The 476340-nt window shown below is 42.9% G+C and overlaps 8 protein-coding genes, 2 long non-coding RNA genes and 1 pseudogene across 16 annotated transcripts; 4 read left to right on the forward strand and 7 right to left on the reverse strand.

Moving 5' to 3' along the window:
* Positions 1–27622: 27622 nt before the first annotated feature.
* LOC142913941 (uncharacterized) lies at positions 27623–32029 on the reverse strand. Its single transcript, XM_076061060.1, has 2 exons — positions 31968–32029; positions 27623–29844 (listed from the first exon to the last, which is right to left on the reverse strand). Exon 2 carries the CDS (start codon positions 29832–29834, stop codon positions 28923–28925), a length of 912 nt encoding a protein of 303 aa, XP_075917175.1. The 5' UTR covers positions 29835–29844; positions 31968–32029; the 3' UTR covers positions 27623–28922.
* Positions 32030–39966: 7937 nt separating this feature from the next.
* On the forward strand, positions 39967–97637 carry LOC142913938 (uncharacterized). The gene is made up of 3 exons (XM_076061057.1): positions 39967–40553; positions 83792–83815; positions 96469–97637. The coding sequence occupies exons 1-3, from the start codon at positions 39985–39987 to the stop codon at positions 97577–97579; spliced, it is 1704 nt and encodes a 567-aa protein (XP_075917172.1). The 5' UTR covers positions 39967–39984; the 3' UTR covers positions 97580–97637.
* Positions 62248–63561, reverse strand: LOC142913937 (uncharacterized). The gene is made up of 2 exons (XR_012934987.1): positions 63244–63561; positions 62248–63074 (listed from the first exon to the last, which is right to left on the reverse strand). It is a non-coding gene; the product is annotated as an uncharacterized LOC142913937 (long non-coding RNA).
* LOC116937285 (selenoprotein W pseudogene) lies at positions 90300–90561 on the reverse strand (annotated as a pseudogene).
* A 3737-nt stretch (positions 97638–101374) lies between the features above and the next one.
* On the forward strand, positions 101375–102870 carry LOC142913980 (uncharacterized; the record flags this gene model as incomplete). Its single annotated transcript, XM_076061103.1, has 1 exon — positions 101375–102870. A coding segment is annotated over one exon (1206 nt), but the record flags the coding sequence as incomplete, so codon positions are not given.
* Positions 102871–109944: 7074 nt separating this feature from the next.
* On the reverse strand, positions 109945–115817 carry LOC142913939 (uncharacterized). Its single transcript, XM_076061058.1, has 3 exons — positions 115171–115817; positions 114686–114750; positions 109945–113087 (listed from the first exon to the last, which is right to left on the reverse strand). The coding sequence occupies exons 1-3, from the start codon at positions 115595–115597 to the stop codon at positions 112479–112481; spliced, it is 1101 nt and encodes a 366-aa protein (XP_075917173.1). The 5' UTR covers positions 115598–115817; the 3' UTR covers positions 109945–112478.
* Positions 115818–128259: 12442 nt separating this feature from the next.
* Positions 128260–132386, forward strand: LOC142913981 (uncharacterized). The gene is made up of 2 exons (XM_076061104.1): positions 128260–128432; positions 130890–132386. The coding sequence occupies exon 2, from the start codon at positions 130941–130943 to the stop codon at positions 132384–132386; it is 1446 nt and encodes a 481-aa protein (XP_075917219.1). The 5' UTR covers positions 128260–128432; positions 130890–130940.
* A 5190-nt stretch (positions 132387–137576) lies between these two features.
* Positions 137577–139271, reverse strand: LOC142913940 (uncharacterized). Its single transcript, XM_076061059.1, has one exon. The coding sequence runs from the start codon at positions 139250–139252 to the stop codon at positions 138263–138265; it is 990 nt and encodes a 329-aa protein (XP_075917174.1). The 5' UTR covers positions 139253–139271; the 3' UTR covers positions 137577–138262.
* Positions 139272–144692: 5421 nt separating this feature from the next.
* Positions 144693–161767, reverse strand: LOC116937413 (uncharacterized). The gene is made up of 3 exons (XM_076061061.1): positions 160994–161767; positions 153687–154496; positions 144693–146757 (listed from the first exon to the last, which is right to left on the reverse strand). The coding sequence occupies exons 1-3, from the start codon at positions 161597–161599 to the stop codon at positions 146083–146085; spliced, it is 2091 nt and encodes a 696-aa protein (XP_075917176.1). The 5' UTR covers positions 161600–161767; the 3' UTR covers positions 144693–146082.
* Positions 161768–182389: 20622 nt separating this feature from the next.
* LOC142913965 (uncharacterized) lies at positions 182390–189100 on the reverse strand. The gene is made up of 3 exons (XR_012934995.1): positions 188712–189100; positions 183379–183448; positions 182390–182458 (listed from the first exon to the last, which is right to left on the reverse strand). It is a non-coding gene; the product is annotated as an uncharacterized LOC142913965 (long non-coding RNA).
* Positions 189101–199031: 9931 nt separating this feature from the next.
* LOC142913943 (uncharacterized) lies at positions 199032–465626 on the forward strand. Of its 7 annotated transcripts, none has more exons than XM_076061064.1 (17): positions 199032–199261; positions 207425–208305; positions 209779–209858; positions 216557–216721; positions 219796–219863; positions 220955–221028; positions 221380–221438; positions 221571–221640; positions 221794–221867; positions 222669–222777; positions 222918–223012; positions 223921–224096; positions 227277–227344; positions 227523–227575; positions 229993–230097; positions 230290–230393; positions 463508–465625. In XM_076061064.1, exons 2-17 carry the CDS (start codon positions 207462–207464, stop codon positions 463575–463577), a joined length of 2214 nt encoding a protein of 737 aa, XP_075917179.1. In that variant the 5' UTR covers positions 199032–199261; positions 207425–207461; the 3' UTR covers positions 463578–465625. The 7 variants fall into 7 exon arrangements, with proteins under 7 accessions (XP_075917179.1, XP_075917177.1, XP_075917180.1 ...); XM_076061062.1 differs by lacking the exon at positions 221794–221867 and adding an exon at positions 221938–222011 and having other exon boundaries at positions 199033–199261; positions 463508–465621; XM_076061065.1 differs by lacking the exon at positions 221794–221867 and adding an exon at positions 221938–222011 and having other exon boundaries at positions 199033–199261; positions 207425–207538; positions 463508–465621.
* The last annotated feature ends 10714 nt before the right edge of the window (positions 465627–476340 follow it).

The raw sequence follows: 476340 nt of genomic DNA on the forward strand, positions 1-476340 counted from the left end.
AGAGGATAAATTGCTGAGCAGGGGGAGTGTTCTGACCTGTGGTTTGGTGAGTGGGTGGATGAGTTTGTGGGTGAGTGAGCAAACTTGTAAGTGGCTGATGGGCTGGGTGTATGCACGTTGAACTTATTTCACACCGTACAGAGCGAACCGTGCTAATCGGAGGTACGGGTAGAGGACAAGAAACTAAACACAAAGACCAGTGCAAAAGAAATTAGTTTTCAATCTAGATTATTTTAAAATGCACAGTTTCAGTGGATTCCTAATAACGGAAGGAAAATGGTTCCAGACGGACGCAGAAGCGCATCTGAAAGTGCGCAACGCTTGCCCAAAAACCTCTGCGAGGGTGAGTGTGTTGTGACCTGCAGGGTGGTGGGGTGAGTGGATGGGTTTCTGGGTGAGTGAACTTGTCAGTGGCTGACTGGTTCAGTGAGTGTCTTGTTGTGCCTGCAGTTTGGTGAGTGGGTGAGTTAGTGGGTGAGTGAGCCTGTGAGTGGCCGACTGGCTTTAGTGTGCTGTCGTGACCTGAAATGTGGTGAGTGGGTAGGTGGATGCGTTCGTGGGTGAGTGAGTGAACTAGTCAGTGGCTGGTTGGCTCAGTGAGTGTCTTGTTGTGCTTGCAGTTTGGTGAGTGGGTGCAAGTGAATTAGTGGGTGAGTGAGCCTGTCAGTGGCTGGCTGGCTTAGCGTGCTGTCGTAACCTTCAATGTGATGAGTGGGTGGTTGGATGAGTGAGTTAGTGGGTGAGGGAGCTTGTCAGTGGCTGACTAGCTGCGCGAATGTGCTGCTGTGACCTGCAGTGTGGTGGGTGAGTGAGTTAATGGGTGAGTGAGCTTGTCAGTGGCTGACTGGCTGTGTTGAGTCCTCACCACTTGAGATTGGGACGAATTGGGGAGGTTTTCGTTCCAGAAGTCGATTGACAATGGCAGAGGATAATGACTGCATGCCACACTCAATGTGCCGTCTGTATTCATCCGTATTGTTAATGTATGAATACGCCTGTTGCTCAGGAAAGCCCCACTGAGTCTCAACTCTTCTTCAGGAGGGGTCCTGCCAAGTTTGCACAAGAGGGGGCGATGTTGCTGTCATCCCCCCACTGAGCCATTTCCAGGTAATCTGTTATCTTTAGGATGTGGTTCTGGCAAGTACCAGTTCCACTGTGTTTGTGGGTTTAGCTATGGGAGGGAAACTCGGAGGAAACCAATGGAGATCACACACATGCCACTCTGTAGTACAGAGAGTGATCACACAAACCATTGCCGGACAGCTGGGATCACTCCGTGTACAGTGCTGTACAGTATCTAAATGTGTAGGGGCCATCCCTTTCGTGGGTACGCAAAAATCTGTCAAAACCTGACCCCGTACGCACGCGGGCTTTTTACACACCCCCCCCACCTGCCTACGTACGTTCGCCTGACGCATCACCCCCCCCCCCCACCCCCTAGAATCCTGTAGAACGGCCGATATGTAATCCACGCAGAAACGATCAATTATTAATATTAACGTGTTTAAGCAAACAGATAGTCCACCGCCGGCTGCATTATTATCGAGGCTTCAACCCCCCCCCCCCCCCCCCGTTTCCTATGCGTACATTGTGAGTAGATCCCCCATACGCAAGCGTACGCATTTTGGGTAACCCCCTCCATGACAACGAACTAAATGGATGGCCCCGTATCGGGAAAAATCGGAGGACCCTGAGACAAATCCACGCAATCAACATGGGGAGAGAGACGCAGACTCCAAATATACAGCAGCAGGAGCAAGCGTGCTCAGGGACTGGGCGCAAACCGACGATCTCCTGTAAGCCAGGCGAGATAATTAACATCTCCTAGTCACCTTGATGACAACAGTCGAGGCAGTTAACATCTCCTAGTCACCTTGATGACAACAGGTGAGGTAGTTAACATCTCCTAGTCACTGTGATGATAACAGGTGAGGTAGTTAACATCTCCTAGTCACCGTGATGATAACAGGCGAGGTAGTTAACATCTCCTAGTCACCGTGATGATGACAGGCGAGGTAGTTAACATCTCCTAGTCACCATGATGACAACAGGCGAGGTAGTAAACATCTCCTAGTCACCGTGATGATAACAGGCGACGTAGTTAACATCTCCTAGTCACCGTGATGACAGGCGAGGTAGTTAACATCTCCTAGTCACCGTGATTATGACAGGCGAGGTAGTTAACATCTCCTAGTCACCGTGATGATAACAGGCGAGGTAGCTAACATCTCTTAGTCACCGTGATTATGACAGGCGAGGTAGTTAACATCTCCTAGTCACCGTGATGATAACAGGCAAGGTAGTTAACATCTGCTTAGTCACCGTGATGATAACAGGCGAGGTAGTTAACATCTCCTAGTCACCGTGATGATAACAGGCGAGGTAGCTAACATCTCTTAGTCACCGTGATTATGACAGGCGAGGTAGTTAACATCTCCTAGTCACCGTGATGATAACAGGCGAGGTAGCTAACATCTCTTAGTCACCGTGATGATAACAGGCGAGGTAGTTAACATCTCCTAGTCACCGTGATGATAACAGGCAAGGTAGTTAACATCTCCTAGTCACCGTGATGATAACAGGCAAGGTAGTTAACATCTCTTAGTCACCGTGATGATAACAGGCGAGGTAGTTAACATCTCCTAGTCACCGTGATGATAACAGGCGAGGTAGCTAACATCTCTTAGTCACCGTGATTATGACAGGCGAGGTAGTTAACATCTCCTAGTCACCGTGATGATAACAGGTGAGGTAGTTAACATCTCCTAGTCACCGTGATTATGACAGGCGAGGTAGTTAACATCTCCTAGTCACCGTGATGATAACAGGCAAGGTAGTTAACATCTCTTAGTCCCCCTGATGATAACAGGCGAGGTAGTTAACATCTCCTAGTCACCGTGATGATAACAGGCGAGGTAGCTAACATCTCTTAGTCACCGTGATGATAACAGGCGAGGTAGTTAACATCTCCTAGTCACCGTGATGATAACAGGCAAGGTAGTTAACATCTCCTAGTCACCGTGATGATGACAGGCAAGGTAGTTAACATCTCCTAGTCACCGTGATGACGACAGGCGAGGTAGTTAACATCTCCTAGTCACCGTGATGATAACAGGCGAGGTAGTTAACATCTCCTAGCCACCGTGATGATAACAGGCGAGGCAGTTAGCATCTCCTAGTCACCGTGATGATGACAGGCGAGGTAGTTAACATCTCCTAGTCACTGTGATCATAACAGGTGAGGTAGTTAACATCTCCTAGTCACCGTGATGACAACAGGCGAGGTAGTTAACATCTCCTAGTCACCGTGATGATGACAGGCGAGGTAGTTAACATCTCCGAGTCACCATGATGATAACAGGCGAGGTAGCTAACATCTCTTAGTCACCGTGATTATGACAGGCGAGGTAGTTAACATCTCCTAGTCACCGTGATGATAACAGGCAAGGTAGTTAACATCTCTTAGTCACCGTGATGATAACAGGCGAGGTAGTTAACATCTCCTAGTCACCGTGATGATAACAGGCGAGGTAGCTAACATCTCTTAGTCACCGTGATTATGACAGGCGAGGTAGTTAACATCTCCTAGTCACCGTGATGATAACAGGCGAGGTAGCTAACATCTCTTAGTCACCGTGATGATAACAGGCGAGGTAGTTAACATCTCTTAGTCACCGTGATGATAACAGGCAAGATAGTTAACATCTCCTAGTCACCGTGATGATGACAGGCAAGGTAGTTAACATCTCCTAGTCACCGTGATGACGACAGGCGAGGTAGTTAACATCTCCTAGTCACCATGATGATAACAGGCGAGGTAGTTAACATCTCCTAGCCACCGTGATGATAACAGGCGAGGCAGTTAACATCTCCTAGTCACCGTGATGATGACAGGTGAGGTAGTTAACATCTCCTAGTCACTGTGATGATAACAGGTGAGGTAGTTAACATCTCCTAGTCACCGTGATGATAACAGGCGAGGTAGTTAACATCTCCTAGTCACCGTGATGATGACAGGCGAGGTAGTTAACATCTCCTAGTCACCATGATGACAACAGGCGAGGTAGTAAACATCTCCTAGTCACCGTGATGATAACAGGCGACGTAGTTAACATCTCCTAGTCACCGTGATGACAGGCGAGGTAGTTAACATCTCCTAGTCACCTTGATGACAACAGGCGAGGTAGTTAACATCTCCTAGTTACCGTGATGATAACAGGCGAGGTAGTTAACATCTCCTAGTCACCGTGATGATAACAGGCGAGGTAGTTAACATCTCTTAGTCACCGTGATGATAACAGGCGAGGTAGTTAACATTTCCAAGTAATCGTGATGATAACAGGCGAGGTAGTTAACATCTCTTAGTCACCGTGATGATAACAGGCGAGGTAGTTAACATCTCCTAGTCACCGTGATTATGACAGGCGAGGTAGTTAACATCCCATAGTCACCGTGATGATAACAGGTGAGGTAGTTAACACCTCTTAGTCACCTTGATGATAACAGGCGAGGTAGTTAACATCTCCTAGTCACCGTGATGATAACAGGCAAGGTAGTTAACATCACCTAGTCACCGTGATGATGACAGGCGAGGTAGTTAACATCTCCTAGTCACCGTGATGATGACAAGCGAGGTAGTTAACATCTCCTAGTCACCGTGATGATGACAGGCGAGGTAGTTAACATCTCCTAGTCACCGTGATGATAACAGGCGAGGTAGTTAACATCTCCTAGCCACCGTGATGATAACAGGCGAGGCAGTTAGCATCTCCTAGTCACCGTGATGATGACAGGCGAGGTAGTTAACATCTCCTAGTCACTGTGATCATAACAGGTGAGGTAGTTAACATCTCCTAGTCACCGTGATGACAACAGGCGAGGTAGTTAACATCTCCTAGTCACCGTGATGATGACAGGCGAGGTAGTTAACATCTCCGAGTCACCATGATGATAACAGGCGAGGTAGCTAACATCTCTTAGTCACCGTGATTATGACAGGCGAGGTAGTTAACATCTCCTAGTCACCGTGATGATAACAGGCAAGGTAGTTAACATCTCTTAGTCACCGTGATGATAACAGGCGAGGTAGTTAACATCTCCTAGTCACCGTGATGATAACAGGCGAGGTAGCTAACATCTCTTAGTCACCGTGATTATGACAGGCGAGGTAGTTAACATCTCCTAGTCACCGTGATGATAACAGGCGAGGTAGCTAACATCTCTTAGTCACCGTGATGATAACAGGCGAGGTAGTTAACATCTCTTAGTCACCGTGATGATAACAGGCAAGATAGTTAACATCTCCTAGTCACCGTGATGATGACAGGCAAGGTAGTTAACATCTCCTAGTCACCGTGATGACGACAGGCGAGGTAGTTAACATCTCCTAGTCACCATGATGATAACAGGCGAGGTAGTTAACATCTCCTAGCCACCGTGATGATAACAGGCGAGGCAGTTAACATCTCCTAGTCACCGTGATGATGACAGGTGAGGTAGTTAACATCTCCTAGTCACTGTGATGATAACAGGTGAGGTAGTTAACATCTCCTAGTCACCGTGATGATAACAGGCGAGGTAGTTAACATCTCCTAGTCACCGTGATGATGACAGGCGAGGTAGTTAACATCTCCTAGTCACCATGATGACAACAGGCGAGGTAGTAAACATCTCCTAGTCACCGTGATGATAACAGGCGACGTAGTTAACATCTCCTAGTCACCGTGATGACAGGCGAGGTAGTTAACATCTCCTAGTCACCTTGATGACAACAGGCGAGGTAGTTAACATCTCCTAGTTACCGTGATGATAACAGGCGAGGTAGTTAACATCTCCTAGTCACCGTGATGATAACAGGCGAGGTAGTTAACATCTCTTAGTCACCGTGATGATAACAGGCGAGGTAGTTAACATCTCCAAGTAATCGTGATGATAACAGGCGAGGTAGTTAACATCTCTTAGTCACCGTGATGATAACAGGCGAGGTAGTTAACATCTCCTAGTCACCGTGATTATGACAGGCGAGGTAGTTAACATCCCATAGTCACCGTGATGATAACAGGTGAGGTAGTTAACACCTCTTAGTCACCTTGATGATAACAGGCGAGGTAGTTAACATCTCCTAGTCACCGTGATGATAACAGGCAAGGTAGTTAACATCACCTAGTCACCGTGATGATGACAGGCGAGGTAGTTAACATCTCCTAGTCACCGTGATGATGACAAGCGAGGTAGTTAACATCTCCTAGTCACCGTGATGATGACAGGCGAGGTAGTTAACATCTCCTAGTCACCGTGATGATGACAGGCGAGGTAGTTAATATCTCCTAGTCACCGTGATGATGACAGGCGAGGTAGTTAACATCTCCTAGTCACCGTGATGATGACAGGCGAGGTAATTAACATCTCCTAGTCACCGTGATGATAACAGGTGAGGTAGTTAACATCTCCTAGTCACCGTGATGATGACAGGCGAGGTAGTTAACATCTCCTAGTCACCGTGATGATAACAGGCGAGGTAGATAACATCTGCTAGTCACCGTGATGATAACAGGCGAGGTAGTTAACATCTCCTAGTCACCGTGATGATAACAGGCGAGGTAGTTAATATCTCCTAGTCACCGTGATGATGACAGGCGAGGTAGTTACCATCTCCTAGTCACCGTGATGATAACAGGTGAGGTAGTTAACATCTCCTAGTCACCGTGATGATAACACGCGAGGTAGTTAACATCTCCTGGCCACCGTGATGATAACAGGTGAGGCAGTTAACATCTCCTAGTCACCGTGATGATAACAGGCGAGGTAGTTAACATCTCTTAGTCACCGTGATTAATAGGCGAGGTAGTTAACATCTCCTAGTCACCGTGATGATGACAGGTGAGGTAGTTAACATCTCCTAGTCACCGTGATGATAACAGGCAAGGTAGTTAACATCTCCTAGTCACCGTGATGATAACACGCGAGGTAGTTAACATCTCCTAGCCAACGTGATGATAACAGGCGAGGCAGTTAACATCTCCTAGTCACCGTGATGATAACAGGCGAGGTAGTTAACATCTCCTAGTCACCGTGATTATGACAGGTGAGGTAGTTAACATCTCCTAGTCACCGTGATGACAGGCGAGGTAGTTAACATCTCCTAGTCATCTTGATGACAACAGGCGAGGTAGTTAACATCTCCTAGTCACCGTGATGATGACAGGCGAGGTAGTTAACATCTCCTAGTCACCGTGATGATAACAGGCGAGGTAGTTAACATCTCTTAGTCACCATGATGATAACAGGCGAGGTAGCTAACATCTCTTAGTCACCGTGATGATGACAGGCGAGGTAGTTAACATCTCCTAGTCACCGTGATGATAACAGGCAAGGTAGTTAACATCTCTTAGTCACCGTGATGATAACAGGTGAGGTAGTTAACATCTCCTAGTCACCGTGATGATGACAGGCGAGGTAGCTAACATCTCTTAGTCACCGTGATTATGACAGGCGAGGTAGTTAACATCTCCTAGTCACCGTGATGATAACAGGCGAGGTAGCTAACATCTCTTAGTCACCGTGATGATAACAGGCGAGGTAGTTAACATCTCCTAGTCACCGTGATGATAACAGGCAAGGTAGTTAACATCTCCTAGTCACCGTGATGATGACAGGCAAGGTAGTTAACATCTCCTAGTCACGGTGATGATGACAGGCGAGGTAGTTAACATCTCCTAGTCACCGTGATGATAACAGGCGAGGTAGTTAACATCTCCTAGCCACCGTGATGATAACAGGCGAGGCAGTTAACATCTCCTAGTCACCGTGATGATGACAGGCGAGGTAGTTAACATCTCCTAGTCACTGTGATGATAACAGGTGAGGTAGTTAACATCTCCTAGTCACCGTGATGATAACAGGCGAGGTAGTTAACATCTCCTAGTCACCGTGATGATGACAGACGAGGTAGTTAACATCTCCTAGTCACCATGATGACAACAGGCGAGGTAGTTAACATCTCCTAGTCACCGTGATGATAACAGGCGACATAGTTAACATCTCCTAGTCACCGTGATGACAGGTGAGGTAGTTAACATCTCCTAGTCACCTTGATGACAACAGGCGAGGTAGTTAACATCTCCTAGTTACCGTGATGATAACAGGCGAGGGAGTTAACATCTCCTAGTCACCGTGATGATAACAGGCGAGGTAGTTAACATCTCTTAGTCACCGTGATGATAACAGGCGAGGTAGTTAACATCTCCTAGTCATCGTGATGATAACAGGCGAGGTAGTTAACATCTCTTAGTCACCGTGATGATAACAGGCGAGGTAGTTAACATCTCCTAGTCACCGTGATTATGACAGGCGAGGTAGTTAACATCCCCTAGTCACCGTGATGATAACAGGTGAGGTAGTTAACACCTCTTAGTCACCTTGATGATAACAGGCGAGGTAGTTAACATCTCCTAGTCACCGTGATGATAACAGGCAAGGTAGTTAACATCTCCTAGTCACCGTGATGATGACAGGTGAGGTAGTTAACATCTCCTAGTCACCGTGATGATGACAGGCGAGGTAGTTAACATCTCCTAGTCACCGTGATGATGACAGGCGAGGTAGTTAATATCTCCTAGTCACCGTGATGATGACAGGCGAGGTAGTTAACATCTCCTAGTCACCGTGATGATGACAGGCGAGGTAGTTAACATCTCCTAGTCACCGTGATGATAACAGGTGAGGTAGTTAACATCTCCTAGTCACCGTGATGATGACAGGCGAGGTAGTTAACATCTCCTAGTCACTGTGATGATAACAGGCGAGGTAGTTAACATCTCCTAGTCACCGTGATGATAACAGGCAAGATAGTTAACATCTCCTAGTCACCGTGATGATGACAGGCAAGGTAGTTAACATCTCCTAGTCACCGTGATGACGACAGGCGAGGTAGTTAACATCTCCTAGTCACCGTGATGATAACAGGCGAGGTAGTTAACATCTCCTAGCCACCGTGATGATAACAGGCGAGGCAGTTAACATCTCCTAGTCACCGTGATGATGACAGGTGAGGTAGTTAACATCTCCTAGTCACTGTGATGATAACAGGTGATGTAGTTAACATCTCCTAATCACCGTGATGATAACAGGCGAGGTAGTTAACATCTCCTAGTCACCGTGATGACAGGCGAGGTAGTTAACATCTCCTAGTCACCATGATGACAACAGGCGAGGTAGTAAACATCTCCTAGTCACCGTGATGATAACAGGCGACGTAGTTAACATCTCCTAGTCACCGTGATGACAGGCGAGGTAGTTAACATCTCCTAGTCACCTTGATGACAACAGGCGAGGTAGTTAACATCTCCTAGTTACCGTGATGATAACAGGCGAGGTAGTTAACATCTCCTAGTCACCGTGATGATAACAGGCGAGGTAGTTAACATCTCTTAGTCACCGTGATGATAACAGGCGAGGTAGTTAACATCTCCTAGTCATCGTGATGATAACAGGCGAGGTAGTTAACATCTCTTAGTCACCGTGATGATAACAGGCGAGGTAGTTAACATCTCCTAGTCACCGTGATTATGACAGGCGAGGTAGTTAACATCCCCTAGTCACCGTGATGATAACAGGTGAGGTAGTTAACACCTCTTAGTCACCTTGATGATAACAGGCGAGGTAGTTAACATCTCCTAGTCACCGTGATGATAACAGGCAAGGTAGTTAACATCACCTAGTCACCGTGATGATGACAGGCGAGGTAGTTAACATCTCCTAGTCACCGTGATGATGACAAGCGAGGTAGTTAACATCTCCTAGTCACCGTGATGATGACAGGCGAGGTAGTTAACATCTCCTAGTCACCGTGATGATGACAGGCGAGGTAGTTAATATATCCTAGTCACCGTGATGATGACAGGCGAGGTAGTTAACATCTCCTAGTCACCGTGATGATGACAGGCGAGGTAATTAACATCTCCTAGTCACCGTGATGATAACAGGTGAGGTAGTTAACATCTCCTAGTCACCGTGATGATGACAGGCGAGGTAGTTAACATCTCCTAGTCACCGTGATGATAACAGGCGAGGTAGTTAACATCTCCTAGTCACCGTGATGATAACAGGCGAGGTAGTAAACATCTCCTAGTCACCGTGATGATAACAGGCGAGGTAGTTAACATCTCCTAGTCACCGTGATGATGACAGGCGAGGTAGTTAACATCTCCTAGTCACCGTGATGATAACAGGTGAGGTAGTTAACATCTCCTAGTCACCGTGATGATAACACGCGAGGTAGTTAACATCTCCTGGCCACCGTGATGATAACAGGTGAGGCAGTTAACATCTCCTAGTCACCGTGATGATAACAGGCGAGGTAGTTAACATCTCTTAGTCACCGTGATTAATAGGCGAGGTAGTTAACATCTCCTAGTCACCGTGATGATGACAGGTGAGGTAGTTAACATCTCCTAGTCACCGTGATGATAACAGGCAAGGTAGTTAACATCTCCTAGTCACCGTGATGATAACACGCGAGGTAGTTAACATCTCCTAGCCAACGTGATGATAACAGGCGAGGCAGTTAACATCTCCTAGTCACCGTGATGATAACAGGCGAGGTAGTTAACATCTCCTAGTCACCGTGATTATGACAGGTGAGGTAGTTAACATCTCCTAGTCACCGTGATGACAGACGAGGTAGTTAACATCTCCTAGTCATCTTGATGACAACAGGCGAGGTAGTTAACATCTCCTAGTCACCGTGATGATGACAGGCGAGGTAGTTAACATCTCCTAGTCACCGTGATGATAACAGGCGAGGTAGTTAACATCTCTTAGTCACCATGATGATAACAGGCGAGGTAGCTAACATCTCTTAGTCACCGTGATTATGACAGGCGAGGTAGTTAACATCTCCTAGTCACCGTGATGATAACAGGCAAGGTAGTTAACATCTCTTAGTCACCGTGATGATAACAGGTGAGGTAGTTAACATCTCCTAGTCACAGTGATGATGACAGGCGAGGTAGCTAACATCTCTTAGTCACCATGATTATGACAGGCGAGGTAGTTAACATCTCCTAGTCACCGTGATGATAACAGGCGAGGTAGCTAACATCTCTTAGTCACCGTGATGATAACAGGCGAGGTAGTTAACATCTCCTAGTCACCGTGATGATAACAGGCAAGGTAGTTAACATCTCCTAGTCACCGTGCTGATGACAGGCAAGGTAGTTAACATCTCCTAGTCACGGTGATGATGACAGGCGAGGTAGTTAACATCTCCTAGTCACCGTGATGATAACAGGCGAGGTAGTTAACATCTCCTAGCCACCGTGATGATAACAGGCGAGGCAGTTAACATCTCCTAGTCACCGTGATGATGACAGGCGAGGTAGTTAACATCTCCTAGTCACTGTGATGATAACAGGTGAGGTAGTTAACATCTCCTAGTCACCGTGATGATAACAGGCGAGGTAGTTAACATCTCCTAGTCACCGTGATGATGACAGACGAGGTAGTTAACATCTCCTAGTCACCATGATGACAACAGGCGAGGTAGTTAACATCTCCTAGTCACCGTGATGATAACAGGCGACATAGTTAACATCTCCTAGTCACCGTGATGACAGGCGAGGTAGTTAACATCTCCTAGTCACCTTGATGACAACAGGCGAGGTAGTTAACATCTCCTAGTTACCGTGATGATAACAGGCGAGGGAGTTAACATCTCCTAGTCACCGTGATGATAACAGGCGAGGTAGTTAACATCTCTTAGTCACCGTGATGATAACAGGTGAGGTAGTTAACATCTCCTAGTCATCGTGATGATAACAGGCGAGGTAGTTAACATCTCTTAGTCACCGTGATGATAACAGGCGAGGTAGTTAACATCTCCTAGTCACCGTGATTATGACAGGCGAGGTAGTTAACATCCCCTAGTCACCGTGATGATAACAGGTGAGGTAGTTAACACCTCTTAGTCACCTTGATGATAACAGGCGAGGTAGTTAACATCTGCTAGTCACCGTGATGATAACAGGCAAGGTAGTTAACATCTCCTAGTCACCGTGATGATGACAGGTGAGGTAGTTAACATCTCCTAGACACCGTGATGATGACAGGCGAGGTAGTTAACATCTCCTAGTCACCGTGATGATGACAGGCGAGGTAGTTAATATCTCCTAGTCACCGTGATGATGACAGGCGAGGTAGTTAACATCTCCTAGTCACCGTGATGATGACAGGCGAGGTAGTTAACATCTCCTAGTCACCGTGATGATAACAGGTGAGGTAGTTAACATCTCCTAGTCACCGTGATGATGACAGGCGAGGTAGTTAACATCTCCTAGTCACCGTGATGATAACAGGCGAGGTAGTTAACATCTCCTAGTCACCGTGATGATAACAGGCAAGATAGTTAACATCTCCTAGTCACCGTGATGATGACAGGCAAGGTAGTTAACATCTCCTAGTCACCGTGATGACGACAGGCGAGGTAGTTAACATCTCCTAGTCACCGTGATGATAACAGGCGAGGTAGTTAACATCTCCTAGCCACCGTGATGATAACAGGCGAGGCAGTTAACATCTCCTAGTCACCGTGATGATGACAGGTGAGGTAGTTAACATCTCCTAGTCACTGTGATGATAACAGGTGAGGTAGTTAACATCTCCTAGTCACCGTGATGATAACAGGCGAGGTAGTTAACATCTCCTAGTCACCGTGATGACAGGCGAGGTAGTTAACATCTCCTAGTCACCATGATGACAACAGGCGAGGTAGTAAACATCTCCTAGTCACCGTGATGATAACAGGCGACGTAGTTAACATCTCCTAGTCACCGTGATGACAGGCGAGGTAGTTAACATCTCCTAGTCACCTTGATGACAACAGGCGAGGTAGTTAACATCTCCTAGTTACCGTGATGATAACAGGCGAGGTAGTTAACATCTCCTAGTCACCGTGATGATAACAGGCGAGGTAGTTAACATCTCTTAGTCACCGTGATGATAACAGGCGAGGTAGTTAACATCTCCTAGTCATCGTGATGATAACAGGCGAGGTAGTTAACATCTCTTAGTCACCGTGATGATAACAGGCGAGGTAGTTAACATCTCCTAGTCACCGTGATTATGACAGGCGAGGTAGTTAACATCCCCTAGTCACCGTGATGATAACAGGTGAGGTAGTTAACACCTCTTAGTCACCTTGATGATAACAGGCGAGGTAGTTAACATCTCCTAGTCACCGTGATGATAACAGGCAAGGTAGTTAACATCACCTAGTCACCGTGATGATGACAGGCGAGGTAGTTAACATCTCCTAGTCACCGTGATGATGACAAGCGAGGTAGTTAACATCTCCTAGTCACCGTGATGATGACAGGCGAGGTAGTTAACATCTCCTAGTCACCGTGATGATGACAGGCGAGGTAGTTAATATCTCCTAGTCACCGTGATGATGACAGGCGAGGTAGTTAACATCTCCTAGTCACCGTGATGATGACAGGCGAGGTAATTAACATCTCCTAGTCACCGTGATGATAACAGGTGAGGTAGTTAACATCTCCTAGTCACCGTGATGATGACAGGCGAGGTAGTTAACATCTCCTAGTCACCGTGATGATAACAGGCGAGGTAGTTAACATCTCCTAGTCACCGTGATGATAACAGGCGAGGTAGTTAACATCTCCTAGTCACCGTGATGATAACAGGCGAGGTAGTTAACATCTCCTAGTCACCGTGATGATGACAGGCGAGGTAGTTAACATCTCCTAGTCACCGTGATGATAACAGGTGAGGTAGTTAACATCTCCTAGTCACCGTGATGATAACACGCGAGGTAGTTAACATCTCCTGGCCACCGTGATGATAACAGGTGAGGCAGTTAACATCTCCTAGTCACCGTGATGATAACAGGCGAGGTAGTTAACATCTCTTAGTCACCGTGATTAATAGGCGAGGTAGTTAACATCTCCTAGTCACCGTGATGATGACAGGTGAGGTAGTTAACATCTCCTAGTCACCGTGATGATAACAGGCAAGGTAGTTAACATCTCCTAGTCACCGTGATGATAACACGCGAGGTAGTTAACATCTCCTAGCCAACGTGATGATAACAGGCGAGGCAGTTAACATCTCCTAGTCACCGTGATGATAACAGGCGAGGTAGTTAACATCTCCTAGTCACCGTGATTATGACAGGTGAGGTAGTTAACATCTCCTAGTCACCGTGATGACAGGCGAGGTAGTTAACATCTCCTAGTCATTTTGATGACAACAGGCGAGGTAGTTAACATCTCCTAGTCACCGTGATGATGACAGGCGAGGTAGTTAACATCTCCTAGTCACCGTGATGATAACAGGCGAGGTAGTTAACATCTCTTAGTCACCATGATGATAACAGGCGAGGTAGCTAACATCTCTTAGTCACCGTGATTATGACAGGCGAGGTAGTTAACATCTCCTAGTCACCGTGATGATAACAGGCAAGGTAGTTAACATCTCTTAGTCACCGTGATGATAACAGGTGAGGTATTTAACATCTCCTAGTCACCGTGATGATGACAGGCGAGGTAGCTAACATCTCTTAGTCACCGTGATTATGACAGGCGAGGTAGTTAACATCTCCTAGTCACCGTGATGATAACAGGCGAGGTAGCTAACATCTCTTAGTCACCGTGATGATAACAGGCGAGGTAGTTAACATCTCCTAGTCACCGTGATGATAACAGGCAAGGTAGTTAACATCTCCTAGTCACCGTGATGATGACAGGCAAGGTAGTTAACATCTCCTAGTCACGGTGATGATGACAGGCGAGGTAGTTAACATCTCCTAGTCACCGTGATGATAACAGGCGAGGTAGTTAACATCTCCTAGCCACCGTGATTATAACAGGCGAGGCAGTTAACATCTCCTAGTCACCGTGATGATAACAGGCGACATAGTTAACATCTCCTAGTCACCGTGATGACAGGCGAGGTAGTTAACATCTCCTAGTCACCTTGATGACAACAGGCGAGGTAGTTAACATCTCCTAGTTACCGTGATGATAACAGGCGAGGGAGTTAACATCTCCTAGTCACCGTGATGATAACAGGCGAGGTAGTTAACATCTCTTAGTCACCGTGATGATAACAGGCGAGGTAGTTAACATCTCCTAGTCATCGTGATGATAACAGGCGAGGTAGTTAACATCTCTTAGTCACCGTGATGATAACAGGCGAGGTAGTTAACATCTCCTAGTCACCGTGATTATGACAGGCGAGGTAGTTAACATCCCCTAGTCACCGTGATGATAACAGGTGAGGTAGTTAACACCTCTTAGTCACCTTGATGATAACAGGCGAGGTAGTTAACATCTCCTAGTCACCGTGATGATAACAGGCAAGGTAGTTAACATCTCCTAGTCACCGTGATGATGACAGGTGAGGTAGTTAACATCTCCTAGTCACCGTGATGATGACAGGCGAGGTAGTTAACATCTCCTAGTCACCGTGATGATGACAGGCGAGGTAGTTAATATCTCCTAGTCACCGTGATGATGACAGGCGAGGTAGTTAACATCTCCTAGTCACCGTGATGATGACAGTCGAGGTAGTTAACATCTCCTAGTCACCGTGATGATAACAGGTGAGGTAGTTAACATCTCCTAGTCACCGTGATGATGACAGGCGAGGTAGTTAACATCTCCTAGTCACCGTGATGATAACAGGCGAGGTAGTTAACATCTCCTAGTCACCGTGATGATAACAGGCGAGGTAGTTAACATCTCCTAGTCACCGTGATGACAGGCGAGGTAGTTAACATCTCCTGGTCATCTTGATGACAACAGGCGAGGTAGTTAACATCTCCTAGTCACCGTGATGATGACAGGCGAGGTAGTTAACATCTCCTAGTCACCGTGATGATAACAGGCGAGGTAGCTAACATCTCTTAGTCACCGTGATTATGACAGGCGAGGTAGTTAACATCTCCTAGTCACCGTGATGATAACAGGCAAGGTAGCTAACATCTCTTAGTCACCGTGATGATAACAGGTGAGGTAGTTAACATCTCCTAGTCACCGTGATGATGACAGGCGAGGTAGCTAACATCTCTTAGTCACCGTGATTATGACAGGCGAGGTAGTTAACATCTCCTAGTCACCGTGATGATAACAGGCGAGGTAGCTAACATCTCTTAGTCACCGTGATGATAACAGGCGAGGTAGTTAACATCTCCTAGTCACCGTGATGATAACAGGTGAGGTAGTTAACATCTCCTAGTCACCGTGATGATAACACGCGAGGTAGTTAACATCTCCTGGCCACCGTGATGATAACAGGTGAGGCAGTTAACATCTCCTAGTCACCGTGATGATAACAGGCGAGGTAGTTAACATCTCTTAGTCACCGTGATTAATAGGCGAGGTAGTTAACATCTCCTAGTCACCGTGATGATGACAGGTGAGGTAGTTAACATCTCCTAGTCACCGTGATGATAACAGGCAAGGTAGTTAACATCTCCTAGTCACCGTGATGATAACACGCGAGGTAGTTAACATCTCCTAGCCAACGTGATGATAACAGGCGAGGCAGTTAACATCTCCTAGTCACCGTGATGATAACAGGCGAGGTAGTTAACATCTCCTAGTCACCGTGATTATGACAGGTGAGGTAGTTAACATCTCCTAGTCACCGTGATGACAGGCGAGGTAGTTAACATCTCCTAGTCATCTTGATGACAACAGGCGAGGTAGTTAACATCTCCTAGTCACCGTGATGATGACAGGCGAGGTAGTTAACATCTCCTAGTCACCGTGATGATAACAGGCGAGGTAGTTAACATCTCTTAGTCACCATGATGATAACAGGCGAGGTAGCTAACATCTCTTAGTCACCGTGATTATGACAGGCGAGGTAGTTAACATCTCCTAGTCACCGTGATGATAACAGGCAAGGTAGTTAACATCTCTTAGTCACCGTGATGATAACAGGTGAGGTATTTAACATCTCCTAGTCACCGTGATGATGACAGGCGAGGTAGCTAACATCTCTTAGTCACCGTGATTATGACAGGCGAGGTAGTTAACATCTCCTAGTCACCGTGATGATAACAGGCGAGGTAGCTAACATCTCTTAGTCACCGTGATGATAACAGGCGAGGTAGTTAACATCTCCTAGTCACCGTGATGATAACAGGCAAGGTAGTTAACATCTCCTAGTCACCGTGATGATGACAGGCAAGGTAGTTAACATCTCCTAGTCACGGTGATGATGACAGGCGAGGTAGTTAACATCTCCTAGTCACCGTGATGATAACAGGCGAGGTAGTTAACATCTCCTAGCCACCGTGATTATAACAGGCGAGGCAGTTAACATCTCCTAGTCACCGTGATGATAACAGGCGACATAGTTAACATCTCCTAGTCACCGTGATGACAGGCGAGGTAGTTAACATCTCCTAGTCACCTTGATGACAACAGGCGAGGTAGTTAACATCTCCTAGTTACCGTGATGATAACAGGCGAGGGAGTTAACATCTCCTAGTCACCGTGATGATAACAGGCGAGGTAGTTAACATCTCTTAGTCACCGTGATGATAACAGGCGAGGTAGTTAACATCTCCTAGTCATCGTGATGATAACAGGCGAGGTAGTTAACATCTCTTAGTCACCGTGATGATAACAGGCGAGGTAGTTAACATCTCCTAGTCACCGTGATTATGACAGGCGAGGTAGTTAACATCCCCTAGTCACCGTGATGATAACAGGTGAGGTAGTTAACACCTCTTAGTCACCTTGATGATAACAGGCGAGGTAGTTAACATCTCCTAGTCACCGTGATGATAACAGGCAAGGTAGTTAACATCTCCTAGTCACCGTGATGATGACAGGTGAGGTAGTTAACATCTCCTAGTCACCGTGATGATGACAGGCGAGGTAGTTAACATCTCCTAGTCACCGTGATGATGACAGGCGAGGTAGTTAATATCTCCTAGTCACCGTGATGATGACAGGCGAGGTAGTTAACATCTCCTAGTCACCGTGATGATGACAGGCGAGGTAGTTAACATCTCCTAGTCACCGTGATGATAACAGGTGAGGTAGTTAACATCTCCTAGTCACCGTGATGATGACAGGCGAGGTAGTTAACATCTCCTAGTCACCGTGATGATAACAGGCGAGGTAGTTAACATCTCCTAGTCACCGTGATGATAACAGGCGAGGTAGTTAACATCTCCTAGTCACCGTGATGACAGGCGAGGTAGTTAACATCTCCTGGTCATCTTGATGACAACAGGCGAGGTAGTTAACATCTCCTAGTCACCGTGATGATGACAGGCGAGGTAGTTAACATCTCCTAGTCACCGTGATGATAACAGGCGAGGTAGCTAACATCTCTTAGTCACCGTGATTATGACAGGCGAGGTAGTTAACATCTCCTAGTCACCGTGATGATAACAGGCAAGGTAGCTAACATCTCTTAGTCACCGTGATGATAACAGGTGAGGTAGTTAACATCTCCTAGTCACCGTGATGATGACAGGCGAGGTAGCTAACATCTCTTAGTCACCGTGATTATGACAGGCGAGGTAGTTAACATCTCCTAGTCACCGTGATGATAACAGGCGAGGTAGCTAACATCTCTTAGTCACCGTGATGATAACAGGCGAGGTAGTTAACATCTCCTAGTCACCGTGATGATAACAGGCAAGGTAGTTAACATCTCCTAGTCACCGTGATGATGACAGGCAAGGTAGTTAACATCTCCTAGTCACCGTGATGACGACAGGCGAGGTAGTTAACATCTCCTAGTCACCGTGATGATAACAGGCGAGGTAGTTAACATCTCCTAGCCACCGTGATGATAACAGGCGAGGCAGTTAACATCTCCTAGTCACCGTGATGATGACAGGCGAGGTAGTTAACATCTCCTAGTCACTGTGATGATAACAGGTGAGGTAGTTAACATCTCCTAGTCACCGTGATGATAACAGGCGAGGTAGTTAACATCTCCTAGTCACCGTGATGATGACAGGCGAGGTAGTTAACATCTCCTAGTCACCATGATGACAACAGGCGAGGTAGTTAACATCTCCTAGTCACCGTGATGATAACAGGCGACGTAGTTAACATCTCCTAGTCACCGTGATGACAGGCGAGGTAGTTAACATCTCCTAGTCACCTTGATGACAACAGGCGAGGTAGTTAACATCTCCTAGTTACCGTGATGATAACAGGTGAGGGAGTTAACATCTCCTAGTCACCGTGATGATAACAGGCGAGGTAGTTAACATCTCTTAGTCACCGTGATGATAACAGGCGAGGTAGTTAACATCTCCTAGTCATCGTGATGATAACAGGCGAGGTAGTTAACATCTCTTAGTCACCGTGATGATAACAGGCGAGGTAGTTAACATCTCCTAGTCACCGTGATTATGACAGGCGAGGTAGTTAACATCCCCTAGTCACCGTGATGATAACAGGTGAGGTAGTTAACACCTCTTAGTCACCTTGATGATAACAGGCGAGGTAGTTAACATCTCCTAGTCACCGTGATGATAACAGGCAAGGTAGTTAACATCTCCTAGTCACCGTGATGATGACAGGCGAGGTAGTTAACATCTCCTAGTCACCGTGATGATGACAGGCGAGGTAGTTAACATCTCCTAGTCACCGTGATGATGACAGGCGAGGTAGTTAATATCTCCTAGTCACCGTGATGATGACAGGCGAGGTAGTTAACATCTCCTAGTCACCGTGATGATGACAGGCGAGGTAGTTAACATCTCCTAGTCACCGTGATGATAACAGGTGAGGTAGTTAACATCTCCTAGTCACCGTGATGATGACAGGCGAGGTAGTTAACATCTCCTAGTCACCGTGATGATAACAGGCGAGGTAGTTAACATCTCCTAGTCACCGTGATGATAACAGGCGAGGTAGTTAACATCTCCTAGTCACCGTGATGATAACAGGCGAGGTAGTTAACATCTCCTAGTCACCGTGATGATGACAGGCGAGGTAGTTAACATCTCCTAGTCACCGTGATGATAACAGGTGAGGAAGTTAACATCTCCTAGTCACCGTGATGATAACACGCGAGGTAGTTAACATCTCCTGGCCACCGTGATGATAACAGGTGAGGCAGTTAACATCTCCTAGTCACCGTGATGATAACAGGCGAGGTAGTTAACATCTCTTAGTCACCGTGATTAATAGGCGAGGTAGTTAACATCTCCTAGTCACCGTGATGATGACAGGTGAGGTAGTTAACATCTCCTAGTCACCGTGATGATAACAGGCAAGGTAGTTAACATCTCCTAGTCACCGTGATGACGACAGGCGAGGTAGTTAACATCTCCTAGTCACCGTGATGATAACAGGCGAGGTAGTTAACATCTCCTAGCCACCGTGATGATAACAGGCGAGGCAGTTAACATCTCCTAGTCACCGTGATGATGACAGGCGAGGTAGTTAACATCTCCTAGTCACTGTGATGATAACAGGTGAGGTAGTTAACATCTCCTAGTCACCGTGATGATAACAGGCGAGGTAGTTAACATCTCCTAGTCACCGTGATGATGACAGGCGAGGTAGTTAACATCTCCTAGTCACCATGATGACAACAGGCGAGGTAGTTAACATCTCCTAGTCACCGTGATGATAACAGGCGACGTAGTTAACATCTCCTAGTCACCGTGATGACAGGCGAGGTAGTTAACATCTCCTAGTCACCTTGATGACAACAGGCGAGGTAGTTAACATCTCCTAGTTACCGTGATGATAACAGGCGAGGGAGTTAACATCTCCTAGTCACCGTGATGATAACAGGCGAGGTAGTTAACATCTCTTAGTCACCGTGATGATAACAGGCGAGGTAGTTAACATCTCCTAGTCATCGTGATGATAACAGGCGAGGGAGTTAACATCTCTTAGTCACCGTGATGATAACAGGCGGGGTAGTTAACATCTCCTAGTCACCGTGATTATGACAGGCGAGGTAGTTAACATCCCCTAGTCACCGTGATGATAACAGGTGAGGTAGTTAACACCTCTTAGTCACCTTGATGATAACAGGCGAGGTAGTTAACATCTCCTAGTCACCGTGATGATAACAGGCAAGGTAGTTAACATCTCCGAGTCACCGTGATGATGACAGGCGAGGTAGTTAACATCTCCTAGTCACCGTGATGATGACAGGCGAGGTAGTTAACATCTCCTAGTCACCGTGATGATGACAGGCGAGGTAGTTAATATCTCCTAGTCACCGTGATGATGACAGGCGAGGTAGTTAACATCTCCTAGTCACCGTGATGATGACAGGCGAGGTAGTTAACATCTCCTAGTCACCGTGATGATAACAGGTGAGGTAGTTAACATCTCCTAGTCACCGTGATGATGACAGGCGAGGTAGTTAACATCTCCTAGTCACCGTGATGATAACAGGCGAGGTAGTTAACATCTCCTAGTCACCGTGATGATAACAGGCGAGGTAGTTAACATCTCCTAGTCACCGTGATGATAACAGGCGAGGTAGTTAACATCTCCTAGTCACCGTGATGATGACAGGCGAGGTAGTTAACATCTCCTAGTCACCGTGATGATAACAGGTGAGGAAGTTAACATCTCCTAGTCACCGTGATGATAACACGCGAGGTAGTTAACATCTCCTGGCCACCGTGATGATAACAGGTGAGGCAGTTAACATCTCCTAGTCACCGTGATGATAACAGGCGAGGTAGTTAACATCTCTTAGTCACCGTGATTAATAGGCGAGGTAGTTAACATCTCCTAGTCACCGTGATGATGACAGGTGAGGTAGTTAACATCTCCTAGTCACCGTGATGATAACAGGCAAGGTAGTTAACATCTCCCAGTCACCGTGATGATAACACGCGAGGTAGTTAACATCTCCTAGCCACCGTGATGATGACAGGCGAGGCAGTTAACATCTCCTAGTCACCGTGATGATAACAGGCGAGGTAGTTAACATCTCCTAGTCACCGTGATTATGACAGGTGAGGTAGTTAACATCTCCTAGTCACCGTGATGACAGGCGAGGTAGTTAACATCTCCTAGTCATCTTGATGACAACAGGCGAGGTAGTTAACATCTCCTAGTCACCGTGATGTGACAGGCGAGGTAGTTAACATCTCCTAGTCACCGTGATAATAACAGGCGAGGTAGTTAACATCTCTTAGTCACCGTGATGATAACAGGCGAGGTAGTTAACATCTCCTAGTCACCGTGATGATGACAGGTGAGGTAGTTAACATCTCCTAGTCACCGTGATGATAACACGCGAGGTAGTTAACATCTCCTAGCCACCGTGATGATAACAGGCGAGGCAGTTAACATCTCCTAGTCACCGTGATGATAACAGGCAAGGTAGTTAACATCTCCTAGTCACCGTGATTATGACAGGTGAGGTAGTTAACATCTCCTAGTCACCGTGATGACAGGCGAGGTAGTTAACATCTCCTAGTCATCTTGATGACAACAGGCGAGGTAGTTAACATCTCCTAGTCACCGTGATTATGACAGGCGAGGTAGTTAACATCTCCTAGTCACCGTGATGATAACAGTCGAGGTAGTTAACATCTCCTAGTCACCGTGATGATAACAGGCGAGGTAGTTAACATCTCTTAGTCACCGTGATTATGACAGGGGAGGTAGTTAACATCTCCTAGTCACCGTGATGACAACAGGTGAGGTAGTTAACATCTTCTAGTCACCATAACAGACGAGGTAGTTAACATCTCCTAGTCACCGTGATGATAACAGGCGAGGTAGTTAACATCTTCTAGTCACCATAACAGGCGAGGTAGTTAACATCTCCTAGTCACCGTGATGACAACAGGTGAGGTAGTTAACATCTTCTAGTCACCATAACAGGCGAGGTAGTTAACATCTCCTAGTCACCGTGATGACAACAGGCGAGGTAGTTAACATCTCCTAGTCACCGTGATGATAACAGGTGAGGTAGTTAACATCTCTTAGTCACCGTGATAATGACAGGCGAGGTAGTTAACATCTCCTAGTCACCGTGATGATAACAGGCGAGGTAGTTAACATCTCCTAGTCACCGTGATGATGACAGGCGAGGTAGTTAACATCTCCTAGTCACCGTGATGACAACAGGCGAGTTAGTTAACATCTCCTAGTCACCGTGATGACAACAGGCCAGGTAGTTAACATCTCCTAGTCACCGTGATGATAACAGGTGAGGTAGTTAACATCTCCAAGTCACCGTGATAACAGGCGAGGTAGTTAACACCTCTTAGTCACCGTGATGATAACAGGCGAGGTAGTTAACATCTCCTAGTCACCGTGATGATGACAGGCGAGGTAGTTAACATCTCCTAGTCACCGTGATGATAACAGGTGAGGTAGTTAACATCTCCTAGTCACCGTGATGATGACAGGCGAGGTAGTTAACATCTCCTAGTCACCGTGATGATAACAGGCGAGGTAGTCAACATCTCCTAGTCACCGTGATGATGACAGGCGAGGTAGTTAACATCTCTTAGTCACCGTGATGATGACAGGCGGGGTAGTTAACATCTCCTAGTCACCGTGATGATAACAGGTGAGGTAGTTAACATCTCCTAGTCACCGTGATGATGACAGGCGAGGTAGTTAACATCTCCTAGTCACCGTGATGATGACAGGCGAGGTAGTTAACACCTCCTAGTCACCGTGATGATGACAGGCGAGGTAGTTAACATCTCCTAGTCACCGTGATGATGACAGGCGAGGTAGTTAACATCTCCTAGTCACCGTGATGATAACAGGCGAGGTAGTTAACATCTCCTAGTCATCGTGATAACAGGCGAGGTAGTTAACATCTCCTAGTCACCGTGATGATAACAGGCGAGGTAGTTAACATCTGCTAGTCACTGCGATGATGACAGGCGAGCTAGTTGACATCTCCTAGTCACCGTGATGATAACAGGCGAGGTAGTCAACATCTCCTAGTCACCGTGATGATGACAGGCGAGGTAGTCAACATCTCTTAGTCACCGTGATGATGACAGGCGAGGTAGTTAACATCTCCTAGTCACTGTGATGATAACAGGCGAGGTAGTTAACATCTCCTAGTCACCGTGATGATGACAGGCGAGGTAGTTAACATCTCCTAGTCACCGTGATGATAACAGGTGAGGTAGTTAACATCTCCTAGTCACCGTGATGATGACAGGCGAGGTAGTTAACATCTCTTAGTCACCGTGATGATGACAGGCGGGGTAGTTAACATCTCCTAGTCACCGTGATGATAACAGGCGAGGTAGTTAACATCTCCTAGTCATCGTGATGATAACAGGCGAGGTAGTTAACATCTCCTAGTCACCGTGATGATGACAGGCGAGGTAGTTAACACCTCCTAGTCACCGTGATGATGACAGGCGAGGTAGTTAACGTCTCCTAGTCACCGTGATGATGACAGGCGAGGTAGTTAACATCTCCTAGTCACCGTGATGATAACAGGCGAGGTAGTTAACATCTCCTAGTCATCGTGATGATAACAGGCGAGGTAGTTAACATCTCCTAGTCACCGTGATGATAACAGGCGAGGTAGTTAACATCTCCTAGTCACTGCGATGATGACAGGCGAGCTAGTTAACATCTCCTAGTCACCGTGATGATAACAGGCGAGGTAGTCAACATCTCCTAGTCACCGTGATGATGACAGGCGAGGTAGTTAACATCTCTTAGTCACCGTGATGATGACAGGCGAGGTAGTTAACATCTCCTAGTCACTGTGATGATAACAGGCGAGGTAGTTAACATCTCCTAGTCACCGTGATGATGACAGGTGAGGTAGTTAACATCTCCTAGTCACTGTGATGATAACAGGCGAGGTAGTTAACATCTCCTAGTCACCGTGATGATAACAGGCGAGGTAGTTAACATCTCCTAGCACATTCCAAACACTGCACAGCAATCGAATCGCTGGGGATGGGAGGGGGGGTGTAAAACGTCGTATTTCCAAGCAAAGTAAAATGTTGTGGACCCCGATGAGGCTGATGAAAGTTTCGCCCTCACGAAAGCGACGCTGGGTCGTGGCTCACAGGGCGATACCAAATAAAAAATAAAATAAAATAATTAAATCCATCGCCTCACAACTTTTTACAGTTTCCCGCTCTTTTTTTCTATGAGGCGACTTTTAATCCGGCCCCCCCCCCCCCCCAGCGTGTAATATTGTTTTTGTAGTTTATAAACACTCGGATTCCCGCACTTTTTATCGCTTGTTTCGTGACCTTCAAGGGGTGAGAAAAAAATTAAGGAAAAAAACCCCCCCTCAGACTCCGAAGTCTTAAAAAAACAGACGTGTAAAATTGTATTTATAAATAAACTACTCGGCAACATAAAATAACAGCCGCCCCACGTCCTCTACTTGATATAAACCCCGAAATGTTTAATATGATTTATAGAAAAATATATAGTTTTGTATTGTTTTTACCTCACAGCAATCCACACGCTCGGTGACGTCACCCTGCAGTTGCGCTCGTGACGTCACGGTGCGGGGGTGGTTGCAGGCTTTCGTGACGTCACGATGAGGGAGAGTGGTTGCGGGCAACCGTGTGACGTCACGGACCCCCCCCCCCCGCGTGACGTCACCCCTCGCGCTCGTAACCTTAATAAGACAGTTGTTTTAGGCGTTACTGGTTGCTATTTTGATTTATTAAATTGTTTTAGTTTAATATGTGAGACGAGCTTTTTTGCCCGTCCAAAGACGGGTGTATATTGCAGTAAGTCTTAAATATTCAATAGAAAAATTGTTCAGCTCGTGATTATTAATCGTGGGGGGGTGGGGGTTGCCCCATGTGGAGTGACGTCTCCGGCTCATGGTTGTGGAGGGGTGCGCCATGTAGTGACGTCACCTGCTCATGAATATTCATGAGGGGAGAGGGGTGCAGCATGTGGAGTGCGCGACCTTCTTGTGCGTCAGTGTAAATTTCCATGCGTGCGTGAATATTAAAGGGGGAGGGGCTCATGTGGAGTGACGACACGCAGGGGGGTAGGCCTCATGTGTAGTGACGTCACGCGCGGGACGGACAGACATTTCTGGGTGATTATAGCAGGTAATTAATGTATTATATTAAGCTCCTAAAGTAGGTTACTGCTGATTAAACTATATATTTTACTAGGTAAAGCCAGAAACTACCCGGTTATCACAAATTATAGCTGAACGAAGGGGCTTATATGAAATGTGGAAATCTATAGCAGCTAAATACTCCCAAATACTGCGTATAGTGAACGTGTTTAGTGATGTTTTAAGACGAAGGTTTTCACGAGGGATTGGGGTCAACAGAAGTTCAGGCTCATGCTCTTGTCTTTTTACAGTTAATGTGTTTTTTGTCTTTTTACAGTTGTGTTTTTTGCTTATTGGTTACTTTTTTGGTTCGGGGGTTAGGAATTGTAATTATTGTATTTTTGTAAAACTAAAATCTTATATATTCACCTGAATCGAATCGAATGCTGTAATCCACACGGATTAAATGTTACATTCCACACATCAACTTGGGGGCCATCCATTTAGTACATACGCAAAAATGTCAAAACTTGACCCCTCCCCCCCCTCCAATCGAGTGAACCCTTCAGGGTATTTGGCCTCCTCTTCCACGGTGTCCAGACGGCGTGGGAAGATGTCCACTCAGCTCCCACATCCTCCCGTACCGCGTCAGCTCCATCTCTTCTCCAGCCCACGCCACTCACTCACCCACCCACTCACCCATCCACCCACCCACTCACTCACCCACTCACCTATCCACTCACCCATCCACTCACCCACCCACTCACCCATCCACTCACCCACCCACTCACTCCCCCTTCCACTCACCCACTCACTCACCCACTCACTCATCAACTCACTCACCCATCCACCCACTCACGCACTCACCCACCCACTCACCCATCCACTCACTCACTCTCACATCCACTCACTCACCCGTCAGATCCATCTCTTCTCCAGCCAATGCTGCTCCTATTTAGCCCCCTCTACCCAACACACAATCCACGTGTAACGACTCTCGGACACTCTGACTGGTGAGGGTTACCTTGACAGCGACGACTCCCACGGCAGCCCAGAACCTCGCTCCTCGCCCCCTTTTTACCCCCAGCGTGGCCATCCACCCACCCCCGGCCACGCCCCTACTTCTCGAACTCTCTCGAAGGTTCTTGAACCTTCCGAAGATCCAATATCGCTCCCTCTCTGCTACCTAGCCTGTTATTACCACTCGTGACCGCTAGCCTTATATACTGTCTTCTATACTGCAACACTTGTGCAACAAATCTTCACCAGTGGTGGAACAGGAAATCTATGCCTTTTGGGGTGCCAATGATTCGGAGAGAGCCAACAGATCATATCGGAAATTGTTACTTCTGCATGGCGCCTCCAGTTAGGAAAGGTTTGTCAAAGAATAAAAAGTGGACTGGGCATTATCCAAACATTCCATCAGCTATACGCCCAGGACCCCACGAGAAGGACTGTCGGTTCCTGATGCACCAGAATCATTCTCACTTGAGTCAGACGAGGAAGAGGATGAAACTCATGGTCCTCAACTATCAGGGTCACGTGACCCAGATTTTCTCCCATCCTCATCCTCTGAACCACACCTCATAACACAAGGTAAACTGAAAGATAATAAGTCGTGATAAACTTTATGCATAACCGCAAATAATAATGTACATACATATTAAACAAGAATATCAATCACAATAATACACACAACACACACGTTTGTAATGACACTTTAACACATCGTTCATTACATTACACAACTAACATTTCAGAAAAATTTAGAATTTTCACAATGCAATTATTTTATTACAATGGGTCTCTGTGTGATGAGTCTATGGGTCTCTGTGTGATGAATCTGTGGGTCTCTGTGTGATGAGTCGACTGTCTCTGTGGTGAGTCTATGGGTCTCTGTATGATGAGTCTATGGGTCTCTGTGTGGTGAGTCTGTGGGTCTCTTTATGATGAGTCTATGGGTCTCTGTGTGGTGAGTCTATGGGTCTGTGTGTGATGAGTCTATGGGTCTCTGTGTGATGAGTATATGGGTCTCTGTGTGATGAGTCTATGGGTCTCTGTGTGATGAGTCTATGGGTCTCTGCGTGGTGAGTCTATGGGTCTCTGTGTGATGAGTCTATGGGTCTCTGTGTGATGAGTCTATGGATCTCTGTGTGATGAGTCTATGGGTCTCTGCGTGGTGAGTCTATGGGTATGTGTGATTAATCTATGGGTATCTGCGTGATGAGTCTCTGGGTCTCTATGTGAGTCTATGTTACATTATACACTAGCGAGCAACACATCCCGAATGGCACTCAAGGGGGTGGGTAGCCAGCACCACGGCTGACCGCCTTTGTCTCCCTAGGGGGCGATGTTTACAACCCGCACCGGGTATATATTTATATTTACGCAATCTATAACATCCCCCCCCAAACAAAAAAAAAACGGAGCACAAATGGTTCCCTGGAATGTGGCCAAAGTCCTTTTCCAGTTTAATAGACAAAGAAATCACGAAAGCTTCAAATCAAGATTAGACAAAATGGTTATTTTTCCCAGTAATTCCGACTGAGCTACACGACCCCTTTTACTGGTAGGAACTTCCTGGTTACACCACCAGCCCACAGGGGATTATTGTGTCTGTCCGTCCGTCGTGCATCCAAAAATGGGAGGGGTGGGGCTGGGTGGAGAGGGGAGGGGCTGGGTGGGGCTGGGTGGTGAGGGGCTGGTCACCCCGTGGTGCCCTTATAAAACTAAACGTTTAACCTACTCACGCCGGCTTGTGCCAGCCCTCACAGTCGGGCATATTTGCGGAATACACCACGTGATGGCGCCGCCGTTGACCCTGGCCATTGACGGGGCAACCCAACGTTCCTACTAGCTCCCTCCGCAGGAGAATGTGTTCAGAAGCGACCGGGCAATCACAAGCGACAGTCTCAGTTCTCCTCTTCCCGCTTGACGCTGACTCCATCCACCAGGAGGTCACCACCTCGAGTCGAACCCTGACCTTCACGCTTCACCGTTATCTCTTCTTCACACTCCACCATCACTCCTGGCCACGTAGCAAAGTTGTCATTTTCTTCCGGTTCTTGTTTTATGAGAGATGGACTCATGGCAGCGGCACTTTGGCCTTCACAAGTAGATTTCACCCTCTCGTGGATCTTTTCATGCATCGTTCGTTGTCCTGACGCGATAAACCCTTTCCCACACACGGTGCACTTGTAGGGCTTGTCGCCTGTGTGTGTTCTCTGGTGAATCCGAAGATAGTTTGAATAGGAAAATGCTTTCCCACACACACTGCACTTGTAGGGCTTCTCGCCCGTGTGTGTTCTCTGGTGAATCCGAAGAGAGTTTGAATAGGGAAATGCCTTCTCACACACGGTGCACTTGTACAGCTTCTCGCCTGTATGTGTACTCTGATGATGTTGAAGAATTTCTAAACGAGTAAATGCCTTCATGCACAGAGTGCACTTGTAGGGCTTCTCACCCGTGTGCATTCTCTGGTGAATTCGAATATATGATGAATGCACAAATGCCTTCTCACACACGGTGCACTTGAATGGCTTTTCGCCCGTGTGTGTTCTCTGGTGAATTTTTAGATTTGTTAAACAAGCAAATGCCTTCTCACACACGGTGCACCTGAATGGCTTTTCGCCCGTGTGTGTTCTCTGGTGAATTTTTAGATTTGTTAAACAAGCAAATGCCTTCTCACACACGGTGCACCGGAATGGCTTTTCGCCCGTGTGTGTTCTCTGATGATGCTTCATGTGTTCAGCGTGATCCGTGCTGTAGGTACACCGGTCGCATTGGTGCCTTTTAGCACCGGGCTCTGTCGAGGACTTCTCCATGCGATCGACTCTGCAGATAAACCTTACACGTTACACACAAAATCACACGCACACTACAGAGACAAGCATCGACCGTGTGCAGGGCCGGATTGAGGCGTGGGGGCTTTAGGAACTGCAGCCCAGAGGCCTCTGCCAGCTGGAGGGCCTCCAGAGATTAAGAGAAAAAGTTTTTTTCAGTTGTGAATGCTGAATTTATTTTCTCGTTAGCCTTGTAAAAATAAATTGTATTGTTCTTTAACTTTGTTTTCCTTTTGGGAATATTACTGGGGGCCTCAAAGTACCTGTAGTAACAACAACAACAACAAATGCCATTCGCCACTACGTGGTGGTGACGTCACCACGACGCTTGTGCCAGGCCATGTGCACCTTGAGGCCACGTGAAGGCCACGTGAAGTGTAGCACAGGGCCATACACAATCTTAATCCGGCCCTGCTCGTGTGCAGCCTTAATTGTGTTGGGGCAGGGTGTGAGTGTGAGATTGTAAGTCTGTGTTTGAGTGAGAGATTGTCAGTGTGTGTGAGTGTGAGATTGTCAGTGTGTGAGTGTGAGGTTGTCAGTGTGTGTGTGAGTGTGAGATTGTCAGTGTGTGTGTGTGTGAGATTGTCAGCCTGTGTGAGTGTGAGATTGTCAGTGTGTGTGTGAGATTGTCAGCCTGTGTGAGTGTGAGATTGTCAGTGTGTGTGTGAGATTGTCAGCCTGTGTGAGTGTGAGATTGTCAGTGTGTGTGTGTGAGATTGTCAGTCTGTGTGTGAGATTGTCAGTCTGTGTGTGATTGTGAGATTGCCAGTGTGTGTGTGAGTGTGAGATTGTCAGCCTGTGTGTGTGTGAGATTGTCAGAATGTGTGAGTGTGAGATTGTCAGTGTGTGTGAGTGTGAGGTTGTCAGCCTGTGTGTGTGTGAGGTTGTCAGTGTGTGTGAGTGTGAGGTTGTCAGTGTGTGTGTGTGAGTGTGAGGTTGTCAGTGTGTGAGTGTGAGGTTGTCAGTGTGTGTGTGTGAGGTTGTCAGTGTGTGTGAGGTTGTCAGTGTGTGTGTGTGAGGTTGTCAGTGTGTGTGTGTGTGAGGTTGTCAGTGTGTGTGTGAGTGTGAGGTTGTCAGTGTGTGTGTGTGAGGTTGTCAGTGTGTGTGTGTGAGGTTGTCAGTGTGTGTGAGTGTGAGGTTGTCAGTGTGTGTGAGGTTGTCACAGTGTGTGTGAGTGTGAGGTTGTCAGTGTGTGTGTGAGTGTGAGGTTGTCAGTGTGTGTGTGAGTGTGAGGTTGTCAGTGTGTGTGTGAGTGTGAGGTTGTCACAGTGTGTGTGTGAGTGTGAGGTTGTCAGTGTGTGTGTGAGTGTGAGGTTGTCAGTGTGTGTGTGTGATGTTGTCAGTGTGTGAGTGTGAGGTTGTCAGTGTGTGTGTGTGAGGTTGTCACAGTGTGTGTGAGTGTGAGGTTGTCACAGTGTGTGTGAGTGTGAGGTTGTCACAGTGTGTGTGTGAGTGTGAGGTTGTCACAGTGTGTGTGTGAGTGTGAGGTTGTCACAGCGTGTGTGAGTGTGAGGTTGTCAGTGTGTGAGTGTGAGATTGTCAGTGTGTGTGTGTGAGGTTGTCAGTGTGTGTGAGTGTGAGGTTGTCAGTGTGTGTGAGGTTGTCAGTGTGTGTGAGTGTGAGGTTGTCACAGTGTGTGTGTGTGAGGTTGTCAATGTGTGAGTGTGAGGTTGTCAGTGTGTGTGAGTGTGAGGTTGTCAATGTGTGAGTATGAGGTTGTCAGTGTGTGTGAGTGTGAGGTTGTCAGTGTGTGTGAGTGTGAGGTTGTCAGTGTGTGAGTGTGAGGTTGTCAGTGTGTGTGAGGTTGTCAGTGTGTGAGTGTGAGGTTGTCAGTGTGTGAGTGTGAGGTTGTCAGTGTGTGTGAGTGTGAGGTTGTCAGTGTGTGTGAGTGTGAGGTTGTCAGTGTGTGTGTGTGAGGTTGTCACAGTGTGTGTGAGGTTGTCAGTGTGTGTGTGAGTGTGAGGTTGTCAGTGTGTGTGAGGTTGTCACAGTGTGTGTGAGTGTGAGGTTGTCACAGTGTGTGAGTGTGAGGTTGTCAGTGTGTGTGTGAGGTTGTCACAGTGTGTGTGTGAGTGTGAGGTTGTCACAGTGTGTGAGTGTGAGGTTGTCACTGACCCTGGTGAATCTTCGTCGTTGTCAAGGCCGCAGGCTTCACCTCCCTCACGACTCTCAAAATGGCGGCGAGCAAGGAGGGGGAGGAGCCAGAAAACTCCGCGTCACATGGGAGGGGAGAAACTGAAACTTGATTGGCTCCAAGGCGGAGAGATTTTTATTTTTTTTCGGGGAAAACTTTATACTTTTTACCGTACGACGGATTTACAAAACTCACCATCAACAATAAACACTCGCGTTGGCATTGGCGCGGTCTGAATAAAAAAAACACAAATTTTTATTGGTTATGTAAATATTTTAAAAAACGCAGTAATATCAGAAATCTCATCTTGAGTAACAAAAAAAACGACCCAAATGATATTCCGTAATCTTAGCTCTTTCGGTAAAGTCACGTTGAAGGGAAACAATAAAATAATAAAATATATATAAAACAATAAAAATTCTCATGACGTTTTGACCATAACACAAACGGTCGTCATCAGGTGTGTCGGTTTGCATAAATTTATTTATTTTTAAACGGCGCGTTTATTTATTTATTTAACCGTTAGCGCCACGCGCAGCGATTTGGCAGTTTATTTAGAAGGACTAGTCCATCTATGTTCTGAAAAGAGAAGGGGGGAGACGAAAAATTAATGTATGCTGTCTGAAAGCCACTGTAAGCGTGAATAATCAATTAAGACCTGAAATGGTTTATCAAATCGTTCCAATGATTGCTAAGCCAGAATCCATCTTCTCGGTTGAAATTGTCTCTGTGCTTGTATATGTGGATAGCCTCATGAACGAATCTCTCATGGTAGCCAGATGGCTTACAAAGAACCTCTGTCTTGGAAAAGTCAATTTCATGTGAGCCTCGCTAGTGACGTCATGTCACCAAGGTATTCACCCCACCCCCGTCCACCGCGCTCTTGAGCGTGACGTCACCTCCGCTTGGGTCACTGCCGATATCGGTCCAGTTGCAATCCTTATTTGGGCAAAGCTACGCCCAGTGACTGGTAGCTCATTAACATAATGTGTCCGTTAAAGCCGTCGCGAGTTTATTGCGACGGGTTCAGCGCCCACGCCCCCATCCCTCGACATTTGGGCCGGCCTCATTAACATAATTTAACCAAATTTTGATTTAAAGCTTTCGTGACTGCAGTAATTCATATTCTTATAATATAAATATAAAATATATATTATTATTATTTTGTTGTTTCTCTTCAACGTGACTTTACCGAAAAAACTAAGCATATAATTTATTCAGTTAGAGAGCCGCTCGTGGGGGGGAAGTGACGTCATACTACTTCCTGCTGTCGCGAGGTAACAGGAAGCTGCCGTGTGCGCGCTTGCACTGAAATCCGAGGTGAGAAATTCTCATCGTTGTGGTGGTGGTTGTTGTTGTTTACCAAGGTAGAGCCTCTTTCTCGTAGGGATGTCAGTTGAGTAGCAGCGACATGGGAATCGATGTCCAGGTTGGAACTTTACAACGCGGGGCCTAGCCACCCGGGGCCTTGCCTCCTGCCCTCGCCTGATTTGCATTCACTTTAATTATCTCTCTTAAGTTTAATTCGTCTTCACTCGGCTCGCCACTTTGTAACTTTGTTTTATTGTAAATATTCACGCAGTTTTTACTTTCGTTCTTTTGTTAGCAGGCCAAGCCCGCTTGAGCTGCTATACCGCTCTTGTTATCAGAAGCGACCTGCCCACAACAACACAAGGTGAGGCTTTGTCAACGTGTGTGAATGTTTTGACTCAAAACTTTGGTGACTGCAGGAATGAATATTCTTGGTTCTTTCGGTAAAGTCACGTAGATAGAAAATTAAATGAAAATAACAAGAAAAATAAATGTAAATAAAGCAAAAAAACTCATGTCGTTTTGATCGCAACACAAGTGGTCTTTATTTAATGTAATTGTATTATCAATTATTGTTATTTTCTATCTACGTAACTTTACTGAAAGAAACAAGAATACGTGTGTCAATGTCTATCGGCCTGGCATACTTCCTGTATACCAGGTGAGGTAGTTAACATCTCACCACGGAGAGAGACACGCAAACTCCAGTTAGCCTCGGCTATGTTCGTTGATCCTCAATTATTTGGTGGAGTGAGGAAGCATTCATGCCAAGCAGATGAAGGTGGCCAGGCATGATTCTAGACACGCCACTGCCTGTTTACCCAGTGACAGTGTACAGTTTGTGTTTGCAGTAACGTCTATTAACTCTGTTGAACACGGAGGTTATATCATAATAGTTATTTTTTGTTTTCCTCTGGAACTCTTTATAAGAATGGAACAGGAAGTTAACACAGCACGCACGTGCAGCTGAAGTCGGAACTGTTCATCCCAGCATTTAAGGACATCTGAGCCTGGATTCACACCTCTAAGTTGCGATTGAACATTAATTTATGCATTTCTGCCTAACACAAATAGTATTGTTTTCAACACCCTTTGCTATGTCAGCTGAATTTAGCTCTCATAAATATTCCTTTTGTAGCCAGACAGCTGAAATTGTGTGCTCGGAGTTTTGGGTGAACATTCATTTTGAAGATACGAGGGCTTCCAGGCATGTTTATAACCATTTGCCCTCTCATTGTGTGCCATAACAGCCCGTGTGATGAATTTGGGACACTTTTCCACTATATCATCAATATATGAATAAGTATAGACGTGTAAGTCACGTGTTACTGTGTATATATGCTTTCCTCTGTGCATCGATACTGACGTGTAGATGGTGTGGATATTATTTTTTTCTGTCTGCAGCTGACGCTTCCTCTGACGCTTCCTCTGCAGAATTGGTCTGATGGAGCAAAGGCACTCAGCGCAGCTCGGTAGGACAAGGCTCCAATGCGACCGGTGTGCATACAGCACGGATCGTACTGGAGATTTCACACGGCACGAGAGAACTCACACGGGAGAGAAACCCTTCAAGTGCAGTGTGTGTAGGAAGGCGTTTGCACATTCATCTAATCTTGTAGAACACCAGAGAACACACACGGGAGAGAAACCTTTTAGGTGCACTCTGTGCGGGATGGCGTTTGCACAGTCACCACATCTTAAACTACACCAGAGAACACACACGGGAGAGAAACCCTACAAGTGCAGTGTGTGCGTGAAGGCATTTGCACAGTCATCTGATCTTGTAAAACACCAGAGAACACACACGGGAGAGAAACCCTTCAAATGCAGTGTTTGTGGGAAGGCATTTTCACAGTCATCTGCTCTTAAAAAACACCAGAGAACACACACGGGAGAGAAACCCTTCAAGTGCAGTGTTTGTGGAAAGCATTTTCACGGTCACCTGCTCTTGTAATACACCAGAGAACACACACAGGAAAGAAACCCTTCAAGTGCACTCTGTGCAGGAAGGCGTTTGCACAGTCACCACTTCTTAAAGTACACCAGAGAACACAGAAGCATCAGAAGATCCACAAGGAGTGGAGTCTGAAATCAGCTTGTGAAAGTGAAAGTGCCACCATGAGCCCATCCTTCATGAAACACGAACCCGAAAAAAATCCCAGCTTGGACACTTTTAAAGTTATCGAGGTGAAATATGAAGAGGTGATGGTGAACAGGGAAGAAGTGATGGTGAAGAGTGAAGAAGTGATGGTGAAGAGGGAAGAAGTGAAGGTAAAATGTGAAGATGAAGATTCAACTCCAAAATGGGACCTTTACATCGTGAAGCAGGAGGAGAATTCTGACTGTGAGGCAGAGCGAGGCAACTCCCAGCAGTTTGTGCAAGTGGAGGTGTGGGTGGACTTCCTCCGAGACAATCCAAAGTCAAGTGGAGACCCGGTAGATGTGTAAGCTTGAGACGATGTCGCTCCAATAGATGCACCTTTGTCACAGGCCTTTAATGACAAGAACGTGAAGTTGAACACTCTGTTCCTAGGTTCAACCTGCAGAGTAAGGGCGGCCAGTCTTTGTGGACCTGTGGGTTGGGTAGATCTCTAACCAGGAGCGAGATACAATAAGCCCCCAAGCATTCACTATGTTATCATGATAATTGTATTTACACGTTGCTTGCTTAACCGCCGCAGCAACTCGGATTTTTTTGTTGTACCTCGTCTGAAACACTCGAAGAGCATCCCCAAGTAGCAGCTGCCCCTGTGTGGCACAAGGTGGTGGCCCTGCACCGGCCTGCATGTGGACAAGAGCCTGTCAGTAGGGGGCGATGATTGATGCGTCATCTCAGTTGTGTAGTTTGTAGGCAATCTTGATTCGAAGCTTTCGTGACTGCAGGAATCCACACTCTTGAGTTCTTTCGGTAAAGTCACCACGTGGTTAGAAACATAACAGATCACGGCGTTTAGATCGCAACACGCACAATCGTCATCAGGTGGGACAACCGCAGCAAGAGAAACTGCTGAAGTAGTAGGCGCCTACTCCAGCAGTTTCTTCTTATTGCTGCTGTGGTCCCACCTGATGACGATTGCTTGTGTTGCCATCGAAGTGCCGTGATCTGTTATTTGTAGCGTAATGTTTTGAATTTGCTACATTTTGACCCAGACGTCAGCATGCAACGGCTTACTCGTTTTGAATGACGCAACAATAGTACGGTGTACATACACTGTTAAGCAGACGGTGCGTATTTGTAAAATAACTTCTTGTTAATAAGATGTAACGTGATGCAGTCAATTTCGCTGCAGTAATTCAATGTTGTTAATATGCCCGTCAATGATTTAGAATGAATACTTGTCTGATTGTGCGCGTGCATGTAACATTTTGTTTGAGGGTCACACATTGAATAAGTGATGTTAGGACAAAGTGCGTGTGTGTTTTGGAAGTAACCTGTACACATAACTCGGGCGAGATCCGTTGTTGTGATACAGGTCAAAGGGTACTTTTGTGTTTCACGAAGCGTCTGCCTCTGAAGCAACTCATCGTCTTTGCAATAGGGAGCACGCTCGGATCATTCATCAGTTACAAGGCATACCACTTGAAAGTTACACGTATAGGAGGAGGTACATTCTCTACAACACGAATTGTAGTTTTGTCTTACGTGTTGACGTAGATTTTGTCTAGCTAGGACTAGAAATGCTCCTTGCTGATTGACGTCTGGATGTTCGTTACCTATCGGTTGAAGCAAACCCCACTGCTGTTGTTGAGACGCTGGGCACCAATAAGGGTCCAACACATTGACGGCCTTCAGGCCAGGAAAGTCACAACATTTGCACACGAAGGACGCATTCACGCAAGTACCCCATGCTCCATTTTGAAGTTTTAAAATGAAGCATCTTTGAATTGTGTTGTGTTTTGAATTAGATTAGTTTATTTTTTCATTAAAAGCTTGTATCAATTTACATCTGGAAGACTTCATTGAAAAGGACATTTCGTGTGAATTTTCTCTCGTCATTAAGTAGATGGCCTTGCCGTGGGTTCGGACACAAACCGTGTACACACACAGTGTACACACACACAGTGTACACACACAATGTATACACACTGTACACACGCACTGTACACCCAGTGTGCACACACAGTGTACACACAGTATACACACACAGTGTACACACAGTTTATACACAGTGTATACACAATGTACACACAGTGTACACAGACAGTGTACACACACACAGTGTACACACACACAGTGTATACACATAGTGTACACACACAGTGACACAAAGACAAAGATCCCCCGTGTAGCCCTAACAGACTGTAGGGGCAAGTGCTGTTAGCGAGCACCTATGAAGGCCGGAACGGTACACGAGGGGGTGGGTGGCCAGCACCACGCGCGACCGCCTTTGTCTCCCTAGTGGCGATATTTACACACCGCACCAGGTACTCAGTGACACAGCGACACACAGTGACACACAGTGTATACACAGTGTACACACACAGTGTACACACACACACAGTGTATACACAATAATGTCCACGTTGTTGCTGAGCTCACACACCCAAGGGAGGGAGCAATGGAAAATAAATCGAAATCAACTTAAACTCAAACTCTGTGACGTCACCACTCAGCAATACCTCATCCGCGTGAAACGCCAGGGGGAGGTGTACCTCGCTAGTGACATCATGTCACCAAGGTATTCACCCCTCCCCCGTCCACCGCGCTCTTGAGCGTGACGTCACCTCCGCTCGGGTTACCGCCGATATCGTTCCAGTGGCAATCCTTATTTGGGCAAAGCTACGCCCAGTGACTGGTGGCTCATTAACATAATGTGACCGTTAAAGCCGTCGCGAGTTTATTGGGACGGGTTCAGCGCCCACGCCCCCATCCCGCGACGTATGGGCCGGCCTGATTAACATAATTTATTCAATTTTGATTTAAAGCTTTCGTGACTGCAGCAATTCATATTCTTAGTTTTTTCGGTAAAGTCACGTTGAAGAGAAACAACAAAATAATAAAATATATATAAAACATATTATTTTGTTGTTTCTCTTCAACGTGACTTTACCGAAAAAACTAAGTATATAATTTATTCAGTTAGCCGCTCGTGGAAGGGCAGTGACGTCATCCTACTTCCTGCTGTCGCGAGGTAACAGGAAGTTGCCATGTGCGCGCTTGTACTGAAATCCGAGGTGAGAAATTCTCATCGTTGTGGTGGTGGTGGTCGTTGTTGTTGTTGTTGTTTACCAAGGTAGAGCCTCGCTCTCTCTCTTGTAGGGATGTCAGTTGAGTAGCAGCGAGCATCGGAATCGATGTCCAGGTTGGAACTTTACAACGCGGGGCCTAGCCACGCGGGGCCTTGCCTCCTGCCCTCGCCCGATTGCGTTTACTTTAATTATCTCGCTTAAGTTTAATTTGTCTTCACCCGGCTCGCCACTTTGTAACTTTGTTTTATTGTAAATATTCACGCAGTTTTTATTTTCTTTTGTTACCAGGCCAAGCCCGCTTGAGTTGCTATACCACTCTTGTTATCAGAAGCGACCTGCCCACAACAACACAAGGTGAGGCTTTGTCAACGTGTGTGAATGTTTTGACTTAAAACTTTGGTGACTGCAGGAATTAATATTCTTGGTTCTTTCGGTAAAGTCACGTAGATAAAACATTAAATTAAAATAACAGAAAATAAAATTAAATGAAGAATATTTTTTTTTAAATAAAGCAAAAAACCCACGACATTTTGATCGCAACACAAGTGGTCTTTATCTTATTAAATTTAATCTGTTATCTTTATTTTCTATCTACATGACTTTACTGAAAGAACCAACAATACGTGCGTCAATGTATCTATCGGTCAAAGACGCTAAGCGCGTGCCGCTGTTGACTCTGAATGTGTGGAGGGGAACACCTTCACCACGGGGAGAGAGAGACAGAGACACGGATAGCCTCGGCTATGTTGATTGATCCTCGATTCATTACTTGGTGGAGTGAGGAAGAATTAATGCTGAGCAGATGAAGGTGGCCAGGCATGGTTCTGGTCACACCACCACCTGTTTACTCATGGCAGTGTGTGACAGTGTCAAATTTGTGTTTGAAGTAAAGTCTATTAACTCTGTTGAACACGAGGATATATAAAAACAATAGTTTATTTTTGTTTTCCTCTGGATCTCTTTATACGAATGGAAACAGGTGAACACAGCACACACATTCAGCTGAAGTCGGAACTGTTCATCCCCAGCATTCAAGGACATAGCCTGGATTCACACCTGAGTTGCGATTGAACGTTAATTAATGCATTTCTGCATAACAGAAATAGTATTGTTTTCAACACCCTTTGCTATGTCAGCTGAATTTAGCTTTCATAAATATTCATTTTGTAGTCAGACAGCCGAAATTGTGTGCTTAGAGTTTTGGGTTAACATTCATCTTGAAGATATGAAGGCTTCCAGGCATATCAATGACATTTCCCCTCTCATTGTGTGCCATAGCAGCCCGTGGAGAGAAACCCTTCAGGTGCACTTTGCAGGAAGGCATTTGCACGTTCATCAAATCTGATGAATTTGGGAAACTTTTTCACTACATCATGAATATATTAATAAGTATAGACGTGTAAGTCACATGTGCATTCCTCTGTTCCTGACGTGTAGATGGTGTGGATATTATTTTTTTCTGTCTGCAGCTGACGCTTCCTCTGCAGATTTGGTCTGATGGAGCAAAGGCACTCAGCGCAGCTCGGTACGACAAGTCAACAATGCGACCAGCGTGCATACAGCACGGACCGGACTGGAAATTTGACACGGCACCAGAGAAGTCACACAGGAGAGAAACCCTTCAAATGTACTGTGTGTAACAAGGCATTTGCATGGCCATCAGTTCTTCAGACCCACCAGAGAACACACACGGGAGAGAAACCCTTCAAGTGCAGTGTGTGCGTGAAGGCATTTGCACAGTCATCTGATCTTGTAAAACACCAGAGAACACACACGGGAGAGAAACCCTTTAGGTGCACGATGTGCGGGATGGCATTTACACAGTCATGTAATCTTGTAACACACCAGAGAACACACACGGGAGAGAAACCCTTCAAGTGCAGTGTGTGTGGGAATGCATTTTCAGATTTTTCTACTCTTAAAAATCACCAGAGAACACACACATTAGAGAAACCTTTCAAGTGCAGTGTGTGCGTGATGGCATTTTCACAGTCATCTTCTCTTGTAAAACACCAGAGAACACACACAGGAGAGAAACCCTTCAAGTGTACTCTGTGCGGGAAGCCGTTTGCAGATTCATCAAATCTTCAAGTACACCAGAGAACACAGAAGCATCAGAAGATCCACAAGGAGTGGAGTCTGAAATCAGCTCGTGAAAGTCAAAGTGCCGCAATGAGCCCATCCCTCATGAAACAAGAACCGGAAGAAAATCCCAGCTTGGACATTTTTAAAGGTATCGAGGTGAAATATGAAGAGGTGATGGTGAAATGTGAAGAGGTGATGGTGAAGAGCGAAGAAGTGAAGGTAAAATGTGAAGATGAAGATTCAACTCCAAAATGGGACCTTCACATCGTAAAGCAGGAGGAGAATTCTGACTGAGGCAGAGTGAGGCAACTCCCAGCAGTTTGTGGAAGTGGAGGTGTGGGTGGACTTGCTCCTAGACAATACAAAGTCAAGTGGAGACCCGGTAGATGTGTAAGCCAGAGACGATGTCGCTACAATAGATGCACCTTTGTCACAGGCCTTTAATGACAAGAATGTGAAGTTGAACACTCATTTCTTAGGTTCATCCTGCAGAGTAAGGGTGGCCAGTCTTTGTGGGCCCGTGGGTTGGGTAGATCTCTAGTCAGGAGCAAGAGCCAATAAGCTCCCAAGCATTCACTATATTATCATAATTGCTTTTACATGGTGCTTGCTTTATCGCCTCAGCAACTCTGAGTTTTGTATCTCATCTCACACTCGAAGAGCATCCCCAAGTAGCAGCTGCCCCTGTGTGGCACAAGGTGGTGGCCCTGCACCGGCCTGCATGTGGACAAGAGCCTGTCCGTAGGGGGCGATGATTGATGCGTCATCTCAGTTGTGTAGTTTGTAGGTAATGTTTAGAATTTGCTACATTTTCACTCAGACGCCAGCATGCAATGGCCTACTCGTTTTGAATGACACAATAGTATGTTTTACATTCACTGTGAAGCAGACTGTGCAACTTTTTTTAAAAGCTTCTTGGTAATACGATGTAACGTGATGCAGTATATTTCACTGCAGTAATCCAATTTTGTTAATATGCCTGTCAATTTAGAATGTATGCTTGTCTGGTTTTGTGCATACTTGTAACATTTGATCTGTAAGGGTCAAACATTGAATAAGTGATGTTAGGACAAAGTGTGTGTGTGTGTTTGTTTGAAAGTAACCTGTACAGAGAACTCAGGTGAGACCCGTTGTTCTTGTGATACAGGTCAAACGGTGTTTTTGTGTTCCACGAAGCATCTGGAGCAACTCATTGTCTTTGAAATAGGTGGCACAACTCAGATCATTCATCAGTTACAAGGCATACCACTTAAAAGTTACACGTATAGGAGGAGGTACATTCTCATCAACACGAATTATAGTTTTGTCTTACGTGTTGAGGCCACGTGATGTGTCGAAGGCTCTCTGCCAGCTCACAGGACAGACCCAAGTTGCCATGTGCTCAATAAGATGACTGACAGAGGCACCACTGCACCAACTTGGTGTGGCTGACGCTCCGCTCGTTGTCGTGAGCGTCGCTCATCCGCCCTCCGTTGTTACTGGTGGGCGACTGCCTCCAATTGCCCAGCAGCGTGCTTCACGAGCCTCCTCCACAGAGGCCGATCTTGACACCGCTGGTACCAGTCATCGGCAAGTCCACTCAGCTCCACATCCTGTGCAGCATCAGTCCATACATCTTTAAGAGGGTTATCCAAATGCCATGCTACAGACAGATGGGCAGATATGAACGAACAGAGCTAATGCATTAACATCTCAACCTTGGTTGGAAAGCGTTAAAAAGGAATGTCTTATTTGACCTGAACTGCATATTGTTTGATCTGAGTTAAGGACACTAAAAAACTAATACAGAGATCGTGCACTCACAGCAGTCTGGGTTAGCGCGTGAGAGGACCTCCTGTAATACTATGATCTTACCAGATACGGAGACAAATTGGCATTAATGCAGATTTGAGGCTATGCGGATGGCTTTGAACCCAATGCACCCTTCAGTGGTAATGCACATAATAGAGACATGCTTTGTTCACTTTTCTAAACCCATGCTTTTAAAATAATCTCAAGCAATTTTCTCTGCCAGTCATGTTGCCTGATCTTATTGCACTCACACAAAGACAAAGATCCCCCATATAGCCTTAACAGACTGTAGGGGCAAGTGCTGTTAGCGAGCACCTATGAAGGCCGGAACGGTACACGAGGGGGTGGGTGGCCAGCACCACGCCCGAATGCCTTTGTCTCCCTAGTGGCAATGTTTACACACCGTACCAGGTACTCACACTCACACACACAAAGATCCCCCGTACAGCCTTCAACAGACTGCTGGGGCAAGTGCTGTTGGTGAGCTATAAACGCCGGCACGCACGGCACTCGGGGAGAGTGGCCAACACCGCACCGGGCCGCCTTTGTCTCCCCTGGTATTTACCACACTAGGAAGTCATTTAAGACTACATCGGTGTAGGGAAAACCCAGGACTGGTTAAATATCTGCCACTGTTGTGTGTCATGAGCAGGATTCCAAGTTGGGTCACCGGGTTACGGAGTGCAGTGCGATAGCCACTAAATTACCGCTCCCCACTCATACACAACGACAAGAACAAAGATCCCCGGTAGAGCATTAACAGACTCTAGGGGCAAGTGCTGTTAGCGAGCACCTATGAAGGCTGGCACGGCACACGAGGGGGGTGGGTAGCCAGCACCGCGCCCGGCCGCCTTTGTATCCCGAGTGGCGATGCTCACATCACACTGGGTACTAATTTTTAGGCTGAGTCGACCTAGGGAAGGCCCAGGACCGGTTCAGATAATCGTCACTGGCGGTGTTGGCCATGAGCGGGAAACGATCCCGGGTCTCCGGGTTCGTAGCGCAGCGTAGCGCTAACCGCTGCCCTACCGCTCGTACAAAGATACGTTTAAACACGCGCACGCAAATACACTCTGTTTGACTAACACTTCTTTCAAACCGTTCGTAGCCAAACATTTCCGTTGTAGAGTTTCTGGATAATGTCTGGAATTACCACAATTTTAACCGTGACACCACAGTGTGTACACGTACACACACACTGTGTGTGTGTACGTATACACACAGTGTGTGTACGTACATACACTGTGTGTGTATGTACGTACACACACTGTGTGTGCGTGTGTACACTGTGTGTACACACACACGTATAGTGTGTGTGTACACACAGTGTGTGTACACACACACAGTGTATACACATAGTGTACGTACATACACAGTGTGTACACACACACAGTGTACACAACAATGTCCACGTTGTTGCTGAGTTCACGCACCCAAGGGAGGGGGCAATGGAAAATGAATCTAAATCAACTTAAACTCCATCCCCGCTCTGTGACGTCACCACTCAGCATGACCTCAACGGCATGAAGTGCCAGCGGGAGGTGTAACTCGCTAGTGACGTCATGTCACCAAGGTATTCACGCTCCCCCAACCCCGTCCACAGCGCTCTTGAGCGTGACGTCACCTCCGCTTGGGTCACTGCCGATATCAATCCAGTGGCAATCCCTATTTGGGCAAAGCTACGCCCAGTGACTGCGGTTCATTAACATAATGTATCCGTTGAAGCCGTCGGGTTCAGCAGCCACGCCCCATCCATCGACATATGGCCAGTTAACATTAACATAATTTATTCATATTCTTAGTTTTTTCGGTAAAGTCACGTTGAAGAGAAACAACAGAATAACAAAATATATATAAAACAATAAAAAAATTCTCACGACGTTTCGACCATAACTCAAACGGTCATCATCAGGTGTGTCGGTTTGCATAAATGTATTTTTAAAACGGCATATTTATTTATTTATATAAAAAATAACGTTTGCGTCACGCGCAACGATTGGCAGTTTGCCCAGGACTAGTCCATCTATTTTTTGAAAAGAGGAGGGGGGAGACGAATTTTTTTATGTATGCTGTCTGAAAGCCACTGTAAGCGTGAACAATCAATCAAGAACTGAAATGATTTATCAAATCTTTCCAATGATTGCTAAGATAGAATCCATCTTCTCGGTTGAAATTGTCTCTGTGCTTGTATATGTGGATAGCCTCATGAACGAATCTCTCATGGAAGCCAGATGGCTTACAAAGAACCTCCGTCTTGGAAAAGTCAATGGCATGTGAGCCTACTGAATTAGAACAATGATCTGCTACGGCCGAGGTGTTGGTCCTACCGTGTTTAAGGTCTGCTTTATGTTCACGAATGCGGTCCGAGATATGGCGTTTGGTTTCTCCAATGTAACTACTACCACAGAGGCAACTTAGTTTGTAGACACCAGGGTATTGTATGTCCGGAATCACATCTTTTACAGACGGAACCAGATCACGGATTTTATGTAATGTGTTGAAACGGACCTGGATCTTGTGTTTATTCAAGATTTTGGAGATCTTTTTTGTGATCCCAGCAATGTAGGGTAAAGTGATGGTTTTGAAAGGCTCCTCAAGAGGGTTCTTCTTCATGGTTTGAGTGATAGCTTTGCCGATTGTATAGTCGGAGTAACCATTAGCCCTAAGAGCTTGGTGTACGTGCTTGAGTTCACTGCTTATGTGTTCCTGGTCGGATATGCATTGGGCTCTATGATACAGAGTCTTGATGAGAGAATTCTTCTGTGATGGATGGTGGTGGGAATCCGGTTTCAGATAAGCATCCGTATGGGTAGCTTTCCTGTAGACAGAGTGGCTCATTGAACCATCAGGTCTCTTTTTAATTAGGACATCCAAAAAAGGTATCTTGCCATCTATTTCGACTTCCATGGTAAATCTGATGGCTGGGTGTATGGAATTGATGTGGTCGAAGAATTGGTCTAGAGCAGGCCGGCCATGTGGCCAGATGACAAAAGTGTCATCCACGTACCTCTTCCATAAGGTTGGGCGCAGAGTGGCAGTCTGGATGGCGTCAGTCTCAAATTTCTCCATGAAAATGTTAGCTATAACTGGAGAAAGGGGGGAGCCCATTGGGGTGCCCTCAGTTTGTTTGTAGAAAGTTCCATTCCAAGTGAAGTATGTATTGGTTAAACAGTGTCTCACCAGGGGGGGTACCTCAGTGTTTAGTCCTTGATGAACCAAGTCTTCAATGATTGCAATGGTGTCAGGTACAGGAACCTTGGTGAATAAGGAAACTACATCAAAACCAGCAAGCAGGTCGTCTGGGGACAGGGAAATACCTTTGATTGTTGATACCAGGTGAGTAGAATTTTGTACCGCAGAGGTGGTCTTTCCAGTGAAAGGACGCAGGATTTCAGACAAAAAACGAGCTAGTTTGTAGGTAGGGGAGCTGATAGTAGAGACTATGGGACGAAGAGGTGTATCAACTTTATGTATTTTTGGTAAGCCGTATAATCTTGGTGGCCTGGCAGCAGAAGGTTTCAACGAAAACTGTTTAGATTGATCAATTAATGCGGTTGAATCAGAAATTATTTTGTTGGTTTGTGTGACGAGGCTGTTGGTGGGATCTCTTTTTATTTTTGTATAACTACCATCGTCGAGTAATTCTTTAATTTTGTTGTTGTATTCTATTTTATCCATGATGACAGTAGCATTGCCTTTGTCAGCTGAGAGAACTACAATATCATTCCTCTTTTTTAATTTATATAATTCAAAACGCTCATCTTTGCTGAGGTTGCTAGCTGGCATCTTAGCGTTTTTGAGGGTTGCAGCGATTTCAGATCTTGCTACGTCTGCAGCGATGTGACCCAGGCCCCTGAGAGCAACGTCTACTTGAGCAATTATATCATTAACTGGTATGTGTTTAGGTGTGACTGCAAAGTTTAGACCTTTAGCTAAAACGGATTTCAGACCATCGGAAATAGAACTGTTACTGCGATTAATTACGACTTTATTAACGTCTAACTTTTTGGTGTGTGGGTCCGGTCTTTTGTTGAAGAGGAGGTTAAATTTGGAAATCAGGTTTTCCTTACATTTGGTCGACATAGTAGCAGCTGAAGAGGCAGTCATATTGTCTACATGTTCCCAATCCGATGTGGACATTATTGCCGTCAATGATAAGTGTGATTTGTAGAGTGTCTTGTCTAACTGATCTAGTTGTGTGCGTATAAGTCTGATTTTTTCTGAGATAAGAGCTAAGCTAGTTTTGAAAAGAATTCGTTTCGCATTAGAAGAAGTTACAGCAGCAGAGGTCAGTGTAAATGCGATTGGTATTACCCCAGAGTCGCGGCATCTCTTCAGGAAGGTGAGAGACTCGATCAGCTGAGCTTTCTTATCCCGGAGTTTGTTGAAGGATCTTAAAGTTATGTGAAAACCCTCCCCGTAGAGGCGATTAAATTTTGATTTAAAGCTTTCGTGACTGCAGTAATTCATATTCTTAGTTTTTTTCGGTAAAGTCACGTTGAAGAGAAACAACAGAATAACAAAATATATATAAAACAATAAAAAATTCTCACGACGTTTCGACCATAACTCAAACGGTCATCATCAGGTGTGTCGGTTTGCATAAATTTATTTTTAAAACGGCATATTTATTTATTTATATAAAAAAATAACGTTTGCGTCACGCGCAACGATTGGCAGTTTGCCCAGGACTAGTCCATCTATTTTTTGAAAAGAGGAGGGGGGAGACGAATTTTTTATGTATGCTGTCTGAAAGCCACTGTAAGCGTGAACAATCAATCAAGAACTGAAATGATTTATCAAATCTTTCCAATGATTGCTAAGATAGAATCCATCTTCTCGGTTGAAATTGTCTCTGTGCTTGTATATGTGGATAGCCTCATGAACGAATCTCTCATGGAAGCCAGATGGCTTACAAAGAACCTCCGTCTTGGAAAAGTCAATGGCATGTGAGCCTACTGAATTAGAACAATGATCTGCTACGGCCGAGGTGTTGGTCCTACCGTGTTTAAGGTCTGCTTTATGTTCACGAATGCGGTCCGAGATATGGCGTTTGGTTTCTCCAATGTAACTACTACCACAGAGGCAACTTAGTTTGTAGACACCAGGGTATTGTATGTCCGGAATCACATCTTTTACAGACGGAACCAGATCACGGATTTTATGTAATATGTTGAAACGGACCTGGATCTTGTGTTTATTCAAGATTTTGGAGATCTTTTTTGTGATCCCAGCAATGTAGGGTAAAGTGATGGTTTTGAAAGGCTCTTCAAGAGGGTTCTTCTTCATGGTTTGAGTGATAGCTTTGCGGATTGTATAGTCGGAGTAACCATTAGCCCTAAGAGCTTGGTGTACGTGCTTGAGTTCACTGCTTATGTGTTCCTGGTCGGATATGCATTGGGCTCTATGATACAGAGTCTTGATGAGAGAATTCTTCTGTGATGGATGGTGGTGGGAATCCGGTTTCAGATAAGCATCCGTATGGGTAGCTTTCCTGTAGACAGAGTGGCTCATTGAACCATCAGGTCTCTTTTTAATTAGGACATCCAAAAAAGGTATCTTGCCATCTATTTCGACTTCCATGGTAAATCTGATGGCTGGGTGTATGGAATTGATGTGGTCGAAGAATTGGTCTAGAGCAGGCCGGCCATGTGGCCAGATGACAAAAGTGTCATCCACGTACCTCTTCCATAAGGTTGGGCGCAGAGTGGCAGTCTGGATGGCGTCAGTCTCAAATTTCTCCATGAAAATGTTAGCTATAACTGGAGAAAGGGGGGAGCCCATTGGGGTGCCCTCAGTTTGTTTGTAGAAAGTTCCATTCCAAGTGAAGTATGTATTGGTTAAACAGTGTCTCACCAGGGGGGGTACCTCAGTGTTTAGTCCTTGATGAACCAAGTCTTCAATGATTGCAATGGTGTCAGGTACAGGAACCTTGGTGAATAAGGAAACTACATCAAAACTGACAAGCAGGTCGTCTGGGGACAGGGAAATACCCTTGATTGTTGATACCAGGTGAGTAGAATTTTGTACCGCAGAGGTGGTCTTTCCAGTGAAAGGACGCAGGATTTCAGACAAAAAACGAGCTAGTTTGTAGGTAGGAGAGCTGATAGTAGAGACTATGGGACGAAGAGGTGTATCAACTTTATGTATTTTTGGTAAGCCGTATAATCTTGGTGGCCTGGCAGCAGAAGGTTTCAACGAAAACTGTTTAGATTGATCAATTAATGCGGTTGAATCAGAAATTATTTTGTTGGTTTGTGTGACGAGGCTGTTGGTGGGATCTCTTTTTATTTTTGTATAACTACCATCGTCGAGTAATTCTTTAATTTTGTTGTTGTATTCTATTTTATCCATGATGACAGTAGCATTGCCTTTGTCAGCTGAGAGAACTACAATATCATTTCCCTTTTTTAATTTATATAATTCAAAACGCTCATCTTTGCTGAGGTTGCTAGCTGGCATCTTAGCGTTTTTGAGGGTTGCAGCGATTTCAGATCTTGCTACGTCTGCAGCGATGTGACCCAGGCCCCTGAGAGCAACGTCTACTTGGGAAATTATATCATTAACTGGTATGTGTTTAGGTGTGACTGCAAAGTTTAGACCTTTAGCTAAAACGGATTTCAGACCATCGGAAATAGAACTGTTACTGCGATTAATTACGACTTTATTAACGTCTAACTTTTTGGTGTGTGGGTCCGGTCTTTTGTTGAAGAGGAGGTTAAATTTGGAAATCAGGTTTTCCTTACATTTGGTCGACATAGTAGCAGCTGAAGAGGCAGTCATATTGTCTACATGTTCCCAATCCGATGTGGACATTATTGCCGTCAATGATAAGTGTGATTTGTAGAGTGTCTTGTCTAACTGATCTAGTTGTGTGCGTATAAGTCTGATTGTTTCTGAGATAAGAGCTAAGCTAGTTTTGAAAAGAATTCGTTTCGCATTAGAAGAAGTTACAGCAGCAGAGGTCAGTGTAAATGCGATTGGTATTACCCCAGAGTCGCGGCATCTCTTCAGGAAGGTGAGAGACTCGATCAGCTGAGCTTTCTTATCCCGGAGTTTGTTGAAGGATCTTAAAGTTATGTGAAAACCCTCCCCGTAGAGGCGATTAAATTTTGATTTAAAGCTTTCGTGACTGCAGTAATTCATATTCTTAGTTTTTTCGGTAAAGTCACGTTGAAGAGAAACAACAGAATAACAAAATATATATAAAACAATAAAAAAATTCTCACGACGTTTCGACCATAACTCAAACGGTCATCATCAGGTGTGTCGGTTTGCATAAATGTATTTTTAAAACGGCATATTTATTTATTTATATAAAAAAATAACGTTTGCGTCACGCGCAACGATTGGCAGTTTGCCCAGGACTAGTCCATCTATTTTTTGAAAAGAGGAGGGGGGAGACGAATTTTTTATGTATGCTGTCTGAAAGCCACTGTAAGCGTGAACAATCAATCAAGAACTGAAATGATTTATCAAATCTTTCCAATGATTGCTAAGATAGAATCCATCTTCTCGGTTGAAATTGTCTCTGTGCTTGTATATGTGGATAGCCTCATGAACGAATCTCTCATGGAAGCCAGATGGCTTACAAAGAACCTCCGTCTTGGAAAAGTCAATGGCATGTGAGCCTACTGAATTAGAACAATGATCTGCTACGGCCGAGGTGTTGGTCCTACCGTGTTTAAGGTCTGCTTTATGTTCACGAATGCGGTCCGAGATATGGCGTTTGGTTTCTCCAATGTAACTACTACCACAGAGGCAACTTAGTTTGTAGACACCAGGGTATTGTATGTCCGGAATCACATCTTTTACAGACGGAACCAGATCACGGATTTTATGTAATGTGTTGAAACGGACCTGGATCTTGTGTTTATTCAAGATTTTGGAGATCTTTTTTGTGATCCCAGCAATGTAGGGTAAAGTGATGGTTTTGAACGGCTCCTCAAGAGGGTTCTTCTTCATGGTTTGAGTGATAGCTTTGCGGATTGTATAGTCGGAGTAACCATTAGCCCTAAGAGCTTGGTGTACGTGCTTGAGTTCACTGCTTATGTGTTCCTGGTCGGATATGCATTGGGCTCTATGATACAGAGTCTTGATGAGAGAATTCTTCTGTGATGGATGGTGGTGGGAATCCGGTTTCAGATAAGCATCCGTATGGGTAGCTTTCCTGTAGACAGAGTGGCTCATTGAACCATCAGGTCTCTTTTTAATTAGGACATCCAAAAAAGGTATCTTGCCATCTATTTCGACTTCCATGGTAAATCTGATGGCTGGGTGTATGGAATTGATGTGGTCGAAGAATTGGTCTAGAGCAGGCCGGCCATGTGGCCAGATGACAAAAGTGTCATCCACGTACCTCTTCCATAAGGTTGGGCGCAGAGTGGCAGTCTGGATGGCGTCAGTCTCAAATTTCTCCATGAAAATGTTAGCTATAACTGGAGAAAGGGGGGAGCCCATTGGGGTGCCCTCAGTTTGTTTGTAGAAAGTTCCATTCCAAGTGAAGTATGTATTGGTTAAACAGTGTCTCACCAGGGGGGGTACCTCAGTGTTTAGTCCTTGATGAACCAAGTCTTCAATGATTGCAATGGTGTCAGGTACAGGAACCTTGGTGAATAAGGAAACTACATCAAAACTGACAAGCAGGTCGTCTGGGGACAGGGAAATACCCTTGATTGTTGATACCAGGTGAGTAGAATTTTGTACCGCAGAGGTGGTCTTTCCAGTGAAAGGACGCAGGATTTCAGACAAAAAACGAGCTAGTTTGTAGGTAGGAGAGCTGATAGTAGAGACTATGGGACGAAGAGGTGTATCAACTTTATGTATTTTTGGTAAGCCGTATAATCTTGGTGGCCTGGCAGCAGAAGGTTTCAACGAAAACTGTTTAGATTGATCAATTAATGCGGTTGAATCAGAAATTATTTTGTTGGTTTGTGTGACGAGGCTGTTGGTGGGATCTCTTTTTATTTTTGTATAACTACCATCGTCGAGTAATTCTTTAATTTTGTTGTTGTATTCTATTTTATCCATGATGACAGTAGCATTGCCTTTGTCAGCTGAGAGAACTACAATATCATTTCCCTTTTTTAATTTATATAATTCAAAACGCTCATCTTTGCTGAGGTTGCTAGCTGGCATCTTAGCGTTTTTGAGGGTTGCAGCGATTTCAGATCTTGCTACGTCTGCAGCGATGTGACCCAGGCCCCTGAGAGCAACGTCTACTTGGGCAATTATATCATTAACTGGTATGTGTTTAGGTGTGACTGCAAAGTTTAGACCTTTAGCTAAAACGGATTTCAGACCATCGGAAATAGAACTGTTACTGCGATTAATTACGACTTTATTAACGTCTAACTTTTTGGTGTGTGGGTCCGGTCTTTTGTTGAAGAGGAGGTTAAATTTGGAAATCAGGTTTTCCTTACATTTGGTCGACATAGTAGCAGCTGAAGAGGCAGTCATATTGTCTACATGTTCCCAATCCGATGTGGACATTATTGCCGTCAATGATAAGTGTGATTTGTAGAGTGTCTTGTCTAACTGATCTAGTTGTGTGCGTATAAGTCTGATTTTTTCTGAGATAAGAGCTAAGCTAGTTTTGAAAAGAATTCGTTTCGCATTAGAAGAAGTTACAGCAGCAGAGGTCAGTGTAAATGCGATTGGTATTACCCCAGAGTCGCGGCATCTCTTCAGGAAGGTGAGAGACTCGATCAGCTGAGCTTTCTTATCCCGGAGTTTGTTGAAGGATCTTAAAGTTATGTGAAAACCCTCCCCGTAGAGGCGATTAAATTTTGATTTAAAGCTTTCGTGACTGCAGTAATTCATATTCTTAGTTTTTTCGGTAAAGTCACGTTGAAGAGAAACAACAGAATAACAAAATATATATAAAACAATAAAAAAATTCTCACGACGTTTCGACCATAACTCAAACGGTCATCATCAGGTGTGTCGGTTTGCATAAATGTATTTTTAAAACGGCATATTTATTTATTTATATAAAAAATAACGTTTGCGTCACGCGCAACGATTGGCAGTTTGCCCAGGACTAGTCCATCTATTTTTTGAAAAGAGGAGGGGGGAGACGAATTTTTTATGTATGCTGTCTGAAAGCCACTGTAAGCGTGAACAATCAATCAAGAACTGAAATGATTTATCAAATCTTTCCAATGATTGCTAAGATAGAATCCATCTTCTCGGTTGAAATTGTCTCTGTGCTTGTATATGTGGATAGCCTCATGAACGAATCTCTCATGGAAGCCAGATGGCTTACAAAGAACCTCCGTCTTGGAAAAGTCAATGGCATGTGAGCCTACTGAATTAGAACAATGATCTGCTACGGCCGAGGTGTTGGTCCTACCGTGTTTAAGGTCTGCTTTATGTTCACGAATGCGGTCCGAGATATGGCGTTTGGTTTCTCCAATGTAACTACTACCACAGAGGCAACTTAGTTTGTAGACACCAGGGTATTGTATGTCCGGAATCACATCTTTTACAGACGGAACCAGATCACGGATTTTATGTAATGTGTTGAAACGGACCTGGATCTTGTGTTTATTCAAGATTTTGGAGATCTTTTTTGTGATCCCAGCAATGTAGGGTAAAGTGATGGTTTTGAACGGCTCCTCAAGAGGGTTCTTCTTCATGGTTTGAGTGATAGCTTTGCGGATTGTATAGTCGGAGTAACCATTAGCCCTAAGAGCTTGGTGTACGTGCTTGAGTTCACTGCTTATGTGTTCCTGGTCGGATATGCATTGGGCTCTATGATACAGAGTCTTGATGAGAGAATTCTTCTGTGATGGATGGTGGTGGGAATCCGGTTTCAGATAAGCATCCGTATGGGTAGCTTTCCTGTAGACAGAGTGGCTCATTGAACCATCAGGTCTCTTTTTAATTAGGACATCCAAAAAAGGTATCTTGCCATCTATTTCGACTTCCATGGTAAATCTGATGGCTGGGTGTATGGAATTGATGTGGTCGAAGAATTGGTCTAGAGCAGGCCGGCCATGTGGCCAGATGACAAAAGTGTCATCCACGTACCTCTTCCATAAGGTTGGGCGCAGAGTGGCAGTCTGGATGGCGTCAGTCTCAAATTTCTCCATGAAAATGTTAGCTATAACTGGAGAAAGGGGGGAGCCCATTGGGGTGCCCTCAGTTTGTTTGTAGAAAGTTCTATTCCAAGTGAAGTATGTATTGGTTAAACAGTGTCTCACCAGGGGGGGTACCTCAGTGTTTAGTCCTTGATGAACCAAGTCTTCAATGATTGCAATGGTGTCAGGTACAGGAACCTTGGTGAATAAGGAAACTACATCAAAACTGACAAGCAGGTCGTCTGGGGACAGGGAAATACCCTTGATTGTTGATACCAGGTGAGTAGAATTTTGTACCGCAGAGGTGGTCTTTCCAGTGAAAGGACGCAGGATTTCAGACAAAAAACGAGCTAGTTTGTAGGTAGGGGAGCTGATAGTAGAGACTATGGGACGAAGAGGTGTATCAACTTTATGTATTTTTGGTAAGCCGTATAATCTTGGTGGCCTGGCAGCAGAAGGTTTCAACGAAAACTGTTTAGATTGATCAATTAATGCGGTTGAATCAGAAATTATTTTGTTGGTTTGTGTGACGAGGCTGTTGGTGGGATCTCTTTTTATTTTTGTATAACTACCATCGTCGAGTAATTCTTTAATTTTGTTGTTGTATTCTATTTTATCCATGATGACAGTAGCATTGCCTTTGTCAGCTGAGAGAACTACAATATCATTCCTCTTTTTTAATTTATATAATTCAAAACGCTCATCTTTGCTGAGGTTGCTAGCTGGCATCTTAGCGTTTTTGAGGGTTGCAGCGATTTCAGATCTTGCTACGTCTGCAGCGATGTGACCCAGGCCCCTGAGAGCAACGTCTACTTGGGCAATTATATCATTAACTGGTATGTGTTTAGGTGTGACTGCAAAGTTTAGACCTTTAGCTAAAACGGATTTCAGACCATCGGAAATAGAACTGTTACTGCGATTAATTACGACTTTATTAACGTCTAACTTTTTGGTGTGTGGGTCCGGTCTTTTGTTGAAGAGGAGGTTAAATTTGGAAATCAGGTTTTCCTTACAGTTGGTCGACATAGTAGCAGCTGAAGAGGCAGTCATATTGTCTACATGTTCCCAATCCGATGTGGACATTATTGCCGTCAATGATAAGTGTGATTTGTAGAGTGTCTTGTCTAACTGATCTAGTTCAACGTGACTTAGTTGTCTTGTTGTTGTTGTTGTTTGACTTGCATCCCACTGGGATTTTTGCACACAGCGTTGGTGGTGTACGGTGCTATCTCAGGAATATTTTGATGTTTTTTTTTCCTGGATTTTCTGTTTGCACAGTCACACAAAGTCACTGTAAGATGTTTTCTTGTTCGTGTTTTTGTTTGTTGAGGTTGCACCCGATTCAAGAGCCGAATGGCTCACAGGGCTATACCAAAATAAATGATACTAAAACTAAAACAAACCAGGAGAGAATGTCACGTGATTATGTCTTTGACGACCCAACGGGGGCGGTGACGCGACCACTTGCACCCTGTCATCCCCCACAGCCACCCCACCCTCCCGTCGTGCTACACAATCTGCCCGTCCTGACAGGGCCTCCAGCCAATTCCTTCTTGACCTTTAAGCTCGGCGGGTGGCGATCGTGGCAGGGGCGGAGCCAGGATTTTCAGCCCGGGGTGACATTCAACAAATGTTAATTTCAAGAATGATTTAGAGAGAGTCAGGCTGTTGAACCGGACGCCATCGGTTAGCGACACTTCTGACAATGCAGTTGCACGGAGTTCGCCAGACCGAGTGTCGTGCACTTACACGCAGAATGTCACCCCCCCCCTGTCAGCCCCTGGCTCCGCCTCTGGATCGTGGTATATGCAAATCCTGACCATGCGCACAAGACACCGGGGTCAGCCCTTACCACAGCCACCGCGTCTCCCCCGCCTGCAGGCCCCAGACTTGATTGGCCGGTGGGACGTGCTGCTGGGTGGGCGGCGAATCTCAAGGCCCGCGCGGCGCACGGAAGGGTGGCGTGGCCAACTCCATTCCCGGTTGCCGCCTTTGTCTCCCCATGCCGAGTAGACCCAGGGGAGACCCAGGACTGGGATGAACAGAATCCCTCACTCGTGTTAGCTGTGGCCGGGAATGGAGCTGGGGTAGCTGGGGTACATCGTGATGTTGTCTCGCTACTCCACCCACCATGATAGATACACACAAGTATCCCTTGTACAGCATTAACACACTTTAGGGCAGTGGTTCTTAACCTGGGTTCGATCGAACCCCAGGGGTTCGGTGAGTCGATCTCAGGGGTTCGGCAGAGCCCCCGCCACGGAGGTCCGGACACACTTGAATTATTGTGTAAATTTGTGATGACACACACGGCCCGCTTGGCCATCACTGGCTGCAGATGATCATGCTACACTGCTTGGCCAATCAGCGCTGCGGGGAATTTAGTGCGTACTCAGTAGTCAACGTGTGACTGTTGTTGTCGTACGTCGTGTGATTTCTTTAATATTTTATCCATACTAACTATGTCGGGCAAAAGAAGAAAGTGGTCGGACGAATATGTACAACATAGATTCTCATGTATCACGGAACGTGATGGGAGTGAGCGTCCTATCTGCATGATTTGCAACGCCAAGTTGAGCAACTCTAGTCTTGCACCGGCAAAACTAAAGGAACACTTCTTGAAGCTGCATGGAGACGGGGAATACAAGAACACAACACTTGCTGAATTCAGGGTGAAGAGAGCCAGATTCGATGAAAGGGTCACTCTGCCTGCTCTTGGATTTGTACCTGTTAACAAACCGATCCTGACAGCATCGTACGAAGTTGCTTACCTGATCGCAAAGCAGGGCAAGCCACACACCATTGGTGAAACACTTGTGAAACCAGCTGCATTAAAGATGGCGAATCTGATACTCGGAACAGCGGCCGAAGGTAAATTATCCCAAATTCCCCTTTCAAATGACACCGTCAGTGACAGAATAGAAGACATGAGTAAAGACATCTTGGCTCAAGTAGTCGCGGATCTGATTTCAAGCCCAGCAAAATTCAGCCTTCAACTCGACGAAACCACAGACGTTTCTGATCTAAGCCAGCTTGCTGTTTTTGTACGCTATGTGAAAGACGACATGATAAAAGAAGAGTTTTTATTTTGTAAGCCTCTTACAACAACAACGAAGGCAGCCGATGTGAAGAAGCTTGTGGATGACTTCTTCAGAGACAACAATCTTTCATGGGATATGGTTTCTGCAGTTTGTACGGACGGAGCTCCAGTCATGCTGGGAAGAAAGTCTGGTTTTGGTGCGCTAGTAAAGGCCGATGCACCACACATCATTGTGACGCATTGTATTCTGCACAGGCATGCGTTGGCAACAAAAACCTTACCTCCAAAAATGGCAGAAGTATTAAAAACTGTGGTGGAATGTGTGAACTATGTGCGAAAAAGTGCTCTGAGGCACCGCATCTTCAGTGAGCTGTGTAAAGAAATGGGCTCTGAATTTGAGGTACTTCTGCTCCATTCTAATATTCGGTGGTTATCCCGGGGACAGGTGCTGAATCGTGTTTTTGCCATGCGTGTGGAATTAGCCCTGTTTTTGCAAGAGCACCAACACTGCCATGCAGATTGCTTCAAAAATCCTGAGTTCATTCTCATTTTAGCGTACATGGCTGATATATTCGCAGCTCTCAATCATCTCAATCAGCAGATGCAGGGTGGTGGAGTCAATATCATGGAAGCGGAAGAACACCTGAAGGCTTTTCAAAAAAAGCTACCGTTATGGAAACGACGAACAGAGAACAATAACTTCACAAACTTCCCGCTTCTGGACGACTGTGCAAGTAAGATCGAAGATGTGTCTGGAATCGGAGATATTTCTGTATCCACGGAACTGAAGCAAACAATTGCCACGCACTTAGATGAGCTTGCAAAGTCTCTCGACGGATATTTCCCTACAAGAGAGTCATATCCAGCATGGGTGAGACAGCCGTTCACGTTTGCTGTTGAAACAGCAGATGTCAATGATGAATTCCTCGACGAAATCATTGAAATTCAGCAGAGCCAGGTTCAACAGCAACTCTTCAGAACAACAACGCTCTCAACGTTTTGGTGTCGACAAATGAACAAGTATCCAGTTATTGCTAAGAAAGCCCTGGATTTTTTATACCATTTGTTACAACATATCTTTGTGAGCAATCCTTTTCGAGGATGCTGGACATAAAAACGAAGAAAAGGAACAGACTTTGCTGTGAAAATGACATGAGAGTGGCACTTGCCAAGGTGAAGCCACGCATATCTGAACTGATCTCTCAAAGGCAACAGCAGAAGTCACATTGATTTCCAGGTATGTAATTTGTTGTGAGTTTATGCATTGTGTTGGTTTTATTCTTTGAACAAGGTAATGTTCATGCACGGCTCATTTTGTGTACCAGTAAAAAACATATCTATGTCTTGAATTTGAAAAAAATCACATTTTATTTTTCACTAAAGAGGGGTTCGGTGAATGCGCATATGAAACTGGTGGGGTTCGGTACCTCCAACAAGGTTAAGAACCACTGCTTTAGGGGGAAGTGCCGTTATCGAGTGGCGCCGATGAAGGCCGGCACATCACACGAGGGGGTGGGTGGCCAGCACCACGCCCGGCCGCCTTTGTCTCCCGAGTGGAAATACACCCATGCATACACACACACACAACAACAACCTCGTTGGACATGTTTGTTTTGTTGTAGTACTGATGGCCTTAATCTAAGTTCTTGTGGTTGTCGTTGTTGTTTGACTTGCATCCCACTGGGATTTTTTTGCACACAGCGTTGGTGGTGTACGGTGATTTTTTTTTCAGGAATATTTTTGCTGGTTTTTGTTTTCCATGGATTTTCTGTTTTGCACAGTCAACACAAAGTAGTCACTTTAAGATGTTTTTCTTGTTCGTGTTTTAGTTTTTGTGTTTGTTGTGGTTGCATTCCGATTCAAGAGCCGGATGGCTCACAGGGCTACACTCTTTGGTTCTATTGGGTAAAGTCACGTAGGTAAAAAATAAAACAACAAAAATCACGACGTTTCGGCCACAACACAAGCGGCCTTCATCAGGTGTGGCCGAAACGTCGTGGTTTTTGTTGTTTTATTTTTTACCTACGTGACTTTACCGAATAGAACCAAAGAGTATGGATCCTTGCAGTCACGAAAGCTTCAAATCTAGAATTCACAGGGCTATACCAAAATAAACTGAAACTGAATAAAACTGAACTGATGACGACCGTTTGTGTTATGGTCGAAACGTCGTGAGAATTTTTATTGTCTTATATATATTTCATTATTTTATTGTTTCCCTTCAATGTGACTTTACCAAAAGAGCTAAGAATATGAAAAATGGTTGTGATGTTTTTTCCTGCATGCCGCTCGTCTGGCCCGCGTGAAGCCTGGAAGAGTTTCGATTTGAAGCTTTCGTGACTGCAAGGATTCATCTTCGTTGGTTCTTTCGGTAAAGTCACCACCACGTAGAATGATAATAAAATAATAAAATAATAAAATAAAATAACACGATGTTCATTGAAGCTCTGTCATCCCGACAGGTCTGTTCCTTTCACCTGAAGGCCATTTGTGTTGTGGCCGAAACGTCGTGAGAATTTTATCGTGTTATTTTATTATTTTATTCTCATTCTACGTGGCGGTGACTTTACCAAAAGAACCAAGAATATGAATCCCTGCAGTCACGAAAGCTTTAAATCAAAATGTAACGCATATTTTGTTTTTCTGAACAAAAATACGAGCGTGTTGTGCGTTGAATCCTAGGGTCAGAGTCTATGCCACACGTGCAGTCTCAAGTTACCTATTGACAACTTTTACTCAGCCTACCCTGTCAAATCCCATCCATGTTCACTTTACTGGACTTCACCCAAGCTCGACTGCCAAGGTGACTTTACCGAAAGAACCAAAGAAGATGAATCCTTGCAGTCACGAAAGCTTCAAATCGAAAAATCGAGCTCAGTTAATTGCATCGTCGCACCGCAAATCGACGGCGTGCTGTAGTGTCTCCATCGTTACAATTCGCCGTGCGCCTGCGACTGTAATGATTTGCTATTATGGACCCGTATCCCATGGGTGGGTGAATTAATCGCATTCCTTTCAAATACTCTCCCTTGGTTTAATTCTGTTATGGAATGTTGGCCGATGGTTGGTTGAGGATAGTGATGGAATGACAGCCAAGGAATGGAATGCGGCCAATAGGATGCCCATCGAGACGACGGGATGATATCAGCTGATGAGTATCACCTGCAGGTACTGGGTGGATTAATTACTTTTCGGGATCTCGGGAGATGGTGAGAGCTTTTTGGGAACCTCATCCAGCAGTGGATTGACCATGGATTCTGATGGTGATGGCACTGGACCACTCAGCAACTATCATGAGGCTATCCACATATACAAGCACAGAGACAATTTCAACCGAGAAGATGGATTCTATCTTAGCAATCATTGGAAAGATTTGATAAACCATTTCAGTTCTTAATTGATTGTTCACGCTTACAGTGGCTTTCAGACAGCATACATTATAAAAAAAAATCGTCTCCCCCCTCCTCTTTTCAAAATATAGATGGACTAGTCCTGGGTAAACTGCCAAATCGCTGCGCGTGACGCTAACGTTTTTTTATAAATAAGTAAATGCGCCGTTTAAAAATGAATTTATGCAAACCAACACACCTGAAGATGACCGTTTGAGTTATGGTCGAAACGTCGTGAGAATTTTTATTGTTTTATATATATTTTATTATTTTGTTGTTTCTCTTCAACGTGACTTTACCGAAAAAACTAAGAATATGAATCACTCAGCAACTGTCGGTACAAAGGCACAACCAATGTTGAAGGCCTCTTTTTATCTGTGTTTCACAAAGCCAAGATAATATAACACATCTGTTCCATTTTTCGATTTAAAGCTTTCGTGACTGCAGCGATTCATATTCTTGGTTCTTTCGGTAAAGTCACCACGTAGAAGGGAAACAATAAAATAATAAAAATATAAAAATAAAACATAATAAAATAAAATTCGCACGACGTTTCGGCCACAACACAAGTAGCCTTCCTCAGGTGAAGAAACAGAACTGTCGGGAAGACAGCGCTTTAGTTAATGTTTTATTTTTATTATTTTATTATTTCATTCCCATTCTACGTGACTTTACCGACAGAACCAAGAAGATTAATCTCGCCATCCCGATTGCTTGGGTTGCCGATTGAAAGCGTCCCAAACATTACGAATAACGCCTGGCCTACGTAACATCAGCGCCAACGTCACGTGGCAATATGCCTGCAGGAGCTCATCGTTCAAACAGGCGTCTGGCTTTAATGAAAGACTCCTTGAAAACAAAGCTCCATGCGCGTCCCGGTCTCATTGACGGTTCCCATTGCGCACACGGACAGCTGCTCTTCCGCTCCGCTGCTGGACGAAGGTCTGCTGGACGAAGGTCTCCCCTCACGACGTTTCGACTGCAACACAAGAAGCAATCATCATCAGGTATGAAAACCACAGAAATAATTTTTTTTCAAATTTTCTTGTGTTAAAACCACAGCAATAATTTTTTTGAAATGTTCTTGCTGTGGTTTTCACACCTGATGATTGCTTCTTGTGTTGCAGTCGAAACGTCGTGATAATTTTATCGTTTTATATTTTTATTATTTTATTGTTTCCCTTCTACGAGGTGACTTTACCAAAAAAACCAAGAATACTCATCTGTTCCAGTTATCGACGTCACTGATGATTTGAGATTAGAATGTATATGCTCTGAACCCTCAGCCCTGTTCACAAAAATGTAATGCTGCTTTGGTTAATTCATGAGAACCAGACAGGAGTTAATTAAGGGTAGACACTCGGATAGTAATACAAAAATGGTTATGACAAGAATGTTTAACTCAATTATAATTGCCCAAACGTTGTAGCATTGAAATGGTTGTGGTGGCTTTTGAATAGTGAAAAACTCCTTTTAAAAACGGTTTTATTTTAAAGTGCACTAAAAAGTAAAGAACTCGATTGGACAACGGGAAGTGGACGACATCTTGAGTACAAGATTTGACCAAAACATCAAACAGAGGAATGAAGTTTAATAACTTTTTTCTCACAACTTCGTTCAACTCACCGTCAAGAAGTACGTCAATGATGCGGCGCCTGCTCACACATCAACGCTTACTTGAATTAATTGGTTATTTTATAAATCAATCTTCAATGTACAACTTTTGTTTGTGTGGAGTGAGGGTGCCCGTAACTCGTTCACACGGAGCAGGCGAGGCGATTCCACAGTTTAGAGACCGCGGCGTTTTTGACCTACACACAAATATATAAGAATAATAAGGCGTCCATACAAAATGTTAATCGTTTTAAGGGAGCCAATTAATTGATGCCGATTTTGATACAGGCATGCATTGTCACCGGATCTGAGTACCGTGTGCAAAATGTGGAATTGATTGGACGATGGGAAGTGGACGAAATCTTTATCACAACATTTGACCACGACAAACAGAGGAATCAAGTTAAGTAAAACCATTTTGAACGCTTAATGAGAAATCCCCCCCCACCCTCCACCGATGACGCGCGAGCGTTGCTAGGAGCAACCCCCGGGCAGCTTTAGCGGCGCAAGGAAATACTTAAATAATGCGAAATAGCACAAAATTGTTAATTTAACAACTTTAAAGTTTACGGATGGGAAAACGGAATGGCGCTGGCTCACCACGGGGCTTACGGCGTGGTACCCGGCTACTTTTTAAAAAGTAAACTCCACGGTTCGCGAGCAAGTGTGCATCCACACAGAGACAGACAGACGGACAGACACACAGAAAAAATGCCTTTTATAGGTAAGAAAAGAAAAACGATGACGAGACTCAATGTGTGAAGAACACGGGATTTATTCGGTTCACAAGTCAACGGATATAACTTCAAAACACTTTTATCGGTCATCTTTTTCTCGAGACAGCGTTCCCGTGGGATTATTTCCAAGTCGATAGACGACACCTTTTTTTTACTCATCCTGGCAGACACACACACAGACACACGCCTCTGTCTGTGTGTGTCTGTCTCTGTGTGTGTGTGACTGTGTCTGTGAGTATGTCTGTGTATTTCTATATGTGTGTCTGTGTGTGTCTATGTGTCTGCCTATGTGTCTCTGTGTGTGTCTGTGTCTCTGTGTGTGTCTATGTGTCTTGTGTGTGTCTGTCTATGTATCTCTGCGTGTGTCTGTCTTGGTGTGTTTGTCTATGTGTCTGTGTCTATGTGTCTCTGTGTGTCTATGTGTCTGTGAGTATGTCTGTGTGTGTGTCTGTTTGTGTATTTCTACGTGTGTGTCTGTGTGTGTCTACGTGCTTTGCATGTGCCTGTCTCTGCCTGTGTCTATGTGTCTTGTGTGTGTCTGTGTCTATGTATCTCTGCGTGTGTTTGTCTGTGTCTGTGTGTGTCTGTGTCTCTGTGTGTGTCTATGTGTCTGCGTGTGTCTATGTGTCTGTGTGTCTATGTGTATGTGTCTACAGTGACACGCGGTGGCGGTAGTGATGGCGGTAGTGGTGGCGGCCGTGTGGTGCGTGTCGAACTTCTTTCACGCCGTACGTATCGTAAACATCGCCACAGGGGAGATTAAGGTGGCTGCGGGTGCTGGCGATGATTACTGGGCGCCCCCCTGCCCGCCTACGCCGCTAAACGTCGCTCGCCAGTCTGTTCCAAGCTATGGGGTAGGGAGAGCGAGATAGAGAGGGGGGGGGGGGTGGTGGTGGTAGACCTTTGTCTTGCGGCGTGTAAATATTGTTGCGTGCGTGCGGGGTTTATCCATGTGGTGGCGGTAATGGTGAGTCGAGCAAAAGCGGTGAAAGTTTGTGGGGTCGCTCCGAGCTCACCCTGTCACCCATCGCTCTCGAGCTCCCTCCTAGGGGAGGATGACGAGGTTGACGAGGTTGATGATCCTCATCGTTTGTGAATGCAGAAATAAACATCAGAATCTGGTGGTTTCATTCTGACCTCCGATCTTGGTCAGCAATTGAACGTCGGGAAACCCTCGCGCCGAGGGGCCCCACCAGTGGGCGTGGCCGTGCCCCACCAGTGGGCGTGGCCGTGCCCCACCAGTGGGCGTGGCCGTGCCCAAACCAGTGGGCGTGGCCGTGCCCCACCAGTGGGCGTGGCCGTGCCCCACCAGTGGGCGTGGCCGTGCCTCACCAGTGGGCGTGCCCCACCAGTGGGCGTGGCCGTGCCCCACCAGTGGGCGTGGCCGTGCCCCACCAGTGGGCTTGGCCGTGCCTCACCAGTGGGCGTGCCCCACCAGTGGGCGTGGCCGTGCCCCACCAGTGGGCGTGGCCGTGCCCCCATCACGTGGCGTGTGTAGTGACGGCAGCTACGCTCGGAGTGGCTGGATAATAAAGCTTGAAACGCACAGCAAACCACGTGGCCTCTGATTTATTGGGTGACACGCGATGCGAGGACAGGCAGCCTATACAAAGACAAAGGCACCCCCAGTAGCCTCAGCACACTTTTGTGGCAAGTTCTGTTGGGAGTAGCAATTAAGGGCAGCACTGTAGGGCACTCCGGGGTGGGGAGATAGGGGGGTGGACAGCACCACAGGCCATCAGCCAGCTGCAGAAACATTCCCCTCCTCCACTCATCTCACTCACCCAGTCACCCCTCCACTCACCCCTCCACTCACCCCACCACTCATCTCACTCACCCCTCCATTCATCTCACTCACCCAGTCACCCCATTCACCCCCCCACTCACCCCTCCACTCACCCCTCCACTCACCCCTCCACTCATCTCACTCACCCCTCCACTCACCCCTCCACTCATCTCACTCACCCCTCCACTCACCCCTCCACTCACTCCTCCACTCATCTCACTCACCCATCCACTCACCCCTCCACTCACCCCTCCGCTCACCCCTCCACTCATCTCACTCACCCAGTTACCCACTCACCCCTCCACTCACCCCTCCGCTCACCCCTCCGCTCACCCCTCCACTCATCTCACTCACCCCTCCATTCACCACTCCGCTCACCCCTCCGCTCACCCATCCACTCACCCCACTCACCCCTCCACTCATCTCACTCACCCAGTCACCCACTCACCCCTCCACTCATCTCACTCACCCAGTCACCCACTCACCCCTCCACTCACCCCTCCGCTCACCCTCCGCTCACCCCTCCGCTCACCCCTCCACTCATCTCACTCACCCCTCCACTCACCCCTCCGCTCACCCCTCCGCTCACCCCTCCACTCAACTCACTCACCCCTCCACTCACCCCTCCACTCATCTCACTCACCCCTCCACTCACCCCTCCGCTCACCCCTCCGCTCACCCCTCCGCTCACCCCTCCACTCATCTCACTCACCCCTCCACTCACCCCACTCACCCCTCCGCTCATCTCACTCACCCCTCCACTCACCCCACTCACCCCTCCACTCATCTCACTCACCCACTCACCCCTCCACTTATCCCACTCACCCCACTCACCCCTCCACTCATCTCACTCACCCACTCACCCCTCCACTCACCCCACCACTCACCCCTCCACTCATCTCACTCACTCACCCCTCCACTCACCCCACTCACCCCTCCATTCATCTCACTCACCCAGTCACCCACTCACCCCTACACTCACCCCACTCACCCCTCCACTCATCTCACTCACCCACTCACCCCTCCGCTCACCCCTCCGCTCACCCCTCCACTCATCTCACTCACCCCTCCGCTCACCCCTCCGCTCACCCCTCCACTCACCCCTCCGCTCACCCCACCACTCATCTCACTCCGCTCACCGCCCAGCCCCCCAGTAGCCCGAGCTGCTGCTGGGGGGCGTTGTCCCCCAGCGCCGCGCTGGCCCTCAGCAGGAACCTCGTGCGGTGACGCCGCCTCTCCCCCCCCCCTCCCTCCCCTGCCAGCAGCGCCCTCCTGCACCACCACCTCGTCCGCCTCCTCCTCCTCCGCGTAGGCCGCTGCCAGCAGCAGCTCCGCAATGCCTCCCACCGTGTCGCCGTCCCTCAGGGCCCTCCCCGGGGGGGTCGCCCCCCCCCCCACCGCCCCCCCCGCCGCGTGCGGTGGAAGGGGGGGCAGCCAGGGTGGTGGTGGTGGTGCAGGAGATGTTGGCGGCTGGGGTGGTGGTGGTGCAGGAGATGTGGGCGACTGGGGTGGTGGTGGTGCAGGTGTGGGCGGCTGGGGTGGTGGGGGTGCAGGAGATGTGGGCGGCTGGGGTGGTGGTGCAGGAGGTGTGGGCGGCTGGGGTGGTGGTGGTGCAGGAGATGTGGGCGGCTGGGGTGGTGGTGCAGGAGGTGTGGGCGGCTGGGGTGGTGGTGGTGCAGGAGATGTGGGCGGCTGGGGTGGTGGTGGTGCAGGAGGTGTGGGCAGCTGGGGTGGTGGTGGTGGTGCAGGAGGTGTGGGCGGCTGGGGTGGTGGTGGTGGTGCAGGAGGTGTGGGCGGCTGCAGTCACGAAAGCTTTAAATAAAAAATGTTCGACTTTAAATAAAAAAAAATTTCGACTAAATTAAATTAAAAACTTAAAACATTTTTCGACTTAAATAAATTAAAACAAATAAAAAAAAATTCGCCCTCAAAAGCACACGAACCTTGGGCAGCTGAGGCGCGCGAGTTCACTTCGTCCATCGTAGACATCGCCGGAGAAGTTGTTGTTGTTGTCTTGTTTAGTCGTCGCTATATAGCTGTTGTATAGTCGTTGTTGTGCTGTTGTTTAGTCGTCGTTGTATAGCTGTTGTATAGTCGTTGTTGTGCTGTTGTTCAGTCGTCGTTGTATAGCTGTTGTATAGTCGTTGTTGTGCTGTTGTATAGTCGTCGTTGTACAGCTGTTGTATAGTCGTTGTAGAGCTGTTGTATAGTCGTTGTTGTGCTGTTGTTTAGTCGTTGTTGTATAGCTGTTGTATAGTCGTTGTTGTGCTGTTGTATAGTCGTCGTTGTATAGCTGTTGTATAGTCGTTGTTGTGCTGTTGTTTAGTCGTCGTTGTATAGCTGTTGTATAGTCGTTGTTGTGCTGTTGTTTAGTCGTCGTTGTATAGCTGTTGTATAGTCGTTGTTGTGCTGTTGTTTAGTCGTCGTTGTATAGCTGTTGTATAGTCGTTGTTTATTTGTACTTTAATGTTTAAAGTCGTAAAGTTCAATGGTTAAAGTCGCAGCCTAAGTGGAGGCCTTCGAGGCGGCCATCGACAAATTCTGAAATTTCGCGACCCTTGCCCCCTGAACTCGCCTCCGATTGGCTGCGGGAGAGGATGGTGCTCGCCTCTGGTTGGCTGTAGGCCGAGGGAGGTGAGGGGAGGGGTGATGATGCTCGCCTTTGATTGGCTGTGGGCCGAGGAGGGAGGGGGAGTGAGGGGAAGGGGGTAATGCTCGCCTCTGATTGGTTGTGGGTCGAGAGGGGTGGTCAGGGGGAGGGGTGATACTCGCATCTGATTGGCTGTGGGCCGAAGAGGGAGGGGAGTATTTTTTATCTCTGATTGGCTGCATCTAAGCGACACAAAACTCGCCGCTGATTGGGTCTTGGGGCAGTTTGTGTTCCCGCGCTTTATTGAAACTTTCATGAACGATTCGATTCGTAGTCACGAATAAACGTTTTTCGATTCCAACACCCATCCCGCCTGCACATTGATCTGAATCGATTCGATTCCAACATTCACACTCCTGCCATTGCCTCTGAATCGATTCCATTCGAACACCCACCCGCCGACACGTTGCCTCTGAATCGATACGATTCCAACACCCACTCGGCACATTGCCTTTGAATCGATTCGATTCCAACAACAGACCCAGCAGGTGCCATGGGTTGACTGCTGTGCCAGGCTAGGTATAGGTCACGGGACAGACCCAGCAGGTGCCATGGGTTGCCTGCTGTGCCAGGCTAGGTACAGGTCACGGGACAGACCCAGCTAGTGCCATGGGTTGACTGCTGTGCCAGGCTAGGTACAGGTCACGGGACAGACCCAGCAGGTGCCATGGGTTGACTGCTGTGCCAGGCAAGGTACAGGTCATGGGACAGACCCAGCAGGTGCCATGGGTTGACTGCTGTGCCAGGCAAGGTACAGGTCACGGGACAGACCCAGCAGGTGCCATGGGTTGACTGCTGTGCCAGGCAAGGTACAGGTCACGGGACAGACCCAGCAGGTGCCATGGGTTGACTGCTGTGCCAGGCAAGGTACAGGTCACGGGACAGACCCAGCAGGTGCCATGGGTTGACTGCTGTGCCAGGCTAGGTGCACGAGGCAGCGCGCCAAGAAATAGCGCGGTCTGCTTCTTGCTGTGCGGCCGAGTTGAATGCATTGGTACATATTTGTTGCCTAAAGCACAAATATTGGAATACGTACCCGTAAGATGGTGCAAATCTTTGATCGATGTATTTGTCTTGTTAACAACACGCTTGCGTAATGGATTCATATTTTGTTGGGGTATTTTTTTGTCCTCCCTCCTTTACCAGCCCAGCCAACTCACTCTTTCTCTCTTCCCTGATGTGGCAACTTCTCATTTATACAATTATACCTCCAAATTTGCATATATTGTCTCACGCTTTTTCTTTTCATGTGTTCCAAATAAAGACCAATTACAGTTGGAAATAAAGGAGCGAATGGAAGAGGTGAGGGAATGATGAGTAGAATGATGAGTCTTGTGATGAGTAGTGGTGGTGGTAGTGTGAGTAGTAGTATTAGTAGTAGTGGTGGTAGTGTGAGTAGTGGTGGTAGTGTGAGTAGTGGTGGTGGTAGTAGTGTGAGTTGCAGTGGTAGTGTGAGTAGTGGTGGTGGTAGTGTGAGTAGTTGTGGTAGTGTGAGTAGCAGTGGTGGTGGTAGTGTGAGTAGTAGTGGTGGTGTGAGTAGTGGTGGTGGTGTGAGTAGCAGTGGTAGTGTGAGTAGTGGGGGTTGGTAGTGTGATGAGTAGTAGTGGTGGTGGTAGTGTGATTAGTAGTGGTGGTAGTGTGATTAGTAGTGGTGGTGGTAGTGTGATTAGTGGTGGTGGTAGTGTGATTAGTAGTGGTGGTGGTAGTGTGAGTAGTGGTGGTGGTGGTAGTGTGAATAGTAGTAGTGGTGGTGGTTGTGTGAGTAGTGGTGGTGGTAGTGTGATTGGTAGTAGTGGTGGTGTGATTAGTAGTGGTGGTGTGATTAGTAGTAGTGGTGGTAGTGTGAGTAGTGGTGGTAGTGTGAGTAGTGGTAGTAGTAGTGGTGGTAGTAGTGTGAGTAGCAGTGGTGGTGTGAGTAGTGGTGGTGGTAGTAGTGGTAGTAGTAGTGGTAGTACTAGTGGTAGTAGTAGTGGTAGTAGTAGTGGTAGTACTAGTGGTACTAGTGGTGGTACTAGTAGTAGTAGTAGTGGTGGTAGTAGTGGTACTAGTGGTAGTGGTGGTAGTAGTGTGAGTAGTGGTGTGAGTAGTGGTGGTACTAGTGGTAGTAGTACTAGTGGTAGTGGTGGTAGTAGTGTGAGTAGTGGTGTGAGGCGGCCTGCGGTGATAGTCCACGGACTGAGACATGGACCTGGCAACTACCAGACCCTGGCACGGAGGGTGAGGGAGGTGAGTGGTGGTAGTGAGTGTGGTAAGTGTGGGGTGAGGGTGGTGAGTGTGTGGTGAGTGAGTGGTGTGTGTGCTGTGTGTGGTGTGAGTGTGTGGTGTGTGCTGGGTTTATGGGTCTCTGTGTGATGAGTCTGTGGGTCTCTGTGTGGTGAGTCTGTGGGTCTCTTGTGTGGTGAGTCTATGGGTCTCTGTGTGATGAGTCTATGGGTCTCTGTGTGGTGAGTCTATGGGTCTCTGTGTGATGAGTCTATGGGTCTCTGTGTGGTGAGTCTCTGTGTGACGAGTCTGTGGTAGCAGCATCATCATCAGTCATAGTAGCATCCACACTCTTTGCTTCTTTCGGTCAAGTCATCACGTGGTAGGTATAAACATAACAGATCACGTGACTTTTCGATCGCAACACAAACAATCGTCATCAGGTGGGACAGCCACAGCGAGACACAACAGCCGAGGGCTCCTACTCTAGAACTTGGTCCCACGGCAGATCTCTCACCCACTACTTCAGCACTTTGTGTCTCGCTGTCGTTGTCCCACCTGATGACGATTGCTTGTTGTGTTGCGATCGAAACGTCACGTGATCTGTTATGTTTCTACCTACCACGTGACGACTTTACCGAAAGAACCAAAGAGTGTGGATTCCTGCAGTCACGAAAGCTTGAAATTAAAATAGTAGCATAATCAGTAGTAGTATCATCATCATTATCAGTAGTATCATCATTAGTAGTAGTGTCATCATTATCAGTAGTAGCATAATCAGTAGTAGTATCATTATCATTATCAGTAGTATCATCATCAGTAGTAGTATCATCATTATCAGTAGTAGCATAATCAGTAGTAGTATCATCATTACCAGTAGTATCATCATTATTAGTAGTAGCATAATCAGTAGTAGTATCATCATTATCAGTAGTATCATCATTAGTAGTAGTATCATCATTATCAGTAGCATAATCAGTAGTAGTATCATCATCATTATCAGTAGTATCATCATCAGTAGTATCATTATCAGTAGTAGCATAATCAGTAGTATCATCATCATCAGTAGTAGTATCATCAGTAGTAGTGTTGAGGCGTAAATGACGACTCGGAGGCAGATCTTCATGTAGGGGCTTGCGCCAGTTGTTTTATTAGGGACTTCTCTTTGCACACGACTCCGTGTACTGCCCCCTCACTGCCTACACTCCACACCCCAGGAAGGGTACTGGGGAGGTCCCTAGCACATCCACAGGCTACCCTAGCCTGGTGCCAATTTCCCCCTACCCTGGGTCCCATCGCTCCCCCAGGGGAAGGGTACTGGGGAGGTCCCAAGCACATCCACAGGCTACCCTAGCCTGGTGCTAATTTCCCCCTACCTTGGGTCCCAACTTCCAACTTCACACGTCCCTGGCTCCCCGCAATGACCTCGGACACGTCACGGGTCCCAACCTAAATATCCCAGGGAGACATGATGTCACCGTCCCGCCCCTGTCCATGATGTCACCATACGTGACGTCATCGTACCGGGGGGCGAGCGTGACATGACATCACTAACTACTACTCTACATCACACCCCCCCGTGAAAAAAAATCAGCCGACCCGGCTGCAACCATTACGAAAATGGAGCCCCGGCAACCCGGATAGATGGACATTAACGTGACAACAATGGTAACCGACACGCAAGAACGGGCAGACACACATCAATCAGAAAACCGCGGAGTCTTAGAGCGTGTCCGTGTGGCCGGTCCATCTGCATGGCTTAAGTCCAACTTCGGAGAACAACAGGTAGAGCAGGAGTGACGAACAGGCGCTCCACTCCCCCTTCAAGTCCACATCCGGTCAGCACAACCGGTGACTCCAAGCGTGGCAGGCGCCGGAAATCTGTGACGAAAAGGAGAACCCAACCTCCTGAGGCACAGCACCATAAAACGTGCCTCAGCATGTTGGACACGACAGCCACCCGGCCCCAGGTTAGTGGAGATGATTGTATACCGCCCGGCGGGAGAAAAGAAAACAAACATATACAGATTCCGACGCGTTGGATGCACAACCAACACCGGTAATCGAACCGAAATCACACAATCACCCCTTGGACGGCAGGGTCCCACACCACCCTGCTACCGTCCCATCCATCAGGTGGTGAGAATGCGAAGACCAACATGTCTAGCACCCATCTAGACACACCAATTAATATTCCGGACGTCTGTTTACGTCCCGGGTCGAGAAGTCGTACTTCAGGGTCGACCCATGTACCGGGCAAAGAAGTCGCACTTCAGGGTTGCTCCATAATCTACATTTAAAAAAATATATATATAAAATCGACATGATATAAAAAAATATGCCTGCTCCTGCCCAGAAATGGCGGCTGCACGCGCGAACCGCATCTCCAAGGCTACCCGTGCTCGTACAAAATGGCGGCCGCACACGCGAACCGCCTTTCCGTGGTTTCCCGCGCTTGCGTCCCAGCAGTCCTCACTGAGGACCACCACAGACATTACATATCTCCCGTTAGCACCCCTTGCCTTTCCGACGTGGCGTCTCCATCCTAAAACCGCGCGCGTCGGCCATATCGGAGGGAATTTCCATGTTACCACCCCACAACCTTTCCAACGCGGCGTCACAACCAGTTGCACGCGTCGGCCGTATCGGGGGGGATACTACGTCACCACCCCACCGCCTTTCCGACGCGGTGTTACATTGGAACAGTTTCACGTGTCAGCCGTATTGGGGGGAATTTTAAAGCGCGTTTCTCTCCAAGACTCGCATTGCAGCATTCGGTTGTACACAATCGAGCGGAGAGAGCGATGCCATCTGGAGGCAATCCACAGCCGAACGCACCCCTGATCCACACAGAACTCAAGGGGCACCCTCGAACCCACCAGCGAGTTCGAACCGCACCGGTCATGTACATTTCAAAAATCCCACACAACCGCAACCATGGGATTTCCACGGGGCTTCGGCACCCAACTCAAGAACCACGCAACACTCAGTCATTCCACCCACAATCGCAATTTCACAACATCACAACACATACAAATGTTTTAAATTAAGATCCCCCCATGAATCAATCCAATCCCGAATGGTCCAAATAATCGACGATGTCGTGCAATACGGTACATGCAGTATATGCAGTATACGCAGTCCGTACATTGTCAATCATTTGGAGCAATGCTCCATCCAGTCCGCACATGGCAACACACACAAGCAATGCTCCAGACAATCCGTACATAGTAAATAATCACAAGCAAGTACCCAACAGTCCATACACTGTTAACACTCTCGAGCAAGGATCCATAAGTCTATAAATTGATAACAATCACGAACAAAGCTCCATATGGTCTGTACCTTGGCAACAATGACGATCAAAGTTTCTCCCAGTCACACATGAACAATCACGAGCGAAGCGCCATACAGTATACACAATAACAATCGCGACTCCGCAACAACAAAAACGATGTAATAACGCGAGTCATTAACAACAACCACTGTTACAAAGCAGACACCCGCACGGATGCCGCGTCAATTCGCGGTTATTGCTCGAACTGCCTGGTTGCGATACACCTGATGGTCAAAAAGGTGACGCATCTGTGGGCTTCAACTCACCGCCTTATCTGCAAACAACCAGCCGTTAGCGACACAGTGCTAAGGTGCCAAGGAAGCATCCATCGTGTGGCCCGAGCGAGAGCCCGCAGCAAGCACTCACGAGGTGTTGGCCAGGCTTTGGCTACACGCAGGTTCAGCGCTGCTGAGAGTGAAGCCTCCTGTAGACGCTCACTACAGGGCTTAACAGTCACCGACGGTCGATCTTCATCGGTATGCACGTCAATCCAACTCCGCGGAGACATTTCCACACGTTCCTAAATCCTTTACTGGAGAAGAAGGTTCTACAGATCACCCCTGGTGCGTTCTAAACAGCGCTGCAACTGTGATTCTGTGAGAAGCCTTAGGCTACTGCAAGTGGCTATTTCTAACCCCCACAACGAGCACAGCCAAACCTGGACGAATTTCTCAGCCTAGGTCTATTAAAACGGTGCAGTAAACTGCCATAAGGTTCACCACAATACCTGTACCACAGCTCGGCACAAATACATTTCTGCCATCCGAACACAGATGCCGATTCCCGGACTGCAGGATTAAAACCTCGGTCCATTTTTGCCGCGAGGCACAAATGCCGCAAATTTCCCCCCACTTCTGATGAGCACAGTTGCCTACGTACGGCACGAAAGAAGTTTGACGTACGTCCAACTGCGCTGCCACCCTGTCACTCTGAACACGGCAGTGACTGCTTCACGTCGAGAAGACGCCGATCGTTTTAATGTTGAAGACAATGTGTGAGCTAGAGAGACGACTTTACATCCCAATGCGGGTGGATCGAACCGATCGCGCGTCGTCCGGGGGCGGTGGCGCTGGGGGGGAACTCGACGCAGAACAAACCGTCACAGTCCCTATGGCCACTTATCCACCCACTCCCAAAGTCCCCGGGGCGGCTGCCCTGACCAGCACATGCAAGCAGCATCTTCAAAGTGGGTTGGAGTCGTTTTACTTAGAGAAGTCGGTGGGGGGGGGGGGGGTGGGGGGGCTGTAGCGAGACTTGTAGTACGACGGTGGGGGTGGTAGGGGTGGTGGGGGAGCGATGGTGGTGGGCAAACATTGAGGGTGCAAGAGGGCCGACGATGGCGGGGGGAAAAGGAACACGGCACAGACCGCGGGGCCGTCATCTGGGGCGCCGTTCTGCGTTTATACTTTGCGCAAAAGTGCATGTCTTTTTGTCAACCTTGTGGTCTGGGCAATACTCGGCTGTTTTTAACAACTCAAAACGCCAACTTAAAAACTTTTGGCAAAACCACCCACTAATTATTCCCAGATATTTATTTAGTTAAAAAAACCCATCAGCTCTGTGTTCAATGATTACATTATTAAAGCACTATCCAAATGTCTCCACCTCAAGTATTGTGATATGGAGTTCTTCAACCCTTTCAGTGCAGGCGTTGGCTGCTGACTGGTTGGGCTAGAGCTGGCCCAACCAACGCGTCTTGTCGAGGAAATTAAATGCGGCGACTACAGCGGGCCCAGCTGTGTTGATGAGAATGTCCTACAGAGGCCGATGTGAGCACGATGCTACGTAAACATCGGTGGGAAGAAGTTTTAAGTGGGCACACAGAGAAAGCTGCCAGACTACGTGCGGAATCGACAGCGAGGAGACTGGACGGCCTCAATAGGCGCGCATTCAGCAGCCGTCGCAAGCTTTTAGAATGGACCATGACAAAAATGTAATGAGCGTGTGTGAACAGTACTCGTGTGTGTGTGTATAGTGGATTTTTCTCTAATATTAAGATATTTTTAAGACAAGAATGTGATTTAGAATAAGCTTGACTTGTAATTCCGATTATAATGACCTTTGTTTTTAGCACGCAATACATTTTATGTACATCGTTGTTTGCCGGCAGATTACGTGGTTCATTGTAGAGGGAATCAATAGACTGGATTCAATGTCCGTGACGATAGAAACTCAATGGATGGATCAACAGGTAATCTACATTGCTCCGTCGCCAGTGCTGCAACATCACGGCGCACTGTGAAATCATGGTACGGGAGCCTTACTTCATGAAAATGTCTCCTTAATCTAAAACCCAACTCATTTATCCAGAACATGCTCCCAGTCAGTTTATATTAGTTTGGCGCAGGAGAGAACTGACCTCAATGGTAATACAAACCAACAACAATAACTTCCGATTTACAGCTTTCGTGACTGCAAGGATTCATCTTCTTTGGTTCTTTCGGTAAAGTCACGTAGAATGAGAATAAAATAATAAATTGATAAAATAAAATAACACAATAATATTCTCACGACGTTTCGGCCACAACACAAGCGGCCTTCATCAGATGAAGGGACGAGACTGTCTGGAGGACAGTGCTGGAGTGAAAAAGTCACGCTTTTTTAAGCTGTGTGAGAAGAAACAAAGCGCTTTGACAAAGGAATTAGCATATAATTTAGCATTGAAATGGCTGAGTGATTAGCTTGTGACTGGTCACAGAAATGGCTATGTTAAAGTTAAAGCATACACATCCACAAAGGCACCCCTTGACAAAGGAATTAGCATAGAATTTACCATTGAAATAGCTAAGTTAAAGTATACACATCCGCAGAGGCACCCCTTGACAAAGGAATTAGCATAGAATTTAGCATTGAAATAGCTGAGTGATTAGCTTGTAACTGGTCACAGAAATAGCTATGTTAAAGTCAGAGCATATACATTCACCGAGGCACCTAGTACAAATCAAACAGGAGAATTTAGCATTGAAATAACTAGGCGAATTTAGCATTGAAATAACTGAGTACTCACTGGGCTAATGATAAAATAACGGTACTCACTGGGCTAATGATAAAATAACGGTACTCACTGGGCTAATGATAAAATAACGGTACTCACTGGGCTAATGATAAAATTACGGTACTCACTGGGCTAATGATAAAATAACGGTACTCACTGGGCTAATGATAAAATAACGGTACTCACTGGGCTAATGATAAAATAACGGTACTCACTGGGCTAATGATAAAATAACGGTACTCACTGAGTTGATGATAAAATAACAGTACTCGCTGGGCTAATGATAAAATAACGGTACTCACTGGGTTGATGATAAAATAACAGTACTCGCTGGGCTAATGATAAAATAACGGTACTCGCTGGGCTAATGATAAAATAACGGTACTGACTGGGCTAATGATAAAATAATGGTACTCACCGGCCTAATTATAAAATAACGGTACTCACTGGGCTAATGATAAAATAACGGTACTCACTGGGCTAATGATAAAATAACGGTACTGACTGGGTTAATGATAAAATAACGGTACTCATTGTGCTAATGATAAAATAACGGTACTCACTGGGCTAATGATAATATCACGGTACTCACTGGGCTAATGATAAAATAACGCTACTGACTGGGCTAATGATAAAATAACGGTACTCACTGGGCTAATGATAAAATAACGGTACTCACTGGGCTAATGATAAAATAACAGTACTCACTGGACTAATGATAAAATAACGGTACTGACTGGGCTAATGATAAAATAACGGTACTCACTGGGCTAATGACAAAATAACGGTACTGACCGGGCTAATGATAAAATAACGGTACTCACTGGGCTAATGATTAAACAACAGTACTCACTGGGCTAATGATAAAATAACGGTACTCACTGGGCTAATGATAAAATAACGGTACTCACTGGGCTAATAATAAAATAACGGTACTCACTGGGCTAATGATAAAATAACGGTACTCACTGGGCTAATGATAAAATAATGGTACTCACTGGGCTAATGATAAAATAATGGTACTCACTGGGCTAATGATAAAATAACCATACTCACTGGGCTAATGATAAAATAACCATACTCACTGGGCTAATGATAAAATAACGGTACTCACTGGGCTAATGATAAAATAACGGTACTCACTGGGTTGATGATAAAATAACAGTACTCGCCGGGCTAATGATAAAATAACGGTACTCGCTGGGCTAATGATAAAATAACGGTACTGAATGGGCTAATGATAAAATAATGGTACTCACCGGCCTAATTATAAAATAACGGTACTCATTGGGCTAATGATAAAATAACGGTACTCACTGGGCCAATGATAAAATAACGGTACTGACTGGGCTAATGATAAAATAACGGTACTCACTGGGCTAATGATAAAATAATGGTACTCGCTGGGCTAATGATAAAATAACGGTACTCGCTGGGCTAATGATAAAATAACGGTACTCGCTGGGCTAATGATAAAATAACGGTACTCACTGGGCTAATGATAAAATAACGGTACTGACTGGACTAATCATAGAATAACAGTACTCACTGGGCTAATGATAAAATAACGGTACTCACTGGGCTAATGATAAAATAACGGTACTCACTGGGCTAATGATAAAATAACGGTACTCACTGGGCTAATGATAAAATAACGGTTCTCACTGGGCTAATGATAAAATAACGGTACTCACTGGGCTAATGATAAAATAACGGTTCTCACTGGGCTAATGATAAAATAACGGTACTCACTGGGCTAATGATAAAATAACGGTACTCACTGGGCTAATGATAAAATAACCATACTCACTGGGCTAATGATAAAATAACAGTACTCACTGGACTAATGATTAAATAACGGTACTGACTGGGCTAATGATAAAAAATAACGGTACTCACTGAGTTGATGATAAAATAACAGTACTCGCTGGGCTAATGATAAAATAACGGTACTCACTGGGTTGATGATAAAATAACAGTACTCGCTGGGCTAATGATAAAATAACGGTACTCGCTGGGCTAATGATAAAATAATGGTACTGACTGGGCTAATGATAAAATAATGGTACTCATTGTGCTAATGATAAAATAACGGTACTCACTGGGCTAATGATAATATCACGGTACTCACTGGGCTAATGATAAAATAACGCTACTGACTGGGCTAATGATAAAATAACGGTACTGACTGGGTTAATGATAAAATAACGGTACTCATTGTGCTAATGATAAAATAACGGTACTCACTGGGCTAATGATAATATCACGGTACTCACTGGGCTAATGATAAAATAACGCTACTGACTGGGCTAATGATAAAATAACGGTACTCACTGGGCTAATGATAAAATAACGGTACTCACTGGGCTAATGATAAAATAACAGTACTCACTGGACTAATGATTAAATAACGGTACTGACTGGGCTAATGATAAAATAACGGTACTCACTGGGCTAATGACAAAATAACGGTACTGACCGGGCTAATGATAAAATAACGGTACTCACTGGGCTAATGATTAAACAACAGTACTCACTGGGCTAATGATAAAATAACGGTACTCACTGGGCTAATGATAAAATAACGGTACTCACTGGGCTAATGATAAAATAACGGTACTCACTGGGCTAATGATAAAATAACGGTACTCACTGGGCTAATGATAAAATAACGGTACTCACTGGGCTAATGATAAAATAATGGTACTCACTGGGCTAATGATAAAATAACCATACTCACTGAGCTAATGGTAAAATAACCATACTCACTGGGCTAATGATAAAATAACGGTACTCACTGGGCTAATTATAAAATAACGGTACTCACTGGGTTGATGATAAAATAACAGTACTCGCCGGGCTAATGATAAAATAACGGTACTCGCTGGGCTAATGATAAAATAACGGTACTGACTGGGCTAATGATAAAATAATGGTACTCACCGGCCTAATTATAAAATAACTGTACTCACTGGGCTAATGATAAAATAACGGTACTCACTGGGCCAATGATAAAATAACGGTACTGACTGGGCTAATGATAAAATAACGGTACTCACTGGGCTAATGATAAAATAATGGTACTCGCTGGGCTAATGATAAAATAACGGTACTCACTGGGCTAATGATAAAATAACGGTACTGACTGGACTAATCATAGAATAACAGTACTCACTGGGCTAATGATAAAATAACGGTACTCACTGGGCTAATGATAAAATAACGGTACTCACTGGGCTAATGATAAAATAACGGTACTCACTGGGCTAATGATAAAATAACGGTTCTCACTGGGCTAATGATAAAATAACGGTACTCACTGGGCTAATGATAAAATAACGGTACTCACTGGGCTAATGATAAAATAACCATACTCACTGGGCTAATGATAAAATAACCATACTCACTGGGCTAATGATAAAATAACGGTACTCACTGGGCTAATGATAAAATAACGGTACTCACTGGGTTGATGATAAAATAACAGTACTCGCTGGGCTAATGATAAAATAACGGTACTCGCTGGGCTAATGATAAAATAACGGTACTGACTGGGCTAAGGATAAAATAATGGTACTCACCGGCCTAATTATAAAATAACGGTACTCACTGGGCTAATGATAAAATAACGGTACTCACTGGGCTAATGATAAAATAACGGTACTGACTGGGTTAATGATAAAATAACGTTACTCACTGTGCTAATGATAAAATAACGGTACTCACTGGGCTAATGATAATATCACGGTACTCACTGGGCTAATGATAAAATAACGCTACTGACTGGGCTAATGATAAAATAACGGTACTCACTGGGCTAATGATAAAATAACGGTACTCACTGGGCTAATGATAAAATAACAGTACTCACTGGACTAATGATTAAATAACGGTACTGACTGGGCTAATGATAAAATAACGGTACTCACTGGGCTAATGATAAAATAATGGTACTGACCGGGCTAATGATAAAATAACGGTACTCACTGGGCTAATGATTAAAAAACGGTACTCACTGGGCTAATGATAAAACAATGGTACTCACTGGGCTAATGATAAAATAACGGTACTGACCGGGCTAATGATAAAATAACAATACTCACTGGGATATTGATAAAATAACGGTCCTCACTGGGCTAATGATAAAATAACGGTACTCACTCGGCTAATGATAAAATAACGGTACTCACTGGGCTAATGATAAAATAACAGTACTCACTGGGCTAATGATAAAATAACAGTACTCACTGGGCTAATGATAAAATAACGGTACTCACTGGGCTAATGATAAAATAACGGTACTCACTGGGCTAATGATAAAATTACGGTACTCACTGGGCTAATGATAAAATAACCATACTCACTGGGCTAATGATAAAATAACGGTACTCACTGGGCTAATGATAAAATAACGGTACTCACTGGGCTAATGATAAAATAACGGTACTCACTGAGTTGATGATAAAATAACAGTACTCGCTGGGCTAATGATAAAATAACGGTACTCACTGGGTTGATGATAAAATAACAGTACTCGCTGGGCTAATGATAAAATAACGGTACTCGCTGGGCTAATGATAAAATAACGGTACTGACTGGGCTAATGATAAAATAATGGTACTCACCGGCCTAATTATAAAATAATGGTACTCACTGGGCTAATGATAAAATAACGGTACTCACTGGGCTAATGATAAAATAACGGTACTGACTGGGTTAATGATAAAATAACGGTACTCATTGTGCTAATGATAAAATAACGGTACTCACTGGGCTAATGATAATATCACGGTACTCACTGGGCTAATGATAAAATAACGCTTCTGACTGGGCTAATGATAAAATAACGGTACTCAATGGGCTAATGATAAAATAACGGTACTCACTGGGCTAATGATAAAATAACGGTACTGACCGGGCTAATGATAAAATAACGGTACTCACTGGGCTAATGATTAAACAACGGTACTCACTGGGCTAATGATAAAACAACGGTACTCACTGGGCTAATGATAAAATAACCATACTCACTGGGCTAATGTTAAAATAACGGTACTCACTGGGCTAATGATAAAATAACGGTACTCACTGTGCTAATGATAAAATAACAGTACTCACTGGGCTAATGATAAAATAGCGGTACTCACTGGGCTATTGATAAAATAACGGTACTCACTGGGCTAATGATAAAATAACGGTACTCACTGGGCTAATGATAAAATAACGGTACTCACTGGGCTAATGATAAAATAACGGTACTCACTGGGTTGATGATAAAATAACAGTACTCGCTGGGCTAATGATAAAATAACGGTACTCGCTGGGCTAATGATAAAATAACGGTACTGACTGGGCTAATGATAAAATAACGGTACTCACCGGCCTAATGATAAAATAACGGTACTCACTGGGCTAATGATAAAATAACGGTACTCACTGGGCTAATGATAAAATAACGGTACTGACTGGGTTAATGATAAAATAACGGTACTCACTGTGCTAATGATAAAATAACGGTACTCACTGGGCTAATGATAATATCACGGTACTCACTGGGCTAATGATAAAATAACGCTACTGACTGGGCTAATGATAAAAGAACGGTACTCACTGGGCTAATGATAAAATAACGGTACCGTGCATTAGTGCACCTGTGTGGTGCCACAACAGCGAAGCCGCTCCGTCGAAACCGTGGCCGTCGCTGTGCTGCTGCGACCGAGAAGCCACCCGGCTCCCGTCACAGCACTCCCCCCCCCCCCCCCACATAAACACACACACTCACGTAGGGCCTCGTGGGGAGGGGGCGGGCACCTGCCCTGAGTTTTTACCCGAGAGGCCCCCTCGTGGGGGTGCTCCACGGTTTCTCAGGGCCAGGGAATTGGCAGGCACCCCCCCCCCCCCCCCCAGGCCAAATGACACTGGGGCGCCGTGGCTTAACTTAAATGACCACCCATGATGTACCGTGGGTTAGCGCCTCTACCCATGATGCACCGCGGGTTAGCCTCTCTACCCATGATGCACCGCGGATTAACGGTTCTACCCATGATGCACCGCGGATTGGCGGCGCGAGGGCTTTGAAGATCAACAGGAGGGAGGGATCGAGGAGCCGTCACCTCACTGTTACTCGCACGTCCGTGAGACGGGGCAGAGAGCAGCCAGATTCCGTTTGCAGCATCATCTTGCCGCGACCTCCATCGCCGCGAGGTCGGACCGCAAGTACGAGGGAGAGAGGTAAGTCTAAAGGTGGCGAAATTCGGAGAGAAAATAGAGAGAGCGGACAGGTCGATTAAGTATCGGGCAGTAGAGAGATAGGTTAGACCTGTCCTGCTGGTCCGCACTGACACGCACAGTCTAGTCTGTTTATTCGTGGAGAATAAATAATCGACGGTAAAATAAAACAAGATTACGCAATTCAAGCGCGTGATGGTGCTGCTGCTGCTGGCGGTGGTTACCACGTGTGTAGAGCTGCGCTGTGAGGTACCCGGGTACGCGCGTGCATAATCATACAACGGTTGTTGCGGTTGTGGCAGTGGTAGTTGTGGCTATCGTGGTGGTGGTGGGCAGTGTGGTCGGTGGCACGACTGGTGGTGCTCGTGCGGAGCCGCGGTCGCGCATCTTTACACAGCTATTTATAGCGCGAGTCGTAGCGGACGAAGGGAGCGACGCGCGGGTAGTTGCCGCGCTATTTTTAGCGTGGGCACGTGGTGGGTAACCGCGCGTGGCCGAGTGTGGGCAGCGGCGTATACCTGGGTACGCGTAGGGGAAATGCACGCGGGGAGCGTGTGTGTGTGCGAATGACCCGAGGTGGCCGAGAGCCAGCCAAGAGACGTGTCTCGTAGGAGTTTGCGCGGAGGCAGCGAGCTCGGCAGCAACGAGGAGGGAAGAGGAGGAGGAAGAAGATGAGGGGCAGCAGCCCCCACGCACTTGCCGCTAACAGAAAATCAATCTCGTGTTCCGGTGCCACAGCCGTTCCGTGTATTTGCACTCTTTCAGCTCGCTGTCGCATCAATGCGCACGCTTCCAATGCCCCGGAGGAGAACTCATTAGCAAGCACGGCCAACGCCACTGCCTGGGAAAGCGCTCCAACAGGACAAAATGAATCCGCGACAGAATGAATAATAAATTACGGTCGCATTTTAGGCCCACGTATGGAATAATCAGGCGTGGATTTACCCATATGTGGAATACCGCTACGGGAATCGACATATTTTAATGACCCAACAATCTTCAAATAAACGGGGAATCGACCGATTTTTTTTTACCATGCAAAATCTCGAACACTGCTTGATCCATGCTCGAGCAGAAAGAAACAGGTGTTCAAATTATCACAGCTTGATCCATGCTTGATCATTCCGCCGCGGATTCATTATCTCCCGTTACAGCGCGCCTGTCGGAAAGCACGTGTTTTATTACAGAGTGCGGTGTAGCGCACACGCCTGCAGACATTACGAACTCCACCGGGCATTAATAATAGCAACTCTGCCCCTGCCGCGCGCATGTCACTTGCGGAGATGCGAGAGGCGCGCAGAAGTAAAACTATGACCCAGTTCAAAATGTCCATAAAGATTCATTCCTTTGAGAGAGAAAAAAAATGCCGTGCCATTTTATTACTTACTTATCTATCTCTTATCCATCTCTTATCCATCTCTTGTCCATCTCTAATCCGCCACTGTGCCATCACTCCTGGCATGAATCGTCCATGTAGCCATTATTCATGAGCTGTAAAAATAATAATGTACAACCTTTAGTCAATCCACTGCTGAACAACATACAGCGGCATACAACAACATACCTGTCCTGGGCCTTCCCAAGGTCAATTCAGCCTTAAATATCCGACTGATGTCGTGTGTGAACATCAGCACTGGGGAGACAAAGGTGTCGAGGCCATGCTGCAGATGACACCACAATTGATGTGCTATGCTGGTCTTTATAGGTGCCTGCAATCTGCATGTGGCTCTGTGGTATATTAAAAGCCAAGTAAGAGATCTGGGTATTTGTTTGCTTGATGTATGCGCTATGCAATGTCAGACTGAAGCACACATTAACATGAATAATAAATGTCATTTAACATTTATATACAGCCTAAAACCAACACAACAGTGAATCTTCACCCACTCACTCACCACTCACTCACCACACTGCAGGTCACAACAACACTCACTCACTACTCACTCACCACACTGCAGGTCACGACAACACTTACTCACCCACTCACCACCCACTCACCACACTGTAGGTCACAACAACACTCACTCACCCACTCACTCACCCACTCAACCACACTGCAGGTCACACCAACCACTCACCACACTGCAGGTCACAACAACACTCACTCATCCACTCACCCACTCACTCACCACTCAGGTAAGGACAACGCTCACTCACCCATTCACCTAGCCACTCACTCACCACACTGCAGGCCAAGATGATGATGATGATGATCATCATCTTGATCATCATCCAGCGGTGGACTGACAGAGTGATGTGAGAGAGACAGAGAGAGATTAAATGAAAGCCATTTCATTTAATCTCTCTCTGTCTACTCGTATTTAGATGGATTCACACTCTGTTGATATTCTCTGTCAGACACTCAGATATCTCTCTCTCTATCAATATAGATGGATATTAAAAATAAACCTGCGTGTGACGCTGTTGGGCCACAAGGGCTGTTAGAGAGGCACCGATGGAAGCTCCCACACCCGTCCGCCTTTGTATTCCCAACTGCGGATATTAAAAAAAAATTTTTTTACTCCACCCGCACTGAAGGCCGAGGGGAGCTCTATGGGACTCACAGAACCGGTTCCGACACCGTTCGCCACTGATGACAGCCGTGGTCGGTAATGGAACTGCTCTTAGTAGAAGCTGCTGCTGGGTTCGTGGAGCGTAGATACGCTAACCACTGCGCTACCGCTCCCCGTACACACACACACATATACATAACTACACGCGTGTCTATTCGTACTTAATGTGTACATGACGTTATCATCATGCACACTTGACGTGGTCAATCCACTGCTGGATGAAGTCTCCGTGGGCTCCATGCTACAGCCATATCCCACCATCCTGCCAAGCGACACACACACACAAATATAATAATTATTATTATTTTTTTACTTAAAACTTTCGTCAATGCCGACATTCGTATTCTGGGTTCTTTCGGTAAAGTTACGTAGAAGGAAAATACAAAATAAATTTTAAATTCAAAATAATAAATGTAAAATAATAAAAGCTGTTTCTTTAGGTCATTCGGTAAAGTCACGTATAAAGGTTCAAAGGAAATAACAAAAAAAAGTTGTAAGTCTAAAATTGTATTTCTTACACTTGGCCAAAAGAATGGGGGAGGGGGGTATCGCGTGATTTCAAGAGGACATTTGGAAACCATATAAAGCAACACAGACGGTCGGTCTGTGTTGCTTTATATGGTTTCCAAATTTTACTAAAACCTGTTTAATTTAGTGTGCTCCTCTGTGTATATATCTGCAGTTATGTGTTTCCTCTCTCTCTTAAATTTAGCTCTTCTGTACCTGATGATTGCTTTTGTTGCAATCGAAACGTCGTACGCTATTATGTAATTTTATTATTTCTTATGCCTACGTGACTCTACTGAATGTTATTAATTAGGAACGGGGGCGTGACCAAGGGCGGAGCCTGAAAAGGGGGCGTGGCCAATGGATGGTCCTGGAAAGGGGCGTAGTCAAGGGGCGGGGCCTAAGAAGGGGCGTGACCAAAGGGCCACGCCCACGAAGGCCGAGTCCCGGGAGCGATGGCGTCTGTTTGCCGTCTCTGAGAAGGATTCCGCCGGCTCCGACCCCGGCTCCTCGGCGTCGGCCTCTTCGGTCTCCGCTCTTTGCACAGCAGGTAGAGTGTCACGACGAGGAGCTGTCCTCGTCACCATTGCATCGTCATCCCCGTGGAGTGTGTGTGTCTCGTTACCCGTGGTGGTCACCACACACACGCGGCACGCAGTAGTGAGCTGCTAGATGCCAGCCAAGAGCAGCACAAAGTGGAGCCCTCTCTCTCTCCATCTCTCTCTCTCCCTCTCTCTCTCTCCCTCTCTCCCTCTCTCTCTCGCCCTCTCTCTCCCTCTCTCTCTTTTTTTACGATCAGAAGAAACAAGGAGATGCTTGGTGTAGTCGGCTCTTTGCTCCGTTCATCATTTCGGTTTTTTTGTGTTTTTTTAATGCTTTGCTTTATATAAACCACCCCCCTTTTAAGTGAAAGACCCAAAACATTTTTCTTTCCCCTTCCCTCTCTCCCTCTCTCTCTCTCCCTCTCTCTCTCTCCCTCTATCTCCCTCTCTCTCTCTCTCCCTCTTTCTCCCTCTCTCGCACTCTCTCTCTCCCCCTCTTTCTCTCTCTCTCGCTCTCTCTCTCGCTCTCTCTCCCTCTCTCTTTTTTTACAATCAGAAGAAGCAAGAAGATGCTCAGTGTAGTCGACACTTTGCTCCGTTCATCATTTCGTTTTTTTTGTTTTTTTTAATCTTTGCTTTTTGTAACCCCCCCCCCCTTTTAAGTGAAAGACCCAATTTTTTGTTACTTTTTTTTTCCCCTTCCCTCTCTCTCTACCCCCTCTCTGCCCCCCCCCCTCTCTCTACCCCCCTCTCTGCCTCTCCTCTCTCTCTACCCCCTCTCTGCCCCCCCCTCTCTCTCTGCCCCCTCTCTTCCTACTCCATTTGGCTCTCTCTCGCTCTCTATTTTCTTTATAACTACGACAAGTGCTGCACCTGCACGCAGCCCTTCCCACAGTCAAACGGCCTCCGACGGGTAGCTCAGATCTGCATGCAGAGCTCTCCGTCATCTGCCACCGAGCACACGGCCTCCTCCAGCGCCCACTGCTCCTTGAAGGCCGGCACGGCGTGGGTCAGCCGGGCGTGGCGGAACTCCAGTCACACCCTGGCTCCGACCAGAGCGCGGAAGATGCCCAGGCTGCTGGCCGGACGTTGCCCCTCCAGGGCCACCTTCCTCGCCCTGTATATGGCAAGCTTGGCGTAGCCGAAGAGCACGTTGACCAGCCCCTGAAGATGTTGGGGTCCGTCGCCCTTCGGGTATCCAAAGATGAGGACCATCGGGGAGAAGTGGAGGCTGAACCTTAGGAGGATGTTTCTCAGGACCTTGAACAGCGAGTCCAGGCTCTTGCACTCCACGTATTGGTGCGCCACCGTCTCCACTTTACCGCAGAACCAGCACTCCGGGGACGTGTCGGTGAAGCGCGCCAGGAAGACGTTGGTGGTGACGGTGCCGTGGGCGATGCTCCAGCTGAGGTCGCCGATGCGGTTGTGCGTCGGTCTGCAGTAGAGTTGCCTCCAGCGAGGCCTCTCCGGAGAGACGCAGGGCAGGGCTTTACTCCAGGCATGGTCCTTGTGGCTCCTCAGGGTGTCCTGTTGGTGGAACCGGACCATGTAGGAGTAGAGCACCTTCCTCTTTACATTTGCGAAGGCCACCTCCGGTAGGTCTTCTAGCCGGCACAGGTTGTGATCCGCCTTCGTTTGTCGGCATTGGCGATGCAGTGGCACGACTGAGAGCTCCGGTGGAGGGGGATCGAGAGGGGCCTCGTCATCCCCAACGCCGATGGGGGGCGTTCTCCCCGCTGCCGCTGAGAAGGCCCCTTTGGCTTCGGCCAGGATCCAGGCAACCACCCGGAGCGACTGCAGCCCTGTCTTTGCGGCCACGTCTGCTGGTCCGAACCACCGGCCCCTTGTTTCAGGCTCCACCAGATCTCCCATCCTGGTGAGCCGCGCGTTGGCGAGGCGCCTCTCCATGCCAGGGGTGGTGGTGGTGGATGGCAGCTTTGTCTGTGGGTTCCTGAGGATCGGTTCGAAGACCAGATCCTCGGCCGATTGCAGTTGGTTCAGCCTCCTGACGGCGAGGGAGCTCCATGTCTGCAGGATGCTTCTGTAGAAGGGTGGCAGCTGTCCCAGTGGGAGGCCCTGCAGGTCCATGTAGAATAGTTACTTGGAGCACTGCAGACCCCCCAGCTGTTTCAGGAGGAAGGAGGCCGTGACGCTCCAGGCCGGTGCAGGGGCGGCGTGCAGGAACTTTTGCGCTGCCTGCAGTCGGAAGGTGGCCAGCTGACTCCGCACGCACACCAGCCCATGACCGCCCTCGTCCAGTGGCAGGGCCAGGACCCCAGCCGCGACCCGGTGTCCTCCACCCGACCAGAAGAAGTCGAGGACTCGCTTCTGAAGTGCGTTGACGAGGCTCATGGGGGGGTGCAGGGAGAAGAGTCGGTGCCACAGCATGGACGTCACCAGCTGGTTCACCACCAACGTCTTTGTCCTGAAGGTGAGGAACTTGCACAGGCGACTCCAGGTGGCCAGCAGCTCCTTCACCTTCTCCTCCAGCTCGACCCAGTTCCTCTGCGGTGGTTCCTCCTCTGGTCCGAGGAACACCCCCAGGTGGTGCAGCGATGTTGTGCTCCAATTGATGGCTTTTGCCTTCTCGGGACACTCGGTCATGTCCCACGCTCCAACCAGCAGGCCGCTGCACTTTTGCCAGTTCATCTTTGATGAGGAGGCTTTCGAAAAGACCTCCTGGCACTCATGCAGCAGGGCGACATCAGCCAGGGAGCGCAGGATGAGGAGAACGTTGTCGGCGTATACCGTCAGGACCAACTTGACGCTTGGTTCCCTCAGCACCAGGCCGCTGAGTCTCCGCCTTATGAGATTCAGGAAAGGCTCTAATGCCAGGGCATAAAGTTGGCCCGACAATGGGCATCCGTGTCTCATTCCTCGCTCGAATTTGACCGGGGCAGTGAGGGCGCCGTTGATCTTGATCATGCACTCCGCCTTGGTGTAGAGTAGGCGGATCGTTCGGGCAAAGGCATCCCCAAAACCCAAGGTCTTGAGGGTTCCCAGCAGGTACTTGTGGTCCACTCTGTCAAAAGCCTTTTCCTGGTCAAGAGCAAGAAACGCAATTGGGATGCCCAACCTCTGGGACACCGCGATGAGGTCCCTGACCAGGAAGATGCCGTCGTGGATGGTTCGTCTGGGGATGGTGTAGGACTGGTCCCCGTGTACGACTTGTGCAATCACCCCTTTCAGTCGCAGGGAGAGAGCCTTCGTCAATATTTTGTAGTCTGTGTTCAGGAGGGAGACCGGACGCCAGTTTTGTAGGTGCCTCAGGTCTCCGTTCTTGGGAAGCAGAGTGAGGAGGACGCATTCCCTTTAAGAGTGTGCTCCTAATCTCAGCTCGTTACCTGTATAAAAGACACCTGGGAGCCAGAAATCTTTCTGATTGAGAGGGGGTCAAATACTTATTTCCCTCATTAAAATGCAAATCAATTTATAACATTTTTAACGTGCGTTATTCTGGATTGTTTTGTTGTTATTCTGTCTCTCACTGTTCAAATAAACCTACCATTAAAATGATTGACTGCTCATTTCTTTGTCAGTGGGCAAACGTACAAAATCAGCAGGGGATCAAATACTTTTTTCCCTCACTGTACATAGGCGTTAAGACAATCCCTGCCGAGTACAGTGTAGCTTCACTGTAATACAGTAGGCGACACTGCTAATGTAAATGGCTCCGTTGTGATCAGGGGAACCAAGTGTGTGGGATTATTTTCAGCAGTGTGAAATGCACTGCACGACGACTCCACTGCAGCAGCATACTTGAAATTGGTTTTGGCTAATCAACGTTGATATATGGTGCAATGTATGCTCAATTAAAAAAAAAAACGTGTTGTCAAATATCAGACTGGCCCAGTCCGGAATGGTTTTTGAAACTCCTGAATGTTTATATGTATTGAAGACTCTGAATGCATTGTGTTTACTGCCAATACCAATTAGGACATGTATGCATGCCATTACTACAAAACTTCCTTAGTTTGGGACAATGATTAGCCAAAGTTAAACCCCTGCAACTCGTGTTTTCAGTTATTTGCTTTTTCGAAGGAACAGTTAACAGTTAAGCCCAACAATTGAAAACTATTTAAAAAAACATACTTTAGAACAGTAAACACAACAAAGTCTTGCTTCTGATTCAATGCATTCTATCAAGATCGCGGGTTTATTGAAGACCAATTTCGAAGTAAAGTCTGCGCGGGAATTAAACGATACAATTGACAACATACCTACCCCCAAGTGAAATTTAAAATCAATAAAAAAAACACCAGCTTCTCCTCCCCAGTTGCAACAAAGTGATAGATGTGTATGCAGAGGAGACGATTGACAAGAGTTTAACTCGTTGGTGGTTTGTTCATTGTGGCAGGGCGCTGAAAGCCATCTCCTTCATCCGACGCCGGCTCACGGTGAAACGACCACGAGTCCTGTTAAAGCTGTCACCAAAGGGGGCCACAAAACAAGAGGAAGTTATCACGACAGCAATGTATGAAACAAACCCATTTTTACGACGATTAAGGCAATGGAGAGCAAGAGCAGGCAGTGGTTAAAACAAAAATCTAGAATTTTTTTTTAAAGATTTATGGAGCTGTTAATCAGAACAAAGGATGTGTTTGCATTTTAGTCAACTTTAAAAAAAGAGCAAATGAGACGTTGAAACCAAGTACATTTGTTGGTAATGATTAATAATTTGTATATATATAAACTCCCAGAAAACAAATTGTACATGCCAATGTAAGATATTATTTTCATATAAAAATATTCACTGAAAAGTTACATTTGCTCTTGTGCCAGTGTGCACAGCAGTGGACTATTTAACACATGCTGACTGATTTCTTACTATAAATGTGCTAGCTTTGAATCATACATTATTTTAACATCAATACATTTCTTTAGAACCAGCGACACAGACAAGCCTTTACCTCTGTTAAGAAGCAAAGCATGTTTTGATTTAAAGCTTTAGTGACTGCAGGGATTCATATTCTTGGTTCTTTCGGTAAAGTAGAAGGGAAACAATAAAATAATAAAAATATAAAACAATAAAATTCTCACGACGTTTCGACTGCAACACAAGCAATCATCATCATGTGTGAAAACCACAGCAAGAAAATTTCACACCTGATGATTGCTTGTGTTGCAGTCGAAACGTCGTGAGAATTGTATTGTTTTATATTTGTATTATTTTATTGTTTCCCTTCTACGTGGTGACTTTACCGAAAAAACCAAGAATAAGCAAAGCATGCTTCTGCTTCAACACATTCTGGCTACTTTTCGAGGGCTTTCTCCACTCCACTGAAGAAGATCTTTTGTAGCTTCTCATCCGAGTCTACAAACCCATCGCCGTTGGCCTTGGAGTGGAGAAGTTTCCCTCCCACAATCTGCACCTCCAGGAAGCCAGTCTGCGTCGGGGTCCCCTCACCAGTTATCTCTCCAGGGAACTCGGTTGCAAGTTAATCCTTGAGGTGGTGAAACCGACTTCGGTACCCTCAGGCGCCAACAATAAACGATGCGTATTTTGAGCGGCATTGCTGCTGTAGAGGTGGTTGAGGCTGAAACGTCTGTTCTGCACCATCACTGAACCGCGTCTTATCTCCCTCGCTCTCTCCCTCTACCCTCTCTACTACCACCACTATCACTACTACTACCACCACTATCACTACTACTACCACCACTAACTACCACTACTACTGCCACCACTATTACTACCACTACTACCGCCACTACTACCACTACTACCGCCACTATTACCACTACTACTACTACCACCACTATTACTACTACCACTACTACTGCCACCACTCTTACTACCACTACTACCACCACTATTACCACTACTACTACCACCACTAACTACTACTACCACCACTAACTACTACCACCACCACTATTACTACCACCACTAACTACCACTCTTACTACCACTACTACCACCACTATTACTACTATTACTACCACTACTACCACCACTAACTACTACTACCACCACTAACTACTACTACCACCACTCTCACTACTATTACTATCACTACTACCACTACTATCACTACTACCACCACTACTACCACCACTATTACTACCACTACTATGATCACCACTATTACTACCACTACTATGATCACCACTACCACCACTATTACTACCACCACTACTATCACCACTAACTACCACTACTACCACCATTATTACTATCACCATGACTACCACTACTAATACCGCTACTGCTGTTGTATATATAGGTGTTATGAAAATTGATGAAAATAATGAAAATTAAATGAAATTTGCATAATTTATTCGAAATTATGTTAATCAGTGTAATTATGCGCATAAATTATGCTGATTCGAGAGATAATCGTATTAATTTATGCGAGTGGGTGTGGTTATGATAATGCAGGTCGTTATGGATTCTAAGGTCGAGCCTCGGTGACGAGGATTGTGTTATGAATTGGAATAACGCAATTAATCGTATGCAGTGACGCAGGCGTTGTGAGCGTGAATGAGAGAGAGTCGATTCGACTCTGCTCTTTAATTCCGTATTATCGATAAGGATACGATTACTCTCGATTGAACACATGATCTGTCTTGACTCTTGACTTAACTTCACTGACTTTTGAAAATGCGGCTGACCGTTATATTCAAAGACAATTCTCTCTGCGCAGTGGAAAAGGGGGGGCGGGGTCTGTGTGTGTGAGTTTGTGTGTGTGTGTACAGATGGCTCCTGCGATAACGATCTGTTTGCCCTGGCGTGAAATTCCTCTCTCGCGCTCTTCGGGAGACAAAGGTGGTCGGGAGTACCTATCTCTTTATACTTTCGACTTTATATTTCTCAAATACAATTTGGTCCCATGTTCGCCAAGACTCGTGTTTGTAACTACGTCCTCCCGACACCCCTCTCGGGTTACCGAGGTTCGCATTGATATGATGGAGTTATTAGAAAGAAAAATAATTTTCATCCTGAGTTTAAGAGGTCCGTTTCCAGATTGTTGGAATCCATATCCCTTGGTTCTGTAAGGTTCTATAATGGAATATTGTTTAAGGTTAACACGTTATTATTAATGTTATATTACAATTTTCTTTAAAACTTTGTTTGCCTGGATGCCGTGTGTGGGGTGGGGTGTGTCTCCTCATCAAACCCGGCTGGCTTTTCCAGATGGCCCCTTGTGATAAGGTGTAATTCCTGCTTCTCCGCGCTGTGAGAGAGACAAAGGTGGTCGGGGTTGCTTGGGACATTGTTTAAACTCTTTCGTAAGTTTGCCCATTCGCCTCATTCCTTCTCGATAACCTTTGATGTGACTCGGTATTTTGTCTCCAAGCTTTGTTTTAACAGTAAAAGTATTAAAGGTGAAAATCATTTGATAGCGAATTAATTATTGGATAATAATTCACTGATGTATCTGGTGGCCTGGTCTTGATTGGAGTGAGCGCGAGGACCGCTAAATTTAGCTTATTCTTGTTATTGCATTTTAAATTTGAACCGTTGTTTTAATGACAAAGGAAAAAAAAATATATGGTTTAACCCGTGGGCGTCCTCGTTTCTGGCTTCCGGAGGGCTTCCCTCTGCGTGACCTCCCTTAGGGCACATCAAACTCTTGTTCATCTGGAGATCTTCGCAGATAGCTGCTAACATCCTCGCCTCGAGAGTGTTATTATTTCTTTATTTTTTAATGGTCTGTTTATGATCGACATCTGGTTTTTCGTGTGCCTGGCTTACGGGTTTTGTTGATTATTTTTTTGTTTGTTAAAAAAATATTATATATAACGCAAATATTGTTAATATCAATTTTGGAAAAGGCTCATATACAACACACCGCCCTTTTAAAAATGATCGGTGGTCTGCCACGGATTATTTTAAAAATAAAAGAAAAATGCCTTTTCCATCTCGAACCATCGACATTCCTCGAGTTGACTGATTTTTCCTTACAACGCGTGCGTACGTGTCACAGCATGATTACATTTGAAATAAGAAAATAAAAGAACAGGAAAAATAAAAAAAATAAAGGCAACATGTTACATCGGTTGTTATCAATTATTGCTACTTTGATTTTTGTTTCAGTTCCTGGGAAACACTGGATAGCGGTTTTGAGCCCGGTGGTACACCGTTTCCCTCCATTCACCTCTTTGTTTAATGTTTACCAAGTTATTGGCAACCTTACTGCCACCTTTGGTCAGGAGTGCAGAATAATTTTTCTCATGGCCAGGTATTTTAGAGTAACCTGTGACCTTTCCATGCAACATAATCACATCATCGTTTTGGTTCATCGTCGGTATGGCTTTAGCCAAATGAGCACGGTTCCTTGGTTCGTATCGGTAATTTTTTTTATCCCTCGCCTTCCCTGTGGGTTTATGTGGCGTGAAGCCATGTCGAGCGCCACCAGGATTAGTACACAACACGAGTTTCCGTGCTCGACTGTTGGGGTCATTTGCCTTCTCCGCAGCCAGGTGCAGATTTGCTGACTCCGTACCACGATTCGATGCCTCGATTCGATTCCATGTTTTTGCGTGTGCTGGATTTCCACACATTCCCCGATCCATCATGGATTTTTGTCTCCGTAGCGCGTTTCCCTGGCATTTTCACAGTACTCTCACGCAATTTTGCGACACAATTGATCGCTTTTCCATTTACCAAACAAGCATGTTTCTCCTCCCGATCCTGTTGGTTATCATTTCCTGTTGGATCACACTTAATGGTTAATTTTCCCTGTTCAATAGGTGTGTTCACCACGGGAGCGACTCTCGCGTTCTCCACCAGATTATCAGAGCGGGTGCATGACGCATTTAGTTTTCCACAATCATGGTTCCCCTCCTGGTTCTGTTTGTAACCTCCAACCTGCTTGATTTTTTCAAAGGGCTGTGATTTTTTTTTCAGATCAGCGGACACCTCTTTCCCTGTCATTTTCCTCTCAACCAGTGTGAGCGATTTATCACGTGCCCATGTCACCCTCTTTGTTACAGCCAAGCCATGTGTGCCCCTTCTGTATCGTGGAATGGGGAATCGGCATGATTCTGCTCTTGGCCTATACACGCCGTGATTCTCGCGATTATGTGTCTTTGTGTGTCATGGCCGCCCATTCTCTATGTGCCACTGTCGACCGTAATTGTTATCTCACCATCTGTGTGGGTAATTTTGGCCGGCTGTGTGCCGCTGCATTGGGTGAAGATATGGTCCTGCTCTTTGCTTCCACCCGTGGCGATTGTCGCAAATACGCGTCTCTGCACGCTGCGAACGCTCCTGGCCTGTGTGCCGTGGAATTGGGAACTGGTCTGACTTTGCTCGTGGTCTCCACGCGTTGCGATTCTCGCAAATACGCGTCCCTACATGCTGCGATCGCTCCTGGTCTGTGTGCCGTGGAATTGGGCACTGGTCTGACTTTGCTCGTGGTCTCTACACGTTGCGATTGTCGCAAATACGCGTCCCTGCACGCTGCGATCGCTCTCGGTCTGCGTGCCATTGTCTCGTGTAATTGTTATCTGACCACCCGTGTATGTAATTATGTTGGTAATCCGTGGGTGCTTTTTGTTTTCTGCACTGTGGGCCTGCGTGCATCAAATGCCTCACATGTTTTTTCTTTTCCTCTGATAGGCTGGTTACCTTGCCCCATTCTCTGTGTGCTGTGGAATCATTGTTTTTAGCCCGGTACTGCCAAGCCATGTGTGCCCGATCCACTATGTGGTCTAAGGAGGCTGTCTCTGGACTTAAGACCATTCCCACAATTTCTGTAATCTCTGGACTCAAAGATCCAAAAAACATAATTTTGAACCTTTTGTCACCTTCGTGATACTGATCCACATCACCTGCGTAGTACGCTCTTTTAAATCGCATGAGGTAATCCCGAGGATCCTCGTCTGCACACTGGGTCATAGATTTTGCAGCGTTAAATCCCTCAGACAGTGTTATTTTACTGGCAAATAAGGAAAAGAATATGTATACGATTTACCCTGTTGGCGTCTCCGTGTCTACTCTCTTGGTGTTCTGACCTCGGAGGGACCTTTCCTAAGGGGCCCATCAAACTCTTGTTCATCTGGAGATTTTCGCCGATAGCTGTTACATCCTCGCCTTGAGAGTTTTATTATTTCTTTATATATATGGCCTGTTTATGGCCGACATCTGGTTTTTCGTGTTTCTGGCTTACGGGCTTTATTCATTAAAAAATATATATTGTTTGTCACGAAAGAAAGGAAAAAGAAATCTAGGTGTATACATCCGTAAATAATCTTATGGATATTAATTGTGGAAAAAGGGCCGTATACAACACTGCAGGAATTAACATTCTTAGTTCTTTCGGTAAAGTCACGTAGATAGTAAGTTAAATAAAAATAGCAATAAAATAAATGAATAATTCCAAATAAAGCAAAAAAACTCACATCGTTTTGATCGCAACACAAGTGGTCTTTATTAAATGTAATTGTATTATCAATTATTGTTATTTTCTATCTACGTAACTTTACCGAAATCAACAAGAATACGTGTGTCAATGTCTATCGGTCAAAGACGCTAAACGGAGTGACGCGCAAACTCCAAATATACAGGAGGCGTCAGGGTCGGGATCGAACCCACGACTTCCTGTATACCAGGTGAGGTAGTTAACATCTCACCACCGAGAGAGACAAGCAAACTCCAGTTAGCCACGGCTATGTTCGTTTATCCTCGATTAATTACTTGGAGTGAGGAAGCATTCATGCCAAGCAGATGAAGCTTGGCCAGGCGTGATTCTAGACACGCCTGTTTACCCAGTGACAGTGTACAGTTTGTGTTTGCAGTAACGTCTATTAACTCTGTTGAACACGGAGGTTATATCATAACAATAGTTTACTTTTGTTTTCCTCTGGAACTCTTTGTAAGAATGGAAACAGGAAGTTAACACAGCACACACATTCAGCTGAAGTCGGAACTGTTCATCCCAGCATTCAAGGACATCTGAGCCTGGATTCACACCTCTAAGTTGCGATTGAACATTAATTTATGAATTTCTGCACAACACAAATAGTATTATTTTCAACACCCTTTGCTATGTCCGCTGAATTTAGCTCTCATAAATATTCCTTTTGTAGCCAGACAGCCGAAATTGTGTGCTCGGAGTTTTGGGTGAACATTCATTTTGAAGATACGAGGGCTTCCAGGCATATTTATGACCATTTGCCCTCTCATTGTGTGCCATAACAGCCCGTGTGATGAATTTGGGAAACGTTTTTACTACATCATGAATATATGAATATAGACGTGTAAGTCACATGTGACTATATGTGCATTCCTCTGTGCCTCGATACTGTCGTGTAGATGGTGTGGATATTATTTTTTTCTGTCTGCAGCTGACGCTTCCTCTGACGCTTCCTCCGCAGAATTGGTCTGATGGAGCAAATGCACTCAGCGCAGCTCGGTATGACAAGTCAACAATGCGACCAGCGTGCATACAGCACGGATCGGACTGGAAATTTGACACGGCACCAGAGAACTCACACAGGAGAGAAACCCTTCAGGTGCACTGTGTGTGGGAAGGCGTTTGCATGGCCATCAGTTCTTCAGACCCACCAGAGAACACACACAGGAGAGAAACCCTTCAAGTGCACTGTGTGTAGGAAGGCATTTTCACTGTCATCTGTTCTTAAAAAACACCAGAGAATACACACAGGAGAGAAACCCTTCAAGTGCACTCTGTGCGGGAAGGCATTTTCACAGTCATCAAATCTTCAAGTACACCAGAGAACACACACGGGAGAGAAACCCTTCAAGTGCAGTGTGTGTGCGAAGGCATTTTCAGATTTATCTACTCTTAAAAAACACCAGAGAACACACACAGGAGAGAAACCCTTCAAGTGCAGTGTGTGCGTGAAGGCATTTGCACAGTCATCTGATCTTGTAAAACACCAGAGAACACACACAGGAGAGAAACCCTTCAGGTGCAGTGTGTGCGTGAAGGCATTTGCACAGTCATCTGATCTTGTAAAACACCAGAGAACACACACGGGAGAGAAACCCTTCAGGTGCACGATGTGCGGAATGGCGTTTACACAGTCATGTTATCTTGTAACACACCAGAGAACACACACGGGAGAGAAACCTTTCAGGTGTACGATGTGTGGGATGGCGTTTACACAGTCGTATAATCTCGTATTACACCAGAGAACACACACGGGAGAGAAACCCTTCAAGTGCAGTGTTTGTGGGAAGGCATTTTCATGGTCATTTACTCTTAAAAAACACCAGAGAACACACACAGGAGAGAAACCTTTCAGGTGCACTCTGTGCGGGAATGCATTTGCACATTCATCAAATCTTCAAGTACACCAGAGAACACATCAGAAGATCCACAAGGAGTGGAGTTTGAAATCAGCTTGTGAAAGTCAAAGTGCCGCAATGAGCCCATCCCTCATGAAACAAGAACCGGACGAAAATCCCAGCTTGGACACTTTTAAAGGTATCGAGGTGAAATATGAAGAGGTGAAATGTGAAGAAGTGATGAGCGAAGAAGTGAAGGTAAAATGTGAAGTTGAAGATTCAACTCCAAAATGGGACCTTCACATCGTAAAGCAGGAGGAGAATTCTGACTGAGGCAGAGTGAGGCAACTCCCAGCAGTTTGTGGAAGTGGAGGTGTGGGTGGACTTCCTCCTAGACAATACAAAGTCAAGTGGAGACCCGGTAGATGTGTAAGCCAGAGACGATGTCACTACAATAGATGCACCTTTGTAAATAGGCCTTTAATGACAAGAATGTGAAGTTGAACACTTTATGGGCCCGTGGGTTGGGTAGATCTCTAATCAGGAGCAAGAGCTAATAAGCTCCCAAGCATTCACTATGTTATCATAATTGCTTTTACATGGTGCTTGCTTAATCGCCTCAGCAACTCGGAGTTTTGTGTCGTACCTCATCTGAAACACTCGAAGAGCATCCCCAAGTAGCAGCTGCCCCTGTGTGGCACAAGGTGCTGGCCCAGCACCGGCCTGCATGTGGACAAGAGCCTGTCAGTAGGGGGCGATGATTGATGCGTCATCTCAGTTGTGTAGTTTGTAGGTAATGTTTAGAATTTGCTACATTTTCACTCAGACGCCAGCATGCAATGGCCTACTCATTTTGAATGACACAGTATGTTTTACATACACTGTGAAGCAGACTATGCAACTTTTTTGTAAAAGCTTCTTGATAATACATGTAACGTGATGCAGTATATTTCACTGCAGTAATCTAATTTTGTTAATATGCCTGTCAATAATTTAGAATGTATACTTGTCTGGTTTTGTGCATACTTGTAACATTTGATCTGTAAGGGTCAAACATTGAATAAGTGATGTTGGGACAAAGTGTGTGTGTGTTTGAAAGTAACCTGTATAGAGAACTCAGGTGAGACCCGTTGTTCTTGTGATACAGGTCAAACGGTGTTTTTGTGTTCCACGAAGAATCTGGAGCAACTCATTGTCTTTTTAAATAGGTAGCACACTCGGATCATTCATCAGTTACAAGGCATACCACTTAAAAGTTACACGTATAGGAGGAGGTACATTCTCTACAACACGAATTATAGTTTTGTCTTACGTGTTGAGGCCACGTGATGTGTCGAAGGCTCTCTGCCAGCTCACAGGACAGACCCAAGTTGCCATGTGCTCAATAAGATGACTGACAGAGGCACCACTGCACCGACTTGGTGTGGCTGACGCTCCGCTCGTTGTCGTGAGCGTCGCTCATCCGCCCTCCGTTGTTACTGGAGGGCGACTGCCTCCAACTGCCCAGCAGCGTGCTTCACGAGCCGCCTCCACAGAGGCCGATCTTGACACCGCTGGTACCGGTCATCGGCAAGCCCACTCAGCTCCACATCCTTCTGTACAGCATCAGTCCATACATCTTTAAGAGGGTTATCGAAATGCCATGCTACAGACAGATGGGTAGATATGAACGAACAGAGCTAATGCATTAACATCTCAACCTTGGTTGAAAAGCATTAAAAAGGAATGTCTTATTTGACCTGAACTGCAAATTGTTTGATTTTAGTTAAGGACAATAAAAAACTAATACAGAGATCGTGCACTGACATCAGTCTGGGTTAGCACGTGAGAGGACCTCCTGTAATACTATGATCTTACCAGATACGGAGACAAATTCGCATTAATGCAGATTTCAGGCTATGCGGATGGCTTTGAACCCAATGCACCCTTCAATGGTAATGCACATAAAGATCCCCCGTACAGCCTTCAACAGACTGCTGGGGCAAGTGCTGATGGTGAGCTATAAACGCCGGCACGCACGGCACTCGAGGGGGAGGGTGGCCAACACCGCACCGGTCCGCCTTTGTCTCCCCTGATATTTACACACCACACTAGGAAGTCATTCAAGACTACATCGATGTATAGATCTGCCACTGTTGTGTGTCATGAGCAGGAATCCAATTTGGGTCACCGGGTTACGGAGTGCAGTGCGATAGCCACTAAATTACCACTCCCCACTCGTACACAACAACAAGAACAAAGATCCCCGGTAGAGCATTAACAGACTCTAGGGGCAAGTGCTGTTAGCGAGCACCTATGAAGGCTGGCACGGCACACGAGGGGGGTGGGTAGCCAGCACCGCGCCCGCCCGCCTTTGTCTCCCGAGTGGCGATGCTCACATCACACTGGGTACTCATCTTTAGGCTGAGTCGACCTAGGGAAGGCCCAGGACCGGTTCAGATAATCGTCACTGGCGGTGTTGGCCGTGAGCGGGAAACGAACCCGGGTCTCCGGGTTCATAGCGCAGCGTAGCGCTAACCGCTGCCCTACCGCTCGTACAAAGATACGTTTAAACATGCGCATGCAAATACACATTCTGTTTGACTAACACTTCTTTCAAACCGTACGTAGCCAAACATTTCCGTTGTAGAGTTTCTGGATAATGTTTGGAATTACCACAATTTTGACCGTGACACCAACATGCAATGTGCGTTGTGAGTGACACAATACTCTGTTTTACATCCGCTGTGAAGCAGAACAGCGCATATTGTGGTGAATGTTACTGGGGTAGCCAGATGTGCCTGTCGGATTTGAACTTTGAACCTCTGCAACAAATAGAGAATGCGCTACCATATTCCTGGTTCTTCCGGTAAAGTCACGTAGATAGAAAACAAAAAATAAACAAAATAAAAGATAAAAAAATGAAAAAATGTGATACAAATAACAAATAAAAATAATACATTTAAAAAAATTAATTGATGTTAAGATGCCATGGGTCTACTGACTCAGATGACTGGCCAATGCACCGCCTTTGCCCTCCACTACACACACACAGTGTGTGTGTATGTACAGACACACACAGTGTGTGTACGTACACACACACCATGTGTACGTACACACACAGTGTATACACAATAATGTCCACGTTGTTGCTGAGCTCACGCACCCAAGGGAGGGGGCAATGGAAAATGAAGCTAAATCAACTTAAACTCCATCCCCGCTCTGTGACGTCACCACTCAGCATGACCTCATCGGCATGAAGTGCCAGCGGGAGGTGTACCTCGCTAGTGACGTCATGTCACCAAGGTATTCACACTCCCCCAACCCCGTCCACAGCGCTTTTGAGCGTGACGTCACCTCCGCTTGGGTCACTGCCGATATCAATACAGTGGCAATCCTTATTTGGGCAAAGCTACTCCCAGTGACTGGCGGTTCATTAACATAATGTGTCCGTTGAAGCCGTCGAGAGTTTATTGCAACGGGTTCAGCAGCCACGCCCCATCCCTCGACATATGGGCCGGGCTCATTTACATAATTTATTCAGTTACGAAGCTGCTCATGGGAGGGGCGTGTCTCTTACCCTGAAAGTGACGTCATGTTACCTGCTACCGCGTGATGTCGCGAGGTAACAGGAAGCGTAACGCATTGTAGTGTATCGGTTAGCGCTACACCGCGCTACGAACCCGGCGACCTGAGTTCGATTCCCGCTCACGGCCACCACCGGTGACGATTATTTGAACCGCTTCTGGGCCTCCCCTAGGTCGACTCAGCCTCAAACGAGTAACTGTTGTGGTGGTGTGAACATCGCCACTGGGGAGACAAAGGCGGCCGGACGTGGTGGATCCAAGTCCCGGGCGAAGCCGGGTAGTACAGCTAGTCATGAATACATGAATGAATATAGACGTGTAAGTCACGTGTGACTGTATATATTAATTCCTCCATGGCTCGATACTGACGTGTAGATGGTGTGGATATTCTTATTTTCTGTCTGCAGCTGAGGCTGGTCTGATGGAGCAAATGCATTCAGCACAGCAGCTTGGTACGACAAGTCAACAATGCGACCAGCGTGCATACAGCACGGATCGGACTGGAAATTTGACACAGCACCAGAGAACTCACACAGGAGAGAAAGCCTTCAAGTGCACTGTGTGTGACAAGGCATTTGCATGGTCATCAGTTCTTGAGACCCACCAGCGAACACACACAGGAGAGAAACCCTTCAAGTGCACTGTGTGTGGGAAGGCATTTTCACAGTCATCTGCTCTTAAAACACACCAGAGAATACACACGGGAGAGAAACCCTTCAAGTGCAGTGTGTGTGACAAGGCATTTTCAGATTCATCTACTCTTAAAAAACACCAGAGAACACACACGGGAGAGAAACCCTTCGAGTACAGTGTGTGGGGGAAGGCATTTTCAGATTCATTTGCTCTTAAAACACACCAGAGAACACACACGGGAGAGAAACCCTTCAAGTGCAGTGTGTGTGGGAAGGCATTTTCAGATTCATCTCATCTTCAAAGACACCAGAGAACACACACGGGAGAGAAACCCTTCAAGTGCAGTGTGTGTGGGAGGACATTTTCAGATTCATCTACTCTTAAAAAACACCAGAGAACACACACGGGAGAGAAACCCTTCAGGTGCAGTGTGTGTCGGAAGACATGTTTAGGTTCATTTGCTCTTAAAACACACCAGAGAACACACACGGGAGAGAAACCCTTCAAATGCAGTGTGTGTGGGAAGACGTTTTCAGATTTACCTACTCTTAGAACACACCAGAGAACACACACGGGAGAGAAACCCTTCAAGTGCAGTGTGTGTGTGAAGGCATTTTCACAGTCATCTGCTCTTAAAACACACCAGAGAACACACACGGGAGAGAAACCCTTGTGCAGTGTGTGTGGGAAGACATTTTCTGATTCATCTGCTCTTAAAAAACACCAGAGAACACACACGGGAGAGAAACCCTTCAAGTGCACTGTGTGTGTGAAGGCATTTTCACAGTCATCTGCTCTTAAAACACACCAGAAAACACACACGGGAGAGAAACCCTTCAAGTGCAGTGTGTGTGGGAAGGCATTTTCACAGTCATCTGGTCTTAAATCACACCAGAGAACACACACGGGAGAGAAACCCTTCAAGTGCAGTGTGTGTGGGAAGGCATTTTCACAGTCATCTGCTCTTAAAAAACACCAGAGTACACACAGGAGAGAAACCCTTCAAGTGCAGTGTGTGCGGAAAGGCATTTGCACATTCATCAAATCTTCTAGTACACCAGAGAACACAGACAGGAGAGAAACCCTTGAGGTACACTCTGTGTGGGATGATGTTTGCACAGTCATCACATCTTAAAGTACACCAGAGAACACACACAGGAGAGAAACCCTTCAGGTGCACTCTGCGGGAAGGCGTTTGCACATTCATAAAATCTTCAAGTACACCAGAAAACACGGAAGCATCAGAAGATCTGCAAGGAGTGGAATCTGAAATCAGCTTGTGAAAGTCAAAGTGCCACAATAAGCCCATCCCTCATGAAACAAGAACCGGACGAAAATCGCAGCTTGGACACTTTTAAAGGTATCGAGGTGAAATATGAAGAGGTGATGGTGAAGAGGGAAGAAGTGATGGTGAAGAGGGAAGAAGTGAAGGTGAAATGTAAAGATGAAGATTCAACTCCAAAATGGGACCTTCACATCGATGGAGGCAACGTAAAGCAGGAGGAGAAGTCTGACTGTGAGGCAGAGCGAGGCAACTCCCAGCAGTTTGTGGAGGTGTGGGTGGACTTCCTCCGAGACAATCCAAAGTCAAGTGGAGACCCGGTAGATGTGTAAGCCAGAGACGATGTCGCTACAATAGATGCACCTTTGTCACAAGCCTTTAATGACAATGTGAAGTTGAACACTTTGTGGGCCCGTGGGTTGGGTAGATCTCTAACCAGGAGCAAGAGCCAATAAGCTCCCAAGCATTCACTATGTTATAATAATTGCTTTTACACGGTGCTTGCTTAATCGCCTCAGCAACTCGGAGTTTTGTGTCGTACCTCGCCTGAAACACTCAAAGAGCATCCCCAAGTAGCAGCTGCCCCTGTGTGGCACAAGGTGGTGGCCCTGCACCGGCCTGCATGTGGACAAGAGCCTGTCAGTAGGGGGCGATGATTGATGTGTCATCTCAGTTGTGTGGTTTATAGGTAATGTTTAGAATTTGCTACATTTTCACTCAGACGCCAACATGCAATGGCCTACTCGTTTTAAATGACACAATAGTATGTTTTACATACACGGTGAAGCAGACTGTGCAACTTTTTTAAAAAGCTTCTTGTTAATACGATGTAACGTGATGCAGTATATTTCACTGCAGTAATCCAATTTTGTTAATATGCCTGTCAATAATTTAGAATGTATACTTGTCTGGTTTTGTGCATACTTGTAACATTTGATCTATAAGGGTCAAACATTGATTAAGTGATGTTAGGACAAAGTGTGTGTGTGTTTGAAAGTAACCTGTACAGATTACTCAGGTGAGACCCGTTGTTCTTGTGATACAGGTCAAAGGGTACTTTTGTGTTCCACGAAGCATCTGGAGCAACTCATTGTCTTTGAAATAGGTAGCACGCTCGGATCATTCATCAGTTACAATGCATACCACTTAAAAGTTACACGTATAGGAGGAGGTACATTCTCTACAACACGAATTGTAGTTTTGTCTTACGTGTTGACGTAGATTTTGTCTAACTAGGACTAGAAATGCACCTTGCTGATTCACGTCTGGATGTTCGTACCTATCGTTTGAAGCAAACCCCACTGCTGTTGTTGAAACGCTGTGCGCCAATAATGGTCCAACACGTTGACGGCCTTCAGGCCAGGAAAGTCACAACATTTACGGCACACGAAGGACGCATTCACGCAAGTACCCCATGCTCCGTTTTTAAGTTTTAAAATGAAGCATGTTTGAATTGTGTTGTGTTTTGAATTAGATAATTTTATTTCTTCATTAAAAGCTTGTCTCAATTTACATCTGGAAGACTTCATTGAAAAGGACATTTCGTGTGAATTTTCTCTCGTCGTTAAGTAGACGGTCTTGCCGGGGGTTCGGTTCGATGCGGCCATTTACCTGTTTGGGATTGCGGGATCGAGATAAGGCGACACGGAGCTGGCCGTGCGAGAAGACCGCCGTCTGCAGATCGATTCCAACGTAATCGAACGTCTGTCCCTGCGCCTCCGTCGTCCATGCAGGGGGTGCGTTGGTTTGCAGCGCCCCCTGCATGAAAACAACGGAAAGTGCAGCGCTCATCACAGATAGATAAAGTTGTGCGCTTATATTTAAAATGTTATTCTTTTATAAGGTGATGTTGAAATCGGAAAGTGTTTGATGATTTCAATCAGATTGATTCATTATTATGCAACACATATCTGAGCTTTTGTGGTCCTGTTGAGATCAAGTTGGAAAGAGTCCGTGACTATAACTTCGCTCAATATTGTAAACGTGTTTCTATTATTTAGTTATTGTTTAATACCAACTACTTCAGATAATGGGTTTCAAGATGTACTTGAATGGCACGTTCATTGTTCCGGTGTTTAATGGCTTGGACGTCGTGGCAAACGGCTTCCATCGATGTGGAAGTCAATGGTGGATGATGATTTGACATTTCGGTGTTGATTTGGAGTAGATTGTTTAACTGTTGCATACCGGGTGGTGAAATGCTTTGCCGAGTACCTGAACTGTTTGACCAAGTGAATTAATGAAGAGTTCGATACGAGTTTGAGCGTTAATATTCTTGCGGAACAACAAAGGTCTGATATTTTAAAGATTCCTGATCGTACGTTTATTGCGACAATGTTCATAGGGAACACGTGTGGAGGAGAGTTCCGGGTGAAGTCTCCCCTTACCTGGCAACCATGGTGGCTGTCCGCTGATCACTCTCGCTCCATCACAGCTACGAGCTGTAGGGACGAGACTCTCCACCCTGGCGCTGTTTTAATTCTCAGCACAAAGAGCGGAGAGCCTCATCCCTGCAGTTCCCTCCTGTTGTGCCGCAGCATTTACCGCGTAACGAGGCAAAGTTTTCATGAGCAGTGCGTTCCACTACACACCCACACGAGCGAACCATGTGCAACAGTGTGCGTACTACACTACTATACACTACACTATACACAACACTATACTAAACTATACACTACACTATACACTACACTACTATACATTACACTATACACTACACTACTATACACTACACTATACACTACGCTACTATACACTACACTATACACTACACTAAACACTACACTAAACACTATTATACACTATACAATACACTACTATACACTACACTATACACTTATACACTACAATATACACAACTATACACTACTATACAATACACTATTATACACTACACTATTATACACTACACTATACACTTATACACTACAATATACACTACTATACACTACAATATACACTATTATACACTACACTATACACTTATACACTACAATATACACTACACTATACACTACACTATACACTACTATACACTACACTACTATACACTACACTATACACTACTACACTATTATACACTACACTATTATACACTACACTATACACTTATACACTACAATATACACTACTATACAATACACTTATACACTACACTATTATACACTACACCAGGGGTCGGGAACCTTTTTGGCTGAGAGAGCCATGAAAGCCACATTTTAAAATAAATGTCCGTGAGAGCCATATACTTTTTTAACACTGAATACAACTAAATGCGTGTATTTTTAACTAAGACCACCAATTTTAGAATATAATAAGTCTCTGAATGTATCCTTTTTAATAACGTTATACCAACAACTAATAATAAATAAAATACTTCTTACCATTCATGCGACTTCTGGTGCTGCATTGTTTTGCTGATGGCTTTGTAGTCTGGTTGTTACGTGGTGAGGTTAAGCTTCATGCAGGCGTTGAGGCTTTCATCCGTTAAACGGGATCGTAGGTTGATCTTGATGTTTTTTAGATGTGAGAACGACTGCTCACATGAATACGTAGAACCAAACATGGTCAATAAAACAATACTCACACGCTGCAGTGTGTGGTATGTGACAGGAAGCGCGTTCCATGTTTTGACAATCAGCTGGTCTGCAGGTTGAAGTTTTTTCATTTCTGTCCACTTGTGTTTGCTCGCCAGCTCTGCTTGCTGTTGTTCAAGTCTTTCCAAAGCTTCATTCAGTGACTTGAACTTATTCACCCACATGTCTGAAGCCTTCAGGTCAGCAACTTCCAGCTCAAAATCTCTGATGGAGACACCAGGGATGTAACTCAGGTCGGCTTTGTCCACTGAACACTCGTGTGGATGAGTGATGAACTTGAAAAGACGAGTGTGCTCAGGAAATTCTCCAAAGCGTGCTTTGAATGACTGCTGGAGATCAGATGTGAAGCCAGCTAGCTGCTGGAGATCAAAATGTTAAACGGGGTCACTTGCTGTGCACGCATCTTTAAATTCTCTCAGTTTTTCATAGTGCAGTAAACGACCTTTTTCAATATCCACGATGAAGAGTTCCAGCTTGTTTTCAAATGCAAACACTGCTTGTTGAAGGGATAAGACTTTCCAATGCCTTGCATTTTCACATTGAGCTGGTTCAGATGTCCAGTCATGTCCACAAGATAGTACAACTTCAGGAGCCACTCAGTGTTAGCTAGCTCAGGATGCTCGACATCTTTCATTTCAAGAAAATAAATACAAACCGCCACTTCTCTCAAATGTTTCTTGCCGTTGATTTTCACACCTGATGATGACTGCTTGTGTTGCAGTCGAAACGTCGTGAGAATCCTCTACACTTGTTAAATTAGCGCTCGTTTACCATTGATTTACTTATTGTTACAGAGACTATCCTTGCCAAATTACTTGTTTAAGAGATAGCAACTCGCCAGGTGTTTAAGAGGAGAAACCAAAGAGGCAAATTGCTGGGAGATACGGCCACAGGCCGAAGAGTGACGCACCTTGAATGTCGTCATTCAAGGTGCGTCACTCTACGTATGAATGTACTCGTCGTCGCTATTAAATCATTGTTTAGTGTCGAGCAAGGGCGGGCACGTCCAAGTTGTTTCCCACTGAAGCAAGTGAGTGGTGGGTGTTGATTGGTTACTCGCGATGAGCACCTGCCCCAAGTCTGTTATGGCTACACAGGGGGGGTTTCTGTCCTTGCCTTTGGTCAGAATCAGAATCTCAATCAATATTCACACTGGAGGAATACGATGAACTATAAAGCTCGTTCTCACAGATATTCAGTACCCTTGGTTCGCCTCGTAGACCGCGACCACTTCGGCCCAAGCGGCTGTGGATGAGGACCTCGCAGGCTTCTCAGAATCCGGAGTCAAAAGGGAGGGAACCGGGGGCGGAGGAAAAAAAAATTGTGAAGCGTGCCGCTAAGCACGCTCCTCACGTACAGCTGCAGAGACGAAGATGCCCCCCTGGTAGCCTTGGGCCGGAGCCGTGCTGAAGACCAGCACGGCACACCACGCCTGGCCACCTTTGTCTCCCCTATGCTGATGCCTTCAAGGGGAGGTCTCCACATTGGTAATGTTTTAACGCGTTAAATCAGATGCTGTCATCGTTTCGAGTCTGAGTGGATGTAGAGGAGGCCCATGACTTAAAAAAAAAGAACTCAACAACTGGAATATAAATTCGCGTTAATCCTCTAGCGACGCAACAGCCCTGCCGACTCCCCACACGGGAATCTACACACACAGCGACACTCGCTCCACTCGCCATGTCAGTGTCTTTCTGTGCAATCTTCTCGTACGAGGTCATTCTTCGGGAATCTTGAGCACCGCAAGAACGCGGCTATTTGGCTGACGGCACGGCACGTCACGTGCTCCGTGGCGCACGAATCGGAGAGGAGCCCAGCACACGAAGCACTAGCACGCGCCTCGCGCACCCTTATGAACAGACTGTTGGTAGAAGGTGCGCACACACACACCCCAACAAATACACTTCATACATGACACGCATGAATACGAATGTAAATACATGTTCTGCCGTCCAAATATTGATTTCAGATACCAAGTTGTGTGTGTGTGTATGTGTGTGAGTGTGTGAGTGTGTGTATGTGTGTGTGAGTGTGTGTATGTGTGTGTGTGTAAGTGTGTGAGTGTATGTGTGTGAGTGTGTGTATGTCTGTGTGTGAGTGTGTGTGTATGTGTGTGAGTGTGTGTAAGTGTGTGTGTGTATGTGTGTGTGAGTGTGTGTATGTGTGTGTGAGTGTGTGTATGTGTGTGTGAGTGTGTATGTGTGTGTGAGTGTGTGTGTGTATGTGTGTGTGAGTGTGTGTATGTGTGTGTGTGAGTGTGTGTATGTGTGTGTATGTGTGTATGTATGTGTGTGTGTATGTGTGTGTATGTGTGTGTATGTGTGTGTGTGTGCGTGTGTGCGTGTGTGTGTATGTGTGTGTGTGTGTATGTGTGTGTGCGTGTGTGTGCGTGTGTGTGTGCATGTGTGTGTGCGTGTGCGTGCGCGCGTGTGCGTGTGTGCGTGTGTGTGTACGTGTGTGTGCGTGTGTGTGTGCATGTGTGTGTGCGTGTGCGTGCGCGCGTGTGCGTGTGTGTGTGTACGTGTGTGTGCGTGTGTGTGTGCGTGTGCATGTGTGTGTGTGTGTGCGTGTGTGTGTGCGTGCGTGTGTGTGTGTGCTCGTGTGTGTTGGGTGTAAGCCAGGCGGGGCGGGTGGGACGAGCGTGTGGATTGAGCATTGCGCTCGGTCAGTAACTCTGTGGACCTGTTCGCTGGCGGGTGGTGGATTACAAGGCAATGAGATTTGCCCTACCGGTCGGCAGCCAAGTACCAGTGTTGTGTGCGTGTGTGGTGGGTGGCGGGGGGTGACTGAAACAATTCCACAACAGGCGAAACACACATGGACACTGTCGGGAATAATTCTGCACTCGTCCATTCGATCAGCTAATTGGACTTCCTGAGTGTCCGAGCGTTCGGATATCGAGGGTTCAAAACGGGAGGGCTCGGACGATAATCCACGCGACCACGGGGAGATCACGCAAACTCCAAATACACGTGTGTCAGAGGGTCAGGGTCGCACCCACGACATCCTGCATACCTGGCGAGGTAGTTAACATCTCCTAGACACTGTGATGATGATGAGAGAGAGACACGCAGACTTCAAATATACAGCAGCAGCAGCAGGCGTCAGGGTCGGGGTCGAACCCACGACCTCCTGTGTACCTGGCGAGGTAGTTAACATCTCCTAGCCACCGTGATGATGATGAGAGAGACACAGACTCCAAATATACAGCAGCAGCAGCAGGTGTCAGGGTCAGGGTCGAACCCACGACCTCCTGTATACCTGGCAAGGTAGTTACCAGATCGCATATTGTACAGGCCATCTTGTCAATCCACTGCTGGATGAGGGCCTCCCCACACGGTGAGGGTTACATGAGCATACTTCACCACGCCAGCCAGTGCACGGTTGGTTAGGCGGGGGAAGGGGTGGACGGGGCAGTTAAAGATATCTCACTCTTGATTTGATACATCACTCACCGCTCATGTTGGGCACGGCTTGGAACTGAATTCAGGTTGCTGCTGGGTTCATATCGAAGTGCGTTAACCACTGGGCCACAACTCTACGTAAACAGCGAGGGAAAAAAGTATTTGATCCCCTGCTGATTTTGTACGTTTGCCCACTGACAAAGAAATGATCAGTCTATAATTTTAATGGTAGGTTTATTTGAACAGTGAGAGACAGAATCCAGAAAAACGCATGTCAAAAATGTTATAAATTGTACTCTTTGGTTCCGTTCGGTAAGTCACAGAGGTAAAAAAATCTAAAAAAAATCACGACGTTTCGGCCACAACACAAGTGGCCTTCGTCGGGTGAAGGGACCGTGCTGTCACGAGGACAGCGTTGGAATTACGATTCCAACGCCGCCTTCGTTTAATTCGGCGAGGTTTTAGAGATTGAGAGGGTGGACGGCGCGTTGCGAGGTTCACAGGACGCCCCACTCCCGCGCCACCTTCTCGAATGAGTCCCGAGGCAGAAGTCCAAGGGAAAGACAAAGACGGATGCGGTGGTGGGTGGTGGGGGGGGGACACAACAACAAGGAATGGATCCAGTGACCATCACGAGGCCGTGCGGCGAGGCTACGCACCGACACACGTTGACCGTCAACCCCCCCACCACCACCCCGAGCGGCTCAGGGAGCGGGCGGGTCGGCGGGCCCAGCCCACACCGATGGGACGGGTGGGAGAGACGGAAGTGGGAGTCGGCCAAGCAGGCGGTCGGAGGTGTGGGGGTTGACTTGAGGGCGAAGCGACAACCGTGCTCCTGCCTGGCTGAGCCCCCGGCGGGTAGTCGCGGCGGTGGCGGGGGTGGGGGCAGTCAGCCCCAACTTAAGAGCCGCATGGCTCACAGGGCTATACCTAAATAAATGAAACTTGAAAACTTGTTCCATATGATTGGAGGAGACTTCTACCGGGTGCTCCGGGTTCCTCCCACCTGCAAACACGCGTTGGCTGCCCGATAACACCTCAATGTATAGAGGCCTGCAGAGCTTGGGCAATTGTCGGTATCGTTGAGCTCTCTCCTCTCTCCTTGCCTCTCTTCCCCGACGAGAGAGCGCGCGGACGCTGAGCGGAGGCGTTGAGTAACAAGTCCACATCATCATTACCTCTATTTACGGGGGGGGGGGGGAATGAGTACCTTGGGTTGAGGAGGTGGAAGAGGTGGAAGAGGTGAGAGAGCGACCCCCTTCAGCTCAGCTCAATGTTCACCGCGCCCACCGAATCCTTTCTCGCCCCGTGCCACGCGCGATGGCGATGTACACACCCCCCCCCCCCCCACCCGGGGTATATTTATTTGCACCGCCAAGTTGCCTACACCCCGAGTGTTTGTTTACATCACGGCGGCGACGTTTACACAAGCAACTCTTAACAAAAGCGGCACCGGGACCGAGTGGGGGGGCAATGGGGATTGGGGTTCCCGAGCCCCCCGGACAGGGCAGAGACGCGTGGCGGCGATCGGGCGGCGAGGTGGAAAACCTTCTCGACGGATTCGCGCGACTTCCGACGAATTAACTCGGCGTCTTGAGAGTCACGTGTCAAACGATGGCCGCCGCGTGTCCGCTCCGCCTCGAAGGCGGCACGAGGACCACCAAGCGGAGACGATCGTCGCGCATCAAGCGGCCGCCCACGCATCGTGGGCGGCCGCGCGGCTCTCCGCTCAAAGGGCAGGAAACGAAAACGCGACTGGCGAAGGAAACCCGATCCTCTCGGCTCTGTCCGATCCCCCCTCTTCGTGGGCCGCGAGCCTCCCCCCCCCCCCCCTCGGGCGACGCGACACGTTTACCGGACGTTTGCGTGCCGGAATCCGGCGAAGGTGGCAAAGGTCGTAAGTTCGAATCCTCGTTTCGGCGGCGGTCGACCGAGCCCGATATGCCTCCGGGGGGTTGACAAAATGAGCGCCACTCTGCGGGGAAGATCGACAGTGCTTTTGCCCTGTGGACGGACTCGTCCTCGTAGCTGCAACGTGGAATTCCCACGCTCCGTGGCTCTGCAGGGCTACGAACAGCACACGCCTCGACGCTCGCTCGAGAAGCAAATCGCTCCGACCACGCCTTGCGTTTCGTTTCCCTCGAGCCGCTTGCGGCGTTTCCCATCGTGCGGCAGTTCTGACGCAGCCAGCTGAGATCTCGTGAGAGAGACGTCCCGAGCGGTGGGTGGGGGGGCGGGGGGCGAGGGGCCCCCCACAGAAGCTTCAGGAAGTTCACATTCTTTGGTTCCATCGGTAAAGTAACGTAGACAGAGAAATAATAATAATAATAAAGTGAATACAAATATAACGAGAATAAAAACCGCGATGTCCCCATCGCGACGCGAGCAGTCGTCATCAGGAAGGGGGTGGGGGGGTGACGTCGACCGCCCGCGTTGCCTTCGGAACGTCGCCGTTCTTGCTCTCATTATTTTTTTATTCGCTCCATTTGTTATTTCTCTATCCGCGTGAGTTTAACCGAAAGAACCAAACAACACAGAACTTCCCGCGGCCGCGGGAAGTTTTAAGTCTTCAGGAAGTCGCGGTGAGTAAAGTTAGGAGGGGTGGTGGTGGTGGGGGGGGAGGGGGGCAGTTAGAGCAGGGCCGGGGGGAGCGGAGGGAGGGAAGCCGAGAGGCGGTGACTCAGGGCGCCCGGCCCTCTAGGAGCCGCGCCTGAGGTGGCCGCGCTTGGGTAGCCCCGGGCCTCATCCTCATCATCCATCGCTTGCCACCCGGGATCCATCGCAGGCCACCCGGGATCGATCCGCCACGCCAACGAGCCCTGCGCCGAACAACGGCTCTGCCTCTGCTAACCCCTCCTGCTGCTGCTGCTGCTCCTGCTGCTCCTGCTGCTGCTGCTCCTGCTGCTGCTCCAGCTGCTGCTGCTGCTGCTGCTCCTGCTGCTGCTCCTGCTCCTGCTGCTGCTCCTGCTGCTGCTGCTCCTGCTGCTGCTCCTGCTGCTGCTGTTGCTCCTGCTGGAGTTTCTGGAGCCGGTACGCGACCTGCAGGAGCCGCCGGTACACCGTGGCCTGCGACTCGGGCGTCTGGTCGCTCGCGAGGCCCTCGAATGACGCGGAAGGATCGGCCGCCGCTTCCGTATCTTCCTCTGCTTTGCGCTCCTCCTCCTCATGCTCCTCCTCCATCTCATGTTCATCTCCCTGCTCTTCTTCTTCTTCCACCCGCTGCTCTTTTTTTTCATCCCGGGGTCTCGTGCGCTGGACGCGGGGACCACCTGACGCGCCAGTGGGGACCAGCTGGCCGCTCGGCCGATCGGCTGACACCTCCGACGGTGCGGAGGTTTCAGGGTCCCCGTCTGTGTCCGCCTATTATACAAGCAGCAGCAGCAGCAACAGCAGCAACAGCAGCAGCAACAAACAAATATGAATTATATTCTTAGTTCTTTCGGTAAAGTCACCACGTTGAAGGGAAACAATAAAATATATAAAACAATTAAAATTCTCACGACGTTTCGACCAAAACACAAACGGTCGTCATCAGGTACGTCGTGAGATTTTTTTTATTGTTTTATATATATTTTATTATTTTGTTGTTTCCCTTCAACGTGGTGACTTTACCGAAAGAGCTAAGAATATGAATTACTGCAGTCACGAAAGCTTTAAATCAAAATATGAATTAGTTTTCCCTACGATTCCAGACTTATGGGCCACCCAATGTAGGCCACACACGGAGTATTTTATAATGGCACGAGCTTTACTACTAACCGGCTTCGCCCGGGAGTTGTGGAGTCTTGCCTTGGGATTAATTTAATATTCCCTTTTATTTGACTGACAAAACCTGACGAAAAAATTGATGCTCGCAAGAAATAAAAAAGCCGAGACAAATCAATTTAACTAAATCGGATAAAAAAATCGATTTAAAGCTTTATAACTGCAGGGATTCATCTTTATTGGTTCTTTCGGTAAAGTCACCACCTGGAATGGAAATAAAATAATAAAAATAAAACATAATAAAATATAATTCTCACGACGTTTCGGCCACAACGCAAGTAGAAGAAGGCTACTTGTGTTGTGGCCGAAACGTCGTGAGAATTTTATTTCGTTTTATTTTTATTACTTTATTTCCATTCTACGTGGTGACTTTACCGAAAGAACCAACAAGATAAATCGGACGTCTTTCACTCGAGGAAGTTCAACCTTAACCAGGCGACCCGGGAAGGGACCGTGACGTGGCGAGCTGAAAATCGGGCGTAAGCTGTGCAAATTTCACGACGTCAGAGAGTCAGCGTTGGAGAGGTTTTGCCGCTTCACACAAACGGATGGATCTTCCGCTTTATATTTAAGCGCGAGCTGAAAATAGTCGCGTCAACTTAGAACATCGAGACAGCTTTTGTTCGGGATGCACGGCCTACGCGGAGGGTTGGGGGGGGATGCGTGAGGTCAGCAGGCACTCTGCGTGACGCTGCCGCATGCCGGTGACATCACGGATGCGACATCGCCGCTCACTTGCCGTGCACTGTGTGTGAGTGTGTGTGGGCTGCTGTGATTTACTTTGTGCTATTTATTATTTTACCAGGTAAGGGCCACCGAGCCATACGGCTCTCATTTCAGACGCGACCTGGCCACAAACGATAGCCCGGTGAAGTGGCTTTTCAAGTGGAAATGTACAGCGGCCAAATACTCTGAACGCGTGTTCATAAATGCGGAGGGGAAAAAAACCGGAGAACCCGTAGAAAAACCTCCATGCCCACAGGGAGAGAGAGAGAACACGCAAACTCCAAATATGTGGGCGTCCAGGTCAGGATCGACCCCGTGACCTCCTGGCGCTTTGCGTGTACGCTGCGTGGGGGGGGTTAATCCCGGGTGAGGCCACTGCCCTGCGTCTCGCGATGTCCCCATGTCCCCGAGTGCGAAGAGACGCAGAGGCCGGCGGGAGACGGCGAATATGAATCGTCGCGTCTCACCGTTCCCGACGAGGCTCGGCCGCTCCCGGACTCCGTGGAGGGCGAACTGCACCCAGGCACCGTCCCTGTACAGCGCAGACACAGAGACGATGCACACGAGACAAAGGTCCCCCCATCACGAAGAATTGCGTGGAGTTCACACACGCAGACACGACACAAATTCACGCGCAGACATTAAAGCGAAACACCGACAGAAATTCGCACAGGCACAAATTCGCGCGCGTAGACACGCGCACGAAAATGCAGAGACGCACACACACACACACGCAGACACATTTACACGCACGCAGATGCGCCAACACAAATTCACACACGCACACAGACGCGAGCTCGCACACACAGACACGCGCGCAGACGCACACGCGCTGGGAGAGCCACGCGGACACCGCCAGGGACGCGAGACGCGGCTGACAGTGCTGCCTCGTTACGGTGGCGCCGATCGAGCCGCAATTAAAATGCGCCGCCCGCCATTTCCCAGTAATCACCTCCTTCTCGCTCCACAGGCGCCGGGACCATGCTCGTCCGAAAGCAGGGCGAATCGCCGATGCCGCGAGCGGACGGCGCCGTTTTGCCGTCAAGCGCCGAGCCGGGGCCGCTCCTGGGGCTCCGATGTCGCGAGGCGAAGCCCGGGGCCGGCTCCGTGTCCGCTGGGCCATACTCCTGGGGGGGCCCGTGCGGAGGCCCGCCAGGCCCCCACTGCATGGGACTTAATCCCAACTGCTGCTGCTGCCACGGGTCTTCAACCCCGAACCGGGTCCTGGGGGTTGAGTGCCCACGATCGTCAAGGAGGCTGTGCTCAGTGGCGTCCGGCTGTGAGGGCCTCAGAGTCTTGGGCCCGCGGTCCGAGTCCCGACGGCGCGCGAGCGGCCCAGGGCCCAGGGCCTCGTTGGGGGCGAAGTCGGAACGCTCCATGAGGCGACCTGCGCTGGGCCCCGTGGGAGAACGGTGAATGTGAGGAGGATCACCATGAAGTGACCTGCGCTGGGCCCCGTGGGAGAACGGTGAACGTGAGGGAGGATCATTGAGGAGACCGCAGCCCCTCCTTGGCCGCCGCGGGGGAAGGGTCGCGAAGTCGAAGCCGGCGTGGAAACACAGGTGGGTAAGTAGACGCTCAAACGTCTGTCTGTAGGGATGTTGGGGTGTGCGCTGGGGCGTAACGGGGTGTAGGGGTTGATGGGGCGTTTTGGGTGGCAGCGTGTGGGTGCAAACGGGTGTGCAGAGTTCAAGTGTCAAGTTGATTTTGTGACCGGGGTGAGACCTCAAGAGACCAGGATAACTGATTTGCAAGAGTGACCTGGGGGTCGTGGCAATGACAAAAAGAATAACGTAAGAGTACAGCAAAATGAAGCCAATTGAAGCCAGAAGCAAGACAACTCAATTTTAACCCACTTCCCAATGTGGTATCAAACTTGGTAAACTTATGTCATACTGATGACAATACCATATTCTATCATTAAAAATCAAATAAAAACGTATTTTTTTTAAACATTATTTTTTACGTGTTATGTTTCGGCTCGGCTCTAATTGTCCACGCTCAACTGACGTTGGCTGTGAATGACCACGGTCCCCTTACGTTGTGGCGAGCTTCTGCGGCCACATTAGTGCGGTGCATTTCATTAAAGCGCGTTTTTTATAATACTTATTTGACAGGTTTTTGCGTACGTACTCAACGGATGACCCCCTAGCTGCGCTGCGCTACCAACAACCTGTCGACCCTAGTTCGACTCCCGCTCCTGGCCAACATCAGTGACGATTATCTGAACTGATCCTTGGCCTCCCCCTAGATCGACTCAGCCTCAAATGAGTTACCTGTTGCAATACGTAAACATTGACACCCGCCCCCCTCGTGTTTCCGTGCCGGCCTTCACAGGTGCTCGCTAACAGAACTTGCCCCGACAGTCCGTTAATGCTCCACGGAATATATCGTTGTCGTAAAGACCACCACCACCACCAACCACCACCACCGGCCCCACCGTATAACATTTAAACAATTGTTGGGCGTCAACTGCTGTCGCGAGTGGTTATCGCACCTGGCCCCCCACGAGTTCCAAATTCCCGGCTCGCGACGAATACGAGCGCCTCCCCTAGGTCGACTCAGCCTTAAAACGAGTACCTGGTGCGGTGTGTAGACATCGACACGGGGCGAGAGAGAGAGGAGAGAGGAGAGAGAGATGTAGCAGCTGAGCGTGGTGCTGGCCACCCACCGCCGGCCTCTCGCGTGTCCCGGGGCGACCTTCACAGCAGCAGCAGCAGCAGCTTGCCGACGGCACTTGGCCCCCCAAAGGTTTAGGTCACGTCGGTTATAAAATCACTTCGTTCTAGATCTGAAGCCAACGTGACTGCAGGGATTCGCAGGCTGTGGTTTTTTTTTCCGCTAAAGTCAGGTAGTAGGTTAAAAATAAAATAAATTAAATAAATTAAAACTAAATTCTAGATTTAAAGCTTTCGTGACTGCAAGGATCCATACTCTTTGGTTCTATTAGAAAACAAAGCACCTTGACAAAGGAATTAACATATAATTTAGCATCTGCGGATGTGTATACTTTAACTTAGCTATTTCAATGAGCCATTTCAATGCTAAATTGTATGCTAATTCCTTTGTCAAGGCGCTTTGTTTCTCTCACACAGCTTAAAGGTCGTGATCTAAGCGTGGCTTTTTCACTCCAGCGCTGTCCTCCAGACAGTCTCGTCCCTTCACCTGATGAAGGCCGCTTGTGTTGTGGCCGAAACGTCGTGATTTTTTATTATTTTATTTTCACCTACGTGGTGACTTTACCCAATAGAACCAAAGAGTAAATTAAAACTAAATTCTATCACGACGTTTCAGGACGCAACCACAACAAGGGTCCTTCACGTTGTCTCCCCCCCCCCCCAACCTGAAGGTCGCTTTGGGTTGCGCGCGAAACGTCGTGATGAAATTTTAGTTTTCATTTATTTTATTTATTTTTGTTACCTACGTGACTTCACCGGAAAAAAAAAACAAACTAAAGAGTGCAAATCCCTGCCGACACGAAATCTTTCAAATCTACAATCATATCGATTACTTGTCTATTGCTTATCGATCAATATGATGCCCCTGAACTTGCGCGTGCTCCCCGATCCCCCCTCGTCTCTAAATCCGAGCGTCCTATGTGACTTCACCGGAAGAAAAAAATAAAGAGTGCGAATCCCTGCCGACACGAAATCTTTCAAATCTACAATCATATCGATTACTTGTCTATTGCTTATCGATCAATACGATGCCCCTGAACTTGCGCGTGCTCCCCGATCCCCCCTCGTCTCTAAATCCGAGCGTCCTATGTGACTTCACCGGAAGAAAAAAATAAAGAGTGTGAATCCCTGCCGACACAAAGTCTTTCAAATCTATAATCATATCAATTACTTTTCTATTTTTATATTCTTAGCTCTTTCGGTAAAGTCACGTTGAGGGGAAAAAATAAAATAAGAAAATATATATAAAACAATTCTTATTGTTTTATAAATATATTATTATATAAAAAATGTTTTATTGTTTTATATAATAAAACAATTTTTATTGCTTTATATATATTTTATTCTTTTATTGCTTCCCTTCAACGTGACTTTACTGAAAGAGCTTACACACCGCATTGAGGCTGAGTCGACCTAGGGGAGGCCCGGGACCGGTTCAGATAATCGTCACTGGTGTTGGCCATGAGCGGGAATCGAACCCGTGTCGCCGGGTTCATAGCGCAGCGCGCTAACCGCCACACTATCGCTCCCCACAACACACAAAAAAAACACACAGACACACACACACACAGACACACACAGACAGACACACACACACACAGACACACACAGACAACGCTAACCACTACACTACAACGCGTTACGCCTCCACGTGCGAGGGTCACGTGACAGATTTGACGTCACAGCTCACTTGCCGTGCAAAAAATCTATACATTATTGAGCTTCCCCCCCCAAAAACACAAAAGTGTATTTGTATAATGTTTGCACGGTGTACAGTCTGGAAAGTACCCACATGGCAAATTTCCAGTTTGTTGCATGTCGGGAAGTAGGCTAAACATTTTGAACAGACAACACACACAATCACAACTTTACATATTTTTATATATATGGAGATAAACAGTAAGAGCCAATTTGTTAATCCATTGCCGGACGAGGGTCTCCCCACGCCGCCCCGGGTCGTGATTTGACCATACTTCACCACGCTCGTCCGTGTGGCGGCTTGGTGGAGGAGGGTAGCGCAGACGTGGGAGCGTAGTGACATTGTACTCTACAATGGATGTTGCCCCCACCGCTCCTATGCCACTCACCAACGTTGCACAGTCCCGCAGCCGCCTGAAACAACAACAACAACAACAAAGTCCCATCACAAGGGAGAAACACACAAATAGAGATTCACTTCGAGTACACTCACCACCACGTAGCTGTCAACCTCTATCAGTGCCCCTACCTTATTACAGATCAATTCAGACCGTATCGGCCACCAAGTGTCTTTATAAATATCAACGTTCGTCCTACGAAGTCCCATCACAATGTAGAAACACAAACAGACAATATTATGTTACCAAAGCATGTTTTTTTGCCCGTATTGAAATGGCTGTACCCCGTATGGGCGTGAAAACTCAATGTCTCTGTACAAGAATACGGGGTAAACCGTACGCGTTATGATGACAGCTGTGATGCATCAAGAGATAACTTGACCCGTGGTTGTGTTACCTCGTTTAACCAATGGCTTCAAACTCGCGTGGAACAGCCCGAAACCCACAGCATGAGGACAAACACAAAGACGGGTATATCACGAGAGAAAAACCCCCTACATATTTACCAATAACACTGCCCTTAAAAGTAAATACTGTAGTGCATAATCGGGCAATGGCCCTTTTTCATAACGCCTCTGTTACCGACGATTGTATTTAAGCCTTTCTTCTTACGACTGCTGCCTGTGTATCTTACTGTGAAAACAGTTCCACAAAGCATGTATAAATGTTTATTTTCTTTGGGACAGACTAGGCCCGAGACGCCAGGGAGGGCCTGAATGGCCTGGATTGCCTACCGAGAAGGAGACGCCTTCCCCGGCGAGGAGCAACCACAGCCTGTGGTGTCACCGCCGCAACGGGGGTCACACAACACCGGATTTTTTTTTCGTCAAAATTTTAAAACCAATACACCCACTTACCGGTTCGCGTGAGTTCAATCCTGCTCAGAGTTTTAAGGGGCGAGAGGAATTGTTCGTGCAAGTTTAGAGTTTAGGGTGGGGGGTGGGGAGTTGTTATGTTCCGAACAGTTTAGAAGCGTCCTGGGAGCTGCGCTTGAGGCGTCAGCCATTGGCACTTGGGAGCTACCACTCCCAGCGAAGGGTTGATGCTCAAACTATCAATCTTATACTTTCACTTCCATCACGTAATTTGAATCGTATTTACTCAAACAATATATGCTGAATGATCTACTGTGATAGTCACGGTCGCTCCGTCATTGTTTTGCTGTTGTAGATGTATATATTTATATATTTTAAAAAATATTACCGCGTCTGCGACCCCCCCCCTATTTAAAGCGGTAAGTTGGTTCGTTCCAAATGATGACGTTCACACAACGCGATCAAAGTTGGGAACGCTCTTGCAGAATTGTACAACATTTAACTCCGAAAGTTATCGCGATATGGCGATACTACGATATTACCTAATCATATCCACCATAAGCGTATCGTACAATTTGTTTCCACACGGCACGTGCACACTCAAAGCACTTGCAATTCAAATTTCTATTTAAAGCTTTCGTGACTGCAGGGATTCATCTTCTTGGTTATTTCGGTAAAGTCACCACGTAGAATGGAAACAATAAAATAATAAATAAAAATATTTTGATCCCCTGCTGATTTTGTACGTTTGCCCACTGACAAAGAAATGATCAGTCTATAATTCTAATGGTAGATTTATTTGAACAGTGAGAGACAGAATAACAACAAAAATCCAGAGAAACGCATGTCAAAAATGTTATAAATTTATTTGCATTTAATGAGTGAAATGAGTATTTGGCCCATCAGAAAGATTTCTGGCTCCCAGGTGTCTATGTGTACACTGTATGTGTGTACACTGTTTGTATACACTGTGTGTGTACACTGTGTGTGTACACTGTATACAGTGCGTGTACACTGTGTGTGTATACACTGTGTGTGTGTGTCACTGTGTGTACACTGTGTGCCACTGTGTGTGTGTACACTGTGTGTGTGTACACTGTGTGTATGTACACTGTGTATACCCTGTGTGTACACTGTGTGTGTGTACACTATGTGTACACTGTGTGTGTACACTGTGTGTGTATACACTGTGTGTGTACCCTATGTGTGTACGCTGTGTGTGTGTACACTGTGTATACACTGTGTGTGTGTACACTGCGTATGTGTACACTGTGTGTATAAATTGTGTGTGTACACTATGTGTGTGTACACTGTGTGTGTGTACACTGTGTGTGTACATTGTGTATATTGTGTATACACTGTGTGTACACTGTGTGTACACTATGTGTATACACTGTGTGTGTACACTGCGTGTGTACGCTGTGTGTGTGTACACTATGTGTATACACTGTGTGTGTACACTGCGTATGTGTACACTGTGTGTATAAATTGTGTGTGTACACTGTGTGTGTACACTGTGTACAGACACTGTGTGTGTACACTGTGTGTGTGTACACTATGTGTATACACTGTGTGTGTGTACACTGCGTATGTGTACAGTGTGTGTACACTGTGTGTACACTGTGTGTGTACACTGCATATGTGTACACTGTGTGTGTACAGTGTGTGTACACTGTGTGTGTGTACATTGTGTGTGTACATTGTGTGTGTACACTGTGTGTGTGTATACTGTGTGTGTACACTGTATACACTGTGTGTGTACACTGTGTATACCCTGTGTGTCACTGTGTGTACACTGTGTGTGTGTATATATACACTGTGTGTACCCTGTGTGTGTACACTGGGTGTATACACTGTATGTACACCGTGTGTACACTGTGTGTGTACACTGTGTATACCCTGTGTGTGTGTACACTGTGTTTACACTGTGTATACACTGTGTATGTGTACACTGTGTGTGTACACTGTGTGTGTGTACACTGTGTGTGTACACTGTGTATACACTGTGTACGCACACTGTGTATATACACTGTGTGTGTGTACACTGTGTGTACACTGTTTGTATACACTGTGTGTGTGTACACTGTCTGTATACACTGTGTGTGTGTACACTGTGTGTATACAGTGTGTGTCACTGTGTGTCGCTGTGTGTGTCACTGTGCTTGGCACAAGCGTCGTGGTGACGTCACCGCCACTTAGTAGCAAATGGCGGTTGTTGTTGTGTCACTGTGTCACTGTGTGTCACTGTGTGTGTGCACTGTCACTGTGTGTGCGTCACTGTGTCACTGTGTGTACACTGTGTGTGCACACACACAGTGTACACACAGTGTACACTGTGTGTGTCACTGTGTCACTGTGTGCGTGTACACTGTGTGTGTACACTGTGTGTGTGTACACTGTTTGTGTTCGCATTGAACCGAACCCCCGGCAAGGCCGTCTACTTAATGACGAGAGAAAATTCACACGAAATGTCCTTTTCAATGAAGTCTTCCAGATGTAAATTGATACAAGCTTTTAATGAAGAAATAAAAATCATCTAATTCAAAACACAACACAATTCAAAGATGTTTCATTTTAAAACTTCAAAACGGAGCACCGGGTGTTTGCGTGAATGCGTCCTTCGTGTGCAAATGTTGTGACTTTCCTGGCCTGAAGGCCGTTAATGTGTTGGACCCTTATTGGTGCACAGCGTCTCAACAACAGCAGTGGGGTTTTCTTCAACCGACAGGTACGAACATCCAGACGTTAATCAGCAAGGTGCATTTCTAGTCCTAGTTAGACAAAATCTACGTCAACACGTAAGACAAAACTACAATTCGTGTTGTAGAGAATGTACCTCCTCCGCTACATGTAACTTTTAAGTGGTATGCCTTGTAACTGATGAATGATCCGAGCGTGCTACCTATTTCAAAGACGATGAGTTGCTCCAGAGGCAGACGCTTCGTGGAACACAAAAACACCATTTGACCTGTATCACAAGAACAACGGGTCCCACCTGAGTTCTCTGTACAAGTTACTTCCAAAACACACACACACACTTTGTCCTAACATCACTTATTCAATGTTTGACCCTTACAGATCAAATGTTACAAGTATGCACAAAATCAAACAAGAATTCATTCTAAATTATTGACAGGCATATTAACAAAATTGGATTACTTCAGTGAAATATACTGCATCACGTTACATCGTATTAACAAGAAGCTTTTAAAAAAAAGTTGCAGTCTGCTTCACAGTGTATGTAAAACATACTATTGTGTCATTCAAAACGAGTAGGCCATTGCATGCTGGCGTCTGAGTGAAAATGTAGCAAATTCTAAGCATTACCTACAAACTACACAACTGAGATGACGCATCAATCATCGCCCCCTACTGACAGGCTCTTGTCCACATGCAGGCCGGTGCAGGGCCACCACCTTGTGCCACACAGGGGCAGCTGCTACTTGGGGATGTTCTTCGAGTGTTTGAGATGAGATACAAAACTCCGAGTTGCTGAGGCGATTAAGCAAGCACCATGTAAAAGCAATTATTATAACATAGTGAATGCTTGGGAGCTTATTGGCTCTTGCTCCTGGTTAGAGATCTACCCAACACACGGGCCCACAAAGTGTTCAACTTCACATTCCTGTCATTAAAGGCCTGTGACAAAGGTGCATCTATTGGAGCAACATCATATCAAGCTTACACATCTGCCGAGTCTCCACTTGACTTTGTATTGTCTAGGAGCAAGTCCACCCACACCTCCACTTCCACAAACTGCTGGGAGTTGCCTCGCTCTGCCTCAGTCAGAATTCTCCTCCTGCTTTACAATGTGAAGGTCCCATTTTGGAGTTGAACCTTCATCTTCACATTTTACCATCACTTCTTCGCTCATCACTTCTTCACATTTCACCATCACCTCTTCACATTTCACCATCACCTCTTTATATTTCACCTCGATACCTTTAAAAGTGTCCAAGCTGGGATTTTCTTCCGGTTCATGTTTCATGAGGGATGGGCTTATTGTGGCACTTTGACTTTCACAATCTGATTTCAGACTACACTCCTTGTGGATCTTCTGATGCTGTGTTCTCTGGTGTACTTGAAGAGTTGATGAACGTGCAAATGCCTTCCCGCACACACTGCACTTGAAGGGTTTCTCTCCTGTGTGTGTTCTCTGGTGTACTTCAAGATTTGATGAACGTGCAAACGCCTTCCCGCACAGAGTGCACCTGAAAGGTTTCTCTCCCGTGTGTGTTCTCTGGTGTGTTTTAAGAGTAGATGACCATGAAAACGCCTTCCCACAAACACTGCACTTGAAGGGTTTCTCTCCCGTGTGTGTTCTCTGGTGTATTACGAGATTATATGACTGTGTAAACGCCATCCCGCACATTGTGCACCTGAAGGGTTTCTCTCCCGTGTGTGTTCTCTGGTGTTTTACAAGCGCAGATGAATGTGCAAATGCCTTCACGCACACACTGCACTTGAAGGGTTTCTTTCCCGTGTGTGTTCTCTGGTGTGTTACAAGATGACATGAATTTGAAAACGCCTTGCCGCACAGAGTACACTTGAAGGGTTTCTCTCCTGTGTGTGTTCTCTGGTGTTTTTTAAGAGCAGATGACCATGAAAATGCCTTCCCACACACACTGCACTTGAAGGGTTTCTCTCCCGTGTGTTCTCTGGTGTATTACGAGATTATATGACTGTGTAAACGCCATCCCGCACATTGTGCACCTGAAGGGTTTCTCTCCCGTGTGTGTTCTCTGGTGTTTTACAAGCGCAGATGAATGTGCAAATGCCTTCACGCACACACTGCACTTGAAGGGTTTCTTTCCCGTGTGTGTTCTCTGGTGTGTTACAAGATGACATGAATTTGAAAACGCCTTGCCGCACAGAGTACACTTGAAGGGTTTCTCTCCTGTGTGTGTTCTCTGGTGTTTTTTAAGAGCAGATGACCATGAAAATGCCTTCCCACACACACTGCACTTGAAGGGTTTCTCTCCCGTGTGTGTTCTCTGGTGTGTTACAAGATTACATGACTGTGTAAACGCCATCCCGCACATCGTGCACCTGAAGGGTTTCTCTCCCGTGTGTGTTCTCTGGTGGTTCTGAAAAACTGATGGCCATGCAAATGCCTTGTTACACACAGTACATTTGAAGGGTTTCTCTCCTGTGTGACTTCTCTCGTGCCGTGTCAGATTTCCAGTCCGGTCCGTGCTGTATGCACGCTGGTCGCATTGTTGACTTGTCGTACCGAGCTGCGCTGAGTGGCTTTGCTCCATCAGACCAATTCTGCAGAGGAAGCGTCAGCTGCAGACATAAAAAAAAAGAATATCCACACCATCTACACGTCAGTATCGATGCACAGAGGAAAGCATATATACACAGTAACACGTGACTTACACGTCTATACTTAGTCATATATTCATGATATAGTGGAAAAGTGTCCCAACTTCATCACACGGGCTGTAATGGCACACAATGAGAGGGCAAATGGTTATAAACATGTCTGGAAGCCCTCGTATCTTCAAAATGAATGTTCACCCAAAACTCCGAGCACACAATTTCAGCTGTCTGGCTTCAAAAGGAATATTTATGAGAGCTAAATTCAGCTGACATAGCAAAGGGTGTTTAAAATAATACTATTTGTGTTATGCAGAAATGCATAAATTAACGTTCAATCGCAACTTAGAGGTGTGAATCCAGGCTCAGATGTCCTTAAATGCTGGGATGAACAGTTCCGACTTCAGCTGAATGTGTGTGCTGTGTTAACTTCCTGTTTCCTTTCTTACAAAGAGTTCCAGAGGAAAACAAAAATAAACTATTGTTACGCTATAACCTCCGTGTTCAACAGAGTTAATAGACGTTACTGCAAACACAAACTGTACACTGTCACTGGGTAATCAGGCGGTGGCGTGTCTAGAATCATGCCTGGCCACCTTCATCTGCTTGGCATGAATGCTTCCTAACTCCACCAAGTAATTAATTGAGGATAAGCGAACACAGCCGAGGCTAACTGGAGTTTGCGTGTCTCTCTCCGTGGTGAGATGTTAACTACCTCACCTGGTATACAGGAAGTCGTGGGTTCGATCCCGACCCTGACGCCTGCTGTATATTTGGAGTTTGCGCGTCACTCCGTTTAGCGTCTTTGACCGATAGACATTGACACACGTATTCTTGTTTCTTTCGGTAAAGTTACGTAGATAGAAAATAACAATAACAGATAATACAATTACATTAAATAAAGACTACTTGTTTTGCGATCAAAACGACGTGAGTTGCTTTTCTTTATTTGGAATTATTCATTTATTTTATTGTTATATTTCATTTTCTATCTACGTGACTTTACCGAAAGAACCAACAATATTAATTCCTGCAGTCACCAAAGTTTTAAGTCAAAACATTCACACACGTTGACAAAGCCTCACCTTGTGTTGTTGTGGGCAGGTCGCTTCTGATAACAAGAGCGGTATAGCAGCTCAAGCGGGCTTGGCCTGGTGAAAAAAATAAAAACTGCATGAATATTTACAATAAAACAAAGTTACAAAGTGGCGAGCCGGGTGAAGACAAATTAAACTTAAGAGAGATAATTAAAGTAAACGCAATCAGGCGAGGGCAGGAGGCAAGGCCCCGCGTGGCTAGGCCCCGCGTTGTAAAGTTCCAACCTGGACATCGATTCCCATGCTCGCTGCTACTCAACTGACATCCCTACGAGAGAGAGCGAGGCTCTACCTTGGTAAACAACAACAACCACCACCACCACAACAACCACAATCGCAATGAGAATTTCTCACCTCGGATTTCAGTGCAGGAAGCAATAGCTTCCTGTTACCTCGTGACGTCACGCGGCAGCAGGTGACATGACGTCACTTCCGGGGAACGGGACACGCTCCTCCCACAATGAGCTTCTCCGTAAATAAATAAATTAGAGTTTGAATAAATTATGTTAATGTTCATTTCGATATTAGTTCATTTTAGTTCATTTGTTCATTTATTTGGTATAGCCCTGTGAGCCATTCGGCTCTTGAATCGGGTGCAACCGCAACAAACAAAAAACATGAACAAGAAAACATCTTAAAATGATTATGTGACTGTGCAAACAGAAAATACAGGAAAAAAATATCAAAATATTCCTGAAATAGCACCGTACACCAACTCTGTGTGCAAAAATCCCAGTGGGATGCAAGTCAAATAACAACAACAACCACAATAGAATCAGAATCAGAAAGGGTTTTATGCGCCATGAAAGTTCACACCGACACGGAATTTACTTTGGCAGGATGGTGCATACATTCAACATATAGGAATCTAAAATCTTAAATAAGTTTTAAACAAGTCTTACTATAATAATAAGGGTTAAAAGTCTAACACCAAGGGGCTGAAGTATATAAAATTTAATAAATATCGAATATAAAATAGCTTTAAGATATAATTTAAAAATAAAAAATACAAATAGGTTAACATAGTTAATATCGGCAAGGTGTCATTATGTAGATAACTAAGATTAAGGCCATCAGTCTAACTCCGTACTACAATAAACATTAACATGGCCTAAACCAAAAAAACTTTTCGAAATCACCAAAATAAAAGCCATAAATGCAATGTAACAGTGATCATAGGGAGTGTGACCGAATTTTTTTTACAATAAACTACATAAATAAATTATAACACCAAAATCTAGAGCCATATTTTAGGCCACTGAATAGCAGTGGCCGCTAGGGGTGTACAACTCCTCTAGAGCAGTTTTGAGTGAAGATCTCATAGGTACTGATTCAAGTTGCAGTTTATTGGCAATAGCATTCCAGACCCTGGGGTCATGAATAGCAAAGGCCCTTCCTCCAGTTTTTGTACGGCAATAGGGAATGTGAAGCTGGTAAATGAGCGAAGACCTGAGGTCAAATTTGTTATTTGAAACAGAGAGGAGATCCAGTAGGTAGTCTGCGGAATTTTTTGTAAGTATATCGTGAATAAATAAGATCTGGTGCACAAGCCGTCAAACATTAAGAGATGTTAAGTTTGACCCAATGTAGAGATCACAGTGGTGAGTCTATGGGGCAGTGTTGAGTCTATGGGCAGTGTTGAGTCTATGGGCAGTGTTGAGTCTATGGGCAGTGTTGAGTCTACGGGCAGTGTTGAGTCTATGGTGCAGTGTTGAGTATATGGGCAATGTTGAGTCTACGGGCAGTGTTGAGTCTGTGGGCAGTGTTGAGTCTACAGGCAGTGTTGAGTCTATGGGCAGTGCTGAGTCTATTATGGTGCAGTGTTGAGTCTATGGTGCAGTGTTGAGTCTATGGGCAGTGTTGAGTCTATGGGCAGTGTTGAGTCTATTGGCAGTGCTGAGTCTATGGGCAGTGTTGAGTCTATGGGCAGTGCTGAGTCTGTGGGCAGTGTTTATCAATTCTACAGAATCTGAGCCTCGCTCGCACTGCGTGTTCGCCTATCCGCACTACGGTTTATAAAAACGCCCTGCTAAGGCCTCACGTGATAACAGCCCAGCCGAGTCGCCTGCCCGTGATTCGAGGCACGGAACGTCGAATCTCCTCCTACACCACGACCACACGAGGACATTGTTTTGTTTGTAACCTCACCACGAAGGAGAATATAGCTCAAGACCCCCTCCCCAGACACCTACGCAGCGTTGCGCTGGTGAGTGCCGTGTTGAGGCCTATTCCGGGAGTGTCACCGGTCTCGGATAGATTGCCCAGCCGGCCGAGGCGGCACTTTGGCCGGCTACAGATGCCGCTGTCATGCGATGGTCTCCATAGAGACCTGGAAGATGGTCTCTAGGTTATGTTGTGGGTTAGCAAGCTTCCAAAGGATGCCTGAAGGCTGCCGCTAGGCTTTTGTAACGAATCTTTGCTGCGTGTTTTAAACTTGAATTATTTGCAATGCACGCGTGTCAATGTGCTCTAGAGGAGTTGTACAACCCTAGCTGCCACTGCTATTCAGTGGCCTAAATTATGGCTCTAGATTTTGGTGTTATAATTTATGTAGTTTATTGTTAAAAATTCGGTCACAGTCCCTATGATCACTGTTACATTGGATTTATGGCTTTTATTTTGGTGATTTCGAAAAAAAATTGTTTTGGCCATGTTTTTGTTTATTGTAGTACGGAGTTAGACTGATGGCTTTAATCTTAGTTGTCTTGTGGTCGTTGTTGTTATTTGACTTGCATCCCACTGGGATTTTTGCACACAGCGTTGGTGTACGGTGCTATTTCAGGAATATTTTGATATTTTTTTCCTGTATTTTCTGTTTGCGCAGTCAACACAAAGTCACTTTAAGATGTTTTCTTGTTCATGTTTTTTGTTTGTTGCGGTTGCACCCGATTCAAGAGCCGAATGGCTCACAGGGCTATACCAAATAAATGAACTATGAACTATGCGTCGCTCAAAGACTTCACTCGAGCGCGTCGTGTTCAAGCTCGCTTTGTCTACCTTAGGAGCTTACAAAGTGCCGCCCAATAATTTACCGTGCGTCTGCCTCTTAGACCGAGTGAATCGCTTGAACAAGTGCACATTCAGAAGCGTAAACTCTGCGAGTATCTCGTTTTGAATTTTGATGTGAAGCTTTCGTGACTGCAGTAATTCATATTCTTCGCTCTTTCGGTAAAGTCACCACGTTGAAGGGGAACAATAAAATAATAAAATGTATATAAAACAATAAAAATTATTACGACGTTTCGACCTGATGACGACCGTTTGTGTTATGGTCGAAACGTCGTGAGAATTTTTATTGTTTTATATATATTTTATTATTTTATTGTTTCCCTTCAACGTGACTTTACCGAAAGAACTAAGAATATCTCGTTTTATTCATAGTCCGTGTTTCCAAGGATAAAACCAATTGCACATTCTCATTACCAACACATCGACCTGGCTGGTGGTCACAGTTGCCAGGAGCCCCTTTCCCTGTCGGCTTGACATTGTTTTCAACTCAATTGTTTTTTTACACAGCTCTTGGACAGATGTGCGGCAGTGTTGGTTTATACCCTGGAAGGTGCTCTCACTCCAGGGGCTGTTTCATTGATGGGGAAAAAAAAACTGAGCTGGGGCTGTAATCAATGTTACTCATTGGTTTTTTAATATAATTTTATTGTATTTCTACAATAAAATGTCTACATACGTGACTTTACCGAAAAAACCAATGAGTAATTTTATGTAGTCACGAAAGCTTTTATACTTTATTATGTAATCAATGTTGTTTTATTGATCTAGTTTAAAAAATCAGCACGAACATCGGTGCCAAACTAACACGATGTCAGGCGCTAGATTTGAAGCTTTCGTGATGTGCAAGGATTCATACTCTTTGGATTTTTTTCGGTAAAGTCGCGGAGGTAAAAAAAATAAAGTTAAACCCAAGTTAAACTTTAGCAGCCTTATAGTTTACAGCAGTATGCTCTGCAAGGCAACCAGTTTGTCAGCTTAACTACTGCCTCTTGCCTCTGGTTCATGTGTGTAACGCTCTTCAACCTGCACACGGCCATCTCTCCGTCCCCCCCCAACCCCCTGCAGCATAACAGAAGGCGGCTTAACTTAGCCCCCCCCCACGGCCCTTCTTGTCTCTCCCCCCCCCCTTAACCTGTATACAATCTCGGGTGTCACTACCACCACCATTACACCACCACTACTACCACCACCACTAGCACCATCACCACCACCACTTCCACCATTACCACCACTACTACCATACACTACCATCACTACCACCACCATTACCACCACTACTACCAGCAACGCTACCACCACCATTACACCACCACTACTACCACCACCACTAGCACCATCACCACCACCACTTCTACCGCCACTTCCACCATTACCAGCACCACCACCACTACTACCATACACTACCATCACTACCACCACCAATACCACCACCACCACTACTACCATACACTACCATCACTACCACCACCAATACCACCACCACCACTACTACCGTACACTACCATCACTACCACCACCATTACCAACATCACTACAATCACTGACCACCACCGCTACTACTAATAACACCACCGCTACCGGGATGTTTGCGCGCTGAATGCTGGAATCTGATCCCGCGTCTCCTCCCTCTCCTCCGGCCCTCCCCCCTCACCAGCGGCCTCCCAGACGGCCTCCCCCAGCCCGGGCCCCGGCCCCGACCCCGGCCATGGCCACGGCCGCCCCCTCCGCGAGGGCTCGCTCCTCCCGGCCCATCCGGGTGCCCAAGCGCTCCACGGACGACGCCGGAGGAGGAGGAGCCGAGTCCCACGCGGCGCCCTCCAAGGTCGCTCGCCCGCTCGGCGACGACGCCGGGGGGCCGGGGCCCGCGCCGGGGCCTCCCCGCCACGACCGTCGTCTTCGTCGCCCCGTGACGTTCCGGGCTCTCGAGGGGGGGCGCCGCCGCCGGGAGACTCCGGCGGCGGCGGCGCCCCCCCAGGAGAGCTCCCGCGGCGGCGTCAGCAGCGGCGCCCGGCCGACGCCGGGAATCAGCCCGAGGGTCGCCCCGGAGCGCGGAGACGGCGGCGGAGAGTCGGGGCCGGCGCTCGGTGCCGACGAGGCGGCGGGCAAGGAGGAGGCGGAGGAGGAGGAGGCGGAGAGACGCAGGGAGGCCGCGGTTGGACCGCGTGCGGCGCGGAAGAGACACTTCGACTTTTGGTGGCAGGGCATGGGCAGGAGGGGGAGCAGCAGGAGGGGCGGAGGAGGCGGAGCGAGAGGAGGAGGAGGAGGGGAAGAGGAGGCCGAGGCGGCGATGAAGGCGGAGGAGGAAGAGGAGGAGGTTTTGGCCGGGCGGTCGCCGCTAAGCAAGCGGCGGGAGGCGGCGGCGGATTGCCCGGTGGGACCGAATCCCGATCCCTGCCCGGGCTCCTCTACCTGCCGCGCTCCTCCGCCTCCTCCTCCGCCGCCGCTGCCGGCGGCGGCGGTCGCGGGCAAGCGGCGCTCGGCCCCACGTGGGGCGACGTTCCACTTCTGCTCGCTGATGCCGCGGCCGCTGGCTGAGCCGCCGCCGCCCACCGAGAGGCGCCGGGGTCGCGCCCTGGAGAAGCAGCGGCAGCGACGGAGACAAATTCAGCAACAATACCGGCAGCAGAGAGCGTCGTCATCGTCCTCCAGCTGTTGGTCGTTCTCGGACGCATCGTCGTTGTCGTCGTCGTCTTCATCGCCGGAGGACGAGGTGGTGGTGGAGGGTGACGAGGTGAAGGAGCGGAGGGGCGAGGAGGAGGAGGTGGTGGAGTCTACGGGGGGCGTCCGCAGGCTGCTGCTGAAGTTTCGCGCCAGCCGCCTGCAGCCGAGCGTCGACAGAGCACGAGACGATGGGGAGGTGGCGGACAACGAGGAGGAGGAGAACGAGGAGGAGAGGAAGACGAGGAGGAGGAGGAAGAAGAAGAAGAAGAGGACGAGGAGGAGGAGGAGGGGACTATGGAGATCACGCAGTGCAGTCGATGATGGCGACTATAAGTCGGGCGACGAGGTGGAGGAGAAGGAGGAGGAGAAGGAGGAGAGGGTGGCGAGTCTCAAGAGGGTGGAGGAGTGCCGGATTCTCAAGCAGATAGATGACATCATGGCTGAGATACCCCAGCTGGAGGGGAGATGCAGGGTGAGGAGGAGGAGATGAGGTGTAGGGTGGTGAGGAGGGGCTGGGTGGTGAGGTATAGGGTGGTGAGGAGGGGCTGGGTGGTGAGATGTAGGGTGGTGAGGAGGGGCTGAGTGGTGAGGTGTAGGGTTGTGAGGAGGGGCTGGGTGGTGAGGTGTAGGGTGGTGAGGAGGGGCTGGGTGGTGAGGTGTAGGGTGGAGAGGAGGAGGGTGAGGAGACTACCGGGCAGCGGGTGAGGGTGTTGGGAGTGGCTCACTCAGTCACTCACTCACTCAGTCACTCACTCAGACACTCACTCAGTCACTCACTCAGTCACTCACTCAGACACTCACTCAGACACTCAGTCACTCACTCAGTCACTCACTCAGACACTCACTCGCTCACTCAGTCACTCACTTAGACACTCACTCAGTCACTCACTCGCTCACTCGAACACTCAGTCACTCACTCAGTCACTCACTCACTCATACACTTACTCAGTCACTCACTCAGTCACTCACTCAGACACTTACTTAGACACTCACTCAGACAGTCACTCACTCAGTCACTCACTCAGACACTCAGTCACTCACTCAGTCACTCACTCAGTCACTCACTCAGTCACTCACTCAGACACTCAGTCACTCACTTAGTCACTCACTCAGACACTCACTCAGACACTCAGTTACTCACTCAGTCACTCACTCAGACACTTACTCAGACAGTCACTCGCTCAGTCACTCAGACACTCACTCAGACACTCAGTCACTCAGACACGTACTCTGACACTCAGTCACTCACTCAGACATTCAGTCACTCACTCAGACACTCAGTCACTCACTCAGTCACTCACTCAGTCACTCACTCAGACACTCACTCAGACACTCAATCAGTCACTCACTCACTCAGACACTTACTTAGACACTCACTCAGTCACTCACTCAGTCACTCACTCAGACACTCAGTCACTCACTCAGTCACTCACTCAGACACTTACTCAGACACTCAGACAGTCACTCACTCAGACACTCACTCAGACACTCAGTCACTCAGACACGTACTCAGACACTCAGTCACTCACTCAGTCACTCAGTCACTCACTCAGACACTCAGTCACTCAGACACGTACTCAGACACTCAGTCACTCACTCAGACAGTCACTCAGTCACTCACTCAGACAATCAGTCACTCAGACACACACTGACACACTGACACACACACACTGACACACACACTAACACACACACACTCAGACACACACTGACACACACACACTGACACAGCAAAAAACAAAGATCCCCCGTATAGCCTTAACAGACTGTAGGGGCAAGTGCTGTTAGCGAGCACCTACACACACTGACACACACACTGACACACACACCATGATACACACACTGACTGGAGGAGGTGGAGCGTGGTCAACACATCTACGCCTGAAACATTTTAGAAAGAAGCGGAGAATACGGAACAACCCACCTGTTGTCCATTTCGATTTCCGTGTTGCCTCTAATCTTCAGTCTTGCTGTGTATCCACCGTCTGCTGGAGCTCACCTTCTATAGCGAGGATATCCATCATCTCCAGTTTGTGTGTCTTTAATAAATTGTCTCGGATATTTCTTGCTGCTCTCTATGTCCTTCATACATGCTGCTGCATTGACATTAAGGTTTCCGCATGGTCCATGAATCATATTTGCGGTCACTACTGCAAACAGATTTTGGGTCTTCCTCTGGATTTGGAAACTCGGCAGATATAACATCGATTTGGATTGGATGATTTTATTCTTTCAGCCAGATTAAAATATGAGCGTGGGGAAGTCATCTACATCATTAGACCACCTTTGGCGGTACCAAAATATAATAATAGGGGTTTTTCCCCTTTTTTCTGGCAACAAAACTGAAACCTTTTTACAAGGATTCATGTTACTGCATTAACCACAATACCTGCAGTCAAAATGCAAACAAAACACACGCACTATGATAATATGTGGCATTGTCCTTGAAACCGATTGGTCCACACCAAGGGACGGCTTTCTTGAGAGCCTCGACCCAATTGGTGCTCGAGCAGAGGACGCCAAAAGGTTTCAGTTTTGTTGCCAGAAAAAATGGGGAAACCCCTATGATGTGTAAGTCCTCGTTTCTGCCACTCAGTTGAGTACATCCAGCATCTTGTTTCTCCAAAAAACACGACTCTCAGTGAATGCTCTCGATGAGTTTGACTTGCTTTCATCTGAACACCCTGGCTGTGAAGTCGTATCGACGGCTGGGTGTCTGGCCGAATGAAAGTTATTACTTTTTTTGTTTTATCTGAGGCCAAGTTGGATTACATGTAAAGGTAATAAATAAGTCGGGGACATCCCTACGCTCGAACGTATGACATGGCACCTTGAGCATATTCGTGCATGCGTCTAGGGCTTCCTGTGAACGTAGCAGACGCCTGGATGCTACAAGGGGGGGGGGGGGATGATGTAGTGCCATTGTTGGGCTGTATGCGTATTACCACGGGAGCTGACCTGTAATAGCGGACATGCGTCAACGGGGTGGTATACAGACCAGGTGGGACTAACAGGGCCCCCAGACCCCAAGACCGTGGGGGGGGGGGGGGGGGGGGGGCGTGGCTGGGGGATGTTCCTGGGCCCCCTAGAGAGTTCCAGAAGGCTTGGCCAGGGGCGGAGAGACCCTGGAACAGGGATAAAAGCCGGACCCCTGAACGGGTTTGGTGGTCCTCGTCCACCTGAAGCTCTGAAGAAGACTCTGAGCGCTACCCTGAAGACCCTGAAGACCCTGAAGCGAAGAGCCCAGTGACCCTGGCTAGGGTCGAGTTCAGACATAACCAGTGTAGGGTTAGCGCTCGAACCAGAGTAAGGGCACCGTAGTGTGGAGGGATGGCCTCCTGAGGTTATCGGCTGTGAGGAGTCGTCACCCCTCTGTGCTGTGGTTCCCTTGTTGAATAAACGTGTTGCCTCTAGCGAACCGTCTCGCCTCGTCTTGGACCCACTGCACGTGTCACCTATGGTAATGAAACCTCTTGTCGCAAAAAATTAGCGGCGTGCGAAAGTGAAAGGTGTTAACGAAGTAATAATAAATTTAGATTTAAAGCTTTCGTGACTGCGAGGAATTAATGTTCTTGGTTCTTTCGGTAAAGTCACCACCACGTAGAAGGGAAACAATAAAATAATAAAAATATAAAACAATAAAATTATCACGACGTTTCGACTGCAACACGAGTAATCGTCATCAGGTGTGAAAACCACAGCAAGAAATTTTGAAAAAATTGGTGGGTTTTTTTAACGTTAGCACCACGGAGAGCGATTTGACAGTTTGTTCAGATGGACGAGTCCATCTAAGTTCGGAATAGAGGAGGGGGGAGACGAAAATAATGGATGCTGTCTGAAAGCCACCATAAGCGTGAACAATCAATTAAGACCCGAAATGGTTTATCAAATCTTTCCAATGATTGCTAAGCCAGAATCATCTTCCCAGTTGAAATTGTCTGTATATGTGGATAGCCTCATGAACGAATCTCTCATGGTAGCCAGATGGCTTACAAACAACCTCTGTCTTGGAGAAGTCAATGTCATGTGAGCCTACTGAATTATAACAATGATCTGCCACGGCCGAGGTGTTGGTCCTACCGTGTTTCAGGTCTGCTTTGTGTTCACGAATGCGCTCCGAGACATGGCGTTTGGTTTCTCCAATGTAACTACTACCACAGAGGCAACTTAGTTTGTAGACACCAGGGTACTGTATGTCCGGAATCACATCTTTTACAGACGGAACCAGATCACGGAGTTTATGTAATGTGTTGAATCGGACCTAGATCTTGTGTTTATTCAAGATTTTGGAGATCTTTTTTGTGATCCCCGCAATGTAGGGCAAAGTGATGGTTTTGAAAGGCTCCTCAAGAGGGTCCTTCATGGTTGGAGTGATAGCTTTGCGGATTGTAGTCGGAGTGACCATTAGCCTTAAGAGCTTGGTGTACGTGCTTGAGTTCACTGGCTATGTGTTCCTGGTCGGATATGTATTGGGCTCTATGGTTTAGAGTCTTGATGAGGGAATTCTTCTGGGATGGATGGTGGTGGGAATCCGGTTTCAGCTAAGCATCCATATGGGTAGCTTTCCCGTAGACAGAGTGGCTCATTGAACCATCATTTTTTTTTACCAATTCCACTTTACAATAAAATTGTAGACACGGCACAATATATATTTCTGAATCTTTATTTTTACCAACATTTAAAAAAATATTCTCCGTTAAGGCAAAATTCTGAAATATTGGATTTTTTACAAAGCCTTGTGAATTCACCTTGTATCTGAACAAGTTCAATTTGTGCAAATATTTTTTTCCAAACGTAAAAATAAAAAAGACATTGCTTACAAATATCAGCTCTATGTTTTCAAGTCAATACAGTTTGGGTAGTGAATAAATTAGTCTAAATAAGCTACACATGACGAATTGTAGGCAATTATAGTTATAATCAAATACATTTTTAAACAATCACGTGGTCCCTGTAGTCGCCGTTAGAGACACAATCTGCTTGAAAACAGTTTATCAACATATATGAATACATTGATTCGAATAAGCAGAGTTAATTTCCTATTTATGGCATGCCGGTTATGTGTCAGTTTTCGATATCAACATCACCTTATAAAATAATAACATTTAAAATACGCACAGACAAGTATTCATTCGGAATTATTGACAGGCATATTAACAAAATTGAATTACTGCAGTGAAATATACTGCATCAGGTTACATCGTATTAACAAGAAGCTATTTTTAAAATACGCACCGCCTGCTTAACAGTGTATGTACAACGTACTATTGTAGTGTCATTCAAAACGAGTAGGCCATTGCATGCTGGCGTCTGGGTCAAAATGTAGCAAATTCTAAACATTAGCTACAAATAATAGATCACGGAGTTTAGATCGCAACACAAACAATCGTCATCAGGTGGGACAAGCACAGCAGCAAGAAGACAAAACTGCTGGAGTAGGCGCCTACTTCAGCGTCTTCTTCTTGCTGTGGTTGTCCCACCTGATGACGATTGCTTGTGTTGTGATCTAAACGCCGTGGTCTGTTATGTTTCTACCCACGTGATGACTTTACCAAAATAACTAGACAGTGTGGATTCCTGCAGTCACAAAAGCTTCGAATCAAGATTGCCTACAAACTACACAACCGAGATGACGCATCAATCATCGCCCCCTACTGACAGGCTCTTGTCCACATGCAAGCTGGTGCAGGGCCACCACCTTGTGCCACACAGGGGCAGCTGCTACTTGGGGATGCTCTTCGAGCGTCTCAGACGAGATACGACACAAAACTCCGAATTGCCGAGGCGATTAAGCGAGCAAAGCGTAAAAGCAATTATCATGAGAACATCGTGAATGCTTGGGAGCTTATTGGCTCTCGCTCCTGGTGAGAGATTGACCCAACCCACAGGTCCACAAAGACTGGCCGCTCTTACTCTGCAGGTTGAACCTAAGAACTGAGTGTTCAACTTCACATTCTAGTCATTAAAGGCCTGTGACAAAGGTCCATCTATTGTAGCGACATCGTCTCTGGCTTACACATCTACCGGGTCTCCACTTGACTTTGTATTGTCTCGGAAGTCCACCCACACCTCCACTTCCACAAACTGCTGGGAGTTGCCTTGCTCTGCCTCACAGTCAGAATTCTCCTCCTAATTCACGTTGCCTCCATCGATGTGAAGGTCCGATTTTGGAGTTGAATCTTCATCTTCACATTTCACCTTCACTTCTTCCCTCTTCACCATCACCTCTTCCCTTTTCACCATCACGTCTTCGCTCTTCACCATCACCTCTTCATATTTCACCTCCATACCTTTAAAAGTGTCCAAGCTGGGATTTTCTTCCGGTTCTTGTTTCTGAGGGATGGGCTCATTGCGGCACTTTGACTTTCACAAGCTGATTTCAAACTCCACTCCTTGTGGATCTTCTGATGCTTCTGTGTTCTCTGGTGTACTTGAAGATTTCATGAATGTGCAAATGCCTTCACGCAGAGTGGACCTCAAGGGTTTCTCTCCTGTGTGTATTCTCTGGTGTGTTACAAGAGGAGATGACTGTGCAAACGCCTTCCCACACACACTGCACTTGAAGGGTTTCTCTCCCGTGTGTGTTCTCTGGTGTACTTTAAGATGTGGTGACTGTGAAAACGCCTTCCCACACAGAGTGCACTTGAAGGGTTTCTCTCCCGTGTGTGTTCTCTGGTGTACTTTAAGATGTGGTGACTGTGCAAACGCTTTCCCGCACAGAGTGCACTTGAAGGGTTTCTCTCCCGTGTGTGTTCTCTGGTGTATTACAAGATTACATGAATCTGAAAATGTCTTCCCACACACACTGCACTTGAAGGGTTTCTCTCCCGTGTGTGTTCTCTGGTGTTTTTTAAGAGATGACCGTGAAAATGCCTTCCCACACACACTGCACTGGAAGGGTTTCTCTCCCGTGTGTGTTCTCTGGTGTAATACGAGATTATATGACTGTGTAAACGCCATCCCACACACACTGCACCTGAAGGGTTTCTCTCCCGTGTGTGTTCTCTGGTGTTTTACAAGAGCAGATGAATCTGAAAATGTCTTCCCACACACAATGCACTTGAAGGGTTTCTCTCCCGTGTGTGTTCTCTGGTGTACTTTAAGATGTGGTGACTGTGCAAATGCCTTCCCGCACAGAGTGCACCTGAAGGGTTTCTCTCCCGTGTGTGTTCTCTGGTGGGTCTGAAGAACTGATGGCCATGCAAATGCCTTGTTACACACAGTACATTTGAAGGGTTTCTCTCCTGTGTGAGTTCTCTGGTGCCGTGTCAAATTTCCAGTCCGGTCCGTGCTGTATGCACGCTGGTCGCATTGTTGACTTGTCGTACCGAGCTGCGCTGAGTGCCTTTGCTCCATCAGACCAATTCTGCAGAGGAAGCGTCAGCTGCAGATAGAAAAAAATAATATCCACACCATCTACACGTCAGGTACAGAGGAATGCACACGTGACTTACACGTCTATACTTATTAATATATTCATGATGTAGTGAAAAAGTTTCCCAAATTCATCAGATTTGATGAACGTGCAAACGCCTTCCCGCACAGAGTGCACCTGAAGGGTTTCTCTCCACGGGCTGTTATGGCACACAGTGAGAGGGAAAATGTCATGAATATGCCTGGAAGCCCTCGTATCTTCAAAATGAATGTTAACCCAAAACTCCGAGCACACAATTTCGGCTGTCTGACTACAAAGGAATATTTATGAAAGCTAAATTCGGCTGACATAGCAAAGGGTGTTGAAAACAATACTATTTCTGTTGTGCAGAAATGCATAAATTAACGTTCAATCGCAACTCAGGTGTGAATCCAGGCTCATATGTCCTTGAATGCTGGGGATGAACAGTTCCGACTTCAGCTGCATGTGTGTGCTGTGTTCACATCCTGTTTCCATTCTTAGTAAGAGTTCCAGAGGAAAACAAAAATCAACTATTGTTTTGATATAACCTCCGTGTTCAACAGAGTAAATAGACTTTACTTCAAACACAAACTTGACACTGTCACACACTGCCATGAGTAAACAGGTGGCGGTGTGACCAGAACCATGCCTGGCCACCTTCATCTGCTCAGCATTAATTCTTCCTCACTCCACCAAGTAATGAATCGAGGATCAATCAACATAGCCGAGGCTATCCGTGTCTCTGTCTCTCTCTCCCCGTGATGAAGGTGTTCCCCTCCACACATTCAGAGTCAACAGCGGCACGCGCTTAGCGTCTTTGACCGATAGATACATTGACACACGTATTGTTGGTTCTTTCAGTACTGTCACGTAGATAGAAAATAAAAATAACAGATTAAATTCAATAAGATAAAGACCACTTGTGTTGCGATCGAAACGTCGTGGGTTTTTTGCTTTATTTTCAATTTTTTTATTTTTCATTTAATTTATAATCTGTTATTTTTATTTTATTTTCTATCTATGTGACTTCACCGAAAGAACCAAGAATATTAATTCCTGCAGTCACCAAAGTTTTAAGTCAAAACATTCACACACGTTGACAAAGCCTCACCTTGTGTTGTTGTGGGCAGGTCGCTTCTGATAACAAGAGCGGTATAGCAGCTCAAGCGGGCTTGGCCTGGTGAAAAAAATAAAAACTGCGTGAATATTGACAATAAAACAAAGTTACAAAGTGGCGAGCCGGGTGAAGACAAATTAAACTTAAGCGAGATAATTAAAGTGAATGCAATCAGGCGAGGGCAGGAGGCAAGGCCCCGCGTGGCTAGGCCCCGTGTTGTAAAGTTCCAACCTGGACATCGATTCCCATGCTCGCTGCTACTCAACTGACATCCCTACGAGAGAGAGCGAGGCTCTACCTTGGTAAACAACAACAACCACCACCACAACAACCACAATCGCAATGAGAATTTCTCACCTCGGATTTCAGTGCAGGAAGCGATAGCGATAGCTTCCTGTTACCTCGTGACGTCACGCAGCAGCAGGTGACGTAACGTCACTTCCGGGGTACGAGACACGCTCCTCCCACAATGAGCTGCTCTGTAAATAAATAAATTATAGAATGGATCAATTATGTTAATGTTACCCGTCCCATATGTCGTGAGGTGCTGAACCCGTCGCTAAAAACTCACGACAGCTTTAACGAACACATTATGTTAATGAGCAGCCAGTCACTGGGCGTAGCTTTGCCCAAATAAGGATTGGCACTGGAACGATATCGGCAGTGACCCAAGTGGAGGTGACGTCATGTTCAAGAGCGCGGGGGAGGGGTGAATACCTTGATGACATGACGTCACTAGCGAGGTACACCTCCCCCTGGCGTTTCACGCCGATGAAGTAATGCTGAGTGGTGACGTCACAGAGCGGGATTGGAGTTTAAGTTGATTTAGATTCATTTTACATTGCTCCCTCCCTTGGGTGCGTGGGCTCAGCTACAACAACGTGGACATTATTGTGTATACACTGTGTGTGTGTGTACACTGTGTGTGTGTACACTGTGTGTGTGTACACAATGTGTATACACTGTGTGTGTGTACACTGTGTGTGTGTAAACTGTGTGTGTATACACTGTGTGTATACACTGTGTGTGTGTGTACACTGTGTGTGTGTACACTGTGTGTGTGTATACACTGTGTGTGTGTGTACACTGTGTGTGTGTACACTGTGTGTAGTGTGGGGCAGAGGTGGTGCATTGGACAGTCATCTCAGTCAGTCGACCCATAGGATCTTTTCATCAATTTATTTTCAATTTATTACTTTTATTTGTTATTATTTTATTATTAAAATGATAATTTATTATTGCTATCTTTTATTTTTCTATCTACGTGACTTTACCGAAAGAACCAGGAATATGGTAGCGCATTCTCTATTTATTGCCGAGGTTCAAGGTTCAAATCCGACAGGCATATCTGGCTACCCCAGTAACGTTCCCCACAACATGCACAGTCTGCTTAACAGCGGATGTCAAACAAACCACTGTGTCACTCACAACGCACATTGCATGTTGGTGTCACAGTCAATTGTGGCAATTCCAGACACTATCCAGAAATTTCGATTTAAAGCTTTCGTGACTGCAAGGATTCATCTTCTTTGGTTCTTACGGTAAAGTCACGTAGAATGAGAATAAAATAATAAATTGATAAAATAAAATAACACAATAATATTCTCACGACGTTTCGGCCACAACACAAGCGGCCTTCATCAGGTGAAGGGGACGAGACTGTCTGGAGGACAGCGCTGGAGCGAGAAAGCCACGCTGAGATCACGACCTTTAAGCTGTGTGAGAAGAAACAAAGCACCATGACAAAGGAATTAGCATATAATTTAGCATTGAAATGGCTGAGTGATTAGGTTGTGACTGGTCACAGAAAAGGCTATGTTAAAGTTAAAGCAAACACATCCGCAAAGGCACCCCTTGACAAAGGAATTAGCGTAGAATTTAGCATTGAAATAGCTAAGTTAAAGTATACACATCCGCAGAGGCACTCCTTGACAAAGGAATTAGCATAGAATTTAGCATTGAAATAGCTGAGTGATTAGCTTGTAACTGGTCACAGAAATAGCTATGTTAAAGTCAGAGCATATACATTCACCGAGGCACCTAGTACAAATCAAACAGGAGAATTTAGCATTGAAATAACTAGGCGAATTTAGCATTGAAATAACTGAGTGATTAGCTTGTGACTGGTCACAGAAATGGCTATGTTGAAGTTAAGGCCTACACATCTGAGCTATTCACAGTAACTGGGTATACAATACAATATATAATGAATACTATATAGTGAACCAATAAAAAATACTAAAATATAAATTACCTCAATGTTATCAATAAACTCTATATTCTCCAATCTGCTAAGCTACCAACAATAAGTCGTTATATATCACAATGCTATATGGCGAAAAATGGGTGGATTCTTACCCTCAACTTTAGCAACACGGATAGCTACGGGTCCTGTTCAGACGGACGAGTTCATCCATGGTCGGAACAGAGAAGGGGGAGAGAGACAGCTGCGAGGCGTTGTTATACTCCATGTTGTAAACCATACCATTAGCCGTGGTGTGAGAGGTATTAAGAGTCAATGCCAGCGAAAGAGCTGCGGTCTGAAGGTCATCGTAAAATACAATTAATTAAGAACGGAAATGGTTTAAAACATCTTTCCAATGGTTACTAAGCCAGAATCCATCTTCTCGGTTGAAATTGTCTCTGTGCTTGTATATGTGAATGGCCTCATGAACGAATCTCTCATGGTAGCCAGTTTAAGTTGATTTAGATTCATTTTCCATTGCTCCCTCCCTTGGGGTGTGAGCTCAGCAACAACAACGTGGACATTATTGTGTATACACTGTGTGTACACTGTGTGTGTACACTGTGTGTATGTACACTATGTGTATACATTGTGTGTGTGTACACTGTATGTGTACACTGTGTGTGCATGTACACTATGTGTATACACTGCGTGTGTGCACTGTGTGCCACTGTGTGTATACACTGTGTGTGTACACTGTGTATGTACACTATGTGTATACACTGTGTGTCACTGTGTGTCACTGTGTGTCACTGTGTGTGTGTACACTGTGTGTGTGACACTGTGTGTGTGTACACAGAGGAGGAGTTGGAGACGCTGCTGCTGAGACTGGAGCGTGCCACTAAGAGGTGGGGCCTTACCATCAGCCCCACCAAAACTAAGCACCTGCCTGGGTATTTTGTACCATCGGACACTCCACCCCCACAACTCCCAATCGGTGATGGGGCAGTTGTGGAGAGAGTGGAGAGTTTCCCATACCTGGGCAGTGTGCTTATGACTGGCTCCAGTTTAACAGCAGAGGTCTCCCTCCGAATCAGTCGAGCGGCAATATCTTTGCATCGGTTGCGTAACGCTGTGTGGAAGCTACCTGGTCTGTCGCTCCGCACTAAGCTTCAGGTCTTCTTGGCCACGGTCATTCCCTCCCTTCTCTACGCTTGCGAAACGTGGACCCCCCTAATGGAACATCTTCGCCGGTTATAAACATTTAGGCTGGCCTGCCTACGATCCATCCTGGGTTTAACCAGACTGGATTGTGTGAGGAGCTCACAAATCCTTGAAAGATCTGGGCAGGGTCCCATCGGTGAGCTCCTCCGGCAGGCAAGGCTGCGATGGCTGGGTCATGTAGCCCGCATGCCCAGCCACCGCATGCCGAAACAGCTTTTGTTTGGCCGGATTGAGGGGGCTAAGCGGGCGCGGCCCGGGCTAGAGAAGAGATGGAGTGATGTGGTACAGGAGGACGTGGAGCTGAGTGGACTTGCCGATGACTGGTACCAGCGGTGTCAAGATCGGCCTCTATGGAGGAGGCTCGTGAAGGATGCTACTGGGCAGTTGGAGGCAGTCGCCCTCCAACAACAACGGAGGGCGGAGAAGCGACGCTCAGAGCGAGTGGAGCGCCGGGTGGCTAAAGCACAGCAGGTTGGCACAGTAGGGGGCACAGGTGGTGCATCAGCCAGTCATCTCAGTCGACCCGTGGCACCTGGGTCTGCCCCGTGACCTCCTGCCAGCGGGCGTTCGACACTTCACGTGGCCTCAGGGTGCACATAGCCTGGCACAAGCGTCGTGGTGACGTCACCGCCACTTAGTGGCGAATGGCGGTTGTTGTTGTGTGTACACTGTGTGTGTGTGTACACTGTGTGTCCGAACCCCCGGCAAGGCCATCTACTTAATGACGAGAGAAAATTCACACGAAATGTCCTTTTCAATGAAGTCTTCCAGGTGTAAATTGATACAAGCTTTTAATGAAGAAATAAAATGATCTAATTCAAAACACAACACAATTCAAAGATGTTTCATTTTAAAACTTCAAAACGGAGCATGGGGTACTTGCGTGAATGCGTCCTTCATGTGCAAATGTTGTGACTTTCCTGGCCTGAAGGCCATCAATGTGTTGGACCATTAAATGGTGCACAGCGTCTCAACAACAGCAGTGGGGTTTGCTTCAACCGATAGGTAACGAACATCCAGACGTGAATCAGCAAGGAGCATTTCTAGTCCTAGTTAGACAAAATCTACGTCAACACATAAGACAAAACTACAATTCGTGTAACTTTCAAGTGGTATGCCTTGTAACTGATGAATGATCCGAGCGTGCTCCCTATTTAAAAGATAATGAGTTGCTCCAGAAGCAGACGCTTCGTGAAACACAAAAGTACCCTTTGACCTGTATCACAAGAACAACGGGTCTCACCCGAGTTCTCTGTACAGGTTACTTTCAAACACACACACTTTGTCCTAACATCACTTATTCAATGTTTGACCCTCAGAGACAAAACGTTACATGTAAGCACACAATCAGACAAGTATTCTAAATTATTGAAGGGCATATTAACATTGAATTACTGCAGCGAAATTGACTGCATCACGTTACATCGTATTAACAAGAAGCTATTTTTTTAAAAATACACCATCTGCTTAACAGTGTATGTAAACAAACTATTGTGTCATTCAAAACGAGTAAGCCATTGCATGCTGGCGTCTGAGTCAAAATTTTGCAAATTCTAAACATTACCTACAAACTACACAACTGAGATGACACATCAATCATCGCCCCCTACTGACAGGCTCTTGTCCACATGCAGGCTGGTGCAGGGCCACCACCTTGTGCCACACAGGGGCAGCTGCTACTTGGGGATGCTCTTCGAGTGTTTGAGATGCGATATGATACAAAACTCCGAATTGCTGAGGCAATTAAGCAAGCACCGTATAAATGCAAATATTATAACATAGTGAATGCTTGGGAGCTTATTGACTCTCGCTCCGGGTTAGAGATCTAGCCAAGCCACAGGTCCACAAATACTGGCCGCTCTTACTCTGCAAGTTGACAAAGGTGAATCTATTGGAGCTTCATTGTCTCAAGCTTACACATCGACTAACTGGTCTCCATTTGACTTTGTATTGTCGAAGAAGTCCAGCCACACCTCCACTTCCACAAACTGCTGGGAGTTTCCTCGCTCTGCCTCACAGTCAGAATTCTCCTCCTGCTTCACGTTGCCTCCATCGATGTGAAGGTCACCATTTTGGCGGTGAATCTTCATCTTCACATTTTACCATCATATTTTCGCTCTTCACTATCACTTCACCACATTTCACCATCACCTCTTCATATTTCACCTTGATACCTTTAAAAGTGTCCAAGCTGGGATTTTATTCTGGTTTTTGTTTCATGAGGGATGGGCTGATCACAGCACTTTGACTTTCACAAGATGATTTCAGACTGCGACTCCGCTCCTTGTGGATTTTCTGATGCCTGTGTGACTTCTCTGGTGTGTTTTAAGAGCAGATGACCGTGAAAATGCCTTCCCACACACACTGCACCTGAAGGGTTTCTCTCCCGTGTGTGTTCTCTGGTGTCTTTGAAGAACTGCTGACTGTGCAAATGCCTTCTCACACAGAGTGCACTTGAAGGGCTTCTCTCCTGTGTGTGTTCTCCAGTGTGCTTTAAGAGTAGATGAATCTGAAAATGCCTTCCCACACACAGTGCACTTGAAGGGTTTCTCTCCCGTGTGTGTTCTCTGGTGTGTTACAAGAGCAGATGACCGTGAAAATGCCTTCCCACACACACTGCACTTGAAGGGTTTCTCTCCCGTGTGTGTTCTCTGGTGTGCTTGAAGATTTGGTGACTGTGCAAACGCCTTCCCGCACAGAGTGCACCTGAAGGGTTTCTCTCCCGTGTGTGTTCTCTGGTGTGTTACAAGAGCAACCAACTTTGAAAATGCCTTCACACACATACTGCACTTGAAGGGTTTCTCTTCCGTGTGTGTTCTCTGGTGTGTTTTAAGATTAGACGAATCTGAAAATGCCTTCCCACACACACTGCACTTGAAGGGTTTCTCTCCTGTGTGTGTTCTCTGGTGTGTTACAAGAGCAGATGAGCATGAAAATGCCTTCAAACACATACTGCACTTGAAAGGTTTCTCTCCTGTGTGTGTTCTCTGGTGTTTCTGAAGAACTGATGGCCATGCAAATGCCTTGTTACACACACTACACTTGAAGGGTTTCTCTCCTGTGCGAGTTATCTGGTGCTGTGTAAAATTTACAGTCCGATCCGTGCTGTATGCACGCTGGTCGCTTGTTGTACCAAGCTGCTGTGCTGACTGCCTTTGCTCCATCAGACCAGCATCAGCTGCAAACAGAAAAAAGCATATCCACACCATCTACACGTCAGTATCGAGGCACAGAGGAATGCAAATATACACAGTCACATATCACTTACACGTCTTTACTTATTCATATATTCATGATATAGTGAAAAAGTTTCAAAAGTTCATCACACGGGCTGTTGTGGCACACAATGAGAGGGAAAATGGTTATAAACATGCCTGGAAGCCCTCGTATCTTCAAAATGAATGTTCACCCAAAACTCCGAGCACACAATTTCGGCTGTCTGGCTACAAAAGGAATATTTATAAAAGCTAAATTCAGCTGACATAGCAAAGGGTGTCGATGAAGCATGCATAACACGGGGGGGTGGGACCTCAAGGCCAGCACCCAGCGGCAGGGTAAACAGTGGGGTGGGAGGGAAAACCCCCTAGGCAGAGAAGAGTTGACTTAAGTTGGAGGGAGCGAGGGGATTATCGATGAGTCAACGGCGAGGAACGCAGGCACAGAGACAATGGGAAGGGGGGGGGGATGACGCGACCCCCCCCCACCCCCCCAACGGCCAGAGCGCTCAAAACGGCTGCAAAGAGGATTCGATTGGATGCGCAGGATGACGTCATGTGCCCCGGGGGTTAAGGGGGGCTTTGGAGACATAAGGGGGCCAGAGGGGCGGATTGAATCAGAGTCCTTCTGGAGCGGCGGAGGAGACCAGCCATCCTCAGCGTCCGTGCGCCGCATGCAAGGTGGAGCTGGAAACGATCGGACAGAAAAAGTCCCCGAGGCGAGCATCTTCCCCAGCCCCCATTGGGCAGCCGAAGAGGTGAGTGGGTACGGGAAGGGGGGCCAATTCAGTCAGCTCGAGCTTGGGGGATAGACGCACTCTGCGACTGCCAGGTGACAGGAGGTTAGGCGCTGTCCGAAGGGTGCTGGCTGGAGGGGGCCATAAACGGGGGTCCCCTATTCGGAAATAAATCTGAGCACAGACTGACGTTGTGACGCGTGGTGCATGTGTGCGTGTGAAGAGCGGTGGGACAGCGGTCGGCGTACAACGGTGTGTGGGTGACTATAAATCAGTGTGGGTGTGTCGCGCGCGCATATTAAAATACCAACGGTTGCTCGCGCCGGTGCGTGTCTGTGCGTGCACCGCAGTGTTAACGGTGAGACACACGAGTGTCACGTGTGTCTGTACGTGCACCGCGGTGTTAACGGTGAGACACACGAGTGTCACTAGTGTCTGTGTGTGCACCGCGGTGTTAACGGTGAGACACACGCGAGTGTCACTAGTGTCTGTGTGTGCACCGCGGTGTTAACGGTGAGACACACGCGAGTGTCACTAGTGTCTGTGTGTGCACCACGGTGTTAACGGTGAGACACACGCTAGTGTCACTAGTGTCTGTGCGTGCACCACGGTGTTAACGGTGAGACACACGCTAGTGTCACTAGTGTCTGTGCGTGCACCACGGTGTTAACGGTGAGACACACGCGAGTGTCACCAGTGTCTGTGTGTGCACCGCGATGTTAACGGTGAGACACACGCGAGTGTCACTAGTGTCTGTGTGTGCACCACGGTGTTAACGGTGAGACACACGCTAGTGTCACTAGTGTCTGTGTGTGCACCGCAGTGTTAACGGTGAGACACACACGAGTGTCACTAGTGTCTGTGTGTGCACCGCAGTGTTAACGGTGAGACACATGCTAGTATCACTAGTGTCTGTGCGTGCACCACAGTGTTAACGGTGAGACACACGTGAGTGTCACTAGTGTCTGTGTGTGCACCGCGGTGTTAACGGTGAGACACATACGAGTGGGTGGGTGGGGGGGGGCATCAGCCCCCACCCATTAGACGTGGCGCCCCCCCCCCGCTCGTGGTGAGAGGGAGATCAGCCCCTACGTAATGGGGAGTGGGGGGGGGCATCAGCCCCCACAAACGCTGGGGATGAACAGATCCGACTTCAGCTGCATGTGTGTGTTGTGTTAACTTCCTGTTTCCATTCGTATAAAGTTCCAGAGGAAAACAAAAATAAACTATTGTTTTGATATAACCTCCGTGTGCAATAGAGTTAATAGACTTTACTGCAAACACAAACTTGACACTGTCACACACTGCCATGAGTAAACAGGTGGTGGTGTGACCAGAACCATGCCTGGCCACCTTCATCTGCTCAGCATTAATTCTTCCTCACTCCCTCAATGAATCGAGAATCAATCAACATAGCCGAGGTTATCCGTGTCTCTGTCTCTCTCTCCCCGTGGTGAAGGTGTTCCCCTCCACACATTCAGAGTCAACAGCGGCACGCGCTTAGCGTCTTTGACCGATAGATACATTGACGCATGTATTGTTGGTTCTTTCAGTAAAGTCACGTAGATAGAAAATAAACATAACAGATTAAATTTAATAAGATAAAGACCACTTGTGTTGCGATCGAAACGACGTGGTTTTTGCTTTATTTTAAAAAAATATATTTTTCATTTAATTTATTATCTATTATTTTTATTTTATTTTCTATCTACGTGACTTTACCGAAAGAACCAAGAATATTAATCCCTGCAGTCACCAAAGTTTTAAGTCAAAACATTCACACACGTTGACAAAGCCTCACCTTGTGTTGTTGTGGGCAGGTCGCTTCTGATAACAAGAGCGGTATAGCAGCTCAAGCGGGCTTGGCCTGCTAACAAAAGAAAATAAAAACTGCGTGAATATTTACAATGAAACAAAGTTACAAAGTGGCGAGCCGGGTGAAGACAAATTAAACTTAAGCGAGATAATTAAAGAGAACGCAATCAGGCGAGGGCAGGAGGCAAGGCCCCGCGTGGCTAGGCCCCGCGCTGTAAAGTTCCAACCTGGACATCGATTCCCATGCTCGCTGCTACTCAACTGACATCCCTACGCGAGAGAGCGAGGCGCTACCTTGGTAAACAACAACAACCACTACAACCACCACCACAACAACCACAATCGCAATGAGAATTTTTCACCTCAGATTTCAGTGCCTGTTATCTCGTGACGTCACGCAGCAGCAGGTGACGTGACGTCACTTCCGGGGTACGAGGCACGATCCTCCCACAATGAGCGGCTCCGTAAATAAATAAATTATACAATGAATAAATTATGTTAATGTTGCGCCCAAATGTCGTGGGTGCTGAACCCGTCGCAATAAACTCGCGACGGCTTTAACGATACACATTATGTTAATGAGCCTCCAGTCACTGGGCGTAGCTTTGCCCAAATAAGGATTGGCACTGGAACGATATCGGCAGTGACCCAAGCGGAGGTGACATCATGTGCAAGAGCGCGGTGGACGGGGGAGGGGTGAATACGTTGGTGACATGATGTCACTAGCGAGGTACACCTCCCCCTGGCGTTTCACGCCGATGAGGTAATGCAGAATTTGGACGTCACAGAGTTGGAGTTTAAGTTGATTTAGATTCATTTTCCATTGCTCCCTCCCTTGGGTGTGTGAGCTCAGCAACAACGTGGACATTATTGTGTATACACTGTGTGTGTGTGAGCTCAGCAACAACGTGGACATTATTGTGTATACACTGTGTGTGTGTGTACACTGTGTGTGTGTACACTATGTGTATACACTGTGTCACTGTGTGTCGCTGTGTGTGTCACTGTGTGTCACTGGGTGCGTCACTGTGTGTCACTGTGTGTGTGTCACTATGTCACTGTGTGTGTACACTGTGTGTGTATACACTGTGTGTACCCTGTGTGTGTACACTGTGTATACACTGTATGTACACCGTGTGTACACTGTGTGTGTACACTGTGTATACCCTGTGTGTGTACACTGTGTGTGTGTACACTGTGTGTGTGTACACTGTGTGTATACACTGTGTGTGTACAGTGTATGTGTACACTGTGTGTATACACTGTGTGTATAAACTCTGTGCCACTGCGTGTGTGTACACTGTGTGTATATATACACTGTGTGTGTACCCTGTGTGTGTACACTGTGTGTATACACTGTATGTACACTGTGTGTACACTGTGTATACCCTGTGTGTGTACACTGTGTATACACTGTGTGTGTGTGTGTACACTGTGTATGTGTGTACACTATGTGTATACACTGTGTGTACACTGTGTGTGTACACTGTGTGTGTGTACACTGTGTGTGTGCATTGTGTGTACACTGTGTGTCGCTGTGTGTGTCGCTGTGTGTGTCACTGTGTGTGTCACTGTGTGTGTCACTGTGTCACTGTGTGTGTCACTGTGTGTGTGTCACTGTGCCTGGCACAAGCGTCGTGGTGACGTCACCACCACTTAGTTGCGAATGGCGATTGTTGTTGTGTCACTGTGTCACTGTGCGTCTGTCACTGTGTGTGTCAGTGTGTGTACACTGTGTGTGTACACTGTGTATGTGTACACTATGTGTGTACACTGTGTGTGTACACTATGTGTATACACTGTGTGTACACTGTGTGTGTACAGTGTGTGTAAACTATGTGTATACACTGTGTGTGTGTACACTGTGTGTGTGTACACTGTTTGTGTGTACACTGTGTACACTGTTTGTGTGTGTACACTGTGTCTACACTGTGTGTGTACACTGTGTATACACTGTGTGTATACACTGTGTGTGTGTACACTGTGTATAAACTGCGTGTGTACACTGTGTGTGTACACTGTTTGTGTCCGCATTGAACCGAACCCCCGGCAAGGCCATCTACTTAATGACGAGAGAAAATTCACACGAAATGTCCTTTTCAATGAAGTCTTCCAGATGTAAATTGATACAAGCTTTTAATGTTTAAATGTTGTGACTTTCCTGGCCTGAATGCCGTCAATGTGTTGGACCCTTATTGGTGCACAGCGTCTCAACAACAGCAGTGGGGTTTGCTTCAACCGATGGTTACGAACATCCAGACGAGAATTAGCAAGGTGCATTTCTAGTCCCAATTAGACAAAATCTACGTCAACACGTAAGACAAAACTACAATTCGTGTTGTAGAGAATGTACCTCCTCCTATACGTGTAACTTTCAAGTGGTATGCCTTGTAACTGATTAATGATCCGAGCGTGCTCCCTATTTCAAAGACCATGAGTTGCTCCAGAGGCAGATGCTTCGTGAAACACAAAAGTACCCTTTGACCTGTATCACAAGAACAACGGGTCTCACCTGAGTTCTCTGTACAGGTTACTTCCAAACACACACACACACTTTGACGTAACATCACTTATTCATTGTTTGACCCTCAGGCAAAATGATACATGCACGCGCACAATCAGACAAGTATTCATTCTAAATCATTGACGGGCATATTAACAACATTGAATTACTGCAGCGAAATTGACTGCATCACGTTACATCGTATTAACAAGAAGCTATTTTACAAATACGCACCGTCTGCTTAACAGTGTATGTACAACGTACTATTGTTGCGTCATTCAAAACGAGTAGGCCATTGCATGCTGGCGTCTGGGTCAAAATGTAGCAAATTTTAAACATTACGCTACAAATAATAAATCACGGCGTTTCGATGGCAACACAAGCAATCGTCATCAGGTGGGACAAGCACAGCAGCAATAAGAAACTACTGGAGTAGGCGCCTACTACTTCAGCAGTTTCTCTTGCTGTGGTTGTCCCACCTGATGACGATTGCTTGTGTTGTGATCTAAACGCCGTGGTCAGTTATGTTTCTACCCACGTGGTGACTTTACCGAAATAACTCAAAAATGTGGATTCCTGCAGTCACGAAAGCTTCGAATCAAGATTGCCTACAAACTACACAACTGAGAGGACGCATCAATCATCGCCTCCTACTGACAGGCTCTTGTCCACATGCAGGCTGGTGCAGGGCCACCACCTTGTGCCACACAGGGGCAGCTGCTACTTGGGGATGCTCTTCGAGCGTTTCAGACGAGACACGAAACTCCGAGTTGCTGAGGCGGTTAAGCGAGCAAAGCGTAAAAGCAATTATCATGAGAACATCGTGAATGCTTGGGAGCTGCTTGGCTCTCGCTCCTGGTCAGAGATTGACCCAACCCACAGGTCCACAAAGACTGGCCGCTCTTACTCTGCAGGTTGAACCTAGGAAATGAGTGTTCAACTTCACATTCTTGTCATTAAAGGCCTGTGACAAAGGTGCATCTATTGTAGCGACATCGTCTCTGGCTTACACATCTACCGGGTCTCCACTTGACTTTGGATTGTCTCGGAGGAAGTCCACCCACACCTCCACTTCCACAAACTGCTGGGAGTTGCCTCGCTCTGCCTCACAGTCAGAATTCTCATGCTTCACGTTGCCTCCATCGATGTGAAGGTCCCATTTTGGAGTTGAATCTTCATCTTCACATTTCACCTTCACTTCTTCCCTCTTCACCATCACTTCTTCATATTTCACCTTCACTTCTTCGCTCTTCACCATCACTTCTTCACATTTCACCTTCACTTCTTCGCTCTTCACCATCACTTCTTCCCTCTTCACCATCACCTCTTCATATTTCACCTCGATACCTTTAAAAGTGTCCAAGCTGGGATTTTCTTCCGGTTCGTGTTTCATGAGGGATGGGCTTATTGCGGCACTTTGACTTTCACAAGCTGATTTCAGACTCCACTCCTTGTGGACCTTCTGATGCTTTTGTGTTTTCTGGTGCACTTGAAGATGTTGTTGCTGTGCAAACGCTATCCCGCACGGAGTGCACCTGAAGGGTTTCTCTCCCGTGTGTTCTCTGGTGTATTTGAAGATATGATGAATCTGCAAACGCCTTCCCACACACACTGCACTTGAAGGATTTCTCTCCTGTGTGAGTTCTCTGGTGTTCTACAAGAAGAGATGAATGTGCAAACGCCTTCACGCACACACTGCACTTGAAGGGTTTCTCTCCCGTGTGTGTTCTCTGGTGTATTACAAAAGCAGATGAATATGCAAACGCCTTCCCACACACAGTGCACTTGAAGGGTTTCTCTCCCGTGTGTGTTCTCTGGTGTATTAGAAGAGCAGATGAATGTGCAAACGCCTTCCCACACACACTGCACTTGAAGGGTTTCTCTCCCGTGTGTGTTCTCTGGTGTTCTACAAGAAGAGATGAACGTGCAAACGCCTTCACGCACACACTGCACTTGAAGGGTTTCTCTTCCGTGTGTGTTCTCTGGTGTATTACAAAAGCAGATGAATATGCAAATGCCTTCCCACACACAGTGCACTTGAAGGGTTTCTCTCCCGTGTGTGTTCTCTGGTGTATTACAAGAGCAGATGAATGTGCAAACGCCTTCCCACACACACTGCACTTGAAGGGTTTCTCTCCCGTGTGTGTTCTCTGGTGTTCTACAAGAAGAGATGAACGTGCAAACGCCTTCACGCACACACTGCACTTGAAGGGTTTCTCTCCCGTGTGAGTTCTCTGGTGTTCTACAAGAGCAGATGAACGTGCAAATGCCTTCCCACACACACAGCACTTGAAGGGTTTCTCTCCCGTGTGAGTTCTCTGGTGTTCTACAAGAGCAGATGCACGTGCAAATGCCTTCCCACACACACTGCACTTGAAGGGTTTCTCTCCTGTGTGAGTTCTCTCGTGCTGTGTGAAATCTCCAGTACGATCCGTGCTGTATGCACACCGGTCGCATTGGAGCCTTGTCCTACCGAGCTGTGCTGAGCGCATTTGCTCCATCAGACCAATTCTGCGGAGGAAGCGTCAGAGGAAGCGTCAGCTGCAGACAGAAAAAAATAATATCCACACCATCTACACGTCAGTATCGAGGCACAGAGGAATGCATATATAGTCACATGTGACTTACACGTCTATATTCATATATTCATGATGTAGTAAAAACGTTTCCCAAATTCATCACAGGGCTGTTATGGCACACAATGAGAGGGCAAATGGTTATAAATATGCCTGGAAGCCCTCGTATCTTCAAAATGAATGTTAACCCAAAACTCCAAGCACACAATTTCGGCGGTCTGGCTACAAAAGGAATATTTATGAGAGCTAAATTCAGCTGACATAGCAAAGGGTGTTGAAAACAATACTATTTGTGTTAGGCAGAAATTCATAAATTAATGTTCAATCGCAACTTAGAGGTGTGAATCCAGGCTCAGATGTCCTTGAATGCTGGGATGAACAGTTCTAACTTCAGCTGCATGTGTGTGCTGTGTTCACCTCCTGTTTCCATTCTTATAAAGAGTTCCAGAGGAAAACAAAAATAAACTATTGTTATGATATAACCTCCGTGTTCAACAGAGTTAATAGACGTTACTGCAAACACAAACTGTACACTGTCACTGGGTAAACAGGCGGTGGCGTGTCTAGAATCACGCCTGGCCACCTTCATCTGCATGGCATGAATGCTTCCTCACTCCACCAAGTAATTAATTGAGGATCAACGAACATATCCGAGGCTAACTGGAGTTTGCGTGTCTCTCTCCGTGGTGAGATGTTAACTACCTCACCTGGTATACAGGAAGTCGTGGGTTCGATCCCGACCCTGACGCCTGCTGTATATTTGGAGTTTGCGTCACTCCGTATAGCATCTTTGACCGATAGACATTGACACACGTATTCTTGTTGATTTCGGTAAAGTTACGTAGATAGAAAATAACAATAATTGATAATACAATTACATTAAATAAAGACCACTTGTGTTGCGATCAAAACGACGTGAGTTGTTTTGCTTTATTTGGAATTATTCATTTATTTTATTGTTATTTTTATTTAATTTTCTATCTACGTGACTTTACCGAAAGAACCAAGAATATTAATTCCTGCAGTCACCAAAGTTTTAAGTCAAAACATTCACACACGTTGACAAAGCCCCACCTTGTGTTGTTGTGGGCAGGTCGCTTCTGATAACAAGAGCGGTATAGCAGCTCAAGCGGGCTTGGCCTGGTAACAAAAGAAAATAAAAACTGCGTGAATATTTGCAATAAAACAAAGTTACAAAGTGGCGAGCCGGGTGAAGACAAATTAAACTTAAGCGAGATAATTAAAGTGAACGCAATCAGGCGAGGGCAGGAGACAAGGCCCCGCGTGGCTAGGCCCCGCGCTGTAAAGTTCCAACCTGGACATCGATTCCCATGCTCGCTGCTACTCAACTGACATCCCTACGAGAGAGAGCGAGGCTCTACCTTGGTAAACAACAACAACAACCACCACCACAACCACCACCACCACAACGATGAGAATTTCTCACCTCGGATTTCAATGCAAGCGCGCACACGGCAGCTTCCTGTTGCCTCGCGACAGCAGGAAGTAGTATGACGTCACTTCCCTCCCACGAGCGGCTCTCTAACTGAATAAATTATATTTTGATTTAAAGCTTTCGTGACTGCAGTAATTCATATTCTTAGTTTTTTCGGTAAAGTCACGTTGAAGAGAAACAACAAAATAATAAAAAATATATAAAACAATAAAAAATTCTCACGACGTTTCGACCATAACTCAAACGGTCATCTTCAGGTGTGTTGGTTTGCATAAATTTATTTTAAAAAAAGATCTCCAAAATCTTGAATAAACACAAGATCCAGGTCCGTTTCAACACATTACATAAAATCCGTGATCTGGTTCCGTCTGTAAAAGATGTGATTCCGGACATACAATACCCTGGTGTCTACAAACTAAGTTGCCTCTGTGGTAGTAGTTACATTGGAGAAACCAAACGCCATGTCTCGGACCGCATTCGTGAACATAAAGCAGACCTTAAACACGGTAGGACCAACACCTCGGCCGTAGCAGATCATTGTTCTAATTCAGTAGGCTCACATGCCATTGACTTTTCCAAGACGGAGGTTCTTTGTAAGCCATCTGGCTTCCATGAGAGATTCGTTCATGAGGCTATCCACATATACAAGCACAGAGACAATTTCAACCGAGAAGATGGATTCTGTCTTAACAATCATTGGAAAGATTTGATAAACCATTTCAGTTCTTAATTGATTGTTCACGCTTACAGTGGCTTTCAGACAGCATACATTATAAAAAAATTTCGTCTCCCCCCTCCTCTTTTCAAAAAATATAGATGGACTAGTCCTGGGCAAACTGCCAAATCGCTGCGCGTGACGCTAACGTTTTTTAAATAAATAAATTAATGCGCCGTTTAAAAATAAATTTATGCAAACCAACACACCTGAAGATGACCGTTTGAGTTATGGTCGAAACGTCGTGAGAAATTTTTTAATTGTTTTATATATTTAATTATTTTGTTGTTTCTCTTCAACGTGACTTTACCGAAAAAACTAAGAATATGAATAAATTATGTTAATGAAACCGGCCCCACGTCGAGGGATGGGGGCGTGGGCGCTGAACCCGTCGCAATAAACTCGCGACGGCTTTAACGGACACATTATGTTAATGAGCCACCAGTCACTGGGCGTAACTGTGCCCAAATAAGGATTGCCACTGGAACGATATCGGCAGTGACCCATGCGGAGGGGACGTCACGCTCAAGAGCGCGGTGGACGGGGGAGGGGTGAATACCTTGGTGACATGACGTCACTAGCGAGGTACACCTCCCCCTGGCGTTTCACGCCGATGAGGTACTGCAGAGTGGTGACGTCACAGAGTTGCAGTTTAAGTTAATTTAGATTAATTTTCCATTGCTCCCTCCCTTTGGTGTGTGAGCTCAGCAACAACGTGGACATTATTGTGCATACACCGTGTGTGTGTATACACTGTGTGTCACTGTGTGTCGCTGTGTCACTGAGTACCTGGTGCGGTGTGTAAATATCGCCACTAGGGAGACAAAGGCGGTCGGGCGTGGTGCTGGCCACCCACCCCCTCGTGTACCGTTCCGGCCTTCATAGGTGCTCGCTAACAGCACTTGCCCCTACAGTCTGTTAAGGCTATACGGGGATCTTTGTCTTTGTGTGTCACTGTGCCTGGCACAAGCGTTGTAGTGACGTCACCGCCACTTAGTGGCGAATGGCGGTTGTTGTTGTGTCACTGTGTGTAACTGTGTGTGTGTACACTGGCTCCAGTTTAACAGCAGAGGTCTCACTCCGAATCAGTCGAGTGGCAATATCTTTTCATCGGTTGCGTAACGCTGTGTGGAAGCTACCTGGTCTGTCGCTCCGCACTAAGCTTCAGGTCTTCTTGGCCACGGTCATTCCCTCCCTTCTCTACGCTTGCGAAACGTGGACCCTCTTAATGGAACATCTTCGCCGGTTAGAAACATTTAGGCTGGCCTGCCTACGATCCATCCTGGGTTTAACCAGACTGGATTGTGTGAGGAGCTCACAAATCCTTGAAAGATCTGGGCAAGGTCCCATCGGTGAGCTCCTCCGGTGGGCAAGGCTGCGATGGCTGGTTCATGTAGCCCACATGCCCAGCCACCGCATGCCGAAACAGCTTTTGTTCGGCCGGATCGAGGGGGCTAAGCGGGCGCGGCACGGGCTAGAGAAGAGATGGAGTGATGTGGTACAGGAGGACGTGGAGCTGAGTGGACTTGCCGATGACTGGTACCAGCGGTGTCAAGATCGGCTTCTGTGGAGGAGGCTCGTGAAGGATGCTACTGGGCAGTTGGAGGTATTCGCCCTCCAACAACAATGGAGGGCGGAGGAGCGACGCTCAGAACGAGCGGAGCGCCGGGTGGCTAAAGCACAGCAGGTTGGCACAGTAGGGGGCACAGGTGGTGCATCAGCCAGTGATCTCAGTCAGTCGACCCGTGGCACCTGGGTCTGCCCCGTGACCTCCTGCCAGCGGGCGTTCGACACTTCACGTGGCCTCAGGGTGCACATAGCTTGGCACAAGTGTCGTGGTGACGTCACCGCCACTTAGTGGCGAATGGCGGTTGTTGTTGTGTACACTGTGTGTGTACACTGTGTCACTGTGTTTGTACACTCTGTGTGTACATACACTGTGTGTGTACCCTGTGTGTGTACACTGTGTGTACACTGTGTACACTGTGTGCACACTGTGTGTGTACATTGTGTGTACACTGTGTATAAACTGTGTGTGTACACTGTGTGTGTACAATGTGTGTGTACATTGTATGTGTACACTGTGTGTATACTGTGTGTACAGTGTGTGTGTACACTGTGTATACTGTGTGTACACTGTGTGCACTGTGTGTACATTGTGTGTACACTGTGTGTGTGCACACTGTGTGTGTTTACACTGTTTGTACACTGTTTGTGGCCGAACCCCCGGCAAGGCCATCTACTTAATGACGAGAGAAAATTCACACGAAATGTCCTTTTCAGTGAAGTCTTCCAGATGTAAATTGATACAAGCTTTTAATGAAGAAATAAAATCATCCAATTCAAAACACAACACAATTCAAAGATGTTTCATTTTAAAACTTCAAAACGGAGCATGGGGTACTTGCGTGAATGCGTCCTTCGTGTGCAAATGTTGTGACTTTCCTGGCCTGAAGGCCGTCAATGTGATGGACTATTATTGGTGCACAGCGTCTCAACAACAGCAGTGGGGTTTGCTTCAACCGATAGGTACGAACATCCGGACGTGAATGAGCAAGGTGAATTTCTAGTCCCAGTTAGACAAAATCTACGTCAACACGTAAGACAAAACTACAATTCGTGTTGTAGAGAATGTACCTCCTCATATAGTGTAACTTTTAAGTGGTATGCCTTGTAACTGATGAATGATCCGAGCATGCTCCCTATTTCAAAGACAATGAGTTTCTCCAGAGGCCGACGCTTCGTGAAACACAAAAGTACCCTTTGACCTGTATCACAAGAACAACGGGTCTCACCTGAGTTCTCTGTACAGGTTACTTCCAAACACCCACACACACTTTGTCCTAACATCACTTAATCTAGATTTGACCCTCAGACAAAATGTTACATGCACACGCACAATCAGACAAGTATTCATTCTAAATTATTGACAGGCATTTTAACAAAATTCAATTACTGCAGTGAAATAGACTGCATCAGGTTACATCGTATTAACAAAAAGCTATTTTAAAAATATATGCGCCGTCTGCTTAACAGTGTATGTACAACGTACTATTGCCATTTGCATGCTGGCATCTCGGTCAAAATTGATAACATTCTAAACATTACCTACAAAGTCACGTAGAAGGGAAATAATAAGATAATAAAATAATCAAATAAAATTCTCACGACGTTTCGGCTTCTTGCGAACGTCGTGAGAATTTTATTTTATGTTTAATTTTTATTATCTTATTATTTCCCTTTTACGTGACTTTACCGAAAGAACCAAGACGAAGAATCCCTGCATTCACGAAAGCTTTAAATAGAAAAATTACCTACAAACTCCACAACTAAGATGCCAAATCAACCAACACCCGCTACTGACAGGATCTTGTTCACATGCAGGCCGGTGCAGGGCCACCACCTTGTACCACACAGGGGCAGCTGCTACTTGGGGATGCTCTTCGAGTGTCTGAAACGGGATACAAAACTCCGAGTTGCTGAGGTAATCTTGATTTGAAGTTTGTGACTGCAGGGATCCATACTCCTTGGTTCTTTCGGTAAAGTCACGTAGGGGCGATTAAGCAGGCACCATATAAATGCAATTGATAAAATAGTGAATGCTGGGGAGCTTATTGGTTCTCGCTCCTGGTTAGAGATCAACCCAACCCACAGGTCCACAAAGACTGGCCGCTCTTACTCTGCAGGTTGAACCTAGGACCTGAGTGTTCAACTTCGCATTCTTTTCATTAAAGGCCTGTGACAAAGGTGCATCTATTGTAGCGACATCGTCTCTGGCTTACACATCTACCAGGTTTCCACTTGACTTTGTATTGTCTCGGAGAGTCCACCCACACCTCCACTTCCACAAACTGCTGGGAGTTGCCTCACTCTGCCTCAGTCAGAATTCTCCTCCTGCTTCACAATGTAAAGGTCCCATTTTGGAGTTGAATCTTCATCTTCACATTTTACCTTCACTTCTTCGCTCATCACTTCTTCCCTCTTCATCATCACCTCTTCATATTTCACCTTGATAACTTTAAAAGTGTCCAAGCTGGGATTTTCTTCCGGTTCTTGTTTCATGAGGGATGGGCTCATTGCGGCACTTTGACTTTCACAAGCTGATTTCAGACTCCACTCCTTGTGGATCTTCTGATGCTTCTGTGTTCTCTGGTGTACTTGAAGATTTGATGAATGTGCACATGCCTTCCCGCAAACACTGCACTTGAAGGGTTTCTCTCCCGTGTGTGTTCTCTGGTGTGTTTTAAGAGCAGATGACTGTGAAAATGCCTTTCCACACACACTGCACCTGAAGGCTTTCTCTCCCGTGTGTGTTCTCTGGTGTTTTTTAAGAGTAGATGAATCTGAAAATGCCTTTCCACACACACTGCACTTGAAGGGTTTCTCTCCCGTGTGTGTTCTCTGGTGTGTTTTAAGAGTAGATGAATCTGAAAATGTCTTCCCACAAACAGTGCACTTGAAGGGTTTCTCTCCCGTGTGTGTTTTCTGGTGTGCTTGAAGATTTGGTAACTGTGCAAACGCCTTCCCGCACAGAGTGCACCTGAAGGGTTTCTCTCCGGTGTGTGTTCTCTGGTGTGTTTTAAGATTAGACAAATCTGAAAATGCATTCACACACACACTGCACTTGAAGGGTTTCTCTCCTGTGTGTGTTCTCTGGTGTATTTTAAGAGCAGATGACTGTGAAAATGCCTTCCCACACACAGTGCACTTGAAGGGTTTCTCTCCCGTGTGTGTTCTCTGGTGGGTCTCAAAACTGATGGCCATGCAAATGCCTTGTCACACACAGTGCACCTGAAGGGTTTCTCGCCTGTGCGAGTTCTCTGGTGCTGTGTAAAATTTCCAGTCCGATCCGTGCTGTATGCACGCTTTTCGCATTGTTGGCTTGTTGTACCAAGCTGCTGTGCTGACTGCCTTTGCTCCATCAGACCAACATCAGCTGCAGACAGAAAAAAGAATATCCACACCATCTACACGTCAGTATCGAGGCACAGAGGAATGCAAATATACACAGTCATATATCACTTGCACGTCTTTACTTATTCATTATATAGTGAAAAAGTTTCAAAAATTCATCACACGGGCTGTTGTGGCACACAATGAGAGGACAAATAGTTATAAACATGCCTGGAAGCCCTCGTATCTTCAAAATGAATGTTCACCCAAAACTCGGTGCACACAATTTCGGCTGTCTGGCTACAAAAGGAATATTTATAAAAGCTAAATTCAGCTGACATAGCAAAGGGTGTTGATGAAGCATACACAACACGGGGGGGTGGAACCTCAAGGCCAGCATCCAGCGGCAAGGTAAACAGTGGGGTGGGAGGGAAAAGCCCCTAGGCAGATAAGAGTTGACTTAAGTTGGAGGGAGCGAGGGGATTATCGATGAGTCAACGGCGAGGAACGCAGGCACAGAGACAATGGGAAGGGGGGGGATGACGCGACCCCCCCCCCCCCAACGGCCAGAGCGCTCAAAACGTCCGAAAAGAGGATTCGATTGGATGCGCAAGGATGACGTCATGTGACCCGGGGGTTAAGGGGGACTTTGGAGATGTAAGGAGGCCGGAGGGGCGGAATGTATCAGAGTTCATCTGGAGCGGCGAAGGAGACCAGCCGTCCTCAGCGTCCGTGCGACGCATGTGGGGTGGAGCTGGAAACGATCGGCCAGAAAAAGTGTCCGAGGCGAGCATCTTCCCCAGCCCCCATGGGCAGCTGAAGAGGTGAGTGGGTACGGGAAGGGGGGCCAATTCAGTCAGCTCGAGCTTGCGGGATAGACGCACTCTGCGATGGCCAGGTGACAGGAGGTTAGGCGCTGTCCGAAGGGTGGGGCTGGAGGGGGCCATAAACGGGGGTCCCTATTCGGAAATAAATCTGAGCACAGACTGACGTTGTGACGCGTGGTGCATGTGTGCGTGTGAAGAGCGGTGGGACAGCGATTGGGGTACGACGGTGTGTTGGTGACTATAAATCAGTGTGGGTGTGTCGCACGCGCATATTAAAATACCAACGGTTGCCCGCTCCGGCGCGTGTCTGTGCGTGCACCAACGGTGTTAACGGTGAGACACACGCACGAGTGTCACTAGTGTCTGTGCGTGCACCGCAGTGTTAACGGTGAGACACACGCTAGTATCACTAGTGTCTGTGTGTGCACCGCGGTGTTAACGGTGAGACACACGCGAGTGTCACTAGTGTCTGTGAGTGCACCGCAGTGTTAACGGTGAGACACACGCGAGTGTCACTAGTGTCTGTGTGTGCACCGCAGTGTTAACGGTGAGACACACGGGAGTGTCACTAGTGTCTGTGTATGCACCGCAGTGTTAACGGTGAGACACACACGAGTGTCACTAGTGTCTGTGTGTGCACCGCAGTGTTAACGGTGAGACACGCACGAGTGTCACTAGTGTCTGTGTCTGCACCGTGGTGTTAACGGTGAGACACACGTTAGTGTCACTAGTGTCTGTGTGTGCACCAACGGTGAGACACACGAGTGTCACTAGTGTCTGTGTATGCACCGCAGTGTTAACGGTGAGACACACACGAGTGTCACTAGTGTCTGTGTGTGCACCGCGGTGTTAACGGTGAGACACACGCGAGTGGGTGGGTGGGGGGGCATCAGCCCCCACCCATTAGACGTGGCGCCCCCCCCGCTCGTGGTGAGAGGGAGATCAGCCCCCACGTAATGGGGAGTGGGGGGGGGGCATGAGCCCCCACAAACGCTGGGGATGAACAGATCCGACTTCAGCTGCATGTGTGTGTTCTGTTCACCTCCTGTTTCCATTCCTATAAAGAGTTCCAGAGGAAAACAAACATAAACTATTGTTTTGATATAACCTCCGTGTTCAACAGAGTTAATAGACTTTACTGCAACCACAAACTTGACACTGTCACACACTGCCATGAGTAAACAGGTGGTGGTGTGACCAGAACCATGCCTGGCCACCTTCATCTGCTCAGCATTAATTCTTCCTCACTCCACCAAGTAATGAATCGAGGATCATCAACATAGCCGAGGCTATCCGTGTCTCTGTCTCTCTCTCTCCGTGGTGAAGGTGTTCCCCTCCACACATTCAGAGTCAACAGCGGCACGCGCTTAGCGTCTTTGACCGATAGATACATTGACGCACGTATTGTTGGTTCTTTTAGTAAAGTCACGTAGATAGAAAATAAAAATAACAGATTAAATTCAATAAGATAAAGACCACTTGTGTTGCGATCGAAATGTCGTGGGTTTTTTGCTTTATTTTCATTTTTATTTTATTGTTATTTTTATTTTATTTTCTATCTACGTGACTTCACCGAAAGAACCAAGAATATTAATTCCTGCAGTCACCAAAGTTTTATGTCAAAACATTCACACACGTTGACAAAGCCTCACCTTGTGTTGTTGTGGGCAGGTCGCTTCTGATAACAAGAGCTGTATAGCAGCTCAAGCGGGCTTGGCCTGGTAACAAAAGAACGACAATAAAAACTGCGTGAATATTGACAATAAAACAAAGTTACAAAGTGACGAGCCGGGTGAAGACAAATTAAACTTAAGCGAGATAATTAAAGTGAATGCAATCAGGCGAGGGCAGGAGGCAAGGCCCCGCGTGGCTAGGCCCCGCGTTGTAAAGTTCCAACCTGGACGTCGATTCTCATGCTCGCTGCTACTCAACTGACATCCCTACGAGAGAGGCTCTACCTTGGTAAACAACAACAACAACAACCACCACCATGAGAATTTCTCACCTCGGATTTCAGTGCAAGCGTGGTTCGGCAGCCTCCTGTTACCTCGTGACGTCACGCGTGTAAGCAGGTAATATAACGTCACTTCCGGAGTAAGACACGGCCCTCCCACAAAGAGCGGCTCTGTAACTGAATAAATTATGTTAATGAGCCTTGGCTATACGTCGAGGGATGGGGCGTGGCTGCTGAACCCGTCGCAATAAACTCTCGACGGCTTCAACGGATACATTATGTTAATGAACCGCCAGTCACTGGGCGTAGCTTTGCCCAAATAAGGATTGGCACTGGATTGATATCGGCAGTGACCCAAGCGGAGGTGACGTCACGCTCAAGAGCGCTGTGGACGGGGTTGGGGGAGTGTGAATACCTTGGTGACATGACGTCACTAGCGAGGTACACCTCACCCTGCCACGTCATGCCGTTGAGGTCATGCTGACTGGTGACGTCACAGAGCGGGGATGGAGTTTAAGTTGATTTAGATTCATTTTCCATTGCCCCGTCCCTTGGGTGCGTGAACTCAGTAACAACAACTTGGACATTATTGTGTATACAGTGTTTGTGTGTACACACTGTTTGTGTGTAGTGGGGGGCAAAGGCGGTGCATTGGCCAGTCATCTGAGTCAGTTGACCCATGGCATCTTATCAATTTATTTTTTAAAATTAATTATTTTTATTTGTTATTTGTATAAATTTTTTGTATTTTTTAAATCTTTTATTTTGTTTTCTATCTACGTGACTTTACCGAAAGAACCAGGAATATGGTAGCGCATTCTCTATTTGTTGCAGAGGTTCAAAGTTCAAATCCGACAGGCACACTTGGCCACCCCAGTAACATTCACCACATTATGCGCTGTTCTGCTTCACGGCGGATGTCAAACAGAGTATTGTGTCACTCACAACGCACAGGTCATTGCATGTTGGTGTAACGGTCAAAATTGTGGTAATTCCAAACATTATCCGGAAACTCCACAACGTAGATGACGCGTCAATGATCGCCCCCTACCGACAGACTCATGTCCACGTGCAGGCCGGTGGAGGGCCACCTTGTGCCACACAGGGGCAGCTGCCACTAGGGGGCGCCCTTCCATTGTTTGAGATGAGATTCGATACAAAACACCGAGTTGCTGAGGCAATTAGGCAAGCGACTTATGAGTGCAAATGTTGTCTATAACGTAGTGAATGCTTGGGAGCTTAATTGTCTCTCGCTCCTGCTCACAGATTTACCCAGCTCACAGATCTTACATATGAAAAGCTAATGGTCAGTGAGGTCAGCAGCACTGTAGGTTCTGGTGTCAAGGACATGGGCCTGCATTCGCTGGTCCACTGCTATATAGTCCAGCGGATGTTCTTGCTTGGACCCGGCGTGAATCCATGATGTTGTCTGGATGCACAGATGCCAGAACAGCGTGTTGGCAATGACAAGCTCACAGGCTGCACAGAAGTCTAACAGCCTCCTACCGTTGTTATTGAGTTGATCTGGCCCATGCCTTCCAATCGCTCCAGACCAGGTGCCAGCATCATCACCAAGTCGGGCATTGAAGTCACCCAACATGATGACTCTATCCCAAGGGGCCACTTTTAGCTAACACCTGTGACAGGTTATAGAAGGAATCTGAATCCACGGGCTTGCCTGCATCCCTCCACTGATGTTCGTCTTCGGTGGGGGCGTAAGCAGCCACCACCACCATTCTCTGCCTCCTGTTGATGGGGAGGCGAGCCCAAAGTAGCCTGGGGCTTACAGCTTCCCACACCTCGCCGCCACCTTCCCACGCCGCCTTCATTCTTTTTTTCAGAATAAGAGCCACTCCTTGTTGTTTGGCAGTCTCCTGCCCCGAGTGGAGGACTCTGCACCCCTCATGATGATTGGAGTCAGAGCCGGTCCACTGGATCTCCTGAATGCCACAGAGATCCAGGCGGTACCGGTCCAGCTCTGTACAGAGTAGCAGCCTCTCCTCCACGTGGCCACTCTCAGTGACTTTTTGCCATTTCTAGAGGAACCCCAAGGGTAAGGATTCAGGCATTGCTCCTTACAATGTTATCGTCTGGCATCACAACCACCAACAACACACTGTCTTTGAATTGCAAGTAACTTTAATGAACACAACGCAACAAAAACAACCGTTCGTTTGAAAAACATAATATCCTTAATATTTCCGTTCTTCTCCGTGTGAGTCCCACACCACACACACCCGCTGCATTTAAATTCCAAATCGTGTTCATAAACACACCGCCGTCATTTGAAACCGAGTCGGCGCTTAGAGGAGGGTGGCCCAGGACCGGTTGAGATAATCGTCACCGTTGTTGTTGGCCAGGAGCGGGAATCGAACTGGGGTCTCTGCCATGTTGGTAGTGCAGTGTAGCCTGAATCTCTGCGCCGCTGCTTTCTCCTCACCCCCCTCAAAGTCCCCCCTCCCTGCAAACATCATCTATCAGCGGTCATTGATGCAACGACGACGACAAGCCGGGCTCTTGTCGCTCTCTCTCCCTCCCTCTCTGTCCACCCACCTTCGCCCCCTGTTCCCAAGACCCAGCACCCTATCTACCACTCCCACCAAGCGGTTCTCTCTCGCGATATGCCGCATCATGTGCATTAACTGTCCCCTCCCTCCTCCCTCTCCCCCTTCTCTCATCCCCCCCTCCCCCCTCTCCCTTTGCCGTCTATCTCTCTCCGCGACTCCTCTGTCTCTCGCGACCGCCTCCCGCCCCGCCCCGCCCCCCGGTCTCGACCCCTCTCGGCCTCCACGACTCTCCACGCTCTGTCCAAGTATCGCCTAACCCTCTCGATCGACACTTCTACCTCTCTGCCACCTCTGATCCTTCCAGCCCCCTCCATGCCCCTGTGTGCCAACTCTCTCTCATTTCTTCTATCTACCTCTCTCCCTCCCCTCCTTCCAAGCCCCTCTCTCTCCCACCTTAGCATCTCTCCCGCTCTCTCTCTTATCTGCTGCTCTCTACCCTGGCCACCGGCCCCTCTGACTCTGTCTGCGTGTCGCCGTTCGCCGACATCTCTCTCCATCGCCGTCACGCCGCCAGCCGGAATCGTGGCCAAGAAGAGCCGGCACAGTGACGAGACGTAACGTGGAGAGTCATTTGGTGAGACGTGCGTAGCGAGCGAGGTAGCGGCGCGTGGTCCGGTGAGAAGGAGCGAATGAGGACGCGTACGGGGCGACAAGTCAAATGAAGTCAGGGGTGGTCCCCCCCTCCCGCACGAGGGGAAAAAGGAAAGGGGGCGGATGGCTGAGTGGAGAGCGTGCGGGAACGTGAACGTGGAGAGTGAGCGGCCGGGTAATTTGCAGTTTGAACGCCGCAATGGACGTGAGGTTCAGAGCGAACGCTAAGTGAGGGCTCGTGGGTAGAACATCGTCAGCGGTCTGACGAACGCCGCTGCAATGGACGCATGTCGCTACGGGTACATGTCGCTTTTGGAGCAGGCACAGCACGTGGCGACCACCTGCTGGGTCATGGGGAAGGAGCCGGGTTACGCCGAGAGGTCCTGGGAGAGGCGGCTGGGAGGCGGTGTCGCGGCAGGGGCTGGGCATATTCTCAGAGGATTCGCATCGCTGAGGATGTTGTGGGCGAGCTGACACGCCACCTCCCGTGCTCCCTCCTCACTGGAGCTCAGAAATGCGGGGAAGATGCCGGCGCCTTCTCCCATCCCGGGAATCGACACCTTATAGAGGAGGCCCGTGGGCATCCCGGGCTCCGAGTGAGCGTGCAGCTCGAAGGTCGGGTAGCTGACGCCGGCGGTCCGGCACAGCATCCACAGCCGCGCCTGCCACGACAGCATGCCCGCCTGCGGCAGCGCCTCGAGAGCCACGGGCATGGGCCGCAGGTGGTGAGGTACCCACCACAGCCACGTGCTTGCCCCCCAGCACCCAAACAGGCTGTGCGCGGCCTTGCCGGTGGCCGTGCACTCTGGCTGCAGCAGGTCTGGCACCACCGCCTCCGTCTCCTCCTCGTCTTCCGCCGCCGCGGCCGCGGCCGCCCGTTCCGGGATGGCCCAGTCCACCTTGACGGTCCGGCCCCACGGCCGGAAGGCGATTCGAAGGAGCTTCTTCCGGGCCATGGCGGCCGCGCGATGGCTCCCGTACTCGACGAACGCGTAGCCTTGGTTGAGGGTTTTGTCCCAGTAACAGACGCTCATCTTGACGTCCACCACGCCCTCCGTGGCACCGCTCATCGCCATCATCACCTCCGCTCGCTTCTTGTCTTTTGGCAGCCCCCCAATGAAGAGGCGGCGATTGTCCATGCTGATGCAGACTGCAATGCGGCGTCCGGGACGGATCTCTACCTTGTCGAGTTTCTTGACGGCATCCGTGGCTTGGGCGAGCGTCGCGTAGGTAGCGAACGCGTAGCCGCGGTTCTCTCCGCTATAATCCATCATGAGGTGGAGCTGGTAGAGCTTCCCCACCGTCTCCAGCACGGGCACCAGCTCATCCTCGTAGAGGTCGCGCGGGATCCTCCCCAGAAACACCTCGCAGCCACGGGCGGGAGGGGGCCCCCGCCAGTCGGGCGGCGGTCCGAACCTCCTCTGTCCGTTCTCCCGGACGATGTTGTACCCCGTGCGCAACATGAGGTCCAGCAAGACCTTCATATAGGCCATGCCGAGCACCGGTGGTTTGGCTGCTACGGTGGTGCTGGGGCAGCGGCTTGGGGCCCGGTGGAGCCCTTGACGCTCTGCGCGGTCGCCTCGTGCCGACAAAGCCACGGGGGGAATCAACCCCTGAAGAGCCAAATCCCTGGCAGGAACTCGCTCGGGCCCGAACCTACAGGGGATAGGAAGAGAGGGAGAGAGTGGAGACAGAGATGGATGGAGAGAGAGAGACGCGTTTAAGCAGAGCTACCTATATAAACTCATAATAAAGGTTTTTGGGTTAGATCGCGTTATGTATAAATGTGTCGTAACCCTCCACCACCCGACACGGCCAATCAGCAAAAAAAAGTGTCACATTGACAAAAGACAAATAGTTCACTACTTTAGCCCACCGGTGTGTTAAAGAGTGAATCCACAACATTTAAAGTTTGAGTAGTGTGACGTTTCGCTGGTAATTACATCCAGCATCATCGGGCAATTCGCCAGAATGGTAAAGACCCTCTCCACTTGCTCCCGGTCTTAAATAGAGCAGCAGCAGGGTGACGTCATCATTTAACTCATATCAGGTGCAGTGATTTGAGGCGGAGGGGGGGGTATTGTAATTATATAATCGAATAGTAATCAGTCAATGGTTACGATTAGTAATGAGTTGTAGATTAGTAATTAGTTGTAATGTGTTAGTGATTATATGCTATGTTAGTAATCCGTTAATTAGTATGTGTTTCCCCTATAAGGACACAAACGGTCATCATCAGGTGTGTGTGTGTGTGTACAGGTGTGTGTGTGTACAGGTGTGTGTGTGTGTACAGGTGTGTGTGTGTACAGGTGTGTGTGTGTACAGGTGTGTGTGTGTACTGGTGTGTGTGTGTGTACAGCGATAGTGTAGCGGTTAGCGCGCTGCGCTATGAACCTGGCGACCCGGGTTCGATTCCCGCTCACGGCCAACACCAGTGACGATTATCTGAAACGGTCCCGGGCCTCCCCTAGGTCGACTCAGCCTCAAATGAGTACCTGGTGCGGTGTGTAAACATCGCCACTAGGGAGACAAAGGCGGTCGGGCGTGGTGCTGGCCACCCACCCCCTCGTGTACCGTTCCGGCCTTCAAACCGACACACCTGATGACGACCGTTTGTGTTATGGTCGAAACGTCGTGATAATTTTTATTGTTATATATATTTTATTATTTTATTGTTTCCCTTCAACGTAACTTTACCGAAAGAGCTAAGAATATGAACTTCCAAGTCGCTTACCCCCACCACCCCCCCGGTTCCTGCCATGACCCACGATCCCTACCGCTCTCTCCGCGTCACGAAGGGCAGCGTCCAAACATCGTTAACCCCCCCCCGTGTGTCCGTGGTGCGTTCCGCATCGTCCCTGTCGCGTCTAAAAATCATCGAAGGCCGCGTCTAAAAAAACTTATAAATACGGCGATTTCTTTGTACAAACTCCGTGGCGATGCATTGCAAGTTGTTGTTGACGTCCCGTGTTAACGTCCGGGCCGCGGCCCTTCATGTCGCGTCTTCACCTCGCCTCTAAAAGTAAAATGTTTTTTCCGCCCGCCTGCGCGTCAGTCCGCGCACGCAGCAAACCGTCGTCGCGTTCGCGCGTCAACGAAACCACGCGGTGTCGCACCACGCGGCGTCGCACCACGCGGCGTCGCACCACGCGGCGCGGTCAGGCCGGAGACGAGGCGGTCGCAGGAGGCGCCCGCTCCGCCCTCTTTAGTCTTCGTCGTCGTCGTTGTCGTCGTTGTTGTTGTTGCCGAGCTCACGCCACCGCTGGGGGCCCCCCCCCTCTCTCTCTCCGCTGCCGCACGCCTCGTCCCGGACACGGCCCTCTCCGCGCCGCGCCCACGGCGGTCGACCGCGCGATAATCGGGCGAAGGCGGCGAGGACGAGACGAGGAGACGAGACAAGGAGACTTGTCCACTCCCGGAATCGGCAGCCCGGAGCTCTCAGCGCGGTTCGACTCGGCCCCCGGCCTGCGCCTCGCCTTCCCGAGCCTACCGGAGGGTTCCAGGGGCTTCCGCGCGAGGTCTTGTCGCGACCCTCGCCCCGGTTCCTCCGCCCTGCCAGCACGCGGCGCGATGTCACTGCACGAGTGCGGCGTCAGCCGGTGAGGATTTATCGCGTTGTTTCATTTTGTCGATTTATTATTTTATTCTCATTCTACGTGGTGGTGACTTTACCGAAAGAACCAAAGAAGACTTAGCCAGTGGTGTGTGTCGGAGAGCCAAGCCGCGGCGTTTTACAATCCGAGTATGACCTTTCGCGTGCGATTACGAGCTTCGCGAGGCGACGGCCGGGTTTCCTTCGCGCGAACTTCCTGCGGTGCGCTCGTTCCTGCGGCTTGGGTCGAGGCGAGTCCCACGTGAGGTCCGTCTAAAAAGCGCCGCCCGGAGTGCTGAAACGACGACGGCCGTGCGTTATTGTCTCCTGAAGGGTCGTCCTCCTCAAATCCTCGCCAATAGTAGTGGTCTATGTGTCTCTATGAGTAGTGGTCTATGGGTCTCTATGAGTAGTGGTCTATGGGTCTCTATGAGTAGTGGTCTATGGGTCTCTATGAGTGCTTAAACGACGATGGTCGTGCGTTATTGTCAAACGCCCGCATCTCCTGAAGGGTCGTCCTCCTCAAATCCTCGCCAATAACGACGACGACGACGACCGCCATTCGCCACTAATTGGCGGTGACGTCACCGCGACGCTTGTGCCAGGCTAGGTGCACCTTGAGGCCACGTGAAGTGTCGAACGCCCGCTGGCAGGAGGTCACCAGACAGACCCAGCAGGTGCCACGGGTCGACTGAGATGACTGGCTGATGCACCACCTGTGCCCCCTACTGTGCCAACCTGCTGTGCTTTAGCCACCCGGCGCTCCGCTCGTTGTTGTGAGCGTCGCTCCTCCGCCCTCCGTTGTTGTTGGAGGGCGACTACCTCCAACTGCCCAGTAGCATCCTTCACGAGCCTCCTCCACAGAGGCCGATCTTGACACCACTGGTACCAGTCATCGGCAAGTCCACTCAGCTCCACGTCCTCCTGTACCACATCACTCCATCTCTTCTCTAGCACGTGCCACGCCCGTTTAGCCCCCTCGATCCGGCCGAACAAAAGCTGTTTAGGCATGCGGTGTCTGGGCATGCGGTGTCTGGGCATGCGGTGTCTGGGTATGCGGTGTCTGGGCATGCGGTGTCTGGGCATGCGGTGTCTGGGCATGCGTTGTCTGGGCATGTGGACTGCGTGGCCCAGCCATCACTAAAACCACCTCCATCGTCTCGTCATCAAAGGTAATTCAACAACGTTCTTTTTAATGGATTATTCATCGCAGTAATTGCTATAAAACATTTACCATTCCCCCCCACACACCACTATGCTCACTCGTACCAGGAACATCAAGTGATTTGTCTTGAAAACGAGGTCTTCACTAACGGTGTAAGGCCTCACACAGTAAACTAAACACATGAAGCAATGTGTTTCATTTCACCAGGTGTAAGGCCACACTGAGCTGCTGTTTAGATCGTTTTTTTAGAAACGACCCTGGCCGTCACAAATGACAGCTCAACTTAGTGGCTTATCGTTGTTATCATCACGTGGGAACGTAAAGCAGCGGCCAGATACTGTAAACGCGCAAACGTTGACTTCAAACGTGGAGGGGAAAATCTGAGGACGCGGAGAAATATCAACAGAACCAGGGGGAGAACACGCATACCCCAAATATACAGCAGCGGGCGTCAGGGTCGGGATCGAACCCACGACTTCCTGTATACCAGGTGAGGGAGTTAACATCTCCTAGCCACCGTGGTGATGATGAGAGAAACACAAATTCCAAAAATACAGCGGGTGTCAGTATCAATCCGACAAAATTATGTATACCAGGTGAGGGGTTAACATCACCTAGCCACACTGATGATGAGAGAGACGCAAACTACAAATATACAGCAGATGTCAGGGTCAGGATCGATTCCACGACCTCCTGTATACCAGGCGAGGTAGTTAACATCCCCTAGCCCCCGTGGTGATGATGAGAGAGAAATACGCAAACTCCAAAATATACAGCAGCAGGCGTCAGGGTCGGGATGGACTCACGACCTCCTGCGTACCAGGCGAGGTAGTTAACATTTAGCCACAGTGATGATGATGATGATGGGCAAAAATGTTGTGATTGTTTTAATGCGGTGGATCGCTGCCCGTATCATTCGCCATTGTGTCCGCTCTGCGTGATGATGATGTTGACGACGGTGGTGATGTGCTACGCACGCATTTTAACCTTACCTTCTCTGCCTATTTAAGGCGACTTCACTCTGTGCTGGTTCGCTTTGCTTGGATGTCTATGTGTGTGTGTGCGGTCTGTATTTTAAAATTTCATACTTAACTTGCAATTTAGCAATCTTTGAAATAGCGTAATCAACCAGACTATGCGTTAATTGTGTTTTGACCGACCGTCTGTGTTGCTTTACATGGTTTCCAAATTTTGCTAAACCCTGTTTGGTGTGATTCTCTCTCTGTGTCCCCTGTTGTATCTGTATTAGTTCCCCCTACTTGGGTGTCTGTGTATGCATCTGAGGTTATGTGTCTCCCCTCTCTCGTAAATGTAGCTCTTCTGTACCTGATGATGGCTGCTTGTGTTGCAACCGAAACGTCGTACGCTATTATGTCATTTTATTATTTCTCATTTATACGTGACTTTACCGAAAACACCAAAGAGTAATAATTCCTGCAGTCACGAAAGCTTCGAATCGAGTCGAAGAGATGCTCGTTTACATTTTTTTCCGTTTAGGCTTTGCCATCGAGACGGACGCAGCGGCGAACGAGCGCGGTGAGGTGCCGGAGTAGCAAAAGTAGCTGCTACGTGTGCAGCTACGGGCCGCGCACTTTCAAGGGCCCCCTTGCTAATTTATTCGTCTCTGTTGCGAGTGGCTTTGTACGGTGAACTTCTTACGCGCCGTACGTGGCCAAACGTGCGGGTGTAGCCATTTGTCCAGCCGCTGGTATCGGTTGGGTATCTGGTAAACCTAGATTTGAAGCTTTTGTGACTGCAAGGATCCACACTCTTTGGTTCTATTCGGTAAAGTCACGTAGGTTAAAAAAATAAAACAAAAATCACGACGTTTCGGCCACAACACAAGCAGCCTTCATCAGGTGAAGGGACCGTACTGTCACGAGGACAGCGCTGGAGTGAAACGCAGCCAAGCTCAGACCGCGACCGCTCATCATTGCCGCGTGGACACCCACCGCGGCCCCAATTGCTCCCCGATATCGCGACGTTGAATCTAAATGCGAAGAGGAAAACCTGGAGGAGCCGCAAGTGTCACGAGGGTTAGGGGTTGTTGAACCCACGACCTCCCGTAGACGAGGCGAGGTTTGTCAACGCGATCGCGTCGGTGTTTGGAGCGGCGGTGCAGCGGTCGGCGCTACGCCGCCGCTACCAACCCGGAGGGAAAAATCCACGCGACCACATGAAGAGAGAGTGTGTACGTGTGTACGTGTGTATGTGCGTGTGTGTGTGTACGTGAGTGTGTTTGTATACGTGTGAGTGTGTGTCTGTGTACGTGTGCGTGTGTGTACGTGTGAGTGTGTACGCGTGTGTGTCTGTGTACGTGTGTGCGTGTGTCTGTGAGTGTGTGTACATGTGTGTGTATGTGTGTACATGTTTGTGTGTTGTGGGGAGCGGCGGTGCAGCGGTCGGTGCTACGCCGCGCTACGAACCCGGCGACGCGGGTTCGATTCCCGCTCGCGGGCAAAAGCACCGGTGACGATTATCCGGACCGGTCCCGGGCCTCCCCTAGGTCGACTCGGCCTCAAACGAGCACCCGGCGCGGCGGCCGGGCGCGGTGCTGGACACCCACCCGCTCGTGTGCCACAGTGCCGGCCTTCGTAGGTGCTGCTGCTCGCTAACGGCACTCGCCCCTACGGCCCGTTGAGGCTACACGGTGGGGGATCTTTGTCTGTGCGTGTGGAAGATCTGGTCGGGCGTTTGCAGGCCCCGACGTCGTGCAAAGTTCGCATGGAGCAGGAGACGTGCACCAGGGTGTTCGTGCCGTGATGCCACTTGGCGGCGTGATGGGCCCTCTCGCCGTGATGCCACCAGGTGGCGTGATGTGCCCTCTCGCCATGATGCCACCAGGTGGCGTGATGGGCCCTCTCGCTGTGCTGAAAACGCCTAAAATGCAACTGCGTTATTTGCGAATGTGTTGAGTTTGTGTTACCTCTTGAAGCCGGTAAGTGTGTGAGACTCTATATATCTAAAGTAACGTAACGATGACTGTACTCTACTGTACACCGTTTTGGCAAGAGATTTCCTTCGGCACGGGATTTATGTTTGTTTTCTCTCACGGAGTCCCCGAACGCGCCGTGTGATTACATTACGTGGCGGAGTTAACGCGTTCCTGTCAAGTCAGATCACGAATTGCAGTCACGTTGCCTAATTATTCGTAGAGCAGCCCGCCGCAATTTGTAGCGCCTTGTGATCAAGCCGCGTTTTTGTTATTGTTGTAATTAATTGTCAGGGGCAAAATGTCTATCGTTGCCAAATGGCACGCGACTGTGATAACCAAAGACACGCAAATCATTAGTGAACAGCACGGTGGCCTTGCAATAGCAATAACATGTATGAAAGGCGACGTTTCGGGCAGTGACCCTTCATCGTAGCACGTGGACGAAACGTTGCCTATTACATGTTTAGACGCATCTATATTTTAACCGCGTGTGTGTTCTCGTCCCAGGGCAGGGCCACTTGACAAATGTTGTTGAGTGTTTAGTTTTCTGACAAAGCTGCCCGAGTTGTGAAGAGCTTTGCTGACACGTGACGGGCGACACGTGTGTGTTCCACAATCACGTCCGTTTTGCGAATTACAAATTCTGTGGGTGACGTGGAGCGATTTAATTAGACCCCCCAAACAAAAAGTGAGTACATTGGATCCGCGGGTGAAAGTCTGACACACTCCGTTACAATGGCACGAGGCAATAAGACAAAGATCCCCCGTGTAGCTTTAACAGACTGCTGGGGCAAGTGCTGATAGCGAGCAGCACCTACGAAGGCCGGAACGGTACACGAGGGGGTGGGTGGCCAGCACCACGCCCGGCCGCCTTTGTCTCCCTAGTGGCGATGTTTACACACCGCACCAGGTACTCATTTGAGGCTGAGTCGACCTAGGGGAGGCCCATGACCGGTTCAGAGAATCGTCAGCGGTGGTGTTGGCAGTGAGCGGGAAACGAACCCGTGTAGACGTGTTCGTAGCGCGGCGCTAACCGCTGCGCCACCGCTCCGCTCTCACACACATAGAAGCAAATACAAAGGCAAAGGTCCCTGTATAGCCTGCACAGGCTGTTGGGGCAAGTGCTGTCAACGAGCGTTGCCTCGTTAACATCGTCACGCAGCCAGTTCGCATGTCGCTGTGTAGACTGTCATCAGCGGTGCTCGCTAGCATCGACACACACACAGCATCGACATTTAATGTCGACCTGCAGTCGATACTATCTATTTACTTAGCCTCTCTAGAGGCTATGTATATAGATAGTATATAGTATATAGATAGTATCTACTGAGGCTATGTAGAGCCTATAGACTATATTCTTGATTCTTTCGGTAAAGTCACCACGTAGAAGGGAAGCAATAAAATAATACAAATATAAAACAATACAATTTTATTTTTATATATAAAAAATATTTTTTATTTTTTTATTATTTTATTGCTTCCCTTCTACGTGGTGACTTTACCGAAATAATTGATGACTAGCTGTTACTGCCCAGCTTAGCCCGGGACTTGGATCCACCACGCCCGGCCTCCTTTGTCTCCCCAGTGGCGATGCTCACACACCACACCAGTTACTCGTTTGAGGCCGAGTCGACCTAGGGGAGGCCCAGGAGCGATTGAAATAATCGTCACCGGTGGTGGCCGGGAGCGGGAATCGAACTCGGGTCGCCGGGTTCGTAGCGCGGCGTAGCGCTAACCACTACATACACACACACACTCACACACACACAGACACACACACAGACACACATACACACATGCGCACACAGACACACACACAGACACACATACACACATGCGCACACAGACACACACACACAGACAACAACAACCGCCATTCGCCACTAAGTGGCGGTGATGTCACCACGACGCTTGTGCCAGGCTGTGTGCACCCTGAGGCCACGTGAAGTGTCGAACGCCCGCTGGCAGGAGGTCACGGGGCAGACCCAGGTGCCATGGGTCGACTGACTGAGATGACTGGCTGATGCACCACCTGTGCCCCCTACTGTGCCAACCTGCTGTGCTTTAGCCACCCGGCGCTCCGCTCGTTGTTCTGAGCGTCGCTCCTCCGCCCTCCGTTGTTGTTGGAGGGCGACTGCCTCCAACTGCCCAGTAGCATCCTTCACGAGCCTCCTCCACAGAGGCCGATCTTGACACCGCTGGTACCAGTCATCGGCAAGTCCACTCAGCTCCACGTCCTCCTGTACCACATCACTCCATCTCTTCTCTAGCCCGTGCCGCGCCCGCTTAGCCCCCTCAATCCGGCCGAACAAAAGCTGTTTCGGCATGCGTTGGCTGGGCATGCGGGCTACATGACCCAGCCATCGCAGCCTTGCCCGCCGGAGGAGCTCACCGATGGGACCTTGCCCAGATCTTTCAAGGATTTGTGGGCTCCTCACATAATCCAGTCTGGTTAAACCCAGGATGGATCGTAGGCAGGCCAGCCTAAATGTTTCTAACCGGCGAAGATGTTCCATTAGGGGGGTCCACGTTTCGCAAGCGTAGAGAAGGGAGGGAATGACCGTGGCCGAGAAGACCTGAAGCTTAGTGCGGAGTGACAGACCAGGTAGCTTCCACACCGCGTTACGCAACCGATGAAAAGATATTGCCGCTCGACTGATTCGGAGTGAGACCTCTGCTGTTAAACTGGAGCCAGTCATAAGCACACTACCCTGGTATGGGAAACTCTCCACTCTCTCCACAACTGCCCCATCACCGATTGGGAGTTGTGGGGGTGGAGTGTCCGATGGTACAAAATACCCAGGCAGGTGCTTAGTTTTGGTGGGGCTGATGGTAAGGCCCCACCTCTTAGTGGCACGCTCCAGTCTCAGCAGCAGCGTCTCCAACTCCTCCAACTCCTCCACAGACACATAACAAAGAAACAAAGATCCCCCATATAGCCTTAACAAACTGTAGGGGCAAGTGCTGTTAGCGAGTACCTATGAAGGCCGGAACGGTACACGAGGGGGTGGGTGGCCAGCACCACGCCCGACCGCCTTTGTCTCCCTAGTGGCAATGTTTACACACCGCACCAGGTACTCATTTGAGGCTGAGTCAACCTAGGGGAGGCCCGGGAACGGTTCAGATAATCGTCACTGGCGTTGGCCGTGAGCGGGAATCGAACCCGGGTCGCCAGGTTCATAGCGCAGCGCGCTAACCGCTACACTACCGCTCCCCACACACACAGACACACACACACAGACAGCGCGCTAACCACTACGCAGCAATGCGTGACCCTTCCACGTGCGTGGGTCACGTGACAGATTTGACGTCACAGCTTACTTGCCTTGCAAAAATTAAATGCATTTTTGAGCTCCCCCCCCCGCCTAAAAAAAAAAGTGTATTTTTATAATTGTTGCACGGTGTACAGTCTGGAAAGTACCCACATGGCAAATGTAAAGTTTGTTGCATGTCTGGAAGTACGCTAAACATTTTGAACAGACACACACAATCACAACTTTGCCTTTTATATGTGTGGAGATAATACGTTGCAGTAGCAAGTAACCATCTCCCGTGGGCTCAACAGATCCAAAACAAAGCGTTCATAACCATCAACAATCAATTCGATGCGGCTCATTTTCAGACCATTACAGAGCTCCATTCCTTCAACAGTTCTGGAGCTTTGATGTAAAGCTGCAGTGACTGCAGTGATTCATATTCTTGGTTCTTTCGGTAAAGTCACCACGTTGAAGGGAAACAATAAAATAATACAATATATATAAAACAATAAAATTATCACGACGTTTCGACTGCAACACAATCAACGGCAAGAACATTTGTAGTAGTGAGTCAGGACCAGGATGCAGTTCCATATCTCCTATGAAGAACAACATGAAGACTCAATGTTTACATTGGGCGACGATACTTGTAGGATGGATAAAATCTGTTCGGTGGTGGCGCACTTAATAAATATGACTTTTAGGAAAGTGTTTTTTTTTCAAATTTTATTGCTGTGGTTTTCACACCTGATGATGACTGCTTGTGTTGCGGTCGAAACGTCGTGAGAATTTTTATTGTTTTATATATATTTTATTATTTTATTGTTTCCCTTCAATGTGACTTTACCGAAAGAACCAAGAATAAATAGTTCTGGAGCTGATAAATTACCTGCCTTTTGCTTTAATCGCTGTGGGTGACTTCATTTTCAGGCCCCTAACCCGTATATTTAATTTGTCCATTGCAGAAGCCTCAGTTACCCTGTTGAATGAACAACTGAATTTGTTCGCCACCTTCGCAAAAGAGCGCCTACAAATTATCCTCAACATTAAAATCGGCCAATATTTCTTTAAATGTGTCCCTTCGATGTGAATATTTCCGTTTCCTCACCCTTCCTTCACCTCCTTGCTTCTCTTCTTTCCCCCTTCTAGCCCAGTTGCAGCGCAGAAGAAACTCCTCCACCACGGGACTCTCACTTGACACCTTTCACGCGGCCCTCACGTCCCTCCTCTTCTCGACTGCTTCCTCTCTTCCGCTGCCTCCACCCCTACACCGGTGCCTCCACCCGAACCTCAAACCCACTTGCAATCCTCCTCCTCCTCCCTCCTCCTCCAACTCCAATTCCTGACCCGGCTTCCACGTGACTTTCTATGTGCACCAGACCACATTCCCTCCCCAGCCCTACGCTGTGCACCTCCATAAGCTCAACTATCTTCTTTGGTTCTCTCGGTAAAGTCACCACGTAGAATGAGAATAAAATAATAAATTTATAAAATACAATAACACAATAATATTCTCACGACGTTTCGGCCACAACACAAGCGGCCTTCATCAGGTGAAGGGACGAGACTGTCTGGAGGACAATGACCACACTGGGAAGCTTGTGTTGTGGCCGAAACGTCGTGAGAATATTATCGCGTTATTTTATTTTATCAATTTATTATTTTATTCTCATTCTACGTGGTGGTGGTGGTGACTTTACCGAAAGAACCAAAGAAGATGAATCCTTGCAGTCACGAAAGCTTTAAATCGAAAAGCTCAACTATCCTGCCGCCAGACCTCTGCCACGATCACCCTTCGCCTCCTCTCACCCACGCACGTGTCACCGCTTCACGCACGTGCCCCGCACCTCGCTCGTCCACGCTGCGGCACCGATCGGACACCCTCACTCGCCATTACACTTCCACTTTGTTCCACCTTTGCTACCCCGGACATCGGCTCCGTTCCCATTCAGTCACCGTCCTTACTAACTGCCGTCAGCTCACGTTGTAAAGTGGCCTGGAAAGGGCGCTGTATGAATCCAAAATAGACTACGATATTATCACCATTGTTAAAACTACCTGAACATTTACTAAATACGCAAATTGGTTAACTTTCAGAAAATAAGCTGTTACATCCCAAACAATCAGGCTTCCATGAAAAATATACAGACTCCCTAAATGTTGTTTTTAATAATCCAATGACCACGCTGGGAAGACTGAAAAAATAAAAAACTGTCTCTCTTTAGACACAAACATTGTTTCCCAGCTACACTCCATTTAGAGTTGGTAAGGGTTACCGTAATGTCTTAATTTGATTACTGCGATATTATTTATCATTGTGCCTCCCAATACATCGTTCATTAAGCTCAACCCTATATATCATTCTGCTCTGAGATTTGCTCTGGACGCCTCTTATAAAACGCAACATTGAGACCTGTCCAAAGAAGCAGGGGCTAACGACCCTTCACGGTCGCAAGAATAATTAATCAGGCCTTGTTTATTCACAATCTCCTTTGTAACAATTCAGGAGAATATTTATTGCAGCTGCCGACACCAACGGACGGCAGACCTAACCCGAGGAGCTCACCGTCGCTTCTGTTGAATGTTCCTATGTGAAAAAAATAACCAAGCCTGGGTTCTTTCAGTGGCTTATTTTTTTGGTATGATATCACCACGCGGCTCGATTTACAGTCACAGCTGGGGGCTTGCTGCCGCTTCCGCCCCGGCACGCAGCGCGCACCACGCAGCGCACGCCGCCACGCAGTGCAGCACACCACGAATGGCCCCAACGTAAGCGACGCCACGCCCATCAGACCTGACGAAGGGGCGCTCAGTCACGGCGACCGTCCCCTCTTCTGACGAGGAGCAGGCTGGCGGGGAGGGGGGTCACGAGAGCAGAGGAGAGTGCAGCAGCAGCAGCAGCGGCGGCGAACATTATAGGTCACCCATGACGCGACCTTTGACCTTTGATCTCCATAAAAAACTGGACCAGATATATTTCCACTGCCTTGGTAACCCTGCCGACAGAGTGCAGTGCTGACCCCGTGGGATTGGTTTCTCTTTCATAATCAGCAGCCACGACCCATCTACTGATACAGGAACCCCCCCCCCTGGAGACTCAACAAGCCATCACCGTCTTTTGCGCAACGATCCATCCGCCTCCGTTGAAGCTGTTCGGTAAATACAAAAAACATCGTGGACTTTTCCCACAAAGTTTTACTTCCAATGTTTGTACGGTGTACAGTCTGGAAAGTACCCACATGGCAAATTTCCAGTTTGTTGCATGTCGCGAAGTACGCTAAACATTTTGAACAGACAACACACACAATCACAACTTTGCCTTTTATATATATTTGGAGATGCAGTGAAAAACTTTCCCAAAATCCATCACGCGGTTTCAGTTTTTTTATTTTCAGTTTGATTTATTTTGGTTATAGTCCCGTGAGCCATTCGGCTCTTGAATCGGGTGCAACCACAGCAAGCAACAAAACAAAAACACGACCAAGAAAAACATCTTACAGTGACTATGTGTGACTGTGCAAACAGCACTGTCATGGCACGCAATGAGAGGGCAAATGTCATAAATATTCCTGTAAGCCCTCGCATTTTCAACATTAATGTTGCCATAGAAACATTGTGGGGTTTTTTTGCTTCATTGTAAAAAAAAAATGATTATCTGTTATTTTTATTACATTTTTTATCTACGTGACTTTACCGAAAGAACCAAGAATATTAATTCCTGCAGTCACCAAAGTTTTAAGTCAAAACATTCACACACGTTGACAAAGCCTCACCTTGTGTTGTTGTGGGCAGGTCGCTTCTGATAACAAGAGCGGTATAGCAGCTCAAGCGGGCTTGGCCTGCTAACAAAAGAAAATAAAAACTGCGTGAATATTTACAATAAAACAAAGTTACAAAGTGGCGAGCCGGGTGAAGACAAATTAAACTTAAGCGAGATAATTAAAGTGAATGCAATCAGGCGAGGGCAGGAGGCAAGGCCCCGGGTGGCTAGGCCCCGCGTTGTAAAGTTCCAACTTGGACGTCGATTCCCATGCTCGCTGCTACTCAACTGACATCCCTACGAGAGAGAGAGGCTCTACCTTGGTAAACAACAACCACGACCACCATGAGAATTTCTCACCTCGGATTTCAGTGCAAGCGCGGATAGGCAGCCTCCTGTTACCTAGCGACGTCACGCGGGTAAGCAAGTAACATGACGTCACTCCCGGGGTAAGAGACACGCCCCTTCCACAATGAGCGGCTCTGTACTGAATAAATTATGTTAATGGTTCGGCCCATATGTCGAGCATTGGGGGCGTGGCTGCTGAACCCGTCGCAATAAACTCTCGACGGCTTTAACGGATACATTATGTTAATGAGCCGCCAGTCACTGGGCGTAGCTTTGCCCAAATAAGGATTGCCACTGGATTGATATCGGCAGTGACCCAAGCGGAGGTGACGTCACGCTCAAGAGCGCTGTGGACGGGGGAGGGCTGAATACCTTGGTGACATGACACCACTAGCTGCCACTTCATGCCGAAGAGGTCACGGGGATGGAGTTTAAGTTGATTTAGATTCATTTTCCATTGCCCCTCCCTTGAGTGCATGAACTCAGCAACAACGTGGACATTATTGTGTATACGTACACACTGTGTACACTTTGAGGCCACGTGAAGCGTCAAAGGCTCGCTGGAAGGAGGAAGTCGCGTGACAGACTCAGCAGTTGCGATGGGTTAACTGACGGATGGCTATCGATTAGAAATCACATATCCCCGAGTCTCACCTGTGAGTGGCACCGCCTCACGCTGTTGTGGATCCCCACGTGGCTCGGAGCCTCAAAAGCTCCGTGACTCCTGGGTGGTGATACAAAGACAAAGATCCCCCGTGTAGCCTTAACAGACTGTTGGGGCAAGTGCTGTTAGCAAGTATCAGCTCCACCTATGAAGGCCGGCGCGGCACGCGAAGGGAATGGGTAGCCAGCACCGTGCCCGACCGCCTTTGTCTCCCCAGTAATGATGTTTGCACACCGCACCGGGTACTCACTTGAGGCTGAGTCGACCTAGGGGAGGCCCAGAACCGGTTCAAATAATCGTCACTGGGTGTTGGCTGTGAGCGGGAATCAAACTCGGGTCGTTATGTTCGTAGAGCAGCGCACTAACCGCTAGACTACCGCCACACACGTTACACACACACACTACACACACACACGCACAGTACACACACACAGTACACACACACACGCACAGTGCACACACACACAGTACACACGCACAGTACACACACACAGTACACACACACGGTACCCACACACGCACGACACATACGCACAGTACACACACACACGCGCAGTACACACGCACGCGCACAACAACAACCGCCATTCGCCACTAAGTGGCGGTGACGTCACCATGACGCTTGTGCCAGGCTATGTGCACCCTGAGGCCACGTGAAGTGTCGAACGCCCGCTGGCAGGAGGTCACGGGGCAGACCCAGGTGCCACGGGTCGACTGACTGAGATGACTGGCTGATGCACCACCTGTGCCCCCTACTGTGCCAACCTGCTGTGCTTTAGCCACCCGGCGCTCCGCTCGTTGTTCTGAGCGTCGCTCCTCCGCCCTCCGTTGTTGTTGGAGGGCGACTACCTCCAACTGCCCAATAGCGTCCTTCACGAGCCTCCTCCACAGAGGCAGAACTTGACACCGCTTGTACCAGTCATCGGCAAGTCCACTCAGCTCCACGTCCTCCTGTACCACATCACTCCATCTCTTCTCTAGCCCGTGCCGCGCCCGCTTAGCCCCCTCAATCCGGCCGAACAAAAGCTGTTTCGGCATGCGGTGGCTGGGCATGCGGGCTACATGACCCAGCCATCGCAGCCTTGCCCGCCGGAGGAGCTCACCGATGGGACCCTGCCCAGATCTTTCAAGGATTTGTGAGCTCCTCACACAATCCAGTCTGGTTAAACCCAGGATGGATCATAGGCAGGCCAGCCTGAATGTTTCTAACCGGCGAAGATGCTTCATTAAGGGGGTCCACGTTTCGCAAGCGTAGAGAAGGGAGGGAATGACCGTGGCCGAGAAGACCTGAAGCTTAGTGCGGAGCGACAGACCAGGTAGCTTCCACACAGCGTTACGCAACCGATGAAAAGATATTGCCGCTCGACTGATTCGGAGTGAGACCTCTGCTGTTAAACTGGAGCCAGTCATAAGCACACTGCCCAGGTATGGGAAACTCTCCACTCTCTCCACAACTGCCCCATCACCGATCGGGAGTTGTGGGGGTGGAGTGTCCGATGGTACAAAATACCCAGGCAGGTGCTTAGTTTTGGTCGGGTTGATGGTAAGGCCCCACCTCTTAGTGGCACGCTCCAGTCTCAGCCCGCTCACCATCATGAAGGTCCTTAATGATCGTGAGCAGAGGGTCAGGTACTCCAAAAGCACGAAGAACGACCCAGAGCCCAGGCCTACTGATGGTATCATAGGCCTTGACCAGGTCAATAAAGCAGAGATGTAGGTCTTGTTGGAATTCCCTACACCTCTGCTGTAGCAGACGGACAGAAAATATGGCATCTGTGCAGGACCGCCCTTTCCTGAAACCGCATTGGGGCTCCGCAAGCCTCTCCTCAGCGTGCCTGGCAAGGCGATGCTGAATAATCCTTGCCAGGACCTTTCCCGGCACACTGAGCAGTGAGATGCCCCTGTAGTTGTTACAGTCTGTGCGGTCCCCCTTCTCAAAAAGGGGGACCACCAGGGCATCCTTCCAATCCTGCGGAACCCGTCCAGTGGTCCAGACTGTTGTTATGATGTCATATAGGGCAGTCTGTGCACAAACGCCACCCTCCCTCAGCATTTCGCTTGGGAGATCATCTCTGCCCGCTGCCTTTCCTGGTCTCAGACTCCGGATCGCCTTCAGTACTTCAACAGATGGCACCTCAGCCAGCCACTCACAGGGGGTGACTTCTTCCAATATGAGGCACCGCAGCCTCAGCAGGGTCATCCTCACTTTGTGCCACGATGTTTTCCTGGCTGAGGGATTTTCCCTCCCCCAGGACCTCACAGAAATGCTCAGCAAATCTGCAAACCTGTTCCTGGGGGTCGGAGATTGGATCACCGTTTTTTCCCCTAATGATGGTAATAGGTGTGGCGCTGCAGGTTACTTTTTTGATGGAGTTAAATAGAGATTTGTGATCACGGTCCACTGAGGCAGACTCCATCTCCTCAGCAACCCGCGACCACCACCCATCCTTGCAGCGCCTCACGGCTCTCCGAACCTCCGAGCGAAGGCTGCGGTAAGCCTCCTCATTCTCTGACGTGGGATTCTGTAGCCGATGGCAGTGGGCCTGTCGCTTTTTCTCAACCATCCTGAACACCTCCTCTGTCAGCCAGGGTCTCTGGGGAGGTCTGGACCGCGTACCCAAAGCAGCCATTACAGCTGCATGAGTCACAGTCCTAAACCTCGCCCATTTACCCTCGACATCAGGAGTCGGGGACGATGCCAATCCCAGCCGCAAGCGATGATGAAATTCTCGCTTGCAACTTTCATCAGATAACTGAGACCAGGCCACTTCAGGTCGGAATGGGGTCCTGGGTGTACACCCACCACCGGAGTGGAAGAATGGCAGGCGCATCTTACAGATGACTAGTCGATGGTCAGAGGGCAGATCAGCTCCACGGTAGGTCCTGGTGTCAAGGACATGGGCTCGCATCCACTGGTCCGTCACTATGTAGTCCAGCAGATGTTCTTGCTTGGACCCGGCATGCATCCATGATGTTGTGTGGATGCGCCGATGCCGGAACAGCGTGTTGGTAATTACAAGCCCATGGGCTGCACAAAAATCTAGCAGCCTCCTACCGTTGTTATTGAGCTGATCTGGCCCATGCCCTCCAATCACTCCAGACCAGGTGCCAGTATCATGACCAACTCGGGCATTGAAGTCACAGACACAACACACACAGAGACACACACACACAGAGACACACACACAGCGACACACAACACACACAGACACACACACACTGAGACGCGCACACAGAGACAGACACAACACAAATGTCTCCCCGTGTAGTCTCCCTGACGGGCTGCGCGAGGCTTACAGACACACACACAGACACACACACACACAGAGACACACACACAGACACAATACACACAGACACACACACAGACAGACACAACACAAATGTCTCCCCGTGTAGTCTCCCTGACGGGCTGCGTGAGGCTTACACACACAGAGACACACACACACAGAGACACACACACAGAGACACACACACAACACACAGACACACACACAGACACACACACACAGAGACACACACACAGAACACACACACACAGAGACACACACACAGAGACACACACACACAGAGACACACACAGAGACTCACACAGATACACACACAGACACAGAGACACACACACACACAGAGACACACACACAGAGACACACACACACAGAGACTCACACAGATACACACAGACACACACACAGACACAGAGACACACACACACCCACACACAGAGACACACACACAGAGACACACACACAGAGACACACAGACACACAGAGACACACACACAGAGACACACACACAGACACACACACAGAGACACAACACAGAGACACACAGACACACACACAGACACACACACAGATACACACACAGATACACACACAGATACACACACAGAGACACACACAGACAGAGACACACACACAGACACACAGAGACACACACACAGAGACACACACACACAGAGACACACACACAGAGACACACACACAGAGACACACACAGAAACACACAGAGACACACACACAGAGACACACACACACAGAGACACACACAGAGACACAGACACACACAGAGACACACACACAGAGACACACACACAGAGACACACACACAGAGACACACACAGAGACACACAGAGACACACACACAGAGACACACACACACAGAGACACACACAGACACCCACAGAGACACACACAGAGACACACACACAGAGACACACACACAGACACACACACAGACATACACAGAGACACACACAGAGACACACACACAGAGACACACAGAGACACACACACAGAGACACACAGAGACACACACAGAGGCACAGACACACACAGAGACACACACACAGAGACACACACAGACACACACAGAGACACACACACAGACATACACAGAGACACACAGAGACACACACACAGAGACACAGACACACACAGAGACACACACAGAGACACAGACACACACAGAGACACACACACAGAGACACACACAGACACACACACAGACACACACACAGAGACACACACAGAGACACACAGAGACACACACACAGAGACACACACACATAGACACACACACAGAGACACACACACAGACACACACACAGACATACACAGAGACACACAGAGACACACACACAGAGACACAGACACACACAGAGACACACACAGAGGCACAGACACACACAGAGACACACACAGACACACACAGAGACACACACACAGACATACACAGAGACACACAGAGACACAGACACACACAGAGACACACACAGAGACACAGACACACACAGAGACACACACACAGAGACACACACAGACACACACAGAGACACACACACAGAGACACACAGAGACACACACACAGAGACACACACACACACAGAGACACACACACAGACACACACACACAGACACACAGAGACACAGACACAGAGACACACACACACAGAGACTCACACAGATACACACAGACACACACACAGACACACACACACACCCACACACAGAGACACACACACAGAGACACACACACAGAGACACACAGACACACAGAGACACACACACAGAGACACACACACAGACACACACACAGAGACACAACACAGAGACACACAGACACACACACAGACACACACACAGATACACACACAGATACACACACAGAGACACACACAGACAGAGACACACACACAGACACAACACAAATGTCTCCCCGTGTAGTCTCCCTGACGGGCTGCGTGAGGCTGACAGAGCCCGCGCGTCTTTGTGGGCCTCAGGCTGTGAGGGCGAGAGGTCGGCTCCACTCTCTCACTCACCGCCCTCCTTGTTGTGTCGCCCGCTCTCGTTCACGTTTTTGTTTTATTATAGTCGTAGTTGTTGATGTTACAGTATTAGTTATTATAGCAGTTCATGTTTTTATTACTATTGTAACTGTTTATATAATTGCTGTTGTAAGTTGTTGATGTTATTATTAGTGTTATAGTTATGATTGTAGATGTTGTTGTTATTATAGTAGTTATAGTTACGATTGTAGATGTTATTGTTATTATAGTAGTAGTTATACTTATGATTATAGATGTTGTGGTGGTGGTGGTTGTTAGTCTCCTCAGAACACACAGCCGCCTTCTCCCGCCAAAACGCGACACTTTGGTGGTGGAGGGAGAGGGTCGTGTGGGCGAAACCAACGCGAGCAGCGGGCGAGGAAGGGGTGAATGCCACCGGCGAACTTAAATTGTTTTAATTTAGGGGGGTACACAGCAAACGCCACCTTTCACTAACGCTAGCGAGCCCCTCTTGCTTCTTGTCCGCTATGGATGAAATAATTAAACATCAAACAAATTCGCTACATTTATTCAGCGCGTCTTGAGTTTTGATGCTTTAAATCCCCCTCCCCCTCTTCTGGGCTATGCTTGGTATAGTCTGAAACGCAGCAGCGCCTTATCTAGTCTATGCTATTTACCATGGGCCTTAATCCGGGCTATGAAATAAAGTTCAATGTCACGTGCAATGGAGCTGACCAATTAAAAAACACCCACAAAATATCAACACCACGTGACTCGTGGTGGGAGGGGGGTTGCCATCTTGGTAAGGGAGAAGCCACCACACACCCCCCTACCCAAGATGACCGCCCAAACGTTGTTTGACTGGTTGTTGGGGAGAACCTCTGATAGCCAATAGCGACTATTAGGCGACTATTCACACTCGACTATTGCGGAGCTGTAGAAGCCCATCACGGTTTTACCCCGTCGTGGTCTTTGCGCAGGCAAAGTGAGTTCTCAGGCCCGTACGGGCGTACAGCCGTTTCAATACGGGCAAACAACAATACAAATCCGTGTCGATTTGTTTGTGTTTCTTCCTTGTGATGGGACTTTGTAGGATTAACGTTGAGATTTATAAGGGGCACGGGGTGATCAGTAAGGTCTGAATTGGTCTGTAATAAGGTAGGGCACTGATAAGGGGTTGACAGCTGTGTAGTGTATAGTGTAGTATAATGTATAGGATGAACGTTGAGATTTATAAGGGGCACGGGGTGATCAGTAAGGTCTGAATTGGTCTGTAATAAGGTAGGGCACTGATAAGGGGTTGACAGCTGTGTAGTGTATAGTGTAGTATAATGTATAGGATGAACGTTGAGATTTATAAGGGGCACGGGGTGATCGACAAGGTCTGAATTGGTCTGTAATAAGGCAGAGCGCCGATAAGGGGTTGACAGCTGTGTAGTGTGTAGTGTAGTATAATGTATAGGATGAACGTTGAGATTTATAAGGGCCACGGGGTGATCAGTAAGGTCTGAGTTGGTCTGTAATAAGGTAGGGCACTGATAAGTGGTTGAGAGTTATGCTACTGACACTAACGGTGTGACTATGCATACGTAGTCGTTCAGAGTGTTCAACGTCGGCCTGGGTGCTGCGGTCGTCCAGGCGGGCACCGTTCTGGCCCACGTGGGGAGGCCGGCGAGGTGACCACAGATGTCTCGTGGCCACAGTGAAGCGGAGGAGCGAGCCGGACGAATCATGGATGGGCGCGCTGCGCTGCAAGAATTCCGATTTTATCCGGCGAGTGGCGGGGCGAATTTTCAAAACATTTTCACTCAGGGTAAATATGACACTTTTGCCGCACGTCCCTGATGGCAGCACCGCATTGACACGGGCAACGCCGCTTCCGTTCGCCAGAATTCACACGGGCTTAGTCGTCAGGAGGAGGACCACGTTCGCCACTGCGGTCGACGAGGGGAGCTCCGTTGTTCCCGTTAAGAAACACGATGGGAGTCTGCGGCTTCGCGCGGATTTCCACCAATTGAACAAGGTCTCCGTGCCAGATGCACACCCGCTCCCACGGATGGACGATTCATTGGATGCCCTGTCGGCCGTGTGGGTTTTCTACCACACTTGACTTGTCGTCGGGGTGTTGGCAATTGCCTCTTGATGAGAGCTCTAAACCAAATCCTGTGTTCTGAACACCTCGGGTTCTAAATTTTGATTTAAAGCTTTCGTGACTGCAGTAATTCATATTCTTAGCTCTTTCGGTAAAGTCACCACGTTGAAGGGAAACAATGAAACAATAATATATATAAAACAATAAAAATGCTCACGACGTTTCGACCATAACACAAACGGTCGTCATCAGTTTGTGTTATGGTCGAAACGTCGTGAGAATTTTTATTGTTTTATATATATTATTTTATTGTTTCCCTTCAAAGTGGTGACTTTACCGAAAGAGCTAAGAACACCTCGGGCTCTGTTCCAGTTTAATTGTCTCCCGATGGGACTCCACTCGGCTCCGGTCACGTTCCAGCGACTCACGCAGCTGGTCCTAGCAGGCCTCCAATGGGACTCCCGCCTCGTTTATTTGGACGACGTGATCGTCTTCGGACGCACGTTCCAGGAGCAGCTGCAGCGGCCGCGATCGGTGTTTGTTCAAAGTTCGGGCGGCCAATCTTACGTTTAAACCACAGTCAAGTGTCACCTTCTGCAGACATCGGTTCGCTACTTGGGGCGCATCGTCAGCGAGTCCGGGGATAGCCACGGACCACCACAAAACTGCGTGCGTGCGCAACATGGCCAACCCCCACGTCGGTGGGTGACGTTTGCAGCTTTGTCGTATTACCGCCGCTTTGTGCCCAAATTTTGCAAAAATTGCAAAACCGCTCCATGCTCTCACTGCGAAAAGGCCAAAGATTTTGGTGGGGGGGGGGGGTGGAGGAGGAAACCGCATTTGTCGCGCTGTGGGACGGCCTCGTGACTGCTTTGTGACGTCATACACCAACGTGCATTGAGGCCCTTGTAAGGACTGCTTTGTGACGTCATACACCAACGTGCATTGAGTCCCTTGTAAGGACTGCTTTGTGATGTCACACACCAACGTGCATTGAGGCCCTTGTAAGGATTGCTTTGTGACGTCATACACCAACGTGGATTGAGGCCCTTATAAGGACTGCTTTGTGACGTCATACACCAACATGCATTGAGGCCCTTGTAAGGACTGCTTTGTGACGTCATACACCAACGTGCATTGAGGCCCTTGTAAGGACTGCTTTGTGACGTCACACACCAATGTGCATTGAGGCCCTTGTAAGGACTGCTTTGTGACGTCATACACCAACGTGCATTGAGGCCCTTATAAGGACTGCTTTGTGACGTCATACACACAAACACACCACATCCGGGGGCTCGCTCTAATGAGTTGAAAAACATTCCAAGGGGCAATTCAGTGGCCCTGTATCTACACAAGTTTTTTGGGACGACCTCCGGAGGGAGAATACTAGCGGGGGGGGGGGGGGGAGGGGGGTTGATGACATTAAGCGCCAGGAGGTCCGTGGAGCCAGAAGCAAAGATGACCCAAGGCTGGCCTCATGAATCCTCAGGAGGCGTGAAAGTGGCAGGAGCTTTGAGCTTTTGATGCGTCTAAGAGAATTAATGAAGCAAGGTAGAAATTCCTACATAACAGGTACCGTGTACAAACTTCACATTCGTCAGTCCTGCACAGACAGATTCCGAGTAGTACTCGCAATCAGCCTTAAGTTGAGATTTGCAGAAGCAAAAGCTCTGATCAATTAAGAGTTGAGTTATTGCTCAAGCAGATGAAGTATCACTGAACGTTTTATTTTATTTTGTTTCTTAATATTTCGAGTCACTTGCAGAGTCAAGGACCTCAAGAAGTTGTACTGCACTAAGCTAAGAGTTTGTGATAAAGTTAAGACTCGTGACAAATGGAACTTGAGTCGCACACCGATATCAAGTGCGCATGAAATTATTGTCAAAGGGATAGGCTGACCGGGTGTTCAACTCCCCCCACTCGCCTCGGCACTCTCGCAGGCCAATGGCAATTTCTGGATCGGACTGCAGAAGGTTGGAATCGCACCACCAGGAGCAGGCAACAAGCAGCAGTGGTAGTGGTGGATGGATGATTTTTTTATTATGAACGGGTGTTGATTTACCTTGCCTCAACACCATCATCAACATCACTAACAACATTCAAAACATCATCAACATCAAAGTCATTAACACCATCTTCAACATCATCAACATCGTCTCTCTCTCTGATTCTTTGTGTCTCTCTGTGTATATCTCCCCGTCTCTTTCCCCATGCCTCTCCCTATCCATCTCTCTGTGTGGCCATGTATCTCTCTGTCTCTCTGTGTCTCCGCTGTCTCTGTGTCTCTGTATTTCTCCCCGTCTCTTTCCCCATGCCTCTCCCTATCCGTCTCTCTGTGTGGCCATGTATCTCTCTGTCTCTCTGTGTCTCCGCTGTCTCTGTGTCTCTCTCTCTATTTCTCCCCATCTCTTTCCCCATGTCTCTCCGTCTCCAACTCTCTCTCTCTCTGTCTCTCCATGTCTCTCTCTGTCTCCCTGTCTGTGTCTATCTCGCTTTCGGTTTGAGCGGTCGATGTCCCGCAGAGGGCGGTGGAAATGATAAAACATTTTTTTTTTTACAATGAACATTAAGTAAATACAAGTAAACATCCCGGCATCGAGTTGCAGTTTGTAAAATTAACTCTAAAATTACGATTCTCGCTACGCATCATCACACGGCGGATATACGCACAATCGTCGTGTTCGGCAAAGGAATGACAAATCCTCTTCAAGTCAAAATATTAAAATATGATCGCCCATGAAGAACCAACGGTGAACGAGCAGTTAACAATGAACACCGGCAAAGTGGCTCAGTGGAAAAGGGGGCCAGATTCAATCCCTGGTTGACTCAGCCCATCATCATCACAACTAAAGTGAGCACCACTCTGCAGGGAAGTGAACCTGCAGTGTGCCACAGCTACCTCGCTCCTTTCCTCTCGCACATCCAGCCCTCTCACTCTCTCCTTCATTTCTACCCCACACCTCTCCCTCCCTCCCCCCCGCTCACCCTCTCCTTACAGCACCCCGTGTCCCTCTCACTCTCTCCCTCCCTCCCTCTCCTGGCCTCCCTCAGGGCTCCTAATCGGAACGAATCTCCCCAACAATCTCAACAGACCCCTCTGCCTCTCTCCCTCTCCACCTCCTCTCCCGCCCTCCCTCTCTCCACCTCCTCTCCCACCCTCCCTCTCTCCACCTCCTCTCCCGCCCTCCCTCTCTCCACCTCCTCTCCCACCCTCCCTCTCTCCACCTCCTCTCCCGCCCTCCCTCTCTCCACCTCCTCTCCCGCCCTCCCTCCCGCTCTCTCCCTGCCGGTTCCTAATCGGCACGACCCTTCCCGGCAGCCCCACGGCGCCCACGGCCGCGGCGATCTGCCGCAGCGTCCGTCTCTGCTCCGCCGCCGCCCCCGTCTGCGGCCGCCCCCCCTCCACGTCCCGGCGGCCTCCCTCTCTCGCTCTCCCTACCTCTCGCCTCGTCGCCTCCACTGCCCTCTCCACCAGTCTGTCGACCGTCCTCTCGTTCCCCCTCGCGGCAATATCAAACCGAGCTTGCTGCGCCTCGGTCCTTGGCCACGAGTCGCCGACCCTCTGATCCACTCGCCTCCTCGCGTCCGCCTGTCTGTCCCACGCAGATCTCTCCGCCTCCAGCCTCTCTCTCCCCGCCTCCTCCCTGTTGAGCGTCCTCTCTTCGCCAATGGCTCGTCTCACCCACGCCGTCAGCAGCCTGGCTCTCTCCGCGTTGAGCATCGCCATCTCCACGTCCTCCCCGCGGGGCACCGACCGGTTCACCAGCCTCCTCACGGGCATCTTTCTCCGCCACTGGTCCCTGTCTGCGATGAGCCCCTGTCGGGCCCGCACGCCCGCAGCAGCCGGCTCTCTCCTCGGCTCCCTCTGGACCCCCCTCTCTCCCCCTCGCCTCGCTTCCTCCTCCCTGCCGCGTCCTCTCCTCGCTCCCCCTCCCCTCTCCATGGCGCTCCTCTGGATGCCGCCTCGGCCCACACACGCTTCCCGTACCGTCACAAACATCGCCATCATCATCATCATCGTCAAAACACACGTACACACACAGATACACACGCAGATACATACACACACAGACACACACACAGATACACACGCAGACAAACACATATAACAATAACCGCCATTCACCACTAAGTGGCGGTGATGTCACCACGACGCTTGTGCCAGGCTATGTGCACCCTGAGGCCACGTGAAGTGTCGAACGCCCGCAGGCAGGAGGTCACGGGGCAGACCCAGGTGCCACGGGTCGACTGACTGAGATGACTGGCTGATGCACCACCTGTGCCCCCTACTGTGTCAACCCGCTGTGCTTTAGCCACCCGGCGCTCCGCTCGTTGTTGTGAGCATCGCTCCTCCACACTCCGTTGTTGTTGGAGGGCGACTACCTCCAACTGCCCAGTAGCGTCCTTCACGAGCCTCCTCCACAGAGGCCGATCTTGACACCGCTGGTACCGGTCATCGGCAAGTCCACTCAGCTCCACGTCCCCCTGTACCACATCACTCCATCTCTTCTCTAGCCCGTGCCGCGCCCGCTTAGCCCCCTCAATCCGGCCGAACAGAAGCTGTTTCGGCATGCGGTGGCTGGGCATGCGGGCTACATGACCCAGCCATCGCAGCCTTGCCCGCCGGAGGAGCTCACCGATGGGACCTTGCCCAGATCTTTCAAGGATTTGTGAGCTCCTCACACAATCCAGTCTGGTTAAACCCAGGATGGATCGTAGGCAGGCCAGCCTAAATGTTTCTAACCGGTGAAGATGTTCCATTAGGGGGGTCTACGTTTCGCAAGCGTAGAGAAGGGAGGGAATGACCGTGGCCGAGAAGACCTGAAGCTTAGTGCGGAGCGACAGACAGGGTAGCTTCCACACAGCGTTACGCAACCGATGAAAAGATATTGCCGCTCGACTGATTCAGAGTGAGACCTCTGCTGTTAAACTGGAGCCAGTCATAAGCACACTGCCCAGGTATGGGAAACTCTCCACTTTCTCCACAACTGCCCCATCACCGATTGGGAGTTGTGAGGGTGGAGTGTCCGATGGTACAAAATACCCAGGCAGGTGCTTAGTTTTGGTGGGGCTGATGTTAAGGCCCCACCTCTTAGTGTCACGCTCTAGTCCCAGCAGCAGCGTCTCCAACTCCTCCTCTGACTGAGCAGCTATTACCAAATCATCAGCATACATAACGTGGTTGAGCAATAGGGAGCCATCCCTTGACCGCACCCGGGCATCGATCAGCCTCCCATTATATCTGGACCATATGGAGATTCCCCCGGTACAGCTATTGAAGGCTTCACGAACTACGTGGTCAAAATAGATGTTAAATAATGTGGGAGCCAGAGGACATCCCTGTCGCACCCCAAGGTGTACAGAGAATGGCTCTGACTCCCGGCCACGTAGTTTTACCCGGGCCCGCTCACCATCATGAAGGTCCTTAATGATCGTGAGCAGAGGGTCAGGTACGCCAAAAGCACGAAGAATGACCCAGAGCCCAGGCCTACTGATGGTATCATAGGCCTTGACCAGGTCAATAAAGCAGAGATGTAGGTCTTGTTGGAATTCCCGACACCTCTGCTGTAGCAGACGGACAGAAAATATGGCATCTGTGCAGGACCACCCTTTCCTGAAACCGCATTGGGGCTCCGCAAGCCTCTCCTCAGCGTGCCTGGCAAGGCGATGCTGAATAATCCTTGCCAGGACCTTTCCCGGCACACAGACACACACACACACAGACACACACACACAGACACACACACAGACACACACACAGACACACACACAGACACACAGACACAAACACACAGACACACACACAGACACACACACACACAGACACACACAGACACACACACAGACACACAGACACAACAACAACAACAACCGCCATTCGCCACTAAGTGGCGGTGACGTCACCACGACGCTTGTGCCAGGCTATGTGCACCGTGAGGCCACGTGAAGTGTCGAACGCCCGCTGGCAGGAGGTCACTGGGCAGACCCAGGTGCCACGGGTCGACTGACTGAGATGACTGGCTGATGCACCACCTGTGCCCCCTACTGTGCCAACCTGCTGTGCTTTAGCCACCCGGCGCTCCGCTCGTTCTGAGCGTCGCTCCTCCGCCCTCCGTTGCTGTTGGAGGGCGACTGCCTCCAACTGCCCAGTAGCATCCTTCACGAGCCTCCTCCACAGAGGCCGATCTTGACACCGCTGGTACCAGTCATCGGCAAGTCCACTCAGCTCCACGTCCTCCTGTACCACATCACTCCATCTCTTCTCTAGCCCGTGCCGCGCCCGCTTAGCCCCCTCAATTCAGCCAAACAAAAGCTGTTTCGGCATGCGGTGGCTGGGCATGCGGGCTACATGACCCAGCCATCGCAGCCTTGCCTGCCGGAGGAGCTCACCGATGGGACCCTGCCCAGATCTTTCAAGGATTTGTGAGCTCCTCACACAATCCAGTCTGGCCAAACCCAGGATGGATCGTAGGCAGGCCAGCCCAAATGTTTCCAACCGGCGAAGATGTTCCATTAGGGGGGTCCACGTTTCGCAAGCGTAGAGAAGGGAGGGAATGACCGTGGCCGAGAAGACCTGAAGCTTAGTGCGGAGCGACAGACCAGGTAGCTTCCACACAGCGTTACGCAACCGATGAAAAGATATTGCCGCTCGACTGATTCGGAGTGAGACCTCTGCTGTTAAACTGGAGCCAGTCATAAGCACACTGCCCAGGTATGGGAAACTCTCCACTCTCTCCACAACTGCCCCATCACCGATTGGGAGTTGTGGGGGTGGAGTGTCCGATGGTACAAAATACCCAGGCAGGTGCTTAGTTTTGGTGGGGCTGATGGTAAGGCCCCACCTCTTAGTGGCACGCTCCAGGAGATTCCCCCGGTACAGCTATTGAAGGCTTCACGAACTACGTGGTCAAAATAGATGTTAAATAATGTGGGAGCCAGAGGACATCCCTGTCGCACCGCAAGGTGTACAGGGAATGGCTCTGACTCCCGGCCACGTTGTTTTACCCGGGCCCGCTCACCATCATGAAGGTCCTTAATGATCGTGAGCAGAGGGTCAGGTACTCCAAAAGCACGAAGAACGACCCAGAGCCCAGGCCTACTGATGGTATCATAGGCCTTGACCAGGTCAATAAAGCAGAGATGTAGGTCTTGTTGGAATTCCCTACACCTCTGCTGTAGCAGACGGAGAGAAAATATGGCATCTGTGCAGGACCGCCCTTTCCTGAAACCGCATTGGGGCTCCGCAAGCCTCTCCTCAGCGTGCCTGGCAAGGCGATGCTGAATAATCCTTGCCAGGACCTTTCCCGGCACACTGAGGAGTGAGATGCCCCTGTAGTTGTTACAGTCTGTGCGTGGTCCCCCTTCTTAAAAAGGGGGACCACACACACACAGAGACACACACACAGAGACACACACACAGAGACACACACATCACACACAGAGACACACACACACAGAGACACACACACATCACACACAGAGACACACACACACAGAGACACACACACAGAGACACACACACAGAGACACACACACAACACACAGAGACACACACAGATACACACAGACACACACACAGATACACAGACAGAGACACACACAGAGACACAAACACAACACAAATGTCTCCCCCGTGTAGTCTCCCTGACGGGCTGCGTGAGGCTGACAGAGACACACAGAGACACACACAGACACACACACAGACACACACACAGACAGACACAACACAGAGACACACACACAGAGACACACACACACAGAGACACACACACAGACACACACAGAGACAGACACACACAGAGACACACACACAGACACACAGACACACACATACACACACACATACACAGACACACACAGACACACACATACATACACACAGACACACACACATCGAACGTGAACGCCACCGGTGACGTTCGCCTCAGTCGATGGCCCCCAAGCCGCTGCTGGAAAATCGTCGTTTCGATTTGCGATTATCGATTTGAAATCGATTACTTAACCACGTGATTTGGTGCCGCTGCGTTTGGCAGTGGGGCAACGGGCACACAACACAATTAGCCAAACCCGAACTCAACGGCGTCAGTCGTCGTTAACTCCGGCTTTAAAAAGGGGGGGAATAATATTTAACAGGCGACGTTTCGGGTAACGGACCTTTATCGCACGGTGCACGACCGGCGAGAATCGATATCCGGTGAGCGTCTGTGGCATCGATTAAACGGGAATAGGCCGATTCTAAAGGAATCTACAACCTTCGATTCCTTTACTCTCGATTTAAAGAGTCGATTCTTGGCGCGCGAGCGTCACTATTCTACTCACGCAGCGCGGCTTGGTGGTGGAGGTTTTTATTTTTAAAAGTTTTAACTTTCACGTCTCGTTAAGTTGCTTTAGGAGTCTGTAGTTGTACGAAGTATACCGCAAGGCGTACAGGCCGCAACAATCGAGGCGACTCCTGCGCCTACAATCGCCGGCGGATCAAAGCATCGCGAAGGTTGATTTGGGCCTAACTCTATCATCATCTGTGCCAGACGTCACGATCATCATCATCATTACAGAGAGATTGTTCACGATCATCATTACAGAGAGAGATTGTTCACGATCATCATCATTACAGAGAGAGATTGTTCACGATCATCATCATTACAGAGAGAGATTGTTCACGATCATCATCATCATTACAGGGAGAGATTGTTCACGATCATCATCATTACAGAGAGAGATTGTTCACGATCATCATTACAGAGAGAGAGATTGTTCACGATCATCATCATTATGGAGAGAGAGATTGTTCACGATCAGCATTATTACAGAGAGAGATTGTTCACGATCATCATCATTACAGAGAGACATTGTTCACGATCATCATCATCATTACAGAGAGAGATTGTTCACGATCATCATCATTACAGAGAGAGATTGTTCACGATCATCATCATCATTACAGGGAGATATTGTTCACGATCATCATCATTACAGAGAGAGATTGTTCACGATCATCATTACAGAGAGAGAGATTGTTCACGATCATCATCATTATGGAGAGAGAGATTGTTCACGATCAGCATTATTACAGAGAGAGATTGTTCACGATCATCATCATTACAGAGAGACATTGTTCACGATCATCATCATCATTACAGAGAGAGATTGTTCACGATCATCATCATCATTACAGAGAGACATTGTTCACGATCATCATCATCATCATCATTACAGAGAGAGAGATTGTTGAGTGATTCACTTGGGGCCTTGACAATGTGTCTAGCTTAGTGGTCTAATCACCACACAGTGTTGTTGTTGAGTGATTCACTTGGGGCCTTGACAATGTGTCTAGCTTAGTGGTCTAATCACCACACCTTGTTGTTGAGTGATTCACTTGGGGCCTTGACAATGTGTCTAGCTTAGTGGTCTAATCACCACACCGTGGTGTTGTTGTTGTTGAGTGATTCACTTGGGGCCTTGACAATGCGTCTAGCTTAGTGGTCTAATCACCACACCGTGTTGGTGTTGTTGTTGAGTGATTCACTTGGGGCCTTGACAATGTGTCTAGCTTAGTGGTCTAATCACCACACCTTGGTGTTGTTGTTGAGTGATTCACTTGGGGCCTTGACAATGTGTCTAGCTTAGTGGTCTAATCACCACACCTTGGTGTTGTTGTTGTTGAGTGATTCACTTGGGGCCTTGACAATGTGTCTAGCTTAGTGGTCTAATCACCACACCGTGTTGTTGTTGAGTGATTCACTTGGGGCCTTGACAATGTGTCTAGCTTAGTGTTCTAATCACCACACTGTGTTGTTGTTGTTGAGTGATTCACTTGGGGCCTTGACAATGTGTCTAGCTTAGTGGTCTAATCACCACACCTTGGTGTTGTTGTTGTTGAGTGATTCACTTGGGGCCTTGACAATGTGTCTAGCTTAGTGGTCTAATCACCACACCGTGGTGTTGTTGTTGTTGAGTGATTCACTTGGGGCCTTGACAATGCGTCTAGCTTAGTGGTCTAATCACCACACCGTGGTGTTGTTGTTGTTGAGTGATTCACTTGGGGCCTTGACAATGCGTCTAGCTTAATGGTCTAATCACCACACCTTGGTGTTGTTGTTGTTGTTGAGTGATTCACTTGGGGCCTTGACAATGCGTCTAGCTTAGTGGTCTAATCACCACACCTTGGTGTTGTTGTTGAGTGATTCACTTGGGGCCTTGACAATGTGTCTAGCTTAGTGGTCTAATCACCACACCTTGGTGTTGTTGTTGTTGTTGAGTGATTCACTTGGGGCCTTGACAATGTGTCTAGCTTAGTGGTCTAATCACCACTCCTTGGTGTTGTTGTTGTTGAGTGATTCACTTGGGGCCTTGACAATGTGTCTAGCTTAGTGGTCTAATCACCACACAGTGTTGTTGTTGTTGAGTGATTCACTTGGGGCCTTGACAATGTGTCTAGCTTAGTGGTCTAATCACCACACAGTGTTGTTGTTGTTGTTGAGTGATTCACTTGGGGCCTTGACAATGCGTCTAGCTTAGTGGTCTAATCACCACACCGTGGTGTTGTTGTTGTTGGTGAGTAATTCACTTGGGGCCTTGACAATGTGTCTAGCTTAGTGGTCTAATCACCACACCGTGTTGTTGAGTGATTCACTTGGGGCCTTGACAATGTGTCTAGCTTAGTGGCCTAATCACCACACAGTGTTGTTGTTGTTGAGTGATTCACTTGGGGCCTTGACAATGTGTCTAGCTTAGTGGTCTAATCACCACACCTTGTTGTTGTTGAGTGATTCACTTGGGGCCTTGACAATGTGTCTAGCTTAGTGGTCTAATCACCACACCGTGGTGTTGTTGTTGAGTGATTCACTTGGGGCCTTGACAATGTGTCTAGCTTAGTGGTCTAATCACCACACAGTGTTGTTGTTGTTGAGTGATCCACTTGGGGCCTTGACAATGTGTCTAGCTTAGTGGTCTAATCACCACACCGTGGTGTTGTTGTTGTTGAGTGATTCACTTGGGGCCTTGACAATGTGACTAGCTTAGTGGTCTAATCACCACACCGTGTAGTTGTTGTTGAGTGATTCACTTGGGGCCTTGACAATGTGTCTAGCTTAGTGGTCTAATCACCACACCATGTTGTTGTTGAGTGATTCACTTGGGGCCTTGACAATGTGTCTAGCTTAGTGGTCTAATCACCACACCGTGTTGTTGAGTGATTCACTTGGGGCCTTGACAATGTGTCTAGCTTAGTGGTCTAATCACCACACAGTGTTGTTGTTGTTGAGTGATTCACTTGGGGCCTTGACAATGTGTCTAGCTTAGTGGTCTAATCACCACACCATGTTGTTGTTGAGTGATTCACTTGGGGCCTTGACAATGTGTCTAGCTTAGTGGTCTAATCACCACACCGTGTTGTTGAGTGATTCACTTGGGGCCTTGACAATGTGTCTAGCTTAGTGGTCTAATCACCACACAGTGTTGTTGTTGTTGAGTGATTCACTTGGGGCCTTGACAATGTGTCTAGCTTAGTGGTCTAATCACCACACCGTGTTGTTGTTGTTGTTGAGTGATTCACTTGGGGCCTTGACAATGTGTCTAGCTTAGTGGTCTAATCACCACACTGTGTAGTTGTTGTTGAGTGATTCACTTGGGGCCTTGACAATGTGTCTAGCTTAGTGGTCTAATCACCACACCATGTTGTTGTTGAGTGATTCACTTGTGGCCTTGACAATGTGTCTAGCTTAGTGGTCTAATCACCACACTGTGTTGTTGTTGTTGAGTGATTCACTTGGGACCTTGACAATGTGTCTAGCTTAGTGGTCTAATCACCACACCATGGTGTTGTTGTTGTTGAGTGATTCACTTGGGGCCTTGACAATGTGTCTAGCTTAGTGGTCTAATCACCACACCGTGTTGTTTTGTTGTTGAGTGATTCACTTGGGGCCTTGACAATGTGTCTAGCTTAGTGGTCTAATCACCACACCGTGGTGTTGTTGTTGTTGTTGAGTGATTCACTTGGGGCCTTGACAATGTGTCTAGCTTAGTGGTCTAATCACCAGACCGTGTTGTTGTTGATTGATTCACTTGGGGCCTTGACAATGCGTCTAGCTTAGTGGTCTAATCACCACACCGTGGTGTTCTTGTTGTTGTTGAGTGATTCACTTGGGGCCTTGACAATGTGTCTAGCTTAGTGGTCTAATCACCACACCGTGGTGTTGTTGTTGAGTGATTCACTTGGGGCCTTGACAATGTGTCTAGCTTAGTGGTCTAATCACCAATATTTAACAGGCGACGTTTCGGGTAACGGACCTTTATCGCACAGTGCACGACCGGCGAGAATCGATATCCGGTGAGCGTCTGTGGCATCGATTAAACGGGAATAGGCCGATTCTAAAGGAATCTACAACCTTCGATTCCTTTACTCTCGATTTAAAGAGTCGATTCTTGGCGCGCGAGCGTCACTATTCTACTCACGCAGCGCGGCTTGGTGGTGGAGGTTTTTATTTTTAAAAGTTTTAACTTTCACGTCTCGTTAAGTTGCTTTAGGAGTCTGTAATTGTACGAAGTATACCGCAAGGCGTACAGGCCGCAACAATCGAGGCGACTCCTGCGCCTACAATCGCCGGCGGATCAAAGCGTCGCGAAGGTTGATTTGGGCCTAACTCTATCATCATCTGTGCCAGACGTCACGATCATCATCATCATTACAGAGAGATTGTTCACGATCATCATTACAGAGAGAGATTGTTCACGATCATCATCATTACAGAGAGAGATTGTTCACGATCATCATCATTACAGAGAGAGATTGTTCACGATCATCATCATCATTACAGAGAGAGATTGTTCACGATCATCATCATTACAGAGAGAGATTGTTCACGATCATCATTACAGAGAGAGAGATTGTTCACGATCATCATCATTATGGAGAGAGAGATTGTTCACGATCAGCATTATTACAGAGAGAGATTGTTCACGATCATCATCATTACAGAGAGACATTGTTCACGATCATCATCATCATTACAGAGAGAGATTGTTCACGATCATCATCATCATTACAGAGAGACATTGTTCACGATCATCATCATTACAGAGAGAGATTGTTGAGTGATTCACTTGGGGCCTTGACAATGCGTCTAGCTTAGTGGTCTAATCACCACACCTTGGTGTTGTTGTTGTTGAGTGATTCACTTGGGGCCTTGACAATGCGTCTAGCTTAGTGGTCTAATCACCACACCTTGGTGTTGTTGTTGAGTGATTCACTTGGGGCCTTGACAATGTGTCTAGCTTAGTGGTCTAATCACCACACCGTGGTGTTGTTGTTGTTGTTGAGTGATTCACTTGGGGCCTTGACAATGCGTCTAGCTTAGTGGTCTAATCACCACACCGTGTTGGTGTTGTTGTTGAGTGATTCACTTGGGGCCTTGACAATGTGTCTAGCTTAGTGGTCTAATCACCACACCTTGGTGTTGTTGTTGAGTGATTCACTTGGGGCCTTGACAATGTGTCTAGCTTAGTGGTCTAATCACCACACCTTGGTGTTGTTGTTGTTGAGTGATTCACTTGGGGCCTTGACAATGTGTCTAGCTTAGTGGTCTAATCACCACACCGTGTTGTTGTTGAGTGATTCACTTGGGGCCTTGACAATGTGTCTAGCTTAGTGTTCTAATCACCACACTGTGTTGTTGTTGTTGTTGAGTGATTCACTTGGGGCCTTGACAATGTGTCTAGCTTAGTGGTCTAATCACCACACCTTGGTGTTGTTGTTGTTGAGTGATTCACTTGGGGCCTTGACAATGTGTCTAGCTTAGTGGTCTAATCACCACACCGTGGTGTTGTTGTTGTTGAGTGATTCACTTGGGGCCTTGACAATGCGTCTAGCTTAGTGGTCTAATCACCACACCGTGGTGTTGTTGTTGTTGAGTGATTCACTTGGGGCCTTGACAATGCGTCTAGCTTAATGGTCTAATCACCACACCTTGGTGTTGTTGTTGTTGAGTGATTCACTTGGGGCCTTGACAATGCGTCTAGCTTAGTGGTCTAATCACCACACCTTGGTGTTGTTGTTGAGTGATTCACTTGGGGCCTTGACAATGTGTCTAGCTTAGTGGTCTAATCACCACACCTTGGTGTTGTTGTTGTTGTTGAGTGATTCACTTGGGGCCTTGACAATGTGTCTAGCTTAGTGGTCTAATCACCACACCTTGCTGTTGTTGTTGTTGAGTGATTCACTTGGGGCCTTGACAATGTGTCTAGCTTAGTGGTCTAATCACCACACAGTGTTGTTGTTGTTGTTGAGTGATTCACTTGGGGCCTTGACAATGTGTCTAGCTTAGTGGTCTAATCACCACACAGTGTTGTTGTTGTTGTTGAGTGATTCACTTGGGGCCTTGACAATGCGTCTAGCTTAGTGGTCTAATCACCACACCGTGGTGTTGTTGTTGTTGTTGGTGAGTAATTCACTTGGGGCCTTGACAATGTGTCTAGCTTAGTGGTCTAATCACCACACCGTGTTGTTGAGTGATTCACTTGGGGCCTTGACAATGTGTCTAGCTTAGTGGCCTAATCACCACACAGTGTTGTTGTTGTTGAGTGATTCACTTGGGGCCTTGACAATGTGTCTAGCTTAGTGGTCTAATCACCACACCATGTTGTTGTTGAGTGATTCACTTGTGGCCTTGACAATGTGTCTAGCTTAGTGGTCTAATCACCACACTGTGTTGTTGTTGTTGAGTGATTCACTTGGGACCTTGACAATGTGTCTAGCTTAGTGGTCTAATCACCACACCATGGTGTTGTTGTTGTTGAGTGATTCACTTGGGGCCTTGACAATGTGTCTAGCTTAGTGGTCTAATCACCACACCGTGTTGTTTTGTTGTTGTTGAGTGATTCACTTGGGGCCTTGACAATGTGTCTAGCTTAGTGGTCTAATCACCACACCGTGGTGTTGTTGTTGTCGTTGAGTGATTCACTTGGGGCCTTGACAATGTGTCTAGCTTAGTGGTCTAATCACCAGACCGTGTTGTTGTTGTTGTTGATTGATTCACTTGGGGCCTTGACAATGCGTCTAGCTTAGTGGTCTAATCACCACACCGTGGTGTTCTTGTTGTTGTTGAGTGATTCACTTGGGGCCTTGACAATGTGTCTAGCTTAGTGGTCTAATCACCACACCGTGGTGTTGTTGTTGAGTGATTCACTTGGGGCCTTGACAATGTGTCTAGCTTAGTGGTCTAATCACCACACCGTGTTGTTGTTGTTGAGTGATTCACTTCGGGCCTTCCAACACCGCCGGCGATGATTATCTCAACCGGTTCTGGGACTCCCCTAGGTCGACTCAGCCTCAAATGAGTAGCTGGTGTAGCGGTGTGTAGTAGTAAAACATCGCTAGCACTGGGGAGACAAAGGCGGCCGGGCGTGGTGCTGGCCACCCACCCCCCTCGTGTGCCACAGTGCCGGTAGCCTTCATAGCTGCTGCTCACTAACAGCACTTGCCCCTACAGCCTGTTACAGGCTACACGGTGTGGGATCTTTGTGTTATTGTTTGGTGTAAACATGTCAACATGTTGTGAAATTCTATTCCCGTGGGCGTCGAGGGGATGGCCATACCCTGGGCACGCCAGGTGAAGGCAGTGGCAGCAAGTATTCAAATCGCCATCACTTTCCATCTCTTTGGGGGGGGTTTGAGTGTTTCCCCCTCGCACGCCACGTGGAGTTTTCTCCCGGTGCTGCGATTTCCTCCCACACGTGTATAATAACAATAATAAGCACAACTGTTATTACATCTTAAAATAAAATAAAAACTAAATGCAGGACACTTAAGAAAAAAAAAATTTCACTCGATGTGGCTCTTGGATCAATAGGCACGTGTCAGCTAATTATAGCATTGTGTGGTCACAATGATCAGGAGCACGGGGTAGGCCTTACGTTGAGGGAACTCCATTTGAAGAACTTTGATGTTAAGCTAGATTCATCTTCTTTGGTTCTTTCGGTAAAGTCACCACCACGTAGAATGAGAATAAAATAATAAATTAATAAAATAAAATAACACGATAAAATTCTCACGACGTTTCGGCCACAACACAAGTGGCCTTCATCAGGTGAAGGGACAGCGCTCGCTCCAGCGCTGTCCTCTAGACAGTCTCGTCCCTTCATCTGATGAAGGCCACTTGTGTTGTGGCCGAAACGTCGTGAGAATTTTATTGTGTTATTTTATTTTATCAATTTATTATTTTATTCTCTTTCTACGTGATGGTGACTTTACCGAAAGAACCAAAGAAGATGAATCCTTGCAGTCACGAAAGCTTTAAATCGACAAATGAATCTAGATTCTCATTGTCAGTGCAGCAAAGCACAAAATCAATACAGTAACACCATGAAAATACAATTATCGATTGACGTATTGGGAAACTTGTTGCATTCGTATTTTTGAAAAATGTAAAAATTGCAGCAACAACGCTGTTTGCCCCCACCTCCATTAACGCTACAGCGTAAACAGACGGGCGGTGGCAATTAAAAAAAAAATGATTCCCATTTAAACTTGTAAGTTGCTTTGCCGAGAGATCTCGCTGGTGCCATCTGGATTGCTCTGCAGCAGTGGCGCTGTCTTAATAAATTCCACATTTGTTTTTTTTTCTTGCGTGCACGTACACGGTGTCTGTGCGTCATGCAGGAAGACGGCTATCGGAGGAGTGTGCAAAGAATACAACATGGAGGGGAACGACAATGAAACCTTCAGCCGAAATTTGGGCAGCAGTTTTTCCACGCTCCCCGACTTCAAAATACGGTGCATCTTGGGCAGTGTTTCAGAGAATGAACGAGGTCACCGTCAATCTAGGCAGGTCCGGGAGCCATCGAGCCGTGGCCAGAGTCAGCTAGGGCAAGGTCGCGGTCAAACGGGGCCATTCCAGGTGATGTTGGGTCACGGGTGGTGTCAGATGGGACAAGGTGAAGGTCAATCTGGTGGGCAAATCCAGGGGCCATCGGTTCAAGGTTGGGGTAATAAAGGGCAGGGTCAGCCGGGGGAAGGCGACGGAGTGGCAATTCGAGGCCACAATCAGCCAGGGCAGGGGCCTTCGATTCAAGGTTGGGGTAATAAAGGGCAGGGTCAGCCGGGGGAAGGCGACGGAGTGGCAATTCAAGGCCACAATCAGCCAGGGCAGGGGCCATCGACTCAAGGTTGGGGTAATAAAGGGCAGGGTCAGCCGGGGGAAGGCGACGGAGTGGCAATTCAAGGCCACAATCAGCCAGGGCAGAGCCAATATCACGACGGGAAAAAAAAACCCCAATTGGGCCGAGGTCAGACTCAGCCAAAACAGGGTCAGCGTCAACCCGAGCAGGGCCAGGGACTGTCAGGGCACGCCCATGGTCTGCTGGGGCAAGGCCGAGGTCAACCTAATCAGGGCCTGAGTCAGCCAAGGCAATCTCATTGTCCACTGGGCCAAGTCCAGGAGCCATTGGGTCACGCTTGGGGTCAACTTGGACAAGGTCAAGTGGGTCGTGGTGAAACTGGACAGGTTCAACAAGGTCAAGCACAGAGGATGCTATTGCAAGGTCAGTCAACTTGGTCATGGTCAAGTGACACCGCCAAGGTCAAGGTATTCCTTTCAGCTGTAGATCATGGCCCCGTGTATCGCCTGGCTCCAATCTGTAAACCAATCGCGCCGCTTATTTTACTTAAAACGATCTCAATCCTCCGATGTCCACATTGATCGCCGAGCACGAATTCCGCTTGCGCTTTTCAACCGGCGTTTGACGTCAGAAGTACGGTGCGGTGCTCTGCTTAGTCATTGACGATAACGATGGTTAGGCAGCGCTTGCCCCAGGAACGCAAGAGGCGGTACGTCCGTCACGCCGCGATGAAAAGCGGCTCGGCCTAGGTGTGCGTGCCTAGGGCAGGTGGACCGCGTTGGCTAGGAGACGTTAACTACCTCGCCTGGTACGCAGGAGGGTCGTGGGTTCGATCCCGACCCCTGACGACTGTTGCTGTGTATTTGGAGTTTGCGTGTCTCTCTCTCATCATCATCATCACGGTGGCTAGGAGACGTTAACTACCTCGCCCGGTACGCAGGAGGTCGTGGGTTCGATCCCGACCCCTGACGCCTGTTGCTGTGTATTTGGAGTTTGCGTGTCTCTCTCTCATCATCATCATCACGGTGGCTAGGAGATGTTAACTACCTCGCCCGGTACGCAGGAGGGTCGTGGGTTCGATCCCAACCCTGACGCCTGTTGCTGTGTATTTGGAGTTTGCGTGTCTCTCTCTCATCATCATCATCATCACGGTGGCTAGGAGATGTTAACTACCTCGCCCGGTACGCAGGAGGGGCATGGGTTCGATCCCGACCCCTGACGCCCGTGCGTTTGAAAGTTTGCGCGTTCTCCCCACGGCGGTGTTGATGTTGCTCCATGCCCTGCGTTGTTTCCCCGCGCATTTAGAAAAACGTGACGTTTAAGAGTAATGCGGCTGATATACATTGACACGTGGTGATGAACCACTTTGTTGAGCTTATCAACTGTGGCCAGGTCGCTTCTGAACAAGAGCTACGTATCCGAGCGGGCTCTTACGTGGTAAAATAACAAGTTTAGTTTCGTTTAGTTGATGGGTTCCTTTAATGCTGGCTTTTGTCTCCAAAGTTTTTTTGGGAAAAAACTTTTGGTCAGTTCGCCGATTTTTCTACAGGGCAAGCACTTTATATCAGAACGCAATTTTACTGAAGATTTATTCATATTTATGATGCTCATCATAACCTCTCATTGCCGACAGACACCCCGACTGAGCTGAGCACTAAACCTCAGTTGGAAAGTTCTAAAAAGCGATACGTGTGTCAACGTGTACCAATGTACATCTCGTGCGGTGCTATTATGAACGATGTACTTTAATACTCTTTGGTTCTATTGGGTAAAGTCACGTAGGTGAAAATAAACCCAATAGAACCAATAGAACCAAAGAGTATGGATCCTAGCAGTCACGAAAGCTTTAAATCTAGGATGTACTTTAACTTAATTGTGCGCAATTTTTGTTCGCAGCTCAAGCAAACATCACTGAGCAGCATCAACCTCGGCAGAGCACGCCACCGCCGCCGCCGCTGCCGCTTGATGGGCAAGAGGCAAGATGACTCGCTGATCACATTGAAACGTGTCCACAGATGTGCATCGTTATTTCACATTAATAATACGGTCATTCTAAGAAAATACCGATTCATCTAGTTTCATATTCTCGGTTCTTTCGGTAAAGTCACCACGTAGAAGGGAAACGATACAATAATAAAAATATAAAACAATAAAATTCTCGCGACGTTTCAAACATCTGAACAAGCTGCCAAATCGCTCTCCGTGGTACTGACGTTTAAAAAAAACTTTTTTCAAATTTTCTTGCTGTGGTTTTCACACCTGACGATGATCGCTGCTTGTGTTGCAGTCGAAACGTCGTGATAATTTTATTGTTTCCCTTTCTACGTGGCGGTGACTTTACCGAAAGAACCGAGAATGTGAATCACTGCAGTCGTGAAAGCTTCAAGTGAAAATTTATTTAGTTTCACGAAGCTTGGGGCTGCTGCCACGGTGCGCAATGGTTCAGCACGCTGGACTTGCGGTCCACAAGGTCGTGATGTCCAGGCGTGCCAGGTTTAATAGGCACGTGTCTACAATGTCCCACCTCTGTCCACTCTGCAGTATATATTGGTACACCGCAGTTGAATGGCAGGCCGCATGTGGTGGGGTAAAGTGTGGGTACTACCATCACTTCCAAGACGTCTCCCCAGCGTGGAGGAGTTCAGCCCCTAGTGAGGGTTTCTCTACCAAGACGTCTTGAACAGCGTGGAAGAGTTCAGCCCCTAGTGAGGGTGTCTTTACCAAGACGTCTTGAACAGCGTGGAAGAGTTCAGCCCCTAGTGAGGGCTTCTCTACCAAGACATCTTGAACAGCGTGGAAGAGTTCAGTCTCTAGTGAGGGTTTCTCTTCCAAGACATCTTGAACAGCGTGGAAGAGTTCAGCCCCTAGTGAGGGTTTCTCTTCCAAGACGTCTTGAACAGCGTGGAAGAGTTCAGCCCCTAGTGAGGGTTTCTCTTCCAAGACGTCTTGAACAGCGTGGAAGAGTTCAGCCCCTAGTGAGGGTTTCTCTTCCAAGATGTCTTGAACAGCGTGGAAGAGTTCATCCCCTAGTGAGGGTTTCTCTACCAAGACGTCTTGAACAGCGTGGAAGAGTTCAGCCCCTAGTGAGGGTTCCTCTACCAAGACGTCTTGAACGGCGTGGAAGAGTTCAGCCCCTAGTGAGGGTTTCACTTCCAAGACGTCTTGAACAGCGTGGAAGAGTTCAGCCCCTAGTGAGGGTTTCTCTACCAAGACGTCTTGAACGGCGTGGAAGAGTTCAGCCCCTAGTGAGGGTTCCTCTACCAAGACGTCTTGAACAGCGTGGAAGAGTTCAGCCCCTAGTGAGGGTTTCTCTTCCTTTAAGACGTCTTGAACAGCGTGGAAGAGTTCAGCCCCTAGTGAGGGTTTCTCTTCCAAGACGTCTTGAACAGCGTGGAAGAGTTCAGCCCCTAGTGAGGGTTTCTCTACCAAGACATCTTGAACAGCGTGGAAGAGTTCAGCCCCTAGTGAGGGTTTCTCTTCCAAGACGTCTTGAACAGCGTGGAAGAGTTCAGCCCCTAGTGAGGGTTCCTCTACCAAGACGTCTTGAACAGCGTGGAAGAGTTCAGCCCCTAGTGAGGGTTTCTCTACCAAGACGTCTTGAACAGCGTGGAAGAGTTCAGCCCCTAGTGAGGGTTTCTCTTCCAAGACGTCTTGAACAGCGTGGAAGAGTTCAGCCCCTAGTGAGGGTTTCTCTTCCAAGATGTCTTGAACAGCGTGGAAGAGTTCAGCCCCTAGTGAAGGTTTCTCTACCAAGACGTCTTGAACAGCGTGGAAGAGTTCAGCCCCTAGTGAGGGTTCCTCTACCAAGACGTCTTGAACGGCGTGGAAGAGTTCAGCCCCTAGTGAGGGTTTCACTTCCAAGGCGTCTTGAACAGCGTGGAAGAGTTCAGCCCCTAGTGAGGGTTTCTCTACCAAGACGTCTTGAACGGCGTGGAAGAGTTCAGCCCCTAGTGAGGGTTCCTCTACCAAGACGTCTTGAACAGCGTGGAAGAGTTCAGCCCCTAGTGAGGGTTTCTCTTCCTTTAAGACGTCTTGAACAGCGTGGAAGAGTTCAGCCCCTAGTGAGGGTTTCTCTTCCAAGACGTCTTGAACAGCGTGGAAGAGTTCAGCCCCTAGTGAGGGTTTCTCTACGAAGACGTCTTGAACAGCGTGGAAGAGTTCAGCCCCTAGTGAGGGTTTCTCTTCCAAGACGTCTTGAACAGCGTGGAAGAGTTCAGCCCCTAGTGAGGGCTTCTCTACCAAGACATCTTGAACAGCGTGGAAGAGTTCAGTCTCTAGTGAGGGTTTCTCTACCAAGACATCTTGAACAGCGTGGAAGAGTTCAGCCCCTAGTGAGGGTTTCTCTTCCAAGACGTCTTGAACAGCGTGGAAGAGTTCAGCCCCTAGTGAGGGTTCCTCTACCAAGACGTCTTGAACGGCGTGGAAGAGTTCAGCCCCTAGTGAGGGTTTCACTTCCAAGACGTCTTGAACAGCGTGGAAGAGTTCAGCCCCTAGTGAGGGTTTCTCTACCAAGACGTCTTGAACGGCGTGGAAGAGTTCAGCCCATAGTGAGGGTTCCTCTACCAAGACGTCTTGAACAGCGTGGAAGAGTTCAGCCCCTAGTGAGGGTTTCTCTTCCAAGACGTCTTGAACAGCGTGGAAGAGTTCAGCCCCTAGTGAGGGTTTCTCTTCCAAGACGTCTTGAACAGCGTGGAAGAGTTTAGCCCTTAGTGAGGGTTTCTCTTCCACGACGTCTTGAACAGCGTGGAAGAGTTTAGCCCCTAGTGAGGGTTTCTCTTCCAAGATGTCTTGAACAGCGTGGAAGAGTTCATCCCCTAGTGAGGGTTTCTCTACCAAGACGTCTTGAACAGCGTGGAAGAGTTCAGCCCCTAGTGAGGGTTCCTCTACCAAGACGTCTTGAACGGCGTGGAAGAGTTCAGCCCCTAGTGAGGGTTTCACTTCCAAGACGTCTTGAACAGCGTGGAAGAGTTCAGCCCCTAGTGAGGGTTTCTCTACCAAGACGTCTTGAACGGCGTGGAAGAGTTCAGCCCCTAGTGAGGGTTCCTCTACCAAGACGTCTTGAACAGCGTGGAAGAGTTCAGCCCCTAGTGAGGGTTTCTCTTCCTTTAAGACGTCTTGAACAGCGTGGAAGAGTTCAGCCCCTAGTGAGGGTTTCTCTTCCAAGACGTCTTGAACAGCGTGGAAGAGTTCAGCCCCTAGTGAGGGTTTCTCTACCAAGACATCTTGAACAGCGTGGAAGAGTTCAGCCCCTAGTGAGGGTTTCTCTTCCAAGACGTCTTGAACAGCGTGGAAGAGTTCAGCCCCTAGTGAGGGTTCCTCTACCAAGACGTCTTGAACAGCGTGGAAGAGTTCAGCCCCTAGTGAGGGTTTCTCTACCAAGACGTCTTGAACAGCGTGGAAGAGTTCAGCCCCTAGTGAGGGTTTCTCTTCCAAGACGTCTTGAACAGCGTGGAAGAGTTCAGCCCCTAGTGAGGGTTTCTCTTCCAAGATGTCTTGAACAGCGTGGAAGAGTTCAGCCCCTAGTGAAGGTTTCTCTACCAAGACGTCTTGAACAGCGTGGAAGAGTTCAGCCCCTAGTGAGGGTTCCGCTACCAAGACGTCTTGAACGGCGTGGAAGAGTTCAGCCCCTAGTGAGGGTTTCACTTCCAAGGCGTCTTGAACAGCGTGGAAGAGTTCAGCCCCTAGTGAGGGTTTCTCTACCAAGACGTCTTGAACGGCGTGGAAGAGTTCAGCCCCTAGTGAGGGTTCCTCTACCAAGACGTCTTGAACAGCGTGGAAGAGTTCAGCCCCTAGTGAGGGTTTCTCTTCCTTTAAGACGTCTTGAACAGCGTGGAAGAGTTCAGCCCCTAGTGAGGGTTTCTCTTCCAAGACGTCTTGAACAGCGTGGAAGAGTTCAGCCCCTAGTGACGGTTTCTCTACGAAGACGTCTTGAACAGCGTGGAAGAGTTCAGCCCCTAGTGAGGGTTTCTCTTCCAAGACGTCTTGAACAGCGTGGAAGAGTTCAGCCCCTAGTGAGGGCTTCTCTACCAAGACATCTTGAACAGCGTGGAAGAGTTCAGTCTCTAGTGAGGGTTTCTCTACCAAGACATCTTGAACAGCGTGGAAGAGTTCAGCCCCTAGTGAGGGTTTCTCTTCCAAGACGTCTTGAACAGCGTGGAAGAGTTCAGCCCCTAGTGAGGGTTCCTCTACCAAGACGTCTTGAACAGCGTGGAAGAGTTCAGCCACTAGTGAGGGTTCCTCTACCAAGACGTCTTGAACAGCGTGGAAGAGTTCAGCCCCTAGTGAGGGTTTCTCTACCAAGAGGTCTTGAACAGCGTGGAAGAGTTCAGCCCCTAGTGAGGGTTTCTCTTCCAAGACGTCTTGAACAGCGTGGAAGAGTTCAGCCCCTAGTGAGGGTTTCTCTTCCAAGATGTCTTGAACAGCGTGGAAGAGTTCAGCCCCTAGTTAGGGTTTCTCTACCAAGACGTCTTGAACAGCGTGGAAGAGTTCAGCCCCTAGTGAGGGTTCCTCTACCAAGACGTCTTGAACGGCGTGGAAGAGTTCAGCCCCTAGTGAGGGTTTCACTTCCAAGACGTCTTGAACAGCGTGGAAGAGTTCAGCCCCTAGTGAGGGTTTCTCTACCAAGACGTCTTGAACGGCGTGGAAGAGTTCAGCCCCTAGTGAGGGTTCCTCTACCAAGACGTCTTGAACAGCGTGGAAGAGTTCAGCCCCTAGTGAGGGTTTCTCTACCAAGACGTCTTGAACAGCGTGGAAGAGTTCAGCCCCTAGTGAGGGTTTCTCTTCCAAGACGTCTTGAACAGCGTGGAAGAGTTCAGTCTCTAGTGAGGGTTTCTCTTCCAAGACGTCTTGAACAGCGTGGAAGAGTTCAGCCCCTAGTGAGGGTTTCTCTTCCAAGACGTCTTGAACAGCGTGGAAGAGTTTAGCCCTTAGTGAGGGTTTCTCTTCCACGACGTCTTGAACAGCGTGGAAGAGTTCAGCCCCTAGTGAGGGTTTCTCTACCAAGACGTCTTGAACAGCGTGGAAGAGTTCAGCCCCTAGTGAGGGTTTCTCTACCAAGACGTCTTGAACAGCGTGGAAGAGTTCAGCCCCTAGTGAGGGTTCCTCTACCAAGACGTCTTGAACAGCGTGGAAGAGTTCAGCCCCTAGTGAGGGTTTCTCTACCAAAACGTCTTGAACAGCGTGGAAGAGTTCAGCCCCTAGTGAGGGTTTCTCTTCCAAGACGTCTTGAACAGCGTGGAAGAGTTCAGCCCCTAGTGAGGGTTTCTCTTCCAAGACGTCTCCCCAGCGTGGAAGAGTTCAGCCCCTAGTGAGGGTTTCTCTACCAAGACGTCTTGAACAGCGTGGAAGAGTTCAGCCCCTAGTGAGGGTTTCTCTTCCAAGACGTCTTGAACAGCGTGGAAGAGTTCAGCCCCTAGTGAGGGTTTCTCTACCAAGACGTCTTGAACAGCATGGAAGAGTTCAGCCCCTAGTGAGGGTTTCTCTAACCAAGACGTCTTGAACAGCGTGGAAGAGTTCAGCCCCTAGTGAGGGTTTCTCTTCCTTTAAGACGTCTTGAACAGCGTGGAAGAGTTCAGCCCCTAGTGAGGGTTTCTCTACGAAGACGTCTTGAACTGCGTGGAAGAGTTCAGCCCTTAGTGAGGGTTTCTCTTCCAAGACGTCTTGAACAGCGTGGAAGAGTTCAGCCCCTAGTGAGGGTTTCTCTACCAAGACGTCTTGAACAGCGTGGAAGAGTTCAGCCCCTAGTGAGGGTTTCACTTCCAAGACGTCTTGAACAGCGTGGAAGAGTTCAGCCCCTAGTGAGGGTTTCTCTACCAAGACGTCTCCCCAGCGTGGAAGAGTTCAGCCCCTAGGGAGGGTTTCTCTTCCAAGACGTCTTGAACAGCGTGGAAGAGTTCAGCCCCTAGTGAGGGTTTCTCTACCAAGACGTCTCCCCAGCGTGGAAGAGTTCAGCCCCTAGGGAGGGTTTCTCTTCCAAGACGTCTTGAACAGCGTGGAAGAGTTCAGCCCCTAGTGAGGGTTTCTCTACCAAGACGTCTCCCCAGCGTGGAAGAGTTCAGCCCCTAGTGAGGGTTTCTCTTCCAAGACGTCTTGAACAGCGTGGAAGAGTTCAGCCTCTACTGAGCGCCCTCTAGTGGAGGCCCTTTTGCCAGCAGTGATTACGATCAAACAATTTCAGATCTGCGCCTTAAACATTTTTACGTTCACAGCACTTGGCAAAGACGTTTTAAGGGAAAGTTAATTTAAAAAATAAAAAAACCGTGTATTTGTGCTTGTACATGACTTGATCGAGTTTTCGGTTGAAATGGAGTAATAATAATCAGTTCAACACGTAGGCTTTCACGACCAATTATATTCATATAATAAATGTTTTTTGGGTTATATCGCGTAAAGTATGAATGTGTAAATGTTGTGGATTTACTCTCCGACACACCGGTGGGCCGAAGTAGTAATTCACTGGCGCGTTTTGTTTACGTGACAAACCTCACTGGCTGGGTCGGGTGGTGGAGGGTAACGACACACACTTACGCGAGCCAACCCAAGAACGTTTATCGCGAATGATCGGTCATCGGGCAGCGGAAAATCTTGATGTGTTCACGACACTACGGCTTGGGAAGCTGCTGACACACGCTCCTCATGCCGTGTGTTGTGTTTGGTTGTTTTTTTTTCTTCGCAGAATAAAGATCACGTGTCAAGGACGTACAATTCTTTGCGCTGTGAAATGAACAAGTTGAACATGTGGAAGGTCAGAGTTCACTCTGAGCTCAGCAAAAAGGAGGAAGCTGTCAGAATGGCCCAGGAGACGGCCGACGCTCTGCAGAAATCAACTCGACAAACACAGGTGGGTAGCAGCAGCAGTAAGTGGTCTCATTTCTCTAAAGCAGTGCTTCTCAGTGTGGTCACTCACCCCCGGTATCACCGGTGGTCCACCACGCTCCTCCGGGTGGTCCTCAGGGCTGTGAGTAACACAGGTGGGCAACAGCAGCAGCAGTAAGTGGTCTTATTTCTCTAAAGCAGTGCTTCTCACAGTGTGGTCACCCTCCCTCCCTCCCCCGTACCACCGGTGGTCCTCCATGCTCCTCCGGGTGGTCGCGGGGTTGTGATGCAGGCTGATCCGGAGAGTAATTACAATGTACGTCATTATTATTATTAAATTAAACTCGTGATATTTAAAAATTAGGTGAGGAAAAACGACCTTAACCCTCGGGTCTAGATGCGCCCCCCCTAAAAAAAAACCTCGTAGCTGCGTTTAAAAAAATAAAGCGTTTGTATTCCCGTAATATGAGTGATTTAGTGTTACTGCTATTTAGAGAAACAAGCGAATGGCTGAGTTGGTTTGCGGGCCGACGACTTGTCGAGTTTCCGCGGAGTATTTGTGCATTGCGCGCGGTCATTCTCTTGGCCTTTAATCTTTGGTTACTTCGGTAAAGTCACGTGGTAGGTATAAAGATGATAAAATGTCCACGACGTTTCGATCGCAACACCTCAAGCGCTTTGTCCTAGGGCGGTAAAAAAAGTAATCCCTGCAGTGGAACTGCTGAACCAGCGAGAGAGTCCTGTCACAACAACAACAACAACAGCAGCAGCAGCAAGAGGTTTAATTTTTATTTTCGCCTGAGGACGACCGCCGCCTGTGGTGTCGCGATGGAAACGTCGTGATTTGATTTATTATTTTGTGTTGTATTTTTATACGCGGTACGCGACTTTACTTGAATGAAAGCAAAGACTGTGGATTCCTGCGGTGACGAAAAACTTCAAATCTCTTAGTCTTATTAAATTTTTATTTAAATATTTCGTGACTGCAGGGATTCATATTCTTGGTTCTTTCGGTAAAGTCACCGCCACGTAGAAGGGAATCAATAAAATAATAAAAATTTAAAACGATCAAATTATCATGACGTTTCGACTGCAACGCAAGCGATCATCGTCAGGTGTGAAAACCACAGCAAGAAAACAATTTTCACCGCCGCTCTTTAAAAAAAAATTCTTGCTGTGGTTTTCACACCTGATGATGATTGCTTGTGTTGCAGTCGAAACGTCGTGAGACTTTTATTGTTTGATATTTTTTATTATTTTATTGTTTCCCTTCTACGTGGTGGTGACTTTACCGAATGAACCAAAGATTATGGATTCCTGCAGTGACGTAAACTTCAAATCTCTTCTTCGTCTTCTTCTTGATTCTTTCGGTAAAGTCGCCACGTAGAAGGGAAAAAATAAAATAATAAAAATTTAAAACAATAAAATTCTCACGACGTTTCGACTGCAACGCAAGCGATCATCATCAGGTGTGAAAACCACCACAAGAAAAAAATGTCACCGCCACTTTTTTAAAATTTTCTTGCTGTGGTTTTCACACCTGACGATGATTGCTTGTGTTGCCGTCGAAACGTCGTGAGAATTATATTGTTTTATATTTTTATTACTTTATTGTTTCCCTTCTACGTGGTGACTTTACCGAAAGAACCAAAAATAAATCTCTTAGTCTTGTCGACTAAAGCAGTGAAACGCTTTCATTCAATGTTGGTGTGAGTGGCTCCTCATTTCTCCAAACCCAAACATTTATTGTCAGCTAATCGGTAAACTTCATCAATCTTTTGACGTAGACACGTAGCCAATGATCAGGTTTGGTTTTCCTCAGTGCACTGTGTGTATGTTGAACTTCTTTCACACCGTACGTAGCCAACCGTGCTGTGTGTGTATATTGAACATCTTTCACACCGTACGTAGCCAACCGTGCTACGTGTGTGTATGTTGAACATCTTTCACACCGTGCGTAGCCAACCATGCTACGTGTGTGTATGTTGAACTTCTTTCACACCGTACGTAGCCAACCGTGCTACGTGTGTGTATGTTGAACATCTTTCACACCATACGTAGCCAACCGTGCTATGTGTGTGTATGTATGTTGAACTTCTTTCACACCGTACGTAGCCAACCGTGCTATGTGTGTGTATGTTGAACATCTTTCACACCGTACGTAGCCAACCGTGCTACGTGTGTGTATGTTGAACTTCTTTCACACCGTACGTAGCCAACCGTGCTACGTGTGTGTGTATGTTGAACTTCTTTCACACCGTACGTAGCCAACCGTGCTATGTGTGTGTTTGTTGAACTTCTTTCACACCGTACGTAGCCACCTGTGCTATGTGTGTGTATGTTGAACTTCTTTCACACCGTACGTAGCCAACCGTGCTACGTGTGTGTATGTTGAACTTCTTTCACACCGTACGTAGCCAACCGTGCTATGTGTGTGTGTATGTTGAACATCTTTCACACCGTACGTAGCCAACCGTGCTACGTGTGTGTATGTGGAACATCTTTCACACCGTACGTAGCCAACCGTGCTGTGTGTGTGTTTGTTGAACTTCTTTCACACCGTACGTAGCCAACCGTGCTATGTGTGTGTATGTTGAACATCTTTCACACAGTACGTAGCCAACCGTGCTACGTGTGTGTATGTTGAACTTCTTTCACACCGTACGTAGCCAACCGTGCTCAATGGGAGATGCAGTGGCATCTCAAATAACGTTGCTACATTTGCATATTGTTTCAGACTCATTAATTTCGTCTGGTTATAATCACGATTAGGTTGTTTTTGTGGATTCCCCATAGTCATCATTATGATTGGTAATTGTGTCCACTCATCATTCGTCATTGTTAACTAAAATAGAGAAACACTTGGTTTGCCAAGACAATAATTTAAAGGTGCTTCTAATCTGTTTGTAGCTTCAACTGGACAGCAATAAGATTCGTGTCTGTGGTTCCTCAGCGATCGCTTTGTCTGCATGATTGACGATGCTTTATGAAACCCAAACGTCATTATCAGTGCTGTGTGTCAGATAACAATTATCAGACAACTGTGTTGAAGCGGTATGCGTCACCTCAGCGAAGTGTGTGTGTCGTGTTTCCTTTCAGCTTGAAAATGTACACCTCAGCGCGCAACTTCAAGACGTGATTGACATCAAAGGAGATTTAATGGAGAAGTAAGAAGTTATTCATTTCCCTCGAATTTCATCTTTGTCCTCTGTTTAGGTTCCTAAACTTACTGGAGAAACCCGAAGAGCAATGAAGCTCTTTTTTTTGTAACAAATGTCCGGTAGATTTCAGAGATGTCCGGTGGACTCAGGGGCGAGGAGCCAGGATTTTGACTTTGGGGGGGTTGCTGACTTCAACATTCTGAGATATCTCAGTGTGTTTGTGTTTTCCAATGGGCACCACAAATGTATAAAACTAATTATTGGATTTGAGCTGCGGAGTTTATTAATAGGTCGGAGCCGCCGACGTGGCCAGTAAGTTCGATAAGTTCGCAAGGCTGCCGCTCAAGCAGCCTGCAGGGCAGCACGCAAGGTGGCAGCCTGCAGGGCAGCACACAAGGTGGCAGCCTGCAGGGCAGCACGAGGTGACATCACAAGGTGACATCACAAGGTGGCAGCTGGCAGGGCAGCAGCACAAGGTGGCAGTCTGCAGGGCAGCACAAGGTGACATCACAAGGTGGTAGCCTGCAGGGCAGCACACGGGGTGGTAGCCTGCAGGGCAGCACACAAGGTGGTAGCCTGCAGGGCAGCACACGAGGTGGCAGCCTGCAGGGCAGCACAAGGTGACAGCCTGCAGGGCAGCACACAAGGTGGCATCACAAGGTGGCAGCCTGCGGCATTTTGCAGCAGCCGGATATCCGGTTATCCCGATTGCCGACTTCCCCAAATTTTCAGGGGGGGGGGCTGACCCCCCCCATCCCCCCCTGTTGCTCCGCCCCTGAGTGGACTACTGGGTGGAGGTCAGAGGTCACGCCGGCAGAACAAACGAGCGACTTGTTGATGACACCAACATCCTCTCTGCATTTTCATTTTAAAAACTTTCGCGACTGCAGGAATTCACGTTCTTTGGTTCTTTCTGTAAAGTCACAGAAAACAACAAAATCACGGTGAGTTTTTATTTTGTTGTTTCCCTTCTACGTGACTTCACCGAAAGAACCAAGAATATCTTCATCTGCAATGCGCTTTGCCTTAAAATGGCGGATACGTTCCTACGAAGGTTTTCTGACCCGCCGTCCTTGCAATGTGCCCGTGTCCGTAAGGATCCGTGCCACCAGGCAGATGTGTGACGATCTGAAGGGCCAGTCCTCTTCAGTGCAACAAACATTAACCAGAGGTACATTCTCAACATTCGCCGACCATTGGACGTTGCCGGTGTTACACGTTTAGTGATTAAACTTGCTTGTCGTTGACTCACGTGGGTCACGTGCGTACGGTGATAATGGACGTTGACGGTGTAACACGTTTAGTGATTAAACTTGATTGTCGTTGACTCACGTGGGTCACATGCGTACGGTGATAATGACATTGACGGTGTAACACGTTTAGTGATTAAACTTGATTGTCATTGACTCACGTGGGTCACGTGCATACGGTGATAATGGACGTTGACGGTGTAACACGTTTAGTGATTAAACTTGCTTGTCGTTGACTCACGTGGGTCACGTCCGCACGGTGATAATGGCAGCTGAAACAGAACAAGAAGAAGTGGAAGCTGTTCATTCGTCGCTGAAAGCAGAACTGAAGGTAAAATGTGTGATGCTTTTTAAATTTTGTTTTCATTTAATTGTATTTCTTGAGAAACGTGTAACGGTATAAACGTACGCACGTGCACATTTAACATTAATGCTGGATCCCCGCTGTCATCCTCTCTTAAAGACGTTTGCGGTGACTTTCAGCGAATTGAATTTAAAGTCTCAAAATGACAAGAATATTGCGTTGGGCAAAGGTGAGTCTCGTGCCGGGTGACGCAATGCACAGCTGCTCAGTGATACGCAGAGCACTGTCGATGATGATCAATGACCGTTGTGGTTTTTACTGGATGAATATTGACGCGCTCAGCCACTTTGTCGGACGTGCGACGCGCGTGTGTCGTACGCAGTGGAAGCAGCCGTGGAAGCGACGGGGAGAGCGCGGTGGGACTTTGTAAACAAGTTGACGATTAAAGAAAGCCAGGTTCGCGCGAATTCATGAGCTCATCGCTTTTGCTCACATTTTAAATGCATGACGCGTGTGTCGTACGCAGTGGAAGCAGCTGTGGAAGAAATGGAAAGAGCGCGGTGGGACTTTGTAAACAAGTTGACGATTAAAGAAAGCCAGGTTCGGGCGAATCCACGAGCTGATCGCTTTTGCTCACATTTTAAATGCACGTTGGGATAAAAAAAAAATTGGATTAAATGACCATGCATTACCTTTTACAAACCAGTGTGTATATATATAGCTCAAACCCCAAGGGTCTGTTATAATTCAGGCTCATTAATTTTTGTTGATTTCAAATGTAAGAAATGCAGCTCCTAAAGGCATGCCTGTCTCAATCATAAAATATCCTTTGAAGATCAAGATCACCTTCAAATAAAAACTGATATATTAATGTTCCTATCCCAAACTATTGCCTTTAACGCCTACTATTGCCATTGTGTACAGTGTTCATACATTGCTTTTACAATTTACAAACGTCTGTATAACAATATAATGCTTAAAATGTGAATTATTTCCACTTTAGAACGTATTCAGTGCCCTAAACGCATTTGTTCAACGAAATATATGGGATCTGCACATTTCGACCTCTTTGTCTTGATTTCTCAAGTTCATTTCAGTCTGGTAAACACAACTTATCTGACTTCAATGATGACTTTCAAACCAGAAAACTCGCCTTGCCCAGCAGTAGGTCATTTCATAGATCCGTGCGTAAAGTCGTATTATTATCTTTGTCGTTCAGTAGTTAGCAAACAGAGAGTTCCGTCTTTTCGCTCTTAGGCCAAAGAAATGTCCGAGCTGTTGGAGTTAAAAAATGAAGAGCTCAAAATGGCCTCGCAAAAGCTGCAAGATTCCATTGAAAGCTGCGCTCGACTCGAAGAAACAGAGCGTGAGAGCACACTTCAAGTTGCCCGCTTTTTATTGCCAACGAGCCCGGATGTGTTTGTGCGTGTGCGCGGTGGGCAAATGTCTGCACGTCCCGACCGTGAAAGTCGATCCCGATTTCATTTGTTTTGCGTGAATTAACAGGCAACTTTCAAGCACGGCTTGAGCAAATGCAGAAAGAAAGTGGTACCCTGAAACTCGAAGTAAATCGCCGTCGGGAAATTGAAAGCACGCTGCAGGTGACCTATCCGTTCATTTTTTTTATTTAAAGCTTTCGTGACTGCAGCGATTCATATTCTTAGCTCTTTCGGTAAAGTCACCACGTTGAAGGGAAACAAAATAATAAAATATATTTAAAACAATAAAAATTCTCACGACGTTTCGACCATAACACAAACGGTCGTCATCAGGTGTGTCGGTTTGCATTAATTAATTTATTTTTAAACGGTGTTTAAACGGTGTTTTAAAAATAAATACATTAATGCAAACCGACACACCTGATGATGACCGTTTGTGTTATGGTCGAAACGTCGTGAGAATTTTTATTGTTTTATATATATTTTATTATTTTTATTGTTTCCCTTCAACGTGACTTTACCGAAAGAGCTAAGAATATGTATCCGTTCATATTTATTACATCGCTAATATTGTCTGCATTCCTTAACTGGATATTTTTAACGGAATGGTTTTCTTTTTGATTTAAAGCTTTGGTCACTGCAGGGATTCATATTCTTGGTTCTTTCGGGTAAAGTCGCCACGTAGAAAGGAAACAATAAAATAATAAAAATATACAACAATAAAATTCTCACGACGTTTCGACGGCAACTCAAGCAATCATCATCAGGTGTGAACACCACAGCAAGAAACATTTTTCACCGCCACTTATTCCAAATGTTCTTGCTGTGGTTTTCACACCTGATGATGATTGCTTGTGTTGCCGTCGAAATGTCGTGAGAATTTAATTGTTTGATATTTTAATCATTTTATAGTTTCCCTTCTACGTGGCGACTTTACCGAAAGAATCAAGAATAAGGAATGGTTTTCTCTTAGCCTTTTTGGAAAAGTCTCAAGCTTTTTTCACTGTATCTGAACAAATGCAGCGGGTCACCCGCCTCATCGATTTCATCATCGTACGGTCTGAATGCAGGCTGGGATGCAAAACGCGGAGAGAAGTTTTGCGGAGAAGGAGCGAGAGTTCACCGCAAGCACCGCGGGGCAGCGGCTGTCGTACGACAAGCTGCAGCACGAACGTCGGGACCTGAACGTGATTGTGCAAAACCTGGAGAAGGCAAACGAAGAGTTGACAGCAGCAGCCAGCCAGAGGCAAGTGGTGAACTTTTACAACACGGAACGTGGCGCGTGCCGAGACATTAATCATCAATTTAAAGCGTTCGTGACTGCAAGGATTAATTGTATTAAATAATAAATTAATAAAATTAAATAACACGATAAAATTCTCACGACGTTTCGGCCACAACACAAGCGGCCTTCATCAGGTGAAGGGACGAGACTGCCTCAGCGCTCCAGCGCTGTCCTCCAGACATTCTCGTCCCTTCACCTGATGAAGGCCGCTTGTGTCGTGGCCCGAAATGTCGTGAGAATTTTATCGTGTCATTTTATCAATTTATTATTTTATTCTCAATCTACGTGATGGTGACTTTACCGAAAGAACCAAAGAAGATGTTAATTATCGTTGCGTCGCTATTGTCACGTACTACGCTGGTTGACGCAGGAAAGCACCACGGTGGTGTTCTTCACTCATTTTCAGAGGTGGCGGAGGGCGAGGGCGGGTCGGGGGGGGTGGGGCACGTCCGCCGATAAGACACGGTACAGCGTGAGGGCCGCCACACGTTTTAACACCGCTGGGTTTGACAGCAGCACACGAGGACGACGACGACGACGACGATGGGGAGGTGATTTCAGATCTGGGTATTGTCAGAGGCCGCACAAGAGGCCACCAGGGGCTGCTCGTGGCCCGCCGGCCTTGCAGTGAAGGACACTGCCCCGCAGTGTTCACGTTTAGAAGGGGGTCTGCAATTGTTTTGCAGTAGGGGGCGACAATTGCTTCGTGTTTCCCCCAATTAAGTTATTAGCGAGTTTTCAAGTTTGTGAATTTCAGACGTTGGGAGCTACTAAGGAGAAGGCGCTGCATTGCGTAGAACATCTCTGACTGTTGTGGTATCTGTAAAGCAAAACAAATACAGTACAGTTTAAATTTCCATTTAAAGCTTTCGTGACTGCAGGGATTCATATTCTTGGTTCTTTCGGTAAAGTCACCACCACGTAGAATGGAAATAAAATAATAAAAATAAAACATAAAATAAAATTCTCACGACGTTTCGGCCACAACACAAGTAGCCTTCCTCAGGTGAAGGAACAGAACTGTCGGGAAGACGGCGCTCGAGTGAACACTGCTAAGCTTGGCAGCGTCTTTTAAGCTGGGTGGGAGGAGCAGAGCCCCTTGACGAAGGAGTTTACATATCAACAGAAGGATTTAGCATTGAAGTAGCTAAGTTAATGTGTTGGATTAGCATGATGTTAATGTGAGGAATTAGCATGTAACTGGGAGATTAGCATGATGTTGATGTGAGGAATTAGCATGTAACTGGGAGATTAGCAGGATGTTAATGTGAGGAATTAGCATGTAACTGGGAGATTAGCATGATGTTGATGTGAGGAATTAGCATGTAACTGGGAGATTAGCAGAATGTTAACGTGAGGGATCAGCATGTGACTGGTCACGGAAGTAGCTATGTTAAAGTCCGAGTTTACATATCAACATAAGGATTTAGCATTGATGTAGCTGTGTTAATGTGTTGGATTAGCAGGATGTTAAAGTCAGAAATTAGCATGTAACTGGGAGATTAGCATGATGTTAGTGTGAGGGATCAGCATGTGACTGGTCACGGAAGTAGCTATGTTAAAGTCAGAGTTTACATATCAACAGAAGGATTTAGCATTGAAGTAGCTAAGTTAATGTGTTGGATTAGCATGATGTTGATGTGAGGAATTAGCATGTAACTGGGAGATTAGCAGGATGTTAATGTGAGGAATTAGCATGTAACTGGGAGATTAGCATGATGTTGATGTGAGGAATTAGCATGTAACTGGGAGATTAGCAGAATGTTAACGTGAGGGATCAGCATGTGACTGGTCACGGAAGTAGCTATGTTAAAGTCCGAGTTTACATATCAACATAAGGATTTAGCATTGATGTAGCTGTGTTAATGTGTTGGATTAGCAGGATGTTAAAGTCAACAAATTAGAATGTAACTGGGAGATTAGCATGATGTTAGTGTGAGGGATCAGCATGTGACTGGTCACGGAAGTAGCTATGTTAAAGTCAGAGTTTACATATCAACAGAAGGATTTAGCATTGAAGTAGCTGTGTTAATGTGTTGGATTAGCAGGGTGTTAAAGTCCGAGTTTACATATCAACAGAATAATTTAGCATTGAAATAGCTGTGTTAATGTGTTGGATTAGCAGGATGTTAAAGGCAGAATGTTAGTGTGAGGGATTAGCATGCCGGTTTATTTTTTCCTTGTTTCAACGTTAGCACCACGGAAAGCGACGAGCTTTGTTCAGACGGACGAGTCCATCATTGTTCGGAACGGAGGAGGGGGGAGAGGGAGAAGCAGCCACGATGCGCTGGGTCTGCAATTATTTTGCAGTAGGGGGCGACAGTTGCTTCGTGTTTCCCCCAATTAAGTTATTAGCGAGTTTTCAAGTTTGTGAATTTCAGACGTTGGGAGCTACTAAGGAGAAGGCGCTGCATTGCGTAGAACATCTCTGACTGTTGTTGTATCTGTAAAGCAAAACAAATACAGTACAGTTTAAATTTTTATTTAAAGCTTTCGTGACTGCAGCGATTTATATTCTTGGTTCTTTCGGTAAAGTCACCACGTAGAAGGGAAACACTAAAATAATAAAAATATAAAACAATTAAATTCTCACGACGTTTCGACTGCAACGCAAGCAATCATCGTCAGGTGTGAAAACCACTGCAAGAAAATTTTCTTGATATGTGGTTTTCACACGTGAGAATTTTATCGTTTTATATTTTTATTATTTTATTGTTTCCCTTCTACGTGGTGACTTTACCGAAAGAACCAATAATAGAGTACAGTTTGTTTACCGATGCAGTTTTCTGCATCGTTTAATCTGGCTTCTGCCGCACATCACGAACACAACGTCCGCGTGACGATTATCTGAACCGGTCCCGGGCCTCCACTCAACTCGGCCTCAAATGAGTACCCTGGTGCGGTGTGTGAACATTGCCACTGGGGAGACAAAGGCGGCCGGGCGTGGTGCTGGCCACCCACCCCCTCGTGTACCGTGCCGGCCTTAACAATGATGCTCGCGAGCAGCACTTGACCCAACAGTCTGTTAAGGCTACACGGGGACGATTTTCGTCTTGCATTGATTGTGTGCTGCGTTGCGTATGACATTTTTTTTAACAATTAAATGAGGCAGATGTCTTGTTATGTTTTTTTTTTTATCAGGCGCAGCGAAGAAGCTGAGATTCGTAGCAGGCTTGAAAGAAATATTCGTGAAAAAAATACAGAAATAGGTAGGCAACGTTTTGAGAGTGTCAGTGACCATTGCGAGTGTTAATTATTTATCGCACGTGTGACATTTGACCTCTATCAGGAGTGTACATTGTTAACGTCTGTTTAATATATTTTCATCGTTGTCCAACGTTTATTGGTAATCCTTAATTAATATTATCACTCGATTAATATTTTTAGGTAATTTGAAGATTGCAAGCGACAATAACGACATGAAACATTGCGAAACGCTGGTGAGCACATTTCAATGTCGTCTATCGCAATATCAGCCAGAAGAGCGGACGACGTTCAACGTCGCGATTGTAGTTCACAAGTTCATTAGCCAAGTAAAGCCCAATGAGCCAAAAAAGCTCTTTGTCAATGGTGGCTCAGCAAATCATTCTATTTGAACAATTACACAGGTTCACATTTTTAAAATAAATCAATTAGATTGTACTATTTACATTCACATTTGAAACTTTTGTGATCTTAACAGTCGGTTTAGGTGAGGACAGAGATGACAGAGTGAAGGTGCTAAGAGACGATGCTAGATGGTTCCAAAGCTTTGTAGCAGCTACATTAAATGATTTCGATTTATCTTCCCACCCGCCCCACTTCTCTGAAATGGTTCAATTGCGTTGGGATTGTTTTCCGCCAGCGAAGTCACCTGCTTGAGCAAGCTATGCAGCGTTGCCGTATTGGGGCTCGCACTTTGTTACCCAAAAAAAAACACAATCGCTTTTCGATTTATAATAATAGGGTTTTTCCCCTTTTTTCTGGCAATAAAACTGAAACCTTTTTACGAGGATTCACGTCACTGCATTAACCACAATACCTGCAGTCAAAATGCAAACAAAAAACCTACTATGATAATATATATGTGGCATTGTCCTTGAAACTGATTGGTCCACACCAAGGGACGGCTTTCTTTTGAGCCTCGACCCAATTGGTGCTCGACAAGATGACGCCAAAAGGCGTACATTGTCTTTGAGCTGTGTGACGCCTTTTGGCGTGGACCAATCAGTTTCAAGGACAATGCCACATATATTATCATAGTAGGTTTTTTGTTTGAATTTTGACTGCAGGTATATTGTGGTCAATGCAGCGACGTGACTCCTCGTAAAAAAAGGTTTCAGTTTTGTTGCCAAAAAAAGAGGGAAAACCCCTCTATTATTATATTTTGGCACTGGCAAAGGAGGTCCAATGATGTAGATGCTCACCCCGAGCCCTCATTACCTGGATAGTGCATTGTCTTTGAGCTGTGTGACACCTTTTGGCGTCATGTGGTCTAGCACCAATTGGGTCGAGGCTCAAAAGAAAGCCGTCCCTAGGTGTGGACCAATCAGTTTCAAGGACAATGCCACATATATATTATCATAGTAGGTTTTTTTGTTTGCGTTTTGACTGCAGGTATTGTGGTCGATGCAGCGACATGAATCCTTGTAAAAAAAGGTTTCAGTTTTGTTGCCAGAAAAAAGGGGGAAAACCCCTATTATATTATTATATTTTGGCACTGGCAAAGGAGGTCTAACGGTGCTTTTCGATTTTATCAAACACGGAACGCCGGCCACTGCGTCGGTCTCCGTCGCTGTGCTCGCAACGGCCTTTGGGTCGCGTCCCAATATTTTTTGTTTTGCTTGGCAAGGCGTTTCACGTTGAGCTCCTGAGAGGCTCGGGGAGCACGTGGGGGGGGGGGAGGGGGGAGAGAAAGGGAACGTTCAGACGGCATCCGAGAGCATTTACATTATGAGACCTCCTTTGCCAGTAACAAGATATAGTAATAGGTTCTACCCTTTTAAACTGGCACGAAAAACTGACACCTTTATTCAAGGCATCATGTCTGCAATAACCACAACACAAGCAGTCAAAATGCAAACAAAAGAGACAACTCTGATAATAATATTGGCACTGTCCTTGAATTTGAGTTTTTTGTGCCAGTTAAAAGGGTAAAAACCTATTCCTATATCTTGTTACTGGCAAAGGAGGTCTCATAATGCTCACCCCGAGCCCTCAATACTCTGATAGTGCGTTGTTTTTGAGTTGTACGCCTTTTGGCATCTTCTGGTCCAACACCAGTGGAGACTAGGCTCTAAGAAAAGCCGTCTCGGGTGTGGACCAATCAAATTCAAGGACAGTGCCAATATCGTTATCAGAGTTGTCTTTTTGCTTGCATTTTGACTGCTTGTGTTGCGGTTATTGCAGACATGATGCCTTGAATAAAGGTGTCAGTTTTTGGTGCCAGTTAAAAGGGTAAAAACCTATTCCTATATCTTGTTACTGGCAAAGGAGGTCTCATAATGTAAATGCTCACCCCGAGCCCTCAATACTCTGATAGTGCGCTGTTTTTGAGTTGTACGCCTTTTGGCGTCTTCTGGTCCAACACCAGTGGAGACTAGGCTCTAAGAAAAGCCGTCTCGGGTGTGGACCAATCAAATTCAAGGACAGTGCCAATATCATTATCAGAGTTGTCTCTTTTTTGCTTGCATTTTGACTGCTTGTGTTGCGGTTATTGCAGACATGATGCCTTGAATAAAGGTGTCAGTTTTTGGTGCCAGTTAAAAGGGTAAAACCTATCGCTACGGCATCCGAGAGCTTACGCCCACCGTGGTGCAATAAACACATCTTGGGGTATCGTAGGAAGTGTTGGTCTCGTGTCGTGTCTTGCGTGAAGGAATCCTTAGACGCGTTCAAACGAGAGAGAGCTTCACTCCAAGAAGCCGTCTGTCAAATGGAACAGCGGATAGCCGCCATGGAAACGCTGAAAAACGAAAGCAAGGTATTTCGAACGTTTCTTAAATCTACGGGTAAAATAATAACCCGCGCAACACTTCCCTGTGAGCGTTATCGTTTGCAAACGCGTGTTAGAATTGCGTCAATTGTCGTCGCTGCGGATGCTCTTTTTTGCGCGCACAAATGTGGCAATTCGCATCGCCCGACGCCGCATCTTGGGGCGTCGTTTACCTTCCAGAGCGAACTCAACGGAGCGAAAGCAAAAGAGCGCGTCTTGGAGAATGACCTCAGAGACGCCTTGAACGCGGTGAACGTCCTGGAATCAGAGCTGTCTCAGGAGAGGTAAATGTTGGAGCGTTATTTTTCAGCTCGCTCATTCGGGCGCATTTAGGCGTTCCCCTCCTCCTCCCCCTTCGCCCTCTCTCCCTTTTATCGTTTCAACCCCCGGCCGTCCTTCCCCCGAGAGCGGTGTCTCTTCACCTTGACCGCAGCCTGCCACCCCTTGTGGCTCTCAGCCGTTAACAACGTCGTACAACGTCGATACGGTAGAAACCGTGGGATCGCGAGCTCGATTCGTTCCGGAAACGTGTTTTGTAATCCAAAGCACTCGCGTATAATCAGAGCACTCGGTACATCAGTTGTGATCACGTGACGCCCGGCAGTACAAAGCGTGTCTACACGTGCGCTGCGCGTATTGCGAGAACCTCGCTCGTTTATCAAGTTAATATTTATTTACAAATGTAGCCCGTCTCGCCAAACACTCGCAGGCCAAGTTACTCGCAATCCAAGGTTTTACTGTACACAGCAACTCCTCTGCACCCCCTGTGGGACGTAAGGCCACAATAAATACACAGGGGTTGATGAAACAAAGTAGTTGTACTAACGTATCCACGCTAAATTTGCGTTTTGTTTTTTCACCTTCTAAAGAAAACAAATCTGGCCGTGTCTCGCACCCCCCCAGAAAGGGAATCTCGCACCCTCAGGTTGTGAAGAGCCACTGCCCTACAGGGTTATCCGAGTTAAGGAAGTAGACACCAGGGAAGTAGAGTTTATTTAAACACATGGCATCGACGGGTTAAAGATATAAAACGCCGGTGAATAATCGGCGTGCTTGACAGGTGTCAAGTCCCAGGCAATGTCGTCTGTCTGTGTGTGTGTGTGTACCTTAAGCGTACACACACACACACAGACAGACGACATTACATACAGACACTTACATACAGACTCTTACATAAAGACACTTACATACGGACAATTACATACAGACACTTACATACAGACACTAAGACACTTACATACAGACACTTACATACAGACACTTACATACAGACACTGAGACACTTACATAGACACTTATATACAGACACTTACATACAGACAGTTACATACAGACACTTACATACAGACACTTACATACAGACACTGAAACACTTACATAGACACTTACATACAGAAACTTACATACACTTACATACAGACACTGAGACACTTACATACAGACACTTACATACAGACACTTACATACACTTACATACAGACACTGAGACACTTACATACAGACACTTACATACAGACACTTAAATACAGACACTGAGACACTTACATAGACACATACAGACGTTTACATACAGACACTTACATACAGACACTGAGACACTTACATACAGACACTTACATACAGACACTGTGACACTGACATACAGACACTTACATACAGACACTTACATTGAGACACTTACATACAGAAACTTACATACAGACACTGAGACACTTACATAGAGACACTACTTACAGACACTTACATACAGAAGCTTACATACAGACACTTACATACAGACACTGAGACACTTACATACAGACACTTACATACAGACACTGAGACACTTACATACAGACACTTACATACAGGCACTTATATACAGACACTTACATACAGACACTTACAAACAGGCACTTACATACAGACACTTACATACAGACACTTACAAACATACACTTACATACAGAAACTTACATACAGACACTTAGATACAGATACTTACATACAGACACTTACAGACACTTACATACAGCCACTTACATACAGACGCTTACATACAGACACTTACATACAGACACTTACATACAGACACAAACAGACACTTACATACAGACACTTACATACAGACACTAAGACACTTACATACAGACACTTACACACAGACATTTACATACAGATACTTACATACAGACACTTACATACAGACACTTACATACAGACACTTACATACAGACACTTACATATAGACACTTACATACAGACCCTTACATACAGACACTTAGACACTTACATACTGACACTTACATACAGACTCTTACATAGAGACACTTACATACAGACACTTAGACACGTACAAACAGACACTTGCATACAGACTCTTACATAAAGACACTTACATACAGACAATTACATACAGACACTTACCTTGAGACACATACATACAGACACTTACATACAGACACTTACATTGAGACACTTACATACAGACACATACAGACACTGAGACACTTACATAGAGACACTACTTACAGACACTTACATACAGAAGCTTACATACAGACACTTACATACAGACACTTATATACAGACACTTACATACAGACACTTACATACAGACACTTACATACAGACACTTACATACAGACACTGAAACACTTACATAGACACATACAGAAACTTACATACACTTACATACAGACACTTACATACAGACACTTACATACACTTACATACAGACACTGAGACACTTACATACAGACACTTACATACAGACACTTAAATACAGACACTGAGACACTTACATAGACACATACAGACGCTTACATACAGACACTTACATACAGACACTGAGACACTTACATAGACACTTAAATACAGAAACTTACATACACTTACATACAGACACTTACATACAGACACTTATATACAGACACTTACATACAGACAGTTACATACAGACACTTACATACAGACACTTACATACAGACACTGAAACACTTACATAGACACTTACATACAGAAACTTACATACACTTACATACAGACACTGAGACACTTACATACAGACACTTACATACAGACACTTACATACACTTACATACAGACACTTACATACAGACACTTATATACAGACACTTACATTCAGACAGTTACATACAGACACTTACATACAGACACTGAGACACTTACATAGACACTTACATACAGAAACTTACATACACTTACATACAGACACTTACATACAGACACTTATATACGGACACTTACATACAGACAGTTACATACAGACACTTACATACAGACACTTACATACAGACACTGAAACACTTACATAGACACTTACATACAGAAACTTACATACACTTACATACAGACACTGAGACACTTACATACAGACACTTACATACAGACACTTACATACACTTACATACAGACACTGAGACACTTACATACAGACACTTACATACAGACACTTAAATACAGACACTGAGACACTTACATAGACACATACAGACGCTTACATACAGACACTTACATACAGACACTGAGACACTTACATACAGACACTTACATACAGACACTGTGACACTGACATACAGACACTTACATACAGACACTTACATACAGAAACTTACATAGAGACACTACTTACAGACACTTACATACAGAAGCTTACATACAGACACTTACATACAGACACTGAGACACTTACATACAGACACTTACATACAGACACTGAGACACTTACATACAGACACTTACATACAGGCACTTGTATACAGACACTTACATACAGACACTTACAAACAGGCACTTACATACAGACACTTACATACAGACACTTACAAACATACACTTACATACAGAAACTTACATACAGACACTTACATACAGATACTTACATACAGACACTTACAGACACTTACATACAGCCACTTACATAAAGACACTTACATACAGACACTTACATACAGACACTTACATACACTTACATACAGACACTTACATACAGATACTGAGACACTTACATACAGACACTTACATACAGACACTTACATACAGACACTTACATACAGACACTTACATACAGATACTTACATACAGACACTTACATACAGACACTTACATACAGACACTTACATATAGACACTTACATACAGACCCTTACATACAGACACTTAGACACTTACATACTGACACTTACATACAGACTCTTACATAGAGATACTTACATACAGACACTTAGACACGTACATACAGACACTTGCATACAGACTCTTACATAAAGGCACTTACATACAGACAATTACATACAGACACTTACCTTGAGACACGTACATACAGACACTTACATACAGACACTTACATTGAGACACTTACATACAGACACTTACATACAGACACTGAGACACTTACATAGAGACACTACTTACAGACACGTACATACAGAAGCTTACATACAGACACTTACATACAGACACTTATATACAGACACTTACATACAGACACTTACATACAGACACTTACATACAGACACTGAAACACTTACATAGACACATACAGAAAGTTACATACACTTACATACAGACACTTACATACAGACACTTACATACACTTACATACAGACACTGAGACACTTACATACAGACACTTACATACAGACACTTAAATACAGACACTGAGACACTTACATAGACACATACAGACGCTTACATACAGACACTTACATACAGACACTGAGACACTTACATACAGACACTTACATACAGACACTGTGACACTGACATACAGACACTTACATACAGACACTTACATTGAGACACTTACATACAGAAACTTACATACAGACACTGAGACACTTACATAGAGACACTACTTACAGACACTTACATACAGAAGCTTACATACAGACACTTACATACAGACACTGAGACACTTACATACAGACACTTACATACAGACACTGAGACACTTACATACAGACACTTACATACAGGCACTTATATACAGACACTTACATACAGACACTTACAAACAGGCACTTACATACAGACACTTACATACAGACACTTACAACCATACACTTACATACAGAAACTTACATACAGACACTTACATACAGATACTTACATACAGACACTTACAGACACTTACATACAGCCACTTACATACAGACACTTACATACAGACACTTACATACAGACACTTACATACAGACACAAACAGACACTTACATACAGACACTTACATACAGACACTAAGACACTTACATACAGACACTTACACACAGACATTTACATACAGATACTTACATACAGACACTTACATACAGACACTTATATACAGACACTTACATACAGACACTTACATACAGGCACTTATATACAGACACTTACATACAGACACTTACAAACAGGCACTTACATACAGACACTTACATACAGACACTTACAAACATACACTTACATACAGAAACTTACATACAGACACTTAGATACAGATACTTACATACAGACACTTACATACAGCCACTTACATACAGACGCTTACATACAGACACTTACATACAGACACTTACATACAGACACAAACAGACACTTACATACAGACACTTACATACAGACACTAAGACACTTACATACAGACACTTACACACAGACATTTACATACAGATACTTACATACAGACACTTACATACAGACACTTACATACAGACACTTACATACAGACACTTACATATAGACACTTACATACAGACCCTTACATACAGACACTTAGACACTTACATACTGACACTTACATACAGACTCTTACATAGAGACACTTACATACAGACACTTAGACACGTACATACAGACACTTGCATACAGACTCTTACATAAAGACACTTACATACAGACAATTACATACAGACACTTACCTTGAGACACGTACATACAGACACTTACATACAGACACTTACATTGAGACACTTACATACAGACACATACAGACACTGAGACACTTACATAGAGACACTACTTACAGACACTTACATACAGAAGCTTACATACAGACACTTACATACAAACACTTATATACAGACACTTACATACAGACACTTACATACAGACACTTACATACAGACACTTACATACAGACACTGAAACACTTACATAGACACATACAGAAACTTACATACACTTACATACAGACACTTACATACAGACACTTACATACACTTACATACAGACACTGAGACACTTACATACAGACACTTACATACAGACACTTAAATACAGACACTGAGACACTTACATAGACACATACAGATGCTTACATACAGACACTTACATACAGACACTGAGACACTTACATAGACACTTACATACAGAAACTTACATACACTTACATACAGACACTTACATACAGACACTTATATACAGACACTTACATACAGACAGTTACATACAGACACTTACATACAGACACTTACATACAGACACTGAAACACTTACATAGACACTTACATACAGAAACTTACATACACTTACATACAGACACTGAGACACTTACATACAGACACTTACATACAGACACTTACATACACTTACATACAAACACTTACATACAGACACTTATATACAGACACTTACATTCAGACAGTTACATACAGACACTTACATACAGACACTGAGACACTTACATAGACACTTACATACAGAAACTTACATACACTTACATACAGACACTTACATACAGACACTTATATACAGACACTTACATTGAGACACTTACATACAGAAACTTACATACAGACACTGAGACACTTACATAGAGACACTACTTACAGACACTTACATACAGAAGCTTACATACAGACACTTACATACAGACACTGAGACACTTACATACAGACACTTACATACAGACACTGAGACACTTACATACAGACACTTACATACAGGCACTTATATACAGACACTTACATACAGACACTTACAAACAGGCACTTACATACAGACACTTACATACAGACACTTACAACCATACACTTACATACAGAAACTTACATACAGACACTTACATACAGATACTTACATACAGACACTTACAGACACTTACATACAGCCACTTACATACAGACACTTACATACAGACACTTACATACAGACACTTACATACAGACACTTACATACAGACACATACAGACGCTGAGACACTTACATACAGACACTTACATACAGACACTTACATACAGACACGAAGACACTTACATACAGACACTTACATACTGACACTTACATACAGACACTTACATACAGACACTTACAAACAGACACTTACATACAGAAACTTACACACAGACACATACAGAGACTTACATACAGACACTTACATACAGACACTTACATACAGACACATACAGACACTTAGATACAGACACTTACATACAGACACTGAGACACTTACATACCGACACTTACATACAGACACTTACATACAGACACTGAGATATTGACATACAGACACTTACATACAAACACTTAACGTACAGACACTTACATACAGACACTTATATACAGACACTTACATAGAAACACTTACATACAGACACTTACTTAGACACTTACTTACAGACACTGAGACTCTTAAATACAAACACTTACATACAGACACTTACATACAGACACTTACAAACACACACTGACATACAGACACTGAGACTTACATACAGACACTTACATACAGACACTTACATACAGACACTTACATAAAGACATTTACATACAGATACTGAGACACTTACATACAGACACTTACATACAGACACTTACATACACACACTTACATACAAACACTTACATACAGGCACTTACATACAGACACTTACATAGACACTTACATACAGACACTTACATACTGACACAAACAGACACTGAGACACTTACATACAGACACTTACATAGAGACACTTACATACAGACCCTTACATACAGACACTTAGACACTTACATACAGACACTTACATACAGACTCTTACATAAAGACACTTACATACAGACACTTACATACAAACACTTACATACAGACACTAAGACACTTACATACAGACACTTACATACAGACACTTACATACAGACACTGAGTCACTTACATAGACACTTACATACAGATGCTTACATACAGGCACTTATATACAGACACTTACATACAGACACTTACAAACAGGCACTTACATACAGACACTTACATACAGACACTTACAAACATACACTTACATACAGAAACTTACATACAGACACTTAGATACAGATACTTACATACAGACACTTACATACAGCCACTTACATACAGACGCTTACATACAGACACTTACATACAGACACTTACATACAGACACAAACAGACACTTACATACAGACACTTACATACAGACACTAAGACACTTACATACAGACACTTACACACAGACATTTACATACAGATACTTACATACAGACACTTACATACAGACACTTACATACAGACACTTACATACAGACACTTACATATAGACACTTACATACAGACCCTTACATACAGACACTTAGAAACTTACATACTGACACTTACATACAGACTCTTACATAGAGACACTTACATACAGACACTTAGACACGTACATATAGACACTTGCATACAGACTCTTACATAAAGACACTTACATACAGACAATTACATACAGACACTTACCTTGAGACACGTACATACAGACACTTACATACAGACACTTACATTGAGACACTTACATACAGACACATACAGACACTGAGACACTTACATAGAGACACTACTTACAGACACTTACATACAGAAGCTTACATACAGACACTTACATACAAACACTTATATACAGACACTTACATACAGACACTTACATACAGACACTTACATACAGACACTGAAACACTTACATAGACACATACAGAAACTTACATACACTTACATACAGACACTTACATACAGACACTTACATACACTTACATACAGACACTGAGACACTTACATACAGACACTTACATACAGACACTTAAATACAGACACTGAGACACTTACATAGACACATACAGACGCTTACATACAGACACTTACATACAGACACTGAAACACTTACATAGACACTTACATACAGAAACTTACATACACTTACATACAGACACTTACATACAGACACTTATATACAGACACTTACATACAGACAGTTACATACAGACACTTACATACAGACACTTACATACAGACACTGAAACACTTACATAGACACTTACATACAGAAACTTACATACACTTACATACAGACACTGAGACACTTACATACAGACACTTACATACAGACACTTACATACACTTACATACAAACACTTACATACAGACACTTATATACAGACACTTACATTCAGACAGTTACATACAGACACTTACATACAGACACTGAGACACTTACATAGACACTTACATACAGAAACTTACATACACTTACATACAGACACTTACATACAGACACTTATATACAGACACTTACATTGAGACACTTACATACAGAAACTTACATACAGACACTGAGACACTTACATAGAGACACTACTTACAGACACTTACATACAGAAGCTTACATACAGACACTTACATACAGACACTGAGACACTTACATACAGACACTTACATACAGACACTGAGACACTTACATACAGACACTTACATACAGGCACTTATATACAGACACTTACATACAGACACTTACAAACAGGCACTTACATACAGACACTTACATACAGACACTTACAACCATACACTTACATACAGAAACTTACATACAGACACTTACATACAGATACTTACATACAGACACTTACAGACACTTACATACAGCCACTTACATACAGACACTTACATACAGACACTTACATACAGACACTTACATACAGACACTTACATGCAGACACATACAGACGCTGAGACACTTACATACAGACACTTACATACAGACACTTAGACACGTACATACAGACACTTGCATACAGACTCTTACATAAAGACACTTACATACAGACAATTACATACAGACACTTACCTTGAGACACGTACATACAGACACTTACATACAGACACTTACATTGAGACACTTACATACAGACACATACAGACACTGAGACACTTACATAGAGACACTACTTACAGACACTTACATACAGAAGCTTACATACAGACACTTACATACAAACACTTATATACAGACACTTACATACAGACACTTACATACAGACACTTACATACAGACACTTACATACAGACACTGAAACACTTACATAGACACATACAGAAACTTACATACACTTACATACAGACACTTACATACAGACACTTACATACACTTACATACAGACACTGAGACACTTACATACAGACACTTACATACAGACACTTAAATACAGACACTGAGACACTTACATAGACACATACAGATGCTTACATACAGACACTTACATACAGACACTGAGACACTTACATAGACACTTACATACAGAAACTTACATACACTTACATACAGACACTTACATACAGACACTTATATACAGACACTTACATACAGACAGTTACATACAGACACGTACATACAGACACTTACATACAGACACTGAAACACTTACATAGACACTTACATACAGAAACTTACATACACTTACATACAGACACTGAGACACTTACATACAGACACTTACATACAGACACTTACATACACTTACATACAAACACTTACATACAGACACTTATATACAGACACTTACATTCAGACAGTTACATACAGACACTTACATACAGACACTGAGACACTTACATAGACACTTACATACAGAAACTTACATACACTTACATACAGACACTTACATACAGACACTTATATACAGACACTTACATTGAGACACTTACATACAGACACTTACATACAGACACTGAGACACTTACATAGAGACACTACTTACAGACACGTACATACAGAAGCTTACATACAGACACTTACATACAGACACTTATATACAGACACTTACATACAGACACTTACATACAGACACTTACATACAGACACTGAAACACTTACATAGACACATACAGAAAGTTACATACACTTACATACAGACACTTACATACAGACACTTACATACACTTACATACAGACACTGAGACACTTACATACAGACACTTACATACAGACACTTAAATACAGACACTGAGACACTTACATAGACACATACAGACGCTTACATACAGACACTTACATACAGACACTGAGACACTTACATACAGACACTTACATACAGACACTGTGACACTGACATACAGACACTTACATACAGACACTTACATTGAGACACTTACATACAGAAACTTACATACAGACACTGAGACACTTACATAGAGACACTACTTACAGACACTTACATACAGAAGCTTACATACAGACACTTACATACAGACACTGAGACACTTACATACAGACACTTACATACAGACACTGAGACACTTACATACAGACACTTACATACAGGCACTTATATACAGACACTTACATACAGACACTTACAAACAGGCACTTACATACAGACACTTACATACAGACACTTACAACCATACACTTACATACAGAAACTTACATACAGACACTTACATACAGATACTTACATACAGACACTTACAGACACTTACATACAGCCACTTACATACAGACACTTACATACAGACACTTACATACAGACACTTACATACAGACACAAACAGACACTTACATACAGACACTTACATACAGACACTAAGACACTTACATACAGACACTTACACACAGACATTTACATACAGATACTTACATACAGACACTTACATACAGACACTTATATACAGACACTTACATACAGACACTTACATACAGGCACTTATATACAGACACTTACATACAGACACTTACAAACAGGCACTTACATACAGACACTTACATACAGACACTTACAAACATACACTTACATACAGAAACTTACATACAGACACTTAGATACAGATACTTACATACAGACACTTACATACAGCCACTTACATACAGACGCTTACATACAGACACTTACATACAGACACTTACATACAGACACAAACAGACACTTACATACAGACACTTACATACAGACACTAAGACACTTACATACAGACACTTACACACAGACATTTACATACAGATACTTACATACAGACACTTACATACAGACACTTACATACAGACACTTACATACAGACACTTACATATAGACACTTACATACAGACCCTTACATACAGACACTTAGACACTTACATACTGACACTTACATACAGACTCTTACATAGAGACACTTACATACAGACACTTAGACACGTACATACAGACACTTGCATACAGACTCTTACATAAAGACACTTACATACAGACAATTACATACAGACACTTACCTTGAGACACGTACATACAGACACTTACATACAGACACTTACATTGAGACACTTACATACAGACACATACAGACACTGAGACACTTACATAGAGACACTACTTACAGACACTTACATACAGAAGCTTACATACAGACACTTACATACAAACACTTATATACAGACACTTACATACAGACACTTACATACAGACACTTACATACAGACACTTACATACAGACACTGAAACACTTACATAGACACATACAGAAACTTACATACACTTACATACAGACACTTACATACAGACACTTACATACACTTACATACAGACACTGAGACACTTACATACAGACACTTACATACAGACACTTAAATACAGACACTGAGACACTTACATAGACACATACAGATGCTTACATACAGACACTTACATACAGACACTGAGACACTTACATAGACACTTACATACAGAAACTTACATACACTTACATACAGACACTTACATACAGACACTTATATACAGACACTTACATACAGACAGTTACATACAGACACTTACATACAGACACTTACATACAGACACTGAAACACTTACATAGACACTTACATACAGAAACTTACATACACTTACATACAGACACTGAGACACTTACATACAGACACTTACATACAGACACTTACATACACTTACATACAAACACTTACATACAGACACTTATATACAGACACTTACATTCAGACAGTTACATACAGACACTTACATACAGACACTGAGACACTTACATAGACACTTACATACAGAAACTTACATACACTTACATACAGACACTTACATACAGACACTTATATACAGACACTTACATTGAGACACTTACATACAGAAACTTACATACAGACACTGAGACACTTACATAGAGACACTACTTACAGACACTTACATACAGAAGCTTACATACAGACACTTACATACAGACACTGAGACACTTACATACAGACACTTACATACAGACACTGAGACACTTACATACAGACACTTACATACAGGCACTTATATACAGACACTTACATACAGACACTTACAAACAGGCACTTACATACAGACACTTACATACAGACACTTACAACCATACACTTACATACAGAAACTTACATACAGACACTTACATACAGATACTTACATACAGACACTTACAGACACTTACATACAGCCACTTACATACAGACACTTACATACAGACACTTACATACAGACACTTACATACAGACACTTACATACAGACACATACAGACGCTGAGACACTTACATACAGACACTTACATACAGACACTTACATACAGACACGAAGACACTTACATACAGACACTTACATACTGACACTTACATACAGACACTTACATACAGACACTTACAAACAGACACTTACATACAGAAACTTACACACAGACACATACAGAGACTTACATACAGACACTTACATACAGACACTTACATACAGACACATACAGACACTTAGATACAGACACTTACATACAGACACTGAGACACTTACATACCGACACTTACATACAGACACTTACATACAGACACTGAGATATTGACATACAGACACTTACATACAAACACTTAACGTACAGACACTTACATACAGACACTTATATACAGACACTTACATAGAAACACTTACATACAGACACTTACTTAGACACTTACTTACAGACACTGAGACTCTTAAATACAAACACTTACATACAGACACTTACATACAGACACTTACAAACACACACTGACATACAGACACTGAGACTTACATACAGACACTTACATACAGACACTTACATACAGACACTTACATAAAGACATTTACATACAGATACTGAGACACTTACATACAGACACTTACATACAGACACTTACATACACACACTTACATACAAACACTTACATACAGGCACTTACATACAGACACTTACATAGACACTTACATACAGACACTTACATACTGACACAAACAGACACTGAGACACTTACATACAGACACTTACATAGAGACACTTACATACAGACCCTTACATACAGACACTTAGACACTTACATACAGACACTTACATACAGACTCTTACATAAAGACACTTACATACAGACACTTACATACAAACACTTACATACAGACACTAAGACACTTACATACAGACACTTACATACAGACACTTACATACAGACACTGAGTCACTTACATAGACACTTACATACAGATGCTTACATACAGGCACTTATATACAGACACTTACATACAGACACTTACAAACAGGCACTTACATACAGACACTTACATACAGACACTTACAAACATACACTTACATACAGAAACTTACATACAGACACTTAGATACAGATACTTACATACAGACACTTACATACAGCCACTTACATACAGACGCTTACATACAGACACTTACATACAGACACTTACATACAGACACAAACAGACACTTACATACAGACACTTACATACAGACACTAAGACACTTACATACAGACACTTACACACAGACATTTACATACAGATACTTACATACAGACACTTACATACAGACACTTACATACAGACACTTACATACAGACACTTACATATAGACACTTACATACAGACCCTTACATACAGACACTTAGAAACTTACATACTGACACTTACATACAGACTCTTACATAGAGACACTTACATACAGACACTTAGACACGTACATATAGACACTTGCATACAGACTCTTACATAAAGACACTTACATACAGACAATTACATACAGACACTTACCTTGAGACACGTACATACAGACACTTACATACAGACACTTACATTGAGACACTTACATACAGACACATACAGACACTGAGACACTTACATAGAGACACTACTTACAGACACTTACATACAGAAGCTTACATACAGACACTTACATACAAACACTTATATACAGACACTTACATACAGACACTTACATACAGACACTTACATACAGACACTGAAACACTTACATAGACACATACAGAAACTTACATACACTTACATACAGACACTTACATACAGACACTTACATACACTTACATACAGACACTGAGACACTTACATACAGACACTTACATACAGACACTTAAATACAGACACTGAGACACTTACATAGACACATACAGACGCTTACATACAGACACTTACATACAGACACTGAAACACTTACATAGACACTTACATACAGAAACTTACATACACTTACATACAGACACTTACATACAGACACTTATATACAGACACTTACATACAGACAGTTACATACAGACACTTACATACAGACACTTACATACAGACACTGAAACACTTACATAGACACTTACATACAGAAACTTACATACACTTACATACAGACACTGAGACACTTACATACAGACACTTACATACAGACACTTACATACACTTACATACAAACACTTACATACAGACACTTATATACAGACACTTACATTCAGACAGTTACATACAGACACTTACATACAGACACTGAGACACTTACATAGACACTTACATACAGAAACTTACATACACTTACATACAGACACTTACATACAGACACTTATATACAGACACTTACATTGAGACACTTACATACAGAAACTTACATACAGACACTGAGACACTTACATAGAGACACTACTTACAGACACTTACATACAGAAGCTTACATACAGACACTTACATACAGACACTGAGACACTTACATACAGACACTTACATACAGACACTGAGACACTTACATACAGACACTTACATACAGGCACTTATATACAGACACTTACATACAGACACTTACAAACAGGCACTTACATACAGACACTTACATACAGACACTTACAACCATACACTTACATACAGAAACTTACATACAGACACTTACATACAGATACTTACATACAGACACTTACAGACACTTACATACAGCCACTTACATACAGACACTTACATACAGACACTTACATACAGACACTTACATACAGACACTTACATGCAGACACATACAGACGCTGAGACACTTACATACAGACACTTACATACAGACACTTAGACACGTACATACAGACACTTGCATACAGACTCTTACATAAAGACACTTACATACAGACAATTACATACAGACACTTACCTTGAGACACGTACATACAGACACTTACATACAGACACTTACATTGAGACACTTACATACAGACACATACAGACACTGAGACACTTACATAGAGACACTACTTACAGACACTTACATACAGAAGCTTACATACAGACACTTACATACAAACACTTATATACAGACACTTACATACAGACACTTACATACAGACACTTACATACAGACACTTACATACAGACACTGAAACACTTACATAGACACATACAGAAACTTACATACACTTACATACAGACACTTACATACAGACACTTACATACACTTACATACAGACACTGAGACACTTACATACAGACACTTACATACAGACACTTAAATACAGACACTGAGACACTTACATAGACACATACAGATGCTTACATACAGACACTTACATACAGACACTGAGACACTTACATAGACACTTACATACAGAAACTTACATACACTTACATACAGACACTTACATACAGACACTTATATACAGACACTTACATACAGACAGTTACATACAGACACGTACATACAGACACTTACATACAGACACTGAAACACTTACATAGACACTTACATACAGAAACTTACATACACTTACATACAGACACTGAGACACTTACATACAGACACTTACATACAGACACTTACATACACTTACATACAAACACTTACATACAGACACTTATATACAGACACTTACATTCAGACAGTTACATACAGACACTTACATACAGACACTGAGACACTTACATAGACACTTACATACAGAAACTTACATACACTTACATACAGACACTTACATACAGACACTTATATACAGACACTTACATTGAGACACTTACATACAGAAACTTACATACAGACACTGAGACACTTACATAGAGACACTACTTACAGACACTTACATACAGAAGCTTACATACAGACACTTACATACAGACACTGAGACACTTACATACAGACACTTACATACAGACACTGAGACACTTACATACAGACACTTACATACAGGCACTTATATACAGACACTTACATACAGACACTTACAAACAGGCACTTACATACAGACACTTACATACAGACACTTACAACCATACACTTACATACAGAAACTTACATACAGACACTTACATACAGATACTTACATACAGACACTTACAGACACTTACATACAGCCACTTACATACAGACACTTACATACAGACACTTACATACAGACACTTACATACAGACACTTACATGCAGACACATACAGACGCTGAGACACTTACATACAGACACTTACATACAGACACTTACATACAGACACGAAGATACTTACATACAGACACTTACATACTGACACTTACATACAGACACTTACATACAGACACTTACAAACAGACACTTACATACAGAAACTTACACACAGACACTTACATACAGAGACTTACATACAGACACTTACATACAGACACTTACATACAGACACATACAGACACTTAGATACAGACACTTACATACAGACACTGAGACACTTACATACCGACACTTACATACAGACACTTACATACAGACACTGAGATATTAACATACAGACACTTACATACAAACACTTAACGTACAGACACTTACATACAGACACTTATATACAGACACTTACATAGAAACACTTACATACAGACACTTACTTAGACACTTACTTACAGACACTGAGACTCTTAAATACAAACACTTACATACAGACACTTACATACAGACACTTACAAACACACACTGACATACAGACACTGAGACTTACATACAGACACTTACATACAGACACTTACATACAGACACTTACATAAAGACATTTACATACAGATACTGAGACACTTACATACAGACACTTACATACAGACACTTACATACACACACTTACATACAAACACTTACATACAGGCACTTACATACAGACACTTACATAGACACTTACATACAGACACTTACATACTGACACAAACAGACACTGAGACACTTACATACAGACACTTACATAGAGACACTTACATACAGACCCTTACATACAGACACTTAGACACTTACATACAGACACTTACATACAGACTCTTACATAAAGACACTTACATACAGACACTTACATACAAACACTTACATACAGACACTAAGACACTTACATACAGACACTTACATACAGACACTAACATACAGACACTGAGTCACTTACATAGACACTTACATACAGACGCTTACATACAGGCACTTATATACAGACACTTACATACAGACACTTACAAACAGGCACTTACATACAGACACTTACATACAGACACTTACAAACATACACTTACATACAGAAACTTACATACAGACACTTAGATACAGATACTTACATACAGACACTTACATACAGCCACTTACATACAGACGCTTACATACAGACACTTACATACAGACACTTACATACAGACACAAACAGACACTTACATACAGACACTTACATACAGACACTAAGACACTTACATACAGACACTTACACACAGACATTTACATACAGATCCTTACATACAGACCCTTACATACAGACACTTACATACAGACACTTACCTACAGACACTTACATATAGACACTTACATACAGACACTTACATACAGACACTTACATAAAGACATTTACATACAGATACTGAGACACTTACATACAGACACTTACATACAGACACTTACATACACACACTTACATACAAACACTTACATACAGGCACTTACATACAGACACTTACATAGACACTTACATACAGACACTTACATACTGACACAAACAGACACTGAGACACTTACATACAGACACTTACATAGAGACACTTACATACAGACCCTTACATACAGACACTTAGACACTTACATACAGACACTTACATACAGACTCTTACATAAAGACACTTACATACAGACACTTACATACAAACACTTACATACAGACACTAAGACACTTACATACAGACACTTACATACAGACACTCACATACAGACACTGAGTCACTTACATAGACACTTACATACAGACGCTTACATACAGGCACTTATATACAGACACTTACATACAGACACTTACAAACAGGCACTTACATACAGACACTTACATACAGACACTTACAAACATACACTTACATACAGAAACTTACATACAGACACTTAGATACAGATACTTACATACAGACACTTACATACAGCCACTTACATACAGACGCTTACATACAGACACTTACATACAGACACTTACATACAGACACAAACAGACACTTACATACAGACACTTACATACAGACACTAAGACACTTACATACAGACACTTACACACAGACATTTACATACAGATACTTACATACAGACACTTACATACAGACACTTACATACAGACACTTACATATAGACACTTACATACAGACCCTTACATACAGACACTTAGACACTTACATGCTGACACTTACATACAGACTCTTACATAGAGACACTTACATACAGACACTTAGACACGTACATATAGACACTTGCATACAGACTCTTACATAAAGACACTTACATACAGACAATTACATACAGACACTTACCTTGAGACACGTACATACAGACACTTACATACAGACACTTACATTGAGACACTTACATACAGACACATACAGACACTGAGACACTTACATAGAGACACTACTTACAGACACTTACATACAGAAGCTTACATACAGACACTTACATACAAACACTTATATACAGACACTTACATACAGACACTTACATACAGACACTTACATACAGACACTTACATACAGACACTGAAACACTTACATAGACACATACAGAAACTTACATACACTTACATACAGACACTTACATACAGACACTTACATACACTTACATACAGACACTGAGACACTTACATACAGACACTTACATACAGACACTTAAATACAGACACTGAGACACTTACATAGACACATACAGACGCTTACATACAGACACTTACATACAGACACTGAGACACTTACATAGACACTTACATACAGAAACTTACATACACTTACATACAGACACTTACATACAGACACTTATATACAGACACTTACATACAGACAGTTACATACAGACACGTACATACAGACACTTACATACAGACACTGAAACACTTACATAGACACTTACATACAGAAACTTACATACACTTACATACAGACACTGAGACACTTACATACAGACACTTACATACAGACACTTACATACACTTACATACAAACACTTACATACAGACACTTATATACAGACACTTACATTCAGACAGTTACATACAGACACTTACATACAGACACTGAGACACTTACATAGACACTTACATACAGAAACTTACATACACTTACATACAGACACTTACATACAGACACTTATATACAGACACTTACATTGAGACACTTACATACAGAAACTTACATACAGACACTGAGACACTTACATAGAGACACTACTTACAGACACTTACATACAGAAGCTTACATACAGACACTTACATACAGACACTGAGACACTTACATACAGACACTTACATACAGACACTGAGACACTTACATACAGACACTTACATACAGGCACTTATATACAGACACTTACATACAGACACTTACAAACAGGCACTTACATACAGACACTTACATACAGACACTTACAACCATACACTTACATACAGAAACTTACATACAGACACTTACATACAGATACTTACATACAGACACTTACAGACACTTACATACAGCCACTTACATACAGACACTTACATACAGACACTTACATACAGACACTTACATACAGACACTTACATGCAGACACATACAGACGCTGAGACACTTACATACAGACACTTACATACAGACACTTAGACACGTACATACAGACACTTGCATACAGACTCTTACATAAAGACACTTACATACAGACAATTACATACAGACACTTACCTTGAGACACGTACATACAGACACTTACATACAGACACTTACATTGAGACACTTACATACAGACACATACAGACACTGAGACACTTACATAGAGACACTACTTACAGACACTTACATACAGAAGCTTACATACAGACACTTACATACAAACACTTATATACAGACACTTACATACAGACACTTACATACAGACACTTACATACAGACACTTACATACAGACACTGAAACACTTACATAGACACATACAGAAACTTACATACACTTACATACAGACACTTACATACAGACACTTACATACACTTACATACAGACACTGAGACACTTACATACAGACACTTACATACAGACACTTAAATACAGACACTGAGACACTTACATAGACACATACAGATGCTTACATACAGACACTTACATACAGACACTGAGACACTTACATAGACACTTACATACAGAAACTTACATACACTTACATACAGACACTTACATACAGACACTTATATACAGACACTTACATACAGACAGTTACATACAGACACGTACATACAGACACTTACATACAGACACTGAAACACTTACATAGACACTTACATACAGAAACTTACATACACTTACATACAGACACTGAGACACTTACATACAGACACTTACATACAGACACTTACATACACTTACATACAAACACTTACATACAGACACTTATATACAGACACTTACATTCAGACAGTTACATACAGACACTTACATACAGACACTGAGACACTTACATAGACACTTACATACAGAAACTTACATACACTTACATACAGACACTTACATACAGACACTTATATACAGACACTTACATTGAGACACTTACATACAGAAACTTACATACAGACACTGAGACACTTACATAGAGACACTACTTACAGACACTTACATACAGAAGCTTACATACAGACACTTACATACAGACACTGAGACACTTACATACAGACACTTACATACAGACACTGAGACACTTACATACAGACACTTACATACAGGCACTTATATACAGACACTTACATACAGACACTTACAAACAGGCACTTACATACAGACACTTACATACAGACACTTACAACCATACACTTACATACAGAAACTTACATACAGACACTTACATACAGATACTTACATACAGACACTTACAGACACTTACATACAGCCACTTACATACAGACACTTACATACAGACACTTACATACAGACACTTACATACAGACACTTACATGCAGACACATACAGACGCTGAGACACTTACATACAGACACTTACATACAGACACTTACATACAGACACGAAGATACTTACATACAGACACTTACATACTGACACTTACATACAGACACTTACATACAGACACTTACAAACAGACACTTACATACAGAAACTTACACACAGACACTTACATACAGAGACTTACATACAGACACTTACATACAGACACTTACATACAGACACATACAGACACTTAGATACAGACACTTACATACAGACACTGAGACACTTACATACCGACACTTACATACAGACACTTACATACAGACACTGAGATATTAACATACAGACACTTACATACAAACACTTAACGTACAGACACTTACATACAGACACTTATATACAGACACTTACATAGAAACACTTACATACAGACACTTACTTAGACACTTACTTACAGACACTGAGACTCTTAAATACAAACACTTACATACAGACACTTACATACAGACACTTACAAACACACACTGACATACAGACACTGAGACTTACATACAGACACTTACATACAGACACTTACATACAGACACTTACATAAAGACATTTACATACAGATACTGAGACACTTACATACAGACACTTACATACAGACACTTACATACACACACTTACATACAAACACTTACATACAGGCACTTACATACAGACACTTACATAGACACTTACATACAGACACTTACATACTGACACAAACAGACACTGAGACACTTACATACAGACACTTACATAGAGACACTTACATACAGACCCTTACATACAGACACTTAGACACTTACATACAGACACTTACATACAGACTCTTACATAAAGACACTTACATACAGACACTTACATACAAACACTTACATACAGACACTAAGACACTTACATACAGACACTTACATACAGACACTAACATACAGACACTGAGTCACTTACATAGACACTTACATACAGACGCTTACATACAGGCACTTATATACAGACACTTACATACAGACACTTACAAACAGGCACTTACATACAGACACTTACATACAGACACTTACAAACATACACTTACATACAGAAACTTACATACAGACACTTAGATACAGATACTTACATACAGACACTTACATACAGCCACTTACATACAGACGCTTACATACAGACACTTACATACAGACACTTACATACAGACACAAACAGACACTTACATACAGACACTTACATACAGACACTAAGACACTTACATACAGACACTTACACACAGACATTTACATACAGATCCTTACATACAGACCCTTACATACAGACACTTACATACAGACACTTACCTACAGACACTTACATATAGACACTTACATACAGACACTTACATACAGACACTTACATAAAGACATTTACATACAGATACTGAGACACTTACATACAGACACTTACATACAGACACTTACATACACACACTTACATACAAACACTTACATACAGGCACTTACATACAGACACTTACATAGACACTTACATACAGACACTTACATACTGACACAAACAGACACTGAGACACTTACATACAGACACTTACATAGAGACACTTACATACAGACCCTTACATACAGACACTTAGACACTTACATACAGACACTTACATACAGACTCTTACATAAAGACACTTACATACAGACACTTACATACAAACACTTACATACAGACACTAAGACACTTACATACAGACACTTACATACAGACACTTACATACAGACACTGAGTCACTTACATAGACACTTACATACAGACGCTTACATACAGGCACTTATATACAGACACTTACATACAGACACTTACAAACAGGCACTTACATACAGACACTTACATACAGACACTTACAAACATACACTTACATACAGAAACTTACATACAGACACTTAGATACAGATACTTACATACAGACACTTACATACAGCCACTTACATACAGACGCTTACATACAGACACTTACATACAGACACTTACATACAGACACAAACAGACACTTACATACAGACACTTACATACAGACACTAAGACACTTACATACAGACACTTACACACAGACATTTACATACAGATACTTACATACAGACACTTACATACAGACACTTACATACAGACACTTACATATAGACACTTACATACAGACCCTTACATACAGACACTTAGACACTTACATGCTGACACTTACATACAGACTCTTACATAGAGACACTTACATACAGACACTTAGACACGTACATATAGACACTTGCATACAGACTCTTACATAAAGACACTTACATACAGACAATTACATACAGACACTTACCTTGAGACACGTACATACAGACACTTACATACAGACACTTACATTGAGACACTTACATACAGACACATACAGACACTGAGACACTTACATAGAGACACTACTTACAGACACTTACATACAGAAGCTTACATACAGACACTTACATACAAACACTTATATACAGACACTTACATACAGACACTTACATACAGACACTTACATACAGACACTTACATACAGACACTGAAACACTTACATAGACACATACAGAAACTTACATACACTTACATACAGACACTTACATACAGACACTTACATACACTTACATACAGACACTGAGACACTTACATACAGACACTTACATACAGACACTTAAATACAGACACTGAGACACTTACATAGACACATACAGACGCTTACATACAGACACTTACATACAGACACTGAGACACTTACATAGACACTTACATACAGAAACTTACATACACTTACATACAGACACTTACATACAGACACTTATATACAGACACTTACATACAGACAGTTACATACAGACACTTACATACAGACACTTACATACAGACACTGAAACACTTACATAGACACTTACATACAGAAACTTACATACACTTACATACAGACACTGAGACACTTACATACAGACACTTACATACAGACACTTACATACACTTACATACAAACACTTACATACAGACACTTATATACAGACACTTACATTCAGACAGTTACATACAGACACTTACATACAGACACTGAGACACTTACATAGACACTTACATACAGAAACTTACATACACTTACATACAGACACTTACATACAGACACTTATATACAGACACTTACATTGAGACACTTACATACAGAAACTTACATACAGACACTGAGACACTTACATAGAGACACTACTTACAGACACTTACATACAGAAGCTTACATACAGACACTTACATACAGACACTGAGACACTTACATACAGACACTTACATACAGACACTGAGACACTTACATACAGACACTTACATACAGGCACTTATATACAGACACTTACATACAGACACTTACAAACAGGCACTTACATACAGACACTTACATACAGACACTTACAACCATACACTTACATACAGAAACTTACATACAGACACTTACATACAGATACTTACATACAGACACTTACAGACACTTACATACAGCCACTTACATACAGACACTTACATACAGACACTTACATACAGACACTTACATACAGACACTTACATGCAGACACATACAGACGCTGAGACACTTACATACAGACACTTACATACAGACACTTACATACAGACACGAAGACACTTACATACAGACACTTACATACTGACACTTACATACAGACACTTACATACAGACACTTACAAACAGACACTTACATACAGAAACTTACACACAGACACTTACATACAGAGACTTACATTGAAGACACTTACATACAGACACATACATACAGACACATACAGACACTTAGATACAGACACTTACATACAGACACTGAGACACTTACATACCGACACTTACATACAGACACTTACATACAGACACTGAGATATAGTTACATACAGACACTTACATACAAACACTTAACGTACAGACACTTACATACAGACACTTATATACAGACACTTACATAGAAACACTTACATACAGACACTTACTTAGACACTTACTTACAGACACTGAGACTCTTAAATACAAACACTTACATACAGACACTTACATACAGACACTTACAAACACACACTGACATACAGACACTGAGACTTACATACAGACACTTACATACAGACACTTACATACAGACACTTACATAAAGACATTTACATACAGATACTGAGACACTTACATACAGACACTTACATACAGACACTTACATACAAACACTTACATACAGGCACTTACATACAGACACTTACATAGACACTTACATACAGACACTTACATACTGACACAAACAGACACTGAGACACTTACATACAGACACTTACATAGAGACACTTACATACAGACCCTTACATACAGACACTTAGACACTTACATACAGACACTTACATACAGACTCTTACATAAAGACACTTACATACAGACACTTACATACAAACACTTACATACAGACACTAAGACACTTACATACAGACACTTACATACAGACACTTACATACAGACACTGAGTCACTTACATAGACACTTACATACAGACGCTTACATACACTTACATACAGACACTGAGACACTTACATACATATACTTACATACAGACACTTACATACAGACACTTACATACAGACACTGAGACACTTACATACAGACACTTCCATACAGACACTGAGACACTTACATACAGACACTTACATACAGACACTTACATACAGACACTTACATACAGACACTGAGACACTTACATACAGACACTTACATACAGACACTGAGACACTTACATACAGACGCTTACATAAAGACACTGAGACACTTACATAGACACTTACATACAGATGCTTACATACAGACACTTACATACAGACACTGAGACACTTACATACAGACACTTACATACAGACACATACAAACGCTGAGACACTTACATACAGACACTTACATACAGACACTGAGACACTTACATACAGACACTTACATACAGACACGAAGACACTTACATACAGACACTTACATACTGACACATACAGACACTTACATACAGACACTTACAAACAGACACTTACATACAGAAACTTACACACAGACACTTACATACAGATACTTACATACAGACACTTACAGACACTTAAATACAGCCACCTACATACAGAGACTTACATACAGACACTTACATACAGACACATACAGACACTTACATACAGACACTTACATACAGACACTGAGATATTCACATACAGACACTTACATACAAACACTTAACATACAGACACTTGCATACAGACACTTACATACAGACACTTACTTAGACACTTACTTACAGACACTGAGACACTTAAATACAGACACTTACATACAGAAGCTTACATACAGACACTTACATACAAACACTTATATACAGACACTTACATACAGACACTTACATACAGACACTTACATACAGACACTTACATACAGACACTGAAACACTTACATAGACACATACAGAAACTTACATACACTTACATACAGACACTTACATACAGACACTTACATACACTTACATACAGACACTGAGACACTTACATACAGACACTTACATACAGACACTTAAATACAGACACTGAGACACTTACATAGACACATACAGACGCTTACATACAGACACTTACATACAGACACTGAGACACTTACATAGACACTTACATACAGAAACTTACATACACTTACATACAGACACTTACATACAGACACTTATATACAGACACTTACATACAGACAGTTACATACAGACACTTACATACAGACACTTACATACAGACACTGAAACACTTACATAGACACTTACATACAGAAACTTACATACACTTACATACAGACACTGAGACACTTACATACAGACACTTACATACAGACACTTACATACACTTACATACAAACACTTACATACAGACACTTATATACAGACACTTACATTCAGACAGTTACATACAGACACTTACATACAGACACTGAGACACTTACATAGACACTTACATACAGAAACTTACATACACTTACATACAGACACTTACATACAGACACTTATATACAGACACTTACATTGAGACACTTACATACAGAAACTTACATACAGACACTGAGACACTTACATAGAGACACTACTTACAGACACTTACATACAGAAGCTTACATACAGACACTTACATACAGACACTGAGACACTTACATACAGACACTTACATACAGACACTGAGACACTTACATACAGACACTTACATACAGGCACTTATATACAGACACTTACATACAGACACTTACAAACAGGCACTTACATACAGACACTTACATACAGACACTTACAACCATACACTTACATACAGAAACTTACATACAGACACTTACATACAGATACTTACATACAGACACTTACAGACACTTACATACAGCCACTTACATACAGACACTTACATACAGACACTTACATACAGACACTTACATACAGACACTTACATGCAGACACATACAGACGCTGAGACACTTACATACAGACACTTACATACAGACACTTACATACAGACACGAAGACACTTACATACAGACACTTACATACTGACACTTACATACAGACACTTACATACAGACACTTACAAACAGACACTTACATACAGAAACTTACACACAGACACTTACATACAGAGACTTACATTGAAGACACTTACATACAGACACATACATACAGACACATACAGACACTTAGATACAGACACTTACATACAGACACTGAGACACTTACATACCGACACTTACATACAGACACTTACATACAGACACTGAGATATAGTTACATACAGACACTTACATACAAACACTTAACGTACAGACACTTACATACAGACACTTATATACAGACACTTACATAGAAACACTTACATACAGACACTTACTTAGACACTTACTTACAGACACTGAGACTCTTAAATACAAACACTTACATACAAACACTTACATACAGACACTTACAAACACACACTGACATACAGACACTGAGACTTACATACAGACACTTACATACAGACACTTACATACAGACACTTACATAAAGACATTTACATACAGATACTGAGACACTTACATACAGACACTTACATACAGACACTTACATACAAACACTTACATACAGGCACTTACATACAGACACTTACATAGACACTTACATACAGACACTTACATACTGACACAAACAGACACTGAGACACTTACATACAGACACTTACATAGAGACACTTACATACAGACCCTTACATACAGACACTTAGACACTTACATACAGACACTTACATACAGACTCTTACATAAAGACACTTACATACAGACACTTACATACAAACACTTACATACAGACACTAAGACACTTACATACAGACACTTACATACAGACACTTACATACAGACACTGAGTCACTTACATAGACACTTACATACAGACGCTTACATACACTTACATACAGACACTGAGACACTTACATACATATACTTACATACAGACACTTACATACAGACACTTACATACAGACACTGAGACACTTACATACAGACACTTCCATACAGACACTGAGACACTTACATACAGACACTTACATACAGACACTTACATACAGACACTTACATACAGACACTGAGACACTTACATACAGACACTTACATACAGACACTGAGACACTTACATACAGACGCTTACATAAAGACACTGAGACACTTACATAGACACTTACATACAGATGCTTACATACAGACACTTACATACAGACACTGAGACACTTACATACAGACACTTACATACAGACACATACAAACGCTGAGACACTTACATACAGACACTTACATACAGACACTGAGACACTTACATACAGACACTTACATACAGACACGAAGACACTTACATACAGACACTTACATACTGACACATACAGACACTTACATACAGACACTTACAAACAGACACTTACATACAGAAACTTACACACAGACACTTACATACAGATACTTACATACAGACACTTACAGACACTTAAATACAGCCACCTACATACAGAGACTTACATACAGACACTTACATACAGACACATACAGACACTTACATACAGACACTTACATACAGACACTGAGATATTCACATACAGACACTTACATACAAACACTTAACATACAGACACTTGCATACAGACACTTACATACAGACACTTACTTAGACACTTACTTACAGACACTGAGACACTTAAATACAGACACTTACATACAGACACTTACATACAGACACTTACAAACACACACTGACATACAGACACTGAGACTTACATACAGACACTTACATACAGACACTTACATACAGACACTTACATACAGACACTGAGACACTTACATACAGACACTTACATACAGACACTTATATACACACACTTACATACAGACACTTACATACAGACACTTACATACAGACACTTACATACAGGCACTTACATACAGACACTTACATAGACACTTACATACAGACACTTACATACAGGCACTTACATACAGACACTTACATAGACACTTACATACAGACACTTACATACAGACACTTATATACACACACTTACATACAGACACTTACATACAAACACTTACATACAGACACTTACATACAGACACTTACATACAGACACTTACATACAGACCCTTACATACACACACTTACACACTAACATACAGACACTTACATACAGACTCTTACATAAAGACACTTACATACAGACACTTAGACACTTACATACAGACACTTACATACAGACTCTTACATAAAGACACTTACATACAGACAATTACATACAGACACTTACATACAGACACTGAGACACTTACATAGATACTTACATACAGACGCTTACATACACTTACATACAGAAACTGAGACATTTACATACAGACACTTACATATAGACACTTACATACAGACACTTACATACAGACACTGAGGCACTTACATACAGACACTTACATACAGACACTGAGACACTTACATACAGACACTTACATACAGACACTTACATACAGACACTGAGACACTTACATACAGACACATACAGACACTGAGACACTTACATACAGGCACTGAGACACTTACATACAGACACTTACATAAAGACACTGAGACACTTACATAGACACTTACATACAGACGCTTACATACAGACACTGAGACACTTACATACATACACTTACATACAGACACTTACATACAGACACTTACAAACAGACACTTACATACAGAAACTTACACACAGACACTTACAAATAGATTCTTACATACAGACACTTACAGACACTTAAATACAGCCACCTACATACAGAGACTTACATACAGACACTTACATACAGACACATACAGACACTTACATACAGACACGTACATACAGACACTGAGATATTCACATACAGACACTTACATACAAACACTTAACATACAGACACTTGCATACAGACACTTACATACAGACACTGAGTCACTTACATAGACACTTACATACAGACGCTTACATACACTTACATACAGACACTGAGACACTTACATACATATACTTACATACAGACACTTACATACAGACACTTACATACAGACACTGAGACATTTACATACAGACACTTCCATACAGACACTGAGACACTTACATACAGACACTTACATACAGACACTTACATACAGACACTTACATACAGACACTGAGACACTTACATACAGACACTTACATACAGACACTGAGACACTTACATACAGATGCTTACATAAAGACACTGAGACACTTACATAGACACTTACATACAGACGCTTACATACAGACACTTACATACAGACACTGAGACACTTACATACAGACACTTACATACAGACACATACAGATGCTGAGACACTTACATACAGACACTTACATACAGACACTGAGACACTTACATACAGACACTTACATACAGACACGAAGACACTTACATACAGACACTTACATACTGACACATACAGACACTTACATACAGACACTTACAAACAGACACTTACATACAGAAACTTACACTCAGACACTTACATACAGATACTTACATACAGACACTTACAGACACTTAAATACAGCCACCTACATACAGAGACTTACATACAGACACTTACATACAGACACATACAGACACTTACATACAGACACTTACATACAGACACTGAGATATTCACATACAGACACTTACATACAAACACTTAACATACAGACACTTGCATACAGACACTTACATACAGACACTTACTTAGACACTTACTTACAGACACTGAGACACTTAAATACAGACACTTACATACAGACACTTACATACAGACACTTAAAAACACACACTGACATGCAGACACTGAGACTTACATACAGACACTTACATACAGACACTTACATACAGACACTTACATACAGACACTGAGACACTTACATACAGACACTTACATACAGACACTTGTATACACACACTTACATACAGACACTTACATACAGACACTTACATACAGACACTTACATACAGGCACTTACATACAGACACTTACATAGACACTTACATACAGACACTTACATACAGGCACTTACATACAGACACTTACATAGACACTTACATACAGACACTTACATACAGACACTTATATACACACACATACAGACACTTACATACAAACACTTACATACAGACACTTACATACAGACACTTACATACAGACACTTACATACAGACCCTTACATACACACACTTACACAGTAACATACAGACACTTACATACAGACTCTTACATAAAGACACTTACATACAGACACTTAGACACTTACATACAGACACTTACATACAGACTCTTACATAAAGACACTTACATACAGACAATTACATACAGACACTTACATACAGACACTGAGACACTTACATAGATACTTACATACAGACGCTTACATACACTTACATACAGAAACTGAGACATTTACATACAGACACTTACATATAGACACTTACATACAGACACTTACATACAGACACTGAGGCACTTACATACAGACACTTACATACAGACACTGAGACACTTACATACAGACACTTACATACAGACACTTACATACAGACACTGAGACACTTACATACAGACACATACAGACACTGAGACACTTACATACAGGCACTGAGACACTTACATACAGACACTTACATAAAGACACTGAGACACTTACATAGACACTTACATACAGACGCTTACATACAGACACTGAGACACTTACATACAGACACTTACATACAGACACTTACATACAGACACTTACAAACAGACACTTACATACAGAAACTTACACACAGACACTTACAAATAGATTCTTACATACAGACACTTACAGACACTTAAATACAGCCACCTACATACAGAGACTTACATACAGACACTTACATACAGACACATACAGACACTTACATACAGACACGTACATACAGACACTGAGATATTCACATACAGACACTTACATACAAACACTTAACATACAGACACTTGCATACAGACACTTACATACAGACACTGAGTCACTTACATAGACACTTACATACAGACGCTTACATACACTTACATACAGACACTGAGACACTTACATACATATACTTACATACAGACACTTACATACAGACACTTACATACAGACACTGAGACACTTACATACAGACACTTCCATACAGACACTGAGACACTTACATACAGACACTTACATACAGACACTTACATACAGACACTTACATACAGACACTGAGACACTTACATACAGACACTTACATACAGACACTGAGACACTTACATACAGATGCTTACATAAAGACACTGAGACACTTACATAGACACTTACATACAGACGCTTACATACAGACACTTACATACAGACACTGAGACACTTACATACAGACACTTACATACAGACACATACAGACGCTGAGACACTTACATACAGACACTTACATACAGACACTGAGACACTTACATACAGACACTTACATACAGACACGAAGACACTTACATACAGACACTTACATACTGACACATACAGACACTTACATACAGACACTTACAAACAGACACTTACATACAGAAACTTACACACAGACACTTACATACAGATACTTACATACAGACACTTACAGACACTTAAATACAGCCACCTACATACAGAGACTTACATACAGACACTTACATACAGACACATACAGACACTTACATACAGACACTTACATACAGACACTGAGATATTCACATACAGACACTTACATACAAACACTTAACATACAGACACTTGCATACAGACACTTACATACAGACACTTACATACAGACACTTGCATACAGACACTTACATACAGACACTTACTTAGACACTTACTTACAGACACTGAGACACTTAAATACAGACACTTACATACAGACACTTACATACAGACACTTAAAAACACACACTGACATGCAGACACTGAGACTTACATACAGACACTTACATACAGACACTTACATACAGACACTTACATACAGACACTGAGACACTTACATACAGACACTTACATACAGACACTTGTATACACACACTTACATACAGACACTTACATACAGACACTTACATACAGACACTTACATACAGGCACTTACATACAGACACTTACATAGACACTTACATACAGACACTTACATACAGGCACTTACATACAGACACTTACATAGACACTTACATACAGACACTTACATACAGACACTTATATACACACACATACAGACACTTACATACAAACACTTACATACAGACACTTACATACAGACACTTACATACAGACACTTACATACAGACCCTTACATACACACACTTACACAGTAACATACAGACACTTACATACAGACTCTTACATACAGGCACTTACATACAGACACTTACATAGACACTTACATACAGACACTTACATACAGGCACTTACATACAGACACTTACATAGACACTTACATACAGACACTTACATACAGACACTTATATACACACACATACAGACACTTACATACAAACACTTACATACAGACACTTACATACAGACACTTACATACAGACACTTACATACAGACCCTTACATACACACACTTACACAGTAACATACAGACACTTACATACAGACTCTTACATAAAGACACTTACATACAGACACTTAGACACTTACATACAGACACTTACATACAGACTCTTACATAAAGACACTTACATACAGACAATTACATACAGACACTTACATACAGACACTAATACACTTACATACAGACAATTACATACAGACACTTACATACAGACACTGAGACACTTACATAGATACTTACATACAGACGCTTACATACACTTACATACAGACACTGAGACATTTACATATAGACACTTACATACAGACACTTACATACAGACACTTACATACAGACACTGAGGCACTTACATACAGACACTTACATACAGACACTGAGACACTTACATACAGACACTTACATACAGACACTTACATACAGACACTTACATACAGACACTGAGACACTTACATACAGACACTTACATACAGACACTGAGACACTTACATACAGGCACTGAGACACTTACATACAGACACTTACATAAAGACACTGAGACACTTACATAGACACTTACATACAGACGCTTACATACAGACACTGAGACACTTACATACAGACACTTTCATACAGACACTTACATACAGACACTGAGACACTTACATACAGACGCTTACATACAGACACTTACATACAGACACTGAGACACTTACATACAGACACTAACATACAGACACTTACATACAGACACTTACATACAGACACTTACATACAGACACTTACATACTGACACTGTGACACTGACATACAGACACTTACATACAGATACTTACATAGAGACACTTACATACAGAAACTTACATACAGACACTTACATACAGATACTTACATACAGACACTTACAGACACTTACATACATCCACTTACATACAGACACTTACATACAGAAACTTACATACAGACACTTACATACAGACACATACAGACACTTACATACAGACACTTACATACAGACCCTAAGACACTTACATACAGACACTTACACACAGACATTTACATACAGATACTTGCATACAGACACTTACATACAGACACTTACATACAGACACTGAGACACTTACATACAGACACTTACATACAGAAACTTACATAGAGACACTGAGATACTTACATACAGACACTTACATACAGACAATTAACATACGGACACTTACATACAGACACTTACATACAGACACTTACATACAGACACTTACATACAGACACTGAGACACTTACATACAGACACTTACATACAGACACTTACATACAGACACTGAGATATTCACATACAGACACTTACATACAAACACTTAACATACAGACACTTACATACAGACACTTATATACAGACACTTACTTAGACAATTACTTACAGACACTGAAACACTTAAATACAAACACTTCCATACAGACACTTACATACAGACACTTACAAACACACACTGACATACAGACACTGAGACTTACATACAGACACTTACATACAGACACTTACATACAGAAACTTACATAAATACATTTACATAAAGACACTTACATAGATACTGGGACACTTACATACAGACACTTACATACAGACACTTACATACAGACACTTACATACAGATACTTACATACAGACACTTACATACAGACACGAAGACACTTACATACAGACACTTACATACTGACACATACAGACACTTACATACAGACACTTACAAACAGACACTTACATACAGAAACTTACACACAGACACTTACATACAGATACTTACATACAGACACTTACAGACACTTAAATACAGCCACCTACATACAGAGACTTACATACAGACACTTACATACAGACACATACAGACACTTACATACAGACACTTACATACAGACACTGAGATATTCACATACAGACACTTACATACAAACACTTAACATACAGACACTTGCATACAGACACTTACATACAGACACTTACATACAGACACTTGCATACAGACACTTACATACAGACACTTACTTAGACACTTACTTACAGACACTGAGACACTTAAATACAGACACTTACATACAGACACTTACATACAGACACTTAAAAACACACACTGACATGCAGACACTGAGACTTACATACAGACACTTACATACAGACACTTACATACAGACACTTACATACAGACACTGAGACACTTACATACAGACACTTACATACAGACACTTGTATACACACACTTACATACAGACACTTACATACAGACACTTACATACAGACACTTACATACAGGCACTTACATACAGACACTTACATAGACACTTACATACAGACACTTACATACAGGCACTTACATACAGACACTTACATAGACACTTACATACAGACACTTACATACAGACACTTATATACACACACATACAGACACTTACATACAAACACTTACATACAGACACTTACATACAGACACTTACATACAGACACTTACATACAGACCCTTACATACACACACTTACACAGTAACATACAGACACTTACATACAGACTCTTACATAAAGACACTTACATACAGACACTTAGACACTTACATACAGACACTTACATACAGACTCTTACATAAAGACACTTACATACAGACAATTACATACAGACACTTACATACAGACACTAAGACACTTACATACAGACACTTACATACAGACACTTACATACAGACACTGAGACACTTACATAGATACTTACATACAGACGCTTACATACACTTACATACAGACACTGAGACATTTACATACAGACACTTACATACAGACACTTACATACAGACACTTACATACAGACACTGAGGCACTTACATACAGACACTTACATACAGACACTGAGACACTTACATACAGACACTTACATACAGACACTTACATACAGACACTTACATACAGACACTGAGACACTTACATACAGACACTTACATACAGACACTGAGACACTTACATACAGGCACTGAGACACTTACATACAGACACTTACATAAAGACACTGAGACACTTACATAGACACTTACATACAGACGCTTACATACAGACACTGAGACACTTACATACAGACACTTTCATACAGACACTTACATACAGACACTGAGACACTTACATACAGACGCTTACATACAGACACTTACATACAGACACTGAGACACTTACATACAGACACTAACATACAGACACTTACATACAGACACTTACATACAGACACTTACATACAGACACTTACATACTGACACTGTGACACTGACATACAGACACTTACATACAGATACTTACATAGAGACACTTACATACAAAAACTTACATACAGACACTTACATACAGATACTTACATACAGACACTTACAGACACTTACATACATCCACTTACATACAGACACTTACATACAGAAACTTACATACAGACACTTACATACAGACACATACAGACACTTACATACAGACACTTACATACAGACCCTAAGACACTTACATACAGACACTTACACACAGACATTTACATACAGATACTTGCATACAGACACTTACATACAGACACTTACATACAGACACTGAGACACTTACATACAGACACTTACATACAGAAACTTACATAGAGACACTGAGATACTTACATACAGACACTTACATACAGACAATTAACATACGGACACTTACATACAGACACTTACATACAGACACTTACATACAGACACTTACATACAGACACTGAGACACTTACATACAGACACTTACATACAGACACTTACATACAGACACTGAGATATTCACATACAGACACTTACATACAAACACTTAACATACAGACACTTACATACAGACACTTATATACAGACACTTACTTAGACAATTACTTACAGACACTGAGACACTTAAATACAAACACTTCCATACAGACACTTACATACAGACACTTACAAACACACACTGACATACAGACACTGAGACTTACATACAGACACTTACATACAGACACTTACATACAGAAACTTACATAAAGACATTTACATAAAGACACTTACATAGATACTGGGACACTTACATACAGACACTTACATACAGACACTTACATACAGACACTTACATACAGATACTTACATAGAGACACTTACATACAGAAACTTACATACAGACACTTACATACAGATACTTACATACAGACACTTACAGACACTTACATACAGCCACTTACATACAGACACTTACATACAGACACTTACATACAGACACTTACATACAGACACATACAGACACTTGTATACAGACATTTACATACAGACCCTAAGACACTTACATACAGACACTTACACACAGACATTTACATACAGATACTTACATACAGACACTTACATACAGACACTTACATACAGACGCTGAGACACTTACATACAGACACTTACATACAGAAACTTACATACAGACACTGAGATACTTACATACAGACACTTACATACAGACACTTAACATACAGACACTTACATACAGACACTTACATACAGACACTTACATACAGACACTTACATACAGACACTGAGACACTTACATACAGACACTTACATACAGACACTTACATACAGACACTTACTTAGACATTTACTTAGAGACACTGAGACACTTAAATACAAACACTTACATACAGACACTTACATACAGACACTTACAAACACACACTGACATACAGACACTGAGACTTACATACAGACACTTACATACAGACACTTACATAAAGACATTTACATACAGATACTGAGACACTTACATACAGACACTTACATACAGACACTTACATACACACACTTACATACAGACACTTACATACAGGCACTTACATACAGACACTTACATAGACACTTACATACAGACACTTACATACTGACACAAACAGACACTGAGACACTTACATACTGACACTTACATACAGACACTTACATACAGACACTTACATACAGACACTTACATACTGACACTGTGACACTGACATACAGACACTTACATACAGATACTTACATAGAGACACTTACATACAGAAACTTACATACAGACACTTACATACAGATACTTACATACAGACACTTACAGACACTTACATACAGACACTTACATACAGACACTTACATACAGACACTTACATACAGACACATACAGACACTTAGATACAGACACTTACATACAGACACTGAGACACTTACATACCAACACTTACATACAGACACTTACATACAGACACTGAGATATTAACATACAGACACTTCCATACAAACACTTAATGTACAGACACTTACATACAGACACTTATATACAGACACTTACATAGAAACACTTACATACAGACACTTACTTAGACACTTACTTACAGACACTGAGACTCTTAAATACAAACACTTACATACAGACACTTACATACAGACACTTACAAACACACACTGACATACAGACACTGAGACTTACATACAGACACTTACATACAGACACTTACATACAGACACTTACATAAAGACATTTACATACAGATACTGAGACACTTACATACAGACACTTACATACAGACACTTACATACACACACTTACATACAAACACTTACATACAGGCACTTACATACAGACACTTACATAGACACTTACATACAGACACTTACATACTGACACAAACAGACACTGAGACACTTACATACAGACCCTTACATACAGACACTTAGACACTTACATACAGACACTTACATACAGACTCTTACATAAAGACACTTACATACAGACACTTAGACACTTACATACAGACACTTACATACAGACTCTTACATAAAGACACTTACATACAGACAATTACATACAAACACTTACATACAGACACTAAGACACTTACATACAGACACTTACATACAGACACTGAGTCACTTACATAGACACTTACATACAGACGCTTACATACACTTACATACAGACACTGAGACACTTACATACATATACTTACATACAGACACTTACATACAGACACTTACATACAGACACTGAGACACTTACATACAGACACTTCCATACAGACACTGAGACACTTACATACAGACACTTGCATACAGACACTTACATACAGACACTTACATACAGACACTGAGACACTTACATACAGACACTTACATACAGACACTGAGACACTTACATACAGACGCTTACATAAAGACACTGAGACACTTACATAGACACTTACATACAGACGCTTACATACAGACACTTACATATAGACACTGAGACACTTACATACAGACACTTACATACAGACACATACAGACGCTGAGACACTTACATACAGACACTTACATACAGACACTGAGACACTTGCATACAGACACTTACATACAGACACGAAGACACTTACATACAGACACTTACATACTGACACTTACATACAGACACTTACATACAGACACTTACAAACAGACACTTACATACAGAAACTTACACACAGACACTTACATACAGACACTTACATACAGACACTGAGACACTTACATACAGACGCTTACATAAAGACACTGAGACACTTACATAGACACTTACATACAGACGCTTACATACAGACACTTACATACAGACACTGAGACACTTACATATAGACACTTACATACAGACACAGACGCTGAGACACTTACATACAGACACTTACATACAGACACTGAGACACTTACATACAGACACTTACATACAGACACGAAGACACTTACATACAGACACTTACATACTGACACTTACATACAGACACTTACATACAGATACTTACATACAGACACTTACAGACACTTACATACAGCCACTTACATACAGACACTTACATACAGACACTTACATACAGACACTGAGATATTAACATACAGACACTTACATACAAACACTTAACGTACAGACACTTACATACAGACACTTATATACAGACACTTACATAGAAACACTTACATACAGACACTTACTTAGACACTTACTTACAGACACTGAGACTCTTAAATACAAACACTTACATACAGACACTTACATACAGACACTTACAAACACACACTGACATACAGACACTGAGACTTACATACAGACACTTACATACAGACACTTACATACAGACACTTACATAAAGACATTTACATACAGATACTGAGACACTTACATACAGACACTTACATACAGACACTTACATACACACACTTACATACAAACACTTACATACAGGCACTTACATACAGACACTTACATAGACACTTACATACAGACACTTACATACTGACACAAACAGACACTGAGACACTTACATACAGACACTTACATAGAGACACTTACATACAGACCCTTACATACAGACACTTAGACACTTACATACAGACACTTACATACAGACTCTTACATAAAGACACTTACATACAGACACTTACATACAAACACTTACATACAGACACTAAGACACTTACATACAGACACTTACATACAGACACTTACATACAGACACTGAGTCACTTACATAGACACTTACATACAGACGCTTACATACACTTACATACAGACACTGAGACACTTACATACATATTCTTACATACAGACACTTACATACAGACACTTACATACAGACACTGAGACACTTACATACAGACACTTCCATACAGACACTGAGACACTTACATACAGACACTTACATACAGACACTTACATACAGACACTGAGACACTTTCATACAGACACTTACATACAGACACTGAGACACTTACATACAGACGCTTACATAAAGACACTGAGACACTTACATAGACACTTACATACAGACGCTTACATACAGACACTTACATACAGACACTGAGACACTTACATACAGACACTTACATACAGACACATACAGACGCTGAGACACTTACATACAGACACTTACATACAGACACTGAGATATTCACATACAGACACTTACATACAAACACTTAACATACAGACACTTGCATACAGACACTTACATACAGACACTTACTTAGACACTTACTTACAGACACTGAGACACTTAAATACAGACACTTACATACAGACACTTACATACAGACACTTACAAACACACACTGACATGCAGACACTGAGACTTACATACAGACACTTACATACAGACACTTACATACAGACACTTACATACAGACACTTAGACACTTACATACAGACACTTACATACAGACACTTATATACACACACTTACATACAGACACTTACATACAGACACTTACATACAGACACTTACATACAGGCACTTACATACAGACACTTACATAGACACTTACATACAGACACTTACATACAGGCACTTACATACAGACACTTACATAGACACTTACATACAGACACTTACATACAGACACTTATATACACACACTTACATACAGACACTTACATACAAACACTTACATACAGACACTTACATACAGACACTTACATACAGACACTTACATACAGACCCTTACATACACACACTTACACACTAACATACAGACACTTACATACAGACTCTTACATAAAGACACTTACATACAGACACTTAGACACTTACATACAGACACTTACATACAGACTCTTACATAAAGACACTTACATACAGACAATTACATACAGACACTTACATACAGACACTAAGACACTTACATACAGACAATTACATACAGACACTTACATACAGACACTGAGACACTTACATAGATAGTTACATACAGACGCTTACATACACTTACATACAGACACTGAGACATTTACATACAGACACTTACATACAGACACTTACATACAGACACTTATATACAGACACTGAGGCACTTACATACAGACACTTACATACAGACACTGAGACACTTACATACAGACACTTACATACAGACACTTACATACAGACACTTACATACAGACACTGAGACACTTACATACAGACACTTACATACAGACACTGAGACACTTACATACAGGCACTGAGACACTTACATACAGACACTTACATAAAGACACTGAGACACTTACATAGACACTTACATACAGACGCTTACATACAGACACTGAGACACTTACATACAGACACTTTCATACAGACACTTACATACAGACACTGAGACACTTACATACAGACGCTTACATACAGACACTTACATACAGACACTGAGACACTTACATACAAACAAAGACAAAGACAAAGATCCCCCATATAGCCTTAACAGACTGTAGGGGCAAGTGCTGTTAGCGAGCACCTATGAAGGCCGGAACGGTACACGAGGGGGTGGGTGGCCAGCACCACGCCCGACCGCCTTTGTCTCCCTAGTGGCAATGTTTACACACCGTACCAGGTACTCATTTGAGGCTGAGTCGACCTAGGGGAGGCCCGGGACCGGTTCAGATAATCGTAACTGGTGTTGGCCGTGAACGGGAATCGAACCCGGGTCGCCAGGTTCATAGCGCAGCGTGCTAACCGCTACACTATCGCTACATACAGACACTAACATACAGACACTTACATACAGACACTTACATACAGACACTTACATACAGACACTTACATACTGACACTGTGACACTGACATACAGACACTTACATACAGATACTTACATAGAGACACTTACATACAGAAACTTACATACAGACTCTTACATAAAGACACTTACATACAGACACTTACATACAAACACTTACATACAGACACTAAGACACTTACATACAGACACTTACATACAGACACTTACATACAGACACTGAGTCACTTACATGGACACTTACATACAGACGCTTACATACACTTACATACAGACACTGAGACACTTACATACATATACTTACATACAGACACTTACATACAGACACTTACATACAGACACTGAGACACTTACATACAGACACTTCCATACAGACACTGAGACACTTACATACAGACACTTACATACAGACACTTACATACAGACACATACAGACACTGAGACACTTACATACAGACACTTACATACAGACACTGAGACACTTACATACAGACGCTTACATAAAGACACTGAGACACTTACATAGACACTTACATACAGACACATACAGACACTTACATACAGACACTTACAAACAGACACTTACATACAGAAACTTACACACAGACACTTACATACAGATACTTACATACAGACACTTACAGACACTTAAATACAGCCACCTACATACAGAGACTTACATACAGACACTTACATACAGACACATACAGACACTTACATACAGACACTTACATACAGACACTGAGATATTCACATACAGACACTTACATACAAACACTTAACATACAGACACTTGCATACAGACACTTACATACAGACACTGAGTCACTTACATAGACACTTACATACAGACGCTTACATACACTTACATACAGACACTGAGACACTTACATACATATACTTACATACAGACACTTACATACAGACACTTACATACAGACACTGAGACACTTACATACAGACACTTCCATACAGACACTGAGACACTTACATACAGACACTTACATACAGACACTGAGACACTTACATACAGACGCTTACATAAAGACACTGAGACACTTACATAGACACTTACATACAGATGCTTACATACAGACACTTACATACAGACACTGAGACACTTACATACAGACACTTACATACAGACACATACAGACGCTGAGACACTTACATACAGACACTTACATACAGACACTGAGATATTCACATACAGACACTTACATACAAACACTTAACATACAGACACTTGCATACAGACACTTACATACAGACACTTACTTAGACACTTACTTACAGACACTGAGACACTTAAATACAGACACTTACATACAGACACTTACATACAGACACTTACAAACACACACTGACATGCAGACACTGAGACTTACATACAGACACTTACATACAGACACTTACATACAGACACTTACATACAGACACTGAGACACTTACATACAGACACTTACATACAGACACTTATATACACACACTTACATACAGACACTTACATACAGACACTTACATACAGACACTTACATACAGGCACTTACATACAGACACTTACATAGACACTTACATACAGACACTTATTTACTGACACAAACAGACACTGAGACACTTACATACAGACACTTACATACAAACACTTACATACAGACACTTACATACAGACACTTACATACAGACACTTACATACAGACCCTTACATACACACACTTACACACTAACATACAGACACTTACATACAGACTCTTACATAAAGACACTTACATACAGACAATTACATACAGACACTTACATACAGACACTAAGACACTTACATACAGACAATTACATACAGACACTTACATACAGACACTGAGACACTTACATAGATACTTACATACAGACGCTTACATACACTTACATACAGACACTGAGCCATTTACATACAGACACTTACATACAGACACTTACATACAGACACTTACATACAGACACTGAGACACTTACATACGGACACTTACATACAGACACTTACATACAGACACTTACATACAGACACTGAGACACTTACATACAGACACTTACATACAGACACTGAGACACTTACATACAGGCACTGAGACACTTACATACAGACACTTACATAAAGACACTGAGACACTTACATAGACACTTACATACAGACGCTTACATACAGACACTGAGACACTTACATACAGACACTTACACACAGACATTTACATACAGATACTTGCATACAGACACTTACATAGACACTTACATACAGACGCTTACATACAGACACTTACATACAGACACTGAGACACTTACATACAGACACTTACATACAGACACATACAGACGCTGAGACACTTACATACAGACACTTACATACAGACACTGAGACACTTGCATACAGACACTTACATACAGACACGAAGACACTTACATACAGACACTTACATACTGACACTTACATACAGACACTTACATACAGACACTTACAAACAGACACTTACATACAGAAACTTACACACAGACACTTACATACAGACACTTACATACAGACACTGAGACACTTACATACAGACGCTTACATAAAGACACTGAGACACTTACATAGACACTTACATACAGACGCTTACATACAGACACTTACATACAGACACTGAGACACTTACATACAGACACTTACATACAGACACATACAGACGCTGAGACACTTACATACAGACACTTACATACAGACACTGAGACACTTACATACAGACACTTACATACAGACACGAAGACACTTACATACAGACACTTACATACTGACACTTACATACAGACACTTACATACAGATACTTACATACAGACACTTACAGACACTTACATACAGCCACTTACATACAGACACTTACATACAGACACTTACATACAGACACATACAGACACTTGTATACAGACATTTACATACAGACCCTAAGACACTTACATACAGACACTTACACACAGACATTTACATACAGATACTTACATACAGACACTTACATACAGACACTTACATACAGACGCTGAGACACTTACATACAGACACTTACATACAGAAACTTACATACAGACACTGAGATACTTACATACAGACACTTACATACAGACACTTAACATACAGACACTTACATACAGACACTTACATACAGACACTTACATACAGACACTTACATACAGACACTGAGACACTTAAATACAAACACTTACATACAGACACTTACATACAGACACTTACAAACACACACTGACATACAGACACTGAGACTTACATACAGACACTTACATACAGACACTTACATAAAGACATTTACATACAGATACTGAGACACTTACATACAGACACTTACATACAGACACTTACATACACACACTTACATACAGACACTTACATACAGGCACTTACATACAGACACTTACATAGACACTTACATACAGACACTTACATACTGACACAAACAGACACTGAGACACTTACATACAGACACTTACATACAGACACTTACATACAGACACTTACATACTGACACTGTGACACTGACATACAGACACTTACATACAGATACTTACATAGAGACACTTACATACAGAAACTTACATACAGACACTTACATACAGATACTTACATACAGACACTTACAGACACTTACATACAGACACTTACATACAGACACTTACATACAGACACTTACATACAGACACTTACATACAGACACATACAGACACTTAGATACAGACACTTACATACAGACACTGAGACACTTACATACCAACACTTACATACAGACACTTACATACAGACACTGAGATATTAACATACAGACACTTCCATACAAACACTTAATGTACAGACACTTACATACAGACACTTATATACAGACACTTACATAGAAACACTTACATACAGACACTTACTTAGACACTTACTTACAGACACTGAGACTCTTAAATACAAACACTTACATACAGACACTTACATACAGACACTTACAAACACACACTGACATACAGACACTGAGACTTACATACAACAACAACAACCGCCATTCGCCACTAAGTGGCGGTGACGTCACCACGACGCTTGTGCCAGGCTATGTGCACCCTGAGGCCACGTGAAGTGTCGAACGCCCGCTGGCAGGAGGTCACGGGGCAGACCCAGGTGCCACGGGTCGACTGACTGAGATGACTGGCTGATGCACCACCTGTGCCCCCTACTGTGCCAACCTGCTGTGCTTTAGCCACCCGGCGCTCCGCTCGCTGTTGTGAGCGTCGCTCCTCCGCCCTCCGTTGTTGTTGGAGGGCGACTGCCTCCAACTGCCCAGTAGCATCCTTCACGAGCCTCCTCCACAGAGGCCGATCTTGACACCGCTGGTACCAGTCATCGGCAAGTCCACTCAGCTCCACGTCCTCCTGTACCACATCACTCCATCTCTTCTCTAGCCCGTGCCGCGCCCGCTTAGCCCCCTCAATCCGGCCAAACAAAAGCTGTTTCGGCATGCGGTGGCTGGGCATGCGGGCTACATGACCCAGCCATCGCAGCCTTGCCTGCCGGAGGAGCTCACCGATGGGACCCTGCCCAGATCTTTCAAGGATTTGTGAGCTCCTCACACAATCCAGTCTGGTTAAACCCAGGATGGATCGTAGGCAGGTCAGCCTAAATGTTTCTAACCGGCGAAGATGTTCCATTAGGGGGGTCCACGTTTCGCAAGCGTAGAGAAGGGAGGGAATGACCGTGGCCGAGAAGACCTGAAGCTTAGTGCGGAGCGACAGACCAGGTAGCTTCCACACAGCGTTACGCAACCGATGAAAAGATATTGCCGCTCGACTGATTCGGAGTGAGACCTCTGCTGTTAAACTGGAGCCAGTCATAAGCACACTGCCCAGGTATGGGAAACTCTCCACTCTCTCCACAACTGCCCCATCACCGATTGGGAGTTGTGGGGGTGGAGTGTCCGATGGTACAAAATACCCAGGCAGGTGCTTAGTTTTGGTGGGGCTGATGGTAAGGCCCCACCTCTTAGTGGCACGCTCCAGTCTCAGCAGCAGCGTCTCCAACTCCTCCTCTGACTGAGCAGCTATTACCAAGTCATCAGCATACATAACGTGGTTGAGCAATAGGGAGCCATCCCTTGACCGCACCTGGGCATCGATTAGCCTCCCATTATATCTGTACCATATGGAGATTCCCCCGGTACAGCTATTGAAGGCTTCACGAACTACGTGGTCAAAATAGATGTTAAATAATGTGGGAGCCAGAGGACATCCCTGTCGCACCCCAAGGTGTACAGGGAATGGCTCTGACTCCCGGCCACGTAGTTTTACCCGGGCCCGCTCACCATCATGAAGGTCCTTAATGATCGTGAGCAGAGGGTCAGGTACTCCAAAAGCACGAAGAACGACCCAGAGCCCAGGCCTACTGATGGTATCATAGGCCTTGACCAGGTCAATAAAGCAGAGATGTAGGTCTTGTTGGAATTCCCTACACCTCTGCTGTAGCAGACGGACAGAAAATATGGCATCTGTGCAGGACCGCCCTTTCCTGAAACCGCATTGGGGCTCCGCAAGCCTCTCCTCAGCGTGCCTGGCAAGGCAATGCTGAATAATCCTTGCCAGGACCTTTCCCGGCACACTGAGGAGTGAGATGCCCCTGTAGTTGTTACAGTCTGTGCGGTCCCCCTTCTTAAAAAGGGGGACCACCAGGGCATCCTTCCAATCTTGCGGAACCCGTCCAGTGGTCCAGACTGTTGTTATGATGTCATATAGGGCAGTCTGTGCACAAACGCCACCCTCCCTCAGCATTTCGCTTGGGAGATCATCTCTGCCCGCTGCCTTTCCTGGTCTCAGACTCCGGATCGCCTTCAATACTTCCTCAGCAGATGGCACCTCAGCCAGCCACTCACAGGGGGTGACTTCATCCAATATTTGAGGCACCGCAGCCTCAGCAGGGTCATCCTCACTTTGTGCCACGATGTTTTCCTGGCTGTGGGATTTTCCCTCCCCCAGGACCTCACAGAAATGCTCAGCAAATCTGCGAACCTGTTCCTGGGGGTCGGAAATTGGATCACCGTTTTTTCCCCTAATGATGGTAATAGGTGTGGCGCTGCAGGTTACTTTTTTGATGGAGTTAAATAGCGATTTGTGATCACGGGCCACTGAGGCAGACTCCATCTCCTCAGCAACCCGCGACCACCACCCATCCTTGCAGCGCCTCACGGCTCTCCGAACCTCCGAGCGAAGGCTGCGGTAAGCCTCCTCATTCTCTGACGTGGGATTCTGTAGCCGATGACAGTGGGCCTGTCGCTTTTTCTCAACCATCCTGAACAACTCCTCTGTCATCCAGGGTGTCTGGGGAGGTCTGGACCGCGTACCCAAAGCAGCCATTGCAGCTGCATGAGTCACAGTCCTAAACCTCGCCCATTTACCCTCGACATCAGGAGGAGTCGGGGACGATGCCAATCCCAGCCGCAAGCGGTGATGAAATTCTCGCTTGCAACTTTCATCAGATAACTGAGACCAGGCCACTTTAGGTTGGAATGGGGTCCTGGGTGTACACCCACCACCGGAGTGGAAGAATGGCAGGCGCATCTTACAGATGACTAGTCGATGGTCAGAGGGCAGATCAGCTCCACGGTAGGTCCTGGTGTCAAGGACATGGGCTCGCATTCGCTGGTCCGTCACTATGTAGTCCAGCAGATGTTCTTGCTTGGACCCGGCATGCATCCATGATGTTGTGTGGATGCGCCGATGCCGGAACAGCGTGTTGGTAATTACAAGCCCATGGGCTGCACAAAAATCTAGCAGCCTCCTACCGTTGTTATTGAGCTGATCTGGCCCATGCCCTCCAATCACTCCAGACCAGGTGCCAGTATCATGACCAACTCGGGCATTGAAGTCACCCAACATGATGACTCTATCCCGAGGGGCCACTTTAGCCAGCACCTGTGACAGGAGGTCATAGAAGGCATCTGACTCATCGGCTTTGCCTGCATCCCTCCACGGATGTTCATCTTCGGTGGGGGCATAAGTAACCACGACCACCATTCCTCGCCTCTGGTTGATGGGAAGGCGAGCCCAAAGTAGCCTGGGGCTTACAGCTTCCCACACCTCACCGCCACGCTCCCACGCCCCCTTCATTCTTTTGTTCAAAAGAAGACCCACACCCTGTTGTTTGGCAGTCTGCTGCCCCGAGTAGAGGACTGTCCACCCCTCATGGTGGCAGGAGCCAGAGCCGGTCCACCGGACCTCCTGAATGCCGCATAGATCCAGGCGGTACCGGTCCAGCTCCCGACAGAGGAGTGGCAGCCTCTCCTCTGCAGTGAGCGTTCGAACATTCCACGTGGCCACCCGTAGTGGCTTTTCGTTGTTTCTGGAGTAGCCCCGAGGGTAGGTATTCAATCTCCTGGCTCCGCCAATTGGGGTTTGGCCAGGAGACGTCATAGACGCCTGGCCCCCCGGGGCCTCCGGCACAAGCTTAGTTGTTACATATTTCACTTTAATTCGTGGTTTTGTGGTAATTAATTGAAGGTGGAGGGGTTACCAGCCCCTCGCACCCGTCCAGAGCCCCCGTTTAGCCCCTGTGGTGGACACATATGCCATGAGGGGAGGAGCCAATCAAAATTGGAACTCCCCCCACAGCACTGTCCACGACAGAGTTGCCCGTCCGGCACCGCGAGGAGGTAGGGGGTTGTTTTGCCGGAACATACAGACACTTACATACAGACACTTACATAAAGACATTTACATACAGATACTGAGACACTTACATACAGACACTTACATACAGACACTTACATACACACACTTACATACAAACACTTACATACAGGCACTTACATACAGACACTTACATAGACACTTACATACAGACACTTACATACTGACACAGACACTGAGACACTTACATACAGACCCTTACATACAGACACTTAGACACTTACATACAGACACTTACATACAGACTCTTACATAAAGACACTTACATACAGACACTTAGACACTTACATACAGACACTTACATACAGACTCTTACATAAAGACACTTACATACAGACAATTACATACAAACACTTACATACAGACACTAAGACACTTACATATAGACACTTACATACAGACACTGAGTCACTTACATAGACACTTACATACAGATGCTTACATACACTTACATACAGACACTGAGACACTTACATACATATACTTACATACAAACACTTACATACAGACACTTACATACAGACACTGAGACACTTACATACAGACACTTCCATACAGACACTGAGACACTTACATACAGACACTTACATACAGACACTTACAAACAGACACTTACATACAGAAACTTACACACAGACACTTACATACAGACACTTACATACAGACACTGAGACACTTACATACAGACGCTTACATAAAGACACTGAGACACTTACATAGACACTTACATACAGATGCTTACATACAGACACTTACATACAGACACTGAGACACTTACATACAGACACTTACATACAGACACATACAGACGCTGAGACACTTACATACAGACACTTACATACAGACACTGAGACACTTGCATACAGACACTTACATACAGACACGAAGACACTTACATACAGACACTTACATACTGACACTTACATACAGACACTTACATACAGACACTTACAAACAGACACTTACATACAGACACTTACAAACAGACACTTACATACAGAAACTTACACACAGACACTTACATACAGACACTTACATACAGACACTGAGACACTTACATACAGACGCTTACATAAAGACACTGAGACACTTACATAGACACTTACATACAGACGCTTACATACAGACACTTACATACAGACACTGAGACACTTACATACAGACACTTACATACAGACACATACAGACGCTGAGACACTTACATACAGACACTTACATACAGACACTGAGACACTTACATACAGACACTTACATACAGACACGAAGACACTTACATACAGACACTTACATACTGACACTTACATACAGACACTTACATACAGACACTTACAAACAGACACTTACATACAGAAACTTACACACAGACACTTACATACAGATACTTACATACAGACACTTACAGACACTTAAATACAGCCACCTACATACAGAGACTTACATACAGACACTTACATACAGACACTTACATACAGACACATACAGACACTTAGATACAGACACTTACATACAGACACTAAGACACTTACATACAGACACTTACATACAGACACTTACATACAGACACTGAGATATTCACATACAGACACTTACATACAAACACTTAACATACAGACACTTGCATACAGACACTTACATACAGACACGTACTTAGACACTTACTTACAGACACTGAGACACTTAAATACAGACACTTACATACAGACACTTACATACAGACACTTACAAACACACACTGACATACAGACACTGAGACTTACATACAGACACTTACATACAGACACTTACATACAGACACTTACATACAGACACTGAGACACTTACATACAGACACTTACATACAGACACTTACATACACACACTTACATACAGACACGTACATACAGACACTTACATACAGACACTTACATACAGGCACTTACATACAGACACTTACATAGACACTTACATACAGACACTTACATACTGACACAAACAGACACTGAGACACTTACATACAGACACTTACATACAAACACTTACATACAGACACTTACATACAGACACTTACATACAGACACTTACATACAGACCCTTACATACACACACTTACACACTAACATACAGACACTTACATACAGACTCTTACATAAAGACACTTACATACAGACAATTACATACAGACACTTACATACAGACACTAAGACACTTACATACAGACAATTACATACAGACACTTACATACAGACACTGAGACACTTACATAGATACTTACATACAGACGCTTACATACACTTACATACAGACACTGAGACATTTACATACAGACACTTACATACAGACACTTACATACAGACACTTACATACAGACACTGAGACACTTACATACGGACACTTACATACAGACACTTACATACAGACACTTACATACAGACACTGAGACACTTACATACAGACACTTACATACAGACACTGAGACACTTGCATACAGACACTTACATACAGACACGAAGACACTTACATACAGACACTTACATACTGACACTTACATACAGACACTTACATACAGACACTTACAAACAGACACTTACATACAGACACTTACAAACAGACACTTACATACAGAAACTTACACACAGACACTTACATACAGACACTTACATACAGACACTGAGACACTTACATACAGACGCTTACATAAAGACACTGAGACACTTACATAGACACTTACATACAGACGCTTACATACAGACACTTACATACAGACACTGAGACACTTACATACAGACACTTACATACAGACACATACAGACGCTGAGACACTTACATACAGACACTTACATACAGACACTGAGACACTTACATACAGACACTTACATACAGACACGAAGACACTTACATACAGACACTTACATACTGACACTTACATACAGACACTTACATACAGACACTTACAAACAGACACTTACATACAGAAACTTACACACAGACACTTACATACAGATACTTACATACAGACACTTACAGACACTTAAATACAGCCACCTACATACAGAGACTTACATACAGACACTTACATACAGACACTTACATACAGACACATACAAAACAAAGATCCCCCATATAGCCTTAACAGACTGTAGGGGCAAGTGCTGTTAGCGAGCACCTATGAAGGCCGGAACGGTACACGAGGGGGTGGGTGGCCAGCACCACGCCCGACCGCCTTTGTCTCCCTAGTGGCAATGTTTACACACCGCACCAGGTACTCACTTGAGGCTGAGTCGACATACAGACACATACAGACACTTAGATACAGACACTTACATACAGACACTAAGACACTTACATACAGACACTTACATACAGACACTTACATACAGACACTGAGATATTCACATACAGACACTTACATACAAACACTTAACATACAGACACTTGCATACAGACACTTACATACAGACACGTACTTAGACACTTACTTACAGACACTGAGACACTTAAATACAGACACTTACATACAGACACTTACATACAGACACTTACAAACACACACTGACATACAGACACTGAGACTTACATACAGACACTTACATACAGACACTTACATACAGACACTTACATACAGACACTGAGACACTTACATACAGACACTTACATACAGACACTTACATACACACACTTACATACAGACACTTACATACAGACACTTACATACAGACACTTACATACAGGCACTTACATACAGACACTTACATAGACACTTACATACAGACACTTACATACTGACACAAACAGACACTGAGACACTTACATACAGACACTTACATACAAACACTTACATACGGACACTTACATACAGACACTTACATACAGACACTTACATACAGACCCTTACATACACACACTTACACACTAACATACAGACACTTACATACAGACTCTTACATAAAGACACTTACATACAGACAATTACATACAGACACTTACATACAGACACTAAGACACTTACATACAGACAATTACATACAGACACTTACATACAGACACTGAGACACTTACATAGATACTTACATACAGACGCTTACATACACTTACATACAGACACTGAGACATTTACATACAGACACTTACATACAGACACTTACATACAGACACTTACATACAGACACTGAGACACTTACATACGGACACTTACATACAGACACTTACATACAGACAATTACATACAGACACTGAGACACTTACATACAGACACTTACATACAGACACTGAGACACTTACATACAGGCACTGAGACACTTACATACAGACACTTACATAAAGACACTGAGACACTTACATAGACACTTACATACAGACGCTTACATACAGACACTGAGACACTTACATACAGACACTTACACACAGACATTTACATACAGATACTTGCATACAGACACTTACATACAGACACTGAGACACTTACATACAGACACTTACATACAGAAACTTACATAGAGACACTGAGATACTTACATACAGACACTTACATACAGACTATTAACATACGGACACTTACATACAGACACTTACATACAGACACTTACATACAGACACTTACATACAGACACTGAGACACTTACATACAGACACTTACATACAGACACTTACATACAGACACTGAGATATTCACATACAGACACTTACATACAAACACTTAACATACAGACACTTACATACAGACACTTATATACAGACACTTACTTAGACATTTACTTACAGACACTGAGACACTTAAATACAAACACTTCCATACAGACACTTACATACAGACACTTACAAACACACACTGACATACAGACACTGAGACTTACATACAGACACTTACATACAGACACTTACATACAGAAACTTACATAAAGACATTTACATAAAGACACTTACATAGATACTGAGACACTTACATACAGACACTTACATACAGACACTTACATACAGACACTTACATATAGATACTTACATAGAGACACTTACATACAGAAACTTACATACAGACACTTACATACAGATACTTACATACAGACACTTACAGACACTTACATACAGCCACTTACATACAGACACTTACATACAGACACTTACATACAGACACATACATACACTTGTATACAGACATTTACATACAGACCCTAAGACACTTACATACAGACACTTACACACAGACACTTACATACAGACGCTGAGACACTTACATACAGACACTTACATACAGACGCTGAGACACTTACATACAGACACTTACATACAGACACTTACATACAGACACTTACATACAGACACTGAGACACTTACATACAGACACTTACATACAGACACTTACATACAGACACTTAGACATTTACTTAGAGACACTGAGACACTTAAATACAAACACTTACATACAGACACTTACATACAGACACTTACAAACACACACTGACATACAGACACTGAGACTTACATACAGACACTTACATACAGACACTTACATACAGACACTTACATAAAGACATTTACATACAGATACTGAGACACTTACATACAGACACTTACATACTGACACAAACAGACACTGAGACACTTACATACAGACACTTACATACAGACACTTACATACAGACACTTACATACAGACACTTACATACTGACACTGTGACACTGACATACAGACACTTACATACAGATACTTACATAGAGACACTTACATACAGAAACTTACATACAGACACTTACATACAGATACTTACATACAGACACTTACAGACACTTACATACAGACACTTACATACAGACACTTACATACAGACATACAGACACTTACATACAGACACTTACATACAGACCCTAAGACACTTACATACAGACACTTACACACAGACATTTACATACAGATACTTACATACAGACACTTACATACAGACACTGAGACACTTACATACAGACACTTACATACAGAAACTTACATACAGACACTGAGATACTTACATACAGACACTTACATACAGACACTTAACATACAGACACTTAACATACAGACACTTACATACAGACACTTACATACAGACACTTACATACAGACACTGAGATATTCACATACAGACACTTACATACAAACACTTAACATACAGACACTTACATACAGACACTTACATACAGACACTTACTTAGACATTTACTTACAGACACTGAGACACTTAAATACAAACACTTACATACAGACACTTACATACAGACACTTACAAACACACACTGACATACAGACACTGAGACTTACATACAGACACTTACATACAGACACTTACATACAGACACTTACATACAGACACTTACATACAGATACTGAGACACTTACATACAGACACTTACATACAGACACTTACATACACACACTTACATACAAACACCTACATACAGGCACTTACATACAGACACTTACATAGACACTTACATACAGACACTTGCATACTGACACAAACAGACACTGAGACACTTACATACAGACACTTACATACAAACACGTACATACAGACACTTACATACAGACACTTACATAGAGACACTTACATACAGACCCTTACATACAGACACTTAGACACTTACATACAGACACTTACATACAGACTCTTACATAAAGACACTTACATACAGACACTTAGACACTTACATACAGACACTACATACAGACTCTTACATAAAGACACTTACATACAGACAATTACATACAGACACTTACATACAGACACTAAGACACTTACATACAGACACTTACATACATACACTTACATACAGACACTGAGACACTTACATACATATACTTACATACAGACACTTACATACAGACACTTACATACAGACACTGAGACACTTACATACAGACACTTCCATACAGACACTGAGACACTTACATACAGACACTTACATACAGACACTTACATACAGACACTGAGACACTTACATACAGACACTTACATACAGACACTGAGACACTTACATACAGACACTTACATAAAGACACTGAGACACTTACATAGACACTTACATACAGACGCTTACATACAGACACTTACATACAGACACTGAGACACTTACATACAGACACTTACATACATACAGACACATACAGACGCTGAGACACTTACATACAGACACTTACATACAGACACTTACATACAGACACGAAGACACTTACATACAGACACTTACATACTGACACTTACATACAGACACTTACATACAGACACTTACAAACAGACACTTACATACAGAAACTTACACAAAGACACTTACATACAGATACTTACATACAGACACTTACAGACACTTAAATACAGCCACCTACATACAGAGACTTACATACAGACACTTACATACAGACACCTACATACAGACACTTATCTACAGACACTGAGATATTTACATACAGACACTTACATACAAACACTTAACATACCGACACTTACATACAGACACTTATATACAGACACTTACATAGAGACACTTACATACAGATACTGAGACACTTACATACAGACACTTACATACAGACACTTACATACACACACTTACATACAAACACCTACATACAGGCACTTACATACAGACACTTACATAGACACTTACATACAGACACTTGCATACTGACACAAACAGACACTGAGACACTTACATACAGACACTTACATACAAACACGTACATACAGACACTTACATACAGACACTTACATAGAGACACTTACATACAGACCCTTACATACAGACACTTAGACACTTACATACAGACACTTACATACAGACTCTTACATAAAGACACTTACATACAGACACTTAGACACTTACATACAGACACTACATACAGACTCTTACATAAAGACACTTACATACAGACAATTACATACAGACACTTACATACAGACACTAAGACACTTACATACAGACACTTACATACAGACACTTACATACAGACACTGAGACACCTACATAGACACTTACATACAGACGCTTACATACACTTACATACAGATACCGAGACACTTACATACATATACTTACATACAGACACTTACATACAGACACTTACATACAGACACTGAGACACTTACATACAGACACTTCCATACAGACACTGAGACACTTACATACAGACACTTACATACAGACACTTACATACAGACACTTACATACAGACACTGAGACACTTACATACAGACACTTACATACAGACACTGAGACACTTACATACAGACACTGAGACACTTACATACAGACACTTACATAAAGACACTGAGACACTTACATAGACACTTGCATACAGATGCTTACATACAGACACTTACATACAGACACTGAGACACTTACATACAGACACTTACATACAGACACATACAGACGCTGAGACACTTACATACAGACACTTACATACAGACACTTACATACAGACACGAAGACACTTACATACAGACACTTACATACTGACACTTACATACAGACACTTACATAAAGACACTTACAAACAGACACTTACATACAGAAACTTACACACAGACACTTACATACAGATACTTACATACAGACACTTACAGACACTTAAATACAGCCACCTACATACAGAGACTTACATACAGACACTTACATACAGACACTTACAGACACATACAGACACTTAGATACAGACACTTACATACAGACACTGAGACACTCACATACAGACACTTACATACAGACACTTACATACAGACACTGAGATATTTACATACAGACACTTACATACAAACACTTAACATACCGACACTTACATACAGACACTTATATACAGACACTTACATAGAGACACTTACATACAGACACTTACTTAGACACTTACTTACAGACACTGAGACACTTAAATACAGACACTTACATACAGACACTTACATACAGACACTTACAAACACACACTGACATACAGACACTGAGACTTACATACAGACACTTACATACAGACATTTACATACAGACACTTACATAAAGACATTTACATACAGATACTGAGACACTTACATACAGACACTTACATACAGACACTTTTATACACACACTTACATACAGACACTTACATACAGGCACTTACATAGACACTTACATACAGACACTTACATACTGACACAAACAGACACTGAGACACTTACATACAGAAACTTACATACAAACACTTACATACAGACACTTACATACAGACACTTACATACAGACACTTACATACAGACCCTTACATACAAACACTTAGACACTTACATACAGACACTTACATACAGACTCTTACATAAAGACACTTACATACAGACACTTAGACACTTACATACAGACACTTACATACAGACTCTTACATAAAGACACTTACATACAGACACTTAGACACTTACATACAGACACTTACATACAGACTCTTACATAAAGACACTTACATACAGACAATTACATACAAACACTTACATACAGACACTAAGACACTTACATACAGACACTTACATACATACACTTACATACAGACACTGAGACACTTACATACATATACTTACATACAGACACTTACATACAGACACTGAGACACTTACATACAGACACTTACATACAGACACTGAGACACTTACATACAGACACTTACATACAGACACATACAGACGTTGAGACACTTACATACAGACACTTACATACAGACACTTACATACAGACACGAAGACACTTACATACAGACACTTACATACAGACACTTACATACAGACTCTTACATACAGACACTTACAAACAGACACTTACATACAGAAACTTACACACAGACACTTACATACAGATACTTACATACAGACACTTACAGACACTTACATACAGCCACCTACATACAGAGACTTACATACAGACACTTACATACAGACACATACAGACACTTACATACACACACTTACATACAGACACTAAGACACTTACATACAGACACTTACATACATACACTTACATACAGACACTGAGACACTTACATACATATACTTACATACAGACACTTACATACAGACACTTACATACAGACACTGAGACACTTACATACAGACACTTCCATACAGACACTGAGACACTTACATACAGACACTTACATACAGACACTTACATACAGACACTTACATACAGACACTGAGACACTTACATATAGACACTTACATACAGACACTGAGACACTTACATACAGACACTTACATAAAGACACTGAGACACTTACATAGACACTTACATACAGACGCTTACATACAGACACTTACATACAGACACTGAGACACTTACATACAGACACTTACATACAGACACATACAGACGCTGAGACACTTACATACAGACACTTACATACAGACACTTACATACAGACACGAAGACACTTACATACAGACACTTACATACTGACACTTACATACAGACACTTACATACAGACACTTACAAACAGACACTTACATACAGAAACTTACACACAGACACTTACATACAGATACTTACATACAGACACTTACAGACACTTAAATACAGCCACCTACATACAGAGACTTACATACAGACACTTACATACAGACACATACAGACACTTAGATACAGACACTTACATACAGACACTGAGACACTTACATACAGACACTTACATACAGACACTTACATACAGACACTGAGATATTTACATACAGACACTTACATACAAACACTTAACATACCGACACTTACATACAGACACTTATATACAGACACTTACATAGAGATACTTACATACAGACACTTACAAACACACACTGACATACAGACACTGAGACTTACATACAGACACTTACATACAGACACTTACATACAGACACTTACATAAAGACATTTACATACAGATACTGAGACACTTACATACAGACACTTACATACACACACTTACATACAAACACTTACATACAGGCACTTACATACAGACACTTACATAGACACTTACATACAGACACTTACATACTGACACAAACAGACACTGAGACACTTACATACAGACACTTACATAGAGACACTTACATACACACCCTTACATACAGACACTTAGACACTTACATACAGACTCTTACATAAAGACACTTACATACAGACACTTAGACACTTACATACAGACACTTACATACAGACTCTTACATAAAGACACTTACATACAGACAATTACATACAAACACTTACATACAGACACTAAGACACTTACATACAGACACTTACATACATACACTTACATACAGACACTGAGACACTTACATACATATACTTACATACAGACACTTACATACAGACACTTACATACAGACACTGAGACACTTACATACAGACACTTCCATACAGACACTGAGACACTTACATACAGACACTTACATACAGACACTTACATACAGACACTGAGACACTTACATACAGACACTTACATACAGACACTGAGACACTTACATACAGACACTTACATAAAGACACTGAGACACTTACATAGACACTTACATACAGACGCTTACATACAGACACTTACATACAGACACTGAGACACTTACATACAGACACTTACATACATACAGACACATACAGACGCTGAGACACTTACATACAGACACTTACATACAGACACTTACATACAGACACGAAGACACTTACATACAGACACTTACATACTGACACTTACATACAGACACTTACATACAGACACTTACAAACAGACACTTACATACAGAAACTTACACACAGACACTTACATACAGATACTTACATACAGACACTTACAGACACTTAAATACAGCCACCTACATACAGAGACTTACATACAGACACTTACATACAGACACCTACATACAGACACTTATCTACAGACACTGAGATATTTACATACAGACACTTACATACAAACACTTAACATACCGACACTTACATACAGACACTTATATACAGACACTTACATAGAGACACTTACATACAGACACTTACTTAGACACTTACTTACAGACACTGAGACACTTAAATACAGACACTTACATACAGACACTTACATACAGACACTTACAAACACACACTGACATACAGACACTGAGACTTACATACAGACACTTACATACAGACATTTACATACAGACACTTACATAAAGACATTTACATACAGATTCTGAGACACTTACATACAGACACTTACATACAGACACTTTTATACACACACTTACATACAGACACTTACATACAGGCACTTACATAGACACTTACATACAGACACTTACATACTGACACAAACAGACACTGAGACACTTACATACAGAAACTTACATACAAACACTTACATACAGACACTTACATACAGACACTTACATACAGACACTTACATACAGACCCTTACATACAAACACTTAGACACTTACATACAGACACTTACATACAGACTCTTACATAAAGACACTTACATACAGACACTTAGACACTTACATACAGACACTTACATACAGACTCTTACATAAAGACACTTACATACAGACACTTAGACACTTACATACAGACACTTACATACAGACTCTTACATAAAGACACTTACATACAGACAATTACATACAAACACTTACATACAGACACTAAGACACTTACATACAGACACTTACATACATACACTTACATACAGACACTGAGACACTTACATACATATACTTACATACAGACACTTACATACAGACACTGAGACACTTACATACAGACACTTACATACAGACACTGAGACACTTACATACAGACACTTACATACAGACACATACAGACGTTGAGACACTTACATACAGACACTTACATACAGACACTTACATACAGACACGAAGACACTTACATACAGACACTTACATACAGACACTTACATACAGACTCTTACATACAGACACTTACAAACAGACACTTACATACAGAAACTTACACACAGACACTTACATACAGATACTTACATACAGACACTTACAGACACTTACATACAGCCACCTACATACAGAGACTTACATACAGACACTTACATACAGACACATACAGACACTTACATACACACACTTACATACAGACACTGAGACACTTACATACAGACACTTACATACAGACACTTACATACAGACACTGAGATATTTACATACAGACACTTACATACAAACACTTAACGTACAGACACTTACATACAGACACTTATATACAGACACTTACATAGAGACACTTACATACAGACACTTACTTAGACACTTACTTACAGACACTGAGACACTTAAATACAGACACTTACATACAGACACTTACATACAGACACTTACATACTGACACAAACAGACACTGAGACACTTACATACAGACACTTACATACAAACACTTACATACAGACACTTACATACAGACACTTACATACAGACACTTACATACAGACACTTAGACACTTACATACAGACACTTACATACAGACTCTTACATAAAGACACTTACATACAGACACTTAGACACTTACATACAGACACTTACATACAGACTCTTACATAAAGACCCTTACATACAGATCATTACATACAAACACTTACATACAGACACTAAGACACTTACATACAGACACTTACATACATATACTTACATACAAACACTTACATACAGACACTAAGACACTTACATACAGACACTTACATACATATACTTACATACAGACACTGAGACACTTACATACATATACTTACATACAGACACTTACATACAGACACTTACATACAGACACTGAGACACTTACATACAGACACTTCCATACAGACACTGAGACACTTACATACAGACACTTACATACAGACACTTATATACAGACACTGAGACACTTACATACAGACACTTACATACAGACACTGAGACACTTACATACAGACACTTACATACAGACACTTACATAAAGACATTTACATACAGATACTGAGACACTTACATACATACACTTACATACAGACACTTACACACACTTACATACAAACACTTACATACAGGCACTTACATACAGACACTTACATAGACACTTACATACTCAAACTGTAAATGTGGATTAACTCTTCAACACACCGGTGGGCTGAAGTAGTGAATTATTTGTCTTTTGTCAACGTGACACTTTTTTTTGCTGATTGGCCGTGTCGGGTGGTGGAGGGTTACGACACATTTATAAATAAACGCGATCTAACCCAAAAACCTTTATTATAAATACAGACACTTACATACTGACACAAACAGACACTGAGACACGTACATACAGACACTTACATAGAGACACTTATATACAGACCCTTACATACAGACACTTAGACACTTACATACAGACACTTACATACAGACTCTTACATAAAGACACTTACATACAGACACTTAGACACTTACATACAGACACTTACATACAGACTCTTACATAAAGACACTTACATACAGACAATTACATACAAACACTTACATACAGACACTAAGACACTTACATACAGACACTTACATACATACACTTACATACAGACACTGAGACACTTACATACATATACTTACATACAGACACTTACATACAGACACTTACATACAGACACTGAGACACTTACATACAGACACTTCCATACAGACACTGAGACACTTACATACAGACACTTACATACAGACACTTACATACAGACACTTACATACAGACACTGAGACACTTACATATAGACACTTACATACAGACACTGAGACACTTACATACAGACACTTACATAAAGACACTGAGACACTTACATAGACACTTACATACAGACGCTTACATACAGACACTTACATACAGACACTGAGACACTTACATACAGACACTTACATACAGACACATACAGACGCTGAGACACTTACATACAGACACTTACATACAGACACTTACATACAGACACGAAGACACTTACATACAGACACTTACATACTGACACTTACATACAGACACTTACATACAGACACTTACAAACAGACACTTACATACAGATACTTACATACAGACACTTACAGACACTTAAATACAGCCACCTACATACAGAGACTTACATACAGACACTTACATACAGACACTTACATACAGACACATACAGACACTTAGATACAGACACTTACATACAGACACTGAGACACTTACATACAGACACTTACATACAGACACTTACATACAGACACTGAGATATTTACATACAGACACTTACATACAAACACTTAACATACCGACACTTACATACAGACACTTATATACAGACACTTACATAGAGATACTTACATACAGACACTTACAAACACACACTGACATACAGACACTGAGACTTACATACAGACACTTACATACAGACACTTACATACAGACACTTACATAAAGACATTTACATACAGATACTGAGACACTTACATACAGACACTTACATACACACACTTACATACAAACACTTACATACAGGCACTTACATACAGACACTTACATAGACACTTACATACAGACACTTACATACTGACACAAACAGACACTGAGACACTTACATACAGACACTTACATAGAGACACTTACATACACACCCTTACATACAGACACTTAGACACTTACATACAGACTCTTACATAAAGACACTTACATACAGACACTTAGACACTTACATACAGACACTTACATACAGACTCTTACATAAAGACACTTACATACAGACAATTACATACAAACACTTACATACAGACACTAAGACACTTACATACAGACACTTACATACATACACTTACATACAGACACTGAGACACTTACATACATATACTTACATACAGACACTTACATACAGACACTTACATACAGACACTGAGACACTTACATACAGACACTTCCATACAGACACTGAGACACTTACATACAGACACTTACATACAGACACTTACATACAGACACTGAGACACTTACATACAGACACTTACATACAGACACTGAGACACTTACATACAGACACTTACATAAAGACACTGAGACACTTACATAGACACTTACATACAGACGCTTACATACAGACACTTACATACAGACACTGAGACACTTACATACAGACACTTACATACATACAGACACATACAGACGCTGAGACACTTACATACAGACACTTACATACAGACACTTACATACAGACACGAAGACACTTACATACAGACACTTACATACTGACACTTACATACAGACACTTACATACAGACACTTACAAACAGACACTTACATACAGAAACTTACACAAAGACACTTACATACAGATACTTACATACAGACACTTACAGACACTTAAATACAGCCACCTACATACAGAGACTTACATACAGACACTTACATACAGACACCTACATACAGACACTTATCTACAGACACTGAGATATTTACATACAGACACTTACATACAAACACTTAACATACCGACACTTACATACAGACACTTATATACAGACACTTACATAGAGACACTTACATACAGACACTTACTTAGACACTTACTTACAGACACTGAGACACTTAAATACAGACACTTACATACAGACACTTACATACAGACACTTACAAACACACACTGACATACAGACACTGAGACTTACATACAGACACTTACATACAGACATTTACATACAGACACTTACATAAAGACATTTACATACAGATACTGAGACACTTACATACAGACACTTACATACAGACACTTTTATACACACACTTACATACAGACACTTACATACAGGCACTTACATAGACACTTACATACAGACACTTACATACTGACACAAACAGACACTGAGACACTTACATACAGAAACTTACATAGAAACACTTACATACAGACACTTACATACAGACACTTACATACAGACACTTACATACAGACCCTTACATACAAACACTTAGACACTTACATACAGACACTTACATACAGACTCTTACATAAAGACACTTACATACAGACACTTAGACACTTACATACAGACACTTACATACAGACTCTTACATAAAGACACTTACATACAGACACTTAGACACTTACATACAGACACTTACATACAGACTCTTACATAAAGACACTTACATACAGACAATTACATACAAACACTTACATACAGACACTAAGACACTTACATACAGACACTTACATACATACACTTACATACAGACACTGAGACACTTACATACATATACTTACATACAGACACTTACATACAGACACTGAGACACTTACATACAGACACTTACATACAGACACTGAGACACTTACATACAGACACTTACATACAGACACATACAGACGTTGAGACACTTACATACAGACACTTACATACAGACACTTACATACAGACACGAAGACACTTACATACAGACACTTACATACAGACACTTACATACAGACTCTTACATACAGACACTTACAAACAGACACTTACATACAGAAACTTACACACAGACACTTACATACAGATACTTACATACAGACACTTACAGACACTTACATACAGCCACCTACATACAGAGACTTACATACAGACACTTACATACAGACACATACAGACACTTACATACACACACTTACATACAGACACTAAGACACTTACATACAGACACTTACATACATACACTTACATACAGACACTGAGACACTTACATACATATACTTACATACAGACACTTACATACAGACACTTACATACAGACACTGAGACACTTACATACAGACACTTCCATACAGACACTGAGACACTTACATACAGACACTTACATACAGACACTTACATACAGACACTTACATACAGACACTGAGACACTTACATATAGACACTTACATACAGACACTGAGACACTTACATACAGACACTTACATAAAGACACTGAGACACTTACATAGACACTTACATACAGACGCTTACATACAGACACTTACATACAGACACTGAGACACTTACATACAGACACTTACATACAGACACATACAGACGCTGAGACACTTACATACAGACACTTACATACAGACACTTACATACAGACACGAAGACACTTACATACAGACACTTACATACTGACACTTACATACAGACACTTACATACAGACACTTACAAACAGACACTTACATACAGAAACTTACACACAGACACTTACATACAGATACTTACATACAGACACATACAGACACTTAGATACAGACACTTACATACAGACACTGAGACACTTACATACAGACACTTACATACAGACACTTACATACAGACACTGAGATATTTACATACAGACACTTACATACAAACACTTAACATACCGACACTTACATACAGACACTTATATACAGACACTTACATAGAGATACTTACATACAGACACTTACAAACACACACTGACATACAGACACTGAGACTTACATACAGACACTTACATACAGACACTTACATACAGACACTTACATAAAGACATTTACATACAGATACTGAGACACTTACATACAGACACTTACATACACACACTTACATACAAACACTTACATACAGGCACTTACATACAGACACTTACATAGACACTTACATACAGACACTTACATACTGACACAAACAGACACTGAGACACTTACATACAGACACTTACATAGAGACACTTACATACACACCCTTACATACAGACACTTAGACACTTACATACAGACTCTTACATAAAGACACTTACATACAGACACTTAGACACTTACATACAGACACTTACATACAGACTCTTACATAAAGACACTTACATACAGACAATTACATACAAACACTTACATACAGACACTAAGACACTTACATACAGACACTTACATACATACACTTACATACAGACACTGAGACACTTACATACATATACTTACATACAGACACTTACATACAGACACTTACATACAGACACTGAGACACTTACATACAGACACTTCCATACAGACACTGAGACACTTACATACAGACACTTACATACAGACACTTACATACAGACACTGAGACACTTACATACAGACACTTACATACAGACACTGAGACACTTACATACAGACACTTACATAAAGACACTGAGACACTTACATAGACACTTACATACAGACGCTTACATACAGACACTTACATACAGACACTGAGACACTTACATACAGACACTTACATACAGACACATACAGACGCTGAGACACTTACATACAGACACTTACATACAGACACTTACATACAGACACGAAGACACTTACATACAGACACTTACATACTGACACTTACATACAGACACTTACATACAGACACTTACAAACAGACACTTACATACAGAAACTTACACACAGACACTTACATACAGATACTTACATACAGACACTTACAGACACTTAAATACAGCCACCTACATACAGAGACTTACATACAGACACTTACATACAGACACCTACATACAGACACTTATCTACAGACACTGAGATATTTACATACAGACACTTACATACAAACACTTAACATACCGACACTTACATACAGACACTTATATACAGACACTTACATAGAGACACTTACATACAGACACTTACTTAGACACTTACTTACAGACACTGAGACACTTAAATACAGACACTTACATACAGACACTTACATACAGACACTTACAAACACACACTGACATACAGACACTGAGACTTACATACAGACACTTACATACAGACATTTACATACAGACACTTACATAAAGACATTTACATACAGATACTGAGACACTTACATACAGACACTTACATACAGACACTTTTATACACACACTTACATACAGACACTTACATACAGGCACTTACATAGACACTTACATACAGACACTTACATACTGACACAAACAGACACTGAGACACTTACATACAGAAACTTACATACAAACACTTACATACAGACACTTACATACAGACACTTACATACAGACACTTACATACAGACCCTTACATACAAACACTTAGACACTTACATACAGACACTTACATACAGACTCTTACATAAAGACACTTACATACAGACACTTAGACACTTACATACAGACACTTACATACAGACTCTTACATAAAGACACTTACATACAGACACTTAGACACTTACATACAGACACTTACATACAGACTCTTACATAAAGACACTTACATACAGACAATTACATACAAACACTTACATACAGACACTAAGACACTTACATACAGACACTTACATACATACACTTACATACAGACACTGAGACACTTACATACATATACTTACATACAGACACTTACATACAGACACTGAGACACTTACATACAGACACTTACATACAGACACTGAGACACTTACATACAGACACTTACATACAGACACATACAGACGTTGAGACACTTACATACAGACACTTACATACAGACACTTACATACAGACACGAAGACACTTACATACAGACACTTACATACAGACACTTACATACAGACTCTTACATACAGACACTTACAAACAGACACTTACATACAGAAACTTACACACAGACACTTACATACAGATACTTACATACAGACACTTACAGACACTTACATACAGCCACCTACATACAGAGACTTACATACAGACACTTACATACAGACACATACAGACACTTACATACACACACTTACATACAGACACTGAGACACTTACATACAGACACTTACATACAGACACTTACATACAGACACTGAGATATTTACATACAGACACTTACATACAAACACTTAACATACAGACACTTACATACAGACACTTATATACAGACACTTACATAGAGACACTTACATACAGACACTTACTTAGACACTTACTTACAGACACTGAGACACTTAAATACAGACACTTACATACAGACACTTACATACAGACACTTACATACTGACACAAACAGACACTGAGACACTTACATACAGACACTTACATACAAACACTTACATACAGACACTTACATACAGACACTTACATACAGACACTTACATACAGACCCTTACATACAAACACTTAGACACTTACATACAGACACTTACATACAGACTCTTACATAAAGACACTTACATACAGACACTTAGACACTTACATACAGACACTTACATACAGACTCTTACATAAAGACACTTACATACAGACACTTAGACACTTACATACAGACACTTACATACAGACTCTTACATAAAGACCCTTACATACAGATCATTACATACAAACACTTACATACAGACACTAAGACACTTACATACAGACACTTACATACATATACTTACATACAGACACTGAGACACTTACATACATATACTTACATACAGACACTTACATACAGACACTTACATACAGACACTGAGACACTTACATACAGACACTTCCATACAGACACTGAGACACTTACATACAGACACTTACATACAGACACTTATATACAGACACTGAGACACTTACATACAGACACTTACATACAGACACTGAGACACTTACATACAGACACTTACATAAAGACACTGAGAAACTTACATGGACACTTACATACAGACGCTTACATACAGACACTTACATACAGACACTGAGACACTTACATACAGACACTTACTTACAGACACATACAGACGCTGAGACACTTACATACAGACACTTACATACAGACACTTACATACAGACACGAAGACACTTACATACAGACACTTACATACTGACACTTACATACAGACACTTACATACAGACACTTGCAAACAGACACTTACATACAGAAACTTACACACGGACACTTACATACAGATACTTACATACAGACACTTACAGACACTTAAATACAGCCACCTACATACAGAGACTTACATACAGACACTTACATACAGACACTTACATACAGACACATACATACACTTAGATACAGACACTTACATACAGACACTGAGACACTTACATACAGACACTTAGATACAGACACTTACATACAGCAACTGAGACACTTACATACAGACACTTACATACAAGCACTTAACATACCGACACTTACATACAGACACTTATATACAGACACTTACATAGAGACACTTACATACAGACACTTACTTAGACACTTACTTACAGACACTGAGACACTTAAATACAGACACTTACATACAGACACTTACATACAGACACTTACAAACACACACTGACATACAGACACTGAGACTTACATACAGACACTTACATACAGACACTTACATACAGCCACTTACATACAGACACGAAGACACTTACATACAGACACTTACATACTGACACTTACATACAGACACTTACATACAGATACTAACATACAGACACTTACAGACACTTAAATACAGCCACCTACATACAGAGACTTACATACAGAAACTTACATACAGACACTTACATACAGACACATACAGACACTTAGATACAGACACTTACATACAGACACTGAGACACTTACATACAGACACTTACATACAGACACTGAGATATTTACATACAGACACTTACATACAAACACTTAACATACCGACACTTACATACAGACACTTATATACAGACACTTACATAGAAACACTTACATACAGACACTTACTTAGACACTTACTTACAGACACTGAGACACTTAAATACAGACACTTACATACAGACACTTACATACAGACACTTACAAACACACACTGACATACAGACACTGAGACTTACATACAGACACTTACATACAGACACTTACATACAGACACTTACATAAAGACATTTACATACAGATACTGAGACACTTACATACAGACACTTACATACAGACACTTATATACACACACTTACATACAGACACTTACATACAGGCACTTACATACAGACACTTACATAGACACTTACATACAGACACTTACATACTGACACAAACAGACACTGAGACACTTACATACAGACACTTACATACAAACACTTACATACAGAAACTTACATACAGACACTTACATACAGACACTTACATACAGACCCTTACATACAAACACTTAGACACTTACATACAGACACTTACATACAGGCTCTTACATAAAGACACTTACATACAGACACTTAGACACTTACATACAGACACTTACATACAGACTCTTACATAAAGACACTTACATACAGACAATTACATACAGACACTTACATACAGACACTAAGACACTTACATACAGACACTTACATACAGACACTTACATACAGACACTCAGACACTTACATAGACACTTACATACAGACGCTTACATACACTTACATACAGACACTGAGACACTTACATACATACACTTACACACAGACACTTACATACAGACACTTACATACAGACACTGAGACACTTACATACAGACACTTCCATACAGACACTGAGACACTTACATACAAACACTTACATACAGACACTTACATACAGACACATACAGACACTGAGACACTTACATACAGACACTTACATACAGACACTGAGACACTTACATACAGACACTGAGACACTTACATACAGACACTTACATAAAGACACTGAGACACTTACATAGACACTTACATACAGACGCTCACATACAGACACTGAGACACTTACATACAGACACTTACATACAGACACATACAGACGCTGAGACACTTACATACAGACACTTACATACAGACACTTACATACAGACACGAAGACACTTACATACAGACACTTACATACAGACACTTACATACAGACACTTACATACAGACACTTACATACAGACACTTACAAACAGACACTTACACACAGAAACTTACACACAGACACTTACATACAGACACTTACAGACACTTACATACAGCCACCTACATACAGAGACTTACATACAGACACATACAGACACTTACATACACACACTTACATACAGACACTGAGATATTTACATACAGACACTTACATACAAACACTTAACATACCGACACTTACATACAGACACTTATATACAGACACTTACATAGAGACACTTACATACAGACACTTACTTAGACACTTACTTACAGACACTGAGACACTTAAATACAGACACTTACATACAGACATTTACATACAGACACTTACATAAAGACATTTACATACAGATACTGAGACACTTACATACAGACACTTACATACAGACACTTTTATACACACACTTACATACAGACACTTACATACTGACACAAACAGACACTGAGACACTTACATACAGAAACTTACATACAAACACTTACATACAGACACTTACATACAGACACTTACATACAGACACTTACATACAGACCCTTACATACAAACACTTAGACACTTACATACAGACACTTACATACAGGCTCTTACATAAAGACACTTACATACAGACACTTAGACACTTACATACAGACACTTACATACAGACTCTTACATAAAGACACTTACATACAGACACTTAGACACTTACATACAGACACTTACATACAGACTCTTACATAAAGACACTTACATACAGACAATTACATACAAACACTTACATACAGACACTAAGACACTTACATACAGACACTTACATACATACACTTACATACAGACACTGAGACACTTACATACATATACTTACATACAGACACTTACATACAGACACTGAGACACTTACATACAGACACTTACATACAGACACTGAGACACTTACATACAGACACTTACATACAGACACATACAGACGCTGAGACACTTACATACAGACACTTACATACAGACACTTACATACAGACACGAAGACACTTACATACAGACACTTACACACAGACATTTACATACAGATACTTGCATACAGACACTTACATACAGACACTGAGACACTTACATACAGACACTTACATACAGAAACTTACATAGAGACACTGAGATACTTACATACAGACACTTACATACAGACAATTAACATACGGACACTTACATACAGACACTTACATACAGACACTTACATACAGACACTTACATACAGACACTGAGACACTTACATACAGACACTTACATACGGACACTTATATACAGACACTTACTTAGACATTTACTTACAGACACTGAGACACTTAAATACAAACACTTCCATACAGACACTTACATACAGACACTTACAAACACACACTGACATACAGACACTGAGACTTACATACAGACACTTACATACAGACACTTACATACAGAAACTTACATAAAGACATTTACATAAAGACACTTACATAGATACTGAGACACTTACATACAGACACTTACATACAGACACTTACATACAGACACTTACATATAGATACTTACATAGAGACACTTACATACAGAAACTTACATACAGACACTTACATACAGATACTTACATACAGACACTTACAGACACTTACATACAGCCACTTACATACAGACACTTACATACAGACACTTACATACAGACACTTACATACAGACACATACAGACACTTGTATACAGACATTTACATACAGACCCTAAGACACTTACATACAGACACTTACACACAGACACTTACATACAGACGCTGAGACACTTACATACAGACACTTACATACAGACGCTGAGACACTTACATACAGACACTTACATACAGACACTTACATACAGACACTGAGACACTTACATACAGACACTTACATACAGACACTTACATACAGACACTTAGACATTTACTTAGAGACACTGAGACACTTAAATACAAACACTTACATACAGACACTTACATACAGACACTTACAAACACACACTGACATACAGACACTGAGACTTACATACAGACACTTACATACAGACACTTACATACAGACACTTACATAAAGACATTTACATACAGATACTGAGACACTTACATACAGACACTTACATACAGACACTTACATACACACACTTACATACAGACACTTACATACAGGCACTTACATACAGACACTTACATAGACACTTACATACAGACACTTACATGCTGACACAAACAGACACTGAGACACTTACATACAGACACTTACATACAGACACTTACATACAGACACTTACATACTGACACTGTGACACTGACATACAGACACTTACATACAGATACTTACATAGAGACACTTACATACAGAAACTTACATACAGACACTTACATACAGATACTTACATACAGACACTTACAGACACTTACATACAGACACTTACATACAGACACTTACATACAGACATACAGACACTTACATACAGACACTTACACACAGACCCTAAGACACTTACATACAGACACTTACACACAGACATTTACATACAGATACTTACATACAGACACTTACATACAGACACTTACATACAGACACTGAGACACTTACATACAGACACTTACATACAGAAACTTACATACAGACACTTACATACAGACACTTACATACAGACACTTACATACAGACACTGAGATATTCACATACAGACACTTACATACAAACACTTAACATACAGACACTTACATACAGACACTTACATACAGACACTTACTTAGACATTTACTTACAGACACTGAGACACTTAAATACAAACACTTACATACAGACACTTACATACAGACACTTACAAACACACACTGACATACAGACACTGAGACTTACATACAGACACTTACATACAGACACTTACATACAGACACTTACATACAGACACTTACATACAGATACTGAGACACTTACATACAGACACTTACATACAGACACTTACATACACACACTTACATACAAACACCTACATACAGGCACTTACATACAGACACTTACATAGACACTTACATACAGACACTTGCATACTGACACAAACAGACACTGAGACACTTACATACAGACACTTACATACAAACACGTACATACAGACACTTACATACAGACACTTACATAGAGACACTTACATACAGACCCTTACATACAGACACTTAGACACTTACATACAGACACTTACATACAGACTCTTACATAAAGACACTTACATACAGACACTTAGACACTTACATACAGACACTTACATACAGACTCTTACATAAAGACACTTACATACAGACAATTACATACAGACACTTACATACAGACACTAAGACACTTACATACAGACACTTACATACAGACACTTACATACAGACACTGAGACACCTACATAGACACTTACATACAGACGCTTACATACACTTACATACAGATACCGAGACACTTACATACATATACTTACATACAGACACTTACATACAGACACTTACATACAGACACTGAGACACTTACATACAGACACTTCCATACAGACACTGAGACACTTACATACAGACACTTACATACAGACACTTACATACAGACACTGAGACACTTACATACAGACACTTACATAAAGACACTGAGACACTTACATAGACACTTACATACAGATGCTTACATACAGACACTTACATACAGACACTGAGACACTTACATACAGACACTTACATACAGACACTTACATACAGACACTTACATACAGACATTGAGACACTTACATACAGACACTTACATACAGACACTGAGACACTTACATACAGACACTGAGACACTTACATACAGACACTTACATAAAGACACTGAGACACTTACATAGACACTTACATACAGATGCTTACATACAGACACTTACATACAGACACTGAGACACTTACATACAGACACTTACATAAAGACACTGAGACACTTACATAGACACTTACATACAGATGCTTACATACAGACACTTACATACAGACACGAAGACACTTACATACAGACACTTACATACTGACACTTACATACAGACACTTACATACAGACACTTACAAACAGACACTTACATACAGAAACTTACACACAGACACTTACATACAGATACTTACATACAGACACTTACAGACACTTAAATACAGCCACCTACATACAGAGACTTACATACAGACACTTACATACAGACACTTACATACAGACACATACAGACACTTAGATACAGACACTTACATACAGACACTGAGACACTCACATACAGACACTTACATACAGACACTTACATACAGACACTGAGATATTTACATACAGACACTTACATACAAACACTTGACATACAGACACTTACATACAGACACTTATATACAGACACTTACATAGAAACACTTACATACAGACACTTACTTAGACACTTACTTACAGACACTGAGACACTTAAATACAAACACTTACATACAGACACTTACATACAGACACTTACAAACACACACTGACATACAGACACTGAGACTTACATACAGACACTTACATACAGACACTTACATACAGACACTTACATAAAGACATTTACATACAGATACTGAGACACTTACATACAGACACTTACATACAGACACTTACACACACTTACATACAAACACTTACATACAGGCACTTACATACAGACACCTACATAGACACTTACATACTCAAACTGTAAATGTGGATTAACTCTTCAACACACCGGTGGGCTGAAGTAGTGAATTATTTGTCTTTTGTCAACGTGACACTTTTTTTTGCTGATTGGCCGTGTCGGGTGGTGGAGGGTTACGACACATTTATAAATAAACGCGATCTAACCCAAAAACCTTTATTATGAATACAGACACTTACATACTGACACAAACAGACACTGAGACACGTACATACAGACACTTACATAGAGACACTTACATACAGACACTTACATACAGACACTTACATACAGACTCTTACATAAAGACACTTACATACAGACACTTAGACACTTACATACAGACACTTACATACAGACTCTTACATAAAGACACTTACATACAGACAATTACATACAAACACTTACATACAGACACTAAGACTCTTACATACAGACACTTACATACATACACTTACATACAGACACTGAGACACTTACATACATATACTTACATACAGACACTTACATACAGACACTTACATACAGACACTGAGACACTTACATACAGACACTTACATACAGACACTTACATACAGACACTTACATACAGACACTGAGACACTTACATATAGACACTTACATACAGACACTGAGACACTTACATACAGACACTTACATAAAGACACTGAGACACTTACATAGACACTTACATACAGACGCTTACATACAGACACTTACATACAGACACTGAGACACTTACATACAGACACTTACATACAGACACATACAGACGCTGAGACACTTACATACAGACACTTACATACAGACATTTACATACAGACACGAAGACACTTACATACAGACACTTACATACTGACACTTACATACAGACACTTACATACAGACACTTACAAACAGACACTTACATACAGAAACTTACACACAGACACTTACATACAGATACTTACATACAGACACTTACAGACACTTAAATACAGCCACCTACATACAGAGACTTACATACAGACACTTACATACAGACACTTACATACAGACACATACAGACACTTAGATACAGACACTTACATACAGACACTGAGACACTTACATACAGACACTTACATACAGACACTTACATACAGACACTGAGATATTTACATACAGACACTTACATACAAACACTTAACATACCGACACTTACATACAGACACTTATATACAGACACTTACATAGAGATACTTACATACAGACACTTACAAACACACACTGACATACAGACACTGAGACTTACATACAGACACTTACATACAGACACTTACATACAGACACTTACATACAGACACGAAGACACTTACATACAGACACTTACATACAAACACTTAACATACAGACACTTACATACAGACACTTACATACAGACACTTACTTAGACATTTACTTACAGACACTGAGACACTTAAATACAAACACTTACATACAGACACTTACATACAGACACTTACAAACACACACTGACATACAGACACTGAGACTTACATACAGACACTTACATACAGACACTTACATACAGACACTTACATACAGACACTTACATACAGATACTGAGACACTTACATACAGACACTTACATACAGACACTTACATACACACACTTACATACAAACACCTACATACAGGCACTTACATACAGACACTTACATAGACACTTACATACAGACACTTGCATACTGACACAAACAGACACTGAGACACTTACATACAGACACTTACATACAAACACGTACATACAGACACTTACATACAGACACTTACATAGAGACACTTACATACAGACCCTTACATACAGACACTTAGACACTTACATACAGACACTTACATACAGACTCTTACATAAAGACACTTACATACAGACAATTACATACAGACACTTACATACCGACACTAAGACACTTACATACAGACACTTACATACAGACACTTACATACAGACACTGAGACACCTACATAGACACTTACATACAGACGCTTACATACACTTACATACAGATACCGAGACACTTACATACATATACTTACATACAGACACTTATATACAGACACTGAGACACTTACATACAGACACTTCCATAGAGACACTGAGACACTTACATACAGACACTTACATACAGACACTTACATACAGACACTTACATACAGACACTGAGACACTTACATACAGACACTTACATACAGACACTGAGACACTTACATACAGACACTGAGACACTTACATACAGACACTTACATAAAGACACTGAGACACTTACATAGACACTTACATACAGATGCTTACATACAGACACTTACTGAGACACTTACATGCAGACACTTACATACAGACACATACAGACGCTGAGACACTTACATACAGACACTTACATACAGACACTTACATACAGACACGAAGACACTTACATACAGACACTTACATACTGACACTTACATACAGACACTTACATACAGACACTTACAAACAGACACTTACATACAGAAACTTACACACAGACACTTACATACAGATACTTACATACAGACACTTACAGACACTTAAATACAGCCACCTACATACAGAGACTTACATACAGACACTTACATACAGACACTTACATACAGACACATACAGACACTTAGATACAGACACTTACATACAGACACTGAGACACATACAGACACTTACATACAGACACTTACATACAGACACTGAGATATTTACATACAGACACTTACATACAAACACTTGACATACAGACACTTACATACAGACACTTATATACAGACACTTACATAGAAACACTTACATACAGACACTTACTTAGACACTTACTTACAGACACTGAGACACTTAAATACAAACACTTACATACAGACACTTACATACAGACACTTACAAACACACACTGACATACAGACACTGAGACTTACATACAGACACTTACATACAGACACTTACATACAGACACTTACATAAAGACATTTACATACAGATACTGAGACACTTACATACAGACACTTACATACAGACACTTACACACACTTACATACAAACACTTACATACAGGCACTTACATACAGACACTTACATAGACACTTACATACTCAAACTGTAAATGTGGATTAACTCTTCAACACACCGGTGGGCTGAAGTAGTGAATTATTTGTCTTTTGTCAACGTGACACTTTTTTTTGCTGATTGGCCGTGTCGGGTGGTGGAGGGTTACGACACATTTATAAATAAACGCGATCTAACCCAAATACCTTTATTATGAATACAGACACTTACATACTGACACAAACAGACACTGAGACACGTACATACAGACACTTACATAGAGACACTTACATACAGACCCTTACATACAGACACTTAGACACTTACATACAGACACTTACATACAGACTCTTACATAAAGACACTTACATACAGACACTTACATACAGACACTTACATACAGACACTTACATACAGACACTGAGACACTTACATACAGACACTTCCATACAGACACTGAGACACTTACATACAGACACTTACATACAGACACTTACATACAGACACTTACATACAGACACTGAGACACTTACATATAGACACTTACATACAGACACTGAGACACTTACATACAGACACTTACATAAAGACACTGAGACACTTACATAGACACTTACATACAGACGCTTACATACAGACACTTACATACAGACACTGAGACACTTACATACAGACACTTACATTCAGACACATACAGACGCTGAGACACTTACATACAGACACTTACATACAGACACTTACATACAGACACGAAGACACTTACATACAGACACTTACATACTGACACTTACATACAGACACTTACATACAGACACTTACAAACAGACACTTACATACAGAAACTTACACACAGACACTTACATACAGATACTTACATACAGACACTTACAGACACTTAAATACAGCCACCTACATACAGAGACTTACATACAGACACTTACATACAGACACTTACATACAGACACATACAGACACTTAGATACAGACACTTACATACAGACACTGAGACACTTACATACAGACACTTACATACAGACACTTACATACAGACACTGAGATATTTACATACAGACACTTACATACAAACACTTAACATACCGACACTTACATACAGACACTTATATACAGACACTTACATAGAGATACTTACATACAGACACTTACAAACACACACTGACATACAGACACTGAGACTTACATACAGACACTTACATACAGACACTTACATAGAGACACTTACATACAGACCCTTACATACAGACACTTAGACACTTACATACAGACACTTACATACAGACTCTTACATAAAGACACTTACATACAGACACTTAGACACTTACATACAGACACTTACATACAGACTCTTACATAAAGACACTTACATACAGACAATTACATACAAACACTTACATACAGACACTAAGACACTTACATACAGACACTTACATACATACACTTACATACAGACACTGAGACACTTACATACATATACTTACATACAGACACTTACATACAGACACTTACATACAGACACTGAGACACTTACATACAGACACTTCCATACAGACACTGAGACACTTACATACAGACACTTACATACAGACACTTACATACAGACACTGAGACACTTACATACAGACACTTACATACAGACACTGAGACACTTACATACAGACACTTACATAAAGACACTGAGACACTTACATAGACACTTACATACAGACGCTTACATACAGACACTTACATACAGACACTGAGACACTTACATACAGACACTTACATACAGACACATACAGACGCTGAGACACTTACATACAGACACTTACATACAGACACTTACATACAGACACGAAGACACTTACATACAGACACTTACATACTGACACTTACATACAGACACTTACATACAGACACTTACAAACAGACACTTACATATAGAAACTTACACACAGACACTTACATACAGATACTTACATACAGACACTTACAGACACTTAAATACAGCCACCTACATACAGAGACTTACATACAGACACTTACATACAGACACCTACATACAGACACTTACCTACAGACACTGAGATATTTACATACAGACACTTACATACAAACACTTAACATACCGACACTTACATACAGACACTTATATACAGACACTTACATAGAGACACTTACATACAGACACTTACTTAGACACTTACTTACAGACACTGAGACACTTAAATACAGACACTTACATACAGACACTTACATACAGACACTTACAAACACACACTGACATACAGACACTGAGACTTACATACAGACACTTACATACAGACATTTACATACAGACACTTACATAAAGACATTTACATACAGATACTGAGACACTTACATACAGACACTTACATACAGACACTTTTATACACACACTTACATACAGACACTTACATACAGGCACTTACATAGACACTTACATACAGACACTTACATACTGACACAAACAGACACTGAGACACTTACATACAGAAACTTACATACAACCACTTACATACAGACACTTACATACAGACACTTACATACAGACACTTACATACAGACCCTTACATACAAACACTTAGACACTTACATACAGACACTTACATACAGACTCTTCCATAAAGACACTTACATACAGACACTTAGACACTTACATACAGACACTTACATACAGACTCTTACATAAAGACACTTACATACAGACACTTAGACACTTACATACAGACACTTACATACAGACTCTTACATAAAGACACTTACATACAGACAATTACATACAAACACTTACATACAGACACTAAGACACTTACATACAGACACTTACATACATACACTTACATACAGACACTGAGACACTTACATCATATACTTACATACAGACACTTACATACAGACACTGAGACACTTACATACAGAGACTTACATACAGACACTGAGACACTTACATACAGACACTTACATACAGACACATACAGACGCTGAGACACTTACATACAGACACTTACATACAGACACGAAGACACTTACATACAGACACTTACGTACACACACTTACATACAAACACTTACATACAGGCACTTACATACAGACACTTACATAGACACTTACATACAGACACATACTGACACAAACAGACACTGAGACACTTACATACAGACACTTACATAGAGACACTTACATACAGACCCTTACATACAGACACTTAGACACTTACATACAGACACTTACATACAGACTCTTACATAAAGACACTTACATACAGACACTTAGACACTTACATACAGACACTTACATACAGACTCTTACATAAAGACACTTACATACAGACAATTACATACAAACACTTACATACAGACACTAAGACACTTACATACAGACACTTACATACATACACTTACATACAGACACTGAGACACTTACATACATATACTTACATACAGACACTTACATACAGACACTTACATACAGACACTGAGACACTTACATACAGACACTTCCATACAGACACTGAGACACTTACATACAGACACTTACATACAGACACTTACATACAGACACTGAGACACTTACATACAGACACTTACATACAGACACTGAGACACTTACATACAGACACTTACATAAAGACACTGAGACACTTACATAGACACTTACATACAGACGCTTACATACAGACACTTACATACAGACACTGAGACACTTACATACAGACACTTACATACAGACACATACAGACGCTGAGACACTTACATACAGACACTTACATACAGAGACTTACATACAGACACGAAGACACTTACATACAGACACTTACATACTGACACTTACATACAGACACTTACATACAGACACTTACAAACAGACACTTACATACAGAAACTTACACACAGACACTTACATACAGATACTTACATACAGACACTTACAGACACTTAAATACAGCCACCTACATACAGAGACTTACATACAGACACTTACATACAGACACCTACATACAGACACTTACCTACAGACACTGAGATATTTACATACAGACACTTACATACAAACACTTAACATACCGACACTTACATACAGACACTTATATACAGACACTTACATAGAGACACTTACATACAGACACTTACTTAGACACTTACTTACAGACACTGAGACACTTAAATACAGACACTTACATACAGACACTTACATACAGACACTTACAAACACACACTGACATACAGACACTGAGACTTACATACAGACACTTACATACAGACATTTACATACAGACACTTACATAAAGACATTTACATACAGATACTGAGACACTTACATACAGACACTTACATACAGACACTTTTATACACACACTTACATACAGACACTTACATACAGGCACTTACATAGACACTTACATACAGACACTTACATACTGACACAAACAGACACTGAGACACTTACATACAGAAACTTACATACAACCACTTACATACAGACACTTACATACAGACACTTACATACAGACACTTACATACAGACCCTTACATACAAACACTTAGACACTTACATACAGACACTTACATACAGACTCTTCCATAAAGACACTTACATACAGACTCTTACATAAAGACACTTACATACAGACACTTAGACACTTACATACAGACACTTACATACAGACTCTTACATAAAGACACTTACATACAGACAATTACATACAAACACTTACATACAGACACTAAGACACTTACATACAGACACTTACATACATACACTTACATACAGACACTGAGACACTTACATCATATACTTACATACAGACACTTACATACAGACACTGAGACACTTACATACAGAGACTTACATACAGACACTGAGACACTTACATACAGACACTTACATACAGACACATACAGACGCTGAGACACTTACATACAGACACTTACATACAGACACTTACATACAGACACGAAGACACTTACATACAGACACTTACATACAGACACTTACATACAGACTCTTACATACAGACACTTACAAACAGACACTTACATACAGAAACTTACACACAGACACTTACATACAGATACTTACATACAGACACTTACAGACACTTACATACAGCCACCTACATACAGAGACTTACATACAGACACTTACATACAGACACATACAGACACTTACATACACACACTTACATACAGACACTGAGACACTTACATACAGACACTTACATACAGACACTTACATACAGACACTGAGATATTTACATACAGACACTTACATACAAACACTTAACATACAGACACTTACATACAGACACTTATATACAGACACTTACATAGAGACACTTACATACAGACACTTACTTAGACACTTACTTACAGACACTGAGACACTTAAATACAGACACTTACATACAGACACTTACATACTGACACAAACAGACACTGAGACACTTACATACAGACACTTACATACAAACACTTACATACAGACACTTACATACAGACACTTACATACAGACACTTACATACAGACCCTTACATACAAACACTTAGACACTTACATACAGACACTTACATACAGACTCTTACATAAAGACACTTACATACAGACACTTAGACACTTACATACAGACACTTACATACAGACTCTTACATAAAGACACTTACATACAGACACTTAGACACTTACATACAGACACTTACATACAGACTCTTACATAAAGACCCTTACATACAGACAATTACATACAAACACTTACATACAGACACTAAGACACTTACATACAGACACTTACATACATATACTTACATACAGACACTGAGACACTTACATACATATACTTACATACAGACACTTACATACAGACACTTACATACAGACACTGAGACACTTACATACAGACACTTCCATACAGACACTGAGACACTTACATACAGACACTTACATACAGACACTTACATACAGACACTGAGACACTTACATACAGACACTTACATACAGACACTGAGACACTTACATACAGACACTTACATAAAGACACTGAGACACTTACATAGACACTTACATACAGACGCTTACATACAGACACTTACATACAGACACTGAGACACTTACATACAGACACTTACATACAGACACATACAGACGCTGAGACACTTACATACAGACACTTACATACAGACACTTACATACAGACACGAAGACACTTACATACAGACACTTACATACTGACACTTACATACAGACACTTACATACAGACACTTGCAAACAGACACTTACATACAGAAACTTACACACGGACACTTACATACAGATACTTACATACAGACACTTACAGACACTTAAATACAGCCACCTACATACAGAGACTTACATACAGACACTTACATACAGACACTTACATACAGACACATACATACACTTAGATACAGACACTTACATACAGACACTGAGACACTTACATACAGACACTTAGATACAGACACTTACATACAGACACTGAGACACTTACATACAGACACTTACATACAAACACTTAACATACCGACACTTACATACAGACACTTATATACAGACACTTACATAGAGACACTTACATACAGACACTTACTTAGACACTTACTTACAGACACTGAGACACTTAAATACAGACACTTACATACAGACACTTACATACAGACACTTACAAACACACACTGACATACAGACACTGAGACTTACATACAGACACTTACATACAGACACTTACATACAGACACGAAGACACTTACATACAGACACTTACATACTGACACTTACATACAGACACTTACATACAGATACTTACATACAGACACTTACAGACACTTAAATACAGCCACCTACATACAGAGACTTACATACAGACACTTACATACAGACACTTACATACAGACACATACAGACACTTAGATACAGACACTTACATACAGACACTGAGACACTTACATACAGACACTTACATACAGACACTGAGATATTTACATACAGACACTTACATACAAACACTTAACATACCGACACTTACATACAGACACTTATATACAGACACTTACATAGAGACACTTACATACAGACACTTACTTAGACACTTACTTACAGACACTGAGACACTTAAATACAGACACTTACATACAGACACTTACATACAGACACTTACAAACACACACTGACATACAGACACTGAGACTTACATACAGACACTTACATACAGACACTTACATACAGACACTTACATAAAGACATTTACATACAGATACTGAGACACTTACATACAGACACTTACATACAGACACTTACATACAGACACGAAGACACTTACATACAGACACTTACATACAGACACTTACATACAGACACTTACATACAGACACTTACATACAGACACTTACAAACAGACACTTACACACAGAAACTTACACACAGACACTTACATACAGACACTTACAGACACTTACATACAGCCACCTACATACAGAGACTTACATACACACACTTACATACAGACACTGAGATATTTACATACAGACACTTACATACAAACACTTAACATACCGACACTTACATACAGACACTTATATACAGACACTTACATAGAGACACTTACATACAGACACTTACTTAGACACTTACTTACAGACACTGAGACACTTAAATACAGACACTTACATACAGACACTTACATACAGACACTTACAAACACACACTGACATACAGACACTGAGACTTACATACAGACACTGACATACAGATATTTATATACAGACACTTACATAAAGACATTTACATACAGATACTGAGACACTTACATACAGACACTTACATACAGACACTTTTATACACACACTTACATACAGACACTTACATACAGGCACTTACATAGACACTTACATACAGACACTTACATACTGACACAAACAGACACTGAGACACTTACATACAGAAACTTACATACAAACACTTACATACAGACACTTACATACAGACACTTACATACAGACACTTACATACAGACCCTTACATACAAACACTTAGACACTTACATACAGACACTTACATACAGACTCTTACATAAAGACACTTACATACAGACACTTAGACACTTACATACAGACACTTACATACAGACTCTTACATAAAGACACTTACATACAGACACTTAGACACTTACATACAGACACTTACATACAGACTCTTACATAAAGACACTTACATACAGACAATTACATACAAACACTTACATACAGACACTAAGACACTTACATACAGACACTTACATACATACACTTACATACAGACACTGAGACACTTACATACATATACTTACATACAGACACTTACATACAGACACTGAGACACTTACATACAGACACTTACATACAGACACTGAGACACTTACATACAGACACTTACATACAGACACTTACATACAGACACGAAGACACTTACATACAGACTCTTACATACAGACACTTACAAACAGACACTTACATACAGAAACTTACACACAGACATTTACATACAGATACTTACATACAGACACTTACAGACACTTACATACAGCCACCTACATACAGAGACTTACATACAGACACTTACATACAGACACATACAGACACTTACATACACACACTTACATACAGACACTGAGACACTTACATACAGACACTTACATACAGACACTTACATACAGACACTGAGATATTTACATACAGACACTTACATACAAACACTTAACATACAGACACTTACATACAGACACTTATATACAGACACTTACATAGAGACACTTACATACAGACACTTACTTAGACACTTACTTACAGACACTGAGACACTTAAATACAGACACTTACATACAGACACTTACATACAGACACTTACATACTGACACAAACAGACACTGAGACACTTACATACAGACACTTACATACAAACACTTACATACAGACACTTACATACAGACACTTACATACAGACACTTACATACAGACCCTTACATACAAACACTTAGACACTTACATACAGACACTTACATACAGACACTTACATACAGACACTTACATACAGACACTGAGACACTTACATACAGACACTTACATACAGACACATACAGACGCTGAGACACTTACATACAGACACTTACATACAGACACTTACATACAGACACGAAGACACTTACATACAGACTCTTACATACAGACACTTACAAACAGACACTTACATACAGAAACTTACACACAGACATTTACATACAGATACTTACATACAGACACTTACAGACACTTACATACAGCCACCTACATACAGAGACTTACATACAGACACTTACATACAGACACATACAGACACTTACATACACACACTTACATACAGACACTGAGACACTTACATACAGACACTTACATACAGACACTTACATACAGACACTGAGATATTTACATACAGACACTTACATACAAACACTTAACATACAGACACTTACATACAGACACTTATATACAGACACTTACATAGAGACACTTACATACAGACACTTACTTAGACACTTACTTACAGACACTGAGACACTTAAATACAGACACTTACATACAGACACTTACATACAGACACTTACATACTGACACAAACAGACACTGAGACACTTACATACAGACACTTACATACAAACACTTACATACAGACACTTACATACAGACACTTACATACAGACACTTACATACAGACCCTTACATACAAACACTTAGACACTTACATACAGACACTTACATACAGACTCTTACATAAAGACACTTACATACAGACACTTAGACACTTACATACAGACACTTACATACAGACTCTTACATAAAGACACTTACATACAGACACTTAGACACTTACATACAGACACTTACATACAGACTCTTACATAAAGACCCTTACATACAGACAATTACATACAAACACTTACATACAGACACTAAGACACTTACATACAGACACTTACATACATATACTTACATACAGACACTTACATACAGACACTTACATACAGACACTGAGACACTTACATACAGACACTTCCATACAGACACTGAGACACTTACATACAGACACTTACATACAGACACTTACATACAGACACTGAGACACTTACATACAGACACTTACATACAGACACTGAGACACTTACATACAGACACTTACATAAAGACACTGAGACACTTACATAGACACTTACATACAGACGCTTACATACAGACACTTACATACAGACACTGAGACACTTACATACAGACACTTACATACAGACACATACAGACGCTGAGACACTTACATACAGACACTTGCATACAGACACTTACATACAGACACGAAGACACTTACATACAGACACTTACATACTGACACTTACATACAGACACTTACATACAGACACTTGCAAACAGACACTTACATACAGAAACTTACACACGGACACTTACATACAGATACTTACATACAGACACTTACAGACACTTAAATACAGCCACCTACATACAGAGACTTACATACAGACACTTACATACAGACACTTACATACAGACACATACATACACTTAGATACAGACACTTACATACAGACACTGAGACACTTACATACAGACACTTAGATACAGACACTTACATACAGACACTGAGACACTTACATACAGACACTTACATACAAACACTTAACATAACGACACTTACATACAGACACTTATATACAGACACTTACATAGAGACACTTACATACAGACACTTACTTAGACACTTACTTACAGACACTGAGACACTTAAATACAGACACTTACATACAGACACTTACATACAGACACTTACATACAGACACTTACAAACACACACTGACATACAGACACTGAGACTTACATACAGACACTTACATACAGACACTTACATACAGACACGAAGACACTTACATACAGACACTTACATACTGACACTTACATACAGACACTTACATACAGACACTTGCAAACAGACACTTACATACAGAAACTTACACACGGACACTTACATACAGATACTTACATACAGACACTTACAGACACTTAAATACAGCCACCTACATACAGAGACTTACATACAGACACTTACATACAGACACTTACATACAGACACATACATACACTTAGATACAGACACTTACATACAGACACTGAGACACTTACATACAGACACTTAGATACAGACACTTACATACAGACACTGAGACACTTACATACAGACACTTACATACAAACACTTAACATACCGACACTTACATACAGACACTTACATACAGACACTTACAAACACACACTGACATACAGACACTGAGACTTACATACAGACACTTACATACAGACACTTACATACAGACACTTACATACAGACACGAAGACACTTACATACAGACACTTACATACTGACACTTACATACAGACACTTACATACAGATACTTACATACAGACACTTACAGACACTTAAATACAGCCACCTACATACAGAGACTTACATACAGACACTTACATACAGACACTTACATACAGACACATACAGACACTTAGATACAGACACTTACATACAGACACTGAGACACTTACATACAGACACTTACATACAGACACTGAGATATTTACATACAGACACTTACATACAAACACTTAACATACCGACACTTACATACAGACACTTATATACAGACACTTACATAGAGACACTTACATACAGACACTTACTTAGACACTTACTTACAGACACTGAGACACTTAAATACAGACACTTACATACAGACACTTACATACAGACACTTACAAACACACACTGACATACAGACACTGAGACTTACATACAGACACTTACATACAGACACTTACATACAGACACTTACATAAAGACATTTACATACAGATACTGAGACACTTACATACAGACACTTACATACAGACACTTACATACAGACACGAAGACACTTACATACAGACACTTACATACAGACACTTACATACAGACACTTACATACAGACACTTACATACAGACACTTACAAACAGACACTTACACACAGAAACTTACACACAGACACTTACATACAGACACTTACAGACACTTACATACAGCCACCTACATACAGAGACTTACATACACACACTTACATACAGACACTGAGATATTTACATACAGACACTTACATACAAACACTTAACATACCGACACTTACATACAGACACTTATATACAGACACTTACATAGAGACACTTACATACAGACACTTACTTAGACACTTACTTACAGACACTGAGACACTTAAATACAGACACTTACATACAGACACTTACATACAGACACTTACAAACACACACTGACATACAGACACTGAGACTTACATACAGACACTGACATACAGATATTTACATACAGACACTTACATAAAGACATTTACATACAGATACTGAGACACTTACATACAGACACTTACATACAGACACTTTTATACACACACTTACATACAGACACTTACATACAGGCACTTACATAGACACTTACATACAGACACTTACATACTGACACAAACAGACACTGAGACACTTACATACAGAAACTTACATACAAACACTTACATACAGACACTTACATACAGACACTTACATACAGACACTTACATACAGACCCTTACATACAAACACTTAGACACTTACATACAGACACTTACATACAGACTCTTACATAAAGACACTTACATACAGACACTTAGACACTTACATACAGACACTTACATACAGACTCTTACATAAAGACACTTACATACAGACACTTAGACACTTACATACAGACACTTACATACAGACTCTTACATAAAGACACTTACATACAGACAATTACATACAAACACTTACATACAGACACTAAGACACTTACATACAGACACTTACATACATACACTTACATACAGACACTGAGACACTTACATACATATACTTACATACAGACACTTACATACAGACACTGAGACACTTACATACAGACACTTACATACAGACACTGAGACACTTACATACAGACACTTACATACAGACACATACAGACGCTGAGACACTTACATACAGACACTTACATACAGACACTTACATACAGACACGAAGACACTTACATACAGACTCTTACATACAGACACTTACAAACAGACACTTACATACAGAAACTTACACACAGACATTTACATACAGATACTTACATACAGACACTTACAGACACTTACATACAGCCACCTACATACAGAGACTTACATACAGACACTTACATACAGACACATACAGACACTTACATACACACACTTACATACAGACACTGAGACACTTACATACAGACACTTACATACAGACACTTACATACAGACACTGAGATATTTACATACAGACACTTACATACAAACACTTAACATACAGACACTTACATACAGACACTTATATACAGACACTTACATACAGACACTTACATACAGACACTTACTTAGACACTTACTTACAGACACTGAGACACTTAAATACAGACACTTACATACAGACACTTACATACAGACACTTACATACTGACACAAACAGACACTGAGACACTTACATACAGACACTTACATACAAACACTTACATACAGACACTTACATACAGACACTTACATACAGACACTTACATACAGACCCTTACATACAAACACTTAGACACTTACATACAGACACTTACATACAGACTCTTACATAAAGACACTTACATACAGACACTTAGACACTTACATACAGACACTTACATACAGACTCTTACATAAAGACACTTACATACAGACACTTAGACACTTACATACAGACACTTACATACAGACTCTTACATAAAGACCCTTACATACAGACAATTACATACAAACACTTACATACAGACACTAAGACACTTACATACAGACACTTACATACATATACTTACATACAGACACTTACATACAGACACTTACATACAGACACTGAGACACTTACATACAGACACTTCCATACAGACACTGAGACACTTACATACAGACACTTACATACAGACACTTACATACAGACACTGAGACACTTACATACAGACACTTACATACAGACACTGAGACACTTACATACAGACACTTACATAAAGACACTGAGACACTTACATAGACACTTACATACAGACGCTTACATACAGACACTTACATACAGACACTGAGACACTTACATACAGACACTTACATACAGACACATACAGACGCTGAGACACTTACATACAGACACTTGCATACAGACACTTATATACAGACACGAAGACACTTACATACAGACACTTACATACTGACACTTACATACAGACACTTACATACAGACACTTGCAAACAGACACTTACATACAGAAACTTACACACGGACACTTACATACAGATACTTACATACAGACACTTACAGACACTTAAATACAGCCACCTACATACAGAGACTTACATACAGACACTTACATACAGACACTTACATACAGACACATACATACACTTAGATACAGACACTTACATACAGACACTGAGACACTTACATACAGACACTTAGATACAGACACTTACATACAGACACTGAGACACTTACATACAGACACTTACATACAAACACTTAACATACCGACACTTACATACAGACACTTACATACAGACACTTACAAACACACACTGACATACAGACACTGAGACTTACATACAGACACTTACATACAGACACTTACATACAGACACTTACATACAGACACGAAGACACTTACATACAGACACTTACATACTGACACTTACATACAGACACTTACATACAGATACTTACATACAGACACTTACAGACACTTAAATACAGCCACCTACATACAGAGACTTACATACAGACACTTACATACAGACACTTACATACAGACACATACAGACACTTAGATACAGACACTTACATACAGACACTGAGACACTTACATACAGACACTTACATACAGACACTGAGATATTTACATACAGACACTTACATACAAACACTTAACATACCGACACTTACATACAGACACTTATATACAGACACTTACATAGAGACACTTACATACAGACACTTACTTAGACACTTACTTACAGACACTGAGACACTTAAATACAGACACTTACATACAGACACTTACATACAGACACTTACAAACACACACTGACATACAGACACTGAGACTTACATACAGACACTTACATACAGACACTTACATACAGACACTTACATAAAGACATTTACATACAGATACTGAGACACTTACATACAGACACTTACATACAGACACTTACATACAGACACGAAGACACTTACATACAGACACTTACATACAGACACTTACATACAGACACTTACATACAGACACTTACATACAGACACTTACAAACAGACACTTACACACAGAAACTTACACACAGACACTTACATACAGACACTTACAGACACTTACATACAGCCACCTACATACAGAGACTTACATACACACACTTACATACAGACACTGAGATATTTACATACAGACACTTACATACAAACACTTAACATACCGACACTTACATACAGACACTTATATACAGACACTTACATAGAGACACTTACATACAGACACTTACTTAGACACTTACTTACAGACACTGAGACACTTAAATACAGACACTTACATACAGACACTTACATACAGACACTTACAAACACACACTGACATACAGACACTGAGACTTACATACAGACACTGACATACAGATATTTACATACAGACACTTACATAAAGACATTTACATACAGATACTGAGACACTTACATACAGACACTTACATACAGACACTTTTATACACACACTTACATACAGACACTTACATACAGGCACTTACATAGACACTTACATACAGACACTTACATACTGACACAAACAGACACTGAGACACTTACATACAGAAACTTACATACAAACACTTACATACAGACACTTACATACAGACACTTACATACAGACACTTACATACAGACCCTTACATACAAACACTTAGACACTTACATACAGACACTTACATACAGACTCTTACATAAAGACACTTACATACAGACACTTAGACACTTACATACAGACACTTACATACAGACTCTTACATAAAGACACTTACATACAGACACTTAGACACTTACATACAGACACTTACATACAGACTCTTACATAAAGACACTTACATACAGACAATTACATACAAACACTTACATACAGACACTAAGACACTTACATACAGACACTTACATACATACACTTACATACAGACACTGAGACACTTACATACATATACTTACATACAGACACTTACATACAGACACTGAGACACTTACATACAGACACTTACATACAGACACTGAGACACTTACATACAGACACTTACATACAGACACATACAGACGCTGAGACACTTACATACAGACACTTACATACAGACACTTACATACAGACACGAAGACACTTACATACAGACTCTTACATACAGACACTTACAAACAGACACTTACATACAGAAACTTACACACAGACATTTACATACAGATACTTACATACAGACACTTACAGACACTTACATACAGCCACCTACATACAGAGACTTACATACAGACACTTACATACAGACACATACAGACACTTACATACACACACTTACATACAGACACTGAGACACTTACATACAGACACTTACATACAGACACTTACATACAGACACTGAGATATTTACATACAGACACTTACATACAAACACTTAACATACAGACACTTACATACAGACACTTATATACAGACACTTACATACAGACACTTACATACAGACACTTACTTAGACACTTACTTACAGACACTGAGACACTTAAATACAGACACTTACATACAGACACTTACATACAGACACTTACATACTGACACAAACAGACACTGAGACACTTACATACAGACACTTACATACAAACACTTACATACAGACACTTACATACAGACACTTACATACAGACACTTACATACAGACCCTTACATACAAACACTTAGACACTTACATACAGACACTTACATACAGACTCTTACATAAAGACACTTACATACAGACACTTAGACACTTACATACAGACACTTACATACAGACTCTTACATAAAGACACTTACATACAGACACTTAGACACTTACATACAGACACTTACATACAGACTCTTACATAAAGACCCTTACATACAGACAATTACATACAAACACTTACATACAGACACTAAGACACTTACATACAGACACTTACATACATATACTTACATACAGACACTTACATACAGACACTTACATACAGACACTGAGACACTTACATACAGACACTTCCATACAGACACTGAGACACTTACATACAGACACTTACATACAGACACTTACATACAGACACTGAGACACTTACATACAGACACTTACATACAGACACTGAGACACTTACATACAGACACTTACATAAAGACACTGAGACACTTACATAGACACTTACATACAGACGCTTACATACAGACACTTACATACAGACACTGAGACACTTACATACAGACACTTACATACAGACACATACAGACGCTGAGACACTTACATACAGACACTTGCATACAGACACTTATATACAGACACGAAGACACTTACATACAGACACTTACATACTGACACTTACATACAGACACTTACATACAGACACTTGCAAACAGACACTTACATACAGAAACTTACACACGGACACTTACATACAGATACTTACATACAGACACTTACAGACACTTAAATACAGCCACCTACATACAGAGACTTACATACAGACACTTACATACAGACACTTACATACAGACACATACATACACTTAGATACAGACACTTACATACAGACACTGAGACACTTACATACAGACACTTAGATACAGACACTTACATACAGACACTGAGACACTTACATACAGACACTTACATACAAACACTTAACATAACGACACTTACATACAGACACTTATATACAGACACTTACATAGAGACACTTACATACAGACACTTACTTAGACACTTACTTACAGACACTGAGACACTTAAATACAGACACTTACATACAGACACTTACATACAGACACTTACAAACACACACTGACATACAGACACTGAGACTTACATACAGACACTTACATACAGACACTTACATACAGACACTTACATACAGACACGAAGACACTTACATACAGACACTTACATACTGACACTTACATACAGACACATACAGATACTTACATACAGACTCTTACAGACACTTAAATACAGCCACCTACATACAGAGACTTACATACAGACACTTACAAACAGACACTTACATACAGACACATACAGACACTTAGATACAGACACTTACATACAGACACTGAGACACTTACATACAGACACTTACATACAGACACTGAGATATTTACATACAGACACTTACATACAAACACTTAACATACCGACACTTACATACAGACACTTATATACAGACACTTACATAGAGACACTTACATACAGACACTTACTTAGACACTTACTTACAGACACTGAGACACTTAAATACAGACACTTACATACAGACACTTACATACAGACACTTACAAACACACACTGACATACAGACACTGAGACTTACATACAGACACTTACATACAGACACTTACATACAGACACTTACATAAAGACATTTACATACAGATACTGAGACACTTACATACAGACACTTACATACAGACACTTATATACACACACTTACATACAGACACTTACATACAGGCACCTACATACAGACACTTACATAGACACTTACATACAGACACTTACATACTGACACAAACAGACACTGAGACACTTACATACAGACACTTACATACAAACACTTACATACAGACACTTACATACAGACACTTACATACAGACACTTACATACAAACACTTAGACACTTACATACAGACACTTACATACAGGCTCTTACATAAAGACACTTACATACAGACACTTAGACACTTACATACAGACACTTACATACAGACTCTTACATAAAGACACTTACATACAGACACTTAGACACTTACATACAGACACTTACATACAGACTCTTACATAAAGACACTTACATACAGACACTTAGACACTTACATACAGACACTTACTTACAGACTCTTACATAAAGACCCTTACATACAGACAATTACATACAAACACTTACATACAGACACTAAGACACTTACATACAGACACTTACATACATACACTTACATACAGACACTGAGACACTTACATACATATACTTACATACAGACACTTACATACAGACACTTACATACAGACACTGAGACACTTACATAAGACACTTCCATACAGACGCTGAGACACTTACATACAGACACTTACATACAGACACTTACATACAGACACTGAGACACTTACATACAGACACTTACATACAGACACTGAGACACTTACATACAGACACTTACATAAAGACACTGAGACACTTACATAGACACTTACATACAGATGCTTACATACAGACACTTACATACAGACACTGAGACACTTACATACAGACACTTACATACAGACACATACAGACGCTGAGACACTTACATACAGACACTTGCATACAGACACTTACATACAGACACGAAGACACTTACATACAGACACTTACATACTGACACTTACATACAGACACTTACATACAGACACTTGCAAACAGACACTTACATACAGAAACTTACACACGGACACTTACATACAGATACTTACATACAGACACTTACAGACACTTAAATACAGCCACCTACATACAGAGACTTACATACAGACACTTACATACAGACACTTACATACAAACACTTAGACACTTACATACAGACACTTACATACAGGCTCTTACATAAAGACACTTACATACAGACACTTAGACACTTACATACAGACACTTACATACAGACTCTTACATAAAGACACTTATATACAGACACTTAGACACTTACATACAGACACTTACATACAGACTCTTACATAAAGACACTTACATACAGACACTTAGACACTTACATACAGACACTTACATACAGACTCTTACATAAAGACCCTTACATACAGACAATTACATACAAACACTTACATACAGACACTAAGACACTTACATACAGACACTTACATACATACACTTACATACAGACACTGAGACACTTACATACATATACTTACATACAGACACTTACATACAGACACTTACATACAGACACTGAGACACTTACATACAGACACTTCCATACAGACACTGAGACACTTACATACAGACACTTACATACAGACACTTACATACAGACACTGAGACACTTACATACAGACACTTACATACAGACACTGAGACACTTACATACAGACACTTACATAAAGACACTGAGACACTTACATAGACACTTACATACAGACGCTTACATACAGACACTTACATACAGACACTGAGACACTTACATACAGACACTTACATACAGACACATACAGACGCTGAGACACTTACATACAGACACTTGCATACAGACACTTACATACAGACACGAAGACACTTACATACAGACACTTACATACTGACACTTACATACAGACACTTACATACAGACACTTGCAAACAGACACTTACATACAGAAACTTACGCACGGACACTTACATACAGATACTTACATACAGACACTTACAGACACTTAAATACAGCCACCTACATACAGAGACTTACATACAGACACTTACATACAGACACTTACATACAGACACATACATACACTTAGATACAGACACTTACATACAGACACTGAGACACTTACATACAGACACTTAGATACAGACACTTACATACAGACACTGAGACACTTACATACAGACACTTACATATAAACACTTAACATACCGACACTTACATACAGACACTTATATACAGACACTTACATAGAGACACTTACATACAGACACTTACTTAGACACTTACTTACAGACACTGAGACACTTAAATACAGACACTTACATACAGACACTTACATACAGACACTTACAAACACACACTGACATACAGACACTGAGACTTACATACAGACACTTACATACAGACACTTACATACAGACACTTACATTCAGACACGAAGACACTTACATACATACACTTACATACTGACACTTACATACAGACACTTACATACAGATACTTACATACAGACACTTACAGACACTTAAATACAGCCACCTACATACAGAGACTTACATACAGACACTTACATACAGACACTTACATACAGACACATACAGACACTTAGATACAGACACTTACATAAAGACACTGAGACACTTACATACAGACACTTACATACAGACACTGAGATATTTACATACAGACACTTACATACAAACACTTAACATACCGACACTTACATACAGACACTTATATACAGACACTTACATAGAGACACTTACATACAGACACTTACTTAGACACTTACTTACAGACACTGAGACACTTAAATACAGACACTTACATACAGACACTTACATACAGACACTTACAAACACACACTGACATACAGACACTGAGACTTACATACAGACACTTACATACAGACACTTACATAAAGACATTTACATACAGATACTGAGACACTTACATACAGACTTACTTAGACACTTACTTACAGACACTGAGACACTTAAATACAGACACTTACATACAGACACTTACATACAGACACTTACATACTGACACAAACAGACACTGAGACACTTACATACAGACACTTACATACAAACACTTACATACAGACACTTACATACAGACACTTACATACAGACACTTACATACAGACCCTTACATACAAACACTTAGACACTTACATACAGACACTTACATACAGACTCTTACATAAAGACACTTACATACAGACACTTAGACACTTACATACAGACACTTACATACAGACTCTTACATAAAGACACTTACATACAGACACTTAGACACTTACATACAGACACTTACATACAGACTCTTACATAAAGACCCTTACATACAGACAATTACATACAAACACTTACATACAGACACTAAGACACTTACATACAGACACTTACATACATACACTTACATACAGACACTGAGACACTTACATACATATACTTACATACAGACACTTACATACAGACACTTACATACAGACACTGAGACACTTACATACAGACACTTCCATACAGACACTGAGACACTTACATACAGACACTTACATACAGACACTTACATACAGACACTGAGACACTTACATACAGACACTTACATACAGACACTGAGACACTTACATACAGACACTTACATAAAGACACTGAGACACTTACATAGACACTTACATACAGACGCTTACATACAGACACTTACATACAGACACTGAGACACTTACATACAGACACTTACATACAGACACATACAGACGCTGAGACACTTACATACAGACACTTGCATACAGACACTTACATACAGACACGAAGACACTTACATACAGACACTTACATACAGACACTTGCAAACAGACACTTACATACAGAAACTTACACACGGACACTTACATACAGATACTTACATACAGACACTTACAGACACTTAAATACAGCCACCTACATACAGAGACTTACATACAGACACTTACATACAGACACTTACATACAGACACATACATACACTTAGATACAGACACTTACATACAGACACTGAGACACTTACATACAGACACTTACATACAGACACTGAGACACTTACATACAGACACTTACATACAAACACTTAACATACCGACACTTACATACAGACACTTATATACAGACACTTACATAGAGACACTTACATACAGACACTTACTTAGACACTTACTTACAGACACTGAGACACTTAAATACAGACACTTACATACAGACACTTACATACAGACACTTACAAACACACACTGACATACAGACACTGAGACTTACATACAGACACTTACATACAGACACTTACATACAGACACTTACATACAGACACGAAGACACTTACATACAGACACTTACATACTGACACTTACATACAGACACTTACATACAGATACTTACATACAGACACTTACAGACACTTAAATACAGCCACCTACATACAGAGACTTACATACAGACACTTACATACAGACACTTACATACAGACACATACAGACACTTAGATACAGACACTTACATACAGACACTGAGACACTTACATACAGACACTTACATACAGACACTGAGATATTTACATACAGACACTTACATACAAACACTTAACATACCGACACTTACATACAGACACTTATATACAGACACTTACATAGAGACACTTACATACAGACACTTACTTAGACACTTACTTACAGACACTGAGACACTTAAATACAGACACTTACATACAGACACTTACATACAGACACTTACAAACACACACTGACATACAGACACTGAGACTTACATACAGACACTTACATACAGACACTTACATACAGACACTTACATAAAGACATTTACATACAGATACTGAGACACTTACATACAGACACTTACATACAGACACTTATATACACACACTTACATACAGACACTTACATACAGGCACTTACATACAGACACTTACATAGACACTTACATACAGACACTTACATACTGACACAAACAGACACTGAGACACTTACATTCAGACACTTACATACAAACACTTACATACAGACACTTACATACAGACACTTACATAAGACACTTACATACAGACCCTTACATACAAACACTTAGACACTTACATACAGACACTTACATACAGGCTCTTACATAAAGACACTTACATACAGACACTTAGACACTTACATACAGACACTTACATACAGACTCTTACATAAAGACACTTACATACAGACACTTAGACACTTACATACAGACACTTACATACAGACTCTTACATAAAGACACTTACATACAGACACTTAGACACTTACATACAGACACTTACATACAGACTCTTACATAAAGACCCTTACATACAGACAATTACATACAAACACTTACATACAGACACTAAGACACTTACATACAGACACTTACATACATACACTTACATACAGACACTGAGACACTTACATACATATACTTACATACAGACACTTACATACAGACACTTACATACAGACACTGAGACACTTACATACAGACACTTCCATACAGACACTGAGACACTTACATACAGACACTTACATACAGACACTTACATACAGACACTGAGACACTTACATACAGACACTTACATACAGACACTGAGACACTTACATACAGACACTTACATAAAGACACTGAGACACTTACATAGACACTTACATACAGACGCTTACATACAGACACTTACATACAGACACTGAGACACTTACATACAGACACTTACATACAGACACATACAGACGCTGAGACACTTACATACAGACACTTGCATACAGACACTTACATACAGACACGAAGACACTTACATACAGACACTTACATACTGACACTTACATACAGACACTTACATACAGACACTTGCAAACAGACACTTACATACAGAAACTTACACACGGACACTTACATACAGATACTTACATACAGACACTTACAGACACTTAAATACAGCCACCTACATACAGAGACTTACATACAGACACTTACATACAGACACTTACATACAGACACATACATACACTTAGATACAGACACTTACATACAGACACTGAGACACTTACATACAGACACTTAGATACAGACACTTACATACAGACACTGAGACACTTACATACAGACACTTACATACAAACACTTAACATACCGACACTTACATACAGACACTTATATACAGACACTTACATAGAGACACTTACATACAGACACTTACTTAGACACTTACTTACAGACACTGAGACACTTAAATACAGACACTTACATACAGACACTTACATACAGACACTTACAAACACACACTGACATACAGACACTGAGACTTACATACAGACACTTACATACAGACACTTACATACAGACACGAAGACACTTACATACAGACACTTACATACTGACACTTACATACAGACACTTACATACAGATACTTACATACAGACACTTACAGACACTTAAATACAGCCACCTACATACAGAGACTTACATACAGACACTTACATACAGACACGAAGACACTTACATACAGACACTTACATACTGACACTTACATACAGACACATACAGATACTTACATACAGACACTTACAGACACTTAAATACAGCCACCTACATACAGAGACTTACATACAGACACTTACAAACAGACACTTACATACAGACACATACAGACACTTAGATACAGACACTTACATACAGACACTGAGACACTTACATACAGACACTTACATACAGACACTGAGATATTTACATACAGACACTTACATACAAACACTTAACATACCGACACTTACATACAGACACTTATATACAGACACTTACATAGAGACACTTACATACAGACACTTACTTAGACACTTACTTACAGACACTGAGACACTTAAATACAGACACTTACATACAGACACTTACAAACACACACTGACATACAGACACTGAGACTTACATACAGACACTTACATACAGACACTTACATACAGACACTTACATAAAGACATTTACATACAGATACTGAGACACTTACATACAGACACTTACATACAGACACTTATATACACACACTTACATACAGACACTTACATACAGGCACCTACATACAGACACTTACATAGACACTTACATACAGACACTTACATACTGACACAAACAGACACTGAGACACTTACATACAGACACTTACATACAAACACTTACATACAGACACTTACATACAGACACTTACATACAGACACTTACATACAAACACTTAGACACTTACATACAGACACTTACATACAGGCTCTTACATAAAGACACTTACATACAGACACTTAGACACTTACATACAGACACTTACATACAGACTCTTACATAAAGACACTTACATACAGACACTTAGACACTTACATACAGACACTTACATACAGACTCTTACATAAAGACACTTACATACAGACACTTAGACACTTACATACAGACACTTACTTACAGACTCTTACATAAAGACCCTTACATACAGACAATTACATACAAACACTTACATACAGACACTAAGACACTTACATACAGACACTTACATACATACACTTACATACAGACACTGAGACACTTACATACATATACTTACATACAGACACTTACATACAGACACTTACATACAGACACTGAGACACTTACATAAGACACTTCCATACAGACGCTGAGACACTTACATACAGACACTTACATACAGACACTTACATACAGACACTGAGACACTTACATACAGACACTTACATACAGACACTGAGACACTTACATACAGACACTTACATAAAGACACTGAGACACTTACATAGACACTTACATACAGATGCTTACATACAGACACTTACATACAGACACTGAGACACTTACATACAGACACTTACATACAGACACATACAGACGCTGAGACACTTACATACAGACACTTGCATACAGACACTTACATACAGACACGAAGACACTTACATACAGACACTTACATACTGACACTTACATACAGACACTTACATACAGACACTTGCAAACAGACACTTACATACAGAAACTTACACACGGACACTTACATACAGATACTTACATACAGACACTTACAGACACTTAAATACAGCCACCTACATACAGAGACTTACATACAGACACTTACATACAGACACTTACATACAAACACTTAGACACTTACATACAGACACTTACATACAGGCTCTTACATAAAGACACTTACATACAGACACTTAGACACTTACATACAGACACTTACATACAGACTCTTACATAAAGACACTTATATACAGACACTTAGACACTTACATACAGACACTTACATACAGACTCTTACATAAAGACACTTACATACAGACACTTAGACACTTACATACAGACACTTACATACAGACTCTTACATAAAGACCCTTACATACAGACAATTACATACAAACACTTACATACAGACACTAAGACACTTACATACAGACACTTACATACATACACTTACATACAGACACTGAGACACTTACATACATATACTTACATACAGACACTTACATACAGACACTTACATACAGACACTGAGACACTTACATACAGACACTTCCATACAGACACTGAGACACTTACATACAGACACTTACATACAGACACTTACATACAGACACTGAGACACTTACATACAGACACTTACATACAGACACTGAGACACTTACATACAGACACTTACATAAAGACACTGAGACACTTACATAGACACTTACATACAGACGCTTACATACAGACACTTACATACAGACACTGAGACACTTACATACAGACACTTACATACAGACACATACAGACGCTGAGACACTTACATACAGACACTTGCATACAGACACTTACATACAGACACGAAGACACTTACATACAGACACTTACATACTGACACTTACATACAGACACTTACATACAGACACTTGCAAACAGACACTTACATACAGAAACTTACGCACGGACACTTACATACAGATACTTACATACAGACACTTACAGACACTTAAATACAGCCACCTACATACAGAGACTTACATACAGACACTTACATACAGACACTTACATACAGACACATACATACACTTAGATACAGACACTTACATACAGACACTGAGACACTTACATACAGACACTTAGATACAGACACTTACATACAGACACTGAGACACTTACATACAGACACTTACATATAAACACTTAACATACCGACACTTACATACAGACACTTATATACAGACACTTACATAGAGACACTTACATACAGACACTTACTTAGACACTTACTTACAGACACTGAGACACTTAAATACAGACACTTACATACAGACACTTACATACAGACACTTACAAACACACACTGACATACAGACACTGAGACTTACATACAGACACTTACATACAGACACTTACATACAGACACTTACATTCAGACACGAAGACACTTACATACATACACTTACATACTGACACTTACATACAGACACTTACATACAGATACTTACATACAGACACTTACAGACACTTAAATACAGCCACCTACATACAGAGACTTACATACAGACACTTACATACAGACACTTACATACAGACACATACAGACACTTAGATACAGACACTTACATAAAGACACTGAGACACTTACATACAGACACTTACATACAGACACTGAGATATTTACATACAGACACTTACATACAAACACTTAACATACCGACACTTACATACAGACACTTATATACAGACACTTACATAGAGACACTTACATACAGACACTTACTTAGACACTTACTTACAGACACTGAGACACTTAAATACAGACACTTACATACAGACACTTACATACAGACACTTACAAACACACACTGACATACAGACACTGAGACTTACATACAGACACTTACATACAGACACTTACATAAAGACATTTACATACAGATACTGAGACACTTACATACAGACTTACTTAGACACTTACTTACAGACACTGAGACACTTAAATACAGACACTTACATACAGACACTTACATACAGACACTTACATACTGACACAAACAGACACTGAGACACTTACATACAGACACTTACATACAAACACTTACATACAGACACTTACATACAGACACTTACATACAGACACTTACATACAGACCCTTACATACAAACACTTAGACACTTACATACAGACACTTACATACAGACTCTTACATAAAGACACTTACATACAGACACTTAGACACTTACATACAGACACTTACATACAGACTCTTACATAAAGACACTTACATACAGACACTTAGACACTTACATACAGACACTTACATACAGACTCTTACATAAAGACCCTTACATACAGACAATTACATACAAACACTTACATACAGACACTAAGACACTTACATACAGACACTTACATACATACACTTACATACAGACACTGAGACACTTACATACATATACTTACATACAGACACTTACATACAGACACTTACATACAGACACTGAGACACTTACATACAGACACTTCCATACAGACACTGAGACACTTACATACAGACACTTACATACAGACACTTACATACAGACACTGAGACACTTACATACAGACACTTACATACAGACACTGAGACACTTACATACAGACACTTACATAAAGACACTGAGACACTTACATAGACACTTACATACAGACGCTTACATACAGACACTTACATACAGACACTGAGACACTTACATACAGACACTTACATACAGACACATACAGACGCTGAGACACTTACATACAGACACTTGCATACAGACACTTACATACAGACACGAAGACACTTACATACAGACACTTACATACAGACACTTGCAAACAGACACTTACATACAGAAACTTACACACGGACACTTACATACAGATACTTACATACAGACACTTACAGACACTTAAATACAGCCACCTACATACAGAGACTTACATACAGACACTTACATACAGACACTTACATACAGACACATACATACACTTAGATACAGACACTTACATACAGACACTGAGACACTTACATACAGACACTTACATACAGACACTGAGACACTTACATACAGACACTTACATACAAACACTTAACATACCGACACTTACATACAGACACTTATATACAGACACTTACATAGAGACACTTACATACAGACACTTACTTAGACACTTACTTACAGACACTGAGACACTTAAATACAGACACTTACATACAGACACTTACATACAGACACTTACAAACACACACTGACATACAGACACTGAGACTTACATACAGACACTTACATACAGACACTTACATACAGACACTTACATACAGACACGAAGACACTTACATACAGACACTTACATACTGACACTTACATACAGACACTTACATACAGATACTTACATACAGACACTTACAGACACTTAAATACAGCCACCTACATACAGAGACTTACATACAGACACTTACATACAGACACTTACATACAGACACATACAGACACTTAGATACAGACACTTACATACAGACACTGAGACACTTACATACAGACACTTACATACAGACACTGAGATATTTACATACAGACACTTACATACAAACACTTAACATACCGACACTTACATACAGACACTTATATACAGACACTTACATAGAGACACTTACATACAGACACTTACTTAGACACTTACTTACAGACACTGAGACACTTAAATACAGACACTTACATACAGACACTTACATACAGACACTTACAAACACACACTGACATACAGACACTGAGACTTACATACAGACACTTACATACAGACACTTACATACAGACACTTACATAAAGACATTTACATACAGATACTGAGACACTTACATACAGACACTTACATACAGACACTTATATACACACACTTACATACAGACACTTACATACAGGCACTTACATACAGACACTTACATAGACACTTACATACAGACACTTACATACTGACACAAACAGACACTGAGACACTTACATACAGACACTTACATACAAACACTTACATACAGACACTTACATACAGACACTTACATAAGACACTTACATACAGACCCTTACATACAAACACTTAGACACTTACATACAGACACTTACATACAGGCTCTTACATAAAGACACTTACATACAGACACTTAGACACTTACATACAGACACTTACATACAGACTCTTACATAAAGACACTTACATACAGACACTTAGACACTTACATACAACAACAACAACAACCGCCATTCGCCACTAAGTGGCGGTGACGTCACCACGACGCTTGTGCCAGGCTATGTGCACCCTGAGGCCACGTGAAGTGTCGAACGCCCGCTGGCAGGAGGTCACGGGGCAGACCCAGGTGCCACGGGTCGACTGACTGAGATGACTGGCTGATGCACCACCTGTGCCCCCTACTGTGCCAACCTGCTGTGCTTTAGCCACCCGGCGCTCCGCTCGCTGTTGTGAGCGTCGCTCCTCCGCCCTCCGTTGTTGTTGGAGGGCGACTGCCTCCAACTGCCCAGTAGCATCCTTCACGAGCCTCCTCCACAGAGGCCGATCTTGACACCGCTGGTACCAGTCATCGGCAAGTCCACTCAGCTCCACGTCCTCCTGTACCACATCACTCCATCTCTTCTCTAGCCCGTGCCGCGCCCGCTTAGCCCCCTCAATCCGGCCAAACAAAAGCTGTTTCGGCATGCGGTGGCTGGGCATGCGGGCTACATGACCCAGCCATCGCAGCCTTGCCTGCCGGAGGAGCTCACCGATGGGACCCTGCCCAGATCTTTCAAGGATTTGTGAGCTCCTCACACAATCCAGTCTGGTTAAACCCAGGATGGATCGTAGGCAGGCCAGCCTAAATGTTTCTAACCGGCGAAGATGTTCCATTAGGGGGGTCCACGTTTCGCAAGCATAGAGAAGGGAGGGAATGACCGTGGCCGAGAAGACCTGAAGCTTAGTGCGGAGCGACAGACCAGGTAGCTTCCACACAGCGTTACGCAACCGATGAAAAGATATTGCCGCTCGACTGATTCGGAGTGAGACCTCTGCTGTTAAACTGGAGCCAGTCATAAGCACACTGCCCAGGTATGGGAAACTCTCCACTCTCTCCACAACTGCCCCATCACCGATTGGGAGTTGTGGGGGTGGAGTGTCCGATGGTACAAAATACCCAGGCAGGTGCTTAGTTTTGGTGGGGCTGATGGTAAGGCCCCACCTCTTAGTGGCATGCTCCAGTCTCAGCAGCAGCGTCTCCAACTCCTCCTCTGACTGAGCAGCTATTACCAAGTCATCAGCATACATAACGTGGTTGAGCAATAGGGAGCCATCCCTTGACCGCACCCGGGCATCGATTAGCCTCCCATTATATCTGTACCATATGGAGATTCCCCCGGTACAGCTATTGAAGGCTTCACGAACTACGTGGTCAAAATAGATGTTAAATAATGTGGGAGCCAAAGGACATCCCTGTCGCACCCCAAGGTGTACAGGGAATGGCTCTGACTCCCGGCCACGTAGTTTTACCCGGGCCCGCTCACCATCATGAAGGTCCTTAATGATCGTGAGCAGAGGGTCAGGTACTCCAAAAGCACGAAGAACGACCCAGAGCCCAGGCCTACTGATGGTATCATAGGCCTTGACCAGGTCAATAAAGCAGAGATGTAGGTCTTGTTGGAATTCCCTACACCTCTGCTGTAGCAGACGGACAGAAAATATGGCATCTGTGCAGGACCGCCCTTTCCTGAAACCGCATTGGGGCTCCGCAAGCCTCTCCTCAGCGTGCCTGGCAAGGCGATGCTGAATAATCCTTGCCAGGACCTTTCCCGGCACACTGAGGAGTGAGATGCCCCTGTAGTTGTTACAGTCTGTGCGGTCCCCCTTCTTAAAAAGGGGGACCACCAGGGCATCCTTCCAATCCTGCGGAACCCGTCCAGTGGTCCAGACTGTTGTTATGATGTCATATAGGGCAGTCTGTGCACAAACGCCACCCTCCCTCAGCATTTCGCTTGGGAGATCATCTCTGCCCGCTGCCTTTCCTGGTCTCAGACTCCGGATCGCCTTCAATACTTCCTCAGCAGATGGCACCTCAGCCAGCCACTCACAGGGGGTGACTTCATCCAATATTTGAGGCACCGCAGCCTCAGCAGGGTCATCCTCACTTTGTGCCACGATGTTTTCCTGGCTGAGGGATTTTCCCTCCCCCAGGACCTCACAGAAATGCTCAGCAAATCTGCGAACCTGTTCCTGGGGGTCGGAAATTGGATCACCGTTTTTTCCCCTAATGATGGTAATAGGTGTGGCGCTGCAGGTTACTTTTTTGATGGAGTTAAATAGAGATTTGTGATCACGGGCCACTGAGGCAGACTCCATCTCCTCAGCAACCCGCGACCACCACCCATCCTTGCAGCGCCTCACGGCTCTCCGAACCTCCGAGCGAAGGCTGCGGTAAGCCTCCTCATTCTCTGACGTGGGATTCTGTAGCCGATGACAGTGGGCCTGTCGCTTTTTCTCAACCATCCTGAACAACTCCTCTGTCATCCAGGGTGTCTGGGGAGGTCTGGACCGTGTACCCAAAGCAGCCATTGCAGCTGCATGAGTCACAGTCCTAAACCTCGCCCATTTACCCTCGACATCAGGAGGAGTCGGGGACGATGCCAATCCCAGCCGCAAGCGATGATGAAATTCTCGCTTGCAACTTTCATCAGATAACTGAGACCAGGCCACTTTAGGTTGGAATGGGGTCCTGGGTGTACACCCACCACCGGAGTGGAAGAATGGCAGGCGCATCTTACAGATGACTAGTCGATGGTCAGAGGGCAGATCAGCTCCACGGTAGGTCCTGGTGTCAAGGACATGGGCTCGCATTCGCTGGTCCGTCACTATGTAGTCCAGCAGATGTTCTTGCTTGGACCCGGCATGCATCCATGATGTTGTGTGGATGCGCCGATGCCGGAACAGCGTGTTGGTAATTACAAGCCCATGGGCTGCACAAAAATCTAGCAGCCTCCTACCGTTGTTATTGAGCTGATCTGGCCCATGCCCTCCAATCACTCCAGACCAGGTGCCAGTATCATGACCAACTCGGGCATTGAAGTCACCCAACATGATGACTCTATCCCGAGGGGCCACTTTAGCCAGCACCTGTGACAGGAGGTCATAGAAGGCATCTGACTCATCGGCTTTGCCTGCATCCCTCCACGGATGTTCATCTTCGGTGGGGGCATAAGTAACCACGACCACCATTCCTCGCCTCCGGTTGATGGGAAGGCGAGCCCAAAGTAGCCTGGGGCTTACAGCTTCCCACACCTCACCGCCACGCTCCCACGCCCCCTTCATTCTTTTGTTCAAAAGAAGACCCACACCCTGTTGTTTGGCAGTCTGCTGCCCCGAGTAGAGGACTGTCCACCCCTCATGGTGGCAGGAGCCAGAGCCGGTCCACCGGACCTCCTGAATGCCGCATAGATCCAGGCGGTACCGGTCCAGCTCCCGACAGAGGAGTGGCAGCCTCTCCTCTGCAGTGAGCGTTCGAACATTCCACGTGGCCAACCGTAGTGGCTTTTCGTTGTTTCTGGAGTAGCCCCGAGGGTAGGTATTCAATCTCCTGGCTCCGCCAATTGGGGTTTGGCCAGGAGACGTCATAGACGCCTGGCCCCCCGGGGCCTCCGGCACAAGCTTAGTTGTTACATATTTCAGTTTAATTCGTAGTTTCGTGGTAATTAATTGAAGGTGGAGGGGTTACCAGCCCCTCGCACCCGTCCAGAGCCCCCGTTTAGCCCCTGTGGTGGACACATATGCCATGAGGGGAGGAGCCAATCAAAATTGGATCTCCCCCCACAGCGCTGTCCACGACAGAGTTGCCCGTCCGGCACCGCGAGGAGGTAGGGGGTTGTTTTGCCGGACTTACAGACACTTACATACAGACTCTTACATAAAGACACTTACATACAGACACTTAGACACTTACATACAGACACTTACATACAGACTCTTACATAAAGACCCTTACATACAGACAATTACATACAAACACTTACATACAGACACTAAGACACTTACATACAGACACTTACATACATACACTTACATACAGACACTGAGACACTTACATACATATACTTACATACAGACACTTACATACAGACACTTACATACAGACACTGAGACACTTACATACAGACACTTCCATACAGACACTGAGACACTTACATACAGACACTTACATACAGACACTTACATACAGACACTGAGACACTTACATACAGACACTTACATACAGACACTGAGACACTTACATACAGACACTTACATAAAGACACTGAGACACTTACATAGACACTTACATACAGACGCTTACATACAGACACTTACATACAGACACTGAGACACTTACATACAGACACTTACATACAGACACATACAGACGCTGAGACACTTACATACAGACACTTGCATACAGACACTTACATACAGACACGAAGACACTTACATACAGACACTTACATACTGACACTTACATACAGACACTTACATACAGACACTTGCAAACAGACACTTACATACAGAAACTTACACACGGACACTTACATACAGATACTTACATACAGACACTTACAGACACTTAAATACAGCCACCTACATACAGAGACTTACATACAGACACTTACATACAGACACTTACATACAGACACATACATACACTTAGATACAGACACTTACATACAGACACTGAGACACTTACATACAGACACTTAGATACAGACACTTACATACAGACACTGAGACACTTACATACAGACACTTACATACAAACACTTAACATACCGACACTTACATACAGACACTTATATACAGACACTTACATAGAGACACTTACATACAGACACTTACTTAGACACTTACTTACAGACACTGAGACACTTAAATACAGACACTTACATACAGACACTTACATACAGACACTTACAAACACACACTGACATACAGACACTGAGACTTACATACAGACACTTACATACAGACACTTACATACAGACACGAAGACACTTACATACAGACACTTACATACTGACACTTACATACAGACACTTACATACAGATACTTACATACAGACACTTACAGACACTTAAATACAGCCACCTACATACAGAGACTTACATACAGACACTTACATACAGACACTTACATACAGCCACATACAGACACTTAGATACAGACACTTACATACAGACACTGAGACGCTTACATACAGACACTTACTTAGACACTTACTTACAGACACTGAGACACTTAAATACAGACACTTACATACAGACACTTACATACAGACACTTACATACTGACACAAACAGACACTGAGACACTTACATACAGACACTTACATACAAACACTTACATACAGACACTTACATACAGACACTTACATACAGACACTTACATACAGACCCTTACATACAAACACTTAGACACTTACATACAGACACTTACATACAGACTCTTACATAAAGACACTTACATACAGACACTTAGACACTTACATACAGACACTTACATACAGACTCTTACATAAAGACACTTACATACAGACACTTAGACACTTACATACAGACACTTACATACAGACTCTTACATAAAGACCCTTACATACAGACAATTACATACAAACACTTACATACAGACACTAAGACACTTACATACAGACACTTACATACATACACTTACATACAGACACTGAGACACTTACATACATACTTACATACAGACACTTACATACAGACACTTACATACAGACACTGAGACACTTACATACAGACACTTCCATACAGACACTGAGACACTTACATACAGACACTTACATACAGACACTTACATACAGACACTGAGACACTTACATACAGACACTTACATACAGACACTGAGACACTTACATACAGACACTTACATAAAGACACTGAGACACTTACATAGACACTTACATACAGACGCTTACATACAGACACTTACATACAGACACTGAGACACTTACATACAGACACTTACATACAGACACATACAGACGCTGAGACACTTACATACAGACACTTGCATACAGACACTTACATATAGACACGAAGACACTTACATACAGACACTTACATACAGACACTTGCAAACAGACACTTACATACAGAAACTTACACACGGACACTTACATACAGATACTTACATACAGACACTTACAGACACTTAAATACAGCCACCTACATACAGAGACTTACATACAGACACTTACATACAGACACTTACATACAGACACATACATACACTTAGATACAGACACTTGCATACAGATACTGAGACACTTACATACAGACACTTACATACAGACACTGAGACACTTACATACAGACACTTACATACAAACACTTAACATACCGACACTTACATACAGACACTTATATACAGACACTTACATAGAGACACTTACATACAGACACTTACTTAGACACTTACTTACAGACACTGAGACACTTAAATACAGACACTTACATACAGACACTTACATACAGACACTTACAAACACACACTGACATACAGACACTGAGACTTACATACAGACACTTACATACAGACACTTACATACAGACACTTACATACAGACATGAAGACACTTACATACAGACACTTACATACTGACACTTACATACAGACACGTACATACAGATACTTACATACAGACACTTACAGACACTTAAATACAGCCACCTACATACAGAGACTTACATACAGACACTTACATACAGACACTTACATACAGACACATACAGACACTTAGATACAGACACTTACATACAGACACTGAGACACTTACATACAGACACTTACATACAGACACTGAGATATTTACATACAGACACTTACATACAAACACTTAACATACCGACACTTACATACAGACACTTATATACAGACACTTACATAGAGACACTTACATACAGACACTTACTTAGACACTTACTTACAGACACTGAGACACTTAAATACAGACACTTACATACAGACACTTACATACAGACACTTACATAAAGACATTTACATACAGATACTGAGACACTTACATACAGACACTTACATACAGACACTTATATACACACACTTACATACAGACACTTACATACAGGCACTTACATACAGACACTTACATAGACACTTACATACAGACACTTACATACTGACACAAACAGACCTGAGACACTTACATACAGACACTTACATACAAACACTTACATACAGACACTTACATACAGACACTTACATACAGACACTTACATACAGACCCTTACATACAAACACTTAGACACTTACATACAGACACTTACATACAGGCTCTTACATAAAGACACTTACATACAGACACTTAGACACTTACATACAGACACTTACATACAGACTCTTACATAAAGACACTTACATACAGACACTTAGACACTTACATACAGACACTTACATACAGACTCTTACATAAAGACACTTACATACAGACACTTAGACACTTACATACAGACACTTACATACAGACTCTTACATAAAGACCCTTACATACAGACAATTACATACAAACACTTACATACAGACACTAAGACACTTACATACAGACACTTACATACATACACTTACATACAGACACTGAGACACTTACATACATATACTTACATACAGACACTTACATACAGACACTTACATACAGACACTGAGACACTTACATACAGACACTTCCATACAGACACTGAGACACTTACATACAGACACTTACATACAGACACTTACATACAGACACTGAGACACTTACATACAGACACTTACATACAGACACTGAGACACTTACATACAGACACTTACATAAAGACACTGAGACACTTACATAGACACTTACATACAGACGCTTACATACAGACACTTACATACAGACACTGAGACACTTACATACAGACACTTACATACAGACACATACAGACGCTGAGACACTTACATACAGACACTTGCATACAGACACTTACATACAGACACGAAGACACTTACATACAGACACTTACATACTGACACTTACATACAGACACTTACATACAGACCCTTACATACAAACACTTAGACACTTACATACAGACACTTACATACAGGCTCTTACATAAAGACACTTACATACAGACACTTAGACACTTACATACAGACACTTACATACAGACTCTTACATAAAGACACTTACATACAGACACTTAGACACTTACATACAGACACTTACATACAGACTCTTACATAAAGACACTTACATACAGACACTTAGACACTTACATACAGACACTTACATACAGACTCTTACATAAAGACCCTTACATACAGACAATTACATACAAACACTTACATACAGACACTAAGACACTTACATACAGACACTTACATACATACACTTACATACAGACACTGAGACACTTACATACATATACTTACATACAGACACTTACATACAGACACTTACATACAGACACTGAGACACTTACATACAGACACTTCCATACAGACACTGAGACACTTACATACAGACACTTACATACAGACACTTACATACAGACACTGAGACACTTACATACAGACACTTACATACAGACACTGAGACACTTACATACAGACACTTACATAAAGACACTGAGACACTTACATAGACACTTACATACAGACGCTTACATACAGACACTTACATACAGACACTGAGACACTTACATACAGACACTTACATACAGACACATACAGATGCTGAGACACTTACATACAGACACTTGAATACAGACACTTACATACAGACACGAAGACACTTACATACAGACACTTACATACTGACACTTACATACAGACACTTACATACAGACACTTGCAAACAGACACTTACATACAGAAACTTACACACGGACACTTACATACAGATACTTACATACAGACACTTACAGACACTTAAATACAGCCACCTACATACAGAGACTTACATACAGACACTTACATACAGACACTTACATACAGACAAATACAGACACTTAGATACAGACACTTACATACAGACACTGAGACACTTACATACAGACACTTACATACAGACACTGAGATATTTACATACAGACACTTACATACAAACACTTAACATACCGACACTTACATACAGACACTTATATACAGACACTTACATAGAGACACTTACATACAGACACTTACTTAGACACTTACTTACAGACACTGAGACACTTAAATACAGACACTTACATACAGACACTTACATACAGACACTTACAAACACACACTGACATACAGACACTGAGACTTACATACAGACACTTACATACAGACACTTACATACAGACATTTACATACAGATACTGAGACACTTACATACAGACACTTACATACAGACACTTATATACACACACTTACATACAGACACTTACATACAGGCACCTACATACAGACACTTACATAGACACTTACATACAGACACTTACATACTGACACAAACAGACACTGAGACACTTACATACAGACACTTACATACAAACACTTACATACAGACACTTACATACAGACACTTACATACAGACACTTACATACAAACACTTAGACACTTACATACAGACACTTACATACAGGCTCTTACATAAAGACACTTACATACAGACACTTAGACACTTACATACAGACACTTACATACAGACTCTTACATAAAGACACTTACATACAGACACTTAGACACTTACATACAGACACTTACATACAGACTCTTACATAAAGACACTTACATACAGACACTTAGACACTTACATACAGACACTTACTTACAGACTCTTACATAAAGACCCTTACATACAGACAATTACATACAAACACTTACATACAGACACTAAGACACTTACATATAGACACTTACATACATACACTTACATACAGACACTGAGACACTTACATACATATACTTACATACAGACACTTACATACAGACACTTACATACAGACACTGAGACACTTACATAAGACACTTCCATACAGACGCTGAGACACTTACATACAGACACTTACATACAGACACTTACATACAGACACTGAGACACTTACATACAGACACTTACATACAGACACTGAGACACTTACATACAGACACTTACATAAAGACACTGAGACACTTACATAGACACTTACATACAGATGCTTACATACAGACACTTACATACAGACACTGAGACACTTACATACAGACACTTACATACAGACACATACAGACGCTGAGACACTTACATACAGACACTTGCATACAGACACTTACATACAGACACGAAGACACTTACATACAGACACTTACATACTGACACTTACATACAGACACTTACATACAGACACTTGCAAACAGACACTTACATACAGAAACTTACACACGGACACTTACATACAGATACTTACATACAGACACTTACAGACACTTAAATACAGCCACCTACATACAGAGACTTACATACAGACACTTACATACAGACACTTACATACAAACACTTAGACACTTACATACAGACACTTACATACAGGCTCTTACATAAAGACACTTACATACAGACACTTAGACACTTACATACAGACACTTACATACAGACTCTTACATAAAGACACTTATATACAGACACTTAGACACTTACATACAGACACTTACATACAGACTCTTACATAAAGACACTTACATACAGACACTTAGACACTTACATACAGACACTTACATACAGACTCTTACATAAAGACCCTTACATACAGACAATTACATACAAACACTTACATACAGACACTAAGACACTTACATACAGACACTTACATACATACACTTACATACAGACACTGAGACACTTACATACATATACTTACATACAGACACTTACATACAGACACTTACATACAGACACTGAGACACTTACATACAGACACTTCCATACAGACACTGAGACACTTACATACAGACACTTACATACAGACACTTACATACAGACACTGAGACACTTACATACAGACACTTACATACAGACACTGAGACACTTACATACAGACACTTACATAAAGACACTGAGACACTTACATAGACACTTACATACAGACGCTTACATACAGACACTTACATACAGACACTGAGACACTTACATACAGACACTTACATACAGACACATACAGACGCTGAGACACTTACATACAGACACTTGCATACAGACACTTACATACAGACACGAAGACACTTACATACAGACACTTACATACTGACACTTACATACAGACACTTACATACAGACACTTGCAAACAGACACTTACATACAGAAACTTACGCACGGACACTTACATACAGATACTTACATACAGACACTTACAGACACTTAAATACAGCCACCTACATACAGAGACTTACATACAGACACTTACATACAGACACTTACATACAGACACATACATACACTTAGATACAGACACTTACATACAGACACTGAGACACTTACATACAGACACTTAGATACAGACACTTACATACAGACACTGAGACACTTACATACAGACACTTACATATAAACACTTAACATACCGACACTTACATACAGACACTTATATACAGACACTTACATAGAGACACTTACATACAGACACTTACTTAGACACTTACTTACAGACACTGAGACACTTAAATACAGACACTTACATACAGACACTTACATACAGACACTTACAAACACACACTGACATACAGACACTGAGACTTACATACAGACACTTACATACAGACACTTACATACAGACACTTACATTCAGACACGAAGACACTTACATACATACACTTACATACTGACACTTACATACAGACACTTACATACAGATACTTACATACAGACACTTACAGACACTTAAATACAGCCACCTACATACAGAGACTTACATACAGACACTTACATACAGACACTTACATACAGACACATACAGACACTTAGATACAGACACTTACATAAAGACACTGAGACACTTACATACAGACACTTACATACAGACACTGAGATATTTACATACAGACACTTACATACAAACACTTAACATACCGACACTTACATACAGACACTTATATACAGACACTTACATAGAGACACTTACATACAGACACTTACTTAGACACTTACTTACAGACACTGAGACACTTAAATACAGACACTTACATACAGACACTTACATACAGACACTTACAAACACACACTGACATACAGACACTGAGACTTACATACAGACACTTACATACAGACACTTACATAAAGACATTTACATACAGATACTGAGACACTTACATACAGACTTACTTAGACACTTACTTACAGACACTGAGACACTTAAATACAGACACTTACATACAGACACTTACATACAGACACTTACATACTGACACAAACAGACACTGAGACACTTACATACAGACACTTACATACAAACACTTACATACAGACACTTACATACAGACACTTACATACAGACACTTACATACAGACCCTTACATACAAACACTTAGACACTTACATACAGACACTTACATACAGACTCTTACATAAAGACACTTACATACAGACACTTAGACACTTACATACAGACACTTACATACAGACTCTTACATAAAGACACTTACATACAGACACTTAGACACTTACATACAGACACTTACATACAGACTCTTACATAAAGACCCTTACATACAGACAATTACATACAAACACTTACATACAGACACTAAGACACTTACATACAGACACTTACATACATACACTTACATACAGACACTGAGACACTTACATACATATACTTACATACAGACACTTACATACAGACACTTACATACAGACACTGAGACACTTACATACAGACACTTCCATACAGACACTGAGACACTTACATACAGACACTTACATACAGACACTTACATACAGACACTGAGACACTTACATACAGACACTTACATACAGACACTGAGACACTTACATACAGACACTTACATAAAGACACTGAGACACTTACATAGACACTTACATACAGACGCTTACATACAGACACTTACATACAGACACTGAGACACTTACATACAGACACTTACATACAGACACATACAGACGCTGAGACACTTACATACAGACACTTGCATACAGACACTTACATACAGACACGAAGACACTTACATACAGACACTTACATACAGACACTTGCAAACAGACACTTACATACAGAAACTTACACACGGACACTTACATACAGATACTTACATACAGACACTTACAGACACTTAAATACAGCCACCTACATACAGAGACTTACATACAGACACTTACATACAGACACTTACATACAGACACATACATACACTTAGATACAGACACTTACATACAGACACTGAGACACTTACATACAGACACTTACATACAGACACTGAGACACTTACATACAGACACTTACATACAAACACTTAACATACCGACACTTACATACAGACACTTATATACAGACACTTACATAGAGACACTTACATACAGACACTTACTTAGACACTTACTTACAGACACTGAGACACTTAAATACAGACACTTACATACAGACACTTACATACAGACACTTACAAACACACACTGACATACAGACACTGAGACTTACATACAGACACTTACATACAGACACTTACATACAGACACTTACATACAGACACGAAGACACTTACATACAGACACTTACATACTGACACTTACATACAGACACTTACATACAGATACTTACATACAGACACTTACAGACACTTAAATACAGCCACCTACATACAGAGACTTACATACAGACACTTACATACAGACACTTACATACAGACACATACAGACACTTAGATACAGACACTTACATACAGACACTGAGACACTTACATACAGACACTTACATACAGACACTGAGATATTTACATACAGACACTTACATACAAACACTTAACATACCGACACTTACATACAGACACTTATATACAGACACTTACATAGAGACACTTACATACAGACACTTACTTAGACACTTACTTACAGACACTGAGACACTTAAATACAGACACTTACATACAGACACTTACATACAGACACTTACAAACACACACTGACATACAGACACTGAGACTTACATACAGACACTTACATACAGACACTTACATACAGACACTTACATAAAGACATTTACATACAGATACTGAGACACTTACATACAGACACTTACATACAGACACTTATATACACACACTTACATACAGACACTTACATACAGGCACTTACATACAGACACTTACATAGACACTTACATACAGACACTTACATACTGACACAAACAGACACTGAGACACTTACATACAGACACTTACATACAAACACTTACATACAGACACTTACATACAGACACTTACATAAGACACTTACATACAGACCCTTACATACAAACACTTAGACACTTACATACAGACACTTACATACAGGCTCTTACATAAAGACACTTACATACAGACACTTAGACACTTACATACAGACACTTACATACAGACTCTTACATAAAGACACTTACATACAGACACTTAGACACTTACATACAGACACTTACATACAGACTCTTACATAAAGACACTTACATACAGACACTTAGACACTTACATACAGACACTTACATACAGACTCTTACATAAAGACCCTTACATACAGACAATTACATACAAACACTTACATACAGACACTAAGACACTTACATACAGACACTTACATACATACACTTACATACAGACACTGAGACACTTACATACATATACTTACATACAGACACTTACATACAGACACTTACATACAGACACTGAGACACTTACATACAGACACTTCCATACAGACACTGAGACACTTACATACAGACACTTACATACAGACACTTACATACAGACACTGAGACACTTACATACAGACACTTACATACAGACACTGAGACACTTACATACAGACACTTACATAAAGACACTGAGACACTTACATAGACACTTACATACAGACGCTTACATACAGACACTTACATACAGACACTGAGACACTTACATACAGACACTTACATACAGACACATACAGACGCTGAGACACTTACATACAGACACTTGCATACAGACACTTACATACAGACACGAAGACACTTACATACAGACACTTACATACTGACACTTACATACAGACACTTACATACAGACACTTGCAAACAGACACTTACATACAGAAACTTACACACGGACACTTACATACAGATACTTACATACAGACACTTACAGACACTTAAATACAGCCACCTACATACAGAGACTTACATACAGACACTTACATACAGACACTTACATACAGACACATACATACACTTAGATACAGACACTTACATACAGACACTGAGACACTTACATACAGACACTTAGATACAGACACTTACATACAGACACTGAGACACTTACATACAGACACTTACATACAAACACTTAACATACCGACACTTACATACAGACACTTATATACAGACACTTACATAGAGACACTTACATACAGACACTTACTTAGACACTTACTTACAGACACTGAGACACTTAAATACAGACACTTACATACAGACACTTACATACAGACACTTACAAACACACACTGACATACAGACACTGAGACTTACATACAGACACTTACATACAGACACTTACATACAGACACGAAGACACTTACATACAGACACTTACATACTGACACTTACATACAGACACTTACATACAGATACTTACATACAGACACTTACAGACACTTAAATACAGCCACCTACATACAGAGACTTACATACAGACACTTACATACAGACACTTACATACAGCCACATACAGACACTTAGATACAGACACTTACATACAGACACTGAGACGCTTACATACAGACACTTACTTAGACACTTACTTACAGACACTGAGACACTTAAATACAGACACTTACATACAGACACTTACATACAGACACTTACATACTGACACAAACAGACACTGAGACACTTACATACAGACACTTACATACAAACACTTACATACAGACACTTACATACAGACACTTACATACAGACACTTACATACAGACCCTTACATACAAACACTTAGACACTTATATACAGACACTTACATACAGACTCTTACATAAAGACACTTACATACAGACACTTAGACACTTACATACAGACACTTACATACAGACTCTTACATAAAGACACTTACATACAGACACTTAGACACTTACATACAGACACTTACATACAGACTCTTACATAAAGACCCTTACATACAGACAATTACATACAAACACTTACATACAGACACTAAGACACTTACATACAGACACTTACATACATACACTTACATACAGACACTGAGACACTTACATACATATACTTACATACAGACACTTACATACAGACACTTACATACAGACACTGAGACACTTACATACAGACACTTCCATACAGACACTGAGACACTTACATACAGACACTTACATACAGACACTTATATACAGACACTGAGACACTTACATACAGACACTTACATACAGACACTGAGACACTTACATACAGACACTTACATAAAGACACTGAGACACTTACATAGACACTTACATACAGACGCTTACATACAGACACTTACATACAGACACTGAGACACTTACATACAGACACTTACATACAGACACATACAGACGCTGAGACACTTACATACAGACACTTGCATACAGACACTTACATATAGACACGAAGACACTTACATACAGACACTTACATACAGACACTTGCAAACAGACACTTACATACAGAAACTTACACACGGACACTTACATACAGATACTTACATACAGACACTTACAGACACTTAAATACAGCCACCTACATACAGAGACTTACATACAGACACTTACATACAGACACTTACATACAGACACATACATACACTTAGATACAGACACTTGCATACAGATACTGAGACACTTACATACAGACACTTACATACAGACACTGAGACACTTACATACAGACACTTACATACAAACACTTAACATACCGACACTTACATACAGACACTTATATACAGACACTTACATAGAGACACTTACATACAGACACTTACTTAGACACTTACTTACAGACACTGAGACACTTAAATACAGACACTTACATACAGACACTTACATACAGACACTTACAAACACACACTGACATACAGACACTGAGACTTACATACAGACACTTACATACAGACACTTACATACAGACACTTACATACAGACACGAAGACACTTACATACAGACACTTACATACTGACACTTACATACAGACACTTACATACAGATACTTACATACAGACACTTACAGACACTTAAATACAGCCACCTACATACAGAGACTTACATACAGACACTTACATACAGACACTTACATACAGACACATACAGACACTTAGATACAGACACTTACATACAGACACTGAGACACTTACATACAGACACTTACATACAGACACTGAGATATTTACATACAGACACTTACATACAAACACTTAACATACCGACACTTACATACAGACACTTATATACAGACACTTACATAGAGACACTTACATACAGACACTTACTTAGACACTTACTTACAGACACTGAGACACTTAAATACAGACACTTACATACAGACACTTACATACAGACACTTACATAAAGACATTTACATACAGATACTGAGACACTTACATACAGACACTTACATACAGACACTTATATACACACACTTACATACAGACACTTACATACAGGCACTTACATACAGACACTTACATAGACACTTACATACAGACACTTACATACTGACACAAACAGACCTGAGACACTTACATACAGACACTTACATACAAACACTTACATACAGACACTTACATACAGACACTTACATACAGACACTTACATACAGACCCTTACATACAAACACTTAGACACTTACATACAGACACTTACATACAGGCTCTTACATAAAGACACTTACATACAGACACTTAGACACTTACATACAGACACTTACATACAGACTCTTACATAAAGACACTTACATACAGACACTTAGACACTTACATACAGACACTTACATACAGACTCTTACATAAAGACACTTACATACAGACACTTAGACACTTACATACAGACACTTACATACAGACTCTTACATAAAGACCCTTACATACAGACAATTACATACAAACACTTACATACAGACACTAAGACACTTACATACAGACACTTACATACATACACTTACATACAGACACTGAGACACTTACATACATATACTTACATACAGACACTTACATACAGACACTTACATACAGACACTGAGACACTTACATACAGACACTTCCATACAGACACTGAGACACTTACATACAGACACTTACATACAGACACTTACATACAGACACTGAGACACTTACATACAGACACTTACATACAGACACTGAGACACTTACATACAGACACTTACATAAAGACACTGAGACACTTACATAGACACTTACATACAGACGCTTACATACAGACACTTACATACAGACACTGAGACACTTACATACAGACACTTACATACAGACACATACAGACGCTGAGACACTTACATACAGACACTTGCATACAGACACTTACATACAGACACGAAGACACTTACATACAGACACTTACATACTGACACTTACATACAGACACTTACATACAGACCCTTACATACAAACACTTAGACACTTACATACAGACACTTACATACAGGCTCTTACATAAAGACACTTACATACAGACACTTAGACACTTACATACAGACACTTACATACAGACTCTTACATAAAGATACTTACATACAGACACTTAGACACTTACATACAGACACTTACATACAGACTCTTACATAAAGACACTTACATACAGACACTTAGACACTTACATACAGACACTTACATACAGACTCTTACATAAAGACCCTTACATACAGACAATTACATACAAACACTTACATACAGACACTAAGACACTTACATACAGACACTTACATACATACACTTACATACAGACACTGAGACACTTACATACATATACTTACATACAGACACTTACATACAGACACTTACATACAGACACTGAGACACTTACATACAGACACTTCCATACAGACACTGAGACACTTACATACAGACACTTACATACAGACACTTACATACAGACACTGAGACACTTACATACAGACACTTACATACAGACACTGAGACACTTACATACAGACACTTACATAAAGACACTGAGACACTTACATAGACACTTACATACAGACGCTTACATACAGACACTTACATACAGACACTGAGACACTTACATACAGACACTTACATACAGACACATACAGATGCTGAGACACTTACATACAGACACTTGAATACAGACACTTACATACAGACACGAAGACACTTACATACAGACACTTACATACTGACACTTACATACAGACACTTACATACAGACACTTGCAAACAGACACTTACATACAGAAACTTACACACGGACACTTACATACAGATACTTACATACAGACACTTACAGACACTTAAATACAGCCACCTACATACAGAGACTTACATACAGACACTTACATACAGACACTTACATACAGACACATACATACACTTACATACAGACACTTACATACAGACACTGAGACACTTACATACAGACACTTAGATACAGACACTTACATACAGACACTGAGACACTTACATACAGACACTTACATACAAACACTTAACATACCGACACTTACATACAGACACTTATATACAGACACTTACATAGAGACACTTACATACAGACACTTACTTAGACACTTACTTACAGACACTGAGACACTTAAATACAGACACTTACATACAGACACTTACATACAGACACTTACAAACACACACTGACATACAGACACTGAGACTTACATACAGACACTTACATACAGACACTTACATACAGACACTTACATACAGACACGAAGACACTTACATACAGACACTTACATACTGACACTTACATACAGACACTTACATACAGATACTTACATACAGACACTTACAGACACTTAAATACAGCCACCTACATACAGAGACTTACATACAGACACTTACATACAGACACTTACATACAGACACATACAGACACTTAGATACAGACACTTACATACAGACACTGAGACACTTACATACAGACACTGAGACACTTACATACAGACACTTACATAAAGACACTGAGACACTTACATAGACACTTACATACAGACGCTTACATACAGACACTGAGACACTTACATACAGACACTTACATACAGACACATACAGACGCTGAGACACTTACATACAGACACTTACATACAGACACTTACATACAGACACGAAGACACTTACATACAGACACTTACATACAGACACTTACATACAGACACTTACATACAGACACTTACATACAGACACTTACAAACAGACACTTACACACAGAAACTTACACACAGACACTTACATACAGACACTTACAGACACTTACATACAGCCACCTACATACAGAGACTTACATACAGACACATACAGACACTTACATACACACACTTACATACAGACACTGAGATATTTACATACAGACACTTACATACAAACACTTAACATACCGACACTTACATACAGACACTTATATACAGACACTTACATAGAGACACTTACATACAGACACTTACTTAGACACTTACTTACAGACACTGAGACACTTAAATACAGACACTTACATACAGACACTTACATACAGACACTTACAAACACACACTGACATACAGACACTGAGACTTACATACAGACACTTACATACAGACATTTACATACAGACACTTACATAAAGACATTTACATACAGATACTGAGACACTTACATACAGACACTTACATACAGACACTTTTATACACACACTTACATACAGACACTTACATACAGGCACTTACATAGACACTTACATACAGACACTTACATACTGACACAAACAGACACTGAGACACTTACATACAGAAACTTACATACAAACACTTACATACAGACACTTACATACAGACACTTACATACAGACACTTACATACAGACCCTTACATACAAACACTTAGACACTTACATACAGACACTTACATACAGACTCTTACATAAAGACACTTACATACAGACACTTAGACACTTACATACAGACACTTACATACAGACTCTTACATAAAGACACTTACATACAGACACTTAGACACTTACATACAGACACTTACATACAGACTCTTACATAAAGACACTTACATACAGACAATTACATACAAACACTTACATACAGACACTAAGACACTTACATACAGACACTTACATACATACACTTACATACAGACACTGAGACACTTACATACATATACTTACATACAGACACTTACATACAGACACTGAGACACTTACATACAGACACTTACATACAGACACTGAGACACTTACATACAGACACTTACATACAGACACATACAGACGCTGAGACACTTACATACAGACACTTACATACAGACACTTACATACAGACACGAAGACACTTACATACAGACTCTTACATAGAGACACTTACAAACAGACACTTACATACAGAAACTTACACACAGACATTTACATACAGATACTTACATACAGACACTTACAGACACTTACATACAGCCACCTACATACAGAGACTTACATACAGACACTTACATACAGACACATACAGACACTTACATACACACACTTACATACAGACACTGAGACACTTACATACAGACACTTACATACAGACACTTACATACAGACACTGAGATATTTACATACAGACACTTACATACAAACACTTAACATACAGACACTTACATACAGACACTTACATAGAGACACTTACATACAGACACTTACTTAGACACTTACTTACAGACACTGAGACACTTAAATACAGACACTTACATACAGACACTTACATACAGACACTTACATACTGACACAAACAGACACTGAGACACTTACATACAGACACTTACATACAAACACTTACATACAGACACTTACATACAGACACTTACATACAGACACTTACATACAGACACTTACATACAGATACTTACATACAGACACTTACAGACACTTAAATACAGCCACCTACATACAGAGACTTACATACAGACACTTACATACAGACACTTACATACAGACACATACAGACACTTAGATACAGACACATACAGACACTGAGACACTTACATACAGACACTGAGACACTTACATACAGACACTTACATAAAGACACTGAGACACTTACATAGACACTTACATACAGACGCTTACATACAGACACTGAGACACTTACATACAGACACTTACATACAGACACATACAGACGCTGAGACACTTACATACAGACACTTACATACAGACACTTACATACAGACACGAAGACACTTACATACAGACACTTACATACAGACACTTACATACAGACACTTACATACAGACACTTACATACAGACACTTACAAACAGACACTTACACACAGAAACTTACACACAGACACTTACATACAGACACTTACAGACACTTACATACAGCCACCTACATACAGAGACTTACATACAGACACATACAGACACTTACATACACACACTTACATACAGACACTGAGATATTTACATACAGACACTTACATACAAACACTTAACATACCGACACTTACATACAGACACTTATATACAGACACTTACATAGAGACACTTACATACAGACACTTACTTAGACACTTACTTACAGACACTGAGACACTTAAATACAGACACTTACATACAGACACTTACATACAGACACTTACAAACACACACTGACATACAGACACTGAGACTTACATACAGACACTTACATACAGACATTTACATACAGACACTTACATAAAGACATTTACATACAGATACTGAGACACTTACATACAGACACTTACATACAGACACTTTTATACACACACTTACATACAGACACTTACATACAGGCACTTACATAGACACTTACATACAGACACTTACATACTGACACAAACAGACACTGACACACTTACATACAGAAACTTACATACAAACACTTACATACAGACACTTACATACAGACACTTACATACAGACACTTACATACAGACCCTTACATACAAACACTTAGACACTTACATACAGACACTTACATACAGACTCTTACATAAAGACACTTACATACAGACACTTAGACACTTACATACAGACACTTACATACAGACTCTTACATAAAGACACTTACATACAGACACTTAGACACTTACATACAGACACTTACATACAGACTCTTACATAAAGACACTTACATACAGACAATTACATACAAACACTTACATACAGACACTAAGACACTTACATACAGACACTTACATACATACACTTACATACAGACACTGAGACACTTACATACATATACTTACATACAGACACTTACATACAGACACTGAGACACTTACATACAGACACTTACATACAGACACTTACAAACACACACTGACATACAGACACTGAGACTTACATACAGACACTTACATACAGACATTTACATACAGACACTTACATAAAGACATTTACATACAGATACTGAGACACTTACATACAGACACTTACATACAGACACTTTTATACACACACTTACATACAGACACTTACATACAGGCACTTACATAGACACTTACATACAGACACTTACATACTGACACAAACAGACACTGACACACTTACATACAGAAACTTACATACAAACACTTACATACAGACACTTACATACAGACACTTACATACAGACACTTACATACAGACCCTTACATACAAACACTTAGACACTTACATACAGACACTTACATACAGACTCTTACATAAAGACACTTACATACAGACACTTAGACACTTACATACAGACACTTACATACAGACTCTTACATAAAGACACTTACATACAGACACTTAGACACTTACATACAGACACTTACATACAGACTCTTACATAAAGACACTTACATACAGACAATTACATACAAACACTTACATACAGACACTAAGACACTTACATACAGACACTTACATACATACACTTACATACAGACACTGAGACACTTACATACATATACTTACATACAGACACTTACATACAGACACTGAGACACTTACATACAGACACTTACATACAGACACTGAGACACTTACATACAGACACTTACATACAGACACATACAGACGCTGAGACACTTACATACAGACACTTACATACAGACACTTACATACAGACACGAAGACACTTACATACAGACACTTACATACAGACACTTACATACAGATACTTACATACAGACACTTACAGACACTTACATACAGCCACCTACATACAGAGACTTACATACAGACACTTACATACAGACACATACAGACACTTACATACACACACTTACATACAGACACTGAGACACTTACATACAGACACTTACATACAGACACTTACATACAGACACTGAGATATTTACATACAGACACTTACATACAAACACTTAACATACAGACACTTACATACAGACACTTATATACAGACACTTACATAGAGACACTTACATACAGACACTTACTTAGACACTTACTTACAGACACTGAGACACTTAAATACAGACACTTACATACAGACACTTACATACAGACACTTACATACTGACACAAACAGACACTGAGACACTTACATACAGACACTTACATACAAACACTTACATACAGACACTTACATACAGACACTTACATACAGACACTTACATACAGACCCTTACATACAAACACTTAGACACTTACATACAGACACTTACATACAGACTCTTACATAAAGACACTTACATACAGACACTTAGACACTTACATACAGACACTTACATACAGACTCTTACATAAAGACACTTACATACAGACACTTAGACACTTACATACAGACACTTACATACAGACTCTTACATAAAGACCCTTACATACAGACAATTACATACAAACACTTACATACAGACACTAAGACACTTACATACAGACACTTACATACATACACTTACATACAGACACTGAGACACTTACATACATATACTTACATACAGACACTTACATACAGACACTTACATACAGACACTGAGACACTTACATACAGACACTTCCATACAGACACTGAGACTCTTACATACAGACACTTACATACAGACACTTACATACAGACACTGAGACACTTACATACAGACACTTACATACAGACACTGAGACACTTACATACAGACACTTACATAAAGACACTGAGACACTTACATAGACACTTACATACAGACGCTTACATACAGACACTTACATACAGACACTGAGACACTTACATACAGACACTTACATACAGACACATACAGACGCTGAGACACTTACATACAGACACTTGCATACAGACACTTACATACAGACACGAAGACACTTACATACAGACACTTACATACTGACACTTACATACAGACACTTACATACAGACACTTGCAAACAGACACTTACATACAGAAACTTACACACGGACACTTACATACAGATACTTACATACAGACACTTACAGACACTTAAATACAGCCACCTACATACAGAGACTTACATACAGACACTTACATACAGACACTTACATAGAGACACATACATACACTTAGATACAGACACTTACATACAGAAACTGAGACACGTACATACAGACACTTAGATACAGACACTTACATACAGACACTGAGACACTTACATACAGACACTTACATACAAACACTTAACATACCGACACTTACATACAGACACTTATATACAGACACTTACATAGAGACACTTACATACAGACACTTACTTAGACACTTACTTACAGACACTGAGACACTTAAATACAGACACTTACATACAGACACTTACATACAGACACTTACAAACACACACTGACATACAGACACTGAGACTTACATACAGACACTTACATACAGACACTTACATACAGACACTTACATACAGACACGAAGACACTTACATACAGACACTTACATACTGACACTTACATACAGACACTTACATACAGATACTTACATACAGACACTTACAGACACTTAAATACAGCCACCTACATACAGAGACTTACATACAGACACTTACATACAGACACTTACATACAGACACATACAGACACTTAGATACAGACACTTACATACAGACACTGAGACACTTACATACAGACACTTACATACAGACACTGAGATATTTACATACAGACACTTACATACAAACACTTAACATACCGACACTTACATACAGACACTTATATACAGACACTTACATAGAGACACTTACATACAGACACTTACTTAGACACTTACTTACAGACACTGAGACACTTAAATACAGACACTTACATACAGACACTTACATACAGACACTTACAAACACACACTGACATACAGACACTGAGACTTACATACAGACACTTACATACAGACACTTACATACAGACACTTACATAAAGACATTTACATACAGATACTGAGACACTTACATACAGACACTTACATACAGACACTTACATACAGACACGAAGACACTTACATACAGACACTTACATACAGACACTTACATACAGACACTTACAAACAGACACTTACACACAGAAACTTACACACAGACACTTACATACAGACACTTACAGACACTTACATACAGCCACCTACATACAGAGACTTACATACAGACACATACAGACACTTACATACACACACTTACATACAGACACTGAGATATTTACATACAGACACTTACATACAAACACTTAACATACCGACACTTACATACAGACACTTATATACAGACACTTACATAGAGACACTTACATACAGACACTTACTTAGACACTTACTTACAGACACTGAGACACTTAAATACAGACAGTTACATACAGACACTTACATACAGACACTTACAAACACACACTGACATACAGACACTGAGACTTACATACAGACACTTACATACAGACATTTACATACAGACACTTACATAAAGACATTTACATACAGATACTGAGACACTTACATACAGACACTTACATACAGACACTTTTATACACACACTTACATACAGACACATACAGGCACTTACATAGACACTTACATACAGACACTTACATACTGACACAAACAGACACTGAGACACTTACATACAGAAACTTACATACAAACACTTACATACAGACACTTACATACAGACACTTACATACAGACACTTACATACAGACCCTTACATACAAACACTTAGACACTTACATACAGACACTTACATACAGACTCTTACATAAAGACACTTACATACAGACACTTAGACACTTACATACAGACACTTACATACAGACTCTTACATAAAGACACTTACATACAGACACTTAGACACTTACATACAGACACTTACATACAGACTCTTACATAAAGACACTTACATACAGACAATTACATACAAACACTTACATACAGACACTAAGACACTTACATACAGACACTTACATACATACACTTACATACAGACACTGAGACACTTACATACATATACTTACATACAGACACTTACACACAGACACTGAGACACTTACATACAGACACTTACATACAGACACTGAGACACTTACATACAGACACTTACATACAGACACATACAGACGCTGAGACACTTACATACAGACACTTACATACAGACACTTACATACAGACACGAAGACACTTACATACAGACTCTTACATACAGACACTTACAAACAGACACTTACATACAGAAACTTACACACAGACATTTGCATACAGATACTTACATACAGACACTTACAGACACTTACATACAGCCACCTACATACAGAGACTTACATACAGACACTTACATACAGACACATACAGACACTTACATACACACACTTACATACAGACACTGAGACACTTACATACAGACACTTACATACAGACACTTACATACAGACACTGAGATATTTACATACAGACACTTACATACAAACACTTAACATACAGACACTTACATACAGACACTTATATACAGACACTTACATAGAGACACTTACATACAGACACTTACTTAGACACTTACTTACAGACACTGAGACACTTAAATACAGACACTTACATACAGACACTTACATACAGACACTTACATACTGACACAAACAGACACTGAGACACTTACATACAGACACTTACATACAAACACTTACATACAGACACTTACATACAGACACTTACATACAGACACTTACATACAGACCCTTACATACAAACACTTAGACACTTACATACAGACACTTACATACAGACTCTTACATAAAGACACTTACATACAGACACTTAGACACTTACATACAGACACTTACATACAGACTCTTACATAAAGACACTTACATACAGACACTTAGACACTTACATACAGACACTTACATACATACTCTTACATAAAGACCCTTACATACAGACAATTACATACAAACACTTACATACAGACACTAAGACACTTACATACAGACACTTACATACATATACTTACATACAGACACTTACATACAGACACTTACATACAGACACTGAGACACTTACATACAGACACTTCCATACAGACACTGAGACACTTACATACAGACACTTACATACAGACACTTACATACAGACACTGAGACACTTACATACAGACACTTACATACAGACACTGAGACACTTACATACAGACACTTACATAAAGACACTGAGACACTTACATAGACACTTACATACAGACGCTTACATACAGACACTTACATACAGACACTGAGACACTTACATACAGACACTTACATACAGACACATACAGACGCTGAGACACTTACATACAGACACTTGCATACAGACACTTACATACAGACACGAAGACACTTACATACAGACACTTACATACTGACACTTACATACAGACACTTACATACAGACACTTGCAAACAGACACTTACATACAGAAACTTACACACGGACACTTACATACAGATACTTACATACAGACACTTACAGACACTTAAATACAGCCACCTACATACAGAGACTTACATACAGACACTTACATACAGACACTTACATACAGACACATACATACACTTAGATACAGACACTTACATACAGACACTGAGACACTTACATACAGACACTTAGATACAGACACTTACATACAGACACTGAGACACTTACATACAGACACTTACATACAAACACTTAACATAACGACACTTACATACAGACACTTATATACAGACACTTACATAGAGACACTTACATACGGACACTTACTTAGACACTTACTTACAGACACTGAGACACTTAAATACAGACACTTACATACAGACACTTACATACAGACACTTACAAACACACACTGACATACAGACACTGAGACTTACATACAGACACTTACATACAGACACTTACATACAGACACTTACATACAGACACGAAGACACTTACATACAGACACTTACATACTGACACTTACATACAGACACTTACATACAGACACTTACATACAGACACTTACATACTGACACAAACAGACACTGAGACACTTACATACAGACACTTACATACAAACACTTACATACAGACACTTACATACAGACACTTACATACAGACACTTACATACAGACCCTTACATACAAACACTTAGACACTTACATACAGACACTTACATACAGACTCTTACATAAAGACACTTACATACAGACACTTAGACACTTACATACAGACACTTACATACAGACTCTTACATAAAGACACTTACATACAGACACTTAGACACTTACATACAGACACTTACATACAGACTCTTACATAAAGACACTTACATACAGACACTTAGACACTTACATACAGACACTTACATACTGACACAAACAGACACTGAGACACTTACATACAGACACTTACATACAAACACTTACATACAGACACTTACATACAGACACTTACATACAGACACTTACATACAGACCCTTACATACAAACACTTAGACACTTACATACAGACACTTACATACAGACTCTTACATAAAGACACTTACATACAGACACTTAGACACTTACATACAGACACTTACATACAGACTCTTACATAAAGACACTTACATACAGACACTTAGACACTTACATACAGACACTTACATACAGACTCTTACATACAGACACTTACATACAGACACTGAGACACTTACATACAGACACTTACATACAGACACATACAGACGCTGAGACACTTACATACAGACACTTGCATACAGACACTTACATACAGACACGAAGACACTTACATACAGACACTTACATACTGACACTTACATACAGACACTTACATACAGACACTTGCAAACAGACACTTACATACAGAAACTTACACACGGACACTTACATACAGATACTTACATACAGACACTTACAGACACTTAAATACAGCCACCTACATACAGAGACTTACATACAGACACTTACATACAGACACTTACATAGAGACACATACATACACTTAGATACAGACACTTACATACAGAAACTGAGACACGTACATACAGACACTTAGATACAGACACTTACATACAGACACTGAGACACTTACATACAGACACTTACATACAAACACTTAACATACCGACACTTACATACAGACACTTATATACAGACACTTACATAGAGACACTTACATACAGACACTTACTTAGACACTTACTTACAGACACTGAGACACTTAAATACAGACACTTACATACAGACACTTACATACAGACACTTACAAACACACACTGACATACAGACACTGAGACTTACATACAGACACTTACATACAGACACTTACATACAGACACTTACATACAGACACGAAGACACTTACATACAGACACTTACATACTGACACTTACATACAGACACTTACATACAGATACTTACATACAGACATTTACAGACACTTAAATACAGCCACCTACATACAGAGACTTACATACAGACACTTACATACAAACACTTACATACAGACACATACAGACACTTAGATACAGACACTTACATACAGACACTGAGACACTTACATACAGACACTTACATACAGACACTGAGATATTTACATACAGACACTTACATACAAACACTTAACATACCGACACTTACATACAGACACTTATATACAGACACTTACATAGAGACACTTACATACAGACACTTACTTAGACACTTACTTACAGACACTGAGACACTTAAATACAGACACTTACATACAGACACTTACATACAGACACTTACAAACACACACTGACATACAGACACTGAGACTTACATACAGACACTTACATACAGACACTTACATACAGACACTTACATAAAGACATTTACATACAGATACTGAGACACTTACATACAGACACTTACATACAGACACTTACATACAGACACGAAGACACTTACATACAGACACTTACATACAGACACTTACATACAGACACTTACAAACAGACACTTACACACAGAAACTTACACACAGACACTTACATACAGACACTTACAGACACTTACATACAGCCACCTACATACAGAGACTTACATACAGACACATACAGACACTTACATACACACACTTACATACAGACACTGAGATATTTACATACAGACACTTACATACAAACACTTAACATACCGACACTTACATACAGACACTTATATACAGACACTTACATAGAGACACTTACATACAGACACTTACTTAGACACTTACTTACAGACACTGAGACACTTAAATACAGACAGTTACATACAGACACTTACATACAGACACTTACAAACACACACTGACATACAGACACTGAGACTTACATACAGACACTTACATACAGACATTTACATACAGACACTTACATAAAGACATTTACATACAGATACTGAGACACTTACATACAGACACTTACATACAGACACTTTTATACACACACTTACATACAGACACATACAGGCACTTACATAGACACTTACATACAGACACTTACATACTGACACAAACAGACACTGAGACACTTACATACAGAAACTTACATACAAACACTTACATACAGACACTTACATACAGACACTTACATACAGACACTTACATACAGACCCTTACATACAAACACTTAGACACTTACATACAGACACTTACATACAGACTCTTACATAAAGACACTTACATACAGACACTTAGACACTTACATACAGACACTTACATACAGACTCTTACATAAAGACACTTACATACAGACACTTAGACACTTACATACAGACACTTACATACAGACTCTTACATAAAGACACTTACATACAGACAATTACATACAAACACTTACATACAGACACTAAGACACTTACATACAGACACTTACATACATACACTTACATACAGACACTGAGACACTTACATACATATACTTACATACAGACACTTACATACAGACACTGAGACACTTACATACAGACACTTACATACAGACACTGAGACACTTACATACAGACACTTACATACAGACACATACAGACGCTGAGACACTTACATACAGACACTTACATACAGACACTTACATACAGACACGAAGACACTTACATACAGACTCTTACATACAGACACTTACAAACAGACACTTACATACAGAAACTTACACACAGACATTTGCATACAGATACTTACATACAGACACTTACAGACACTTACATACAGCCACCTACATACAGAGACTTACATACAGACACTTACATACAGACACATACAGACACTTACATACACACACTTACATACAGACACTGAGACACTTACATACAGACACTTACATACAGACACTTACATACAGACACTGAGATATTTACATACAGACACTTACATACAAACACTTAACATACAGACACTTACATACAGACACTTATATACAGACACTTACATAGAGACACTTACATACAGACACTTACTTAGACACTTACTTACAGACACTGAGACACTTAAATACAGACACTTACATACAGACACTTACATACAGACACTTACATACTGACACAAACAGACACTGAGACACTTACATACAGACACTTACATACAAACACTTACATACAGACACTTACATACAGACACTTACATACAGACACTTACATACAGACCCTTACATACAAACACTTAGACACTTACATACAGACACTTACATACAGACTCTTACATAAAGACACTTACATACAGACACTTAGACACTTACATACAGACACTTACATACAGACTCTTACATAAAGACACTTACATACAGACACTTAGACACTTACATACAGACACTTACATACAGACTCTTACATAAAGACCCTTACATACAGACAATTACATACAAACACTTACATACAGACACTAAGACACTTACATACAGACACTTACATACATACACTTACATACAGACACTGAGACACTTACATACATATACTTACATACAGACACTTACATACAGACACTTACATACAGACACTGAGACACTTACATACAGACACTTCCATACAGACACTGAGACTCTTACATACAGACACTTACATACAGACACTTACATACAGACACTGAGACACTTACATACAGACACTTACATACAGACACTGAGACACTTACATACAGACACTTACATAAAGACACTGAGACACTTACATAGACACTTACATACAGACGCTTACATACAGACACTTACATACAGACACTGAGACACTTACATACAGACACTTACATACAGACACATACAGACGCTGAGACACTTACATACAGACACTTGCATACAGACACTTACATACAGACACGAAGACACTTACATACAGACACTTACATACTGACACTTACATACAGACACTTACATACAGACACTTGCAAACAGACACTTACATACAGAAACTTACACACGGACACTTACATACAGATACTTACATACAGACACTTACAGACACTTAAATACAGCCACCTACATACAGAGACTTACATACAGACACTTACATACAGACACTTACATAGAGACACATACATACACTTAGATACAGACACTTACATACAGAAACTGAGACACGTACATACAGACACTTAGATACAGACACTTACATACAGACACTGAGACACTTACATACAGACACTTACATACAAACACTTAACATACCGACACTTACATACAGACACTTATATACAGACACTTACATAGAGACACTTACATACAGACACTTACTTAGACACTTACTTACAGACACTGAGACACTTAAATACAGACACTTACATACAGACACTTACATACAGACACTTACAAACACACACTGACATACAGACACTGAGACTTACATACAGACACTTACATACAGACACTTACATACAGACACTTACATACAGACACGAAGACACTTACATACAGACACTTACATACTGACACTTACATACAGACACTTACATACAGATACTTACATACAGACACTTACAGACACTTAAATACAGCCACCTACATACAGAGACTTACATACAGACACTTACATACAGACACTTACATACAGACACATACAGACACTTAGATACAGACACTTACATACAGACACTGAGACACTTACATACAGACACTTACATACAGACACTGAGATATTTACATACAGACACTTACATACAAACACTTAACATACCGACACTTACATACAGACACTTATATACAGACACTTACATAGAGACACTTACATACAGACACTTACTTAGACACTTACTTACAGACACTGAGACACTTAAATACAGACACTTACATACAGACACTTACATACAGACACTTACAAACACACACTGACATACAGACACTGAGACTTACATACAGACACTTACATACAGACACTTACATACAGACACTTACATAAAGACATTTACATACAGATACTGAGACACTTACATACAGACACTTACATACAGACACTTACATACAGACACGAAGACACTTACATACAGACACTTACATACAGACACTTACATACAGACACTTACAAACAGACACTTACACACAGAAACTTACACACAGACACTTACATACAGACACTTACAGACACTTACATACAGCCACCTACATACAGAGACTTACATACAGACACATACAGACACTTACATACACACACTTACATACAGACACTGAGATATTTACATACAGACACTTACATACAAACACTTAACATACCGACACTTACATACAGACACTTATATACAGACACTTACATAGAGACACTTACATACAGACACTTACTTAGACACTTACTTACAGACACTGAGACACTTAAATACAGACAGTTACATACAGACACTTACATACAGACACTTACAAACACACACTGACATACAGACACTGAGACTTACATACAGACACTTACATACAGACATTTACATACAGACACTTACATAAAGACATTTACATACAGATACTGAGACACTTACATACAGACACTTACATACAGACACTTTTATACACACACTTACATACAGACACATACAGGCACTTACATAGACACTTACATACAGACACTTACATACTGACACAAACAGACACTGAGACACTTACATACAGAAACTTACATACAAACACTTACATACAGACACTTACATACAGACACTTACATACAGACACTTACATACAGACCCTTACATACAAACACTTAGACACTTACATACAGACACTTACATACAGACTCTTACATAAAGACACTTACATACAGACACTTAGACACTTACATACAGACACTTACATACAGACTCTTACATAAAGACACTTACATACAGACACTTAGACACTTACATACAGACACTTACATACAGACTCTTACATAAAGACACTTACATACAGACAATTACATACAAACACTTACATACAGACACTAAGACACTTACATACAGACACTTACATACATACACTTACATACAGACACTGAGACACTTACATACATATACTTACATACAGACACTTACATACAGACACTGAGACACTTACATACAGACACTTACATACAGACACTGAGACACTTACATACAGACACTTACATACAGACACATACAGACGCTGAGACACTTACATACAGACACTTACATACAGACACTTACATACAGACACGAAGACACTTACATACAGACTCTTACATACAGACACTTACAAACAGACACTTACATACAGAAACTTACACACAGACATTTGCATACAGATACTTACATACAGACACTTACAGACACTTACATACAGCCACCTACATACAGAGACTTACATACAGACACTTACATACAGACACATACAGACACTTACATACACACACTTACATACAGACACTGAGACACTTACATACAGACACTTACATACAGACACTTACATACAGACACTGAGATATTTACATACAGACACTTACATACAAACACTTAACATACAGACACTTACATACAGACACTTATATACAGACACTTACATAGAGACACTTACATACAGACACTTACTTAGACACTTACTTACAGACACTGAGACACTTAAATACAGACACTTACATACAGACACTTACATACAGACACTTACATACTGACACAAACAGACACTGAGACACTTACATACAGACACTTACATACAAACACTTACATACAGACACTTACATACAGACACTTACATACAGACACTTACATACAGACCCTTACATACAAACACTTAGACACTTACATACAGACACTTACATACAGACTCTTACATAAAGACACTTACATACAGACACTTAGACACTTACATACAGACACTTACATACAGACTCTTACATAAAGACACTTACATACAGACACTTAGACACTTACATACAGACACTTACATACATACTCTTACATAAAGACCCTTACATACAGACAATTACATACAAACACTTACATACAGACACTAAGACACTTACATACAGACACTTACATACATATACTTACATACAGACACTTACATACAGACACTTACATACAGACACTGAGACACTTACATACAGACACTTCCATACAGACACTGAGACACTTACATACAGACACTTACATACAGACACTTACATACAGACACTGAGACACTTACATACAGACACTTACATACAGACACTGAGACACTTACATACAGACACTTACATAAAGACACTGAGACACTTACATAGACACTTACATACAGACGCTTACATACAGACACTTACATACAGACACTGAGACACTTACATACAGACACTTACATACAGACACATACAGACGCTGAGACACTTACATACAGACACTTGCATACAGACACTTACATACAGACACGAAGACACTTACATACAGACACTTACATACTGACACTTACATACAGACACTTACATACAGACACTTGCAAACAGACACTTACATACAGAAACTTACACACGGACACTTACATACAGATACTTACATACAGACACTTACAGACACTTAAATACAGCCACCTACATACAGAGACTTACATACAGACACTTACATACAGACACTTACATACAGACACATACATACACTTAGATACAGACACTTACATACAGACACTGAGACACTTACATACAGACACTTAGATACAGACACTTACATACAGACACTGAGACACTTACATACAGACACTTACATACAAACACTTAACATAACGACACTTACATACAGACACTTATATACAGACACTTACATAGAGACACTTACATACGGACACTTACTTAGACACTTACTTACAGACACTGAGACACTTAAATACAGACACTTACATACAGACACTTACATACAGACACTTACAAACACACACTGACATACAGACACTGAGACTTACATACAGACACTTACATACAGACACTTACATACAGACACTTACATACAGACACGAAGACACTTACATACAGACACTTACATACTGACACTTACATACAGACACTTACATACAGACACTTACATACAGACACTTACATACTGACACAAACAGACACTGAGACACTTACATACAGACACTTACATACAAACACTTACATACAGACACTTACATACAGACACTTACATACAGACACTTACATACAGACCCTTACATACAAACACTTAGACACTTACATACAGACACTTACATACAGACTCTTACATAAAGACACTTACATACAGACACTTAGACACTTACATACAGACACTTACATACAGACTCTTACATAAAGACACTTACATACAGACACTTAGACACTTACATACAGACACTTACATACAGACTCTTACATAAAGACACTTACATACAGACACTTAGACACTTACATACAGACACTTACATACTGACACAAACAGACACTGAGACACTTACATACAGACACTTACATACAAACACTTACATACAGACACTTACATACAGACACTTACATACAGACACTTACATACAGACCCTTACATACAAACACTTAGACACTTACATACAGACACTTACATACAGACTCTTACATAAAGACACTTACATACAGACACTTAGACACTTACATACAGACACTTACATACAGACTCTTACATAAAGACACTTACATACAGACACTTAGACACTTACATACAGACACTTACATACAGACTCTTACATACAGACACTTACATACAGACACTGAGACACTTACATACAGACACTTACATACAGACACATACAGACGCTGAGACACTTACATACAGACACTTGCATACAGACACTTACATACAGACACGAAGACACTTACATACAGACACTTACATACTGACACTTACATACAGACACTTACATACAGACACTTGCAAACAGACACTTACATACAGAAACTTACACACGGACACTTACATACAGATACTTACATACAGACACTTACAGACACTTAAATACAGCCACCTACATACAGAGACTTACATACAGACACTTACATACAGACACTTACATAGAGACACATACATACACTTAGATACAGACACTTACATACAGAAACTGAGACACGTACATACAGACACTTAGATACAGACACTTACATACAGACACTGAGACACTTACATACAGACACTTACATACAAACACTTAACATACCGACACTTACATACAGACACTTATATACAGACACTTACATAGAGACACTTACATACAGACACTTACTTAGACACTTACTTACAGACACTGAGACACTTAAATACAGACACTTACATACAGACACTTACATACAGACACTTACAAACACACACTGACATACAGACACTGAGACTTACATACAGACACTTACATACAGACACTTACATACAGACACTTACATACAGACACGAAGACACTTACATACAGACACTTACATACTGACACTTACATACAGACACTTACATACAGATACTTACATACAGACACTTACAGACACTTAAATACAGCCACCTACATACAGAGACTTACATACAGACACTTACATACAGACACTTACATACAGACACATACAGACACTTAGATACAGACACTTACATACAGACACTGAGACACTTACATACAGACACTTACATACAGACACTGAGATATTTACATACAGACACTTACATACAAACACTTAACATACCGACACTTACATACAGACACTTATATACAGACACTTACATAGAGACACTTACATACAGACACTTACTTAGACACTTACTTACAGACACTGAGACACTTAAATACAGACACTTACATACAGACACTTACATACAGACACTTACAAACACACACTGACATACAGACACTGAGACTTACATACAGACACTTACATACAGACACTTACATACAGACACTTACATAAAGACATTTACATACAGATACTGAGACACTTACATACAGACACTTACATACAGACACTTACATACAGACACGAAGACACTTACATACAGACACTTACATACAGACACTTACATACAGACACTTACAAACAGACACTTACACACAGAAACTTACACACAGACACTTACATACAGACACTTACAGACACTTACATACAGCCACCTACATACAGAGACTTACATACAGACACATACAGACACTTACATACACACACTTACATACAGACACTGAGATATTTACATACAGACACTTACATACAAACACTTAACATACCGACACTTACATACAGACACTTATATACAGACACTTACATAGAGACACTTACATACAGACACTTACTTAGACACTTACTTACAGACACTGAGACACTTAAATACAGACAGTTACATACAGACACTTACATACAGACACTTACAAACACACACTGACATACAGACACTGAGACTTACATACAGACACTTACATACAGACATTTACATACAGACACTTACATAAAGACATTTACATACAGATACTGAGACACTTACATACAGACACTTACATACAGACACTTTTATACACACACTTACATACAGACACATACAGGCACTTACATAGACACTTACATACAGACACTTACATACTGACACAAACAGACACTGAGACACTTACATACAGAAACTTACATACAAACACTTACATACAGACACTTACATACAGACACTTACATACAGACACTTACATACAGACCCTTACATACAAACACTTAGACACTTACATACAGACACTTACATACAGACTCTTACATAAAGACACTTACATACAGACACTTAGACACTTACATACAGACACTTACATACAGACTCTTACATAAAGACACTTACATACAGACACTTACATACAGACACTTACATACAGACTCTTACATAAAGACACTTACATACAGACAATTACATACAAACACTTACATACAGACACTAAGACACTTACATACAGACACTTACATACATACACTTACATACAGACACTGAGACACTTACATACATATACTTACATACAGACACTTACATACAGACACTGAGACACTTACATACAGACACTTACATACAGACACTGAGACACTTACATACAGACACTTACATACAGACACATACAGACGCTGAGACACTTACATACAGACACTTACATACAGACACTTACATACAGACACGAAGACACTTACATACAGACTCTTACATACAGACACTTACAAACAGACACTTACATACAGAAACTTACACACAGACATTTGCATACAGATACTTACATACAGACACTTACAGACACTTACATACAGCCACCTACATACAGAGACTTACATACAGACACTTACATACAGACACATACAGACACTTACATACACACACTTACATACAGACACTGAGACACTTACATACAGACACTTACATACAGACACTTACATACAGACACTGAGATATTTACATACAGACACTTACATACAAACACTTAACATACAGACACTTACATACAGACACTTATATACAGACACTTACATAGAGACACTTACATACAGACACTTACTTAGACACTTACTTACAGACACTGAGACACTTAAATACAGACACTTACATACAGACACTTACATACAGACACTTACATACTGACACAAACAGACACTGAGACACTTACATACAGACACTTACATACAAAACAAAGATAACAAAGATCCCCCGTATAGCCTTAACAGACTGTAGGGGCAAGTGCTGTTAGCGAGCACCTCTGAAGGCCAGAACGGTACACGAGGGGGTGGGTGGCCAGCACCACGCCCGACCGCCTTTGTCTCCCTAGTGGCGATATTTATACACCGCACCAGGTACTCATTTGAGGCTGAGTCGACCTAGGGGAGGCCCGGGACCGGTTCAGATAATCGTCACTGCTGTTGGCCGTGAGCGGGAATCGAACCCGGGTCGCCAGGTTCATAGCGCAGCGCGCTAACCGCTACACTACCGCTCCCCACACAGACACTTACATACAAACACTTACATACAGACACTTACATACAGACACTTACATACAGACACTTACATACAGACCCTTACATACAAACACTTAGACACTTACATACAGACACTTACATACAGACTCTTACATAAAGACACTTACATACAGACACTTAGACACTTACATACAGACACTTACATACAGACTCTTACATAAAGACACTTACATACAGACACTTAGACACTTACATACAGACACTTACATACAGACTCTTACATAAAGACCCTTACATACAGACAATTACATACAAACACTTACATACAGACACTAAGACACTTACATACAGACACTTACATACATATACTTACATACAGACACTTACATACAGACACTTACATACAGACACTGAGACACTTACATACAGACACTTCCATACAGACACTGAGACACTTACATACAGACACTTACATACAGACACTTACATACAGACACTGAGACACTTACATACAGACACTTACATACAGACACTGAGACACTTACATACAGACACTTACATAAAGACACTGAGACACTTACATAGACACTTACATACAGACGCTTACATACAGACACTTACATACAGACACTGAGACACTTACATACAGACACTTACATACAGACACATACAGACGCTGAGACACTTACATACAGACACTTGCATACAGACACTTACATACAGACACGAAGACACTTACATACAGACACTTACATACTGACACTTACATACAGACACTTACATACAGACACTTGCAAACAGACACTTACATACAGAAACTTACACACGGACACTTACATACAGATACTTACATACAGACACTTACAGACACTTAAATACAGCCACCTACATACAGAGACTTACATACAGACACTTACATACAGACACTTACATACAGACACATACATACACTTAGATACAGACACTTACATACAGACACTGAGACACTTACATACAGACACTTAGATACAGACACTTACATACAGACACTGAGACACTTACATACAGACACTTACATACAAACACTTAACATAACGACACTTACATACAGACACTTATATACAGACACTTACATAGAGACACTTACATACGGACACTTACTTAGACACTTACTTACAGACACTGAGACACTTAAATACAGACACTTACATACAGACACTTACATACAGACACTTACAAACACACACTGACATACAGACACTGAGACTTACATACAGACACTTACATACAGACACTTACATACAGACACTTACATACAGACACGAAGACACTTACATACAGACACTTACATACTGACACTTACATACAGACACTTACATACAGACACTTACATACAGACACTTACATACTGACACAAACAGACACTGAGACACTTACATACAGACACTTACATACAAACACTTACATACAGACACTTACATACAGACACTTACATACAGACACTTACATACAGACCCTTACATACAAACACTTAGACACTTACATACAGACACTTACATACAGACTCTTACATAAAGACACTTACATACAGACACTTAGACACTTACATACAGACACTTACATACAGACTCTTACATAAAGACACTTACATACAGACACTTAGACACTTACATACAGACACTTACATACAGACTCTTACATAAAGACACTTACATACAGACACTTAGACACTTACATACAGACACTTACATACTGACACAAACAGACACTGAGACACTTACATACAGACACTTACATACAAACACTTACATACAGACACTTACATACAGACACTTACATACAGACACTTACATACAGACCCTTACATACAAACACTTAGACACTTACATACAGACACTTACATACAGACTCTTACATAAAGACACTTACATACAGACACTTAGACACTTACATACAGACACTTACATACAGACTCTTACATAAAGACACTTACATACAGACACTTAGACACTTACATACAGACACTTACATACAGACTCTTACATAAAGACCCTTACATACAGACAATTACATACAAACACTTACATACAGACACTAAGACACTTACATACAGACACTTACATACATACACTTACATACAGACACTGAGACACTTACATACATATACTTACATACAGACACTTACATACAGACACTTACATACAGACACTGAGACACTTACATACAGACACTTCCATACAGACACTGAGACTCTTACATACAGACACTTACATACAGACACTTACATACAGACACTGAGACACTTACATACAGACACTTACATACAGACACTGAGACACTTACATACAGACACTTACATAAAGACACTGAGACACTTACATAGACACTTACATACAGACGCTTACATACAGACACTTACATACAGACACTGAGACACTTACATACAGACACTTACATACAGACACATACAGACGCTGAGACACTTACATACAGACACTTGCATACAGACACTTACATACAGACACGAAGACACTTACATACAGACACTTACATACTGACACTTACATACAGACACTTACATACAGACACTTGCAAACAGACACTTACATACAGAAACTTACACACGGACACTTACATACAGATACTTACATACAGACACTTACAGACACTTAAATACAGCCACCTACATACAGAGACTTACATACAGACACTTACATACAGACACTTACATAGAGACACATACATACACTTAGATACAGACACTTACATACAGAAACTGAGACACGTACATACAGACACTTAGATACAGACACTTACATACAGACACTGAGACACTTACATACAGACACTTACATACAAACACTTAACATACCGACACTTACATACAGACACTTATATACAGACACTTACATAGAGACACTTACATACAGACACTTACTTAGACACTTACTTACAGACACTGAGACACTTAAATACAGACACTTACATACAGACACTTACATACAGACACTTACAAACACACACTGACATACAGACACTGAGACTTACATACAGACACTTACATACAGACACTTACATACAGACACTTACATACAGACACGAAGACACTTACATACAGACACTTACATACTGACACTTACATACAGACACTTACATACAGATACTTACATACAGACACTTACAGACACTTAAATACAGCCACCTACATACAGAGACTTACATACAGACACTTACATACAGACACTTACATACAGACACATACAGACACTTAGATACAGACACTTACATACAGACACTGAGACACTTACATACAGACACTTACATACAGACACTGAGATATTTACATACAGACACTTACATACAAACACTTAACATACCGACACTTACATACAGACACTTATATACAGACACTTACATAGAGACACTTACATACAGACACTTACTTAGACACTTACTTACAGACACTGAGACACTTAAATACAGACACTTACATACAGACACTTACATACAGACACTTACAAACACACACTGACATACAGACACTGAGACTTACATACAGACACTTACATACAGACACTTACATACAGACACTTACATAAAGACATTTACATACAGATACTGAGACACTTACATACAGACACTTACATACAGACACTTACATACAGACACGAAGACACTTACATACAGACACTTACATACAGACACTTACATACATACAGACACTTACAAACAGACACTTACACACAGAAACTTACACACAGACACTTACATACAGACACTTACAGACACTTACATACAGCCACCTACATACAGAGACTTACATACAGACACATACAGACACTTACATACACACACTTACATACAGACACTGAGATATTTACATACAGACACTTACATACAAACACTTAACATACCGACACTTACATACAGACACTTATATACAGACACTTACATAGAGACACTTACATACAGACACTTACTTAGACACTTACTTACAGACACTGAGACACTTAAATACAGACAGTTACATACAGACACTTACATACAGACACTTACAAACACACACTGACATACAGACACTGAGACTTACATACAGACACTTACATACAGACATTTACATACAGACACTTACATAAAGACATTTACATACAGATACTGAGACACTTACATACAGACACTTACATACAGACACTTTTATACACACACTTACATACAGACACATACAGGCACTTACATAGACACTTACATACAGACACTTACATACTGACACAAACAGACACTGAGACACTTACATACAGAAACTTACATACAAACACTTACATACAGACACTTACATACAGACACTTACATACAGACACTTACATACAGACCCTTACATACAAACACTTAGACACTTACATACAGACACTTACATACAGACTCTTACATAAAGACACTTACATACAGACACTTAGACACTTACATACAGACACTTACATACAGACTCTTACATAAAGACACTTACATACAGACACTTAGACACTTACATACAGACACTTACATACAGACTCTTACATAAAGACACTTACATACAGACAATTACATACAAACACTTACATACAGACACTAAGACACTTACATACAGACACTTACATACATACACTTACATACAGACACTGAGACACTTACATACATATACTTACATACAGACACTTACATACAGACACTGAGACACTTACATACAGACACTTACATACAGACACTGAGACACTTACATACAGACACTTACATACAGACACATACAGACGCTGAGACACTTACATACAGACACTTACATACAGACACTTACATACAGACACGAAGACACTTACATACAGACTCTTACATACAGACACTTACAAACAGACACTTACATACAGAAACTTACACACAGACATTTGCATACAGATACTTACATACAGACACTTACAGACACTTACATACAGCCACCTACATACAGAGACTTACATACAGACACTTACATACAGACACATACAGACACTTACATACACACACTTACATACAGACACTGAGACACTTACATACAGACACTTACATACAGACACTTACATACAGACACTGAGATATTTACATACAGACACTTACATACAAACACTTAACATACAGACACTTACATACAGACACTTATATACAGACACTTACATAGAGACACTTACATACAGACACTTACTTAGACACTTACTTACAGACACTGAGACACTTAAATACAGACACTTACATACAGACACTTACATACAGACACTTACATACTGACACAAACAGACACTGAGACACTTACATACAGACACTTACATACAAACACTTACATACAGACACTTACATACAGACACTTACATACAGACACTTACATACAGACCCTTACATACAAACACTTAGACACTTACATACAGACACTTACATACAGACTCTTACATAAAGACACTTACATACAGACACTTAGACACTTACATACAGACACTTACATACAGACTCTTACATAAAGACACTTACATACAGACACTTAGACACTTACATACAGACACTTACATACAGACTCTTACATAAAGACCCTTACATACAGACAATTACATACAAACACTTACATACAGACACTAAGACACTTACATACAGACACTTACATACATATACTTACATACAGACACTTACATACAGACACTTACATACAGACACTGAGACACTTACATACAGACACTTCCATACAGACACTGAGACACTTACATACAGACACTTACATACAGACACTTACATACAGACACTGAGACACTTACATACAGACACTTACATACAGACACTGAGACACTTACATACAGACACTTACATAAAGACACTGAGACACTTACATAGACACTTACATACAGACGCTTACATACAGACACTTACATACAGACACTGAGACACTTACATACAGACACTTACATACAGACACATACAGACGCTGAGACACTTACATACAGACACTTGCATACAGACACTTACATACAGACACGAAGACACTTACATACAGACACTTACATACTGACACTTACATACAGACACTTACATACAGACACTTGCAAACAGACACTTACATACAGAAACTTACACACGGACACTTACATACAGATACTTACATACAGACACTTACAGACACTTAAATACAGCCACCTACATACAGAGACTTACATACAGACACTTACATACAGACACTTACATACAGACACATACATACACTTAGATACAGACACTTACATACAGACACTGAGACACTTACATACAGACACTTAGATACAGACACTTACATACAGACACTGAGACACTTACATACAGACACTTACATACAAACACTTAACATAACGACACTTACATACAGACACTTATATACAGACACTTACATAGAGACACTTACATACGGACACTTACTTAGACACTTACTTACAGACACTGAGACACTTAAATACAGACACTTACATACAGACACTTACATACAGACACTTACAAACACACACTGACATACAGACACTGAGACTTACATACAGACACTTACATACAGACACTTACATACAGACACTTACATACAGACACGAAGACACTTACATACAGACACTTACATACTGACACTTACATACAGACACTTACATACAGATACTTACATACAGACACTTACAGACACTTAAATACAGCCACCTACATACAGAGACTTACATACAGACACTTACATACAGACACTTACATACAGACACATACAGACACTTAGATACAGACACTTACATACAGACACTGAGACACTTACATACAGACACTTACATACAGACACTGAGATATTTACATACAGACACTTACATACAAACACTTAACATACCGACACTTACATACAGACACTTATATACAGACACTTACATAGAGACACTTACATACAGACACTTACTTAGACACTTACTTACAGACACTGAGACACTTAAATACAGACACTTACATACAGACACTTACATACAGACACTTACAAACACACACTGACATACAGACACTGAGACTTACATACAGACACTTACATACAGACACTTACATACAGACACTTACATAAAGACATTTACATACAGATACTGAGACACTTACATACAGACACTTACATACAGACACTTACATACAGACACGAAGACACTTACATACAGACACTTACATACAGACACTTACATACAGACACTTACAAACAGACACTTACACACAGAAACTTACACACAGACACTTACATACAGACACTTACAGACACTTACATACAGCCACCTACATACAGAGACTTACATACAGACACATACAGACACTTACATACACACACTTACATACAGACACTGAGATATTTACATACAGACACTTACATACAAACACTTAACATACCGACACTTACATACAGACACTTATATACAGACACTTACATAGAGACACTTACATACAGACACTTACTTAGACACTTACTTACAGACACTGAGACACTTAAATACAGACAGTTACATACAGACACTTACATACAGACACTTACAAACACACACTGACATACAGACACTGAGACTTACATACAGACACTTACATACAGACATTTACATACAGACACTTACATAAAGACATTTACATACAGATACTGAGACACTTACATACAGACACTTACATACAGACACTTTTATACACACACTTACATACAGACACATACAGGCACTTACATAGACACTTACATACAGACACTTACATACTGACACAAACAGACACTGAGACACTTACATACAGAAACTTACATACAAACACTTACATACAGACACTTACATACAGACACTTACATACAGACACTTACATACAGACCCTTACATACAAACACTTAGACACTTACATACAGACACTTACATACAGACTCTTACATAAAGACACTTACATACAGACACTTAGACACTTACATACAGACACTTACATACAGACTCTTACATAAAGACACTTACGGAAATTTGAGGGCTCTTTCTTCCTCTCACACAGCTTAAAAGCCATGATCTGAACGTGGCTCTCTCACTCCAGCGCTGTCCTACCAGACAGTCTCGCCCCCCTTCACCTGATGAAGGCCGCTTGTGTTGTGGCCGAAACGTCGTGAGAATATTATTGTGTTATTTTATTTTATCAATTTATTATTTTATTCTCATTCTACGTGACTTTACCGAAAGAACCAAAGAAGATACATACAGACACTTAGACACTTACATACAGACACTTACATACAGACTCTTACATAAAGACACTTACATACAGACAATTACATACAAACACTTACATACAGACACTAAGACACTTACATACAGACACTTACATACATACACTTACATACAGACACTGAGACACTTACATACATATACTTACATACAGACACTTACATACAGACACTGAGACACTTACATACAGACACTTACATACAGACACTGAGACACTTACATACAGACACTTACATACAGACACATACAGACGCTGAGACACTTACATACAGACACTTACATACAGACACTTACATACAGACACGAAGACACTTACATACAGACTCTTACATACAGACACTTACAAACAGACACTTACATACAGAAACTTACACACAGACATTTGCATACAGATACTTACATACAGACACTTACAGACACTTACATACAGCCACCTACATACAGAGACTTACATACAGACACTTACATACAGACACATACAGACACTTACATACACACACTTACATACAGACACTGAGACACTTACATACAGACACTTACATACAGACACTTACATACAGACACTGAGATATTTACATACAGACACTTACATACAAACACTTAACATACAGACACTTACATACAGACACTTATATACAGACACTTACATAGAGACACTTACATACAGACACTTACTTAGACACTTACTTACAGACACTGAGACACTTAAATACAGACACTTACATACAGACACTTACATACAGACACTTACATACTGACACAAACAGACACTGAGACACTTACATACAGACACTTACATACAAACACTTACATACAGACACTTACATACAGACACTTACATACAGACACTTACATACAGACCCTTACATACAAACACTTAGACACTTACATACAGACACTTACATACAGACTCTTACATAAAGACACTTACATACAGACACTTAGACACTTACATACAGACACTTACATACAGACTCTTACATAAAGACACTTACATACAGACACTTAGACACTTACATACAGACACTTACATACAGACTCTTACATAAAGACCCTTACATACAGACAATTACATACAAACACTTACATACAGACACTAAGACACTTACATACAGACACTTACATACATATACTTACATACAGACACTTACATACAGACACTTACATACAGACACTGAGACACTTACATACAGACACTTCCATACAGACACTGAGACACTTACATACAGACACTTACATACAGACACTTACATACAGACACTGAGACACTTACATACAGACACTTACATACAGACACTGAGACACTTACATACAGACACTTACATAAAGACACTGAGACACTTACATAGACACTTACATACAGACGCTTACATACAGACACTTACATACAGACACTGAGACACTTACATACAGACACTTACATACAGACACATACAGACGCTGAGACACTTACATACAGACACTTGCATAAAGACACTTACATACAGACACGAAGACACTTACATACAGACACTTACATACTGACACTTACATACAGACACTTACATACAGACACTTGCAAACAGACACTTACATACAGAAACTTACACACGGACACTTACATACAGATACTTACATACAGACACTTACAGACACTTAAATACAGCCACCTACATACAGAGACTTACATACAGACACTTACATACAGACACTTACATACAGACACATACATACACTTAGATACAGACACTTACATACAGACACTGAGACACTTACATACAGACACTTAGATACAGACACTTACATACAGACACTGAGACACTTACATACAGACACTTACATACAAACACTTAACATAACGACACTTACATACAGACACTTATATACAGACACTTACATAGAGACACTTACATACGGACACTTACTTAGACACTTACTTACAGACACTGAGACACTTAAATACAGACACTTACATACAGACACTTACATACAGACACTTACAAACACACACTGACATACAGACACTGAGACTTACATACAGACACTTACATACAGACACTTACATACAGACACTTACATACAGACACGAAGACACTTACATACAGACACTTACATACTGACACTTACATACAGACACTTACATACAGATACTTACATACAGACACTTACAGACACTTAAATACAGCCACCTACATACAGAGACTTACATACAGACACTTACATACAGACACTTACATACAGACACATACAGACACTTAGATACAGACACTTACATACAGACACTGAGACACTTACATACAGACACTTACATACAGACACTGAGATATTTACATACAGACACTTACATACAAACACTTAACATACCGACACTTACATACAGACACTTATATACAGACACTTACATAGAGACACTTACATACAGACACTTACTTAGACACTTACTTACAGACACTGAGACACTTAAATACAGACACTTACATACAGACACTTACATACAGACACTTACAAACACACACTGACATACAGACACTGAGACTTACATACAGACACTTACATACAGACACTTACATACAGACACTTACATAAAGACATTTACATACAGATACTGAGACACTTACATACAGACACTTACATACAGACACTTACATACAGACACGAAGACACTTACATACAGACACTTACATACAGACACTTACATACAGACACTTACAAACAGACACTTACACACAGAAACTTACACACAGACACTTACATACAGACACTTACAGACACTTACATACAGCCACCTACATACAGAGACTTACATACAGACACATACAGACACTTACATACACACACTTACATACAGACACTGAGATATTTACATACAGACACTTACATACAAACACTTAACATACCGACACTTACATACAGACACTTATATACAGACACTTACATAGAGACACTTACATACAGACACTTACTTAGACACTTACTTACAGACACTGAGACACTTAAATACAGACAGTTACATACAGACACTTACATACAGACACTTACAAACACACACTGACATACAGACACTGAGACTTACATACAGACACTTACATACAGACATTTACATACAGACACTTACATAAAGACATTTACATACAGATACTGAGACACTTACATACAGACACTTACATACAGACACTTTTATACACACACTTACATACAGACACATACAGGCACTTACATAGACACTTACATACAGACACTTACATACTGACACAAACAGACACTGAGACACTTACATACAGAAACTTACATACAAACACTTACATACAGACACTTACATACAGACACTTACATACAGACACTTACATACAGACCCTTACATACAAACACTTAGACACTTACATACAGACACTTACATACAGACTCTTACATAAAGACACTTACATACAGACACTTAGACACTTACATACAGACACTTACATACAGACTCTTACATAAAGACACTTACGGAAATTTGAGGGCTCTTTCTTCCTCTCACACAGCTTAAAAGCCATGATCTGAACGTGGCTCTCTCACTCCAGCGCTGTCCTACCAGACAGTCTCGCCCCCCTTCACCTGATGAAGGCCGCTTGTGTTGTGGCCGAAACGTCGTGAGAATATTATTGTGTTATTTTATTTTATCAATTTATTATTTTATTCTCATTCTACGTGACTTTACCGAAAGAACCAAAGAAGATACATACAGACACTTAGACACTTACATACAGACACTTACATACAGACTCTTACATAAAGACACTTACATACAGACAATTACATACAAACACTTACATACAGACACTAAGACACTTACATACAGACACTTACATACATACACTTACATACAGACACTGAGACACTTACATACATATACTTACATACAGACACTTACATACAGACACTGAGACACTTACATACAGACACTTACATACAGACACTGAGACACTTACATACAGACACTTACATACAGACACATACAGACGCTGAGACACTTACATACAGACACTTACATACAGACACTTACATACAGACACGAAGACACTTACATACAGACTCTTACATACAGACACTTACAAACAGACACTTACATACAGAAACTTACACACAGACATTTGCATACAGATACTTACATACAGACACTTACAGACACTTACATACAGCCACCTACATACAGAGACTTACATACAGACACTTACATACAGACACATACAGACACTTACATACACACACTTACATACAGACACTGAGACACTTACATACAGACACTTACATACAGACACTTACATACAGACACTGAGATATTTACATACAGACACTTACATACAAACACTTAACATACAGACACTTACATACAGACACTTATATACAGACACTTACATAGAGACACTTACATACAGACACTTACTTAGACACTTACTTACAGACACTGAGACACTTAAATACAGACACTTACATACAGACACTTACATACAGACACTTACATACTGACACAAACAGACACTGAGACACTTACATACAGACACTTACATACAAACACTTACATACAGACACTTACATACAGACACTTACATACAGACACTTACATACAGACCCTTACATACAAACACTTAGACACTTACATACAGACACTTACATACAGACTCTTACATAAAGACACTTACATACAGACACTTAGACACTTACATACAGACACTTACATACAGACTCTTACATAAAGACACTTACATACAGACACTTAGACACTTACATACAGACACTTACATACAGACTCTTACATAAAGACCCTTACATACAGACAATTACATACAAACACTTACATACAGACACTAAGACACTTACATACAGACACTTACATACATATACTTACATACAGACACTTACATACAGACACTTACATACAGACACTGAGACACTTACATACAGACACTTCCATACAGACACTGAGACACTTACATACAGACACTTACATACAGACACTTACATACAGACACTGAGACACTTACATACAGACACTTACATACAGACACTGAGACACTTACATACAGACACTTACATAAAGACACTGAGACACTTACATAGACACTTACATACAGACGCTTACATACAGACACTTACATACAGACACTGAGACACTTACATACAGACACTTACATACAGACACATACAGACGCTGAGACACTTACATACAGACACTTGCATACAGACACTTACATACAGACACGAAGACACTTACATACAGACACTTACATACTGACACTTACATACAGACACTTACATACAGACACTTGCAAACAGACACTTACATACAGAAACTTACACACGGACACTTACATACAGATACTTACATACAGACACTTACAGACACTTAAATACAGCCACCTACATACAGAGACTTACATACAGACACTTACATACAGACACTTACATACAGACACATACATACACTTAGATACAGACACTTACATACAGACACTGAGACACTTACATACAGACACTTAGATACAGACACTTACATACAGACACTGAGACACTTACATACAGACACTTACATACAAACACTTAACATAACGACACTTACATACAGACACTTATATACAGACACTTACATAGAGACACTTACATACGGACACTTACTTAGACACTTACTTACAGACACTGAGACACTTAAATACAGACACTTACATACAGACACTTACATACAGACACTTACAAACACACACTGACATACAGACACTGAGACTTACATACAGACACTTACATACAGACACTTACATACAGACACTTACATACAGACACGAAGACACTTACATACAGACACTTACATACTGACACTTACATACAGACACATACAGATACTTACATACAGACACTTACAGACACTTAAATACAGCCACCTACATACAGAGACTTACATACAGACACTTACATACAGACACTTACATACAGACACATACAGACACTTAGATACAGACACTTACATACAGACACTGAGACACTTACATACAGACACTTACATACAGACACTGAGATATTTACATACAGACACTTACATACAAACACTTAACATACCGACACTTACATACAGACACTTATATACAGACACTTACATAGAGACACTTACATACAGACACTTACTTAGACACTTACTTACAGACACTGAGACACTTAAATACAGACACTTACATACAGACACTTACATACAGACACTTACAAACACACACTGACATACAGACACTGAGACTTACATACAGACACTTACATACAGACACTTACATACAGACACTTACATAAAGACATTTACATACAGATACTGAGACACTTACATACAGACACTTACATACAGACACTTATATACACACACTTACATACAGACACTTACATACAGGCACTTACATACAGACACTTACATAGACACTTACATACAGACACTTACATACTGACACAAACAGACACTGAGACACTTACATACAGACACTTACATACAAACACTTACATACAGACACTTACATACAGACACTTACATACAGACACTTACATAAAAACACTTAGACACTTACATACAGACACTTACATACAGGCTCTTACATAAAGACACTTGCATACAGACACTTAGACACTTACATACAGACACTTACATACAGACTCTTACGTAAAGACACTTACATACAGACACTTAGACACTTACATACAGACACTTACATACAGACTCTTACATAAAGACCCTTACATACAGACAATTACATACAAACACTTACATACAGACACTAAGACACTTACATACAGACACTTACATACATACACTTACATACAGACACTGAGACACTTACATACATATACTTACATACAGACACTTACATACAGACACTTACATACAGACACTGAGACACTTACATAAGACACTTACATACAGACGCTGAGACACTTACATACAGACACTTACATACAGACACTTACATACAGACACTGAGACACTTACATACAGACACTTACATACAGACACTGAGACACTTACATACAGACACTTACATAAAGACACTGAGACACTTACATAGACACTTACATACAGACGCTTACATACAGACACTTACATACAGACACTGAGACACTTACATACAGACACTTACATACAGACACATACAGACGCTGAGACACTTACATACAGACACTTGCATACAGACACTTACATACAGACACGAAGACACTTACATACAGACACTTACATACTGACACTTACATACAGACACTTACATACAGACACTTGCAAACAGACACTTACATACAGAAACTTACACACGGACACTTACATACAGATACTTACATACAGACACTTACAGACACTTAAATACAGCCACCTACATACAGAGACTTACATACAGACACTTACATACAGACACTTACATACAAACACTTAGACACTTACATACAGACACTTACATACAGGCTCTTACATAAAGACACTTACATACAGACACTTAGACACTTACATACAGACACTTACATACAGACTCTTACATAAAGACACTTACATACAGACACTTAGACACTTACATACAGACACTTACATACAGACTCTTACATAAAGACCCTTACATACAGACAATTACATACAAACACTTACATACAGACACTAAGACACTTACATACAGACACTTACATACATACACTTACATACAGACACTGAGACACTTACATACATATACTTACATACAGACACTTACATACAGACACTTACATACAGACACTGAGACACTTCCATACAGACACTTCCATACAGACACTTACATACAGACACTGAGACACTTACATACAGACACTTACATACAGACACTGAGACACTTACATACAGACACTTACATAAAGACACTGAGACACTTACATAGACACTTACATACAGACGCTTACATACAGACACTTACATACAGACACTGAGACACTTACATACAGACACTTACATACAGACACATACAGACGCTGAGACACTTACATACAGACACTTGCATACAGACACTTACATACAGACACGAAGACACTTACATACAGACACTTACATACTGACACTTACATACAGACACTTACATACAGACACTTGCAAACAGACACTTACATACAGAAACTTACACACGGACACTTACATACAGATACTTACATACAGACACTTACAGACACTTAAATACAGCCACCTACATCCAGAGACTTACATACAGACACTTACATACAGACACTTACATACAGACACATACATACACTTAGATACAGACACTTACATACAGACACTGAGACACTTACATACAGACACTTAGATACAGACACTTACATACAGACACTGAGACACTTACATACAGACACTTACATACAAACACTTAACATACCGACACTTACATACAGACACTTATATACAGACACTTACATAGAGACACTTACATACAGACACTTACTTAGACACTTACTTACAGACACTGAGACACTTAAATACAGACACTTACATACAGACACTTACATACAGACACTTACAAACACACACTGACATACAGACACTGAGACTTACATACAGACACTTACATACAGACACTTACATACAGACACTTACATTCAGACACGAAGACACTTACATACAGACACTTACATACTGACACTTACATACAGACACTTACATACAGATACTTACATACAGACACTTACAGACACTTAAATACAGCCACCTACATACAGAGACTTACATACAGACACTTACATACAGACACTTACATACAGACACATACAGACACTTAGATACAGACACTTACATAAAGACACTGAGACACTTACATACAGACACTTACATACAGACACTGAGATATTTACATACAGACACTTACATACAAACACTTAACATACCGACACTTACATACAGACACTTATATACAGACACTTACATAGAGACACTTACATACAGACACTTACTTAGACACTTACTTACAGACACTGAGACACTTAAATACAGACACTTACATACAGACACTTACATACAGACACTTACAAACACACACTGACATACAGACACTGAGACTTACATACAGACACTTACATACAGACACTTACATAAAGACATTTACATACAGATACTGAGACACTTACATACAGACACTTACTTAGACACTTACTTACAGACACTGAGACACTTAAATACAGACACTTACATACAGACACTTACATACAGACACTTACATACTGACACAAACAGACACTGAGACACTTACATACAGACACTTACATACAAACACTTACATACAGACACTTACATACAGACACTTACATACAGACACTTACATACAGACCCTTACATACAAACACTTAGACACTTACATACAGACACTTACATACAGACTCTTACATAAAGACACTTACATACAGACACTTAGACACTTACATACAGACACTTACATACAGACTCTTACATAAAGACACTTACATACAGACACTTAGACACTTACATACAGACACTTACATACAGACTCTTACATAAAGACCCTTACATACAGACAATTACATACAAACACTTACATACAGACACTAAGACACTTACATACAGACACTTACATACACTTACATACAGACACTGAGACACTTACATACATATACTTACATACAGACACTTACATACAGACACTTACATACTGACACAAACAGACACTGAGACACTTACATACAGACACTTACATACAAACACTTACATACAGACACTTACATACAGACACTTACATACAGACACTTACATACAGACCCTTACATACAAACACTTAGACACTTACATACAGACACTTACATACAGACTCTTACATAAAGACACTTACATACAGACACTTAGACACTTACATACAGACACTTACATACAGACTCTTACATAAAGACACTTACATACAGACACTTAGACACTTACATACAGACACTTACATACAGACTCTTACATAAAGACCCTTACATACAGACAATTACATACAAACACTTACATACAGACACTAAGACACTTACATACAGACACTTACATACATACACTTACATACAGACACTGAGACACTTACATACATATACTTACATACAGACACTTACATACAGACACTTACATACAGACACTGAGACACTTACATACAGACACTGAGACACTTACATACAGACACTTACATACAGACACTTACATACAGACACTGAGACACTTACATACAGACACTTACATACAGACACTGAGACACTTACATACAGACACTTACATAAAGACACTGAGACACTTACATAGACACTTACATACAGACGCTTACATACAGACACTTACATACAGACACTGAGACACTTACATACAGACACTTACATACAGACACATACAGACGCTGAGACACTTACATACAGACACTTGCATACAGACACTTACATACAGACACGAAGACACTTACATACAGACACTTACATACAGACACTTGCAAACAGACACTTACATACAGAAACTTACACACGGACACTTACATACAGATACTTACATACAGACACTTACAGACACTTAAATACAGCCACCTACATACAGAGACTTACATACAGACACTTACATACAGACACTTACATACAGACACATACATACACTTAGATACAGACACTTACATACAGACACTGAGACACTTACATACAGACACTTACATACAGACACTGAGACACTTACATACAGACACTTACATACAAACACTTAACATACCGACACTTACATACAGACACTTATATACAGACACTTACATAGAGACACTTACATACAGACACTTACTTAGACACTTACTTACAGACACTGAGACACTTAAATACAGACACTTACATACAGACACTTACATACAGACACTTACAAACACACACTGACATACAGACACTGAGACTTACATACAGACACTTACATACAGACACTTACATACAGACACTTACATACAGACACGAAGACACTTACATACAGACACTTACATACTGACACTTACATACAGACACTTACATACAGATACTTACATACAGACACTTACAGACACTTAAATACAGCCACCTACATACAGAGACTTACATACAGACACTTACATACAGACACTTACATACAGACACTTAGATACAGACACTTACATACAGACACTGAGACACTTACATACAGACACTTACATACAGACACTGAGATATTTACATACAGACACTTACATACAAACACTTAACATACCGACACTTACATACAGACACTTATATACAGACACTTACATAGAGACACTTACATACAGACACTTACTTAGACACTTACTTACAGACACTGAGACACTTAAATACAGACACTTACATACAGACACTTACATACAGACACTTACAAACACACACTGACATACAGACACTGAGACTTACATACAGACACTTACATAAAGACATTTACATACAGATACTGAGACACTTACATACAGACACTTACATACAGACACTTATATACACACACTTACATACAGACACTTACATACAGGCACTTACATACAGACACTTACATAGACACTTACATAAAGATCACTTACATACTGACACAAACAGACACTGAGACACTTACATACAGACACTTACATACAAACACTTACATACAGACACTTACATACAGACACTTACATAAGACACTTACATACAGACCCTTACATACAAACACTTAGACACTTACATACAGACACTTACATACAGGCTCTTACATAAAGACACTTACATACAGACACTTAGACACTTACATACAGACACTTACATACAGACTCTTACATAAAGACACTTACATACAGACACTTAGACACTTACATACAGACACTTACATACAGACTCTTACATAAAGACACTTACATACAGACACTTAGACACTTACATACAGACACTTACATACAGACTCTTACGTAAAGACCCTTACATACAGACAATTACATACAAACACTTACATACAGACACTAAGACACTTACATACAGACACTTACATACATACACTTACATACAGACACTGAGACACTTACATACATATACTTACATACAGACACTTACATACAGACACTTACATACAGACACTGAGACACTTACATACAGACACTTCCATACAGACACTGAGACACTTACATACAGACACTTACATACAGACACTTATATACAGACACTTACATAGAGACACTTACATACAGACACTTACTTAGACACTTACTTACAGACACTGAGACACTTAAATACAGACACTTACATACAGACACTTACATACAGACACTTACATACTGACACAAACAGACACTGAGACACTTACATACAGACACTTACATACAAACACTTACATACAGACACTTACATACAGACACTTACATACAGACACTTACATACAGACCCTTACATACAAACACTTAGACACTTACATACAGACACTTACATACAGACTCTTACATAAAGACACTTACATACAGACACTTAGACACTTACATACAGACACTTACATACAGACTCTTACATAAAGACACTTACATACAGACACTTAGACACTTACATACAGACACTTACATACAGACTCTTACATAAAGACCCTTACATACAGACAATTACATACAAACACTTACATACAGACACTAAGACACTTACATACAGACACTTACATACATATACTTACATAAAGACACTTACATACAGACACTTACATACAGACACTGAGACACTTACATACAGACACTTCCATACAGACACTGAGACACTTACATACAGACACTTACATACAGACACTTACATACAGACACTGAGACACTTACATACAGACACTTACATACAGACACTGAGACACTTACATACAGACACTTACATAAAGACACTGAGACACTTACATAGACACTTACATACAGACGCTTACATACAGACACTTACATACAGACACTGAGACACTTACATACAGACACTTACATACAGACACATACAGACGCTGAGACACTTACATACAGACACTTGCATACAGACACTTACATACAGACACGAAGACACTTACATACAGACACTTACATACTGACACTTACATACAGACACTTACATACAGACACTTGCAAACAGACACTTACATACAGAAACTTACACACGGACACTTACATACAGATACTTACATACAGACACTTACAGACACTTAAATACAGCCACCTACATACAGAGACTTACATACAGACACTTACATACAGACACTTACATACAGACACATACATACACTTAGATACAGACACTTACATACAGACACTGAGACACTTACATACAGACACTTAGATACAGACACTTACATACAGACACTGAGACACTTACATACAGACACTTACATACAAACACTTAACATAACGACACTTACATACAGACACTTATATACAGACACTTACATAGAGACACTTACATACGGACACTTACTTAGACACTTACTTACAGACACTGAGACACTTAAATACAGACACTTACATACAGACACTTACATACAGACACTTACAAACACACACTGACATACAGACACTGAGACTTACATACAGACACTTACATACAGACACTTACATACAGACACTTACATACAGACACGAAGACACTTACATACAGACACTTACATACTGACACTTACATACAGACACATACAGATACTTACATACAGACACTTACAGACACTTAAATACAGCCACCTACATACAGAGACTTACATACAGACACTTACATACAGACACTTACATACAGACACATACAGACACTTAGATACAGACACTTACATACAGACACTGAGACACTTACATACAGACACTTACATACAGACACTGAGATATTTACATACAGACACTTACATACAAACACTTAACATACCGACACTTACATACAGACACTTATATACAGACACTTACATAGAGACACTTACATACAGACACTTACTTAGACACTTACTTACAGACACTGAGACACTTAAATACAGACACTTACATACAGACACTTACATACAGACACTTACAAACACACACTGACATACAGACACTGAGACTTACATACAGACACTTACATACAGACACTTACATACAGACACTTACATAAAGACATTTACATACAGATACTGAGACACTTACATACAGACACTTACATACAGACACTTATATACACACACTTACATACAGACACTTACATACAGGCACTTACATACAGACACTTACATACAGACACTTACATACTGACACAAACAGACACTGAGACACTTACATACAGACACTTACATACAAACACTTACATACAGACACTTACATACAGACACTTACATACAGACACTTACATAAAAACACTTAGACACTTACATACAGACACTTACATACAGGCTCTTACATAAAGACACTTACATACAGACACTTAGACACTTACATACAGACACTTACATACAGACTCTTACGTAAAGACACTTACATACAGACACTTAGACACTTACATACAGACACTTACATACAGACTCTTACATAAAGACCCTTACATACAGACAATTACATACAAACACTTACATACAGACACTAAGACACTTACATACAGACACTTACATACATACACTTACATACAGACACTGAGACACTTACATACATATACTTACATACAGACACTTACATACAGACACTTACATACAGACACTGAGACACTTACATAAGACACTTACATACAGACGCTGAGACACTTACATACAGACACTTACATACAGACACTTACATACAGACACTGAGACACTTACATACAGACACTTACATACAGACACTGAGACACTTACATACAGACACTTACATAAAGACACTGAGACACTTACATAGACACTTACATACAGACGCTTACATACAGACACTTACATACAGACACTGAGACACTTACATACAGACACTTACATACAGACACATACAGACGCTGAGACACTTACATACAGACACTTGCATACAGACACTTACATACAGACACGAAGACACTTACATACAGACACTTACATACTGACACTTACATACAGACACTTACATACAGACACTTGCAAACAGACACTTACATACAGAAACTTACACACGGACACTTACATACAGATACTTACATACAGACACTTACAGACACTTAAATACAGCCACCTACATACAGAGACTTACATACAGACACTTACATACAGACACTTACATACAAACACTTAGACACTTACATACAGACACTTACATACAGGCTCTTACATAAAGACACTTACATACAGACACTTAGACACTTACATACAGACACTTACATACAGACTCTTACATAAAGACACTTACATACAGACACTTAGACACTTACATACAGACACTTACATACAGACTCTTACATAAAGACCCTTACATACAGACAATTACATACAAACACTTACATACAGACACTAAGACACTTACATACAGACACTTACATACATACACTTACATACAGACACTGAGACACTTACATACATATACTTACATACAGACACTTACATACAGACACTTACATACAGACACTGAGACACTTCCATACAGACACTTCCATACAGACACTTACATACAGACACTGAGACACTTACATACAGACACTTACATACAGACACTGAGACACTTACATACAGACACTTACATAAAGACACTGAGACACTTACATAGACACTTACATACAGACGCTTACATACAGACACTTACATACAGACACTGAGACACTTACATACAGACACTTACATACAGACACATACAGACGCTGAGACACTTACATACAGACACTTGCATACAGACACTTACATACAGACACGAAGACACTTACATACAGACACTTACATACTGACACTTACATACAGACACTTACATACAGACACTTGCAAACAGACACTTACATACAGAAACTTACACACGGACACTTACATACAGATACTTACATACAGACACTTACAGACACTTAAATACAGCCACCTACATCCAGAGACTTACATACAGACACTTACATACAGACACTTACATACAGACACATACATACACTTAGATACAGACACTTACATACAGACACTGAGACACTTACATACAGACACTTAGATACAGACACTTACATACAGACACTGAGACACTTACATACAGACACTTACATACAAACACTTAACATACCGACACTTACATACAGACACTTATATACAGACACTTACATAGAGACACTTACATACAGACACTTACTTAGACACTTACTTACAGACACTGAGACACTTAAATACAGACACTTACATACAGACACTTACATACAGACACTTACAAACACACACTGACATACAGACACTGAGACTTACATACAGACACTTACATACAGACACTTACATACAGACACTTACATTCAGACACGAAGACACTTACATACAGACACTTACATACTGACACTTACATACAGACACTTACATACAGATACTTACATACAGACACTTACAGACACTTAAATACAGCCACCTACATACAGAGACTTACATACAGACACTTACATACAGACACTTACATACAGACACATACAGACACTTAGATACAGACACTTACATAAAGACACTGAGACACTTACATACAGACACTTACATACAGACACTGAGATATTTACATACAGACACTTACATACAAACACTTAACATACCGACACTTACATACAGACACTTATATACAGACACTTACATAGAGACACTTACATACAGACACTTACTTAGACACTTACTTACAGACACTGAGACACTTAAATACAGACACTTACATACAGACACTTACATACAGACACTTACAAACACACACTGACATACAGACACTGAGACTTACATACAGACACTTACATACAGACACTTACATAAAGACATTTACATACAGATACTGAGACACTTACATACAGACACTTACTTAGACACTTACTTACAGACACTGAGACACTTAAATACAGACACTTACATACAGACACTTACATACAGACACTTACATACTGACACAAACAGACACTGAGACACTTACATACAGACACTTACATACAAACACTTACATACAGACACTTACATACAGACACTTACATACAGACACTTACATACAGACCCTTACATACAAACACTTAGACACTTACATACAGACACTTACATACAGACTCTTACATAAAGACACTTACATACAGACACTTAGACACTTACATACAGACACTTACATACAGACTCTTACATAAAGACACTTACATACAGACACTTAGACACTTACATACAGACACTTACATACAGACTCTTACATAAAGACCCTTACATACAGACAATTACATACAAACACTTACATACAGACACTAAGACACTTACATACAGACACTTACATACACTTACATACAGACACTGAGACACTTACATACATATACTTACATACAGACACTTACATACAGACACTTACATACTGACACAAACAGACACTGAGACACTTACATACAGACACTTACATACAAACACTTACATACAGACACTTACATACAGACACTTACATACAGACACTTACATACAGACCCTTACATACAAACACTTAGACACTTACATACAGACACTTACATACAGACTCTTACATAAAGACACTTACATACAGACACTTAGACACTTACATACAGACACTTACATACAGACTCTTACATAAAGACACTTACATACAGACACTTAGACACTTACATACAGACACTTACATACAGACTCTTACATAAAGACCCTTACATACAGACAATTACATACAAACACTTACATACAGACACTAAGACACTTACATACAGACACTTACATACATACACTTACATACAGACACTGAGACACTTACATACATATACTTACATACAGACACTTACATACAGACACTTACATACAGACACTGAGACACTTACATACAGACACTGAGACACTTACATACAGACACTTACATACAGACACTTACATACAGACACTGAGACACTTACATACAGACACTTACATACAGACACTGAGACACTTACATACAGACACTTACATAAAGACACTGAGACACTTACATAGACACTTACATACAGACGCTTACATACAGACACTTACATACAGACACTGAGACACTTACATACAGACACTTACATACAGACACATACAGACGCTGAGACACTTACATACAGACACTTGCATACAGACACTTACATACAGACACGAAGACACTTACATACAGACACTTACATACAGACACTTGCAAACAGACACTTACATACAGAAACTTACACACGGACACTTACATACAGATACTTACATACAGACACTTACAGACACTTAAATACAGCCACCTACATACAGAGACTTACATACAGACACTTACATACAGACACTTACATACAGACACATACATACACTTAGATACAGACACTTACATACAGACACTGAGACACTTACATACAGACACTTACATACAGACACTGAGACACTTACATACAGACACTTACATACAAACACTTAACATACCGACACTTACATACAGACACTTATATACAGACACTTACATAGAGACACTTACATACAGACACTTACTTAGACACTTACTTACAGACACTGAGACACTTAAATACAGACACTTACATACAGACACTTACATACAGACACTTACAAACACACACTGACATACAGACACTGAGACTTACATACAGACACTTACATACAGACACTTACATACAGACACTTACATACAGACACGAAGACACTTACATACAGACACTTACATACTGACACTTACATACAGACACTTACATACAGATACTTACATACAGACACTTACAGACACTTAAATACAGCCACCTACATACAGAGACTTACATACAGACACTTACATACAGACACTTACATACAGACACTTAGATACAGACACTTACATACAGACACTGAGACACTTACATACAGACACTTACATACAGACACTGAGATATTTACATACAGACACTTACATACAAACACTTAACATACCGACACTTACATACAGACACTTATATACAGACACTTACATAGAGACACTTACATACAGACACTTACTTAGACACTTACTTACAGACACTGAGACACTTAAATACAGACACTTACATACAGACACTTACATACAGACACTTACAAACACACACTGACATACAGACACTGAGACTTACATACAGACACTTACATAAAGACATTTACATACAGATACTGAGACACTTACATACAGACACTTACATACAGACACTTATATACACACACTTACATACAGACACTTACATACAGGCACTTACATACAGACACTTACATAGACACTTACATAAAGATCACTTACATACTGACACAAACAGACACTGAGACACTTACATACAGACACTTACATACAAACACTTACATACAGACACTTACATACAGACACTTACATAAGACACTTACATACAGACCCTTACATACAAACACTTAGACACTTACATACAGACACTTACATACAGGCTCTTACATAAAGACACTTACATACAGACACTTAGACACTTACATACAGACACTTACATACAGACTCTTACATAAAGACACTTACATACAGACACTTAGACACTTACATACAGACACTTACATACAGACTCTTACATAAAGACACTTACATACAGACACTTAGACACTTACATACAGACACTTACATACAGACTCTTACGTAAAGACCCTTACATACAGACAATTACATACAAACACTTACATACAGACACTAAGACACTTACATACAGACACTTACATACATACACTTACATACAGACACTGAGACACTTACATACATATACTTACATACAGACACTTACATACAGACACTTACATACAGACACTGAGACACTTACATACAGACACTTCCATACAGACACTGAGACACTTACATACAGACACTTACATACAGACACTTACATACAGACACTGAGACACTTACATACAGACACTTACATACAGACACTGAGACACTTACATACAGACACTTACATAAAGACACTGAGACACTTACATAGACACTTACATACAGACGCTTACATACAGACACTTACATACAGACACTGAGACACTTACATACAGACACTTACATACAGACACATACAGACGCTGAGACACTTACATACAGACACTTGCATACAGACACTTACATACAGACACGAAGACACTTACATACAGACACTTACATACAGACACTTGCAAACAGACACTTACATACAGAAACTTACACACGGACACTTACATACAGATACTTACATACAGACACTTACAGACACTTAAATACAGCCACCTACATACAGAGACTTACATACAGACACTTACATACAGACACTTACATACAGACACATACATACACTTAGATACAGACACTTGCATACAGATACTGAGACACTTACATACAGACACTTACATACAGACACTGAGACACTTACATACAGACACTTACATACAAACACTTAACATACCGACACTTACATACAGACACTTATATACAGACACTTACATAGAGACACTTACATACAGACACTTACTTAGACACTTACTTACAGACACTGAGACACTTAAATACAGACACTTACATACAGACACTTACATACAGACACTTACAAACACACACTGACATACAGACACTGAGACTTACATACAGACACTTACATACAGACACTTACATACAGACACTTACATACAGACACGAAGACACTTACATACAGACACTTACATACTGACACTTACATACAGACACTTACATACAGATACTTACATACAGACACTTACAGACACTTAAATACAGCCACCTACATACAGAGACTTACATACAGACACTTACATACAGACACTTACATACAGACACTTAGATACAGACACTTACATACAGACACTGAGACACTTACATACAGACACTTACATACAGACACTGAGATATTTACATACAGACACTTACATACAAACACTTAACATACCGACACTTACATACAGACACTTATATACAGACACTTACATAGAGACACTTACATACAGACACTTACTTAGACACTTACTTACAGACACTGAGACACTTAAATACAGACACTTACATACAGACACTTACATACAGACACTTACAAACACACACTGACATACAGACACTGAGACTTACATACAGACACTTACATACAGACACTTACATACAGACACTTACATAAAGACATTTACATACAGATACTGAGACACTTACATACAGACACTTACATACAGACACTTATATACACACACTTACATACAGACACTTACATACAGGCACTTACATACAGACACTTACATAGACACTTACATACAGACACTTACATACTGACACAAACAGACACTGAGACACTTACATACAGACACTTACATACAAACACTTACATACAGACACTTACATACAGACACTTACATACAGACACTTACATACAGACCCTTACATACAAACACTTAGACACTTACATACAGACACTTACATACAGGCTCTTACATAAAGACACTTACATACAGACACTTAGACACTTACATACAGACACTTACATACAGACTCTTACATAAAGACACTTACATACAGACACTTAGACACTTACATACAGACACTTACATACAGACTCTTACATAAAGACACTTACATACAGACACTTAGACACTTACATACAGACACTTACATAAGACTCTTACATAAAGACCCTTACATACAGACAATTACATACAAACACTTACATACAGACACTAAGACACTTACATACAGACACTTACATACATACACTTACATACAGACACTGAGACACTTACATACAGACACTTACATACAGACACTTACATACAGACACTGAGACACTTACATACAGACACTTCCATACAGACACTGAGACACTTACATACAGACACTTACATACAGACACTTACATACAGACACTGAGACACTTACATACAGACACTTACATACAGACACTGAGACACTTACATACAGACACTTACATAAAGACACTGAGACACTTACATAGACACTTACATACAGACGCTTACATACAGACACTTACATACAGACACTGAGACACTTACATACAGACACTTACATACAGACACATACAGACGCTGAGACACTTACATACAGACACTTGAATACAGACACTTACATACAGACACGAAGACACTTACATACAGACACTTACATACTGACACTTACATACAGACACTTACATACAGACACTTGCAAACAGACACTTACATACAGAAACTTACACACGGACACTTACATACAGATACTTACATACAGACACTTACAGACACTTAAATACAGCCACCTACATACAGAGACTTACATACAGACACTTACATACAGACACTTACATACAGACACATACATACACTTACATACAGACACTTACATACAGACACTGAGACACTTACATACAGACACTTAGATACAGACACTTACATACAGACACTGAGACACTTACATACAGACACTTACATACAAACACTTAACATACCGACACTTACATACAGACACTTATATACAGACACTTACATAGAGACACTTACATACAGACACTTACTTAGACACTTACTTACAGACACTGAGACACTTAAATACAGACACTTACATACAGACACTTACATACAGACACTTACAAACACACACTGACATACAGACACTGAGACTTACATACAGACACTTACATACAGACACTTACATACAGACACTTACATTCAGACACGAAGACACTTACATACAGACACTTACATACTGACACTTACATACAGACACTTACATACAGATACTTACATACAGACACTTACAGACACTTAAATACAGCCACCTACATACAGAGACTTACATACAGACACTTACATACAGACACTTACATACAGACACATACAGACACTTAGATACAGACACTTACATAAAGACACTGAGACACTTACATACAGACACTTACATACAGACACTGAGATATTTACATACAGACACTTACATACAAACACTTAACATACCGTCACTTACATACAGACACTTATATACAGACACTTACATAGAGACACTTACATACAGACACTTACTTAGACACTTACTTACAGACACTGAGACACTTAAATACAGACACTTACATACAGACACTTACATACAGACACTTACAAACACACACTGACATACAGACACTGAGACTTACATACAGACACTTACATACAGACACTTACATAAAGACATTTACATACAGATACTGAGACACTTACATACAGACACTTACTTAGACACTTACTTACAGACACTGAGACACTTAAATACAGACACTTACATACAGACACTTACATACAGACACTTACATACTGACACAAACAGACACTGAGACACTTACATACAGACACTTACATACAAACACTTACATACAGACACTTACATACAGACACTTACATACAGACACTTACATACAGACCCTTACATACAAACACTTAGACACTTACATACAGACACTTACATACAGACTCTTACATAAAGACACTTACATACAGACACTTAGACACTTACATACAGACACTTACATACAGACTCTTACATAAAGACACTTACATACAGACACTTAGACACTTACATACAGACACTTACATACAGACTCTTACATAAAGACCCTTACATACAGACAATTACATACAAACACTTACATACAGACACTAAGACACTTACATACAGACACTTACATACACTTACATACAGACACTGAGACACTTACATACATATACTTACATACAGACACTTACATACAGACACTTACATACTGACACAAACAGACACTGAGACACTTACATACAGACACTTACATACAAACACTTACATACAGACACTTACATACAGACACTTACATACAGACCCTTACATACAAACACTTAGACACTTACATACAGACACTTACATACAGACTCTTACATAAAGACACTTACATACAGACACTTAGACACTTACATACAGACACTTACATACAGACTCTTACATAAAGACACTTACATACAGACACTTAGACACTTACATACAGACACTTACATACAGACTCTTACATAAAGACCCTTACATACAGACAATTACATACAAACACTTACATACAGACACTAAGACACTTACATACAGACACTTACATACATACACTTACATACAGACACTGAGACACTTACATACATATACTTACATACAGACACTTACATACAGACACTTACATACAGACACTGAGACACTTACATACAGACACTTCCATACAGACACTGAGACACTTACATACAGACACTTACATACAGACACTTACATACAGACACTGAGACACTTACATACAGACACTTACATACAGACACTGAGACACTTACATACAGACACTTACATAAAGACACTGAGACACTTACATAGACACTTACATACAGACGCTTACATACAGACACTTACATACAGACACTGAGACACTTACATACAGACACTTACATAAAGACACTGAGACACTTACATAGACACTTACATACAGACGCTTACATACAGACACTTACATACAGACACTGAGACACTTGCAAACAGACACTTACATACAGAAACTTACACACGGACACTTACATACAGATACTTACATACAGACACTTACAGACACTTAAATACAGCCACCTACATACAGAGACTTACATACAGACACTTATATACAGACACTTACATACAGACACATACATACACTTAGATACAGACACTTACATACAGACACTGAGACACTTACATACAGACACTTACATACAGACACTGAGACACTTACATACAGACACTTACATACAAACACTTAACATACCGACACTTACATACAGACACTTATATACAGACACTTACATAGAGACACTTACATACAGACACTTACTTAGACACTTACTTACAGACACTGAGACACTTAAATACAGACACTTACATACAGACACTTACATACAGACACTTACAAACACACACTGACATACAGACACTGAGACTTACATACAGACACTTACATACAGACACTTACATACAGACACTTACATACAGACACGAAGACACTTACATACAGACACTTACATACTGACACTTACATACAGACACTTACATACAGATACTTACATACAGACACTTACAGACACTTAAATACAGCCACCTACATACAGAGACTTACATACAGACACTTACATACAGACACTTACATACAGACACTTAGATACAGACACTTACATACAGACACTGAGACACTTACATACAGACACTTACATACAGACACTGAGATATTTACATACAGACACTTACATACAAACACTTAACATACCGACACTTACATACAGACACTTATATACAGACACTTACATAGAGACACTTACATACAGACACTTACTTAGACACTTACTTACAGACACTGAGACACTTAAATACAGACACTTACATACAGACACTTACATACAGACACTTACAAACACACACTGACATACAGACACTGAGACTTACATACAGACACTTACATAAAGACATTTACATACAGATACTGAGACACTTACATACAGACACTTACATACAGACACTTATATACACACACTTACATACAGACACTTACATACAGGCACTTACATACAGACACTTACATAGACACTTACATAAAGATCACTTACATACTGACACAAACAGACACTGAGACACTTACATACAGACACTTACATACAAACACTTACATACAGACACTTACATACAGACACTTACATAAGACACTTACATACAGACCCTTACATACAAACACTTAGACACTTACATACAGACACTTACATACAGGCTCTTACATAAAGACACTTACATACAGACACTTAGACACTTACATACAGACACTTACATACAGACTCTTACATAAAGACACTTACATACAGACACTTAGACACTTACATACAGACACTTACATACAGACTCTTACATAAAGACACTTACATACAGACACTTAGACACTTACATACAGACACTTACATACAGACTCTTACGTAAAGACCCTTACATACAGACAATTACATACAAACACTTACATACAGACACTAAGACACTTACATACAGACACTTACATACATACACTTACATACAGACACTGAGACACTTACATACATATACTTACATACAGACACTTACATACAGACACTTACATACAGACACTGAGACACTTACATACAGACACTTCCATACAGACACTGAGACACTTACATACAGACACTTACATACAGACACTTACATACAGACACTGAGACACTTACATACAGACACTTACATACAGACACTGAGACACTTACATACAGACACTTACATAAAGACACTGAGACACTTACATAGACACTTACATACAGACGCTTACATACAGACACTTACATACAGACACTGAGACACTTACATACAGACACTTACATACAGACACATACAGACGCTGAGACACTTACATACAGACACTTGCATACAGACACTTACATACAGACACGAAGACACTTACATACAGACACTTACATACAGACACTTGCAAACAGACACTTACATACAGAAACTTACACACGGACACTTACATACAGATACTTACATACAGACACTTACAGACACTTAAATACAGCCACCTACATACAGAGACTTACATACAGACACTTACATACAGACACTTACATACAGACACATACATACACTTAGATACAGACACTTGCATACAGATACTGAGACACTTACATACAGACACTTACATACAGACACTGAGACACTTACATACAGACACTTACATACAAACACTTAACATACCGACACTTACATACAGACACTTATATACAGACACTTACATAGAGACACTTACATACAGACACTTACTTAGACACTTACTTACAGACACTGAGACACTTAAATACAGACACTTACATACAGACACTTACATACAGACACTTACAAACACACACTGACATACAGACACTGAGACTTACATACAGACACTTACATACAGACACTTACATACAGACACTTACATACAGACACGAAGACACTTACATACAGACACTTAAATACTGACACTTACATACAGACACTTACATACAGATACTTACATACAGACACTTACAGACACTTAAATACAGCCACCTACATACAGAGACTTACATACAGACACTTACATACAGACACTTACATACAGACACTTAGATACAGACACTTACATACAGACACTGAGACACTTACATACAGACACTTACATACAGACACTGAGATATTTACATACAGACACTTACATACAAACACTTAACATACCGACACTTACATACAGACACTTATATACAGACACTTACATAGAGACACTTACATACAGACACTTACTTAGACACTTACTTACAGACACTGAGACACTTAAATACAGACACTTACATACAGACACTTACATACAGACACTTACAAACACACACTGACATACAGACACTGAGACTTACATACAGACACTTACATACAGACACTTACATACAGACACTTACATAAAGACATTTACATACAGATACTGAGACACTTACATACAGACACTTACATACAGACACTTATATACACACACTTACATACAGACACTTACATACAGGCACTTACATACAGACACTTACATAGACACTTACATACAGACACTTACATACTGACACAAACAGACACTGAGACACTTACATACAGACACTTACATACAAACACTTACATACAGACACTTACATACAGACACTTACATACAGACACTTACATACAGACCCTTACATACAAACACTTAGACACTTACATACAGACACTTACATACAGGCTCTTACATAAAGACACTTACATACAGACACTTAGACACTTACATACAGACACTTACATACAGACTCTTACATAAAGACACTTACATACAGACACTTAGACACTTACATACAGACACTTACATACAGACTCTTACATAAAGACACTTACATACAGACACTTAGACACTTACATACAGACACTTACATAAGACTCTTACATAAAGACCCTTACATACAGACAATTACATACAAACACTTACATACAGACACTAAGACACTTACATACAGACACTTACATACATACACTTACATACAGACACTGAGACACTTACATACATATACTTACATACAGACACTTACATACAGACACTTACATACAGACACTGAGACACTTACATACAGACACTTCCATACAGACACTGAGACACTTACATACAGACACTTACATACAGACACTTACATACAGACACTGAGACACTTACATACAGACACTTACATACAGACACTGAGACACTTACATACAGACACTTACATAAAGACACTGAGACACTTACATAGACACTTACATACAGACGCTTACATACAGACACTTACATACAGACACTGAGACACTTACATACAGACACTTACATACAGACACATACAGACGCTGAGACACTTACATACAGACACTTGAATACAGACACTTACATACAGACACGAAGACACTTACATACAGACACTTACATACTGACACTTACATACAGACACTTACATACAGACACTTGCAAACAGACACTTACATACAGAAACTTACACACGGACACTTACATACAGATACTTACATACAGACACTTACAGACACTTAAATACAGCCACCTACATACAGAGACTTACATACAGACACTTACATACAGACACTTACATACAGACACATACATACACTTACATACAGACACTTACATACAGACACTGAGACACTTACATACAGACACTTAGATACAGACACTTACATACAGACACTGAGACACTTACATACAGACACTTACATACAAACACTTAACATACCGACACTTACATACAGACACTTATATACAGACACTTACATAGAGACACTTACATACAGACACTTACTTAGACACTTACTTACAGACACTGAGACACTTAAATACAGACACTTACATACAGACACTTACATACAGACACTTACAAACACACACTGACATACAGACACTGAGACTTACATACAGACACTTACATACAGACACTTACATACAGACACTTACATACAGACACGAAGACACTTACATACAGACACTTACATACTGACACTTACATACAGACACTTACATACAGATACTTACATACAGACACTTACAGACACTTAAATACAGCCACCTACATACAGAGACTTACATACAGACACTTACATACAGACACTTACATACAGACACATACAGACACTTAGATACAGACACTTACATACAGACACTGAGACGCTTACATACAGACACTTACATACAGACACTGAGATATTTACATACAGACACTTACATACAAACACTTAACATACCGACACTTACATACAGACACTTACATACAGACACTTACATAGACACTTACATACAGACACTTACATACTGACACAAACAGACACTGAGACACTTACATGCAGACACTTACATACAAACACTTACGTACAGACACTTACATACAGACACTTACATACAGACACTGAGACACTTACATACAGACACTGAGACACTTACATAAAGACACTGAGACACTTACATAGACACTTACATACAGACGCTCACATACAGACACTGAGACACTTACGTACAGACACTTACAGACACATACAGACGCTGAGACACTTACATACAGACACTTACATACAGACACTTACATACAGACACGAAGACACTTACATACAGATACTTACATACAGACACTTACAGACACTTAAATACAGCCACCTACATACAGAGACTTACATACAGACACTTACATACAGACACTTACATACAGACACTTAGATACAGACACTTACATACAGACACTGAGACACTTACATACAGACACTTACATACAGACACTGAGATATTTACATACAGACACTTACATACAAACACTTAACATACCGACACTTACATACAGACACTTATATACAGACACTTACATAGAGACACTTACATACAGACACTTACTTAGACACTTACTTACAGACACTGAGACACTTAAATACAGACACTTACATACAGACACTTACATACAGACACTTACAAACACACACTGACATACAGACACTGAGACTTACATACAGACACTTACATACAGACACTTACATACAGACACTTACATACAGACACTTATATACACACACTTACATACAGACACTTACATACAGGCACTTACATACAGACACTTACATAGACACTTACATAAAGATCACTTACATACTGACACAAACAGACACTGAGACACTTACATACAGACACTTACATACAAACACTTACATACAGACACTTACATACAGACACTTACATAAGACACTTACATACAGACCCTTACATACAAACACTTAGACACTTACATACAGACACTTACATACAGGCTCTTACATAAAGACACTTACATACAGACACTTAGACACTTACATACAGACACTTACATACAGACTCTTACATAAAGACACTTACATACAGACACTTAGACACTTACATACAGACACTTACATACAGACTCTTACATAAAGACACTTACATACAGACACTTAGACACTTACATACAGACACTTACATACAGACTCTTACGTAAAGACCCTTACATACAGACAATTACATACAAACACTTACATACAGACACTAAGACACTTACATACAGACACTTACATACATACACTTACATACAGACACTGAGACACTTACATACATATACTTACATACAGACACTTACATACAGACACTTACATACAGACACTGAGACACTTACATACAGACACTTCCATACAGACACTGAGACACTTACATACAGACACTTACATACAGACACTTACATACAGACACTGAGACACTTACATACAGACACTTACATACAGACACTGAGACACTTACATACAGACACTTACATAAAGACACTGAGACACTTACATAGACACTTACATACAGACGCTTACATACAGACACTTACATACAGACACTGAGACACTTACATACAGACACTTACATACAGACACATACAGACGCTGAGACACTTACATACAGACACTTGCATACAGACACTTACATACAGACACGAAGACACTTACATACAGACACTTACATACAGACACTTGCAAACAGACACTTACATACAGAAACTTACACACGGACACTTACATACAGATACTTACATACAGACACTTACAGACACTTAAATACAGCCACCTACATACAGAGACTTACATACAGACACTTACATACAGACACTTACATACAGACACATACATACACTTAGATACAGACACTTGCATACAGATACTGAGACACTTACATACAGACACTTACATACAGACACTGAGACACTTACATACAGACACTTACATACAAACACTTAACATACCGACACTTACATACAGACACTTATATACAGACACTTACATAGAGACACTTACATACAGACACTGACTTAGACACTTACTTACAGACACTGAGACACTTAAATACGGACACTTACATACAGACACTTACATACAGACACTTACAAACACACACTGACATACAGACACTGAGACTTACATACAGACACTTACATACAGACACTTACATACAGACACTTACATACAGACACGAAGACACTTACATACAGACACTTACATACTGACACTTACATACAGACACTTACATACAGATACTTACATACAGACACTTACAGACACTTAAATACAGCCACCTACATACAGAGACTTACATACAGACACTTACATACAGACACTTACATACAGACACTTAGATACAGACACTTACATACAGACACTGAGACACTTACATACAGACACTTACATACAGACACTGACATATTTACATACAGACACTTACATACAAACACTTAACATACCGACACTTACATACAGACACTTATATACAGACACTTACATAGAGACACTTACATACAGACACTTACTTAGACACTTACTTACAGACACTGAGACACTTAAATACAGACACTTACATACAGACACTTACATACAGACACTTACATAAAGACATTTACATACAGATACTGAGACACTTACATACAGACACTTACATACAGACACTTATATACACACACTTACATACAGACACTTACATACAGGCACTTACATACAGACACTTACATAGACACTTACATACAGACACTTACATACTGACACAAACAGACACTGAGACACTTACATACAGACACTTACATACAAACACTTACATACAGACACTTACATACAGACACTTACATACAGACACTTACATACAGACCCTTACATACAAACACTTAGACACTTACATACAGACACTTACATACAGGCTCTTACATAAAGACACTTACATACAGACACTTAGACACTTACATACAGACACTTACATACAGACTCTTACATAAAGACACTTACATACAGACACTTAGACACTTACATACAGACACTTACATACAGACTCTTACATAAAGACACTTACATACAGACACTTAGACACTTACATACAGACACTTACATAAGACTCTTACATAAAGACCCTTACATACAGACAATTACATACAAACACTTACATACAGACACTAAGACACTTACATACAGACACTTACATACATACACTTACATACAGACACTGAGACACTTACATACATATACTTACATACAGACACTTACATACAGACACTTACATACAGACACTGAGACACTTACATACAGACACTTCCATACAGACACTGAGACACTTACATACAGACACTTACATACAGACACTTACATACAGACACTGAGACACTTACATACAGACACTTACATACAGACACTGAGACACTTACATACAGACACTTACATAAAGACACTGAGACACTTACATAGACACTTACATACATACGCTTACATACAGACACTTACATACAGACACTGAGACACTTACATACAGACACTTACATACAGACACATACAGACGCTGAGACACTTACATACAGACACTTGAATACAGACACTTACATACAGACACGAAGACACTTACATACAGACACTTACATACTGACACTTACATACAGACACTTACATACAGACACTTGCAAACAGACACTTACATACAGAAACTTACACACGGACACTTACATACAGATACTTACATACAGACACTTACAGACACTTAAATACAGCCACCTACATACAGAGACTTACATACAGACACTTACATACAGACACTTACATACAGACACATACATACACTTACATACAGACACTTACATACAGACACTGAGACACTTACATACAGACACTTAGATACAGACACTTACATACAGACACTGAGACACTTACATACAGACACTTACATACAAACACTTAACATACCGACACTTACATACAGACACTTATATACAGACACTTACATAGAGACACTTACATACAGACACTTACTTAGACACTTACTTACAGACACTGAGACACTTAAATACAGACACTTACATACAGACACTTACATACAGACACTTACAAACACACACTGACATACAGACACTGAGACTTACATACAGACACTTACATACAGACACTTACATACAGACACTTACATACAGACACGAAGACACTTACATACAGACACTTACATACTGACACTTACATACAGACACTTACATACAGATACTTACATACAGACACTTACAGACACTTAAATACAGCCACCTACATACAGAGACTTACATACAGACACTTACATACAGACACTTACATACAGACACATACAGACACTTAGATACAGACACTTACATACAGACACTGAGACGCTTACATACAGACACTTACATACAGACACTGAGATATTTACATACAGACACTTACATACAAACACTTAACATACCGACACTTACATACAGACACTTACATACAGACACTTACATAGACACTTACATACAGACACTTACATACTGACACAAACAGACACTGAGACACTTACATGCAGACACTTACATACAAACACTTACGTACAGACACTTACATACAGACACTTACATACAGACACTGAGACACTTACATACAGACACTGAGACACTTACATAAAGACACTGAGACACTTACATAGACACTTACATACAGACGCTCACATACAGACACTGAGACACTTACATACAGACACTTACAGACACATACAGACGCTGAGACACTTACATACAGACACTTACATACAGACACTTACATACAGACACGAAGACACTTACATACAGATACTTACATACAGACACTTACAGACACTTAAATACAGCCACCTACATACAGAGACTTACATACAGACACTTACATACAGACACTTACATACAGACACTTAGATACAGACACTTACATACAGACACTGAGACACTTACATACAGACACTTACATACAGACACTGAGATATTTACATACAGACACTTACATACAAACACTTAACATACCGACACTTACATACAGACACTTATATACAGACACTTACATAGAGACACTTACATACAGACACTTACTTAGACACTTACTTACAGACACTGAGACACTTAAATACAGACACTTACATACAGACACTTACATACAGACACTTACAAACACACACTGACATACAGACACTGAGACTTACATACAGACACTTACATACAGACACTTACATACAGACACTTACATAAAGACATTTACATACAGATACTGAGACACTTACATACAGACACTTACATACAGACACTTATATACACACACTTACATACAGACACTTACATACAGGCACTTACATACAGACACTTACATAGACACTTACATAAAGATCACTTACATACTGACACAAACAGACACTGAGACACTTACATACAGACACTTACATACAGACACTTACATACAGACACTTACATAAGACACTTACATACAGACCCTTACATACAAACACTTAGACACTTACATACAGACACTTACATACAGGCTCTTACATAAAGACACTTACATACAGACACTTAGACACTTACATACAGACACTTACATACAGACTCTTACATAAAGACACTTACATACAGACACTTAGACACTTACATACAGACACTTACATACAGACTCTTACGTAAAGACCCTTACATACAGACAATTACATACAAACACTTACATACAGACACTAAGACACTTACATACAGACACTTACATACATACACTTACATACAGACACTGAGACACTTACATACATATACTTACATACAGACACTTACATACAGACACTTACATACAGACACTGAGACACTTACATACAGACACTTCCATACAGACACTGAGACACTTACATACAGACACTTACATACAGACACTTACATACAGACACTGAGACACTTACATACAGACACTTACATACAGACACTGAGACACTTACATACAGACACTTACATAAAGACACTGAGACACTTACATAGACACTTACATACAGACGCTTACATACAGACACTTACATACAGACACTGAGACACTTACATACAGACACTTACATACAGACACATACAGACGCTGAGACACTTACATACAGACACTTGCATACAGACACTTACATACAGACACGAAGACACTTACATACAGACACTTACATACAGACACTTGCAAACAGACACTTACATACAGAAACTTACACACGGACACTTACATACAGATACTTACATACAGACACTTACAGACACTTAAATACAGCCACCTACATACAGAGACTTACATACAGACACTTACATACAGACACTTACATACAGACACATACATACACTTAGATACAGACACTTGCATACAGATACTGAGACACTTACATACAGACACTTACATACAGACACTGAGACACTTACATACAGACACTTACATACAAACACTTAACATACCGACACTTACATACAGACACTTATATACAGACACTTACATAGAGACACTTACATACAGACACTTACTTAGACACTTACTTACAGACACTGAGACACTTAAATACAGACACTTACATACAGACACTTACATACAGACACTTACAAACACACACTGACATACAGACACTGAGACTTACATACAGACACTTACATACAGACACTTACATACAGACACTTACATACAGACACGAAGACACTTACATACAGACACTTACATACTGACACTTACATACAGACACTTACATACAGATACTTACATACAGACACTTACAGACACTTAAATACAGCCACCTACATACAGAGACTTACATACAGACACTTACATACAGACACTTACATACAGACACTTAGATACAGACACTTACATACAGACACTGAGACACTTACATACAGACACTTACATACAGACACTGAGATATTTACATACAGACACTTACATACAAACACTTAACATACCGACACTTACATACAGACACTTATATACAGACACTTACATAGAGACACTTACATACAGACACTTACTTAGACACTTACTTACAGACACTGAGACACTTAAATACAGACACTTACATACAGACACTTACATACAGACACTTACAAACACACACTGACATACAGACACTGAGACTTACATACAGACACTTACATACAGACACTTACATACAGACACTTACATAAAGACATTTACATACAGATACTGAGACACTTACATACAGACACTTACATACAGACACTTATATACACACACTTACATACAGACACTTACATACAGGCACTTACATACAGACACTTACATAGACACTTACATACAGACACTTACATACTGACACAAACAGACACTGAGACACTTACATACAGACACTTACATACAAACACTTACATACAGACACTTACATACAGACACTTACATACAGACACTTACATACAGACCCTTACATACAAACACTTAGACACTTACATACAGACACTTACATACAGGCTCTTACATAAAGACACTTACATACAGACACTTAGACACTTACATACAGACACTTACATACAGACTCTTACATAAAGACACTTACATACAGACACTTAGACACTTACATACAGACACTTACATACAGACTCTTACATAAAGACACTTACATACAGACACTTAGACACTTACATACAGACACTTACATAAGACTCTTACATAAAGACCCTTACATACAGACAATTACATACAAACACTTACATACAGACACTAAGACACTTACATACAGACACTTACATACATACACTTACATACAGACACTGAGACACTTACATACATATACTTACATACAGACACTTACATACAGACACTTACATACAGACACTGAGACACTTACATACAGACACTTCCATACAGACACTGAGACACTTACATACAGACACTTACATACAGACACTTACATACAGACACTGAGACACTTACATACAGACACTTACATACAGACACTGAGACACTTACATACAGACACTTACATAAAGACACTGAGACACTTACATAGACACTTACATACAGACGCTTACATACAGACACTTACATACAGACACTGAGACACTTACATACAGACACTTACATACAGACACATACAGACGCTGAGACACTTACATACAGACACTTGAATACAGACACTTACATACAGACACGAAGACACTTACATACAGACACTTACATACTGACACTTACATACAGACACTTACATACAGACACTTGCAAACAGACACTTACATACAGAAACTTACACACGGACACTTACATACAGATACTTACATACAGACACTTACAGACACTTAAATACAGCCACCTACATACAGAGACTTACATACAGACACTTACATACAGACACTTACATACAGACACATGCATACACTTACATACAGACACTTACATACAGACACTGAGACACTTACATACAGACACTTAGATACAGACACTTACATACAGACACTGAGACACTTACATACAGACACTTACATACAAACACTTAACATACCGACACTTACATACAGACACTTATATACAGACACTTACATAGAGACACTTACATACAGACACTTACTTAGACACTTACTTACAGACACTGAGACACTTAAATACAGACACTTACATACAGACACTTACATACAGACACTTACAAACACACACTGACATACAGACACTGAGACTTACATACAGACACTTACATACAGACACTTACATACAGACACTTACATACAGACACGAAGACACTTACATACAGACACTTACATACTGACACTTACATACAGACACTTACATACAGATACTTACATACAGACACTTACAGACACTTAAATACAGCCACCTACATACAGAGACTTACATACAGACACTTACATACAGACACTTACATACAGACACATACAGACACTTAGATACAGACACTTACATACAGACACTGAGACGCTTACATACAGACACTTACATACAGACACTGAGATATTTACATACAGACACTTACATACAAACACTTAACATACCGACACTTACATACAGACACTTACATACAGACACTTACATAGACACTTACATACAGACACTTACATACTGACACAAACAGACACTGAGACACTTACATGCAGACACTTACATACAAACACTTACGTACAGACACTTACATACAGACACTTACATACAGACACTGAGACACTTACATACAGACACTGAGACACTTACATAAAGACACTGAGACACTTACATAGACACTTACATACAGACGCTCACATACAGACACTGAGACACTTACATACAGACACTTACAGACACATACAGACGCTGAGACACTTACATACAGACACTTACATACAGACACTTACATACAGACACGAAGACACTTACATACAGATACTTACATACAGACACTTACAGACACTTAAATACAGCCACCTACATACAGAGACTTACATACAGACACTTACATACAGACACTTACATACAGACACTTAGATACAGACACTTACATACAGACACTGAGACACTTACATACAGACACTTACATACAGACACTGAGATATTTACATACAGACACTTACATACAAACACTTAACATACCGACACTTACATACAGACACTTATATACAGACACTTACATAGAGACACTTACATACAGACACTTACTTAGACACTTACTTACAGACACTGAGACACTTAAATACAGACACTTACATACAGACACTTACATACAGACACTTACAAACACACACTGACATACAGACACTGAGACTTACATACAGACACTTACATACAGACACTTACATACAGACACTTACATAAAGACATTTACATACAGATACTGAGACACTTACATACAGACACTTACATACAGACACTTATATACACACACTTACATACAGACACTTACATACAGGCACTTACATACAGACACTTACATAGACACTTACATAAAGATCACTTACATACTGACACAAACAGACATTGAGACACTTACATACAGACACTTACATACAAACACTTACATACAGACACTTACATACAGACACTTACATAAGACACTTACATACAGACCCTTACATACAAACACTTAGACACTTACATACAGACACTTACATACAGGCTCTTACATAAAGACACTTACATACAGACACTTAGACACTTACATACAGACACTTACATACAGACTCTTACATAAAGACACTTACATACAGACACTTAGACACTTACATACAGACACTTACATACAGACTCTTACATAAAGACACTTACATACAGACACTTAGACACTTACATACAGACACTTACATACAGACTCTTACGTAAAGACCCTTACATACAGACAATTACATACAAACACTTACATACAGACACTAAGACACTTACATACAGACACTTACATACATACACTTACATACAGACACTGAGACACTTACATACATATACTTACATACAGACACTTACATACAGACACTTACATACAGACACTGAGACACTTACATACAGACACTTCCATACAGACACTGAGACACTTACATACAGACACTTACATACAGACACTTACATACAGACACTGAGACACTTACATACAGACACTTACATACAGACACTGAGACACTTACATACAGACACTTACATAAAGACACTGAGACACTTACATAGACACTTACATACAGACGCTTACATACAGACACTTACATACAGACACTGAGACACTTACATACAGACACTTACATACAGACACATACAGACGCTGAGACACTTACATACAGACACTTGCATACAGACACTTACATACAGACACGAAGACACTTACATACAGACACTTACATACAGACACTTGCAAACAGACACTTACATACAGAAACTTACACACGGACACTTACATACAGATACTTACATACAGACACTTACAGACACTTAAATACAGCCACCTACATACAGAGACTTACATACAGACACTTACATACAGACACTTACATACAGACACATACATACACTTAGATACAGACACTTGCATACAGATACTGAGACACTTACATACAGACACTTACATACAGACACTGAGACACTTACATACAGACACTTACATACAAACACTTAACATACCGACACTTACATACAGACACTTATATACAGACACTTACATAAAGACACTTACATACAGACACTTACTTAGACACTTACTTACAGACACTGAGACACTTAAATACAGACACTTACATACAGACACTTACATACAGACACTTACAAACACACACTGACATACAGACACTGAGACTTACATACAGACACTTACATACAGACACTTACATACAGACACTTACATACAGACACGAAGACACTTACATACAGACACTTACATACTGACACTTACATACAGACACTTACATACAGATACTTACATACAGACACTTACAGACACTTAAATACAGCCACCTACATACAGAGACTTACATACAGACACTTACATACAGACACTTACATACAGACACTTAGATACAGACACTTACATACAGACACTGAGACACTTACATACAGACACTTACATACAGACACTGAGATATTTACATACAGACACTTACATACAAACACTTAACATACCGACACTTACATACAGACACTTATATACAGACACTTACATAGAGACACTTACATACAGACACTTACTTAGACACTTACTTACAGACACTGAGACACTTAAATACAGACACTTACATACAGACACTTACATACAGACACTTACAAACACACACTGACATACAGACACTGAGACTTACATACAGACACTTACATACAGACACTTACATACAGACACTTACATAAAGACATTTACATACAGATACTGAGACACTTACATACAGACACTTACATACAGACACTTATATACACACACTTACATACAGACACTTACATACAGGCACTTACATACAGACACTTACATAGACACTTACATAAAGATCACTTACATACTGACACAAACAGACACTGAGACACTTACATACAGACACTTACATACAAACACTTACATACAGACACTTACATACAGACACTTACATAAGACACTTACATACAGACCCTTACATACAGACACTTAGACACTTACATACAGACACTTACATACAGACTCTTACATAAAGACACTTACATACAGACACTTAGACACTTACATACAGACACTTACATACAGACACTTACATAAGACTCTTACATAAAGACCCTTACATACAGACAATTACATACAAACACTTACATACAGACACTAAGACACTTACATACAGACACTTACATACATACACTTACATACAGACACTGAGACACTTACATACATATACTTACATACAGACACTTACATACAGACACTTACATACAGACACTGAGACACTTACATACAGACACTTCCATACAGACACTGAGACACTTACATACAGACACTTACATACAGACACTTACATACAGACACTGAGACACTTACATACAGACACTTACATACAGACACTGAGACACTTACATACAGACACTTACATAAAGACACTGAGACACTTACATAGACACTTACATACAGACGCTTACATACAGACACTTACATACAGACACTGAGACACTTACATACAGACACTTACATACAGACACATACAGACGCTGAGACACTTACATACAGACACTTGCATACAGACACTTACATACAGACACGAAGACACTTACATACAGACACTTACATACAGACACTTGCAAACAGACACTTACATACAGAAACTTACACACGGACACTTACATACAGATACTTACATACAGACACTTACAGACACTTAAATACAGCCACCTACATACAGAGACTTACATACAGACACTTACATACAGACACTTACATACAGACACATACATACACTTAGATACAGACACTTGCATACAGATACTGAGACACTTACATACAGACACTTACATACAGACACTGAGACACTTACATACAGACACTTACATACAAACACTTAACATACCGACACTTACATACAGACACTTATATACAGACACTTACATAGAGACACTTACATACAGACACTTACTTAGACACTTACTTACAGACACTGAGACACTTAAATACAGACACTTACATACAGACACTTACATACAGACACTTACAAACACACACTGACATACAGACACTGAGACTTACATACAGACACTTACATACAGACACTTACATACAGACACTTACATACAGACACGAAGACACTTACATACAGACACTTACATACTGACACTTACATACAGACACTTACATACAGATACTTACATACAGACACTTACAGACACTTAAATACAAACCACCTACATACAGAGACTTACATACAGACACTTACATACAGACACTTACATACAGACACTTAGATACAGACACTTACATACAGACACTGAGACACTTACATACAGACACTTACATACAGACACTGAGATATTTACATACAGACACTTACATACAAACACTTAACATACCGACACTTACATACAGACACTTATATACAGACACTTACATAGAGACACTTACATACAGACACTTACATAAGACTCTTACATAAAGACCCTTACATACAGACAATTACATACAAACACTTACATACAGACACTAAGACACTTACATACAGACACTTACATACATACACTTACATACAGACACTGAGACACTTACATACATATACTTACATACAGACACTTACATACAGACACTTACATACAGACACTGAGACACTTACATACAGACACTTCCATACAGACACTGAGACACTTACATACAGACACTTACATACAGACACTTACATACAGACACTGAGACACTTACATACAGACACTTACATACAGACACTGAGACACTTACATACAGACACTTACATAAAGACACTGAGACACTTACATAGACACTTACATACAGACGCTTACATACAGACACTTACATACAGACACTGAGACACTTACATACAGACACTTACATACAGACACATACAGACGCTGAGACACTTACATACAGACACTTGCATACAGACACTTACATACAGACACGAAGACACTTACATACAGACACTTACATACAGACACTTGCAAACAGACACTTACATACAGAAACTTACACACGGACACTTACATACAGATACTTACATACAGACACTTACAGACACTTAAATACAGCCACCTACATACAGAGACTTACATACAGACACTTACATACAGACACTTACATACAGACACATACATACACTTAGATACAGACACTTGCATACAGATACTGAGACACTTACATACAGACACTTACATACAGACACTGAGACACTTACATACAGACACTTACATACAAACACTTAACATACCGACACTTACATACAGACACTTATATACAGACACTTACATAGAGACACTTACATACAGACACTTACTTAGACACTTACTTACAGACACTGAGACACTTAAATACAGACACTTACATACAGACACTTACATACAGACACTTACAAACACACACTGACATACAGACACTGAGACTTACATACAGACACTTACATACAGACACTTACATACAGACACTTACATACAGACACGAAGACACTTACATACAGACACTTACATACTGACACTTACATACAGACACTTACATACAGATACTGACATACAGACACTTACAGACACTTAAATACAGCCACCTACATACAGAGACTTACATACAGACACTTACATACAGACACTTACATACAGACACTTAGATACAGACACTTACATACAGACACTGAGACACTTACATACAGACACTTACATACAGACACTGAGATATTTACATACAGACACTTACATACAAACACTTAACATACCGACACTTACATACAGACACTTATATACAGACACTTACATAGAGACACTTACATACAGACACTTACTTAGACACTTACTTACAGACACTGAGACACTTAAATACAGACACTTACATACAGACACTTACATACAGACACTTACAAACACACACTGACATACAGACACTGAGACTTACATACAGACACTTACATACAGACACTTACATACAGACACTTACATAAAGACATTTACATACAGATACTGAGACACTTACATACAGACACTTACATACAGACACTTATATACACACACTTACATACAGACACTTACATACAGGCACTTACATACAGACACTTACATAGACACTTACATACAGACACTTACATACTGACACAAACAGACACTGAGACACTTACATACAGACACTTACATACAAACACTTACATACAGACACTTACATACAGACACTTACATACAGACACTTACATACAGACCCTTACATACAAACACTTAGACACTTACATACAGACACTTACATACAGGCTCTTACATAAAGACACTTACATACAGACACTTAGACACTTACATACAGACACTTACATACAGACTCTTACATAAAGACACTTACATACAGACACTTAGACACTTACATACAGACACTTACATACAGACTCTTACATAAAGACACTTACATACAGACACTTAGACACTTACATACAGACACTTACATAAGACTCTTACATAAAGACCCTTACATACAGACAATTACATACAAACACTTACATACAGACACTAAGACACTTACATACAGACACTTACATACATACACTTACATACAGACACTGAGACACTTACATACATATACTTACATACAGACACTTACATACAGACACTTACATACAGACACTGAGACACTTACATACAGACACTTCCATACAGACACTGAGACACTTACATACAGACACTTACATACAGACACTTACATACAGACACTGAGACACTTACATACAGACACTTACATACAGACACTGAGACACTTACATACAGACACTTACATAAAGACACTGAGACACTTACATAGACACTTACATACAGACGCTTACATACAGACACTTACATACAGACACTGAGACACTTACATACAGACACTTACATACAGACACATACAGACGCTGAGACACTTACATACAGACACTTGAATACAGACACTTACATACAGACACGAAGACACTTACATACAGACACTTACATACTGACACTTACATACAGACACTTACATACAGACACTTGCAAACAGACACTTACATACAGAAACTTACACACGGACACTTACATACAGATACTTACATACAGACACTTACAGACACTTAAATACAGCCACCTACATACAGAGACTTACATACAGACACTTACATACAGACACTTACATACAGACACATACATACACTTACATACAGACACTTACATACAGACACTGAGACACTTACATACAGACACTTAGATACAGACACTTACATACAGACACTGAGACACTTACATACAGACACTTACATACAAACACTTAACATACCGACACTTACATACAGACACTTATATACAGACACTTACATAGAGACACTTACATACAGACACTTACTTAGACACTTACTTACAGACACTGAGACACTTAAATACAGACACTTACATACAGACACTTACATACAGACACTTACAAACACACACTGACATACAGACACTGAGACTTACATACAGACACTTACATACAGACACTTACATACAGACACTTACATACAGACACGAAGACACTTACATACAGACACTTACATACTGACACTTACATACAGACACTTACATACAGATACTTACATACAGACACTTACAGACACTTAAATACAGCCACCTACATACAGAGACTTACATACAGACACTTACATACAGACACTTACATACAGACACATACAGACACTTAGATACAGACACTTACATACAGACACTGAGACGCTTACATACAGACACTTACATACAGACACTGAGATATTTACATACAGACACTTACATACAAACACTTAACATACCGACACTTACATACAGACACTTACATACAGACACTTACATAGACACTTACATACAGACACTTACATACTGACACAAACAGACACTGAGACACTTACATGCAGACACTTACATACAAACACTTACGTACAGACACTTACATACAGACACTTACATACAGACACTGAGACACTTACATACAGACACTGAGACACTTACATAAAGACACTGAGACACTTACATAGACACTTACATACAGACGCTCACATACAGACACTGAGACACTTACATACAGACACTTACAGACACATACAGACGCTGAGACACTTACATACAGACACTTACATACAGACACTTACATACAGACACGAAGACACTTACATACAGACACTTACATACAGACACTTACATACAGACACTTACATACAGACACTTACATACAGACACTTACAAACAGACACTTACACACAGAAACTTACACACAGACACTTACATACAGACACTTACAGACACTTACATACAGCCACCTACATACAGAGACTTACATACAGACACATACAGACACTTACATACACACACTTACATACAGACACTGAGACACTTACATACAGACACTTACATACAGACACTTACATACAGACACTGAGATATTAACATACAGACACTTACATACAAACACTTATATACAGACACTTACATAGTCTGTGGGTCTCCGTTTGATGAGTCTATGGTTCTCTGTGTGATGAGTCTGTGGGTCTCTGTGTGATGAGTCTATGGGTCTCTGTGTGATGAGTCTGTGAGTCTCTTTGTGGTGAGTCTGTGGGTCTCTGTGTGGTGAGTCTGTGGGTCTCTGTGTGATGAGTCTGTGGGTCTCTGTGTGATGAGTCTGTGGGTCTCTGTTTGATGAGTCTATGGGTCTCTGTGTGATGAGTCTGTGGGTCTCTGTGTGATGAGTCTGTGAGTCTCTGTGTGGTGAGTCTGTGGGTCTCTGTGTGGTGAGTCTGTGGGTCTCTGTGTGATGAGTCTATGGGTCTCTGTGTGATGAGTCTGTGGGTCTCTGTGTGATGAGTCTATGGGTATCTGTGTGATGAGTCTGTGAGTCTCTTTGTGGTGAGTCTGTGGGTCTCTGTGTGGTGAGTCTGTGGGTCTCTGTGTGATGAGTCTGTGGGTCTCTGTGTGATGAGTCTGTGGGTCTCTGTTTGATGAGTCTATGGGTCTCTGTGTGATGAGTCTGTGGGTCTCTGTGTGATGAGTCTGTGAGTCTCTGTGTGGTGAGTCTGTGGGTCTCTGTGTGAGTAGTCTGTGGGTCTCTGTGTGAGTAGTCTATGGGTCTCTGTTTGATGAGTCTATGGGTCTCTGTGTGATGAGTCTGTGGGTCTCTGTGTGATGAGTCTGTGAGTCTCTGTGTGGTGAGTCTGTGGGTCTCTGTGTGAGTCACAGACTCACACAGAGACCCCTAGACTCGTACAGATGACTCACAGACTCACATAGAGACCCCTAGACTCGTACAGATGACCCACAGACTCACATAGAGACCCCTAGACTCGTACAGATGACCCACAGACTCACATAGAGACCCCTAGACTCGTGCAGATGACTCACAGACTCACACAGAGACCCCTAGACTCGTACAGATGACTCACAGACACACATAGAGACCCCTAGACTCGTACAGATGACTCACAGACTCACATAGAGACCCCTAGACTCGTACAGATGACCCACAGACTCACATAGAGACCCCTGGACTCGTGCAGATGACTCACAGACACACACAGAGACCCCTAGACTCGTACAGATGACTCACAGACACACATAGAGACCCCTAGACTCGTACAGATGACCCACAGACTCACATAGAGACCCCTAGACTCGTGCAGGTGACCCACAGACACACATAGAGACCCCTAGACTCGTGCAGATGACCCACAGACTCACACAGAGACCCCTATGCTCGTACAGATGACTCACAGACTCACACAGAGACCCCTAGACTCGTACAGATGACTCACAGACTCACACAGAGACCCCTAGACTCGTACAGATGACCCACAGACTCACATAGAGACCCCTAGACTCGTACAGATGACTCACAGACACACACAGAGACCTCTAGACTCGTGCAGATGACCCACAGACTCACATAGAGACCCCTAGACTCGTGCAGATGACCCACAGACTCACACAGAGACCCCTAGACTCGTACAGATGACTCACAGACTCACACAGAGACCCCTAGACTCGTACAGATGACTCACAGACTCACACAGAGACCCCTAGACTCGTACAGATGACCCACAGACTCACATAGAGACCCCTAGACTCGTACAGATGACTCACAGACACACATAGAGACCCCTAGACTCGTGCAGATGACTCACAGACTCACATAGAGACCCCTAGACTCGTGCAGATGACTCACAGACTCACACAGAGACCCCTAGACTCGTACAGATGACCCACAGACACACATATAGACCCCTAGACTCGTACAGATGACTCACAGACTCACATAGAGACCCCTAGACTCGTACAGATGACTCACAGACTCACATAGAGACCCCTAGACTCGTGCAGATGACCCACACTCACATAGAGACCCCTAGACTCGTACAGATGACCCACAGACTCACATAGAGACCCCTAGACTCGTACAGATGACTCACAGACTCACACAGAGACCCCTAGACTCGTACAGATGACTCACAGACTCACATAGAGACCCCTAGACTCGTACAGATGACCCACAGACTCACATAGAGACCCCTAGACTCGTACAGATGACTCACAGACTCGCATAGAGACCCCTAGACTCGTACAGATGACCCACAGACACACACATAGACCCCTAGACTCGTACAGATGACTCACAGACTCACGTGTAGGCCCACAGACTCACATAGAGACCCCTAGACTCGTACAGATGACTCACAGACTCACATAGAGACCCCTAGACTCGTACAGATGACCCACAGACTCACATAGAGACCCCTAGACTCGTACAGATGACCCACAGACACACATAGAGACCCCTAGACTTGTACAGATGAGCCACAGACTCACATAGAGACCCCTAGACTCGTACAGATGACTCACAGACTCACATAGAGACCCCTAGACTCATACAGATGACTCACAGAGACACGTGTAGGCCCCAGACTCAGACATAGAGACTCATCGACGTACACTTGCATGGAAACGCGATCAGACACCAGAGACTCGCACGGTCTGCTCCGCTCCTGTGTAAGGCAACGTGTTCAGGGATTTAATGTCGATGTCAACGCCTGCTTCTCGCGACGGGAGGCCTCAAGCGGAGACAGAGAGAGAGAGACGGAGAGAGAGACGGAGAGAGGGAGACGGAGAGAGGGAGACGGAGAGAGGGAGACGGAGAGAGGGAGACGGAGAGAGAGAGACGGGGAGCCGCTGAACTTTTGCTCTTCCTCCGCTGAACGAGGAGCGCCAGGCATCGGCGAGTGCGCTGTGCTCGCTGCGCCTGGGTCGGGTGGCAGTGGCCACGGCGATGCGCGGCTGCTGAGGCTCGCGTCTTTAACTTGAGACCGGCGAGGGAGGCGGGACGCCTCGGCCTCCCCCGGAGATCTTCTGACGCCGCTGGTGGCCGCACCGGCAGTGTCTTGGACGCAGGGAGGAGGAATGACCCGAGGCAGGAGAGGGGCGATCGTGCGGGGGTCACTTAGCCCGCGTGCCGAGCCACCAGCGTGCCCTAGACAGCTTTTGCTCGGCCGGATCGAGGGGGCTAAGCGGGCACGGCACGGGGCTAGAGAAGAGATGGAGTCACGTGGTACAGGAGGCACGGGGCTAGTGAAGAGATGGAGTGATGTGGTACAGGAGGACGTGGTGCTAGAGAAGAGATGGAGTGACGTGGTACAGGAGGACGTGGAGCTAGAGAAGAGATGGAGTGATGTGGTACAGGAGGCACGGGGCTAGAGAAGAGATGGAGTGATGTGGTACAGGAGGCACGGGGCTAGAGAAGAGATGGAGTGATGTGGTACAGGAGGCACGGGGCTAGAGAAGAGATGGAGTGACGTGGTACAGGAGGACGTGGAGCTAGAGAAGAGATGGAGTGATGTGGTACAGGAGGCACGGGGCTAGAGAAGAGATGGAGTGATGTGGTACAGGTGGCACGGGGCTAGAGAAGAGATGGAGTGACGTGGTACAGGAGGCACGGGGCTAGAGAAGAGATGGAGTGATGTGGTACAGGAGGCATGGGGCTAGAGAAGAGATGGAGTGATGTGGTACAGGAGGCACGGGCTAGAGAAGAGATGGAGTGATGTGGTACAGGAGGCACGGGCTAGAGAAGAGATGGAGTGATGTGGTACAGGAGGTACGGGGCTAGAGAAGAGATGGAGTGATGTGGTACAGGAGGCACGGGGCTAGAGAAGAGATGGAGTGATGTGGTACAGGAGGCACGGGCTAGAGAAGAGATGGAGTGATGTGGTACAGGAGGCACGGGGCTAGAAAAGAGATGGAGTGATGTGGTACAGGAGGCACGGGGCTAGAGAAGATATGGAGTGATGTGGTACAGGAGGCACAGGGCTAGAGAAGAGATGGAGTGATGTGGTACAGGAGGCACGGGGCTAGAGAAGAGATGGAGTGATGTGGTACAGGAGGCACGGGCTAGAGAAGAGATGGAGTGATGTGGTACAGGAGGCCGTGGAGCTAGAGAAGAGATGGAGTGATGTGGTACAGGAGGCACGGGGCTAGAGAAGAGATGGAGTGATGTGGTACAGGAGGCACGGGGCTAGAGAAGAGATGGAGTGATGTGGTACAGGAGGCACGGGGCTAGAGAAGAGATGGAGTGACGTGGTACAGGAGGCACGGGCTAGAGAAGAGATGGAGTGATGTGGTACAGGAGGCACGGGGCTAGAGGAGAGATGGAGTGATGTGGTACAGGTGGCACGGGGCTAGAGAAGAGATGGAGTGATGTGGTACAGGAGGCACGGGCTAGTGAAGAGATGGAGTGATGTGGTACAGGAGGCACGGGCTAGAGAAGAGATGGAGTGATGTGGTACAGGAGGCACGGGGCTAGAGAAGAGATGGAGTGATGTGGTACAGGAGGCATGGGGCTAGAGAAGAGATGGAGTGATGTGGTACAGGAGGCACGGGGCTAGAGGAGAGATGGAGTGATGTGGTACAGGTGGCACGGGGCTGGAGAAGAGATGGAGTGATGTGGTACAGGAGGCACGGGCTAGTGAAGAGATGGAGTGATGTGGTACAGGAGGCACGGGCTAGAGAAGAGATGGAGTGATGTGGTACAGGAGGCACGGGGCTAGAGAAGAGATGGAGTGATGTGGTACAGGAGGCATGGGGCTAGAGAAGAGATGGAGTGATGTGGTACAGGAGGCACGGGGCTAGAGAAGAGATGGAGTGATGTGGTACAGGAGACACGGGCTAGAGAAGATATGGAGTGATGTGGTACAGGAGGCACAGGGCTAGAGAAGAGATGGAGTGATGTGGTACACGAGGCACGGGGCTAGAGAAGAGATGGAGTGATGTGGTACAGGAGGCACGGGCTAGAGAAGAGATGGAGTGATGTGGTACAGGAGGCCGTGGAGCTAGAGAAGAGATGGAGTGATGTGGTACAGGAGGCACGGGGCTAGAGAAGAGATGGAGTGATGTGGTACAGGAGGTACGGGGCTAGAGAAGAGATGGAGTGATGTGGTACAGGAGGCACGGGGCTAGAGAAGAGATGGAGTGACGTGGTACAGGAGGCACGGGCTAGAGAAGAGATGGAGTGATGTGGTACAGGAGGCACGGGGCTAGAGGAGAGATGGAGTGATGTGGTACAGGTGGCACGGGGCTAGAGAAGAGATGGAGTGATGTGGTACAGGAGGCACGGGCTAGTGAAGAGATGGAGTGATGTGGTACAGGAGGCACGGGCTAGAGAAGAGATGGAGTGATGTGGTACAGGAGGCACGGGGCTAGAGAAGAGATGGAGTGATGTGGTACAGGAGGCACGGGGCTAGAGAAGAGATGGAGTGATGTGGTACAGGAGGCACGGGGCTAGAGAAGAGATGGAGTGATGTGGTACAGGAGACACGGGCTAGAGAAGAGATGGAGTGATGTGGTACAGGAGGCACGGGGCTAGAAAAGAGATGGAGTGATGTGGTACAGGAGGCACGGGGCTAGAGAAGAGATGGAGTGATGTGGTACAGGAGGCACAGGGCTAGAGAAGAGACGGAGTGATGTGGTACAGGAGGCACGGGGCTAGAGAAGAGATGGAGTGATGTGGTACAGGAGGCACGGGCTAGAGAAGAGATGGAGTGATGTGGTACAGGAGGCACGGGGCTAGAGAAGAGATGGAGTGATGTGGTACAGGAGGCACGGGGCTAGAGAAGAGATGGAGTGATGTGGTACAGGAGGCACGGGGCTAGAGAAGAGATGGAGTGACGTGGTACAGGAGGCACGGGGCTAGAGAAGAGATGGAGTGATGTGGTACAGGAGGCACGGGGCTAGAGAAGAGATGGAGTGACGTGGTACAGGAGGCACGGGCTAGAGAAGAGATGGAGTGATGTGGTACAGGAGGCACGGGGCTAGAGAAGAGATGGAGTGATGTGGTACAGGTGGCACGGGGCTAGAGAAGAGATGGAGTGATGTGGTACAGGAGGCACGGGCTAGTGAAGAGATGGAGTGATGTGGTACAGGAGGCACGGAGCTAGAGAAGAGATGGAGTGATGTGGTACAGGAGGCACAGGGCTAGAGAAGAGATGGAGTGATGTGGTACAGGAGGCACGGGCTAGAGAAGAGATGGAGTGATGTGGTACAGGAGGCACGGGGCTAGAGAAGAGATGGAGTGATGTGGTACAGGAGGCACGGGGCTAGAGAAGAGATGGAGTGATGTGGTACAGGAGGCACGGGGCTAGAGAAGAGATGGAGTGACGTGGTACAGGAGGCACGGGTCTAGAGAAGAGATGGAGTGATGTGGTACAGGAGGCACGGGGCTAGTGAAGAGATGGAGTGATGTGGTACAGGAGGCACGGGGCTAGAGAAGAGATGGAGTGACGTGATACAGGAGGCACGGGGCTAGAGAAGAGTTGGAGTGATGTGGTACAGGAGGCACGGGGTTAGAGAAGAGATGGAGTGACGTGGTACAGGAGGACGTGGAGCTGAGTGGACTTGCCGATGACTGGTACCAGCGGTGTCAAGATCGGCCTCTGTGGAGGAGGCTCGTGAAGGATGCTACTGGGCAGTTGGAGGCAGTCGCCCTCCAACAACAACGGAGGGTGGAGGAGCGACGCTCACAACAACGAGCGGAGCGCCGGGTGGCTAAAGCACAGCAGGTTGGCACAGTAGGGGGCACAGGTGGTACATCAGCCAGTCATCTCAGTCAGTCGACTCGTGGCACCTGGGTCTGCCCCGTGACCTCCTGCCACCGGGCGTTCGACACTTCACGTGGTCTCAACGTGCACCTAGCCTGGCACAGGCGCCGTGGTGACGTCACCGCCACTTAGTGGCGAGTGGTGGTGGTTGTTGTTGTTGTTGTGTGAGTCTCGCTCGAGGCGTTCATTGTGGGCGTCCGCGTTGGTCCGCTCTGTCCAGGGCTCAGCTCTCCCTTTCTACTGTTGTGTGGTCAAGATTAATTGCAAAAAAACTCAAAAATGATAAGAACGCACGTCTTTTTTTACCTGCATATTAAAGTAATTTTAATTTTTCATTTGCTATACAGCCAGATAATATGATAAAGCCGCTAACCTTAAACACCCGATCGTTCATAATAGTTGAAGGCGGTATAGTACTATAGTAATAGAGCAAGTGCAGAATCCACTCCAGCGCTGTCCTCCAGACAGTCTCGTCCCTTCACCTGATGAAGGCCGCTTGTGTTGTGGCCGAAACGTCGTGATGATTTTTTGTTATTTTATTTTCACCTACGTGGTGACTTTACCCAATAGAACCAAAGAGTATGGATCCTAGCAGTCACGAAAGCTTCAAATCTAGAAGTGCAGAATCATTGAACCGGAATTGACAGCTTGAAAACATTCAGCTCCTCGTATAACCCGGCACTGTACGAACACACGGACTCCGTCTGCTGCTGTGGCGTCCCTCTTGCTGTACGATAAGTCAGAGGTCAGAAGTTTATAACCCGAGTACGGCCTACTGAGCTGTACATACAGCTAAGTTCCTCACGTTGTAGCCTCTGACCCTGCCTTTATAAGCCCCCGAGAGAGACACCCCAATCCCACGGATCGAAAACCCAGGAGCTCAGCGGTGTGTGGCTCCGTGTCTTTGACCCAGCCATTATGAACCTGCTGAGAGAGAAACACCCAGAGCCAGGCGTTGTAACGCAGGATCTCAGCATTGTTGGCTCACTGTGTCTGACCCAACCATTATGAACCTCCTGAGAGAAACACCCAGACCCAGAGCTTGAACCCAGGATCTCAGCATTGTTGGCTCAGTGTGTCTGACCCAGCCATTATGAACCTTCTGAGAGAGAAACACCCAGAGCCAGGCGTTGTAACGCAGGATCTCAGCATTGTTGGCTCACTGTGTCTGACCCAACCATTATGAACCTCCTGAGAGAAACACCCAGACCCAGAGCTTGAACCCAGGATCTCAGCATTGTTGGCTCAGTGTGTCTGACCCAGCCATTATTAACCTTCTGAGAGAGATGCCCAGACCCAGAGCTTGAACCCAGGATCTCAGTACTGTTGGCTCAGTGTGTCTGACCCAGCCATCATGAACCTTCTGAGAGAGAAACACCCAGACCCAGAGCTTGAACCCAGGATCTCAGCAATGCTGGCTCAGTGTGTCTGACCCAGCCATTATGAACCTCTTGAGAGAGACTCCCAGACCCAGAGCTTGAACCCAGGATCTCAGCAATGCTGGCTCAGTGTGTCTGACCCAGCCATTATGAACCTTCTGAGAGAGAAACACCCAGAGCCAGGCGTTGTAACCCAGGATCTCAGCATTGTTGGCTCACTGTGTCTGACCCAGCCATTATGAACCTTCTGAGAGAGAAACGCCCAGACCCAGAGCTTGAACCCAGGATCTCAGTACTGTTGGCTCACTGTGTCGGACCCAGCCATTATGAACCTCTTGAGAGAGACTCCCAGACCCAGAGCTTGAACCCAGGATCTCAGCAATGCTGGCTCAGTGTGTCTGACCCAGCCATTATGAACCTTCTGAGAGAGAAACACCCAGAGCCAGGCGTTGTAACGCAGGATCTCAGCACTGTTGGCTCAGTGTGTCTGACCCAGCCATTATGAACCTTCTGAGAGAGAAACGCCCAGACCCAGAGCTTGAACCCAGGATCTCAGTATTGTTGGCTCAGTGTGTCTGACCCAGCCATTATGAACCTTCTGAGAGAGAAACACCCAGAGCCAGGCGTTGTAACGCAGGATCTCAGCACTGTTGGCTCAGTGTGTCTGACCCAGCCATTATGAACCTGAGAGAGAAACACCCAGACCCAGAGCTTGAACCCAGGATCTCAGCATTGTGGGCTCACTGTGTCTGACCCAGCCATTATGAACCTGCTGAGAGAGAAACACCCAGAGCCAGAGCTTGAACCCAGGATCTCAGCACTGTTGGCTCACTGTGTCTGACCCAGCCATTATGAACCTGCTGAGAGAGAAACACCCAGACCCAGAGCTTGAACCCAGGAGCTCAGCATTGTTGGCTCCGTGTGTCTGACCCAGCCATCATGAACCTCCTGAGAGAGATGCCCAGACCCAGAGCTTGAACCCAGGATCTCAGTATTGTTGGCTCACTGTGTCTGACCCAGCCATCATGAACCTTCTGAGAGAGAAACACCCAGACCCAGAGCTTGAACCCAGGATCTCAGCATTGTGGGCTCACTGTGTCTGACCCAGCCATTATGAACCTGCTGAGAGAGAAACACCCAGAGCCAGAGCTTGAACCCAGGATCTCAGCACTGTTGGCTCAGTGTGTCTGACCCAGCCATCATGAACCTTCTGAGAGAGAAACACCCAGACCCAGAGCTTGAACCCAGGATCTCAGCACTGTTGGCTCACTGTGTCTGACCCAGCCATTATGAACCTGCTGAGAGAGAAACACCCAGAGCCAGAGCTTGAACCCAGGATCTCAGTATTGTTGGCTCACTGTGTCTGACCCAGCCATCATGAACCTTCTGAGAGAGAAACACCCAGACCCAGAGCTTGAACCCAGGATCTCAGCATTGTTGGCTCACTGTGTCTGACCCAGCCATTATGAACCTCTTGAGAGAGAAACACCCAGAGCCAGAGCTTGAACCCAGGATCTCAGCACTGTTGGCTCACTGTGTCTGACCCAGCCATTATGAACCTCTTGAGAGAGAAACACCCAGACCCAGAGCTTGAACCCAGGATCTCAGCACTGCTGGCTCAGGATCTCTGACATGGCCATTATGAACCTTCTGAGCCTCATGGCTGCAACTAAAAAAAATCTCAGCCATCGTGGAATATGAATCTGTCATCACATGATTTAAACGATCTTCGTTTTCAGATTAATTATTGTAATTTTAGTCACGCAAAAGTGACCTTTAATCACTCGCATAGAGACCCGTAGACCTGCAGCAGCAAGTAATGGAACTGGCTTTGAGGATGTCGGCAGATTGTCAGATGAACCGGGACACTTTACCTTGCCGTGTTATTTTATTTCCTTGTTGAATTAATCACGGTTTCATTTGGGGGCGAATTTCAAGATTTCCACTCCGTTAAAGTGCCCACCCTATTCTCTGGATTATTAGACTCCCTTTTCTTCCCCTGTGCTTTTAAACACAAGTTATGGGGGGGTGCACCTTCTAATTGAATATTGAATTGTGTGTCATGCGTTTGGTTTTCATCTCGTGAAAAATTTAATCATTCGGAGGTGTAGGAAACCACAGGCACGCTAGAAGGGCGGGCAGAACGGGCACCAACAAATTTACCGAGCTCTGTGGTCCTAGAGAAGGATGTTTGACCAACTCCATGAACGGGTGTTTGGTTGTGCTCCAGTAGGTGAGTGTGAGTGTGTGTGATCAGCCTCGTGTGTGCGGAGGAGGCTCGTGAAGGATCCTAACCGGGCGGTTGGAGGCGTTCGCCCTCAAACAACGGTGGAGGGCCGAGAAGCAACACTCACAACAATGAGAGGCTCTCGAAGGCGGCTAAAACTCAGCGAGCTGGCACAGTGTAAGGGGCACAGGCGGCGGTGCATCTGCCGGTCGTCTCAGCCAGCTAACCCACAACACCTGGGTCTGTCCTGTGACCTGTCAGCGGGCCTTCGGCCCTGCCCGTGGCTTCAGAAGTGCACCGCGCCTTGCACAAGCGCTGCGGTGACGATACTTGCCACGTGGTGGTGAACGGCAGCGGCGGCTGCTGCTGCTGCTGCTGTCGGGTGAGCAGATTTGGACGATTTGGATTGGCTGCGTCTCAATGTCCAGCTGAGGTGTGTCAGTGCGCGCGCGCTATTCACAAGACGAGGGGGAGCCGAGGTGCGGCGGTGAACTCGCCGCTCCACTAAACCGAGCGACGCCGGTTCGATGCTCACGGCCGACACCCAGCGACGATTGTCCTGAACCGACCCGGTCCCTGGGCCTCTGCTTGGATCGACTCGGCCGTAATTGGGCGCCAACGTCGGCACCGGGGAGACAAAGGCGGCCGTGCAAAGCGTTGTCCAACCCCATCCGCTCGTGTTCCGTGGCGGGGGGCCATCGTTCACGCTCGTCAGCGGCACTTGCCCCGACAAGTCTGTTACGGGCTAAGTGGGGGATCTGTTTTTGTTTGTATTACGAGGTCGTGATTGTTGGGTAAAGTCACGTAGGTGAAAATAAAATAACATTAACGTAATATAAATTTTGATTTAAAGCTTTCGTGACTGCAGTAATTCATATTCTTAGTTTTTTCGGTAAAGTCATTATTGACTTTTTGACTTTACCGAAAAAACTAAGAATATTAACGTAATATTTTCACCTACTACGTGGTGACTTTACCCAATAGAACCAAAGAGTATGGATCCCAGCAGTCACGAAAGCTTCAAATCTAGAAAGGTCGCGATTGTGTGTTTAATTTACATATCTCGATTTAAAGCTTTCGTGACTGCAATGATTCATCTTCTTTGGTTCTTTCGGTAAAGTCACCACCACGTAGAATGAGCGCTGTCCTACCAGACAGTCTCGCCCCTTCACCTGATGAAGGCCGCTTGTGTTGTGGCCGAAACGTCGTGTTAGAATATTATTGTTGTGTTATTTTATTTTATCAATTTATTATTTTATTCTCATTCTACGTGGTGGTGACTTTACCGAAAGAACCAAAGAAGATGATTACATATCGTAAACCTCCCTCTCTCTCTCTCTCCCTCTCTCTCTCTCTCTCCCTCTCCCTCCCTCTCCCTCTCTCCCTCTCTCCCTCTCTCTCTCCCTCTCCCTCCCTCCCTTCTTTCGTCATCGGGCCCGCCGTAGATGCCGGGCGACAATTTCACATCCGAGCGATAACGTTGCCGTCGCGGGGCAGCTGCGATGTCTCCCTCGTGCTTTGCGGGTGCACGGTTCAGTTCTGGATGGCCGCGAGTCGCGCGCCGGAGAGTTTCCCACTGGCGCGTCGGCCTGGGTTTGTACGGACGCCGTTTAGGGTGGAGCCACGGGCTTTGTAGAAGATCAAAACCGGGGAGGGGGGGGGGATTTTGATTTGAAGCTTTCGTGACTGCGAGGATTCGTCTTCTTTGGTTCTTTCGGTTAAAGTCACCACCACCACCACGTAGAATGAGAATCAAATAATAAATTGATAAAATAACACGATAATATTCTCACGGAATATTATTATTGTGTTATTTTATTTTATAGATTATTACAAGAGAAACAAAGAGAAAGGACAGCTGGGTGCAATCGCAAAAGAAAACGAATTCACCAAGAACAATTTAATCAGAAAGGTCAGGAAATTAAAAGATATAAAACACGAGACAATGCACTTGATGTTAATAATCAAGGCAGGTGGAGTAACACGGACGCCAGAGTTAGCTCAGTGACATCCGGAGAGATTTGGTAGAGCAGAAGGATATGTAGGATTTCGATTTGAAGCTTTCGTGACTGCGAGGATTCCTCTTCTTTGGTTCTTTCGGTAAAATCTACGTGACATTACCGAAAGAACCAAAGAAGATTCTGGATAATGTTTACTGGAATTGACCACAATTTTGACCGTGACACCAACAACAACAACACTGGAATTGACCACAATTTTGACCGTGACACCAACAACAACAACACGCAATTTGACCCGTGGGGTTGTGAGTGACACGATACTATGTCTGCTTTGGTTCTTTCGGTAAAGTCACCACCGCGTGGAATGAGAATAAAATAATAAATTGATAAAATAAAATAACACGATAATAATATTCTCACTGTTCTTCTTTGGTTCTTTCGGTAAAGTCACGTAGAATGAGAATAAAATAATTTTATTGTGTTATTTTATGTTATTTTATCAATTTATTATGTTATTCTCATTCTACATGGTAACTTTACCGAAAGAACCAAAGAAGATGAATCATTGCGGTCACGAAAGCTTTAAATCGAAATTCTCACTATTATTGTGTTATTTTATTTTATCAATTTATTATTTTATTATTCTTATTCTACGTGGTGGTGGTGGTGGTGGTGGTGACTTTACCGAAAGAACCAAAGAACAGGGAGTTTTTTTCCGCGAGCTCTTTTCAACTCCGTTCAGCTCTCCGATCTCCATCGAAGGGGGTTGAAACTCGCACCGTTCCAGGTTAAGCGCATGGGTCCGAAGCGATGACGAGGGACGTTATTGTGGTCCTGGCAAATGGGAAGGCTGCCGTTGTCCCGGATTCGCGGTGGGGGGGTTCCCAAGAGGGTCGCGGCGTCTGAGGCGGATTCGTCGTCGAGAGAGAGGTTTGTGGATAGGACGGACGGACAGCCCCAGGGGTGTTGGGGTCGACTTGGGCGTTCCGGTAATGTACGCTTTAAAAAATAATCTCGTTACCGCCTTCCCTTCGTTGGGGGGGAATTAAAATTGATTGCTGGAATTATTTTTTTAGTAACCGTGAGATCTGTATGACGTGACTCTCAAATCAGAAACGTTGATTTTGGCAAGTGACGGGGAACGTAAGCTCAAGAGTCCTGAATGCGAGGTGTTGCATTTCCGTTCTCGCGTTACGTAAACGATAGTTTACATCTTCTCTGGTTCTTTCGGTAAAGTCACCACCACGTAGAATGAGAATAAAATAATAAATTGATAAAATAAAATAACACGATAAAATATCTCACAACGTTTCGGCCACAACACAAGCGGCCTTCATCAGGTGAAGGGACGAGACTGTCTGGTAGGACAGCGCTGGAGTGAAAGAGCCACGTTCAGATCACGGCCTTTAAGCTTAGAGTCGCGGCATCTCTTCAGAAAGGTGAGAGACTCGATTAGTTGAGCCTTCTTATCCCGAAGTCTGTTGAATGATCTTAAGGATGTGTGGAATCCCTCCCCGTAGAGGCGGTTAAATTTCGATTTGAAGCTTTCGTGACTGCGAGGATTCGTCTTCTTTGGTTCTTTCGGTAAAGTCTACGTGACTTTACCGAAAGAACCAAAGAAGATTCTGGATAATGTTTACTGGAATTGACCACAATTTTGACCGTGACACCAACAACAACAACACGCAATTTGACCCGTGGGGTTGTGAGTGACACGATACTATGTCTGCTTTGGTTCTTTCGGTAAAGTCACCACCACGTGGAATGAGAATAAAATAATAAATTGATAAAATAAAATAACACGATAATAATATTCTCACTGTTCTTCTTTGGTTCTTTCGGTAAAGTCACGTAGAATGAGAATAAAATAATTTTATTGTGTTATTTTATGTTATTTTATCAATTTATTATGTTATTCTCATTCTACATGGTAACTTTACCGAAAGAACCAAAGAAGATGAATCATTGCGGTCACGAAAGCTTTAAATCGAAATTCTCACTATTATTGTGTTATTTTATTTTATCAATTTATTATTTTATTATTCTTATTCTACGTGGTGGTGGTGGTGGTGGTGACTTTACCGAAAGAACCAAAGAACAGGGAGTTTTTTCCGCGAGCTCTTTTCAACTCCGTTCAGCTCTCCGATCTCCATCGAAGGGGGTTGAAACTCGCACCGTTCCAGGTTAAGCGCATGGGTCCGAAGCGATGGCGAGGGACGTTATTGTGGTCCTGGCAAATGGGAAGGCTGCCGTTGTCCCGGATTCGCGGTGGGGGGGTTCCCAAGAGGGTCGCGGCGTCTGAGGCGGATTCGTCGTCGAGAGAGAGGTTTGTGGATAGGACGGACGGACAGCCCCAGGGGTGTTGGGGTCGACTTGGGCGTTCCGGTAATGTACGCTTTAAAAAAAAATCTCGTTACCGCCTTCCCTTCGTCGGGGGGGAATTAAAATTGATTGCTGGAATTATTTTTTTAGTAACCGTGAGATCTGTATGACGTGACTCTCAAATCAGAAACGTTGATTTTGGCAAGCGACGGGGAACGTAAGCTCAAGAGTCCTGAATGCGAGGTGTTGCATTTCCGTTCTCGCGTTACGTAAACGATAGTTTACATCTTCTCTGGTTCTTTCGGTAAAGTCACCACCACGTAGAATGAGAATAAAATAATAAATTGATAAAATAAAATAACACGATAAAATATCTCACAACGTTTCGGCCACAACACAAGCGGCCTTCATCAGGTGAAAGGACGAGACTGTCTGGTAGGACAGCGCTGGAGTGAAAGAGCCACGTTCAGATCACGGCCTTTAAGCTTAGAGTCGCGGCATCTCTTCAGAAAGGTGAGAGACTCGATTAGTTGAGCCTTCTTATCCCGAAGTCTGTTGAATGATCTTAAGGATGTGTGGAATCCCTCCCCGTAGAGGCGGTTAAATTTCGATTTGAAGCTTTCGTGACTGCGAGGATTCGTCTTCTTTGGTTCTTTCGGTAAAGTCTACGTGACTTTACCGAAAGAACCAAAGAAGATTCTGGATAATGTTTACTGGAATTGACCACAATTTTGACCGTGACACCAACAACAACAACACGCAATTTGACCCGTGGGGTTGTGAGTGACACGATACTATGTCTGCTTTGGTTCTTTCGGTAAAGTCACCACCACGTGGAATGAGAATAAAATAATAAATTGATAAAATAAAATAACACGATAATAATATTCTCACTGTTCTTCTTTGGTTCTTTCGGTAAAGTCACGTAGAATGAGAATAAAATAATTTTATTGTGTTATTTTATGTTATTTTATCAATTTATTATGTTATTCTCATTCTACATGGTAACTTTACCGAAAGAACCAAAGAAGATGAATCATTGCGGTCACGAAAGCTTTAAATCGAAATTCTCACTATTGTGTTATTTTATTTTATCAATTTATTATTTTATTATTCTTATTCTACGTGGTGGTGGTGGTGGTGACTTTACCGAAAGAACCAAAGAACAGGGATTTTTTTCCGCGAGCTCTTTTCAACTCCGTTCAGCTCTCCGATCTCCATCGAAGGGGGTTGAAACTCGCACCGTTCCAGGTTAAGCGCATGGGTCCGAAGCGATGGCGAGGGACGTTATTGTGGTCCTGGCAAATGGGAAGGCTGCCGTTGTCCCGGATTCGCGGTGGGGGGGTTCCCAAGAGGGTCGCGGCGTCTGAGGCGGATTCGTCGTCGAGAGAGAGGTTTGTGGATAGGACGGACGGACAGCCCCAGGGGTGTTGGGGTCGACTTGGGCGTTCCGGTAATGTACGCTTTAAAAAAAAATCTCGTTACCGCCTTCCCTTCGTCGGGGGGGAATTAAAATTGATTGCTGGAATTATTTTTTTAGTAACCGTGAGATCTGTATGACGTGACTCTCAAATCAGAAACGTTGATTTTGGCAAGCGACGGGGAACGTAAGCTCAAGAGTCCTGAACGCGAGGTGTTGCATTTCCGTTCTCGCGTTACGTAAACGATAGTTTACATCTTCTCTGGTTCTTTCGGTAAAGTCACCACCACGTAGAATGAGAATAAAATAATAAATTGATAAAATAAAATAACACGATAAAATATCTCACAACGTTTCGGCCACAACACAAGCGGCCTTCATCAGGTGAAGGGACGAGACTGTCTGGTAAGACAGCGCTGGAGTGAAAGAGCCACGTTCAGATCACGGCCTTTAAGCTTAGAGTCGCGGCATCTCTTCAGAAAGGTGAGAGACTCGATTAGTTGAGCCTTCTTATCCCGAAGTCTGTTGAATGATCTTAAGGATGTGTGGAATCCCTCCCCGTAGAGGCGGTTAAATTTCTATTTGAAGCTTTCGTGACTGCGAGGATTCGTCTTCTTTGGTTCTTTCGGTAAAGTCTACGTGACTTTACCGAAAGAACCAAAGAAGATTCTGGATAATGTTTACTGGAATTGACCACAATTTTGACCGTGACACCAACAACAACAACACGTAATTTGACCCGTGTGGTTGTGAGTGACACGATACTATGTCTGCTTTGGTTCTTTCGGTAAAGTCACCACCACGTGGAATGAGAATAAAATAATAAATTGATAAAATAAAATAACACGATAATAATATTCTCACTGTTCTTCTTTGGTTCTTTCGGTAAAGTCACGTAGAATGAGAATAAAATAATTTTATTGTGTTATTTTATCAATTTATTATGTTATTCTCATTCTACATGGTAACTTTACCGAAAGAACCAAAGAAGATGAATCATTGCGGTCACGAAAGCTTTAAATCGAAATTCTCACTATTATTGTGTTATTTTATTTTATCAATTCATTATTTTATTATTCTTATTCTATGTGGTGGTGGTGGTGATTTTACCGAAAGAACCAAAGAACAGGGATTTTTTTCCGCGAGCTCTTTTCAACTCCGTTCAGCTCTCCGATCTCCATCGAAGGGGGTTGAAACTCGCACCGTTCCAGGTTAAGCGCATGGGTCCGAAGCGATGGCGAGGGACGTTATTGTGGTCCTGGCAAATGGGAAGGCTGCCGTTGTCCCGGATTCGCGGTGGGGGGGTTCCCAAGAGGGTCGCGGCGTCTGAGGCGGATTCGTCGTCGAGAGAGAGGTTTGTGGATAGGACGGACGGACAGCCCCAGGGGTGTTGGGGTCGACTTGGGCGTTCCGGTAATGTACGCTTTAAAAAAAAATCTCGTTACCGCCTTCCCTTCGTCGCGGGGGAATTAAAATTGATTGCTGGAATTATTTTTTTAGTAACCGTGAGATCTGTATGACGTGACTCTTAAATCAGAAACGTTGATTTTGGCAAGCGACGGGGAACGTAAGCTCAAGAGTCCTGAACGCGAGGTGTTGCATTTCCGTTCTCGCGTTACGTAAACGATAGTTTACATCTTCTCTGGTTCTTTCGGTAAAGTCACCACCACGTAGAATGAGAATAAAATAATAAATTGATAAAATAAAATAACACGATAAAATATCTCACAACGTTTCGGCCACAACACAAGCGGCCTTCATCAGGTGAAGGGACGAGACTGTCTGGTAGGACAGCGCTGGAGTGAAAGAGCCACGTTCAGATCACGGCCTTTAAGCTTAGAGTCGCGGCATCTCTTCAGAAAGGTGAGAGACTCGATTAGTTGAGCCTTCTTATCCCGAAGTCTGTTGAATGATCTTAAGGATGTGTGGAATCCCTCCCCGTAGAGGCGGTTAAATTTCGATTTAAAGCTTTCGTGACTGCCTCTACGGGGAGGGATTCCACACATCCTTAAGATCATTCCACAGACTTCGGGATAAGAAGGCTCAACTAATCGAGTCTCTCACCTTTCTGAAGAGATGCCGCGACTCTAAGCTTAAAGGCCATGATCTGAACGTGGCTCTTTCACTCCAGCGCTGTCCTACCAGACAGTCTCGCCCCCTTCACCTGATGAAGGCCGCTTGTGTTGTGGCCGAAACGTCGTGAGAATATTATTGTGTTATTTTATTTTATCAATTTATTATTTTATTCTCATTCTACGTGGTGGTGGTGACTTTACAGAAAGAACCAAAGATGAATCCTCGCAGTCACGAAAGCTTCAAATCATAATTTACATTTTCTCTGGCGCCATTCATATAATCGCATCACTGACCACCGTACAAAAAATTAATTACGAGATTTACATCTAAGAAGAAGGGGGCATAAACCCTGCGGAAGGAACTCGTGAAAATGATTCCTGAACGCAGACATCAACAAAATGACACGTAATAAGCCAGGTGACTTAAACAACTACGACACAAAAGGCGTTTTGTCATGTTAACCAGGCCAAATTCAGCTCCTCAAACAGACTAAGAGCGTAAACCGAGCCCCACCGACACTGAGAATGCGCTCCCAGCTCCTGGCGCGAGCCAAGACACCTCACACAAAGCCACGAGACACATTGAACCCAGGATACATTAGCAAACAAAGCAGCATTGTCTCGTGTATGTTTACTCATTTATTTGACAATGTATATATCACAATAACAATAATTTACAGTGTGTGTGTGTGATGTGTGTGATGTGTAGGGTGGCCTAACCTCCGATCCATCCTGGGATTAACCAGGCGAGGCCGCGTTGGCTGGGCTGTGAAACCCGCATGTCCGGCCGCAGCACGGCCTAGCAGCCCATGTGCGTAGTGTCTGTAGCGTCTGCTGTGTGTGTGTGTGTGGTGCATATGTTGGGGTGGGAAGAGTGTGGAACGTGTGTGCGTATGCGGTGATAGCGGTGATGATGATGATACTAATACACATCCATCGTCACCCACCCCTGGCGCCTTCGTGGCTGCTCTGCGGTGGAGACTCCACCGCAGAGCAGCCCAGTGGCAGAGGAAAGAGCGGATTGCTCGTCCCACACGAGGCGGTCCAAATCGCTCCTCCCGCCCGCTCGTCTCCCGTATCAGCGCCTCCATCTTCTCCTCTTCCTCCCCTTCCTCCTCCTTCCCCTCAACCTCCCCTTCCTCCTCCATCTTCTCCTCTTCCTCCCCTTCCTCCTCCTTCCCCTCAACCTCCCCTTCCTCCTCCTCCATCTTCTCCTCCACAAGCTCCATCTTCTCCCCCATGCTCCACTCCATCTTCTCCTCCACAAGCTCCATCTTCTCCCCCATGCTCCCCTCCATCTTCTCCTTCCTCAACCTCCCCTTCCCCTCCTCCATCTTCTCCTCCACAAGCTCAATCTTCTCCCCCATGCTCCCCTCCATCTTCTCCTCCACAAGCTCCATCTTCTCCTTCCTCAACCTCCCCTTCCTCCTCCATGCTCTCCTCCACAAGCTCAATCTTCTCCCCCATGCTCCCCTCCATCTTCTCCTCCACAAGCTCCATCTTCTCCTTCCTCAACCTCCCCTTCCCCTCCTCCATCTTCTCCTCCTCCACAAGCTCCATCTTCTCCCCCATGCTCCCCTCCATCTTCTCCTCCACAAGCTCCATCTTCTCCTTCCTCAACCTCCCCTTCCCCTCCTCCATCTTCTCCTCCACAAGCTCCATCTTCTCCCCCATGCTCCCCTCCATCTTCTCCTTCCTCAACCTCCCCTTCCTCCTCCATCTTCTCCTCCACAAGCTCCATCTTCTCCCCCATGCTCCCCTACATCTTCTCCTCCACAAGCTCAATCTTCTCCGCAGAGGCCGGGGTGAGCGAGGGCTGTGCGGTGCTCGATCTGTGAAAGAATGGACACGACACCATTTAACGTCCCTCCTATTGCTCGCTCGCTGTTGCTCTACGACATCGCGACTCCGGATCGTCCGTGTGCGCATTCAAACCGTGCTCCGCAACATTCACAGCATCTCAAGACGCAGTCGGGCTTTTCTGGGTAATTAAGCAAGGTGATAATAAATGATAAACATAGATACGCACACGCAGGATGCAACACGCAGAGCGGCTTACCGTTGCACAGCGGTTGTAGAGGTTGCGGTGCCCTCCCTGTCGCACAGCGAGACTGGACCCGGCTCACCGCTGATGGTGGCAGTGGTGGCGTGGCGGTGCTGGTGGTGGTGGCGGTAGGGACGACGGCGGCGGCGGTGGTGGCGGTGTTGGCGACGACGGTGGTGGTGGTGGTGGCAGCAGTGGTGGTGACGGCGGCAGCGGGGCGGTGGTGGCGGTGACGGTGGCGGTGGTGACGGAGACTTGCTCATGCAAGTCTGTGCAATGATGGAGCTTCTGATTGATTGTGCTTGAGAGGTGATGGAGCTAGTGGCCCGGAGGCGAGCGGCCGCTCATCATTCGGAGCAGAGTGACCGATGCGGGAATCCTCGCGGCGGTGGTGGTGGGGGGAGAGAGCGGGGCCCTTGCCGGAGTCAGCGGCCGATGAAGTCCACAAACTCCGGGTCGCCGTTTGCGAGCGGCTTGCAGAGCGGGGCCAAAGTCCCCGGCACTCGACGGCGGCCAAACATCTTCGGCTCCTTTGGCGGGATGCTGCAGGGAGCTCGCACGCACGCACGCACGCACGCACACACACACACAGGGGGAAAGTCACACAGCCAACATCGGCCCCTGCACAGACACCGCGTGGTGCAGAACCGGTGCAATGCGGTAGCGCCACGGCACGGCCACCGGCGGTCGCGATTTTTTTTGGTCGCCTGTCGCCGAAGTTTGTGGTTACCATCGGGCAGGCCACCCCTGGTTATACTCTGCGGGGGGTGCGGTAATAACCACAACAACAAATTGGCAGGTTGTCTCACGGCGGACGTTACAGATTCCGCGACGTAGTGCCGTTTTTGGTGCCAGCGGTTTACGGACCAAGTTTTTGGCCGGTGTGAAAATTGAAGCTGCAAATGACTCCCATTAGGGATGACGCCGGAACACTTTTAACATAATGGCCTGCACACACACAACGTGGATTCGGTAACGCTTTCCAACGCGCATTTTTTTGTGAGCAATTTGGAAGCTGATGAGTCGCCCCCTTTGAAAACGAGCTTACCTCAATGGCCTTTAATCGGGAAAATTTACTTTTGATTCTGATTAAAAAAAAATTGTATATTTGAAAACAGCGACACCCCCAGTTTATGTCGGGGATGCGTTCGTGAAAGGTGCCACGAATATCGAAACAACGTGAGAGGGGAAGACGTAAATCAGGATATCGCTACTGGGGTGATGATTTTGTTTTGTTGTCCTGCTAAGTTATCTGTGAGTTTCTTCTCTCTCGGGCAAGCCGCTCACAGCGACACAACTTTGGGTTAAAGTCGACTTCACATCGGGCGATCTTTACCGGTGTTACCGTGAGGCCGCCGCCGCCACCACCCCCCCCCCCCCCTCCAACCCGCTCATATGCCAGACAGGTAAAACGTAGCTAATGCATTAAAACCCATCGCTCGAATGTGGCTGGGGCTTTCTCAACAACCTGTCCACTCACGGGCTTGAGGTCACCGTGAGTGAATGGATGTGACGCATGGACGTGAGGATCCCCCTTGGTGTAGATTTTCACCACCACCTCCACCCGAAGGGACTTGGCTTTCCTGCTACCGATCCCAATCGTCCAGAGTTCCACCGTGAAAGAGGCAACGGAACAAAGTCAATTTAAAGCTTTCGTGACTGCAATGATTCATCTTCTTTGGTTCTTTCGGTAAAGTCACCACCACCACGTAGAAGGGAAACAATAAAATAATAAAAATATAAAACAATAAAATTAAATTTCTATTTAAAGCTTTCGTGACTGCAATGATTCATCTTCTTTGGTTCTTTCGGTAAAGTCACCACCACCACCACGTAGAAGGGAAACAATAAAATAATAAAAATATAAAACAATAAAATTAAATTTCTATTTAAAGCTTTCGTGACTGCAATGATTCATCTTCTTTGGTTCTTTCGGTAAAGTCACCACCACGTAGAATGAGAATTTTATTGTGTTATTTTATTTTATCAATTTATTATTTTATTCTCATTCTACGTGGTGACTTTACCGAAAGAACCAAAGAAGAGGAACAAAGTCAGTGTCACTCTGTCAAGTTCCCGTTCATGCTCTTTGGTTCTATTCGGTAAAGTCACCACGTAGGTAAAAATAAAATAATAAAATTCTCACGACGTTTCGGCCACAACACAAACGGCCTTCATCGGGTGAAGGGACCGGGCTGTCCAGAGGACAGCGTTGGAGTGAAGACAGCAAGCGTCCTTTAAGCTTGATGCCGCGACAACAAGCTGTCTTCACTCCAACGCTGTCCTCTGGACAGCCCGGTCCCTTCACCTGATGAAGGCCACTTGTGTTGTGGCCGAAACGTCGTGATAATTTTATTGTGTTACGTTTTATTTTATTACCCCCCAAAGCATAACGTTTCCACCTCCGTGTTTGACGGTGGGGATGGTGTTTCTTGGGGTCATTCCTCCTCCTCCTCCAAACACGGCGAGTTGAGTTGATGCCGAAGAGCTCCATTTTGGTCTCATCTGACCACAACACTTTCACCCAGTTGTCCTCGGAATCATTCGGATGTTCACTGGCAAACTTCAGACGGGCATGTATACGTGCTTTCTTGAGCAGGGGGGACCTTGTGGGCGCTGCAGGATTTCAGTCCTTCACGGTGTAGTGGTGTTACCAATTGTTTTCTTGGTGACTGTGGTCCCGGCTGCCTCGAGATGATTCCTGCAGTCACGAAAGCATCAAATCAAGTTTAAAGTCCACCGAGTGAAGAAACTTTTTTCAAGGGCGACTTGGCCCAGTAGACAACATGAAATACCAACTGCATGTATGCAGGGTAATTTGTTTTTCAGCATTGTCTAATACCGGTTACATCATGCGTGACAACACCGTGTGTGATGACAGTGGATGATGATGATGATGGTGGTGTGCGCGATAACGCCGCCTTCGATGATCCTGTGATGTCAACGCTGTGATTGGTCAATGTTGAACGTGATGGCGACGACGATGACACCCGAAGTAATGATCACCGGGGCGGCCTGCCGCATCCAAACCGCGAACTTTTGCAACGAGCGGCGAGCCTCACCCCCAGCTAAGACCAGGCCTACCTCAACCCCTATCACCATGCCTACCCCTATCACTACCCCTACTGCTCCTCCCCAACCCCCGATACCCCAGCTAAGACCAGGCCTACCTCAACCCCTATCACCACACCTATCACTACCCCTACCGCTCCTCCCCAACCCCCGATACCCAGCTAAGACCAGGCCTACCTCAACCCCTATCACCACACCTACCCCTATCACTACCCCTACTGCTCCTCCCCAACCCCCGATACCCCAGCTAAGACCAGCCCTACCTCAACCCCTATCACCACACCTACCCCTATCACTACCCCTACTGCTCCTCCCCAACCCCCGATACCCAGCTACGAGCAGGCATACCTTAACCCCTATCACCACACCTACCCCTATCACTACCCCTACTGCTCCTCCCCAACCCCCGATACCCCAGCTAAGACCAGGCCTACCTCAACCCCTATCACCACACCTACCCCTATCACTACCCCTACTGCTCCTCCCCAACCCCCGATACCCCAGCTAAGACCAGGCCTACCTCAACCCCTATCACCACACCTACCCCTATCACTGCCCCTACTGCTCCTCCCCAACCCCCGATACCCAGCTAAGACCAGGCAGGTATTTTGTCGCGAGTCTTACCGGAATTTAACGGTGTTTGTCGTCACCGTAGCCATTGCTGTACTTGCCCCGGGGCCTGATTTTGGAGCCCCCAAGGTACCATATCACCTGCATGGCCAAGAGTTCTCTTTGCTCCCCCTGAGGGTCAGGTAGCTGCCGTAGAGCTGCACGATTTCTGCAGAAATGACAAAGATGCGTAAACTATTATTGCCACCTTTGTGTCTTATGTTGGATTTATATGACGCCTTATCACAAGGTGCATTACAGTAATTATAACATTGTATATAAGATGATGGCAGTTGACATAGAGAGAGTGGGGGTTGTGGATTTCAGCGAGTTGATGATCCCCCCCCCCCCCCCCCCCCGGCCATCATAGACTGCACAGCAAGGCCTGCAATATAAATTAGATTATATTCTTAGCTCTTTCGGTAAAGTCACCACGTTGAAGGGAAACAATAAAATAATAAAATATATATAAAACAATAAAAATTCTCACGACGTTTCGACCGTACCACAAACGGTCGTCATCAGGTGTGTCGGTCCGCATTAATTTATTTGTAAACGGGGTATTTATTTATTTATTTACAAAAATGTCGGCGCCACGCTCAGCGATTTGGCAATTTTATTTAGAAGGACTAGTCCATCTATGCTCTGAAAAGAGGAGGGGGGAGACGAAAAATTAATGTATGTTGTCTGAAAGCCACTGTAAGCGTGAACAATCAATTAAGACCTGAAATGGTTTATCAAATCTTTCCAATGGTTGCTAAGCCAGAATCCATCTTCTCGGTTGAAATTGTCTCTGTGCTTGTATATGTGGATAGCCTCATGAACGAATCTCTCATGGTAGCCAGATGGCTTACAAAGAACCTCTGTCTTGGAGAAGTCAATGTCATGTGAGCCTACTGAATTATAACAATGATCTGCCATGGCCGAGGTGTTGGTCCTACCGTGTTTAAGGTCTGCTTCGTGTTCACGAATGCGGTCCGAGACATGGCGTTTGGTTTCTCCAATGTAACTACTACCACAGAGGCAACTTAGTTTGTAGACACCAGGGTACTGTATGTCCGGAATCACATCTTTTACAGACGGAACCAGATTACGGATTTTACGTAATTTTACATATGCATTGCTCTGCCTCATTATAATTATTTCCTCATGTTCTATTCTGAACTGTGTAAAGTTACCGGATTTGGTCAGGAGAGGGGATGAGGAGGTTGGAATTAAACTATTAAGGTGACAGACATGAGGTGGAGTGGTACGGTTGTTAGTGGCTTTGGGTTCGGGTAGGGTTAGGCTGTAATTTGAGATTGTTATAAACACACGGGTGTTATGGCAGTGAGTGAAATGGTTACACTGGAGAAAAGAGTTGTGTTCTGATTATCGGAGAAATAAATACAAGTCAATAAATAAATTATTGAGTCCACGACTAAATTATGAAAAGCATATCTTTTATAAATACTGTATTGTGATCATCTAGACATTTGAGTATGACGGCATTGTACAGTTACTAGAGTAAAATCAATGTTGCTACACTGTCCCCTGCTGATCACTTACAACCGTGGCCCATAAGATCCGTTATGAATGATGATGATCCTCCATCGGAGCAATAGCCAGGCTCAAATTCTTGCCGGGCATTCCGAGATGTGACGAGGACGTTTTTAGTCACGGGAAAAAATGCAAGAAAGCCTCTTACGGCCCCCTGGTGCCAGGCTCGGTGCACTTTGAGGCCACGTGAAATGTCGAAGGCCCGCGGGCAGGTCACGGAACAGACCCAGGTGCCACGGGTTGAATTACTGAGATGACTGGCTGATACATCAACTGTGCTCCCCTACTGTGCCAACCCGCTGTGCTTTAGCCACCCGGCGCTCCGCTCGTTGTTGTGAGCGTCGCTCCTCCGTCCCTCCGTTGTTGTTGGAGGGCGACTGCCTCCAACTGCCCAGTAGCCTCAAGGTGCACCTACCCTGGCACTAGCCCAGTAGCGTCCTTCACGAGCCTCCTCCACAGAGGCCGATCTTGACACCGCTGGTACCGGTCATCGGCAAGTCCACTCAGCTCCACGTCCTCCTGTACCACATCACTCCATCTCTTCTCTAGCCCCGTGCCTCCTGTACTACGTCACTCCATCTCTTCTCTAGCCCGTGCCTCCTGTACCACATCACTCCATCTCTTCTCTAGCCCGTGCCTCCTGTACCACATCACTCCATCTCTTCTCTAGCCCGTGCCTCCTGTACCACATCACTCCATCTCTTCTCTAGCCCATGCCACCTGTACCACATCACTCCATCTCTTCTCTAGCCCCGTGCCTCCTGTATCACGTCACTCCATCTCTTCTCTAGCCCCGTGCCTCCTGTACCACATCACTCCATCTCTTCTCTAGCCCGTGCCTCCTGTACCACATCACTCCATCTCTTCTCTAGCCCGTGCCTCCTGTACCACATCACTCCATCTCTTCTCTAGCTCCACGTCCTCCTGTACCACATCACTCCATCTCTTCTCTAGCTCCACGTCCTCCTGTACCACGTCACTCCATCTCTTCTCTAGCTCCACGTCCTCCTGTACCACATCACTCCGTCTCTTCTCTAGCCCCGTGCCTCCTGTACCACGTCACTCCATCTCTTATCTAGCCCGTGCCGTGCCCGTTTAGCCCCCTCGATCCGGCCGAACAAAAGCTGTTTCGGTATGCGGTGGCTGGGCATGCGGGCTACATACACACTGTACATAACACACACATATATATAACACAACACACACGTGTCACACACACACATATATATAACACAACACACACGTGTCACACACACACATATATATAACACAACACACACGCATATATAACACAACACACACACATATATATAACACAACACACATATATATATAAAACACAACACACACACATATATATAACACAACACACACACATATATAACACAACACACACACATATATAACACAACACACACACATATATATAACACAACACACATATATATATATATAACACAACACACACGTGTCACACGTGTCACACACGTGTCACACACACGTGTCACACACACACGTGTCACACACACACGTGTCACACACACACGTGTCACACACACACATATATAACACAACACACACACACATATATAAAACACAACACACACACACATATATAAAACACAACACACACACACATATATATAACACACACACACACACATATATAACACAACACACACACACATATATATAACACAACACACATATATAACACAACACACACACATATATATAACACAACACACACATATATAAAACACCACACACATATATATAACACAACACACACACATATATAAAACACAACACACATATATAACACAACACACACACATATATAACACAACACACACATATATAACACACCACACACATATATATAACACAACACACATATATAACACAACACACACATATATAACACAACACACACATATATAAAACACCACACACATATATATATAACACAACACACACACATATATATAAAACACAACACACACATATATATAACACAACACACACACATATAAAACACAACACACACATATATAACACACACATATATAAAACACAACACATACAAACACATATATATAACACAACACACACACACATATATATAACACAACACACATATAACACAACACACACATATATATAACACAACACACACACATATATAACACAACACACACATATTTAACACAACACACATATAACACAACACACACACATATATAACACAACACACACACATATTTAACACAACACACACATATTTAACACAACACACATATATAACACACACACATATATAACACAACACAACACACATATATAACACACACACATATATATAAAACACAACACACACACACATATATATATAACACAACACACATAAATATAAAACACAACACACACACACATATATAACACAACACACACGTGTCACACACACACACACATATAAATATAAAACACAACACACATATATAAAACAACACATACATATATAAAACACAACACACACACATATATAACACAACACACATATATAACACAACACACACACATATATATAACACAACACACATATATATAACACAACACACATATATAACACAACACACACAGACATATATATAACACAACACACACACATATAAAACACAACACACACACATATAAAACACAACACACATATAACACAACACACACATATATATAACACAACACACACACACATATAAAACACAACACACACATATATATAACACACACATATATAAAACACAACACATACAAACACATATATATAACACAACACACACACATATATATAACACAACACACATACATAACACAACACACACATATATAACACAACACACACACACATATATAACACAACACACACATATATATCACAACACATATATATATATAAAACACAACACACACACATATATATAACACAACACACACACATATATAAAACACAACACACACACATATATAAAACACAACACACACACATATATATAAATATAAAACACAACAAACACGTGTCACACACAAACACGGCTTGAGGCTTAAAGACGAGACCCTCGTTATTGACGTGGAAACAGCTTCACGTTTGACCTGAAAGCGTCGTCCTCCATCGTTGCAGGCGATAAGGAGGATAAAAAGACCTCTGAACATTCGTGTTGTTGTTGTTGTCTTTGTCTTCTGGTAACTTATTTTAAAATCTAAACCCCGACATTACACAAACACGGCGGCAGCCAACCCCGGCCGGATCATTGAACCCAACCGCCACCCACCAACCACCCTTTTACATTTCCTAGAGCGCATGGGCGAAGCCGGGCGAAACGACACCTCCGCGCGCGCGGATTAGCCAACGCGCGCGGATTGGCCTCTGACGCGTCGTCGATTTGGGAGGGGGCGGGGTAACGGGGGCGATGGGGCTGACTTATGCGCTGTGCGAAATATAAACGGGTGGCCGGAACTAAAAAAAAAACGCCCGGAACACAAAACCGAGGCGACCTTGGACGGCGACCCGCCTAGCGGCCTCGCTGGCCCCGTCAAAGTCGTTCCACTTTCAGTTTTTATTGATTTTATTTATTGATTTATTTTTTGGGTAAGAGCTCCAGCGAGAGCCACGCGGCTCTTGAAAATCGGAGTGCGGCCGCCAACAAACACACAAACTTTAATTACTTTAAAAACTAAACAAAAACTCGAACAAGAGAAAATTTTTTTTATCTTAAAGTGACTACTTTGTGTGTGTGTGTGGTGACTTTGTGTAAAAAAAAACAGAAAATCCATGGGGTAAAATTAAACCGGCAAAAAATATTCCTGAAAAAAATATCACCGTTACACCACCAACGCTGTTGTGCAAAAAAACTCCCAGTGGGATGCAAGTCAACAACAACAACTTTAATAATAACAACTTTAATAACAACAACAACTTTAATAACAACAACAACAACTTTAATAACAACCACAACTTTAATAATAACAACAACAACTTTAATAACAACAACAACTTTAATAACAACAACTTTAATAACAACAACAACTTTAATAACAACAACTTTAATAATAACAACAAGACAACTTAGATTAAGGCCATCAGTCTAACTCATAGTTCATAGTCTGTGTGTGTCTGTGTCTACGTGTGTCTGTGTGTGTATCTATGTGTCTGTCTATGTGTCTATGAGTCTCTGCGTGTGTGTGTCACTGAGTCTGTGTGTGTCTATGTGTCTATGTGTCTGTGTGTGTCTATGTGTCTCTGTGTGTGTCTATGTGTCTATGTGTCTGTGTGTGTCTATGTGTCTCTGTGTGTCTCTCTGTGTGTCTATGAGTCTGTGTCTCTCTGTGTGTGTCTATGTGTCTATGTGTGTGTCTATGTGTCTCTGTGTGTCTCTCTGTGTGTCTATGAGTCTGTGTCTCTCTGTGTGTGTCTATGTGTCTATGTGTGTGTCTATGTGTCTGTGTGTGTGTCTATGTGTCTGTGTCTCTCTGTGTCTATGTGTCTGTGTGTGTCTCTGTGTGTGTCACTGAGTCTGTGTGCGTCTATGTGTCTATGTGTCTGTGTGTGTCTATGTGTCTCTGTGTGTCTCTCTGTGTGTCTATGAGTCTGTGTCTCTCTGTGTGTGTCTATGTGTCTATGTGTGTGTCTATGTGTCTGTGTGTGTGTCTATGTGTCTGTGTCTCTCTGTGTGTGTCTATGTGTGTGTCTATGTGTCTGTGTGTGTCTCTGTGTGTGTCACTGAGTCTGTGTGTGTCTATGTGTGTCTCTGTGTGTCTATGTGTCTATGTGTGTGTCTCTGTGTCTATGTGTGTGTCTATGTGTCTCTCTGTGTGTCTATGTGTCTGTGTCTCTCTGTGTGTGTCTATGTGTCTATGTGTGTGTCTATGTGTCTGTGTGTGTGTCTATGTGTCTGTGTCTCTCTGTGTGTCTCTGTGTGTGTCTATGTGTCTCTGTGTGTCTCTCTGTGTGTCTATGAGTCTGTGTCTCTCTGTGTGTGTCTATGTGTCTATGTGTGTGTCTATGTGTCTGTGTCTCTCTGTGTGTGTCTATGTGTGTGTCTATGTGTCTGTGTGTGTCTCTGTGTGTGTCACTGAGTCTGTGTGTGTCTATGTATCTATGTGTCTGTGTGTGTCTATGTGTCTATGTGTGTGTCTATGTGTCTCTGTGTCTCTGTGTGTGTCACTGAGTCTGTGTGTGTCTATGTGTCTGTGTGTGTGTCACTGAGTCTATGTGTCTATGTGTGTATCTGTGTGTCTCTCTGTGTGTGTCTATGTGTGTGTCTATGTGTGTCTGTGTGTGTCTCTGTGTGTGTCACTGAGTCTGTGTCTCTCTGTGTGTGTCTATGTGTCTATGTGTGTGTCTATGTGTGTGTCTATGTATCTGTGTCTCTGTGTGTGTCTCTGTGTGTGTCACTGAGTCTGTGTCTCTCTATGTGTCTATGTGTGTCTCTATGTGTGTGTCTATGTGTCTCTGTGTGTCTCTGTGTGTGTCACTTAGTCTGTGTGCTTGGAAAGTTGTCGTCGTCTTCGCTGTCTTCGGAGGCCGAGTCCCAGAGTCCCAGACGAACGAATCCGTAGACAGTCTCTACACACACACACATGTACACACACACACACGTACACACACACACGTACACACACACACACACACGTACACACACACACGTACACACACACGTACACACACACACGTACACACACACACACACATGTACACACACACACATGTACACACACACACATACACACACACACATGTACACACACACACACGTACACACACACGTACACACACACACACATGTACACACACACATGTACACACACACACATACACACACACACATGTACACACACACACACACGTACACACACACACACACGTACACACACACACACACACGTACACACACACACACACACATGTACACACACACACACACGTACACACACAGACGTACACACACGTACACACACACACACACGTACACACACACACATGTACACACACACACACGTACACACACACGTACACACACACACACACTAGTACACACACACACACGTACACACACACACACACGTACACACACGTACACACACGTACACACACACGTACACACACACACACACACGTACACACGTACACACACGTACACACACGTACACACACACGTACACACACACGTACACACACACACACGTACACATGTACACACACACACGTACACACACACATGTACACACACACGTACACATACACACAGACGTACACACACGTACACACACACACATGTACACACACACACGTACACACACACGTACACACACACACACGTACACACACACACGTACACACACACACACGTACACACACACACGTACACACACACACATGTACACACACACACACACGTACACACACACGTACACACACACACGTACACACACACACATACACACACGTACACACACACACACACGTACACACACACACACGTACACACACACACACACACGTACACACACACACGTACACACACACACACATGTACACACACACACGTACACACACACACGTACACACACACACGTACACACACACATACACACACACATGTACACACACACACACACGTACACACACAGACATACACATGTACACACACGTACACACACACACACACGTACACACACACACACACACGTACACACACACACATGTACACACACACACACACGTACACACACAGACATACACATGTACACACACACATACGTACACACACACACAAGTACACACACACACACGTACACACACACGTACACACACACACACGTACACACACACACACATGTACACACACACACACGTACACACACAGACATACACATGTACACACACACACATGTACACACACACACACGTACACACACACATGTACACACACACACACATACACACACACACACATGTACACACACACACACGTACACACACACGTACACACACACACACACGTACACACACACACACACGTACACACACACACACATGTACACACACACACGTACACACACAGACGTACACACACGTACACACACACACACACGTACACACACACACATGTACACACACACACACGTACACACACACGTACACACACACACACACACTAGTACACACACACACACGTACACACACACACACACGTACACACACGTACACACACGTACACACACACACACGTACACACACGTACACACACGTACACACACACGTACACACACACACGTACACACACACACACGTACACATGTACACACACACACACGTACACACACACACACATGTACACACACACGTACACATACACACAGACGTACACACACGTACACACACACGTACGTACACACACACATGTACACACACACACACGTACACACACACGTACACACACACACACGTACACACACACACGTACACACACACACACGTACACACACACACACGTACACACACACACATGTACACACACACACACGTACACACACACGTACACACACACACGTACACACACACATACACACACGTACACACACACACACGTACACACACACACACGTACACACACAC

Source organism: Petromyzon marinus, unplaced genomic scaffold (genome assembly GCF_048934315.1).
Source record: "Petromyzon marinus isolate PM22_M1 ecotype Great Lakes invasive population unplaced genomic scaffold, UKy_Petmar_22M1.pri1.0 PM_G_Scaffold_27, whole genome shotgun sequence".
Classification (NCBI taxonomy): domain Eukaryota; kingdom Metazoa; phylum Chordata; class Hyperoartia; order Petromyzontiformes; family Petromyzontidae; genus Petromyzon; species Petromyzon marinus.

Bases quoted from the DNA above. Each gene is read 5' to 3' on its own strand.
- LOC142913941 (XM_076061060.1), bottom strand. From the start codon at position 29,834: ATGGAGAAGTCCTCGACAGAGCCCGGTGCTAAAAGGCACCAATGCGAC.
- LOC142913938 (XM_076061057.1), top strand. From the start codon at position 39,985: ATGGAGCAAAGGCACTCAGCGCAGCTCGGTACGACAAGTCAACAATGC. The intron at 40,554-83,791 runs GTTTGCAGATTC...TCAGACACTCAG, and splicing joins TGTACTCTGTGCGGGAAGCC to ATATCTCTCTCTCTATCAAT. The intron at 83,816-96,468 runs ATGGATATTAAA...TGGAAATTTGAC, and splicing joins CTCTCTCTCTATCAATATAG to ACGGCACCAGAGAACTCACA.
- LOC142913939 (XM_076061058.1), bottom strand. From the start codon at position 115,597: ATGGAGCGTTCCGACTTCGCCCCCAACGAGGCCCTGGGCCCTGGGCCG. The intron at 114,751-115,170 runs GTGATTACTGGG...TGCGCTGTACAG, and splicing joins GCCTGTGGAGCGAGAAGGAG to GGACGGTGCCTGGGTGCAGT. The intron at 113,088-114,685 runs GTGAGACGCGAC...CTTGTATAATAG, and splicing joins GCCGAGCCTCGTCGGGAACG to GCGGACACAGACGGGGACCC.
- LOC142913981 (XM_076061104.1), top strand. From the start codon at position 130,941: ATGGCCACGGCCGCCCCCTCCGCGAGGGCTCGCTCCTCCCGGCCCATC.
- LOC142913940 (XM_076061059.1), bottom strand. From the start codon at position 139,252: ATGGAGCAAAGGCACTCAGCGCAGCTCGGTACGACAAGTCAACAATGC.
- LOC116937413 (XM_076061061.1), bottom strand. From the start codon at position 161,599: ATGGCCATCAGTTTTGAGACCCACCAGAGAACACACACGGGAGAGAAA. The intron at 154,497-160,993 runs GTACACCAGAGA...GATTTCACACAG, and splicing joins CACATTCATCAAATCTTCAA to CACGAGAGAACTCACACAGG. The intron at 146,758-153,686 runs GCGTTTGCAGAT...ATGTGTTTGAAG, and splicing joins AGTGCAGTGTGTGTGGGAAG to GCATTTTCATGCTCATCTGC.
- LOC142913943 (XM_076061064.1), top strand. From the start codon at position 207,462: ATGGAGGGGAACGACAATGAAACCTTCAGCCGAAATTTGGGCAGCAGT. The intron at 216,722-219,795 runs GTGGGTAGCAGC...GTTTCCTTTCAG, and splicing joins AATCAACTCGACAAACACAG to CTTGAAAATGTACACCTCAG. The intron at 230,098-230,289 runs GTATTTCGAACG...TTTACCTTCCAG, and splicing joins CGCTGAAAAACGAAAGCAAG to AGCGAACTCAACGGAGCGAA.